The sequence below is a fragment of the Armigeres subalbatus genome, chromosome 3, assembly GCF_024139115.2.
Source record: "Armigeres subalbatus isolate Guangzhou_Male chromosome 3, GZ_Asu_2, whole genome shotgun sequence".
Classification (NCBI taxonomy): domain Eukaryota; kingdom Metazoa; phylum Arthropoda; class Insecta; order Diptera; family Culicidae; genus Armigeres; species Armigeres subalbatus.
This window is the reverse complement of record NC_085141.1, coordinates 294,273,227-294,839,003: the sequence shown is the minus strand read 5'-3', so window position 1 is coordinate 294,839,003 and position 565,777 is coordinate 294,273,227. Positions and strand designations below refer to the sequence as shown.

General features: G+C 41.3%; 1 protein-coding gene, 2 long non-coding RNA genes and 1 pseudogene across 4 annotated transcripts; 2 read left to right on the top strand and 2 right to left on the bottom strand.

Moving 5' to 3' along the window:
* Window positions 1-129,346: 129,346 nt before the first annotated feature.
* Window positions 129,347-146,940, bottom strand: LOC134224880 (uncharacterized). 2 transcript variants are annotated; one of them, XM_062704518.1, is made up of 2 exons: window positions 146,595-146,940; window positions 129,347-130,352 (listed from the first exon to the last, which is right to left on the bottom strand). In XM_062704518.1, the coding sequence occupies exons 1-2, from the start codon at window positions 146,814-146,816 to the stop codon at window positions 129,849-129,851; spliced, it is 726 nt and encodes a 241-aa protein (XP_062560502.1). In that variant the 5' UTR covers window positions 146,817-146,940; the 3' UTR covers window positions 129,347-129,848. The 2 variants fall into 2 exon arrangements, with proteins under 2 accessions (XP_062560502.1, XP_062560501.1); XM_062704517.1 differs by lacking the exon at window positions 129,347-130,352 and adding an exon at window positions 131,332-132,338 and having other exon boundaries at window positions 146,595-146,934.
* A 51,885-nt stretch (window positions 146,941-198,825) lies between these two features.
* LOC134222561 (chromatin-remodeling complex ATPase chain Iswi-like) lies at window positions 198,826-201,260 on the top strand (annotated as a pseudogene).
* An 18,121-nt stretch (window positions 201,261-219,381) lies between these two features.
* LOC134220374 (uncharacterized) lies at window positions 219,382-561,060 on the bottom strand. The gene is made up of 3 exons (XR_009981880.1): window positions 560,236-561,060; window positions 391,515-391,532; window positions 219,382-219,458 (listed from the first exon to the last, which is right to left on the bottom strand). It is a non-coding gene; the product is annotated as an uncharacterized LOC134220374 (long non-coding RNA).
* Window positions 409,823-411,200, top strand: LOC134220369 (uncharacterized). Its single transcript, XR_009981877.1, has 3 exons — window positions 409,823-410,216; window positions 410,272-410,413; window positions 410,480-411,200. It is a non-coding gene; the product is annotated as an uncharacterized LOC134220369 (long non-coding RNA).
* Window positions 561,061-565,777: the final 4,717 nt, after the last annotated feature.

Genomic DNA, 565,777 nt, shown 5'->3' with positions numbered 1-565,777 from the left:
CTTAGCGTAAGCTCTCTCAGCTTTGGCCGTCACTCAGCAAGTTTTCTCGCACCAGAGTGCTTCCACATTCATATGGCAGCACCCCGTGGCGAAACGATTCGACTGTATCCTTTCACTACTGGATATCCGAGCAAAGGACATGCGCATAATTAAATCGCAGCCAGCGATACGGCAGCGGTACATACAAGGGCGAATCCTAAACTTCTAATTCCTAAGCAACACAGCTCTGAGTACATACATCGGCTCTTTGAGGGTGGAGGGTGCGGGAATCGAGCGCTTGAAATGGGACGACGAAATAAAGGGTAAATGGATCCGATTCGAGTCGTTCGATGCGAGGGTGAACCAAATCGAGGTGCTGTTAGATTGGCAAAAATTGGTGAACTATTCGACGTAGTTCAACGGGGTTTCGAAAAGGGTGGTGCGCGGTGGTAAAGGGTGGATCGTATGTGATGTGATATGCGAAATCATTGTCGTCGTCCAAGTGTCGGCCTTCTTTTTTCGCTCTCCGAGTCCCCTCGACTCTGTTCACATATGTGGTGAGGGGCCTCGGTCACATCACATATGCGAGGCGTGTTTGTTCCCACACACATGGGAGAGACATAACTGAATTTGAGCCAATATCGACGCTCGGAAACGTGGTGACGCGCGTCGTGGGTCGTTGCTGTCGTCTTCGTCGCCGTCGACGTCGGATGCGGCGGTGGGAGTGGATCGTTTGGTTTATTGCCTTTTTGCGACTGTTCGCTGCTTTGAAGGTTCGTGATATTTCCGTTGTATGTGTCTACTAGTTGGCTTCTCTCTATTTGCTGGCGTGGACAGTTGCATTGCTCATTTTTTTTTTGCTTCGTAGAGGGGGTTCAAATAGTAAGTGGCGTTATCGGTTATGGAACAAAATGGAGAAAATAAAGTGATGCGACCATAAATATTTGTCTATATCGAACAAAAATGGATTACAATCAGCAAATTGCTTTTGTACAACCTGGAATTCCTATCATAATAAAGGAATAATGTAATGTCTTGCAAACTCCGAAATAATCATTTCTCTAGCTCATAAGAATTTGAAATGCTATGAAAAAAGCGTGTAAAAAAGGGCACACAATCATGTCTTTATATTTATTGTCATGTGACAATTCTGAAAATTTGAGCAAAACTGTTTCAGCATGTATTGTTTTCTTCTGCCAGGTTTTATAACTATACATGAGGAACGTAATTCTATGTCTTAGGAGCAGCAAACCCTGCTTGAAAAACCCTATCCGAATACATCCCACAGGTGGTTGTTTATGACCTGTTCCACCATCTACCCAAACAGGAGTATTGTGTCACTAGTCTAAGTTTGATGCTCTAGATCGCAATGGTTGTACTCTATTTCAGGTTGTCGCTTAAAAAAAGGCTTATAATTTGCTTAAGCACCCAACGCCACACTTGTTAAAGAACCTGCTCACCAAATCTCCATAAGAATCCTAGAAATATTCCAATTTTAACTGGAAGTCTGTCTGGTTGAGTCTGGCTGAAAAGTTCGATGAAAGTGATGGAAAAAGCTGTTGTACAAAATTTAATGGAAGTCAATTCAAAGGAAACCTACATTACACTGAAGAGAAAGCTAAGTGATTCGAACTAGTCATTACATCGAACATGAAGTACATGATAAGAAGAGGCTTAAGAGAAGACAGGACAACATAAGCCAAAATCGAGGCTCACTGGTGACCTTCAATACCAGCAAAGAAATTCGGACGGATCGTAGCAGGAAAACTTACCTACTTTCCGCAATACGCTCCAATCAAATAATTCGTTGTCGAAGCAAACTGATTATCTGCAAAACGCTCATTGGACCGGTAATCCTCTAGGGACACGACACCTGGACAATGCTCGCGGAAGACCAACGCGCACTTGGAGTTTTCGCACTTGGGAATCTGCTGCGTGCTATAAAAGATGGCGTGCAGCTGGAAGACGGTGTATGGAGGAGGCGGACAATCTACGACTTTCATCATCCGTCGGAAGAACCATCCATCATTTTACACCGCAAAAATCATATCAGATGAAAAAAAAATCTTAATTAAGATGACCATGGTGGGCCGTAGCCAGAATGTTGGTGAAAATGAGTCTCGATAACGATTCGACGGATAAAAGAATGCGAAGTGTGCGGCGAGCAAGGTTTATGGATATAGATTAGGTGGAGGACGATTGGCGAACCCTCCGTAGACTGCATGGTGTGCGACGTGCAGTTATGGATCAATCTGAATGGAGACAACTCACTGCGGTTAGTCTTAGTGGTTGGTGTTAGTGTGCCAATCGCTAAGACGCATGTGCTATAGAGTGTTGGTTCGATTCCCGCCCCGGTAAGGAACTCTGATAATCATGCAGTTTTTGCATAATTAAATACAGAATGTTATGCTGAAAGCCAAAGGATGAACTTCCTATAAATTAAAAAAAAATCACTATAATAAGGCTTACAAAATATACTGACAGCCGCGAGAAGATTAGAGTTTATCCGACAATGCTATAAGTATGTTATTGAAGTGTTGTATGGATGAATTTATTACCTTTCTAGTGTGAAAGAATCGGAATTTGTTCAAATCACACTTCAGAGAAACGCTAAAAACTTCGCCGGGTAGATTCAAATCTTCTGTATCTAGGGTAATTCGCCAAATGTTGAACGGCTAATTTATTCGCCTATTGTTGAACGCACGTGCATTTCTTATGGGAGTTCAACAATAGGCGATGAAATTAGCCGTTCAACATTTGGCGGTTTCCCCTAATTCTTCACGTGCTAAATGAGTATCGTATAGCTCTTTATTGTAATTGGTGCCATCTCAATCCAAGTTACTGTTTTCGACGCTTTTACATACATTTTTCCTTTGACCGATTTGGCTGAAATTATGTCCAGAGCATCAGAACGGAGCGACACATCAAAACTGAAATAAGGTTTTTCCATACAGATTTGAGCTTCCCTAATATAGGTATATGGAGGCGCATGGTATATTGTTTTATCAACTTGTTACAAATTTTTTTGTTAAGAAAATGAAGGTTTGTTATTTTCTGCATACCAATCCATACAGATCATATTTGCATCAATTTGAACGAAAACGTACTTGATTATGAATAATGAATAAAACGTTTGGATTATGATTAACGATTACCAATCGTGATTAAATGTTGACACAATATGTGCACGATTGAAGAATAACGATCCATATGATTGTTGATTAGTAAGGGCCACGTGCCCCAGCCTGATATGTGTAAGGACATAAACGGGAACCATCTTACGAACGAGCGCGAGGTGATCCAAAGGTGGCGGCAGCACTACGAAGAACACCTGAATGGCGATATGGCAGAAGATGGCGGTATTGTGAAGAACAACAAAGCCCCTGGGGTTGACCAACTACCAGGAGAGCTATTTAAACACGGTGGTGAGGCACTGGCTAGAGTGCTGCACTGGGTCATTACCAAGATTTGGGAGGAGGAAGTTTTGCCGCAGGAGTGGATGGAAGGTGTCGTGTCTCCCATCTACAAAAAGGGCGATAAGCTGGATTGTAGCAACTACCGTGCAATCACATTGTTGAACGCCGCCTACAAGGTACTCTCCCAAATTTTATGCCGTCGACTAGCACCAATTGCAAGGGAGTTCTTGGGGCAGTACCAGGCGGGTTTTATGGGCGAACGCTCCACCACGGACCAGGTGTTCGCCATTTGCCAAGTACTGCAGAAATGCCGCGAATACAACGTGCCCACACATCATCTATTCATCGACTTTGAAGCCGCATATGATACAATCGATCGGGACCAGCTATGGCAGCTAATGCACGAAAAAGGATTTCCGGATAAACTGACACGATTGATCAAAGCGACGATAGATCGGGTGATGTGCGTAGTTCGAGTTTCAGGGGCATTCTCGAGTCCCTTCGAAACCCGCAGTGGGCTACGGCAAGGTGATGGTCTTTCGTGTCTGCTATTCAACATCGCTTTGGAAGGGGTAATACGAAGAGCAAGGATTAACACGAGTGGTACAATTTTCAATAAATCCGTCCAGCTATTTGGCTTCGCCGATGACATAGATATTATGGCACGTAACGTTGAGAAGATGGAGGAAGCCTACATCAGACTGAAGAGGGAAGCCAGGCGGATCGGACTAGTCATCAACACGTCGAAGACGAAGTACATGATAGGAAGAGGTTCAAGAGAAGACAATGAGAGCCACCCACCGCGAGTTTGCATCGGTGGTGACGAAATCGAAGTGGTAGAAGAATTTGTGTACTTGGGCTCACTGGTGACTGCCGAAAATGATACCAGCAGAGAAATTCGGAGACACATAGTGGCTGGAAATCGTACGTATTTTGGACTCCGCAAGACGCTCCGATCGAATAGAGTTCACCGCCATACCAAACTGACAATCTACATCTACAAGAAAGGCGACAAGCTGGAGTGTGAGAACTTTGGAGCGATCACCATCAGGGACGGGAACGGTTGACATTTCTTTTTATCATTCAATCTGCCACGAAGTAAAAGAAAAACAAAAACACGGCAGCCGCAGCAGCAGCCACGACCAAGCAGACGACAGTCAGCACATGATTTTATTATTTTCTCTCCCCACAATTAATGTTTCTGTACCCTCATTTCACGACGTATGACCGTTTTTTGTGGTAAATGATTATTTATTTACTCCTTGCTCATTTTAGAGACTAGAACTAATGAATTAGTACCAACGGCTAGCATTCTTTCTAGGCTTTGCGCCACAGGCAATTAAACTCGATTCTGTTTTGTTTGCGCTGCGCACGAACCGAAACAAAAAATCTGTTGACTGTACCGACGGCTCGACTCTCACGCAGCAGCAGGCAGGAACATACAAACAGTTTGCCTCATCGGTAAAAAAAATGTCACAATGAGGCGTACATTTTTTTTGGAAAACTGTTTCGGTTTGTGCGGTGCGTGAAATTTGACCGGATAAAATGTAAACATTCGCATAATCACAGTGTTTTACTGTACAATTCCCGACACTGATCACCATCCTTAATGCCGCCTACAAAGTGATATCCCAGATCATCTTCCGTCGTCTGTCACCATTAGTGAATGAGTTCGTGGGAAGTTATCAAGCCGGCTTCGTTGACGGCCGCTCGACAACGGACCAGATCTTTATTGTTCGGCAAATCCTTCAAAAATGCCGTGAATACCAGGTCCCAACGCATCACCTGTTCGTTGATTTCAAGGCGGCATACGACAGTATAGACCGCGTAGAGCTATGGAAAATTATGGACGAGAACAGCTTCTGATTATGACTGATCAAAGCAACGGTGGATGGTGTGCAAAACTGTGTGAAGATTTCGGGTGAACACTCCAGTTCGTTCGAATCGCGCCGGGGACTAAGACAAGGTGATGGACTTTCGTGCCTGTTGTTCAACATTGCGCTAGAAGGTGTCTTGCGGAGAGCCGGGTGTAACAGCCGGGGTACGATTTTCAGCAGATCCAGTCAATTTATTTGTTTTGCAGATGACATGGACATTGTCGGCCGAACATTTGCAAAGGTGGCAGAACTGTACACCCGCCTGAAACGTGAAGCAACAAAAGTTGAATTGGTGGTGAATGCGTCAAAGACAAAGTACATGCTTGTGGGCGGAACCGAGCGCGACAGGGCCCGCCTGGGAAGCAGTGTTACGATAGAGGGTGATACCTTCGAGGTGGTCGAAGTATTCGTCTACCTCGCATCCTTGCTAATGGCTGATAACAATGTCAGTCGTGAAACACGAAGGCGCATCATCTGTGGAAGTCGGGCCTAATACGGGCTCCAGAAGAAACTGCGGTCAAAAAAGATTCGCCATCACACCAAATGTGTCATGTACAAGACGTTAATAAGACCGGTTGTCCTCTACGGACATGAAACATAGACAATGCTCGAGAAGGACTTGCAAGCACTCGGAGTATTCGAGAAACGGGTGCTTAGGACCATCTTTGGCGCTGTGGAAGAAGACGGTGTGTGGCGGCGAAGAATGAACCATGAGCTCGCCCAACTCTACGGCGAACCCAGTATCCAGAAGGTAGCTAAAGCCGGAAGGGTACGATGGGCAGGGCATGTTGCAAGAATGCCGGACAGCAACCCTGCAAAGATTGTGTTCGCTTGGTGGGTCATTTGGTCGAATTCCGTTTGGCCGAATGCCATTTGGCCGAAAGGGTCATTTGGCCGAATGCCGTTTGGCCGAATTGTTGAAATACGTTTCCTTACGAAGTGAGTCTTCTTCTTCTTCTTATTGGCATTACATCCCCACACTGGGACAGAGCCGCCTCGCAGCTTAGTGTTCATTAAGCACTTCCACAGTTATTAACTGCGAGGTTTCTAAGCCAGGTTACCATTTTTGCATTCGTATATCATGAGGCTAACACGATGATACTCTTATGCCCAGGGAAGTCGAGACAATTTCCAATCCGAAAATTGTCTAGACCGGCACCGGGAATCGAACCCAGCCACCCTCAGCATGGTCTTGCTTAGTAGCCGCGCGTCTTACCGCACGGCTAAGGAGGGCCCCGAAGTAGTAGTGAGAAGAAAGAAGGAAGAAGGAAGAATAAAGAAGGAAGAAGGAAAAAGGTTGAAGGAAGAAGGAAGAAGGAAGAATAATGAAGGAAGAAGGAAGAAGAGGAAGAAGGAAGAAGGAAGAAGGAAGAAGGAAGAAGGAAGAAGAAAGAAAGAAGAAAGCAGATGGCAGAAAGAAAAAGGAAGAAGGAGGAAGGAAGAAGGAAGAAGGAAGAAGGAAGAAAGAAGAAGAAAGAAGGAAGAAGGAAGAAGGAAGAAGGAAGAAGGAAGAAGGAAGAAGGAAGAAGGAAGAAGGAAGAAGGAAGAAGGAAAAAGGAAGAAGGAAGAAGCAAGAAGGAAGATGGAAGAAGGAAGAAGGAAGAAGGAAGAATGAAGAAGGAAGAATGAAGAAGGAAGAAGGAAGAAGGAAGAAAGAAGAAGGAAGAAGGAAGAAGGAAGAAGGAAGAAGGAAGAAGGAAGAAGGAAGAAGAAAGAAGAAAGAAAGAAGAAGGAAGAAGAAAGAAGAAAGAAGAAAGAAGGAAGAAGGAAGAAGGAAGAAAGAAGAAAGAAGGAAGAAGGAAGAAAGAAGGAAGAAGGAAGAAATAAGAAAAAAGAAGTAAGAAGGAAGAAGGAAGAAGGAAGAAGGAAAAAGGAAGAAGGAAAAAGGAAGAAGGAAAAAGGAAGAAGGAAAAAGGAAGAAGGAAGAAGGAAGAAGGAAGAAAGAAGAAGAAAGAAGGAAGAAGGAAGAAGGAAGAAGGAAGAAGGAAGAAGGAAGAAGGAAGAAGGAAGAAGGAAGAAGGAAGAAGGAAGAAGGAAGAAGGAAGAAGGAAGAAGGAAGAAGGAAAAAGGAAGAAGCAAGAAGGAAGATGGAAGAAGGAAGAAGGAAGAAGGAAGAATGAAGAAGGAAGAATGAAGAAGGAAGAATGAAGAAGGAAGAAAGAAGAAGGAAGAAGGAAGAAGGAAGAAGGAAGATAGAAGAAAGAAGAACGAAGAAAGAAGAAGGAAGAAGGAAGAAGAAAGAAGAAAGAAGAAAGAAGGAAGAAGGAAGAAGGAAGAAAGAAGGAAGAAGGAAGAAATAAGAAAAAAGAAGTAAGAAGGAAGAAGGAAGAAGGAAGAAGGAAGAAGGAAGAAGGAAGAAGGAAGAAGGAAGAAGGAAGAAGGAAGAAGGAAGAAGGAAGAAGGAAGAAGGAAGAAGGAAGAAGGAAGAAGGAAGAAGGAAGAAGGAAGAAGGAAGAAGGAAGAAGGAAGAAGGAAGAAGGAAGAAGGAAGAAGGAAGAAGGAAGAAGGAAGAAGGAAGAAGGAAGAAGGAAGAAGGAAGAAGGAAGAAGGAAGAAGGAAGAAGGAAGAAGGAAGAAGGAAGAAGGAAGAATGAAGAATGAAGAATGAACAATGAAGAAAGAAAAAGGAAGAAGGGTGAAGGAAGAAGTCAGAAAGAAGAAGGAAGAAGGAAGTAGGAAGAAGGACCACTCGTAAATTGAGGTAATTTTTTTTTAACTATTCGGCCAAACGGCATTCGGCCAAACGACCCGTTCGGCCAAACGGCATTCGGCCAAATGGCGTTCGGCCAAACGGCGTTCGGCTAAATGGCCTGACACCGTTCGCTTCCGATCCGGCAGGTACGAGACGACGTGGAGCGCAGCGAGCGAGATGGGCAGACCAGGTGCAGAACGACTTGGCGAGCGTGGGGCGTATTCGAGGATGGAGAGATGTGGCCTCGAACCGTGCATTGTGGCGTCAAATTGTTGATTCAGTGTTATCTGTTTAGATGTAGACTAAATAAATGAAATAAATGAATGAAACTGGGTTGATAACGTGGCTGGGGACATCATGGTTGATTCGATAGACCATTTTACTCAAACTCCTGGACAGTTCGGAGATCCTAGAACATTATAATTTATTGTCATACATGTTTCGTGTATAGTTTACATTTATTTTAACAAGTTCACAGAAGACAACATGCTTGAACACATTTTCTGAAGCTTCATACATCCTGTAGTATAAAGTGGTTCCATCAGGCTCCGAATCATCATCGTATGCATAGTAGGGATGCTCATAATATGTTCTTATGTTTCAGGTGATGTCTTTTATATGTTATTTAAATATATTCATCATCACTATATGAATTGATATCATTTTTGGTAGTGAAATATGAGTACATCTCCAAAATTGCATTTTTCTAAATCCGTTGGTTTACTCCCAAAGCTCTAGTGAATAAATGAACTTCCCTAGGTACAATATTTTGTAATGTCTAGAAACTAGAAGATGTTGGTGAAAAAACTGAGAAAATCGGTTGAAAACCCACTGAGATATTGTCATTTGAAAATTTAGTTACAACGATTTTCTGAACGAATGAATCCTACACAGTATAAAAATGTTACAGCATATATGATGTAACAAAAAGGCTCCGTTCGATTCGACTTATTTTTCCATCACTTTTTAAAATTAAAGGTCGTCGTTACTATGGAGCTTGTATTCAATATTGCATACAAGAAAAAGTTGGATGTAAAATTAGAGGCTATTGAGCACAAAAATATGCGTTTAAATATTTCCATGGCGTGTAATTTTCAGAATTTTTAACTGTGTAGTGTTTATTAAGACAATTTTTTATTGAAAATATTTTTGGATCAAGTGGAAAAAAATCCGTGAAAATTTGGGAAAAAGGATTTTTTTAAAATTTCAAGTTTCCTCCCAAATTGAAAATAATAGAAAATGTTTTTTCGAGGAAATTCAGACTCAAGTAAACTCTTTTTCCGTTTTATCGTAGAAAATTGAACGAATTGTCCGCGCAATATAAGCATACTTAGAAGATAATTCCCAAGAAATTCATACGATTTTTCTTATTAAAGATTTGACCGCTGTCGCCAACAACGATTTTCGGACCGAAGAACACCTATGGAACAATTGTGATTCAAATATTTGCTCAGAAACACTGCGCCAGCCGTTATTTCATGAGGCACCACTTGATGCAAGAACGCAGTCTACGAGAACAGTAGCGTGCGTGCGACAATTGGAGGAACCAGTTTCACGGATTTCACGGAATCGGCCATATCTCAGGTCTCAGGTGTTTGTTGTCCGATCTGTTACGTCAACATATCAATCAACTTAGAAAAGCACTCGTTTTAGTAAAAAATATAAAAAGGGTCAACAATTCATCCAAGTGAAAAATACAAGCGTTCAAAAATAGCATTTTCGACATGAGGGCATAATCCGGATTATCTCTGGTATCTAGCGATCTGACCATGGATTTGAACTAGTTTTCGAAAATTTGATTTATTTTCCCGTCGAACGCTGTCAGAACAAAAGAAATCGATTAATATTTCACGGAGTTATGGTCATTTGAATTTTGATAAAATTTTGCCTGTCCCGATCATGCTGTCCAACCCCTGTATGTACTTAATATGGTGCATATTACCCACACCAGAACGTGTCCGTTTTACTTCACCATGATCCATTTAAAAAAAAAAATCCCAAAAAATCGAATTTTGTAATAGATTATCAATTCAACCCATACACAATCTTTGAATGGACTAAGTTTGAGATCATCTAGGACCATGCAGATTAGTTTTACCGACATTTGAAAAATTCTTAGGGGCTACATACATGCTCCCACATGTTGTACAACTTTGGCTCCGCCCCCAGGAAATTTGGTTCGGTCGGAGTAAAGTTGGACTGTCGGTGGGCAAGTTGTACTGTTCAACAGTCGTACAACTTGCCCAAAGATGCTCTGATTTTATTTCAACCGTACCAAATTTCCTGGAGGCGGAGCAAAGTTGTACAACATGTCGAAGCGTGTATGGGGCCCCTTACGTTTTAAGTCAACAAACTTTTAAAATGTTCATGGAGACGCATGGTGCATTGGTGTATCATTTTTTATGTATCTAACCTTTTTTTTGCAAAAATTAAAGATTTATAATATTTTGCATATAAGTGGAGCCATTTGCTTAAACATACGGTCAAAAACCACGTGACCTGAGGGGTGTCTCAGGGGTAATGACAAAATACAGAAGATTGGTTTTTGCTTTGCGAAGTAAGCAAAACTTAACCTTCGGGGGCTCGCGCCGTTGTAAAAAGTACAACACCTTCGAAAAAAGCACGCTTCTTATTCGCAACAGAAGCGGAACTGCGTGAGCGGTCCAGGACCAAGCGAGTCCCGGAAGCTTAAGTAATGTCGGCGTAGCACCAAATTAAAATTCGGAAGTCAGGACTTCCAAACCGAACTTTCTTCCGAAGTTTCAAATGTCAAACTAATTGATGCGTTGTTTAGCGCATCTTCAGGCGGATTCAGCGCATTACTTCTGCACTTGGGTAAGTTGCCTGTATCTGGAGAAAAATCCAACTTCGGTATAAAAAGCGTACTAACTTTGTTCCGGATAGACAATAAACACACCTATCTTACATTCGCTTACGGCTCGACATTTCAAGTATTGAATTAAAGTCAATAACTTGTACCGTGGTGCATCGAAATCCGTTCACCGAAGCTCTTCAGTACATGGAAACGTATCAAGAAAATACGAATCGAATGCAGAGTCATTGATACAGGTGCACGAGGCCACAAGATTATAACGATTTCGAAACACGAGATTATGTTCTTTACAGCTATTTTCTAGCTAAATACTTAATTTAAAGCAAACCGAATGACCAGACTACAAGTCTGCAAGACGCAATTTCTGCAAGGAGCAATTTCACTTGCAGCCCCTTTCAGTACAGTTATGTCCACCACGAGAACCTGGCACTTCGCGTTTGCTGGGTGTCTTTCCAACTCGATAGCCGGAAAGCTTACTGGCAAATGATAAAATGATTTATGAATTCGATTTTTTTCCTTTAAGCTCCTTTTAATTTATTGGAAACTCACGACGTGGACGGATTTCAGTGCTGTACAGGTATCTATCCCACATGATACTTTGTTATGAGATTGTTTGCCTTTCTCCCTTTGTCAAGTTACAGTATAACTATAAAAACCACAAAAATATCATAACTTTTTTTATTGTTCAAGTTTTAAAGTGGCAATAATTATCAAATGGCGTATTACATTATTATCTAGAAATTTCTAAATACAGGTCAGCCTCGTTATAAAGCAACTCTTTTTTCGTTTCGTTGCTTTATATAGAAGTTACGTTATATGTATAGAAATAAGAAAAAAATTGCTTCAAATAGTGCATGAACATTTTGTAATCAATCATTCTCATATCAGTGATGTGGTATTATATTATAGTGGTAATTATAGTGTTTCTATTGTTTATACATATATAGTGTTACTATAATGCGCGAATCACTGCAACTCTCGTGGTAAAAATTTGAGATCGAAACAGTTTCTCAAATTAAATACCTACATTTAGGAAACTAGACGCAGCCCTATTTATGGATTAGTATTCTTAAATAGTAGGAGCATGTGATGACTGCACAGTTTGTAGCTGCCACTTCCTGATTGACCTTAACTAGCGGAATTGCACAGTGAACCAACGGATGGGACGTGTAATTCGCATACCACCTTCAATGTACATGTCTCATAAGCTCAACTTCTACAGGATCACAACTTCGTAGCACCGGCCACGTCCTTACGGTCATCTAGGAAAGAATGTAAATGTAACATCTGTTGTTATAGAGACCGACGACCGTCTGTATCTTTGCGGGTGTTACGAGAAGAAGGGTTAGGATTCACATTGATAAGAAAATATTGTGTTAAAATGCTGTTAAAATTAACATACATAAATTACAAGAGAAGTATTTTCATAAAAGTGTTTATAATAAGAAAACACCTAATGTACATCACAAAGCGGAAATTCTCGAAAATAAGGAGATAGCCAAGAGTTCTTTTTTTATTTTCTTAATGAAATTTGTTGATAACGGTCAGCCCCACGGTTACACCTATCTCAGGGTCGGCGTCTTTTTACTAGAGTTGAACTCACACAACCATGCTTTGGAAAGAAGGAAACAGCAGGTGGGGTGTTCGTTGGGGACCATAGATGGTACATTCGCAGAAATAGAGTGAGAATGAGGTAGCTTACGTAACAGCACGGCTACACGACGTCCAATCTGCTATCCCTGTGCATTTTTTATGGGCATTTGCTGGAACAGCAAAGCTGGCAGAGCTGGAGGGACGCCACGGCTTGTACTTTGAATCAGGCGCTTCTTCAGGGGTTTGTCGTTTGACCCGGGGATTCCGCAGGAAGACGTCCCACGTGCTCGTGTACGGGGTTGTACCATATTCGATATTGATCAGTAGTGTTCGCCGAAATACATAAAAAAAAACCATACGAGAAGCTGTGGGATGTGGATAATTTCAGTTTGAGTACCCCTATCCAATGTTATTTTCAATTTCACATATTCAAATTATAGTTGATAATGTGAAATTAAACAGTTACATACATTAATAGAAAAAAATCATTTTTTTTTAAATCTACATTATATGGAATTAAAAGTTGCCTTATGAAGAAGTACGTTATAACGAGGCTGACCTGTACAAGTAGAGGAACTATTCATCTAATTGTGACACAAAGAAATAATCATGCTATCATGCGTGCCACTGTTAAAACAATCACAAAAATAAGAAACAAATCAAATTTCTTTTCATTGCTTTGTTTTTATGGGATGAACATCGAAGCTATGAGATGAAATCCAGGAGCAGTAACCCTGTATGACAAAAAAAATTGGGTGTGTCGCCTTAAAACGTAGCAAATCTACAAAAAAATGAAACTACGAACTTGGCATCTTCTACATAGTTTTTAGGAATACCGTCGCTACAACTTTTGTAAAGTTACAAACCGTGTAGATTGCAAAATAATAAAAAAAATTCACAATTAGGAGGATTGATCATTAAGCTGGACAACTAGACGCCTCCAAAGAAGCGCATTAAATTAACGCTAAATTGCACAATAAAGGTAATATCAATTGAACGCTTTTGTTAGCGTTAACAAATGCGATGCGAATTTTAATTTAATGCATAGTACCATGTTGTTATTAACGCACCCTCGCCCCCCCGTCAACTAATAAATCATTAGGAGGTATTTTTTATTAGCATTGATACTGACATTCAGTAAAATTCAATTTGAAAAAAAAAAATCGAAAAATAATTCGTTGGAAAGTGTTTGTATGAAAGGGCATGAATTTGTCTGCCCATTGCCGATTAAAACACCTGCCCGACTCTGCCCGTTCGCATAAACGACATTTTGGAAAAATACCATAAATTTGCCTTTTCCGCGATTAATCGTCAGTAATTTTTTTTATGTATCATCGCCACGAATCGTGTATTTTACCATTATTCATTCATTTATTTAGTTAACATCTAAACAGATAACACTGAATCAACAATTTGACGCCACAATGCACGGTTCGAGGCCGCATCTCTCCATCCTCGGATACGCCCCACGCTCGCCAAGTCGTTCTGCACCTGGTCTGCCCATCTCGCTCGCTGCGCTCCACGCCGTCTCGTACCTGCCGGATCGGAAGCGAACACCATCTTTGCAGCGTTGCTGTCCGGCATTCTTGCAACATGTCCTGCCCATCGTACCCTTCCGGCTTTAGCTACCTTCTGGATACTGGGTTCGCCGTAGAGTTGGGCGAGCTCTTGGTTCATCCTTCGCCGCCATACACCGTTCTCTTGCATACCGCCAAATATGGTCCTAAGCAAGCGTCTCTCGTATACCCGAGTGCTTGCAAGTCCTCCTCGAGCATTGTCCATGTTTCATGTCCGTAAAGGACTACCGGTCTTATTAACGTCTTGTACATGACACATTTGGTGCGGTGGCGAATCTTTTTCGACCGCAGTTTCTTCTGGAGCCCGTAGTAGGCCCGACTTCCACAGATGATGCGCCTTCGTATTTCACGACTAACGTTGTTGTCAGCCATTAGCAAGGATCCGAGGTAGACGAATTCCTCGACCACCTCGAAGGTATCCCCGTCTATCGTAACACTGCTTCCCAGGCGGGCCCTGTCGCGTTCGGTTTCGCCCACAAGCATGTACTTTGTCTTTGACGCATTCACCATTAGTCCAACTTTTGCTGCTTAATATTTCAGGCGGGTGTACAGTTCTGCCACCTTGTCCATGTCATCCGCGAAAGAAATAAATTGACTGGATCTGTTGAAAATCGTACCTCAGCTGTTACACCCGGCTCTCCACATGACACCTTCTAGCGCAATGTTGAGCAACAGACACGAAAGTCCATCACCTTGTCTTAGTCCCCGGCGCGATTCGAACGAACTTAAGTGTTCGCCCGAAATCTTCACACTGTTTTGCACACCCACCGTTGCTTTGATCAGTCTGGTAAGCTTCCCAGGGAAGCTGTTCTCGTCCATAATTTTCCATAGCTCTAAGCGGTCTATACTGTCGTATGCCGCCTTGAAATCAACGAACAGATGGTGCGTTGGGACCTGGTATTCACGGCATTTTTGCCGTACAGTAAACATCTGGTCCGTTGTCGAGCGGCCGTCAGCGAAGCCGGCTTGATAACTTCCCACGAACTCGTTCACTAATGGTGACAGACGACGGAAGATGATCTGGGATATCACTTTGTAGGCGGCATTAAGGATGGTGATCGCTCGAAAGTTCTCACACTCCAGTTTGTCGCCTTTCTTGTAGATGGGGCATATAACTCCTTCCTTCCACTCCTCCGGTAGCTGTTCGGTTTCCCAGATTCTGACTATCAGTTTGTGCAGGCAGGTGGCCAGCTTTTCCGGGCCCATCTTGATGAGCTCAGCTCCGATACCATCCTTACCAGCTGCTTTATTGGTCTTTAGCTGTTGAATGGCATCCTTAACTTCCCCAAGGTGGGGGCTGGTTGGCTTCCATCGTCCGCTGAACTGACGTAGTCATCTCCTCCGCTGCCTTGACTTTCACTGCCTGTACTCTCAGCGCCATTCAGATGTTCCTCGTAGTGCTGCTTCCACCTTTCGATCACCACACGTTCGTCCGTCAAGATGCTCCCATCCTTATCCCGACACATTTCGGCTCGCGGCACGAAGCCTTTGCGGGATGCGTTGAGCTTCTGATAGAACTTGCGTGTATCTTGAGAACGGCACAGCTGTTCCATCTCCTCGCACTCCGCTTCTTCCAGGCGGCGGTTTTTCTCCTGAAAAAGGCGGGTTTGCTGTCTCCGCTTCCGTCTATAACGTTCCACGTTCTGCCGGGTACCTTGCTGCAGCGCGACCGCCCGCGCTGCGTCCTTCTCCTCCAGAATCTGTCTGCACTCTTCGTCGAACCAATCGTTCCGTCGACTTCGACCCATATACCCGACGTTGTTCTCCACTGCGTCGTTAATGGCTGCTTTAACTGTACTCCAGCAGTCCTCAAGAGGGGCCCCATCGAGCTCATCCTCTTCCGGCAACGCTGCCTCGAGATGCTGCGCGTATGCAGTGGCGACATCAGGTTGCTTCAGTCGCTCTAGGTCGTACCGCGGCGGTCGTCGGTACCGAACATTGTTGATGACGGATAGTTTTGGGCGCAGTTTAACCATCACCAGATAGTGGTCAGAGTCGATGTTAACGCCACGATATGTCCTGACGTCGATAATGTCGGAGAAGTGCCGTCCATCAATCAGAACGTGGTCGATTTGTGATTCTGTCTGCAGTGGTGATCTCCAGGTGTACCGATACGGGAAGCTGTGTTGGAAGTAGGTGCTACGAATGGCCATATTCTTGGAGGCGGCGAAATCAATTAGTCGTAGGCCGTTTTCGTTCGTCAGCCGGTGAGCGCTGAACTTTCCAATAGTCGGTCTAAACTCCTCCTCTTGGCCAACCTGAGCGTTCAAATCTCCTATGATGATTTTGACGTCGTGGCTTGGGCAGCTGTCGTACTCACGTTCCAGCTGCGCGTAAAATGCGTCCTTATCATCATCAGTGCTTCCGGAGTGTGGGCTATGGACGTTGATTATGCTGAAGTTGAAGAACCGGCCTTTGATCCTCAACCTGCACATTCTTTCATTGATCGGCCACCACCCGATCACGCGCCTTTGCATATCACCCATCACTATGAAAGCTGTTCCCAGCTCATGTGTGTTGCCGCAGCTCTGGTAGATGGTATGATTACCTCTAAACGTTCGCACCATTGATCCCTTCCAACAAACCTCCTGCAGCGCTACGATGCCGAATCCAAATCCGAATCCGAAGTCCTTGAGCACATCGGCGAGTATGCGTGTGCTCCCGATGAAGTTGAGAGATTTGCAGTTCCACGAACCGAGTTTCCTATCGCTAGTCCCTTTTCGTCGCAGTGGTCTTCACCGATGGTTCCGGTTTGTACTCTCTTGTTCATTGTTCGTTGCTTATGTTTTTTTAAAGGCTGGTTTACAGGGCCTGACACCAAGCCCCCAAATTTCCGAAGCACCATTCCTCCTTATTCCCGGTTGACGATGGTGCACAGTTTCACTTTAGAGTCCCTCGCTGGCACTCGGACGATGATCAGCCGCCCCTAACATGGAGAACAGACGCTGTTGTGAGCCGATCCTGACATGGAGAACAGACGCTCAATAAGATTTGCACCTCCTGAGAGGAGCAAACCCCCCCTTCCCTGTCAGCATACGACCATAGTTCCCACCGGGGTTGGTTACCCGATCTTCCCTAAGGTTGCTCGTATCCCGGCCAGCACCGCGGGGAGGTAGGGATAGGAGTTGCTGGGTAAGAGGCTAAGGACCGCCAGATGGGGTCTATTTTATTCCTTCAGGTACGCGAAGTACCAATGGTACGCTTTACCCAGCATTTGCTTTGCCCTATTCATGATTTTGAATAATATCAAATAGTAAAAGTGTTAAAAAAGTACAATCGCGCTGCTGATCGATCGTTAACGTTCTCGCTTGTTCGGCTTGTATTTTTACGTTATTAAACTAACTGAAATTGCCCGGTTTTACAAAAGTATATTCCGTTCGTCTGTGTTTCGTTGATGTGGTTTATATGTGCATCGTATTTTATCGTACTTCGAGCTGGAAACGCTAAAAACTACCGGATCATAACCAACAAGTTCAACCTATTAGAAGCCATACTGCTAAAATGGATAAACAATGTAAAAAGTGCACCGCAAACATAGACGTAATGAACGAGCAATACACGGTCTGTGAAGGAAGGCCAAACGATTCCACGCTTCATGTGTTGGTGTTAGTGAGGACCAACTGTGTGCGCTATCCCAAAATATAATTTGGATATGTGATGAGTGCATGCAAGAATTTTGTATGGCAAGGGATAACGTGTCCGAGTCACCCCGTATCGATTCATCGTCAACAATTGTCACTGAACTGGATGAGCTGAAGGTCCAGGTTGCCAATATCAACGACGCGATTGGCAGGATAAACGACACAATCATGTCTTCTATTACTCCAACACATTCTCATTCAACACCAGTTAATTCGCCGAAACCGTTGTTATATGCAAACAATATTCCAAATCGAAATCATGAAGAGTCATTTTCATTTGTTTTAACAAACATTAATTGCTGTGTGTCCGAATCAGAAATCGTAAGTTTAGTCTCAAGTTCTCTAAGCGCTCCGATACCCGAATGTTTGAACGTTACTAAGCTAGTGCCAAATTGGAAAAGATGTGAGGATTTAGATTACATTTCTTTCAAAATTGTTTTGAATACACGATGGAAGCAAACAGCTATGCATGCGCAGACTTGGCCACGAAATATAAAATGTAGAGAATTTGTCAGCAGATTGAATGAAACGTGGAAGCCGATATGTGAACAGACATGAGCGTGTAATATTGGTCAATGTTATTTTACGTATTATATGTACTACAGATCGTATTGTTTATGTTATTATGTAATGCACATTTTTAAGTTTGATTGTTAAAGTTTAGAAAAAGAATATGTAAATCTTTGATGACAACTAGATTAAGTTATTCAATGAGATCAATAATGATCAGTTGAAGTATTATCAATAAACAAATAAACAATTGCTGATCAAATTTTATTTTTTGGTTTTTATTTTCAAAATAAGCATCACAGTAGGCTCTGGAGTTTTGAAATTTGTTGCAAGGCTCATCGAAATTAAGTGATAAGCAACTTCTCTGAAGAAATCACCCTTTAAAAAAGTAAAGGGTTGTATCCAAGATACGACCTCAAATTAAACGTAGAACTACGTAGGGGAACTGTTCCGTTTTCCATCTCACTGATCATATATTCATCTCATCGCAAAACAAAGAAATACAGAAAAAGCCAAACCGTTCCCCTATACATCCTGTTCTTTTTTTACACGGGTTTGTTTTATTCGATTAAGACCTTTAGCCTCAATGAAACTATGAGTCAACCCCACGAAAAAAATCACAAAAAATCAAAGAAAGTTCCGATGGTATTTAAAAAGTGAAAGACCGTGCAAAAATATTGGGTGCAGTGCGATAGCGGATACTTCTCTGAAGGCACCTATGGTCAATTTCATCATTTCAATGACTGAGAGGTTTATTCCATGTTTGAACTAGGGCTGCCCCAGTGCCAGTGTGTGCTGATGCTGGACAGCCTTGCGCGAATCTTACATACCGCCACATTCCTCGGTGGTCCTACGTCACCTTTGCGTACAACCCGATTGGGCTGCACTTTTGAGATTTTCCGGTATGCCGCCTTACCTGTGCTGCGGAACCTAGCTGCCATATTAGGATGACGTGAAATATAATTTTAAATCTTCACCTAATTTTTTGCATTAGGTAAATATATTGTTTGAGAACGGCACAAAGTATTATTCAATATCGAATACATATTTGATTTGGCTTTTGTACATAAGGCTTGTACGCGACAAAATCTGGACACCCTTACCAACTTTTGATATATCTCATTAACGTGTGAAATATTTCGTAGAGTGATAAATGTATGTCAGTTTGAGCTTTGTCAGTTACGCTTATGCCACATTTGCTAATGCAACATATTTTCTCTGGGATACGTTTTGAAAATTCTAAAAGCTATCGATACTTTAACTATAATTCACTCAGCATTTCATTTGTATAATTCACAATTGCATAGATAAGATGTCACATGCAATTACTTTTTAGTGTTTCATGTGCTTGGTAGCACATTTTCTTTTATGTTTTTATCGCTTGCCACAATTCTTGTTCGAGCCTCAATAAAAACTAACCACTCGCTCGTAAAGTTCAGATAGAGCTCAACAAAGAACAAATCTTCCAATTCCGTTTCATCGCTTTTGCTTTAAACTGCGCTGCTGCCTTGGTCCTCCTGACCCTGCCTTTTATGACCTCAAACAACAGTCGTGAAATACACTCGCACTGTACGTCTTTAATTACTATTGTAAACATGTGTCCTTTCCAAACATTGAACTCTTTCTGCATGCTATCATCGTCAGCTGGGTGGATGCATGTTTGTCCGCTTATTGCCCCAGCAGATTTCCTAAGGATATGGGGAAGGAGGGCGTGTTTGAGAACGAACCCATCTTTAGATGTAGAGAAAGTGACGTAGAAAACAATTGCCCGTCGCCGTTGTCGGTTTCGTCTGGCCCATTGTTCGGCATTATTGCCCTCGAGGGATCTATGGGTGGTAAACAGTCTACCCACGATACCCACGATGATGAACGTGAATGGGAGCGTGGTCTACGCGAGGTAGCATGCAGGATCGGTTAACTGTTCATACTTATGTTGTAGTTCAGTAATATTTGTTGGAGAATTTAGATTTATGGCCTTCATGCTGTTGAACCTTGGTGTAACTTTGCTAATCGATCCTCCGAATTATAGAACGTTCGCATACAACCATTGTGTCAAACGATCAACATTACGAACAATATAATTTTTAATTGACGGATCAACTAAAAGAAATTTAAGAACTTTTCAGTATTTTCTCTGGAGCATGCCAAAAATTACTCAAGATTTTTGTATTTAGGAATATTCGTATTTATGGTTTTTCATTTCAGTTCCCGGTGTTGTTTGAAAATCAAACCATTCGGTTGTTTACAAGACGCTTTGCTGGCCTTTGTTTTATTTCCCAGCAAAACTTTGAGATACTTTTTATATGTATGATGAGATACTAAGCTCCCAGCATTTCAGTGTAATATGGATTCGCAAACGGAATCGTTGTACCAATGATTTTGATTAGAAATTATTTCCACGCAAAGCATAAACAATTTCCAAAACTTTGAAGTGCATACAAATAAGTGCCAATAAGATGCAGAATTTTGTCACGTGCTGAACAACCAGCATAAACAGAAGAATTAATGGCTCCCCAAAGTGGATTCCGAACTTAACTGCGACGCCTGATGAGAGGATGATGATGATGGTTTGGCTGGCTTTTTCTTAATTATCCAAGTTTTTCAGCCAACCCAACACTGATCGTTGGAAACCCCTTCGCTGGCTGCCAAGGAAACGCATCACCCGGATAGAAGTAGAAAAAAAGGTCTGGCGACTGATGCAGATGGAGACAGCAGCAAAAAAGTTGTGGTCTCGGCGTATAAATTGAACCACGTTTTGTAGGTAAGTGAAGTGCATGCGGTATCGCAAGGTACAACTTTGGCAACTGATGTTGTCGACAAACCATCCGACAACGACGACGATGGCGGCGGCGGCGGCGGCTTCGACGCTACAAAGTATATCGACGTCAACTTGAACCGGTCACAGCTCTGGAAGTTCCCTTCTAACCCAACCCATAGAGCCCGGCCCAGCCGGCAAGATGAGATTGGCGCAAATTAGAATTAAATTTTTAACTCATTAATTTGTTGGGACGACGCGGTGTTGACGGCAACCAAGCGACGCTGGCTGCTCGGAAGACAAGTAATTGGAAGAGGTGGATCCGGCAAGGCGCTAGTAAAAAGGAAAATCGAATACAAGTTGATGGGCTTTTCGCGGGACGATCCGGCAGAACAGGGCAAACGAGCGAATGAGTGAGTGCAATGTGGAGCTTCATTACTCTGGCTGGCGATTCATTACCGGAACGAAAGTGAGGGAGGATACCCTGAAGCGCTCGAGAAACTTAATCACTACTGGGCCGATGATGCTGTGCTACTTTTATGCACAACAACGTTTCTGTCGAAAACATTGGGCATAGGTGGTCGCAGTGTAATCCTGCTATTGCAAAAGGGTTGACTTTAATTTGTTTATTTTCTATATGATCAACGAACAACAAGACTTCTTGAGCACTTATAATTTTAGATTAGGTTGTTAAACATATTTTCGATAAATTTTGTTATACACCCAAGTTTTTTTACACGGTTGGAATTCATTAATTTCTCGGTTAACCTGAATTTTCACAGCTTTTTAAATACCCCCTGAATTTTCTTTGATTTTTTGTGAATTTTTTCGTGGGGTTAACTTATTGTTTCATTGACGCTGAAAGTCTTAAACGACTAAAACCAAACCGTGTAGAAAAAACCTGGGTGTAATAATGTTTGAGCAATTAAAAAACAATTTTAAACACAAAGAACTTATCAAAATTTGTATGTTTAGGAAATTCATCATGATTCTATTTGAAATTGTGTCAGCTTTGACAAGCCTCCTTAATATTGTTGCTACATTTACTCGATTTGAAATCACGTTGTATTAACGACACCTGACAAATCTCAAGCCCTCCATCAATATTACCTTTCTATTTCATTCATGGGATTAGAATATAAAAAGTCACATTGAGCCAGGGTTCTTGCAAACCCTCACTTCCCCACTGATCTCGTATCTTACACTTTTGGTTGTTATTCCAAAGTTTGCCTTTGGCCTAATTGAGCTGGACAAAGTAGTGCCAAATCCACTATCATCATCGAAAACCCTATCAACTGCAAAGGTAGACCACTAAAGTCGATTAAATGCATAGGAAGGAGACAAGAATCCCGTCCTTCAATAATCGCCACAGAACCCACAGAAGCCGTCGCGGATGGTTTTCCACCAATAAGGAAGCAAATTTACTAAAATAATTAATCTTGCCTTAGTTTTAATACCGCCTTGTCGTACCCCTCCGTACATTGGAGCGCTGCGGCTTGCACTTCAGCAATGTTCTAATGTGCGCGCACGTGAACGCTCCTCGCCACATTCTGTAATTAAATTAAAACTCACTTAATCCACAGCACCATTAAAATTTATCTCGTTAGATAGATTTCCCTCTCGGATTGGTAGCCCGAAGGAACAAAACCATCCCGACCTAGCCGCCTCACACGCACATACACACCCACACACACTCAAACACCTTCGAATGCATTGATCGCTCGAGGAGCCCGAGGAGCGCCATAAATTATTACGCTTCGTTGCTCTTTTACTGCTCCACACCGACCGGCGACCGACGGGAGGAAGAAAAGGAAATTTTAGAAATTGAAAGTTTTCCTTTCGTGACATCACTTCTGGAAGTGTGGAGAACCGCAGAAGCGGAAAAAAAATAGTCTGGGGCAGCAATGAATGAACCAAAAAGCGAAATCTCGAAGAATATCGATCTGCTCCGGTCGGCCGCGCTGCTGGTGGTTGCTGAGAAGACAATCCTCCGCTACCGGGCAGCCCACGGCCACTGCACCCACTCATTCCGGTTGCAGGGCTGGCACTCACGCTTTTTTCTTGCTGGCACAAAAACAGGTAAACAATTTTCAAGAGGAACTTCATCCGAATTTCCAGAGGAAATTCATCCGAATTTCCAGAGGAAATTCATCCGAATTTCCAGAGGAAATTCATCCGAATTTCCAGAGGAAATTCATCCGAATTTCCAGAGGAAATTCATCCGATTTCCAGAGGAAATTCATCCGATTTCAGAGGAAATTCATCCGATTTCCAGAGGAAATTCATCCGATTTCCAGAGGAAATTCATCCGATTTCCAGAGGAAATTCATCCGATTTCCAGAGGAAATTCATCCGATTTCCAGAGGAAATTCATCCGATTTCCAGAGGAAATTCATCCGAATTTCAGAGGAAATTCATCCGATTTCCAGAGGAAATTCATCCGATTTCCAGAGGAAATTCATCCGAATTTCCAGAGGAAATTCATCCGATTTCCAGAGGAAATTCTTCCGATTTCCAGAGGAAATTCTTCCGATTTCCAGAGGAAATTCATCCGATTTAGAGGAAATTCATCCGAATTTCCAGAGGAAATTCATCCGAATTTCCAGAGGAAATTCATCCGAATTTCCAGAGGAAATTCATCCGATTTCCAGAGGAAATTCATCCGATTTCCAGAGGAAATTCATCCGATTTCCAGAGGAAATTCATCCGACTTCAGAGGAAATTCATCCGAATTTCAGAGGAAATTCATCCAATTTCCAGAGGAAATTCATCCGAATTTCCAGAGGAAATTCATCCGATTTCCAGAGGAAATTCATCCGAATTTCAGAGGAAATTCATCCGATTTCAGAGGAAATTCATCCGATTTCCAGAGGAAATTCATCCGATTTCCAGAGGAAATTCATCCGAATTTCCAGAGGAAATTCATCCGATTTCCAGAGGAAATTCATCCGAATTTCCAGAGGAAATTCATCCGAATTTCCAGAGGAAATTCATCCGATTTCCAGAGGAAATTCATCCGAATTTCAGAGGAAATTCATCCGAATTCCAGAGGAAATTCATCCGAATTTCCAGAGGAAATTCATCCGAATTTCCAGAGGAAATTCATCCGATTTCCAGAGGAAATTCATCCGACTTCCAGAGGAAATTCATCCGATTTCCAGAGGAAATTCATCCGAATTTCCAGAGGAAATTCATCCGATTTCCAGAGGAAATTCATCCGATTTCCAGAGGAAATTCATCCGACTTCCAGAGAAAATTCATCCGAATTTGAAGAGGAAAGTCATCCGAATTTCCAGAGGAATTCCATCCGAATTTCCAGAGGAAATTCATCCGAGTTTCCCGAGGATATTCATCCGAGTTTCCCGAGGAAATTCATCCGAATTTCCAAAAGAAATTCATCCGAATTTCCAAAAGAAATTCATCCGAATTTCTAGAGGAAATTCATCCGAGTTTCCAGAGGAAATTCATCCGAATTTCCAGAGGAAGTTCATCCGCCTTTTCAGAGGAAATTTATCCGCATTTTTAGAGGAAATTCATCCGAATTTCCAGAGGAAATTCATCCGACTTCCAGAGGAAATTCATCCGATTTCCAGAGGAAATTCATCCGATTTCCAGAGGAAATTCATCCGACTTCCAGAGGAAATTCATCCGATTTCCAGAGGAAATTCATCCGAATTTCCAGAGGAAATTCATCCGAATTCAGAGGAAATTCATCCGATTTCAGAGGAAATTCATCCGATTTCCAGAGGAAATTCATCCGAATTTCCAGAGGAAATTCATCCGATTTCCAGAGGAAATTCATCCGATTTCCAGAGGAAATTCATCCGATTTCCAGAGGAAATTCATCCGATTTCCAGAGGAAATTCATCCGATTTCCAGAGGAAATTCATCCGAATTTCCAGAGGAAATTCATCCGATTTCCAGAGGAAATTCATCCGATTTCCAGAGGAAATTCATCCGATTTCAGAGGAAATTCATCCGAATTCAGAGGAAATTCATCCGATTTCCAGAGGAAATTCATCCGAATTTCCAGAGGAAATTCATCCGATTTCCAGAGGAAATTCATCCGATTTCCAGAGGAAATTCATCCGAATTTCCAGAGGAAATTCATCCGAATTTCCAGAGGAAATTCATCCGATTTCCAGAGGAAATTCATCCGAATTTCCAGAGGAAATTCATCCGAATTTCCAGAGGAAATTCATCCGAATTTCAGAGGAAATTCATCCGATTTCCAGAGGAAATTCATCCGAATTTCAGAGGAAATTCATCCGATTTCCAGAGGAAATTCATCCGATTTCCAGAGGAAATTCATCCGATTTCCAGAGGAAATTCATCCGATTTCCAGAGGAAATTCATCCGAATTTCCAGAGGAAATTCATCCGAATTTCCAGAGGAAATTCATCCGAATTTCCAGAGGAAATTCATCCGAATTTCAGAGGAAATTCATCCGAATTTCCAGAGGAAATTCATCCGATTTCCAGAGGAAATTCATCCGAATTTCCAGAGGAAATTCATCCGAATTTCCAGGAAATTCATCCGATTTCCAGGAAATTCATCCGATTTCCAGGGAAATTCATCCGATTTCCAGAGGAAATTCATCCGATTTCAGGGAAATTCATCCGATTTCCAGGGAAATTCATCCGAATTTCCAGGAAATTCATCCGATTTCCAGAAATTCATCCGATTTCAGGAAATTCATCCGATTTCCAGGAAATTCATCCAATTTCCAGGAAATTCATCCGATTTCCAGGGAAATTCATCCGACTTTCAGGGAAATTCATCCGATTTCCAGGAAATTCATCCGATTTCAGGGAAATTCATCCGATTTCCAGAGGAAATTCATCCGAATTTCCAGAGGAAATTCATCCGATTTCCAGGGAAATTCATCCGATTTCAGGGGAAATTCATCCGATTTCCAGGGAAATTCATCCGACTTCAGGGAAATTCATCCGAATTTCCAGGGAAATTCATCCGATTTCCAGGAAATTCATCCGATTTCCAGGGAAATTCATCCGATTTCCAGGGAAATTCATCCAATTCATCCAATTCAGGGAAATTCATCCGATTTCAGGAAATTCATCCGATTTCCAGGAAATTCATCCGAATTTCCAGGGAAATTCATCCGATTTCCAGGGAAATTCATCCGAATTCAGGAAATTCATCCGATTTCCAGGGAAATTCATCCGATTTCCAGGGAAATTCATCCGAATTTCAGGGAAATTCATCCGATTTCCAGGGAAATTCATCCGAATTTCCAGGGGAAATTCATCCGACTTCAGGGAAATTCATCCGAATTTCCAGGAAATTCATCCGAATTCCAGGAAATTCATCCGAATTTCCAGGGAAATTCATCCGACTTCCAGGGAAATTCATCCGATTTCCAGGGAAATTCATCCGAATTTCCAGGGAAATTCATCCGATTTCCAGGAAATTCATCCGAATTTCCAGGGAAATTCATCCGATTTCCAGGGGAAATTCATCCGAATTTCCAGGAAATTCATCCAATTTCCAGGGAAATTCATCCGAATTCCAGGAAATTCATCCGATTTCCAGGGAAATTCATCCGATTTCAGGGAAATTCATCCGAATTTCCAGGAAATTCATCCGATTTCCAGGGAAATTCATCCGATTTCCAGGAAATTCATCCGATTTCCAGGGAAATTCATCCGATTTCCAGGGAAATTCATCCGATTTCCAGGGGAAATTCATCCGAATTTCCAGGGGAAATTCATCCGAATTTCTAGGGGAAATTCATCCGAATTTCCAGGGGAAATTCATCCGAATTTCCAGGGGAAATTCATCCGAATTTCCAGGGGAAATTCATCCGAATTTCCAGGGGAAATTCATCCGAATTTCCCGGCGGTGGAAAGGCAGCGGAGAAGGCAACAGCAATGTTGGTTGCTACGGGCGGTGGCAGCGTCTCATCGAAGGCGTCGAGCATTATAAACAGCCTCGTAAACGACATCTTTGTGCGTGTCGAGCTGGCCAAGCCCGCCGTTTCGGAGGGTTCCAAAGTCGTCACCAGTCAGAGTCAGCTCCTTGTGAATGAACGAGGAAGTAGCTTCACTTAAAACGGCCCTTTTCAGGGCCACAGTCCCACTCAAGGAGGAGAGCAACTTTCATACCGCCCACGCCGGAAATCAAAGTTTTGAAATGAATTTCCCCTACCGATGCCACTGTCAGCCAATTTATGATTTGCCGCTGGAACACGATAGACGTCATCCATTCTAATACATTGTTTTGCAACGTCTCCCTGCAAGGAGCGCATGGGCTGCTACCGACAAAGAATTTTGCCCGTCACCAAGAGATTATGATTTGCATTTTTTTACAAATTTTTGTTTCGGCTCAACCTTCTCTCGTGTAAAAAGATGATTTTGTTTACAATGACGCGCCTTTCCAATAATAAACAGCAAGTATACCGAAATCAGAATCTTGGGAAAATCTTATTTGACTGCTAACGCAACTCAATGATGTGAGACGTCATCATTGTTTACTTCCCGCACTTTTACTGCTATCTATTCCAACTTTCTACCGTCGCCAAGCGGTTATGATGTGCAACTTAAAGGAAATATTTCGGCTCTACCTTCTCTTGTGTACAATGGTAGATTTGACAAGAATCGATTTTGATCCACAATGCGCCTTTCTAAAAAAGATATTTTAGTTACTAGATAAAGATTGTCGCTTCGGTTCCCTTTGTTCTGCTGTCCGGAACATGTTGGGTACCAAGCTGTCAAATAGTATGGATTTTCCTTCTTTGACATTTAGCTCCCCTATCCTCGCCAGCAAAAGATGTTCCGGACAGCGACGACAGCGACAATCGTTATCTAGTAACTAAAATATCTTTCCTTTCTAATCATTCATAGACTAACGCAAAATGAACTCCCCCAAGAAATTATGACGTTTGAGCGGGTCGCATAATGAACGCAAAATGAACTTTTGTTCGAGTGGACGACTCGCTCAAATGTCAAAATCCATCGGGTGAGTGAATTTGATGAACTTCTGCATAGGTCTATAGCAAACAAACGATAGTCCTTTCCTTGCGTAAAAATTTCACTTTTCTGCAAAACAGCCACTATTAAGAAAACATTTTCAGTGGCACCATTGATATCCGGGGACCGTAATCGATGCCATTTTTGCAATCAACTCTTTCTTCTCATAAAATTTTGGTCCTGAGAAGAACCGATTTTCTTTCCAAAATGCGCCACTAACAGTAACTAAACGATAGTCCGAAAATTGTTGCTTTTGGCGATGGCCTCTCAATGTTCCGCTTTCTGCTGAGACTGTTGCTACGGGCGTCATAGTTGTACCCGCTCTCCGAGAAAATTTATTTAAACTGAGGATTGGAGTCGAGCCCGTAAGTTGCACGTTTTTGATGTCTGTGCTTGCGATTGGTTGGTTTGCCGATTTTTCAGTGCCTAGTAAAATTCAATTTTTCAATAGTTTAAAACTTTGAATGCCTTTTTTCGATAGTTGAGCAAAATCTTAAAGAGTTCGTCGATCGATTAACACCAAAATTTTAAAAATCGGTTGAAAGACGGCTGAGTTATTAGCCCATACTTCCTTCACTTTTTTCGTGACGGTCTCAGATTTGAAACTGCAGAACGACCCCCGTATGTTCCGGAAAGACGTCATCCTACGTCAAAAAAAAAAATTATTGTATTGAAAAAACAGAACAGTGCAATAAAAATCCTATTCGACTAAATGCTGATGTCATATTAGAAATTTGGAGACAGTACTCGTCGATAGAAAATCCTTCCGCACGCGATGGCATATGAGCAAGTCAAACCACCTTCCTTTTGCTTCCACACTGATATTCTTCCCTCCCCCTTCATACGGGAGCTTGGCAGAAGGAAGGTCGTGTGATATGTGCCATCACAAATATTGCCCCTCCGCTCGCTTTCAAATCGACTTCTATAAAAACATTCTTCATGCCTGCTGTATCCTAACGGAACTATCAATTCTATACTTTCGCCTCTAATGCTATCATGAACATGTACGTCCAAGTTTGGAAGATGATATTAGCATTTCCATATCATTGTAATTATTGTATTGTTTTTGGATCTCAAACGAGCATTCGAAACAATTTCTCTTCTTGTAATGGTTAATACACTACAATGACAAACAGTCACACAACGAATTACATTTGATGTGCTTGTGCTAGTATTTAAGCTAAAGAACAATCTAATGTCATAATATTTAACAAAAATTACTGTTAGAGGACGAAATTTACACCAGCATTAAACTAGGCAAATTGACGATTTACGTGTTGTACCATTCACGACGACGACAAATCATAAGTCAATGTACTATAGAAGAATATGAATTTTCAATGAATTACCAGTAGATTTGAAAAGGCAAGAACTATTATTGAATTAAAAATAAAGTGCAAATCGGATAAGGATAAATGCTAAAAAAAGAAATTTTTGTACAGGGCATGATCATAGCATTTTGGCCATAAATGTCCAATTATCAATAGGGAACAATGGGATAGCATTCCGTGTCTAATAAAAATAAGTATGTGAAGAATTGGCGAGATTTATATTACGCGTAAAAAATGTATTTTGACCATAACTTGTATTTCAATAACTTGTTCAATTGAAAACAATGGAACAGGATTCCCCGTCGAATGAATTTCGTTGAGAGTAAATCGGTTCAGGACGATTGTCTAAAAAATTGGCGAGACTTTTAGGGCACATACACACACACATACACACAGACATCATCTCAATTTGTCGAACTGAGGCGATTGGTCCTCCCTATGTCACACTTTTTGAGTAAATCATTCAAAAATCCCTCCTTTACGTGTTACATAATTTATGGATGCTCCCTAAGCATGTTATGCCTAAAGTATTTTTTATATTAATTTTGGAATTTTACCTCTTATGCAAAGCTAGTTCATAGGTACCAATTTCTGTTATGGAGGTCGTCGCTCCTGCTCGGGAACGGGTTAACGAAAAACGATTTCGCAGTGTTCCCACCATAAACGAAAAAAAATAAGCCCCTCCATGATAGGTCGTTTTTCCCTACTACCTTAATTTCACTACATGGACAAAAAATCGTTGTTCTTGACTTATTCCCGCATTTGGCTACCTTGCCAACTGATGTCTAAAGCAGACCCCAGATGACGGAAGAAGTTTGACAAACTCATGAATATTGAAGAAGAAGAAGATTGATAGTGTGAGTGCGAACCCAAAATATTGAAGTAAATATTGAGGGAAATCAGAAAAGTTTGATATTCTTCTCAATATTTCTCCTCGTTTCTCCCCGCAGTTTGCCCACAGGAGTCGATGAGGGTTGAGTGTGTGCGTGTTTTGAGGGTTATTCCGCTATTTGATTCGTATTAGTTCAAGAAAAATTTAGCATTTTTCTTCAGCTATGGCCATGCCGGCTATTCAGTGAACATATTGAAGAAAAGTTTGATGAAAAGTTTGATGAGAAAAGTATTGTCAATATATCTCTCGTCTGGGGTCTGCTGAATGATGGGAATAGAAGATAGTAAGTAAGTTTGTTCGAGGGATAGAGTTACCAAACAATCGAACTGAAATTGTGACTAAATCATTTGATAGTAGCAAAGATTTCACTGAATAAAACTCTGGTCTCTCTTCAAATGTCGAATTTCACTGAAAATATAATAAAATTCCAGCTCAAATCTGGATTTTTTTGGCTTTCTCAGTATTATGTATTCAAAACGATGTGTTTTGTTTTGCCCGACGTTTCGGCCTTTTATTTTGGCCTTTTTCAACACATCGTTTGATTGAGAAAATCAAAAAATTCCAGAACAAATCTTCCAGTCGATCTCTCTCTTCAAAAATTCCAGCTCAAAGCTTCACGCTAAAACACAGTTTTTGTTTTTATCGAAAATCGTGAAAAAAATCTCGAAGACTCCATTGTACGAATAATTTGGGCGCAAATATTTTCGCGTTGCTAGATTTGGCTCTCGGATCATTGTGCATTGTCAGCAGCAAGTGATTCAGACTATCATTTGAGGTTAGCATTACCAGTTAGCTTATCGGAAATGATCAATAATACACAGGAAGTTCCGGTGTCTACTTGTAAAGTATCTTCTATCCGGTGTCTACTTGTAAAGATCATGATTTGCAAATGAAATGCATTTGCATTGCAAATGAAATGCATTTTACCAGTGGCGTAGCCAGAAAATTGGTCTGGGGGGGTTTCTGAACATTTTTTTTTTCGAAAAAAAAAAATTCTTCCAAAAATGTTGGCTCTGGGGGGGGTTTTATACCCAAAACCACCCCCGTGGCTACGCCACTGCATTTTACAAATATTATAATCTCCGAACAGAATGGGATTAGCGATTTATTAAAATCAAAACATTAATGGTAAAATGGCAAAAAAAAATCAAATTTCGACTTGTCAACAATGTGTTATTTGATTTACGGGATAAAAATAATATCACTACCAGACCAGCCTTGCGACTGCAATCTGCGGTAGCCGTAAAAACTGAAAACTTGGTGTGAAACTGACCAGCTTCTTGACGAAGCGTGAGACGAAGGCGACTAAAGTTCGAGTAGAAAAAAGTTGCTGGAAAATCCCCCGCAAGTCCTTCTATTGTTAAGGTTTTATTTTTCTTCTTCGATGTCGACCTTGACGGGGGGCTGTTTTTTCTTTCTGATATTTTTTTTATTATTATCGACTGACTGACCGAAACCCTCCAGGCAGCCAAAACGTTGAAAATTGGCAGCGTTGCTAAAGGTGATTTGGAAACTCTCCGGTGCGATACGGCTTTCGAATTTCGCATCGAAGATGTTTAGTGCCGGTTTTAGTCCACTTATGTAACATATTTAGGTGTACCGTTTTTATATCGTACTGAGTCAAATTGTGAGAATTTGTTTCATCTTTATGAACGTCTGAAGAATTTTATTAATTTCTGGAATAAGGAGAAGGTTGACATCACCATAGCGGACTGATTTAAATATCGTGAATTCTACAGAACGACACTTGTTGAAGTTACATCAACGTCTATTGCCGTAGAAGGGAATAGGTTTCTATTGAATTCGAAACACATAATTGAAAAATATTACCCAGTTACCAACACGCTTTCCCTTGTTTTAGAATATTTGAATGTCGATAATGTGGAGTTGGTAAATATTACCCATATTTGAAATAGCTATCAAGTGACTGTGGTGTGATACTAATTTTGGGGTTTTCTGGGGTCACCATTTAGATTTGTTTAGGTTAGATTGCAATTCCTTTTTTCAATTTTTGAATACCACTTATATGATTGGACCTTCAAAAAAAAATGTCGAAACATGCACCCCTGCAGATGGCATCCAGTCAGTGAAACATGCATTCATCTACTTACAACGGCTCCTTTCGTCCCATCTGAGTGCCGGGAAACAACGAAATAATTAGCTCCATCGGTTTGGCAATCCCGTTCATCGTACATTTTTTTTTGGCAAAATTGTCCCGTTGTTGTAGCTTTGCTTATTTTTCACCCCATTCAACCCTTCTCGGGAAGATCCAGTTACAGCTCAATGGACCATTCGTGCATGCATAGCTTGTCGTCGTCGTCGTAGTCGTCGCATTGCCATAGACATTGCATCCCACCTGCCTTCCACACGGTTGTCCCATAAGCCCGCCCCAATGTCCTATCAACAGGCTTTGTGTCACATGGTCCCGGCCGAAAGTAGCAATCGTGAAGGACTCTTGGCTGCCTCGGCTGAAGAGACTCCGCCGCGCCGTACCGACTACTAACTGTCACGATGCCATTCAAGAACCTATCGCATGCCTGGCAAGGACACCCAAGTCACCGAATCCGGCCATGCAGAAGAACTGGAGAGATTTGCACAGACATTCGGAACGGGATGGAAATTGCCGTAAGAATGTTTGGAAAAAGAACGAGATTTGCAGCTGCTTTTCCGCATTATGTCCTTAATACAACAAGAGTTTTTTTTTTGCATCTCGATCTTACTGTTGTTGGTTAGTTGAATGTGGTTCGGTTGGTTTGGTCGGTTGGTCGATGTTCGCTTCACTGTTTTCTCAAGTGCAGCAGTGCGATGATGGGAAATGCATCCCGGCGACCCCTTTCGACCACCACCCATCCATGTCATGCCCATTCTTAGGAGTCGTGACGGTGGTGCCCCGTTAGAACAACTGGTCGGAAAAAAATGGAAGAATGCTCATTAGCGAATTAGCTCAGCTGTCGAGTGTATGAGGTGAATATTCGGTTTGACAGTGAAAAGATTTTTGTCGTCGTAGTTATGCTGATTTGAGTGGCAATGGATGAAAAATGTCGCTATCATGGTCTAATTGACATCGCCGCCACGATTTACAACAGAGAGGTAATTTATTTGCTCGTCTTGTTTTTCGGAAGTGGATTCTCAATTGAGATTCGAAAGGCAGAATTAACACTTCTTTACCTGGTGAACTTTCAGAAAAAAAGTATTCAGGGTCTACGCCTTTTTTCATTTTCGGAATTGAGCACAAATGACAAAAGCTTTCATTTCTTAGTAAAAAAAAAGAACTTTAAAAAAAGAAGAGAAAACAAACTATGACAAAACAAACAAAAACAGCAAACAAGACAAAAAACAAAAAGAAGCAAACATAATAGACAAAAATAGTTAAATGCAAAGTCAAAATCGCAACAACAAATATTTAAAAAAAAAATCCTATGATCTGTTAATAACTCCAGTACGCAATGGCTGATCGGGTCAGCTTTTAGCATCAAAAAGTTAGACCGCATTCCGTGTCGAATGCGATTCTCGTGCAAATCGAATAATGCAAAATATCAAAAAGTGTGTTTTACATTTTTGTACACATATCGTATGTTTGATGATGTTTGCGCCATCTTATAAACAACGTACCCGTTACATCTGTATGCAGCGTTGTAATTTGTTGTTCTATTGGACTTTTGGATTATTGGACTTTTTGATATTTAGAAATCAAGTTCAACACAAAAAGGGAGCTAGTGTAGTTTCATTTGCGGTGGAAATACTAAACTTCAAAGTACGAAGTGCGAGTCGGTTGCTAGAGCATACTGACCGGAATCCCACAAATCTCCCAGCGCGGAATGGTCCTGAATATCTGGGAGAGTGACAGACAAAACGCTTTTCACAGCTCAACACTATTATCTATTTCACAAAGATCGCAGTAGGATCGGAAAAGGCTTCGCAGAAGTTGTGAGAGTTCCTTGTGCGACCAGTCCGGACCCGGGGCAATAGAATCGCTCCAACCCGAGCAGCACATGTCCAGCAAATCTGGTTGCAACAACTTGATTGCGACTAAATCTGGTCACATATGAGTTGCAGTAACCTTTATGGAATATGTGTGCTGCTAGGAAAGGAGTCCAAGGACTGGTGAAGCCCTTGAAGTTCAAATTCTGTTGTTCCAAGACGAACCCAGTCTTGGTCGACGTCACTTCTTGTCCTCATTTTGACGTCAGCCAGCGGGTCGGAACGAGAATAGCGTTCACCCTCATGCCCAACACTGGCGAAGGCGTCGGCGAGAGATTTCAGCTCAATGCCACAATGGCCGGGCATCCAGCCACAATGACAGGGGTTCGGTGCCGGCGGACCCGAAGCGTCTCTCCTGATGTAGCAGCTGCAAATATAGCAGCTTTGCACTACTCAGCCGCGAGGATCCTGTGCTGGAAGGAAGTGATTCCGGCGTCTACGCAGGCTGCTTCTGCGGGTTAGCTCAAGGCCGTAGAGTAGACCACTGTCTATCGTCATTTGGTCTTCCTTTAACCGGGTGTGTCTGCTGTTGATGCGGTATTTTTTCACCAGGGTTTTTTACCTGGTTGATCCGGAATTTGCCAGCAACCTTCACCGCCCGGAAATGCGGTATGGAGGTGAGCAGCCAAACAATGTCTACACCGAGAGCTCGAATAATTTTCCGGTTTGGGATGGGTTCAAAGCCGAGTGTAATGGGCGGCGCTGCAAGTTGGTGCCAACCGCGACAGAAGTGTTTGCGGAAGCATTGACAGGCGTTCATTGTGAGTCCGACGGATGAATTCCAACGGTTCGTCTGGGAGTCCTCCTGATGACGACGACAAAAATATCTTCAGCGTAGACGAACAAGTGAACGTTTGCGGGTGAAAGGACGAAGACCCCGTTCATAGCAATAAGGTAAAGTGTTGCTGCTAGAACCGATCCTTGGGGAGCGAACTAGCATTTTGTATCTTTGGAATAATTCTAGGAACTTTTTTCAGATAAGTGTAATGGATTCTGACCATGATTTTTGGAAACGCAGAAATGCTGGGAATACAACGTGCCCTCACATCATCTATTTATCGACTTCAAAACCGCATATGATACAATCGATTGGGACCAGTTATGGCAGCTAATGCACGGATTTCCGGATAAACTGATACGGTTGATCATGGCGACGATGGATCGGGTGATGTGCGTAGTTCGAGTTTCAAGGGCATTCTCGAATCCCTTAGAAACGCGCAGAGGGTTACAATTGCAGAGTGGTACAATTTTCACGAAGTCCGTCCAGTTATTTGGTTTCGCCGACGACATTGATATTATGGCACGTAACTTTGAGAGGATGAAGGAAGCCTACAGCAGACTGGAAAGAAAAGCTAAACGGATTGGATTAGTCATCAAAACGTCGAAGACGAAGTACATGATAGGACGAGGCTCAACAGAGGACAACGTGAGCCACCAACCACGAGTTTGTATTGGTGGTGACGAAATCGAGGTGGTTGAAGAATTCGTGTACTTGGGCTCACTGATGACCTCCGATAACGTAACCGGCAGAGAAATTTGCAGACGCATCATGGCAGAAAATCGCACGTACTTTGGACTCGGCAAAACGCTCCGATCGAGTAGCGTACGCCGTACCAACGCTTAGAAGACCGGTAGTTCTTTACGGACACGATACCTGGACGATGCTCGTGGAGGACCAACGCGCAGTGGAAGTTTTCTAAAGGAAAGTGCTGCGTACCATCTATGGTGGGGTGCAGATGGCGGACGATACGAGGAGGAGGCGAAGGAACCACGAGTTGCATCAGCTGTTGGGAGAACTATCCATCGTTAACACCGTGAAAATCGGAAGACTGTGGTGGCCCGGACACGAAGCCAGAATGTCGGACAGTACTCCGGCAAGAATGGTTCACGACAACGATCCGACGGGAACAAGAACGCGAGGTGCACAGCGAGCAAGGTGGATCGATCAGGTGGAGGACGATTTGTGGACCCCCCGCAGACTGCGTGGTTGGCGACGTGCAACCATGGACCGTGCTGAATGGAAAACACTTCCTTGCACTGCACAGGCCACTCCGGCCTTACCCTGATTTTTTTTTAATTCAACCCAAAAAAAACAAACTTATTCATAGCGTGAACGATGTCTTATTTCGGGCCATCCACAAAGTACGTCACGCTGCTAGGGTGAGGAGGGTTCCGAGCAGCGTGACGAATACAAAAATTTTAGAGTTTTCAATACAAAAAGTGTGACGAAGGGGGATGGGGGGGGGGGTTCAAAAATCGTCAATTGCGTGACGTACTTTATGGATATTCCCTTTCTACTGTGTAACAATACACAGTCGAGGATATTAGTCATTAATAGGCTTTTATTCTACAGTGAACTCTCTCTAACTTGATGTTCTGTAACTCGATATTTTCTCTTACTCGATGAAATTGAAAGTCCCTTGAATTTCGCATACTGCGTTACCTCCGTAAGTCGATACCTCCCTTACTCGATATTCTCTAAGTCGAAGTAATTTCCCAAATCATTTTCACATCGCAAACTCGATGTTGTCAAAATCAGTTCACATGCACGATATATACGATGTCGAGCCATTTTGCCGAATGCCGTTTGGTCGTATGGCGTTTGGCCGAAATGTTCTAAAACTTATATTGTGAGTAATGAGTAGTAGGAATTACATGAAGTGTGCAGCGAGAAATGAGGAATGAGACACTTCGCATATCTCATAATAAAAAATAGGAAGTGAAAAGTGATAAGTTAAAGGTCTAAAGTGAGAAGTGAAAAGTAAGAATTTAGAAGTGAAAAGTGAGAAAAAGAAAGTAAAAATGGAAAGTAAATTGTGAAAAATGAGCAGTGAGAAGTAAGAAGTATGAAGTAAGAATTGAGAACTGAGAAGTAAAAAGTGAGAAGGGAGAAGTAAGAATGGAGAAGTGAGAAGTTAGAAGTGAGAAGTTAGAAGTGAGAAATTTGAAAAGTGTGCAATTCGAGAAAAATGAAATTGAGAAATGAGAAGTAAGAAGTGAGAAGCGAAAAGTAAGAAGTGAGAAGTGAGAAAAAGAAAGTAAAAATGAAGAAGTAATTTGTGAAAAATGAGAAGTGAGAAGTATGAAGTAAGAAATTAAAAGTGAGAAGTGAGAAGTAAGAATTGCGAAGTGAAGTGTGAAGTGAAAAGTTAAAAGTGAGAAACTTGAGAAGTGAGAACTGTGGAGTGAAAAGTGGGAAGTGGAAGTGAACAATGAAAAATAAAAAAAGGTGGTAGTGAGAAGTAAGACGTTAAAGACAAGAAATGAGAAGTGACAAATTTGAAGTGAGATGTGAGAAATGCGAAGTGAGAAAAGAAAAGCAAAAAGTGAAAAATAAATTGTGAAAAGTGAGAAGCGAGAAGAAAGAAGTGTGAAGTGAGAAGTAAGAATTGAGAAAAGAAAAGTGAGCGGTCAGAAGTTTAGAAGGGAAAATTTTTAGAAGTGAGAGGTGAAAATGAGAAGTGAGAAGTAGAAAAGAAAAGTGAGAAGTAAGAAGCGAGAAGTGAAAAGTGAGAAATGCGAAGTGAGAAGTGAAAAGTGAGATGGGAGAAGTGAGGAGCGAGAAGTGCGAAGTGAATGGTGAGAAATTAGAATAATACTGTGAGTGGTGAGAAGTGAAAAGTGAGGCGAAAATTGGAATTTCCAACCTTTATCTTTATTCCGTTTATCATTTATTCTCCTTCCTTCCTGCGTTCCTTGCGAAAATAGAAGTGAAAGTTTGTGAAGTAAGAGCTTTTAAGTGAGAAGTGAAAAGTGAAAAATGAAAAGTGAAAGGTTAAAAGTAAGCAGTAAGAAGTGCTGATTCCGAACATTTAATTTCTCACTTCTCAATTCTACCTTTTCACTATTCATTTCGAACATCTCACTCCTCACTTCACTTAATAAGGAAATAAATATTAGCTATTCGGCCAAATGGCATTCTGTCAAATTATCTCAAAGCATATTTCTACATGTTATGAAAGTGTTTGATATTTTTGAAGAAAAATATAAATGTGTTCTCTATCTCGATATCTCCCTAACTCGATGGTCCCTTCAATATCAAGTAAGATGGCCTTATATTCTTCGAAGCAATGTTCTTTCATTCCTGGTTTTCTTTCGTAGTGGATCTGCTCTTTTATTTCATTACTGTTACTGTTTCTCATTATTGTGATGTTTTAAGTAGTAGTTCTTAGTAGCGCATGATAACAATAAAAAACAAAAAAAAACAAACTTGGAAAAAAAAGAAAAAAAAAACAATAAAAAAGACAGTGATTAAGTCGAAATCGTTCCTTGTCGAAATATCATTAATTTTGGAGCATGTTATGGGTTCGTACACTAATTAAGTAAGCACTTATGGGGAGATGTGTGGTCTGCCATTTTCTTACGTACCATATAAATAAAGAATGATTTGCTTGGGGAAAATATGTTGAAAAACCCAGAAAAAATGCTTACGTAATTAGCGTAAGACCCCTTATTTACCTTCCGGGACTCACACTGTTGTAAAAAGTACAACATCTTCGAAAAAAGCTCGCTTGGCGTTCACAAGAGCGGCGGAACTGCGTGAGTGATCCAGGATCATGCGAGTTCCGGAAGGTGAAGAAAGGAAAAAATATTCTAGGACGTCTAGATTTTCTGGGCAGGATTCCTCTCCTAATCCCTTTGCAATATCTTGGTCTTCGTATAGTAGTCGGCGCTGGCCGATGCTCTAGAAATCGTGCGGCTTAAGCGCCACTCCATTCGGAGACCGCACGACGCGTCTAAATTTGCCCGGTTGAGACTGCCTCAGGGCGAGTCCATTTGAAAAACTCCGAAGAGGAGATCGAGGCGGGCTTACTAACTACGCAGAAACTCGGGAAACTACCCTACCACACCTCAGCATAAATCTCAAAACTTCCAAACTATTTCTCCAAAGTACAGTATGAGATCACGCATACCCTCCAACGTTGCAACCAGCAATGCTACGTTGCACGTTCTCTTCTCATCACTGGTAACTTCAACTAAAGTCCACCAGAGGCGCAACCAACGCGGAAGAGCATGCGCAAACAGTCAAATTCCGCCACGCGGAAGACATTCAAACCTAACATTAAACGAACCGAAGCAACGGGAAAACACTTTCTCTCTTCAAGACTATAACGCAGAACATCTAACAATAATCCATCGGTTTGACAACACAGCCGGAATTTTATTTATTGGTAGGTAAAACGAAGAACATAATTCATTTTGCTAGCATGCTTAATGTTGTATTTTGTTTCATAACTTTCTACAAACTTTATTTGTCCTGTCTGTGTGTGCGTTTTTTCTATCTATTTTATCTACTTGTGCTCATGCATTGTGTATCGTCCCATTCCCATTCAGCAATCGACGATGTGACGAACAACGAGAAGCTTCACACCCGGGTGACTCACAATAGAGAATGGATGGGTTGTTCACGAATCACGTAACGTTCGCACGTTTTATTAGTTCCACATCCAACCTCAAACTTTTATGGACGCGTCCAAATTCCTGACTCAGTCAGTCATCGACCTACGGTCGGCACAAAAAAAGTTCTCCGAGGCGTCCTCACTGGACGCCCTACTCCCCACGCCTACCGGTACTTCTGCGCTCCTGGTAGACGGCGGAAAGCGATCGATGTTCGAAGCGATGAATGGCCGTTGGTGACGTGGCCAATTCACCCACAGGGGGGGGGGGTCTCCCTCGTCCCAACGATGGCGGTGTGACGCAGTTGCCTGAGACAAACGTAGCGGTTGGCTACATGAAGGACAATTAATTACACACAATGCACGGGAAACAACGAGCACGCGGAGCACATTACCTGGACAATTTCTTCGAGAAACGCACAAAACTGATCCTAACGCACACACTACGTTTGTTAAGCAAACTTGACACTACTTAACAAAAAGAAATAGAATTAAATTAAGAAAATCTAACACGTTGCTTAACTTATTAACTTACACTTCAACAAGAAACGAATCACAGACAAAAAAAGGCGCGACACTTCTGCTTCAGTTGGCGGTTTGGGAGAAATTGAATTTGAAGCCGTTACCCTCAGATTAAGGATGGTGACCTCGGCCGAACAGGAATTCGGCATTTCCCGCGAACTTCATTGAAATAGTTCGGAAGTCTGGAAGCTTACGCTGAGGCGTTCGCTAATGTTTCGGGTTCAGCCGCGACCTTTTCTCTCTCAACATCTTCGGCGGATTTCAAATAAACTTGACCTTCGGAGCTGTTGGCTGAGTACTTAAATGACACAGGCGCTTAATGACATTGCATTTTGAACGTATCTCGCTAGGCTAGTTTTTTTTCGTGATTCTATTTAAAAGTCTCAAATGATTAGCAATTGATCACGGGGATGACAAGCTACGCCATCTTTGTCACATCTTTTCTGAATCACCAATACGAGTGCACTGCGAATGCAACATAAACAATTGCGAGGGTGAAAATGATATAAAACGGACAAAGCCATAGACAGTACCTTGTGCAACTAGCATTCTAAATAATTGAGCAAATAAGTTGAACATTCTTAAGTTTGAAGCATGGAATCGAGTGTAAAATTGTTTCAATTGATAATTCGTTTAATTTTTTTCTATTTTCTCATGATTGTATAATGTTGCATTATTGAGTGGTATGGGCGTTTTGCATCATATTCTCCTGTAAAAACGAAAACATTCAAAATTCACGCACATACTATTGCAAAATAAATCAGTATTGGGGTATTTTGACACTGGGGGATAAATTTATCCCCCAAAAAAGAACGAACAGGCAAACCTGTCAAAATCCATAGTAAAAAAATTGGATGTCGCTCCTCTGCAATTAATGCTTTATAATCTAAACCATGGAGCGAAGGCTACAGTATTTCACCTGATTTTTCCACTTAAAAATAATATCTCATTATCATTAATCAACTATCAGCACAGTAGGTAGGTGCGGCAAATTACCCTTTTTTGCGGCAATTTTAAAGGATAGACGCTACATCACTATAATTTTTACTCAAAACGTAAAATGGGAAGTTCAATGTGTTTTGGGAGATCGTGATGTTGTCTATATGCACTAGCTAAACTACCTAAAAATGAGTTCAATCCACCTAACTTCTTACTTTCGTACGGTAAGCCAAATTTGAGTAAATGGAGTCGATGCTTTGTTCTTTTTTTCTCCAAATTTTTGTTTTGTTAAGTCTCTGCTTTTTTGTTCCGTAGAGATCCATAGCTCTTGCCATCCGGAAAATGCTCCCAGTCGAACCATTCCTCGAGCCCGACGACACGCCACATCGTTCCTGACGCCAAATGCCCCGATGAGAAGCTGACATTCCCCGATCCCAAATCCCAAGCCCCGTCCATCCTTAACCCTTATTCTGCCTTGATGCATTTCTGGCATCAAAATATGGTTTGAAAAAACACAATTTTTGTGAGTTCCTCATAATATTTTTTCGAAAATTCAAAGAAGGAATTATATGGAAATTCCTAAAGATTCTTCTTTTAAGATTTTCTTCAGCACCAACAACACCTACGAAATTTGCTTTAAGATTAAATTTAGAAATACCTTTAGATATTTCTTCGGAATTTTAAGTTCTGCCAGTTCTCTCTTAAGAAATTTCTTTGAAAACTCTAAAGGAAGTAATCCTTGGAATTCCTCTCGGATTTCCTCGGAACTTCCTTCTGGGATTCGTTCGAAGTTTCTTCAAAACTTCATCCAGGAATTCTTTCTATTTTTTTTAATTCTTCATTCCTACGAAAATTTAATTTGAAATTCCTTGAGACCTTCGGATATTCCTTTAGGTTTTTTTACGAGAATCACTTCTGAAAATTATTCTGAAATTCTTTTAGGATCATTCGAAAATCACTTTAAGAGTTCTTTCGTTAATTTAATCTGAAATTCTTCCTAAAATTCCTTTAGTATTTCTTTTTCATTCTTTAAAAATATCTAAAAATTCTTCCAACAAAACTTCCGGGATATTTTCTGCAAGAATTTTGAAAAAAAAAGTCATGTGGATTTACTAAGAAAAATTACGAAGGATTTTCCGGAAGAAGTTTCTAAGGAATTTCCGAAAAAAATTTCAAAGGAATTTATGAGGAATTCCTAAAGGAATTTCTAAAAGAATTCGGAAGGATTTTTTTTTAGAAATTTTATTAGAATTGTTTCTTAGAATTTTCAAAAGAATGTATTGATGAATCTCCAAAGGAATTATCTCCGAGGTAATTTACAAAGGATTTTCTGGAGGAATTCCTGAAGTAAATTTCGAAAAAATACTTGGTGGAATGCTCAAAGAAATTGTTGAGCAAATTTAATGTCGGAAATGTCTCCAGGTGTTCTGATGTTATTTTCGTTAGGATTTTTTTTGGAAACTTCTATGGAAAATCCTCAAATTTTGTCCTAGATTTGTGGAAAGGATCCGGAGGAATTGCTGGAGAAATTTCTGAGGGAATGGAATTTTCGATGGTAACCGAAGGTATACCTAAAAAACATCCCAAAAAAAATCTAAAGACGTTTCCAATACATTTGACGATGAAAGCTAACCAAATTTCGTAATATTTGTATTTGCCTGACATTTTTTCAATTGATTTATAGCTTGACAGATTTACACCTCCATTTGTAGTTCTAACTACTGACGCCAATTACGCCAAAAATGCTGGCTCCCCACCATTACCAGAGTTCTGGCGCCTCCAGTGATTGTCTTATTTCAAATACTCTCCGATTGTAAAAAAAAGCCGAGTTACTGGTAACTAGTAGGGCATACATTGAAGTAGTTTTTTGTAGCACAAATCAGAAAATAACTTATAGAGATTGATGGAGTGCTAAGGTAGCGATAACTTCCCAAAAACATCTATAAAATTTCCATTAACCCCAACCATCCAGTGGGTTCTGTAATTCGAGTCAATGACATTCGATTCAACCTCAGACTCGAGAAAACGCGATACGTTTGGGTGAGTGGATCGCATGTCAAATCTACATATAGGCAAACTAAACTCTTCCATTCCATTGGTGGCACAATACATTCTGCAGTCGTATCAAGATCTCATAAAAAAGCGAAAACTTCCTTCGGGTAGGAACGCGCTACAAATCCATTCCCCGAAATCGTGAACCAGGTGCGGGCACCCTTTCGCTTTTTTTTTAGCCCTAGCGAGCTTCGTCTGTCGCAACCTTTGCCACATTCGTCGCCCTGCTCCTAAGAAACCAACATATCCATGTGAAACATCTATTTTTATGGGAAATACATTCCTGCTGCCCGTCCCACCCGAAGCCACGGAAATGGAAACCCGAAATGCATCAAGAGCTCACATTAATAAACTTGTTCATTATTCACATTCTTGATTTTTTCGTTACCTTACTGAAGCACGAATGCGAACGAGTTCTAGTCACATTAGTTGCGTAATTTTTACGAGTGCGTGCGAGCATTTTCATACGTTTTTGGGCAGGGGTTGTCGGTTGCTGGCAGTCTGGCCGACTTATGCCGGGAGGAAATTAATGCAAATTTTGTTTCACTTTCGAAGGTATTTCTGCGGTCGGAGACACGCGGCAGCCGGCTCTATGGTCCTTGAACTATAGCGACAGAATTGATTTTCTGCTTTTTCGTTCGTTTCAAGCACCTCGCTTTCTTATGGGTCGCAGTGTGGCGTTGTGACGGTGTCCTGCCAGGATCTGCCAGGGACGAATGGGAGGGCAGACGGAGAGATATATGTTCTGGTAGTGTGTCGGTCCTTGCGAGCGTGTATCGTCGATATGAATATATTTCATCGATGATTGTTTTTTGTAGCGTTCACCAGAGTGAGCATTGTTGGTTGGCGCTCGTAATGGATGGGGACTGCATATTCATGAGAAATGGAAATTTGAGGAGTGTGTATGTGTTTTGGGTGAAATTAATTTGTGATAGACAGTAATGAATGTGCTTGAACGAATAAAGGAACTCTAGCGAAAACACGACTCTTTGATGTTTCGTCAAGTACGAGATGAAATAATTTTGGTTCACGCGACATGAAAGAAATTGTTGAAGACAATTCAATATTCATGTATCTACAACAGCTTGGTATTTCAAGTGATCTATCCAGTTACTAACAGTTATTTAAACAATTAAAAATTAACAAATATTATTGATGATTAGACATTATAGCCAGTAATTGAGCGATTCATGAACATAGTCAGATCAGAATAAATATTCAAAATGTGCCACCACTTTTCATTTCGACATCCACAACAAATATGGAAGTATCACGAATGATGTTTTTTTTATGCAGTGAATTCGTGAGGCTTCAGAACTCGCTTGACAAGTTTTCAGCAATGCAATTACGTATCACATATCAAAGTCAAAAGTATGTGACTACATATTTGAACTGAGCTACAAAAACGCAGTGAAATAAAACAACCCACTCAAGAAAACTTTGCTACTTAATTCAAGTTGTAAAAAATAAACTCAATTAGAAATGTTTTATTCAGTTTTAATAAACTACACTCGTCTCACGTGCCACAACCGGCTGCAATCTCCTCTTCAATTTCCTCCCACACTTGTTGTTTATTCTTGCAACCACATTTGCATCCTTTCGATGAAAAGCTTCCGTCACCGTGTGCACATTGCACAGTGCGCTGAGTGCAAAAGTCTTTTTCCTCGCTGGTGCTGTAACCATATGTTCCGCCTCGGCAGCTCGCAATATTTATCCTATTCTTGTTTTACTTTTTTCCCTCCTGAACTCTTCCCGACAAAACTGTAAAACGTCTTGCATCATCACCGTCATTGCCGTTGGAGCCTCTCCTCAATTCGCCTCCGATGCAGTGTGACTGCTGTGAAGCATTTTAAAAACAAGCAAGCTCACACACATTTCACATTCACGATTCCGCAACCGCATGGAAAGTTTCCATCCTTGGTTGCCTCCCCGTCCCTCAGTGGCCCCATTCCACACATAAGAGCCCCGTACGCTTGGAACCGTTTTGTGCAGTCGATCGCCTTGGCACTTGTTTTCCATCCCGTACATATTCCTTCTTCGCGTATATCAAATGCATCCCTCGCTTATGCTTTTCCGGTGGGATCATCGTTGTTGGTGAGGAAAAAGGACTTCTGGAAGGCAAATGGAAAAAATACGAATGTAAAAATAAAACACCCACACGTCCGACTCTAGACGATGGAAGTTGTGTCTCTGAGGAGTAGCGTAGGTGAGCGGAAGGATGTTGAAAGAAGATAAAGTACTTTCAGATTTAACTTCCATACACCACTTTTATGGTTCTTGGTAATTTAGATGAAAAATACAACTGGCTGTTAATTTATTTATTTTTGCACATGGATAGCTTTGTATTCAATCGGACAGGTATAGTGAACTATTGGCTTCTGTTTCTGTCTTATAAAACAGAACGATGAGAGTTCAACCCCAGAGGCGACATTTTCTTCAATGCTTGACACACTGCCGTGATAGTAGGGCAAATAGAACTATTCACAAATTTTAGTAAGGAGCCGCACACTAATTTCGTAAGGCATTTATCTGGATTTTTAACTCCTCCACTTTGAACAATTCCTAACTAATTAGTTACGCGTTGGTTTATTTTAAATTGCTACAAGAAACTGAGTTTAAGGATGGACAATCGTTTTGGACAATATTACTGTTTTAAAGGGGAAGGGTCGTTTTCCCGAAACCCATTCGGCCGAAAGCCATTTGGCCGAACGCCACTAAGCCGAACAGACCATTAGGCCGAAACCCATCTGGCCGAAAGTCATTTGGCCGAAAGGGTCGTTTGGCCGAATGGGTTGTTTGGCCGAAATGGTCATTTGGCCGAAAGGGTCGTTTGGCCGAATGGGTCATTTGGCTGAAAGGGTCATGTGGCTGAAAGGGTCGTTTGGCCGAAAGGGTCGTTTCGCCGATATGGTCGTTTGGCCGAATGGGTCGTTTGGCCGAATGGGTCGTTTGGCCGAATGGGTCATTTGGCCGAAAGGGTCGTTTGGCCGAAAGGGTCATTAGGCCTAAAGGGTCATTTGACCGAAAGGGTCGTTTGGCAGAAAGGGTCGTTTGACCGAAAGGATCATTTAGCCGGAAGGATCATTTGGCCGAAAGGATTGGCCGAAAGGGTCGTTTGGCCGAAATGGTCATTTGACCGAATAGGACATTTAGCCGAACATTTGAAAAGTGAGAAATGAGAAGTGCGAAGTGAGACGTCTCACTACTCATTTCTCACTTCTCGCTGTAAAAGTGAGATGTCTCACTACTCACTTCGCACTACTCAATTTCCACAGTGAGAAGTGAGAAATGAGAAAAGAGAAGTGAGACATCTTACTTCCCTTTCTTCATTTTTCTCTTCTCACTGTAAAAAGTGAAAAGCGCGACGTGAGTAGTGAGACGTCTCACTACACACTTCGTGCTTCTCACTTTTTACAGCATGAAGTGATAAATGAGGAGTGAGAAGTGAGACGTCTCACTTCTCACTTCTCATTTATCACTTCTCGATGTAAAAAGTGAGTAGTGCGAAGCGGGTAGAGAGACGTCTCACAACCCACTTTTTACATCGATAAGTGATTAATGAGGAGTGAGAAGTGAGACGTCTCACTTCTAACTCCTCATTTATCACTTCACACTGTAAAAAGTGAGAAGCGCGAAGTGAGCAGTGAGAGTCTGCGAAGTTGGTAGTGAGACGTCCCACTACTCATTTCGCGCTTCTCGCTTTTTACAGTGTGAAGAGAAAAATTCGGCCAAATGACCCTTTCGGCCAAATGACCTATTCGGCCAAATGACCCTTTCGGCCAAACGACCCTTTGGACCTAACGACCCTTTCGGCCAAACGACCCTTTCGGCCAAACGACCCTTTGGACCTAACGACCCTTTCGGCTAAAAGACCCATTCGTCCAAACGACCCATTCGGCCAAATGACTCAATCGGCCAGACGACCCATTCGGCCAAACGACCCTTTCGGCCAAACGACCCATTCGGCTAAACGACCATTTCGGCCAAATGACCCATTCGGTTAAACGACCAATTCGGCCAAATGACCCATTCGACCAAATTACCCTTTCGGCCAAACGACCCATTCGGCCAAATGACTTTCGGCCTAATGGTCTGTTCGGCCAAACAACTTTCGGCCTATTGGCATTCGGCCAAAGAGCTTTCGGCCGAATGGGTTTCGGCCAAATGACCCTTCCCCTTTTTAAAGTACAAGGTTTTTTTTCTCAATTTTATATATAAAGATTCTACTAATGTACAAACATAATTTTTATCCATATGAACTTTATGTGTCGTCTAGAATAAACAGTCATTTTATTTATGTGCGGACCCATATCGATTAGAATTTGATTGTACAAGTGTTCTCCTAAACTTTATGCGAAAAATTGTTAAATTTTACACCATATTAACCTTCCGGGACTCGCACCGTTGTAAAAAGTACAACACGTTGGAAAATAAACTCGCTTGTCGTTCACAAGAAAGGCGGGACTGCATGAGTGATCCAGGACCATGCGAGTCCCGGAAGGTTAACGATTAAATAATCGTAATTCAGTAAGTGCAACTTATAGATAATTATTTGAATTTTTTGCGATAGTGTACCTTACACCGATAACTGACACGGCGGCGCTAAGTCCATTGCGCAGTGGTCCCGCAATATGACCCCTCGTGTAGCTCCGTAAAGTTCTGTTCTGTTCCGCTTTCTCTTTTTGAGGACCAACACCAGGGGCCTCATTGAGCATCTTCTTTCGAGAGTTTGCATGGTTTGCTCGTTTCGAGTAGAGATTCACAATGCCACCCCAGGTATTCTGGTTGTAAAAGTTTGACCCAGAGATGCATTTTCTAACGCGAGAACGCATGTTTGTCCGTCGCCCCGTCGCCCCATCGGTAGAGTCAGTCGGTAGTGTCATTGTGGTGACAGCGGTGGGAAGCGCCGGTACACCGAAAAAAATCTGCTTTGCAGTGAACACTTAGGGCCAATTTCTTCACCTCCGCTTAACTCTTAAGCGGTGCTTACCCATACGCTTAAACCGGGTTTAAGCACTAAGCGGTAGTGAAGAAATCGGCCCTTAGTGATAATAATGGCTAATATGGATTTAAGTGACTTTCGAGAGTTTCGAAAAACAGTTATCGATTTTGTAGCGGACAAAATTGATAATAGGCTAAATTGATATAAGTTATAAATTAGTTTAAAAGTTCAATAATGAGAGAGTTGTGAGTCTGATTGGAAGCACCGAAGCGGAGTGAGTTTTAACTGTAATTCGAATATCCAGTGCCGCCGCGCGGCCAGCCGACGAGGACCGTCGCCCCGTCGGTAGAGGTACGCTTCACGTGTTCACAACCATTCTGACCACAGCTCACTATTCAAGAGCCCTGACTTTGGTTAGCAACTCGCATCCTTGGAAACAAATTCATATGACGGAATGCTACACATTTTTCGCTAAAGCATGGTATGGACTTCTAAAGTACTGAACAAATAGATTGGACAAGTAGCAGTTAAGGAATGATTCTTCTGCTGACTTTCCTGGCAAGGAAAATGAATAATTTCGGAATAGCAGGCGTATTGCCCTCCTTAGCCGTGCGGTAAGACGCGCGGCTACAAAACAAGACCATGCTGAGGGTAGCTGGGTTCGATTCCCGGTTTATGCAATTTTCGGATTGGAAATTGTCTCGACTTCCTTGGGCATAAAAGTATCATCGTGCTAGCCTCATGATATACGAATGCAAAAATGGTAACCTGGCTTAGAAACCTCGCAGTTAATAACTGTGGAAGTGCTTAATGAACATTGAACACTAAGCTGCGAGGCGGCTCTGTCCCAGAGTGGGGATATAATGCCAATAAGAAGAAGAAGAAGAGGCGTATTGCAGTGAAGAAAACGCAAACCGATATCTTTCCTTGCGAAATAATGGACTGATGCATAATTCTGCAATTCTCGGGTACTTATTCAAAAGGACGTATGTGTCTTCATAAACAAAGATTTAAACGTCGATTTGACCAATCTGACTCCCACGCAAACCATCACTTCACACAAGTAGGGGGAGCCTTCGGCTACCTGTTGATAGTGTTGGTTTGCGTGGGAGTGCTATCAGATTGGAAAAATCTAAGTTTGAATCTTTGTTTACAAAAACACCTACGTCCTTTTGAATAAGTACCCGAGAATTGCTTTATTGGAATCGATGACGTCGGTTGGGCCGTTCTCTTTCGTCAAGCAAAGAGCGCTGAACTCTCCGATCGTTGGTTCAAACTGCTACTGGTTAACCCTATTTCGAAGATCCTCTACAGATTTTGATGGCGTAGCTTGAGCTGTCGTATTCACGTTTGATTTGCGTGTTCAATGAATTATAATGATCAGTGTTTCCGCGGTGTACAGTAGATGAATCTCTGTTTCCAGCCCAGCTCGTGTTTGTTATCGCAGTTCTGGTATTTGGTATAATTACCTTCAAACATTCGCTCCACTGCACAGTGTTTTATTTCATCATTTTCACGATCGAAATACAAAAACTCGAAAAGTGTTGATTTTGGATATAAGGTTTGTTCACAGAAGTTTCAAGATATTTAGGAGCGCATCTTTCGATAAAAACAGTTTGATGATTAATCCCCCTAAAAGTTAGTTGAGAAAATTATTTTTCCACCAGAATGAGACAGACACGTAGTGTCTTCCGCAAAGTTGTGGCAAATGTTAATACGAGCAACTTTGCTGAACGTACCGAGTTTCTATCTCTCATATATAACAAACTTAAGACGTTTTATGTAAAAACCCTTTAAAAATCTATTTTTTTCATTCTAACTCTTTTCGATGATTTTTCCCATTTTCCGTCTCTTCTACAAAGTTGTTAAACAAGCAATATTAGATGTTTTTGCTGAACATTGTAATATTCCATCTCACATACAACAAAAGTTATCTTTAAATTATACAAATTCTTAGAGGTATTTCCACTTGTGATTACTCCCTTAATTGCAAAAAGTCGCAAATTTCTTTACGTTATGCTGAAAATCGCTTATTTCATTTTTCTACTGACATTGAAAACTTTTGTCGACAAGAGTCTTCTCGAATGCAGTGATAAAAACTTGTAAACCTATGAAAAATCATAATTTTTGAATAACTTTTATAAGAGATGGAAAGTTACAATGTTCAGCAAAAACATGTAATTTTGCTGGTTTGACAACTTTGTAGAAGAGATGGAAAATGTAAAAAATCTGTAGAGTTAGTTTATGTTAAGAGAATGATTTTAAGAAGATTTCTATATAAACCATGTTAAGTTTGTTATATAAAAAATATAGAATAATGAAAATGGAAACTGGATAAATTCTTGGAAAAACTTCTGGAAGAATTCCTGCAAGAACTTTCGGATAAATTCCTGAGGGAATTTTCCCAGGAACTCCAGAAAGAACTTCAGGAAGAATTCCTGGTCTGTCTCCTGGAGGAGCGCTCAAGAAACTTCCGGAGGATTTCCTGGAGGAATTTCTGAATGAATCTCCCAAAAAACGCTTTGAGGAACTTTCCGAGTGATTTCTGGTGGTTAAATTTCTAGAACATCTTCCGGAAGAATTTCTAGAGGAACTTCCTGGAAGAACTTTTGGTGACATTCCTGGAGAAACTTTCCAAGGGTTTTTTGAGAAAATATCAAGAAATTGCTGGACGAATTACTAAAGGAATACCTGCAGGAATTTCTGAAGGAATTCCTAGAGGATCTTTTCAAGTAATTTCGGAAAGAGCTTCCGAAAAAATTCTGGTTGATATCCAGGATGTATTTCAATACAAAATTTCGAGGGAATTCTTGTAGGAACGTCCCGAAGAACTCCTGAAAGAGATGGAATTCGTGCAATTGCTTCCGGAGATTTCTCCAAGAATTGAAACTTTTTGAGAAAATCCTAGAAGAACTTTTAAAAAATGTCCTGGTCCATCTCCCAGAACTTCTAATAAAATCTTGAAGAAACTTTCCAAGGTACTCTTGGAGGAATTTTCCGAGCAATTCCTATAGGATAGTTCTGAGATATCCTGAAGGAATTTCTAGAGTGGGTTGCGGAGGAATTCCTGAAGGAAATTCTGAGGCAACTCCTGGTCGATCTGCTGGAGGAATTCCTGAGGGAACTTTGAAAGAATTCCTGAAAGAACTTTCAATTGAAGGAGCGTCACAAGCAATTCCTCCGGAGGAACTTTTGGGTAAACTTCTGGAGAAAACCATAAGGAAATTTCAAGAGGAACTGCTTTGGAGTAGTTCCGGGGGAATTGGCATACGATATGCTAGAATTTCCAAAACATCTTTGGTGAATTTTCATGAGGAATTCCCGAAGCAATTTTGCCGGTATTCCTGTGGGTTTAACGGAGGAACCGTCAGGGCGGAACTAAGAGGGAAATTCAAATGATATTGTTAGGGCTTAAGTATGAATTTCTTATGTAATCTGCGGATGAATTCCAGGGTAAAGTTTTTTACGAATTGTGGAATTCGACAACATTTTTTTCTCCCCATACTAAGCTGTTCCAGTCTAATACTGCCGTAATCTGAAAAAGTAACGTTTTCGCCATTTTATAACACACATGTTTTTCATTTTTGTGTTAAAGAGTACGATGAGTACTACTCGTTAACACTATTTTTGGAAAATGGCGTATACGTCACTTTGCCAGATTACGTTAGCATAGGTACGCGTGCATAAGGTTTTCAAGGACAGTATTCCTTGCGTTGATATTCATCTAAGATTCCTACAACAAACGATTTTTCATTTGAATATCGTTTGGCCGAATAGTTAAAAAAAATTGACCTCAGATTACGAATAGTGAAGAGTGAGAAATGAGAAGTGGAAAGTAGTAAGAGAAAAGTTAACTGAGAACTTCTTCTTATTTCTTAGTTTTTTTCTTCCTCTTTCCTTCTATCTTCTTTGTTCTTCTTTCTTCTTTCTTCCTTCTTCCTTTTTTTCTTCCTTCTTCTTTCTTTTTTCTTCCTTCTTCCTTCATCTTTCTTCGTCTATTCTTCTTTTCCATTCTTCCTCTTCCATCTTCCTTGTTCCTTCTTTTTTCTTCCTTCTTCCTTCTTCCTTTTTCCTTTCTCCTTCTTCTTTCTTACTTATTCCTTCTTCTTTCTTCCTTCTTCTTTCTTCTTCCTTCTTACTCCTTTCTTCTGCTTTCTTCTTCCTTTCTTCATCATTTCTCCTTCTTCATCATTTCTCCTTCTTCATCATTTCTCCTTCTTCATCATTTCTCCTTCTTCATCATTTCTCCTTCTACTTTCTTCTTTTTTTCATTCTTCCTTCTTCCTTCTTCCTTTCCTCTTCTTCCTTCTACCCTCTTCCCTATTCCTTCTTCTTTCTTCCTTCTTTCTTTTTGCTTTTTCCTTCTTTCTTCTTCCTTCTTTCTTCTTCCTTCTTCCTTCTTTCTTCTTCTTTCTTCCTTCTTCTTCCTTCCCCATTCGTCCTTTTCCATCTTCCTTTTTTCTTTTTCCTGCTTCTTTCTTTCTTCTTCCTTCTTATTTCCTCCTTCTTTCTTCTGCTTTCTTCCTTCCTCCTTCTTTTTTCTTCCTTCTTGCTTCTTCCTTCTTCTTTCATCGTCCTTTCTTCTTCTCCATTCTTCCTTTTTCCTTCTTTATTCTATCTGCTTTCTACTTCTCTCTTTCTTCTTCCTTCTTCTTTCATCCTTCTTCTATCTTCCTTATTCCTTTTTTCTTCTTCTTTTTTCCTTCTTCCCTTTTTCTTCTTCCTTCTTTTTTCTTTTTTCCTTGATTTTTTATTCTTCCTCCATCTTTTTTCATTTGATCTGGAAGATTTGATTTTTTCTTATGATTTTTCGATCTTTTTGATGTTTTTTGGAATTTTTCTATGAAGAAATATCCGGAGGGTGTCCTGAAGAGATTTCCAAAAAAAAAATTCCAATGGCAATTCATAAGAAATTCTTGATTGGTTTTCCAATAAAATTCCTGAAGCTATTGAACTTTTGGAGAAAATTCTAAAGAAATCGTGTGGCATGGGTTTTTCGGAGTTCGGAGTTTTTTGAGAAAATCCTTTTAAAATTTTCTCAATATTATTTGCCTTCCTCGTACACAAAGTATACGTAAAGCCTATAGGATCACCTCAAAACCGAACTTTTGATTGAAATCTCGGAGACCCATAGTGTTATATACCAATCGAAATTCGACGCGGAAACCTTCCTAGTTTTTCGCTATTGAAAATTAGCCCAACCATTGCTTTCAGGAGTTAATAGAAAAACATTGATTTTTTCCCCATTTTTTCCAAAAATCCCCCCTTGGAAAAAAATTTTAAAATCGAAATAAAAGGTTCCAAAAACTACTGCAATGCAATCCAATGAACGTAAATAAATGTGAACTGATGGAAATAATTGAAACTATCTCCCTAAAGTGCATTTTGACCTCCCTTAAAGGCGATGCAATTATGACGTCCACTACTTCTTGAGATTTCTAAACCCCCCTCTCCCATCTGTCGCGCTTTTTTGTATACTTAGTATATGTACTGTCACAACATCTTAGACCCCCTCCCCCAGGGGGCAGCAGGGACAGCAGGGACAGCATGGACCATGTCCAAGGGCTTGACGACCCCTCCCCAGCTGTCTGCGAGTCAGGGAGAACTGCCTAGGGCGTGGTGGGATTTAGCAGTGGGCTCTGCTAAAATCCCTCCCAAAAACCACAAGTGCCCGTAAGCGGACTCTATCAAAGCGACTGTGTGCCGCTTCAAAAGCACAAGCCCAGGGAGTGCCAATTGGCATGTGGAGTGTCCCTACTTCGGTAGGGTAGCGCGTGAGCTGCTTCGGCAGGGAGTGAGTGATCTGGTTGTGCTGAGACAGGAGTGTCATAGCGTGTCGCCGCTATTGTCACCTCGAAGCGCAGCAGAAGTCTGAGTATGGACTGCACATGCTGAGGTAGGAGTCGAGGTACCCATCGACACCTCGAGGCATGGCAGTGGAGTGTTAGAGTGAGCGAAAAAGGGTCACATGGAGCGAATGGTCTTTGGAGAAGCTGCTTCGGCGGCAGGGTAGCAGTGGGTTGTACCCACACACCTACAGTTGTGCACATGTGGTGCATGGGGAGTGTCCCTGCTTCGGCAGGGTAGCTGGTCTGCTTCGGCAGTGGTGTGATTGATCTGCTCGTGCTGAGGCAGGAGTGTCGTAGCGTAATATCTGTAGGCCCAGGCAGTTACCGCTATTGACACCTCGAGGCATGGCAGCGGAGCGCCTGGGAGAGCATCCAAGTAAGACTCAAATGGAGTGAATGGTGTGCGAGCACCCAAGTCAGTCTCGCATGGGACGAGTGCCTGTGTGAGCGATAATGAGCGAGTACGCTTAGTACTGCCATCCCCCCAGAAGTAGTACTGCGAGGTAGTTCCTGGGGGAAATGATGGTGGAGCCCAAGGGAGTTTAGTCGGTATTACCGGTATGGTCGAGTCCGACACTCCAGTACACTTCCGTGTGGTAGTTTGGCAACTACAATGCACGTGTACTGGGTTAGTGTGTAAATGCATTCTCCCTTGTAAAAAAAAAAAAGACCCCCTCCCCCCAAAATCTGTGACATCATTTTTGATCGACCCCTTATGTGATTCTCTTGTTTTAAATATAATCACCGCTATGTGGATTATTCGTTTTTTTTTAGTAAATGTTACATTTCATCGACCGGAATTCTATTGTTTGTAATGCTGATATACAGTAAGTATCATACACTCAACACTAACAGTCTTAACAGTCAATGCAACGCACTACTTTCCCCTCTGTAAAGCTTCTTCTTTAAATCATCGACCACTTAGCTGCTGATGACTCCAAGTTCCTCGATACCTACCCTTCACCAATCGCGCATCATAGCCACAAGCAAACACACATCCATCTCATTTATACGAATGATTTTATTTCGCTTCCCTTCTTCTGGTTTTGTTTCGGAAGACTGCTCCCCAAGGCACGGACCTCACGGCGTTCCCGGCATCAGCATCTGGCTGTCGGCACCACCAGAGCAGAGTTAGTAAATCAGCAACAGAAAAAGAAATCACTAGCTAGCGGAGCAACCAATTTCACCGGCATCATTCACTTTCGCGCGTGTATGTTCAACGTCATTTTTTGTCCAGGTTCTTATCCTGAAGATATCCTGGATCTACGGGGAGAGAATTGTGGAGCATGAAGTGCTGGGTGACGGTGCAAGTTCCCTGCCAGTTGGATGATGAGATGAGTGTTGCATGCATGGAAAGAAACGTTTCCTTCTTCAAACACTGCTGCCAGGGCCAGATTCATCGCTGCGGTCGGGGTGCCGCCAGAGAAGGTGCATCGGCCGGGCTCGGGACTGGGAGGAAGGTTACGAGGATCAACTTTCAGGATATGAGAAAAGTACCTACTATTGCTTGTACTGTTGGCTGGCAAGCAACAGTCAGCAGTCTGTTAATAGGTGAATGCTGGTTGATGTGATGACGGAGATGGTGAGAGCAGGCGGCGTGCATCACGAGATGGTGATGATGTGGGGAATAAAAGGTGAAAGTTTACGCTTACGGAGATTATCCTTCGTGATGATTTTACTTTTTTTTCTCGGGTAATGTGAAGCTCATGAATATAAGTTAGGAGTGGAATAAAATCTTAAAATCATTTGAAGATAGAAAAGGTTGATCTGTTTTTCCTTGCTAGTTTTGCAATTTATTTCATATACGATCCCAATAAACTGTTTCCTTACTTGCTCTGTGAACATAAACTGAAAGTTTTTTGCCTTGTCAAATAGTAAACTCCAGAACAACGTTACTCTTCACGTATTATTATATGTAAAATACAATTATTATATTTTGTATCCACAGGAGTCATCCAAACTCATGGACATGGGTTTATTCCGTTCTTTAATCGTTTTGTGATTATCTTCTTTTAATTCATAAGTTAATCTTCTACGGCAGTACTACCCATTGATAGTCTATATACACGAATGATCTCAGATTACACACTTAAAATTCGAAATTTTACGATTGCCGAGAATCCAACAGCCGGGATCTCGGCAATAATTTCGACGAATCCGGTAAACTTTACCGCAATCAACTTTGCCGAATTTCGGTAAAATTGTGACGAAATTTTGGTAAAAGAATTGCCGAATTTCGGTAAAAAAAATACCGAGATCTCGGTTGTTGGAATCTCGGCGAAAATTTTTCTGAGGTCGGCAAAATAATTTGAGTGTGTAAGCTCACAATATGACGTAAGTGAAAAATTATCTTCAAACGATTTTTACTAAAGACCTAAGACAACATTATCTGTCATCTCGACTAAATTTAATACGCTCCCCTGGCACAGTCATTTGTTCACTCATCCAAGCTGACATTCGATTCCCCACGTGATAAAACCCTCCTAATATCGCCATAATCCCCTCTCCACCCAGTCGGTTTGACATGTGTGCAAAGACAGACAGTCGACAGTGAATAATGTCACCCACTTGCCATTATCACATAATCATACACGCGTTTTTTCCTCGCTCGTGTTGCTGCCTTCAAGTCCCAAATCATTCAATATCGCTCCCGCGACTGCCACCGCCAAGTCGTGATACAGACGACGACGTCGTTTACCAAAAATTACCAACCATAAGGACCGAGAGATGCTCACATTGCCACGACGACGCAGACGACAAAACACGACACATACAGCATCATTAATTATCATTCTTATCCCCATCTCACACATATATTTTTATGCAAATTTTATGAATAATAAGCACGACTCCCATATCGCACGGTGTTTCTTGTATAGAGGCTGTGAAGTAGGAAAAAAAATACCACAGAGGATTCCAGTCAGTAGCAACCCCTTTCCACCTTCGGATGCGTCTTATCGGCTTCCTGAGGCGAATGTGTTTCCTCATTCGCACAATGTTCACATATTTGTATCCGGATCAAACGACGGATATCCTCATCGCCTCTGCGGTGGATAGGAAAAGTATTTCATATGCGATTGATTTTTTTTTGCAGCCGCGTCTTCAAACGAATCACTTTAATCAGTAAGATTTTGATGAAAAATAAACTGACGTACTTGAAAAAGTGAACAATTATGTCCAAATTCTCAATCACAAAACATGTTCACAAAATTTTCCTTTGGAATCAAGCCATTGTTCCATATTAGAAAACAAGACAAATTTGCGCAAATAAAAAAAAAACTTCAAGATACACATTTCATTTCACATACATATGACGACGAGAATATGTACGTCAGAATTGTATAAAAATATAAAATGCGGGCAGCCCATTTGGGGAAAACCACATCCTCGTCAGCGGTTTTGCTTTTCTCTTACACCAAAATAAACGGAAAGGTTGTAATCACTTCCGAAAACTAATGAACACATTTCTAATCATTGATTGTGCTTCTGAAAATGTATTCGTACAGCGGTTCTCAACCTGAGGTATATGTATGTATTTCAGCTAATACCTTTGGGAAGGTCTATTACGTAACGCAAAATTTCCCATTCACAAAGCTCCTCCCCCTTATGTTACACTTTTTGTATGAATTATTTGAATATTTTGTATGCATTGTCACACTTCGGACAACCCCTCCTTCCCCTCTAAGCGGTGCATAATTTATGGATGCTCCCTGTTGCGACGGATTTTTCCTGGCTTGATAGAAACGGTTTTGACAGCAGTGTCCATTTCACACAGCTTCAAAGCTGTAATTTATTATCTAATTATTATTAAATTCATTATATGTATAAAGTAACTTACAAACTAGTTTCACCAAATTTACAAGCAACAGGCTCCATCGCCACTCTAAACCATTCTAATCGAACCCTATTGCCTCTGTATTAGAATATAATATGCATTTAATTGCCAGTGTTACCAGTTTCACAACATTTTTGGAACTAAACTTAACACTCCCACCCGTGAAACTAGTAACAAACTGGTACATTACGCATTTCTAAACTGCACCTTCTCAAAAAATGTTCCCCAACTAGTCCCACCTGGATCGAATATGGTTTTCACAGAACGATCCACAATTTCTCTAACATTTTTCTTCTTTACATCAAACAAATCGCTTAGCTTCTGATTGCACACCAAATCGGTCTTAGCCCCTGTGTGAATGGATTTCTTTCTGTCCTTTTTCTGTGCGTCAGTGCACAAACTGATGAATTCATCCGAGCGTGTGCGATGATCAGGACGGTGCACGATTGTCGTCGCTGCATTAGTACTGCTTTGCAGCACTTGACCTACCGGTTCAAATTCAATTTTTTCACCCGATACGCACATAAACAAAACGGATTGTGTTTGGTGGGTAGCAGTTTCCAATACATCCGTAACGGTATGTGCGGCGCACAAAGGTTCGAGCAGTATTTTGATTGATGCGTTATTACGATGAGAAACTGCGGCACCATCGAATTCATCGTGTGATTTTGTTCTGCCACTGTTTGAATCTTGTTCTTTCTTCACCAACTTTTCAGAGATTTTTCGCCTGCTATATTTAAGTATTATTTCTTCTCTCCTTGCACTAAATTCTGAATCAATTTTCGCTGCAGCCGCCTCGAAATCTTCATTCACTTTCTTCAACTTACGTTCGTAATCCAGCTGGATTCTCTTTTCATGCTCGTGCTGTTGAGCCCGCCATACTTTGTTTCGCTCCTCTAGCAGCTCGAGCTTTCTTCTCAATTCGTCCATGGCGACTCCTTCCGACTTCAGAGATAGTTTCTTTGAAGAATGTTGCGACGGATTTTTCCTGGCTTGATAGAAACGGTTTTGACAGCAGTGTCCATTTCACACAGCTTCAAAGCTGTAATTTATTATCTAATTATTATTAAATTCATTATATGTATAAAGTAACTTACAAACTAGTTTCACCAAATTTACAAGCAACAGGCTCCATCGCCACTCTAAACCATTCTAATCGAACCCTATTGCCTCTGTATTAGAATATAATATGCATTTAATTGCCAGTGTTACCAGTTTCACAACATTTTTGGAACTAAACTTAACACTCCCTTTTCTCAACACTATTATAAAAGACACATCCAAGATCAAAGTTTAAATGTGCAAAAGCGATCCATAAGGTCGATACAAATATTGAAAAATTAATTTGTCTCCCCCCCTTGGATTTTTTTTTGCCACAAAATAATATTTTGAGGGGGCAACAAAATAAAATTCGGATAATTTTGAGGATTTTCAAAACATTCGTTATCAAATCCGAGGAGTTGTTCTGATTTTTTTTCATTTAAATATTTATTTTTTATTATCCCCCCCCCTTGACCTTTCCGAGACCATTAGGACAAAATGTAAATAAAATATTTGTAACGGCCTAAATAAAATAAAAACAATCCGTTACTAAAATCAGAATGTTCCGTAAAACGCAACCATGCATCTCTATATAAATACAAATGATACATTAAAAATATTTTGACGCACATGGAAGTATAAAAGTCGAATCGTCGCCAAAACTAGTTCTTGCAGTTATTATGGCCTAGGATGAAGCAATAATCGTAAATAATACGGGAAATACAATTTGCCTGCAACCTAACAATGTAAAAACAGATGAAAGCCTTAAAACAAGAATAAAGCTTTAACTAACTATCCAAAATTGATTTTCTAATCCAAAAATTCAATCCATTTTAACCCTATCAGGCCCAAGACAAGTATCAGTATTGGGCGATTGAAGCATTATGACAACCTAGAACATCCTGAATACAGTAGAGTTCTGAAACAGAAAATATTTGGTACAGTAGCAACAAACTGTGCTAGACTATCCAAACTACCCTTGGTCTTCAGCTGTCAGGTATTTTCGTTATTCAAAGTTTCGTAATGCATTCAACCATATTCGTTACAACTCATGAAAGGTAAAAACACTGTACAATATCTCTGGGATATTCTGGGTCATCTAAACTACTCATAAGTGTGGGGCATGAAATCTACAGCTTTTAAAAAAGCTTTTTTGTTACTCAAAGTTTCTACATAATTTGATTATATCCATTATATGGCCTAGAACCTCAAAAGATATTGTAAGATAGTTTTGGAATTTACTGGGTAATCTATACTGACCTTTATAACGGGGTTTGTATGTCCTAGAATACCCGAATCTATCACACGATGACTGTTGATCAACAAGAAGATGCTTTGTATGTCGATCTTCCAGGAGAGGTAATCGACAGAGTTGGATACATATCGAAGTTATGAGTGATTGAAAAGCTAACGTCGTGATTGTGGATCTGTGCAAATTCTGAACTCAAGAATGATTCGGGTGACCAAGAATATCCCAAAACAATCCTACCATGTCTGTTGGTCTTCTATAAGATGCGAAGAATATGGTTGAATGCATATTAAAACCTTTAGTGACAAAAACGAGATTCAAGATCCAAGAGATTAACTAATAACATTGGAATTGCTCCATCAAATACAATTCAGAAACACCATGAAACAGACATATTTTACAAAATGGAAAACGGTTGACTGAAATCTTTTTCTTAAAAAAGGCAGAATTTAACTTGCTAAATCGTCGGGCAATTCAAAATATATCTGTTTTGATTAACTCAGAGACTGAGAAATCTATGTCCTCGAAGCAAAATATTTTAATTAATTACAAATTCAATTAATAACAATTCAAAAATGTATGTTGATCCATGAAAATTCAAATTTGCGCTATTTTCAACGTGATGATGATCTATAATTTTGGTTATCTTCTTCTTCTTATTGGCATTATATCCCCACACTGGGACAGAGCCGCCTCGCAGCTTAGTGTTCATTAGGCACTTCAACAGTTATTAACTGCGAGGTTTCTAAGCCAGGTTACCATTTTTGCATTCGTATATCATGAGGCTAGCACGATGATACTTTTATGCCCAGGGAAGTTGAGACAATTTCCAATCCGAAAATTGCCTAGACCGGCACCGGGAATCGAACCCAGTCACCCTCAGCATGGTCTTGCTTTATAGCCGCGCGTCTTACCGCACGGCTAAGGAGGGCCCCTAATTTTGGTTATATGATCCATAATTTTGAAAACATAATCCATAATGCTTCAAAAGAAATTAAAAAAAACATGAGTCGTATGACCGTATTTATGGATCATGTCACCAAAATCATGGTTCATATCATAAAAATGATGTATCATATGAACCAACCTTAGAACATCAGCACGTTGATAATTGCACAAATTTGATTTTAAGGGATCAAGATCTTTTTCCACAGATTCATAGGTCATCTGTTGTACGTTCATAGGAGAATAGAACATTTTGGACTATTTATTGCAAAATTTTAGTGAACATGGATTTATAGCAATTGTATGTTATTTACGGGTTATTTTTCATTATGTTTTATGGAACACTCATTACTTGTATATGGGAGAAGGGTCATTCGACCGAAAGCCCTTTGGGCGAACAGACCATTAGGCCGAAACCCATCTGCCCGAAAGTCATTTGGCCAAAAGGGTCGTTTGGTCGAAAGGGTCGTTTGGCTCAAAGGGTCGGTTGGCCGAATGGGTCATTTGACCTAAAGGATCATTTAGCCGATAAGGTCATTTGGCCGAAAGGATCATTTGGCCAAACGGGTCATTTGGCCGAAAGGATTATTTGGCCGAATAGTTCATTTGAAAAGTGAGAAATTACAAATGAGAAGAGGGACATCTCACTGCTCACTCTTCATTTTTCTCTTCTCACTGTAAAAAGTAAGGAGCGCGAAATGAATAGCCCTTTCGGCCAAAGGACCCTTTTGGCCAAATGACCCTCTCGGCCAAATGACACTTACGGCCTAATGACCCTTTCTGCCAAATGACCCTTTCGGCCAAACGACCCTTTCGCCCAAACGACCCTTTCGGCCAAATGACCCTTTCGGCCAAACGACCCTTTCGGCCAAATGACCCTTTCGGCCAAACGACCCTTTCGGTCAAATGACCCTTTTGGCCAAATGACTCTTTCGACCAAACGACCCTTTCATCCAAACGACCCTTTCGGCCAAACGACCTTTTCGGCCAAATGACCCATTCGGCCAAATGACCTTCGGCCTAATGACCCTTTCGGCCTAATGCCCCTTTCGGCCAAATGACCTGTTCCGCCAAATGGTATATTCGGCCAAACAACTTTCGGCCTAGTGGTATTTGGCCAAATGGCTTTCGGCCGAATTGGTTTCGGCCAAATGACCCTTCCCCGTTTATGTGCAACAATATGTTTGAATGCTGATTTGTCACAGTTTAGTAATTGATGAAGTTCATTTTATATCAGGACTTCTGGACCTTCCGGACAGAATTCTTACAGATTTTTTTTTCGATTTCCAGGACAAATATTGCACTTCCAAATTAGCATGATAGTACTTACTATACGTCATAATAATAGTCAAAGCCACGGAACAATTCGGACAGTCAGTCAGAAAATCAGTTTCCACTGCTGTAGACTGGGCAAATGGAGTAGGCTTGTCCATAGCACCAGAAAAATCCAAGCATCTACACATCTATGACATTAAACACCGCAAAAAAGGGACCTATTCCTTTACTACGTATTACGAAAGTGCTTGGAATCCTTCTTGGCTCTAAGCTCAACTTCTTAAAGCTTTTTAAACAAATCTGTCAGAAGAAACTCACATCATGCGAATTCACGGAGGATCAGTAGAATCACTTTGATGAAAATAGGTTTCTCCTTAATTATATCGAAGATCTGCTTCGGCCTAGGCTTAACGAGCAAAAACGCTGAAGCAATGGAAATAATGTTGGGGCCCATCCACAACAGCGTACATCGACAAGCCTCTGGTGCATTTCCATCCAGCCCTCTACCTTCAGCCCTCAGTTCAGTTAGCAGAAGCTGGAAGTCTTCCTTTCACACTTGCATTAATCCAACGCCTATGTAAACTAGCCTTTCGATTACTGAAAAAAGGAGAAAACGTAGCTGAGTATTCCATAATAAAAAGAGCGAAATCACTCCTTCTGGAAACAATTGCATGGGCTTTTCCAATCGTGTATAGAACACTCAGATCCACGGACAGATCATGATGCACTGCACCCCCTAAAATCGACAGTTCTCTCAGAAGCAGTATCAAAGCTGGCACGACCAAAAGCATAGTGCTGCCAAAGTACAAAGAGCTTATCCCGAGCCGATACAGTACTCACAACCAAATATTTACTGATGGCTCCAGACACAACAACAAAATCGACATACCCAGTGACCATGTGAGCATTCGACTTCCAGATCAGTGCAGCGTATTTTCAGCCGAAACCTTTGCTTCAAAAACAGCGGTTCCTAAACTTCACGGGCGTGTGAAGGCATTAATCATGACTGACTCTGTCAGCTGAATTGATGCTTTAAGCGACGGTCGATCAAAACAAGCGGACGAGCTAGCCAGAATTGGAGGTAACCTCACGCAACAGGACAGGACACCAGCCCAAAATGCAGTACGATTTATAAAAAGCAAGATTTGAACACAGAACACAGCTGCGACAAACTAAACAAACGACATTTGGCCGAATAGGTCATTTGGCCGAAAGGGGCATTTGACCGAAAGGGCCATTTGGCCGGGGTTAGTGACAAAAGGTCGAAAGACAAAAGGTCGAAAGACAAGAAGCCAAAAGACAAAAGATCGAAGGGACACATGGTCGAAAAGGACAAAAGGTCGAAAGGGACAAAAGGTCGAAAGAACAAAACGTCGAATGTGACAAAAGGTCGAAAAGAACAAAAGTTCAGAAAGGACAAATCTTGATATTCATAATATTGTTTCATATTCATAGTAATTACTCCTTCTTTGAAAATTGCTCATTATTCAACTATGATTGACGAGATAAGTGTATTACTTCCGCTTGAAGTTGAAATGCATCACAAATTCCTTTGGAATGCACTCAACTTGTTATCAACATGTTCTTGATCTATCTTTTATTCTTTTCGACCTTTTGTCCCTTTCGGCTTTTTGTCTCTTTCGACCTTCTGTCCCTTTCTACCTTTTATCCTTTCGACGTTTTGTCTTTTCGACCTTTTGTCCTTCCGACTTTTTGTCTTTCGACCTTTTGTCCCTTTCGACCTTTTGTCATAGATTCATTTGGCTGAACAGGTCATTTGAAAAAAGAGAAAATAGGAGTGATAAGAGCGACGTCTCAATTCTCATTCATTCTTCATTCCTCACTTCTCACTGTAAGACTATCTATCTTCCCACTTCGTACTACTCACTTTTCACAGTGAGAAGTGAGAAATGAGGAGTAAGAAGTGAGACTTTCGGCCAAATGATTCTTTCAACCTAATGACCCTTTCGGCCAAACGACCCTTTTGGCCAAATGACCCTTTCGGCCAAATGACCCTTTCGGCCAAATTACTCTTTCGGTCTAATGACCCTTTCAGCCAAATGACCGTTTCGGCCACATGACGCTTTCGGTCAAATGGTTTATCCGGCCAAGCAACTTTCGGCCAAACGCCCTGCCCGCTAGATAAGGATCTCAAAAGTAAAACAATCACACTAGTGTCCATCTACGAATTATACCGTAAAAATGCTAATGCTCATGCTGATTACCTGACATGAATGGCACTCAAATGGTAAAATGTCATAAATAAAAATAATAATACTAATAATAATAATGATAGTACATTTCGTAGTTGCTAGCCCAACACACAATTCGTGCTAAATAAGCTAGTTTTTTAGCTGAAGAAGATTATTTTTTCGGAAAAAGGCCTTTTATCACTCTGTCAATGTTGGGAGCTGGTCTTTTGATTAAAACAACAGTGATCACAGTCAACATTCGACAATCATTACCACAATAGACCGAGACTCTACATCTCCATGATTGTTAAGAAAATTAAGACGAGCTGGCACAATCCCATTGAATTCCACCACTTAATTGTATCTTGACAGATACGTATTTCGACCTCAACAGTAAGGCCGTCTTCAGTGTCTCGTACTTGACTCGACTCGACACCATAGGGACTTGCGTCAACTGCTAGCGTATCGGTTTTTGGTGATCGTACGGTTCAAGTAAATCGTTATCAACGAGCAACTTTTCTACTGGAGATCCGAGTGTGCCATGATTGTGAACGCACGTAATTTTGTTTGCGCGTCGGTTTGTCTCGTTTTTGACATTTTGCAAAATTCGGCGAATGGTGATTCGGGCTACGCCACCCAGCCGATTCTGTGTTCTATTGATGCAGGCTTCGAACTGCAAAACGAAAGATTAATTTGGTGAGCGTGTTTCATGTTGTTTTTCCTTTGTAGGCTCTATTTTAAAGAGGGTGGTGGGATCGAAAGGGGTCATAGGACGAGCTTGTGCTGTTCCGTTCGGTTCCACTACTTTATTGTGCCTTTGGAGGATGCGTGCTTCAACCTCGGCGGTGGAGCCGTCTTCGGTTTCTCGTGCTTGACTCGACTTCAAGTAGATACGAATCTGTCGAGGGTGCAGTGGTGGTGGTGGAGTTGGCAAAGTTGGATGAAGTAGTGCAGACAAGTAAATACATTCCACTAAAATATTAAAATCAGTTTTCGTATCGAAAGAGGTGTTCTTTCTGTTTACTTTTTAATAATTACACATTTATCTTAACCGCTAATAATTATAGACCAAATAGAATACTGGAACATATTTATAACTTTTTTTCTACGCGATCTCTCTCCGGTTTCATTTTTCTCACCGTCCATAGGTTTACTGCTCCATGAATTAATCTCATGTACCCATATCAATCACCATCAAAAACAATTAATTGGAGCTCAAACTGTTTTAAACAAAATCTTGGCCTGTTTTTCAACTTATTAGTGTATGCATTGTGGTTGCCATATAAGATACATTTATGCCCAGGGTGTCGAGAATGTTTTCCACCTGAAAACATGCTAGACTGGGATCGACAATCAAACCTGCAATCTACGCAAAGTTTATCCCACGCATTTGCTCGCAAGGCTAAATGGAAACCATTATCTTTCTTTTTTCTTTTCAATAAAAGAACGACACATATTGCGACGAAATCGCTCATTTTACAAATATGTATGATTGATATGGGAACATGTTATTGGTAATACTCTACTCTACATTTGTCATATATTATTTCATTTAATGTTTCTTCCTCTCCGCTTTATATTTCTCACGTAGCGTAAACTGTAATCAAAGTATGATATCTATCATATGTTCTAGCAGTGCTAGAACAAGAAATGAGCTAATATTCGTTTCTATACTAAGTAAAACTGTATCTTAATAATTCTGTCCGTGTTGTAGTAGTGTCTGTATGTTTATTGCCCACAGTTTCATAGATCATATCACATACCAATGTGAATCCAGACCTATGTTACTTTAATCCTTACCCATCCTTACCAACAATGTCCAACTCCTGTGACATTCGTGGAGATGCAGAGGTGTTCTCGGTCTCTAGTAACAACGAATGTCACACAAATATTCCTTCTCTTCCCCGATGAGCATGAGGACGTGGCCGGCGCCGTTATTGACTCTTTGAATAACAGAACTCTCGCATTGTGCACATTGATGATGTGAAACCATTTCCAGTCTCCATCTATTGGTTCGTTGTGCAACTTCGATCGTTCTGGTCAATCACGGAGTAGCAACTACGAATTGTATGGTCATCCTGCTTATGCTTATGCTTATGCTTATCAACGAGCAACTTTTGTACTGTACGGAGTACTTTTGATCTTATTTTTAGGGAAAAACTTGTGATATCTACAGAGTATCTACAGAGATTACGCTGCGACATGCACCACAATCTGCTTCAAATTCAATTCGACGACCATTGCATTCGAGCAAGACGAGTCGGACCATGTTTAGACGCAACACTTCTACTGTTTCGGACGTCCCAGCGACACAATTACCTCCGGCTTTTTTGACTTGCTTACTCTTCGACCGACAGCATGTTGAGACATGACCTTCCTTTCCACACGAATAACAGGTCCAGTTTCGCGGGTCATGAAGATGACCACACCGGAAGCATGGTTTGGACGACGGTTGCTGACGCGGACGACTAGACTTGCTCTCTCCCTTTCCTGGCTTACTATGCTTGACTTTCAGCTGTTGTGTGTTCGGATCCTTCCGAAATGATCCGATTTTCTGCTGCAGCTGGCTTGAGATTTCCTTGTTTTGACTTAGGGCCGCTTCGCAACTTCGAACAAGCGAACATGCTTTTTCGAAGGTTAGCCCTGGTTCGGTGAGTAACTTTTTCCGAAGACTTCGGTCGCAAATACCAGCAACGAACTGGTCTCGCAAAGCGTAGCATACTCACATGTTTGAGCGGTTGCTTTCAAGCTGCTAATAAAATCCGTTATATTTTGGGACGACAGCTGCTCACATTTTCGGAACTTGTAGCGCTCCGCGACGACGTTAGTGGTGGGGCCAACGTGTTCCTTCAGTAGCTTGACTAGATCCGCATACGACATTGCACGTGGATCATCAGGTGCACACTATCTGGTGGCAATTGTGTACAGACTAGGGCCAGCGACTGACACCAGCACGGGAACTTGCCGATTATCTTGCATTTCGTTAACGAGGAAGAATATCTCCAATCGATTGATGTATTCCTCGAAATTTTCTCTCAAGACGTATTGCTCGATTTGGCCAAACATGCCAGCACAAACGACAGGAACCTTGCTGCTTTCTGTTGTCTTTCTTTCGATTGTTGACTTTTGAGGTTAGGTACCTACACTAACACGTGTTGTCGACCGTTTTCACTTCGCGAGCTTTACTATTTTTCGCACACGCTAAACACGTTTTTATCCTCGTCGCCAACTTGAAGTGTGAGAAGACATGAACGGGATTGGTTGATTCTGATATTTTTACTGGGTAGGACAAGACTTGAAATTTCTGATAGCTTATCGTGAATAATCAAAAGATTCAATGAAATTGACAAATTGCTGGAGACTTTCCGAGTTGATTGATCTATAAATCTCAAAAGTCCATCAAAAGATAAAGGCTGTATTATCGTTCAAAATCTTCATGATTTCTTAGGGTCTCCAATTTTAGATTCTGATTTGACACCCAGTATCTTCGGGTAAGACGTTGTCCAACGTCAACATTTGCTAATTTGGAATTAATCCCATTTTGAGATTCCTACAATTTCTTTTTTATCACTGGAAACGCCACTGACTGTTAGAGAGGCCTTTTAAATTGCGGCATCCAGGGCACATTTTGGCACATGGATGATGACTGAAATCCGATGATTAAAAAACAACACGTCTATAGTAGCCCAACCTTCTATAGATGTGACTCCATTGTTATTAGATACCGAAAAAAGTATTAATGTTTTGAAATATCGGGTTATGAAAACCATTGGATCTCACCCCGTTCCACCGATCGAAACACGCTTAAATGTTAACTGTGAAGCATTCACTTTCCAGGGCGAACGCACTCCAGAGTCCCAAATGCTATCTCGCTTGTGTTATGTACAAAAAGCAGGGATGTTTACCTAGCAGCAGGCATGTTCTCCATTGGTTACTGCAACTCATATGTAACCAGATTCAGTCACAATCAAGTTGCTGTAACCATTGGACGCTCGGAACTCGATCCACGAAGACTACTAAAAATAGTCTACAATTGGGGTTAGGGACAAAAGGTCGAAAGACATAAGGTCGAAAGGACAGAAAGTCGAAAGACAGAACGTCGAAAGACAAGAGGTCAAAGGGACAAATGGTCGAAAGGGACAAAAGGTAGAAAGCGACAAAAGGTCGAAAGACAAAAGGTCGAAAGGACAAAAGGTCGAAAGGGACAAAAGGTCGAAAGGGAAAAAGGTCGAAAGAAACAAAAGATTAATAAGATCAAAATTACACAATTTTTACCAATTAATTAAAATTCATTCAGTGAATACAACTAATAGATGGATGTTTGGGTTTTCTAAATATCACATCGATCTGACAAAATGGCGCACGTCGCACACGCATATTCATATATTATTTGCTCTCATTAAATGCATTTTATTTAATTGTTAAAAATAGTGAAAAATATTCTGTCCCGCGCAATACAAGTTTTATTTATTTCCAAAATCAACAATCTGCTTTATCTCTAACAAAACTATCTAGACATTCATAATATTATTTCATAGTAATTTCTCCTTCTTTGAAAATGGCTCGTTCTTCAACTTTGATTAACAAGATGAGTATGATAAGAAAATTATTTTGAGCTTTTTAGTGGAATGTCTTCACTTGTCATAAGACGAGTTTATACAATCCCATTGAATTCCACCACTTAATTGTATCTTGACAGATACGTATTTCGACCTCAACAGTAAGGCCGTCTTCAGTGTCTTCAGTGAAGATGAGTATGTTATTATTTCTTGTCCCTTTCGACTTTTTGTCTTTTCCGACCTTTTGTCATTTTCGACCTTTTGTACCTTTTGTCCTTTCGACCTTCTGTCCCTTTCGACGTTTTGTTTTTTCGACCTTTTGTCCTTTCGACCTTTTGTCTTTCGACTTTTTGTCCTTTCGACCTTATGTCTTTCGACCTTTTGTCATAGATTCCTACAATTGCTTCATCTGTACACGAATGAGATCTTTAGCACTATAGTAGTCCATGGGCGATCTCCCTACTGTACAAGTTTACCTGGCGTACTCAATAGTGGGCCCTCCTTAGCCGTGCGGTAAGACGCGCGGCTACAAAGCAAGACCATGCTGAGGGTGGCTGGGTTCGATTCCCGGTGCCAGTCTAGACAATTTTCGGATTGGAAATTGTCTCGACTTCCCTGGGCATAAAAGTATCATCGTGTTAGCCTCATGATATACGAATGCAAAAATGGTAATTTGGCTTAGAAACCTCGCAGTTAATAACTGTGGAAGTGCTTAATGAACACTAAGCTGCGAGGCGGCTCTGTCCCAGTGTGGCGATGTAACGCCAGTAAGAAGAAGAAGAAGACTCATTCTGTACATGTTAGGGCTTAAATTGCAGTGTTCGTCTGCATAAGTATGGTTTCATTGTTAAACTGGAAAATTCATTGCAGATTGACCAAATAATTCCAATGCGAATTCTAGGCACACAAAAAAGATCTGCGCATCTATGAGTAAATGAGGTCCATGCCCACTACGTGGTTTGATCTAGTTTTTTTTTCGGCTTTGTACCGACTCCTTGAATATCAAAAAAGAAAAAAATCTCCCGGAGTGATATCATTTCGGCAAACAATACACTCATACGTTACTGGCTTGTGCTCTGCGCACCCACTGCAGAAATATCAACTCATGCCTGTCGCCCGGGCTGGGATATCGAGTGTGTGTGGAATAGATGTAGGTTGATGGAATAGAAGTACCTTACTACAGAGTGGGTACTGAATTGACGAGGACGATGACGAAAAAGCCGAATCGTATACTTCTCATTTGCATACGCTACGATAAGCAGGTTCTGTGCGTTTTTTTCCCTACTCGCATTATGGGCCGCGTTCATGTTAGGGGGTAGTGTGGTAGCCCATACCATCGTCAGCCACGTACGCATTATCATTAGCGATTGTGTGATTGGGGGTGATGTGAGTTATGTGTTTTTGGGATTTTTTTTTTCGGTTCCTGATACTCGTGATTGTTAAGCACGTATAATGACGCGGTGCTCTTATTGCGGCTTTTAATCCATGTTGAGTAACGTTGAGACGAAAGATTCGATGTACAAAGGAAGGTTTAATGCATGAATCATTTGTTTGAGAAACTGCATAAGTCCATTTTACACTATTTCGAGAAAACAACAAAAAACTGTTTTTGAACAAACTTGCACCGAATCTTTCGATTTTTTCGATACAGATCAATAGTTTTTGGCAAAACTCTACACCCTGGGGTACTTTCAGTGCAAATAATGTATGCAGTACTCCACAATTGCTCTTCTAAGTACGTGGACATATGTAGTTTCTCAAACAAACGAAAAAAATTTCATACATTCCTGTACAAAAATTTTTTTTTCGTATTTTTTGCCAGAATACGTATTGCTGGACGAGGATTCAGAATATGTAAAAATCTCATTTTGGCCAAAAATGTTACATATGCAGTTTCTCAAACAAACGGTTCACATGGTTTTACTAGTGCTAACACCAGTCGTAATTTAGAACAAATTCAAGATATTGATTTTTATTCCACCCTGACAAAAATAAAAAAACAACAATCTAAGGGATACAACCTTTCAGAAAACGCCATTTGGTTTGTTTCACTATACTTCAAATTTCCAGGAGAAACGGAACTGATTTCAAGTTCTTCACATTACGTATTTTATGTTCGGAAACAATTTTTATGGAGCAAACGAATCATCGATAAAGGACGGTTTCTGAAGAAAATTGTTACCCAAATGCTACGAATCTTCGTGGAAGATGATTTTGTGTTCCAGAATATTCTCCAAGCCTCTTTTGATATGAAGCCATTAGATTTTTTTTGTTAGGTACAATATCATTAGCTATCCAAACGGAAGAATAGCAAAATATCTAATTTGAATAATTTCAAGACAGTTATTGTTGAAAATATCGAAACCAAAACCATTTCGCAAAATGCCAGTTTGATGTAATGTCGGCACTGTTGCATTTAAGCCATGAAAACATTGAGTTAGTAGTTCTAAACCAAAATTTCGTTTACATCGTTTATTTTGCTCGTTATGAAACGGAACTGGTTGATGGAAGGTAGTTTTTTAATTGTATTTCTTAGTTAAGGTGTTATTTGAAAAACATGTAGCTTTACCCGGTCATGTCGCCTGGGGGTAAAGTGAGCAATGTTCTGACAGAGAAATGGAAACAAACTAGCTAAAATTTCAACCTTAATCGGTTGGGTTGGCAATGGGATCATCAATCGGGGGGTGAAGAAAAGGGAGATCTGGTCATTTAGGCTCCAAACACACATTTTCGTTCAATTTCTACATTCCTGAGCGAATATTTCCATACAACGCACCTCGTTTATGGAAACATCCATATCTCAGATGTTTGTCATCCGATCTGTTATATCCATATATCAATCAACTCAGTAAAAGCTCTAGTTTCTGTAAAAGTGTATAACAAGGGCCAACATTCCATCCATTTTAATAATATAGGCGCACAAAATCTAGCATTTTGACATGTCCTCTAATAATCCGGAACTTCTCTTGGGGCCAGAACATGATTTTTAACCCGTTTTTTTTTTCAAAATTAGATTACTTTCTTGCCGAACCATACCAAAACCAAAGGATCCGGGTAAGATTTCCCTGAGCAATGGTCATTTGAATATTGAAAAAAAATCCCGCCCTTTCATTTTGACCAAGCCCGGTACGTCTGCTTGTCTGTGATAAACCGAAGAGTTTATACCAGTCAGGTAACATTTTGAATATTATTAAGAATATGTATTTGGTTTAAGGCTTCTTGACATGTCATTCAGAATGGCTGGCTTGCTGCTTACCAACACAGTCACACAATTAAGCATATGCGGTATTTCGAAAAATTTCGTTTCAGGTGATTCGAAACGAAATTCCGCGGAATTTCGCGGAATTTGAGCATGGCGAAATCTGAACTATTGATTTCGTTTCGTTTCGTAACATTACAAAAATTTCGCTAGAAAAAACTAGCTTATAACGAAATTTAACGGAGTTCCGCGGAATTTCCAAACAAATTTAGACTTAAAGCATACTGTCTCGCAAGGTCGTGTGTTATCAACAATTTTGGCTGCGCCGCTGAACAAAATCATAAAATTGTTTTCAAAACCTAATGTTATACAAACTTTTCTATTAACGACTGCTAATTAATCCCATTCTGAATCGACAAATACGTATTTAGTTTTCTTCTTTAAAACGTCTTCGGTGTTTCATTAGAAATGTCCACCAGAAAACGAAAAATATCTTTAACTATTCTATCCCATTTTTTGTCTGACCTGACCTAATATTTGAGATGTCAGGCTCAGACTGTAAATATAATCAGATATTAATCAGATCAGTACAACTTTGTCAAAGAGGTCGTGGCGCGGATTCCTGAGGCCCTTGTAAAGTTTTTTTTTTATTAAAGGCCAACTTCTTCACCCGTCCCGTTTTTTAGACCTTTTTATGCTGTCCCGTCGTAATCTACAAAAACCTCAATTTGTCCCGTTTCTTCATTGATTTTTCCAAAGAGCTTTAAAACATTATTCAAACAAATTCAATATTTTAGACAGGAATCTAAAGACAAATAGGGTAATCTTCCAAATGTTGAACGGCTAATTTATTCGCCTATTGTTGAACGCACGTGCATTTCTTATGGCAGTTCAACAATAGGCAAAAAAATTAGCTGGTCAACATTTGGCGGTTTCCCCTAGGTGAGTTAATGACAACAGGTGGCAAAAAGAGATTTTTTCAAATAGTTTCATTTCAATGTTTTTTTTCTGCTAATTCCGAAAGCATTAAAATTTGACAAATTTCATCAGCGGATTGAACGGAACGGGTAACTTGATAGGGAAGTATATCCTGAGAATCAGGTCACGCCTCAATGTTAATAAAATTAACCGCTGGGACAGACATTCTAATTTCCAGATTAGGTTCATTTTCATTTTTTTTACTTGCGAGGTAGGCAATTCTTCTTTTCAAATATGTTTTACAATATATTTTTCAGTGGTTTGGTTCTTATCGAAACATGAATCAAGGTTTTGAAACCTTTCTGAATTATTCTGAATATATCGAAATCATCCACTTTGAAAAAGAACGACGATTATTATCGTATAATCAAAAATAATTATTAAAAATAATTATGAATTTTTGATATATTTTGGCTTTTTCAGTATGTTAAACAGTGTCCTATTTAATGTAAATTTTTTTTTAATGACGATCAAATTATGTGTTCAAATACCAGAAGCTCTAATTCTCGCATATATTTTTATAATTGTTAAGTTTATGAAGAACGGCAGACAGCTTTTCCCTTGAAAAAGACCGAATAAACGGGTCGAAACGTCGGGCAATGCGAATATAAACCCGTTTGAATATATCAGACTGAAAAAGCCAAAATATATCAATAAATACCCCAGTCGAACTGTAATCAATTATAAATTATAAATCAGCTGAACAAAATCGAATCGAAGGTAGTTTCAACGAGGGAAAATTTGTTCGGATTTCAGTCCTCACGTACTTTACAGATCAGGCTAGTTTGCAAATAAGGAGCTTGTCTGCAAATTTCGCCAGGATTTGTTTTACTTTCCACGACGAAATTGCGCCTTTTTTGAAGCACATGAGAACAAAATAAAGGGACAAGATTTCCGAGGTGTAAGGCTACATGTAGTATCATTTGAATCAATTTCGATCAAAAAGGACTGTTAATTGATTTGATTTGGCATTTATTCGTATGCGCCAACATATTGATGGAAATAATTAAAATTACATTTTATTCATGTTCTTTTTATTCTTATCCGCAGATTTTTCCTGACTTATATTCATGAAAAAGGGTTTTAGCACGAGAAATTGATAATCCCACTTTGTTCGCATTTGCCTTTAAATTTTTTTTTCCTATCTCTCTAATACTATGACTATATATTATGTATATTATGACTATTTTTTTGTTATTTTCAATTGACGATTCCAGTCAAAAATTGCTTACGTTTTAATGTCTCAATCGATTCTTTTAGGCCTAATTTTCACAAAGAACTCATATTTTTTAAGCCTTTAACTATTTAAAAAATTTAAATCACCCTGAAAAATACACTCGATTTTCGTTCAAAATCAAGCAAATGTTAGGCTAATCTTTAAAAACAGCACTTTTTATTTCTGTTTTAAATTTAAAAAATACTTAAAGGCGTCAAAAATATAGGTTCATTGGGGAAGTTGACCTCAAATAAAATAAAGAACCGATTGAGCGAATAGAAAAATGACGGGAAAATTCAACTGTTCAGAATTGGAAAAGTTTTTGATATTGGTCAGTGATAAAATCCTTAATGTATGTGTTAATGTAGAGTAGATCAAAATAAAATTTCAAAATACCATATTTGTTTTAAAATATTAAAAAATGCTTAATTTTTTGTTTCTTCGTGTTTTTGTTCTCGCCCCTTTGAACAGTGAAATATTTGTAGTTCAGGACTTTTCCACAACTAACCTAATACAATAGAAAGTTATGGTGGTGAGTAATTAACTCTAAAAATTTTATAAAACTTCTAACACGAAAAATGAAAATTAAGCCCATAAATTTTGAATTTCCACTGCTTTTGAATATTGTCACAAGTTTTTTGACTCCCGTTGTGCAAACACGTTTGTCCAATTTTTTCACCGAAATGATCTGGTCAGCCTACCTAATCCTAAATTGACTGTAAGGGCGTCCGGCTCATACTGTCCATAGTTGCCGCTTCTTGCACTCAATTGAAGTCGGTTGAGGATGAAAATTTGACAACGATTGTTGCATGCCTCATATGCACAAACACATACAAGGACAAACAGCTTGGTTCGTCGAGTTGGTTGTACATAAGTCTCCGGTCTCCGAGCCTCCTTGAAAAAGGTTGAATTTTGAAGGAAATTATATCCATTTTTACATGCTTTTGTATGAAAAACTGCCATACAAACTGCCAAACTGACAAACTGCAGTCGTACAATCTTTGCGATCGCATTTCTGAAACATAATCTGAAAGACATATTTTTGTGCATTTTGGAAAGGTGCAGAGGATTCGTCTAGTGAGCAAATGTATGTTAATAACATTTCTCTATCTGCGTATACTTTCTTCTAATATTCTGGTTTTGATTTAGCTCAATGCCATAAAACCACGCCGATAAATGAATATGAAATATGCTTCAGCATAATTACATTAGTCTTAAATAAAATAAGTTTTAAATTGAATTTGAATTAGAATACAAAATGAATCCCATAATTCCTAAATTTTTATATACATACTTACTGATATAAAACTGAACTGATATAAAATTAATCAAATTCGGGAGAACCCACTCCACGATGAATTCCTTTGAAAGTGGCACAAATGCTGGGGTATTGCCTTATCGTCAATGGTAAACGGGAAAACGGCGATTTATCACAAACTGCTTCTTCTGTGACTATAATTCTATTGGTTACAAAGCAGTTGTTTGACCTTTAGAAAATGAATTAAGAATTGCGTACATAATGTACATAATGTAATGAAAATTCCGCGGAAAAAAAATCAAAATTTCGTTTCGTTTCGAAAAATTTCGAATTAAATGGATGTTGATTTCGTATCGTTTCGAAGTCTCGAAAGTAAATATATATTTCGTTTCGTCTCGTTTCGAATCAACACAAACATTTTAAATTTCGTTTCGTTTCGTTTCGTTAGGAAAAAATGTCTTATCGCATACCCTTACACACAATCAAACACTCCACCCACCCCAATATGCAGCGATAAATTTAATTATTATATCGACTACATACCTGACCATCTTCTCACTAAAAAAGTAAATCGAAATTCAATCTACGCGGCTGTATGATAATATTATTACATAGCACTTGAGCATAGCCAGCTTGAGCAACTGGCAACAACGTTTGAGGATGTAAACATAAACAGCCAGCATCGTGAAAACATAATCCATAAAAATCCACCTCAACGAAAGAAAAACTGATGCTTTTCTGACATATTCCATCAGTTAATCCCATACTTAGACTGTATTGATTAATATTGCGTCTAAATTGGGCTGAATTCTTCCGAATGCGTGCAATGTTTACTGTTGTCGGATGTTAACAAAAAATGAATCCCACGTGTACGCTTAATGAATTGGTATTGGAAGTTTCCACCATTACAAATCCATGGCTGATGATTTTTATGGCACAATTACATAGAAATTTGAGTATCACAACATTTTGGATGCAAAAAAGTCCATATAATCAAATTGTCTATATAATCGAAGCGAAAAAAAATTCTCAAAATGTTTTTTAAACTATGAAAATAGTTTTAATACAATAAAATAAAACATCCTTTTATTGCCTAACAGTCTAATCCGCATGTTTGGGCCCATTTTATTATTTTTTATAAGATCGTAACCGTTTTTCAGTCGCTAGTTTGCACACCGTTCTAAGATTACGTTAGTAATGAAGACTTTTTTTTAACCAGTTCATTCATTTGGTAGGCTCTGTCGAGTTTGACACTGCGGAGCCACAATTCTCAAGTATGATATTTTTTACAATGTATTTCATCTTATCTTAACAGTTAGTTGGGAGGGGACTTAGACGATAATACTCTTAGCGATTCAAGGTTAAAAATTACTTAATACAGGACGGAAGGGGTAGGAATTTGACTTTAGGTTATTTCAGCTGCGTATACGGACGTTTGACGTTGAAAACGGTTCTGCGTGGCGTCGCGCTCGATTTTGGTTTGTCATGGATCATCTTGCGGATGGCCAGAGCTTCGTGGTACACGATACAAAGAAACAGAAGTCAGTCAAGCATAATGTGGACACAAAATTACATTTGTTTAAAAATTCTAAATACAGCGCCTTCCTGTTCTAGCAAACAAAGTAAACTCTAAATGTTCGCTTAAAAAACAAACTTTTATGGAAGCATAGGCACTTATCCTTAATCACGGCAAATTGAATTCGACGGAGTTTTTTTCCCATTGTCTCCTATTGGAAATTGGCCAGATCGGACTATGGGCTCTAATGTTATGGTCTAAATCTGCCGTAATCTGAAAATAAGACGTATGCGCCTTTTTACAACATACATGTTTTCCATTTTTCTGTTAAAGTGTACGATGAGTACTACTTGTTAACACCATTTTTGGAAAATAGCGTATACGTCACTTTGTCAGATTACGGCAGTATAAACAATGGCTATTTTCTGACATTTATCTCAAACCGACCCGCTTGCAACAAGTTGCGGTTGATGAAGATTATTACAATGACTTTAAATGCATGTAAATAAGGAGTGTCATCCACCTATCAGTGCCATTTTTACCTTCAAAGTGGATATCAAGGTTTATATTTTGGACTATGTACGTATGTTAAAACAGGATCGTATTTTCGGGTCCTGAAACTCCAAAACATTCTTGGTACTTGGTGAGACGTGCGGCTACAAAGCAAGACCATGCTGAGGGTGGCTGGGTTCGATTCCCGATGCCGGATCGGATTGAAAATTGTCTCGACTTCCCTGGGCATAAAAGTATCATCGTGCTAGCCTCATGATAATACGAATGCAAAAATGGTAACCTGGCTTAGAAACCTCGCAGTTAATAATTGTGGAAGTGCTTAATGAACACTAAGCTGCAAGGCGGCTCTGTCCCAGTGTGGGGATGTAATGTCAATAAGAAGAAAAAGAAGAAGAAGACATACTATCAAAACCGGGTTTTTGCAAATTTCAATTACGAACCAAACTTTTTCGAGAGTTTGCGGGTACTTTTCTAAAAAGCTTTTATTATTGGCAGTCAATTTCTAAATGAACAACGGAATGAAGAACTGGATATCGTAACCAGAAGTCACGGTATTGATGGTTGGAAAATCCAACTGGACATGTTCTTGATTATATTGTCTCAGCTGAATCCTTTCTATCAATGTAAATTCTTCATTAAATTGAAATAATTCTTGCTGTCTGCATGGTAATCTTTCAACAGCAATTTATTTTAGAACCGCTAACTTACGTTCCAGATATTCAATTTCTTTGCCTGCCATTAAGCATCAGTATAATCCGCAAGCCTTGTGCTGAACGAACATAGATACCGAGATATTCGATAATATTTTTGAAAGTCTTCTTGTAGATTTTCGCGACCTGACAGTTAGGGAAAAATAGTAATCTCTCACCAGGCCTTTTTTTTGTCCCGCAAAACGATTTGTCGGCGAAAATATGCATGTGAGTGAGCATCTTCTGCTCGTGAGTATAATTGAGCATTACGATCGCTGGTAGCAGTCATTAAAATCAAGTTTCCTGGATATACTGCTAAAAAAATCAGTCTCAGTGCGTCATATTTGCTGGATGGTAATGCGTCATCCGTCCTTCTATACTCTATTCCACGCAACAAAAGCAGACCCCCCCCCCCCCGATTTGTAAGGACGTGGCCGTGGATTTTGTTAATAAATGAAATACACGATTGCAATGTGAAAATGGTGAATCAATCTAAGCAGCGGACTATATAATTTAGTGTGCGCTTTCATATAGCTTCGAAAACATGCCATACTGGCTCTAATTTGCCCCAGTGCACCTTAATAAATATATAATCAATGTAAAATATGACGTAGAATATTCAACAGCTTTTTAAACTCCAAAAACAAGAAAAAAATTTGAGCTGAAAAAAATGTCCATATAATCGAGGTAACAAGTCCATATAATCGAAGTCCATATAATCGAGGGTCCATATAATCGAGGTATACCTGTATTTTAATGCATTTTCAAAGTGCATCCAAACTTTTTGGTCACGGTGTAGTAGAAGTCCGAAGTGAGAGCTGGCAATTTATGCGACGCCTAAGACGCCGTTCGGATGATGTATAATAAGTTTTATATTCAACTGAAGCTGTAAAAATTGAAATCAATCTTAATCATGCAATGATTAAATTTTTGTCTCATACAGTACTTAACCAGCAGATAGCATGTTCATACACATTAATGCATTCTAATTTTGATAACTTTGATATCAAAACAATGATTTGTATTAAGGCTGCGCTTTACTTGTTGGTCGATGGTCCCATGTATCGCTTGTACATAGCTGGAAGAACTTTTTTCAACCAACATTCGATATCTACGTTCCGCAAATGCACCCACACGTCGTGCAGTACACATTCGCTCGAATCAATAAATTATAATGCAAGCGCAGAAAGCATTCATTCAAGGATATTTCATTTTTTAAGAATCACTTACCCCACTCCGAAGCACATACACACAGTGTTTCGGTTGCGGCAACAAAGGCAGCCAGAGTAAATCCGAATGAGATCTGAGTCTGGATCATTGGGAAGGAGGACACGCTGCCGCAGAGACATCGCACAGCACAGCAAAAACCATGGCCAAGGCGAAGGATGTTGATGACACACAACACTCAGCTGCTTTTCGCGTAGGATTCCTCTCGGCGGGCTGGACTGGGATCCACGTTGGATGTGTGTTGCAACTGTCGGAACCGATGATGCGGCTGCCGCTGCTGGTTTGGGAGCAGATTCCAAGAAGCGTGTGCACACAATTCATCGTCAAAACAGTTGGGAGCATTTTTTTTCTTTTCTTTCCTAGACGTTCCCCACATCTCCCGGAAGATACATTCGAGGCACATGTAACCAGCGACGGAGCACTGCGCCGCGGTTCGGGAGGATGCATACTTTCATTTCCACTAATTTCTTAGTCGCAGGGATTCGTTTCCTTTGGAGCGCGCTTGGAAGGAAATTTGCTTCTCGACGGTAAGCTGTTTGCTAACTTATGAAAGAGGAAGGCTTTTTCCTTTCTTTCGCATGGCTGTCTTCGAGGAGGCTTAAGTGAAATGGGAGGAAGAAAAAACGCACGAATAGTCGCCAGTATTGCTGCATCACCCACTTCCGCATGCACAGAAGGAGCCAGGAGGGTGGTAAGGTGGAAAACATTTTCCGTTCCGTTTGGATATAAATATGCGATAAATGGAAATAAATGAATCGAACGTACATAAATTCATATGAGTAAGTGGGGCTTTCTGTTCAATTCTTTCGATCCGCTATGGTTGCTTTTGTACTTATGAAGATTACTTGATTTGAATATTGGAATGGAACAATTCGATTGTGTTTCTGCCTCTTTCGCCAATGGCGACACGGTTCTGAACGTAGGAATGAAAATATGATAAATTTTTTTCTTGTTACTTTGATAAACATAAATCTCTGGCATTTGTTTGCAGTCCGGTTTTCTAGATTATGCTCGCTTATTTCTACTACTATTACATGGATCCCCATTGAACATTGTCCTACTGACATAGCATCCCATAACCAGGGCATTGTCATCTTGCACAGTATTCATTAAGCACTTTCACTATTTTTAATGGTAAGTCCGTGAGTCAATTTTGAATCGGAAATTCTAGAAAATTGACAACCTGAAGCAAACGAAATTTGAGCCTCACATTGATCTTGCTCTGCGTAAAGTACGGCGACGAAATAATAAAATCTTGCGGATGCAGCACACAGTGATATTCAGTTAACGAGCAGGGCTCTATATTGTCGTACTGCCGTAGCGCATACCTGATCTGGGTTACGCTACGTCTTCACCCGTTGAACCCGAATACCTCAGTGTAATCGATATTGAACCATTGCCACACCCGCCATCTTCTGAGAGGATCGACAACGCTACTACTGCTACAATATCGACGCAGCTAGAACAGGACGATGGACGACAATTGCCACTATTGCGCGCCAGAAGATTGTTCTGCTGTGCAGACTGCAGTTAGCTAGTTTAATTAATTCTGAGCTACCATCCATCCAGCACAGTTTTTTTTTTGTCTCGCTGTGTATCGGAAACCATTCAGATTGTGCGCTCAAAGCGCACAAGCCCAAGTCCTGGTGTTAGGTGGGACCCTAAACAGCCCTGACACGACGGCCCTCCGACGAGACAGGAGGTTTGCGCAGGCCCAATAAGCCGCCTGGAAAACCAATAATTACGAACAATATAAGAGACAATGCGACTCGATATAATCGGCAAAGACCTAGGCGACGAATAAAGGATCACGATTGGAAGCTTGGAACATGGAACTGCAAGTCGCTAGGTTTCGCAGGTTGCGACAGGATGATCTACGATGAATTACATCCCCGCAACTTCGACGTCGTGGCGCTGCAGGAGATTTGCTGGACAGGACAGAAAGTGTGGAAAAGCGGGCATCGAGCGGCTACCTTCTACCAAAGCTGTGGCACCACCAACGAGCTGGGAACCGGCTTCATAGTGCTGGGTAAGATGCGCCAACGCGTGATTGGGTGACAGCCAATCAACGCAAGGATGTGCAAGCTGAGAATTAAAGGCCGTTTCTTCAACTATAGCATCATCAACGTGCACTGCCCACACGAAGGGAGACCCGATGAAGAGAAAGAAGCGTTCTACGCACAGCTGGAGCAGACATACGATGGATGCCCACTGCGGGACGTCAAAATCGTCATCGATGACATGAACGCGCAGGTAGGAAGGGAGGAAATGTATAGACCGGTCATCGAACCGGATAGTCTGCACACCGTATCGAATGACAACGGCCAACGATGCATAAACTTCGCAGCCTCCCGCGGGATGGCCGTCCGAAGCACCTTCTTTCCCCGCAAAAATATCCACAAGGCCACATGGAGATCACCTAACCAAGAAACGGAAAACCAAATCGACCACGTTCTAATCGACGGTAAATTCTTCTCCGACATCACGAACGTACGCACTTATCGCAGTGCGAATATTGAATCCGACCACTACCTCGTTGCAGTATGCCTGCGCTCAAAACTCTCGACGGTGTACAACACACGTCGAAGTCGGACGCCGCGGCTTAACATTGGGCGGCTACAAGACGGTAGACCAGCCCAAGAATACGCGCGGCAGCTGGAAGTGGCACTACCAACGGAAGAGCAGCTAGGCGCAGCGTCTCTTGAAGATGGCTGGAGAGATATTCGATCCGCCATTGGTAGCACCGCAACTGCTGAACTTGGCACGGTGCCCCCGGATCAGAGAAACGACTGGTATGACGGCGAATGTGAGCAGTTAGTAGAAGAGAAGAATGCAGCATGGGCGAGATTGCTGCAACACCGCACGAGGGCAAACGAGGCACGATATAAACAGGCGCGGAACAGACAAAACTCGATTTTCCGGAGGAAAAAGCGTCAGCAGGAAGATCGAGACCGTGAAGAGACGGAACAACTGTACCGCGCTAATAACACACGAAAGTTCTACGAGAAGTTAAACCGTTCACGTAAGGGCCACGTGCCACAGCCTGATATGTGTAAGGACATAAGCGGAAACCTTCTTACGAACGAGCGTGAGGTGATCCAAACGTAGCGGCAGAACTACGAAGAACACCTGAATGGCGATGTGACAGACGAAGATGGCGGTATGGTGATGGACCTGGGAGAACGCGCGCAGGACATAATTCTACCGGCTCCGGATCTCCAGGAAATCCAGGAGGAGATTGGCCGGCTGAAGAACAACAAAGCCCCTGTGGTTGACCAACTACCAGGAGTGCTATTTAAACACGGTGGTAAGGCACTGGCTTGAGCGCTGCACTGGGTCATTACCAAGGTTTGGGAGGAGGACGTTTTGCCGCAGGAGTAGATGGAAGGTGTCGTGTGTCCCATCTACCAAAAGGGCGATAATCTGGATTGTAGCAACTACCGCGCAATCACATTGCTGAACGCCGCCTACAAGGTACTCTCCCAAATGTTATGCCGTCGACTAGCACCAATTGCAAGGGAGTTCGTGAGACAGTACCAGGCGGGTTTTATGGGCGAACGCTCCACCACGGACCAGGTATTCGCCATTCGCCAAGTACTGCAAAAATGCCGCGAATACAACGTGCCCACACATCATCTGTTCATCGACTTCAAAGCCGCATATGATACAATCGATCGGGACCAGCTATGGCAGCTAATGCACGAAAACGGTTTTCCGGATAAACTGACACGGTTGATCAAAGCGACGATGGATCGGGTGATGTGCGTAGTTCGAGTTTCAGGGGCATTCTCGAGTCCCTTCGAAACCCGCAGAGGGTTACGGCAAGGTGATGGTCTTTCGTGTTTGCTATTCAACATCGCTTTGGAAGGGGTAATACGAGAAGCAGGGATTAACACGAGTGGTACAATTTTCAATAAGTCCGTCCAACTATTTGGCTTCGCCGACGACATAGATATTATGGCACGTAACTTTGAGAAGATGGAGGAAGCCTACATCAGACTGAAGAGGGAAGCCAAGCGGATCGGACTAGTCATCAACACGTCGAAGACGAAGTACATGATACGAAGAGGTTCAAGAGAAGACAATGTGAGCCACCCACCGCGAGTTGGCATCGGTGGTGACGAAATCGAGGTGGTAGAAGAATTTGTGTACTTGGGCTCACTGGTGACTGCTGAAAATGATACCAGCAGAGAAATTCGGAGACACATAGTGGCTGGAAATCGTACATACTTTGGACTCCGCAAGACGCTCCGATCGAATAGAGTTCGCCGCCGTACCAAACTGACAATCTACAAAACGCTCATTAGACCGGTAGTCCTCTACGGACACGAGACCTGGACGATGCTCGTGGAGGACCAACGCGCACTCGGAGTTTTCGAAAGGAAAGTGCTGCGTACCATCCATGGTGGGGTGCAGATGTCGGACGATGCGTGGAGGAGGCGAATGTACCACGAGTTGCATCAGCTGTTAGGAGAACCATCCATCGTTCACACCGCGAAAATCGGACGACTGCGGTGGGCTGGGCACGTAGCCAGAATGTCGGACAATAACCCGGTGAAAATGGTTCTCGACAACGATCCGATGGGCACAAGGAGGCAAGGTGCGCAGCGGGCAAGGTGGATCGATCAGGTGGAAGATAACTTGCGGACCCTCCGTAGACTGCGTGGTTGGCGACGTGTAGCCATGGACCGAGCGGAATGGAGAAGACTCTTATATACCGCACAGGCCACTTCGGCCTTAGTCTGAAAAAAAAATGTCTTGAGCCGGCGCTGGCTCAAAAGCGGGCAGTCATCCGCCTGCAGAATGCACTGAGGGTAGCGCTCTTGTTGATGAAGGTACTCCACACCACACCAACGTTGTGGTCACCGAATTTTCCAATCTGCCGTGGCGTGTGCAAAAGGCAACGCAGATGCGGTAACGGGAGTACGTTCCCTCCCCTCTCAGGTAAATGCTAACGTGTCCAATATAGGAAGTACGCTAGAACGGGAAGCAAAGCCCAAGAATAAATCTGAGACCAGAGCAAGTGTCACTGCCGCGAAGAATTCCTGTCAACCATTGAGTAGTGTTATACAATCGCGTCAAGGCACGTGTGAAATTCTGCCAATGCTCGTACGAGTTACTCGGTTTAGTCACTGTGAAATATGTAACGAATACCAGCAGAATGGTGCAGTGCGATGGTTGCGATCTGTGGTATCATTTCTCTTGCGTAGAAGTGTCAAGTGGCATAGCGAATTGTAGTTGAAGTTGTCCAGTGTGCAATGGTTCATATATCAAGCCAGACGTCATCAACGAGGGACAACCCCAACACGAACAGAAAATTATCCATTAGATCAACCCCTAAACAGTGCGAGCTCGTTGAAGTCCAATGACACAATATATGGATTTCCATACCTTAGTATTTATTTACATTGGTTGAAGTCTATGGAAATAGCAGGTAGTAATCGCAGTAACCAACGAAAGCTCTCCCGCGCGGCTGCAAGTGGTGGAAGAACAAAAGCGGCTGGAGCAGAAGTATCTAGAAGAAAATATCGAATATTGGACAAAGAGGACGGCGTTGAAGAGACTATGTATACAATACGAACTAGGATCTGCAAGCTGCCAGATACTAACCAATGTAGCCTTGTTGCCTTGTAGAAGAGGAAGAAAATGAACTAAGTCAACCTACGATTCACAAGGACATGTACACTAGATTGGCAGGACGACGCTTTACGCTACATGAGTTCAATCCGCATCAATTATCAACGCCACGAGAAAGGTTTTCAGAGATCAACCATGTGAGGACTTCTGGATTGCAGAGAACTTCAATTGCGGCCGCCGTTCCTGAGAGTATGTTCCGCCGACAGTCCGTGGCGGAGGTCACATTCGGCCAACCAGATGTAAATACAGTACCTGGTGAAGCAGTGCAGTTTCGTAACCCTCTGGACAATTCTTCTTTCCATCAAGCAGTTCCTTCCGCCGGCAAGCAATTCCCGGATGTGGGTGTCCGCCAGTCAGTTCCGATTCCCACAGGTAAACAGACTGAGCCTAACAGCTATCTGCCAAGTCGAAATTACCTCGTGGAGCCTCGTTACAGTGAAGATACTGTGCGTGTTCTTAACCGGAGTCAGTTGGCTGCAAGACAAGCTGTATCGAAAGAACATCGGAGTTTTATAGAGATCCCGAAGACAGACCGTTATTCATCTCTATGTACAATTCATCTACGCAGATGTGCGGATTATCCAATCGACTACGAAAATGTCTCAAAGGGAAACCTCTGGAAGCCGTACGGTGCTGTGCTGACTACTTCATCCATCAAACGTAACAAGTGTGATATCTACTCTAAGAATGTTGTACGGGAGGCTAGAAGCAATTATGCAGGCGTCTATCAGAAAAAATAGATTGTTGCCATCCCCACAGGTGACATCGCGTCATTAAAGAACGAACTGGTGGATCGTCTACCTCCTGTATTGAAGCAAAATTGGGCGAAACATTCCCTAAACAACCAAGCGCCTTACTTATTGGATTTCAGCGGCTGGCTGTATTCGATGGCTGATGATGCCAGCATAGTTATGCAGACTACAACAAATGTAACGTACCGAGAAACCGAAGAGCTAGAAATGACAATTTCCTTAATGTTCATTGGGACGTAGATCTGGAACGATCTCGACCAGAGAAGGAACTAACTATCCGAACGCATGAAGCACATTGCCTAAGTGTAAAAGGTCTGCTTAGTTAAGTTTAGATGCTAAATGGGCCTTTTTGCGGGAGGCAAAGTGATGCCGTAAGTGCTTGCGAAAACAAAACAAAACGTGGTTTAGACGAATGCCTTCATTGGCGATGGATCGGAGCTAACCCTCATGGAGGACAGACTGGCTATTGAACTTGGAGTAGATGGTGCGCAAACGCCATTGTGCCTAAAGTAGACGGGAGGCACCAAGAGGATCGAAAACAAATCGCAAAGAGTCGAGGTAGAAATATCAGCCATCGGAAAGTCGTCCAAGTTACACAGGATCTCAAACGTACACACAATTCAGGACCTATAAATAAGACCCAAAACCTTAATATATTCAAAATTGATGCAACGGTTCCACCATCTCAACGCATTCCCGATAGAATCCTATTGCAACGCCTGCCCTAGGATCCTGATAGGTCTTGAGCATGCATCGCTTGTTCATGCTTTAAAAAGTCGAGAAGGAAAGCCTAATGAACCAATCGCCGTAAAAACGCGCATAGGTAGTTTATGGGAGCTGCTCACTAGATCGATACCGAATTTCCTTAGTCGAGGGCGTAGCTGGTTGGTGATGTGTTTATCATATGGGACCGAAACTCTTTTTAGCGGCCCATCGATCGGTGTCAACGTCCTAAGTCCATTTCGTCGTAGGGTCCTTTCCTTCTTGTTGGTGATCGCTCGTATAGTCCTCTCCTAGAAAAAAAATGGAAAATAGTCCTCTCCTGGTATCCGTTGATCGTCGTTGTTTCCAAGATGTGATGTAGTTCCTTCGTTTTTCCTTATTTTCGCTCAGGGATAGGAGGCCATAGAGAGAAAGGTAAATTAACGTGTTCATAGTGTGATGTTTAGTGCTTGTGCTCATATTGTTATATACCGCGGCGAATAAATTGTCTGAACCAATCTGCGCCGATGGCCATCACCGATGCTGTTGGGATCGATAAGGACGCAATCACTGCCATTGTAAAGAAAATATGGCCCAAATTAACTCTTCTGTTTCAAATGGGGGTTCTGAAAAGAACCGATCTATGCTTCTTGAGACCTTGTTGAGCATTTACAATCAGGGTTCGTAATGCTCACTCAATCTCAGGAGCACAGGATGCTCCCTCACGAAAATGTTCGGGGAGAAATCGCCCCTCGGAAAAAAAAAACAGCCTGGAGAGTGATAACCATTTTTCGCTCACTTTCCGCCAAACGTTGGTTTGTTTTTTTCTTTCATATTCAGTCTTTTCGTGGCATCATTAGTGCAGACGGTAGTAGCTTATGTTGAACAAAAAACTTAATGCTTTCGTACAGATAGCGTGATGGTGTGGCTAAAGTAAGCGCATCCCTACGGTATTATTGTTACTATTCTGGGTTCGAATCCCGGCGCGGCCATACAATTTTGTCATTGGCCTGCGATGATTCTCGCGAAAAGTGAGTTAGTGGTAAAAGTGATGAAACTAAAAAGGATTTTCATCTATAGGCAAGATTTTCGTTTATCTATCAAGGCTAATTCTGGAGAAAAGATTGATGGGTAAAAGATGATCCTCAACATTAGCAACGAAAAAAGATTCTCTCTTGGACCAAAAAACGCTTGCTTTGGTCTCATTGAAATGAAAAGTCGAAACCCTGTTTACAATTACTAACAGCAACCAACCGATTTTCCGAATCTTGCAAAAATAATTCATATCAGATTTTTCTTAGTGCTATTATACACAAAAGCAAGTTTAATTTAACCACATTACTAAGCACAATCTCAAGGAGAAAACATAAATGGCGTCGTTCTTCTGCGACTTCTATGGCGGTCGTCGGCAGGGAGATGGGACAGAAAATTATACACAAGGATGCGCCTTTCCAAATATTAAACAATCTAGCAATAAAATTTCACTTTCCAATGCAAAATGGTTACAGACGCTACCGCGGCGATTAAATTCACTGCAGCAGCCATCACCGACGGTCATCGCTTATGGTCATCACATTGTCTGTACCTGTAAAGAATATTCTTCCATTCCATTGTCTTCCATTTAAAATGCTAATCCTGAAAAGGACTGGTTTATGCGCCACGATACACATCATCTGACGATTGTTGTGGATGGCTTCTCGATGCTTCACTACAATTTACAGAAAAAATCCACTTGATTACTGCTTACTGGCCTTCGACGAAGATTCTGCAGCAACACGCTGACGAGCACTTTTAATACCGATGCTGGGACCGCAATCCGCTAGATGCAACAAATGCAACTGATGCCTATGCAGAGAACACTCTCCGTGGAATCTCGAACAAAATGGCTCGCGCGCGGGATTTTTTTAATTTCTTTATCACAGTGATTTTTAAATTTGTATAAAGTTCATCACTTCTCGCGAGGGAAAAGCTGCTTTCTTTTGTTCAATATTGTGAGTCCATTGACCACGCCTCTTCGTTTATCGTTATGGGCGCAAATTTAATATGCACTCACCAATGACAAAGGGGTGGAGCTATTTCGTTGGTCCCAGCATCGCAATCAGCAACCGGCGTACGCAAACCAACTAGTTCGAGATTCTTCGGAGAGCTGTCCCAGTATCGACATCAGTGCACTATGGGGAATCAGGTGGCCGAAAATAAAAAAAATCGACTTTCTCTGATTCGTAATTCAAGTTGACCTACTAAATACTAATGCTTTGGAGCATTAAACCCCAGCATATCAGCACTCTAAGCCATATGGTTATCAAGATATAGGCATTAGAGCCAGACACTTTTTAGTTCTTGAAAAATCAATGCATTATTCAACTGTCAATATCTTCGGCTACAGTAGCTCTTTTCCAACTCTTTAAAAAGTTTCTGAAAGCTTGTTTCATGGACTTGCGAAGAAAGGGTTAGTTATGGGAAAATAGGTAGTGAAACATCCGAAAATGACCCGAAAAAAATTTTTTTTTTTTCATGCAAAAAGTTCCATACAAAAAAAGTTTCTCAAAGTTTCGCTTAGCGACTACCACTACGACTTTCTTTGGACCTCCCAGAAGGCATTAAAACAAATTCCAGCTGCTTATGGCTGCAAATCTGCGATTCCGATCACTTTTTCGAAAAAAGTCATTAATTTTGAAACATTAAATGTAATTATTCTCATAATACACGGCAGACTGTGATGGGCTGGATACAAATCCCATGCGTATGACAAAAGAGCATCAAGAACAGTTAAAATAGAGATAGTAGATAACACGAAAAGTGTCGTAGGCTTCGTGGTAGGCCGTGTACACGATAGCTTATGCAGCTATATGATACTCCATTTGGCGTAGGCTCACCAAGAGGAGGCAACTCATTATCTATCAAGTATCAAGCAAATAAATATGAAAAAAACAATATACTCTTGAGGGTTACGAAAATACTCTAGGCTTCATTTGAAATTATTTCATAAAAAGTAAAATTTTGATATTAATTAAAATCCAATATGTGAATACAAGAAGCAAAAATGTCTGTACCTAAGGACATCTTTCGATAATTATTGGTATGTACCTAGGTGAAATAAATAAACAGAACATTTATGAATGTCTATCTGAGCGCATAGTGAGCTGTGATTGCGAAGGTAAATCGTGTGAAGTGTTTGTACTTATTATTTGGTGAATCATGAATTATAGGCAACTCATTGAAGTATTTAGAGCTCACGAGGGACGTCAGGTAGATCGCGTTGAAAAAGCTTTGGAATATATATGCCAAAGCTTCGCTGTGGATAAACAAAAAAAAGAGTCAACTCCATACAAAATTGAAAAATCTGCATTTGAAATTTGAAAAAAAAAATGGCAGGCCGCATCCCGGTCCAAAACTTACTTTGACTCATATAATGAGGAATGGCTTGACACAGAATTTGAATTAGAAGAATTTTATCATGCAGGTATCAAAGATATTAAAGGAAGCGTACTTGAAGAGAAAACAACTTATTCAGAAAAGGCTTTATGATAGCTTTGGTGTGAGAGTCGACCAGCCAAGGCAAGGTGGAGCAGGATCAAGTACAACTGGAAACATTTGTCGACGAGCGTTTTCGAATCCAAATCTGTTAAGTGAAGCATTAAATGTCAACGAAGAGCTAATTCACCGGTTCTGGAACATTCTGATCGCGATAAACTGCCAAGAGCCAATCAATCCTGAAAAGCTAGACAGTTATTGTAAAGCAACCTCCCGGTTATATTTGCAGCTGTATGATTGGTATAAAATTCCTGCTACGGTGCATAAAGTCCTTGCCCATGCTGGGGATATAATTATAATTATAAGCAGCTGAGTGTCAACACAAGCACTTAAAAAAAAGTAGGACTCATCATGCCAGGAAAGCCTCAAGAGAAAAAAAATTACATGACGTTTTCATTCGTGCTATGAACTCGTCGGATCCTTTGATAAGCTCCCTCAACTTCGGTAAGCGACTTCAAAATAAATCTAATCTGGAATATCCAGAAGATGTTCAAAGTTTTTTAGTGACTGAACTTTCTTGCAATACAACAGATTCGAGTTCAGAAAAATATACCATAGCAGATATTTTAATCGATCTTGAAGAAATAAATGATGATTTTGTTGAGGATGTTCATGTACATAATGAATAAATAAATGTTGTTGCAGTATACTTATATATCTTGAAGCTTTTATTGCATGGAGTTCGTTTAGCTTTAATAGAGCTTTATATTGTATTCCCTTTACTTGTTTTACGGGTTAAGAGCCTGAACCAATCTGAAAATCCTACAAAGACAACCTGTTACGTATGTAGATGCAATGGCCTGTATTTGACGGAGTCCTTGTGCAACTTAGAACATCTGTACAACTCAATTCACATAAAAACAGTATACAATTTTCTAGTTTGAACTCTACAGGTCTGCGCTGCAATAAAATACACATCTATAGACTGCTGTGTACATGAGACATTCGTAGATAAAAGGGATATATTCCATAGAGATCAAAGGTCTGTATTCCAGGGAGTTTGGAGACTATAGAAGTAATAACGACCTGCAAAACAAGTATTTCACATCTTTTAGACAATAATCTACGATTTACGTGTGAAATATTGCAGAAATGAAATGAAAATATTTTCGGCCACCTACTTGTATGGAGCCGCCCCATAGTGCAGTGGTGTGGTGATCTACCACTACACTGTCTCAAAGCATCTACCCGTCAAGGTAGATCAGGACAATGAAAACCAGGCAGCTCATCGATAGGTAAATAATATAAAAAATAATGAATATTTACCTCTCGATAGTTACCCGATCATGTATATATATATATAGTATGTAAGTAGATAATAAAATTAGAGATAAGGTAGAACCAAAGGCGTTTGGTAACTCTCCCAGATATCACATTCCCAGAGCCGACGACTTCACTTCATTGGTGGCAGCGGTGGGATGCGTTGGACATCAGAAGAGCATAAACGGAACTGATGTTCGAAGAAGTCGGAAGTCGGCAGTGCCGATACGATAGAAGATGTGGTAACAGTTGCACCCAGGTCCACGCATCGAATTGACAACAGTTTGTAAAGGTTTCTTGGCAGGATGTAATGATCCTTCTCGATATAAAGGCGTTATTTCAATCCTTGATCACTGCCGGTCCTCGAGGGGTACCTTCATAGCGCAGGATTGCCAACACACCATTGTTGCATAATTATTTGCACACCGACACATCCTGCTGAAGAAGAAGTTGTCTTTTTTTTTTTTAATCTTTCGTTTATTTGGTAGGCTCGTTTCCCTTGAAGTGTTACGAAGCCGTTTTTTTATACATTTTATGATTCTTATATAGAGGGTTAGTTTTGGGGAACCGAGAGACTCGAGGTTTGGTCGAGGTTTAGGAATCCAATAATACAGTACGAAGGGAAAGGAATTTAGGGTGCTTAAATAATTACAATGCTGATGTTCACATGGTTGGCATTCTTGGTGATGTTTCACATCTGTAACGGGACAAAGACGCATTTCCTTGGGGAGACAACAACGAGAGGAAGACATACGGATGGGGTTAAACGGCGGGCATGGGGAGTGACGACAAGATGAAGACATTCTTGAGGGATTACGATAGCAAAAGGGATGGGTGGACAATGGTTACAGTCTAACATCAGCAACTTTCAAGAATTGGTAGACAAGGGACATGTATTCGAGGTCAAGACCCGCCAACACTTCCCTAATAGGCTTTGGTTGTTTTCCTCGGACCCGGAGATGTTCAGTTAAAGCAGATCTGGGGCCACGATGCTCTTCGCACGCCCACACGACATGATCGATATCCTGATAGTTTTCGCCGCAAACACAGAGATTACCCTCTGAGAGCCCCACTCTGAAAAGATGTGCAAGTGTAGTGATTGGACATTAGACGACTCATGGTTCGAATGAAGTCTCGTCCCATATTCAATTTTTTGAACCATGGACGCTTCGACACCTGCGGGCGAAATGAATACAGCCATCTACCCAACTCCCCATTTGTCCATTTCTGTTGCCAGCTTGTCAAGGTTTCCTGACGAACTAATGTGAAAAATTCATCGAAGGTGATTTGCCTATCGTCAATATCACCTTCCACAGCGCCCACCTTAGCCAAAGAGACCGCTTTCTCATTGCCCGGAATCGAGCAATGAGAAGGGACTCAAACCACGGAGATTGTAAATTACCGGTTCGATAGAGCACTCAAAGCTTTCCGTATCCCATTTAGGAGATACGCTGAGTGCTTCACCGGTTTCATTGACCGAACAGCCTCCAGTGAACCTAGGCTGTCGGTGAAGATGAAAAAGTGATCAGGAGGTAGAGATGCGATTTGCTCGAGTGAATAGTGTATAGCTGTTAGCTCAGCAGTATACACGGAACAAGGTTCTTTGAGCTTAAAGTAGGCGCTATGGAAAACGTTGAAAACACCGAAACCAGTGGAGTCATCCATTTTTGACCCGTCTGTGAAAAAACTTCTCTCCTGGCTGGCGTGCCCGTATTTGCTTGCAAATAATGGAGGTATTACCTCCGCACGAAGGAAGTCTGGTATTCCATGAACCTCCTGCTTCATGGACAGATCAAATGAACAGAGGAACTGCAAGAGTCAAAGAAGTTAGCATGATTGGTGTCAACCGAAGATGGGCTTACCTCAAGCGTCATATACCAGTGGTAAATACTCATGAATCGAGATTGAGGGTTTTATTCGAGCAGCTTCTCGAAGTTGTCAATAACCAATGGATTGAGAACCTCACAACGGATGAGGAACCGGAGCGATAATTCCGCGAAACGATCTGTCAGAGGCAGTACTCCCGCAAGTACTTCCAGACTTCTCGAAGTTGTCAATAACCAATGGATTGAGAACTCGTATGAGTCGAATTCATACAACCCAACGCGATACGGAGACAGCGATACTGAATCCGTTGAAGCTTCAGCATGTGAGTTTTCGCCGCGGACTGGAAGCAGAAGCTACCGTATTCGAGAACCGACAGAATTGTTGTTCGATACAACGTGATGAGATCTTCGGGGTGTGCTCCCCACCATGTTCCTGTGATTGTTCGCATGAAGTTGATTCGTTATTGGCATTTTTGTGTCAGATACACAATGTGCTTCCCGAAGGTGCATTACTTGCAATGGTCCTTGCAGATCAACCGCTGTTGGCCCCGAAACGGATACAACACAATCATCTGCAAGCTGTCTCAACGAGCAATTTGGCATGAGACATTCATCAATGTCTCTGACGTAAAAATTGTAAAGAAGGGGGCTCAAACATGAGCCTTGGGGGATACCCATGTAGCTAATTCGTGAAGTTGCCAAGTCACCATGAGAAAAACTCATACGCTTCTCTGACAACAAATTGTACACATAGTTGTTTAAAATTGGAGAAAGTCAACAGGCGTGAAGCTTGTCGGATAAGACATCGACGCAAACTGAATCAAAAGCCCCCTTAATGTCCAAAAATACTGAGCCCATTTGCTCTTTTTTAGCGAAAGTTAACTGAATTTCTGAAGAAAGCAACGCAAGACAGTCGTTCGTTCCCTTTCCTCTACGAAAACCAAATTTTGTATCTGACACAAACCATTAGATTCAACCCATTTGTCAAGCCGGAAGAGGATCATCTTCTCCAACACCTTCCGAAGGCATGATAGCATCGCGATTGGGCGATACGAATTATAATGCGACGCGGGTTTTCCGGGCTTCTGGATGGCTATCACCCTCACTTCTCTCCAATCATCCGGAACAATGTTTCACTCCAGTAACTGATTGAACAAACTCAATAGGCGCTTCTTCGCGGCGTCTGGGAGGTTTTTGAGCAAATTGAACCTGATTCTATCCATTCCCGGAGCAGAATTGTTGCATGAAAGGAGAGCGAGCGAGAATTCGATCATCAAAAAGGGGCGATCCATATCATCCCTGTCAGCAAAAGTATCACGTGATACTTGCTCCACTGGTACCGAATCCGGACAAACTTTCTTTGCAAAGTCGAGTATCCACCGCGACGAGCTTTCACGATCTTCGTTAACGGACGACGCGTTTCGCATTCTCCTTCCGACGGTCCAAAGAGATTTCATTGATGTCTCGCGCGACAAGCCTTCAACGAAAGTGCGCCAATATTCGAGTTTCTTCATCTTGACCAGCTTCTTGAACTGGACTTCAAGCGCGATGTACCGTTTGTGAAGAACGATCGATCCGTGTTTCCGAAATTCCTTAAACTCGTTGGATTTCTCACGATAGAGCTGTGTCTAATTTGGAAAGAATACTTCGACAGTTCCACAGTAAAATCGAAATCATGTTACCCTTATTGATGAAGTTAGTCATCGAAGGATACGAATGACTCGAGCAGGGGATTTTTGAAGCCAGCTGCTTCAGGAGAGGAGTCAGAATAGGAAGAACTGTTTTCACCATGTTTTTAACAGAATCGGAAGCATTAAATAAGTTGAGGATCAGCTTCACGATGCCAGAAAGCGTGAACATTGAAGCGCTCGGAGGTTGTTCCGTTCGATCTCTATGCTCTCTTTCTGGCTGGAAATTTGCAAACCCTGAGACATCTGGGATTTTTGATGTACCCGGAAGCGGGGGAAACTCTCGCTCATCCTGATGAGAAATCACAAAAGTTGAACGCTTTTGAGCATTTCCATCCGCTTTTGATTTGACCATGTTGGATTGGGGTTCACTTTGAGCCAGTTTTCTAGGCTTTTTCGAGGGTCGCTGGCTCTGTTTCACTCTTTTCCTCGTTGAGCCTTTGAAAACGAAGGGTACCCCATTTCCAACTTCAGAATCAGAACTACCTTGATCGTCCAGAGGAAGAGATGAGTAGATGGTGTCAGAAACAACCGGTTTAGCGGCGTTCTTCAGCATTACGGCGTAGCTTAGTCGAGAACGCTGCTGAAGAGACCGCTTCTGGGTGAATTCGCCGCTGTATGTACGTCGGGCAAGCTTCAAGAGCATGTGGAGGGCCTTCGTTGCAATAAACACATTTCGGTGCCGTCTTGCATGCGCCATCCACATGCTTCTCTCCGCATGATGCACAGCGAGGTTTATTGCAACAGTACTAAGCAGTGTGGCCCAGCTGCTTGCAATTAACGCAATTCATCACCTTCGGTACATACAGCCGCACAGGTAGACGAAGTTTGCCAATCACTACGTAGTCAGGCAGCGCGGATCCGGAGAAGGTGACGCAGAAAGAATCAGACGGAGAATAAATCCGCTTCTCTTACTCCTGCGACACTGAATACATTTGTTTGCAATCCAGTATTGCAACAGGAGGCAAAGAAACGTTCTTGAAACGACCGAAACCTTGTTTCAAATCGTCGCATGTCATACTTCCCTCCGTCACCACCCCCGCGATTTCACACACTGCTGACGGTAAATAAACCTTATATTCGAGAGTGAAGAGCTCGCAGGTGGCAATCTCGTTGGCCTGTTTGCGATCACTGACCGTGACGCGCAGCTTACTGGACCCAACCAGGTCAATGGTCGTGACAGACGAGTATCGCTTTTCCAGATCTTTGCTGATCTGACTAATATTCAAGCGTTTGCCTTTGGGTAGGAAGAAAACAACATATGGCCCATCAGAGTCGTGAGGGTAGATCTTAGGGCGGGGGGTCGTAGCGGAAGAAGCACCATTAGCTACTGGAGGAATGGTATTCGCGTTGTTGGTTTCCATTATATTCTGGTTTGGAACACCAGAATGCAACAAATAATCATGGGACAAGGGATGTGACGAACCCCCGCCACTTTCGCCATCGCGCATTGCGGAGACCGAAGGTCCCGCTGCAGCGAGGCACACACACAATAATTTAAAAAAAAAAACACTTATCACAGGGAGAGAAAAATACTTATACTAAATAACTATTAAATACAACAGAATGGGAAAATAAGGAAGAGAGAAAAAGAAAAAAAAACTTACTGCAGAAAATCTAACTTAATATCGAATGAGAAGGTGGAGGGGAAATTACGGGATAAAATAAACAATACTTAACTTTCTATTGCGGTACGCACAGCTACCTACAATCACCGCAGTACGAACCAAACGAAAGCACTCGGCACAAACAGCGAATGGATGGCTTGGGCTGCGCTGGCGTCGGCCGATGAGCCAACGGCCGGCTATGTGTTGCTTTGTTCGACGACTGCTACTAGGGTGATCTCGCACTGGATGATTACGGGACAACGGGATAACTGCTGCTCGGGGGCAGCGATGATTTCACCTTGTATCGGCTGATACGGATGATGACGCGCACGCCACGTGGCTTCTTAAGCCGAATTTACGGGAGATAGGTCTCAGAAAAAAAACAACTATTGAGGGAAAAAAACCGAACTAGAACCCGGAGGTACAAGACCGAACGTCTGTCTCGCACGATAGCTCGACAAAGAGTGTAGAAGAAGTTGTCTTGAAAAAAAATGATAAAAATCATTTTTTTTCCCTTTGGGGATGAGTAATGTGGTGATCTACCACTACATTGTCTCAAAGCATCTACCCGTCAAGGTAGATCAGGACAATGAAAACCAGGCAGCTCATCGATAGGTAAATAATTATGAATATTTACCTTTCGATAGTTACCTGATCATATATATATATATATAGTATGTAAGTAGATAATAAAATTAGAGTTAAGGTAGAACCAAAGGCGTTTGGTAACTCTCCCAGATATCACATTCCCAGAGGACGACGGCTCACTTCAGTGGTGTTCTCTCGCGTAATTGGCGGTTGCTGCAGATCCGGTTTGCTGTAAATAATCGCGCGGCCGTCACCAGCAACATCATCAAGATTTCGAAATTCCTCCAACAATGATGGCCTTGGGTGGTGGTTGCTCCAGAAATTTCGTAGTCAGTGGGAGCAGTACTAAAGTGAAATTTTCTCGCATACTAATAGTGATTAGACTAATAGTGATTAATAGCGGTAAGACGCGCGGCTACAAAGCAAGACCATGCTGAGGGTGGCAAGGTTCAATTTCCGGTGCTGCGTACCATCTATGGTGGAGTGCAGATGGCGGACGTGGGGAAGGCGAATGAACCACGAGTTGCATCAGCTGTTGGGAGAACACTGCGAATATCGGAAGACTGCGGTGGACCGGGCACGTAGCCAGAATGCCGGACAGTAATCCGGTGAAAATGGTTCTCGACAACGATCCGATGGGAACAAGAAGGCGAGGTGCACAGGCAGCAAGGTGGATCGATCAGGTGAAGGACGCTTTGCGGAGCCTCCGCAGACTGCGTGGTTGGCGATGTGTAGCACAAAATCGAGTTGAATGGAGAAGACTTTTATGCACATTTATGAAAATAAATAAATATGGTAACTGCTCCTTGAGTTCGAACCATGTACCCAAATCAATACCATCCGGAAACAAGGAATTGGTGCGCAAATTGTTTTATTTCTCATTTTTGTGATTTTTTTTCAGCAGTGAGCTCGCCGGATAACAACAAAGCATGACACAAATTGAGCATAAATTTCCTGTTTTTCTAATGTTATTGATATAGAAGCATGTTATCAATAATGGAACAGATACGATCAGTAGTACTCGATCAGTAGTACTCGTTACCACCATTTTTTCGAAAATGGCGTATACGTCACTTTTTCAGATTACGGCAGCTATATACTGTCATAAAATCTTAGACCTCCTCTCTTTAAACCATCGAACGTCGTTTGTGGACAACCACCTCAAAGGTTATTTGTCATTTGGGATTTTTGATGCAGTACAAAACAGTCGTCTCCATTCAGTTCGGTCCATGGCTGCACGTCGCCAACAGTCACAGTCGACGGAGGGTCCGCATATTCTCTTCCACCTGATCGATCTACCTTGCTATCTGCGCACCTCGTTTTCTTGTACCCGTCAAATCGTGATCGAGAACCATTTTCCGACATTCTGGCCACGTACCCGGCCCACTAACGGGCTTGGTGGTCATATGGCTACCACTTCTGCCTCATACGCATTCATCCTTCGCATTCGTATCCTTCCATATATTTCGCTAGAGCTGGGACTGGGCTTTTCATACCGTTTCCATCTTCTATCCTATACCTTCAACTTGACATGGCCCCGGTCTCCCCTAAGGATTTGGCAACTGTTGACAAGTTATATTACTTGATAGCGGCGCTCAAGAATCAAGTCAAGCGTCTGCTGTATACAATGAGCACAATCGAGGACAACTATAATATTGGGTGGAATCGTCTGGTTAGTCGGTACGAAAGCAAGCGCTACTTGATCAAAAATCGGGTTAGGGACTGAAGATCGAACGTCAAAAGGTCGAAGAACAAAAGTTCAATGGAACAAATACCGTTTCGACTCGAAGTCCGGACACTTAAGCACTGCTGAATTTTTAGTTCAATATTTCAAACGGAATTAAATACTTTACACTGAGTGATAACACATCCTGTCAAAATTAACTTATCAAATTTGCTGTAGTGTAGTGAAAATGACATTTTGTATGAACGAAATAGCTAATATAATCGAAAACATTGAGCATCGCTTGCTTCGAAATCCGGACACAGTATAAGGGATGCTTCAAATACCGGACAATTATGCTTCGAATTTCCGGACATTTTAAGTTTGGCTATATTGATTTTCAAATAGCCAATTTAATCCGTTCAAAGACAACTAGGATAGCATTCATATTTCTCAATTAATATAAAACCGTAAAGTAAGGTTCCTATACACATTTGTATGGAAATCTGGCATACCCCGGTTGTGTGTACCATCCGAAGTTTCTGCTCCGAGATTGACCAGGACTACCAAAAAAAAAACGGCATTTGAAACCAAGCGGAAGCATTTAACTGCAATATAAAACATTGGGAATCTAATAATTTCATACAATCTCCCTCCTCTCCCCTTTCAAAGTAGAACACCTCTTTGACATTTGACGTGTCTGTGGGTAATGAAATGTTTTTTTTTTCAATCTCAATCCTCTCAAATTCAACGTGGGTAAGCTGCAATTAGTGATATTTATGTGTCTTTCGAAATCCGTTTTAGTTTGCTTTTAGAAATCAAGGATTGCAAGGAGCGATTGAAATAATGAACTCATGCGGAATGATAAATCCGGGCGTGTCCGAGAAATGTTGAGTTTTTTTTATTTGACAAGATCGTTCACAACGTGTCTTTTTATACAATTCTGTTAAAAAGCTACATTAACGAACTTGTTTTTTTTTCTACAAAAATTTGGATGGTTAAAAAACTACATTTGAAGACAACCTTTCACTAGAAACTGAAGTTTGGCTACTTGTGTACAATTAATAAAGTGATACCATTTACAATATGTGTATAAGTAAATATCGATAAGCTGAGAGCAAGCAATGTTCCTTCTGGGGTGTAGCAACTAAAATCTAATGAAATTGTAACTATGATTGCTTATTACGAATCGTTTGATTTCAATTAACTTAACTGATAAATAGTTGTTTAACATCATTTCAGCATGTCCGGCAATCGAAGCAATTGTAAAAACTTGCCTCGAAGTCCGGACATACAGAAAATGTAATATAAATTATAAAGCTATGAATTCCCAAGCAATTTCTCTAATTCATGACAAAGAGTGCTATCATATTATGTTAATGAATTACTAATACCCCTTGCAAATGATAGAATATAGAAAATATGAGCTTAGTTTCTCTAATGTTGAGTCTTAAACTGCATTCAAGAAAAACGAAAATCACCGTTGATTATGACATGCTTTCAACTTCTACCTCTAATTTTCAAGGTTTTACCACAGATCACGGATTACTTACATTTGTTAAAATGGTTTCAAGTCCAAGAATGGTTCCCTGCATTGATAACCCAAGATATACTTGTTGAGATGGTAAATAAAGTCGAATAACAATTGAAGTGTCCGGCTTTCGAAGCGTCCGGCAATTCGAAGCAAAACGGTAGGTGAAAGGACAACACGTTTATCGTTGATCTTCTTCCGTAAAACTATCAAAGGATCCCAACAGTCAACAGTGTCTGTAAATTTCATTTAACAAGACTTACCACTGAGTCATTCGAGTTCACTTAATTTTGCGCTCATCAACATCTGAAATTATAGAAGAGAAACGAGAACACTTGAGTCGCACGTATTTCACCATCCACCAGATAATTAAAAATATCAACGCCTCTGAATAAATTCGCACAAATTTCGTTTGATCTACTGCCATCCGTAGTTTCCTTCGTTGGTCAAAAGTAAAAAAATAATAAAATAAACTGAAACAAGACGTTCATCTTAATTTTGTATTACATCTACCCACATACAGCCGAATAAAAAAAAATTGCGCTGTCGCGAGAAGAAAACGAAATGTTCACATCTTATCTACTCGCAAAATACCACTCGGTCTCATGGGACCCCGCCACCGTAATTAGACCTGTCTCTTGAGTTTTCCGCAATTAATACATATTAACTAGAGCTGGGCAGAGTCTGACCACACAGCTTTCAAAACAACCCACCGAAACCGTTGTCGCATATAACAAGTCAATTCGCGAACGGTCTCCCATGCGCGAAACACCCACCGACTCGTTGCACAGACAGTAGCCGTACTTTTTGGTGCAATCGGACCAACGTTTTCCATCAAATGTAGCCAGGCAGTGTGTCGCGCCAGCAGGGGTAACAGTTAAAACAATAATTAATTCTTCCCCCAAAAGATTTAGTACCTGCTCGGCGGCGGAGGTGGCACGCTCGAGCAGCTTGTGAGACCCCTGCAATTAAAAGAACGCACATCCTCCCACCACATCTTTTGTCTTAACGGCTGAACTGGTGCGGCGGTTGAATCTGATATCTGAAGTTCCCACATCAAAACGGTGAAACAGCAGCGAATTTTTGGGGGCAACCCCAAAATGAAAAAGAAACATGAATGAATGAATGACACATGCCTCATTTGACACATACAACGGAGCAGCGAGGTGGAATATCATAGCCGTGAAGTTACGGAAGAATAGGAGTGATATCCAAACAAACTATAAAACAACACACAATGCAATCGGATTATATTAAGAGTTTTAACGAGTCGTTCCATATTAAACCTGCTGGTGCTGATGTGGTTCGTGAAATTTACGACGGAACCGCTGGTTGATCCATTCAGTAGTGGGCACCTTTCTCGTTTAAGAATTGGTCTAAGCTGTGAGGATCTATTTGTGTTACAATTTTTTTAACTCATCGAAGAAGCGGTCAGTACGGATGTAACAAAGAAATGAGTTGTATGCAAAGAAAAAAATAATGTAAGTTAAACGACATGTGGAATATTAATTAATGAAAAAATAAAGTATAATTTCATTTAATTTCACTCAATTACATTGATTTACATAAACCTAAAATCATAATATGTTTGACTGTTTGGTATAAAAACAAATTTAAATTGGTCTAGGATCCTCTATGTTTATGTCCTATAAGTTAAATGAGCAAAAAACATCTGCGTACAAATAACAGCTACAAGAATAAGACAATGTTGTAAAGTTTTAGGAACCATTCACTTTTCGATCATTCTTATCAAAAATGAAAGCATTCACCCCAATCTCACCTCATGTGAACACTCCCCAACAAAAACAGAAGTGGCTGGGTGTAACAATATGACATTTTTCCCTCTGTCCGATTATGAGCGGATCGTCGTATATATGAAACGCGCTTAATGCGGTCATTGTTAATGGACACCTCCTCCACAGCAGATTTCCAAAACAGCAGCGGTTTATAATAAAATAAGATTCGAGCTTGAGACAAGTTTTTGTTTCCCATATTAAAAATTTCAACGACTATCACTGATGAGGTACCCCAAGAAAGCTCAAATGGTTTGAAGTTGCTTCACGGCTTTGAAACAATACGAGTGAGATGAAAGTTTCTTATACATTCGCATGAAATTCCATCTACGATACTGGATGGCCTAATATTTCTTACGAAATTTGATTCATACGTGTAGGCGCCATACACTTTCATATCGGGTTGAAAAGCAGCCTCTTTTTTCAACCGTCCCTTCAACACGGCTTAACGGAAGCAGGGCTTAAATGTTTTATTCAATTTCACACCCAACAACCATATGATTGAGTCTTGCTGATATCCTGACAATGTTCCAGAAAGTCAGTGAATATACGAGCAGCGATAATCCACACATTATTACACATTCATATGCTCAACTTGGAAGGATACACTGAATTGCGACCAGCGGAACAAGGGGGAAAAGTTTGCCGGCAGCTGGTTTGCATCAGGGCGGAAGGCTATGGGTAGAGCAAGTTTGCCTGCGAAATTGAGTGGAAATTTACATTTCCTTATTTTCACATGTGTTTTGGCGAGTGTGTGGTTTGCTGCGTTCTTGAGCAAAATATAGAGGAAATCAAGTTGAACAACCTAAACATGTCAACAAAACATGTGCAGCAATCATGCAGCAGTGAAATGATCAGGCAGAATTTATACAGGCCGGACTCGATTATCCGGAGTGTTGAAAAAATTTCACTCTGGATAATCGAACCCTCCGGATAATCGAGCCATTTTTTTGTTGTTGCTAAAAATTTAACTTTTGCTCAAATAATCTTTATTTTGGTTATATAACATCTAATAAAATACCCCGTTGGTCCGTTCATGGATTCTGACTACCGTTAGAGGTCAGCGCCGATCCGAAAATCGTCGGCGGCAACGTTTGTCATATTTTTTATCGGCGATTCTTCTAATTTAACGTAAAGTTGTTTTTAGGATATTTTAAGACATTAACGGGAAAAACCTTTTAATTTCCCCGGAAAATTCTAATGAGCTGTCCCAGGAGATTTTTCCAAGTTTTTCGGAATTGCTCTAAAGTTTTCACGGGAATACCTTTGTAGTTTTCATGGGAAATTGTTTAGGAGTTCGCCTATCCCACCGGGCATGCATGCTTCGAATTAACAGAATTTCCTTGTGATTTTTTTGAAGTTTCACAAAACCTGTTTCCAACGGAATTTCAACTGGATTTTTTACGGAATTTCTTTAGATCTCTACGTGAAATTTCTTATGTTGTCTATTAGTAATTCTTCGGAAATTCTACGAGAAAATTTTATATAATACGATACGATACGATACGGCCGAATAATACGATAAGCCGAAAGCTATCTAGCCGAATTCCATTTGTCCGATACGGTTGTTATTATGTGGAAAATGGTTTGGCGGTAATACCAAACTAGTCATTTGGCCGAAAATGCCGTATTCCCTAACAGGCCTTGTCATCGAAAATTCCATTTGACCGAAACGGTAGTTTAGCAAAAAGTGCAATTTGGCCAAAAATGTTATCCGGCTGATCGGATTATACGGCGAAAAGCGTTAACCCGTACAGACAAACGCAATTTTCGAGCAAATGAACTGTGGGAGCAAACGCCTTTTTCGTCAAATGTCGTCATCGGTCAAATGATTTTTTTTTGGCAGCTCGGGCTGAATGGCCTTGTCTAGGCATTTTTGGCTAAATGACCTATTCGATTAGACGACTTTTCAGTCAAATGACCTATTCGGCCGAACGACATTATCGGCCATATGTCTATTTCGTCCAAATGATTTTATGCCAGTCTCGGTTCGGATTAATGACATATTTGACCAAACAACAAACGGCCCTTCCGCGTCAAAATATTTGATTTCAACGTGAAATTTTGTGGATTTCATCAGGAAATCCTTTCAACAGGAAATAATTCTTCGAGATTCCTAAAGGAAATTCTTTATAATTTATCCGGGAAATTTCTGGAATTTGCATTGTTAGTGGCGTCAGTCGTCTAAGCGTATTTGCAAGCCATGGAGTGTGACTTTGATTCCCGCCCTAGTAAGGAAACATTTCGTGAAGCGGAAAGCGCTCCACTTGTTCACTAGGTGCTGTGTGAATGTCCTGTCCGTTGTCTAATGCCAAGTGTTAAGTATTCAGTCTGTGCGAGCTCTGGTCAAAGATGGTCCAAAGATGGTGATCCTGTCTTTCTTTCTTACAAAAATATCTTCCTAACTTTTAAAGGAATTTACTCAGAATTTCAACGATAATGTTTTCGAGATTTCGAAGGATATTCTTCAGAATTTTCATTGAAAGTTCTTAGTGTCCACGAAAAGCTTTTTCGATTTTTGAACGAAAAATTGTAAGGAATTTGCAGGAACAATAGCCTTTTTACGAGAAATCCTCTGGAGTTTCAACGGGAGTTTCAACGTGTGGTCCTCCGGGAAATCTGGAGGAACCCAAAAAATGAAAACTTTTAAATTTTATCGTTAATCACCAAGATTTTTCTGATGCATTTGTTTTTGTATTATGAGTATGCACTAATGTTGTAGCTCAGACATGCTGTGGCTTTCCGTAAATTCCGGAACATCCGTGAAATAAAACAAAAAATAAAGAATTTCATTGCATAGCACCATTTGACTGTTGATTCGACATTCTAACAACGGAATTAATTTCACATTCTATATGGAACACCTTGGCCACCGAGTGATTCTTTAGAAAATGAAAATATTCATTTCATGATTAAACCCAAGGATTTTTTGTTGTTACTATGCGTACACCAGTTCCAGTGTTTGAATCTATACATGGACCACCGTTGACGAAACAACCATTTTTTCATATAAATATTGAGGCTGTTCACAAATTACGAAACGTTGGAAGGAGAGGCAGCCGATTAGGCCGTGCGTTACGATTCATACAAACCAATTAAACCTTCCATACACAAAGCGTTACAAGGGGGATGATGGAGGTTCAAAATCGTCCCTTTTTATGAAAGGTTCATTTTTTTTGTACGGACCGTAACGCTTGGTCTGACTTCCTCCCTCCCCCTAAAGCGTTACGTAATTTGTGAATAGTCTCTTGGGAAAGCGAGAAAGGCACTATCATTACTAGGTGTCTTGCACATATTGGATACGTTACGGATACACACTGATAGTACATATTTCTATTTTTGTTGGATGGGTAAAAATATTACTCCGGATAATCGAGCCCCGGATAATCGAGCCTCCGGATAATCGAGTCCGGCCTGTATTAACCTTCCGCAACTCGCTTCAACTTTCATAACACGAGAACTCGCGTGTTGTAAAAAGAACAACAGTCCTAAAATCCGTTATAATGAAGCCAATTCAAATGATATCAACGTGATTTTTTCGGAAAAATGATAAAGGGGATATATTGTCTGATTGAGGACATTTTTTAAGTACAATGGATCTTCTGCTGGTCCTCCGGAAGATCCGGAACCAACGGAACACCGGTGATAATAGTCCATCTTCACAATACATGGCGCAATATTTCTTTAAGAATTCTGAAAACTCTAAAAACTCTGAAAAAATCAAAATCCATCTATGATCCCATGCAGCCCTATGAGTCAAGAAAATAATTGATTTGGAATTCTTCTACTTGGCGGCGCTAGTGTATATGAAACTTCCAGTTTGTTTCGATAACTCGGGATCCGTGGGAATTACAAAGTTGCCATCTTCTACAAAGTTGTTCGAGGATTGGAATCCAATATGTTGAGAAGCTAATTAGTTTGAAATTCATCCGCAATGTGGCGCTACTGTATATGAGAGATCAGTTTAGTTCGATATCTCGGGATCTGTGGGATTTAGTAAATTGCCGTTTTCTACAACGTTGTTCGAGTACAAAAAATCAATATGTTGAGAAACTGAATAATTTATAATTCATCCGCAAGGAGGCGTTACTGTATATGAGAGATCAGTTCTTCGATATCTCAGGATCGTTTTCGTCTTCTACAAAGTTGATCGAGGGTTGGAAATCAATATGTTGAGATGTTAATTAGTTTAGAATTCATCCGCAAGGTGGCGCTACTGTATATGAGAGATCAGTTTGGTTCGATATTTCGGGATCTATTGGTTTTGGAAAATTGCCGTCTTCAGCTAAATTGTTCGAGGACTGAAAACCAACATGTTGAAAAACAGAATAATTTAACATTCATCCGCAAGGAGGTGCTACTGCATATGAGATATGAGTTCTTCGATATCTTGGGATCTGGGGGATTTAGAAAACTTCCATTTTCTACAAAGTTGTTCGGGGATTGGAAACCAATGTGTTGAAATACTGTGAAGTTTAAAATTCATCCGTACAGTAGTGATAGTACATGTGAGAACACCAGTTTGATTATATAACCCCGGGTTATTACGGGTTTTAGAAATTATTCGGAAGGCCACCTGGTGGCCACGTGCAGTCATAGCTGAGTGAGACTTTGAAATATCTCCAAGTTCACCATCTAAAATGGTTTAGAAAAAAAAGCGCTGATCTTTCCAAAATAATCATTTCTATTGTCGTTCCGGATTATCCCGACGGCTGGTCACCTGCGGTCATAGCAGAGTAATGACTGAGAATTTCATCCAAAATCACCGTCAGAAATGGTTTAGAAAAATTGAGCTGCTCTAGGACGAACTTCACAATAATACCATTTTTACGGATGTTCCGGATTATCCAGAAGGCTACCTACGGCCATAGGTGAGTGAGAACTGCGAATAAACTCTAAGGTTATTGTCGGAAATGGTTTAGAAAAAAATGCGTTGCCCTAGCTTCCCACAATGACAATTTTTACGGACGTTCCGGATTATAGGGAAGGCCGTCTGATGGCCACCTACGGTTATAGCAGAGTATGAACTGTGGAATATCTCTAAAATCACCATCGTATGGTTTCTAAAACCATTATATGTTGATGTTTTAAACTAAATAATGCAAACCAATTTTTCTATTGAACAAGGACGCCACATAATAGGCCATAATTTTATTATTTTTATAGTACATTTTGAATATAATAGTTCCTTTTCATATGGAATTATACCGTAGTCGTATAGAACTGATTAAGTACAGTAAGTTAGCAGAAAACTGGATTATCTGTAAGAATTCCATTATGCTCTACTGTTTTGAAGTTTTTACCATGTTATATGATATAATAAAATGTTGTTTACGATGATTATTATAGCACGAGTGAAATTTTGAAACGAGTTAATTGTTATTATAAATTATCTTATTAAATTGCTGACAAACTATTTTTTCTGAAAAATCTTTTGAAGTAAATCTACTTATCATTTGAATTAAAATCAACAAATGGCCTTTATTGGAAGTCTTTATTTCATAAAGGTCGTAAGCTCGCAATTCAAAGTGATAGCCGAACTATGATAGGAACGGTTTACATTCCACATTATAACATAATCATAATGGTATTGAATTATAATCACGCTGATTAGTCTGATTTTCTTCATACATTTTTGGAAGAAGGATTTTAATATTATAGTGATTATGCTGCGAAGACCGTAAACCTCATTGGTTTAGATTAATGCAATTTGTATTGTTTGAAGAACTTAGTGTTAATAGGTAACGGTATCAATCATATCCATGTTCTATTTGTAGCTGTACGAAGAACGGTAATTAAATATGCTGAAAGGCTCGATTTACTCATGGTAAATCTGGGACAATAGATTTATAATAGTTGTACCTTAATCAAAAATGTTTACTGAACTGCAATGTAGTTCGACAATGTTTTGGTCATAGTGACTACGGTTTTAATAGACCGAACTATATGAGCAACGGTTTGTTAAGAATGTTTTCCTTTTGAAAAAGTAGTTTTGACATATATTTTATAGGAAGAATTCTATCAATATAAGATTGTGGTACGTAGACCGTTGATAATGAGTTATGCTCATTTAATAATGTAAATGTAATCGCTGAAACAGAAGAACTCTAAAAAGCCACAAATCTCATTTAATGCACTTTTAAATCTTCATGGAATTGGCTAATTTTTAACTGATTGAAGAACGGTAAATTATTATGCGGGTAAGCTCTCATTCTAAGCCGCTTTTCATTATGGCATAACATTGTTAATACGTCTAGTAAATTTACTATGCTAAAACAGTTTAATATGACAACGGTATATTTCCATATGAAAAGAAACTATACAATTTAAAATCTGCTATAAAAATAATAAAATTATGGCATACTATGGGGCGTCTTTGTTCAATAGAAAAATTGGTTTGCAGTATTTGGTCTAAAACATGGCCAAATATTATTTTTAGAAACTCAGTTTGTTCTACGAAAAATTAGAATACGAGTTTCTCTTTAATCTATATATATATATAAAAATGTAATGGTCTGTGTTCGCATCCGCATAACTTGAAAACGGCTGGATGGATTTTCTTCATTACTTCAGCAGATATTTTCATTGTCGTTTCCGACGGGTTTATATGATATTTCCTCATGTGAAAATTACAAATAAGGTTGAGTAAATCGTGAAATACTAAAATTAAGATTCGTATGGAAATTACGCATGGGCATTTACGCCTACTATGCAGGACAACGTCTGCCGGGTCGACTAGTTTCATATAAAAATATCCGGATTCAACTGATATTTGACAAAGTTAGAGCGTTTGTAAAACTAATTTTCCTGAAAAAAAAAAGATTTTTTATCAAAATCTGCATATTACCATCATTTGGAGCTGATTTCAAGAAATATGATGTTCCACAAAGTTTTCATGAATTTACAAAGTTTTCAATGAATATACTGAAGAGATTAATTACAATAGATTGTAAATCGGATGAAAATGGCCAAAGTTATGATTATTTTTATGAAAGTCTAAACTTGATGGTCAAAAAATCACCTTATGGCCTTTGCGCGACCTCTAAGCTTCAATATTTTGGCCTGAAATTCTGAGGCTACTCTTATTTTGCCATAAAAAAGCGTTTAAGCACATGAATTCCAGGTTTCGGAAACATTTGAAAAATAAGCCGCACCCTAATCAACATTTATGTTGCCAAAAAGGTCGGCGTTTACCAAAGTTACGTCTCAAATGTGTAGGCAAGAGCTGGATTTAAAGCCCAAAATCCGTGATGAACGGCAGCAAACTGTTACCAAGGCCCGTGCTAGGAAGCTTTACACTGAGCTGTTGACCAAATACAAAACATACGTGAAAGCTGACCTCCAACAAACGCCATGGCAGGAATTTTACCCCAGGAAAGACAAATTCCAAGTAGATGATTGTTTCAAAAGAAGATAATGTCAAAATTTGCATCTTTCTAATTCGGCTGGCCTTTTGCACCTATGGAAAGCGAAGTGAAATTTTCGTCACAAAAAGTATCATCAATAATGGTGAAATTTATGAGACTGAGTGCCAACAAAAACGGCTTTTGCCATTTTTGGAGAAGCACAATGGAATATCTTTATTTTTGCCGGATTTAGCTTCAAATCATTATTCTAAAAGCGTGCTGGAATGGTATGCGCAGGAAGTGGTTGAAAAATGAGTATGAGTAAAAAGTATCAGATATGACTGTACAAGCTCTTTTGGACGTTGTGAAACGAAAGTGTCGTGAATTTTGCCTAATAATCTGCAATAATAGATTCAATATATGTAAACTGGAGTTATATATGTATAAATATATGTATAAAACTGCTCCACAATTTTTGGTTTTCATCCGATAAATGAATGGAAAGTTAAAGCAAACTAATGGTGTTGCAATAATTTCGTGTTCGCCCTTTAGTAAGGTTATCAAATTTAAAACAAAAACCAGTGCCTCTTCAAAGCCATTATGTTAAATTGCTATTGAGAAAACGACTGTATATTTTTAATTTGATTTTAAGAACGGCTACGCAGTCTTGAAGATTGAAACAAGATGTATATTTGTCCGACGTTTAAACACGAGGATGATGTCTTCACCAGAGGAAAAATACTGTGTTTGTTTCGAGTCTATTGTTTAGTCTAACGTTAAGTGTCTGGCGTAGATTTTTCTGGTACATGACTTCGAGAACATACAAATTCAAGAACATTGACACTGACAATAATACGAATTTTCCGTTCGACACCGCCTGATTGCAAGCCCCCATTTTGTGAAATATGATCCCCTCATGAAGACACCTTCCTTGTGTCGAAACGTTGGGTAAGTATACATCTTAATTCAATCTTCAAGACTGCGTAGCCGTTCTTAAAATCGAGTTAAATCCAACTAAAAAATAATTAATCAAATATGCAAAAATTAAAACTGTTAAATACTAAAGATGAAGTGCCAAATCGACCAAACACTTGGTGGAGATCCCAGCATCGGTGAAGTTGCTGAAGCTGATGGCGTGGTTCGTCGTCGTATACTGATAGTGATTCGAAAGGTGCATTGGTGGAAATCGATTCATTTCAGGACCACAATTTTTATACAAGGGAAGGTTGTTGTGTGAAAAAAATTGTTTAAAGTGCAAATTAAACGCATTGTGACCTCAGAAAGTTGCAGTTCGTAGCAGAATCACAAGGGAGAGGCGTGTCGGAGAGAGATGCTACAAATATTTATTCGCATGGATGGCATCAATGGCAGTGAGCTGCTCTGGCAGCCTATTACTATAGAGCATCTAAACGACTTCGATTTGGCTGATGATATTGCTCTACTAGCACAACGGTTCTCTAATATGCAGAGTAAGCTGAACGACCTGGCCGAACGCTCATCAACTGCGGGTCTTTTCATCAACGTCATCAAGACCAAATCGTTGGATGTAAACACGAACAACTCCTCCAACTTTACGGCAGCAGTAGAGAAGGTCGAAAACTTCAATATCTTGGCAGCCAGTTAGTGTCGGACGGTGGAACCAAGATCGACATAGGAGTACGGATCAAGAAGGCTTCAATGCATTAAATTTCGAAAGTTCATCAACTCAAACGTAAAACCTGTGTGGTTATACGCCAGTGAGGCTTGGTGTGTATCAGCTCTAAGCAGGGATTACGCAGAAACTGCAAGTATTTATCAACCGATGTATACGTTTTATATTTCGGGCCTGGTGGCCTCACAAATGGAACTCGAATGCTGAGATCCGTTGACGATGCCATCAAAACCGATATCAACAGAGCTTCGAAAGCGTAAATGGAGGCGGTTTGTCCACACATTACGAAAGAGCGGAGAAGAAATCTGCAAGCAAGCGCTGGGCAAGAATCCAGCAGAGGCAGACTCAGCGGCTCGTGGCGGCGTAGCCTCAACAAGGAAATAAAGGAATCCGACAGGAAGCTGACCTGGGCTCTGGCCAAGGCTAAAGCGAGCAGCCGCCCAGGATGGAGTTCTTTTATGTTGACCCTATGAATCCCTAGGGGTGCTCAAGATACATGAATGAATGAATTACGAACATTTTGACTTTGGTTTTCAAAGGGGTGGGGCGTCATGGTCATTTTTTCAAATCAATGGTTTTTCGAAGCCATTCTGGGTCTCACTGCCGAACTACGTAGACCAATAATTTAACTGAGTGTTATTTCAAAATAATTGATCTTATAGAACTTTAGAGCTAATGGGAGCTTTTCGGAATCATTTCAAAAAAACTTAATAACATTTTTTTAGACCTTCCAGCTACGTACCTTCTTCAGCAAAGTTTTTCAGCATCTTCCAGACTATATGCTAACGTATTGAGTTACGTGATTGATGATAAATTGAAACCGCTAAGAGCAAAAATGTAAAAAAGTACGTTTTCCCATACTAATCTCCATGCAAATTTAAAACGGCGATGCGGCATGCGAGGTCGCCACCAATCAAGCTCATATTTTGCACAGTTGATTGGGGTCCCAAAACGATTCAGAAAAACCTTGATCTCACTTGATCGGACGAAAAAAAGTATAAAGTATATTTATTTACAAAATTAGGCTACATTTCATAACAAATAGAGTTTTTTTGGGTTCACGAATGATTATGGCCTAAATTTGCAATTTTTAAAATATTTTCGAAATATTTTCGAAAATCTTACTGATTTTGCGATAGTCACCCATACAACACTGTTTTGTAGGAATGGTCATTTTGGCTATATCCATTTGAAAAAAAAAAACGGTAGAAAAGTTAAGTCCTTTAAAAAAAAGTCCAGAATAATTTTAAAAAAACTTAGTATACAAAGTAACTTTTTGTGACATGACAACGTGTAAAAAATCGAAAAATTTTGGTTACTTTCATTAAATCACGCAGAAAATAATGTTGAAACAATATTTAAAAAAAAATCAAAAAAAATCGTGGCTCGGCTGGACCATCTATAGTAGTTGCGCATCCAACTACACCCGGTTCTTTTTTTTACACGGGTGGGCTTTAGTTGATTACGACCTTTGGCGTTGAAAAAATGAAAAAATTCACAAAAAATCAAAGAAAAAAAGTGATATTTAAAAAACTGTGAAAAATCAGGGTAACCGGGAAATTAAAGAATACCAACCGTGTAAAAAATATTGGGTGTACTCGATCATACATTCCATAAGCGTATGTGCATCCACGCCGACTCCACTTCACTGAAATTTGGTATTTAAGTTTACCAAAGCCTAATGTCAGATATAAAGCGCATCTTTGGTACATGATCCAGACCATCTAGTGTTCCCTTGTTAGACCGAAAATAAGCAAATAAAGACTTCATAAGTGGTCAAACATCGGCAGCTTTTGAGTTACCTAAAAAAGTTTTTCGAACTGAAAGTGCTCCAGGGTATTGAGTTTCGCCAAAAACTATTGATCTGTATCGAACAAATCGAAAAATTCGGTCCCAATTTGTTCAAAAACAGTTTCAGATTGTTTTCTCAGAATTGTGTAAAATGGATATATGCAGTTTCTCAAACAGATGATTTATATGCATACAAGCTTGGTTTTTATATGTGTTCCGTTTTCCGTTTTATTTTGTAGAATGTAGTTTCTTTTCTTGGCTCAGAAAAAATCTTCTTATTTTCCCATATTATTTTGTGTAAAATGTATCTTAAACCACACATCATCCCATCATCAGCGCTAGACAGTCTAAGCATACGTCTCGCCACAGTTTAACTGTTAATTCCATGCACCGACAGGAATCTACCCGTCTTCGACAAGATTGATAAGAGGTAATTCTGTCTCGAAAAGGTTTTCCATTCCGACATACACACACATTTCGCTCATTTCACTTGTAGCAGTTGAACATACTTTACCTGTCCTTCGTGGTCGTCGTCTTCGTCGGCAGCCTCAGCACCCCAGCCCCTGCCACGCAGTGGCCGTATGAGCACCGAGGATACAAAGCAGCTCGTCCTCGTTTCCCACATCCTTTCGATCCCAACGGGAGAAGACAACCGAAAGGGAAACGATGAATGGCAAACGATCTACATTTCGGCTTCTGTTTCACTTTGCCTTGAACTCTCGTGTTGCTTACCTTGCGGTAAAAGTGTGAAACGACTCTCGTCCTTTGAATGGGAAATGTTTTGTGCCAGGTCATGGCTCGAGCATTTTAGCTTTAGGCCGAAGGAAGCTCCAAACTGGACCAGAAAGGTTGCCTTTCGGGGACGGACTCTCGAGTGGACTCACTGTGTTAAGCCCTCGCAAATCTACTCAAATCATATTACACGAAGAAAGGGACGATATGTGATTTTTCGAGCTTAAGCACTGGTTGAATGGAGGAAAAGTGAAAATAGATACTTGAGTTCAAGTGGTTCGGTATGGATAAACTGTTTATCTGGCGCCATCGCTGCAGCATGCGAGGTCGAGCGAAATGAGCCATGAAACAAAGACACTAATCCTTCGGAATGCCATCGAAAGATCACCGATTGGGCATTGTTCCCATTCTTGTGGCAAATTGATGAAATACAAATAAACCAAATGCTCGAGTAGGAGGATTAACATCCTTGCCTGTAGCTATGGTTTTCAGCTATGAAATGGCTCCTTAAAAACTGGAACATCTTTTAATTAGTGAAAATACTGGCAGTACAACGAACCTACTTATATGCTACGGTCTTGTGCTAATGAATGCGCTTTTTTAACTCCACACATGCACACATCTCATCAACATCATCATCAGAAACAGAACTCATTCATTACCATACAAAGAACCCTCTCAGTCCCTTCAGAAAACAAAATCTCTTAGAAAACAACGCCCCAACCACCCCAGTCAGTGCAATCCGATTTCATGCGCTTCAATTCCTCCCGCACTAGCAACAGACGTGGAGAGATCGTGTACACACATACGATTTTTATGTATGATTTCCCAACCTTGCATCGTCTGTTGCGGAAACAGCTTCCGGCCCTCCCATCTGCGAACGCGTGCTCCTACTCTTCTCATAAATAGAACAAAAAATTTGCTATTTTACTTTTTATTCATATTTTTTCGGGACACGTCTCGAGGGTTACAATACTTGAAAATGAAAAATTTACGCCACCCGAATGAATCGCTGGATCTGGTGAAAATGTGCGGGTTTTTGCAAGTACGTATGGTTGGAAATTCAAAGATATGCTCACTTCTCGTCTTGTATCCAGCGATACATTTCGTGTGTTCATATTTGATTAATTTTTACTTATGTTGCAAGGGATGTGCGGATAATTTAATTCCTTTCCGGATATTTTTTACTTACTATCAAATTGTTAATTCAATTTACTATTAAGCTTACATCTAAACAATAACATTAAGTCAAAAATTTGACATCATACAACACGGTTCGAGGCCACGTCTCTCCATCGTCGGTTGCGCCCCATGCTCGCCAAATCATTTTGAGCCTGGTCCGTCCACTTAGTGCGCTGTGCTCCCCGCCTTCTTGTACCCACCGTTTCGGAAGCGAATACCATCTTTGCAGGGATGCTATCCAGCATTCTTGTAACATGCCGTGCCCATTGTATCCTTCCAACCTTTGACACCTTCTGGATACTGGGTTCGCCGTTGAGTTGGTCGAGCTCGTGATTAATTCTTCGCCGCAACACACCGTTCTCTTGTACACCGCCAAAGATGGCCCTAAGCACGAGTCTTCCAAATACACTCCGAGTGCTTTCAAGTTCTCATCGAGCATGATTCAAGCTTCGTGTTCGTAAAGGACTACCGGTTTATGAGCGTTTTGTGCATGATGTATTTGGTGCGGGTGTGAATCCATCAAAACTAAATACAGGGCGCGATTTTTGTGCTAATTTTGGACCTCTGGACCAATTTTTAAAAATACCTAGGAGGAATTTCGAGAAATCTTGAGTTGAAGTTTTTTGTTAAGAAATTTCAAAATATTCCATATTTGAATTCAATATCACTAGAGAAACTACGAAAATGACCAAAGTTCAAGTTTTCAACTAGTTTATATTTGTTGCCGTTATAACAATTATAAATGTTACGAATTAAGTTTTTTTCAATGGTTCATTAACTCTAATTTAGGTTTCTATGTGTTTCTATGTTTCTAAATGAATTTCAATGTATTCCAATTCAGTGTTTATGGAAGATAAGTAAAATGAGAGTGAATGTCACATAATAGAAATTTGAAGCTAAAACATGTGATTGTTGTCACAGCACTTAATAACGGATCGTTGTGAATGTGGGATGATTTGGGTGCTTTGTACTGCTAAATCTCCTCGAAATTCGAATGAACTGACTCGGAAGCTTGTGCGATATGCAAGCCTAGACCTCTACCGGTTTCCCAGCAGAAATCTGGAATAGGATATTTCAAAATATGGTACTTCGAAGTGAATAGAAGCTGCAGTTTTTCACAGTTACTGATTAAATCATCGATTGCTTCTTCAAACCATGCTCGAGTTTGAAAAAAAAAGCATTTGGCGTACACGTTCTTGAAATCATTCAGAACCAGACAATTGTTATATTAATTAGAAATTTGTTACAGTTTGAGTAGAATTACCTACCGTGACATAATCCATAAGATCGGGTGTTCCAGAGGTGAGCCAGCCAAGGGCTGAATTCAATTCAAGATCGGGATTGTCTGTCAAACATTTGGCAGTTGATGCCTCACCTGTGCTTGATTCACCCATAAGTCTACCCACTCTGGCGCCTTCTCATCCAGGAACATGAAAATTGTGTTGGAGATCCCAAGTGTGATGTGCAGTGGCGGAGGCGGGCAAAGGTTTAAGATTTTGTTTTCGTCATTACCGAAAAACAGAGGGGCATGCACACAGCCTGCGAAATTCTTCACCTTTCTTTGGTTCTCGATATACAATTCGATATACCGAGCTACTCTTGTAGGCTGTACAGTATGGACAAGGGTTCTTCGAGGAGTGCGCCATTACGCCAATTTAAATGTTTATAATTTAGAGGTTCCCAGCGACCATGTATTCGAGCTCGTGCAATTTGAATATTTTTGTCCAAATTGGAGAGATAATTTCGTACTTTTCCGCGAGGATTGGTGAAGGTGAAATGATGAAGAGTTTTTTACACCACCATCCTTGAACTCATTGCTCGCCCGATTTCCAATTTGCGAATCAGGCACCGATAAAGTGATTTTGAAAAAGATCCTACCTCCATTAATTCCAATTTTCACAAGAAAATCATATCCAGCTGTTGGTCTTGAACACTTTTTTGCGTATCAGGTTAGGTACACCAGAGCAATATACAACAACCTCATCCGATGAACATCCTACCTTTCTTGTGGTGATGGACAAACAAATCCTTAAGCTATTGGTTCCTTTCCACCAAGTTCTCGCACACATCTGGTTCGATCTTTACTCCCGATGCTCGTATACTTTTTATCACACTTAAATATTGATTAAATTACATAACACACATTTTGTTTCAAATAAAATACTAATTACCCAAGATTTACCTCATGCCCAGGTTATTCTCGCCTTTAGCCTTAAACAAAGAATCCGCACGTAGATTCTTGAAAGTTTCTGGAACAGATGTGTCCTTTTTGAAGACAGACGGTTTCACACGAAGATTTTGAAGAATGGCTTTGCCATCTTGATGGATCAGATGTAAATTCTTTAATTTTAGGTGATGGCCGATACAAATATTCAAAATCTATTTTCTCCCCCCCCCCTCGAACTTTTTTTTGCCAAAATAAAATTTGGATTATTTTGAGGATTTTCAAAACATTCTTTAACAAATCCGAGGATTTTTTTTATTTTTTTTTTTTCATTTTATTATTTTTTTTTATTATCCCCCCCCTTGACCTTTCAGAGACCAGTAGGACAAAAAGTTAATTATATATTTGTAACGGCCTAATTTGAAAAAAAAAACATTTTACCATTCGTATCCGACTATGAGCGCATATTCTAACCCTGGCAAATTGCTTTTACCCTCACGTGCACCGGCTGCGTCACAAATTCTACATTTGCACATATCCTGTGATCGTTTGACGACTGAATTTTTGAGATTGTAACTGTGAATCTTTGGGACCCTTGTGCATCCCTTGCAGTATGCCACACACACCACGCGACATGCTCCACAGATGACCGATGGATACCAGTTTTCTTTGATTTCAAAATCTTGTTGAAATGTTCGGACTACAACCCTTGTACTTTTACTTATAGGTCGAAGCGACGATCCATTCGATAGACAAAGTATGCAAACGAGATTTCTGTTTTTTTTTCGTGAAGATTCATTTTGAAAGCAACAATCCGCACACAATATAGGGTAAAACGTCCTATTATGAAGGGGTTAAGCACCGTGTCAAAGCAAAATTGATTACAAAAATTCTTCAAAAAATACCTGTTGGTCGATTACACATTGTAGTAGTTGAATAGGATGCTCGTTAACTATAGTTTCGTAAATATTACGTCAATTGTGCTGAACTTATGTTGTTTTGTTTTTATCACAATAAAAACAAACTACCGCAATAATAGGACGCAGTTGCCTATCGTTGCGATATTTTTCGAAGGTCAGTCCTATTGTTGCGGTATTGCATGTAATTCTTATGGAGAGCGATACCGCAACAATAGGACCTTAGCACTACCGCAATAATAGGCTCAAAGGATTCAAATTTTTAACGTAAAATGTTGATTTTTCATCATTTTGAACGGAATTTCGTCAAACAAAAGCTGTTCTAGTCGTTAATCCGAAGAGTTTTAGCGTACCCACAATTGTTTTCAATGGTATTATATCCAGAATGGACTACTTGACCACTACCGCAACATTAGGGCATACCACAACGATAGGACGTTTTACCCTCACAGAAAAACAAAAACAGATGATTAAATTTGCGCAAGCATTTTTTTCACTTCTCAACCTTCATTTTATTTTGCAAGCCTACTTTGATGCTCGTCTGTGAGGATTAAATGAATGATTTTATGCAATTTCCATAAAAACCTCTATATAATACTATATATAATAGCCCTGTTTGTCTGTCCGGTGACTTGCCAACCAGACGCAGCACGCGGGAAATTCTCACAAATATAAAATTTTTGACAATTCAATTCTTTTTTACTATCAAATGCAGATAACCAAACCAGTGACAACCTTAGACAACCAGACACAGCATTTGATGAAAAAAATCACAGACAACAGACGTTGAAAATTTTGATTTTTTTAATGCATGAATCAATGAACCGTTTTTATTGAAAAAAAACTCAAAGGTGCAGCCCATTCAGGTTGTACGCAAAGGTGACGTTGAACTACGTAGCTGTATGTAATGAACAGGTTTTCAACTTTTCTGTGCGATGAGACCAAAGCAATCCTTTGTCAAGCTGCTTTCGTTGTTTATCCTGTGCTCCTGAGGTTGAATAAGCATTACAAACCCTGGTTATGTATATAATTTTTAGACCATCATTTGAAAAGGAAGACAAAAACAAACAAAAAATTGAATTTTCAAATAATCGAGGATGAACAACACTCTCAAGCGTTCACATATCCAAATTATCAATTGATAAAAACTTGCTAGAGAGTAAGAATTGATCGATAATTGTATCTTGATTCTAAATATTGGTAAATGCTACTTTTAAACTTATTTTCCTATAACACTTATAACACCTAAACACAATGCCAAACATCCGATTGAACTTCATTGTTGACATTAAATTGGTATTAGATAAGTTTAGGGTTTACATTAAAATGATAATTTCTTGTTTATTACCAATCGATTCCAAAATTTGAAAGATTATCGCCGATGACAACTCGCCTACTTTTCACACCTGAGAAGTTATCAAATAAAAATTCCAATAATTATGGTTTGAGAGTGATTCAGCACAACCCTGACTGATAAAGCGTCTCCACTAGACTGGCCCAGGAAACAAAAAGTTGTCTAATTCCACGGGGCACCCCTCAGGATTGTGTCTTTGGGTGAGAAAATCAATCTCTGAAAATTTCAGCTCAATCGCTTGTTGCATAAGCTGGCGCATTTGATTTGAAGTTTGTATGGGGATTTCAGCCAAAATGTATAGGAAAATACACCTCCGTCACTCATTCGATCTGAAAATTGGTTCTGATTGCTCGATTGACCTCAGAATTGCAAAAACGGCAGTTGGTATGCTACAGAACAATTTCACAGAACATTGTATGATGATTAAATGAACTTTTATAAGGGTTTCTGGCTGATGTGATTCTGATCAAAAACCCAAAAATACACAAATCAGCTCCTAATAATTCAGCCGAAAATTATACTGTAAAGTTCATTTAATCATCATGCAATGTTCTGTGAAATTGTTCTGTAGCATACCAACTGCCGTTTTTGCAATTTGAGGTCAATCGAGCAATCAGAACCAATTTCCTGATCGAATGAGTGAGGTGTATTTTCCATACATTTTGGCTGAAATTCATACAAACTTCAATTCAAATACGCCAGCTTATGCAATAAGTGATTGAGCTGAAATTTTCAGCGATTGATTTTCACCCAAAGACACAATTAGTGCCCGTGGAATTTCGATAATATTTTTTCTCCCCATAGTAATCTGGGCCAGTCTAGTCTCCACTAGACTGGCCAGCTTAGTATGGGGAGAAAAAAAATTGTCGAATTCCACGGGGCAGTCCCCATGGTTGTGTCTTAGGTGAGAAAATCAATCTCTCAAAATTTCAGCTCAATCGCTTGTTGCATAAGCTGGCGCAATTGATTTGAAGTTTGTATGGGGATTTCAGTCAAAATGTATAAGAAAATACACCTCCGTCACTTATTCGATCTGGAAATTGGTTCTGATTGCTCGATTGAGCTCAGATTTGCAAAAAGGGCAGTTGGTATGCTACAGAACAATTTCACAGAACGTTGTACGATGACTAAATTAACTGGAGCTGAAATTTTGAGAGATTGATTTTCTCACCCAAAGACACAATCCTGGGGGGCGCCCCGTGGAATTCGACAACTTTTTGTTAATAAATTAACGTCCAAGTCGGGTGGTTTAATCCCCGGAAATAGGCAATTAACTTTGATTGAACTGAACTTTTTGTTTCCTGGGCCAGTCTACTCTCCACGTTAAATCCCGGAAATCCATCTTCCAGTACGATTTTTTCAAAATTTCAAAAACCACTTTTACGATTCAATTTTATAACAGTTGAATCTCTACACTTCATGGGATGCTTTGAGCATGTTTTAGCTCTCGTCCAAATTGATAAAATGGCGACAAATCACATGGACATTAACTGGAACAGAGACTAAGCGCCTGCCACTAAGTCAGTCTAAAGCCCCAGTGCCTCATTACAGAAAAGCCCATCGTGGAAGCTGGGCTGTCAACGACGTTTGGTGCTCATCCTATGGAGTAAGTCAGAGCAGACGCAGTAAAGAAGTTATAATTGCTTCACGTGAGTTGCGTCGGACTATTCGTTTACTCCGGTAGACACCTAGGAATCAGCAAAAACGAGCCAAAGTTTCACAGAACGCATCCACTGCAGCAGCGAAGAAGATTTCGAGCCCCTCTACTGGCATCAATAGACGTAAGCGAGAAGTTGCCGTCAAACGCCCCCAAGCTTTCGAGAGAAAACGCGCGTGTAAGTTAGCAGAAACGAACTGCACCAGCTAAAAGCCTTGCAAGTTGCATTAATTTGACGTCTATGCTGGATTGAAGTTTCCTGTTAGCCTTGCGAACAAAGGCGCAGAATCCAGAGATTGCGAGATAGATTCTTGATTTGATCTAGGATGTTTTCGAGTGGGAAACATTCTCAACACTCTGGGCGTAGTGTTTCCATTGACTTTGTCACATACTCATGCAAAGCTTTCAATTTATAACTAAAGAAATGCTAATAGATAACTAAGTTGAAAAGCAGGCCAAGTTTCAGTTGGAATGTAGTGCTATGGGAGAAAAAGCCTGCAAATTGCGATGCACGTACGCGATTCACTGATTCAACGAAACCGAATGCTAAGCTGTAAGCAAGTTTTCAATAGTAAATATTATCATACATAAATATTGTAACACACTGAAGTCGGTTTTTACGCGGAGGATATGGACCGCGTAAATTAAAACAACGTGAAAAACCGCGAAAATCCCAAAATATGTCTGAATGAACCACGGAAATCCCAAGATTCGAGTGAAAAAAATCGTATAAAAAGCGATTCGAGTAAAAATAACCGCGTAAAAAGCTACTTCAGTGTACACTGGGTATGAAGCGTTGACTCTTCCTTAATCGAATGGTCCAAGAAAATTGAAAATCCACCGAGAAACGGCTGAGATATTAACAGTCAAAGTCTATCATATTTTCGTGACGTTTTTCGATTTTTTGCAATCGTAAAGTGTAAAGTGTAAGTGTGTATATAGAAAAGACAGACGTAGTTCTACGTCAAAAAAATGCCGCGGGCGCTACTGCGTCCAAAAATAAACTAGTTATTTATAATTAATGAAAAAATCATATAGTATGCCCTATATAAAAACATACTGTTGCCACAACTGACACCGGCAACACTGTCCACCGAGCCTTCACTGTAACGCATGGAAAGCTCCCTTTATTAACACTGGCAGATGTAGCAAGGTGTTGTTTATGATATGGCTACATGCCGAATGTTTACCTTTGAGATAGTTAGAACGTTTGAGAAGAGAAGTAGGCCTTGGCTAGGGCTGACAATAGTCATCGTCATAGCACGAAATTCCACAGTAGCGACGAGTTGCAGTGTCTTCATTGCTACTCTACACATCGTCAATGACGCGCACGACGTTAGCTTTCGTAGTGTAACCAAATCGTCATAACGACATCGAAGAACGAAGACTTCATATCGTTATTCTTCAAGCGGCAGCTGCCATGTGAAGATTTATACTAATCCTTTGTAATAATGAATTTGAAGCAACGTATGAAAGCGTTATGAATGTTATCGATATATTTATGTTACCAAAGTTCCTACTAATTGTTTATTTGAGACGCCATTCCGTTTTTAACCAGTCCATCTATAGTGACGTGCAATCAATTGTGTGAAGAAATGACAACAAAAATCGTCATAACTTTTGGCTGCGCGACTATCGTCGTGGTACGCATGCGGCGCGAAGAAAACGAATACAGGGGTTAGACAAAAAGGTTGAGATAGGTAAAATTATGTCGAAATTCAAATCATCATAACTTTGCGTACAATAATCCGATTATGATAAAATCAGGACCATCAGAACCGGACGCTTTTCTAGTAAACTGTCCTCCTGCAAAACCTAAGATTGGTCTTTGGCCACCGTAGATGTTCCGGGTTTTCCGAAGGTATGTTCAAGATGCATTTTTTCCACTGCTTGTCATTTTATGTGACGTTTACTTTCATCATGTTTTATGCTTTCTCCAAAAACTAGAACTAATATGCCGGCCAATGGTAGCTGTAGATCGAGAATCCATCAAAACTACGCAGAGACATGGCCATTTCCGTAAAAACGGTTCCGGGAACATGATGAAATGATAACAGATCGGTATAATGCAAATATGGGTATCTACTATCTATGTTCATGGCTTTGCGAGACGATGATTACAGACACATTTCCAGAAAGATAGTGTCCACTGCTACCCTTATAGCACGTTCCAAGGGCCTTCCAGGAGGGGCCGATTTTGGCACCGTCTGGAACTATGCATATATGGGTGTCAAAATTCATGTTTTCCTAATACGATGAATATAGTATCTTCATTAAAGATACATTATGGTGACAGTAAGACTCTCTGGCCAATTTGTAACAGGTTCCGGGTGTTCTGCAAAAGTAACATTTATTCAGGGTGTATGGCCAATCTCGTACCGATTTTACGAAAATGGCCATATCTTTGCGTATACTAAACGAATTTTCGATCTGCAGCCAGCTTTGGTCAGCATATTAGTTCTAGTTTCCAGGGAGAGTAGAAAACATGATGGCAGTAAACGTCAGATAAAATGGCAAGCAGAAGAAAAAATGCATTTTTATCATATCCTCGGAAAACCCGGAACATCTCCGGTGGCCAAGGGCCAATCTGATGTATTGCATGGGGACAGTATACTATAAGAGAATCCGCGTCCGAAGGTCCCGGTTTCATCGAAATCGGATCATTCTACGCAAAGTTATGCTGATTTGAACTTCGACAAAATTTTGCCTATCTCGCTTAACTTTTCAAAAGGTCCTAAGTAACATTTTTTCATGAATTAATTTGAATACAGCAATCAATAGCTTTCATGTTGTTCTGTTGATTGCGCTATTCAAATTAATTCATGAAAAAAATGTTACTTAGGTCCTTTTGAAAAGTTAAGCGAGCTATCTCAACCTTTTTGTCTAACCCCTGTAGGTGTTGCGTCGTGCAATGTTATGACGAAGACTATTTTTTTTTTTGCTTCCTTCATACGACGAGAATGACTATTGTCAGCCCTAGGCCAAACTAGAAGTGTTTTCTGTGGAGTTATCATTTTTTTGCCTTTCTCGTACAACTAAGTTGTACCGAAAGGCTATCATTTCACTCCGAAAACGAACTTTTTATAGAAGCTTCTGAGACCCATAGTATTATATACCAATCGACTCAGCTCGACGAGCTGAGCACATGTCTGTCTGTCCGTGTGTATGTATGTGTGTATGTGTGTGTGTATGTGTGTGCACAAAAGCTTTAAAAAAACATTAGACAACTTTTCGTATAGTAATCCTTAACCGATTTTCTCGCAACAAGTTTCATTCGACAGGGGACAACGCCTTGTTGATCACTATTGAATTTTATAACGATCGGTCATTGCGTTTAAAAGTTATGCAGAAAATGGTACATCAGACCATATAAACCCCATATAAGGTTGGTGTCTTAACTAAATGCGAGAAAGGCAACACCAACGCTAGGTGGATTAATCTGGGTTTTCAAAGACTTTCCATTTCTTTCAGAAATTGAAAAATTGATTTACAAAGTTATGAAGTTGTTGCAGTTTTTATTCAAATACCCTGATCAGACGGACTTTACTCGCAGATGCTCCTGGACGTTGTTTTATTTCAAGGCTTTTTCCGAACAACAACATCAAGCTCGTGCCGTTGCTGTATGTCACTAGGAGCTCGTTAAGTATCAGTTTATTTCTCATGTATTCGATTCCTAGATGTTTGCGATTCTTCTCCGAGCCCTTTTTTGTTTATGATTAAGGGTTAGCAGCATCAGCGGCACTGGTCAACCCATTGTTTCCCATATCGTAGCAAGCAACAGGAAAATTATACACCATTGTGAGCGGTGTTTAAGCAGGTGCTTGAGTGGAGTTTTTCTTGCTTATACTGTAGAATCAACGTAATTTCAATGACCGCCATAGGATAATCAACATCGACGCAGCATCATCGCTGACATCAAGCAAGGGTAGTTCGTTCTTTTGACCCAACAAGATGTCTTCATCGGGGCACCGTGCTGTGCGACTTGTACGACCAATTGAGAAATAACACCCAACATTCAACCAAGAAAATCGTCAACATTAACAGCACATTATCCCGAAAATCTGCGTTCCAATGCAATGGAAACTTTACTGCTATAGTCGGCCCAGCAAACATCGAGCACCTGGCCGCTCAAAGTATTGATCGATTTGTCCAAAGTCAAGACCGCATCGTGCTTTCGTGCTGTGCGGTTCTACTTTCTCTCTTTGCTGAAGGAAGTTTTTAATACAGGAGTTCGATCGTAGTTACCGTTGGAATCGGATGTGTAATAGTGATGCTGCTGTATTTTTTTCCGATAGTTTTCGGCTGTTGTCAGTGTCACATTAATGAAGAATTCGAAAGCTGAACATTTATTTGGTGAGTTAAATCTGATTTATTATGTAATCTTGGTGCTGATTAAGGGAAATCATGTCAAACTTTAGATTATGCAACTAGCCATTTCCTGTGAGTTGCTCGTGTCCGGAATCGGTCCGTTTGAAATAATTTATGTAGCCCGATTCTATTTAGCATATACTTCTTCTGGTCCAGAACAGTTTCAGAAAATTTCATTTTTCTGCGTCTTTTCGAGCTAGCAACGCGATATTTCCCACTTTAAAAACAATCATTTGAGAGTACATGGTCACTTTGTGAGTTTTCCAGTGGTTAATCAAAGCACAATACCGGTACAAATTTTGGAGCCGTATTTTTTTAGCGCAACCATTTGGACCGGTACCACTGAAGGAGGATCGCAGCAAGCCATGCGCGCGGATGGTTGCTTTTAAATTTGCTGCCACGTTTTTGTTCGTTTCCGCAAGAAATAGATTCGGCTGATGTATATTTTTTGCATATGTACTAGAAGAAAAAAGTTTAAGTTATCTGAAGTTTGAGATTTACGAGTTTGGTGACATTTACTCAAGTGTATTCTTATTAGAGCGCGCGAAATCGTTTGTGTATTTTGTATACGCGGATGTGTTTGGTGAAAATATGTTTGAATGTGTAATAATCCTACCAGGAAAATATGGATCATGAACGAATTGCTCGGATTAGCGCTGGAAGAGTAGTGATTTTTACGTGGACACTAGTTGTGGTCTTTTCTTCCTCAGTTCATTTATACGGAATTTGATCAATTTGGTGAGATTGTTTCAATTTGTTTTTATATGATTCCAAAACTAAATACGCGCTGGATTTAAAAATCCGGAAGTTTGTCTATGGATCCATTTTCCAATTGATAATGGTAGCATAAACAGGCGGGGCTTATTGCAAGTGAAAGTGACCTCGGACTGGACGTGAGTTTACAGGCAGTCTGAAATGGGTTACTGGAGCTGCAGTAGAGCTAACACCTTCTAACTCCCGGGCTAAAGCTGACTTTATTAAAGACAGCTTTCTTCCATAATACCACTGCCGGACAGTGGGAGTTAGATTGAAGATACACACACATACACACAACCATTTGGACCGGTACCACAGACAGGTAAAGGCATGTTTCCTTTAACTGCCTATATTTTATTGGTTGGTACCGGATTCTATGGATCGGTCTTTGAATTTTTCTTCAAGTATGAAATTTTTGGATGGGTTTGCATTAGAGATTTGGAATTGGTGCGTTAGGTTCTACCATTTACCATACAAGGGTACAATACTTTGATTGTGATCAAGAATTCAACAAACGCTTTTTTCGTTCTCATTTCTATGACAGTTCATCATATACAGGTACATCATTTCCTAGTGGTAGTTAGCTGAAAGTATTCCTAGTTATTGGTAATTTTGCGGAAAGGTCACTATTTGCGTTTGCGACGGTTGTTTTTCAATTTACCACCACACAAATTACCCGAGCAACACAAGCCATTCAAAAATGGTTGAAGCAACTTTACTGTGACTGAATCTGGTCAAATATGAGTTGCAGTAACCGATATGGAATATGTGTGCTGCTAGGGTATGAAACATCATTAATTTGAGTGTATCACAAATATGACAGCAAGTTTCTCTCTACTGGATTTTATAAGTTTAAATACAACTATCTATTAGTTGAAATATGCGTGCATTTAAAAAAATCTTAAAGCTTTCAATTGCAGCATCAACCAAATCACTTTCAATTGTACTCTGTACTATTGGGATTTAATATTAATTTTAGTCATAAAATGCTGAGAAAACGCATAGACACATATTTTTGATTAATAATTCACCATTTAGCCCTTAATTAGTATTTCGTAACGTGTACAAATTGTCTAATTTATAAATTTGATGATCGTTTGTTAATTGAACCACCTAAGTCGCGCATAAACTTTTCTTATTACAATAAGAGTGTTCGACATAAGAAGAAGAAAAAGAAGAAGAATGAAGACAGAACGATCGTGCGATTGTTGAAATATTTTGTTCTGCTGTGTGCGATCGATAAGTCAATTAATTAGTACGCGTTCAATAGTGTTTTTGTGTAACCTCGTGCAATCTACTGATTTTGAAAATAGGATTTGTGCACAGAAGTTTCAAGATATTTAGGAGTTAACAGTTTATCTTAGTCCTTGCCACTTTTATATTAGTCCTTACTACACATTCAGCGATGGTAAAAACTTAATGTTAATCTAGTTTAGCTTCGGTTCAACACACCTCTACTTTTATAAAAACTGCAATAAATCTGAAGTGTGAAGTGAACAATAGTTGAAACACTAAATAAAAACATACTCATAACACACACAAAAAGAAAGTAATGGAAAATAAACGCTATATAAAATAAACGTGAATTACCAAACTATTTTTAGCTGTTCTTGCATTCTTATTCAACCTTAAATTGAGGTAAAAATAAGAGTTACTGGTTGACATTAGCTTTCTGATTATTATCAATGTGGTTGAACAGCCGTGAATAGATCCTTGTTTTCGATTTCAATTCCGCTCTTTTCTACTTTCCTTTTGTTAAACAATGAACGCGGGCGCTTAATCCAATACTCATAAGGACAATCGCTCACTTTGAGCAATTGATTGTTTTTTCTCGCGAAGAAAGAACAATTGAATAGGATACGAAAATGAACATACTGCTGTATAGAAGTTACATATGTCACATCACTTTCCATGGTGCATCCCGATCTATGTTTCTGATTACCCTACCCAACTAGCACAACTTCCTTCCCGTGGTTATTGTGGAGGTGCAGAGGTATTCTCGGTCTCTAGTAGCAACAATAACCACACACTAACATTCCCTCCCTTTCCCAACTGACTGTAAGGACTTGGCCGGCGCCGTTATTGATCAAGATTTACGAGCTGCTGAAACGTGCACTTCGAGAATAGATGGTAAATCCCAACCACTATTCACTTGGACCGTAGTGCAATTTGCACCAGTTCCGATCGATCACGGAGTAGCAACCATTGATATGTACAGTCAGTCTAAGCTAAGCTAAGCTAAGCTTGCTGAAGGAAGTTTTTAATACTACCCGAAGCTATTTTAATTTCAACAGTGCTTCTCAACGCTATTTGTACCTACTGATCCCGTTACGATCTTTGCAAGGACCAGTGCCCTAGTTTCTTTTGTGAGGCGAAGGGAATATATTCTCCACTTACTTTGCAAAAATGGAAAATTTCTCCGAATGCTTCTAAAACTCAGCTTATAATTAGATAATTAGCAAATAAAAATTAGTTAAAAAAATACAAATAAATAAATAAATCCATTTACTCCAAATGCTATTTGCTCATACAAGTTAAGATTTTTCTTTCAAGATTAATGACGGATACCGTAAAAAAAATTCCTTATTGATGTTTCTTTAAAAAAAAAATATTTTGAGTGGTGGCTGCACATTTTCCAAACGGAGCCAACTGCTAATTGAACTGTGTTACAGGTTAGAGGTTGTTTGTCATATTTTGATTCTCTTACAAAAAAAGAAAACGATTTATTGGATTGTAGAGGAACTGTTTCTTTTTCCATCTCACTGCAACTGTAACAAATGCGTCTGATCTCAACCAAGATTTTTTTTATGTACAGGTTATCCGACTTCGTCAGTAGATGGGAATAACCAGCGTGGGGGGGAAACATACATTTTCAGTGCAAAACGTAAACAAACGAGCATAAATTCCATACAAAAATCCAAGATGGCTGAGTTGGGGATATTGACAAGTCGGATAACCTATACATAAAAAAATCTTGATCTCAACAAAGAAATAAAGCATCACTTTAACATCCCCTTTTTGCTAACTTGCGTACTCACTAGTCACTGTTGAAAAAAATGTAAAATAAGAAGCAATTGAAACAGCTTTTTATTTCTTAGTAATTTGGAAGGATGAACATAGGAACTATAAGATGGATGATATGTACGATTTTCACTGCACTAACTAAAATATAATAATGGTGTATTAGTTATCAATTTTTTAATCTTAAACTAATTTTATAGAAAATTTGTCTCTGCTGAGTGGTGGCATACTAGTACTTGTAGGACTTTTCGAAGCTGACGGATCTCAAGCAGCTGCTTCTTTCATTCAAAAAAAAAAAAAAAAATAGCTTACGTGCTTTAAGGTAAAACCAACGGAACTGATAATAAAACAAAAACCACCTGTCTGAACTCGATTTCATCATTTTTTATTTATTGCACAACAATAATTTAAGCTTATCGACAAAACAGGAGGGACATCGTTGTTTTTTCAATAAATAAATAAATTACACTTTCCGTTAATAAAATAAATAATAATTTACATGACAATCACTGTTGCCGACCAAGAGAGGTAGTACGCACGTCCTGGTAATTACTTTATCTCTGATCGTTCGCGCGCTTCATTGCTTTCGATACGTGGTTCATTCTGCGCTATCTATGCATTTGCTTGTTTGCCTGTTTGCGGCCAATTGTTCATGAATTTGACTGACTGGCAGTCCCAGAACTGATGCGATTCCAATGTAATTTCCATTCTGGCGGAAATATATTAAGTTGCACGTTCCTGCTGCTTTTATCCGTACGGGTTCCATTCTGAAATTCTCCTAATTCATTGGTTTGACTGTTGAGGGTGGGGCGTTTTGGCTTTTGGTTGCGTGTGTTTGAAATGTCCGGTGAGTTCGGTTGACGTCCGGGTTTTAGTACGTAGGTTGCTCGTAGTAGTACCGGTAGGGGTCGTTGGGAACTCGGGCCGGGCGGACCACGTAGGTGTTACGACGGTTTTCGTGCCCGGTGTGCAACTGGAAGCTGGTTTCCTCGTGATGATCGCTCTTGAAGATCTTCTTCAGCGCCAAAATACTGGCGATAGTGAGCGCAACCTTGCTGATGACCAAAGCCTTGAAGGCGACGGCACCGAGGGTCTTCAAACCAATCGGGCCAGCAATGCCGATGGCGGTGAGCATGGCAGCGATGATGTATCGGCTGCCGTTCTTCTTGTCACCGCGGCCTCGTGCTTCAGCCAGATCCATCTTGACGGTGTGTGTCTTGAGGAAGCGGTCCAACTTCTGGATGAGGGAACGGTCCGTACTGCTCAGGCCTTCCAGGGCGCGGGCGTCCGACAGTCCGGGGACGGTTTCGTTCTCGGTATCATCGGTGACGTTTTGCTTGACTAGGGTCACTCCATCGACTAGTTGAATGGAATCCTTGTGGGGTTAGGAAAAGTGATCAAATTATTTAAGTTCTAGAAAAATGGTTGTAATATTACGGATTTATCGGTTGAGAATAAATGATGGCAAAATTGACGTGTAAAACAGACAGAAACGCCGTCTTCTACCAGACCAATTCGATGACTTTTAAAAATCTTACTCTCTGAATGGTGTTATACTAAATTAATTGACAACCCCTACGCCCTACCAGAATTTCTTGATCAGACCACGCACCTTAAGTATGTATTAAAATTGGATCGTATTCTGCTTATTGTCTTTCAAAATGAGTTACCCCAAAATTTGAGGTAATAATACACGTTACCCAAGTAGTCAAGCAGCTTTTCAAAATTTGAACAAGAAATTGTTTAGAATTTTCATGGAAATCATTGGTATCTTCACGAAACATTCTCAGTTTCAACGTGATGTTGTAAAAATCTATCAGGAAATTATACGGAGTCTTCGGAATTTCCGGAAGAAAATTGTGTGGACTTCTTCAAATTTGAATCTTCTTCATTGGCATTACATCCCCACACTGGGACATTGCCGCCTCGCAGCTTAGTGTTCATTAAGCACTTTCACAGTTATTAACTGCGAGGTTTCTAAGCCAAGTTATTATTATATATTATATATTTATTATATATTATGAGGCTAACACGATGATACTTTTATGCCCAGGGAAGTCGAGACAATTTCCAATCCGAAAATTGTCTAGACCGGCACTGGGAATCGAACCCAGCCACCCTCAGCATGGTCTTGCTTTGCAGCCGCGCATCTTACCGCAAGGCTAAGGAGGGCCCCCTTCAAATTTGAATCGGCATGAACATTATAGATCAGCGGCGTGAAAAATTTTAAACGGCGGCGCGCCGATGCAAAAATGTCGGCGGCGGCGGCGTGGCGCGGCGGCGCACACCTCTACTCACGTCTTTAAGGTAAAACCAACGGAACTGATAATAAAACAAAAACCACCTGTCTCACCTCGATTTCATCATTTTTTATTTATTGCACAACAATAATTTAAGCTTATCGACAAAACAGGAGGGACATCGTTGTTTTTTCAATAAATAAATAAATTACACTTTCCGTTAATAAAATAAATAATAATTTACATGACAATCACTGTTGCCGACCAAGAGAGGTAGTACGCACGTCCTAGTAATTACTTCATCTCTGATCGTTGGCTCGCTTCTTCGCTTTGGGATGCGTGGCTCATTCTGCGCTGTCTTTGCATTTGCTTGTTTGCCTGTTGGCGGCCATTTTTTTATGATTTTGACTGACTGGCAGTCCCAGAACTGATGCGATTCCAATGTTATTTCCATTCTGGCGGAAATATATCAAGTTGCACGTTCCTGCTGCTTTTCTCCGTACGGGTTCCATTCTGAAATTCTCCTAATTCATTGGTTTGACTGTTGAGGGTGGGGCGTTTTGGCTTTTGGTTGCGTGTGTTTGAAATGTCCGGTGAGTTCGGTTGACGTCCGGGTTTTAGTACGTAGGCTGCTCGTAGTAGTACCGGTAGGGGTCGTTGGGAACTCGGGCCGGGCGGACCACGTAGGTGTTACGACGGTTTTCGTGCCCGGTGTGCACCTGGAAGCTGGTTTCCTCGTGATGATCGCTCTTGAAGATTTTCTTCAGCGCCAAGATACTGGCAATGGTGAGCGCCACCTTGCTGATGACCAGAGCCTTGAAGGCGATGGCACCGAGGGTCTTCAAACCGATCGGGCCAGCAATGCCCATGGCGGTGAGCATGGCAGCGATGATGTACCGGCTGCCGTTCTTCTTGTCGCCGCGGCCTCGTGCTTCAGCCAGATCCATCTTGACGGTGTGTGTCTTGAGGAAGCGGTCCAACTTCTGGATGAGGGAACGGTCCGTACTGCTCAGGCCTTCCAGGGCGCGGGCATCTGACAGTCCGGGGGCAGTTTCGTTCTCGGTATCATCGGTGACGTTTTGCTTGACTAGGGTCACTCCATCGACTAGTTGAATGGAATCCTTGGGGGGTTGTGAAAAGTGATCAAATTATTTAAGTTCTAGAAAAATGGTTGTAATATTATGGATTAATAGACTGAGAATAAGTGATAGCTAAATTAACGAGACCTAATGACGGTTGGTATAATAACCAACTTTGGATCTTATAACATCATATGAAAATTTTGTTTTTGCAGCCAATGTATAGTATTGACGTATAAAAAGTCAGACAAAAGACAGAAACACCGTCTTCGACCAGAGGTCGTACAGACTTAACATATAGCATGAGACAACGGACAGGACACATAACACGCAGTTACCAGTGGAGAGATTTTCGTATCACGAATAGTTTTCTCCTTACCGGGGCGGGAATCAAACTCACACCCCAAAGCATATGCGACTAGACGATTGACGGCCACATGAGAAAGCCTTATAAGCTGTTAAGGTTACAAGGTTTTTAAATGAAATTAATATGTGTGAGCTTTGAAATTAAGATACATTCCACTATAAGAGCTTAAATAATTTTTCTGGACCTGGAACTATTTTTTAAATTTTTTATCATTTTCTCGTACTGAGGAATTCAAGATCCTACGGAATGAATTGCACCCGATTCTGTTTTTAAACGAATTTTTTTTACACGGCCTTGTAAAAATAAATCTCACGCAATTTTTTTTCAAAGTTGCCCCATTTTGCATGATTCGTCGAGAAATCATAAAACTTTTTTTACACGGATTTTCAAATTTTGAAATGAAAACTTTTTTTACACGGAACGCATCCCCCGTGTAGAAAAAATCGGGAGTACACCAATAAAACCGAAATATCCATTTAAAAGCGAGTGTTCGGAATATGAGTCATGTTCGGAATTTAAGTCAAAACGGAAGGGGAGAGTGTTCCCAAACCGACTCCTCCGTTCTATCTCATAGATGGCGCTTTCGGCGAATATGCCTGTATTGACAGTAGAACACAGCCGCAGCACTGCTTATTTAAACATAGGCAGCCTATTCATCTTATTTTCTTTCAAAATGGGACATCCCAAAATTTGAGATAATTATACACGCTACCAGCTAGTCCAGAAAACAGCAAAAGGTATATTTCTCCACCTTGCACAACGTCTTTACTCACTGATCTAGTAAACTCATTCAAGAACCATTCAAATTTGTAATTACAATAGAACTGTTGGTGGATACGACAAAACTTTTGCGGGTTAGACAAATCTTTTGGCATAATTTGGAACTGTAAGAAAGAATGTTATATTTGATGTATTCGTTCACATAAATAAAGTACTTCGGAGGATTTGCATGGATCATTGACTTATTTCAAGCAAACGCCTACTTCCAAAAAAGGAATCACAATTACCGTTGCCTTGATGCTCTGCAAAAAGCTGTTTTTGAAGAAACGTTCAAATCCACACATAATTAACGCCTGCAAACAAAAGTTGAATTACATCCACCATAGCCTTAACCCGTGCAAGCGCCTACTTTTGAAGACGAAATCACATCCACCATTGCCCTAATTCGGGAAAATGCCTATTTTTAAAGAAGGGGTCATATGCACCATTGCCACGATTCGGGTAAACGCTTAACTTTGAAGAAGGAAGGTAGTGATGAACGTCTCATTCCCGACATATGTGTTGTTTTTGAAGAAGGAAACGCGTTAATCATTGCTTCCTACAGAGCAAGCCTGGAATACACATGATGGATAACAGTTATCATCGCTTTATACCCGGCTAATGAATGCTTTCTACGGAAGAATTATGCCTTTTTAATATTATTATCGACCGGTCTTATATTCACTAAATATTCCGGTTTTGTCCCGCACCACTTAGTCAAACGACTAATTTATTAAACATTATGCAAAAAAATATGCCAATTGACCCTTACTTTTCACCTTGTTTAAGATTATGCCAAAAGAATCGCTCTCACCTCTTGGTAGGCTCTCATACAGAATTGTAAGATAATTGGGTGTTCTTCGTTCGAAGCTTCAAATTTTCGATAGTGTACATACAACACTTATTTAAATCCAACGCCGTAGCTGAATATTACGCAACTACAAGGTGGTTGATAATCTGTAGCGCCGCAGCTGTTTCTGGTACCTACCCACTAGGGTGGTTCAAAAAATCGATTTTGCTCCAGAGTGCTCATCTGATTCTTTACCATGTTCTGAGTGACCTATGAAAACTTGGGCTCATTTGTATTAAAACTGATTTAGCACAGGCCGTTTCAAGTTTGCATGCAAATTAGTATGGGGAAATTTATTTTTTCATTATACTGTTAATGACGCTTACCCATCAAGCGCATATTAAAAGAAAACCTACATAGCTAAAAGGAATACTCAACAGCTTTCACTCAGTGAAAACCGCATCTCAATTAATCGTTCCAATAATTAGTAATCGAATTTAATCTATACCGCGGTCTTCTGGAGCTAATTGCATAACTCTTCAACGGGCAACATAGCGCGAAAGATAACACACACAAATGCAGGCTACTATGTTGCACAGCACATTTCAGTGATGCCCTCAAAGAAGTTTAACGATCATGACTAAAGATTCGCAACCTGTCTTAAAATCGATTACACTGGATTTTGTTTTTACACGATTTACATTTTCTTAATTTTCCACTCATCCTAAATGTTTAACGTATATTAATTGTCATGTGATTTTTCTTTGATTTATTCTGGATTTTTTGAAACATGTTGCGAAGAGATTGGTGGCAAATTGAAGTCACACGATCAAAAATACGAGCGTGTAAAAAAGTCGTGTCAAAAAGTCGTGTAAAAACAAAATCCTGTGTACTAATTATTGGGACGATTAATCAACATGCGGTTTTTGTTGGGTGAAAGCTGTTGAGTATTCCTTTTAGCTATGTAGGTTTTCTTTTAACCTGCGCTTAATGGGGAAACGTCATTAACAGTATAATGAAAACATGAATTTCCCCATACTAATTTGCATGCAAACTTGAAACAGCCTGTGCTAAATCAGATTTAATCCAAATGAGCTCAAATTTTCAGAGGACACTCAGAACATGGTAAAGAATCAGATGAGCACTGTGGAGCAAAATCGATTTTTTGAACCACCCTACTATTCACTGTTCGCTTGTCTGAGTCATTTGTCATAATGCCATTTTGCATAAGGTTCGTTTGACATATGATGCATGTGGTAAAACTGTCATTTGCCATAACGTATATTATGTCATAACTCTGAACTACAACAAGCATGTGGGTAATTTGGCGTAACAGACATCTGGAATAATATTTGACTGTAAAAAAGAAATGTCAAAAAGATGAGCCAACCTAGGGCTGCCAATATTTATAATAAAGATAATAATAATAAATGTCGTTTCATGTTTGTTTTTCATAAAAAAAAAGTTATTCTCCATAATAAAACATGTTCTGATAAATGCGAATATTGGTTGAATTTTTTAAAAATACAGATACTTTTTTTTTAATGAGTCACATCAATATCTGACCATTACTGATAAACAGCGTTTCCAAAAGGAATGACATTCATCTTTTCCAAAAACAGGATATTGAATTCTCTAAAGCCAAAATGGCCAACTCTAATATCACTGTGTAGGATGTATAAAATGGATGGTAATCCTGTAGCAGCAAAAACATAACAAACACTTCTACAGGAGTACAGCGGAATCACGCACAGTTTTATTTATTTAGAGAACTCAACATGTGGAATGTTTTGACTTATACCTAACAGACGATTGTTAACATACAAAATATTTCGTTATTTCGGGTAGATGCATTATGTTTCTAAAATCCGCAGTCACCTTTTATTTGATCATGGAAAATTCATACTTTTAAAAAAGGGATCACATACATCTTTGTATGATGTACTATCGAATGATCGACTGTTTATTGTTATTTTAAATTGAAACGGCTACGCAGTCTTTAAGGATTAAAACAAGATTTATATTTGTCCAACGTTTCGACACGGGGTTGGTGTCTTCATCAGGGGAAGAAGACACCAACCCCGTGTCGAAACGTTGGACAAATATAAATCTTGTTTTTATCCTTAAAGACTGTATAGCCGTTTTAAGTTAAAATACATCTTTGTGTTTATGGACAGGGATTAAATCCAGATAGAAATATTTGAAAAAAAAAATGAAACTTATCATGTATGTAGCAGATGTTTTCGCAAGCTGTTGGGACAATGAACTGACTGTTTCGGAGGCAATTAATTGCATATTGTTCGGCAACTCGGCTATTCGATTTTGTTTTGTTTAATATCTTGGCTGTGCATATGCACAGCACATGTTTCGAAATTTGCGAAAAAGAATAAATCCACGTGTTTAGGAGGGAACCCTCAACCTCCTGCTCCCTTCGGGGGATTATACTCTATCATAAATTACATTATAAAGGCATTATTAATAGAGAAAGGGGGGGTGGCTAATGATAATGAGATAAGGAGAGATCGAGGAATGGAAGGAAAATTTAAGTGGATACTAGATCAGAAAAAGTTCGTTGCTATGAAAAACGACAACAAAACAAATGTCATCCCTTGTTTTTATTGTGTTTGTTATTGTTCAAAGATGGTCTAGTAGCCTAGAAATTTGAATATATCGACATAGAGAGAAATAATTTTGAACAAAATATGACCAGAACACATCGAGATAGAGAGATATCGAGATGTAGAAAGCCCAAATGTATGGAGATCGAAGGGACCGAGAAAACCATCGACATAGGGAGAGATATCGAGATGTAGAACATCGAGATGTAGAGAGTCGACTGTAATAAGTATTTGATTCAAAATCATGCCTAATGTTCGTTATGCCCCATGACTGTTATGCCGAATGGTCGGTTCTCATTGTTCATACCGCAAAATTGGACAACTGCTATGGGCCGAGCGCGCAGCCAGACTGTCGGACAGTAACCCGGTAAAAATGGTTCTCAACAGCTATTCAACGGCAGCAAAAGGTTGTGTTGTGCAGCAATAATAGTGGATCGATTAGGTGGAAAGTGATTTCCGGACTCTTCGTAGACTGAGTGGCTAACAAAGCAGTTTGCAGCCATGGATCGAGGCGTCTCTATAACAAATACTCCGTAGGAGCAAATCAGATCGAGCGCCTGTTCCCAATGTTATGGGCAGCTTATCACTACTATTCGATTCTACGCAAAACTGGTGCACTCTGTGCTGCATCGTGTCAGCATCGAGACGGCAGCCTCTTCAATACGATGAAGGTAGCGTGACCCTGGTAAGGTAGTCTACCGAAGTTTCTGCAGTTACACGAAAGGAATAAGTAGAACAAACGGAAGAGTTCAAAGGCAACAGACCCGGCAACGAATAAATAACAACGTTTGTAAAATAAGGTCTTGGAACGTAAAAGCTTTTAATTAATCCGCACGTGTTGGACTCCTTCTGGCACGAGAGCCCCAGAAGGTTGGAGTTGCGTGGCAGCAATCCAGGAAATACGGTGACCCAAAACCAGAACCAGACCCAAAACCAAACTTTTCGTACATCTGCTGTAGCGGTGGCGACAGAGCAGAGCATGGAGTTGGGTTGATGGTGATCAGGAAGCAGATAAAGCTCGTTATCTGATGGAAGCCGATAAGCGTCCGCATTTGGGTATTGAAAATTACGGCCAAATTTTTCAACTATATCCTGATCGGCATCTTTGTCTCAATGAAGATAAGCCTGATTACGTGAAGGATAATGTTCTATGAGAGCCTTGATAAGGCTACGGAGAATGCAACTCACGCGATGTAAAAATTGTCATCTGGGATGCAAACGAGCAAATCGAAAAAAAGCTTCTTACCCCACTTCATTCCGCTACCAACGATATTGGTCTGCGACTTGTGACATTTTCTGCCGCTGCAAATAAGGATGGCAATAAGCAGTACCTATTTTGAATGTAAGAATATTCGGAAACACACCTGGCAACACCCGAGTGGCGACACCTGTTCACAGGTAGACCACAGAAAGTTGCATTTTAATATCCGAAGCTTGATAGTCGAAAGGGTTGTTGGCTGCGTCAGCAGATTGTTTAAAAATAAACTGTGTATATCACAGCACAGCGACATCAACGAAATAATTGGTTTGATAAGTAATACCAGCAAGTGACGGATAAGAAAAAATGCCGCCAGAGGTGGCGTTGGGACATTCAGTTCAACGACATTTCGTCGAAAGGACGTTTAGCTGATTCTTATTCTTTCCAAGGATACTATTTCTTTCACAAACTATTTTTTTCTGTCACCTCATATTTACACAAGAAGTTATTTGTGTAAGGTAAGTGTAAAATTCACTTCCAATCATAATTCGATAATATTTAACCGAAAATTTAATTTTGACCAATCGTCCATTCGACCCAATGTTTCTTCGACCTTATGTCCAATCAAATGTCATTCTACGAAACATCATTCGACTAAATGTTTTTCGACCAAATCAAATGGGATAGTTTTTCCAGAAGTCGGATACTAGTGGAAAAAATTGAATTGTTTATGGAAATTTTACATTATTTAACTCAATTTTCTGATTTTTCATGGAAAATTTCTAAATTGTTTTGGGGAACTTTCAGTTTAGTTGACTAGAATGTGACAGTTACCTTCTTAACTCGGCGTACAGTTGTGGCGTACAACATTCTGTTTAACAGACTGAGACCGCTTGAGGAGTCCTTCGTTGGCGAATAACAGGTAGGTTACCGTGAAGGCCGATCACCGATGGATCAGATGTTTAGCCTGCGGATGACCCTTGATAAATTCCGGGAGTACAACTCGCCGACTCACCATCTGTTTAAAGCAGCGTATGACAGCGTGAAATGAGCTGAAGCATATAATGTCGGAAGATGGTTTTCCGGCGAATCTGATAAGGCTGATACGTGCAACGCTTGATATTGATTAAGTATTCACAGTGCAGACGAAGAGAGACGGCGAGGATGGGCTTAACTATTAACTCTACCAAAACAAAGTACATGGTCACAGGTAGATATAGAAATAGATCTAGTTTTGCTGGTGCTAATGTATTGCTTGATGGGTACACCCAATCAGCGAATGGCAGATTTCAACACAGTTCTGCTTAACCCTTTATAAGGCAGACGAATCTAAGCAATAAATTAACAAAAACAACAATAGGACACAATGTTGACATGGTATTAAACTCAAATGTATGTTTGTTATACATTAAACAGTTCAGAAACATTCAAAAATTGGTGGCAATATAGTTGCCACTGCCCGGCAAGCGGGAAAACAGGCAACAACAAAAATATAAAAAGATTTTTAAAAATTTGGTTTTACGTAGAATTAGTCAAATCAAGGTACGTTACATTTTTTGGTGAAGAGTCCTAGTCAGAAAACGCATTATAAGTGAAAAAAAAAATTTTCACGTTTTTTCTCCCAAGGGGGGACCCTTGGAAAAAAAATACAATTTCGTCAAAAATCTAAAAACCAAATATACAGAAAGGCAAAGCTTTTTTCACGCTAATCACGTAGTAATCTAACACAGGAGATTCAAAATAATTGATACCAACGGGAAAAAATATATCTTTGTCGTTTTTTTAACGAATTATAACTGAAAATCCTTCTTCCACTCGAAACGTACGATTATGTTCGTAAAAAAACTGTTCTCAAATTGACATTTCAATTTTTTTATGGCTCAAATTCATCTGGGGTGTTACTAGGAAGCAAATAAAGTCACTACATGTGAAATAATAAGTAGAGCTCTTGTTAATAAATAGAAAAACATATTATTTGTTGGTGGCAATATAGTTGCCACTGCCTTATAAAGGGTTAAGAACCTAACAGAAACTGTATGAAATTTTGGAGTATACAATTTCGAGAGTATTGAAGTCTTACAATTTTGCATTATTTTAATATACTATCTGTATGAAAAGTTTACATTTCTTGTATTAATACCTTGCGAAAATGTATATGCCAACGTTTCATACAATAATTGGAAGATTTGTTTGTTGAATGTATGGGAGTTGTTAGAGAATTTGTATACATTGGAACGCTTGTGACATGTGACAACGACGTATCGCTGTTGCGATTGGGGCCTTCTCCGGATTTCGTAACCTGCTTTCCAAGCAGCACACGTGTTGAACAGAAGTTACAGTATTTCAAATTTGGTCGTACTTAGGTTGGCGCCACAGCGTGAGTTGTGCTATTCGGGTTAGGCCCCGCAACATGTAGACCAAAACGAAACATGGTATGTATAAAACTCGGATTTCATCAGTGGCGCTTTGGGACATAAATCGTGAACGCTAAAAAAGGGGGACCGGAAAACTTTGGGATTTTTGAGCGAAAAGTGTCTTAAACATGATACAATGGGAAACTATGAAATTATGCGTGGCGCAGACGCATGGATCACGAGCTGTGTGAAATGTACAAAGGAGAAAATATTGTGAATTGTAAAAACTATGGCAGAATTCAGTGGGCTGGTCACTTAGTGTGAATGTTGTAAAAAAAAATAAAGAGCAATACCATATGAGGGCCAGCGCCTTCGTGGAAGGCCATAAACATGCTGGGTGTACGCGGTGGAATCGGACCTAGGGATACTAACGTTCGGGAAAACTTGAGGTTCATTGCATAAGACCAACGACTATGGGCCTCTGCAATACGGCAGGCATATGTGTATCGAGGCTGTAGCTAACCGGGTGTACACTGCCGCCAACCGCAAGTCGAGCACATCTGTATATGGAGGCCCATATACAGATGTGCTCGACTTGCGGTTAGCGGCAGTAAAGGTATCCTACTATTGTTCAGCCAATCGACATTTACGGTCATATGATCACTATTTAGAACGCGTTTTCGTTCAAGATTAGACATGTGTGCTAGTGTTAGTCCTAAAATCGTCGGCGGCGGCGTTTATCATAGTTTTGGTCGACGGCGGCGTGAAACGGCATGGCAATTTTTTTACCACCATTGTTTTTTTTAGACAAATGCATTAACAATCATTTGTATTTTGTCGGAAAAATAAAAGGAGCTTTCTCAGAAAATTCTTCTAAATTTTTCAATGAGGGAAAACTTTTTTTGCGTGAAATTGTTCTCCGAATGTGGAAGAAATTCTTTGGACTTCAATTTTTCAATTTTTTTTCTTTGAGAGTTATTTGGATTTCAGAATTTTCGAAGAAAATTTTTCGGAAGTTTGCCTTAACAGGTCGTTTGGTCGAATAGGTCATGTAGCCGAAAATGCTGTTGGCCGAAATGTTCATTTGGTCTACGGCCGAAAATATTAGTTGCTGAACGGGTAATATGGCCAAAAACGTCGACTTGTTCATTGTCATCCCACCAAATAACATTTTTGGCCCGATTATTTTTGGTCTAGCGGTTTGTTCGGCCAAATGACATATTCTGCTAAACAACTGTCGGCCATATGGCTCTTTCCGTCGTTCGACTGAAAAGTCATTCGACGAAAGCCATTTGTTCGAATGGCACTTTGTCATTCAGTCGAATTCGAATAGCAATTAGCCGAATTTTATTTGGCTGAATTGGACATTTGACCGAAACGGTTATTAGGTCGAAAATTTCTTTAGCCGAAAATGTTATTTAGCTAATAGCAAACGGCCGAAAATGACATTGTCAAACGGGTCCCTCGACACTAATTTGTAGATCCGGGATCGTTCCTGAGCCCTTAACCTGTTGAACAATAGAAGAAGCTGCAACTGCTGGCAGAAGCATCAATCAGTAGCATGCAATGGAGTAAAGGTTTTTCGTCGTGAGGCTATGGGTCCAGTACGATTCCTCTGTGCATCTTCCGTCCAAAGCAAGGTGTCTGACACTACTAAGTATTGCCACAAAAAACACTTCTTGAATGTAAACTCAGAAAATGTCTAAATCCAATATATAATATAAACAATCAAGCCTACTTCGACCGAAAGCGGTTTTTCGGACTAAGAGAACAACTGTTCCAAAAGCCCTACTTTCCAATAAAAACGGAACTACACAAAATGAAGTCATATCAAAAGATTCGATTAAAATTCCAAGAGCTCCAATTTAAATACTATGTCATCTGCCTTTTCTTAAATATTAACTTAACGCCTGAACTTTGAATAAAACTTTATCAAAATAAAAATAAAATAACTTAAACTCGATTTGTGCAATTGCACAACATGTGAAATATTTAGTTCGAAAATTGTATTGGATGGTTGGACTGTATTGGAATTCCACTTCCTTCAGTGGGGTTTGATCCCACGAAACCAGTACGCTAGACAGGTGCTTTCCCTAATAAGCTTTCCCTACTAATCTCATATGGCTGATAGCAACATACGGCCGAAAAGGACATTGTCAAACGGGTCATATGGCCAAAAAGGTCGTTTGTCCTATTCGAACTTTTTTGATTAATTGACTTTTTGGACGGCCAATTGATCAGTTTAGACAAACAACATTTTCGTCTATATGTCTATTTCAGCCAAACGAAATTTCGGTCCAATGGTTTGTTCGGCCAAATCACATATTCGATCAAATAACTTCCGACCTTATGGCCTTTAGCAGGGATTGAATCCTGAAGAGAAAGAGCAAGTCTCTCACTTATCATCTCTGTATACATGTACTTACGATATGTAGCATACCGCGAGAAACTTTTCTCGCAAGCTGTCATGATAGAGGACTGATTCGGGAGGCTATACCCCATGATAAATTTCTTTTAGAAAGCTCCAAATGTGGGGAGCACTGGCTCTGATGATGCATTTCAACTTGTTCTACGCAGCTGTGCAGTAACCAACACGGAAGGAGCGAAAACAAAGCGAAAATCACCATTTTTCTGAGGGGGTTGCCTATCCAATTCTGTTTTTTTCGCACTTGTATACAAGTTTGATAAATTTGTTATCATGGCTTGTTATGATTCGGAACAGCTTTGCCTCTCTTTTATCGTTGTTCGTTATCTATTGAGAGCGATTTCTGCAAACCCTGGCCTTTAGCCAAATGGCTATCGGTCAAACGGCCTTTCTCCATTCATAAATATTATTTTGTCGAGAAAGTCTTTGGAATTCAATGAAAAATCCTCGGTAATGTCTGCGGAAATTTTTCGCAAATCTTATACCAAATTCTTTAGAGTTTCCACCATAAGTGATTCGATTGTTTTATTTTCGTTATTTATTTATTTATTTCCCGGCCATTTTTGGTACAATCAAAGTTAACTGTCTATATTCCGAATATTAGCCACCCGGAATGATAATAATTACTATGTCTGAAACTCGATTTGTTCAAAAAATCTTTCACCTGTTGTGCAATTGCACAAATCGAGTTTCAGACATAGTAATTAATTTTTTGATTTGATAAAGTTTTATTCAAAGTTCAGGGGTAAAGTTAATATTTAAGAAAAGACAGATGACACAGAATTCAAATTGGAACTCAATTCAATTCAATTTTAATCGAATCTTTTGATATGACTTCAAAAAGTAAATAGTAAGGTACCCCTGGGCAAGTGGGACCTAAAAAACGCTAGTTCAGCAAAATCATTAACGCATACTTAGAAAACAGGGTATTTCAGGGCATTAACCACGGATACATCATTATATGCTTTCGTTGTTATAAAAATTATAAAAATATTGGTAGTGACATAAATAAATTTACCTGTCGGACCAACTTACCCCTTCAAACGGGGCAAGTGGGACATATTCTGCTTTATACTGTCGAACGGAACTAATTTGAAGAATGTAGATATAATGTTCATGTTATTTCTTCGTCGTAGTATTTCAGATCATGGAAGGAGGTTTATTGCTTATCAGACTTTTGTTTTTGCAAAAAGGAAGGGATTACAATGTAAGCAGATATAAAAACAAGACAACAGCCGGTTTACTGTTTAATTGTGTGTTGTCTGGCTTTCCATTAGCATACTTTCTTATCAAATATGTTAGATGGAAGAGATAAGCAAATCTTTATACACTTTTCGAATGAATTTTTGTTTGTTTAGAACACAAATTATTACATAAATTAGCGCTTCAAAATGAACGTTTTTATTCAGGTGGTCCGCAGTGTTGTAAATTTGTAAAAGAACGAAATGGCCAATTTATGTCTTAAGCACTTTATTTATCTGAAAATCTGTTAATCTGATGCGAAGAATTTCGCATAGCTATAACCATTGCTCCTTTCAGAAAGTAAAATACACATTTGGTAAATCAGTTGTACACTTCTTCTTAACAACGAAACCAACGATATCAACTGCATTTGATTCAGATCCATATGATATATGAGTGTCGGCAGTTATTTTTCACTAGACGACAATCTAAAAACAGGTAAAATCTATCGAAAATGTTGTTCAAATATGTCCCACTTGCCCTAAAACTCAAGGGCTAGTAAAAATTACAGATTTTGACCTTAATTAAAACTTTTAAATCGTTTTCGATGTCACACAATTATTTAATTGCTCAAAATATTCACTTTCCATATCAATGATGAATTTAAAAACGACTATTTTGTTGGAAATCCATTGAATTAAAATAAAAGTAATAGATTTTGCCGGTAGTTTAAAGTCATGATTAAACAATACCATTAGTATGGTGCCGCAAATGGTTTTGATTCCATTTTTTTTTGTGTCAGGCGAATTCGTTGATAATTCTGCTTCATCTTTCTAGAACATTGTTACCATTAAAAACGTTCATCGATTAATCGGCAGCCATAGTACTTACTTACCCCGTAATTTCACTTGCCCCGGAGTACCTTATTTGCGTTTCATCGGAGACTAGGGTCTTTGGAACAGATGTTTTCCTAGTCCGAAAAGCTGCGTTCGCTGTCGGTCGAAGCAGGCTTGATTATTTATACTTTTCTTTTTCTTCGTCTTCATCTTTTTATTATTATTCTTCTTCTACAATGGCACTACATTCCAACTGGAACTTGGCCTGCTTTTCAAGTATTCTATTAGCTTTTCCTCAGTTATAAATTGAACGATTTCCTATGCCCGCCATTGCATGATTAGAGGAATCGTACTGGGCCCATAACCTCACGACGAAAAACCTTTTCTCCATTGCAGGCTACTGACCAATACTTCTGCCGGCAGTTGCAGCTCCTTCTATTGTTCAACAGGTTATGGGTCCAGGAACGAGCCAGGATCTTAAAATTAGTGTCGATTGAAGAGTCACAAAGACGTAATCAAGGACTAATTAATTAACTAATTTGTCTTTGATGTAATCCCAGCTCGAGATCCACGAATCGGCAGCATAAGTCGCGTGCCACCGTGCGTTAATGGATTTGTCGTCGCTAATCGTGTGAAGCGTCATGCGGAATTTATTGGGATTGCTGGCTGGTTAGAAGAAGTCCAAGAGGAGCTTTGAACCAGAAAATTCAGATAGCCTGCACTTGAACACACTTTTCCAAAGTATGATTAATAAATTAGTTAAAAATTAGACACTTGTTTGGCTTTTTTGTATGCTATTTCGGGGTTGATTCCCTCAATGCTTTTTCTGTAGATACCAAACAAATTCCTTCTCAATGACAATAGTCTAGAAATATGCCTAGCGTGAAGAATAAGACTTACACTTATCTTGTGCAAAAGAGTGTGAAAATTTTGATAAAATATTTTGGCGTATTTTGATTGGTATTACTGGGTGGCGCGTATTACATAGTATCATTATTTTTAGATGGGAATATCCAATTTAAGAATAAAATCGTTGATTTTAGAGGTTTCAATATTAACAATATTTTCCCTACTTGAAACGCTAATTGTTTTTGCTAGAAATGAGTGAAACGATGCGATTTTGCTTTAAAAACAATTACACGCCCTGTTTTTTTTAACATCGCAAAAGAATTTGAAAGTGAAAGTTGAGAATATTTCAACCAACACTAGCTCCTAGAAAATTTCCTATGATTTGTTGAAGTTCTCCTAGTAAACTTTCCAAGAGAATTAATTAATCAATAATTGAATTTCTTAAAGATTTTCACGAGCTATTTGAAATTTGGCAACTGTAATGTTAACGTTATATTTGCCACACCATAACACATTAATGCGCCTTCTTTGAAGATTTGATATGTAAATAAGTGGTTTGTGAAAATAAAAAAACATCAATATTTTTTAAATATTGGGAGCTCTATTAATTTTGTTTCGAGATGAAATGAAGAGCTTGAATCAATTCAGTTGCATTGCATATAACAACGTTGTTCGTTACTATTTCTTAACAAGAGTACCTTACCAGCCACATCACATTTCAGTTGAGAGTTTAATGATGGTAAAAAGCATCATTATAGATCCATTCAAATGTTTTGTTGACTATCTCATAATCATAGATATCGCAATTTGTGAGCCAAATTGATCATTTTGAACATTTTGCAAACATTTCCAACGAATTTTTATCAAAATCCACTTTTCATCTTCCCGTGATGCTATATCCACTCCTTCCCCACTCTCACCATATCAATAGCCCTCGACAGCGAGGTCAGTGCCTTCTGCTTGAGGCACTCGGTGAAATCGCTTTTCTCCTGGCAGTCGTCGTACACTTTTTGCAGGATGCAGATTTCGCCACCGAACCAGTTGCTTCCGGCCGCCCGCCACGAGCACGAAGCAGCACTGACCGCCGCCGAGGCAACCGTCACCACCAGCAGCAGCTCCAGAACCAACGATCGGTTGCACATGTTGAGATGGCTTTTGTGACTTCCCTACGCTACGCTACTACACACGACGCGCACTCACACTGCACGTCTTCAGAACGACTACGATTGTGCTCTTCTCACTCACTGGGGGGCGCGACGTGTGCTCCGTATGACTATCCACACTGCAACTAGTGAAATCCTCTGATTAGCACCTGCTTTTAAACACAATGCAATGCTCTGTTTGATCTTCAAATAATCATCGGTTTTGCAGTCGATTTTCATTTTTTTTCTCTCCTTCTGAGCACCCACGCTATTGCTGGGCATACGTCTAATCAGTATCAGTTGCAGTTGCAGTTTTTTCTCGATCACACGCGGTGATCCAAATGGAAAGAAAATTGTACTATTTGGAGTTCAGTTATATTGTCAATAATGTCAGAAGTAGTGTTTTGCAAATATTATATTCAAACTGAGAACACCAGCAGCTGTTTGTTTTTCAAAATATTTTAAGATAATTACTCAAGCATTGAAAATAATTATTTTATCTGGAAAATGTAGCCTAGATAAACATAATACTGTATTATTATATAATCCTCCGAAATTGAAGTTTCATGGAATTTTAATGCAAGTAACTCCAGATTTCCCTTTCTATAATAGCTCCTGGATTAAAACGTGCGATGGAGTTTTCGATCAATAAAAAGTATATTTTTCCACACATTTGGATCACCGTGCGCTGTCGGAAAATCGCCTCTGTGCGGCCAACACGAAAGAAAGCCCTCGATCGTCGTCGATAACATAAGTGATGGGAGAAAATTTGCACATAACGCATGGCTGTTTCTCGGGCAATGCATGCGACTTTGATATGTACCAATGTGCGATATGATTCGCGCATGTGAAGGTGGTAAAACTAGTCTACGGAACTGAATGGTGGGTATATGCAGCGGTAGGCGAAATTGTGCAGTGCGATGTGGATGCATGCTGCTTCCACAAATATTCAACAGCTGCACGGTGGGTGTGTAGTACACAATAAATATAAGCTAATCTGTTTGATTTGATGCTATTGAATATAGACTAAAATAAATACTCCCCCTAAAAAAATAGAAAATTCCCAAAAAAATATAGAAAATTGCCAATAAAGAAATCAGGGTATGAGCAATAAATAAATATAAAATTTCCACAAATAAAACAAAATTTTCGTAAATAATTAAAAAAAATTCCACAAAACAAAAATAAATAAGCACTTTTAAAAGCAATAATTGCAATTATAAAAGAAAAAATTTCCATAAAAAAAATAAAATGTTCCACGAAAAAAAACTAAATTTCCATAAATAAATCAATATTAGCAATAAAAAATTTCAAAATTTTCCACAAAATGAATATATTTTTTCCATAAAAAAATAAAAGTTTTCCACAAAATGATCAATACAGAGTAATAAAAAAATAAGAAAATTTCCATAAAAAAATATAAAAAAGCAATCAAACTGTGCTTTTTTTTCCATAGATGACCCCTTCTTTAAATGCGTTTAAAGTTCGTGTAAAATTTCATTAGCTTCATTGCTTTCTTATATTTTTTTATGGAAATTTTCTTATTTTTTTATTGCTCTTTATTGATTATTTTGTGGAATTTTTTTAATTTTTTATGGAAAAAAAAATATTTTGTGGAAAATTTTGTAATTGTTTATTGCTATTATTGATTTATTTATGGAAATTTTGTATTTTTTTTGTGGAACATTTTCATTTCATTATGGAATATTCTTCTTTTATAATTGCTATTTTTGCTTTTAAAAGTGCTTCTTTATTTGTGTTTTGTAGAAAATTCTTTATTGTTTATGGAAATTTTGTTTTATTTGTGTAAATTTTATATTTATTTATTGCTCATACCCTGATTTCTTTATTGGCAATTTCCTAATTGTTTATGGAAAATTTCTAATTTTTAGTGGAAATTTTATTTTGCTGCCTTGAATATATGCACTATCCTTATGTTCCATATAGATATGTGATAACATGCAAAAAGACTAAAGAGAAGAAAGCTTCTTCTCTACAGAAAGAAGGCAGAAAACAGGAGACAGAAAAAAAAATTCAAAATTAGTCTGGAGTACAATCAAATAATCATGGTAATATAAAAAAACAATTTCCACTAATCAAAAAAGTAGAAATTGTTGAAGAGTAGTAGAGAAAGATATTTACAAATGCCGATACAAATATTTAAAAACTATTTTGTCTCTCCTCCCTCGATTTTTTTTTTTGCCAAGAAATGATATTTTGAGGGGGCAAAAAATAAAATTCAAATAATTTTGAGGATTTTCAAAACATTCTTTAACAAATCCGAGAAGTTTTTTTGATTTTTTTTTCATTTTAATATTTATTTTTTATTATCCCCCCCCCCTTGACCTTTCGGAGACCAGTAGGACAAAGTGTTAATTAAATATTTGTAACGACCTAAGATGGAGTAGAAGAAGTTTTACGCATAACTGTCCAATTTCAAGCCTTCTATAAAAAAGTTCGGTTTTGTAGTGATCCTATAGTTTTCCCGAAGACTTGTGTGATGGCATCACTGAAGTGTAAACTAGGATCTAGGTGTGTGAGGAATAGGTGACAAATCTGTCAAACCAAAAGGGACAAAGGTAAAGCAAAATGAAATGAAAGAATATGATAATTGTTGTGGATAATTGAATTTCTTAAAAATATTTGTCTAAAATTAAATTAAATAAAAGTGAATTGAAACAAATAAGTGAATCACGTAAGTCATGCAATTGAAACTTATGTCTAGCATGCAATTAAAATAAAATTAAATCTAAAATCCTGAACTTATTCTCTACAGTACTAGTGGATCGCATTTGAGTCGAATCTAATCGTAATGAAATTATTATATCTGGCATAGTTCGTTATCTAGAAATAAAAAAACGGAACTATAGTAGGGGAAAAGACGGCTTTGGCAGGTTTTGTTCTATTATTGGCAGGGGGGTTTTTGTCGACCGAATTTTATGAAATTTGGCTACAATATTCTTTGATATGCTAAGAATGTTTGGGCCAAATTTGAGCATAATCAGTCATAAAAAACCCCCCTGCCAATAATAGAACATAACCTGCCAAAGCCGTCATTACCCCTAAGTAAAACAAAATATCGAGGGCTGGATATTATTAAGCTTATACAACACGGCAGACTACGGTGGGCTGGTCACGTTGTTTGTATGCCGGAAGAACGTCAAGCGAAGATAATATTTAGTAGAGAACCCGGAAGAGGCCGCAGGCTTCGTGGAAGGCCGCGTACACGATGGCTTTTTGCAGTTGAAGAGGACCTGAGGGCGCTCAATGTTCAGGGCGACTGGAAGCGATTGGCTCAGGATCGAGTCCAGTGGAGAAGGATACTCCATTCGGCGTAGGTTCATCGAAGAGCTGTAGCCCATCAAGTATCAAGTAAGTAAAACAAAATTAAATAGTTATTAAAATATGTTGAAATTAAAATAAAGCTTAAAATAGGTCTGGAACTAATCACAAGAGATTGACACCGTTCATAGCACGAGGTTGGCAGATAAAACTACTTCTTATAAGTGACATTTAGAATAATAACTATACGTACAATCGACAACTAATAAAAATATATTAGCTGCTAGCTGCTAGAAAAGCTGCTTGGAAAAATATAGTGCTTCTGATATCGGTCTGAACAACTTGGTTTACGGGTATGGTAAAAAAAAGGAAACAGAAAATTGAAATAAGTAGGCAAATTTAAGATTCACGAATAGATTTTAAAAGTTGATGAAGTATGGTAAGTAGGAGCAGAAGAAAAGGCTAGGAAGAAATTGAATAGTAATAAAAGAAATTTTCGCTTTGTTGGCCTAGAAAACAGCTCTTTCAACACATCTGTAGACCACTTGAATATTACAAATGGTCCTCATGATACAAAAAACTGGAAATGTCGTAGGATTCTCAAAAGTAACAAGGCAAAAAAAGTCTGTTTTTCTCGAATATCAGGAAGCAGTACAAAAAATCGGATAATAATGGCAAAATCCCTAGAGCACTTTCCCACACAAATCTGCTGAAAGAAATGCCTTCAATATGAATAGAGTCATACGATAGGTTGTATTTTACTATCATATTTGCGAAACAATTCCTTTGATAAACCTTTCAAAAATAATATTCATCTTCTATCAAACAAGAGATTGTACGCCCGGTTTAGTGAAATTACTAACGACACTTCAACATTAGCATTACCACGGTGTAATTCGTAAATTGGACACTAGTGATACTCATGTTTTTCTTTTGAATTCCATATCTAGAATTTGCGACAACGATCATGAAAATAGTTTGGCGGGACAGTTATGCCGAGAAATAGAGCACTTGTTTTATGGTTTCTACGCATATCAGCCCCGTTCAATGCATGATTTCGTGAATGACTACTGCGATTGACATATGTCTCCACATGCTTTATCTATGGAAGTTAACCTTCCACTTGGTTGAAGTGATTATGTCGCTTAGAATGAGTATTGTACAAATTTTCCCCATTAAACCAGTGGAACAAGCTAAGATTGGAAAATCTTAACAGAAAATGTTATTTGAATGTGTGTTGCTTCATAAAATAACAGAATCTGCCATAATGATGAATTTAATCACCGTGAGACAATTATGTGTAAAAATTAAGCAATGATGTTGTTTTCAATGAATTTCCGAACAAAGTTCGAAATCTGTTAGAGTTGTCTAAAAGTATACATCAAGAGAGACTGCTCTATGGTGAAAAGTCAAAACCCACAAAAACTAACATGGGACAACTATGCGTAGAAGGGCAGTCTAGGGGGGCTAACTAAATCCTAGGTGGGGCTAAAGCTACCTACCCTACCCCCCTGTAGTTACGCCAATGGAAGAATTAGAAGTAGTTGCAGAGTAGAAAATGATAGTAATAGAATAAATGTTTGAGGAAAAGAAAAAGAAGGTAGGAATAAAAATAAAATGGAAGAAGAAGGAAGTATGAAGAAAGAAAGAAAAATAAGAGAAGGGAAAAAGGAAAAAGAAAAACGAGTAAGAGTAATTCTCGTTGAAACCGGGCCACCATTTGCACAAGTTTCTTAGAAATCCCTAAATTGATATTCATTCGAAGGCTTTCCGCGAGTATATAAGGGACCCGAGTTAGATTCTTCAGAAAGATAAACCCCTCGTTGGTTAAACGCGAAGTCATTTTAATGGACCCCTCGATTTTTGTCAATTTTGACCTCACCAAAACAGTCAAAACTCCAACATTTCTCAACCGATCTTAGAGATCGGCATATCGTTGGAGGGAGGAGGAGTGTATCCTCAATTTTCAATGATAAAGTGGAGGCAGCCATATTGAATTTGGCCGCCATCTTGGATTTCATTTTGAAAACTATTTTTCCGCTAGGTTCGCAACCACTGATTTTGAACATTGTTACATCGATGGAAATCTTCGCTTATTTTGTGCATTGTGTCCAAGGATCTTAGGTGTATGTTTTTCCTATCAAAAGTTATGTACGATTTACCAATACCAAACTTCTTGAATTATTAAATACAATAACCTGAATACGGCTCCGTTATGCTCAAAACTTTTGAGTCCTTCAAATAAAATACTGTTGAAGATATGCTTCTCATTTTCTTAACATATTTGGATTAGAATAATGTATGAAATCAAGAAACTGACTTCATAGTATCATATTAACCATAAACATAATGTTCATTGGTCAGATGGGCCTTCAAAAAATAATTTGGTAAATCGTACATAACTTTTGCTAGAAAAAACATACACCTGAGATTTTTGGACACAATGCACAATATAAGCTAAAATTTTCATCGATGTATTAAAGTTCAAAATTGGTGGTTGCGAACCTAGCGTAAAAATAGTTTTTAAAAATAAATTCAAGATGGCGGCCAAATTCAATATGGCTGCTTCCACTTTATCATTGAAAATTGGTGTCAGGCCACTAGGCCGAAGGCCATTTGGCCGAAGGTCATTAGGCAGAACGGTCATTAGTCCGAATGGCCATTAGGCCGAATTAGTAAAAAGAAGCAAAAAGTTAAAATGCAAAGTTCTTTCTTCACCTTACCCCTTCTTCCTTCTATCTTCTTGCATCTTCCTTCTTCAATCTGTCTTCTTTTTTATTCTTCTTCCTTTTTCTTTTTCGCTCTTCCTTCTCCTTTGTTACTTTCTGCATTCTTCTTCCTTCTTTTTTCCTTCATTCTTCTTCTTTATTTGCTCTTCTTTCTTCCTTTTCCTTCTTTTTTCCTTCTCCCTTGTTCCTTCTTCCTTCTTTCTTTTTTCTTCTTTTCCTCACTCTCCTTCTTCTTTCTTCTTTTCCATTCTTTTTTCTTCCTTCTTCTTTTATCCTTCTTTCTTTTTCTTTCTTTCTTGTTGCTTCTTTATTTCTCTTGTTTCTTTATTTTTTTCTTGTTCCTTCTCAATTATTCCTTCTTCTTTTTTCTTCATTTTTCCTTCTTCGCTTTTTTCTCCCTTCTACTTTCTTATTTTTTCCTTATTCTTTATTCCTTATTCCTTCTTCTTCTTTCTTCCTTCTTCTTTCTTCCTCCTTCCTTCAGCCTTCTTCCTTTTTCCTTCTTTCTTCTTCTTTCTTTTTTATTCCTTTCCCCTTTCTTTTTTCTTCTTCTTTCTTCCTTCTTTCTTCTCCTCGCTCAGCCTTCTTCCTACTTTCTTTTTCCTTTTTCTTTCTTCTTTTTTCATTCTTCCTCATTCTTTCCTACTTCCTTCTTCTTTTTTACTTTTTCCTTTTTCCTTCATTCTTCTTCCTTCTTTTTTCTTCCTTCTTTCTTCTTCCCTCTTAATTCTACCTTTTTTCTTCTTCTTTTTTTCAATTTCATTCTTCCTTCTTCTTTCTTCATGCTTCCTTATTTCTTTTACTTCTTCATTCTTCCTCTTCTTTCTTCCTTCTTCTTTCTTCCATCTTCTTTCTTTCTTCTTCCTTCTTGCATCTTCCTTCTTGCTTCTTCCATCTTGCTTCTTCGTTCTTCCCTTTCTTTTTTCTTCCTTCTTTCTTCTCCTCGCTCAGCCTTCTTCCTACTTTCTTTTTCCTTTTTCTTTCTTCTTTTTTCATTCTTCCTTATTCTTTCCTTCTTCCTCCTTCTTTTTTACTTTTTCCTTTTTCCTTTATTCTTCTTCTTTCTTCGTTCTTCTTCTTTCTTCGTTATTCTTTCTCCCTTCTTCCTTCTTCCTTCTTCTTTATTCTTTCTTCCTTTTTCCTTCTTCATTCTTCCTTCTACCTTCTTGCTTCTTTCTTCTTACTTCTTTATTCTTCCTTCTTCTTTCTCCTTTTTTCTTTCCTCCCTTTTCCTTCTTTCTTCTTCTTTCTTCCTTCTTCCTTTTTCCATCTTCTTTTTTCTTTCTTTTTTCTTCCCTCCTCCTTCTACCTTCTTTCTTCTTCCTTCTTCCATCTTCTTTCTTCCGCTTACTTCCTTCTTTTATCTTCTTTCTTTCTTCCGTTTTCTTCCTTCTTTTATCTTCTTTCTTTCTTATTTCTTCTTCCTTCTTCCTGCTTCCTGCTTTCTTATTCCTTCTTCCTTCTTTCTTCTTCCTTCTTTCTTCATCCTTCTTTCTTCTTCCTTCTTGCTTCTTCCGTCTTGCTTCTTCCGTCTTGCTTCTTCATTCTTCCCTCTTCCTTCTTCCTTCTTCCTTCTTCCAGCTTCCTTCTTCCTTCTTACTTCTTCCTTCTTCCTTCCTTTTTCTTTTCTTCTTCTTCCGTTCTCCTTCTTCCTCACTTCGCACTACTCACTTCTCGATCCATAGTTCTCATTCGGCCTAACGGCCATTCGGCCTAATGACCTTTCGGCCTAATGATTATTCGGCCTAATGGCCTTCGGCCTAATGACCTTCTGCCTAACGGCCTTCGGCCTAATGACCCAGCATCTTGAAAATTGAGGATGCACTCTTCCTCTTTCCAACAATATGCTGATCTCTAAGATCGGTTGAGAAATGTTGGAGTAATGACTATTTTGGTGACTCAAAAATTGACAAAAATCGAGGCGTCCATTAAACTGATTTCGTGTTTAACTAACGAGGGGTTAATTTTTCTGAAGAATTTGACTCGGATCCTTAATATACTCGCCGAAAGCTTCCGAATGAATATAAGTTTAGCGATTTTTGAGACCCTCGTGCAAATAGTGGCCCGGTTTCAACGAGAATTACTCCCAACTCAATTCACCGAGTAGTGATACTGCCTTTCTCGCATTTACCCTAGACACCAACCTTATATGGTGCTAATATGGGGCTGTCCACAAACCACGTAGACCGAAATTTCACATTTTCAAACCCCTCCCTCCCCCCTGGTAGACTTTCGTAGACTTTTCCAAAACCCCTCCCCCACCCCCTTGGAGTCTACGTAGACTTTTCCAAATTTTACAAAATATCATATGTGATTGGACAATCAAAATCGGATTCAAATTTAATCCTCAGCTCCTGAAACCAAATCCCAAAGTCAATTAATTAAATTTCTGTTGGATTCGACTACTCCTAGAGGTGTCCACCACCGCTGTCAACACGTTTGCATCGGCACGCCACTGCTTAACATTTGTCACGCATCTGACCTATAATTCACCACGCCGGTTCAAATGTGTAGAAACCCGAAGAATTTTCAGAATTTTGAAAAATTTCGAGTTGAAATTTCGAGAATGTCAAGTCTACATTCCAATAAGTTTTTCGTGGAATTTTTCGTAGAAGATCCCGCTGGACAAGCTTTAAAGCTTCCCGGTTATATTTCAAAGAACTCTCCGTGAATATTCCGATGCTTTTCTTTAAAATTTCAAGCAATATCAAATTGAATAACCATCCGTTGAAATCCCAAGAATTTTCTTCTAAATTCCAAAACTATTCCGAGTAAATTTCCGTGAAAATTTAGAATTATTTCCCGAGGTAATTTTAAGTTTAAATAAATATTCCGAAATATTTCCCGTGGAACTTTAGAATGGATACCTACGTTCTAGCAGATTTGGAAAATTTTCCTGAGGAAGTTTAAAAAACAACCTATAGACATTCCAAAGTCTTTTCCGAATAATTTGCGGTGAAAATCGGTTAAGGATTACTATATGAAAAAATGTCTAATGTTTTTATTAGATTTTGTGCACGCACATACACACACACAAACCCACATACATACACACGGACAGACAGACATGTGCTCAGCTCGTCGAACTGAGTGGATTGGTATATAACATTATAGGTATCCGAGGCTGCTATAAAAAGTTCGTTTGCGGAGTGAAATGATAGCCTTCCGGTATAACTTTGTTGTACGAGAAAGGCAAAAAGGAAGGGAGAAACAGATAGAAAGCAGAAAGATTCAAGAAGAAGGAAGAATGAAGAAGAAATAATAGAGAAAGAAGAACGAAGAAGGCAGAAAGAAGAAGAAATATGGAAGATGAAAGAAAAAATAGAAAGAAGGAGCAAAAAAGAATGACGAAAAAGGAATAAAGAATAAGAAAAAGGAAAGAATTAAAAATGAAGAAGGAAGAAGCAAGCAGGAACGAGGAAAAAGGAAAAAAGAAGAAGTAGGAATTAGGAAGAAAGAAGAAAGAAGAAAGACACAGAAAGAATGAAGAAGGAAAAGGAAAAAGATAGGAGGAAGAAGGAAGAAAAGAAAAAGAAAGAAAGAAAAAGAAAGAAAGCAGAAGAATAGGAAGAAGGAAGAACGAAGAACACAATGAAGAAGTAAGAATACAGAAGAAAGAATGAAGCTGGCAGCATGAAGAAGGAAGAAGAAATATGAAATATGGGAGAAAAAGTAGAAAGAAGGAAGAAGGAAGGAATAAGGCATACGAAAGAACGAAGAAAGATGAAGAAAGAAAGAGGAAGAAGAAGAAAGGAGAAAGAATGAAAAATAAAGAATGAGCAGTGAAGAAGAAGGAAGGAAGAAGAAGGAAGAAGAAAGGAAGAACAAGGAAGAAAGAAAGAAGGAAACATAATGAATAATGAAGAAGGAAAAAGGAAAAAGGTAGAAGGAAAAAATAAAAAGAACGAAGGAATAAAGAAGAAAGAAGGAAGAAGTAAGAGGAACGAAGGAATAATGAAGAAAGAACATACAAAAAAAGAACGAAAAAAAATGTAAAATAGAAAAAAAACGAAAATGACGAAAGAAGAAATAAGGATGAATTTCTCACTTTTCAATACTCTTCTCTCATTTTTCGCTCCTCTTATTTCACATTCCACTTCTCACTACTCACTTCTCAATTCTTACGTCTCCGTTTTCATTTCTTCCGTCTTGATTCTCACTTCTTAGTTCTCATTCTCATTCCTCACATCTTATATCTCATTTCTCAGTTATCTGTTTTCAGTTTTCATTAATTAGTTCTCAGATCTCAGTTTTTAGTTCTCAGTCCCAAGTTCTCAGTTTTCAGTTCGCAGTTACCACTTCTCAGTTCTCAGTTCTCATCTCCCACTTCTCTATTCTTACATCCCACTACTCAATTTTTTACTTCTCACCTCCAAATTCACCCTTCTTACTTCTCATTTCTTATTTCTCCCTTCTCACTATTCTTTTTCAATCCTCACATCCTGGTTCTCCCACATTACTTAATACTTTTCTTTCCTTAATAATCACTTCCGACTTCTCACTTCTAAAATCTCATTCTTTACTTCACACTTTGCAGTTATCACTTTTCATTTGTTACTCTTCACTACTCGTAAGATGAGGTGTTTTTTTGTAACTAATCGGCCAAACGCCATTTGGCCAAATGACCTAATACCTTAAGCCGTATGTTCATAGTAGAAGAAATGGAATGAGTAGAATAAGTAGATGAAATAAAATGAATGTGAGGATTGTAAGGGTTTGGAAAAATAAGATTTCTTATCATTGTAAATTTAGTTTTTGAAAGTTAGTTTTCAAGTCTCGTTTCGACCGTCTTCCAATGCGGTTGGTTTTTGCGCTCTACTTTTGTGCGGAGATTCGCCTAAAAGTAGAACAATAGAACCAGTGCAGTGACCGCGGTCGAAACAAATGTGTAGTGTTTAAAAAACTGCTGCTGATCCTGAAGACGTGCGCATGTTCGTGCTTGCTAGGGCTGATCGATTGTTATCAAGGGCAATGCCCTTTCTAATATTGCGATCAAGCCGATGTAAATGCTCAAACATGCTCAGCGTCAGAATTATTGAGGAGAGGTAAGGTTTTGAAAACCTGTAAATTTATTTAAATACGCATGCACCCACACAAAAACACACACACATTCACATATATACACAAATACATACCTACACTGATGGACGTGAGTGTAGTAAACTCATAGTAAACTCTATTAAAACATGACGAATACTTTTGTCTATCAGTGTACACATATAAACACACATACACACTCATATACACACATACAGATATACATCATACATAAACACGTACACGATTTTTATTATATATTAGGTACATATATTATTGGAAGCGTTTGGTACGGGAGGTCCACGCTTTCTTCCTTTCCCCTCGATTCCAAGCTATTAAGTGACTTTAGGTATTCCTGAAGTCGCTCAATATCTAGGAGTCATCTCTGCGGTACATACTGCGTAGTTGGCCTGGCCATATGAAAAGAAAAATGAATTCAGAAACCGTAATTTTCCAGGATGCTTTCAAGTATTGGCTACGCAAGTATGAGATTAGATCAGATTAGTTTTTGAAAGTTAGTTTTCCATCCACAAAAAGAATTAATAGAAAAAGATCGACACGACATCTACTAGCAGAAGTAGATTAAATAGTAATTTGGACTTCATTGAACATTGGTCAAATAAAGATGAATACTAATATTAAACAAATGTCAAGGCCGATCCGGTCGCCGAACAATGAACGGAGTTGCTTCCCTGCTCTCTTGCGGGAAAGCAAATACCCTGACACGTCAGGAAAATGAAGGGTGTCTCACAAGCAGGAATCCGGTGGGTGAATGTTCTTCTCGGGCCCTTGTAGAAAGACGAAGTAACTCTTTTGCCCTGAAAAGGGCGGTGTGAATTCCACAAGTCCGTTGAAGCAAGAACTCGAAGACCGGCGAACTGTTAACATCGGCTTGACTGGGTTGCGTGAAATGATGCCGGCAAACAAGGATCATTATCAATCCGTCGTGGAGTTCCTCGAGGTCCACCCCGACAAGAAGCCGTCCAATGCTTTGCTGCGAGGGCTCCACGACAAGAAGAAAGAAGATCTCATTGCGGAACTCGAGAGCTGCGGCCTGAAGTCAGTAACCGTACACAAGATCGTTCGTCACGATAGGAAAGGTGATACCGCGACCAGCTTTACCTGGTCCACCTGGAGCACGGCTCCACCATGTGGAAGGACCTGACGCTGGTTGGTGTTATAAATTACACTGGGAGCGATATAGGCCAGTGCACTGCGACGTCACGCAGTGCACTAACTGCTTCAACTTCGGGTACGCCTCCAGGAACTGTCGCATGAAGCCGCGCTGCAACAAGTGTGGCGAACCCCATCCGACCGAAGAGTGTGACAAGATGGAGGTGGCTGATCCCAAATGCGCCAACTGCGGCGACAAACATTTGGCTATAACAAAGGACCTCCAAAGCGGGCGGCGTTTTGGGAAATCCGACCAGGACCCTGCCGAAGCAACAACAACCGCACAAGCGACTGGCAGCGGGAGCTGCGTCGGTTCAAGCTCCAGCACCATCGGCACCATCCGCACCATGGTCCCCGCTCCCTCCTCCTGGGTTCCGTCGGCAGTCGGTGAACGAAGCTGTCCAACCGGAAGAATCTGGTCCGCTCTACACTCCGAAGCAACTTATGCCGATCTTCGCGCGGCTTCAAAACCCATATCGACAAAACCCATTTCGGTCTTCACTCTTGGCATGTTCATGATTGAAAATGTCTGCTAGGGTGAGCCTGGTCAACTGGAACGCTGGCTCGTTCAAGAGCAAAAACATCAAACTGGCTAATTTTCTCGAGGAGAAGGAGATCAACATGGTTCATCACCGAAACGCACCCGCACTTCTGGTAAGGCTTCGTTTCAACGCTCCCGGAAGGACGATACGTCGCAGTGAATTCTCCGAACGCAATATGGACAGAACATTCCGCTTGATGCTTGCTATATTTCTTTTAATAATGTTTATCATTTGTGTGACTTCCTTATTAGTAGAGATATTTTCAAGTCACGAATTAGCATTTAGGTTTTAGTCTGTATGTACGATGTAAATAGGCCAAAGACTGTAAATGAATTAAAAAACGGGACGTGAGCGTCCACATCCCGGACTTTCGTATCGTACGACTCAACCGGCCGAGGTATGGTCATCACTCTTCGCTACAACATCAACTGTCGCCTGCTGACAAGCTGAGCATTATCGAAGACATCGGTGTCGAAATGACTACTTCTGTCGGCACAATCACGCTCATCACGGCATACTGTCCCACTGAAGCTAAAGCCAGTTGATCGGCAGCTGCGTTCCACCGATAAGGCGATCTCAGTGGCCCGGGAACAACATGTACCGACGGCTCGGCAGGTAAGCAACACCCTAACCATCGATACAATCACCAAAGAATTGATTCGATTGCGGAATGTCACTCGCAGGCAGTTTCAGCATACTGGAATGCCTGACCTTACGGCACACTGAAATAGAACCACAACAATTATCAAGGCTAGAATGGTGGACTTAAAAACTAACGATTTCTCGAATAAGATCCGCACTCTCCCAGACTATGCAAAGCCGTTCTGGAAAAAGACCAAAATGCTAGAATCCAAGCCTCGGCCCATTCCACTTTTAATCTTAGTATATAATAAGGATCGCTTGATAATTCCTGCAGAGAAGGTCGCTGAAATAGATCGTCACTTCGTCAGCTCACAAAACCTTGGGCATAACATCATCAATCCACAAGAAGCATCCGTTAACGAGTATGCATAAAACATTCATTAGACTCCCAACAACTTCTCGGAGGAGTTGGAGATCTCAGTTGGCGGATTAACGGCCTATATAACAATCTGAGTCTCGAGCTCGAACACATGCTCCGTTCTTTGAGCGCCTTTCGCTGATCTTTAATCAGTGTCTCCGGCTCAGCTACTTTCCATCATCCTGGAAGTCAGGGAAAGTCATCCCCATCCGGAAGCCTGGGAAGGATCCTTCTTCCCACAAAAGTTATCGTCCCATTATCATTCTCTAAGGGTTATCCAAATAATTCGAAAAAGCTAAACCGTCTTAGACGAATTAAGTACTGTCCATTTAATTCCACCAGTTAATTTTCGTTATCTTTGCAGATACGTATTTCGACCACAACTGTGTGGTCGTCTTCAGTGTCTTGTACTTGACTCGACTTGTACAAGTACAAGACACTGAAGACGACCACACAGTTGTGGTCGAAATACGTATCTGCAAAGATAACGAAAATTAACTGGTGGAATTAAATGGACAGTACTTAATTCGTCTTAGACGGTTTAATACATTCCACTAAACGAGCTTAATATATTTTTCTCGAAAAAGCTATTCATCACCGGTTACTTGAGTTTGCCGAAAATCTCAACATCATGCTTGAGGAACAGTTTTTCTTCCGGCGCGGTAGATCAACCGTGCAGCAATTGACCCGAGTGGCTAACGTCCTCATACGGAACAAGTCTACCTATAAAACATCCGGTATGGCCTGGTTGGTTGGAAAACAACAAAGCCCCTAGCCTGGCTAGAGCGCACTTGGTAATTACCATAGTTTGGGAGGAGGAGCTCGGCTGCAGAAGAGGATGGAAGGTGTCGTGTGTCTCATCTACAAAAAGGTCGAAAAGCTGGATTGTAGCAACTACCGCGCAATCACATTGCTGAACGCCGCATACAAGGTACTCTTATAAATTTTATGCCGTCGACTAACACTAATTGCAAAAGAGGTCATGGGATAGTACCAAGTGGGATTCATAGGCGAAAGCTCTATTACTCTACTACCTACGACCAGGTGCTAACCGTACGCCAGATATTGCAGAAATGTCGCGATCGAGAAAGAGACCAGCTATGGCAGCTAATGCATGAAAATGGATTCCCGATTAAACTGATACGGTTGATCAAGGCGACGATGGATCGGGTAATGAGCTTAATTCGAATTTCAAAGGCATTCTCGAGTCCCTTAGAAACGCGCAAAGGGTTATGGCAAGGTGGTGGTCTTTCGTGTTTGCTCTCCAACATCGAGTTGAGTAGAGTAATACGAAGGGCAGGGATTGACATGAGCGGTACGATTTTATATGCGTACGTTCGTATACGCTTTAGAACAAATGTTGATACACAGAAAGAATACATTTTTTTATTTGACGTTATCTTACAATAAGTTCCACCGTGATCGCAGTTTTGGTAATTACAAATCCCGATTGGCGTCTTTCCACACCGTTTGTTAGAAAAACCGCTCACTCTTAGACCCGAAGGAGAAAGAAAGCAAACACTTTGTGCTTATTACATACGATTGATGTTCAAGCATATGTAAAGCAAGCATCTTCTGTGCCACATTCCTCAGCGCCCACCGTAATTGGTCTGCTGCGAAGCGGGCCTATTCTGATAAGGTTTGATGCTCACATGACCGTGAAATACTGAAGGCAAAGTATGCATGCGGTACCACTCTCACGTGTGTATGCTGCACTACTTATGAGATGATAAATGAGCATCGCACTGGACGAGACGATTAATTTAATTATGATTAACTTTTCCCTGTTGAGCTCGCAGATTGACGTATGGTACATTGGTCCGATTTGAGTTACTGTTTCTAAAACGTTCCATATAACAAAAAGCAAAACCATCATCTCCTATGCAACAATTGTTTACACCGTTGCTCCGTCATCCCTTTTCTTTAATTCCGTTCGACTATTCAACAGCTAGAGATTCGCCTACGAGTGGGTCAATTAATTGGCGGAAAGTGAATGAAATGCACTTTTCCTTTGAAAGGAATACAGCTGACTTATTTATTGTACATTTTCATAAATTTAGAAAGTAAATCCAGTTTTATTCTTGATAGTCTATTGTAAAAATGGAAAATCATAATCAAAAGGTAAACATTGGATTAGTAATGCAGGCTGAGAAACATCCATAACAACAAAGCTATGTAGACATTGCCAATGCTTTCATGCATCATGGACTTTCACCGAGATCCGGCTTGATGGAAAAGTGGAAACATCAATTTGAACAACCTTCAATTACGAGCGTCCGTTTTGCAGTCGAGTGTTTTTTAACCGATGGATTAAACAGTTCAGTATTCAGACGTTCGTTAAACCGAAAACACGAAGCTTCGCGGCTCTTCAAAACCAGACTTGCATATGGAACGGATGAAGAGAAAATATGTTCCACAAGGATTGCAAACGCTTGGTTGTGACTAAACGAGTTGAATGGAAAATTAACTTGGATCTACTATACAAGATTTAAAAATCATACAAAAAAATGAGTTTTAAAACACATGCCATCTAGATTTTTGAAAAGTAATAAATAAATGTAATTCAATTAGATTCAATCAAGAAAAAAAGGAAGTATTTGATATAGAACATCAAACATGGAAACAATAAGTATATATTAGGACGCAATGTAGGATATAGACGAGCTTTTAAGTGAATTTAACCTTACTTCGAAAGATAGGATAGACAAGGTATGAAAGAGAAAAAAATACTGAAAAAAAAATACTACAATAAAGTAAAATCAAATTAAGCAATAATACAATACTGAAATTACCAAATCGATTACTTTGTGTATGGACGAACAACTCACAACATTCGTTACTGCCAATGAATACTTATAATTCATATTTGAACCTACGATATTAAATTTTCGCTCCCCTTGAACTTTTTAATTCGGTCTATAATACGCCTGGAGGGATCTGGTTTGCATTCACTTTTCTCCATAAATCGCACACTTTTCATATGTATGCACATTCGCATCGTTATGTGTATAATGTTTTACAACCGCTTTGTCATCCTGTCACCATGCAATTGATTTCGAAGAAATCGCTCCAACCTTAAGAATTCCACATGAGGGTGTAAGAAGACGCTCGTCTTGAATCTGAATCCGACTACCAAAGATGTGCATGCTTATTAGTAAGTAAAAAATCGTCCTTAGCAGCAACTTCTTAGACGAACGGTAACGAAGCCGATGTCACATTGTTGTTTAGGTGCGCGTTCCTTCGATGAGGTTCCGGTCTGTAAGGGGTACTCACACCACTTGCCGACTTCTGACTAGACTAGACCTCCTTTCATATTTTCTTCTACAACTCGCGAATGTGAACGCTCACTCTGTGGTTTTGCCGCAGCTCTTCTCTATTCATATATTCAAGCCTCGGCACACTCGTTTTAATGAGTGTTTAAGATTAACGATGCGGCGACGACGGTGATTTTATTTTGATTTTTTCTCCAGTATTTCAAGCATAATATATGACAAATTTGTGGAGTTTGTTTTCGGGGAAAGGACTCTTTTTCTCCACCTGCAGCGAGACGGATTCGGATGGAGAGCATTTATTTACATTTCGAGGACAACCAGCAGCATTTAAATTTCGCTTAGCAATTCACGGGAGTTGCGGAGCAGAGAGCACAAATGAAATATGACGGAACGATTGTTTGAAATTAATTCATTATTCATGTCAGATTTTTTTTTTCATTCGCTTGCTGAACGATTGTAGCATGGCTTATCTTTACACTCACTCCCTTCCGCCGTTGTTGTTGGTGGTCGCAGTTTGCATTCAGGCTTATGTGTGAAGCATCTTCGAGAGTGAAGATGGCTGATAGCAGTGATGTGAAGCCCACCGACTGCCGAGGTGGCCTGGAGGGGTGACTACAAAAGGTGAATAAGAATGTCTTTATCTTCATTGTAGGACCTGTACGCTTTTTATCTTGGTTTGATTTTTGCTGTTATTTAAGGTTGAACTGAAACTGGAAACTTGAGAAGATCTAGCAGCTGGTAATAACATCTAAAAAAAATTCTAACCATTTTGAACCGATTTCGAATGTCTTCTTCTTCTTCTTCTTCTTCTTATTGGCATTACCTAGACCGGCACCGGGAATCGAACCCAGCCACCCTCAGCACGGTCTTGCTTTGTAGCCGCGCGTCTTACCTCACGGCTAAGGAGGGCCCGATTTCGAATGTATGTATGGTCAAAAATTTGAACATCGTGACCTGCACAATTCGTAGTTGCTAGGAAGAAAGGCAACCGTAATGATCATCCCAATTTTGGCAAGTAATGTTAAAATAGTGGATGTTGATTTCATCTCCAGAAGAAAGCTATTTTCAGCTTGTACCTTGCAATTCGACATAATTATAAGAAGCCTCCGAAGAAATTAGCAAAACTCCTCACAAGAAATTATTATATTTATAGCTGATATCCAACGTTGTCACCTGGTTGAACTTAGAAGCACTGTGTTATCGACGGTCCAAGCTCGGCAAACTCGTATCCAACAGCGCCGCCTGTCCCTTCAGTTGATCAGTCAATTTAGCAAAGCAGAAAGCAAATGTGTAATGGTTTTCAATAAATGAACTCAGTCAATGGCTTATTCCCTTTCCGGGCCCAACCATCATCGAAATCGCTAATTTGTTCCCGCATATCACCACCCCATCGACGCAAATGAGACCCAATAAATATTGTCATCGGACCAGGCCCTGTTCACCCTGGGAGGGATCCGCGTTCTTCCCTGGAACGGATGTTCAACAGACAAGTTCCTACTGTGAAACAAAAGCAGAACAGCACCACCGATCGTTCCAACCGGAATCACCCGATGTCGTTTGGCGGAGATGAGGACCGTGCCTTCAAGACGGGGCGTTGATGTCTTAGGCTTGTTCAGAAATTTAAGTTTCTGGGAATCAGTCTTTCAGACGAACCAGGTGAACCAGTTCGATAAAACGCGATGCATCGTCGGATATGCACCGCTGAGCAGCCCTGGAGGTAGGCTGTTGGTACGCTTTCACGTGCTCCCACCTTCGTACACATACGCGAGCCCTCACAGAGGCAAATGATTTGGATTTATTTTCGACTCAGTGCTGCTGTGGCGGAGTGCCGTTGTTGTTGTGGCTGCCTGCGCCAGGCCCCACGTCTTTCTTATAATTCGCGCTTATGACAAATTAAACGCATGCGGCTACCCAGCGTTGATAAATTACGCAAATTAATAAGTACACGATTCATATATTGCATGAGCAGAAAATAAAAGAATCCGATTGAATATGAATCCTGACGTGGAGGGCACGTTGGTGGCTGATCCGAAACGACTGATGGCTGTACATGATCGGGATGAACGTGAAGCAGTCACGAGAACATGGCGCAAAAAATGAGCCCTTCGATCCACGCACGCAGCCGCACATGTAACGAACGGTCAGTGGTATTGTCCAAAAGGTTGACCCGAAGACCCGAGGATGTTACTGCTTTATGAAAGGACGCTCTCAAATTAATTGTACAAAGGAAAATAGTTTTTTTTTCGATCGAAGCTTTTGTCACCAGAAGTCATCTCCTGATCTCACCACATATGACGGTGACCGTTTCCCACGATTCCGAAACTACCTGCATTCGGGAACAATGAAGGTGATGGAAGTTGCCCTAAGGTTGCCGAATGGACATTGATGACGAGGCAAAACCTAAACCGTAAATGTCGCAAATTGATGAATGGAGGACACGGTGTGCTTTGTGTCGGAGGATAACATTTGGCTGCATTGGATTTTATGAAGTGTGAATAGAATGAAATGCATGAATTGCTTGGGCGGAAATGGATGTAACGAGCAGTTTATTCAGGTGGTTTGTTTTGATGTATGTTGAAAGATTCAAAGTTTTCTTACTGATCTCGCTTTCGACACATAGGCAATATTATTTCCAAGAGCGTACGATGCAAGCGCAATCAATGCTCAGTAAATGTCACGATATTACCACACTTTCATTGCAGTTCTATCACAAATGCCCGAATGCCACTTGTTCGACTTCCATTCGCCGGTATAAATTTTAATTTTATTCATTTAATTGCAATGAGAACTTTAGAGTTTAGAGTTTAGAGCCATTCTTAGTCCTGCGGTAAGTTGCGCGGGTACAAAGCAAGACTACGCTACTACGCTGAAGGTGGGAACCATGGTTCGATTCCAGGTCCGGTATAGCTAGTAAAAGTAAAACCTAGGTTTTCGGGTTGGAAATTTACTCAACTTCTCAGGGCATAAAAGATGATGTTAGACATATGAATGCAAAAATGTTAACATGGCTTAAAAACATCGCAGTTAATGGAAGTGCTGAATGAACACTAAGCTGTAAGGAGGCAATAGAAGCTAATCTCCTTTAAATTTTATTCTGTTTACTTGTTTGAAATATAAATGAATCCATTTCTTCTGGAACAAATTCCTTACATTGTGGACTAATTTTGAATCGAGGGATATAGATTTCCATTTCTGATTGAATACTTTTAAAACGATAAATTTGATCAACTACCTGAGTATGATAAGGTACTTAGTTTACAACATAATAACACGGCCCAGGCACGGCAGGCCCCGAAATTCGAATATATCCCAGTTGGGTGGATTTCGGTCCCACACAGTAATCCTTGCTACAATTCAACATTACGTATACGTATCTATAGATTATCAAATAGAAAAAGAATGTCCTTCCTTTATCTCAGATAAAGATTTTAAACCCATCACTTCGGTGAAAGCAAGAACTCTTCCAACTTCAGATTTTTGTTCAAAATTATTCAAAAAGCTTAATATCCATATTCAAAAAGCTTCCAATCAATAATTTTGGAAATGCTAATAGAATGTCAAGTTAAAAATCTAGAGTTCCAGTTGAAATAGTATAACAAAGTGGATGCTTGACTAAACGAGGGGTGGTGTACGTTGCATTATTTTGATGAAAATCCTCCAAATTGAGGAAGATGGAAGAAGGGGTAAGGTGAAGAAAGAACTTCTCATGTTTCACTTTTTGCTTATTTTTGCAAATTCGGCCTAATGACCTTCGGCCACCCTGACACCCTTCGACTCACACATAGAGGTGTGCACCGGTCCGATATTCGTCGGCGACGGCGGCGTTTTCGGCGGCACGCCGAAAGCCATATTAGCCGGCGGCGGCGGCATGAATCGGCGTGGAAATTTTTTTATTACGTTTTTTTATTTTTTTTTTTTGCGTTTTTTGGGATATTTTCAAGACATTAAAGGAAGAATCTTTTGAATTTCGCATGAAAAATCTAATGAACTTCTCCAGAAAATTCTATAAGTTTTTCCAAAATTTGGAAATTATTTTCGGATTTTCCATGGGAACTACTTTGAAGTTTCGAGAAATATTTGGAATTTCCAAATAAAATTGTTTGGAATTTCACCAGAAAATGGGAAACTTCAGAATTTTCACGAAAAATTGTTCTTAACTTCTACAGGAAAATCTTCGGAAATTCACGGAAAAATTCTGTTGAGCCCTCCTTAGCCGTGCGGTAAGACGCGTGGCTAAAAAGCAAGACCATGCTGAGGGTGGCTGGGTTCGATTCCCGGTGCCGGTCTAGACAATTTTCGGATTGGAAACTGTCTCGACTTCCCTGGGCATAAAAAGTATCATCGTGTTAGCCTCATGATATACGAAGTGGAAGTGCCTAATGAACACTAAGCTGCGAGGCGGCTCTGTCCCAGTGTGGGAATGTAATGCCAATAAGAAGAAGAAGAAGATTCTTCAAAATTTGCACAAAAATCTTCATAATTGCAGGAGAGTATGGCTGGTAGGATGGTTGTTTTCTGAATGGAATAGAATGGTCTATGATCTGCATTGCGCTGCACAATCAGGTGCAATTCTATTCCGTCGGACGTCGCCTGAAAATTGTTTGACGACAAGAATGCATCGCGGTTATCGAACGGTATTCGCTAACTGAAACGAAAATATGTTGCAGTTATTGAACCACTAGTGTATCGTCCAAAAAAAAATCTTGGGAAATTACATTGGCCAAAAGCGACATACGGCCGAACTGGTAAATTGGCCGATTAAGTTGTTTGCCCTAACAGGCCGCACATAACATAAGTGCAACTTCGAAGAGAAACTGTTGCAAAAAGTTGGCCCCCTTTTGCTTCTCGCCAAAGTTGTTTAACTGGTATAGGGAACATCGTTCTGTCATCTGAGAAAAACGACACGGCACTAAAAAGTGGTATAAAAGTTAGGCCCTGCACTGACAAATAAATTAACTCAAAATTTGAGTCACATTAATTGTATATTACTCGGCACGAAAAAAAAGCCTGTTGTTTCACTTTGTATGTGCTACGTAGCCGTGTTTCGAATTATGTGCAGGCCGTTTGGCCGAATATGTCATCAGCCCGAAAATGCCGTTTGGCCGAAAAGGTCGTTTGACAGAATGGGTCATTTGGTCAAAAATATCGTTTGGGCCTACAGATTATACGGCCAAATGTCAATAAGGGTCTGTTCAAATATAACGTAACGCAATAGGGGTGGGGGGTTGTTTATTTTTGTTAAAATTTATTATGCCAAATATGGGGGGTGGGTGTCCATCGGAATATTGTTACGCGTAACAAATTAATTCCATTGAGAAAAAAAATTAAAATGGTTGAAACATTTTATTTTCTTTAAAATAGCATAAAATATACTAATGCATAACAATTTATTGTAACGTGTTTTAAATCCTACCAAAAATCGTTTTTTTCTCAATAAACTGTTTGTTACGCGTTACGCATAGGGGTGGGGGTAGTTCTGGAAATTGTTACAGATTGTTACGAGGGGGTGGGGGGTTCTCAAAAACAACGTTTTTCGCGTTACGTAATATTTGAACAGACCGGGTAATTTGCAGTTGTTGAACACTCATCATACTTACCAAAGAGCAACGAAACGTTGGACAATTTTTTTTCTGATTTCTTTATTATAGTGATTTTTTCGAAGGAATGAGAAGTTCATCACTTAACGTTGGACAAAATTTAAAAATTAAATTTCGTAACCTCTTCTCTTCAAGTCGATACTGGCCTTTAAGTCAAAAGTCATCTACCCAAATCCCATTAGGCCGAATTGAACGTTTATCCAAAACTGTTATCAGGTCGAAAATGATTTGACCAAAAATGTAGTATGACCGAAAGCGACATACAGCCAAAATGGACATTCAGCCGAAATGTTGATTTGGCCGAAAAATCGAAAAAAAAACGAAGAAACAGAAAATGCTGTTGGGTAGGAATGGTCATTTGGACCGAATATGTCTTTTCTGCAAAACAACCCTTCCGGCGAAATAGAATTTTCTGTCAAATGACCTATTCGCCTTATCGTCTTTTTGGGAAAATGATCAATGAGCCGAACGAGCCGAGGAAAATGAGCCGAACGACACTTTTCAAAAAAGGAAGTAAGATTGCAGAAAGGGCATTCGGCCAAATGACAATTCTGGCACTTTTGGTCAAATGATCCATATTCGGACAAACGACTTTTTCTGTCAAACGTCGTTTTCAGCTAAATGACCTGTTAGAATAAATAACTTTTTACAAGTCCGTCCAAATTTTCTTTTTGCTTTCAGCCAAATTACATTTTCAGTCAAACCAGTTTGGACCTGATAACAGTTTCCATTAAACGTTTAGTTTTGCTAAATGGTACTTGGCAAGATGCATTTTGACCTAAGGGCCAGTTCGACTCAAAAAAGAGAGGCTACGGAATTTCGTTAGTTGGTCAATTGACAAAAAGTCTATATAACCAAACGAGTGATCATTTTTGATCATATTACCCGTTCAGTCCGAGGTTCAGTGTCATTGATATTTGGCCGTATGACCCGTTGGACCGAATTACATTTTCGGCCAAATGGACCATTCTGTCAAAAAAAAAAACATTTCAGCTAAACAGCATTTTTGGCCAACGATCGTTTCGGCCAGATGACCTACTAGCAAACGGCTTTTTCGGCCAAGTTACCAGTTCGGCCGTCTGTCGCTTTCGGTCAATGGGATTTCCCAAGAATTTCTTATCGAAAATAGAAAAAAAATCTTAGGAAATAAAGAAAAAAACCTCAAAAATTCTGAGCATTTTCCGTTGTTTTAAAGTTGGCTATGCCAACTAGATTGTCAAAGTCAACGTTAAAGCCTCCTTTTCACCAGTTCACAATTTCAAAGAATACTCAACAGAAACTCAATCAGAACTTTCCGTGGATATTCCGAATATTCTCCTGTAGAAATTTGGAACAACTTCCCGTGAAAACTCTGAAGAGATTCTCATGTAAATTCCAAACAGTTTTGGTTTGGTAAATCCAATAAGGGTTTCTCTTGGTAATTCTAAAGAGTTCTGGAAACTTGATAGTAGTTCTTGTGGAAAATCTGAAAAAAAAATCCAAATGAATTTTCTGGAAAAAATTAAAAAAGTTCTAAGAATGTTCATTATTTTTTAGGCGAAGCACAAAATATTCTCCTGTTAATGTTTTAAAAACGAACGACACTTTCCACTGAATGTCCATTTCAACCAAAGAGCATATTCGGCTATTACGCTATTCGGCCAACCGATTTTTCAGCCAAACGAACTATTCGACCAAATGACTTTTTTGGCCGAATAACATATTTTGATTTTTACATCAAATTAATTCAAGATTTGTTTACAAGTATTGCTGGTGATTGCTAAATTGATTGATATGACATCAAACTGTGTAAACTGTGTGTCAATATCAAAATTAGTTTACGATTTGCTCTCATCGACAGCAGGAATAGTTTTTTACTTGATTCACAGTAAGATTTTTCTGCTATACGTTTGTTATTTTAACCGTTAAAACCGACCAAAAAGATATCAAATTAAGTAAACATAATCGATGATTTCACAACATTAAAACAAGTTATTGATTTGCTCTCAAGCTTTGCTCGGGTAGACTTCTACAAAATAGTCGTTTGAACAACATATTCGGCCAAACAACTTTCAGCCTTGTGGCCTTCAGCCAAATGGGTTTCTGCCGAACGACTCTTTGCCATTCAAAAACTCAATTTCAATGAATTTTTTTTTTACTTTCGTCTTGCTTCCAACAAGAGTACACTCGATGTGATAATCTGTTTGGAAGCGAAAAAATGACACGGCAGCGAAGCCACTTTCGCTGGCATCCACGAAAGTATGAAGTTCTACTGTAGCTTCGACAATCCTTGCGTTGTGGCGAAAGTAACACCGAGGTATGCGGACGGATTCCAGCTCAGATGTTTCTGGCCGATGGTCTCATCCCATCCAATTTGAGCCCACTAGATCTTCTTAAGCAGTACCTTAAGGTACATCAGGTAGTATGCAATGGACCCTAAAGGACCCTAAATCATAAATCGCCATTAGCGTTCGTAGTACATCCCTTTTGGTAGGGTGTTTGGCGCCAGATAGTAGATCTCTATTGCGATCCGTACAGAGTTTGTAACGGAAGACGTAGGCCGTGGTACTCCACCACATACCTTGAATCTTTTCCATAGCGAGCTCTGCATTCATCTCCATGGACTTCTCAGACTTCGGATTTTCTCCGAGGGCCTCGAGTACAGCTGATTAATTCGATATCCAGTTCCTCATGTGGAATCCTCCCTTTCCATGAATGTAGCATACATCGTTTGCCATCTTGACGGCCTCTTTCACTCTGTGTCAACGCTAGTCAACATATCGTCGACATAATGAGGACGACGGATACTATCAACAGCAGTGGAATATCTGTTCTCGAATCGGGACGCATTTTTATTGAGGACGTGCAGCGCTGTGCTGGGCGAACAGATAGCACCATTTTTTCCCCCTGTTCGGGTGTGCCATGGATGGATCGGTTGTTTGGAAAACGCACATAGTCAAACTTCCACAGTAGACCAACTTGATAGCGCCCATTCGGGAAAGTAGAGATATCGCGCAGTATTGATAGTGCTCTGTCGTTTTCCTTGGAAAGTAGCTGGTTCTGCGGAGCTCAGACCCCCAAACTATCGAGTGCGAAATAGTTTTTAACCGCTTCATGTAGAGTTTTATCTGGCCCATGAGAATGTGAGCAGTTATGGAAGCAACAAGGAGCGGTACTGTCAGCTGATGCACTCGCCGATGGGCAAGTGCCATAAACAGTCCATCAGAGACGAGTCTTAATCGTCGCCGCTTCGTCTGAGTTCCCTTCACGGCTGTCGTTGCTAACACCGATCATTATCCTTGGTTGCATGTTGCTGTAGGACGGCAGTGATTTCAGATGCGCGTACTTCGCATAAGATTATCAGCCGGTCGAAATTGAAAAGGAAGTTTTAACTCTTTCACCGTGTCGACCTCCTTCAAATTATGCAGACTTCTTCCCCTATGTGTTCCAGAGATGTTGAGCGAGACTATCTTGGCATCCCTTTCATACCGGCAGGTGTCCGCAGTCCATCACAGACACAAGGGGTACTTCCCGTCATTCAACTTAAACTCCTTCGCCCAACTGTCTTCTATCAGAGTTGAGGATGATCCACTGTCTAGGAACGCATGCGTGCGTAGCTCAATCCCGTTGTTGTAAATAACTACCGGAACATACTGGAATAGAACGGCCTTGCGTCCTCCTCGATGCGTATTGCACGACTCAACTTCCGATGACCTCTCGACGACGGTATGTTGTAGAACGCTATTGCTTGAAACAGAGAGAGGCTGAATCCGGTTTATTCTTCCCATAATTGTGCAATAGCTGATAATGTTTGTATTGACATCCGTTTCTCCCACATGGCTTCGCAGACTTGGACGGACCACGATGGTTGTTCAGACAACTGCGGCACAGTTTGTGCTTACGAAGTGAGTGACCGAACGAAATAAACCGCTTGCACTTCTCCAATGCACTATGGTCCAGGATACAGATACGCGGAAAGATGATTTTTACGCCAAAACTTTATTTTTTAGAAAAAACTGTTGTTCTACAAAATTGTTCTTGATAGTAAGGCCATCATTATGGTGCTACCAAAAAATAGGGTGGCCCATCATACAAAAAAAAATAAGGGTATTTTTTTTATTTCTCGGAATATTGACATGTTATGTTCTAAAAAGTTGTAGTGCTGCTCATTCCAATAAATTTTACCAAAAAAAACTTTTTCTGAAGCTCTTAAGTTGGCTGATTTAGAGCAATTTTACCTTATTGGATTAGGGTGTACATCAAAAAACAGTACTTTGATCTACTTTTTTGTTTTAGATTTCTCGAAAAAGTCGTCTTCAGGTGACTTTTAGAGCTTAAAAAATGCAATTTTTGATGGGTAAATATGCTCAATATCTTTCTCCGATCAAAAATTATAATCGTTTTTCTGTCAAAATTACATTTTTTCATAAGCTAATATCTCCGGTTAGGGCAAACCAAAAAAAAAATATGTTTGCACGGCATTTGAAAGAGAAATTCATATTCCTTATTATGTCAAAAAATTGGGGATATGTTATTTTCGTATCTCAAGTTTTACCAATATTACTAAAATCATGTTTTTTTTTCAAATAAACTGATATAACTCGACAACGGAAGAAGATACAAACGATATTCTCATAGCAAAACACGCGTTTTGAAAAGTCCCAAAAGTCTTCAGAAGGTAACATCCGTGAAAAACAGGGCTGGCATACTCCTCAGAGTAGTCGAAATGTGCGTTTCTTTTGCCCTCCTCAAAAAGACCGGAGAGAGTGTGCTTCGATTATCGCTCATTTTTCCTCTTGCTCAACGCAGTGAGGCCTCTTTGTGTTTTTACTCTGCAGCGAATGCATTTGTCAGACACGAAGAGTTGAGGATAAATGATGAAATAAACACACCGTGTTCCTCAATGAGTTTTGATATAACGGTGAATCGAACAGAATGAAAGTAAACATTGCTAAAGTTTAACGAATCTGTTAATACTTTTCATGCGTAATAAGGTGTTTTTATTTTTGCTTGCTTTTGGGATGTCTGTGGGCAAAACTATTCAGAAGCCTTTGTATTGCCAACATTATTACGCCACTTTACGTCGCTTTAAAATGTGTTACTGACAATTTCTAAATACAATTTCCGTCAGGTAAGCTCAGGTAATAAAATCGAAACAAAAACAGAAAACATGGAACTTATATAAAGTCCCATTATTTCATTGCAGTGCTATATTTTTTCTTGATGCATTATGCCCAAAATATTCCTGCTCTGATAACGGGTTTTTGTTTGTTTGCCGTCGAAATATTGATTCATCCTTATTATTTGAACGTCACCTTAGGTGAACGACCCCTAACCGCTTTTATCTAAATTGCTTCTAGAATTATTGAGAAGCGTTTTCAAAATTTCACCTTTTGCTTTCCCGTGCTATTCCTTTCGAATATCATATTTTGGCTTCTTCTTCTTCTTCTTCTTTGTGCTACCCTTATTTGCCAATGCTATACTTTTTAGCATGAAGCGCCAAACTTCATTGAAACCCCGCCGAAATATGTTTGTGTTCCAAAGTATTTCTGCGAGCATCATGGAAAACAATATCATTTTAAAGAATATTGCACCAAGTGGCACAACTTTGTGTTGCGCCAACTCTCACCAGAATAATTCTCTCACTCTTCGTCTTCGTCCTCACTCATCGTGTTGGCTTTGTTACACGATGAGGATCAGCGTCACTCTCTGTGGTGTGTATTAAAATCTCCTCATTGTGCACAGTGTGTGAGGAAATGCCAGCTCTGGTGAAAAATAGAAAATGAAATGAGCAAATCATATATATTGTTTTTTGAGGGACATCCTAATCCTGGTAAGTAAAATTAATCTAAACAAGTGAGCTTAAGAGCTACATAAAAAGTTTATAAAGCACAGATGATTGGAAAAAGCTGCCCTACAACTTTATAGAACATTTTATGTCAATATTCCGCAAAATAGAAATAAAATAAAATTTCACATTTTTATAAAATGGCCCACACTATTTTTTGGTAACTCTATAATAAGCGCCCAAGTATCCAGAACAACTTTGTAGAAAAAAATGTTTTCTTAAAAGTATGCTTTAGGCCTAAAATGCATCTTTTCTCGTAAAACTTGCAATACGATGATAATGATAAAACTTACAAAAAGTGTTGAAGCTGTCGATTTTTTATTTTTCATTTCTCATACATGTCACCTTCTGAAGACTTTTGGAGTTTTCCAAAATGCGTGTTTTGCTATGAGAATATCGTCTGGATCTTCATGCATTGTCGAGTTATATCAATTTATTTAAAAAAACATCATTTTAGTAAAATTGGTAAAACTTGAGATAAAAAAATAACATATCTCCAATTTTTTTGCATAAGAAGGAATATGATTTTTTTTAAATGCCGTGTAAACATATATTTTTAGTCTGTCCTAACTGGAGATATCAACTTATGAAAAAATGTAATTTTGACAGAAAAACGATTATAACTTTTGATCGGAAAAAGATATTGAGCATATTTACCCATCAAAAGTTGCAATTTTTTAGGCTCTAAAAGTCACCTGAAGACGACTATTCCAAGAAATCTTAAACAAAAAAAGTAGATCAAAAATACTGTTTTTTTGAGGGACACCCTAATTCAATTAAGTAAAATTGCTCTAACTCAGCCAATTTATGAGCTACAGAAAAAGTTTTCGTAGCAAAATTCATCGGAATAAGCTGCGCTACAACTTTGTTAAACACATTATGTCAGTATTTCGAGAAATAAAAAAATATTTTATAATTTTTTTATATGATGGGCCACCCTAGTTTTTGGTAGCATCATATTGATGGCCTTACTATTTCTAACAATTTTGTAGAACAAAAGTTTTTTTTTTTAAATATAGTTTTGGTGTAAAATGCATCTTTCCGCGTAAATCTGTATCCTAGACCATAGTGCAATGCTTACTTCAGTGTGCGCGTTAAAAAATCCATCATATTACCTACCTCGGCAAGATTTCTAGCTTAACTTTTCAAAAGGTCCTAAGTAACATTTTTTTCATGAATTAATTTGAATAGCGCAAACAACAGAACAACATGAAAGCTTTTGATTGCTGTACTCAAATTAATTCATGAAAAAAATGTTACTTAGGACCTTTTGAAAAGTTAAGCGAGATTTACTGTCTACGGCGGTAGAAAACTGTGGCACGATCACTGCACTCACTGTCTCTGGTAACGTATACAACCCATCGCTGAATGCGGACAACGTTACGACACGAAGGGATGGTCGATGTGTTGCCCTGTTCAATCTGATCATCGGAGGAAGTCGTTTAGTAAAACTGTGCAGGATGGTGAGGTTGCATAAATGCTTCTCTAGCTCGCAGGCCTCGACTGTCCCCACCATATTGCGAACGGCAAAAGGAAATTCGACGAGTGTTCAAAGGCTCCGCCTTCGGGGCCGGTAATGATTAGAGGCCTGAATAAGAGAAACGCGGATAGGTATGTGCCGCCAATCGAACCGTCAAAAAACAGCAGCCAATCGAGCAGGAGACCTGTCAAGCAGCCAAAATGTTGGCTCAAATACTGAAAACGGCCAAATTCGATTTCATGCCATTTTTAAATAAACAAAATTGAATGTATTTTACATAAGTTTGCAATAATATATGCAAGTCATTTATAGATTATGAAATGAAATTCCATTGTTTATTGGATTCTATTGTTATGTGATGTGGACACATAAAATAGCGGATTGTGAGATTGTATCTACATAAACCATTTCTTCCTTTTCATGTGTTGTTCTTTGATGAAGAAGATTGAATGCAGTGTTGGCAGAGACATATTTTCAATCCGCGTTTCTCTTATTCAGGCCTCTAGTAATGATGCCCTTCTTAACAAGTTTGCTTACAACTTGCATGCAATAAGGATGATTCACGTAAAATATTGTATACGTTTGGGCTATATCCCGCATGAAATTACGCTAATAATGGTATTCCATTTATATGCATGATTTTTAGCGTAAATTTTAGTTGATTTTTCTATCTGTGGTTGTACACGATTCATATATTTGTTCTAGGAGGAGTCAACGAGATTCGTTTAGATGTATTGATTGACCAAACAAACCGACTTAATGTAATCAGCTGGCATAACAAGTATGGCATTTTCTGATCAGTTTGCATGAGATATATGATAAAAAAAAACACTTAAAACAAAGAATGTCACAGAAAATTATTTTGGGTGTAGTAAACTTAGAAACAAATGTTTTCTATGCCATTCGGAAGGACAACGACGGAACGTCTGCCCTCAGCGTAAGTTAACAAACAAAAAAATGAAGGAAGAATATAAGAAAGAACATCACCTATTACCTATGCTGGAATTGTAAGTGAAGTTGAAGCGGCCTCCGTGAAAATCACAATGATGTAATCTTGGAAGAAGTAGTAGAAAGTGGAAGAACAAGAAATACAAGCTGTTGCAACGGAAAGTGTGTCTAAAAACGTTGAACAACTGAAGAACGTGGATCACAAAAACGAATAAAAGAAGGCACTGGCACTTGGACGAAGCACGAAGCGGAGAAGCGGAAGTGTTGCCACAAAGCAGGCCTGCCCAACCTTTTCAATTCAATTTTCAAAATTCAATTTCCGGGTCAATTTTCAGAATTAAAACCTGCTGGCGAGCCACCAAATAGGGATACGGCAGGTATTTCCGTCCATTTGTTTTTATGTGTCTTCAAAATGATCAATGTTATTTCTCATTTTTCCAGAATAGCCTAAAAAATCTTCAGAGAAAAACTAAACACGGTTGAATTGCGTTCAAAAATTCAGTTTTTTACGTAACAGGTCTTTTAGACGAAAATTTAATGAGAAACATTGTTGTCTACTCTCCAATAATCGACGCATATTGTTTTCGCAAACGGGGACCAAAATTTGCAAACAGGATTCCAAGTTTTTTACTGCATTTATTCTTGAAAAGTGCTGAGATGAAAGATGTTTTTTTCTGAAATTTAGATTTGAGCTCGTCGTTGTATTGGAGGTCGTTAATCTCCATTTGAAACATTTTAGACCTACATTTCATAATTCACATCATGAAACGGTGTTGAGAAAATGGATATTTCGTTACTGTGTTCTATAAAATCAACCAATAGGCTTGAAATTGTTGTGATGGGCTTAGGTTACATGAACTGTTTTCAACAAGATGTGAAAAATATACCAGTTTTCAGCAACCAACTGTGCCAATTTCGTTTCAAAAGCTCTAATGCTTGCAGCTTTATGTTCATGTTCTCAAGCCTGGGACCACGGCTTAGTCAACGAACTTCGCAATAATACAGCAAATCGTATTCTGCTTCTATTTCCGTTAGAATTGGTGGTTGTGGATCAATCGCGATGATAAAGTTTTCTGGCTTAATGACGAGCGTCAGTTCTTCAAGAATATTGATCGTTTTCGCACATAGATTTTCTAGGTCAGCGGTTCTCAACCTAGGGTACATATACCCCTGGGGGTACCTTCGCTGGGCTCAGAGGGTACCTCGGACAAAAATGCGTAATGGCGGATGGATTACATTTTTAATCAAAACTTATTGATAAAGTTTTGATAATTTTGTTTTCGTTATTTCAAAACATTGCCTTGTACATAATATACATGGCGATCAGTAAATCATGGTCTATTGAATCCTGCCCTCCACAACCAGTACAATGGATGAAGGGTTGTGAGCCAAAGATCAAAAGGGCAAAACCTCGAATTAACAATCCTCTATGCAATCTACCTGATCAAAACAGGATGTTGAATTCAAACACTGTTACACTTGCCAAGCGGGGTGGCCCGCCTTTTCCAAGCTGCATGGCCCAGATAATACATTTTAGCTCAAAATAGTATTTTTTTATATTTTCAAAAGTTTCTCTAGAGGAATTTCTGAAGGTAGTTCTTAAAGAATTCTAAAATATTTACACAACACCCAGGGGCCCTCCTTAGCCGTGCGGAAAGACGGCTACAAAGCAAGACCATGCTGAGGGTGGCTGGGTTCGATTACCGGTGCCGGCCTAGGCAATTTTCGTATTGGAAATTGTCTCCACTTCCCTGGGCATAAAAGTATCATCGTGCTAGCCTCATGATAGACGAATGCAAAAATGGTAACCTGGCTTAGAAACCTCGTAGTTAATAACTGTGGAAGTGTTTAATGAACACTAAGCTGCGAGACGGCTCTGTCCCAGTAGTGTGGGGATGTAATGCCAATAAAAAGAAGAAAAAGAAGACCCAGAACACCAGTGGACATTTTTCTTCTTACTGGACATTCGAGGCCAACGAAATTATGAACCAATTTTAAAAATAATTTTTTTGATACCGCTGCGCTGAAAATATTTAAATCTTCAGTGATATTTTTAAAAAAGAATATACAGCTCTCCACAGATTTTTTTTCAAGTTGGTTTATTTGGAAGGCTCAGCCGTGTACAACATTTTACGGAGCCACGTTTCTTTGTGATATGTACAATCTTCATCTTATTACCAAAAGTTAATAAGCGAGAGACATAAACCACGTTCATCACTGATTAACAGTAGATAATGTTCCATAGGCCTGATTTTTTTGCGAACACAGTCATATCAAGATTATTTATTTTCTTGTTGTAAAAAAAATCATAGTATTTCCTACATGACTCAAACAACTTACAATAAGTTGCGGCAGGTTTGCTATTTCGAGTGTTTTTTTTTTCGCTGTCAGAAATTATTTTGTATTTGAATGCCTTGGGAAAAAATACTCTCATCCAATGAAATATTTTTCTTTCGTCAAAACACAACATCTTCAAACAACACAAAATAAACACATGTCTCCGCATTCTATTCAACAAATCCCCTGATTATTTTTAAGATGCGTTTTTTTTTATATTTCTTCTACCCGTGAACGGTAGAGCACCGTTTCAGTAGATGATGACTGTTGCCTGCAATCACATCCACGTATGAAAATAAAAACGAAAGCCAAATACTCATACACACGTTTCCTTCTTGGATTCCCCTTACGAGCGTATTATTTCAAGGATTTCGGCAATGAAAGCATCCTTGTCCCCGAGAATGAAAAAAAAAACGAATTTTCATTCCTAACAAACAGCAACGACCAGGACCCGTACAGAACGCAAGGCTCGTTATGCAGTCGGGATTGTGACAAAGCGGGCAAATATGGAATACGACGCAAATCCCCTCTCGCCCATCCATCCACATGCATTCGAGGCGGAAAGGTGACGACGATTTGCGAAAGGTAAAGCGCGGGTATTAAATATTCACTTCTGTGCCAAATTGCTAAATATCCTTCCGTTTACGTTTTTTCCCACAACACACTTCCTTGCCTTTCACTCGAGCCGGCCCCTCCCGGCTTCCTCGGCATCTTCCATGCATGCATGCATGCATATTATTAGAATGTATCTACCGGTTTACGGTTACCTGTCGCCTGTCTTATGAAAAGACTTTTTCGGGTCGGTATGTTTTTTATCTCTCAATGTAGCCTTGGTTCAGTTGAAAGGCCATATGTTCCCTTTGGAATGATAATACAAATGTGAGCATAATGTACACTGCCAAAAATATCTATATAAGATATATGTGTCGCCGTTATACATTTTTGCAATAGCTCCACCCTAATATAATCGATATAGAACCACACATAAATTAAATAATTGCTAATTCGAGACCACACATAAAGTTTATTTGGACATATATTTTATTAGCAGTTCGCATGGAGAATGGTTATGTGTGCGCTGATATACATCATAAGTTAAATCTATGGATTTTTGCCAATAAATAAGTGTGGATTTTTAGTAGTGTAGCATTACTCTGAGTCAGTTTTGAGAATTTGAAAATCGAATAGAAACTTTCAAAAAGTCGGAGAAAATTACATCAAACGTTACGACAAACTAAGACTGAAAACTATTAATTATTGGGGTTGTTATGAGTTAATCATTCCTATAATCAATTAGTAACGTATGAAACTTCTCAGGTGAATTAATATCATATTTATTCCAGTCTCTTGGGGTCTGTTCACAAATTACGTAACGCGTTTGGGGGGAGGGGGGAGGTCCAACTTGCGTTATACTTTGTTACACTAAAAGGTGGTGGAGGGGGGGTTGCTACCAAATGTTACGCATAACGCAAATGAATTTTTTTGCTTTTTGATTTTTTTATGAATGATTGGACCAGTTGCTGACATATTTTGATCAAATCAAGACCAAGACGATGAACACGAAAACACCTAACCGCTCAACTACCCTTCCACGCATAATTATCTCTTACTAGCTCAGTAGTCACTTTCTATCTCACAGTTGTCTGTTTTGATGTATATTTCTCAAAAATCCCTAAAGATACCGAACTTTGTTCGAAAAATTATTGAAAATAGTATCAAGTCTGTTTGCCACATTGCTGAATTCCTGATGCGCTTTTTCTTCTCCATTTCTGCATAATATGCTCTTTCATGGGACGACACTTATTGGAACTGGCTTTCTGATTAGGAAGAAGGCAACTTAAAGAGTTTTAGTTCTAAGAAATTGAATTTTGATCTATCCATAAATATGTTCAAACAAAATTTGTTTGTGGTATTTAATACCAAAAATCCACATGCTTCATAAAAAAGAAAAAAAACCTTCAAATTTTTCACAGTTACGCGTTATATGGGGGAGGGAGGGGGTACAAAAAATGTTACTTTTTGATTTTTGCGTAACGTAATTTGTGAACAAACCCTTGTTGTTGGGCTTTATGGATTTTCGGCAAACGCTCCGGGGGAATCCTCCCTGTTACCACACCGCAGACAGGAATCGAGTCCTCCCGGTCTCCTAGTCCTACGTAATATGTGTCCCATTCGCTAACATACGGCTTGACGAATGAAAATATCCTTCGCCCCATTCTCCAACTCGTCACCGTATGTGACGGCGGATAAATATTTGATGAATTTAAATACCGCTCTTTTCGGTCGAGACACGGTGATCCGATCGGAGGATTTTACCCGTTGGTCGGTTGTGAACCTTGGTGACGAAATCTGAGCGTTGCTCTTCCGTCATTCATTTCCATAGAGCTCATTTCCTTCTGCCGAAAAGGATAACGGAAGGCTGTTTCTCCGTTTTGCATCAGCCAGCCAGCCAAAACGGGTAAATGCAAGCAAGCAGGTAGGTACGTATGTGATTCGTTTTGTGTTCAAACGCACATCGGGGTTGGTTGGCGGCATTTTTTGGCAGTTCAAATGATTTTTTCACCTCGGATATTCTTTGGCACGAATACGCGTGGAGAGATGAGCAAAGAGTCATTATAAAATGAAAGGAAAGTGAAAATAATTATATGGATTTAGTTTTGGTGGCGAGCGGAAGAACTTATTGTAAGGAGTCAGAAACCAGTCAGTTGTGCCAAATTTCAATCATAAAGTCATTGCATCCGTTCCTAAAGTCGTGAGGGGTTAAGCCACTTAGCAGGAATTCTGCGAAAGTTTACAAGTAAAACGTAAAATTCTAACCGAAATCGGGGGTCTAAGATTTTGTGGCAGTACATATACTAGGTGTACAAAACAGCGTGACAGAGGCGGGAAGGGGGTCTATAAATCTCAAAAAGTAGTGGACTCATATTTGAATCGCCCATAAGACAAATAAGAATAATAAAACACATACAAATAAGAAACAAATAACACAACAAATAAGACAAAAAGGACAAATAAGAATAATAAAACACATGAGACAAATAAGACAAATAAGACAAATAAGACAAATCAAGACAAAATTTTCAAAACGTCTTATCTGCTTTTGTAAACAAAGATTCAGACGGCGATTTGATGAATCTGATAGCTCTCCCACGCAAACCAACACCATCAACAGGTAGCGGAAACATTCAGCTACCTATTGATGGTATTAGTTTTCGTGGGAGAGCTATCAGATTCGTCAAATCGTCGTTTTAATCTTTGTTTACAAAAGCAGATAAATCGTTTTGAAAATTTTGTCTTGAAATAAGACAAATGAGACAAATAAGGCAAATAAGACAAATAGGATAAATAAAACAAATAAGACAAATAAGACAAATGAGACAAATAAGACAAATAAAACAAATAAGACAAATAAGACTGTTGAAACTGGATCCAAACTTAATTTCCGAGCAATGTTTTTATTGTAAGTTCCTCCGGGAATTCCTCCGGGAATTCCTCCGGAAGTTCCTCCGGGAATTCCTCCGGAAGTTCCTCCGGAAGTTCCTTCGGGAATTCCTCCGGAAGTTCCTTCGGGAATTCCTCCGGAAGTTCCTCCTGAATTCCTCCGAAGTTCCTCCGTGAATTCTTCCGGTAGTTCCTTCTGGAATTTCTCCGGAAGTTCTTCCTGGAATTCCTCCGCGAGTTCCCCCGGGAATTCCTCCGGAATTTCCTCCGGGAATTCCTCCGGAAGTTCCTCCGGGAATTCCTCCGAAGTTCCTCCGGGAATTCCTCCGAAGTTCCTCCGGGAATTCCTCCGAAGTTCCTCCAGGAATTCCTCCGAAGTTCCTCCGAATTCCTCCGGAAGTTCCTCCGGGAATTCCTCCGAAGTTCCTCCGGGAATTCCTCCGGAAGTTCCTCGGGAATTCCTCCGGAAGTTCCTCCGAATTCCTCCGGAAGTTCCTCCGGGAATTCCTCCGGAAGTTCCTCCGGAATTCCTCCGGAAGTTCCTCCAGGAATTCCTCCGGAAGTTCCTCCGAATTCCTCCGGAAGTTCCTCCGAATTCCTCCGGAAGTTCCTCCGGGAATTCCTCCGGAAGTTCCTCCGGGAATTCCTCCGGAAGTTCCTCCAGAATTCCTCCGGAAGTTCCTCCGGGAATTCCTCCGGAAGTTCCTCCGAATTCCTCCGGAAGTTCCTCCGGGAATTCCTCCGGAAGTTCCTCCGAATTCCTCCGGAAGTTCCTCCGGGAATTCCTCCGAAGTTCCTCCGAATTCCTCCGGAAGTTCCTCCGGGAATTCCTCCGGAAGTTCCTCCGGAATTCCTCCGGAAGTTCCTCCGGGAATTCCTCCGGAAGTTCCTCCGGGAATTCCTCCGGAAGTTCCTCCGAATTCCTCCGGAAGTTCCTCCGGGAATTCCTCCGGAAGTTCCTCGGGGAATTCCTCCGGAAGTTCCTCCGGGAATTCCTCCGGAAGTTCCTCCAGAATTCCTCCGGAAGTTCCTCCGAATTCCTCCGGAAGTTCCTCCGGGAATTCCTCCGGAAGTTCCTCCGGGAATTCCTCCGAAGTTCCTCCGAATTCCTCCGGAAGTTCCTCCGGAATTCCTCCGAAGTTCCTCCGGGAATTCCTCCGGAAGTTCCTCCGGGAATTCCTCCGGAAGTTCCTCCGGGAATTCCTCCGGAAGTTCCTCCGAATTCCTCCGGAAGTTCCTCCGGGAATTCCTCCGAAGTTCCTCCGAATTCCTCCGGAAGTTCCTCCGGGAATTCCTCCGAAGTTCCTCCGGAATTCCTCCGGAAGTTCCTCCGAATTCCTCCGGAAGTTCCTCCGGGAATTCCTCCGGAAGTTCCTCCGGGAATTCCTCCGGAAGTTCCTCCGGAAGTTCCTCCGGGAATTCCTCCGGAAGTTCCTCCGAATTCCTCCGGGAAGTTCCTCCGAATTCCTCCGGGAATTCCTCCGGGAATTCCTCCAGAATTCCTCCAGGAATTCCTCCGGGAATTCCTCCGGGAATTCCTCCGATAGTTCCTCCGGGAATTCCTCCGGAAGTTCCTCCGAAAGTTCCTCCGGGAATTCCTCCGGAAATTTCTCCGGGATTTCCTCCGGAAGTTCCTCCGGGAATTCCTCCGGAAGTTCCTCCGGGAATTCCTCCGGAAGTTCCTCCAGGAATTCCTCCGGAAGTTCCTCCGGGAATTCCTCCGGAAGTTCCTCCGGGAATTCCTCCGGAAGTTCCTCCAGGAATTCCTCCGGAAGTTCCTCCGGGAATTCCTCCGGAAGTTCCTCCGGGAATTCCTCCGGAAGTTCCTCCGGGAATTCCTCCGGAAGTTCCTCCAGGAATTCCTCCGGAAGTTCCTCCGGGAATTCCTCCGGAAGTTCCTCCAGGAATTCCTCCGGAAGTTCCTCCGGGAATTCCTCCGGAAGTTCCTTCAGAAATTTCTCAGAAAGTTCCTCCAGGAATTCCTCCGGAACTTCCTCCAGAAGTACCTCCTGAAGTTCCTCCAGGAATTCCTCCGGAAGTTCCTCCAGGAATTCCTCCGGAAGTTCCTCCAGGAATTCCTCCGGAAGTTCCTCCAGGAATTCCTCCGGAAGTTCCTCCAGGAATTCCTCCGGAAGTTCCTCCAGGAATTCCTCCGGAAGTTCCTCCAGGAATTCCTCCGGAAGTTCCTCCAGGAATTCCTCCGGAAGTTCCTCCAGGAATTCCTCCGGAAGTTCCTCCAGGAATTCCTCCGGAAGTTCCTCCAGGAATTCCTCCGGAAGTTCCTCCAGGAATTCCTCCGGAAGTTCCTCCAGGAATTCCTCCGAAGTTCCTCCTGGAATTTCTCCGGACGTTTCCTTAGGAATTTCTCCGGAGTTCCTCCAGGAATTCCTCCGGAAGTTTCTCCGGAAGTTCCTCCAGGAATTCCTCCGGAAGTTCCTCCAGGAATTCCTCTGGAAGTTCCTCCAGGAATTCCTCCGGAAGTTCCTCCAGGAATTCCTCCGGAAGTTCCTCCAGGAATTCCTCCGGAAGTTCCTCCAGGAATTCCTCCGGAAGTTCCTCCAGGAATTCCTCCGGAAGTTCCTCCAGGAATTCCTCCGGAAGTTCCTCCAGGAATTCCTCCGGAAGTTCCTCCAGGAATTCCTCCGGAAGTTCCTCCGGAAGTTCCTCCAGGAATTCCTCCGTAAGTTCCTCCGGAAGTTCCTCCAGGAATTCCTCCGGAAGTTCCTCCAGGAATTCCTCCGGAAGTTCCTTCAGGAATTCCTCCGGAAGTTCCTCCGGGAATTCCTCCGGAAGTTCCTCCAGGAATTCCCCCGGAAGTTCCTCCAGGAATTCCCCCGGAAGTTCCTCCAGGAATTCCTCCGGAAGTTCCTCCAGGTATTCCTCCGGAAGTTCCTCCAGGAATTCCTCCTTTTCAATTCGATAGCCAGGCCACCTACAGGGTGCAAAAAAGCCATTTTTTTGTTGCTACTTTATAGGGGGAGGGGGGTGGGTTGAAATATGTTTACGCTGTTTTAAAACAAATTTAATACATTTTAGTTCATGTGTTTTAATGAGCCATAGTAATCATCAGGCAATAACAATACTTCCGCCTTACCAACAAGCATTTGTTTACTTTGCTCGATAGGAAGACGGTTTGACAGTTCAATAGTTAAATCTGGCTTCATTCTTTGAGCAACTCTATGTATAAAATACTCTGCATTTCCCGAATCAAACTAAAATAAACTTTAAAATGACGGTTGATTACGTTTTACAAACATCGAATTGTTTTTGATAGATTTCCATATGAGAAAGCACCTACCATTCTAATGACTAGTCAGTTTTTAATTCCGAACTGTCACTTTTAAGTTTTGTAAAAAGTATGAACGCTCGCTCATGTTATTCGATTTATTATGTGTAGGGACACGGCAGGTATTTCCGTCCATCGTCATAGGGGCTAAAACCAACGAAAGCAACGTACATTTGCTAGAACTCCACTATTGCAGAACGTTTCTCCTTAGCTTACGATGTGGTACGTATGAATTTTACAAAAAAAGCGTTTTTTTTAATAAGAAAATTATTTTGAGCTTTTTTTTTATTGGTTTTTGAGACTATGACGAACAGACGAAAATACCTGCCGTGTCCCTATCACTTTTTTGCGTTTAAATCATTGTGTCATTTTCATGTGCTCTTTATTGTTCATTTTTGATCTTCATTTTAGAGGTTTTTAGCCCTGGGCCATTTAGTGAGCCATTCTACCATGAATTTTAGTATAATGTGCCTAATCCCACCAATTCTTCAGATTTCTAATTATTGAAACAATTACAATTCTTATTCTGTACATCCTCTCGATCTCATTCTGTCGCATTCACACTCTAATTGCATCATGTTGGTACGAAAAAAAACATCAAACCGACTTCAAACTTTATCTTACAAAGCTTCTCTGTTCGAGCAAATTATTGCAGTGTCATTTGTTCGACATAGCGCTCCTCACGTGGTGGCTACGGATATTCGATATACAGTCAGGTCCCCTAGAACGGATCTAAAACGGGTATGTAGAAGCTGTTCTGTCTGTAAAAACGAACCCAAGTGCTTTTTTTTATTTAAAACAAAAACATTTCCCAATTAGAAGATAAAAATACATAAGCTATTTGATTCCTGAACCACGCTCCTTGTGTTAAAGTATTTCGTGTAGTATGATACTCAACTGTAGTCGGCCCCTCTTGCAGATATGCTTCTGCTCCAGTTATTGCTCCAATGCTCATCAATTGGCACCATGACATGCGGTAAGGCAGTCAGTGTTGTGAGTGTAGTACAACTTCAATGCATCTGGTGCCCTGAGTAAGCGCAGAGGAAGCTAAGATACGGATAATCATGCACTTCAACATCGGTCGACGACGACGGGAAGAGAACATGCGAAATCGTATTCAACTGTCAGATTGGAACATATTTATTTTCCACTCTGGCCAGAATGCAATTGCTGCTACATGTGGTCCTTTGATGTGCTTTCGCTCCCCGAGCTTGCCGGCTTGATTTGATTGTTTTTGCTCACACTGGAGCAAATTGTTTTTATTAGCCTGACGGTCATTGTTCCCCGTTGATGCTCGCCCGAGTTGATTTATTGGAAGTTTTGTCTTGATTTTATCGCTTTTTGGTTCTGATTGCATCATGTTGTATCAAGGCTCCATCGGCGTACAGAGCAAATAGTTTGGGGAAGCTAACTGATCTTCGCTTTTCTGTATCGAATGGGACAACCAGTCTCTTATTTGAATGCTCTATTCTATAATGAGTCCTTCTCGAATGCCAAAATTTTGAGTAACTTGTCCTAGTGAAATATCACAGTAGAATCGCATATATATATTTTATTATTGAAAATTGAAAAAAAAAAACACTTAATTTAACAAATTAAGCATCAAATATGAAATTGGGATTTCAACTTGATTGGAAAAATATTGACTGACTCTTCACAATTGAGCTTGACTGCACACGCCAATGTATGTAAGAATTGAACAACAACCTCATTCAGTAAAAACGAGACATGTTCTTCACAATTTTAGTAGTTTCATCTTGCTTCAATTACAGCGACATCACATTGACAAATGGATCTCTACACTGGATTATGTTTTTAGCACACCGTTGGCAAAACGATTCTCACGCCCACTTGATGCGCACAAGCTTGTCCCACTAAACGGTAGCCCGATAGATTTGAATAGATTGAAAAACTTGAAAAAATAAAACCAACACTCACCGAGCCGTTGAAAAATTAGCTGTTTATGCTAAAATCCATATGCTGTCGTTGTTCGGCCACCGAAATCCGTGGGCAGCCTTCGAAGGCCATCACCATTCATCGCTGTCTGTCGTCCATTCATGAGGACGCTGTTGGCTGGCGCGCGGGAGCCACCTTCGAAACGTTCGATGATTAATTGAGATGGACACCGCGGGACAATCAAATATCATTAACAAATGAGTATCTTATCTCCGGAGGAGGGAACTCCCGTTTTGCCCCGAAACTGGCGACATCGACCGCAAACGAAAACGAACGCGTACGAGGAGCTACTTTTTTGTGGGCATACTGGTGGGACCATGCGGTCACAAATTTGATCGACGGTTGTGCATAATGGGCGCATTCCTGTGGTCATAATCAGGGAAAGAATATGTCGTATCGAGCAGGTTTATTGTGAATATTTTTCAGAATTGATTTTCAATATATGATTTGGTTAGAACCTTTAATGCTTGAATGATAATTTAACATTGTCTAACAGGAAGTTCTCTCCCTTCATTTAATTTATTTCGCTTATATCTAAATAGATAACATTCAATCAACTATTTGACGCCACAATACACGTTTCGTGGCCACATCTCTCCATACTAGGTTGCGTACCATGCTTGTAAATAGTTTTGAAACTGGCCCGCCTACCTAACTTGCTGTGCTCCCCACTGGCTTGTTCCTGCCAGATCAGAGGCAAATACCATCTTTCTCCGGCATTCTTGCAACAAACCCTGTCCATCTCATCCTTCCAGTTTTTGCCATCTTTTTGATACTAGACCTCCTCGAACTTGGTGCAAGCTTCACGTCCATAGAGAACTACCCGTCTTATGAGCATTTAATACGTATGATACAATTGGTGTGGGTGTCAATCCTTTATTGACCGCAGTTTCTTCTGGATCTCGCCTTTCGTACGACAGCTTCTCAGGCGGGTCCTGTCGCCCTGTCCACGTTATCCGCGAAAGAAATAAATTGACATCCAGTCTGTTCAAAATCATACCTCGGCTGTTACACCCGATTCTCCACATGACACCTTCATGCACAATATTGAATAACAGGCGCGAAAGTCCTTCCATCACCTTCTAGTTCCCTGGCGGGTCTCGGGAGAACTGGAGTGTTCGTCCGAAATCTCCACACAATCCAAAGCTGCTTGTATGAGCCTTGTAAGCTTCCCGGGAAAACTATTCTTGTCCATAACCTTCCAAACCTCTTCGTGGTCTGTATAATCGTGAAATCGACAGACAGAAGGATGTGACGTACAGTAAAGATCTAATCCATCGACGATGCCGAGCTTACCTTGTTGTCTGTATACCGTGATATTGACTAAAAGTAAATCGAATGAATACGTTTTCTGCTGTCAATTGAATAGATCAGGGCTCCTCATTTGACATCTCTGTGTTCAATTGAGATCTTCGTAGGCTAAGTTAACATTCGTGCCAAAAAGTTCAATTGACATTAACATTTCACGGCACTGCTCCCATCCTTATCCCTACACATCGCGGCTCGCGGAACGAAACCTTGGCGCGATGCATTGAGCTTCTAATGGAACTTGCGTTTTTCTTGATGACAGCTCAGCTGTGTTCCACTTTCTCTCACTTCGCTTCTTCTAGTCTGCGGTTTCCGTTTTCGTTTATAACGTACAACGTTCTGCCGGGTCCGGTTCAGAAGTTCCTCAACGAATTCCTCAAGAAGTTCTTCCACAAGTTCTTTAGAAAGTTCATCAAGTATGTACTCTGAACATTCCTCCAGATATTCCTCAGGAAGTATCTCTAAAAAGATCCACCAGGATTTCGGCAGGACGTTCCTCCAAGAATTGCTCCGAAAACTCATCCAGAAAATACTCCGGAAGTTCCTCCAGGATTTCCTCCGGAAGATCCTCCAGGAATTTCTTGGGAAATTCCTCCAGAAATTCCTCCAGAAATTCCTCCGGAAGTTCCTCCAGGAAGTTCCTCCAGAAATTCCTCGGGAAGTTCTTCCAGAAATCCCTCCCAAAGTTCTTCCAGAAGTTCATCCGGAAGTTCCTCCAGAAATTCCTTCAGAAATTCCACTGGAAGTTCCACCAGAAAATCTTCCGGAAGTTCCTCCAGGAATTCCTCCGGGAGTTCCTCCAGAAATTCCTCCGGAAGTTCCTCCAGGAGTTCCTCCGGAAGTTCCTCCGGGAATTCCTCCGGAAGTTCCTCCAGGAATTCCTCCGGAAGTTCCTCCAGGAATTCCTCCGGAAGTTCCTCCAGGAATTCCTCCGGAAGTTCCTCCAGGAATTCCTCCGGAAGTTCCTCCAGGAATTCCTCCGGAAGTTCCTCCAGGAATTCCTCCGGAAGTTCCTCCAGGAATTCCTCCGGAAGTTCCTCCAGGAATTCCTCCGGAAGTTCCTCCAGGAATTCCTCCGGAAGTTCCTCCAGGAATTCCTCCGGAAGTTCCTCCAGGAATTCCTCCGGAAGTTCCTCCAGGAATTCCTCCGGAAGTTCCTCCAGGAATTCCTCCGGAAGTTCCTCCAGGAATTCCTCCGGAAGTTCCTCCAGGAATTCCTCCGGAAGTTCCTCCAGGAATTCCTCCGGAAGTTCCTCCAGGAATTCCTCCGGAAGTTTTTTTTTTTTGTCTTTATTAAGGAGACTTTCAGCCCGAGGCTGGCTCGTCTCCGGAAAAATCTCCGGAAGTTCCTCCAGAAGTTCCTCCAGGAATTTCTCCGGAAGTTTCTCCAGCATTTTTACAGGAATCTGCTCAAGAAATTCCTCGGAAAGTTCCTTCCAGAATTCTTCCCGGAATTCCCAACAAATTCCATCAACATTCCATCAGCAATTCCTCAAAAGTATTTTTCAAGAATTCCTCCGAAAGTTTCTCCAGAAATTTCTCCGCAGGTTTCTCTAAGAATTCCTCCGGAAGTTCACCCGTAATTTCTTTGGAAGGACTTTCAAAAAATCCTTCAGAAGTTTTACCAGGAATTTTTCTGTAGATTCCACCAGAAATTATTTGGAAAGTTCATCCAGGAATTCTTCTGGAAGCTCCACCAGGAATTCCTGGGAAAGTTCCTCCAAGAATTCTCCACGGAATTTCTACACAAGTTTCATAAAAATTCCTTCGAAATCTCTACAGGAGTTCTCAGGGAGTTCTCTCGGAAGTCCCTCAGATACTAACGGTAATATCGAACTGATAATGTCATTGTCTTGGGCTCTCTTTAGCCGTGCGGTAACATGCGCGGCTATAAAGCAAGACCATACTGAGGGTGGCTGGGTTCGATTCCCGGTGCCGGTCAAGGCAATTTTCGGTTTGGAAATTGTCTCGACTTCCCAAGGGCATAAAAGTATCATCGTGTTAGCCTCATGATATACGAATGCAAAAATGGTTACTTGGCTTAGCAACTCTGCTGTTAATAACTGGGGAAGGGCTGAATGGACACTAAGCGGCTAGGTGGCAATGTCCCAATAAGGGATGTAATGCCAATAAGAAGATGAATAAATATATCAATGTCTGCGGGATTTTAAAATTCATTAGAAAATACTTCGATTTTAAGAACGGCTACGCAGATGTTAATTTGTCCGACGTTTCGACACGGGGATGATGGCTTCATCAGGGGAAACAATAATTGATTGTGTACTTAGTTGTTTGTCGAATTTTTAACTTCCAATACTGTGTTTGTTTCTAGTCTATTGTGTAGTCTAACGTTACCTGTTTGTCGTGGATTTTTCTGGTACATGGTACACAAATTTAGATAATTATAACACTCAATTTGAACTAATTACAACACATCCAAACATATAAAAACTGGCTTTCATTTCGAGGAGAACAAACAATTTTAAAAACATTGATACTGACAAATAATGCGAATTTTCTGTTAGACACCGCCTCATTGCAAACCCCCCTTTTCATGAAATGGTAGCGTAGATGCACTATCTGAATAATCTACTCATCTCTTAAATTTTGGTTAATTCGTTTTCCTCTCTTAATCTCTTCTATACTCTTGATGTGATGCAATACATAGGCGTATGTTGAGCTTATTCCATACACGTCTGTCCGCTTATTAACGGTATGGTTTGTGTTTGTTTCATGGCAGATTTCTGGAAATGGTCAATATAGTGTTGGATAAGGGCAGTCGTAGATTCGATTAGAGATATTTTAGCTACTTCAGTATGCTCATTCATCGTTTAACATTTTTTTCCAGTTTGTTTACATTTGTTCTGTAGGCAGCAAGTCACTTTTTTAAATAGTCCTAGTCATTCCTACATAACAGCATGAACAATCATTGCATGGAATTCTGTAGATGATATTATTAATATCTTCTTTGATTACAGGTTGTTTAAATTTAGTATGCATAGAACGTTAACTGTATGATATTGTTTTGTGGTGATGGAATTAGGATAATCTGTGGTTAACCATTTCGCGATCCGCTGGGAAAGTGCAGGTACGTACGGAATGAGTCTGTAGCGTTTCAGATTTGGTTATTTCAGGCGTGATGAATGGAACTGTTGGTCGGATGATGATCTCGTGGTGTCATTTGGTGGTGTTATCTGCGTGGGTGGGCTGCTGGCACGATGGCTGGCTGGAAGGCTGACTGACGACATGGTTGGCTTTGGGTGGATATTGCTGTATTGGTGTGGATGGTGCACGGGGTTTGGTGGATAGTGGTCTGCGATGATCGGGTGGGTGGTTGATTGTAGATGGATGCTCCACTGGGGTTTATTCATGTACAGATGAAGTCGATTGATTACCTACTCTTGATAGTTGTTCTTCTGCAGATGTTAGTGAATGGTTTCTGCTATTTCTTCGGTGGGTTTGTTGTGTGTAAGCAAACAAACCCTGTGAATTAAGTTGTTAGCTACATTTATTTTGTGCTTCGGTTGATAGAACGGTACGTAATTCACCGTTCTACCGGATGCGATAGGTTAGGCGATATTTCATGAATATTGTGGTTATTTTTGATGCCACAACAAACTGAACTTATGTGGTTTCGTTTCGGCCGTCGCGTCATTCAGTGTGGTTGGTTTTGCTTTTGTACCGTGTTTCGCACAAAAATAGATAAACCATGGAGCTGAGACAGTGACCGCGATCGAGACAATAGCATAGTGCGTTTTGTCCGGGAAGGGCCGTTTGACCGAAAGCTATTTGGCTGAATACCACTAGGCCGAACAAACCATTAGGCCGAAACTCATCTGGCCGAAAGGGTCATTCGTCCGTATAGACCATTTGGACAACTCACTTCCCATTACGTATTACCCACTTCTTACTGCGAAAACGTGAGTAGTGCGAAGTGAGAAGTGAAACATCTCACTACTCACTTCTCACTTTTCATTTTTCACAGTGAACAGTGAGAAGTGAAATGTCTCCATCCTCACTCCTCATTTCTCACTTCTCACTGTAAACAATGAGAAGCGTGAAGTAAGTAGTGAGACGTCTTCCTACCCACATCGCACTTGTCACTTTCAACAGTGAAAAGTGAGAAAAAGGCTTGGAAAGTGAGGCCCTCCTCATTACTCACTTCTTGCTGTAAAAAGTTAGAAGCGCGAAGATAGTAGTGATACGTTGTACCACTCACTTACTCACTTGTTACAGTGAAAAGTGAGATGTCTTACTTCTCACTCCTCATTTTTCACTTCTTCCTATAAAAAAAAGAAGCTCGAAGTCAGTAGTGAGACGTCTCACTACACACTTCGCGCTTCTTTCTTTTTACAGAAAACAGGAGAGAGAAGTGAGACGTCTCACCTCTCTCGTATTTTTAAGTGAGCAGTGAGACGTCCCCTCACTAACTTTTTACAGTGAGAAGTGAGAAATGAAGAGTTATTGGCAAAATTGGCCAAATTAGGAACATGGCCAAAGCCTGTACCGTTCCCCTACACAGTAAAATATTATGAAAATTAGCCACGACGATGTGTTGTAATTAGTTCAAATTGAGTGTTATAATTATCTAAATTTGTGTACCATGTACCAGAAAAATCCACGACAAACAGGTAACGTTAGACTACACAATAGACTAGAAACAAACACAGTATTGGAAGTTAAAAATTCGACAAACAACTAAGTACACAATCAAGGATGTTATCGATCATTTAGTAATTCGCGTTCGATCATTTAGTAGTTTGCCAATAACTCATTCCAAAAGCTGAATTTAGAAATGTGTTGTATGGTGGACTTCTAGTGCGAAGGTTTTTCTACAACTCTGCCTAATAATTTGTTGCTAGAATTCAACTAATAACGGAGTTATAGCGCTAGTTGCAGTAGCTTAAACTAAATGATTGTAATTTTGTAATCATTTAGTCTAAGTTACTGAAACTATAGCTATAACTCCGTTACTAGTGGTATTCAAACAACGAACCATTAGGCAGAGTTGTAGAAAAACCTTCGCGATAGAAGTCCACCATACAACACATTTCGAAATTCAGCTTTTGGAATGAGTTATTGACAAACTACTAAATGATAGAACGCGAATTACTAAATGATCGATAACATCCTTGTACACAATCAATTATTGTTTCCCCTGATGAAGACATCATACCCGTGTCGAAACGTCGGACAAATTAACATCTGCGTAGCCGTTCTTAAAATCGAAGTATTTTCTAATGAATTTTAAAATCCCGCAGACATTGATATATTTATTCATCTTCTTATTGGCATTACATCCCTTATTGGGACATTGCCACCTAGCCGCTTAGTGTCCATTCAGCCCTTCCCCAGTTATTAACAGCAGAGTTGCTAAGCCAAGTTACCATTTTTGCATTCGTATATCATGAGGCTAACACGATGATACTTTTATGCCCTTGGGAAGTCGAGACAATTTCCAAACCGAAAATTGCCTTGACCGGCACCGGTCGGCACATCGCACTTGTCACTTTCAACAGTGAAAAGTGAGAAAAAGGCTTGGAAAGTGAGGCCCTCCTCATTACTCACTTCTTGCTGTAAAAAGTTAGAAGCGCGAAGATAGTAGTGATACGTTGTACCACTCACTTACTCACTTGTTACAGTGAAAAGTGAGATGTCTTACTTCTCACTCCTCATTTTTCACTTCTTCCTATAAAAAAAAGAAGCTCGAAGTCAGTAGTGAGACGTCTCACTACACACTTCGCGCTTCTTTCTTTTTACAGAAAACAGGAGAGAGAAGTGAGACGTCTCACCTCTCTCGTATTTTTAAGTGAGCAGTGAGACGTCCCCTCACTAACTTTTTACAGTGAGAAGTGAGAAATGAAGAGTTATTGGCAAAATTGGCCAAATTAGGAAAATGGCCAAAGCCTGTACCGTTCCCCTACACAGTAAAATATTATGAAAATTAGCCACGACGGAATTCATAATTGAATGTAAAATTCGGAAACAGAATGTGTACCAGATCATAATTTTAAGATTCTGTGATGTAAATGATAAATCCATTGAAATTTCAATTTAATATATCTTAATTTTACATGACTCTACCGGAAACCTTGGTGAGCAAGCACGTGGCTGTCAAAACAAATCAAAACAAACTTCACTGCATTTCATGCAAACCGCAGCTGGCACCTATTTTACTAATATAAGAATCAACCTAAACTGATATCTTCGCATATGAAAATAAAGCAGCCTTTATGACGCTGCATTTCATCGCTGCAACTCTTTGTTTTTTGCTTCTTCCGGCGAGAAATCTGTGATGCATTCAACATACTGAGTCTCAAATGATTCCGTCTCGATGGAGTTTCCGTGTCATGTGAATTGAGGCTATCGTTCAGCCTAATGAAGAATTATCGATTCACCAAAACGTTTAACCTGTTACACCTTGATCGATTCGATATCAAGAAGCGGAAATACCCGAGACGATAACAAGTTCGGCTCTCACTCTGCAGACCAATGTTCGATTCCCATGCTCTGCTCCTTTTTTTGTTTTCAAATAAAAATAAGAACTGTAAAATTCTAGCATGTGTAAATTTAAAACAACCTATAACTTTCTGTCGTTTAACACGGAGCAGATTTGTTACATCTACTTGAACGGAAATTTGCAGGTTTTGTTCGTACTGTGTACCATAGTTTTTTTTTCTGAGTGTGGACTAAAATTTGTTTGTCGTGATTGGCCGAGAAAAATCAAGTATGCCCAGTTCATCAATTGAATAGCATTTGGAGTTTCATTAATTCAACTATTCAAGACCAGTAATGATACCGGCCACGTCTTCACAAACATTTTAGGATTAGGAGAGCAAAATTAGTTTGTCACTTAGCAATGAGTGACAAAAGACCGAGGAATCCTCTGCATCTCCGTGAGTGCCACGGGAAAGTTATAGTTGATTATAGTTGAGAAGGTAATCTATAGAAAGTCGCCTTGGTAAATAATTATTGTGTACGAAGTAGAACTGAACACTCGGATCTGGCAAAAGTTTTGCGTCGAAGCACGTTCAATCGCGAGTTGAAGTAGGCTTTGCTGCGATAGGGCAGGTTTACAAACCGCTGTCACGATTATTTTCCTATCCAGTATTTTTTTCAATGTGAAGTCAGTGTTTTGTTAGTACCTAAAGTTTTCTATCGGTTGCATGAACTGGTAACGCGAAGCATCTCCAAACTACAAACGATAAGTACGCTTACAAGTTCGACGCCCCGATGACACGCCGAGCCGAATTTCCCGAAGTTGTGGTAGACTGTATTTAAAATTATTACGTGTTAGCAAGCGATACTTATAGTGCTGCCAAGCTGAGGCCTGGAACGACTGCTCGATGTCCGAAGCCATCTCCAGAACAAACCTCAGCTGTGCTCTGTCTGTGCTTTGAATATCAACGGAATTAAGCTGCAGCATATCAAATACACCCCGGAATGCTGTTTTTGATAAGTGATTTGATATAGCCCTACGTTGGCCGGATTCGGTGAGTTTGTTCTGGTTTATATTACGGTGTACGTTGTACATGCACAAAAGATTATTTTAAACCCATATCATCTTCGTAAACCGGTGTAGAGTATTATTTCATACTTGTTCCAGAAATTCAGCTAAATGGATCATTTGCAAAGATCTTATTATGTTATCATAATTTGATTTTTATTTTTATCTTTATTATTTATACAAGGCAGTTTGAGTTAGTGAATTGCAATACATCACTGCTGGTATTGTTTCTAGCAGTTTATTCACCGACCTCCTCGATTAAAACTCGAGCACAAATGACCCTGCATAAGCGTTTCTGGACCGCCGCGTGATGTACGGTTTAAATTGATATATTGGAATCAATTTCGTTTATTTGGTAGTCAATCGTCAATCGACCTCTTAACTTTTGTTACCCCGGAAGTCATCTTTTAATAAAGAACAATTTCATTGAAGACTTATATGAACCGGTGTTCTGAACAAAATTTCGAGTTTCGAATACTTGCACCATTATAGTACAACATTAGCGAAGAAAGCACGCTTGTCGTACACAACACATATGTACATACTGAGTCCCGGAAAGGGGGAGTGAATTTTATCGATATTAGTTGATTGATTTGGAACTTACAATAAATACTCGATAGATTTACACACATATGTAAATACAATATACCTTCATAATCCTACCTATGATGGTCATACACTCCGTGTTGTCCGGAACAAAACCAAGGGTAATGTAATATTTGAAGTCACGAAAATCAAATTTTCTCCTATTAGTCGCAAGCTTCATTACTGCGCATCTGTATAGCGCTTTTGGTTGCGAACAAAGTGCACTAGTTTCGCAATGATGCGCTATAAGTTGAACGCGAATAAAATCGGTTTTCGCAACTTCGAAATTTGATTTTCAACTGGAACCATAATATGTACACAGAGCAAAAAAAAGTTGGGATTTCTACATTTTCTACTTTTCATTTCAAGAGTAAGAGAAAATTGGTATTTTGAGTAATACAATGTTTGAATTGAAAGAAAAATATTTGAACTGAATGCTTTTATCTCAGTGTAAAATTGTGATTTTTACAGTGAGAACAATTAAAACAAAAATTGTAAAATAATCAAAATTACTTCCATTTTTAATCTTTCTGGCAACCATGACAACAAGAAAAAAGATTAACTGGCAGCCCATGACGATCTGTCAAGTTGGAAATTTGGGGAAACAATGTTTGTTTATCAAATTGTAATAGCCCGGCCAACACGAGCCACTTTTTGCTGGCCGCTCTTTTGTGCGATAGCGAACGAAATCTTCGCTAAACCATATCCAAGGAGGACGAGCACGTTGAAACGGTGGATACGAATAAAAATTCCGTAAGTTTGAGCCCATAAACTACATTTTAATGTAAAGAGAAATTTCTCGACTTAGATTTTGTTTTGAAATTTATGCTTGCGTTTTCAGATAGACTCCAACTCCGACACTACCTCGTCGCACACAAAGAGCCGGATTACGTTGCTACGCTGGAAACGGACCGCGACAAGCGGTTTAATTTTCTACTGGAACAGACTTCCACTTCATGCTACCGGGGCGGCAAAGGGATCATTGAGCAGCCCACCAGTCAAGGTGAAGGGAAAACCGAAGAAAGGAGAGGCGACCGAGAAGAGGAGTAACCCCCGCGAGCACCAAGGGCGACCCGGGAGAGTAAGTAGTTTTGATTTTATTTTTGTACGCAATATCAAGGGAACTTCCACAAATTACGTAACGCTACGAGGGACGCGGGGGGGTTGAGTGAAGTGTGACGATCCATACAAAATTTGTATTAGCCTTATATAAAAAGTGTGACATAGGGGGAGTTGAAAAGTCCTTGTTTTGCGTTACGTAATTAATGGATCTTCCTCAAGGCTGAATTCAGAGGATAGGGCATAAGGGGGTTGTAATTTTACAGTTTTTTTAAATATGCAAATATTTACACTTATTTCAATTTTGTGCGTTTTTAAGGGGAAAACAATGTTTGTTTTTTTTTTACTATCCAACAGTTTGAGCCTTGGTATATTAGGTCCGGTTGATCCGAGGGTTAATCAAAATTTTAGCACAGCACGATTTTTTTTAATTTTTATGCTCTTTTTACTTTGAATTCAATCGAAGGGTTTTTGAAAGTTCTTTTATTTCCTAATGAGAATTTAAGAAAAATAACGTTTGAACCTTTAACATTTATTTGTAGCCATCGCCATCGAAAGACGGAACAGGAAGAAGATGAGGAGCTGTTAGCGGAAACGAATATTATACCGGTAAAACAGTAAAACGGTATTCCACTTTGAAGCATCTCCACCGTGTATCAAGACTGACGAGATGCGAGACTACCAAATAAGAGGTCGGATGATTTCGCTGTACTGGAGAATGGAATCAACGGAATTTTAACCGATGAAATGGGTCTGGGAAAGACGCTGCAGACAATTTCCCTGCTGGGTTATTTGAAGAGCTTCCGAAGCAATCCTAGACTGCACATTGTTATCGTGTCCAAATCGACGCTGCAGAGCTGGGTCGACAAGTTTGGACGGTGGTGTCCTTCGTTGCATGCAGTTTTCTAGATTGGAGACCAGGAAACTAGGAATGTATTCATCAGGGATGAGCTGATGCCTGGGAAAGGACCATCGTAGTGCACCAACCACCCTTTCCTGTTGTATGGTACTGAGCCTGGCTCACCATACACTAGCGATTATCATTTGATGGAGAACAGCGGAAAATGGTCGTTTTGGATAATTTGTTAATCGAACTTCAGGAGCAGGAAATTCGGGTATTGGAAGACTACTGCTACTCCCGAATAAGTCATTATCTACGACTCCGATTGGAACCTTCAGATGGCTTAAAGGCTATGGATCGTGCTCACAGAATTGGACAGAAGGTGCAGGTCCGTGTGTTCCGTGTTATTACTGAAAACACTGTCGAAGAGAGCATGTACGGAGATCAAGTTTAAACTGGATAGATTGGTCATTCAACAAAGACGTTTTAAATTAGTGGATAACAAAACCAATCAGCTCAACAAGGATGAAATGTTGAATATCGTTCGATTAGGCACCAATCACGTTTTCCGATCCAAGGACTCAAGGATCACCGACGACGACATCGACCGTATTCTGCAGAAAGATGAATAGAAAACCGCAGAGCAAACTGCCAAGCTGGATAAAATGGGCGAATCTTTACTGCGTAGTTTTGCCTTGGAAACTGAAAACCTCGAAAACCGTTTGGTCTATCAGTTCGAAGGAGAGGATTATCGCGAGGAACAAAAACTGCACGCTCTGAGCTCCTGGATTGAATCACCAAAACGCGAGCGTAAAGCCAACTATATAGTTTGTTGATGTGTACTTCAACGAGGCTCTCCGGGTGGACGAACCCAAAGTACCGAAAGCTCCCCATCACAGACTCATTGTCTGTGTCCCCATCATTCGAAGCAACCAATCGTTCAAGAGTTCCAGTTTTTTTTCCACCGAGGCTGTTCAAAATGTTCTACCAGGATTTGTAAAGCGGCCAACTACAAGGTCCCAGGAACCCGGACCTGTGCATAGAAGCAACCAAGTAGCAGGAGGAACAGCGTAAGATCGATGAAGTGAAGCCGCTCAGCGATGAGGAGCTGCTCGAGAAAAAATCGCTGCTGACGCAAGGATTCACCAACTGAAACAAACGAGAGTTCAATTATTCAATGCCAAAGCAGGTGGAGGACAAAACACGGTAAGACGTGAGCCAGCAATTTTTAATGTTTAATGTATTGTTTTTTTTTTATTACAAATAAATATAGTAAATAATAAATAAAATGAAAACGAAATATTCAATTTTGAATACGCTAAATTTTATTCTGACATACTAGATTCAAATTGACAGCGGATACTACTTATTATTTTGAAAGCTAAACTGTTAAATCGAAAGAAAAATACACATTTAGTTTTGAGAGTAAAATGTCATTTTGAAAAGTCATCTCCTGTAACAGTTCTCACCGAAGTGACATTCTTGCACTTGTGGATTTAACAGGCTTATACTTTCTACTGAAAATCACTAACTAATTTTCTTAACTTTACCAACGTTTTCTTAATTTTACCAACGATTTTTTTTTGTGTGTACCAGTCCGCCAATCGCCAGTCTCTCTGAACACAGGCTGGAAGCACGCACATCTTCCTCGATTGTACCAAATATATTATATTAACAATATGGTTCACTTCGAGTTTTTCCATACAACGAAATGGCGAACAATTTGCCGGTGATAACAACATCATCTAGCGAGCAAAGAGGAATCTAAACATGTTTTTTTCTAGCTTGTGCTGGAAAACCCTCCTGCCATCTTCCGGTGAGTAGTCATACAGTTGTTCGATGACATTTTACAGTGTGGGGATGTCCATACATTTTCAATAAATCGATTATCGACTTTGTTAAATGCAAAATATCGACTTTGTTAAATGCAAACACTACTGTAAATATTTCGATGAAGCAGTGCAAAGCAGACAAACTACACCTTTGCTTCAATCGTTCAAACTGTGAAAGCCGTTCCGCAAACATTAAAATGATTGTTCCACTGTAAACATTTCTATCATTTTCTTCAGCAAGAAATTTGATTAATTCTTTCTGAATATTATCGATATTATTCCAATGCATCATTCTTCTTCCTCTTCGGTGTCCTAAATTCCTACTGTAACTTAACACCTGCGTTGCAACTTATTATGAATTGAAAACTTTTTGCTGCCCACCATTGATTGAATGAATATGTATCTTGAGTGGAAAGCCATGAAAATGACACTCATCCGATTGCGTTTTGTTATGTTACGCTTATCATAATGGGTATGATTATTTGGTTACATTTAGACATGGAAAGTGAATTGAACAAGTCGCTTGGATTAAACGGGTCCAAACACCTTCGCTCAACTCACTTGAACGGACAGTAAGTTGAACATGTTCAACTCTTGGCAAGTAAATTGCATTAAACTAAGCTGTTCAATTCACATGCCCTTTCAAAACGTAGCATTACGGTGAGATATTTCGGCTAAACTTAATTACTTAATTATATTTTTTACGTCTCTAACTATTTTTAAAAATTGAAAGAAAAACAAAATTGTTCAAGAAAATTATTTTGAGCTTTTTAGTGGAACGTCTTCACTTGTCATAAGACGAGTTTGTACCTTCCCATTCGGTCCCGCCACTTGATTGTACCTTGACAGATACGTATTTCGACCTCAACAGTAAGGTCGTCTTCAGTGGTTCGTATACGTATCTGGCAAGGTACAATCAAGTGGTGGAATTGGATGGGAGGCTGCAAACTCGTCTTATGACAAGGGCAAAATTGTTCTTCAATTTAATTTTGGCTCAACATTCGACAAATTTCGGACTTTGCACCAAAAAAAATATTTTCGAGACGTCAAAAATTGCGTTGTTTGTCGAGTTGGTATTGACTAGGTCAAGAAATCGACTGAGGCAATAGAATGGAATAAAATTATTGACGGGAAAGGTTAATTTCGCGGTTTTTCGCGAAAATGTTTAAATTTCGCGGATTTCGCGGCTTCCGCGAAATCGCGAATTTCCACCACCCCTAGTAATTATGTTTGAATTGTATTTATATCAGACTCTCATATCGGGCAGTTTGTTCACAAAAGTACGTTTCTCTCTGTCAAATCATATTCACAAATTGATAACAATTTGGGAATTCTCAAAAATGGGATTATGCATGCGAGTTAATTTGAAAAGAAATCATCATTGATTTTATAAAATCAAGATAATTCAACGCGGTGTGTGACAAAAAAAATGAGCATCGCTAATACTTTCACTACGTGAAAATATAGCTCTTATGGGCCAAACACATGGGAAAACTGTCAAAACGCACGCAAACGTGTCCATTGTGTTTGACCCTTTAGGCTTTCATTTCGTGACTATTTGAAAAAAATCTACCGAGGGTCCCAAACAACTTTTTTTTCTCCCTTAAACGGAACCTTTTAGTTGTAAAACAGTCAATTATTTACCACGTCACTACTAAATGAGTTTCCTCGATTTTTTTCTTTCAATCATCATATAAAAAATTAAGGAGGAATCGATTATTACCAAGTTATAGTCTAAATAACTTGATTATTGAAGCTCAAGCGTCAAAGAGCATAACGAAGCCAAACTCGATAAATGTATGAAATCCTCTGAAAATAGCTGAGAAACGCTTGGATGGAGATTATGCACTGGTTCGATACCTTTTTTTCAAATATACCCAATTCTTTCTAAACACCTGCCAAAATTGAAACTTGCTATGCGAATGAGTAAGTTTAACTGGTGTCATAAAATTATTCAAAACGATTGATCATGCTAAACAATAATCTACCATAGTAATATAAAAGCCTTCCTTAGCGCGCGGTGATATCCAAAGCAACATTACAAGTTTTATTCCGCTATAGGGATGGTTTTCAAATATCAATTTAAAATAATTGTAACAACAATATATAATCTCCCTTGAATATATTGATATTTCTCCCTAATATATTTATAATGCAAATCAACTACCAAAAAAGTATTTTACGTGGTGAAAACATTGTCTAATCATGAAATATTGGAACGATTAATTGAGATGCGGTTTACACTGAGTGAAAGCTGTTGAGTATTCCTTTTAGCTATGTAGGTTTTCTTTTAACCTGTGCTTGATGGGGAAACTTCATTAACAGTACAACGAAAAAATAATTTTCTCCATACTAAATTGCAAACTTGAAACGGCTTGTGCTAAATCAGTTTTAATCCAAATGAGCTCAAATTTTCAGGGGAAACTCAGAACATGGTAAAGAATCAGATGAGCACTGTGGATCAAAATCAATTTTTTGAACCACACTAATGCTCATCTCATAAGTAGGTAAAATATTTTGATATATTGCAAATATATCATCCTTAAAAATGTGATAAAAATCGTTACGTTTTCAAAAATCCTTAAGTCTTGAATGTCGGAATTCCATCGTTTTTCGAGCTCAAGCAATCATTTTGTAAACTCTTATGCATCTATATATCTATAAATCATAAATCTATAAATCTCTACGAATTTTGTTAATTTACATTTAAATTCAAAAAGTGTAACAAAACATAAGTAAATTGATCAGGGTCACTTCCTTGCTGTTAAAAATACCAGTGAGTTTAACCATTGCCTAGCGGTAATGTTTGCTAGCCAAATGTTGAATTCAATAAATTCGGCTCCGTAAGTGTGTGTATAACGATCGTCATATGTTGGGTAGTTTAATTATAACGTGTATCGTGTATCGTGGCGCCACATGTGGGGTCGCCAGAATTTCGTGAGAGTGAATCATATTGTTAATATATTATGCATCTCGAGATAAAATAGAATACTGCGGCTTCCTGCTTCCGAGTCTGCGAGTGTAAGACCGCCGCAGCATTCTAGGAAAAGATTAAGGCTGCCTTACACCTCAGGAAAATTTTCCGCCGGATTTTGGTCCCCGTGCATTTTAAATGGGGCCGGGATTTTTATTTTCCGTGCTCAAATCCCGAAAACATCGCATATGCAAGACATGGGGAAAAAATCCGCGGATCAAATTCCCGAGGTGTAAGGTGGGCTTTAGCGCGACAATAGTACATTTGATAAAAGTGTTGCAGTCAAATGAGCAAACAGCAACATGGTGTGCGAAACAGAGAGCGAGTAGGTGCACCGGCATGGTCCCGCCGGATACAGTTCAACGAGCTATATCAAATTTATTATACATTTCCACAAAAATATGCCTACCACACTTCTGCTACAACATTTGATTTTCCATTTGCATTCGATTAAACATAATCGATTAAGTTTGCAAAAAAACATCAAGCATCCCTATTTTTTTTCATGATGACAGTTTGAAGTGTGTGTAAAACGATCGTCATATTTTGGGTAGTTCGATTTACGTGTGTATCGATCCTTTCGGACGCGAGTTGGCGCCACATGTGGTGTCGCCAAAATTTCGTGAGAGTGAATCATATTGTTAATATAGTATATTTGATTGTACACAGCTAGCGAGTGTGGGCCCTACCCCGGAGCCAACGTCCTCTTCCAGTTTCTCTGCTAAACATAACTTTTGATGCTCTTTCTTCCGGCATACACGTTACATGTCCAGCCCAATGGATTATGAAATTTCATAAAAACCTGCGATTGATGTTAAGTGTGTTGTTTAAATCTCGCATAAGGTAAAAATACTCTCAAATCGTTACAATCAACATATAACTGTTTTTTGTCTGGCTAGGGCATATTGCCCCCATTCTCCTATAAGCTATAGTCAATGCTAGTGTGTTGGAAATAAGTTGTGTTTTCGACGAGGATAATCGAGATAACGATTCCAGGCTAGAAAAATATGGAACTGTTGTAAGTAAAATTGTTATATTTTTATCGTCTTATGGGTTTTCGATTGTTTTTTCATCGATTTTGTTTCTTTTCTTTTCTTTTTCGTTCCAGGGGACGAGTTATAACGCTTGAATGCGAGTGAAAGTTTGTTCGTGTTTTGTGTTGGACACAGAACGATCGCGCAGTTATCGGAACGCCCGGTTCTGCTGTGCGGGCGAGTATATTAGTATAAAAGTGAAACAATCAGTGCAGGTTTGTTTGTGTTTTGTATTAGACATAGATCGATCAGAGATCGCGTCCTGACATATTTTCTTCAGTAAGCAGAACGATCGGCTGGTATTCGAAATTTTGTTCTGCTTTGTGCGGTAAGCAAAACGATCAGCCGGTCACCGAAATTTTGTTCTGCTATGTGCGTTAGTAAATTAATTAGATAGTAAAAGTTTAGATCGCGCCCAGACATGTTTCTTCAGTAAGCAGAACGATCGGCCCATCATCAAAATTTTGTTCTGCTTTGTGCGGTGAGCAGAACGATCGGCTGGTTACCGAAATTTTGTTTTGCTTTGTGCGGCCTTCAAAATAAAATTATTAGTTTTGTTTTCATCGATTAAACTACACGCTATACACGGCATACCGTTTACCAAAACGAACTCTGCCACACTTTCTACCCCATATATCCAACATTCCAGTGATTTCTCGTGGAAGTGCAGATGACTCGTCGGCTTCTATCAAAGCGAGTATCATGTCAACATTCTCCTACCCATTCCTTAATTGACCTGCATTCGGACACGGCCGGCGCTGGTATTGCTTATTTTTGGGTCACTAGTTTTTACACATTGAAGAAATAAATAATAATGTAAATAATAATGTAAATGAATTAACTAGCTTGTTATTACGTTTGATACTGCTCCCTCTTTTATCCCATCTTTCAAGGATTCAAGATTAATATTTTCAAGATTTGGACAACTCATCTGATTCTAAACAGGATATTTTGAACTCGATTTTGGAGAGAACAATTTATTCCAAAACAAATGGTGCTGATGAAAGGACCAGAACAAATGATGAAAGATGTATTTTTCAAGCGCGGAAATCTGGTGAGGAAATTCCATTACATATATTTTTTTATTTTTATTGAAACTGTATGATTATATATATACATAAAACATAACCATCAGGGCACCCGATTGAAGCGATTTGGATAGGAAGATTGGAATCGCCAACTTCCTATTGTTAACATCTCGTGGATAAAGGGCGGGCTCTTCTCCCCATCTATTGGGTCAATCTGGGAAACGAGGGCTAGATTATAATATTGTATGTACGAACTTTCTTCTGGAAGGAGATTCTCTATTCATCCCGTGGATTCACATAAGCGTCTTTGCTTATGGAACCACCCCACCCATTTTTGGCCCTTCATACAGGAGTCTGATGAAATACAAACGATAGCATAATCATGATCCAATCGTTTCTCAGATATGGCCAGTGCTATCGGCAGGTGCCTTGCTACAATAGATGGTAGTATCATCATCATCATCATCATCACTAGTTTTTACACATTGAAGATGATGTTAGTCCCAAACTTCATCTGTTGGTTCTCTGTGTAATTACAGCTGACCTGGCAATAACGGAGTAGCAACCGTGGGCGGTCAATCATGCCAGCCGGCGCATTTTATACATACTTTTCCCATACAACTAGCATAAAACCAAAATGTTGTCGGGGCGTCGCTTAATTTTCTTATATGCTCAATTATGATTTAATTGAGTTAGGCAAAATACTGGTCAACTTACCAACCAAAAAAATCCCAATGTGCAGAGACGCTGTTTTGGTGATAGCGCGCCGAAATGATGAATTGTAGTAACATATCATTGTGCCCCTTTCTGAAGTCGGACAGGCACACTGTCGTGCAGTCCAGTTTGAAAGATGTACCGATCTTGATGTGGCTCTACTATGTATGCTTCCAACCAACACGAAAACGATTCTTGGCGATTCTGTTTTCTGAGAATTCAGAAAAAAATTACCGTGAGGCACATCTCGTGGTTTGTACAATGAATTTGCTGATTCCTTAGGTCGAGGGTTGAGGAAAACTCTTTTTGTAGAATTGAATTCAACATGTCAGTTTCAACTCTCCTGCCACCCCTTTAAATTATCAATGAAAACGGCTAAAAACCGAAGCGAAAAAAGGTAACATTAACCCGGATTATCCGTTTCTTCTGCGCGTCTTCTCCACAGCACCATGAGAGCCTTCCATGATGTATGCCACAGTCGCAGATTCGTTTGAGTGATGAAGCGAACCACCAAGATGTGCTCCCGTGCTCATCGTGCCTGTCGGGCCAGCAGCTGTCCAAGATGATCTATGCGATCACCCCCAACACTACCACTACTGGCTGGGAGAAGAACCTCATCTCGAACTTCATCAACGCCACCACCGCTTATTGCCATTGATGATGACGGAACGAACGGAGACGGGCCAGCCAAAATGATAAACATGGTCAGATAAGATCGGAAACAGAATTGATTGCAACACACTGCTGGTGACTGGCGACCGGTGCGGTGGTGAGCGCATTTAGAGGAGGCGAACACTGGAAGCTAACTGCCTTTCAGGATGGCTTAAGAGATGTTAATTTATTATCCGCTGCCGGTCGTTCTCGTCTCGATTTGGGACTAATCTATGCCGTGTTGGAGGTTAAGCGGGTGAGGTAAGCTCTTCTCGGTTTCGCCGATTGAAACTTTTGATTTAAATCGGTGAAAAAAAATGTCGTGACTGGTACTAAAAAGCTCATTTGTGAATCACTGATCACTTTTGGATCTTGACGAATGATTGCTGTGATAACCTGTTTCAAATGACATATGTGATTATATAATTGAAGCAATAACGATTCATTTATATAATGAATTGGGGTATCTTTTACAGATTATTTATCCAGATTTTACTCGTAAAAAATGGTTCTTTTTTCCCTATAGATCTGTCATGAGATTAGCAGTCTTTATATGCGACTAGATAGCAAATCACTGCCGTACCAAAATCATGATTTCTAATTGCAAATGTGGGCTTCGTCAACCTCTAGACGCATGTGCTGTGGAGTGTAAGTTCGATTCCCGCCCCGGTAAGGAGAAAACTTTTCGTAAAGCATAAAGCTCTCCACTGGTCCACTGGGTGTTGTGTAATTGTCCTGTCCGTTGTCTCATGCTAAATGTTAGTCTGTGTGTTCAGGATTTGCGACCTCTGGTCGAAGACGGTGATTCTGTCTTTTTACAAAGTGAGATCTGTGCTGCCATACGCTAGTGAAACATGCTGTGTATCACCGGAAAACACTTCAGATGGTCATCAACAGATACCTGCGGTACATAATCCAACCCTGTCTGTGGTGTCACAATTAGATAGCAATTACCGAGGTAGCTCCATCGTCGTGCCACTACCCGAGCTAAGTTCGAACTAAAATTGCAATCAAAATTTCGTATCATGATGTCAATTACTTTATTAGTCCAGTTGATTTCATTTTGTATGCATTAACGGTCAAGACAACAGAAATGGCAGCATGGTTTTACACTGTGAAATCACACTGAAAACAAAAAAACAATCAGCTGTTTCTTAATTGGATATCAAAATGAGTACCTCGAGGGAACGAAATCCGTCCACCTCATGAGATAACAATAAATTAAAGAGGGTTTAGGGTAATGGATAAGAAATTTAAGGTTTATGGATTATTTATCTCGTCCTGCTCATACACTTGATAGTAAGCCTCTCGGTCATTGAAATGAAAACTAGGCTTTGTAATTAAAGTAACAAAAAAATTTAAAAAAATCGTCACCCAACAAATACGGATTAGAATTTCTATTAGCATTTTCTTAGTTATTAATTGTAAGCTTTTTTTCTTTACAATGTTTTATGTAGTTTATAATTCATAAAAGTGGAACACGTAGAAATTAGAGGCCGTCGTGCAACTGCATTGATGAAAAACGTTTCATATGCATTTGATTCGTATTTTCTAGAAACTTACAGAAAAGAAGAGAAACTTATTTCTTAGCTATTTTGGTCTGAAATTATTTCGTAATTTAATTTAAAACTCGAAAATATAAAAAAAGATGGTCCGTATTCGAATAACTAGAAAACGGATGGTTGTAGGCTTTATTCACTCCTTCAGCAGATATGTTCATTAATGATTCCGACGGGTTTATATGGCCTTTAGGTTGAGTAAATCGTGAAAAACTAGAATTATGATTCATGAGGAAAATTTTCTGGGTCTCCAGTATTCTTGTGAGCAAAGGCGTAGGATTGCCAATCTGGAGATGGTGAGTTCGATTCTCGGTCTAGCCTAAGGTGTTTTCAGGTGGGAAACATTCTCGTCTCCCATTATCGCCTACTATGCAGGACAACGTCTACTTGGGTCAACTAGTTTTTTATAAACTACATTTAAAAATACTTTTACTTCTTGACTGTAACTCCCTATGATTTTTTTTCAGAAATTATTTAAGAAATTCCTTCGATATCTTCTGGAAGCCCATCGTGAATTCAAGAATTCATACAGAAAATTGTACAGTGATTCAACTTTTTCAAATTTCTTCTAAGCTTTCTTCAACAACTCTTTCGGGTTTTTTTTGAGTATAACTCCGGAAATTCCATTGAGAAATTAACTGGGAATTTCTTTTGCGAAGCATTCCTTTGCAAATGTCAGAAAAGTTCTTCAAGGAATCCTTCATGACGGACATGTTTCATAAAATCTTTTAAGAACTTTTTCAAATAATCCCACAAAAAAATCCATCGTGAATTCCGTCTGGACTCTGGAGGAATATACCGGAGCAGTTCTCAGAGGATTTTTTGGAATATGCCTTAAGGAGTTTCTGGCAGAAGTTCAAAACAAATTTCCGAAGAAATTTATTGGAGAATCAATAGTTGAATTTAAAGAAGTACTCTTAAAGTAAATGCCACGTAAACACATGGAAAGAACTCGAGCAAGAGAAAGCAGGAGTATTTGTGGAATAATTTCCAGGGCAGAAATTTGGGTGGAAGGACCCGAAAAAAAACTACGGACTTTCAGAATTTCTGTAAACGATTCAGGAGCACTTCAGATATATAATTTCCAGAGGGTTTTCTGAAGAAATTACTGAAGAATTTCTATTTAACTGGGACTTCTTGGAAAAAAGTTTTGAGAAACTCCTGGAGGGATTTTCGGAATAATTTCTGGAGGAAATCGCAATTGAATTTTTATAAGTATACTAAAAATAACTTCCGGGGTGGTTGGGTGTTGCGTTAAAAATTCTATGTGAGATTCGAAAGAGAGTTCTCAAAAAAATTTAGGAAGAATTCTTGAAGAAGTTTCTGAAAGAACTCCAGGGAGAATTTCTGAGGAAAAACTTGTAGACATTCTAGAGGAATATTCATACAAAATCTTAACTTCTGGAGGGATTTACGGGGAAATTTTGTAAAAGCTCCTAAAAATTATCTGGAACTCCTGAGAAATTTTCAAAAGGATTTTGGAGGAATAAATTCAAGAAATTTTGGAAGAGTTCCTGCAGGAATCTAAGGAGGAATTATCTGAGGGGCTTCCGGACGATCTCCCTGAAGAAGGAATTTCTGGAGAATCTTCCAAAAAAGTTCATCAAAGAAATTTTCATGAAAATTTTGTAGGAATTCCTGGTAGAATACTTAGAGGAACTTCCGCAGGAATTCCGTGCAGAAACTTTGGCTGGAATCCCTAGGGAGACATTTGGACGAAACCCTGAAGGAGCTTCTTGAAGAAATCCTTGAAAATTTTCCGGACGAAATCCTGGAGGAACTTCTGCACGAAATCCTATAGAAATCCTATGAATTTCCGGTCGAAATCCTAGAAGAACTTCCGGATAAAATTCTGGAGGAACTCCTGGATGAACTTCCGGAGAAATTCCTGGAGGAATTTCTGAACGAAATCCTAGATGAACTTTCGGAGGAACTCCCGAGCGAAGTCCTGGAGGAACGTCCGGGCAAAATCCTGATGGAAGTTCCGAACGATATCGTGGAGGAACTTCCTTATCATTCATTTTCATTAATTTAGTTTACATCTAAACAGATAACACTGAATCAACAATTTGACGCCACAATACACGGTTCGAGGCCGCATCTCTCCATCCTCGGATACGCCCCACGCTCGCCAAGTCGTTTTGCACCTGGTCTGCCCATCTCGCTCGCTGCGCTCCACGCCGTCTCGTACCTGTCGGATCGGAAGCGAACACCATCTTTGCAGGGTTGCTGTCCGGCATTCTTGCAACATGTCCTGCTCATCGTACCCTTCCGGCTTCAGCTACCTTCTGGATACTGGGTTCGCCGTAGAGCTGGGCGAGTTCATGGTTCATTCTTCGCCGCCACACACCGTCTTCTTGCACACCGCCAAAGATGGTCGTAAGCACCCGTCTCTCAAATACTCCGAGTGCTTGCAAGTCCACCTCGAGCATTGTCCATATTTCATGTCCGTAGAGGACAACCGGTCTTATAAGCGTCTTGTACATGACACATTTGGTGCGGTGGCGAAACTTTTTTGACCGCAGTTTCTTATGGAGCCCGTAATAGGCCCAACTTCCACAGATGATGCGCCTTCGTATTTCACGACTGACATTGTTATCAGCCGTTAGCAAGGATCCGAGGTAGACGAATTCCTCGACCACCTCGAAGGTATCCCCGTCTATCGTAACACTGCTTCCCAGGCGGGCCCTGTCGCGCTCTGTTCCGCTCACAAGCATGTACTTTGTCTTTGAGGCATTCACCACCAGTCCAACTTTTGTTGCTTCACGTTTCAGGTGGGTGTACAGTTCTGCCACCTTTGCAAATGTTCGGCCGACGATGTCCATGTCATCCGCGAAACAAATAAATTGACTGGATCTGTTGAAAATCGTACCCCGGCTGTAACACCCGGCTCTCCACATGGCACCTTCTAGCGCAATGTTGAACAACAGGCACGAAAGTCCATCACCTTGTCTTGTCCCCGGTGCGATTCGAACGAACTGGAGTGTTCGCCCGAAATCTTCACACAGTTTTGCACACCATCCACCGTTGCTTTGATCAGTCTGGTAAGCTTCCCAGGGAAGCTGTTCTCGTCCATAATTTTCCATAGCTCTACGCGGTCTATACTGTCGTATGCCGCTTTAAAATCAACGAACAGATGATGCGTTGGGACCTGGTGTTCACGGCATTTTTGAAGGATTTGCCGTACAGTAAAGATCTGGTCCGTTGTCGAGCGGCCGTCAACGAAGCCGGCTTGATAACTTCCCACGAACTCATTCACTAATGGTGACAGACGACGGAAGATGATCTGTGATAACACTTTGTAGGCGGCATCACCCAGTCAACACAAAATCGTATATGAAGCAACATAAGATGCTAAAGTGGAGGCGATATACGTACATATTGTATGGGGAAGTAGCTATATGGCCTCCACTTTAGCATCTTACTGGACTTCATATACGATCTTGTGTTGACTGGGTAAGGAGGGCGATGGGGCATATAACGCCTTCCTTTCACCCCTCCGGTAGCTGTTCAGTTTCCCAGATTGTGACTATCAATTTGTGCAGGCAAGTGGCTAGCTTTTCCTGGCCCATCATGATGAGCTCAGCTCCGATACCATCCTCACCAGCTGCTTTATCGATCTTTAGCTGTTGGATGGCATCCTTAACTTCCCTTAAGGTGGGGGCTGGTTGGCTTCCATCGTCCGCTGAACTGACGTGGTCATCTTCTCCGCTGCCTTGACTTTTACTGCCTGTACTCTCAGCGCCATTCAAATGTCCCTCGTAGTGCGGCTTCCACCTTTCGATCACCACACGTTCGTCCGTCAAGATGCTCCCATCCTTATCCCGGCACATTTCGGCTCGCGGCACGAAGCTTTTGCGAGATGCGTTGAGCTTCTGGTAGAACTTGCGCGTTTCTTGAAAACGGCATAGCTGTTCCATCTCCTCGCACTCCGCTTCTTTCAGGCGGCGTTTCTTCTCCTGAAAAAGGCGGGTCTGCTGTCTCCGCTTCCGACTATAACGTTACACGTTCTGCCGGGTACTTTGCTGCAGCGTGACCGCCCGCGCTGCGTCCTTCTCCTTCAGAATCTGTCTGCACTCTTCGTAGAACCAATCGTTCCGTCGACTTCGTCCCATATACCCGACGTTGTTCTCCGCTGCGTCGTTAATGGCTGCTTTGACTGTACTCCAGCAGTCCTCAAGAGGGGCCCCATCGAGCTCACCCTCTTCCGGCAACGCTGCCTCGAGATGCTGCGCGTTTGCAGTGGCGACATCAGGTTGCTTCAGTCGCTCTAGGTCGTACCGCGGCGGTCGTAGGTACCGAACATTGTTGATGACGGATAGTTTATGGGCGCAGTTTAACCATCACCAGGTAGTGGTCAGAGTCGATGTTAGCGCCACGATATGTCATGACGTCGATAATGTCGGAGAAGTGCCGTCCATCAATCAGAACTTGGTCGATTTGTGATTCTGTCTGCAGTGGTGATCTCCAGGTGTACCGATACAAAAGGTTGTGTTGGAAGTAGGTGCTGCGAATGGCCATATTATTGGAGGCATTGAAATCAATTAGTCGTAGACCGTTTTCGTTCGTCAGCCGGTGTGGGCTGAACTTTCCAATAGTCGGTCTAAACTCCACCTCTTGGCCAACCAGAGCGTTCAAATCTCCTATGATGATTTTGACGTCGTGGCTTGGGCAGCTGTCGTACTCACGTTCCAGCTGCGCGTAGATTGCGTCCTTATCATCATCAGTGCTTCCGGAGAGTGACGTTGATTATGCTGAAGTTGAAGAACCGGGCTTTGATTCTCAACCTGCACATTCTCTCGTTGATCGGCTACCACCCGATCACGCGCCTTTGCATGTCGCCCATCACTATGAAAGCTGTTCCCAGCTCGTGTGTGTTGCCGCTGCTCTGGTAGATGGTATGATTACCTCTAAACGTTCGCACCATTGATCCCTTCCAACAAACCTCCTGCAGCGCTACGATGCCGAATCCACGGTCCTTGAGCACATCGGCGAGTATGCGTGTGCTCCCGATGAAGTTGAGAGATTTGCAGTTCCACGAACCGAGTTTCCAATCGCTAGTCCCTTTTCGTCGCAGTGGTCTTCGCCGATGGTTCCGGTCCGTACTCTCTTGTTGATTGTTCGTTGCGTGAGTTTTCTTTTTTTGGCTTTTTTGGCTGGCTTGCAGGGCCTGACACCAAACCCCCTAAATTTCCGGAGGACCATTCCTCCTTATTTCCGGTGGACCATGGTGCACAGTTTCACTTAGAGTCCCTCGCTGGCACTCGGACGATGATCAGCCGCCCCTAACATGGAGAACAGACGCTCAATAAGATTTGCACCTCCGGAGAGGAGCAAACCCCCCCTTCCCTGTCAGCATACGACCATAGTTCCCACCGGGGTTGGTTACCCGATCTTCCCTAAGGTTGCTCGTATCCCGGCCAGCACCACGGGGAAGTAGGGATAGGAGTTGCTGGGTAAGAGGCTAAGGACCGCGAGATGGAGTCTATTTTACTCCTTCGGGTACGCGAAGTACCAATGGTTCGCTTTACCCAGCATTGGTCGTGCCAAATTAACGCATATGCTCGGTATAAGACACAAAGGGTAAATATTCCCTTCTTATTTTCTTATTTTTCTTCTTATATTGTTCTTATTTTCTCGTGACTGGAGACCTAATGCAAGGTCCTGCCGTTCACTTAATGCAATCCGTGCATATGTCGCAAATTATGGCAATCTGTACGTGAAACTAATGCGCGATAGCAATTAAATGTTGCAGTCTCTGGTTGGGTGTACTGACTGATTCGGGGTACTGGCTCATTCGGCTAGTGTGCCACTATGGGTAATGGCATTCGGGGTTGTGACTCTTTCGGAATAGTGGCCTTTACCCCGAAATGGAATTATGGGTAGTATAACCCGATTGGGCTGCACCTTTGAGTTTTTCAGTAAAGTCTGTCTAATTTTGGCAAATTCAAATTATTAGTTCTTTGATCTTGATATGGGGTTGCTTGTTTTTATTTAACAGCTTGGCAAATGTCAAAAAATGTCAATAATAATAAAATTTGATGGGGGGTCCCGTAGCTTAGTTGGCTACACATTGGCAGGCTCTTTGGGAGGCTCCTCAAGCAAATTTTGAGGTCAAATCGATAACATGTTTTGATGTTGAGGAATCGCTGATTTTGATTACTCAGTTTGATATCCTTTTGTTCTTTTTAACGGTTAAAATAACAAAATCTTCAGCAGAAAAATCTTACTGTGACATCAAATTGTAAATTATTACTGCTGTCGATGAGAGCAAATTGAAAACTGATTTTGAAGTTGGTTCTTGATAATGAAATAAGTAATCAATTTATGTAATTTAGAAATCAACAGCAAACTGAAATCAAGTAATCAATCACAGAGACCAACATTAAAAACAAATGAGGGGCTGTCCACATATTTCGTGGACAGTTTAAGGTGGAGGGGGGTATGATCAGTGTCTACGATCCATACACATTTTGGAAAATTTATATGAGCAGTTGTCCACGCTGCGGAAGGGGGTATCTAAAACGTAGTATATAGACAGCCCCTTATAATTTTAATTTTTTCTACTAACAAACAATTCATGCTGAACAAGCTAGTTTTTAACCTGTATAAGGCTGTTTTTGGTTGAATAAGCACTCTTTCAGCTTCCAATGTTTGTTGGGTTGATACCAAAATATCTTTTCTATTTGCCCTCATTATGATGTCAGACTTTGCTCGGGTCGGAAGCCTCCTTTCAAGAGGCTCGGAAGCCTCCTTTCAAGAGGCTCGGAAGCCTCCTTTCAAGAGGCTCGGAAGCCTCCTTTCAAGAGGCTCGGAAGCCTCCTTTCAAGAGGCTCGGAAGCCTCCTTTCAAGAGGCTTGGAAGCCTCCTATCAAGAGGCTCGGAAGCCTCCTTTCAAGAGGCTCGGAATCATCCTTTCAAGTAGCCCAGAAGCCTCCTTTCAAGAGGCTCAGGAAGCCTCCTTTCAAGAGGCTCAAGCCTCCTTTCAAGAGGCCTCAGAAGCCTCCTTCAAGAGGCTCAGAAGCCTCCTTTCAAGAGGCTCAGAAGCCTCCTTTCAAGAGGCTCAGGAAGCCTCCTTTCAAGAGGCTCAGGAAGCCTCCTTTCAAGAAGGCTCAGGAAGCCTCCTTTCAAGAGGCTCGGAAGCCTCCTTTCAAGAGCTCAGAAGCCTCCTTTCAAGAGGCTCAAGCCTCCTTTCAAGAGGCTCAGAAGCCTCCTTTCAAGAGGCTCAGAAGCCTCCTTTCAAGAGGCTCAGGAGCCTCCTTTCAAGAGGCTCCAGAGCCTCCTTTCAAGAGGCTTGGAAGCCTCCCTATCAAGAGGCTCGGAAGCCTCCTTTCAAGAGGCTCAAGCCTCCTTTCAAGAGGCTCGGAAGGCCTCCTTTCAAGAGGCTCAGAGCCTCCCCTTTCAAGAGGCTCAGAAGCCTCCTTTCAAGAGGCTCAGAAGCCTCCTTTCAAGAGGCTCAGAAGCCTCCTTCAAGAGGCCTCAGAAGCCTCCTTTCAAGAGAGCTCAGAAGCCTCCTTTCAAGAGGCTCAGAAGCCTCCCTTTCAAGAGGCTCAGAGCCTCCTTTCAAGAGGCTCAGAGCCTCCTTTCAAGAGCTCAGGAAGCCTCCTTTCAAGAGGCTCGGAAGCCTCCTTACAAAAGGCTCAGAAGCCTCCCTTTCAAGAGGCTCAGCCCCCTTTCAAGAGGCTCAGAAGCCTCCTTTCAAGAGGCTCGGAAGCCTCCTTTCAAGAGGCTCGGAAGCCTCCTTTCAAGAGGCTCGGAAGCCTCCTTTCAAGAGGCTCGGAAGCCTCCTTTCAAGAGGCTCGGAAGCCTCCTTTCAAGAGGCTCGGAAGCCTCCTTTCTGGAGGCTCGGAAGCCTCCTTTCAAGAGGCTCGGAAGCCTCCTTTCAAGAGGCTCGGAAGCCTCCTTTCAAGAGGCTCGGAAGCCTCATTCCGAGAGGCTCGGAAGCCTCATTTCGAGAGGCTCGGAAGCCTCATTTCAAGAATAAATCGTAGAACAAGTATTAATCAATCACATGAATTATAAATAAACTTCTATCGATTACCTTTTTCAATTCAAAAAACTATAAACTTGAAATCAGGACTGATTCGGGATAGTGGGTCATTCGTAATAGTGTCCCTTTCAGGGTGATGGCATTCGGGTTAGGAACTCATTCGGGGTAATGGCCTTCGGGGTAATGGCATTATAGGTAATAGAATTATGAGTAGTGTTGTAGAGTCGTTGAAAAGAAAATTGATTAGTGCGCGGTCGAACCTGTTTGGAAGCGCAGAACGACCTCAAGATCCGCGTTATTATGTTCAGCCTTGTGCGACCGAGAATAATAAGTGTGCGATAAGACACGTTTGGAAGCGCAGATCGATCTCGAGGTCAACGTAATTACATCCTGCAGTGCAGAACGGTCTCGAAATTCGCGTTATTTTTCTCTGCTTTGAGCGTTTGCTGAAACGAACCTAGGTGGAAGTGGAAGTGCAGATGACTCGTCGGCTTCTTTGAAAGCGAGCAGGGTTGGGAAAAATCAAATTTTCAAAAAATCGAGGATGATCAAACTCACCCGCGATCTTACTTTTGAATTATCAAGTGATAAAAACTCGCCAGCGATTAAGAATCGTTTGAAAATCTTATCTTGATTTGAAGCACTTACCGTTACATTTTGAACACTTTTTCCTTACCACCATAACGCAAAATAGAAGATATAACGGGACTGTTGACAATTAGATGATTATAGTAAAGATTAATGTTCGAATGAAAATTCTGTGTTTATTATCGTTTGATTACATTATTTGATAAGTTGTCGCCGGCGACAACCCGCCTACTGTTTTCACGTGAAAAGTTTTCACATGAAAATTGCAATCATTATCGTCTGGTAATGATTCAGCACAACACTGAAAGCGAGTACATTTCCCCACCTATTGCTTAATTTTTAGTCACCAGTTTTTACACATTGAGGATGATGTTAGTGTCAGTCCCAAATATCATCTACATATTTGTTACAGCTGGTTTGGCAATAATAAAGTAGCAACCGTGGACGGATCATGCTCATGCTCATACTAAGCATAATTTGATGCTACCATTATGTTAACTGAGGAATGCATATTGAAAACATGTTTCAATATCAATTTTTATTAGATAATAGTTTACATCAAATTTTGTTTTCAATATAATTTCAACAACAGAGTTCAATATCAATTTGCTCTCATTTTGTTAACCGACTTTGCTCGGGTAGAGACCGACAGCAACTGATATGTTATTTCCTAGGGCTGATCGAGTTCATCAATGCATATTTTTCGCTTCATTTCACTGTCATCCGCGATGTGTTTACCGATATTTTACCCTAGCGCTACGCCCATCATGTCGCTATTTTGAACAACATTTTCGGTTATTATCGTTATTCGTCAGCCTACCACGGTATCAGTATGGTTCTTTGAGTTTCCCATAATGTTGTATCGAATTCCGTTCCTTTTCAGTTCTACGATGCGAAAAAACAACAATCGACTTCCGAACCTGTTCGGTTAGGCTGTTGGTTGATTTGTGTATCCAATCTAAACAGCACTAATTTTGTACGTACTTACCCCCGAACTGAAGGCGACGATGATGGAGGACCGCTGCTGTTGCCCATGCGATTGGAATCATTTCCTGGGTGCGGGACCTGAAACCGAAATAACCGATCCAAAGAGAGGAAAAAATGTTACGTTCGAGAGTAAGCTCCACTAATAAAATTTGTTTCACTACCCCCACCATTCATATTTTTGACGATTAACGAATAGATAATAGGGTGTGCGATGCATGAAAAAAATATAATAAGCAATGGAGACATAATTTCTAATAGTCATGTAAGAATATAGATTGGATTGTTTTTGTGGGAATAATAATCAGAAACTGTAACACGTTTCATTACCGTCATCGGGGGTAGCAGTCTAGAGGTCGGATAATATCGGATAATAATCGTTCAAAAAGGTCTCTTATAATAGTTTTCTTGCCCATGAGTGCATTCAACCTATTTTAAGAGCCTACTAAGTAATTGAAACAGTAACCCATTCTCACCTCCATTTGACCTATTGTCACCCCCGACGACGGTAGTCTAATTATTAGACTCTAATATAGTTTTAAGAGTTGATTTTCTTGGTTTGTTGGTTCTTCATAACCTACATCTGTTTAATTTGTGTGTGTGTCAAAAATGAGTTATTGTACGCCCTCGTCATTATAATAACCTATTCCACATTCGAGCCGAGGTATCGGTATCGAATCGCTAAACGGGTGGTAAAGCGCTTATGTGGGGATGTTTATGAAAGGTGAGCCGAACCGTCGTCGGTGATCAATAACCGTTGTTGTTTCGATAAATGTATGTGCCAAAGTTATTAGACCCGTCAGTATATGTAACAAGCCATTAGCAGTAAATTCCGCCGTAAATAGAATCAATATGCGCATTGTGTGGATGATGATGGGCACGAAAACCATCGTATGGTATTACATTGTTGGGCGGCCGCACAAAGTCTCCGGCACTTATGCCCAATCAAGTTCAATGCCTTGAGCCAAAACCGGATCATCAACGCGACGAGGAATCACAAAGAGGCGCAACACAGTGCAGTCTTGTTCTAATTTTCCCCACCTTCTCCACGCGGAACCGAATCAGTTCCCAGCCATCGCACACAACAAACTCCCCCAAGCCTATCGACGTGTATGATCCAACATTGAACAAACAACCTAATCAACCGTGGCATGACAAAGACACAATCTTGCACCGGAATGCCTTAGATTTGCTTAGTTTTGCACTTTCTTCTATGCCGAATGCGGCGGCGGCGGATGAGCGAGCGGTAATTTTCAAAGTGCAAGACCATATAGCCCCATTAGGCCCTTCGTCGCCCGTGCCAATTCCGCCGCCGACCACTTCAAAGGGTATGTGATACTTGAATGAATTTGGGTGAGTTCTTTATCTGAACAGTTTGTTTGAGAAACTACATTTTTGGCCAAAATGAGATTTTTATATATTCTGAATTCTCGTCCAAAAATACGTATTCTGGCAAAAAAATCGAAAAAACCAATTTTGTTCTGAAATGTATGAAATTTTTTTCGTTTGAAGAGCAATTGTGGAGTACCGCCATCGGTGGTGACAATGGGTCTGGGGGTGAGAATGGGTCATCGCTCTCACCGGCAGCCTGGAGGTCGGATAGCAAAATCGTTCAAAAAGGACTCTTATATTTTAGTCTTCTTGCCCTCAGATACATTCATTCTATTCTACAAGCATTCTAAGTAGTTGAAACAGTGACCCATTCTCATCCCCATTTGACCCATTGTCACCCCCGATGACGGTACTGCTTACAGTTTTTGCACTGGAAGTGCCCCAGGATGTTGAGCTTTTCCAAAAACTTTTGATCTGTATCAAAGAAATCGAAAGATTTGATGCCAATTCGTTCTAAAACAGTTTTTTGTTGTTTTCTCAAAATTGTGTAAAATGGATTGATGCATTTTTTTCAAACAAATAATTCATTTGTTTTATTGACCTTTTAACGGGATTGACTAATTACAAGATTTTAAAAACTGATGTGCATATGTTATAGAATGTGAAAGATTTAATTCGAAAAAGGTATTGAAGACAACACGAGACACGAAAAAAGTTGAAAAACTGTTCTGAAAGCAAATCATTGACATCATATGAATTTTTATAAGGACTGGATAAGGATTCTCAATCGCAAGCCTTTCCATTCTCCTATTTTGTATCACTCCCTATACTATTTTTAAGGGGTCTCCAGAAGCCTTGCGTGCAAAGTAGGATTGCCAATCCGGAGATAGCGAGTTCGATTCTCTGTCTGGTCTCGGATGTTTTCGGCTTGGAAACTTCCTCGACACCATGGGCATAGTGCATCCATTATATTGCCGCACAAGTAGAACAAGAAGAAGAAGAAAAAAGGAAGACTTATCAGGTTCTAGCAATCGTTAGCAGGGTTTGAATCCAAGAGAGAATGCGAAAATCCCTCACGTATCATGTATGCACGCTTAAAATCAATAACACAGAGATGTGTTTGCTTCACACAAAACGGACCTAATGCAGAACAACACCAAGATGAGCGACAGTTACACAGGCACAAAAATGCCTCGTACGGTCGTGATAACGGTCCTTTTCAACATGTAAACGTTTGTACAGATTCCTTGTTTCATGAGGAACCAAATACTGTTGAAAATATTGAAATCCATGCTTCAATAAAACCACACGAGCTATTTTGTTGCTGTGTAACTGTCGCTCATCTAGGTGTTGTTCTGCATTAGGTCCGTTTTGTGTGAAGCAAACATATCTCTGTGTTATTGATTTTAAGCGTGTGTACACACTCTAGGATAGAGAATAGGTAGGATAGGTGAGAGACGTTTTTTGGAAGCTGTTAAGATAATGATGTGAATCGGTGGGCTATACCACTAAATGATGAATTTCTTTTAAAAAGCCCTAATTGCGGTGGCACCGGTTCTTATGATGCATTGAAACTTGTTTTGCACAGCTGTGTGAACAAAATATGGTCCCCAACATAAAATGAGCGAGAACAAAGCGTTTTATCAAACTCCTTCGGTGGGGGCTGCCTATCCGAATCAGTTTTTTTTCAACTTGTGTACAAGTACGATAGACTTGTTTTCATGGCTTGTTATTTTTCGAGGAGGTTTTTGCTTCTCTTTTATCGTAGTTCGTTATCTATGTTATCAAACCCTGAGTTAGAATAGGGGAAGGGGGGGGGGGCAATATGCCCTAGCTAAGCAAACACTACTCTATTGTCTTATTTGTAACGCTATTCATGGGTATTTTTACATTATGCATCAGTTAAACAAGATAGCTAGTTGATGCCATTCAAAAATTGTCAAAAATCTCAATCATATTGATAATATTCACATTTCAAAAAAGTGGTGATATTTTGTTGCCGGAAAACTCATGAGGCAAAACGCCTTTCAGCTGGCGGCTCCTAGGGAACAAAGTACCACGCGTCGGCGAATCAGCATTCTAGTATGGATAGTCCGTGGAGACGCAAGTACTTTGTAGGTTATTGCTACTAGGGCGTTTTGCCTCGCCAAAATGTTAGATGTTTCTTCAAAATGTGGAAATTTTCGGTTTTTCCGACCTTCCCATGCACTATTTTGAAACTTTCTTCGCCTATCCTACATAATTTTAGATCTAGTTTTGTTACGGACATATTAATGACGGTAAATATGAGGGAAACCACAAAAGGCGTTTTGCATCGGGGGGGCGTTTTGGGGCCTCTTCCCCTAGATGATTTAAAAGTATAGGGGAGGTGAGGGTAAAATGGACAGGATGGGTAAAACGTTAGCTATTTGGCATTCCATCTTTTTGTTTGTTACAAATCATGAGTGTCTTACTACATTCAAATAATGAAAACTTTTTAATGTGAACTATAGGGCACTGCACGGAAACATCTCTTTCTCTTTCGTTCCTCATAAATTTTGACGTTTACTGGCCTTGTTGTTTTCTAATTTCTTTGCAGCGAGAAAGAGACAAAGCAGTCCGTGTAGTGCCCTATGGCTGTGATGCCATGGTGATGTAATTTTTGATATGCAGTATTTAAGCTTTTAAAACAGAAATAGGCCAAACTAATCCGCATGATCCTCGTGGATCTCAGTCTATTCAAAGATTGTGTATGGGTTGGATTGATAATTTATCTCGAAATTCGATTAGTTTTAGAATTTTTGAAGAAATTGGATAATGGTGCCGCTCAAAGCGCACAAGCCCAAGTCCTGGCGTTAGGTGGGACGCTAAACAGACCTGACACGACGGCCCTCCGACGAGACAGGAGGTTCACGCAGATAATACGACACAATCAGCAACGACCTAGGCGACGAATAAAGGATCACGAATGGAAGCTTGGAACATGGAACTGCAAGTCGCTAGGCTTCGCAGGTTGCGACAGGATAATCTACGATGAATTACATCCCCGCAACTTCGACGTCGTAGCGCTGCAGGAAATCTGCTGGACAGGACAGAAAGTGTGGAAAAGCGGGCATCGAGCGGTTACCTTCTACCAAAACTGTGGCACCACCAACGAGCTGGGAACCGGCTTCATAGTGCTGGGAAAGATGCGCCAACGCGTGATTGGGTGGCAGCCAATCACCGCAAAAATGTACAAGCTGGGGATAAGAGGCCTTTTCTTCAACTATAGCATCTACCCACACGTACTTCCCACACAAAGGGAGACCCGACGACGAGAAAGAAGCGTTCTATGCACAGCTGGAGTAGACATACGATGGATGCCCACTGCGGGACATCAAAATCGTCATCGGTGACATGAACGCTCAGAATCGTTCGAATCTACCAGATCAATCAAGACATTTGCAATATTCTCATCATCGGTATATACCAAATCCGATGAAATAAGCATATGATCCTAATTTCCAATAATATGAGATCCAAGAGACAAGGCACCCAACATTATCTTAAGTCAACATCAAGTTGCACAATGACTATGAGGTTTGTTCGCAAACTGTTTTTGTAGGGCCTTAGAAGCACTGGGTTCACGGACTTGAATGATCAAGTAGTTCAAACATTTCGACTTCCAGGACGTTTTGTGTAACCTAAAAAGTCTGTAGTAGCTTGTATAAATAATAATTGAAGTCATATTAACCCAATGAACCTACTGGGATATTTTATCATACATCATTCATAAGTTGGTTAATTGGATAAATCGAATGATCCGAACTCCAATATAATAATTGGTCTATAATACATTCATTTCTCTATGAGTCGAGGACCATTGACTGAAGCATATTCGAGATGTGGAATAGAAGTTCCTTGGAAAATTATTCCAAAGAACCATCAGAGTGACCGAGAAAATATTTTTAGTTTGGCATCATTGGTTTCCACGAGTCGATATCAAAATAAAATTTCAATGAAGAATTAGAAATTTTGAGAGATGAGCCAGCTCTGGATTGAAACTCTCTTTAGTAGAGCAAAAAATAGAAATTTTCCATAATAAAATAGGAAATTGCCAATAAAGAACAGTAATACACACAATAATAATTAAATTAGCACTTGTAAAACAAAAAATTCAAATATGAAATAAGAATTTTCCATAAAGAAATCAAAATTTTCAACAAAAAAATAAAATTTTCATGAATAAATCAATATTAGCAATGAACAATTTAAAAAAAAATAATTTAATAATTATTTATTTTTAATATTGATGATTCTGAAAACAATTTTGAAATTTCTACAAGAATGCTACTCAAAAGAAACAACAGTAGGAGGTTTTATTTGCATCTCTAAGATTATATTAAGTTTGTGATTCTCTGATAAACTTTTCGTTGTAGGAGTTCAGTTCAGATGCTTCGCTGAGGTTAATATCTAAAAAATTATTTAAAAAACACACTAACACAAAAATAAGAAAAAAATAAAAAATATAGCCAAATGACCACGATAAGCCACATGGGTGGAGGGGGGGGGCGAAAATCTTCAAAACTATGACAACGTGGTTTCTGGATGGCCCCTATGTCTGCGCTCAAAACTCTCAACGGTGTACACCATGCGAAGATGGCTGGAGAGATATTCGATCCGCCATTGGAAGCACCGCAACCGCTGCACTAGGCACGGTACCCCCGGATCAGAGAAACGACTGGTATGACGGCGAATGTGAGCAGTTGGTTGAGGAGAAGAATGCAGCATGGGCGAGATTGCTGCAACACCACAAGAGGGCGAACGAGGCGCGATACAAACGGGCGCGGAACAGACAAAACTCAACTTTTCGGAGTAAAGCGCCAGCAGGAAGATCGAGACCGTGAAGAGACGGAGCAACTGTACCGTGCTAATAACGCACGAAAGTTCTATGAGAAGTTAAACCATTCACGTAAGGGCCACGTGCCACAGCCCGATATGTGTGAGGACATAAACGGGAACGAGCGTGAGGTGATCCAAAGGTGACGGCAGTACTACGAAGAGCACCGAAATGGCGATGTGGCAGGCAACGGTGGCGGTATGATAATGAACCTAGGAACACGCGCAGGAGGAGATCGGCCGACTGAAAAACAACAAATCCCCTTGAGTTGACCAACTACCAGGAGAGTTGTTTAAACACGGTGGTGAGGCACTGGCTAGAGCGCTGCACTGGGTCATTACCAATGTTTGGGAGGATAAGGTTCTGCCGCAGGATTGGATGGAAGGTGTCGTGTGCCCCATCTTCAAAAAGAGCGATAAGCTGGATTGTAGCAACTACTGCGCAATCACATTGCTGAACGCCGCCTACAAGGTACTCTCCCAAATGTTATGCCGCCGACAAACGCCAATTGCAATAGAATTCGTGGGGCAGTACCAGGTGGGTTTCATGGGCGAACGCTCCACCACGGACCAGGCGTTCGTTATTCGCCAAGTACTGCTGAAATGCCGCGAATACAACGTGCCCACACATCATCTATTCATCGAATTCAAAGCCGCATATGATACAATCGATCGGGACCAGCTATGGCAGCTAATGAACGAACACGGATTTCCGGATAAACTGACACGGTTGATCAAGGCGACGATGGATCGGGTGATGTGCGTAGTTCGAGTTTCAGGGGCATTCTCGAGTCCCTTCAAAACCCGCAGAGGGTTACGGCAAGGTGATGGTCTTTCGTGTTTTACAACACTTTGGCAGTGGTAATACGAAGATCAGGGATTAATACGAGTGGTACAATTTTCAATAAGTCCGTCCAGCTATTTGGCTTCGCCGACGACATAGATATTATGGCACGTAACTTTGAGAAGATGAAGGAAGCCTACATCAGACTGAAAAGGGAAGCCAAGCGGATCGGACTAGTCATCAACACGTCGAAGACGAAGTACATGATAGGAAGAGGTTCAAAAGAAGACAATGTGAGCCACCCACCACGAGTTTGCATCGGTGGTGATGAAATCGAGGTCGTAGAAGAATGTGTGTACTTGGGCTCACTGGGGACTGCCGAAAGAGAAATTCGGAGACGCATAGTGGCTGGAAATCGTACGTACTTTACACTCCACAAAACGCTCCGATCGAATAGAGTTCGCCGCCGTACCAAACTGACAATCTACAAAACGCTCATTAGACCGGAAGTCCTTTACAGACACGAGACCTGGACGATGCTTGTGGAGGACCAACGCGCACTGGGAGTTTTTGAAAGGAAAGTGCTGCGTACCATCTATGGTGGGGTGCAGATGGCGGACGGTACGTGGAGGAGGCGAATGAACCACGAGTTGCATCAGCTGTTGGAAGAACCGTCGTCGTTCACACCGCGGAAATCGGATGACTGCGGTGTGCCGGGCACGTAGCCAGAATGTCGGACAGTAACCCGGTTAAAATGGTTCTCGACAACGGTCCAACGGGCACAAGAAGGCGAGATGCGCAGCGGGCGAGGTGGATCGATCAATTGGAAGATGACCCTCCGTAGACTGCGTGGTTGGCGATGTGTAGAAGACTGGAGAATGGAGAAGACTCTTATATACCGCACAGGCCACTTCGCCACTCTGGTCAACAGGCTGCAATCAATTTGTGAAATTCTTGGCTTCTGTCAAAATCGTATATCAACTTTAATCGCGTAATCTATTAACCCCATCGTTAAAGTATCGAACTCCGATAATAATGCTTGTATTTTCTCGCTCTAAGTGATAATTAAGAATAGTTTTTTGCGTCCGGAGGGAGAAACAGTTTTTAAGCTGACATATTGATTGCACACCGCCGATCAATGTGACCAACAAATTACAAAAAGGACACATCCTTGAAACGAACTCCTTAACTTAAACTAGCATCTACTGAAAATCGCCGGAAAAATCGTTCTGTGGTCGTCGTTGTTGGTGTCCTGCTGAATTGCGCAGCTGGTTCATGGAGAAGAATCAAACAGACACTTTAATTTGGTGAGAAAGTTTCAATTGTTTCCTTTAACCCTCTAAGACCCAAATGTCCGTATCCGCTCAAAACCATTTTGTACTCCTTTACTAACCACAAATATTCCACTCAACTAAGTAATACGAATTTGAATACTAAAAAATAAAAATAAAACCACATCACAAAAAAAAACATTCATAAAAATTGCTATGATACTTTAATTAAGCTTCAATTTACTTTGAAATAGTACACATTGATTGACTTCAATGTCAAAAAAATGAATTATGAATTTTAATTATTTGAATACTAAAACATCAGTCGAAAGTAGATCTTGAGAATTAGAGAGTTAATTGTATTATATTTTTGATACCTCATCTGTATTATATTTTTGTTACCTCATATATTGCAAACTAAATACGTTCAGGGCATCGTTTGCTACTATTGCCGCGGATATTGTGGGAATCCCAGTACGAATAAGGGCGTCCTTGTGATGTTTTGCTGTACCTGTTATCAAATATTATATTATTAAATCATTCAACCTAATAGTGTAGAAATGCCAAATCAAATGACCGAATGTAAAAAATAAGGGCGGGACCTACTGCCATTCATAAATAAAGTTTCCAATAAACTAAAGTAATCTCCCAACTCTCATCTCCATATCATGATATTGAAACGTAATAAGTTTTTTTGTTTTAATATGTTTATTTCATTATTCAATATATTTCTTCTTCATAGATGTGAACGTCGTGGTAATTCCTATGGTTTCAGCAGTTCTCCCAAAATTACCATAAAGATGAATGCTTTAGAAACCATTCGTCGGGTGCGCATATGTAGACAAATTTCGCCAAAGACTTTATGCACGCCAGAAAAGCAAAAAACACGGTTTACAGATTTTCTTTAATGAAGAAAACAAGGTTATTTTTACAATACATACCGTTATTTTCCCTAACTTCTAGCAGCAAAATCAGCGTTGGGACATCGTTTAGGCCTTGGTTTAGGCTACAGATTTTTTGACGCTTACTCTGAAATTGGTAATGATACATATTGGTCTATGATATTACATACCTTTTAGTTCTGTAAAATGATAGCTGCCATGATTTTATCTTCCAATATATTAATGCATGCTATGCCTACATTCCGCGTAATCCAAAATAGCATGCTGAAAATTGACAGTTCAAATCAATATTAATTGACCTAGTAAACAATAAAAACGCAGAGCTTACTTGATTATTTCTCAAATAATAGTTCGACTTTGAATCGCAAGTTGGCGCTGCTGTCGAAAAGTCTGTTCGCTAACATGTAGTGTGGGATTTGGAGGAGTCGACTATCTTGTACTTAAATATCTTTGCTGTTATGGTTAGCTAGTGCATCCCCATCCCCTACACTCCCTGAAGACACCCTTCTTGCTTCAACAGTGATTCCTTTTTACAGCACTAGTCTTCATAACGAAAAGGGCACCATTACGGAGCATGAGATATGATTAAATTATTCATAGTACTGCTTGACCAACACCCCCAGCTGGGTGAGGGATAGAGGATGACACACACACACACAAGTATCGAACTCCGATAATAATTGAGTTGATTCATCTTTATCGCAGTAAGCATTGAACACAATTATCTTTTGAAATCTGTATTATCTGGCCTTTCTAAAATATAAACTTTACCCCTGAACATTGAATAAAATCGTTTTTAAATCAAAAATAAGTTTTCTAAGGAAACATAAAAAAATCCCGGGATCCCGGGATTTCCCGGGATATACGTACAAGTTCATCCCGAACCGCGGGACAACGAAAATGGCCGGGAAATGGAAACTCTATGCCCCACCATTTTATTTATTTATTAATTTTTCGTCAACCGTCGTAGACTAGTACATATAAATATACATAATTTTCATTTCTTAATGCTAATATACATAAATTGTGAAGTATTTACCATATATTTATAATAACAAATTAACTAGAGATTAAATAGTACAGATAAAAAATGTTATATCTTTTGTCTTATGTGTTGCGATTTCGAATTCTATTAAAATATGTTTTAAGATTCTGCCGAGACATTGTAAAGTCGATAGCTTCGCAGTGTTGATTGTAAATGTTCATTATTCGATTCAAAGGTCCAAATTTGGCATAATTTGTTCGATGATAGTTTGTTATAAATAAGGTGCGATTACAGAAGTTGCCTTGAAGGAATATAAAAGTTTAATTTTGATAAGATTTCAGGTGAATCAACACGTTGCGAAACGATATCATTTACGAAGGAAACCATTGCTATTTCACGCCGCTCTTTCAAAGTCTGTATGTCAATAAGCATGCAGCGTGCTTTGTATGATGGGAGTGGAAATGATGTCCAGCCTAATTTACGAAGAGCAAATAGTAAAAATTGCTTTTGTACAGATTCTAATCTCTCTTCGTGCGTGATTGAGAAAGGAGACCATACAATACTGCAATATTCCATTATTGATCTAACATAAGCTACATAAAGTGTTTTAATTGTATATGGGTCATGAAAGTTATAGCAGAAACGCTTTATGAACCCTAGCATGTTATTAGCCCTGTGAATGATTGTGTTGTAGTGGTCTACGAAAGAAAGTTTAGAGTCTAAGATTACTCCTAAGTCCCTTACTCTTTCACATTTTTCCACATTCTGATTTCCTAATGCGATTGAAATGTTTGGTATTGTTCTTTTTCTGCTAAATGATATTAAGTTGCATTTCTTTACATTCAGTTCTAATAGGTGCGGTAAGACGCGCGGCTACAAAGCAAGACCATGCTGAGGGTGGCTGGGTTCGATTCCCGGTGCCGGTCTAGGCAATTTTCGGATTGGAAATTGTCTCGACTTCCCTGGGCATAAAAGTATCATCGTGCTAGCCTCATGATATACGAATGCAAAAATGGTAACCTGGCTTAGAAACCTCGCAGTTAATAACTGTGGCAGTGCTTAATGAACACTAAGCTGTGAGGCGGCTCTGTCCCAGTGTGGGGATGTAATGCCAATAAGAAGAAGAAGAAGGCTTTTCTTGCACCATATGTAGAATTTGTCTATTTCATTGCGGAATACATTGATGTCGACTTCATTTCTTATTTCCATAAAGAGCTTCATATCATCGGCATAAATTAACACTTTAATGTTTTTCAGAATGAAGGAAATGTCGTTTACGTACAAGATAAAAAGAAGAGGGCCCAAATGAGAGCCTTGAGGGACTCCCGAAGTGACTTGAATTGGTTTTGATTTGTATCCATTAAATTTGATAATTTGTTGGCGGTCAGTTAGGTATGATTCAAGCCATTTCAGGAGTCGTGGTTCAATTCCAATTTTGTGTAGTTTAAAAAGCAGCATCGGTATATCAATGCGATCGACAGCCTGACTACCAAACTCCGGTTAGTCTTCGATGCCTCGTGTGCTACCAGTCCCGTCGTCCAAGATGACTTAGTGTCGATTATCTTACGCTTCCGGATGTCTCGGTACGCGATTGTGTCGGACATCGAAAAAATGTACCGGCCTTCACCATTGAACCGGTGGTTTCAGAAGATACTCTGGCGGAATTCTCCATCCGAACCAATACGCACATTCCAATTTTCCATCGTGACGTAAGGACGTCTTATGGAACTCGCCAAGATCGGAAAAAAATCTTACCTACAAGCTGCGGGGACAGTTGCCAAGAACTTTTACATGGATGACCTTTTAACTGGCGTCAACGAAATCCCGGAAGGTCAACAGTTAAGTATTCAGATGTTGGATCTCCTCCGATCAGCTGGACTTTGCCTTCTCGCTCCACTGCCACCCAATATACGAAACGAAAGAACAATTTTCGATTTGGAATCCTCGGCTCCGATCAAAACACTTGGGTTGAAATGGCAGACAACCACTGACGAATTTTACTTCGACGTTCCCGAAAGGAACGAATCTTCCATTATCATCAAACGGATTGCGCTACCGGACGCGGCTAAACTTTTTGATCCGTTGAGATTAGTTGGTCATGCAAGCCAGAATTTTCCTCCAGGATGTCTGGAGAAACTAAAAGGGATGGGATGAAACCTTGGGCGATGAATTACTACAAAGGTGGCACGAATTTCGGGTAAACCTTCTCACCCTCCCTGCTTCGCTGGGTATTTACTGTCGTCGAACCCTCATCGATCCAAATTCACGGATTTTGTGATGCTTCAATAAAAGCATACGGTGCTTGCATTTATGCCCGTGTGGTAGCCAACGACGGCACTATCAGCGTGAATCTCTTGACGGCAAAATCTAAAGTGGTTCATCTCGCAGATTCTCGGAAGAAGAAAAGAGTCTGTTTACCTCGTCTAGAACTTTCAGCGGCATTACTCCTCGCCCATCTGTTCCAGAAAGTGCAAGCTACAATCGAAGATCAAACGTTTTTCTCGTCGGACTCCACCATAGTCTTGCAATGGTTATCCGCTACTCCATCCCGTTGAAAACCCTGCGTTGTCAATCGGGTGTCGGAAATTCAACATGCAACTGTTGATGGACGATGGGCACCCAGTGGACATAATTTCGCGGGGAATGGACCCCGAACAACTGAAGGCCACCAACTCGTGGTGGCACGAGCCAGATTGGTTGGCGAAAAAGTCACGGTTTTGGCTTCCCGTGGCTCACACCTATGACGAAAACTTTAACCCTGAAGAACTCGAAGAACGGAAAGTCGCTCTCGCTATGCAATCCGTACCTCCAAATCTTATTTTCACGCTTGTACGAGGAACAATAATGCTCTGCTGCGAATAGTTACATGGATAAAAAGGTTCCAATTCAACTTGAATCCCAATAACCGAACACTACGGCGCTCGGGTGGTCTATCTACTGTGGAAATGAACGATGCCTTGCGATGCCTCGTTCGAATCACTCAACGAGAATCGTTCCAGAATGATTTTGCTTCGGTGTCCAACTTTGGACAAGTCAAACCCTCGTCTAAACTGAAAAATCTCAGACCGTTTCGATGGTATCTTGCGAGTCGGTGGTGGACTTCACCATGCTTCGAGTCACACGATATTATCACCTAAAAATGTTGCATGCCGGACCCCAGCTGCTCATCTCAAGCCTCAGGGAGAAGTTCTGGCCATTACGTGTCCGAAACATAGCGCGAAAGATCGTTCATTCGTGCATTAACTGCTTGCGTACCGCCGTCGCATCACGGACCAAATCATAGGCGACTTACCAATCGAACGTTTCTCGTCAAAGATGCCTTGCTTGAGTACCGGAGTTGATTTGTGTTACTATCGCCTTCCCGATTGTAAATCCAAGCCAGTCAAGGCAAACAACTGTCGATAAAGGCAGTTCATATCGAGCTCGTTGGGGATCTTTCAACGGGGTCCTATCTAGCTGCCCTCCGGCGTTTTGTGCGATCCAGTGCTATAACGCAAAGAATTTTCTCGGAGCGTCTCGGGAGTTGGCAGAACTAGCAAGGCAATTTCGAAGTCAGGAGATGCAATCCAGTATTTCCTGCGCGTGTGCCAAAGACGGAATAAGTTTCAAATTCATCCCTCCTCGCTCTCCGAATTTCGGTGCTTGTGGGAGGCGGGCATCAAATCACTGAAGACCCACCTCAAAGCCACACTGGGAAACGTCGTCTTGACTGCTAAATAACTGACCACGCTTTTGACCCAGATTGAGAGTTATATGATCTCGCGACCTCTAACTCAACTATCAACGGACCCAGATGTCCTAACGCCAGGGCATTTTTTGATACTCAGTTCGCTAACAGCCATTGCGGAACCTTCGCTGGAAGATGTACCTCCGAATCGACTCGACAGATGGCAGGAAGTCCAAGAGTTTCTTCTGAGACTTTGGAAGCGCTGGGCCACATAATATCTGTCCGGGCTGCAGCCTAGAACCAAATGGACCCGTGAGAAGGACAACATCGTCATCGAAAACCTGATTCTGGTAAAGGAAAACGGACTTCCACCTCTCAAATGGCGCTATGGCAGACTGACCTACATCTTCAGAGGAGATGACGCGAATATTCGCGTCGTCGTAGTGAAGACGAAGGACAGAGAGTACCAGCGCGCGATTTCAAAAATCTGCGTGCGGCCGCTGATGACAACTGATGATATCGCTCTTCCATCGCAGTGTGCGTGCTGCGCAACAACCGGGGTGCTACGGGCCTCCGGTCTATGTAAGTCTTGTTTGTTTAATGAATATTGAACAAGCTTAAAGAATTTTTGACTGCCATCATGACCCGCCGCTGGACGAGTGCCACAATCTGTGGCCACGGGCGCTACAACCCACAACCACAGCGCTGGACATTCGATTGACGATGAGGTGAAGGAAGGAAGGACGAACGCAGACCAGGGCGACCACATGCATCAATCATTGAACCAGAGTCAGCCTCTAATCGAGCAAGGTCGTCCAGGCAACGTCCAGTGTATATGAAAACCGATTAGTCACGTGTTGAAACCGATTGTTACTGTATTAGTGTAGATCACCGATCCCAGTTCTGGCCACCTTAGGGTAGATAGGTTCAAAACTAGTTTTTAACGGTGGCCGGCATATGTTAAGTAATTAGTTAATTGAGACACCCTAATGATATCAGATATGTGATCTACAGTTGAGATTTTTGCCCACACCATTCCGATCACCCACCTACCCACTGGTAGATAGTAATCGGCAAAGCTCCCTGGAATGTTCGTTTCTCTACACACGATCTCTGTACTGATCCCATACCTAGATAAAAGACAGCAAGAATCTCGCAATAGTCAGTCTAATGCAAAACGTAAAACAAAACGCATCTACCGTGTTATCTCTAGTCGAATAACAAGTGAATAATAAATAGAATCGATCGTATCGTTCAAACCCCAGTTCACCGCGTTTAAGTGATTTTTGAAATTCCGAACCGGTACTAACACGTCTTCTGTCAAATTAAGTAATAATAATGAAACACATATCACATTCCCTTAACCCACCGTGTGACTTGTTCGGAACCATATCGGTTACGACGATGACGACGTCACAGTGGATCGACGCGTCGGGCTGGACCCATCGGACCGTGAAATGAAATCAGAAACTCACCTGCCACATCAAGCTGCACACGATTCGGGCCTACCCATCCAGGCAGGAGGAGCATGGAAATTACAAATCCAAAGACCAATACCGGGAAAATTAAAACGCTTCACGTTACAGTTATTTGTCTTTGCGTGCCGCGAATTGTTGCACGGAGGCATCTGCCTGGCTTGCGAAGCATGTTCGGCCATCAGACGGAATCACCTAATTTAAGGTGGAAAATCGATATCCTCTGGGCGGTGGCAGCGGAGCGATGCGACGCAGCTGCCGGCGGGGATGCGGGATCTACTTGACCTTTTCGGACGAAGGGACCACACCGACCGACCGCCCTCTGTCGTGACCTGGAAAGGTACTTAACATTCATCTTCTCGGCTTCTATATATGACAGGTTTGGACGGTGAACTCTCGCCTCGAGGGATGAAGGTGTGAGCTTGCTCATTAGATTTGCATACAACAAGTCGCGCGTGGCCCGAGTACTTTCCACTGAGAGGACGTCTGCGACTTGTAACTTTCTCATTTGGAGAAAATGGAATCTATAGTCTAAAAGTAGCTCGAAGTGTATTAGCGGTCATGTGATTACGGACCGAGGTACACACGAGAAGTTTTAACGATGTTTGGTGTTTTATGAAAATTAGTTTATTTTTGTTGTGTGATACATAAATTAGGATGTGCATAAATGACACGCTTCACAAATCCATATCAGAAAATATAACACAACTTACCAGCGAACCAATTTCATCAATGTTTTGTTCTTGATAATAATAAATCACAAAAGTCACCCTCCATATCTAAAGAAATTTCTTGAACAGTACAGGGTCTGTACACACATTAGAAATATGCAGTTCCTATAAAATAAATGCCACCACAACAGTCGCCCGATTTTGTTACTTCAAATGAGCCCCTTAATGAATTGTAGGTATGTGGGTTACTGTTTCGACGATTCTCCTTTCGCTTGATACGCCATATGTATAAAGAAATATAGTTCTTATGAAGTATGTCGTAAATAACCGCCACAATTAGCAACGTGAGCGGCACTTTTGTCGTCGCCGTCGTCTCAAATCCATCGTTGCGGGTTGACGCATATGAATAAATCAATTTAATTACTTCAGACACGCGGTTTTCCGTTCTGCCCCCCCTACCCACCAGCGTGTGTTAAGAAACTCGGGGTGCAATCGATACCGTGGAAACCCGTGCCCAGCCGGATCGATAATCCGCGAGTCGGTGGTGGGGGTAAAAACAAAAGCACAATAGAGAGCGAGCGAAAAAAAAAAGAATCGCGTATGCAAAGCACACATCGTGTCTGGGACTAATCTACTTTCATGGCGGTGACGTGGGGTGCCAAGGACTCGATCCGCCGCCACAGCAACGCGGTGCTCGTATTGATAAGAAACAGGAGCTCAATTCAAATGATATAAATTGTACGCCCGCCTCACTCCCGTTTCATTTCAAGTCATATATTTCCACCGACGAAATTTGCATACGATTACGATTTTTTTCCCACTTCTGTTTTGTTCTTACAACGTACCGCACTCGTATGTGAATGACAGAGGGAATGAATGGCTGTTTGCTTAGAGTGCTGAAATCAGGGATGAAGTAATCGGCTTATCAATTGAAGGATATTTTTACAAATGTTTGTTCTACCTATAAATTGCATCATTCTTTCAACACTGAACCAAATACCAAATAGCCCAGATTAGTGTGTGAACTATGATTGTGTGGGCAGTGCAACACACAGCCAGGAAAATTATGTAAATTTACATTTATATTTGGAGCATATAAATAAACGGAAAACAAAAACAAACATGCTGTAATTTTAAAAATAAACATATTTTTAATTTCACGATCGTGTAAAAAAAATTTTAAAGGAAACTCCCAAGGATTTCTGTTGATATTCAAAGAGTCATTGAAATCAAACGGCCGAAGCCCAAAAGGCTGAAAGTTGTTTGGCCAAACACATAATTTTATGTTCTTTATTGTTTGATTCATCAACAGACAACTTAGGTCCTAATGATGCTTATCCTAATTAATACTAATAAAAGTAATTATAATAAAATCATCGTTAATTATAAAACATGGCAGAATGAGCCCTTGTAAAATTACGACGAATCGTCTGTCTGGATAGATTAAAATCAAAACATGTGGCAACCTCGTTGAATGCCCGCTGTAGACCCACCATCGCTCCACGTTGTCCGTAATTCGTTCTTCGAAAAGGTATCCTCAGGCTTCCGTTATTTCGCAGTGCCCTAGGTCGAACGTTCAAGTTTACTGATTCCAGAATTTCAGGGCAGTCGATTCTGCCTTGGAGCGTATCACAACGACCATGGCCCGTGCAATGTGCCTCCGCAATTGTAGGCTTTCAAGATTAATCAATTGACAACGGCTGCTATAACTTGGTAACCGGAATGGGTTTCGCCATGGAAGCAACCGAAGAGCAAAACGAATGAAGCGGCGTTGAACAGATTCAATTCTTACTGATCCATTTTGGTAACTAGGATGCCAGACAGCGGAACAATATTCCAGCTTGGATCGAACCAGCGAACAGTACAGTGATTTCGAGCAATAAACATCGGTGCAACCCTTGGCGACGCGAAAGATGAATCCTAATGTTCTAGAAGCCTTCTCGATCACGTAAGAGACATGATGCTTGAATGTTAGCTGCGTATCTAGAATAACACCAAGATCCTTTATACAGTTCACACGTTGCATCACAATTCCATTGAGCTCATAGTTGTAAATTATTGGCTGATGTACACGAGTGAAAGAGATCACGGAACATTTGCTAGGATTGACAACCATCCGGTTCAATGTGCACCAAGCCGCAAATGAATTAATATCTTGTTGTAGGTCCATTGCGTCAGAGATAGACCGAATTAGTGCATAGAGCTTCATATCATCCGCATACGACAGTCGCGGTCCTCGAAGCACATTGTTTACATCGTTGAAATACAAGAGGAATATCAAAGGGCCAAGATGGCTTCCCTGAGGAATGCCTGAGGTTGCCAAAAATACAGTGGACTGAGAATTGCCTACCGTAACAGACAGTCTCCGTCCGGTGAGATATGAATGGAACCAGCGCAAAAAATAACCAGCAATGCCAAGTCTTTCCAATTTCGCAACCGTGATAGCGTGGTTAATTTTATCGAAAGCTGCAGATAGGTCCGTATATACAACGTCCGTTTGTGCTTTCTGCACAAAGCTGTCGGTAATGCTCGAAGTTAGGCCGAACAAATCATTAGTCCAACTGTCCAAAAGTTTTTTGTCTGATGTCATTGTCATTTTTCAGAAATGGTTAAACGCCGAATACGTCGTTCGGCCGAAAATGTCATTTGGCAAAGAAAGTTGTACGCTAAAAATGCCGTTTGGCCGAAATGGCCGTTAGTCTCATACGGCCATTTTCGGCCAAACGGCATTTTCGACCAAATGACCTGTTTAGCCGAACGGCATATTCGGTCTATCGACATTTTCGGTTAAAATTTAAAAACATGTTCGGTTAACCTATTAGGGCAAACGGGTCCGCGACGTTAGACATAAGGACGTTAGGCATAAGGACGTTAGGCATAAGTACGTTAGGCATAATGGACGATAGGCATAACGGATGTTAGGCATAATGGACGATTGGCATAATTCTGCCTTCTTATGTCATGGGCTGTTCTTTGGGTCATTTTATGCCTAACGTCCATCATGCCTAACGTTCATTATGCATAACGTCCATTATGCCAAACGTACTTATGCCTAAAGTCTTTATGCCTAACGTACTTATGCCTAACGGGGTATACCCAGGGCAAACGACTTTAGGCCAGATAGGCCGTATGTAGCTTTCGACCGTATGTTCCTTGTAAGTTAGTTTCGGCTGTTTTGGCCAAATAACATTTTAGTCAAACCAATATCGACCTAATAATCATTTTGGCCAAACGTTCATTAAATTGAATTCGGCTATATGACTTTCGAATTAACGTGTATTTCGGCCAAGTGGCATTCGGACAAATGGCTTCCGCCGAATGACTTTCGTTCAAAACGACGGGAAAGGCTGTTTGGCCGAAAGTTACTTTGTCGAACAAGCTAGTAGGCCGATTTCATTTGCCCGAAAACGTCGTTCAACCAAAAAAGCCATATAGCAGAATAAGTCAGAGTGCTCTGATATGGTTGTTTGGCAGAAAGGGCCAAACGGTGACGACGTTTTTAGCCATATAACGCGTTCAACAATTTTTGGCCGTATGACCCGTTCGACCAATTGGCCCTTTCTGCAAAAGGATCAATTTGACCAAACGAAATTATCGCCCAAATGACTTATTCGGTTAAACAACCTGCTAGAGCAAAAGAGTTTTTCGGCCAAACTACCGATTCGGATTTATGTCACTTTCAGTCAAATGGCATGCTCGATCAAACGTTTTTCGATGTTCAATCCGGCAAAAAAAATTTAAATAGTTAATTAATAAATTTATAAAAAAAAACTAATCAGTTTCTTTGAGAACTTTTTAAGAAAGTTCAAAATTTTATTAATTTTCGTTGAAAATGTTAGATCCCCCTCGAATAATCAAAGGAGAATGGGCAAAATTTAATGACTGTGGGCCATCGGTGTACATGATCTATATCTTAGTTGAAAGATCTCGAGAAAACAAGATAAATTGTCTATGAGGTCAAAGTTGTACATTAGGGTGCCAATGAAATGTATGAGAAAAAAATTGCCAAATTTTTTATTTCTCACGAAAAGGAAATATTTTTTTGTTTTTTGATGCCAAAGGACTCAAAACGCATGAAACTTTGAGAATTATTGTTTTTGAAAAAATATCGACTGTTTTGGGACTATGAAAAAAATGTTTATGGCGAAAACAATTTTTCATCGAATTTAAAACCCGAACGATACGCAAACATTTCCTAAGCCCCAAAATATGCCCCTGTGCAAAATGTGAGCTCCATCGGACATGATGGGGTGCTCAAAATCTCGCTATCAAAATTTTGATTTTTTTTTCAACTTGATCTTTACACGTTGTGTTTTGAATTCATGAGGTACCGCGTAAAAATAAACATTGCCTAGCAATTTGATAATTTTCTCCGTAAATCTGATCTCAAAAGTTTTCAAAGTTACAATATTTTAGGACTAAGGAAATGTTTGCGTAACGTCCGGTTTTTAAATTCGATAAAAAATTGTTTTCGCCATAAGAATTTTTTTCGAAGTCCCAAAACAGTTGGTTTTTTCCAAAAAATAATTATTAAAGTTTCATGCATTTTGAGTCCTCTAGCAACAACAAACAAAAAAAATATTTCCCCCTTGTGAGAAAAAAAAGTTTTGATTAATTTTGATCACCCCTAAATCGTCCGATATAGCTCAAATTTAGCATAGGGGGATATTTTTGGCCACGAAAACGTTTGCCTATCATCCGGTGTTAAAATTCGATGAAAAAAAATTTCATCATCTGAAAATATAGTCCCAAAAATGTTCTATGAGAAAAATCGATTTTTCTCAAAATTTGCATTTTTAACCTTCCGCATGGTCCTGGATCGCTCACGCAGGCCCGCCCCTGTTGTGAACGACAAACGATCTTTTGCCTTTCTCGTACAACAAAGTTGTACCGAAAGGCTATCATTTCACTCCAAAATCGAACTTTTTATAGAAGTCTCGGAGACCCATGATGTTATATACCAATCGACTCAGCTTGTCGAGCTGAACAAATGTCTGTCTGTCCGTGTGTATGTGTGTGTGTGTGCACACGAAAACCGAAAAACATTAGCCACTTTTTGATATAATAATTCTTAACGGATTTTCTCGCAACCAATTGCGTTCGACGGGGGATAAACCCTAGTTGATCACTATTGATCACTCATTGATAACGATCGACCTTTGCGTTCAAAAGTTATTAAGAAAATGGAATCGGACTATGTAAGCGCCATATAAGGTTGGTGTCTTGGCTAAATGCGAGGAAGGCAGTGTCACCACTCGGTGAATTAAGTTTGGTTTTTTCAAAGGTGTTGTACTTTATACAAAGGTGCGAGTCCCGGGAGTTAAGTCATTTGGCACCAAAAACAAAAATTCAATTTTCGACTTTTCCTTTTTCATGGGTAAAAATGTCTTTATTTTTTTATGAATTTTGGGCACCCCTAAATCATGTCCGATTGAGGTCAAATTTCGCATGGGGTCATATTTGGGTGATGAAACTTGTGAGCTTTTTTTTTTTAATTCGAAAATGTCATTTTCATTGGCACCCTTTTGTACATGCTGGAAGGAAAAAAGTTATGAAGGGAGTAAAATGTGGTTATTTGAGTCTTTTGTATGGTTTTTCCAGTTCCCTTACATAAACCTAGATGGCTTTAAACGGTCTAGTCTTGGTGACCTGCCTCTAGTAGAGTTATGAAAGAATTTTATGGGAAAGCTTAGACTATTGAATGGAGAAATGTACATAGGGTAGTTCACATTTCAAAAATGTTCGAAAATTCCAACTCCCATATGTCCTTAAGAATCATTTTGATAATATAGGAGTCCTGGCAAAATTTCAGGCAATTCGGTGGCCATTTAGGGGTGGCGCGAGGTCAATTTATGTTTATATGGAAATTTGTATGGGAATAATTTAAAATTTATTCAAATCCCCCTACAACTTTTAAATCGTGATGAATTCAAATAAACATCCCCAACCTCCATTTTTGGAGTCTATTTGAGCTTAACCAGTGGGTAACTCATTGATTTTGATTTATGTTTCCACTGCTACGTTGAGGCTAATTACACCATTTTAGCCATTTATCTCATATTCACGCTGTCAAAAGAACCGTCCAATCCACTCAGAACTAATGTGTTATCCAGAGGTCCATTTATATAGATTCCAAAAAGAGAGGTTGGGGATGTTTGTTTGAATTCATCACGATTTGACAGATGTAGGGAGACTTGAATATTTTTTTTAGTTTTTCCCATACAAATTTCCATATGAACATAAATTGCCTTCGCGCCACCCCTAAATGGCCACCGAATTGCCTGAAATTTTGCCAGGACTCCTATATTATCAAAATGATGCTAATAGACATGTGGGAATTGGAATTTTCGAACATTTTTGAAATTTGAACTGCCCAGTCAACACAAGATCGTATATGAAGTCAACTAAGATGCTAAAGTGGAGGCCATATAGCTACTTCCCCATACAATATGTACGTATATCGCCTCCACTTTAGCATCTCATGTTGCTTCATATACGATTTTGTGTTGATTGGAAGGGCATCGCCACTTTCTGAAGAGAAGGGAGGCGAGGGTTGTGCATATAATTAAAGCTGCGCAGCGAATAGTTGCAACTTGCTATGATGTCACAATCACTTAGCTGGTAGTGCAGCCTGGGCACTGTTGTCCTTCTGACATCAGCTAGAGTGAGGGGGTGCGACATAAGGGACCATCGTCCCTAACCCCTAATCCCAAGGCGTTAAGCGACCCGTGCCGAGGGGATGCATGGCCAGGGGGGTTAAATAATGAGCTAGGCCTTTAACGGAGCCTGTGGAGTACCTGGGCACCCACCACAGTAATTGTCCCTTACCGCGTCATGCTGGGCTCTGGCGTGGTGGACCTCTTTTCCCGAGCAACTCGTGGGACCAAAATGGAAAACCAAGTCAATTCTTCAATTAGTGGTAGTAGTGTAGGCGACAACCCCTTCGCAAGAGGTGGGTTGTTCAGGTCTCCGCCTAGGAGGCCAGGAGCAATAGTCGGCAGCTCAGTGCGCAGCGCCAGCGTGGGTCACTTAACCATCTCCCAGGCTACGCCGGTAGCGGTTATAGACGGCCCATGGCTTGTGAAGGCGATGAACCGCAAACGCGATGGGCTTTCGGCCTTCGAGGTGGCGACGGAACAGCTGGACGCCATCATAGACTTTGCGTCATCGAAGCATAATATCAGTAAGGACCTCAAGAGGAGCTTGCTGAAACTTCGAAAGTCGATGCTAGACGCCAAGCTGTAGAGGGCGGACGGCCAAGTGTAAACCCGTGAAATCCGTAGAGTCGAGGTCTACCCAGACTGAGGCCCAAGGATTCGCGGACTCGGGCAAGGTCGAATCAACCGAGGGTGTGCCAGCGAAGACGGTGGTGCCAAAGTCTACCCAGACTGAGGCTCAAGTATTCGCAGGCACGTCGGGGGTGGCTGCTCCAACGGAGCAGACACAAAAACGGGGGAGACAGTCTCCAGGGGATGAGCTCCCTGGGGGCCGCCCCAAAACGCGGAGGGTTACTACCCCGAACAAGGGTAGTGGGGCTGGGAAGCTGAACCCCGGCCAGGTACCTCCAAAACCGGAGGAGGAAGGGCCTGGAAAGGTCCGTCCACCCAGGAAAGGCGGTGGTAAGGTGCTATGGCAGGCTGAGAGCTCTCAGCCGCACCAGACTAGGGAAATAGAGGGGAATGACGCCTCCTGGACCCTGGTCAAAAAGAAGAGGAAACCGAAGACATCAAGGGCCGAAAAGAAGGCCCAGGTGAATGAGGGTAGCAAGAAGTCTAGGGTAGGCGCCAATCGCTCCAGGGGCGATGCCCTAGTCATCAAAACGGACGAGGCTAAGTACTCGGACGTCTTGAAAGCGATGAGGAGTGACGTCAAGCTCGGTGAACTCGGCGCCGACGTACGTCGAATAAGACGTACCCGGATGGGCGAGATGATCCTCGAGCTGAAGCGGAGCGTCTCGCAGAAAGGCGCCGCCTACAAGAAGTTGGCGGAGGAAGTCCTAGGCGAGACGGTCAAGGTGAAGGCACTCACGACGGAGGCGAATCTAAGGGTTAAAGACCTGGACGAGATCACCGAAGTTGAAGAGCTCGTCACGGCACTGCGGCGACAGTGTGAAGTGGAAACGCCCACCGCAGCCGTTCGGCTACGGAAAGGTCTGGCAGGGACGCAGGTAGCATTGGTTCGGCTATCTGCAGCGGACGCCTCCAAGGTAGTCAAGTTATGGAGCGTCAAGGTGGGATGGTCGGTGTACCCTGTGGGCATATACGAGCAACCCGAAGTTTGCTTCAAGTGCCTGGAACCGGGGCACAAGCATTGGGACTGCAAAGGCCCTGGCAGAAGCAATCTCTGCCGACGCTGCGGATTGGAGGGACATAAGGCACAATGCTGCCCGAACCCTCCCAATTGTTTGATTTGCTCCAGCAAAGCTGTGAACAGCAAGCACCCCATGGGGGGTTCGATGTGCCCGGTGCTTAAGCGTGCTGCAATATCACAGTGCAGGTAACGCAGCTGGCTTGCTCGGCCTCGCCCGAGTGTTTGGTGTGCGCAGGTTTAGAGGAAACGGCGGAACACGTGTTGTTCGTGTGCTCACGTTTTCGCGCAATGCGTGACCACTAGGGCAGTTCACATTTCAAAAATGTTCGAAAATTCCAACTCCCATATGTCTATTAGCATCATTTTGATAATATAGGAGTTCTGGCAAAATTTCAGGCAATTCGGTGGCCATTTAGGGGTGGCGCGAAGTCAATTTATGTTTATATGGAGATTTGTATGGGAAAAACTTAAAATTTATTCAAATCTCCCTTCAACACTTAAATCATGATGAATTCAAATAAACATCCCCAACCTCCATTTTTGGAATTTATTTGAGCTCAACCAGTGGGTAACTCATTAATTTTGATTTATATTTCCACTGCTACGTTGAGGCTAATAACACCATTTTAGCCATTTATCCCATATTCACACTGTCAATAGAACCGTTCAATCCACTCATAACTAATGTGTTATCCGTAGGTCTCATTTATATAGATTCCAAAAAGGGAGGTTGGGGATGTTTATTTGAATTCATCACGATTTGACAGTTGCAGGGAGACTTGAATAAATTTTAAGTTTTTCCCATACAAATTTCCATATAAACATAAATTGACTTCGCGCCACCCCTAAATGGCCACCAAATTGCCTGAAAATTTGCCAGGACTCCTATATTATCAAAATGATGCTAATAGACATATGGGAGTTGGAATTTTCGAACATTTTTGAAATTTGAACTGCCCTAGTGACCACATGCTTCCCACATGTGGTTTGGACACTACCCCGGAAAACCTAGTTCGGAGAATGTGTAAAGATGAAGTTGGCTGGAACGCCGTTTTATCGGCTATCGCCCAAATCGTCTCGGAGTTACACAGAAGGTGGCGCGTGGACTTAAGGATGGCTAGTTCAGGCGCAAATAAGAGGTGGTCCAAGGGATCGGAGTCGTCTTCATGGGTCATACCGGTGGTCATGCTCTGTGGTTGAACTCGATCCTATTATCGAACAATATGGTATCGTCGCTTTCGCGGCGTCGGTCAACCGGGCGGGTTCCGAGCCCGAGGACGGAAAGGGGTCCTCGTCAAGGCTGGGACAGGCGTAGGGCCTCTGTGTGCTGGCAAATAGGCCCTATCGCAGAAAGGTCAATTTGGGGTGCACGCGGCATCATCATTCTTGATACCAGTCGTGCAGAGGGAAGCAGGCGCGAAGTCGACCCGAAGTCGTAAGGCCACCAAGAAAGCCGGCAACGCGCTGGCACGATACCATGGTGTTCTTCTAAAAAAGCGAGTAACGATGTTCGGTGCTGCAAGGACACACAGCTAACCTCGAGGGTGCGTTGTGCACTGGCCCCCCTTTGAAGCATTACTTTTTGGTTGTACCGAAGGGACTATGGGCTTGGCGGCAATGGAAACGGTTTAGCGGTTCGGGGATGTAGTCCTGCCTCCCTCGTTTGCTGTTGGAGGTGGTCCCTAGCCCCGCACTTCCTGGACAACCCAGGATGTCTGTTGAGCAGATTCCCCCTCCATTGCTTAGGAAGAAACAAAAAACATTTATTTGAAAAAGATATGGAAATGCTAACATCATCTTCCAAACTTAGACGCACATGTTCATGATAGAATTAGAGGCGAAAGTATGGAATTGATAGTTCCGTTAGGATACGGCAGGCATGAAGAATGTTTTTATAGAAGTCGATTTGAAAGCGAGCGGAGGGCAATATTTGTGATAACACATATAACACGACCTTCCTTCTGCTAAGCCCCCGTATGAAGAGGAGGGAAGAATATCAGTGTGGAAGCTGATATATCTCCACTGGCCAGCTTATATGCAGTCCAAATAAGTTTAATGCAGATATTCTCGGTTCTACAAATTGTACTGGAATTCGGCTCAATCGCCCCACAAGGTTCACTACTCCTGGTATCAAACTGAAATCGACTCAGCATGTCCATACAAACTCCTCGAGTTTGATTTCCGGTTTTTATGTTCGCAGTATTTGACATGTTAATCAAGAACATTTACTTCCCAACATGCAATTAGGTTCAGTTTTCCCATAATACAAGTTCCATGCAAATACTTGCTCGTTTATTCAATAAAACGGATGAGATGAAATTTGCCTAAAAAGGTTAGTCACAAGATGCATCATCACACATATGCATATGCTTTTATGTTTATATCCCGCTGAACAGTTTTCATAATCCCTACCTATCGTTTCCTCTGGAAGGCCCATTTTTGCCTGAAAAACACTCTTGAGGACATTCAGATATCGTAATAACTTAGATTATCGTAATAATTTAGTATTTTAACTTATCTGAACATGCAAGTGACTTCAATGCCACTAAAGCGATGATCCCCTTCCTTCTTTGTGACCAAATAATCTCGGAATTTCCCAATCAAACAACAAACGCCAGTAACCAGTTGATTTTAGAGATCGAGAAATGCAATACATGAGCATCGATCATTTACTGTCGACCAGTGAATTATCATTTTAGTACGATAGTCGAAAATAACTCGTTAATGTTTCTTTGTGTTTCTTCTTCTCTTTGTGTTTCAATTTAATGTGAGCATAACGCTCTGGAAGCGTTGGTATTGTAATCCTGAGCAAACTTTGCATGAGTCGGTCTTAGATGCTTTTCATTATACGTTATATTTGAACATCAATTTCACTTAAAAACCTTGGACCTAACTCTCGAAACGTAAGCAATTCGAATTGCACCCTGATGCCGTCATGAAACCCACAAATCTACATCTAATTCACATTCCGTCTTAATTTACCCTCCCTGATCCCACCCCACAATCACACACTTCCGCTGGGAAGAACAAAAAACGTTCCAATTCCACATTCGTTACCCCATCTACTTCATCGGTCCCGACTGGATCCAGACTCGCTAAGCCCACGTGTCCTTCGTCAGTCGCAACACAGCTCCGGCACATGTACACAAAACACACGCACTCACATCCTGCGACAGAGTGACTGTGTTCTAAATCGCTAACGAGCCGCGATAAGCGAACGCAAACCAGCGAAATCGACACTCCAATGCGCGGTCGTAGTCGTCGTTTCTTGCCATCCATCTGGCCTGCACCGTGTGAGGAGCATTAAGACATAAAAAACATACACGCAACATTTCTCATCAATTTTCGCGCGCGAATGAGGCAACAGCAGCGGATTTGCGGTAGACAACAGACACCACCCGCCGCCGCCAGCAGTGAATAAAATATGGGTGGCAAAGTGGAAATTGAGAAACACGTATCGGCATTTGGAACAAACTTACACGTTCTCACCCGGAGGAGTTATTAACGAGCGTTCGACTTCCGCCGATACGTGAAGGATTTTTTATATTACGTATTATGTTTTGATGGAACTTCTCGCCTTTCATCATCAAGTCGGAAGCTGGGGCTTGCCAGTGATGTAAATACGCCGCGGAATGAATGTGTGATCGAAATTTAATCAGGGTTTACAGGTTCGATAGAAGATGAGAAGGAGATTCTAACAGGGTTGAGCCATTTCGCGTTTCAGCTTTAAACAAAATGTATAATCAAAGTGCAGTGTAGAAAAAGCACAGTACTCGATTCAACATATTCAGGTATTCGTTTGCTCAAATACATGTTCTTAGATGTTTTCCATGTAGTAAAAATTACACAAAACTTGATAGCATAGGACTTGCATTTACTGTTCTACGCATTGTTCCAAAACTACATTGCGTGCGGACCTGAAAGGGAAAGGAAAACATGATGACAGCCCGAAATGTGATAATGCCAATATGAGGTAAGATCAATTCGTTTGAAACCCAGAGCAGAAATCATGAGATTAGGGGTGTCTTACCACCAGCTGGGAAATACTCCCAGCCAAAGAAAAACATGTGCTCGTAAATTGCCACCAATTTCTATATTGGCTCCAAAGCAACTCTGTTCTCGCTCCCGAGGAAAGTGATTCCACCGCTGTAAAGTGCTTGTTTTACGACGGAGAACATATTTTCCGGTTAGCCGAGAAAGCTTTCCTCCTTGCCGGGTCGTGAAACCGTATGCATAATCGGAAGTGGAATACACCTTTTACGAGGGCACCTTCTCCGTACGTACGTTCGGAATGATTCACATATTACGACTTTCCGCAGTGAGCTCGGTCGGATGGAAATGTGGAACACCGGAAAATGACAAAGTTTTCGCCACCATGCCACCCCCATCCGCACGTGCGGTCTCAAATTAAAGTACATGGCAATAAAATTATTATTTTGATGCCGATCAATTTAATATATGTGCGTGTTGATTTCCACCGACAAGTTGGCTGCCGCTTGGTAGATCGTTTTATGCCATACGAAATAGCTACTCCACGTATCCAACATACTCGAGTGTTTGGCTGAACTCACGCACGCACGCACGACCGTAAATATTCGTTAGTCCTTCACGTTCACTTGTGGCCTGGATTTATGCGCGGCGAGGACGATGAGGACGACCCGACGACTACGGCGAGAGGTGGGCGACACGTGGATGACGATATATGTATGTAGGTCTGTACATGCTGGATGGGAGGAGAACTCGCGAGCCAAGCACAAATGAATAACAATCGGCGCTAGTCTACTTTGGGGAGGCGGTTAATGTGGGAAGGTACGGTACAGGGAGATACGCCTCGAATAGGAACCGACCTTTTTATGTTGATTTTTGGTATTAGGATTTTGTTTCATTATTTTACGACAAGTCCGATATATGAGACTAATTTATCCAAGCAAATAAACGAGTTATAAAATATTTTTGAATTCGATGATTGGTTTACTGAATAGTACTTCGACAACAATACAATCTATATCGATGTGCTCTTTGCGTATTTTATCGTCAGAATCTAAAGCAAGTCCTCCCGGCAAAAAAGTATAATTCACACTCTAGTGACTTTTAAAATCTCATTGATGCATTGCATTATTTATTTGTAATTACCTACTAATCCAAGCTTTTGTAAAATTCCATGATCGTATTATTCCAACAAGCGAATTGTCCCATTTTCGTGTCCATATAGAGCTGGACTATTCAGCTTGGTGCACATGATATGGAAACGAATATTTCTTAAATTCATAATACGGTGAAAACAACTTCAAACACATCCACATCAAGCATTACCTCAGCACCGACACCACTAGATCTTCCTCTATATCTACCTGCCACCATGTACTTTGTCTTGGTAGAGTTAATGATTAGGCCTCTCCTCGCCGTCTCCCTCTTCAGTGGGACAAAAGATTACTGCTCTGCGATCGATTCCAATGAGGTCGATGTCGTCCGCAAAGCCCAGAGCATATGCGACCGTGTGATAGCGCTGTTCCTCTGTAAGCCAGATCTCATAATGGCGCACTCGAGTGCAATGTTGAACAATTAATTCGAAATTGCATCACCCTGTTTCAATCCGTCTACGGTTGACACATCGTCTGCAATCCGAATACTTGATTTCGAGCCATCCAACGTTGCACGTATCAGTCTAATCAGTTTCGCCGGAAAACCATGTTCGGACATTATCTGCCACAGCTCATTTCTTCTCACTGAATCGTACGCTGCTTTGAAATCAATGAACAGATCCGCAGGCTAAACATCTGATCCGTCGTTGATCGGCCCTCACGAAAACCTGCCTGGTATTCGCCGACGAAGGTCTCCGCAAGTGGTCTCAGTCTGTTAAACAAGATACACGACAGAATTTTGTACGCCGAGTTCAGAAGGGTGATTCCTTTGTTATTGACACTCTAGTCTGAGCCCTTTCTTATAGATTGGGCATGTGAGACCAACTCACCAGCCGACAGGCTGTTCTTCACCCTCTCATATTTTCTGGATAATGTGGTGGACTTATTGATGCAGCTGCTTACTTCCGTGTTTGAGAAGCTCGACCGGGATCTCGTCCTTCCCAGCAGCTCTACTAACTGGTGGAATTAAATGGACGGTACTTAATTCGTCTTAGACGGTTTAATACATTCCACTAAAAGAGCTTAATATATTTTTCAGTTTGAGTTACTGCAACTAGCGCTCTAACTCCGTTATTAGTTGAATTCTAATAACGAACCATTAGGCAAAGTTGTAGAAAAACCTTCGCACTAGAAGTCCACCATACAACATATTTTGAAATTCAGCTTCTGGAATGAGTTATTGACAAACTACTAAATGATCGAACGCAAATTACTGAATGATCGTTAACATCCTTGCTTAGAACTTAGAAGATTTCGTTTTAAAATTTCCTTTGAGCTCTCTTTCGGAATAATCTTCAGTGAGAAGTGAGATGCGAGGAATCAGAAGTGAGAAATGTGAAGTGAGAAGTAATATGTGAGATGTAAGAAGTGAGCAATAAGAAGGGAGAAGTGAGAATGTAGAAATGAGAAAAAAGAAATGAAAAGCGAGAAGCGAGAAGTGAGAAGTAAGAAGTGAAATGAGAGACGAGAAGTGAATAGTGAAAAGTGAGAAATGAGATAAAGATGTGAGATGTGAAAAGTTGAAAGTGAGAAACGAGAAGTGATAAGTGAGAGCCGAGAAATGAGAAGCTGCAAGTGAGAAATTTGATACGAGAAGTGAGATGTAAGATGTGAGAAGCCAGTAGTGAGGAACAAGAAGTGATAAGTGAGAACTGAGAAGCGGGAAGCGACAAATGAGAAGTGAGATTGAGAATAGAGAAATTCAATACGAGAAGTGAGATGCAAGATGTGAGAAACGAGAATCGTGAAGTGAGAAGCGAGAAATAAGAAGTGAGAGGCGAGAAGTGAATAGTGAGAAGTGAGAAATGAGATAAAGATGTGAGATGTGAAAAGTGAGAAGTGAGAAACGAGAAGTGATAAGTGAAAAGCTTCAAGTGAGAAGTGAGTAGTGAGAAATTCGATACGAAAAGTGAGATGTAAGATGAGAGAAGCAGGAAGTAAGAAACGAGAAGTGATGAATGAGAGCCGAGAAGTGAGAAATTTAATACAAGAAGTGAGATGTAAGAGATATGAGAGAGATATGAGAGGGATATGAGAAGTGAGATATGAGATAGGAGAGGTGAGGTGTGCGCAATATAAAGCAACATGTGAGATGTTAGAAGTGAGAAGCAAGAGAACTATACTTTGATGTTTCGAGAATTATTTTGAATTACCAACAGAAGCTCTTTGGAATTTCCAAACAAAATGTTTGGGAGTTTAGCAGGAAATTCGTCGGAATTTACATGAGAAATTGTTCCAAATTTCTACAGAAAAATGTTCGGAATATCCACGGAAAGTTCTTGTTGAGTATTTTTTGAAATATACATAGAAAATTTTCATAATTGTAGAAGAGTGAGGCTTATAGAATAAGTGTTTTAATGTTGATTTGCTCAGTCTAGTATCATTACGACGGATAGTTTGGCATAGCATAGCACAGAGAGGAGGAATTTTCAAGGAATATTCTCTGGAGTTTTCACGAGAAAATTCTCCGGAATTTCAACGGCAAATTCTTTAGAATTCCTAATGTAGATTGTTCAAAATTTAGATTTTAATGAAAATTTGCTCAGATTTTTTAAGGAATTTCTTTGGATTTCTACGAGAAACTCTTGGTGCAGTAGACGTTCGATAACTGCAAGTAATTTAACTGCAACTCGATTACACTTCTATTGCATCTGACGTCAACTGACAACCGTTTGACGTCTATAATGAAACGTGAACATGTTGCAGTTATCTAACGACTAGAGTATTGCTCATAAGAAATTCTTGGGAAATTCCATTGGCTAAAGCAAAATATGGCCGAACTTGTAATTTGGCCGAAAAAGTCGTTTTCCCTAACAGGTCGTTTGGTCGAATATGTCATCAGCACGAAAATACCATTTGGCCGAAATGGTTGTTTGACAGAATGGTCTTTTTGGGCCGAAAATGTCGTTTGGCCCAACGGGTCATACATCCAAATGCCAATTACTGAACGAATAATACAGTCGAAAATGTCCACCCGATTGACATTAATGGCGAAATAGCTATAGGGAGAAGAGCCCTCCCTTTATCCACAAGCCCAAGTAGCACACGCAACATCTTCCAAAAAGCACCTTGTTTCTATTCTGTTTCATTAAAGGCATTGGAAAAACATCAAAGCACGAAAAAGTTGCATCAAGATGTCAAAAACGTTCGAGTTGTGATCAATGTTTCATTAACATTGCAATGCAGTACGTGTTTGACATTTGGAAACAAACAACCAAAGAATAGGCTAGATGTACCAGTTGTGGCTATAGCACCAGTTATCGCACTAGTGCTTTATATACCAAATGGCCAATCAATTCATAACAAACCAAGTTCATATCGATAAAGCATATTAATATGATACGATAACACCATTGATTTCCTCCAAAACAAGCAAAGCATAATTGTAATAATTGATTTTGTTTAATTTTTGACGTCTTTTGAACCAGTTGTCGCACTAGTGGTCCCTATTTGGCCAGTCCCATAAGAAAACAATGGGATTTGCCAAATAGGGAACCAAAATTAAGAATAGTGCCGCAACTGGTGCATGCGTTCCTATTATGGATTAATCAATTTTGAGGATTATAACAAATTTTATTGTGTTTTTTAAAGCTGTTCTAAGGAGCAGGAAGTAAAACCTTTCGCTTGATATATAAAGTTCACCCACATGTCTTTTACTTATTTTTTTAAAAATAGTTTTTCTTATATATGGCGACAATTGGTACACCCACCCTACTGCAATTTATGTTGCAAACACGAAACAAAATCATCAAGTTGCATATTTTTTCCCATGTAACTTCAATGCGTCTTTCAAAATTTTTGTTTGTTTAAATTAAGTTGCAGATAAGTTGAGTGTGTCTTCATGTTTAATTTAACAATGTTCAACGTTTTGACAACTCACATTTTTTCCGGTGATGGTGCAATCAAGTAACAGAAAACTCGAGTATAAAACTTCATAATCGTATGGTTTTTATGGTGAGTCAACATGCAGTCCCTTCGAAGTGTTGAATGGTGCTGCGGTACAGTGAAGGACTATCAATCACAACATCCATAAATCGAATCCAGTTTTATATTTTTATTTTATTTATTTCCGCTGTAGTGTTTTGCAACATTATCGCAATTTTACTGCAATCGAAGGATGTTTCCGTAGGCTCCACCTCTTGCGCTTTTTAGATTGCAAGAGAGTTATATTTGATGGCACATACGCAAAGATTGTTTCTTTCCGAATAGTTGCAACACAGTGAAATGTTCTGTAGTGTTCTGTAGTTGTGCTGCTTGGGAGATGTTAACAATAGGAAGTTGGCGTTTTCAGTTTCAATATAGTTTCTTCAACGCCAGCTAGTTTTAGATTTACGCCTTCATAGATAGAAAACCAATAGCTCTTCAAGAGATGTTCTGGTTTAGATAGGGGAATATGCTTCATTCTGGTTCAAAGATCGAGAAATAGACTTCTTAATTTCTGAGAAGATGAAATAAAAAGACGGATGGCAGTATCATACATAATAACATAATGCACTGCTGTATGAAGGGCCAAAACGGAGGAGGCGGCCTTGTAAGCAGAGACACTTACGCGAAACCCGTGGGATAGAGAGAATCTCCTTCCAACAATACTGTAATCCAACAGATTTATAACTAGATTTGCAATACTTTTTGAGCTTTCCGAGGATGGTTTCTTTGAGGAAGGGCGCCTCAAATCCATTACAACTGTGGGGAAGTGGTACATGAATGTTATAGTACCAGTTTCCCCTAGACTCCGGTAGGCACCTCAATTCCAGATGTAATTTCAGTTGTAACTTCAATGATGCCCTGATGCTCCCTCAAAACCCAATTATATAATATAATATGATTTTGTATAATGGTTGTATTGAGATAAAATGCAGAGAAATGAATTATAAGGTAAAATTATTCCATGTTGAATTAAGAGAAAGCTGGAAATTAAAATTTCTTTCAATATAGATCATCATATGTGTTTCATTATAATAATAATAATATTCCTGAAAACATAGTAAATTGGTTAAAATGTGGAAGAAAGTCGAATAAGTAATTAGCAAACGTTAGTAATTGACAATGCTTTTCCCGGATATTATGCTATGAAATTGTTGTTGTTATTTGATACTGGTAAATATAAATTACATTCTATCGTACAATATAGCTACAAATCGCCACACATCAACTTTTGGTTTATCTGCAAAATAATCTGAACAGAATTGATATTGTTATTTTAGTTACATGAAATATCAGTGCCCAGTCAACCACAGATCGTATAGGAAAATATATATCTGATCGCATATATTGCAGTTTTTTACCGCACTCGTATAAAATTACTTATAAAGGTAGCCCAAATATGATAACTATCGTATTTTTTACCAGCATATGGAATCTTTACGATTGTGTTCAAAAAAGTCCTGAAACGATATAAACAATATCCATTTAATCAGACTAAATCGCAAATATCGTATATCTACATATGTGGTGCCATGCAAATCGTATACGAATGTGCATTGTGCGTATATACTTTTTACTCCAGCGCGCTGGTCAAAACCCACTGTATCTCAGCGACAAAATAAATATCATTTCTACTTACTTCACTCCATCCGATGTGACTTAATTCTACTCCATAAATGTTGTTTTTTAATTCCATTCTCCATTCTCGTCGATTTGAACTCCGTACCATTTCCAAACATCGAACAAAACAACTAAACTTCAACAAAATGAAATTAGCTCAGAGGTAAACACGGCGAAATAGAATATCACTGATGTTGACATTTCATCATCGTTTATATGTCGGCAGAATCGTTTGGAATGCTGCGTAATTTTATGTATGAACATTATCGTAACGATTAGAAACAATTTCCATAAGACTCAAGCTACATTTGTACGAACAACAACATGATTCTAGAATCGTATAAATGTAAAAGACATCGTTTACTGCAATATCGTCGCAACACTAGAGTTTTATCTAGATTATGATTGTCACAAAGTTGCTGCTTATCAAAAGTTGCTGTATAGCACATCGGTAGAGCATTAGCCTCTAGATCCAAAGGTCAAATGTTCGAGACATGATTATTTACGATTATTTTTTCAAATCTTTACTAGATCGTAATAAAGTTTACGAAAACTCAAGAAAGTCGTTGTGTAGTACGTATATGGCCTCGACTTTGGTAGGTATATAGCGATTCAGTGCATTATATACAAGTTCTCTTGCTTGTATATGACAACTTATATCAAAAGCTATACCTATCAAAATGTTAACTGGGTGGTTATGATTATTCAAAGAAATGATGAATATTTAAAAAATAAAATAAAACATATAAATGATAAAAACGAGTGAGGGATCTCCAGTTAACTTTGCAAGCAAAGGCGTAGGATTGCCAATCCAGAAATGTCGAGTTCAAGTATCGGTTCAGTGTAAGCTTTTTCTTCAGAAGTTTAGTGATTGTAAAAAGGCTAATATAACACTAAGATGAAAAGGTAGCCAATGTATTGAAATCTGCCATCTGTTGGTAAGGTGTACACATCAATTTTCATTTATGTATGAGTATATTACTTTGAACATAAGATGATATAAGATAGGGCTGCCCAACGTACGGCCCGCGGGCCGGATGCGGTTCTTGGCTCCATTTTTTGTGGCCCACAGCATGTCAGAAAAAAAGCTTGATAACCTGCCCAAAAGCTATTCTATCTGGCTCGAGAAGCTCCTTATTATTTATTAATACATAATGTAGGTTAGAACTTATTAAAAGAATTAAATCTGGGGAAACATGGGGTCGAATAATGCAGCACGCACCAGTTTTGTTGTTAATGAGATTTTGGCAATATAGATGTAACCTTGCAGGACGGAGAACTTGTTAGGGAATGCATACCAGCTGTTGTTGATACGGTGTACTCAAGAGCAAAAGCCTCCTTTAGTAGGCAGTATTAGTTTGTCGTGAACAAGGTCGTAAAGCACGGCGAAGAGTTAGAGTTCTAACAGAAGACTTGTAAACTACGTTTCGTGAAAAAGCCACCTGAATCTGAGCATTCACAATCGATGAAAATACTGAATGTAAAAAACAAGGTCTTTTAACAAGGAAATTTATGATCATCTTTAAAATACAGAAGAATTAACAGCTTTGATCTCAATGATGGAAACAACTATCACAGGTATAGACCTGAGGAAGCTGTTAAGACCTGTATGAAGGAGCTTGAACTCTTCTTCGATTACTGCAGGACTAAAAACTGATGGAGCTTCGGCAATGACGGGAAAGAAAACACGGGCCTTGTTACACTTGGAAATCAAAGCTATTCTCGCGCTTAAAATCATATGGGCGTAACTGCATTTATCTTCGTCGATGCTTTCTTTTAAATAATGTGGCAAATTGCGGTAGTTCGTAAGTATTCGTAAGCACTAATTACGTAACCATTCCCCCCCCCCCCATGTAAGATTTTTTCATACAAATGATTTTTTATTCATATTGTACATAAGAAAACGACAAATCACCCCCTCCCCCCATGAATGCTCACGCAATATGTGTTCGACCCCAAATGTGAATCTTTATGCAAAAACGATCAATATTCGTGATATAGCGACGCTCGTTATTGAGAAAATCAACTTTACCTACGCGAGGAAACTTAACAACCACTAATTCCAAATTATGTTGACGAAAATGGAAGCAGAATACCAATGCCCAAGGTGCATGATCCTGAATGGGTGAGTGGCTTGGCCTTTACAGTAGATGTCACCAAACATCTCAATGACTTGGTCATACAGCTGAAATCAGGGATCATCACGTTGAACTTTTATTATCTAACATCCAAACTATTGAAACAAAATTTGAACGACCGCCCTGGTCGCAGCCACTGGTTTTTCGGGTATTTAAGTTATACACCTTTTACGTTACACAATTGACCCAAGACTCTTTATTCACTTCAAACTTAACTTACTGCTAACCTACATTGGATTTGACCATTTTCTCCTACACTCTCATTCTCTCACCGTGTTGAGGCTAAGTTTACTTGGCCTCAGCATTCTTTTTTCTTTTTTAAGTTTGCACACTTTGCAAACACCCGAGTTGTGTTTATTCTTTAATGTTTCAATACGCTGGCCGAGGAGTTCTAAATATACAGTGAGTTCTCTGTATAGTGAATATTATTGTCGCCTGGTATTGAAACATTAATGTGGCTATTAGGTCGTCACAAATGGAAACAATATCCCACAATTGATTGTCGAAAACTGGTACATTTCTTTAATCCTGTTAAAAACTGCAGAAGCCTTTCAACATAAATATTCAAGCCTTTCCAATAATTTTTGAGACAGTTCATCAACACCGTTTATTGGTATGAATTATATGGAATGTTTCCAATGGAGATATTTGACCTCCAATGCAGCAACATGCTCAAATCTAGATTTCAGGAAGACACATCTTTCGTAAGATATTTTCTTTTCCTAGAAGTACATATCTGTGTAAACGACTCTCATCCATAATGAAAACAGTAAAAAGTAATTCAAAATTCGATCACCGATTATATAATATGCGTCGAGTATTGGAAAGAAGCAAATAAGTCCATGTCATGTTACGTACCTAAAACAGAAAAGAAAATAAGCGCACAATAAAAATATTAAATCGTATTTAGTTTTTCTTTAAAACCATTTTAGCCATTCTGTAAAACTAAATGCCATTCTGAAGAGAAAAAGTGTCTTACTTTGATTTTGAAAATGTATAAAAAATATGTACCGAATATTTTCTGGCCCGCCAGTAAGTGGCCATTCTGCAAATTGGCACGTGACTTGAAAAGGTTGGGCAGGCCTGATATGAGATAACCATACATACATCCACCTGTTTGAACCAAATAAGTCTTGAACAATTTTGTAAGCTGATATTGATGTAAAATAATGTGTAAAAACAACATTCTGGGTGGTCATATGTGTATTACTGCAGGTGCTTCAGATCCAAATAAATGACAATCGAATGAAACTACTTTGGTAGATGATGCATGCCAGCTAGGATTTTTGGCTAAAATTGGAGTTTTTTATTGCTTATATAAATCATCTACTCTAAAAATTTTCAAAATTACCATTATAATGTTGTTATTTACTTGAAAACGGAATAATTGGTCATATTTTTTAGTAGGGGAGGAGGTTCGGTTGTGGGCACCGTTCGGTTATGGGCACCCCTATGTATCTTTTGACAGATAAGAGATGCTGTCATTCTGACAACCGTCTTTTGTTTGCTATAATAGCATGATGTTTTGTGCTCAATATCAAACCGGATGGGCATCTCTACTTTGAACTAGAAACAAATAAATTTTTCGTACAAGAAAAACAACACGAAAGTTTTTTTGGCCTTTTTGAAAATGTCATAAATTAAAGGATTTAATTCAAAAAGTGAGTTCTAATACGTATTTACTAAGGGTATGCGATAAGACACTTTTTCCTGACGAAACGAAACGAAACGAAATTTGAAATGTCTATGTTGATTCGAAACGAAACGAAACGAAATACAGATTCACTTTCGAGACTTCGAAACGATACGAAATCAACGTCCATTTAATTCGAAATTTTTCGAAACGAAACGAAATTTTAATTTTTTTTTCGCGGAATTTTTATTAAATTGATTTTATATTATGTACACTCAAAATAATTTGCACTTAGGAGTTATGTGAAAACGTATGCGGATATTTAGTTAAATGAAGTTAAATGATTTATTAGTGATGGTATTCAAGGTTCTCAATTCACGAAAAAAAAATTAATTAACCCTTGAAGGCGCATTGCGATTTTTCTAGAAATCGTCGGAACTATTTTTAACGTAAATAATCATTGAAATTATTAACATTAAACGTATTTTCGGTTTGCTGTTTTAAAACAACATTGCGCTTTTAAGGGTTAACTTAAAGTGAGTTGCAATTCTAACAAATACATAGATTTAAATTTTAATTGGACACAATCGCCGTGGTCCAGTTTACCATTGGCGATAAGGCGATACCCCAGAATTTGTTGTCCCGCTTTCAAAGGAATTCATCGTAGAGTGGGTGCTCCTGAATCTGATCAATTTTATATCAGTTCAGAAAGTATGTATTTAAAAATATAGGAATTGTGCGATTTTTTTGTCTTCTGATTCAAAAACCTTATTTAATTTAAGACTTATATGATTATGCTGAAGCATACTTCATATTCATTCATCAGCGTGGTTTTATGGTATTGAGCTAAATCAAAACCAGAATATACGAATATAGTACTTATACGCAGATCATCATAGCAGACATCTAAAATGCACAAAGATATGTCTTTCAGATTGTGTTTCAGAAATGTGATCGCAATTATTAGGTTTTTTTAGTTTTCCAGGCATGAAGAATTTTTTTTTTTCCTTTCTCATACAAAAACTTGTAACAAAAGGATATCATTTCATTCCAAATTCAACCTTTTTATAGAAGGCTCGGAGACCCATAGTCTTATATACAATCAACTCGACGAACCAAGCTATTGCACGTTTGTCCTTGTATATGTGTTTGTGCATATGAAGCATACACAAGTTGTTGTCAAACTTTCAATCTCAATCGACTCCAATTGAGTGCAAGAAACAGCTGCTATTGACAGTATGAGCCGGTCACGCCCTTACAGTCAATTTAGGATTAGGAGAGGAAAATTAGTTTGATAGGGAGACGGCAGGTATTTTCGTCTGTTCGTCATAGTCTCGAAAACCAATAAAAGAGACGCTTTTTTGTAAAACTCATACGTACCAAATCGTAAACTCAGGAGAAACGTTCTGCTATAGTGGAGTTCTAGTAAATGTACGTTGTTTTCGTTGGTATTAGCCCCTATGACAATGGACGGAAATACCTGTCGTGTCCCTACTCATTATTATAAGAATATAAGAGCGAACGCCACGGGAAAGGAATCTTTGGTTTGTTGAAAAGGTAATTCATGTGAACTCACCTTGGTAAGCAACTAAATATGTATTGTAAACAAAGTTATTTGAAAACTCGAAGACGAAAACCGTGTTTCAAATCAATCCAACGTAGAATCATGTGCTTCGTTTAATGTTTTCCTTAGGGCCTTCTTAATTCTTAGGCAGTGCTTACTCATGCGGTTAAACCTGAAGAAGTGCCTTTAATAAAAAAGAGGCGCTCTAAAAATACTTCACGAGGGCCTCAGGAATCACGCCACGACTTTGCCTCTTTGACAAAGTTGTACTGATCTAATTCATATCTGATTATATTTACACTCTGAGCCTGACGTCTTAAATATTGAGTCGGATCACTTTTTAAAAAATCTTGGGGTTGTATACAAGACACGACCGCTCGACGTAAACTACTTAAAAACAAGTTTAGTACATTGAACTAATCATTCCGCTCTATATAGAAAAGAAGGAACCATTTCATCGACACTAGTAGGCAATTATCAAGGATTGGAACACGCTGTATAGGGGATGCATGATGCATGGAAGAACTAAAATTTTTAATAGTTTAGCGTTTATAATCAAAATCAATACTACTGACAAATTGGTGGAGATTTTCCGAATCGATTGATATATAAATCTTTAAAATCCATTGGAAGATAAAGGAGCTATTAATGTTACAAATCTTACATGATTTCGTGACGGTCCCCAATTTTGAAATTTCATCTACACGAAAAAACAAAATAGTGGAAGTCAAAGGAAGATAAATTTTTTCAAACCGTATAGTTAAAGATATTTTTCGTTTTCTGTTGGACACTTCCAACAAAATACCGAAGACGTATTTGAACCGGTGCCAGCGAAAGTGGCACATTTCACATTGAACAAATGTTACAGGACGCATTTTTCCAAAAACTTCGAAAATAAAATTCAAAGTTGCAATTTTCTGCAATTCAACTGTACCAACGATATGACTGATGTACCTAAAGGTAGTAATAAGAAATATGCGAAGTTTCTTGACAAATATCATCTTGAAAATCAAGATAGGGTTAACATCTGTTGCGGAAACGTCCATGTTGACAAATTTTCTTTAGTGATTTTAGTGGGTAGAACTGTACATGTACCACTTTTCCTGGTAACGAAATTGCCATTGTGATGTATATCAGAAGTTAAAAAGTGCATATCTCCAAAATTAGTTGTCAAAAATCACTTTTTCGTTATTCATTACAAGATCTTTACAAGCAGAAGCCAATGGTGTTAAAACACAAAATCGACAAAAATTGTTTATATTTGAAATTTTCGTTGGCTTTTTTCGGTGAGTACATACGCACTAGGCTCAAAGTAGAAGGGAGCAATCGAAAGTAATGAAGAACAGAAATGAAAGATATCGCAAGTGAGCGACAAGTATGAAAAATTTTTTTTCTTTATAGAAGGTTAAAGTGTGCAAGGGCCATCAGTGAACAATATTGATTGAAATCGCTGTTATTTTGCCTAACGTCCACCCAGGAACGGCTTGGCTGATAGCGTGGGGACTATCATACCAAGACAGGCCTGTCTTGGTATGATAGTCCCCACGCTATCAGCCAAGCCGTTCCTGGGTGGACGTTAGGCAAAATAACAGCGATTTCAATCAATATTGTGTAACGAAGTGGAAATGGAGTGGAAATGGAGTGCAAATGTCCCGAGCGGAATATTAAGACGCTTCTACCACGATATATGAAGTGTTCGGGGCCGACGGCGCGGAACTGGTTTTTCGGGTTTTTAGTTCAAACACTCAATCACGATTGGAATAAGACCTTTTTATTTATGTAACACTATTTAGTTCTTACAATTATACTTTTCTTCTACTATGTAACACTTGTTTCTTATAATTACACTTTTTCCCTAGAAATTAAACTCAAATATTATCCATTTCAACGGATTTCGCACTATTTTCCGTATGAAGTTTTCACAAGTTTCTAACACTTTTTTTCGATACTTATCATGAGACTCTAACACTGATTTTCAATTTTACTGCGACGGACTATTTAACTGTTCACTTATGTTTTTTCAAGAAGTTAATTAATTTAAACTTAGATCTCGATTCCTGCACTAGTCACGAGTGTCGAGGTGTCTAAGGGACAACCCTGATTCAATTGGAGTGTTCGGTAGGCCGGCTAGGGAAACCTAGAAAGCGCCGAATTCCAATAAAGGTGCTGCTGAATATTTGGGACTGACCCTGACTCAATTGGAGTATTCGGTAGGCCGGCTAGGGAAACCTAGAAAGCGCCGAATTCCAATAAAGGTGCTGCTGAATATTTGGGACTGACCCCGAGCTTGGAAAAGCGCACGGTATTTATAGTCAATCCGAGTTCTGAATTTCATAATGATTTCATGAATTGCATTAGACTGGACTTTGGACCCCACGAAAGATCCGAGAATCCTTAAATAACGTAATCATTTTCTTCATCCCACATTTATCTGTCCAGACTATGTGGTTTTAATTTCAACTTCGTAAATATCCTCAATTTTTTTAGCATCCATTGATTACTCAACTTTGCATTCTTTATGGATGCTCCCTAAAGTTCTTTTTCACGAAATGCTTAATCAACTTATTTGAAAAATCCATAAATTCCGAAACATCTTCCTTTTTATTCCAAATTTTTTCAACAGTTATTTAATTTCTTGTCATAGATTACCCAATTCAGCCTTAATATTGGACTTCCATACTTTACGAAACTTTGCCCCCTTTTTTGGATGTTCCCTTTGAAATTCTCTTGGAAAAATTCTGTTCTCTTTTCACTCTCTAAAACTCTCTTATTTCGAGCACACATTCAAGTGGCTACTTCAATTTACTAATGTATTAATTCATATAATTTTTTGTATAAAATGAGTATCTCTAAGTCCTGCCCCTTTCTTTACACTTAAACTTGAACATTGCTGTCTCACAGAGTAATGTTCAACAAGTCCCAAAATGTTTCATAATGCATGATACTACTAAACCAACGGAGTTGTGAAAAACTTCACTTAAAAATCAGTATTCGAACCCAGCACGGGTTTTTTGTAAAACAGCGCACCATACCGCCGAGCTATTAACAGCTACCGCTTGTATTACTCTTTGATTTTAAGTATACTCTTAAAAATCAATCAATCAATTGTTTTCTCTTTCTTTCAACTGGGATTTGAATTAAATTCCCCTTTCCCTAAAGAATCATTACCCCTTCGGGTCGGCTCTTCCTTTTCCGAAACACTCAGACCCCAATATCAATATTTCCTTTCAAGTTTATATTGGTAAGAACAAAATCATGTTCTCTCTGTTTTTCATACTTGGCAACAAACCGCTTTATATCAATACACCTGTATACGTGTATGTAGATTCAATGAAGACTCTTATTTTGGCTAAGTTATTATTCCGCGCTCCTCACCCAAACAAATTCTTTCCTTAGTGTCCTATACATATGCGCCAATGCATCATCATCAATGACGATCGCGGCTATGTACCGCTATATCGTACACTGTCCAACATGTGAGCACGTTTGAACATGTCAATCCACCGCGCTCCAGTTAAGTAAATCTGACTAAGCTGTTTTCGACGGTTTCGCCAAACCGTGATAAGGGTATGCGATATTTCACATAACTTTTAAATTGATGAAAAGTAAATTAACCCAACAATTCCTAAATGCAACATTTTAAATTTATGTTGATTGCTTAAATTACTTTGCGTTGAGTAATTAAATAGATTCGGCCTTGTTTTTACAATATCTGCCATCAGTATTTAAAATTGTTTTAGGAAGGTGTCGGCACATAAGGCTGTGCAATTGTTCACCGATGGCCCTTGCACACTTTAACCTTCTATAAAGAAAAAAAAATTTTCATACTTGTCGCTCACTTGCGATATCTTTCATTTCTGTTCTTCATTACTTTCGATTGCTCCCTTCTACTTTGAGCCTAGTGCGTATGTACTCACCGAAAAAAGCCAACGAAAATTTCAAATAAGAATCTCACGGTGATGAATCCTCCCAAACAAAAATTGTTTATGTACCACTTTCGCTGGCACCGGTTCATTTGTCGACTCAGAATGGGATTATGTAGTAGGCGTTAATAGAAAAAAAATAACATAAAGTTTTGAAAACAGCTTTATGATTTTGTTTTGCGGCGCAGCCAAAATTTTTGATAATACACGACCGTACGAGACAGTATGGTTTAAGTCTAAATTTGTTTCGAAATTCCGCGGAATTCCGTTAAATTTCGTTATAAGCTAGTTTTTTCAGGCGAAATTTTTGTAATTTTACGAAACGAAACGAAATCAAGAAATCTGATTTCGCCATGCTCAAATTCCGCGAAATTCCGCGGAATTTCGTTTCGAACCACCTGAAACGAAATTTTTCGAAATACCGCATATGCTTAGTATTTACACAGTAAATTTAATCTATTTTGAGGCCCAATGTCGATTGCCATCAAAATTTTAGCGCGAATTTTTTTTTTCTTCTCGTTCCAAAAAGGCTGCGAAATTCGGTTGTGGGCACCTTTATTGGTTCGGTTATGGGCACCCTCATTTTATTGATAAATCATTCAAAATCGTTTTACTGGTCCCTTAACTTATTTTTAATAACGTTTTAAGGCAGTTTTTATAATTAGTTTGACATAATTGTTCGAAATAATGAGTTTATTTAATATTTTTGTTCTTTGGGCATGTCTAGTCATTATACACAAACTTTTTGGAACAAAGCGTTGACCGATTTGCTTGCAACAAGTTGCATTAGACGGGGAATGCTTTCCCATTGTTTCCTATTGAAAATTGGTCAGATCGGACTATGGGACACGCTCCGCATAATTCTGGAGCAGGTCAACGAGTTCCAAGAGTCCCTTTACTTGGTATTCATTGACTACGAAAAAGCTTTCGACCGTCTCAATCACGAGAATATGTGAGACGCAAGGGGGTTCCTGAGAAAATCATCGGCCTCATCGAAGCACAGTACGAGGCCTTTTCGTGTAGAGTGCTGCACAATGGGGTCCTGTCTGACCCTATCCGGGTCGTAGCTGGTGTGAGGCAAGGATGTATTCTATCACCGTTACTGTTCCTCATCGTAATCGCTGAGATTCTGGTAGATGCGATTGACCGTGAACCAAACCGCGGGCTGTTATGGCAGCCTATAACCATGGAGCACCTAAACGACTTCGAATTGGCGGATGACGTTGCACTCCTCGCGCAACGGCGCTCTGATATGCAGAGTAAGCTCAACGACCTTGCCGAGCGCTCCTCCTCGGCAGGTTTAGTCATCAACGTCAACAAAACCAAATCGTTGGATGTAAACACGGTGACTCCTTCCAGTTTCACTGTAGCCGGGCAACCAGTGGAGAATGTTGAAAGCTTCCAATATCTTGGTAGCCAAATGGCGTCAGACGGCGGTACCAAGATCGACATAGGCGCACGGACCAAGAAAGCAAGGGCTGCCTTTGCGAGTTTAAGAAATATCTGGAAAAACCGGCAGATAAGTGAACGCACCAAAATACGAATTTTCAACTCTAACGTGAAATCTGTGCTGTTATACGCTAGCGAAACATGGTGTGTATCAGTGGAGAACACTCAACGGCTGCAGGTGTTCATTAACAGATGCCTGCGGTAAATAATTCGGGCCTGGTGGCCTCACAACTGGATCTCAAACAACGAGTTCCATCGTCGTTGTCACCAGAGGCCGATAGCAACAGAAATTCGGGATCGGAAGTGGGGCTGGGTCGGCCACACTCTACGTAGGGGCGGAAACGAAATCTGTAAACAAGCATTAGACTGGAACCCAGCGGGACATCGCAGCAGAGGCAGACCCAGAGGCTCATGGCGGCGAAGCCTCAACAAAGAAATAAAAGAAGTCGATCGAAATCTATCCTGGCAACAGTTTAAAGCGATAGCCGGGCAACGCTCAGGATGGAGATCTTTCAAGTCGGCCCTTTGCATCACCAGAGGTGTACAGGATCCATAAGTAAAGGCCTATGGGATCAAAATTTATGGCCAAAATATTATTTTTAGGAATGAACGAGAAAGGCACTATTGCCGCTAGGGTGATTAATCAGGATTTTTTTTGACTGTGATGCATACCAATAAAACGTAAATCAATGAAAAATTAAAACCCATTTACCTAAAGTGCTATTTAGACCTTTCTTATGTGAATTTTTTCAACATCCTCCTTAATGCACCGAGGGAGGCATCATCACTGCTAGGTGAATTGATTTTAGTTTTTTTTAGCGTCTACTGGCTTTTAGAATGAATAAACTATTCCTTGTCTTTAAATCTGGGTGGTTTTTATTCATGCTTCTTTATTTTTAGCTATGTTTTCAAGGGTGCCCACAACCGAACCACGAAATGAAAATGTCCAAAAATGTCAAATTTTCTAAATTGTCAATATTTTTTTCTAAATCGATGAAATCATATTAATTTCTTTGCTAGTAGTAAGGTTATAAGTTTAGCCTTCGATTGCTATGCAAATGTCGACATAAGATCAACCAGGGCCAAAGTTATGGACCAAACACAAAAGGGTGCCCACAACCGAACCTCCTCCCCTATAAAAAAAAAACATATGTGATAATTAGTCATCTTTGTAGACAGAATATCGACTCATGGAAGCAAATTATGCCATGTAGAAAGAAAAATATTTCCTGGGTGATTGTGATGGTCCCTTCAAATAGATTTCCAAGGATTTCCAATTTCACAGCTCGATATTTCCTTGGGTCTATGATCCCTTCAATATAGACTCATGGAGGTTTGACGTACTATGAATTTTTGAATAAGCAAAAATATACATACAAATTACTTTTATCGAAAAAATAGTATCGAATACCTTCGAACACATTTGGTACCAAATAGTTTTTTTTCTTAACAAGATCCCAATAAATCACCTAATTTGAGCGTGTTTACAGCGACACACTAGGAATAAACTTTCTGAAATCAGTATGGCGAAAGATTGGCAACTGAATCGAATTGTTGTAAATCTCTTTTTAGGCAAATATGACAATGTAGGGCACAATATTTTCCCTCACTGTATTCTCATTGACCCACCCATGGATTCTAGCACTGGTACATAGAGCCAACAAAACATAGACCCAACCGCCGAAACATCGTAAATCTTCTTGTTGATAATGCGGAACATCAAGGTTTTAACTCAAAAACAGTTTGGAGCACTGTAGATATTGTGAGAGAACTGTATTATTATTAACATGATGTGGTAATATAATAACGTGTTACAGATTCAGGAATTTGGATTAGGCACAGTTTATATTTATATTACCCACCGAAGGAAATGAACCACACCAGCTATGTGTTCATCATATCCACAACTGAAGTAAATTAGGGCTCAACAACAGTGTAAGACTCGCAACAACATATCGTGCTCAACTTTTCCCGCTTAGCCTACATCGTATGAAGCGTAAAACTTTCTCTGATAAAAGCAAACAACCATAAGTCAATCTTCTAATAAACCACCCTTGAATAGCATACTCATCTCTACTAAGCCTCACTTCAAAACTCAATCGTTCCGATCCCAAAGAAACGATGTCCTCATAAGATGCCAGATAAAAAAAAATCTATGCGAAAAGATAGCTGAGAGCCATGTGTGCCCGGCAATGGAATAAACCGTGCCATGCTGCTCCTTAGCACACACCCGCCAAGGATGTGGACCATAAAAAGTGAACGATGTTACGTGAAATGAAATAAACCCCCGCAGCTCTTTACGCAAATTGATTTAATACACTCAACGCCCAAAGTTTAACCTTCCGTTGGTCCCTGAACTTATGCTTATGCAGCAGCAGCAACAGCACCCCATACTACATATGATGGAAGAGGGAAAACCCGAAAGCACCGGTAGCATTATGAGCATCCCATAATAAAGTGGACAATTTAACAAACTTATTCGCAATTTCCGTTAAGTCCTTTATAGTAGACACAAAACCAAAACCTTTTTTATAATTTACATAAATCTATTTACATCTATTTCAATCGTTTTTTTTTTTAAATTCAGACAAACATGTTGATTTTATTTAAATTAAAATAGTTCCCATGCATGGAAGTTCATGAAATTTTACATAAAGGCTCGGTCTTTATAATAGATTTAAAATGTGTAATAATCACAATACGTACCTCAATACCTCTAATTCTACATTCAATGAAAGTTTATTATAAAATTAAATGTGAATACTCTCTTCCCATAATTAATGCTCTATGAGTTCACTTGTTCTCCAAATGGATTTCTATTCTACTCTAATCAATTTTTCCACACTAATTTGAAAAATTTACCTTACCATTGTGGTCCTTTCAAATTCTAGTTAGGAGGCGTTCATTCTAGTTGGATTTTTGATTATTTATTTTCGAATTTTCAACATAAATTTCCTATTTCCTTGCACGACGTTCATATTTCAGTCGAAAGCACCCCACCGCAAGCGGATTTGCCATCATAAAAAAGCACTCTTATGAGAGTTGGTCGGTTGAATCAGTTTGCGACGAACGGAAGAAAAAACGCAACACACTCACATAACTCATATCGGAGGAGTTTTCCCCCAGTGCTGTTGGTTGCTGTTTGTTCGCTGGGCTGCATGGGAAAATGAAAAGCTAGCTAGGTATGTACCTATAGATCAGAGAGCGTAAATTTTCGCTAATACCAACAGTCAGCAGAGACGCAACCCTTCGGTGCTGAGCCGACATCTGGTGTACGGCGAACGAAGCTTCAATTCTGGTCCGGTGATGAACAACGGTTGACTCACCCTACAACAACTTGGGCTGCTGTCACTGATTTGAGACCATATATACGAGTCGGGTGGCACCCACCCTTCTGATTACAAACGATATATCTTGGATGCGGAAGGTTTGTTGCGTTCGAAAAGCACGTGTGAGTGTGAGCACCCTCAGCTGATGTTGAGTCATGATGGTGATAATGAAGGGTGGAAAGAAGGACGTCGCAACTGGGTGAGAGGTTTCACGAAAAGCGTCGGTAATTAAGAAAGAAAAGTAAATATGGAAGGAGAAAAAGCTTCAACCTTTAGCGGTGTGTCTGTTTGCTTGGAGTGACGAATGTTGTTGTATGTGGTGCGTGGGTGTCTCAATGTGGAAAATAACATATTAAGGGTGAGTGAAGCAAGTCAATCATAATTGCAGGGATGGTGGGTGTCACTGTTCCGTTTTCCATCTCGCACAAATTTGGACGATTATTTTTTGCTAATATGCGTGCTCACTGCTCACAGGAACCAATCAAATTTATTTTCATGCTTTGTAATTCGTGGGATGAATATCGGATCTATGAGATGAAGTCCAGGAGTAGTAACCCTATATTATAGATTCAATTCTGCGGGCATGTACACTAGAGTGATTCAAATTTTGACATTTTCGCCCCCGATGCTTAAACGATTGCATTTGCCTTTTTATTAACCCACCTAAATTTTTAGCTAATTTGGATGTAAATTGAGTGAGCACGCGCGGTTTGAAATTTGTATGAAAATTGCTATGAAAACAGTAACTTTCATGGAAAACCGTTCCCCAACGCTTCTCTTAAAGCTCTAACAACATTTAAGTACATCGGCAACATGACAAATTTTACAAGGAAACAGGCCGTCTTTGTTGCGAAACGATTTGATCCTCGCAAGAAAAGTTATTAAGAAAATACTGAATCGTGGGAAATTCAATTTAACACGTAAAAGAATAACATCAATAGCAATAATGAGCATTTTTGTTTTCTTCATAACTTTGCTTCCAAACAAGAAATCGCTTCGCAACAACAACTGCCTTACAGCTTGAGAAATATTCTGTGTAGGCAATGTGTTGATTATATTTAAATAGTTCATGGGCCACCTCACGGAACGGTCTTCCACATAAGGGTCAGTTTCCACAGTAATTTCCATACAAACTGACGTGTGCACAGTCAAATTACATCCAAAATTGCTAAAAATTTAGGAGGATTATTAAAATGGCAAATAAAATCGTTAAGGCATCGGGGGGCAAAAAAGTCAAAATTTGAATCACTCTAATGTACACATTTCTTAATTCAAAACTATAATATTAATTATTTGCTACAGTTGGGGAAACCTAGGATTACTAGGTTTCCCCATTGTTGAAATACTTGGCTGTTGGTAGAATAAGCTATAGTAGTTTTTGGATAGGAAACATTTTTTGCTCCCTGGGCACAGTGTGTAGCAGTCAGGAATATTGTAAATAAATTTATATAGTTTTTGTAAATAAGGTAGATAGTAAGAAGTTCCATCTTTCAATCGCCAATTATTGTACATAATTTTTCCCTAGACATAGGCAAGAATTTGAGCATTTACTAATAAGCCAAGCTCTCCAAGGTGGAGGTCATTTGTTTTTTGGATAAGGTGGGAGAGACAAAGCAGCACAACTTGCGTGTCAGATTATCCATCGTGCCAATAAGGCCACGATCATACACGAAGGGAGTCTGGAAATGACGTACTTCCGGTTGTGTCCGAGCCCACCTTCCTAAATCTGAGGATGCACGGACTCAATCATTTCGTCCGTGACTAATCGATAAGTTGGAAGTGTCCGCGTTGGTCTAGTAATGTTTCGTTGTGCATAAGTATGTACCTTTAAGTGACGTTAAGTGTAATTAATTAATTGAATAATTTGTTCGTTTCATAGTAGGCCAAGATTGTGTGCGGTGCGGGAGCGTCGACCCCACCAGCAGGTCATCGACAGGGTCAGTGAAGCCCAAACAAACCGGTGAGTTAAACCTTTTCCGTCCGAGGAGGGCACCGCGGAGGAACGTTTTGTGTGCCAGTCTGAAGGCTGTGTGAACAGTGTGGAGGCTGATATCTCTCCACTGGCAAAAGGAAGGTGGTTTGATTTACTCATATACCATCGTGTTCGCTGAAAACTTGACATATCGGACTATGGGCTTGGCAGTTATGGTCAAAATACATTTTTTTATGCAAAAGCGTCAAGGTACGTACCCTCAATCGATTTACTCACAACAAATTGCATTGGACGCGGAATGCTGCTATCATTTTAGAAATTATGGCCATAAATACTTTTTTTTTGCTTTTCTTGTGCAACAATGTACGGTACACGAAAGGCTCATTTCACTCCCAAAACGAACTATCGGATGCTTCCACAATTATACTTTTCCCTCGCTCTTCATACAGGAGTATGGCAGAAGAAAGGTCGTTGGATTTATACTATCATAAATATTTCCCTCCGGTCGCTTCCAGTCCACTTCTACACAACATTCGTATCCTAACGGAACTATCAAATCTATACTTTTGCCTCTTATTTTATTATGAACATGTACGTCTAAGTTTGGAAGATAATATTAGCATTTCCATATCATTAAAATTCAAACATTTGCTGAGCCCAAATGATTTTTTTGGAAATGAGTGAAACGATGCGTTTTAGCATTTTAGCAATATCGCGAACGATTTTGCCCGCGCAGTAGGACTCGATGATAGAAATGTATGAATGATTTTACCAACACTACATCCAAGAATATCTCGAATGACCACAGTGGACGTGTCGCCCTGACCGAATGGTTGCAAGTTTTGGTGACTTGTAACAGCGTGCATTTTGTTTTTCCTTTAACTTCCACGACACTGGGATATTTATTCAGATCTTCCGTTGGATTCTACTTTACCACCTCGTCGCCAATGTTGTACGGAATTTAATCCCCCGTTTACCGTATTTAAACCGTATTGAAATCGTCAACAAACTTCATTTTCGTGCCCAGCTCTATACGCTACACTCTCAACTTAACTCTGTCTTTTAACTAGTTAAAAGCTACACGAGAAATACAATTTATTTAGGAGGAACAATATAATAATATAACTGATAGTCTACTGAAATAATCATAATTCACAGTAGCTCTTCCTCGTGGTGACCTAACACGTCACCTTTTTCCATTTTTTTTCTTTATAATATTTATTTTTTGTCATCCCCCCTTGACCTTTCAGAGACCAGTAGGACAAAATTTAAATTAAATATTTGTAACGGCCCAAGCTTCCATATTGGTCTGTTGATTGCAATACATATTCAAATTAATTCATGAAAAAATGTTACTTAGGACATTTTGAAAAGCGAGTCTTCTCTCCTTATTCAATTGAACCTCACTCTCATTGAAATACATATAGTCTTAGCATTAGCATTAGCATTGAGCAATTCGCACAATTTCGTAGATGGTACAAGCTTTGATTATTGTATGGGAGTAGAATAACTTCCATCCGTTACCACAAATATTGATTCGGAACTAATCACTATTTCTTAGATGAAAGCAATGCACTCCTCAATTGTCGAGATCTGTCCTAGCCACGTCATTGGATGGTTAGTTAGACACCTACTGTAGAAAGATGCAAAGAATTCACGACCGCTTATAGGTGCCACGAGAGGTTTTAGAATTGTTAGTGTGGGAGGTTATAACAGTAGGAATCGTTCTGATACAATGCGAAATCGAAATAACTAAAAAAAATACAAAGTGGAAATGGGGCGAGTCTGGAATTGAACCCACGACCTCCTGTTCGTGAAGCAGAAACGGTAGCCACTAGACCACAGAGCTCGTCCCCTTATTGAAATTTATAGCCTTCTGGAAAGAATTTTAAATATACTAAATGTAAAAAAATAAAAATGCGAAGATTTTCTCACAGGTTCAAAAGAATTTCCAGTGGCAATTCATGATTTTTTTGTTGAAATTCGAGACAATTGTTTTTGAAAATGCAGGAGAATGCGAGAAGACAAACTAGTCATGCCACACTGTTATTGATAATAGGCAACGGATCATTTTAACGACAATAGTGACTTCTGAAGCACCACTTTAACTATCTACCCGATCAGTAGATAGTTACAGATTTATATCAGAACTTGTTATTCTGTTACAGCAAATTTTTATAACAGCGGTTGTTATAAAACATATACCATTAGTAGTTAAAATAACAAAAAATGTAACACGCGTTGTCGTCGGCCAACGATCTTAACACCTGGGGGGAGCTTCAGTCTTAAAACACTATCGTACATAGTGTTCCATAGCACCGGGCCCAGGATAGATCCCTGAGGGACTCCTGCGGTGATAGAAGCACTACCCTCCACTTCATCGGTCTCGTATAAGAGTACGCGATTCTGGAAATAACTTTCCAAAATGTTGTACAGGCCCACCGGAATGCCCAACCGGAGTAACGAGAGCGCGATGGCATCCCAGCTTGCGCTGTTGAATGCGTTCTTGCGTCACTATCGCACATAATCGGGTTCCCCTCCGCTTGCGTTGTATCGCTACTTCCGCAGTTTTCACAACCGAGTTGATAGAATCCACCGTGGACCTACCCTTACGAAACCCAAACTGCAAGCAATCATGCCGTTCGTTCCTTCGGTGTACGGGGTAAGCCTGTTGAGGATAATCCTCTCAAGCAACTTCCCTGTGGTATCCAGTAGGCAGATTGGTCTGTACGCCGATGGGTCACCTGGTGGTTTCCCGGGCTTCGGCAACAGCACCAGCTTCTGTCTCTTCCACCCATCGGGGAAACTGCGCTCGTCCAGGCATCTATGCATGGCTGTCCTGAACATGTCAAGGTTAGCCATGATCGCTGCCTTCAGAGCGAGGTTTGGAACTCCGTCGGGCCCCGGAGCTTTGTTCGTATCAAGGGTTCTGGCCACCGCAAGCAACTCTTCGTTCGTCACCGCTGCCACTTCAGCACTCGCGTTCTGCGGTGCTGGAAGTGGTCAAGGGCTTGTGGCATGGAACGGGAAGAGAACCTCGATACTGCGATTCAACCTTTCCGGCGACCGTTCGGGAGGCGCCAGTCTCCCTCTGGTCTTCGCCATTACTATCCTGTAGGCATCGCCCCAAGGATTAGCATTGGCGTTCAGGCATAGGTTGTCAAAACACTTCCTCTTACTGCTACTGATGGCCTTGTTAAGGGCCAACTACGCAGCTTTGAACGTTAAGCGGCGTTCATCCCTCAACTGCTCAGAGCGAGCTCTCTGCATCCTTCGCCTAGCCCTAAGGCAGGTTGACCGAAGGTCTGCGATTGCTGCACTCCACCAGTATGCTGGAGGTCTACCGTTCCTCGGTGGTGCCCTCCTCTGCATGCTGACATCGCATGCACGTGACAGGACAGCTGTCAGTGCGTCCCCTGTAAGACTGTCGGTGTTACCCTCCTCCGTGGTGAAAACTTCGCTGTCGAAGCTTTGGGCCTTCCACCCACGGACCTGACGGGGATTCCTCAACCTCGATTGCTGCACACCACAGCTGATCACGTAGCGGATGGCTAGGTGGTCGCTGTGGGTGTATCCCTCGTCGACCCTCCAGTTCAGTCCCCGGCTAGGCTAGGGCTAGGGGCTACAGAACGTAACATCAATGAACGACTCCACCCCATTCCTACGGAACGTGCTGGTTGAGCCGTCATTGGCTAACACGACCTCCAACTTTGCTAGAGGCTCTAACAAAGCTTGACCTCTGTGATTGGTGCAGCGGCTTCCCCACTCCACCGCCCAAGCATTGAAGTCCCCCGCTATGACAAACGGCTGCCGACCTACAAGGTCGGACAATAGCCTATCGACCATCCGGGTGTATTGCTCTATTGGCCACCGTGGTGGGGCATAGCAGCTACAATAGAACACCCCGTTGATCTTAGCTATGGCGACACCTTCGACAGGTGTGTGTACGACCTCTTGGACCGGAAACCGGCCCGTTGTGCAGATCGCCGCCATCTTGGAGTCGTCCGCGACCCAGTTTCCATTATTGGCCGGGACACGGTACTGATCTGCAAGAATAGCGACGTCGGTCTTTGACTCAGAAACCGACTGCCACAGCAGCTGCTGGGCAGTAGCACAATGGTTAAGATTCAGCTGTGCTACCCGCACGGCGATTTCTTATTGCCACCACCGAAGGGACAAGTAGGTCCATCCATAACATGGTTACGGGCTTGCTTCCTACTAGCGCAGATAAGGCACCTTGGTGCTTTATCGCAGGCCTGCGCAAAATGTCCCTCTTCTCCACAACGACGACACAGGTTACTTCGGTCCGGCCCCTTGCACTACCATGACTTGTGACCAGATTCGAAGCACCTAAAACACTTTTCGACTAAGGTGGCTGGAATATGCTTACTGGGCATATTGACTATCCAACCTTCAGTTTCCTGACCGCCAGGACCTTTTTGGCGTCTGCTCCGGTAACTTGAACCAAGCTACCTGCGTGCCAAAGGGCCCACCTCTAAGACGAATAGAAGACCGCTCGACTTCTATATCGCACTGCAACTTTAACGACGAAATGAGGTCCTCTGCCTCGGTGACTTCGTCCAGCTGTTTACACCGGAGGGTCACCTCGGTGCCCAGGGACCTCACTTCCACTCCCTCACCCAGGACCTCCTGGGCCAACCTCTTATAGACGGTACCGCTCGCCTTTGCTCCACGCTTCAGCACCAAGATCAGTTCACCTGCCTTGGTGCGTCTGACGCTTCGCACGTCCTCACCCAGTGTCGAAAGCTTTTCGGCACCACGCATGGTCTTAAGAACGTCGGCATACCTCTCTCTGTCGATCTTGACCAACAAGGCCTCACCTCTGTCCCTAAGTTTCCTCCCTCCTCTTAGCTCTGCTAACGAGCTGCCAGGGATTTTCGGTCCGCTGAGCAGTCGTCGCAGATTGGCTACCCTTGGGTTTAGTAGCCTGGGCCGCACCGTTGCCTCTATCGACGATCGGGCGCCCTATCAAACTCGACTGTACCGCTGTCCGTAACAGTAAGGCGCCGCTTAACGTTACCGGACCGACCCTCTGACTGCTGCCAATCACCTCTTGCATCGGGACCTTCCCTCCAAGGAAGGAGAAGGGTTCTGCGGAAGTACGTGTCTCCACCCTCTCGCTTCCAACCTTCCTCCTGGCGAGCGTGTGATGTTCGCGTTTTACCGCTTGAAGTACCAGAAGTTTCTGTTTCAGATCCTTGCTGATATTGTTTCGACCGCTCGTGAACTCGATGATCTCATCGAGCTGCTTGGCGACTAACCGGATACCGGTTAGAGGCTCACCTGGTGTGTAGACTGCCTGAGCATCGCTCTGGCTGTCAACCCCTCCCGCTGGGGTAGTGCTAGTCCCGTGCAAACTAGCTACTGCCTCAACACCATTCTCCTCCCTGGGAGGAGATCTCGCTAGACCCCTACTTGCGAAGGTTACCTCTGGAAACTGGAGTACTTGACATAGCTCATGGGTCCCCCTTGCAGCTGCCATCGAATCCTACTGAAGTAGTCGCCTCTGTGATCTCATGGTTGTCTATGCTTGCTCGCAAGCAGGGAGCCATGCGTGGGTTGACACTCTCGTGTTCAAAGCCAGATCGGCGTTACTCAGGGAGTTCATATGAGCCTACTTCTGTCTGGTCACCAACCAGGCAGCAGAATTGGACAGCGTGCCACAAGGCCCGCAACGGTTCTATGAGACGGAAGGCAGCCTTGCCATTAGCCCACCCGCCGTTTCGAGTCGGTTTCACCCGGCTCTACTAAGGGAGTAGAAAGACTCGGCTGTCAGCCCTCGCAATACACAATATAACAATATACCAAAACACACAACCTTTAACGCGCCTGCCAGAACCGTAATTGAGACTTAACTGGCAGTCTAAGTCTCAATGCGCTAACCAGCGCTCCCTTCGTTGTAGTCCATTTAGCCGTTTAGCCCTTCAACTGCCGTTGATACGCTATCGTTTCCAGCGAACACCGCGCGGAGGCGAACTACGCTGCCCGCCATGGACCTCCCCTTGTGTGCTAGTAATGGACCCTTTGGTATATTTACATTTACAAATTAGTTAATATAACTAAATTTCTGCTTCCCTGTCCATAACAAATGTATGAAACTGCTGTCCTGTTACATGAAGCAACTTCACCCGACGGAAGTTTGCAGATAGGGAGTGAGTGCTAGTAATGGACCCCGTGCGTATAATGGACCCCCTAAACAAAAACCAAAAGTTAACGCTGGAATCAACGATTTCCTGCAAATTTCCATTGGATAAAATTGCTTCACATATCAGGGTAGTTGTTCCAAGCAATTGTTTTGGCTTGGGATGCTAAAATTAAGCTATATTAACTAATTTGTAGAAGTAAATACGTTAGACCGTTCATTACTAGCACACAAGAGGGGGTCCATAATAGGCAACAGGAACATGTGGAAATGGAACATATAAATCAAATGGGGGGACCATAATACGTATGTAAACAAAGTCTATGTTGCGTATTATGGTCCCGGGGGTGGCCATAATAGGCAATCTGGCTACAGTATTTTAAAATACTTATTTTAGTAGTAAAAATGAATGTTTTAGCATGTTTTATGTACGAAACGCATTGCTGATAACTGTTACTTGTTATTTGGTGCTAAAGAATGACAATATGTCATGAGTCTGACTCTAGCGAAGCGATTTAAGTAAATTTCCGTCCTTAAGGCGTCCATTACTAGCACTCACTCCCTAATAGTCGATTCCTGCGTTTAGTTTGGGATTTCGTTCAGTGGGTCCATTATACGCACGGGGTCCATTACTAGCACTCACTCCCTATGTTGTGGAGTAAAATCTGACTTTGAAGAAACAGTGAGTAAATATATCGCATGTCGGCGGGCCGTCCATAGGGCAAGACATTCGGAAATGGAGAGGAAATCCATCGAATGAATGTCAACTTCTCACTTCTTCTTCTTCAATGGCTCTACATTCCAACTGGAAATTGGCCTGCTTTTCAACTTAGTATTATATTACCATTTCCTCGGTTATTAATTGAAAGCTTTTCTATGCCGGCCATTGCATGAGTATGTTTCTCGTGTGGCAAGTACAATGAATGCACTATGCCCAGGGTGTCGAGAATGTTTCCAACCCGAAAACATCCTAGATCGAACCGAGAATCGAACTCGCCATCTCCGGATTGCGAGTCTTCCTCGAGCATTGTCCATGTTTCACGTCTGTAGAGGACTACCGGTCTTATCAGCGTCTTGTACATGACACATTTGGTGCGGTGGTGAATCTTTGACCGCAGTTTCTGTTGGAGCCTGTAGTAGGCCCGACTTCCACAAATGATGCGCCTTTATATTTGTAACATAGTTATCAGCCGTTAGCAAAGATCCAAGGTAGACGAATTCTTCGCCCACCTCGAAGGTATCCCCGTGTATCGTAACACTGCTTCTCAGGCGGGCCCTGTCGCGCTCGGTTCCGCCCACAGGCATGTACTTTGTCTTTGACGCATTCACCACCAGTCCAACTTTTGTTGCTTCACGTTTCAGGCGGGTGTACAGTTCTGCCACCTTTGCAAATGTTCGGCCGACAATGTCCATGTCATCCGCGAAGCAAATAAATTGACTGGATCTGTTGAAAATCGTACCCCGGCTGTTACACCCGGCTCTCCGCATGACACCTTCTAACGCAATGTTGAACAACAGGCATGAAAGTCTATCACCTTGTTTTAGTCCCCGGCCCTATTCGAACGAACTGAAGTGTTCGCCCGAAATCTTCACACAGTTTTGCACACCATCCACCGTTGCTTTGATCAGTCTGGTGAGCTTCCCAGGGAAGCTGTTCTCGTCCATAATTTCCCATAGCTCTACGCGGTCTGTACTGTCGTATGCCGCCTTGAAATCAATGAACAGATGGTGCGTTGGGACCTGATATTCACGGTATTTTTAAGGATTTGCCGATGTCGCTTTTTAAACCCGCGATATTGGAGTTTCCGGACTTGTTCAGAATGGTGCTGCAAACGTGTTTAGTAGATGGTTACTTTCAGAATATATGGAAGATCTAAAAACTGGTGCTGCTGGCGAAACCAGGGAAACCACCGGCGAATCTAGCATCGTATAGGTCCATGTACCTGCTGGATACACTGGAAAAGCGTCTGGAAATGATTATCCGTAATAGGCTGGGCGAGACCGGCTTAACTTCCTGTGTTAGATCCTGTATAAAAAGCTGCTTCCAGAACCGGATTCTGCTTTACGATACGAATTCGGGACAGAAGCCGATCAGGATACCGGTGCGGTGGGCGTTCCACTAGGCTTCATACTCGCGAGTGTCGACCAGTGTCGTAACGAGAAGAGGCAACTAAGATTAAATAGAATATAGTTTTTTTTTTATTTTTCAATCTTCTTTTTCATAAACTTGCCCATCTGATGTTCGAAGGTAAGTGAGAGTACCCTGCTCTAGACCGCCCTGTGAACTGTTTGAGATGCATCAGGGCTTTCGTCGTTCTAATACAGCTGTTTGGTATAAGTTGCCAAATTTATTTGATTGTTAAATCTTCTCTATTAATCGCATTCAATTTAACCAATAATTTTGCCAATTTGCCAATTTCTTGTTCAAGAAAAAACTTAAACTCGTTCATTTCGCTTCCATAACGGCTGGCATATAGAAGTTTTACGTGTTTTAGAAATTATAGAGTTTGAGTAAAGTTCAGTTCGTCAAGGTAACTAAAGTGATTGGAGTGATTTTGTACGTGATTGTAATTAGTTTTTTTTCGTTCGTTCTTTAGATTTGATTCGATTGTCGGTGTAGCCGAATCTCGTGTAGTGTACCAAAAAAGATAATTTTTTGTCGAACAACTCGTTATCTGTTAAATGTGAATTAATGGTTTGCTTTGGACTTCCTGCGCGTGGCGCTTTTTTTGGTACGGGCTGGAATTTTTGGAGTCGACCCGGAGTCGACGGAAAGGGTTTGTGGCATTTCCGCCGTTTTATCGTTTGGAGGAGATTTTTGTGGAGTCCGTGCGCTCGTCGAGTTAGGGACAAAGGGTCGAAAGACAAAAGGTCGAAAGACAAAGGGTTGAAAGGACAAAAGGTCGAAAGACAAAACGTCGAACGGGACAAAAGGTCTAAAAGGACAGAACGTCGAACGGGACAAAAGGTCTAAAAAGACAAAACGTCGAACGGGACAAAAGGTCAAAAGAAACTTAAGATCAATAAGATCAAAAGGTCGAAAGAGACAAAAGGTAGAAATGGACAAGGAACTGAAACGGAGAGAGTCAATCTAGCACCAGAGTTGTCGTACACAGTTAGCAAAAACTCTGCTCTTTTATTTTTTACAATTTTTGACAATTAAATAAAATTCATTCAGTGAGTACAACTAATAGATAGATGTTGAGTTTTTTAAATGTCACTTCGATCTGTCAAAATGGTGCACACCACGCATCAAATACACAGGCGTATATTACACGCCGGTGTATTTTCAATGCGTGCGCCTGCGTGGCTGCGCAGTGCACTATTTTGACAGATCGAAGTGACATTCAGAAAACCTAGATATTCATCTATTATGTGCACTGATTGAATGAATTTTATTTAATTGAAAAAAAAAATAGTTTAACCTTCTTCGGATATTAGAAAAAACGAATAAGATGTTAGGGTCATATTGACCCAGAAATGTAAATGCTTATAAAACAGTCAAATTTTAACCGAATTACAAAGTTTATATACCGTTCGAAAGATAAATTCATCAATTTTGTGGCTATGTGGTGATATGCTGGTTCTGAAGACAATGGCCACCGGGAAACGACTTCCACGGGGACCTTGTCGGTCATATAAGGGGAGCATAAAAATCGCTCAATATATGCCTTTCGATAGTAAGTTCTTCATAAATTCTCTTAAAACGGTAATGTATGGTCCATGAGAGGGCTTGCGACGAAAGTAGCCACTCCTGGTACATGCAAGGTGCCCCCTCTTTCGTCATGATTTTCCACAAAATAGATGATTATGCGCTCGAAATCGATAATTGACCACATTGGCATTTCTTGGAGCCTATGAGGTGCCCTCGGGGAACTCGTAAGAGGGGACATTTTCGTTTTAACACCAAAATATGTCGTGTGACAGCTCTTTCGTCATGATTTTCCACAAAATAGATGATTATGCGCTTGAAATCGATAAGTGACCACATTGGCAACGGTTGGAACCTATGAGGCGGCCCCAGGGAACCCGTAGAATGGAACATTTCCGTTTTAACACCGAAATATGCCGTGCGGCGACTCTTTCGGTGTGTTTTCTCATCAAAGAGATGGATATTCAGCTCGAAATCGCTAAGTGACCACATTGGCCACTCTTAGAGCCTATGAGGTGCCCTCGGGGAATCCGTAAAAGGGGACATTTCCGTTTTAACACCATAATATGTCGTGCGGCCGCTCTTTCGTCATGATTTACCACAAAATAAATGATTATGCCAGTGAAATCTATAAGTGACCACATTGGCCACTCTTGGAATCTGTCAGGGGCTCCCAGGGAACCCGCAGGAGGCAACATTTCCGTTTTAGCACCAAAATTTGCCGTGCGGCGGCTCTTTCGTCATGATTTTCCACAAAATAGATGATTATGCGCTTGAAATCGACAAGTGACCACATTGATAACGCCTCGAACCTATGAGGGGCCCCCAGGGAACCCGTAGAATGGGACATTTTCGTTTTAACACCGAAATATGCCGTGCGGCGACTCTCTCGGTGTATTTTCCCATCAAAGATATGGTTATTCAGTTCGAAATCGATAATTGATCACATTAGCCACTCTTGGAACCTATGAGGTGCCCCCGAGAAACCCGTAGAAAGGGACATTTTCGTATTAGCAACAAAATATGCCGTGCGGTGGCTCTTTCGCCATGATTTTCCATAGAATAGATGGTAATGGTGATGGGTCATTTCCGTTTTTATACCGAAATGAATAAGTGACCACGTTTTCCATTTTGGAACCTATGAAGTACCGCCGTGGAGCTCATAGGAGAGGACATTTCCGTGCTTACTCTCACTCACTTAAAATCGATTAGCGACCACATTGGCCACTTTAGAAACCTATGAGGTGCTTCCGGGGAACCTGTACAAAGAGATATTTTTAATTCTTTCCAAGACATGCCGTGTAGTGGCTCTTTCACTATAATTTTCCATCAAATAGTTGGTTATGCTCTTGAAATCTAATATCAACCCGGGGGAGCCCCAGGCCCAGTTTCGGTAATTGTGGAGTGCCACGAAAAATCCATTAAAAGTGTCTGTGCACACAAAATCTCACTCACTTTTTAGGAACTTTTCCTCAACCGATTTGCTCGCATTAGACAGCATTCGAGACAAATCTTGCCCTATTGTTTCCTATTGAAAATTGGCCAGATCGGACTACCCAAGTAACATTTTAAGTTTTATAACGCTCTTGAAGACCAAAATTTACTCTACAAGAGTGCGATAAAACCAGCATAAAACCAAAATGTTACTAGGGTATGGGCTCCGAAGTTATGGCCAATATACTAATTTCAGCACCTGCATGGGAAAATCACTTTTCTGGCACTTATGCTCATCCGATTGGCTTGCAATAAGTTGCGTTCAGAGGCAAATTTTAGAATGCAAATAAACAAATATGAAAAATAAGAGCTATCTACCTATAAGTGTTATATTAAACTTTTCTTATATATTTCTCAACCCTTTTGAAAGGCACCATCACCACTAGGTAGATTAATCTTGTTTTTTTTTTCTATCAAATAGGTCATTCATTCAAAACTTAATATCTACAACCTACAAGGTACCCGCAGGAGTCTCACAGAAGGAGAGATTTTCTTTTTTATATCAAAATGTTGCGTTTTCATATCATTGTCCACGGCGATCGATGAAAACCTCAAACTTCTATGAGTCAATATTGAAGGGATCATCGACTAATGGTAATATCGAGATGTGGAATAGAAAATCCTTGGAGAGCTGTTCGAAGGAACCATCACAGTAGCCCAGAAACTATTTTTTTATTTGACTCAGTACTCAATTTCAAATAAAGAACAATTTCAAGCGCATAACCAACTTTTTGAAGACTTGTGGCCAGGGTAGACAATGTGATCTAAATCGATTTCAAACGCATAACCATTTATATGTTGGAAAACATGGAGATAAAGCTGCCGAAAGCGGCACAGTACATTTGATATAACCATGGGTTCGCAGGGCACCTCAAAGGTTCCAAGAGTAGACAATATCACCAATAAACTCCAAGCACATGACCAGCTGTTTGGTAGAAAATAACAAAAAAAGCGCCACCGCACGGCATATTTTGGTGTTAAAATGGAAATGTACTCTTCTACGGGCTCCCGGGGGCACCTCATAGGTTCTAAGGGTGGACAATATGTCAATAATCGATTTCTAGGGCACCTATTTGGAGGAAAATCACGACGAAAGAGCCACCACATGACATATGTTGTTGTAAAAATGGAAATGTCATCTTCTACGTGTTCTCCGAGGGAACCTCATAGGTTCCAAATGTAGCCAATGTGGTCATTTATCGATTTCGAGCGCATAATCATCTATTTTGTGGAATATTGAAAATATCATGACGAAAGAGCCGCCGCACGACATATTTTCGTGCTAAAACGGAAATGTCCTCTCCTACGGGTTCCCCGGCGGCAGCTTGCATGTACCAGGAGTGGCCAATGTGGCCATTTATCGATTTCAAGCGTATAACCACCTGTTTGGTGGAAAATCATGACAAAAGAGACAAAAGAAATGTCCCCTTTTACGGGTTCCCCGGGAGCACCACATAGGCTCCAAGAGTGGCCAATTTGGTCAATTATCGATTTCAAGCGCATAATAATTTATTATGTGGAAAATCATGACGAAAGAGCCGCCGCACGGCATATTGTGGTGCTAAAACGGAAATGTCCCCTCCTGCGGGTTCCCCGGGGAACCTTGCTTGTACCAGGAGTGGCCAATGTGGTCACTTATCGATTTCAAGCGCATAACCATCTGTTTGGTGGAAAATCATGACGAAAAAGCCGCCGCACGGCATATTTTGGTGTTAAAACGGAAATGTCCTTTTTTACGGGTTCTCCGAGGGCACCTCATAGGCTCCAAGAGTGGCCAATGTGGTTAATTATCGATTTTAAGCGCATAATCATCTATTTTGTGGAAAATCATGACGAAAGAGCCGCCGCACGACATATTTTGGTGCTAAAACGGAAATGTCCTCTTGTACGGGTTCCCCGGAGGCACCTCATAGGCTCCAAGAGTGGCCAATTTGGTCAATCATCGATTTCAAGCGCATAATCATTTATTATGTGGAAAATCATGACGAAAGAGCTGCCGCACGGCATATTGTGGTGCTAAAACGGAAATGTCCCCTCCTGCGGGTTCCCCGGGGGAACCTTGCTTGTACCAGGAGTGGCCAATGTGGTCGCTTATCGATTTCAAGCGCATAACCATCTGTTTGGTGGAAAATCATGACGAAAGAGCCACCGCACGGCATATTTTGGTGTTGAAACGGAAATGTCCTCTTTTGCGGGTTCCCCGAGGGCACCTCATAGGCTCCAAGAGTGGCCAATGTGATTAATTATCGATTTCAAGCGCATAATCTTCTATTTTGGGGGAAATCATGACGAAAGAGACGCCGCACGGCATACTTTGGTGCTAAAACGGAAATGTCCTCTCCTTCGGGTTCCCCGGGGGCACCTAGCATGTACCAGGAGTGGTCACTTTCGTCGGAAGCCCTCTCATGGACCATACATTACCGTTTTAAGAGAATCTATGAAGAATTGGCGATCGAATGGCATATATGGAGCGATTTTCATGCTCCCCTTATATGACCGACAAGGTCCCCGTGGAAGTCGTTTCCCGGTGGCCATTGTCTCCGGAACCAGCATATCACCACATAGCCACAAAATTGATGAGTTTATCTTTCGAACGGTATATAAACTTTGTAATTCGATTATAATTTGACTGTTTTATAAGCATTTACATTTCTGGGTCAATATGACCCTAATATCTTATTCGTAACTTTTTCTGTGGGGTCGTTCCTGTTGCACTTTAAAATACTTTTTTCGTGTCAGATGCTTCATTTCCACAAAATATTAAAAGTCAAGAAATTTCAGAACGATCGGATTATCAGGTAAAAAGTTATTCTACTTTGAAGTTTCGTTTTGGGTCATATTGACCCCAACATCTTACTAAGGTCAAAATAAAAAGCAACTTTTTTGCCAACTGTATAGGACAACTCTGTCTCGCGCAATACAAGTTATATTCATTTCCTAAACAAACAATCTCTTTATCTCTAACCGAACTATCTAGATATTAATAATATTGTTTTATAGTTATTAATCCTTCTTTGAAAATTGCTCATTCTTCAACTTTGATTGATGTGATGATTTTGTTATTTCTGCTTTAAGGTTAATGCATTTCATAAATTCGTTTGGAATACACCCAACTTGTTATCAACTTGTTTTTGATCGACCTTTTGTCCCTTTCGACCTTTTGTCCTTTTCGACCTTTTGTCCCGTTCGACCTTCTGTGCCTTACGATCTTTTGTCCTTTCGACCTTCTGTCCCTTTCGACGTTTTGTCTTTTCGACCTTTGTCTTTTCGACCTTTTGTCTTACGACCTTTTGTCCTTTCGACCTTTTGTCTTTTGACCTTTTGTCATAGATTCTCGCTCGTCAAGGCCCGCCCTTCGTGGTAGTGAAACGGAGTGTGGTGAAGCTTCGTCGAAAAGTAGAGCGAAAAAAGAACCGTCGATCGATAATTAATCAACGGTGGTCCAAACCGTTTTCATACCCTACGGACAGAGAGCTCGGCACGTGGAATACGTCGCCAATTGCGTACCACAGTGTCGGATTGGAACCGAATGCGAGGGTTCATTTCATCACGGGCGATCATAGCCGTAAAAAGCGAAGCTGTGCGGAGGTACGTTGGCCCTTATCCGGAGGGGAAGAACATCCGTCGACGCATCTCTCGAGAAAATCGGAGGTCTTGCGTCCAGCCACCACCCACTTCGCAACTTTAGTTCGGCCATACTAGCACGGGCTCACCAGCTGCGCGCCATTCCTCAGCTAGGCGATTCTTCTATCGCCGCCATCGTCAAGGACAGGTTCAACACCATCGTTCCGAACCGGTTCACCGCCATCGCACCGGCGAAACCCAGCAAGTCGACGAAGAAGAAAACCTGCGCAGGTATGTGACTAGTATGTAGACATGTCCATGATCTAGAAACGTTTTCCATTTCCATGTCAACCTCAAATATGTGCTCAACCCGAAACAAATAAATCCCAAAGATCGAGTAGTTTCGTTTAAGTTTTTTAGTTGGAGTAATCGCTGAGAGATCATTCCGTTCGCTTTTCCGTTCCTTTCCGTTGCTTACTTTGATCATTCGCTTCGCATAATTTCTACCGAGATTTCGCGCTTAACTTTTCAAAAGTACCTAAGTAACATTTTTTTTCATCAATTAATTTGAATAGAGCAATCAACATCACAACATGAAAGCTTTTGATTGCAGTATTCTAATTAATTCATTACAAAAATGGTCCTTTTGAAAAGTTAGGCGAGATTTGTTAGCGGGTTGGAAGAGTTTGCGAGTTCTAGTAACGTAACTCAAAAGGTGGCCACGTTGGAAAAGCACTTGGTGCAAAGCATTATTTTAAGTTTTAGCCAGCAACCGTTCTAGTGACCCCTGAGGATAGAAGTCGATAATTAGTCGGGCAAAACAGCTCGACCAGTATATCCGGAGACGTGCCACCCTAGGGTTGAAATTCTCCTTAATAAAGGCACAAAAATAAAAAATAAACTCGACCGGTGGTCTTCCGGATCTCAGAAGTGGCGTTTAAGCCACCGGTTATAATTAATTCTAGAGCTGAAGCTACGAACGGTTACAATATCTGCGTGTTGATCTCAAATGTAATATCATCTTTATTGTTTCATACGCCCTCAACTTAGAGCTTTTGATACCTATACCGATGCATGCCTGGTTTTATACTTTGTCAGAATGATTTTTTTACTTAAAGTTCATCACCAGATGCATAAATTTGTATTGTTTCGATACAAGAAAAATGGTACTCTATCGAGCAGATAATGAGAGAATATTTTCAATCTTAAACATTCTCTCAACCAGACAGACGATAAAACTCTTTGTCTCCGGTTTGGTAATGCATTATTGTGTATATAGTAAATGTAGGCTATCGAAGATGTTAGATCTGGACTCAGTGGTTTGGAATCTATTAAGCAGTGTAATTGATCAACTATCCTCCATAATACAGTTTTAAATTTAAGCTATAAGAAACGTTGTGATAAATTGAGCGCATTTCTTATTAAAGAAAATGTCACTTTCGTCCATAGCCGCCTCCTAAGTACGTATTCGAAATCGTAAACCTTTACGCAAGTGTTATGACATTTTTCATTGCAATGATTATTCTGCCTCTTGTTTCTACCAAATTTAATACATCTTTTGATATATGTACAGTTATTCGTTTCTGATCGAGTGCCAATTCTAACGCCAATTAAAGACACTTACTATCTTCTAATCTTATTGAAGCTGTTGATTATCGCGTTTTGTTTAAAAAATCAACCACACGAACTCTTGAGTTCATCAAAAACTGTTCCATTGTGTTTATTTTTGTTATTCCGCAAATTTCATCGGATAAAATTTATTATCGTCGAACCCCTCACTCCATGAAACGCTGCAAAACACCCGTCAATGGCTATCAATAGACTACAACAGCATTATCGCAAAACAGAAAATCATTTGCCAATTGATGACATACTTGGCAGCCGTTCACCACAACAGAGGCCCTATTGTCCCTTTTGACTGAAGCGCCATTATGCGTATAGTGGAGAGGATTAACTCTGAATAATTGCGAAATTATGCAATCCCAAATTTGTCATCGTCGCAACATTCGACCCGGTGAAAAACACGGAATGTGAAACTGCAGTCGAACAAAACAACGAAAGTGTTAAATGCAACAAACAAGCATCTCAGTTACTGCTGCTGGTGCAGCAGTTTGAACCCGAACCCCTTTTTCAGCGCGGCGCATCGCAAAGGTCATAAAATGCAACTGTTAGAGTCCCATTCTGCGCGACTCACCGGTTCCGGGGATTGTATTGTCCTCTCGGAAAGGGAAACAACAAAACCAATCTAATTGAATATTCAAATTTTTCCGAATGCAGCTTGCCTGCCGCACTCACTCCGCCATCCGTCTGTTATTAATATTGATAATGGAACTAACATGCGTGCTCTTTACCGGGATTCGCGCTCATCTCGCCGAAGAATCATTCATCAGCTGGCGGCGGCATTGGAACCGAAGGCCTCTTTGCGTGTCCCGGTTTTAATTTGAATAAAAAACTAATAGAATTTTTTTAACTTCTTCCGTGTGAGGACCGTGGGGTACCCATAATGCTACTAAATTGGAAAAAGTAGGATTAATTCATCTAACAGTAATGATTGCTTTCTTTTCCGAAAATGGGATTTTATATACTTGTGTTTGATTGACTTTTTATCACATGTCTTGTCTTATGTTTAGTCTCAGCTCTGTTCTCTGTGATGTTTGCGTCATCATTTGTAAACGACATTTTCGGACAAATGACCAGTTCGGCCTATGTTCCGCCAAACGTAATTTTTGGCCAACGACTTTCGGCCAGATGCGTTACGGCCTCATCATATGTTTGGCTAAACCACATATTATGATATTCAGAGTTTTTATATTTATAAGTTAAAATACTTCGCTCAATTTTTTGTTTTTCGTTCGGAATTTAAGCGTTGTTCGCATAATCAACCTTACTCAAATGGAATAGATCGATTGTTGCTAAAAAATCATCCCATCTGGTCCCCTAATGGAGACCCATTTTTAAGTGATTTTTTCCCTCTTCCCAAATCCAAAAGGGTAAAAACTTCCTTAGCTGAAAGTGAGAGTGAATGTCGCACATTAAAAAAAAAACATTCTGTTGATCCAAACTGTTTGGCACCGGCAGCTGTCGAGGCGGGTGACTGCGTCAGCAGTGACAGGAAACACAATCCCGGTCTCCAGCATTGTTCGTTGGAACGCATATGTGATGCATATCGTTAGGTGAGATTGAAAAGTAAAAACGGTCGATATCAAGAGCAGGTAAAAATAGAAGGACGCACGCAGCATCCGTCCCATTACGCTGCTTTGGAAGCGAGATGATATGTAAATTAGGTCCATCAAATGGTAGGAAGAATTAAACCCGGAAAAACGGATTCCGATTTCACGCTGTGTCGAGATGCTGGCGAACTGAGTGAATAATTGAAGAAAAAAAACAGCAGATTGCGTGTAAGGATAGAGCATTGTTGATTGAAGGTTCATTAGCCTACATTTGGATCTAGGTAAACTGCGTGGAAAAAATGCACAGAGGATTCATAATAACAAGGTCATTATATCAGATGTACATACAATATGCGAATTCAAATAATTTATATGAGAAAGTAGGAGCTTTTGTTAATAATTTATTAAATATACATATCATTGAAAAGCTTTGTTAAGAAAAAAAGATGCGTAAAACAAAGTAAGACAGAATGTCTAATGCACTGTCGAATGTATGGAAGACCGGTTGAATCGCTGAATGCATCTTGTATTATGTGTTCAGCTTTCCGGTAAGTACTTTGCTTCATAACTCAACTCATACGATCAGTCACTTACGTAAAGCATGATTTGAATAAACCTTCCAATATTCCTGCTCTCAAAAATAGAATAATTAATTCATGCATATTTTCCTACAATCAAGGACAAAAAATGCAAAGTATTGCGGAAAATTAAACATTCCTACCTGTTCTATGCAACCATCCGAGTTATTCACCACCTTCGTTTTCCCCCTTCCCATAATTAAAGAATCCATTTCCATCGGCATCATGTACTTGGTAAAAAATACAACTTGCAATTTGAGCGAACGAATAAAAATTACAATTTGTTCTCATCACTCGAAAATGGTATGATAACAGAAAAAAAAGAATCGCTCGCACATACCTAACCAACCGGATATGATGAAAGCGGAAGCCTTTCATTTGTTAAGGTTTCCACTCAAGAACGGGGGAAAAAAATCCCGATGCAGCAATGCAACTCTGATTAAATTAAGTCGTTCACATAAAAATGTACATGGACCGAAAAATCTGCATCGTCGAGCTACTCCAAGCCGTTGTTGGTTGCGGGGAGCTCATCGTGATATTGTATCACTACCTACTCATCAGTGCGCGGATAGTGAATGTCTTTTGCATCACTTGGATTTGGTGCACCACACCGAAATTCACCGGCTGGCTGGCTGCTGCTGATAATGGAAAAACGGTTGCCGGTCGGTTCCGGTTTCGATGGTACTTGGCCGCGATATAACGAATGGAAGAAAAACATATTCTTGCAGTTCTATTTCGAGACAAAACCGAGCATAAATGAGTTTGCCAGTTGCCGGAGATTTCCATTGAAATCGCAGAAGTCTCACTTGAAATGAATTTTTCGGTGATGTCATTTGCATTTGTACTCATACTTCTCGAAACATGCGGACCAGCCGACCAGCAATTGTTTTAAAATCATAATGCTGGATTGGATACGAATCATGATTTCTGGGCATGACTTTGGTAAACAGAAAGATTTGAATACATCAACTAGGAGGCAAAGTAACATTTTGATACAAAAGTTGAGGCTTGTAGCATCCTCATGAATCTGTGAATGCCGTGTGTATTATTTTTTTTGTTTTGAAGCATAATGTGACATGAAGCCATCGGTGTTGTAATTTGATTCGGCCAAGTAATTGCAGTGGTTCTTATTAGCTGACTGGTGCAGTGCAAACCGATTTCAGTAAGCACATACGTGTCTGACCCTCAATTTCATGGAAAACTAAGCTTTCAGAATGATGATTCTCAGCAGTCTTACATCGGACTTTGGTTCTGTTGGTTCTGCAATTGATCACAAAATTCATAAAGGGCATTGGTCATCCTTTTGAAAATGGTCATGTTTCGGAGATATACTTCCCAGCTTCCGACGTTTCATATGATTTTGCAAAATAAGATCATGGGAATGTGTTTTGAGGGTAGTTGGTCCACCTGGTTGCACTCCGAGATGCCCTAAAAAACTGGAACCCAGAAGGAAAGCCAGGTTTCAGAATTGATCAAAACGTGGCCTCTTCTCGCAGGGAACCAACATTCCAGGGTGTCCCGATATGTGGCTAGATGGACACACATTTCTATGAACTTGTTTTGCAAAATCATGAAGTTTGACACGTCGGAAGATGGGATGGAGAAATAAATTCGAAAAATGTGTGTGTCAAGCCGACCCGAATTCTAGCTAGCGATTTCGCCGAAACGAAAACTCTCGGCAAGCAAATTTTTGAATGCAAAACAACAACAATAACACGCCAAACAAAATATTAGACTTTTCAGACTAAGGCGCAAGTTAATTGTTTTTTTTTTGTTGTTGTTGTTGAGAATTTACTTGTTATATGACAGCAGGTACGGGCAGCAGGGACTATGTCCAAGGGCTTGACGATCCCTCCTCAAGCCATCTGCGAGTTGTGGTGCCTGCCTAGGATGTGGTGGGGTTTGACAGTGGGCTCTGTATAACCTCTATAAAAAGCTGCATGTATCCGCAAGTAGACTCCGCCAAAGCGACCGTCTGCCGCTAAAAGCGCACAAGCTTAAGTCCTGGTGTTAGGTGGTACGCTAAACAGCCCTGACACGACGGCCCTCCGACGAGACAGGAGGTTTGCGCAGGCCCAATAAGCCGCCTTTTAAAACAACTATTACGAACGACATAGAAGATAATACGACTCGATACAATCGGCAACGACCTACGCGACGAATTAAAGATCACGATTGGAAGCTTGGAAGAAGGAACTGCAAGTCTCTAGGTTTCGCAGGTTGCGACAGGATGGATGACAGGATGAAAGTGTGGAAAAGCGGGCATCGAGCGGCTACCTTCTATCCAAGCTGTGGCACCACCAACGAGCTGGGAACCGGCTTCATAGTGCTGGGAAAGATGCGCCAACGCGCGACTGGGTGCCAGCCAGGATGTGCAAGCTGATGATCAAAGGCCGATTCTTCAAATATAGCATCATCAACGTGCACTGCCCACACGAATGGAGACGCGACGACGAGAAAGAAGCGTTCTATGCGCAGCTGGAGCAGACATACGATGGATGCCCACTGCGGGACGTCAAAATACTCATCGATGACATGAACGCTCAAGCAGGAAGGGAGAAAATGTGAAGACGGACCGGATAGTTTGCATACCGTATCGAACAACAACGGCCAATGATGCATAAACTTTGCAGCCTCCCGCGGAATGGTAGTCCGAAGCACCTTCTTTCCCCGCGGAAATATCCACAGGGCCACATGGAAATCACCTAATCAAGTAACGGAAAACCAAATCAACCACGTTATAATCAACGATAAATTCTTCTCCGACATCACGACCGTACGCACTTACCGCAGTGCGAATATTGAATCCGACCACTACCTCGTTGCAGTATGTCTGCGCTCAAAACTCTCGACGCGACGGTGTACAACACGCGTCGGAGTCGTCCACCGCGGCTAAATATTGGGCGGCTACAAGACGGTAGAATAGCCCAACACCACGCGCAGCAGCTGGAAGTGTCACTCATAACGGAAGAGCAGCTAGGCGCAGCTTATCTTGTAGATGGCTGGAGAGATATTCGACCCGCCATTGGAAGCACAGCAACCGCTGCACTAGGCACGGTGCTCCCGGATCAGACTGGTATGACGGCGAATATGAGCAGTTAGTTGAGGAGAAGAATGCAGCATGGGCGAGATTGCTGCAACACCGCACGAGGGCGAACGAGGCACGATACAAACGGGCGCGGAATATACAGAACCCGATTTTTCGGAGGAAAAAGCGCCAGCAGGAAGATCGAGACCGTGAAAAGACGGAGAAACTGTACCGCGCTAATAACGCACGAAAGTTCTGTGAGAAGTTGAACCGTTCACCTAAGGGCCACGTGCCACAGCCCGATATGTGTAAGGACATAAACGGGAACCTTCTTACAAACGAGCGTGAGGTGATCCAAAGGTGGCGACAGTACTACGAAGAGCACCTGAATGGCGATGTGGTAGGCAACGGTGACGTCATGGTAATGAACCTAGGAACACGCGTGCAGGACATGCGACTTCCGGCTCCGAATCTCCAGGAAATCCAGGAGGAGATCGGCCGGCTGAAAAAGAACAAAGCCCCTGGATTTGACCAACTACCAGGAGAGCTGTTCAAACACGGTGGTGAGGCACTGGCTAGAGCGCTGCACTGGGTGATTACCAAGGTTTGGGAGGATGAGGTCCTGCCGCAGGAGTGGATGGAAGGTGTCGTGTGTCCCATCTACAAAAAGGGCGATTAGCTGGATTGTAACAACTACCGCGCAATCACATTGCTGAACGCCGCCTACAAGGTACTCCCCAAATTTTATACCGCCGACTAACTTCAATTGCAAGAGAGTTCGTGGGGCAGTACCAGGCGGGATTTATGGGTGAACGCTCTACCACAAATCAAGTGTTCGCTGTACGTAAGGTATTGCAGAAATACTGCGTGCCCGTTCCCGCACACCATCTATCGACTTTAGAGCCGCATATGAGAAAGTGAAAGTTTGTTCCTTGTCCGGACGTGTTTCTCCAATAAGCGGATCGGCCGGTCGTCGAAATTTGGTTTTGCTTTGTGTGGAAGGCAAAACGATTGGCCGGTCGTAATTTTGTTCTGTTTTGCGCGGGTGAGTAAATGAATCAGAAAGTGAAAGTTTGTTTCCCATCGTGTTTCTCCAGTAAGCGGTAGAGATGTGCAAAACAGCTCTTTTAGGTGAGCGGATCTGATCCGTTCAGTTCTTCGCATGGAACCGAATCTGTTGATCAGCTCTTCAGCTCATTTCATTTTCACCATTTTTAGGTAAACATCAAACCTTTTGTACAAATATTTTGGATTTAAACAATATAAATTTAAATGTTTTCTTTTGAACTTTTTAAAACAATAGGAAATAAATTTTCTTTCTTTATTTGATTTCATTTCTTTAAAAAATACCATAACAAATCAAATCACTTCAAACTATGATTGAGAAAAAGTGTGTGTTCAATATGCTTTGGCGACAATCTGCTTCTCTTCTCCGTACACATTTCACCAGCTGTTGAGAAAATGCGCTCGCACAATACAAAAGTAGCAGGAATGCACAGTCTTTTCTTCATGAGGTCGTACACTTTCGGATATACCACTTTCCTGCTCTCCCACCATTCGAGAGGATCGTTGGTCCGCGACAAGTTTGGTTCAGCGAGATATTTGTCAAACTCCAATGATGCTGCCGATAAAGGATCCTGTTTCTCTCGAGCTTCCGTAATTTCGTGATCAAATTCCTCCCACAACTTCCTTATTTTCGATTCCAGATATGTGCTCTATTATAGAATCGTAAGCTGCCTCGTAAGCATCGTCAGAACCAAAAGCCTGTCTTTTAAAACGTGGGTCCAAAAGCACTGCTTGAGCGATAAGTTTGTTCATCTCTCTTCCACCAAATCTCTTTTGAAGCCCTTGTTTAAGCAGATTTTTTAAACCACCTCTTTGATAGATTTTCCAATCGAATTTTGCACCACCAGATTCAGAGTATGAGCGAAACAAGAAACATGCTCCATTTTAAGAATGCATGCCGCGGATTTCATATTAGAAGCATTGTCCGTAACGAGTGCAGTTACCTTAGACTCGGTTGTCAAATTCAGAACACTCCAGAAGGTAAGATTTCATTACTCCCTTGGAATCAATTAAATGAGCAGTCATGGCATAGAAACCCACGTTGTTCAAATTCGTCCAACCATCGCATGTCAAACTTATCGCCGATGCTTCTTGTAAATCCTTGGTAACTTTAAGAAGTGTTTTATTATAAATAGTCGGTAAAAGGCTGTTGGTAACTGTTTTCCTACTAGGTAACTTGTAGGAAGGACAAAGGAGATCGACAAACTTCACAAGTTCTGGATTTTCCACCAAAGAGTATGGATGGAATTCCTTGCAAATCATAATTATTGAGTAATGTACAATGAACATATATCAATTACTCTGCTCATTTGGATTGAAATCGGTCGGTTAATGTCAACGAAATTGGTCATCAGCGGTTGACCAGAACTCGCGAGGCAATTATTCGGCGTGGTAGAAGCTGAATCACAATCGACTTCATTTTTTGAATCCGTGCTTTTGCTTTGGTAACTGCTTATTTCATTTCATACCTGTGCTTTGCCGGTAGCATACCCAGCTGCAATCTGGCCTTTGGACTGACTTGCAATGCTGAGCCGCATCTTCCAAATACCATTGGATGCTTCGCACGGAGATGTCGCTTCATGTTGCCCGTTGATCCGTTTGATGACGATATTGTAACGTCACAGTACCTGCATTTTGCTCTGGATCCTTCCTTCTCTTTAGTGAAATGGTACCACACGTCACTCGTCATCATTCCCCGTGCAGACATGTATTTTGAGAAGCTGAATCTGGAAGTGTCGCATACATAATGAAACGTACTAATGTAGATTATTTTTTACGTACCTTTAAACTATGGTTTTAAATGTTATCACTCAAACTGAACTTTAAACAGCATTTAAAAAGATGAAACGATTGGAATTTTTCGAATGATTTCATTCAATCGCAAACCCGACCGACTGCAACAAGAGAAGGTTTGTTTTGACAGAACAAATGCATCAACCAAGGAATATGAATGTCAAAGAGAGAGGGAGAGAACATTATGACTGAGAGTAAAAATGTGAGAATGGAGTTCGAATGTTTTTGTTTTTATTTGAACTCACTCACTGGAAAAAGAAAATCTACTGTCGCTCCCACTCTAACTCTACCATAAGATCCATTCAACTCTCAATATTCGGGTCATGACAGTTGAGAAGGGAATTGGGATGAGAATGGTAATAAGAGTCACTCACACTTGGCAGATCGGAGCATCACTCTCCCCACTCTTCACACAGGAAAAAAAAGACCCTTCTCTTTTCCGTTCACAGCTCTGTGCCGTACAGCTCGATGAAAACTGCCTCGCTCTTGGAATTGCAGCTGACCCGCTTGTAAAGCGCTTATGGCCCGTTTACATATTCGCTAGTTCTAGCGGACAATGCACTTTTCGACTATACTAGCACGATATTAGCACAATGTAAATAGGATTTGTCCTCGCTAATAAGCATTTACATTATGCTAATTTCGTGCTAGTATTGTCGGATAGCGCATTGTCCGCTAGAACTAGCTCATATGTAAACGGGCCATTAGTTTCTCGGATTCAATCGTCGCACAGTAAATGAGCTGATGAGCTGGGGTTCTCAAAACTGGAGCTGCGGATCATCAGCACTTATGAATGATCCGATTCTTTAGAACAGCTCAAGAGCGGATCGCCCATCTCTAGTAAGCGGATCGGCCGGTCGTCGAAATTTGGTTTTGCTTTGTGCGGAAGGCAAAACGATTGGCCGGTCGCCGTGGTTTTGTTCTGCTTTGCGCGGGTGAGTAAATAAATCAGAAAGTGAAAGTTTCAGTCAGCGAGAGTGTTATTTCCCATCCCATAGATCGCATCACTTACCGAAGTGAATCCAGATAAATTATCCTTTGTAACTAAAACGATATCCTATCCCAAAACAATCGTGGAGATGCAGAGGTATACTCGGTCTCTAGTAGCAACGAGAGTCGGACTAACAATCCTTCCCTTCCTATATGATCGTAAGGACGTGGCCGGCGCCGTTATTGACTTTAGATATTTGAGCTCCCGAAACGTGTACATTGAGAATGGATAGCTAGTCCCAAGCCCCATTTATTGTGTTCTCTGTACAATTTCGCAAGTTCTAGTCAATCACGGAGTAGCAACTACGAATTGTGCGGTCATAATGCTCATGCTCATTCAAAGCCGCATATGATACAATCGATCGGGACCAGCTATGGCAGCTAATGCACGAAAACGGATTTCCGGATAAACTGATACGGTTGATCAAGGCCGGACGATGGATCGGGTGATGTGCGTAGTTCGAGTTTCAGGGGCATTCTCGAGTCCCTTCGAAACGCGCAGAGGGTTACGACAAGGTGATGGTCTTTCGTGTCTGCTATCCAATATACTGAAATGTGATGGGCCGGGCTCGTAGCCAGAATGTCGGACAGTAATCCGGTCAAAATGGCTCTCGACAACGATCTGACGGGAACAAGAAGGCGAGGAGCACAGCGAGCAAGGTGGATCGATTAGGTGGAGGACGTTTTGCGGACCCTCCACTACTGCGTGGTTGGCGACGTGCAGCCATTAACTGAGCTGAATGGAGAAGACTTTTATGCACTGCAAATTACGCCAAATTTGGGCCTCTTAACCGGCATTGCATTTCGGAATTATTGGAAGATCAATATTTTTCCCAAAAAAAAATCAAAATGAGAAAAAAAAATCAAAATGAGAAAAAAAATCGAAAAAATGGTGGAAATGCATAATAATTTATGGAAAAACAAGCTCGATGATAGAAAAAATGCGATCTATTCTCACAAAAATGCTTTTTTGATCTTTTTATGTGATTTATCACGTTTCTAATGTGATTTGGCACGACAAATGCTGGGTAAAGCGTACCATTGGTATTTCGCGAAGGAATAAAGTAGACCCCATCTCGCGGTCCTTAGCCCAGCTACTACTATCCCTACCTCCCCGTGGTGCTGGCCGGGATGCGAACAACCTTAGGGAAGATCGGTAACAAACCCCGGTGGGAACTATGGTCGTATGCTGACAGGGAAGGGGGGGTTTGCTCCTCTCCGGAGGTGCAAATCTTATTGAGCGTCTGTTCTCCATGTCAGGATCGGCTCACAACAGCGTCTGTTCTCCATGTTAGGGGCGGCTGATCATCGTCCGAGTGCCAGCGAGGGACTCTTAGTGAAACTGTGCACCATGGTCCACCGGGAATAAGGAGAAATGGTTCTCCGGAAATTTAGGGGGTTTGGTGTCAGGCCCTGCAAGCCAGCCTTTAAAAAAACATACGCAACGAACAATCAACAAGAGAATACGAACCGGAACCATCGGCGAAGACCACTGCGACGAAAGGGACTAGCGATTGGAAACTCGGTTCGTGGAACTGCAAATCTCTCAACTTCATCGGGAGCACACGCATACTCGCCGATGTGCTCAAGGACCGTGGATTCGGCATCGTAGCGCTGAAGAAGGTTTGTTGGAAGGGATCATTGGTGCGAATGTGTGGGGATCGAAAGGTGGAAGCAGCACTACGAGGAACATTTAAATGGTGCTGAGAGTACACAGGAAGTGAAAGCCATGGCAGCGGAGAAGATGACTACGTCAGTTCAGCGGACGATGGAAGATAACCAGCCCCCACCTTGAGGGAAGTTAAGGATGCCATCCAACAGCTAAAGACCAGTAAAGCAGCTGGTAAGGATAATATCGGAGCTGAGCTCAACAAGATGGGCCCGGCGAAGGTGGCCACTTGCCTGCACAAACTGGTTGTCAGAATCTAGGAAACTTAACATCTACCGGATGAGAGAAAGGAAGGAGTCATATGCCCCATCTACAAGAAAGGCGACAACCTGGAGTGTAAGAACTATCATTACATATCGACATTTACTGGAATACCTGATTTCATCCTGTGATTGAGGGAAGAATCCAAAAATATGATATTGAATTCAAATACTCATTCTTAATAGGACTCCGAAATTTCCAACAGCAACTTTGTGATTGTTGCAGATATCTGAATGTTCGAAAAATTCTTGAAATTTAGAAGTACCCTGGGAGTAGATCAAACCATACAATCCTGGATATCACAAATATGTTTGGAATAAAGTGAAAATAGTCGTGGGTTTTCTTCGGAATTAAACCACACAATTTCTAAACTTCATTTTGATAGGATATTCTGAAGAAGCTCTGAAGCACTTGCACGACATTTGGTTTATATTTGTTTGATTTCCGGGCCATAAGATCTGAATTTATTGTTTTTAAGTACTTCATCAAAATGTTTCACCAGTTAGCGACAGAAGTTCCAATCTTCTAATTGAATCCTAGAGCTCTCTTTAGTACTTTAATCAGTTTTGCAAGTAACTCAACTGTCTGTAGGTGGATAACAACGTATTATGATCGACTCCTCGTCGCTCATGGATGCTTACATACATTCCACGCTCAAACTGTTTCAGTGAAAACGGTTGCATTTTCCATAATGAAAGGTTATTGAATCACAAACAATTCCATATCCACCTTCTCACCGTAGGGTGAATCCCATTACGCTAAAATGCATCCACCCTGCGAGTCTCTTTCGCTGATTGCCAAAATATTGACATTAATTCATGAGCGCCCAACCAATCGCTTCACAGAATAGGTACCTACCTGCCCACGTATTTCACGCACCGTCAGACTTGTATGGGGTAAAGCGACTTCGGTGCACGTATACACAACAGACGACTCGATAATGTCCCCGAAGCGTCGTCGTCGTCGTCGTCGATGACAGCAGGGCCAAAGAATAGGTGCAAAACTGCAACCCCGTGAGTGAGTGGTTGCGGTTCCTGACATGCATTGTTGCACTAAATGAGCGCTTTATGCAAAATTTTGCCCTTTATGCATCCCCGTGTGCAACCGGCAGCGTAGGGGAAAGAACTATGAGCCAACACTCTTTTGGGCGTTTTGGCTAACCTGAGCCGGAGGTGGCGGTGCCGGAAATGTAATACGGTTAATGGAGGTTTAATATGCTTGCTAAAAGTTCCGAACCTCTTGACGGGTGGTGCAACCAGAAGGGAGCGAGAATTGGCGGGAAATGAAATGCAAATGCAAAAATGTGCAATCTCAGGGTGATCCTGGGAAAAGTTCTCCCTGCTTTGTGATCCTGTAGGTCGTCGTCGTCGGTGCGGTTTGTTTGCCAATTTTTTCGGAGGGGATTTCAGCGTTGGTTAGTTAGGCAGATCGGTTGGCACTGCGGAAACGCATCAGAGCAGTGCATTTATGTACGGGTGTTGGTGGCTTTGTTTGTCGGCGGTCGGTGGAAGAGAATGGGCTCGACAATATGTTAAATGCACCCGAAATGGGCTTTCATTAATGTGTTGCATTCAGACTATTCAGAGTGATTTTTGCATTCGCCCGCTCGAGTACGTGTGTTTGCACAAAGGATTTCGGGAACGGGAGTCAACTTGGCGGATGGTTTTATGGATTTTCGTTTGTGGTGTTTGCGAGTTGTTGAGAGGCGGTTTGCTATTGGATTATTTTGATTGACTTCTAGATGCGAAAATTAGCCGCAGGATAAAAAGGGATCAAACGCGGTGCACTTAGTCGTGACTTTTGTGGGAATTATTGCTTTTTGGCAACAAGTGTATTAATGAGTTTTTGGTTATTCTTCAGTTTAATGCTGCATATGTATGTATGTATGTATGCTGAAAATAAATAGATAACAAATCACAGAAAACTCGCATCGGCTTCTAGTGACAACAACGATGAAGTTCGATGTTTGAACCCAATTGTGAGGATACCAGGCACAAATTGTGTATCGCAGGCATCTGTTGATGAGCATCTATCCTGCCGTTCTACGCATAATTGTCTTATGTTACCTTTGATGAAAAAAATCAAACTCGAGTCAATTTGTCCCATTGAAAAAAAAAAGTTGTTGTTTGATGATAAAAAACGAGCAATGGGTAATGTTTTGAACATAACCGTAGGACTTACATAAACGTAACGTATTTACATTCAACTTTTGAATTTCTGGGGTTTGATAATAGGTATTGATTTTGGAAACAACAAGCTGTGTAGAATTATTAGCAATTTGTGTATTCAAAGCTTCAGAAAATAAATTTAATAAATAAAAACATAATCAGATATCAGAATAGCTGTGAACTCCAAGCGATGCGATGGGCGATCGCATCTATCGCAACCGACCATCATCAAGCATAGCAACATAGCAGTTGGGGGCAGCAGGGACTATGTCCAAGGGCTTGACGATCCCTCCCCAGGCCATCTGCGAGTTGTGGCGCTTGCCTAGGATGTGGTGGGGTTTGATAGTCCCTGTTAAACCTTTATAAAAAGCTGCATGTATCCGCAAGTAGGCTCCGCCAAAGCGACCGTGTGCCGCTCAAAGCGCACAAGCCCAAGTCCTGGTGTTAGGTGGGACGCTAAACAGCCCTGACGCGACGGCCCTCCGACGAGACAGGAAGTTTGCGCAGGCCCAATAAGTCACCTCTAAAAACAACTATTACGAACGACATAGAAGATAATACGACTCGATACAATCGGCAACGACCTAGGCGACGAATAGAGGATCACGATTGGAAGCTTGGAACATGGAACTGCAAGTCGCTAGGCTTCGCAGGATGCGACAGGATAATCTACGATGAATTACATCCCAGCAACTTCGATGTCGTAGCGCTGCAGGAAATCTGCTGGACAGGAGAGAAAGTGTTGAAAAGCGGGCATCGAGCGGCTACCTTCTACCAAAGCTGTGGCACCACCAACGAGCTGAGAACCGGCTTCATAGTGCTGGCCTGGCCAACGCGTGATTGGGTGGCAGCCAATCAACACAAGGATGTGCAAGCTGAGGAAACTTTCATTGAGTCCATTGCTAAATACTCAACTGAATACGACGTCCCCTGCTCGGGGTTTGTATTTTATAAATTTATTTTGTATATATTGGTGTAATGATGTCCCATGGGGCTTCTCCAACTAACACACAAGCTTGGAAACCTATGAATCGCTCTGTTGGTTTCGTAGAACACCAAGAGCAGAACTCAAGAATAGTTTGCCCCATATTTCTACTTTTTTATGGTTTGCTTCCGATTTTGAAATAAGGTGAAAAGCCCGTATCGATTTGGTTAAATATCCACTGGGTTTCCAGTTTAATCTTCACTGGGATTCCAATCGAAGCTTGAGGGGGATTCCTTGACAGGGATGTCAATCAAATCTGGACTGGGATTCCAGCAGAATCTCGACTGTAACAGACAGATTCCTGTCGAAATCTCGACTAACATTAAAGTCGAATCACGACTAGGGCTCCAGTTGTATCTCATCTGGGATTGCAGTCGAATATAGACTGAAAGTCCAATCAAATCTCTTCTGGGATTCCAGTTGAACCTCGTCTGGGATTTCAGTTGATTTCCGATTGGGATTTGAGTCAAATCTCGAATGAAAGGTACATCAAATATCGACTGGGAGTCAAATCTTGTATGGAATTCTAGTTGAATCTCGACTAGGATTCCAGTCAAACCCTGTTCAGGATTACAGTCGAATTTCAATTGTGATTTCTGTCAAATCTCGACTGGGATTTAAGTTTAATTTCGACTTGGATTCCAGTGGAATCTTGTCTGGAATTTCAGTTTTATCTCGACTGGGATTCCTATCGAAACTCGACTGGGGTTTCATTTGAATCTCGACTGAGATTTTAGTCGAATCTCGACTGGGATTCCAGTTGAAACTCGACTGGGATCGCAGATGAATCTGGACTGGGATTGAAATTTCAGTCGAATCCGGACCAAGATTCAAGTCAAATCTGAACTGGGACTCTAGTTGACTTTCGACAGGTATTTCAGTCAATTCTTGAATAAGATTCCAGTAGAATCTGTGATAGGCTTCCAGTAAAATCATGACCCGGATTCCAGTCAAGTCCTGACCGGGATTACAATCGTATATCGACTGGGATTTCATTTGAATCTTGACTGTGATTCCAATGGAATCTCGACTTGGATTCCAGTTGAATCTCGACTGAGGTATCAATTTGATCTTGACTGGGATTATATTTGAATCTCGACTAGGATTCCAGTCGAATCTCGACTGAGATTCCAGTTAAATCTCGACTGAGATGTCAATCAAATCTGGACTGGGATTTCAGATGAATTTCGAAATTAGATTTTTGTTGAACCTCGACTGGGATTCCAATTGAACTCTCTCGTCAAAAATTGTGTCTCATTTTATTATCTCAGTCGATTCTTTGGCTTATTCAAGGTCAATTTTCCTGAAGAACCCATATTTTTTAAGCCTCTAACTATTTCAAAAATTGAAAACAAAAACCGAAAAAGTGCTGCACATGTGAACCGGCCTGAAAAAATCACCCGATCAAAATCTGATAAATGTTAGGCCAATCTTAGAAAAAACACTTTTTAGATTTATTGTTTTGAATTTTTAAAATACTTAGAGGCGTGAAAAAATATGAGTTCTTCGGGACAGTTGAACTTAAATAAAATAAAGCATCGATTGAGCGAATAAAAATTGTTGACGGGAAAGGTCAATTGAATGTCGACTGGGATTCTAGTCGTATCTTGATTGGGATTCCAGTTGAATTTCGACTAACATTATAATTAATTTTCATCAAATATCGACTGGGATTCATTCAAATCTCTACTGAGACTCCAGTCGCATTTCGACTGTGATGTTGTATCTCGACTGAGATTCCTTTTGAATCTCGAATGGGATTGCAGTCACAGGAATTTCAACTGGGATTCAAGTCGAATATCCACTGTGATTCCAGTCAAACGTGACTACACGCAATAAAACGTATTTTGAATCAAGGATTTGGGAGGTTTGTTTTCTGGAACATTCCGAAGAACGTGACCTAAATCCAATAGTGCATTCTTACTGGTTCACAAAATCCGGAACGCTTGTTTTTCGTGTAAGGTTCCAACATTGTTATCCCTGAAATTTAGTTGGTAAGACTCCAAAAGGAATCTGTTTAAATTTGAAATCGGATTCAATTTAAATCGCAGCATTACAAATATGACTGGCATGTGTTTTAAGAGCCCCCTTCTATGATCTTTTAATATTCTTGTTTAAAGTTTCAATAAATGCTCGACGGTATTTTGTGTTTCTACTTTTAAACAATGAGGTAGTGATTTTAAAGTCACGGTTTTTCTATTGATTTGAATTCCACTCTTGTGTTCTAATTGGCTCACGTAGGTCTACTGTCGAAATAGTCCACCAAAATAGGATCCAAACAGCCCAGAGGAATTGTTTTTCTGAAGTAGCGCAATTAATTCGCAGTTCAAACTCCTTCCCTGGATGAGTGCCCTGGAATTCGTTTAATGTGCTGTGCTTCGATTGTTGTGGCAGTGTACTTTCCCGCTGCCAACCGGCGTTGTTGATGCGGTATGGGACACACGCTTCAACGGAATTAATAATATGCGCGCTCAAGAAACCGAGCAAAAAAACATCATTCATCCAATATGACCATGATGAAGCAAAGGAAAACAAAACCGCCAGCAAGAAAACGAGAAAATCCTTGATGGACCCACCACCCCACTGATCCGTGTTTTGTTGTTGCCTGGGAGGCGGAAAAATGAACAAAAAGGCTCGCCAAAGCATTTCCACCGACCGGCGATCCCCACGTTTGCTCTTTTAAATACACGAGTTGTCTGCTGGGAAGGAGTGTCCCACTGCTATGGGTGCTGAAGTGGGTGAACCGGAATTAACATACAAAGCTCCACCATCAGCTCTTGGTGTAATTTATTAGCGAGCAGTTTTCCACCATAAGGAGATGAAGAAGGACCGTGGCCACGTCTGCCGATGCCACTGCGCTGCTGCTTCAAGATGATTGCGAGATGTGGCTCCATTCCGCTCCGTTAAGCTGATGCTGTGAGTGTATTTATGCTTTAGCGAAGGAAGAAGAAGAACCGGAGCCCAAGTGTGTACATATCCTGAGTCCCGCGGTTCCTATGTGTTCTCCGGAGTAATGAAATATACGACCGAAACGACGACCGAGGCGAAGAGGTATGTTTATGAGAGTCCATGAGTATTGCCATTTAAATTATGATAATTTCCAAGTTGAAAATTTTATTTGCCAAACAAGAGGAAAGTGCCCTCTTGTGAATAGCGTCCGCCATCGTCCTCATGAGGATTTTTTTTCCAGCTTCCGTAAGGATAAGGAGTGTATTCCGCTGAGGCATTTTCAACTTCCTTCACCGGCGGTCGGTACAGCAGTGGAGGTGTTCTCATCTTGGCATCCCCGCCCGGTGCCGTATATGTGAATGAGCCAAATAAAGCGTTGGGCAAGAAGCGGAAAAAATACAAGAACCTTTCCCTGGCTGGAGAAATTATAGGATTTATGAGTGTATATGCAAACTCTTGGGAAAGGTTTTTGCGCCATGTCGCAGAAGGATCCACAGGCAGGTCCGTTGGGCTCTAGCTCTAGCGAATATGTGCGCCGCCACTACCACTCTGCCGCACGGATATGCGAATGTGCAACCGAAAGATATAGGAATAACCGTCATCAGCAGAAGCAAAATTTATTGCAGCTGCTTGCGGGTATCATTAATTATGTGAGTTTTGATTGTCTCGGTTGAAGTTTCAGATGTGGAAAACGTGTTTCCAGGAATTTTGAAAACGTGCATTAGAGGTATTTCTGAAGTCTAAATAACTTACATCATAATATGATATTGATAATATAGAAGCTCTCTGTAGTACATTATCTGTGCTATTTATTCGATGGTGAATGAATTTTTGTTCGCCGCTGCCACGTCACTGATCTATACTTTCGAACATCGGTTCAATTTTGTAACAGTTTAATTTTGTAACGTATTTGTGTTTGTAGCAGAGTTTTGCTGGTTGAAAATTGGTACACCTACCTATATAGTCAATTATTAAAAGTTGTTTTCAGTAAATAACTAGGTTGATATTCTTGTAAATTTTAAGAAATCTTTCCAGAATCTGCAAAGGGTTTAATTTCACGGTTTTCAAGATTTCTATTTCATATCCAGTATTTATTAAGGATTACGGATCAGAAGCATAACACAAATATTGGAATTCTCGTGATTCCAGTTCCATGCAATTGTGAAAACATCTGGAATTTTGATAATTAACTTTCAGAAATTTCTATGTATCGTTATGATTCGTAGCAACTACTAGCTATCATCTCACAATCCTTCCTTTAGTTTATATTCCCAGTTATTGGCTTATATATCTACAAGTCTACCGTTTTTATGAAACATCAAACATTCTTCTGGACTTCCAGGAAAAATTCTTGTCAACTTCAGTTCAATCAAAGTTAATTGCCTATTTCCGGGGATTAAACCACCCGACTTGGACGTTAATTTACAATGTTATGAAAACTCATATGTGAATATGTACGTTATGTGGAAGATATTGATTTGGAAAATGTATTGGAGGTAACCACTTTCCCTTCGATGGGACTCGAACCCATGACCCTACAGTGTAGTACTGTAGGGTCATGGGTTCGAATCCCATCGAAGGGAAAGTGGTTACCTCCAATACATTTTCCAAATCACTATCTTCCACATAACGTACATATTCTTATATGAGTTTTCATAACATTGTAAAAGATTTATTTTACAAAAACTACAGATATTAAAAACTTCTTATCAAAACTTCTTGTCAACTTATTTTACAAAAAACTACAGATATTAAAAACTTCTTATTTTTCCTGGAAAACCTTGAGCGCATTTTCGAAATAAATAAAAGACGTCACGTCCGAAAAACCCAGAAATACAGAACTCCTCTCCTCAATTAAGAGGACTGTATCCAAATTACACTTTCATGGAACGAGTAGCTGGCACTCCTCCAAAGGCTAAATCTACAACGCCGTAGCCTGTTGGAGATGGGACAACTCGGAAGCATTTTGTAGGTCGCTGGGTTGCACACGGAGTATGACGACTAATGAATCATCAAACAGAGCCGACGAAAATTAATGTGTTACAAATAATACTGCTTCTCTAAAGAAGATAAAGGCCTTAAGGCTCAGCAAATCATCTCCAGATTCCTTATCGAGCCACCCACAACTTCGAGAGTGACCCCTTCCATATCATGTGTGAGGTCTGTGAAGTTTTATCCACTGTAGAGCACTTCTCCTGCAGCCTACAAGCTGCGGGTGTCTAATATGCCGAATCCCTTGGGAGAAAAATTAAACATCCTGCCGCATCAGCGACAAACAGACATCCGATCATGTCAGCCGTATAACCCTCATTTGATTCTTGAACTAATTGAATATGTATCTATCTACAGGTCCCTATGTTTGGCAGCACAAGCTTTCCGGACACCCCAACCCGGACTGTAAGACCCACCGCGCTGCAGTCCAAATTATATATTTTCAGACATTATTACGCATTTCAAGAAAAAAATCCTGAAAAATTCAAAGCATCTCCAATGAATATTTTTCTGGAAAGTGTTTAAAAGCAGCTATTGCTCGATATGCGATATTTTGTTTTCATTTATGTGTACAGTACATATGACATTTCAATTTTTAAATTGTTTTGAAGAATAACATCATAGATATAATAATCTAGATATTGGGGTCCGAACAAATTACGTTGCTTCCGTATCGAGTGGTGTGCCCCCGAAAACGCGAGCACTTTTAATCTTGGCTTCCGTCAGGAGTGACCTTAAGGTCTGAGGGAAGCTCTCTCGCGGTAGAGCGCTATTTTCGTACTAAAATGTTTATAACTCGGAACTGGGAACGAATTTCGCTTATCCCAACTGACAATCTCTTTGAAATTTATCAAGGAATGTTCCTACAAAATTTCATGGACCTACTATTTCCCAAATTTGAATTAAGCTCTAAATACTGAACTATTGTAGAACTGAAATTTTCGCTTCTCAGTACCTCTCTCCGATGATTTGAGGCACAAAGGAACCGAATTTCGCAAAACCCAACTGACAAAAGTTTTGAATTTTTCCAACGATCATTTTGATGTAATAAAAAGTATATGTCACCGCAATAAATTTTGCAGGAAGCTCTTTTTACTTCAACCAAGTTTTTTAAATTCAATACAAAAGTTACCATTTCGGGAGAGCAGCCAACAGCATATTTTCTTGTGGCGCACGTAGAGATGTCGTAAATTAATCGATTACTTCGATTAATCGATTTGAAACGAAATGGTTTGGGCTTTCGACAATCAGCAGCTTAAGCGCCACTCTCGTTTTGGAGAGGCTGCTGTTGCTGTTTGAGCACTCGGCTAGAGACTCTTCACAAGGCGGGTTTGTTAAGGCTCAAACACCCGAATCTAATTAGCACTCCCATACAGTAGGTCTAAAAACATTGGGTCCCTACCTAAATACCCAAACTAATGAGAGGATATTCTATCTCCCACAGCGGTGTGATTATTAATTTAATTCCCCAGCACCCTGCTTGGTGGAAACGTCAACTTGAACTTGGGAACCCCTGCCCGATGAATTACACAAGATATAGGCAACCAGCGTATATTACTGTTTCGTTTGTTCCCTGCCTGCGAGTGACGTCACTGTTATATAGTTCTAGTTTACAAAGGGTTTCTTATAACTAGGCAAACCTGTCTGTGGTGCGGTTGGTTGGGGTCAAGCGGTCAAGGCATGTGTTCACGTCGAGGAAATCGCACTCTTACGCTACCCGCCCCAATCTCGTTAGGACAATCACGTTTTGTTCGTTGCGCGCTGATTACGTAGGTCGCGCCTCCGTCAGGAAAAGCGTACGGACGGTTTGGCAATGTCCCACAGGGCTTCGGGTCACTACAATGTAACGTCGGTAACGGGCGATGGATGGTGCGGAAGATGGCTGTTATCCACAAATGGTTTCACACCCCGCCACGTGGTGGCGCCAAAATGGTCCGCGATGTTTTTGGTTAGATTCTCCCACGCTAAGCTTGTTGGTAGCTTTTAGGACACCGCTTCGTCCAGTTCACCGTAATACCGTTCCGAGGTGGTGATATGGTCTACTTTCACAACCACCAGTTCTAGCCAACCACCGAAAGAGGTAGCTAGTCCGTGACCACTCCAAACTAACACCCACGTTGTAAGGTGGGGTTTCGACCTGACAACGCGTGCCAAAAACTCTTACCTGACCCAACAACTTCGATCACACTACTTTTAACTAAATTTTACAATTTCGGGCTTTCCATTAAACCTAGTGCAGAATGGCTTATTAGTTAATAACATTTCTTCTTTTATTCAACACACTTACTTTCATAAACCTATTTTTTAAGCACAATAGGTAACTTTAAGCACAATAGGCGAAAAAACAACTATCCGCACTGCAGAGGAATAACTGCTCAAGCTAACAATTTCCATCAAAGTAAATTAAAAACCCTCGACTCAAAATCACTTGATCCCAATCTTTTGATCAAATCAAACAATACTAATAGTATCGGATGCTGTTGGAGGTAAATGCTATCTCATTTTTCCCTACATCTTTTTGAGGCTTTCTCTTTTCCACCTCTACGTTTTTTGAGGATGGAATGTCCTTGATCATACTTTTTTGTTTTTTTTTGTTCCTATCTTTTTACCAATATTTTTATCTCTCTGACTGGGACTATCAATGAGACCCCCTGGTGGAACTCAAAATATATTTGAATTTCGCGAGCAAAGCAGTTTCTCGTCTCACGGGGAGATGGCGCGTTAGCATGCGAAAGTCATTGAAGCTTTCAACCGATAGGAAAGTTTCACGACTAACACTCAAGGGAAAAACAAATCTCTTACATTCTCGTCGTTACTTAAAGCAAAAATTTTGAAATTTTAGTTTAAAAAATTTCAAAATTTTTATTTATTTTATTTTTTTATGCAGTTCTAGGAATTTGTAGTCTGATTGCTTCGTATCTAATTCTTTTTAAAAAACTATTTATTTTTTCTTAATTCAATTTTGTCTTTTGTTTATTAAACTATTGACTATTTCTAATTACTCTTTTGTTTTGTGTCTAATGGGTGGCTTGACAAAATATTTATGGTGTTGCCCTTATTTCGAAATTGTATGTGAATTAATATTTTACTTAACCAAAACCAATATCACTCCAAAAATATTTGGAAATATTTCATCCGAATCCAAGTTTACCGAAAATAACCCCAAACATATTTGGGAAACTCAAGCTTTATTCATAACCTCAGGGATATCTGAGAAAGAACACAAAAATCGAGAACAGGCGCAACATTCCGTTAAAACTTATAATGTGAGCTACTCAATGTCATAATCTATCGTTCAAATGCATGAAAATACTACCCATTCATACCATTCATAGCCTGGATGTGAATGAACTTCAATGAACAGACATTTTCAGTACCGGGTATTGAACGAAACCTGGAACTGTCACGATGAAATAACATCGCAATGTCATACAACTGTCAACACGACGTGCCGATTCTTAAACGTTGATCTATGGACGAATTGGGAAAATTGGAAATTGAGATTTGCAGAAAAAGTATGGATTAATCAATACTATCGGCATGAAAACTATGGATTGTGTGGCTAACTATGGGCGAATGGAATGAGTAAGGTAAAGTACAGATGGAATTTAAAAATTATCGGGTGCAAAGCTTGCATTCTTCAGTGGCAAATTACCATTCAGTGTTACACAATAGTTATGCGGATTATATGCGAAGAAAGATACGGAGGCTAGGAGGTCGTAAGAATTACCGTTATTAGACACTCAACTAGCTCCATTTGGGGTTTGACTTCTACAGTGTTTTCATTGATCGAAATCAGTTATCTGAGTGCAATTTGACTCATTCATAGCTTTTAAAGACAGTCTTTTTGTTTGTGTTTGGGCTCACCAGTGGCGTAGCCAGAAAATTGGTCTGGGGGGTTTTCTGAACATTTTTTTCGAAAAAAAATTCTTCCAAAATTTTGTCTCTGGGGGTTTTAACCCAAAACCACCCCGTGGCTACGCCACTGGGGCTCACAGGAAAAACCTTGTGTAGCTTTATAATAGACGAATCAAGTAAAAATAAGAAGAAGACACACGACGGTGTTAACTTTGACAGATCCTACAGTACAGCATAGGGAGATAATTTTAAAATGCTCATAATAAATTCTAGACAAATTGTAATTAAAATCTGAATAATGTAGGGTACGGAAAAAGTTCTGAATTACATATTCGGAAGGTTATCTCAATTTTTTGAATATTTTCCAAAAATGTATCTATCATACAGTTCGGAACTTTTTCCGTATCATACTTCAATCAGATTTTAATTACATTTTGTCTAGAATTTATTATAAGAATTTTAAAATGATCTTCCTATGCTGTGCTGTAGGATCTGTCAAAGTTAACACCGTCGTGTGTCTTCTTCTTATTTTTACTTGGATTCGTCTATACTTAAACGGGTTTTGTTTACGACCGAGGGTTTTGTTTACTTCTCGAAGCCGTGATTTTGCCGTGTCACCACATAGTGTATTTTGATAGGCGAACCGGTAGTTTATGCACTTTTCGACCAAAGTGCAGTCATAGCTAATGGATTCTAAGCTTTTTTTAATGAAGGAACCATGGAATGCACCTGGAATTCTATGACCTTGAAGATCCTCAAGAACATAGGTATTAGTGCCAATCTTTTCGAGAATTCGTGCCTTTGAAAATTTATTGCCAAATTTACCGACAAAATTTTGTGCTTTGTCGGATTGATGTATGTTTTTCTTATAAACGACGTCTCCCTTGACAAAGTGGTGTCTCACGTTTGCCCGTAAATTATAGGGTTTGGAATACCGTTCATATGCCTTATACAGATTTTCGCGAACAATTTCAAATAGTCTTCTTGTTTCTTCGGTTAGGGGTTTGGCATTGATCGGCTCTTCGAGTGAAAGGTGTCGAAGATGGTCATATTCTTGGCCGTTACTTATCATGTTTCGGCCAAAATTTATAAAATAGGGCGAAATTTTTTTTTAATTTTGAATCGATCATTACCTAACGATTAATCGATTCAATAATCGAGAGAGATCGAGAGTAATCGATTTGTTACTAATCGATTATTCAGGATTTTACGACATCATAAGGATGTCGCAAATTAATTGATTACTTCGATTAATCGATTCATCGTTGTAATAATCGATTAATTTTGAATCGATTATTATCCAACGATCAATCGATTCAATAATCGACAGGAATCGAGAGTAATCGATTAGCTACTAATCGATTAATCGGGATTTTACGACATCTCTAGGCGCACGGCAGGAAAGGAGCGATGAGAGCGGTAGAAAGTCTGTCAACTTTGTATTGTCTATCCGGAATAAATTTATACCGCTTTTTATACCGAAGTTGGATTTTTCTCCAGATACAGGCAACTTTCCCAACTTCGGAAATAGTGCGCTGGACTCGCCTAAAGATGCGCTAAACAACGCATCAATTAGTTTGACAAATAAAACTTCAGAAGAAAGTTCGGTTCGGAAGTCCCGACTTCCGAATTCTAACTTGGTGCTACGCCGACAATATCTAGCGTGACACTAGAAAAAGCGTATTCCTATTTGTGAACACGAAGATACCAAATATATAAATTGAAATAAAATATAGGAATGAGATGAGATAAACAATTGCAAATAAATAAGACAAATAGGACAAATAGAACAAATAAGCAAAATTAAACAAATAAGACAAATAAAGCAAATAAGACAAATTCCTTCGGAAGTTCCGCCAGGAATTCCTAAAGAAGTTCCTCCAGGAATTCATTCGGAAGTTCTTCCAGGAATTCCTTCGAAAGTTCCTCCAGGAATTCCTTCGAAAGTTCCTCCAGGAATTCCTTCGAAAGTTCCTCCAGAAATTCCAGGAACAGGAGGAACTTCCGGAGGAATTCCCGAATCAAAATTAATCGATTATTACAACGATGAATCGATTAATCGAAGTAATCAATTAATTTGCGACATCCTTATGATATCGTAAAATCCTGAATAATCGATTAGTAACAAATCGATTACTCTCGATCTCTCTCGATTATTGAATCGATTAATCGTTAGGTAATGATCGATTCAAAATTAAAAAAAAATTTCACCCTATTTTATAAATTTTGGCCGAAACATGATAAGTAACGGCCAAGAATATGACCATCTTCGACACCTTTCACTCGAAGAGCCGATCAATGCCAAACCCCTAACCGAAGAAACAAGAAGACTATTTGAAATTGTTCGCGAAAATCTGTATAAGGCATATGAACGGTATTCCAAACCCTATAATTTACGGGCAAACGTGAGACACCACTTTGTCAAGGGAGACGTCGTTTATAAGAAAAACATACATCAATCCGACAAAGCACAAAATTTTGTCGGTAAATTTGGCAATAAATTTTCAAAGGCACGAATTCTCGAAAAGATTGGCACTAATACCTATGTTCTTGAGGACCTTCAAGGTCATAGAATTCCAGGTGCATTCCATGGTTCCTTCATTAAAAAAGCTTAGAATCCACAGCTATGACTGCACTTTGGTCGAAAAGTGCATAAACTACCGGTTCGCCTATCAAAATACACTATGTGGTGACACGGCAAAATCACGGCTTCGAGAAGTAAACAAAACCCTCGGTCGTAAACAAAACCCGTTTAAGTATAGACGAATCCAAGTAAAAATAAGAAGAAGACACACGACGGTGTTAACTTTGACAGATCCTACAGCACAGCATAGGAAGATCATTTTAAAATTCTTATAATAAATTCTAGACAAAATGTAATTAAAATCTGATTGAAGTATGATACGGAAAAAGTTCCGAACTGTATGATAGATACATTTTTGGAAAATATTCAAAAAATTGAGATAACCTTCCGAATATGTAATTCAGAACTTTTTCCGTACCCTACATTATTCAGATTTTAATTACAATTTGTCTAGAATTTATTATGAGCATTTTAAAATTATCTCCCTATGCTGTACTGTAGGATCTGTCAAAGTTAACACCGTCGTGTGTCTTCTTCTTATTTTTACTTGGATTCGTCTATTATAAAGCTACACAAGGTTTTTCCTGTGAGCCCCAGTGGCGTAGCCACGGGGGTGGTTTTGGGGTTAAAACCCCCCCCAGAGACAAAATTTTTGGAAGAATTTTTTTTTTCGAAAAAAAAAAATGTTCAGAAAACCCCCCCCAGACCAATTTTCTGGCTACGCCACTGGTGAGCCCAAACACAAACAAAAATACTGTATTTAAAAGCTATGAATGAGTCAAATTGCACTCAGACAACTGATTTCGATCAATGAAAACACTGGTAGAAGTCAAAATCCAAATGGAGCTAGTTGAGTGTCTAATAACGGTAATTCTTACGACCTCCTAGCCTCCGTATCTTTCTTCGCATATAATCCGCATAACTATTGTGTAACACTGAATGGTAATTTGCCACTGAAGAACGCAAGCTTTGCACCCGATAATTTGTAAATTCCATCTGTACTTTACCTTACTCATTCCATTCGCCCATAGTTAGCCACACAATCCATAGTTTTCATGCCGATAGTATTGATTAATCCATACTTTTTCTGCAAATCTCAATTTCCAATTTTCCCAATTCGTCCATAGATCAACGTTTAAGAATCGGCACGTCGTGTTGACAGTTGTATGACATTGCGATGTTATTTCATCGTGACAGTTCCAGGTTTCGTTCAATACCCGGTACTGAAAATGTCTGTTCATTGAAGTTCATTCACATCCAGGCTATGAATGGTATGAATGGGTAGTATTTTCATGCATTTGAACGATAGATTATGACATTGAGTAGCTCACATTATAAGTTTTAACGGAATGTTGCGCCTGTTCTCGATTTTTGTGTGTTCTTTCTCAGATATCCCTGAGGTTATGAATAAAGCTTGAGTTTCCCAAATATGTTTGGGGTTATTTTCGGTAAACTTGGATTCGGATGAAATATTTCCAAATATTTTTGGAGTGATATTGGTTTTGGTTAAGTAAAATATTAATTCACATACAATTTCGAAATAAGGGCAACACCATAAATATTTTGTCAAGCCACCCATTAGACACAAAACAAAAGAGTAATTAGAAATAGTCAATAGTTTAATAAACAAAAGACAAAATTGAATTAAGAAAAAATAAATAGTTTTTTAAAAAGAATTAGATACGAAGCAATCAGACTACAAATTCCTAGAAATGCATAAAAAAATAAAATAAATAAAAATTTTGAAATTTTTTAAACTAAAATTTCAAAATTTTTGCTTTAAGTAACGACGAGAATGTAGGAGATTTGTTTTTCCCTTGAGTGTTAGTCGTGAAACTTTCCTATCGGTTGAAAGCTTCAATGACTTTCGCATGCTAACGCGCCATCTCCCCGTGAGACGAGAAACTGCTTTGCTCGCGAAATTCAAATATATTTTGAGTTCCACCAGGGGGTCTCATTGATAGTCCCAGTCAGAGAGATAAAAATATTGGTAAAAAGATAGGCACAAAAAAAAAACAAAAAAGTATGGTCAAGGACATTCCATCCTCAAAAAACGTAGAGGTGGAAAAGAGAAAGCCTCAAAAAGATGTAGGGAAAAATGAGATGGCATTTACCTCCAACAGCATCCGATACTATTAGTATTGTTTGATTTGATCAAAAGATTGGGATCAAGTGATTTTGAGTCGAGGGTTTTTAATTTACTTTGATGGAAATTGTTAGCTTGAGCAGTTGTTCCTCTACAGTGCGGATAGTTGTTTTTTCGCCTATTGTGCTTAAAGTTACCTATTGTGCTTAAAAAAATAGGTTTATGAAAGTAAGTGTGTTGAATAAAAGAAGAAATGCTATTAACTAATAAGCCATTCTGCACTAGGTTTAATGGAAAGCCCGAAATTGTAAAATTTAGTTAAAAGTAGTGTGATCGAAGTTGTTGGGTCAGGTAAGAGTTTTTGGCACATATTCGCTAAGGCATCTCGAGTTATGGTGTTCATTTCTTTTACGCGTTGTCAGGTCGAAACCCCACCTTACAACGTGGGTGTTAGTTTGGAGTGGTCACGGACTAGCTACCTCTTTCGGTGGTTGGCTAGAACTGGTGGTTGTGAAAGTAGACCATATCACCACCTCGGAACGGTATTACGGTGAACTGGACGAAGCGGTGTCCTAAAAGCTACCAACATTGGCGTAACTAATGAAAAATTCTAGGGGGGGCTAACTTTTTTTTTAAACTTTTCTATTTTAACACTCATAAGACAGAAAGTTTACCATTTTTGCTCGATTCAACTGATGTATATTGTTGGTCTACCAGATAAGATATATGGACGAGTTAAATATTTCAAATGATGTTCATCAACGCTCAGCCCTGTTTCAAAAATCTAGAAATCTCGTAGGATTCCCAAAATCCTTGATAGCTTCAGAAAACCATAGGTGTTGTGCTCGCCGTAAATAGAATGTGAAGCACGATCCTTATTTTTAAAGGATTTTTTGATTTGCTTCGAACCTAGAATACATTATAAATTAAATATTAGTTAGTTAAACTCTTTTTGCCAGCTTTCAATTCAGTGGCCTGAGAGTTCCTACGAGCTTTCAAACGGCGATCTGACCACAACAAACTAACCTTTATTTTCTGTTAGAATAACTTCTAGGATGATTTAAAAAAATCAGTTTTACATTCCAATACAACTTATTGGTCGTTAATTTTCAATTTAGTTTAAAAAAAATTGCAACAAATTAACTTATAGGAGCATTTGTGTTAATTTGTGTAATAGGAAGTTTTAACACATCTCTTCTCTCAGTAAGTCTGTTTCACGCCTACTGAGTCATTTTCACTGGTTCCATTGCTGCAGCGACAATAGGAGTTCAGAGAATTAAAAAGTATGCGGAGTTTCTAAAACCCATTCGATAGAATACAATGCTCTTTCTTATTCAACTTTTAGCTACCACTACTTGAAATCGAAGAGTTTTACCGAAGGAATTCCGGAGGAATTCCCGGAGGAACTTCCGGAGGAATTCCCGGAGGAACTTCCGGAGCAATTCCCGGAGGAACTTCCGGAGGAATTCCCGGAGGAATTCCCGGAGGAACTTCCGGAGGAATTCCCGGAGGAACTTCCGGAGGAATTCCCGGAGGAACTTCCGGAGGAATTCCCGGAAGAACTTCCGGAGGAATTCCCGGAGGAACTTCCGGAGGAACTTCCGGAGGAATTCCCGGAGGAACTTGCGGAGGAATTCCCGGAGGAACTTCCGGAGGAACTTCCGGAGGAATCTCCGGAGGTACTTCCGGAGGAATTCCCGGAGGAACTTCCGGAGGAATTCGGAGGAACTTCCGGAGGAATTCGGAGGAACTTCCGGAGGAATTCCCGGAGGAACTTCCGGAGGAATTCCGGAGGAGCTTCGGAGGAAATCCCGGTGGAACTTCCGGAAGAAATGCTGGAAGAACTTCCGGAGGAATTCCTGGAGGAACTTCCGGAGGAATTCCTGGAGGAACTTCCGGAGGAATTCCTGGAGGATTTTTCCGGAGGAATTCCTGGAGGAACTTCCGGAGGAATTCCTGGAGGAATTCTCGGAGGAACTTCCGGAGGAACTTCCGGAGGAATTCCCGGAGGAACTTCCGGAGGAATTCCCGGAGGAACTTCCGGAGGAATTCCCGGAGGAACTTCCGGAGGAATTTCCGGAGGAACTTCCGGAGGAATTTCCGGAGGAATTTCCGGAGGAATTCCCGGAGGAACTTCCGGAGGAATTTCCGGAGGAACTTCCGGAGGAATTCCCGGAGGAATTCCCGGAGGAACTTCCGGAGGAATTCCCGGTGGAACTTCCGGAGGAATTCCCGGAGGAACGTCCGGAGGAATTCCCGGGGGAACTTCCGGAGGAATTCCCGGGGGAACTTCCGGAGGAATTCCCGGGGGAACTTCCGGAGGAATTCCCGGAGGAACTTCCGGAGGAATTCCCGGAGGAACTTCCGGAGGAATTCCCGGAGGAACTTCCGGAGGAATTCCGGAGGAACTTCCGGAGGAATTCCGGAGGAACTTCGGAGGAATTCCCGGAGGAACTTCCGGAGGAATTCCGGAGGAACTTCCGGAGGAATTCCCGGAGGAACTTCCGGAGGAATTCCCGGAGGAACTTCCGGAGGAATTCCCGGAGGAACTTCCGGAGGAATTCGGAGGAACTTCCGGAGGAATTCAGGAGGAACTTCCGGAGGAATTCGGAGGAACTTCCGAGGAATTCCGGAGGAACTTCGGAGGAATTCCGGAGGAACTTCCGGAGGAATTCAGAGGAACTTCGGAGGAATTCCCAGAGGAACTTCCGGAGGAATTCCGGAGGAACTTCCGGAGGAATTCCGGAGGAACTTCCGGAGGAATTCCTGAGGAACTTCCGGAGGAATTCCGGAGGAACTTCCGGAGGAATTCCCGGAGGAACTTCCGGAGGAATTCCGGAGGAACTTCCGGAGGAATTCCCGGAGGAACTTCCGGAGGAATTCCGGAGGAACTTCCGGAGGAATTCCCGGAGGAACTTCCGGAGGAATTCCCGGAGGAACTTCCGGAGGAATTCCGGAGGAACTTCCGGAGGAATTCCCGGAGGAACTTCCGGAGGAATTCCCGGAGGAACTTCCGGAGGAATTCGGAGGAACTTCCGGAGGAATTCCGGAGGAACTTCGGAGGAATTCGGAGGAACTTCCGGAGGAATTCGGAGGAACTTCCGGAGGAATTCCGGAGGAACTTCCGGAGGAATTTCGGAGGAACTTCCGGAGGAATTTCCGGAGGAATTTCCGGAGGAATTCCGGAGGAACTTCCGGAGGAATTTCCGGAGGAACTTCCGGAGGAATTCGGAGGAATTCCCGGAGGAACTTCCGGAGGAATTCGGAGGAACTTCGGAGGAATTCCGGAGGAACTTCCGGAGGAATTCCCGGAGGAACTTCCGGAGGAATTCCCGGAGGAACTTCCGGAGGAATTCCGGAGGAACTTCCGGAGGAATTCGGAGGAACTTCCGGAGGAATTCCCGGAGGAACTTCCGAGGAATTCCGGAGGAACTTCCGGAGGAATTCCCGGAGGAACTTCCGGAGGAATTCGGAGGAACTTCCGGAGGAATTCCCGGAGGAACTTCCGGAGGAATTCCGGAGGAACTTCGGAGGAATTTCGGAGGAACTTCCGGAGGAATTCCCGGAGGAACTTCCGAGGAATTCCCGGAGGAACTTCCAGAGGAATTGTCGGAGGAACTTCCGGAGGAATTCTTGGAGGAACTTCCGGAGGAATTCCCGGAGGAACTTCCGGAGGAATTCCCGGAGGAACTTCCGGAGGAATTCCCGGAGGAACTTCCGGAGAAATTCCCGGAGGAACTTCCGGAGGAATTCCCGGAGGAACTTCCGGAGGAATTCCCGGAGGAACTTCCGGAGGAATTCCCGGAGGAACTTCCGGATGAATTCCCGGAGGAACTTCCGGAGGAATTTCCGGAAGAACTTCCGAAGGAATTCCTGGAGGAACTTCCGAAGGAATTCCTGGAGGAACTTCCGAAGGAATTCCTGGAGGAACTTCCGGAGGAATTCCTGGAGGAACTTCCAAAGAAATTCCTGCAAGAACTGGAGAAACTTCCGAAGGAATTCCTGGAGAAACTTTCGAAGGAATTCCTGGAGGAACTTCCGAAGGAATTCCTGGAGGAACCTCCAGACGGAATTCTTTGAGAAACTTCCGAAGGAATTCTTGGAGGAACTTCCGAAGGAATTCTTGGAGGAACTTCCGGAGGAATTCCTGGAGGAACCTCCAGACGGAATTCTTTGAGAAACTTCCGAAGGAATTCTTGGAGGAACTTCCGAAGGAATTCTTGGAGGAACTTCCGGAGGAATTCCTGGAGGAACCTCCAGACGGAATTCTTTGAGAAACTTCCGAAGGAATTCTTGGAGGAACTTCCGAAGGAATTCTTGGAGGAACTTCCGGAGGAATTCCTGGAGGAATTTTCGAAGGAATTCCTGGAGGAACTTCTGAAGGAATTCGTGGAGGAACTTTCGAAGGAAATCCTGGAGTAACTTCTGAAGGAATTCCTGGAGTAACTTCTGAAGGAATTCCTGGAGGAACTTCCGAGGGATTTGCTGGAGGAACTTCCGAACGAATTTCTGAATGAACTGCCGAAGGAATTCCTTTAGGAACTTACTTTATTTTTCTTCTTAGTCTTATCTATCTTATTTGCCTTATTTGTCTTACTTACACCAGCACCACTGTTATCACCCACATTCTTTTCAAAGCTTTTGTAGAAACCTTGTACAGAAATACTCTAACGATATTTTCTAATGTTGTTCTAGAAACGACTCATGTTTTCATTTTCCAAAACCAGCTGGAGTTTGTTTATTTTGATTTCTTCATTGCGTGATTGGTCGGCGCTGCTGCTGTTCTCTCGCCGAACCACTGCATGGGTGATAAATTTCTTCCGCATTGTTGCCAATTCCTTTTGTTCTCCGTTTACGGCAAAGTCTCAAGCAAATGTAAACTGCATAATGATGAAATCATTTTGGCGACACTGACAGCGTCATTCTGGCGGGCTGAATTGGGCAATTTCCTCTCTCAGAGAGTGCTACCACGTGCTTTTTTAACGGAAAACTATTCCCTCAGACCTTAATGCTACGTATTGTTTTGTTTGTATTTCTGACATGTATGTATACCATCGGAAGAATAACAGGATCAGTTGAGATCGGATAGTTGAAAGAACTTAAGCTTGAACTTAGAGTGGTGGAGGAGGTGGGAAATAATAAAAATAAATCAATTGATAATCCATGCTCATCAGTTTTCTTTATTTTCTTCTATTTTCTGTTTATCCAATAATATTTCGAGTCGAGCTTCCCTGCAAATGATCAAACTTGTTCACAGAACTTTAAGGGAGATGAAACATAAGTTGAAAATTATATTCGATCCGTCCTCAATCATTCGTCGGGGAATCAACAATTCCAAAATAGAACTGTTTTACTGCATTAAAGAGAAGATGCCTTAATATTGAACAGAAACCAAATATTAAAAAAAAAAAGTTTGCGAGTTTAGGGAGAAGAAGAACGGCAGCCCAAAAATTGTCCATTAAAACAGATGAAATTATCCTTAAACAATTGAAAAATGCTCCTTGAAAAATCTGATCATTTTTCCTCAAATTATTGAACAAATTACTTTGAAATATATAAAATGCTCCGTAATCATTTGAAAAGCGTACCGCAGAAACGAAAAAAATGTACCGTAAACAATTGAAAATGCTCCTTAGAAAAACAAAGATTTGCTATTTAACTAATGATAATTGCGCAGTATATTGATATACATAAGAATTATTGTGAAATAGTTGAAAAAGTACCTTGAAATTGGCTGTCATAAAGTAGAATCTTATGCACCATTGTATAGCCCCTGGAGTATGAAGCTGATTGTTTTGCTTGGTAACCCTATTCAACAGAAAAATGCTCCGAAAACTAAGGAAAATGCTCCCTAAAAAGAAGGAATACTCCTTAAGGACATAGTTAGAAGAGTACCACGATGGAAGCCAATATGGCACCGGACCTTCCACGGGCCAACCCCACACCTCCCGCACTCCTCTCCCACCAACATTCGAATGCATCGAACAGCATCGAACAAAAGTTTAATATTCAAATTACTAACCTGTTCACAGCATATTTCCTTACTTCCCGTGATAATGAACATGTTTCTTCAATGAATCCTATGTATTCCAGCTCGAATTGTAGCATAAATCAGCAGTTTCGTGCCAATTTAATAGCCGTTCGCGATTTGGTGGGTTCATCACTGCACTTCACTTCTTCTCAAAGGGCATTGGAAAAATCAAGTTTTTACTCACTTCTCCGGACATGAGCAGCCCGAAATGTTGATAGAATGCAAATTAAACACCACTTTTTGAAATCAGTCACTTATTTGAACCGAAAACTTAGTATAAACTGCTAGTTTTGCCTAAGAAAAACGATTAAAAACTGATCGCGGAGCCAATGTAAACACCGCGGTGCACCGGCACCGTCAGCAGCAAACTAATAAGTAGGGTGGCTCAAAAACTAATTTTGCTTCGCCACGCTCAGTTGATTATGATTTATAATTTGGGTGTCATCCAATGGTTTGGGCTGGTTTCAATTGAGGCTTACCGTGCGCAGGTCGTTTCAGGTTTGTATGACAGTTGATATGGCGAGGTTGAATTTAACATTATTCTGATTCTGGCACTCCGTCATTGGGCGATGGCGAGGGGGGAGACCATATGACTGGATGAAATATTTAAGAACTTCAACTCCATAGACAATCCATATTGAATGGTCGTTCCAAAAGTTGGGAGTCGATTTTAATCGAGGTTGCGATTCTTTCGCATGATAATTAGCTTCTCAGAAGGCATCAGTGAAACGTGCAATTCAACAAAATACCCAGAATTTGTCTGTAATATCTATCGCACCAGGGGCAGATACTTCTAGTCTAGTCTAGTCTACACTATCGTACCAGGGGCAGATACTTCATACAAAAAGTGTGACAAAAAGGGTGAGTGGAGTATAAAATGCTATATTTGCGTTACGTAATCAATGAATCTTTCCTGCGGTGCGGTTTTCGTTCACTGAAGTCTCTGGAATGTTGCTTTCAGCTATGTGGGTTCTCTTTTCGCCAGCGTTTGGAGGGAAAGCGCCGTAGCCAGTGTAATAAAAGGTTTAGTTTCATATTCTAGTTTTCATATAAACTTGAACCGGCTTGCGCTAAACCAGTTTTTGTTCAAATCGGTTTTATGAGGACACTCGGAGCATGGGACGGAATCGAGTGAGCGTGGTGGTGCTGGTTCGTTTTTTGAACCACCCTACTAATATTCTTTGTTTTTTTTTATAAATACGACACCAATACTACTACAGTATATCAAAGTTTTTATTGTACCAATACTATCAAAGCTTTGTTTTGGTACTCAACCCACCTTCACCTTAAGCCAATAAAAAATGCTCCTTAACCTGAGAAAATGCTCCCTCAACTAAAAACAGTGCTCCGTAAAAAAATGAAATCCTCCATAAACTTATACAAAATGTAATCTTAGCCTACAAGCAATTCAAAGCATTGTTAAAGAAATTGTGCACCAGATTGCACACAGACAAACAGACGTCCCATACAACTGCACATCGCATAAACATGCTTGACGATACGAATTTCATTAAAATCACATTGCATATAATGCTAATATTATTCATCGATTCATCGATTCATCGATTTCCCTGCATAACCACCAAAGATATCTTAGTTACAAGATAAATATTGTCGCTTCGGTTCCCTTTGTTCTTGTTCCCTTCCACACTGATATTCTTCCCTCCCCCTTCATACGGGAGCTTGGCAGAAGGAAGGTCGTGTGATATGTGCCATCACAAATATTGCCCTCCGCTCGCTTTCAAATCGACTTCTATAAAAACATTCTTCATGCCTGCCGTATCCTAACGGAACTATCAATTCTATACTTTCGCCTCTAATTCTATCATGAACATGTGCGTCTAAGTTTGGAAGATGATATTAGCATTTCCATATCATAGCAAATCTTTGTTTTTTAAGGAGCATTTTCAATTGTTTACGGTACATTTTTTTCGTTTCTACGGCACACTTTTCAAATGTTTAGGTACGGAGCATTTTATATATTTCAAGGTAATTTGTTCAATAATTTGAGGAAAAATGATCAGATTTTAAGGATCAGAATTTTAAGGAGCATTTTTCAATTGTTTATGGATAATCATGATTGTTTCATGATGCATTTACCATTTTCCCGAAGAAGAACTATGTTCAAGAGTTTAACGACCTCTTTCTTGGCCATTGCGGATTATGTGTTTTTCCAAATATATGAGAGCCATCCCAAATAACAATTTCGGACTTATGACAGCATTAATCCAGGGGCTCCAGGGGTTTATTGGAATCAAACCTAAAATCGTTCACTTTCTTTTTCTTCTACTATCTTTATTTGCTAATTATCTAATATATGCATTCATCTCTTAGACTAGGTGTACCGTGTTTTCTTAACACTATCATGCTTATTTGTTATGTTCATTTTTTAGTTATTATTAATACATTTCAATTGCCTCTGGCTGGATTTTTCCTCTGGTTTAATTGAACCATGTAGGAATTACAATGTTTTTAACTTAAACTAAACCTAACCTAATTTATACTAAGGGTACAAGGAGCTAATCGTTGCAATAGAAGATTGCAACGATTTTTGTCGAAAATTGGAAATTATTTTGTTTGACATTTGTTGCAATGTCTCAATATTAGAAATTCTATGAAGTTCATTGGTACTATACCATGGAGGCAACTTCAGAATCATTATCAAAATTTTATTTTGAATCCTCTGGAGTGCCTTCTTTCTGGTATTGCAGCAACTAGTCCATATTGGCATAGAATACAACATGGCTGGTCTAAAAATTTGTTTGTAAATCAAAAGTTTGTTCTTAAGACAAAGTTTTGATTTTCTGTTTATAAGTGGATATAGACACTTCATATATTTGTTACATTTGGCTTGAAGGCCTTCAATGTGATTTTTGAAAGTTAATTTTTGGTCCAGCAGAAGTCCTAAATATTTGGCTTCGCTAGACCAATTAATTGGAACCCCATTCATGGTGACAATATGTCTTCTAGAAGGTTTCAAATAAGAAGCTATCGGCTTATGTGGGAATAATTATAAGCTGAGTTTTGGAAGCATTCGAGGAAATTTTCCATTTTTGCAAGTAAGTGGAGATAATATCCAAACTTTTTTGCAATCTACTACAAATGACACGAAGGCTTCGCCCATTTGCTGAGAGGCCCGTGTCATCTGCAAACAAAGATTTTTGACACCCTGGTGGTAAATCAGGTAAGTCAGAAGTAAAAATGTTATACAATATGGGCCCCAGTATGCTGCCTTGGGGGACACCAGCCCTTACAGATAATCTATCAGATTTGGAATTCTGATAGTTTACCTGAAGTGAGCGATTTGATAAATAATTTTGGATCAGTTTAATGATGTACAGAGGAAAATTAAAACTCATCAATTTTACAATCAAACCTTTATGCCAAACACTGTCAAATGCTTTCTCTATATCAAGAAGAGCAACTCCAGTCGAATATCCTTCAGATTTGTTGAGCCGAATTAAATTCGTAACTCTTAATAACTGATGAGTGGTTGAATGCCCCTGGCGAAAACCAAATTGCTCATCAGCAAATATAGAATTGTCATTAATATGAACCATCATTCTATTTAAAATAATCTTTTCAAACAGTTTATCTGGAAAGTATGCCAATTGAAAACATTTGTTAAATAAATTAGCCAAAAAGGATAAAGAGCTCTCAGGAAGTTTTTTGATAAGTATGTAGAAAATACCATCATCACCCGGGGCTTTCATATTTTTAAATTTTTTAGTGATAGATCTCACTTCACTAGACTAAAATTATGGGCACTCTCGAACTGCTAAGCAAGTTTTTGAGCCTTTTCGCCATTTGTTAATAAAATTTTATTTCCCTCTTTAAGCGCTGGAATTGGCTTGTAGGGTTTTTTAAGAATTTTCGTTAATTTCCAAAAGGGTTTCGAACTGGGATCCAACTTCGAGACATTATTCTCAAAGTTGGTATTTCTCAGAATAGCGAAACGTTTTTTAATTTCATTTTGCAAATCACGCCAAATAACTTTCAACGCGGGATCGCAAGTTCTTTGATATTGCCTTCGCCTCACATTTTTAAAACGGATCAGTAGCTGAAGATTTTCGTCAACAATAATTGAGTTGAATTTAATTTCACATTTAGGAATTGCAATGCCTCTGGCTTCGACAATTAAATTTGTCAAAGATACGAGAGCATTATCAATATCACTTTTGGTATCGAGAGGAATATCAACATCAATAAACATTATGTAACATCACATTTACTATTACATAATTAATAATTATTTTCCAATAAATGGATTATATATCTGGAATATAAAACGAAATTCTTAGTTTAAGATATTAAGGAACACATCATTATTAATATTCTCAATGCGAATTGTTGGCTGTATAGGATTTATCTCAAACCAAATAGAACCACCGATAGAAAACTGCTCAAACGAGGCTTCAGAACCAATGCGAGGAGAAGATGAAGTAGTTCGACGAACAGAACCGTGGCGGAAAATATGGCGCTGAGTGTGACTACCGCTTTTGGATTCCGCCGGGAAAAAAGGGGTTCGGGTAGGTGGAAATAAAATAAGAATTTATTGCACATTAGAGCAGAAAGAGGGTGGTGCTGTTGTTGATGCGGCTGCTGGATGCTCTGCCTCCACTCTACTCTACGGCAAGGAAAGAATATATGAGGGCCACGTGTGCGCCTTTACGAGTTGGCTTGCGAGGGTGAGAGAGGGTGAAAATCCGCTATGTGTGTTTTTCCGAGCGCACTGTGCAATAAATAAATGGGTGCACGTTAGCAAAGCACATACACTGCCATTGAGTCTTGGTCCTGGTCGCTGTGATTCGCAACTTCAGACTGTAAAATGGGAGTTGAGAATGGGGACGAATGTGCTCAACTTGATGGCTGCAGTGCTGTGAACGGCGTGAAAATTATGCGATGCCACGATAGGATAGGGATCACTTCGATGTTCGTCGCTAAAGCCAAACTGGTCCGAGGGTAAATGAGAAGTAGCATGTGTGCTCGCAGAGTTAAGTGAGAAAAATGAAGAAAATTTATGGTGCAGAATAAATGGGAGAAACGCCATATTTGCCAGCGTGAGCTTCGTGTTTCAAGATGGGATCTGCGGCTGGAGTTGTTGAGTCAAGTTGAATGAGTCAACAATTCTTATGGTTTTTGGATAGTAAAAAAACTGAAAATATTAGCAGAAATGAATTATACATATGGACATTTTTGAGTTGGAAGAGATCATATTATGCATTTTTAATTATGGTAGCACAAAAATCCTTCATTTCAATATGTGCTGACTATTGAATTTTCTCCCCAGTTATTTTCAATAAAGTCATAGAACCATTCAGTGGATAATTATGCCAAGCTGAGCTTTCCAACAAGACATTTCCAAACGAACTACTTCTTATTCATGTACTCATCAGTTTACAATACCCAAATCGAGTAAACCCGGAGCTGCACACGTTCGCATAAAAACCAACCCCGCCGGGCGCAAAGTTCTTGATTGAAGAAAATGTTTACCGACAGGAATTTTAAATTATTGTTCAAAACTTTCATTCATTACTTACATCTGCATTTACAACTTGATTTCTGGCATTGTTTGTGCCGCCTGCGAGTGCGCCCCGCGTTTTCCGGGCAATCGCATCATATCGCGGAGAACACAGCTTGGTCGGCAATCAGCATCCGCAAGTCCGGCCGGTTTCCCTGCCGACCAACACCCACCGCACGGGCTCGCACGCCACGCGAAAATGGCAAAGCGTGGAAAAACTTCTGCACAGTTGTAATTTTCCTCAGTGATTTTTCCCCGTTCCAGCTCGGAGACACTCAGTGCTGGAGTGGAAAACTGCTCGGGCCCCGAGCCCAAACGCATGTTCCACGTCAAGTCAGGTCTGCCTTCGCTTGCGACCGACCAGCTCAGCTCAACCCGTGTCCAACTCATCTTACAACGTCGCAAGGAGTCGTGTGTATTCCCAATCTCATTTCGCATTACTCTCATTCCAACCCGGAGCCTTCCGCCCACTCGTTGCCAAGCCTGACACTGGAGGGATTTAATTTGTCGTTCGCTTTGGCCTAGACTGGCCGTCTTGGTCTTCCACCGATGATGATGGGTTTGTTTTCACAGGCGTAAGTGAAGTACTGACAAAACATAGGGCTGGAATGACGCGAATTGTAGAGTTAGTAAATATATAAGTGAGGCATTCGATAAACTTTTCTTTATTTTTAAATATTACTCAAGTAATGAGCAACATTTCTTTATTACCCAGCCATCATCAATAGTATTGTGTTTTCATACTCTTGTATTAAAGTGGTTTTGTTGAGTACGACATAGCCTTGCAAAGCGCTATGGAATTAAAAATGATGCTTCTAATCTCTATTCAATCCCAGTTTCTTCTCAGTCCTGTTCCTCAGTATCAGTCCGGTTTCAGTCCAGTCCCAGTCTCAGTCCAGTCCCAGTTCAGTCCCAGTTCCAGTCCCAGTCCAGTCGCAGTCCAGTCTCAGTCCAGTCCCAATCCAGTCACAGTCCAGTCCCAGTCCAGCCCCAGTCCAGTCCCAGTCTAGTCCCAGTCCAGTCCCAGTCCAGTCCCAGTCCAGTCCCAGTCCAGTCCCAGTCCAGTCCCAGTCCAGTCCCAGTCCAGTCCCAGTCCCAGTCCAGTCCCAATCCAGTCCCAGTCCAGTCCCAGTCCAGTCCAGTCCCAGTCCAGTCCCAGTCTAGTCCCAGTCCAGTCCCAGTCCAGTCCCAGTCCAGACCCAGTCCAGTCCCAGTCCAGTCCCAGTCCCAGTCCAGTCCTAGTCCAGTCCCTGTCCAGTCCCAGTCCAGTCCCAGTCCAGTCCCAGTCCAGTCCCAGTCCAGTCCCAGTCCTAGTCGAGTCCCAGTCCAGTCCCAGTCCAGTCCCAGTCCAGTCCCAGTCCAGTCCCAGTCCAGTCCCAATCCAGTCCCAGTCCAGTCCCAGTCCAGTCCAGTCCCAGTCCAGTCCCAGTCCAGTCCCAGTCAAGTCTCAGTCCCAGTCCAGTTCCAGTCCAGTCCTAGTCCTAGTCCAGTCCCTGTCCAGTCCCAGTCCAGTCCCAGTCCAGTCCCAGTCCAGTCCCAGTCCAGTCCCAGTCCTAGTCGAGTCCCAGTCCAGTCCCAGTCCAGTCCCAGTCCAGTCCCAGTCCAGTCCCAGTCCCAGTCCAGTCCCAATCCAGTCCCAGTCCAGTCCCAGTCCAGTCCAGTCCCAGTCCAGTCCCAGTCCAGTCCCAGTCCAGTCCCAGTCCAGTCCCAGTCCAGTCCCAGTCCCAGTCCCAGTCCAGTCCCAATCCAGTCCCAGTCCAGTCTCAGTCCCAGTCCAGTCCCAGCCCAGTCCTAGTCCAGTCCCAGTTTAGTCCCAGTCCAGTCCCAGTCTAGTCCCAGTCCAGTCCCAGTCCAGTCCCAGTCCAGTCCCAGTCCCAGTCCAGTCCCAGTCCAGTCCCAGTCCCAGTCCAGTCCCAGTCTCAGTCCAGTCCTAGTCCAGTCCCAGTCGAGTCCCAGTCCAGTCCCAGTCCAGTCCCAGTCCAGTCCCATTCCAGTCCCATTCCAGTCCCAGTCCAGTCTCAGTCCGGTCTCAGTCCAGTCCCAGTCCAGTCCCAGTCCAGTCCCAGTCCCAGTCCAGTCCCAGTCCAGTCCCAGTCCAGTCCCAGTCCAGTCCCAGTCCAGTCCCAGTCAAGTCCCAGTCCAGTCCCAGTCCAGTCCCAGTCCAGTCCCAGTCCAGTCCAGTCCTAGTCCAGTCCCAGTCGAGTCCCAGTCCATTCCCAGTCCAGTCCCAGTCCAGTCCCAGTCCAGTCCCAGTCTCAGTCAGGTCCCGGTCAAGTCCCAGTTTAGTCCCAGTCCAGTCCCAGTCCAGTCCAGTCCAGTCCCAGTCCAGTCCCAGTCGAGTCCCAGTCCATTCCCAGGCCAGTCCCAGGCCAGTCCCAGTCCAGTCCCAGTCCAGTCCCAGTCCAGTCCCAGTTTAGTCCCAGTCCAGTCCCAGTCCAGTCCCAGTCCAGTCCCAGTCCAGTCCCAGTCCAGTCCCAGTCGAGTCCCAGTCTATTCCCAGTCCAGTCCCAGTCTAGTCTCAGTGAAGTCCCAGTCCAGTTCCAGTCCAGTCCCAATCCAGTTCCAGTCCAGTCCCAGTCCAGTCCCAGTCCAGTCCCAGTCCAGTCCCAGTCCAGTCCCAGTCCAGTCCCAGTCCAGTCCCAGTCCAGACCCAGTCCAGTCCCAGTCCAGTCCCAGTCCCAGTCCAGTCCTAGTCCAGTCCCTGTCCAGTCCCAGTCCAGTCCCAGTCCAGTCCCAGTCCAGTCCCAGTCCAGTCCCAGTCCAGTCCCAGTCCAGTCCCAATCCAGTCCCAGTCCAGTCCCAGTCCAGTCCAGTCCCAGTCCAGTCCCAGTCCAGTCCCAGTCCAGTCCCAGTCCAGTCCCAGTCCAGTCCCAGTCCAGTCCCAGTCCAGTCCCAGTCCCAGTCCAGTCCCAGTCCAGTCCCAGTCCAGTCCCAGTCCAGTCCCAGTCCAGTCCCAGTCCAGTCCCAGTCCAGTCCCAGTCCCAGTCGAGTCCCAGTCCAGTCCCAGTCCAGTCCCAGTCCAGTCCCAGTCCAGTCCCAGTCCAGTCCCAGTCCAGTCCCAGTCCAGTCCCAGCCTCAATCCAGTACCAGTCCAGTCTCAGTTTAGTCTCAGTCCCAGTCCAGTCCTAGTCTAGACCCAGTTCAGTCCTAGTCCAGTCCCTGTCCAGTCCCAGTCCATTCCCAGTCCAGTCCCAGCCCAGTCCAGTCCCAGTCCTAGTTCAGTCCCAGTCCAGTCCCAGTCCAGTCCCAGTCCAGTCCCAGTCCAGTCCCAGTCCCAGTCCAGTCCCAATCCAGTCCCAGTCCAGTCCCAGTCCAGTCCAGTCCCAGTCCAGTCCCAGTCCAGTCCCAGTCCAGTCCCAGTCCAGTCCCAGTCCAGTCCCAGTCCCAGTCCAGTCCCAGTCCAGTCTCAGTCCCAGTCCAGTCCCAGCCCAGTCCCAGTCCAGTCCCAGTTTAGTCCCAGTCCAGTCCCAGTCTAGTCCCAGTCCAGTCCCAGTCCAGTCCCAGTCCAGTCCCAGTCCCAGTCCAGTCTTAGTCCAGTCCCAGTCCAGTCCTAGTCCAGCCCCAGTCCCAGTCGAGTCCCAGTCCAGTCCCAGTCCAGTCCCAGTCCAGTCCCAGTTTAGTCCCAGTCCAGTCCCAGTCTAGTCCCAGTCCAGTCCCAGTCCAGTCCCAGTCCAGTCCCAGTCCCAGTCCAGTCTTAGTCCAGTCCCAGTCCAGTCCTAGTCCAGTTCCAGTCCCAGTCCAGTCCCAGTCCAGTCCCAGTCCAGTCCCAGTCCAGTCCCAGTCCAGTCCCATTCCAGTCCCAGTCCAGTCTCAGTCCGGTCTCAGTCCAGTCCCAGTCCAGTCCCAGTCCCAGTCCAGTCCCAGTCCAGTCCCAGTCCAGTCCCAGTCCAGTCCCAGTCCAGTCCCAGTCAAGTCCCAGTTGAGTCCCAGTCGAGTCCCAGTCCATTCCCAGTCCAGTCTCAGTCCAGTCCCAGTCCAGTCCCAGTCTCAGTCAGGTCCCGGTCAAGTCCCAGTTTAGTCCCAGTCCAGTCCCAGTCCAGTCCAGTCCTAGTCCAGTCCCAGTCGAGTCCCAGTCCATTCCCAGGCCAGTCCCAGGCCAGTCCCAGTCCAGTCCCAGTCCAGTCCCAGTCCAGTCCCAGTCCAGTCCCAGTTTAGTCCCAGTCCAGTCCCAGTCCAGTCCCAGTCCAGTCCCAGTCCAGTCCCAGTCCAGTCCCAGTCCAGTCCCAGTTTAGTCCCAGTCCAGTCCCAGTCCAGTCCCAGTCTAGTCTCAGTGAAGTCCCAGTCCAGTTCCAGTCCAGTCCCAATCCAGTTCCAGTCCAGTCCCAGTCCAGTCCCAGTCCAGTCCCAGTCCAGTCCCAGTTCAGTTCCAGTCCAGTTCCAGTCTAGTCCCACTCCAGTCCCAGTCCAGTCACAGTACAGTCCCAGTGGGGATTCTTTTGAATTGCTTGTCAGGACTATCCCGTAATTCCAATCGGCATTCTCGTAGAATTCCAGTCAGGATTTTTTCATAATCCTCATCTGAATTCTCCTGGATGTCCAGTCGGAAATCGTTTGAAATATAAGAATAGAATTTTCCGTAATCCTGCTTTGATGAAAATCCAAGTCGAGTCAAGTACGAGACACTGAAGACGGCCTTACTGTTGAGGTCGAAATACGTATCTGTCAAGATACAATTAAGTGGTGGAATTCAATGGGATTGTACAAACTCGTCTTATGACAAATGACAAGCAAAATCCAAGCCTATCGATCCACGCTGCTACGCCAACGTTATCTCATCATTCGAAAGACAAGCGAATGTTCCATACCCGAGGAACGTGACTAAGCAAGACAGAGCATGAGCGAGAACACATCTCAGTACAGGAAGGAAAAATCTTAATTTCATTTCTCGAATAATTGTGTGTTCCACCTTATCCCTTCCCATGAAACCCCTTTCCGCATTTCACACGCACTTGATGATCCACGACTTGGCAGAGAAGATGCTCCTACAGCCATGGTCCTTCTATTGTGGGGCCACAAGCTATCCGTGCCCATTCTCGAGGCTCCCAAAGCGAATAGTATTCCACTTCTTTTCATCATGCGAAATGAAAATCCCCATTTCACATGGCAAAGCACAAACACAAGTGTAGTGAGTGGAAAATAAAACTTTTAGTCCGGCACCGAGCGCGTTGGCAACTCCTTCCCATCTTCCCGGTCGTCATCGTCGTCGGTGGAAACTCACCGAGTGTGCACTCCTCGCAACCCCACCTGCCTCTACCTCTCTCTCTTATACATAATAATATGAACCGAATCACGGAGGAGGCCCGGCAAGTGCGAGCGCAAGACGTAAATACATTTAAGACGCGAATCAAATTATTTCTGCTTCTCTGGATTTTTATTATACGTACTTTATTTCACCCGACGAGCGAGTCGGAGTGGTCCGGACGTAGACAGCACACGGCATCCGATCCGCTGCTTTCGAGCTGTACCGCCGAGATGGGTATCATCTTCGCAAAGCCACACAACACGCCGAGGACGACGGAAGGCGCCGTTGCAGATGAATCTTCGCCGCCGCTCTTCAGTTTTAGTCTTCTGTTTCGGGTAAAAGGGATATATGCGCTGTGTGTGTGAGTCGTCGTCGTTAGGAAGGCTGAAACACAGCCAGCGCCGAGAGAGGGTCGTAAAAAATTAATTCAAACCACCCTGTTTTTATTTTAAAATATTCAAATTAATACTACACATCTGCGTAAAGTTCGATGAAGGGTGAGCCGGGTTGTGGGGTAGAGGAAGCATTTTAACATCGGAGGAAGGCACGTATGGAATGGCGAGGCTGGATCGTGGAATACATGCGTACTGGGGAATGAAGTTGAATAGCTGACTAACAACAGCCGAAATAGACACCCAGTAATGAAATTTCATTATACTTAGATACTTATTAAAAATAAAATGAGATTGTACGACTTGAATGAGATATAGTTTGAACGGAGTATTTGTCTGGAAGCAGAGAGTATTGCACATTATAGTTGGGTACAGTTTTTGATAATTTAATTTTTCGTAACCGATTTCGCAAACAATCAATCAAACCGCAACTATAGGAACACTGTACCAGTAATCGGAGGTATCATTTTTAGTAACAACGATGGGTTCTGCAGCAATTGGAGCACTCTTCGTTTAAACGAACTTTTAAATACGCAATGCACTTAAGATAAGCCAAGTGAAGTAAAGACGTGATGTAATCAAAAAAATAGTGGCGAAACGTGCTTAGTTCCTTCACTATTGGCACTTCAACCCTATTTAAAATAGAACTTCTACTCATAAACTTTATCATATATCCAGTAAACTTTCCCTTATTTGATATTCTCTAACTAAATGTAAATCCTGGCTACTTTGACTAGTTTCCAATTATAGATCTCCCCAACTGAATATCTTCTACTACTAGATCGTTGATTCGGTATTGAGTGCTGCATTCTGACGTCACAAATGAATGAGATGAATACCCGTTCATTAGTTTGACAGGTAGCAGTGGTTTGTTTATATTTGGCTGTTTGTCCATTTTAGAAATTAAGCAATTAAATTTCAATTAACTATGACGAAGAAATGTGTTTACAATGGTTTACCTCACAAAAGCCACCGGGAAGCATATTCCCTTCATATCGATCGGCGATTTGACAAAAATTTCAGATTTTACCTGTAATCAAACCGCTGCTAATCGTCAGAAGAATGAGGTTAAGTAAGAGGATGCAGCACTCTATTGAGTAAAGAAGAGTTCAATGTCATTCTTCAATGTTTTTTGCAGTGATTGTTCCAGAATTTCCAAAAGCATCCAGGCTGAAGCAGATTGAAGATTATTCTTGTCCAGCTTTTTACGCCAGCCATAAATTTAGTAAGGGTTGATTAGACTTTGACAGATGCCCTTTTTATGCCAGTATAGTAGTAGCCTCATCTTCGGAAGTTTGTTTCGCAACTTGTCAGCCATGTCTAAAATACGTTTTCGAATCACGGTAAGTTATTTCAATAATATACAAAATAACAATTCTTGATTTTAGATTTACTGAAGTAACTGTATGTGTTACGCGATAACGTGAAGAATCTTCACAATTCGGAAAACTTAGGCCGATTGTACGTCATCAATCAGTAGAAGCTGTAGAAACGATAAATTGTATCCCAGTATAATTCACAAAAGTAAATAACCTTAGTCTCTATTTTTCTATTAAATAAGTATTGATTCCATGTGACCATACACTCCAACCATGCTAATTATCAGCGGAATTATCAGTACTAGATAAAACAAAAATAGAAGGAATACCACCACAGCTTTATTAGAGCAACGGTCTAAGGAATGTATCTGCAGTGTTTTAATGAAAAGATCCAGCTGGAGCTTCATCATTTTAGGATTTTAAATAAAATGAATAAAAAGTCGAAGATGATACTGGAGACCTTTTTCATAATTTCACGTAGATCATCCTTTAGGATTCTGTAAACTCCGTTACAGCATTTTCTCAAGCGCGTCTTCCACCAGCCTAACACATCGTGAAATGCTGGGTATCTAATCATAATGCACAACAGCTGACAGAGAATCAGAAATTTTGAAAAAGGCTTGTTACAGTACGGATCTACGTATCCAGTAAACCCATCTTTTATACAGGGGTGACATTGTGCACCACGATTAAAACGAAATTCTATCGAGTCGAACGAGGTTTGGCATTAAGGCTTTCGATTCGATCTCGAAAACGACTTATCGTTCGAGTAAGCTCGAGGAGGTACAAAAATATTGAGATGTTTTGGCATTATGGATACTCGAAGGCACGCAGTGGAAAACGGCTCAAGTCGAAAAGCTTTCGAATGTTGTTCGAGGCTATTTCTTGCTGAAAGTTTTTATTTAAATTTGTTATTATTTCTGTTTCTGAAAATAATACAATAACATCCAGATTTTATCACCCCCTTGTGAATTATGGGGTGATAAAATCGGAATTGTGACAAAATCGGAAATTTTATTTTCAATTTTTTATTATGTTTCACTAACATGAATCCGTCTATGCCTAGGAAAGGCAAAATACGTGAACGGTAGCCGTTATTTCTTGTCGAAAAAGCTTACACAATTCCTGACAGCTAATACGTATTGTTTTTTGGCTTAGCAGTCTTATTATAGTATCAAACGAACTATAATGTTCTTGTTCCGAAGTTTCGGTCCGTATCTGGAACGTTTTTCAGGGATAAAGAATTGATCGCTCTTTTCCTAATAGTTTCAGACTGTCGTGTTGTCTGCGTTGTCGGTTGTACATTTAGGAACCAGTGTTATAGTCTCTATCGGTTTATCATTGGTTATGATCTCTAATTTTGTTCACAAAATGTTCACTTTTATGTCCACCTTTCTGTTCACTGGCGACTATGTGACTATGTTTATCTATACTATATGGTATTAGCTGAGTTACTTGCATGACCGAGCCCGTATGGAGGCCGGACCCCAAGCAGCACAACTTGTTTCACTACTGAACATTTCACTGTGTTGCTACCATTCGGAAAGAAAACAATCTTTACGTATGTGCCATCAAATATAACTCTCTTGCAATCTAAAAATCGCAAGGGGTGGATCCTACGGAAACAACCTCCGATTGAAGTAAATTGCAATAATGTTGCAAAATACTACAGCGGAAAAAAATAAAACAAAAATATAAAACTGGATTCGATTTATGGATCTTGTGATTTATTGCCCTTCACTCTTCCACAGCACCATTCAACACTTCAAAGGGACTGCATGTTGACTCACCATAAAAACCAAACGATTATGAAGGTTTGTACTCGGGTTTCCTATTACTTGATTGCAGCATCACCAGAATAAATTGTGAGTTGTCAAAACGTTGAACGCCCAAGTAACAATTGAGGTTGTATCAGAGTTTTATAGCGTTCTTCAAAACCTAATCTCAAAACCTTCCATGCAGTCCTCGCAGTTTCCACAACCTCCTGTAGATTTCTATATAACCATGTTACAGCCAGTTGGCCCAGTTTTATTGCAATCATTAAAACCTGATATGTGTCCCAGTTCAGAACCAACGGTTTTATAATAAACTTCAAGTCTCACATAAAACATGCAACACAAAACCTCCTCCAGACTTGGTGGTTTTGAGAACCATAACCATGTTACCATATAACCAAGATACAACCACTTCATGACTATGATATAACAAACAAGCCGATAATCAGACAGTTGTCAACTCTCAGGTCGATTATTTGTTTATCGTTTGTACTTGAATAGGAATATGTTTTTCTTCCTGCATTATATGGATTACATGTCAGCAACAGGGACAGCAGGGACTATGTCCAAGGGCTTGACGATCCCTCCCCAGGCCATCTGCGAGTTGTGGGGCTTGCCTAGGATGTGGTGGGGTTTGACAGTGGGCCCTGTTAAACCTCTATAAAAAGCTGCATGTATCCGCAAGTAGGCCCCACCAAAGCGACCGTGTGCCGCTCAAAGCGCACAAGCCCAAGTCCTGGTGTTAGGTGGGACGCTAAACAGCCGTGACACGACGGCCCTCCGACGAGACAGGAGGTTTGCGCAGGCCCAATAAGCCGCCTAGAAAACCAATCATTACGAACAATATAAGAGATAATGCGACTCGATATAATCGGCAAAGACCTAGGCGACGAATACAGGATCACGATTGGAAGCTTGGAACATGGAACTGCAAGTCGCTAGGTTTCGCAGGTTGCGACAGGATGATCTACGATGAATTACATCCCCGCAACTTCGACGTCGTGGCGCTGCAGGAGATTTGCTGGACAGGACAGAAAGTGTGGAAAAGCGGGCATCGAGCGGCTACCTTGTACCAAAGCTGTGGCACCACCAACGAGCTGGGAACCGGCTTCATAGTGCTGGGTAAGATGCGCCAACGCGTGATTGGGTGGCAGCCAATCAACGCAAGGATGTGCAAGCTGAGGATTAAGGGCCGTTTCTTCAACTATAGCATCATCAACGTGCACTGCCTACACGAAGGGAGACCCGACGACGAGAAAGAAGCGTTCTACGCACAGCTGGAGCAGACATACGATGGATGCCCACTGCGGGACGTTAAAATCGTCATCGGTGACATGAACGCACAGGTAGGAAGGGAGGAAATGTATAGACCGGTCATCGGACCGGATAGTCTGCACACCGTATCGAATGACAACGGCCAACGATGCATAAACTTCGCAGCCTCCCGCGGAATGGTAGTCCGAAGCACCTTCTTTCCCCGCAAAATATCCACAAGGCCACATGGAAATCACCTAACCAAGAAACGGAAAACCAAATCGACCACGTTCTAATCGACGGTAAATTCTTCTCCGACATCACGAACGTCCGCACTTACCGCAGTGCGAATATTGAATCCGACCACTACCTCGTTGCAGTATGCCTGCGCTCAAAACTCTCGACGGTGTACAACACGCGTCGAAGTCGGACGCCGCGGCTTAATATCGGGCGGCTACGAGACGGTAGACTAGCCCAAGAATACGCGCAGCAGCTGGAAGTGGCACTCCCAACGGAAGAGCAGCTAGGCGCAGCGTCTCTTGAAGATGGCTGGAGAGATATTCGATCCGCCATTGGTAGCACCGCAACCGCTGCACTTGGCACGGTGCCCCCGGATCAGAGAAACGACTGGTATGACGGCGAATGTGAGCAGTTAGTGGAAGAGAAGAATGCAGCATGGGCGAGATTGCTGCAACACCGCACGAGGGCGAACGAGGCACGATATAAACAGGCGCGGAACAGACAAAACTCGATTTTCCGGAGGAAAAGCGCCAGCAGGAAGATCGAGACCGTGAAGAAACGGAGCAACTGTACCGCGCTAATAACACACGAAAGTTCTATGAGAAGTTGAACCGTTCACGTAAGGGCCACGTGCCACAGCCTGATATGTGTAAGGACATAAACGGGAACCTTCTTACGAACGAGCGTGAGGTGATCCAAAGGTGGCGGCAGCACTACGAAGAACACCTGAATGGCGATGTGGCAGACGAAGATGGCGGTATGGTGATGGACCTGGGAGAACGCGCGCAGGACATAATTTTCCCGGCTCCCGATCTCCAGGAAATCCAGGAGGAGATTGGCCGGCTGAAGAACAACAAAGCCCCTGGGGTTGACCAACTACCAGGAGAGCTATTTAAACACGGTGGTGAGGCACTGACTAGAGCGCTGCACTGGGTCATTACCAAGATTTGGGAGGAGGAAGTTTTGCCGCAGGAGTGGATGGAAGGTGTCGTGTGTCCCATCTACAAAAGGGCGATAAGCTGGATTGTAGCAACTACCGCGCAATCACATTGCTGAACGCCGCCTACAAGGTACTCTCCCAAATTTTATGCCGTCGACTAGCACCAACTGCAAGGGAGTTCGTGGGGCAGTATCAGGCGGGTTTTATGGGCGAACGCTCCACCACGGACCAGGTGTTCGCCATTCGCCAAGTACTGCAGAAATGCCGCGAATACAACGTGCCCACACATCATCTATTCATCGACTTCAAAGCCGCATATGATACAATCGATCGGGACCAGCTATGGCAGCTAATGCACGAACACGGTTTTCCGGATAAACTGATACGGTTGATCAAGGTGACGATGGATCGGGTGATGTGCGTAGTTCGAGTTTCAGGTGCATTCTCGAGTCCCTTCGAAACCCGCAGAGGGTTACGGCAAGGTGATGGTCTTTCGTGTTTGCTATTCAACATCGCTTTGGAAGGGGTAATACGAAGAGCAGGGATTAACACGAGTGGTACAACTTTCAATAAGTCCGTCCAGCTATTTGGTTTCGCCGACGACATAGATATTATGGCACGTAACTTTGAGAAGATGGAGGAAGCCTACATCAGACTGAAGAGGGAAGCTAAGCGGATCGGACTAGTCATCAACACGTCGAAGACGAAGTACATGATAGGAAGAGGTTCAAGAGAAGACAATGTGAGCCACCCACCGCTAGTTTGCATCGGTGGTGACGAAATCGAGGTGGTAGAAGAATTTGTGTACTTGGGCTCACTGGTGCTTGCCGAAAATGACACCAGCAGAGAAATTCTGAGACGCATATTGGCTGGGAATCGTACGTACTTTGACTCCGCAAGACGCTCCGATCGAATAGATTTCGCCGCCGTACCAAACTGACAATCTACAAAACGCTCATTAGACCGGTAGTCCTCTACGGACACGAGACCTGGACGATGCTCGTGGAGGACCAACGCGCACTTGGAATTTTCGAAAGGAAAGTGCTGCGTACCATCTATGGTGGGTGCAGATGGCGGACGGTACGTGGAGGAGGCGAATGAACCACGAATTGCATGAGCTGCTGGGAGAACCCTCCATCGTTCACACCGCGCAAATCGGACGACTGCGATGGGCCGGGCACGTAGCCAGAATGTCGGACAGTAACCCGGTGAAATGGTTCTCGACAACGATCCGACGGGCACAAGAAGGCGAGGTGCGCAGCGGGCAAGGTGGATCGATCAGGTGGAAGATGACTTGCGGACCCTCCGTAGACTGCGTGGTTGGCGACGTGTAGCCATGGACCGAGCCGAATGGAGGAGACTCTTATATACCGCACAGGCCACTTCGGCCTTAGTCTGAATAAATAAATAATAATGTCAGCAACAAAAATTTAATAATTATTATCATTATTATCAGTTCAATAAAAGTTCATATTTGGCTTTTAGTGTTCTATGTATGTTTGAAGGCGTGCCAGAGATTTTTCATGGTGAAACCATGATAAATAATCAGTATTTTAACAATGCGCTTCGTTAATTTGTTATTATTTAGAATTTTTTAAGTTTAATTAATTGCCTTAGTTAACTACTTTCGAAATAATTTCAATGAATAACCACTTTGTTCGATCAAATAATCAAAGCATTATTCTTCAAACTTATTTAGATGATCAATTTTACCGTTTAAATGGTGTAACATAAATGTGCATGATATTTCGATTATGAAATTATTTTTTTTTAAATATCGGTGATATTTTTTCGAATAAAACTTTGATTGCATAAAGTATGCCTCTATATAACCACTACTCCTGAACTGGCCCTATCTTTCCATTTGAAACAATTAGAGGTTTTATCTTGGCCTTTTTTCAAGACCATGTTACGACTAGCAAGTTTTATCTTGGTCAAACTAAAAGCTTGGAAGTTTTATATATAATGACAACATGACAACGTAGACAGATACAAGAAAAAATCATAAACAAACATTTTTTGCCCTCGACATCGCATGCAGGTAATTCTAAAAATAAGTATTACAATTAAACAGCATATAGTGACAATTGTTAAATGGAACGAGCCATAAAAGTGTTTTACTGTGTTAAAGTGGTAAAGCATGTATGGATGAAATACATATTTTCATTCCCCTCATCGGCAAATGCTGTTTAAACAGTTTTTTCGACGACCTAAATATATAAGGGAACTGCTCCTGGATTTCATCTCATGGCCCCGATGTTCATCCCATAAAAAGCAGAGCAATGGAAAGGTATTTGATTTGCAATTTTTTTTTCAACAGGAGCACTTATGTTGACGAAAAGAAGCGACGAAATTGAGACCGCATTTCTTTGCTTTCCGATGAGATGAATGTATGTTCAGTGAGATGGAGATCAAAACAATTCCCCTACATAATTCACGATGTAGAAAAAACTACAATTGGTTTTTTTTTATTTTTGACTGAAATCGAAATGAAGAGCCCTCCATGGGTCAAACAATTTGTGCTGAATTTGATGCAGATCTTTTTCAGGATTAAAGGTTGAATGTGGGTTTTATACAGGACTTTACGAAGCTTGGTAGCTTTTATAAGTCTTGATCAAAACCAACATATAACTAAACTGTTGGCTTTATGTCAGTTCCATTTTATAGCTCTGAGGAGAAACACAGGAGCGTTATAAAACCTAAAGAGCTGTGGTTTTATATTGGAATTCAAAACGTAGTTTTCAAGTACTCTTGCGGATCTGATAAAATGACAACTGTATAAAACCAAATGCCTTTAATCAAACTGGATAGAAACAAGGTACTTTTTGAAAGATGTTACATGTGCTACTTGGGACAAGCCTGCCCACCGGATGGGTGTTTGTTGTCTGTGCCAGGATCAGAGATCAAACACCTCGGTGCGGCCTGGCAGGTGCGGGTGTGACCTTCAGCTCCACACCTCCGGCAAAGCTGACTCCGATCAGCACCTTTGCAGTCATTTGACTTACGTCCGTAATCGAAGCATTTTAAGCAGACCTTAGGTTGTTGGTTTGCGCTCACCGAGCATACCGACTAACCCACCTTCAGCTTGGCCTTATCCAGTACCTTCTTGGTGTCAGCAGGACGAGGATCATCTCGCCCTTCTGCGCTTTACGGATGCAGTTAACATCATCTTCTAGGCCAGTAAGCTTTTTATCGCCCCGCAAAGTCTTTAGACCGTCAGCATAGCTCTCAGCCTTCAGCCTTGACGATAATTACTTCACCTCCGTCTTACCTGCCATGGCCATTGGAAGGTGTGCACTTTCCTCTAAGGACACTCCCCTTACTTGGCCAATGGCACCTTTCACTCCTTCTTCGCCTTTTTGGGGTTCACAACTTCCATCCAGGGCAGGCCTTCTTCCCGGCGAACGTCGGTAGTCCTCGTAGAAGGAGGAACTGGTTCCATCGTTCCTTAGGGTCGGCAATTTGCTCATCCTTCTCCCGACGGATCTTAATAGTCTTCATCTTGTCCAATACCGGCTTTTGCGCTAGCTCCCTTCAGGTCGGTTGCCATACTGACCTTACTTAGCTTTGGAGTTGCTCCAGTGATAGCCTTGCATCTGCGAAGTTCTGCAGTCTGGCTTTCTACCAGCTGCTGTTCTTCAGTAAAAACTCGAATCTTCGAATAGGCTTCTTTCCTGGCCTCCACCGCTTGGCTCATTGGCTCATTGCCAAATTCTTTCTCCTCGGTAAGTTAGTGGATCCTTCGTTCCGCCTCCTTATTTGCCTGCAGCAAGGACTTCCACTCCTGCGTTGGCTCTACAACCATGTTGCAAAGGGTCAGCACGGACTTCTTAAGGTCTTTGCAGTACTTCCAGCCGCTGTCCAGAAAAGGCATGATTACGTCCGTTACGTCTGTAATCACCTTCATTTTCTGGCCTCCGTTCTCCTTGTGACTGGTCATCACTTCCGTAATAACCCTGGTTAGGGTAGCTCCGTTCATCTTGATCTCGATGGGCGGCTTCTGCGACCTTTCGTCAGACGCTTCTCCCTCTCCTCTCAAATTTTGTTTTTTGGTCGTACGAGAAAATAGGTCCGCCATGCCAGAGCTCCGCAGTAACGTAGTAATGCAAAGTTATTTTGTGGGGGGTGTCCAGGTCCCCATAGACTCCGTTAGCGGCCTGCTATTTATTTCACCCTTCAGACCATGCATCCCCTTGGCACGGGTCGCTTGATATCGTAGGATTAGGGCTTATGGCCCGTTTACATATTCGCTAGTTCTAACGGATAATGCACTATCCGACAATACTAGCGCGATATTAGCACAATGTAAACAGGAATTGTCCTCGCTAATAAGCGTTTACATTATGCTAATTTCGCGCTAGTATTGTCGGATAGTGCATTGTCCGCTAGAACTAGCGAATATGTAAACGGGCCATTAGGGGACGCCATATTATTGGCTGCAATGAAGTGCTCCTGATAATATCACCGGCGAGAGGGTTCAACTTCCAGCAAAATATTCAACAAGTTGGTGACCCAAAAAGCAGTAAAGCAGCGCAACATCCGAAGCAACCGAAAAAGTTAAACGCCATGGATAAGATCAACTTATAAGCAATAGGATATCAATATCACGCATCGCGATGACAAGAGATCCGATATCTACCTGTCGCACACGTCATCCCGCAATGCTTCCCAATTGCAGAGAAGTTAGTGGAAGGGTAAAGTCTGGCGGAGTAGTTTCTAGAGCTAACATAAGCGCTGGATGCGTATCTAAATCGCTAAAACAAGCATGCGTGGTGCTCACAAAAATGCTCAGTTCATATTCAAATTGCTGAAATATTTTGAGCACGAGTGTTGCTTACAAAAGTGCTCAGTGAGTATTAAATAGCTAAAATATTTTGAGCGCGAGGTACTCTGTACGTTAGAATCCCTCAAAAAACAATTAAAAAAATCAAAATGCAAACCCCTGGAAAATATGTTTGTTCTTCATTGTACCTAGTTTCTGTGACTAGTGACAGGAGAAGACACCTCGTTGAAAATCAATTCAGTGGATAATGACACGAACAAAAGAATAAACACGGAAACCCAAGTAACATTTTTAGTGTTATAACGCTTTTGAAGACCATAATTTACTATTCAAGAGTGTTATAAAACCAGTGAAGCGAGCCGGGTCCTCTCTGGAGTGGCCTCAGCCATCTCCAGCTCCTAGGGAATGTGATATCGTCGGTGGAGAGAAGAACAAGCTCTACCTTAACTCTAATTTATTAATTCTAATTACGTGCTATATATACATTGTCAGGTAACTTACTTACTTGATACTTGATACTTGATGGGCTACAGCTCTTCGATGAACCTACGCCGAATGGAGTATCCTTCTCCACTGGACTCGATCCTGGGCCAATCGCTTCCAGTCGCCCTGAACATTGAGCGCCCTCAGGTCCTCTTCAACTGCAAAAGCCATCGTGTACGCGGCCTTCCACGAAGCCTGCGGCCTCTTCCGGGTTCTCTACTAAATATTATCTTCGCTTGACGTTCTTCCGGCATACAAACAACGTGACCAGCCCACCGTAGTCTGCCGTGTTGTATAAGCTTAATAATATCCAGCCCTTTATACACCTGGTACAATTCGTGATTCATGCGACGCCGCCAGATACCGTTCTCCTGTTTACCGCCGAGTATTGTCCGCAGCACCTTACGCTCAAACACTCCTAGAGCTCTCCGATCAGCCTCCTTTAACGTCCATGTCTCATGGCCGTATAAAGCCACCGGAAGAATCAGAGTAGTATACAGCGCGAGTTTTGTTTTCGTTTGCAGACTACGGGACTTAAGCTGGTTACGAAGTCCGTAATAAGCCCTATTTGCAGCTGCAATACGCCTTTTCACCTCGCGGGTAACATCATTATCGCACGTCACTAATGTTCCAAGATACACAAATTCTTCTACCACTTCAAATTTTTCACCATCCAGCACTATTTCGCTACCACCACCACTAATGAACCCACGTTGATTGCCAGCGACCATGTACTTCGTTTTGCTGGTATTGATCGTCCAATCCTCGCTGTCTCCCTTTTAAAAGGCGCAAAAGCCTCTTCCACGGCACGGCGATCAATTCCGATAATATCGATATCGTCCGCAAATCCCAGGAGCATATGCGATTTTGTGATAATGGTACCGCTTCTTTGCACACCAGATCTCCTAATCGCTCCCTCGAGCGCTATATTGAACAGTAGGTTCGAGAGTGCATCACCCTGCTTTAATCCATCTAAGGTAACAAATGACGTCGATATTTCATCCGCCACCCTTACACTTGATTTCGATCCGTCCAACGTTATACGAATCAGCCGTATCAGTTTCGCCGGAAAACCATGTTCATGCATAATTTGCCATAATTCATTCCGTTTCACTGAATCGTACGCCGCCTTGAAATCAATAAACAGATGATGTGTCCAGTGGCGTCTCGTAACCTCACTTTTTGCCTGTGCACTGACACAAAAAATGAATATTTTGCCATTTTGACTGCTCAAATGGAAAATAAAATCATCAGAGTCGTTTAAACTAATCAAAATCTAGTTATTCTATGCATTTCCGCACACCAATTCCTTAAATTTAAATCCAGTGCACAGGTAGATTGAGGTTAGGGAAACGCCACTGGATATGTCTGCAAGTTGTACTCCCGGAATTTATCAAGGATGTGTCTCAGGGTAAACATTTGATCCGTCATTGATCGGCCCTCACGAAAACCTGCTTGGTATTCGCCGACGAAGGACTCTTCAAGCGGTCTCAATCTGTTGAACAGAATACGGGAGATAATTTTGTACGCCGAATTAAGGAGGGTTATTCCTCGGTAATTGGCGCACTCCAGTCTGTGCCCTTTCTTAAAGAGAGGGCAAATGAGGCCGTCCAACCAGCTAGCAGGCATTTCCTCGTCTTCCCATATTTTCGACATAATATAACTTCATAAAGCTGCTCACTGCCATGTTTGAGAAGTTCAGCCGGGAGCTGATCCTTCCCCGCAGCCTTATTGTTTTTCAGCTCTTTGGCAGCTTTTTTAACCTCATCTAGTGTAGGCGACTCCACAGCTTGTCCATCGTCGCTAATATTTATTCTGTTCACTGATGCACCGTCACTTCCTCCATTCAACAAAGTCTCGAAGTGTTGCTTCCACCTGGCAGCCACTTCAGTTTTATCTGTCAGCAAATTCCTTTGTTGGTCGTTGCACATGACGGGAGATGGCGCTGTCTTTCTCCGCACGCCATTGACAGACTCATAAAACCTCCGCATATCGTTCTGATCCATTTTTTCCTGCGCCTCACTAATAACTTGTCCTTCGTACTCTTTTTTATTCCTGCGGTGGGTTCGTTTTTCGGCTGCTCTTGCTTCCTTGTACCGATCTCTATTCGATCGGGTACCTGACACCAACATCCGGCTTCTGGCAACGTTCTTCTCGTCTGTCACTCTCTGACACTACACATCGAGCCAACCCGTCCTGGGTCGCCTCTGTGCAGTGCCTACCACTTCTCGTGCTGTTGTGCTCACCGCTCCATGGATCGACTCCCATAGATCGTTGATGTTGTCGCTAACGTTGATTGCACTTATCCGTTCGTCGAGCTTCTGGCGGTACTCAGCCGATACTCCTTCCGCCGACAATCGCTGGATATTGTAACGCATCGTTCGCTGTGATCTTTCGTTCGATACAGTTGACAACCGTGATCGAATTTTACTGACAACGAGGTAGTGATCAGAGTCAATGTTCGAACCTCTGAATGTCCGCACATCGATAACATCCGAGAAATGGCGCCCATCCAACAGAACATGGTCTATCTGGTTGCAAGTTTCACCATTTGGGTGTCTCCAGGTGTGCTTTCGGATGTTCTTTCGTGCAAAGTAGGTGCTACTGATGGCCATCCCTCTGGCAGCAGCAAAATTTACTAGCCGTAGGCCGTTGTCATTGGTAGCGGAGTGAAGGCTCTCCCTACCGATTATGGGACGGAAAAAGTCCTCTCTACCGACCAGAGCGTTAGCGTCTCCGATAACAATTTTCACGTCATGCTTTGGGCACTCTCCATAGGCTTTATCAAGAAATTCATAAAACGTGTCCTTCACGTCGTCGGATTTATCGTTTGTCGGTGCGTAAACGTTGATTAGGCTGTAATTGAAGAATTTGCCCCGTATCCTCAACACACAGATTCGTTCGCTAATGGGTTTCCACCGAATCACTCGCTTCATCTGCTTGCCCATCACTACGAAACCAACTCCATGCTCTGCTTTTTCACCGCCGCTGTGATAGATGTTATACTTGAATGCAGTATTGGTCGTGGGGTCCACGGCTCGGAATTCACGTTCTCCGGATCTAGGCCAACGGATCGGCAAGACACTATTATAACATTAATCAGAGGTCCTTCGTAGCTTAGTTGGTTAAAGCACCAGTCTAGCGTACTGTAGGGTCATGATGGGTTCGAGTCCCATCGAAGGGAAAGTGGTTACCTCCAATACAATTTCCAAATCAACATCTTCCACATAACGTACATATTCTCATATGAGTCGGGTGGTTTAATCCCCAGAAATAGGCAATTAACTTTGATTGAACTGAACATTAATCTGTTTAGTCCAAGCGCTGTTCTATTTCGTTACTTTCCGGTGACAATCCAGGGAAGGAACGGGTACGTAGAGACATTTGCCTTATTTGACGAGGGATCAAAGCTCAGTCTTATGGATCAGGAGTTTGCGGATGAGCTCGACTTAGATGGAGTAGAAACACCGTTATTCCTGGACTGGTGGACTGGTTGCACCGAACGCTGCGAGGAAGAGTCTCGTATCACGGCAATCACAATTGCAAGGACCCACGACGGAGCGAAGAGATTCAAGCTAGATAGGATGCGCACTAGACTGGCCCAGATTACTATGGGGAGAAAAAAATGTTGTCGAATTCCACGGGGCACCCCCCAGAATTGTGTCTTTGGATGAGAAAATCAATCTCTGAAAATTTCAGCTCAATCGCTTGTTGCATAAGCTGGCGCATTTGATTTGAAGTTTGTATGGGGGTTTCAGCCAAAATGTATAGGAAAATACACCTTCGTCACTCATTCGATCTGGAAATTGGTTCTGATTGCTCGATTTACCTCAGAATTGCAAAAACGGCAGTTGGTATGCTACAGAACAATTTCACAGAACATTGCATGATGATTAAATAAACATTTATATAATTTTCGGCTGAATTATTAGGAGCAGATTTGTGCATTTTTGGGTTTTTTTATCGAATCGCATCAACCGAAACCCATATAAAAGGTCATTTAATCATCATACAATGTTCTGTGAAATTGTTCTGTAGCATACCAACTGCCGTTTTTGCAATTCTGAGGTAAATCGAGCAATCAGAACCAATTTCCAGATCGAATGAGTGACGGAGGTGTATTTTCCTATACATTTTGGCTGAAACCCCCATACAAACTGTATTTTCTGTTTTCTACCCGAACAAGCCGGGGAAAGTACGAATTTTGTGGGATGCAGCAGTCCCTATCTTCGGAGTATCCCTGAATTCTGCGCTCCGAATAAACTGTGCTCACTTTTCTCCATTCTCCTACAATTTCGGGAGCATCGGATCGGTTTATGCGGAGATATTCGGAAAATGTTCCACCACGTGCGAATACGAGAACGACCGAGTCAAAGATTTTTCTGGAGAGATGAAGGTGGAGAATTAGCCACGTCCGAGATGTGCGTCATGACATTTGACGCTAGCTGTTCGCCGAGCAGCGCACTATGTGTAGCACATCAAGTGAAAACCGTACGTTCAAAAGATAGTTTTGAAATCCGCAACTGGGTATGCAACCCCCCTGTTGTGCTATCGCGGCTTTGGGAGAAGGTAATTTTATCAAAACGAAAAACCTAGACCTGTAGGCAGAAGCTTTAACGGAGAAAGCTCTAAACATGTGGTGGTACACGGAAATCGATAAGTTCACTTATAAAGTAGGCTGGACGTGCTACGACGAATCACTGCTAGCTGGAGAACGTAGACAAAGAAATTTTGAAGGTCTAATTCAACTTCATTTATCTATGCATTTTACTTTAAACATAAATATATGAATGATTTATTATTTCAATTTTTCAAGATTCAAGGTTTGCTATGCTGTTTCAAGCTGTTGAATAATGCAACCTAATTAACTCATTTTTCAACAAACCCTGCACAAATATTTCCTACATCCAAACCGTTAACATCTAGGTTACATTCAATTCAAAAAGTCCTCCCCAACCCCTTCTTCGAGTCATTCATAATGGAATGAATTGGGAAATTAAACAAAAATCCAACGGACATAACTTACCTCCGGACATATTTACCTTTACCCAAAGCTAATGAAGAACAATGACATCCTTCTCATGCAAGAGCTGTGTTCGGATCCTGCCTACATCTAACGTGAGCATAAAACAAAACAAAAAACGCTAAACCAGTCCGGGAATCGTCATAAAACCAGCTAATTTAATATCCATCCTTCCGTGTTTTTTCTTCTCCTCGGTGAGCTGTCATGACACGATGCGTGTGCCTGGCGTGTGGTCGATTCGGTTGCATTCCACATTATTTTTCAATTCTGTCCACAATAGGTTAGACTGTGGAAAATGCTTTCTAACCATCGAGATCCAGTGGGCCGCAGATCTGAGTTTGGTAACAAACAGCGCTTCATTTAATGACGAATTCTATTCAAGAAAACGTCATCAAACGTCAATAGCCTTTCGTTAAAATGGGAAGATTAGGTTACTTCGATATTGCTGGCCTCTCGTAGATGTGCCTCATTTTTGGATATTTTGAAATTATGGTTTTCTGATTTGGTCTTTTCTCTCTTATGTTGAACCATATGATTTAAAGATAGCCCTTGGCATTCCGTATTGCATCAAATTCTACTCATGAACATGTGTATACTAAGACAAAGAATTCCAATCTGTCTTGACTAAAAAAAAAGTAGCGTCTAAGATCACAATTGGCAAACTCTTTACAGGATCGATACATAAATTTTATGAAATAATAAATAATTTCAAAGCTTGAGCATACTCAACTTGCATCACTAGCCCATTGTGAGTCCAGTCGGTCGGCAAGCTGCATCCTTTGTGCAGCTCCCGACAAACGCCCAATGCATACACACAAGCTCACTCCATGCCGCCGCAAAAGAAAAAGGGTTGCATGAAACAATAAAAAACGGACTTTACCTTGTTTGTTCCATTATATGAATTGTTCGATGTTTGCACGTGAAGAATCCCGCGTTGCGACCCTTTTCTCCCATACCGAACGTAGAACAAACCACCCCGGACTGGACATCACTTGATTTCTGGGACTTCTGGCAAAGGAAAAACCGGTTTCTTATGAAGAATAATGGACACGAGCCAGCCTTCCGTCCCGGGGATGCGATGATGGTCCTAATAGGAGGCAATTATCGTGCTTGTTTTGATGTCAGGGTCAGCGAGAGCCAATAACTTGGCTTTACAACTTCATACGGGCACACGGGCGACGCGACAAGGTGAGCTGACCAATTGATTCGACCACACGAGAATGGATTTGAGCCGCACGAGGAAGGACCCCTCCGGTGGTCAGTTTGGGATCAGGAAAAATCGAAAACCGGTTCCGTCTTGGGTTAGTCCCGAGGTGTCAAAATGTTTGTTTGGTTTTGATTGTTACAAGGCTTTTATTGACCGGGCATGTCCTTTGTTTGCTACATTTGTAAGCCATACTCATGTGCGTGAGAACGCTACTGGACACTGGCCGCGGTGCCGCGGCGAGGGGTCACTTTCCGAAGGGGACGGCTAATAATGTCATATTTATGGTGCAATTAGCTTTTATTTGATCTTTTTATTACTGTTTATCACACTTTCCTACTTCGGTTCGGTTGGTTTTGTCCGTGGGATATTGCAGGTAAGTCTTGATGGCAGGGGCAGCACGTGTCAAATGTTTGATGTCCGGTGGCGCGTCGATATCGGAAAGGGTTGCACTCCCTGTGTCATGCATTGTGCGGTGGACGATGGTCAATTCATATGATAATGATGGGCAATTTGTTAAGTGAAGTTCTTTTTTCCCCTTTTTGGTATGGGTCAGTTTGTCAAGTGGGTATCGTACAAATTAGGACATTTGTCATGGCGAGAATGGGTGGATTATGAATAGTCGGCGAAGTAATTGGTTTTCCTGATGTACTGACTGAAGGAAATGCAATTAGACAGAATGTAGTATATGACGAGATAAGGAATTGCGTGTTCATTGAAAATGTTTACAAATAAAGGGAAAAGCAAGTGTATAAATATGTTTTATGATGGAAATTATAATATGTTCCATATTATTAAGCTATTTGTTCTTTGATTAAATTTCTCTTGCTAGATGAACGTTACGAAAATCTTGTAACAAACATCGTAACAAATCTGTCTGTCTGTCTGCATCACTGATAATTTAATTTTCGTTTATTTAAGTTTAACACTGTACACATCTCTCCATCTTAAGTTGCGCCCCACACTCGCCAAATTGCGTTGTACCAGTTCCACCAACCCAGCTCATTGCGGTCACCACCAAGATGAATACACCACTAGGTGTTCCAATCTGCCAAATTCACTATTCAGCCATCTTGGATTTTAGTATGGAAGAGCCAGCCGGTTCGTTTTCGTTTTGCACTGAAAATGAATTTTTCACCCCCGCCTTCTTCTCTTCCATAAACTTGGCAGATTGGAGCACCTACTAGTGTATTCATCTTGGTCACCACCTTCTTGTGCCTATTGGATCCAAAGCGAACACCATCCTTGTGTAGTGGCAGAACCATAGTAGGCAAATATTGACATGTCAGATAGCGCGAACCTGGCGAGAACCAACTCTTACTTATTGTAGCACAGAACCATCAAAGACACCGAATAAAGCAGCAGACATTATTGATGAATGATCCCATGTACGATACTTCACTTGCAGGGTTTCTTCTCGGCATTCTTGCAATTTGCCTCGTCCATTATATCCTTCCAGATGTTGCCGTAAATTTGGACATACATGGCTTCTATGAGGCACTAGCAGACCCGACGAGCTTCGTTTCGCCTAAAATTGATTTATTCTTTGGTTAGATCTCGTTATGCAGTAATTTCAGTTTCATTTGCATTGGAGCCCTCCTTTTCAGAAGTAGAGGGGTTTCAAACCATCATAAAAACAAACCCTCTCTTCCCAAACCTACACATGCCAGATTTCGTTCGATTCCATTCGCTTGATTAATTCTCGAGTTATGAAGAAATTGGTGTTTCATTTGTATGGGAGCCCCCCTTTCAAAAGGAGGGAGGAGTCTTGAGCCATCTTAAGAACCTTACTCGGACCCAAAACCACAAATTTTCACGCTGATCTGTTCAGTAGTTTCCGAGTCTATAAGGGCCATACAGACAGAAATTCATGTTTATGTATATTGATAGAACAGAATGTGTTCTCAGCATAGTTATCCAAGAAATCCCTGAAATAAGGTCTTCAAGGCTACATGCTTAACGAAAGATCAATTGGATTGTTTCAAATAGGTCACATGTCTTTTGTTATGCATAGAATAGAACGTGTTCGTTAACATTATGTGTTCTTGGCCGTCCAAGAAATCAATAAAATACGGCCTTTAAATTCACATACGTAACCAAAGATCAATTGGATTGTTTCAAATGAATTACATGTTTTTATATTCCATAAGATTACAGTACATGGTTGCTCGTAAAGACATGAATGCCAGAAAAGGGTTGTTTGGCCGAAGTCCATTCGGCCGAAAGCCATTTGGCCGAATGCCGCCTGGCCGAATAAACCATTAGGCTGAAAGTCATTTGGCCGGAAGGGTAATTTGGCCGAAAGGGTAATTTTGCTAAAAGAGTCAATTTGCCGAATGGGTCCTTTGGCTGAACGGGTCATTTTGCCAAAAGGGTTATTTGGCCGAAAGGCTCATTTTGCCAAAAGGGTCATTTGGCCGAAATGGTAATTTGGCCGAAAGGGTCATTTGACCAAAAGGGTTAATTTGCCGAAAGGGTTATTTTGCCGAAAGGGTTATTTTGCTGAAAGGGTCATTTAGCCGAAAGGTTCATTAGGCCGAAAGGGTTATTTGGCCGAAAGGGTCATTTTTCCGAAAGAGTCATTTGGCTGAAAGGGTCATTTTGCCGAATGGGTCATTTGGCTGAACGGGTCATTTGGCCAAAGGGGTCATTTGGCCGAAAGGGTCATTTTGCCGAAAGGGTCATTTTGCTGAATGGGTCATTTGGCCGAACGGGTCATTTTGCCGAAAGGGTTATTTGGCCGAAAGGATCATTTGGTCGAAAGGATCATAAGGCCGAATGGGTCATTTGGTCGAAAGGGTCATTTGATCGAAAAGGTCATTTGGCCGAAAGGGTAATTTGGCCGGAAGGGTCATTTTGCCGAAAGGGTTAATTGGCCGAAAGGATCATTTGACCGAAAGGGTGGTTTGCCCGAAAGAGTCTCAATCGGCCAAATGACCCTTCCAGCCAAACGACCCTTTCGACCAAATGACCCTCTCGGCCAAATAACCCTTTCGGCAAAATGACCCTTTCGGCCTAATGCCTTTTTTGGTTTACTGACCCTTCGGCCAAGTTACTTTCAGTCTGATGGTTTATTCGGCCAGGTGTCATTCGGCCAAATGAACATTTCGACCAAACGACTTTTTCGACCAAATGACGCTTTCAGCCAAATGACCCTTTCGGCCTAATAGTCTGTTCGGCCAAATGACCCTTTCGGCGAAACAACCTTCGGCCTAGTGACATTCCGAACGGTATTCGACCAAACGGCCCTTCTAATTCTAATTGATTTTAGGTTAATCGTGTAGACATTAACGCCTAACTTCAAGGATTTTTTAGATAACCGGAAACTTCTGCCGTTGATATATTCTATTGTATAAAGCAAACCAACATGTTCATTTATTTAGTTTGCATCTAAACAGATAACACTGAATCAACAATTTGACGCAACAATACACGGTTCGATGCCGCATCTCTCCATCCTCGAATACGCCCACGCTCGCCAAGTCGTTTTGCACCTGGTCTGCCCATCTCGCTCGCTGCGCTCCACGCCGTCTCGCACCTACTGAATCGGAAGCGAACACCATCTTTGCAGGGTTCCTGTCCGGCATTCTTGCAAAATGTTCTGCCCATCGTACCCTTCCGGCTTTAGCTACCTTCTGGATACTGGGTTCGCCGTAGAGCTGGTCGAGCTCGTGGTTCATTCTTCGCCGCCACACACCGTCTTCTTGCACACCGTCAAAGATGGTCTTAAGCACCCGTCTCTCGAATACTCCGAGTGCTTGCAAGTCCTTTTCAAGCAATGTCCATGTTTCATGTCCGTAGAGGACAACCAGTCTTATTAGCGTCTTGTACATGACACATTTGGTGCGGTGGCGAATCTTTTTTGACCGCAGTTTCTTTTGCAGCCGGTAGTAGGCCCGACTTCCACAGATGATGCGCCTTCGTATGTCACGACTAACATTGTTATCAGCCGTTAGCAAGGATCCGAGGTAGACGAATTCCTCGACCACCTCGAAGGTATCCCCGTCTATCGTAACACTGCTTCCCAGGCGGGCCATGTCACGCTCGGTTCCGCCCACAAGCATGTACTTTGTCTTTGAGGCATTCACCACCAGTCCAACTTTTGTTGCTTCACATTTCAGGCGGGTGTACAGTTCTGCCACCTTTGCAAATGTTCGGCCGACAATGTCCATGTCATCCGTGAAACAAATAAATTGACTGGATCTGTTGAAAATCGTACCCCGGCTGTTACACCCGGCTCTCCGCATGACACCTTCTAGCGCAATGTTGAACAACAGGCACGAAAGTTCATCACCTTGTCTTAGTCCCCGGCGCGATTCAAATGAACTGGAGTGTTCGCCCGAAATCTTCACACAGTTTTGCACACCATCCGCCGTTGCTTTGCTTAGTCTGGTAAGCATCCCAGGGAAGCTGTTCTCGTCCATAATTTTCCATAGCTCTACGCTGTCTATAGGGGTAGCGGGGGTAAAGTGAACAGGCGGGGTAAAGTGGGTAACGGCTTGTTTATCCCCTGTTTATGGATTTCTCGTATTATTTTCCATACTACATCATAAATCAAGCATTTCATGCTCTCCAAACTATTTTAAACCATGAATTATCTATTTAACAGCTAGATTTTGACAAAATGTTGCGCCCTTTCGCAAAATGCTAGTTTGATGTAATTTCGGCACTGTTGAATTTAAGCCATGAAAACTTTGAGTTAGTAGTTCTAAACCAAAATATCGTTCACATCGTTCATTTTGGTTGTTATGAAGCGGAACTGGTTGATGGAGATCGTTTTTTAATTTTTTTTCTTAGTTCAGGCGTTATGTGAAAAAACATTTAGCTATGGGGGTAAATTGGACATGTCGCCTGGGGGTAAAGTGGGCAATGTTCTGTCAGAGAAATAGAGACAAACTAGCTCAAATTTCAACCTTAATCGGTTCGGCTGACAGTACAATCATCAATCAGGGGTGAAGAAATGGGGAATCTGGTCATTCACGCTCCACACACACATTTTCGTACAATTTCTACATTCCTGAGCGAATATTTCCTTACAACGCACCTCGTTAATGGAAACATCCATATCTCAGATGTTTGTCATGCAATCTGTGATATCCATATATCATTAAACTCAATAAAAGCTCTAGTTTCTGTAAAAGAGTATAACAAGGGTCAACATTTCATCCTTTTTAATAATATAAACGCACAAATCTAGTATTTTTGACATGCCCTCAAATAATCCGGAATTTCTCTTGAGGTCAGAGCATGATTTTTAACCCGTTTTTCAAAACTAAATGAATTTCCTGCCGAACCATGCCAAAACCAAGGGAACCCGGTAATATTTCACTGAGCAATAGTCAATTGAATATTGAAAAAAAAAATCCCACCCCATCATTTTGACCAAGCCCGGTACGTCTGCTTGTCTGTGATAAAACGAAGGGTTTATACATGTCAGGTAACATTTTGAATATTATTAAGAATATGTATTTGGTTTAAAATATTTTGATCGACTTATTTGCTTTATTTACAATATTGTTCACTTTACCCCACCGCCTGACCATTTTACCCCGCCCAAAACAAAATTGAACTATTTTGGACTAATTTTAAATGATCAAAATTACATATTTAAATATTTTTTCAAATTTTTTCCACAACAGGCTTTCTTAACCAATAAGATAAGCTTCGACACACCTGCATTGAACAATGCAATTTCTTGATAGCCACTTGATAAACAGCAGCAGTTCTTAGGGTGTCCAATTTACCCCCACCACCCCTACTGTCGTATGCCGCCTTGAAATCAACGAACAGATGGTGCGTTGGGACCTGGTATTCACTGCATTTTTGAAGGATTTGCCGTACAGTAAAGATCTTGTCCGTTGTCGAGCGGCCGTCAACAAAGCCGCGGGTCGATAACTTCCCACGAACTTATTTACCAATGGTGACAAACGTCGGAAGATGATCTGGGATATCACTTTGTAGGCGACATTAAGGATGGTGATCGCTCGAAAGTTCTCACACTCCAGCTTGTCGCCTTTCTTGTAAATGGGGCATATAACCCCCTTCCCTCCACTCCTCCGGAAGCTGTTCAGTTTCCCAGATTCTGATTATCAGTTTGTGCAGGCAAGTGGCTATCTTTTCCGAGCCCATCTTGATGAGCTCAGCTCCGATACCATCCTTACCAGCTGCTTTATTGGTCCTTAGCTGTTGGATGGCATCTTTAACTTCCCTCAAGGCGGGGGCTGGTTGGCTTCCAGCGCGACCGCCCGCGCTGCATCCTTCTCCTCCAGAATCTGTCTGCATTCTTCGTCGAACCAATCGTTCCGTCGACTTCGTCCCATATACCCGACGTTGTTCTCCGCTGCGTCGTTAATGGCTGCTTTGACTGTATTCCAGCAGTCCTCAAGAGGGGTGCCATCGAGCGTTCAAATCTCCTATGATGATTTTGACGTCGTGGCTTGGGCAGCTGTCGTACTCACATTCCAGCTACGCGTAGAATGCGTCCTTATCATCATCAGTGCTTCCGGAGTGTGGGCTATGGACGTTTATTATGTTGAAGCTGAAGAAGCGGCTTTTGATCCTCAACCTGCACATTTTCTCATTGATCAACCACCACCCGATCACGCGCCTTTGCATATCGCCCATCACTATGAAAGCTGTTCCCAGCTCGTGTGTGTTGCCGCAGCTCTGATAGATGGTATGATTACCTCTAAATGTTAGCACCATTGATCCCTTCCAACAAACCTCCTGCAGCGCTACGATGCCGAGTCCATGGTCCTTGAGCACATCGGGGAGTATGCGTGTGCGAGAAGGTAGGGATAGGAGTTGCTGGGTAGGAGGCTAAGGACCGCGAGATGGGGTCTATTTAATTCCTTCAGGTACGCGAAGTACCAATGGTACGCTTTACCCAGCATTTGCCGTACCAAACCAACATGTACAATATTCAAGATCGTCCGGTTTATCTTTGGTTATGCTTGGATATCTGTAGTCCATACTTCAGGTATTTGTGGGATGACCAATGATCATAATGAGCATGTACTAAATTTTAAACAGTCCAATTAATTAAGCTACGTGTGCATATCTTGAGAACTTATTCCAAAGATTTAATGGATGATAACGATCCTGAGCTGTGAACTCTTTTTATTCTATGTATCACAACCACAAATACACATGTACCATATTTGAAACCACCCAAATTATCTTTGAATAATCGTGTAGAGCTGAACTACCGCTAACCGCAAGTCGAGCACATCTGTATATGACGTCCATATACAGATGTGCTCGACTTGCGGTTAGCAGCAGTAAAGGCCTTAGATATATTTTGGATGACCAAGAACCTCTGATATTGACGCAATCTGTTCCGTACGTCCAAAAAGACATGTAAATTATTATAAACAGTTCGATTGATCTTCGGTTGCGTGTGTAGTTCTAAAAGTATAATTCAGGGGATTTCTTGGATGACAGAGAGCCCCTGCCGTTGACTTATCCTATTCTTCGTATCCAAAAGGGCATGCACCACATTTAAAACAGTCCGATTGATCTTTAGTTTCGCCTGTAGATCCTAAAGCCTAACTTCAGGGATTTTTTGGATGACCGACAACTTCTGCCTTTGACCTTGGGTATTTCTTTGGATGATCAAAAATCTATGCTGAAAACCCTTATTATGAGTAGTCTACACACTATTCTATAAGACTCGGAACCGCTCAGTTCCTGAAGGGATCTGGCCTGAACCCCTAGTTGCTGGTCCAGCCACGGCAGCCGTCTGAGGTGGGCGCAGAAGGCATCTTCTGTTCCGGGTCTCAGGGTCACTGGTGTGGCCGATTGATGGTCCGGCTATTACACAACCGAAGGGCGGCGATATGTCGGTAGTTGGTTGATGGACGGCCGGACGGAGAATAAACCGACAAGTGGCCGGGCGACAATGGAGCCAACAGATTCTTGGCCGAAGAGGGCAGAACTATGATGCAGCCCGCGGCTTGAGCCAGGCGATGAGGTGATTAGCCAGTAATACGGCAGAAGTTGCCCTTTGGACGTCGATATTGCGGGAATTCAGCAACTCGTTGCTAGCGGCGCTGCCACTAACTACACCCTTTTAAAAATAATCCTAACCGAAAAACACCTTTGCATACATCAAAGCCAGAAACCTCACTATCGACAACTACTTTTGCTTCGATCGTCCTGCCTTTGGCTTGGACACTTATCCACCCACAGACAGCATGCATTTAATTATTTCCGTCTTTCCTCCCTTCTCTGGTATTGACTCGCACTGGACAAGACCTCTTTATTTTATATATGACCAACCAACGCAAGGTTCAAAACCACCGTTTGAAAAATTTTAACAATAGTGCTGTCCAATGAGAGCTTGAAGTAGCTCGAAGTTTCTCCCTGTCCTGCTCATGCCCATTTGTTGACAACAAACAACAAGCAGGACGGGAACAACTTCGAGCTGCTCATTGGACAGCACTAATATTTAAGCTTCACGCTCGAATTTGCAAAAGAATATACAAATGTTACCCGCCGGTGACAATTCACTTCTCTCCCTTCTAGCGTTTCCATTCTCTATTCTCTAATTTCATTCTTTACCTCCAACACGTCTCGTTTCTCACTTCTCACGTCCCATTTATCAATTATCAAATTCCTCATCTTGCTTTTTCACTTCTCATTTCTCTCACAAAGTATTTCGCTTAGTACTTCTTACTACTCTTACTTCTGCTTTCTATCTTTTCACTGATCACAACTGATTTCGCAATTCTTTCTGCTTGCTTATCGCTTCTTACTTCTCAAAATTTTTTTTCGCTTCTCCTATTTCATTTCTTGGTCCCCTTATTCCAAATCCCAGTTTACAATTCTCGATTGAATATAAAATTACTGAGTGCTTTTAAGTGGAATTCTCGATTCCTACTTCTCACTTGTTGTGTCTCATTTCTCACTTCCCATCACTCATAACTATTAACTTTTATTTTCTCACTTTTCGATTCTTACTTTTTTACTTTTTAATTTATAATTAGGAGAAATGACGGCTTCGGCAGGTTTTGTTCTATTATTGTCAGGGGGTTTTCTTTAACTAATTATGCTCAAATTTGGCCTAAACATTCTTTGCATATCAAAGAATATTGTGGCAAAATTTCATAAAATTTGGTCAACAAAAAACCTCCTTGACAACAATAGAACAAAACCTGCCCCAAGCCGTCATTTCCCCTATTTAAAAATAAATTATAGTTTACACATGCCCTTATTAAGCTATGATATCCTTAGTCAAGCATATTCGATTGCGTTTTATTCTGCATACATTTTTTTTATTAAAATGTAAATAAAAACGTAGTTAATGTAGTTAAGTTAGTTTTTAGTAACTTGGCACAATCTTTACTAATTTGTTTTCAAGACAAATGCTGACGTTATTAAGAAAATGATTTTATCCATTGAAAAAACTTAAGGAAACGAAAGTTTAAATTTTATCGAAAGGCGGAAAAATATTTTTTTTTTTTTAATTTTATTATAGATGTCTTGACCATTATTTTTATCCGTCTAAGACGAGTTGAGTATTCTCCATTTAATTCCACCAATTATTTCGATAAGTTTGCAGATACGTATTTCGACCACGTATCTGCAAAGATATCGAAATAATTGGTGGAATTAAATGGAGAATATTTAACTCGTCTTAGACGGTTGAATACATTCCACTATAAAAAGCTTAAAATATTTTTTCTAATTATTTTTAAATTGGTTATCTAAAATTACGTTAGGACGTCAGCTGTCATCGATTTCGTAGTCTATCAACCAGGAAAATACAATGACTCGTATTAGCTTACTGGCGCTTTTTAACTTGATTCCCGTATTGCATGTTTTACTGTAATATGAAATACATAAAATCATCTTCAATATTTAGCATTTTTAATTATTATTGATTTTTGTCTCCAACGTCACACTTTCAACGAAGCCATACATCAAAAATGATTTTTTTTCATCCGTCTGCTGACATTTTCGTGATACGTGTCCTTTCCTCGCGTCCACGAAAATTTATAAATATCACGACCCCATTCATCGAACATCTCCCAGCTAATTTATGTACTTTCCATACAGAGCCATCAAACGTTGAAAAAAGAAAACAGCTTCTCATCCCATCCGTGCATGTCCTTAGAAAAAATCGATCACACGCGTTTCTGCCGCGGCCTCGTATTTCTTCTGGACGATGAAGCACCTTTCCACTCCCCGCCAGCAGCAGGATCACAACACTGCCGGTGTAGTCACCGTCCCTTCAGCGCGACATGTCCCCTCCCGGCGTTCCCCCGGCTCGTCCACATCAACGGACGTTATTTCCGGACCGTAACTTCTCCAAACTCATATTCATTAGCATCCTCGAGACCCAACTCATTGAACTGAACCCAACAACCACCCACCCGCTTCCTTTCGCGCGTTGCGTTCGCCATCGTCTTCTTCCTCTTCTTCGTCTCCGAGTTCGGGTTCGATTTTCCCACTCTTCTCTGTTCGTCATTACCGCCACCCCTCCCTCTACCCATTGCATGATGGCGACGTCACACGCATACGAACACCACCCGTGCGTTGAACAGGACGAAATAAAAAAAAACATACCCAGGAAAAACTTCAGGAAAAGTAAAATAAATTAAAATCCTAAAATGTGCGTCATTAATTCCAAAGTCAAACAAAGATGAAGCAATAAAGCCCCGCATCCGTACGTACGTATGCATACACACATACAGAACCGAACCACACTTCCATTACATCCCTTCCGGACGAGGAAATGTGCCGTGTGCGGCGACGATGGACGGGCTTCATTTGGAGAAGCACCAGCAGTCTAGGATTTCTTATTCCTAATTTACATTTAGCTCTTCCTCGCATCGATTCGCGCATAGATGGTCTGTGTGTGTAAATTAAAAGTAAGGGAATGAAAAAAAAAACTTTAGTCCCTACAAGAAAATCCTTGAAAGAAAAGATTCATCGTCATCAGCGAAGCAGACTCATTTTCGCCTCCTTGGGAAGCGTCTTCTGCTGCTGTTCCCTTCCCAAACGGTGACTGGGCTGCTGCTGGCTGGTGGATTTCTTCCTATACGTTCGCTTTATGGTCTGCAAACTGCTGTGCGTCGTCCCTCCGCTTTTTTTCTGCTGTGTTGTTTGGAATAAAGTTTTTTTTCTTCGTTGGTTCATTTGCATTACATCTTTGCAGGAATCTTTATTCCCTGTGCTCTACATATTGATTTTATTAACACCCAAAAGGCCAAGCTCTTTGAGAAAGCAATTTTTGATTTTGAAAAAATCATAACTTTTTTACTTTTTGTCCAATCTTGATGAAATTTTGACACAAGGTCCAATTTTTATTCTAGTTTTGGCTGCACACTGAGTTTTTCGGAATTTCTGGATGGTTCCGGAATTATTCCAGATTCCCTTGGGGTACCAGCAAACTGGTGTTTGGGGTATTTCGCCAGTTACTCAATTTTTCTCCATGGAACCCATATCAAACAGTATAAAACAATATTGCCACACTAATAACGAGTCTCATAGCGATTTTTCCGAAAGTTAGTCTTCCATACGGACATCCCAGGAAGCTTCCAAATGTCCCCAGGGAACCTGTAACGGGGACAATTTCGATTTTGCTCCGAAACATGTCGTGCGACGGCTCTTTCTTCACAATTTTTCATAAATATACTCGCTGTTGTTATAAAAGTGGTCTATGGTCAATTTGGCCACTCTTTTGACGCCCGGAATGCCCCCAGGGAACCTGTAAATGGGACAATTTCGATTTTGCTCCGAAACATGTCGTGTGACGGCTCTTTCTTCACATTTTTTTCATAAATATACTCGCTGTTGTTATAAAAGTGGTCGATGGTCAGTTTGGCCACACTTGTGACACCCGGAATGCCCCCAGGGAACCTGTAAAGGGGACAATTTCGATTTTGCTCCGAAACATGTCGTGTGACGGCTCTTTCTTCACAATTTTTCACTAATATACTCGCTGTTGTTATAAAAGTGGTCGATGGTCAGTTTGGTCACTCTTGTGACACTCGGAATGCCCCCAGGGAACCTGTAAAGGGGACAATTTTTAATTTTGCTCCGAAACATGTCGTGCGACGGCTCTTTCTTCACAATTTGTCATGAATATACTCGCTGTTGTTATAAAAGTGGTCTATGGTCAGTTTGGTCACACTTGTGACACCCGGAATGCCCCCAGGGAACCTGTAAAGGGGACAATTTTTAATTTTGCTCCGAAACATGTCGTGCGACGGCTCTTTCTTCACAATTTGTCATGAATATACTCGCTGTTGTTATAAAAGTGGTCGATGGTCAGTTTGGCCACTCTTGTGACGCCCGGAATGCCCCCAGGGAACCTGTAAAGGGGACAATTTTTAATTTTGCTCCGAAACATGTCGTGCGACGGCTCTTTCTTCACAATTTTTCATGAATATACTCGTTGTTGTTATAAAAGTGGTCTATGGTCAGTTTGGCCACTCTTGTGACACCCGGAATGCCCCCAGGGAACCTGTAAAGGGGACAATTTCGATTTTGCTCCGAAACATGTCGTGCGACGGCTCTTTCTTCACAATTTGTCATGAATATACTGGCTGTTGATATAAAAGTGGTCGATGGTCAGTTTGGCCACTCTTGTGGCACCCGGAATGCCCCAGGGAACCTGTAAAGGGGACAATTTCGATTTTGCTCCGAAACATGTCGTGTGACGGCTCTTTCTTCACAATTTTTCATTAATATACTCGCTGTTGTTATAAAAGTGGTCGATGGTCAGTTTGGCCACTCTTGTGACACTCGGAATGCCCCCAGGGAATCTGTAAAGGGGACAATTTTTAATTTTGCTCCGAAACATGTCGTGCGACGGCTCTTTCTTCACAATTTTTCATGAATATACTCGCTGTTGTTATAAAAGTGGGCGGTGCTCAGTTTGTTCACTCCTGTGGCACCCGGAATGCCCCCCGGGATCCGGTAAGGGGGCCAATTTCGATTTTGCTCCGAAACATGTCGTGCGACGGCTCTTTCTTCACAATTTTTCATGAATATACTCGCTGTTGTTATAAAAGTGGTCGATGGTCAGTTTGGCCACTCTTGTGACGCCCGGAATGCCCCCAGGGAACCTGTAAAGGGGACAATTTTTAATTTTGCTCCGAAACATGTCGTGCGACGGCTCTTTCTTCACAATTTTTCATGAATATACTCGTTGTTGTTATAAAAGTGGTCTATGGTCAGTTTGGCCACTCTTGTGACACCCGGAATGCCCCCAGGGAACCTGTAAAGGGGACAATTTCGATTTTGCTCCGAAACATGTCGTGCGACGGCTCTTTCTTCACAATTTTTCATGAATATACTCGTTGTTGTTATGAAAGTGGTCTATGGTCAGTTTGGCCACTCTTGTGACACCCGGGCACCCGTAAAGGGGACAATTTCGATTTTGCTCCGAAACATGTCGTGCGACGGCTCTTTCTTCACAATTTTTCATGAATATACTCGCTGTTGTTATAAAAGTGGTCTATGGTCAACAACCGGCTTCTATTTGCAAAAGGCTGTAAATGATGTATCACCGAATACTTTGTGTTTCATCGATGCCCACATAATATAATACAATGGGATTATAGAATTCCAAGAATTTTTACGATGCCAGTCATTGATTTTGATGCGGCACCAGTCAAAAGAGGAACAAATAGAAACAGGCTTCACCATAATTCACACTATATATGAACATATATGAAAGCAAGTAGAACTACGGTATTCGTTAGAATGTTTAGAGTAAAATCACAGCCAATGGCTGATTGTTTCATAGTTACAAGTGATGGGAGTTTTGAATAAGTAATGAAGCATTCTGTCATTTCTACCTGATATTCTGTATATTGTCCCTTACGATATCCTACTAGCCCTTCGCTGCTTGCAGTAGCCTCGGAGTAATCTAAATGTGCACACATAGAAATAGTTTAAAGAACTAGTGATGCTGTCTTGAAGTCGGAGGAAAAGTAAACTTTCAACCAGGACTTACTGGGGAATCTGAGGAGCAGAATTATGATGTTTCAGATATTCAAGAAAAAACAGAACTGTGTGAAAGTTTATTGAAAATAATGATGGCATTCATACATACATATATTTTTTCCCTTAACACGGTAATCACTTTGACGTAGTGTGTTACGGTTTACGATATATCGTATTTAGTCCTCGCTACCAACAGCAGTCTCAGAAATAAAACATAATTAATGTTACCCTGCAGATAATTGAAAGCCTCGAATTTCGAATCCCGTTGGAGGATAAACTGCATGCAACGGAAGTACCTTTTCAAGCAATTAGTTAAAAAAAAACTCGATGCCCGTATCCGCTGAACTGACTGCTGGAAAATCGAGTTGGGGGTTTAAATACGTACTAACTTTTCATGAACTTGAACTTATTATTACAGCATTTGTTTTTCAGTCTATATTACATATTACAGAATATTGTGTATTTGGACAACATATTTTATTCCTGTAAGTCTTCTTCAAATAAATTATGTACTTGTGAGGACATTATTTCTACAGGTTTTATCGCCATAGCTGATTTTTAGTCTATAGCTGGGAGGTTCGAATAAAATCGATTTTCGAGTATCGCGCATTTATGTGCCCTCATGCAGCATGAAAAGATAAATCTTAAGAGCAAGAAATTTTTGACAACTAAGTAACTGCAAAACATTTTGGCTCATGGGAATATTTTCAAAATACCCCTTCACTCGCTTGAAAGCAAAAAGACGACTCTTTCAGCAGCACCCAGGTCTATAGTACATTTTTTGCAGTAGCAGACAGACACGAGAAATTGTTTTTTTCGCCATAGCACCTTACGGCTCAGTTGATCATATGCTGACCGATTATGTAATTTCGATCTTATGTTTTTATGCTCGAGGCCTAATGAACAATAACTTGTCGTAAAAAAATAGGGTGAAGTTCTGAGAAAACCCCTATTGGGATCCTGATTAGCATCGGCTCGAGATTCTAAGAAGCATCCACTCATGATTATGAGCCAAATTCGTTCGAGATTCTAAACTAAATCCGTCTGGAATTCTAAACAGACTCTATTTGAGATTCTGAAACGAATCTGTTCGGGATTCAAAATTTCAAACAGAATCCGTTTGGATTCGAGTTCTAAAGAGAATCCGTTTGTAATTCTGAACATAATTTCGGTTGAGATTTGGAGAGGAATTTGTACAGAGTTCTGAACAGAGTCCGTTTAGGATTCTGAAAAGAATCTTTTTGAGATTCGGAACATATTTTGTTTGGAATTCGGATCCCAATCCGTTTGAAATTCTGAATAGAACCCGTTGAAGGTTCCTAACAGAATCTGTTTGCGATTCTGAAAAAAAAATCGAATGGTTTTTGAACAGAATTTATTTAGGATTCTGAAAAGAATACGTTTGCGATTCTGAACAAAGTGGCCAAACTGACCAATGACCACCTTTATAAGAATTGCGAATCAATTCAAAACAAATTGTGAAGAAAGAGCCATCACACGACATGTTTCGGAGAAGGATCGAAATTGTCCCATTTAAATGTTCCTTGGGAGCATTCCGGGTGTCCCAAGAGTGGCCAAACTGTCCAATCACCATTTTTGTAAGAACAGCGAGTTTATTCATAACAAATTGTGAAGAAAGAGCCGTCGCGTGACATGTTTCGGACCAAAATCAAAATTGTCCCCTTTACAGGTTTCTTGGGGGTATTCCGGGTGTCACAAACTGACCATCGACCACTTTTATAACAACAGCGAGTACCGTTTTGACTCGAATTGCCGGACGCTTCGAAAGCCGGACACTTCAATTGTTATTTGACTTTATTTACCATCCCAACAAGTATTTCTTGGGTTATCAGTGCAGGGAACGATTCTTAGACTTGAAACCATTTTAACAAATGTAAGTAATCCGTGATCAGTGGTAAAAACTTGAAAATTAGAGGTGAAAGTTGAAGGCATGTCATAATCAACGGTGGATTTCGTTTTTCTTAGAATGCAGTCTAAGACTCAACATTAAGAAAACTAAGCTCATATTTTCTATATTCTATCATTTGCAAGGGATATTAGTAATTTATTAACATAGTATGATAGCACTCTTTGTCATGAATTAAAGAAATTGCTTGGGAATTCATAGCTTTATAATTTTTATTACATTTTCTGTATGTCCGGACTTCGAGGCAAGTTTTTACAATTGCTTCGATTTCCGGACATGCTGAAATGATGTTAAATAACTGTTTATCAGTTCAATTAATTGAAATCAAATGATTCGTAATGAGCAAGCATAGTTACAATTTTCTTAGATTTGAGTTGCTACACCCCAAAAGGAACATTGCTTGCTCTCAGCTTATTGATGTATACTTATACACATATTGTTAATGGTATCTCTTTATTAATTGCACACAAGTTGCAAAACTTGCTTTCAGTTCATTTTTTGTAGAAAAAAAACAAGTTCGTAAAACTAGCTTTTTAACAGAACTGTAAAAAACACACGTTGTGAACGACACCCGTCAAATAAAAAAAAACTCAACATTTCTCGGACACGCCAGGATTTATCAATCCGCATGAATTTATTATTTCAATCGCTCCGTACAATCCTTGATTTATAATAATAGCAAACTGAAACGGATTTCAAAAGACACATAAATACTACTAATGTCTATATTTCGAAGTATATCTTAACAATGATAAGATAATGCATAATTTTAATTCTCCGATGTTCATCCCATCAAAAACAAAAAAATAAAAGGTATTTGATTTATTTCTTATTTTTGCGATTATATTCAGTGAGATGGAAATCGGTACAGTTCTTTCTATCATATTTATTTCTGGCATTATTGATTAGAAAAGAATTTTGGTCATCTAATGATTCTCATGATCTAGGGACACGGCAGGTATTTTCGTCTGTTCGTCATAGTCTCGAAAACCAATAAAAGAGACGCTTTTTCGTAAAACTCATACGTACCAAATCGTAAGCTCAGGAGAAACGTTCTGCTATAGTGGAGTTCTAGCAAATGTACGTTGCTTTCGTTGGTTTTAGCCCCTACGACGATGGACGGAAATAACTGCCGTGTCCCTATTGCAGCTTATCCACATTGAATTTGAGAGGTAGTTTTGAAAATATGTCATTACCCACAGATACGTCAAATGTCAAAAAAGCGTTCAACCTTGAGAAATGAAAGGGGGGGGGGTAGATTGTATAAAATTACACCCGATTCTTTTTTTACACGAGGATGCGTTCCGTGTAGCAAAAGTTTTCAGTTCACAATTTGAAAATCCGAGTGGAAAAAAAAATATGATTTTCGACAAATCATGCAAAATGGAGGAATTTTGTTTGGGATTTTTTTACACGGCCGTGTATAAAAAATCCGTGTAAAAACAGAATCGGGTGTATTAGATTCCCAATGTTGTATATTGCAGTTAAATGCTCCCGTTTGATTTCAAATGCTGTTTTTTTGGTAGTCCTGGGGCCTGTAGCATAATCGAAATTTCACTAATAATATTAGTAGAGTAGCTTGTAACTTGTATTTTTCTGCTGCATAATGAATCTACAAGTATCAAATTACAATATTACAAGTAAAGCGCACTAATAATATTAGTGGAATTTACTAGTAACTGTTGCATAAAGAAAATACAAGTACAAATTATTAGCGTAGTAGTTTCTTTTACAAGTATGAATGGTGCTGTAATTTAATTTACAAGTAGCTTTTATTTTATTATTTCAGCTGTGGAAAGCAAATATACATCGTTTTATTATTTTAACGACTTGAAATAAAAAGAAACTTTTATCCAAAGTGCATTAAATTATCATACAGTGAAATACTATGCACTAAGAATAAATTTCTTGTTCCAATACAAAACTGAGAATTATGAAATTTTTCAAAAAACTCATGAGAAAGCAGAAATACTTTAAGTGCTGACGTCAATTTAGTGTAAAATGACTCTTCTAACACCACGTTGTTTACCTTAATCCACGTAAAAACATATAACCCAAAGCAAAGTTTAGTAACTTTAGTTTACCTAAAAATGACTTAATTCAAATGTGAGTTGTTGTACTGAACAATCTCGGGTGGGGCCATGCATCTTACCCTATTTTTTGATAACAATCATGGAAAATAAAGAAAAAACTACTTAAATCTATATAATAAAAATGAAATGGTCTGTGTTCGTATTCGCATAACTCAAAAACGGCTGGTTGGATTTTCTTCATTCCTTCAGCAAATATGTTCGTAATAGTTTCCGACGGGTTTATATGATATTTCCTAATGCGAAAAGTACGAGTAACGTTGAGTAAATCGTGAAAAACTAAAATTAAGAATCGTATGGAAACTTTGCATGGGCAGTTCAGAACGCGCATTTTCGCCTACTTTGCAGGACAACGTCTGCCGGGTCGACTAGTTTTTAATAAAATTTGATACGATATTATGTAAGTATTTTGAACTTAAATTTTAAAATGATTTATCTTTCAAGAAATCGCCTAAATTTCATAATAGTTTCAACAATTTCAATTATTGGACTAAAAAAAATCCAAATCCGCATAAGTTTCGCAAAACACATAAATTGAAACCCACAAGTACAAATCGCAATAGCTGAAACCCATGTCAATCCCAAAATCCGCATATAAAAACCACGTAGAAAATCACTTCAATACCATGCCAATACCAAGAAACCGGATTGAATCAATACATTAAAGAGAGAAGGATAATAAATTCGTTTTCCGTGTATATCTATCGCAGAATTCTATGCAAAAACTTGCAGAAAAACATAAACAAATCATTTATCGCCGCATTGACAGTGAACTGTCGGATGAATTTTGACAGGTAAATGAACCTGACAGACTTGTCATTTCAACCTTACTAATAATACAAGTACTAATATTATTAGTTGGCGAATCACTTTTATGCAACACAAATTACAAAAGTATTTTTTGACTTGTAACTTGTAACTTGTAGCTAATATTATTAGTCTGATTATGCTACAGGGTCCTGGTCAAGATGAATACACTAGTAGGTGCTCCAATCTGCCAAGTTTATGGGAGAGAAGAAGGCGGGGGTGAAAAAATCATTTTCAGTGCAAAACGACAACAAACCGGCTGGCTCTCCCATACTAAAATCCAAGATGGCTGAATCGTGAATTTGGCAGATTGGAACACCTAGTGGTGTATTCATCTTGGTCCTGGTCTATCTGGGAGCAGAAACTTCGGATGGTACACACAACCGTGGGATGCCAGATTTCCATACAAATGTGTATAGAAACCTTACCTTACGGATTTATATTAACCGAGAAATATGGATGTTATATCCTAGTTGTCTTTGAACGGATTAAATTGGCTATTTGAGAATCAATATAGGCCAAACTCGAAGTGTCCGGAAATTCGAAGCAAAATTGTCCGGTATTTGAAGCATCCTTTATACTGTGTCCGGATTTCGAAGCAAGCGATGTTCAGTGTTTTCGATTATAACAGCTGTTTCGTGCATACAAAATGTCATTTTCAGTACACTACAGAAAATTTGATAAGTTAATCTTGACAGGATGTGCTATCATTAAGTGTCAAGTACTTAAATCCGTTTAAAATATTGAACTGAAAATTCAGCAGTGCTTAGGTGTCCGGACTTCGAGTCAAAACGGTATATTCATGAAAAATTGTGAAGAAAGAGCCGTCGCACGACATGTTTCGGAGCAAAATCGAAATTGTCCCATTTACAGGTTCCCTGGGGGCATTCCGGGTGCCACAAGAGTGGCCAAACTGACAATAGACCACTTTTATACCAACAGCGAGTATATTCATGAAAAATTGTGAAGAAAGAGCCGTCACACGACATGTTTCGGAGCAAAATCGAAATTGTCCCCTTTACAGGTTCCCTGGGGGCATTCCGGGCGTCAAAAGAGTGGCCAAATTGACCATAGACCACTTTTATAACAACAGCGAGTATATTTATGAAAAATTGTGAAGAAAGAGCCGTCGCACGACATGTTTCGGAGCAAAATCGAAATTGTCCCCTTTACAGGTTCCCTGGGGGCATTCCGGGTGTCACAAGTGTGGCCAAACTGACCATCGACCACTTTTATAACAACAGCGAGTATATTTATGAAAAATTGTGAAGAAAGAGCCGTCACACGACATGTTTCGGAGCAAAATCGAAATTGTCCCATTTACAGGTTCCCTGGGGGCATTCCGGGCGTCAAAAGAGTGGCCAAATTGACCATAGACCACTTTTATAACAACAGCGAGTATATTCATGAAAAATTGTGAAGAAAGAGCCGTCGCACGACATGTTTCGGAGCAAAATCGAAATTGTCCCCGTTACAGGTTCCCTGGGGGCATTCCGGGTGTCACAAGTGTGGCCAAACTGACCATCGACCACTTTTATAACAACAGCGAGTATATTTATGAAAAAAATGTGAAGAAAGAGCCGTCACACGACATGTTTCGGAGCAAAATCGAAATTGTCCCCTTTACAGGTTCCCTGGGGGCATTCCGGGCGTCAAAAGAGTGGCCAAATTGACCATAGACCACTTTTATAACAACAGCGAGTATATTCATGAAAAATTGTGAAGAAAGAGCCGTCGCACGACATGTTTCGGAGCAAAATCGAAATTGTCCCCGTTACAGGTTCCCTGGGGGCATTCCGGAGTGTCTGAAGTGTGGCCAAACTGACCATCGACCACTTTATAACAACAGCGAGTATATTTATGAAAAAATGTGAAGAAAGAGCCGTCACACGACATGTTTCGGAGCAAAATCGAAATTGTCCCATTTACAGGTTCCCTGGGGCATTCCGGGCGTCAAAAGAGTGGCCAAATTGACCATAGACCACTTTTATAACAACAGCGAGTATATTTATGAAAATTGTGAAGAAAGAGCCGTCGCACGACATGTTTCGGAGCAAAATCGAAATTGTCCCCGTTACAGGTTCCCTGGGGACATTTGGAAGCTTCCTGGGATGTCCGTATGGAAGACTAACTTTCGGAAAAATCGCTATGAGACTCGTTATTAGTGTGGCAATATTGTTTTATACTGTTTGATATGGGTTCCATGGAGAAAAATTGAGTAACTGGCGAAATACCCCAAACACCAGTTTGCTGGTACCCCAAGGAAATCTGGAATAATTCCGGAACCATCCAGAAATTCCGAAAAACTTACTTTGCAGCCAAAACTAGAATAAAAATTGGACCTTGTGTCAAAATTTCATCAAGATTGGACTAAAAATAAAAAAGTTATGATTTTTTCAAAATCAAAAATCGCTTTCTCAAAGAGCTTGGCCTTTTGGGTGTTAATAAGTAGCCATCCCTTGCATCGGATTGTTCACTATATCGTTTGAATTGGAATCGTTGCCGTTAGAAATCAAATGATTTATAATTTGCTTTCTGTTGAGGTTTTTTTCTGGCACTATTTAATCCAATTACAAATTTAGTTTGACCAAAACATTTTAAAAGGAAAGCTACCATCGTATAGAGCCAATCATTGGAATTAGTAGTCTAAAACCATATATCAAAAATGGGTTTGATTTTAATTAAGCATATGCGGGATTTCGAAAAATTTCGTTTCAGGTGGTTCGAAACGAAATTCCGCGGAATTTCGCGGAATTTGAGCATGGCGAAATCTGATTTCTTGATTTCGTTTCGTTTCGTAAAATAACAAAAATTTCGCTAGAAAAAAACTAGCTTCTAACGAAATTTAACGGAATTCCGCGGAATTTCGAAACAAATTTGAACTTAAACCATACTTTATATTATCAAAAATTTTGGCTGCGCCGCTGAACAAAATCGGTAAGTTATTTTCAAAACTGTATACAAGGTTATACAAGGTTATACATTTTTTTCTTTTAACGCTTACTACATAACCCTATTCTTTGTCGACAAATACGTATGTAGTTTTCTTCTATGATACGTGTTCAGTGTTTCCAAGATTCAAATTTATATTTTGTGATATTTTTTACTATTTGTACAATATGAATGCGGAATCGATCGTGTAGCTGCTGGTCATGGGACGGCAGCTAGTCCGGGAGAACGCGAAGTGAAAAAAATCTACCTCGCGTAGCAGAAATTTGTTTAACCAGTGTACAATCGATGGTGTTGATGCTGATCACGCCATGTATGCATTGTTCAAAGTATAGTTCAAAGTGTCTATTTAGTTTGGTATTCTGCACAAAACATCGTGTTTCGATAGCAAATGAATGATAGATATTAGCGCCCACAACCGAACCACCTCCCCTACCAGTGGGTTGGACACAACCCCCCCCCCCCCAGAAACAAGAAGAAATTTGTTTTGAACCCTCAAATTAAAAAAAATGTTCAGAAACCCCCCCTCCGCCCCACCCCATACCAATTTTCTGGCTACGCCACTGTCCCCTACTAATGGACAACATTAAAATTTTTACGTAGAAATCTAAAGAAGTTTCGAGAAAAATCCAGTTAAAATTCCGTTGGAAACAGTTTTGTGCAACTTAAAAAAATCACAAGTTTAATGGAAACTCCGGAAAATTCTCGCATGCATGTCCGGTGGCATAGGAAAACTCCTAAAAAATTTCCCGTGAAAAATTTAAAAAGATTCCCGTGAAAACGTTAGAACATTTCCTGTTGAAAATTCGACAAAACTTGGAAGAATCTTCTGGGACAGTTCATTAGATTTTTCCGGCGAAATAGAAAGATTCTCCCGTTAATGTCTTAAAAATATCCTGAAAAAAACTTTACGTTACGAACATAATTAAAAAATCGCCGGCCAAAATTATGACAAACGCCGCCGCCGACGATTTTCGGATCGGCGCTGACCTCTAACGGTAGTCAGAACCCATGAACGGACCAACGGGATATTTTATTAGATGTTATATAACTTGAATAAAGATTATTTGAGCAAAAGTTAAATTTTCAGCAACAACAACAAAAAAATTTCAACACTCCGGATAATCGAGTCCGGCCTGTTCTACATTTTACTCCCTACATCTCGATGTCCTGTATCTCCCTATGTCGATGGTTTTCTCGAAGATGAATAAACGACTAGGTGTCCCAACCTGCCAAGTTTGTGGACGAGAAGAAGGCGGGGGTGAAAAATTCAATATCAGTGCAAAACATAAACGAACCCGCTGGCTGTCCCATACAAAAATTCAAGATGGCTGAATCGTTAATTTGGCAGATTGGAACACCTAGTGGTGTATTCATCTTGGTTTTCTCAGTCCCTTTAATCTACATACATTTGGACTTTCTACATCTCAATAACCTCCCTATCTTGATATCTCTCTATCTCGATGTGTGCTGATCATATTTTGTTCAGGATTCACTTTCCTTATGTAGATATGTTAAAATTTTTAGGCTACTAGACCATCTTTGGACAATAACAAGCACATCAACAACAATGAATGACATTTGTTTTGTTGTCGCAACGAGCTTTTTTTGGATCTAGTACCCATGTCAATTTTCCTTCCATTCCTCGATCTCTCCCTATCTCGATGGTCCCTTTAACATCGAGATGTGGAAAGGCGACTGTATAACATCATAATAATGAGAAAGGGATCAACATGCGCCGTTCGTAATCCTTCGTTTTCGAGTATTTTCGGTATGGGTACATGTTATGAGATAAAAGAGCAAATACACTACGAAGGAAAAGCAGACATGGAACAACCTTGTATCAAAGAACATTAGATCATCTTAGAATGGCGGTCAAATTGAGCAAATGTCGTGGTCGTGGATATAGAAAAACGCAATATGAGAAATGTTTGACGATTTGTGGAATCAATTGTGGGAGAAAAACTGCAAGGTAAAAGCCTCGACTGTGAATTTTAACAAAGTGAATTTTAAAATAAGAAATTGTTCACGTCATGATTTTGTTTGTTTTTGTGTTGTAATACAAATATAAATGATTATTCTTCTCTAAAAAAAAATATCGTGCATCGCCAAAAAAATTATACATAATCTCATTTCTCCATTCTCCTCAGGGCGTCTCACCCGATTTTTTTTTTCAGATGTAAATAGTTCTGACCGATTTCATTTGTTTTGCAAACGACTTCTACACTATGTAGTAGGATCCCCAAACTATCAAGAACAATAAGTAGAACTTCAATAAACTGCAATTCGTAGTTGCTACTCCGTGATTGACTGGAACTTGTGAAATTGCACAGAGAACCATGTGAATGGAGCATGGGATTTGCTATCCATTCTCAATGTGCCGTTTTGCCTCAAATCCCGAACATGACTCATATTCCGAACACCTTAAAAAAATAATTTCATCGGTTTGTCGTACGGAGAACCAATACACAGCTCAACAAGATTTTGTCCCTAACACCAAATAATGTGTCCCTAGTAGATTTTTGCTCGCTGAATCCGAATCTGACTTCAGATTTGCTCTAACACGTCGAGATTTTAAGATATAGGGGAACGGTTCGCCACTTCATCGCATAGCTCCTATTTCCATCCCATCAAAAACAAAGCAATGGAAAGGAAATTGGTTTGTTTATTATTTTTGTGATTTTTTTCAGCAGTGAGCACGCATGTTGACAAAAAGAAGCGACGAATTTGGTGCCGTATTTCTTTATTTAGCGATGAGATGGATATATGTACAGTTAGATGGAGATCGGAACAGTTCCCCTACCTCAATAAATGTCGTAAAATCAATGATTTTGGGCATTTTGGACCAGCCATCGTTAACCCTATAGAAAGAATTACTAGTCAATCAAGGTCCAAAATGGATCACAAACATATAATCTTTCGAAATGTGGTGCATTTTGAACAAGTTAAACATAATAAGAGTGATTTTTCTACAATTTTAGTTAGTGAAAGTTATTTAAAAATATGTTTTATGCAAGCCACCTTCGAAGGCTTGTATACAAGCCTGGTTATTTTCTGTGAACGGTTTTGAGAGGAAAGTAACAAGAATTCAATATAATAGTTTGTCCAAGCAAAAAAATAATATGTTTTCATTGAAGTAACTTCTATTGAATATAAATATGATATTGTATTTCCTCTAGCGCGCTAAATTTACAATTATTGCACAAATGATATGGTTTATTTACTGTCAATTTATGCTCCTTTATTATGTTCATTCGAATAAAGCAAGTACGACAACTGTACGCAGTACTATATATTTTGATTATTCCTGCTATTTATGATCATTCCAATATTCCTATGATAGAAATTTGGGCGGAAAACTATCAATTAGCAAAATCAATCAACGAATCGATAAGTTGGTTTTCGATCGTTCTTGTGTATGATTGCATACAAGCTAAAGCGATTTTGACGGCTACGCAACAGAAACCGGAAAACGTCAACAACCTACTCGTGCGTGGGGGACTTTTTATTTGATTCGCGTTGAGAATGCTGCGTGGTTGTTGTGAAAACCCCAATGCAATTTCTTTAAAGACAGATTTCTTTTGAGACAATTTCTAGGCCCTTATTGTTGAAAACTTTGGAGCGCTTTGGAATTTCAGGTTCTGCATACAATTGGTTTAAAAGCTATTTGTCTGACAGAACTCAACGGACTGCTTTTAATGATTCTGTATCTCGTCCCATGGAGAACACCCTAGGAGTGCCACAGGGAAGTGTATTGGGGCCCCTTTTGTTTATTATGTATATAAATGACATGCGACGGGTTTTACGTTTTTGTGATATAAACTTATTTGCAGACGATACTGTGTTATTCATTGCAGCTAGAGACTTAGAAGATGCGATTGAACGCTTGAATGAAGATTTGCATTCTTTAAGTAGATGGTTGAAGTACAAACAGTTGAAATTGAATATTAGTAAAACAAAGTACATGATTATTTCGCGAAATCGTTCAATTGATAATGTCTCTGTGAAAATTGATGACGAGACACTTGATCGCGTACGGGAAATTAAATATCTTGGCGTGATTATTGATGATAAATTGAAATTTGACCAACATATTGACAATGTCATCAAGAAAATAGCCAAGAAGTATGGAATCCTCTGTCGACTGAAAACGAATTAAATATTGCTAGCAAAATACAGTTGTACAAATCAATCATCTCTCCTCACTTGGACTTTTGTCCTTCCATTTTGTTTTTAGCAAATCAGACACAAATATCGAGATTGCAGCGTTTGCAGAATAAGATTATGCGTTTGATTTTGAGATGTAGCAGATTCACTTCCTCAACTTTTTGTTGGATGCTTTGCAGTGGCTCTCGGTGAAGCAAAGAATTGTGTATTTGACAATGGTGTTCATTTTTAAAGTAATTAACGGATTGCTGCCTCGATATTTGTGTGATCGAATTGAAAGAGGAAGTGACATTCATAGATATAACACTAGAAACGCGGAAGATATAAGAACACCATACTTTTTGCATGGGTCCTAACAAAATTCTTTGTTTTTTAAAGGTATTAATTATTTCAGTTCGATGCCTACACATATCAAACGTGCAACGACATTATCACAGTTTAAGAGACTTTGTGTTTCACACGTACAAGCTGCTTTTTAAGCAGCTACTTAGTTGACTTTTTATAATTCAATAAATTTTGTATCTTGACGAAGTTTGACCTACGGATTGTTTGTTTGGACAATTGTAATTTTTATTTATTGAGGCACTGATAAACTGTTTTGTTCGCCTCGATTGTGATGATGGATTTTATATATATTGACGTAATTGTAATTTGACCTTTTTTTGTGTAGTCTACAAAGTTTGAGTCTCGCGCGCGCAAAGCAGATATGGATGATTTTTAAAATTTATGTACAGACTTGCGCATTTTCAACTGTTTGAATGATTCTTCGGATTAGTAATGGGCTATCTGGTAGAGTTTTGTTCCCGTGGTTGATACCGAAACTTTTGATATCGACGGAGCGGTAACACAAGTTTTAGTTTTGTTGACGACTTAGATTATTAATTTTATTGATGCTTACGAGTGATAAACGTTGAGTGATCTTGTATAAACATGAAACGCGATTCTTGGTGGAACTTTTGAAATCTGTGCGAGAGGTATCACAAGTTTTGCATTTTAGTATAAACTCGAAGTATCACTACCGATGCTTATGAGAATCTGTAGATGAAAACAACAGTTTTTTTTCTTAATTTACCTTTTTTGCTGGATAGTAATGAAAAGTTATGTAATTCATATCTGTGATGTGATGGTAATCGTTTTTGTTTCTTGCAAATCTGATTAAATTGTTATTATATCATTCAATTAATTATCTTAAAGATAAATCGTCTAGCTCAAACCTTTGTAGGGGTATGTGGCGGGACCATCATCATCATCATCATCATCAGCTTATAACATTGAAAAAGGAAAAGGTTCAATAGTTTTATCAAGCTTTGTTATGTGCTAAGACGCAAAGTTATGCGCCAGAAAAAAAACTTGGGCTCCGCCCCACTTGTGTGCTGTTCAGCATGTTACAGTTACCCGAGCATATGGTTGGATGATCCGCCAATTCTGCACTCTGATATTTCTCTAATTTAACAAAACAACGGCATGAATGAGAAAATTTACGATGAAGTTACAAAATGGTTAAGTTACAACTTATTTTCAGAGTGCTGAAATGTATTTTATTAGTCAATGTGGCTTGAATGCTCTGGTAGGGGATCTAGTAGAGGATTTGAATACGTTCAAATTGCAATCCGATCTGTTTCCTTGTTGATTAAAAGAAAGGAACTTTATGGATCATCATGTTCTCACTATATTCTAGCACAACACAATTGCAACATGTTAACAGATTACGTGTGGTAATTGGAAGTTGATCGATAAAAAAAAACAAGAAATCAAGCAGAATAACATTTTAGGAGGAGGAGAAATGTTGAGCATAAAATGAAAAAACGTAGATATTTTGTTAAAAGTCGAATGAAACATATATTTACAAACTGACTAGTATCTCTATACTTCATTTAACATTTTCTTATCCCAGTTCCTCTGGCCTCATGTTGTGGAATTTTTGGTGGCTTCGAACTGGTGGTGATGGCGTTTGCATGCAAGCTTTTGAAACAAACTTGCATGGAATATTTTTAAATTAAATTCACTGAACTTAAATTCAAGTAAAACCGAATAGAAAACAATTGTAACGGGCAAATCTGATGAAAATTCATTAGATCAGATGTGCTTTTACCGTTTCGGGTATTGATTGACCTAAAATTATGTTAATATACTTCATGAAAGTCCTTCGAAAAATGCCAATTTCTTCAAATTAGCGGTATTAATTTAGCTATATCTCAAAATTTGGACGTGTTAGAGCATATCTGAGGACAGATTCGGATTTAGCGAGCCAAAATCTACTGAAGACACATCAATTGGTTCTGAGGACCCGCAAAAGGTTAAATGTTGGTCCCCTGTGATATTGTACAAGAATGTAAGATCCTATAGAGAAGACTGCGCGAACATGGTTCAAATGCGAGTGTTCGGAATATGGATCATGTTCGGAACTTGAGTCAAAACGGTACAACGTTACTTTCCGAACAGTACAGAGCGACCCAAAATATCTCGGATCGCGCGACCGTTTTGTTTGCTAATCTAATTACGACCAATCGCGTAATCAGCACAGAACTAAATTCTCGGATCCCGGGAAAGTTATGCGTCCGATTTACTATCCGACCGCACAGAATAAAACTAATACATGCGTCCGATACGTAACACGTTAATCTACGGACTAATTGCTTCACTTTTCGACCGTGTCCCATGCGAATCACATTCAATCCCGAACTCCGCATTTGTCTCGACCGAAGTCAAGAGCATCACAAACGCGCGATCCACCGAAAACCATACAAATATCTTTTCTTTTTCCCGAAGAATAAAACATGCACTGTACTTGCCAGATGATTACTGCAAACTATCTGATATCCGAACGTACAAGGTTGGTTAAAAAGGGCCCAAAAACATTCGAAGCTAATGGAGTGCTTATTCAATCAGAAATAGTCTTCTGCAGCTAAAAACAAGCTTATTCAACCCAAATTGTTTGTTGAGTGTTCATATTAAAAACGGCCTTCTTTAGCCGTGCGGTAAGATTCGCTGCTGCAAAGCAAGACCATGGCGAGAGTTGTGGGTTCGGTTTCTGGTCCTGTCAAAGAAATTTTCGGGTTGGAAATTGTCTCGACTTCCCCGAGCATAAAAATATCGTCGTGATAGGCTCATGATAAACGGATGCAAGAATGGTAATTTGGCATAAATTAATTAAAGGCTCAATTCAGATCCATTAATGTTCAAGAATCAACTAAATTGACAAGCATTTTGTTGAGTTTGGTTCGATTTTCATGCTAGATTGATAACTACGTTTTATTTAGTAACGTGAGATAGGACAGATTAAAAAGTTCTGCTTGATTCGTTCCTGAAGTTTTTCTGGTTTTTCTAAAACGTTTCTGGCATTAATTAAACATCAACATAAGCGGTCAACCATGTTGGAAATCATTCATACTAGCCATCGTTTAATTGGTTTTAAAGAAAATGCGCGGGCATTTTTGGAGAAAAAGTGTTGACTTTCAGCATGGATTCTCGATTCCTATACTGCCGTCATACGCATACTTGTCCCATGTTTGCTGGGATTTTCTATATACATGAGACAGTTATGCGTATAACGGCAGTGTATTAATTATTTAAAATTACATTTTTTTCTTTCTCGTGCATCAAGGTTTTACGAGAAGACTCCAAAGACGAATTTTCGGTAAAAGGCCTAGAGGTCCGACTTTTATACACCAATCAACTTAGCTCGACAAATTGAGGTGATCTCTGGCTGTGTGTATGTATGTGCCCAAAAAACTTACTACCGATTTAGTCGCAATGGAATACATTCGACGAAGAAATCTGTCCCATTGTTTCTCATTTAAAATTTATCTAATTGGACTGTGAGATCAAAAGTCATTGCCAAACTACCATTATTTCATGATGAACGAGAAAATAGCGCCTTTCTACCGTTAGATGAATTAATTAGGATTATTCTCTTGTAATGGTTCTCCAATTAGCCTTGCGATCAAATCAAAGTCGTAGGGTTGCTAATCCGGAGATGGCGATTTCGATTCTCCTTCTGGCCTGTGATGTTTTCGGGTGAGAAACGTTTTCAGCTCCTTGGGCATAGTCTATCCATTGTACTAGTCACACAAGATACATGCTCATGCATTGGCAGGCATAGGAAAGCTTCCAATTAACAACTGTGGAAATGCAAATAGAACAATGGTGAAGATGAAATGCAGGCTAAGGTCCAGTTGGAATGTAGAGCTGTTGAAGAAGAATTCTCTTGAAAATAACATCAACTTCTTGTCAAAGTAATGACATTATTGTTTGTTTTCTTGAAGTTAAAATAATATTTTTTAATCATTTTACTACTTTTACGAGTTATGTTTCGCATACGTATGTTTCCAAGTAACTAAATTTGTTTTATAAGCTGTTATTTTTACGCTTTTCCGGTACTACAAATGGTCATAAGACATGTTGATCAATCTTGGCTAAAAGTATTAGAGACATATTATGAATACCTTAAGAACAAAGTGTCACTTAGGTTAATCAGTAATCAGTACTTCGACTAGACGGTTCAATTAATTGATTCATAGATTGACCGAAATATGTCATCAAAATATTATCCTTCTCCATTTTTGGGACAGAAAATCGTGTGTAAAATCATTGTTTTTATTGTTTTGCCTTTCTCGTACAACAAAGTTGTACCTGAAAGGCTTTCATTTCACTCCCAAAACGTACTTTTTATAGAGCGCTTGTAGACCCATAGTATTATATACCATTCGATTCAGCTCGACAAACTGAGCAAATGTCTGTCTGTCCGTGTGTGTGTCCGTGTGTGTGTGTGTGTGTGCGTATGTGTGTGCACATTGAAACATTAGACAATTTTTCTAGTACTAAACCTGAATCGATTTTGCTACAACAAGTTGCATTCGATGGGGAATGTTTTCTTCTTGTTCGCTATTGAATTTCATAATGATGGCACGGCTCAAAAAATAGTAAATATTCAAAGAGTTATGAGACATCATTATTTCGTAACAAATAAGCTATCGATTTTCTAGGTTATGTTCTCCCAAGACACAATTTATTCGAAACCGGCACACTGACAGCATAGAATACACAGCTTACACGGAAGAAAAAAAAAACTTCACAAAGAAACATAGAAACCCATTAATGAGTTAAAAAGTACCTATTTTAAGATTTCATGTATACACTGAAAATTCTAGTTTATTTTTTCAAAATGACCTAAGAAACATATTTTCATGAATGAATTTTAATATTTCGATCAACAGACCAATATGATAGCTTTTTATTGCGGTACACAAATTAATTCATGAAAAAAAGGTGACATATGTTCTTTTTAAAAGTTAAGCGTCATTTCTGCCATTTCTTTCCCCTATGGGCCGATGTGAGCAGTGAGAAGTGAAAAGTGAGACGTGAGAAGTGCGAAGTGAGGAGTGAAAAGTAAGAAGTAAGAAATGAAAAATGAGAAATGAAAAATCACCAGATGATCCGAAATGAAAACAAAAATGTTTTTCCAAATTTAATCTAGACTATCCTTTGAAAGAGCTGAAATTTTTTGCTAATATTTTCAAATGGATATAATAGAAAAACGAAGCATCCCACAAAAAGTGTTGTATGGGTGACCATCGCAAAATCAGTCAAAATTTCTAGTGAAAATATCGGAAACAATCCAAATTGAGCCCTACACTGAAAAAAATCAGTTTAAAAATTTTAAAGTCGATTTGCAAAAAATGCTCTTTTTATTTAAATGAAATTTTGTCTCAAGATAGGTGATTATGTTCCCTACCAACCGTCCATACATCGCAACCTCGGCACTCTTAAGGAGAAAAAGTTTTTCTAACAAAAACTTTTCTTGTCGGAATTATTTTCAGTGTATTTTCATCTGAAACTAAACCAATGAAAGCCATCGTTATAGAACCCCAAGCAAATCTATTTTTATGATACATTGTCTAATTTAGTCACTAAATATAGTTTGTTTTTAAATTAAGAGTAATATTAAAAGGGTTTATATCTTCAAAAAATATTATATTCCATTATTAGCTTCATTAGTTGCGACCAGTTACGACCAAAACATTGTACTCTGCCTGACTGTACAGGAATACTTAATATGAGTATATATGTATACATATGTTAAATCCACCCTTAAAGACTCTAAAAAATCAATTCCGTCAAGAAAAGTTTTTGTTAGAAAAACTTTTTCCCTTAAAAGTGCCTGGCTTGCGATGTATGGACGGTTGGTAGGAATATAATCACCTATCTTGAGACAAAATTTCTTCCAAATCAAAAAGAGCGTTTTTTGCAAATTGACTTTTATTTTTTAAATTGATTTTTTAGTGTAGGGTTCTATTTAGAGTTTTCAAAAAGTTTTATTAGAAAGTTTGAATGATTTTGCGACAGTCACCCATACAACACTTTTTGTAGGAAGCGTCGTTTATCGATTATATCCATTTGAAAAAATCAGTAAAAACAAGTTTGACCCTTTTCAAAAGATAGTCTGCATCAGATTTGGAAAACAAAGTATGCACTTTTCTATTGACCAATAAATTGACAAAAAGTCAACTTAACAATAAGAACACTTGCAAGTTCCCAAAAAGTCCTATTTGGCTTCATGCATTTCTATTACATTTCTCGCATAACTTTTCAAAAGCACCTAAGTAACATTTTTTTCATGAATTAATTTGAATACTGCAATCAATAGTTTTCATGTTGTTCTGTTGATTGCAGTACTCAAATTAATTCATTAAAAAAATGTTACTTAGGCCCTTTTGAAAAGTTATGCGAGATTTATAGTACAGCAAAAAGCCATCTAGTAGAAAATCTAGATGGATTATTCCATTGCTGACAAACGTTCATTTCGAACCAAAAACCTGGTTGATTTTTTTGTCATATACTCTGTCTCGCTCAAACCAACAGCGAATAATCTAACGACTACTTTCACGAACACTTTATTTAAGGACCAGCCACTTTAACCGACCGTGTCCATTTAGCAAGTATGGTGTTGAATATAATCTGTAGATTAAAAACCCAGATTAATCCACCTAGTGGTGATAGTCCCTTTCTCGACCTTCGTAAAATGTGTTTGCTTGGAAGTAGATGAGCTAGTAGCTAATAGTAAAAAAGAAAAACTTCTTGGCCGGAAAAACTTGAAAATCGGATTATTTCAAGCAAAGATATTGTAGATCCAGTTGAAAACGCGAGATTTCGGTTCGGTTTTCAACTTGATCTACAATATGCTAATCAGAATTTCGACATTTTTTCCTTTTCCAATCTTTTGATGTACATACCCCTGTTGTATTTTACCCAGTTATATATTTTAAGGATATCACATTTGGATGTTTGTTAATCTGAAGCTCTGACTACACAAAAAGAAAATGAAAATGTCATTCCCATCAAGCGAGCGGAGGGCAATATTTGTTATGATATAAATCTCGTGGCCGTTCTTCTGCCAAACTCTCGCATGAAGAGGGAGGGAAGTGTATCAGTGTGGAAGCATCCGATAGTTCGTTTTCGGAGAGAAATTATAGCCTTTCGGTACAACTTTGTAGCACAAGAAAGGCAAAAAGTATTTTGGCCATATTTTCTAAGTTAATAGTCCAAGCTGGCCAATTTTCAATAGAAAATAATAGAATAGGATTCCGCATCTAATGCAATTTGTTGTGAGTAAATCGGTTGAGGGTAAGTCCATTAAAAGTCAGCTAGACTTATTTACTCGCTTTTTGCCTTTCTCGTATACTAAGTATACGGTAAAGGCTATATGATCGCTCCAAAAACAAACTTTTTATAGAAGGCCCGGAGACCCATAGTGTTATATACCAATCGACTCAGTTCGACGAATTGAGGTGATGTCTGTGTGTGTGTGTGTGTATGTGTGTGTGTATGTGTGTGTGTGTGTGTGCGCAAAACTACCCAAAAAATGTCACTCATTTTTCGGGCACTTATCCTCAACCGATTTGCTCGCAACAAGTTGCATTTGACGCAGAATCCTGTCCCATTGTTTCCTATTTGAAATTGGCCAGATCGGACTATGGGATTGAGAGTTATGGCCAAAATACAAATTCATACGAAAAAATCGCGTAAAAAATGTCACTCATTTTTCGGGCACTTATCCTCAACCGATTTGCTCGCAACAAGTTGCATTCGACGCAGAATCCTGTCCCATTGTGTCCTATTTGAAATTGGCCAGATCGGACTATGGGATTGAGAGTTATGGCCAAAATACAAATTCATACGAAAAATACGCGTAAAAAATGTCACTCATTTTTCGGGCACTTATCCTCAACCGATTTGCTCGCAACAAGTTGCATTCGACGCAAAATCCTGTCCCATTGTTTCCTATTTGAAATTGGCCAGATCGGACTATGGGATCGAGAGTTATGGCCAAAATACAAATTCATACGAAAAAATAGCGTAAAAAATGTCACTCATTTTTCAGGCAACTGTCCTCAACCGATTTGCTCACAACAAGTTGCATTCGACGTAGAATCCTGTCCCGTTGTTTCCTATTGAAAATTGGCCATATCGGACTATGGGATCGAGAGTTATGGCCAAAATACAAATTCATACGAAAAAATCGCGTAAAAAATGTCACTCATTTTTCGGGCACTTATCCTCAATCGATTTGCTCGCAATAAAATGCATTCGACGCAGAATCCTGTCCCATTGTTTCCTATTTGAAATTGGCCAGATCGGACTATAAAGTCGAAAGTTAGGGCCAAAATGTTACTCATTTTTCGGGGACTTATCCTCAACCGATTTGCTCGCAACAAGTTGCATTCGACGCAGAATCCTGTCCCATTATTTCCTATTTGAAATTGACCATATCGAACTATGGGATCGAAAGTTATGGCCAAAATACAAAATCATACGAAAAAATCGTGTAAAAAATGTTACTCATTTTTCGGGCACTTATCCTCAACCGATTTGCTCGCAACAAGTTGCATTCGACGCAGAATCCTGTCCCATTGTTTCCTATTTGAAATTGGTCAGATCGGACTATGGGATCGAGAGTTATGGCCAAAATACAAAATCATACGAAAAATCGTGTAAAAAGTGTTACTCAATTTTCGGGCACTTATCCTCAACCGATTTGCTCGCAACAAGTTGCATTCGACGCAGAATCCTGTCCCATTGTTTCCTATTTGAAATTGGCCAGATCGGATTATGAAGTCGAAAGTTAGGGCCAAAACACAAAATCATACGAAAAAATCACGTGAAAAATGTCACTCATTTTTCGGGCACTTATCCTTAACTCATTTGCTCGCAACAAGTTGAATTCGACGCAGAATCCTGTCCCATTGTTTTCTATTTGAAATTGGCCAGTTCGGACTATGGGATCGAGAGTTATGGTCAAAATACAAAATCATACGAAAAAACCGTGTAAAAAATGTTACTCATTTTTCGGGGACTTATCCTCAACCGATTTGCTCGCAACAAGTTGCATTCGACGCAGAATCCTGTTCTATTGTTTCCTATTTGAAATTGGCCAGATCGAACTATGGGATCGAAAGTTATGGCGAAAATACAAATTCATACGAAAAAATCGTGTAAAAAATGTCACTCATTTTTCGGGCACTTATCCTTAACCGATTTGCTCACAACAAGTTGCATTCGCCGTAGAATCCTGTTCCGTTGTTTCCTATTGAAAATTGGCCATATCGGACTATGGGATTGAAAATTATACCATTTTTGCCTTTCTCGTATACTAAGTATACGGTAAAGGCTATATGATCGCTCCAAAAACAAACTTTTTATAGAAGGCCCGGAGACCCATAGTGTTATATACCAATCGACTCAGTTCGACGAATCGAGGTGATGTCTGTGTGTGTGTGTGTGTGTGTGTGTGTGTGTGTGTGTGTGTGTGTGTGTGTGTGTGTGTGTGTGTGTGTGTGTGTGTGTGTGTGCGCAAAACTTCTCAACAAAATGTCACTCATTTTTCAGGCACTTATCCTCAACCGATTTGCTCGCAACAAGTTGCATTCGACGCAGAATCCTGTCCCATTGTTTCCTATTTGAAATTGGCCAGATCGGACTATGGGATCAAAAGTTATGGCCAAAACACAAAATCATACGAAAAAATCGTGTAAAAAATGTCACTCATTTTTCGGGCACTTATCCTCAACCGATTTGCTCGCAACAAGTTGCATTCGACGCAAAATCCTGTCCCATTGTTTCCTATTTGGTCAAAATACAAATTCATACAAAAAAATCGCGTAAAAAACGTCACTCATTTTTCGGGCACTTATCCTCAACCGATTTGCTCGCAACAAGTTGCATTCGACGCAGAATCCTGTCCCATTGTTTCCTATTTGAAATTGGCCAGATCGGACTATGGGGTCGAAAGTTATGGCCAAAATACAAAATCCTACGAAAAAATCGCGTAAAAATGTCACTCATTTTTCGGGCACTTATCCTCAACCGATTTGCTCGCAACAAGTTGCATTCGACGCAGAATCCTGTCCCATTGTTTCCTATCTGAAATTGGCCAGATCGGACTATGGGGTCGAAAGTTATGGCCAAAATACAAAATCCTACGAAAAAATCGCGTAAAAAATGTCACTCATTTTTCGGGCACTTATCCTCAACCGATTTGCTCGCAACAAGTTGCATTCGACGCAGAATCCTGTCCCATTGTTTCTTATTTGAAATTGGCCAGATCGGACTATGGGATCGAAAGTTATGGTCAAAATACAAATTCATACAAAAAAATCGCGTAAAAAACGTCACTCATTTTCGGACACTTTTTGCCTTTCTCGTATACTAAGTATACGGTAAAGGCTATATGATCGCTCCAAAAACAAACTTTTTATAGAAGGCCCGGAGACCTATAGTGTTATATACCAATCGACTCAGTTCGACGAATTGAGGTGATGTCTGTGTGAATAATAATGTGTGTGTGTGTGTGTGTGTGTGTGTATGTGTGTGTGTGTGTGTGTGTGTGTGTGCAAAACTACTCAAAAATGTCACTCATTTTTCGGGCACTAATCCTCAACCGATTTGCTCGCAACAAGTTGCATTCAACGCAGAATCCTGTCTCATTGTTTCCTATTTGAAATTGGCCAGATCGGACTATGGGATCAGAAGTTATGGCCAAAATACAAATTCATACAAAAAAATCACGTAAAAAATGTCACTCATTTTTCGGGCACTTATCCTCAACCGATTTGCTTGCAACAAGTTGCATTCGATGCAAAATCCTGTCCCATTATTTCCTATTTGAAATTGGCCAGATCGGACTATGGGATCAGAAGTTATGGCCAAAATACAAATTCATACGAAAAAATCGCGTAAAAAATGTCACTCATTTTTCGGGCACTTATCCTCAACCGATTTGCTTGCAACAAGTTGCATTCGACGCAGAATCCTGTCTCATTGTTTCCTATTTGAAATTGGCCAGATCGGACCATGGGATCAGAAGTTATGGCCAAAATATAAATTCATACAAAAAAATCACGTAAAAAATGTCACTCATTTTTCGGGCACTTATCCTCAACTGATTTGCTCGCAACAAGTTGCATTCGATGCAAAATCCTGTCCCATTATTTCCTATTTGAAATTGGCCAGATCGGACTATGGGATCAGAAGTTATGGCCAAAATACAAATTCATACAAAAAACCGCGTAAAAATTTCACTCATTTTTCGGGCACTTATCCTCAACCGATTTGTTTACAACAAGTTTCATTCGACGTAGAATCCTGTCCCATTGTTTCCTATTTGGAATTGGCTAAATCGAACTATGGGATCGAAAGTTATGGCCAAAATACAAATTCATACGAAAAAATCGCGTAAAAAATTTCACTCATTTTTCGGGCACATATCCTTAACCGATTTGCTCACAACAAGTTGCATTCGACGTAGAATCCTGTCCCGTTGTTTCCTATTGAAAATTGGCCATATCGGACTATGGGATCGGAAATTATACCATTTTTATGGAAAATCGCTAAAAAACTCACTCATTTTTCAAGCACTTTTCCTCAACCGATTTGCTCGCATTAAATTGCATTCGACGCAGAACGTCTCATATTTTCTTATTGAAAATTGGTCAGATCGGACTATGGGCTTAGATGTTATGGTCAAATTACTATTTATTGTGAAAAGTGTTCGAAAAAGTCTAGCTCACTTTTTAGCACTTGGACTTCATCTATTGACGCTCGCAACAGATTGCATTCGACGCAGAATCTTGTCCCATTGTTTTCTATTGAACATTGGCTAGATCGGACTATGGGATCGGAATTTATGGCTGAAACACCATTTTGCCTTTTTATACGAAAAGGCTGTATGTTCGCTCAAAACCAAACTTTTACAGAAGGCCTGGAGACTCATAGTGTTATATACGTATAAGCTCGACGAACTGCGATGATGTCTGTGTGTGTGTGCGCGCACCAAAAGTGCGAAAAGTTTAGCTCACTTTTTTGGAACTTATCCTCAACCGATTTAATTCCAACAATAGATAGTAGAATATATGAATGAGCGAAAGCATGGCTGAGTCGATTTTTCTGCCCGTGCACACGCACATATGACGTCACAGCCCTTAACGTTTCCATTGAAATCGTGACGTCATGCTCGTTTGGAGACACATTTGACCGTTCGTTTGGATACAGAGGATTTATCTTCACTCATCTATATATTCCACTATCTATAATTCCAACAAGATTCATTCGACGCGGAATCCTGTCGTATTGTTTTCTATTGAAAATTTGGAAGATCGGACCATGGGCACAGAAATTATGGCCAAAATATACTATGTGTTATAAAAAAGCGAGTAAAAAAGTCTAGCTGACTTTTAATGGACTTACCCTCAACCGATTTACTCACAACAAATTGCATTAGATGCGGAATCCTGTTCTATTTAGAAAGTTGGCCAGATTGGACTATTACCTTAGAAATTATGGCCAAAATACTTTTTGCCTTTCTTGTGCAACAAAGTTGTACCGAAAGGCTATAATTTCTTTCCGAAAACGAACTATCGGATGCTTCCACACTGATACACTTCCCTCCCTCTTCATACGGGAGTTTGGCAGAAAGACGGTCATGAGATTTATATCATAACAAATATTGCCCTCCGCTCGCTTGATGGGAATGACATTTTCGTTTTCTTTTTGTGTAGTCGGAGCTTCAGTTCAATTTACATCCAAAAGTGATATCCTTAAAATATATGACTGGGTAAAATTAGAGTCCTATAAGAAGAGTAACGTCATGTGCCACGTTTGACAGGTCTCCTGCTCATTTGGAACGCGCTTTTGTATGGAACTGACAGACGATTCTGTTCCAATTCTGACACTTGACGACACTGTTATTATAGTCACTGTAGGTAAAATAAAACAGGGGTATGTATGTCAAAAAGATTGGAAAAGGAAACAAAAATGTCGAAATTCTTATTGGCATATTGTAGATCAAGCTGAAAACCGAACCGAGGTTTCGCGACAATCGCATTTTCTCGCATTTCCGGATGTTGCAACTGCATCGCGAGTAGTGCGCAACTGTGCCATAGTCGGGCACCACTGTCCGACAATGGGACAAAATATGATTTTCGGTTTTCAACTGGATCTACAATATCTTTGCCATAAATAATCTGATTTTCATAGAACGGACAAAGAAATTTGTCTTTTTTACTCCTAGCTACTAGCTCATCTATTTTCAAGCACACACATTTTACGAAGGTCGAGAAAGGCACCATCACCGCTAGGTGGATTAATCTGGGTTTTTATAACATAAAGCATTTTGGCCATAATTTTTGTGCCCATAGTCCGATCTTCCAAATTTTCAATAGAAAACAAAACGACAGGATCCTGCGTCGAATGGAATTTGTTGCAAGTAAATCGGTTGAGGATAAGTACCAAAAAAGTGAGCTAAACTTTTTGCCCTTTTGGTGCGCGCACACACATACATACACACACAGAGACATCATCTCAGTTCATCGAGCTGAGTCGATTGGTATATAACACTATGGGTCTCCAGGTCTTCTGTAAAAGTTTGGTTTTGGAGCGAACATATAGCCTTTTTGTATACTTTGTAAACAAAAGGCAAAAATGGTGTTTCGGCCATAACTTCTGATCCCATATTTCGATCTGGCCAAATTTCAATAGGAAACAATGGGATAGGAATCTGCGTCGAATGCAACTTGTTGCGTGTAAATCGATCAAGGTTAGGTGTCCGAAAAATAGGTGACATTTTTCTTTTCTGATTTTTCTATTAAAAAAAGGTGGTTTGGCCATAACTTCCGATCCCATAGTCCGACCTGGTCAATTTTCAATAGGAAACAATGGGAAAGGATTCTGCGTCGAATGCAATTTGTTGCGAGCAAATCGGTTGAGGATAAGTGCCCGAAAAATGAGTGACATTTTTTACGCGATATTTACGTATAAATTTGTATTTTGGCCATAACTTCCAATCCCATAGTCCGACGTGGCCAATTTTCAATAGGAAACAATGGGAAAGGATTCTGCGTCAAATGCAATTTGTTGCGAGCAAATCGGTTGAGGATAAGTGCCCGAAAATGAGTGACATTTTTACGCGATTTTACGTATAAATTTGTATTTTGGCCATAACTTCCAATCCCATAGTCCAACGTGGCCAATTTTCAATAGGAAACAATGGGAAAGGATTCTGCGTCAAATGCAATTTGTTGCGAGCAAATCGGTTGAGGATAAGTGCCTAAAAAATGAGTGACATTTTTTGCGTCGTTTTGTGCGCACACACACACACACACACACACACACACACACACACACACACACACACACACACACACACACACACACACACACACACACACACACACACACACACACACAGACATCACCTCAATTCGTCGAACTGAGTCGATTGATATATAACACTATGGGTCTCCGGGCCTTCTATAAAAAGTTTGTTTTTGGAGCGATCATATAGCCTTTACGTATACTTAGTATACGAGAAAGGCAAAAAGGTGGTTTGGCCATAACTTCCGATCCCATAGTCCGACCTGGTCAATTTTCAATAGGAAACAATGGGAAAGGATTCTGCGTCGAATGCAATTTGTTGCGAGCAAATCGGTTGAGGATAAGTGCCCGAAAAATGAGTGACATTTTTACGCGATATTTACGTATAAATTTGTATTTTGGCCATAACTTCCAATCCCATAGTCCGACGTGGCCAATTTTCAATAGGAAACAATGGGAAAGGATTCTGCGTCGAATGCAATTTGTTGCGAGCAAATCGGTTGAGGATAAGTGCCCGAAAAATGAGTGACATTTTTTACGCGATATTTACGTATAAATTTGTATTTTGGCCATAACTTCCAATCCCATAGTCCGACGTGGCCAATTTTCAATAGGAAACAATGGGAAAGGATTCTGCGTCAAATGCAATTTGTTGCGAGCAAATCGGTTGAGGATAAGTGCCCGAAAAATGAGTGACATTTTTTGCGATTTTTACGTATAAATTTGTATTTTGGCCATAACTTCCAATCCCATAGTCCGACGTGACCAATTTTCAATAGGAAACAATGGGAAAGGATTCTGCGTCAAATGCAATTTGTTGCGAGCAAATCGGTTGAGGATAAGTGCCTAAAAATGAGTGACATTTTTTGCGTCGTTTTGTGCGCACACACACACACACACACACACACACACACACACACACACACAGACATCACCTCAATTCGTCGAACTGAGTCGATTGGTATATAACACTATAGGTCTCCGGGCCTTCTATAAAAAGTTTGTTTTTGGAGCGATCATATAGCCTTTACCGTATACTTAGTATACGAGAAAGGCAAAAAAACAGTTTAATAAAGTAAAAAAAACTCAGCAAGTAACCGCACAATATTGAGTAAAACAAATTAAGTGTGTAGCATTTCCACATTCAATGAATAAATTTCGCACCGTGTATACTGACAGCATTAAAGTTTGTGTTGCTTCTTTCGTGCTTTATTGATGATGCTAACCTCTCAAGCAAAGCTTTCCAAAGCTTCAAATGTGGAACACGAAAACTAACACACGCGCTATAGAGACCGAAGCCGATGACTTTATCCGCTCGCATCAACACAGTTGTAAAAATTTCATCGTTGGAAATAAAAATCGCATTCGTACATGCTTTCTCGTGCGCTCGTTACGTTTGCTGCCATTTTTTTCCTGCTTTGGAAGGAAAGAAGAGGTGTGTCATTGAGGCTAACTGCTTATTGGGTTGGGTGGTTTGGGTGGAATGATGGTGTAGTTTGGGCATTTGGGTGATTTGAACATAACGTTCGTTTTCATACACCTCATTATTTCCATATTATGCGGCTTTTTTTCCATTGATATTTATGTGAATTGTGTTGTTAATTTTCACAAATGTACTTGTACAATTATTACACAAAGGCATGCAAAATCAATGTATGACATACAACTAGTTTTATTGAACTTTAATATTACATTGGTGAAAAAACACTACGTGGGAATCGGCCCTAAAACAATTGTAGACGCGCTGTCTGGACAGTTAATCCATATTGTATTTTATAATGTATTTTTTAAAACGTGCCGCTGCGCTAATTATTGTACTATTTACCCACGATCGCATATTTGTAACATATGCATTTTTTCCTTTCTCGTAAAACAAAGTTGTACCGAAAGGCTATATGATTGCTCCAAAAAAACTTTTGATAGAAGGCCCGGAGACCCATAGTGTTATATACCGATCTACTCAGCTCGACAAACTGAGGTGACGTCTGTTTTTTTTGTGTATGTATGTGTATGTGTACAAATTTTGTAGACACACGTTTTAGAACTTAGAATTATCCGATTTACTCGCAACAAGTTGCATTCGACAGGGAATTGTTTGCTATTGAAAATGGGCCCGATCATTGCTTTTCGGAATTATTGAAAAATCATTGTTTTTTCCCACAAGTCCCCCTTGGAAAAAAAAAATCAAAAAACAATTGATTTTGAATGGTGGCAAGGCAAAAATATTAAAAATGATCGAAAAAATGTGATCTATTCACCCAAAGAGCTTTTTTGACCTTTTTAAAGTGATTTTTTCAATATATTTTATAATGCACGAGAAAGGCATCATCACTGCTAGGTGGATTAATCTGGGTTTTTATTAAAAGTGCAGGTGTTGCTGTCACCGCAGAAAAGAAAGTTACAAAATATAATTTTTTGATAGCTTACCTTTATTCCACATTTCTCCTGAAAAGAAAATAGAACAATAAATCTATTAGATTGCGATAATTCCATTAATATCATTTTCAAGCATTCGATTGCTAACATTCAGAATCACCCTGTGCTCCTTATATACTCCAGTTATGCTTCCTCATATGCCGCCAATCGCCCTTTCATTGTTTTCATTTACCACACACGTTCCGCGCTTCCACACCGAAGAACCCTTTCATCCGAAAAAGCACTGTCCCTAATTTCCTTACAACCGAATGTTGGGACACGTATCGCACACATCCAGCTTCGCCCTTTCGCCGTGGCCCGGTTCAGATACTCACGCACGCTGGATATCGCGAATCAACGTTGATTAGGCCGGGGTATCGGGAACGGGAAACGATAGCTACGCAGATGTTGCCACCCCCTTCGTATGCAAATGAGTACATAGTACCGGGATTCATACGGCATGTAGGTAGCTGCCAGCAGACAGCAGCAGTGCCAGTGCCGCGATTTACGCGGGGACATCCCGTTCTGTGCAAATGGTTGTTGGCCGTTGGCTTCAGCAGCTCTGTATTTCCGTGCGGGATGCTGTACAACGAACGAATGTTCGGAAGGGGACCGAGCTGAGACAAAATAGAACGGGAATATGGAAATGCGGCTCTGTTCGCTCGCTGGAGGTAGGTAGGTAAGCACATGCACGTAACTCATTTGAATTGCGTATGCCGAGGATCAGCAGTAATGGGTGTTCTTGTTATTTTTTCTTGTTTAGCTTCTTGTGAGGATGTTTCGCGAGGAAAAATTGCTGCATGTTAAGCCTATGATAACGAGACGGAATCTGCCCAATCATGTCTTGAGTTACGAGAAGGCTTATCTTCTCAAGATGTTTTGTTTCCTGGATGGGGACGACGGAGCCATACCCCGATGAAGTGAGGATACGATATGCAATGAAGATTCTTTGGTTTATTGTGATGTTTGTTTTAATAATTGCGTCAAAGCACTGATGGAAAGTTGAAGAGTAAACCTTGTATCGCAATCGAATATAAACAAGCGCAGTTTATTTGGATTATTATTTTTTTTTTTGATGCCATAAAAGCATGATAACAATGTCGACTTTTTTTTTAATTTATACGCTGCAAAGTTCGTTTGGTAGTTTGGTCGTGGGATTTTCAGTCGTGCAAATACATTTTCCTAAAATTGAGAGTTCGATTCCCGCCATGCAAGCAAAACTTCATGGCAATTGCAGTATTGACGGACATAATAATCATGCATAACTTATTGAGCTAAAACTAAACTACTTAAAGGGTATGGCGAAGAATAAAATGCTTATCAGCGAAGGTGAAATTCTCTCTAATATGAAAAGATGTCAACATTTGAGTAAAACAACCAAACCAACAAAAAGTTCTTCAAATGTTTTTAAAAATCTTGCTCCCGGATTCATATTAGAGCTATGTTTTGCCCGCGTAGTCTAATACATGGATGCCACTCGCAACAAAATGACTAATCCTATCAATTCATATTTTCAAACCAGGCTTCACAATTGCTTCAGAATTTATTACCCCACTCACCCCACAGCCCGCCACTATTGAAACTTGATGGATGTGATTCGCATCTGTTTTGACACATTTGGCATTTATTTATTTCTTTCCCCACTCCGGTCGCACCAAATCGGGTTATGCGAAATGTAAAATTCCTCCGTCGTCATCCATCTCGTCATCTTCGTGCCACAGCGAAGAAGATTTAGTCCTATCCTGTCAAAGTCGCGATACTTCCGCCTTCCACCCCGCGAATAAAACTTCATCAGTTTCATCTCGTCAAAATCACGTAAAACTGTAACCGGGCCAACGTGGTTCCGCAGTTTGGAAGTGTCTGCGTGTGCCCGTTTCCACTCGCAATGAAGCAATTTTCAATAAACAAAACCCCCTTTCCTAAGCGGCTCTGTTCTGTGATGAAAAGCGCGCGGGATCCGAACGGAAGAACCACCGGAGTTTGATCGGAACGGATCTCGTAGATTTTTCCAATTATTCATTTTTCAAATTTAATGCGAAAAACCCGGAACCCAACCCGGCCTAGGAACCCGGATGCTGACAACGAAGCAGTTCTCGTTGTGTCGGGGCGGTGGTTTGGGACAGCAGTTTTTCCCACTAATCTTCATTGCCTGGCTTCGCACGATGGCAGTCGGCACCCCAATATTCGATGGAGGAAAGTTTTTGGCCGGGTACTCTTGCGGTGTAGGAACGTTGCTTCTAAAAACAACAATTTATTATTATTTTAGCATACTCATATCTCGTCCCCGGAAAAGTGCGTGAGCAGCGGGTTAGAGTGGAGGGAGGTAACGCAAAATATCCGCCATCTTTCATCCTTACATTTGTCAGAGCACGGGACGGTGTGGTGCTGCGCTGATCCGACGAGCTTGTCTTATTCTACATAAGCCTATCGCTTTTCGGGGCCATGTGGGATGATTTGCTATTAGACATATTTTCCGAAAGAATATGATTCTCCGCAAGGCAGAGGCGGTAGCAATGGGTGGAGATTCGTGGTGAGAGTTGCCGTATAAGAGGAGAGATCGGATGCTTCGCGCTACATTTGAAATCTAAAGAGGATTCAGGACTTGAGCAGATTAGCGGGCTCCGATGTTGATACAAAATATGTATAGCAATGGAAGAAGTGGAGAAAGTGATGGGGTCTTCGGAATGAGATTAGAAAATATGATTGTGTTCTCAATTTCTTAGAACCACAAATTGCGTTGCGTAATTTTTCGAGTATTTGTTCTAAGAATTTTGTACTCCAAAATATTTAATAATGAAGCAAAAGTCAATTAAAGTTTGCGTAATGTTGTGAAATGCTTTAAATTAAAAATCTGTGTTGATAGTATTCCTAATGGGCATTCGAATCTGAAGAGAATTGAGAAAACCTTAACTACAGTGAACTCTCCCTTACTCGATATTGAAGGGACCATCGGGTTTACATTTTACAGGACACATTTTTTATTCATTCCAAAATGCAAACACTTTTCATAGCATGAGATTGATTGACTGTCCAGAAGTTGCTACTACATTATGACCAGATCAGCTGTTCTTGCACAGAGAGCCAACAGATGTTTGCTTGGTAGTAGCCACTCATATTCAATGTACAAGTGTACTGTTGATCTTATATGTTAGGTCACACTGGCGCCCGACAAGTCAGAATGCGAGTCAATATAGGTGAAGGGAGCAAATGATGATGTAATCACTCGCCCACTGCAAGTCGAATATACCTCTGTACTTGCCACGAGTTCATGCGAAACTTTGTTAGATTTTTTTGGTGAAGTTGACGGGTAGAGGCTCGTCTTGGTTAACGAGTTGCCAATGTGATAAAAGAAAGCAATTGATGGAATTCTTATTAGATACTGAAAACAAACTTTTTCCGTTCATTTCCAATTCTAGCAGTTACTATCATTTTGATATTTAGTTATCAATCATGTGATTGACTGATAACTAAATAATAACCAATTTTATTATCAATACAAATTTAGTATTTTCTTTTAAATTTATTGTCGTTCAGATATCGTGCTAAGCATTCTATTCTTTCGAACATATTAACTTCTGCTAAATATACCTGGACTATGCTATAAACAGTATGACAAGAACTGTGTCCAAACTTACTTACTTACTTATGGATCCTGTACACCTCCGGTGGTGCAAAGGGCCGACTTGAAAGATCTCCATCCTGAGCGACCTGCTCCAGAATGATGCGGAGCGCGACAATATGGTCCACACAGGATCTTCCGGCACGGAATCCGGCCTGCTGCCGCCGGAGAGTCGCATAGATCTTCTCCTGAATCCAGGCTAGGATAATTTTGCACACAACTTTGAGAATGGTACACAGCAACATAATGCCTCGCCAGTTATCGCATACAGTCAGGTCACCCTTTTTGGGCACCTTCACTAAGATACCTTGCATCCAGTCGTCCGGGAAAGTTGCGGTGTCCCAGATATTACGAAATAAACGATGCAGTAGTTGAGCGGATGTCATGGGGTCAGCTTTGAGCATCTCGGCTGATATGCGGTCGACCCCTGGGGCTTTATTCGATTTCATGCTTTGGATGGCTGTTTGAATCTCTAGCAGTGATGGAGCTTCGGTATTGACGCGTGTTATACGTCGGATCCTAGGCAGATCATGCCGAGGTGGTGATGGCCTGGCTGGCACTTGAAAAAGTTGTGCTCGAACCAGCGTTTCAGCTGGTCAGTTGGGTCGGTCAATAACTGATCAACATTCGCGTCTTTCACAGGCATCGTTGCATTCATCTTTGCCCCGCTTAAGCGTCGTGATATATCGTAGAGGAGGCGAATGTCCTCGGTTGCGGCGGCTCTCTGTCCTTCGTCGGCCAGAGAGTCTGCCCACGCTCGCTTGTCCCGTCGATATGAGCGTTTTACTTCCTTCTCAAGAGCCGCGTATCGTTGACGGGCTAAGACTTTGGCTCCTCTGGTTTTCGATCGCTCTATCGGCTTTGGCTTCTCTTCGCTCCTCTACCTTCCCTCTACGGTCTCATCGGTAACCCATTGTTTTCTCCGGGTGCGTAGTTCGCCCAGATTGTTCTCGCTGGTGGCGATGAAGGCAGTCTTGATGGCGGTCCATTGGTCTTCCACGCTGCCACCTTCCGGAATATCTGCAGCACGAGTCTCCAGTTCTTGAACGAAGGACCTTGTCACTGTGGCATCTACCAGTCGGCGTGTTTTGAACCGTTCTTCAACCCTCTTCTTCTATCGACGAATCCACGCAATGCGCAGTCGTACTTCGCCGATGAGGATGTAATGAGCAGACGCGATATCGGAACTATGTTTATTCCGTGCATGGGGACGTTTCCATTTTTGGCTGTCGCAGATGTGGTCGATTTTATTTCCTGTATAGCCGTCACGGGAGACCCACGTGACCTTGTGAACCGGTCGATGAGGGAATAGCGAGCCCCCGATCACCATGTCGTTATTACCACAAAATTCTGCGAACAGCTCTCCGTTTTCGCTCATTTCTCCGAGACCATGGCATCCCATAATGCGCTCATGGTTCGAATTGTCGGATCCGATCTTCGCATTGAAGTCGCCCAAACAGATCTTGATATCACCCTTCGGAATTCTATCTACGACGGCATTGAGTTGACTGTAGAAGTTCTCTTTGTCTTGCAGATCGGCAGCATCGGTTGGCGCATAACATTGGATTATAGTAAGGTTTCGGACCCGTGTTCTAAATCTGGCAACGATTATCCTTTCACTTATAGGTTCCCACTTCATAAGCGCAGAGTGTGCCTGAGCGCTTAGAAGGAAGCCAACTCCGCGATGCCGGGGAGCGTGTTCACCTTGTAATCCAGAGTATAGCAGAACTTGTCCCGACGGCGTTCTGTGTTCTCCAAAGTTTGGCCAACGGACTTCACTGAGTCCCAGGATCTCAAGCTTCATGCGGCGTGCCTCATTGGCAAGTTGTGCCAATTTACCCTGCTGGGCTAGGGTTAAAACATTCCATGTTCCTATTCGTGTCCGTTGTTTCGCGCTAAGAGTCGTCGCCGTAAAATCAGTCCGTATTCTTTCATTATCGGATTCTCGAACAAATTGATGTTTCGGGAACAGTAGGTTGTTGACCCAAGGTTCCCTATCTACCGAGATGGGGCTGCCATCTTAGGTATAGCTTCCGGGGAATAGCATTTCATACTCAGCCGCTGGATGCCAGAACAGACGCTGTTGGCGCCGCACCTCCTTTGTGAACAGACGCTCGATAAGTCGGGCCATATTTGTTTAAAGTCCCACCCAACATCAGGACTAGTGCGCTTTGAGCGGCTTGAGTCGCTTTGATAGGGCCTGCTTGGGGACACATGCAGCTTTTCCTAGAAGTTCAACAGAGCCCACTGTCGAACCCCATCACATCCTAGGCAGACCCCACAGGACGCACCCTCTCACTCTAGCTGATGTCAGAAGGACAACTGTGCCCAGGCTACGCTACCAGCTAAGTACGCAACCCTTAGCTGGCGGTCAATTGTCATTGGACGACCCGTGGAAGCCTGAGTATTGGATCTTATGAGGACCAAAGCTATGTTAGGTGCTCCTTCCCGAATGTCAACTCACCATTTCGCAGCCCACTGTGTCCAAACACTGAACTGAAATTTTCGTCTAAGCAGACGGTGATTTTACCCGTTACCAAAGATATCTATTGATTTGTTAATTTCAATGTCGACAAAGGAATTTACAAAAGAGTACACATTTGTTTTATACAATGCTTATTAACTTTACTTTCATTTCAGTTGTCGTTCAATAATGAAATGTGTATCTGAGAACCAAGCATTGTATTTAATTTATTACTTAAAATGGCCTTGCAGCTAACGGAACATACATATGATCCAAGGGCATTTGCTCATTCAAGAACGACGAATACTCTCGACTAACCGCAATATAATTCGCCTTGGGATCCATACAAGGATCCACAGTGTTTTCTTTAAATGAGGAAGCAAAAAATTTAACTGGGAATGTCGGATGATCAAGAAATTGCAACGATCTGGTGTGTTGTGGAGAAAATAATCATGCTCAGTTCGAACCTAGGTTTGAACGCATAATACAAAACCGGGCATGATGATCTGCATTCAAACCTCCATGAATCGATGTTGAAAGGGCGACGGTCGACTCATGGAAATATCGAGATGTGAAATAGAAAATCCTTTGGAATGTGTTTGAACGGACCATCGCAGTAAACCAGTCGACCCGACAGACGTTGGCCTGCATAGTAGGCGAAAATGCGCGTTGTGGGCTACCCATACGAAATTTCCATACGAATCCTAATTTTAGTTTTTCACGATTTACTAAACCTTGCTCGTGATTTTCGCATGAAGAAATATCATTTACCGTTTTGGCTCAAATCCCCAACATTAGCGTTTTAGCACCCTAAAAATTAGAGGAGGACCAACATTGCAAAAGAATTCAAGATTCCATGGACAAAACTACGCAAATATGGTTCAAATTACCTTTTAAATTCGAGTCATGTTCGGAGTTTGAGTCAAAACGGTAAACCCGTCGGAAAACATATCTGCAGAAGGAATGGAGTCATAAAACATCGACTGATACTGATAGGTTTGACTGTATATAAATAAGAATGAGTTGAGGTTTTCGTTGTGTCGATTTGACTAGCGAAAGAATTCTCCACATAGCAAGATTTGTTCACGGATTAACTCTTCCTTTATACATATATGCATATGAAAACACTGCGAAACACAAGGTTTAAGTTTGAATAAAACCTAGAACCGAAATCGATTTACAGCATGAAGCTTCTAGCAATCTAATGATTGACAATTAGAGAGAAAAACTAACCTGAGCAAGATCGGGAATGATTGCCTAGTATTTATATATATTTTTAACTAGCAGACCCGACGAACTTCGTTTCGATTAATTCTGACTAATTCTCGAGTTATGAAGAAATTGATGTTTCATTTGAATGGGAACCCCTCTTTACAAAGGAGGGAGGGTCTCGAACCATCTTAAGAACCTTCCCCGGCCTCAAAAACCTCTGCATTCAAATTTTCACGCCAATCGGCCCAGTAGTTTCCGAGTCTATAAGGGTCAGACAGACAGAAATTCATTTTTATGTATATAGATGTATATAGATTGGTCATCAACTTGAAAAAAAAAATATTCAATAAAAGAACGATGAGCTGTATTCATCCAAATTGATTTCCGATTCGCTATCTTAAATTGAATTCGGTTATCATTTTTGTTATTCACTGGTAATTCAACCAAGATTCTAGTTATAATAATGGATAATAAAGTTAAAGTTATTCTACTTTGTTCTCTATGTCCAGCCGACTGCTATTTACATGACATCTGGATTTGAATATAAACAGTTTTCAGTAAATGCTAAATTGTAGAAAGCGTAGTGCTCTTCCTTCAATTCGAATTTGTATCCCAATGAATGTCAACATTTTTTTCAATGTGTAACGAAGTCGGTAAAGAAGCTTTAACTATTTTGGTCAATAAAACAGTGATGACTGATAACTAAATGAAAACTAACTAGCTATTTAGGTAAATAACACGTATAACAAAATGTGTTATCAACTTGGTATCTGTGATAAATTAATTTGTTTTCATTAAGTTATTTCAGGAACAAAATTCTGGTATGATTTCTGTTATATTAGCTGTTAATTCAACCACAATGATAACAAGTTCAGTTATCAAAATGTTAGATAACCGGATAATAAAATTTGTTATCGATTAGTTATACATCTTTGGTCAAGATGAGTCTCCGAGTTTTCTATAAAGTGTTCGATATTTTCGTTGTCTAGTTGAGTTAGTTCTAACACAGACAAACAGACATAACACTCGTCAAATTTCCATCGTTCACTGATTTACTGGTCAATTCAAATAATCATTAGTTGGCCAATCGGTCACTAGTGGCGCGCGCATCGGATTTGCTCGAGTTTGACATTTGCTCATTACCGCCATCTGGTTTGTGATTTGCCCAACTAACTGAAATCAACAGATGTCGTTAGTGTTTAAATGACGATGAATTTGATGAGTGAATGTTCAATGTGTTATGTCTGTTTGTCTGTGGTTCTAATGTTTCATCTGCATCAACTCGCTTTGAGAGACGTTTTTCTTAATGATCAATAGATAAATGATCGAAACGTTTGATTATCAAAGCTACCCCAAATTGAAGAATCAAAAACGCGACATAAAAGATTTTTAAAACAAGTTTAAAACTATAAAACAATCAAGAATAGCAGCCGTATACATTCCACATGTAGCATGATGGCACAGGTTTTGGGGGGAGGGGGTCTAAGATTTTGTGACAGTACATATTAGAGTGATTCAAATTTTGACTTTTTTGCCCCCTGATGCTTGAACGATTGCATTTGCCATTTTAATAATCCTCCTAAATTTTCAGCTAATTTGGATATAATTTGAGTGAGCACGCGCGGTTTGAAGTTTGTATGCAAATTACTATGAAAACAGTAACTTTTATGGAAAACCGCACCCCAACGCTTCTCTTTAAGGTCTAAAAAATATGAGTACATCGGCAACAGAGGAAATTTTACAAGGAAACAGGCCATCTTTGTTGCGAAACGATTTGATGCTTGCACGAAAAGTTATTAAGGAAATACTGAATCGTGGGAAATTCAATTTAACACGTAAAAGAATAACATCAATATCAATAATGAGCAGTTTTGTTTTCTTCATAACTTTGCTTCCAAACGACAAATCGCTTTTGCAACAACAACTGCCTTTCAGCTTGACAAGCATTCTATGTAGTCAATGTGTTTAATTATATTAAAATAGTTCATGAGCCACCTCACGAAACGTTTTTTCACATAAGGATCAGGATTCATAGTAATTTTCATACAAACTTCAAACCGCGCGTGCTCACTCAAATTACATCCAAATTAGCTAAACATTTAGAAGGATTATTAAAATGGCAAATGCAATCGTTTAAGTATCGGGGGCAAAAAAGTTAAAATTTGAATCACTCTAGTACATATACTAGGTATACAAAAAAGCGTGGCAGATGAGGGAAGGAGATTTTAGAAATCTCAGAGCATGACGCAGTGGACGTCATAGTTGAATCACCCCATAAGGCAAATATTTACACAACAGCTAAAAAAATGAACAATGTTCCCCCGGATTACGGTAGTTAACATTTGTTTCCTTATTGAGTGACGTGAAAAGTAAGATGTTCATAGTGCATAGTGAAAAGTACTGGAAAATGGAAGTGAGTACTGAGTAGTGAGATGTGTGCAGTAACAAATGAGAAGTGGGAAGTGGTCTCTTTACACTTCTCACTTTTCACTTGTCACTCCACATTTTTATTACTCACTTCTCATTTCGCAATTCTCATTTCTCACTTTTCACCACTCACTTCTTACTTCTCACTTCTCAATACTCATTTCTCACCATACACTGCAAACTTCTCCCTTCTCATTTCTCACTTCTCACTGCTAACTTTTACTTCTCTTTTCTCACTCCTCACTTCTCACTTACCTTTTACTTCTCACTTTTCACTTTTAACTTCGACTTTCTCATATCTTGCATCTCACTTTCAATTATAACTTGTACTTCTCGCTTTTCACTTCTTATTTCGTAATTTACTTCCTACTGCTCACGTCTTATTTCCGATGAGATGTGAGAAATTTCTCATTCCTCATTTCTCGCTGTGCACTTCATGTAATTCTCACTACTTACTTCTCATCACTCACTGTTCCAAAACTCGCAATCGAAGGAACCTGGTGCCATCAGAGAAGTGGTCACTTTTCAAGTGGTTCTGAAACCCAGCTTGCGACACATCAAACTTAATGATTTTGCAACGCAAATACAAAAGAATATATTTGCAGAACATCTGAGCGCATTGGTCACTTTTGGTGGTTCCCTGGGAACCTGATGCCCCCAGGGAAGTGGTCGCTTTTGAAGTGATTCTGAAAACCAGCTTGTGACACGTCAAACATCACGATTTTGCAACGCAAATATAATAGAAGACAGTTGCAGAACATCTGAGCGCATTGGCCACTTCCAGAGGTCCCCTGAGAACCTGATGCCCAAGAAAAGTGACCACTTTTTGAATGGTTCTGAAATCCATCTTGCGACACATCGAACTTCATGATTTTTCAACACAAATAAAAAAGAAGACATTTGCAGATATGATGCCCCCAGGGAAGTGGTTACGTTTTGAGTGGTTCTTAAATCCAGCTGGCGACACAGCAAACTTCATGACTTTTCAACACAAGTAGAACAAAATACATTTACAGAGCATCTGTGCACGTTGCCCACTTTCAGAGGTTGCCTGGGAACCTGGTGTCCTAAGGGAAGTGGTCCCTTTTTGAATCGTTCTGAAACCCAGCTTGCGACACATCAAACTTCATGTCTATCCATCACCAGTGTTGGGAAAAACTCAAAAACTCAAAACTCATGAACGATTAAAATCACTCGTGAGTTGAAACGCACCTAAAAAATCATGGCTGAGTTGAATCATCCATTTGAATCATCGTAGGTTTTCTTTTGTTTTTCTTCGTAAAATAACAGTAAATTAACATTCAACACATAGAACAATGAATACTCTTGCGTGTGTAAACAATAAATTGCCCCCAAATTGATTACAAACACTTTTGTGAGCGAAATGATTTTTTGGGAAATGAGTGAAATGATCCGTTTTAGCATGAAAAACTCAGACGTGATGCATTATTTTAAAATCGCAAACGAGTTAGTTCGCGCGGGAGCGCTCAATGATTGAGTTTTATGAATGATTTTACCAACACTGTCTATCACAAATATAATAGAAGACATTCATAGAGAATCTGAACACATTGGCCATATCCTGAGGTTCCTTGGGAACCTGGAGCCCTAAGAGAGTAGTAACTTTTTTGATTTTGCAAAATAGACAAATCCCATAGAAGGCATACTCCTTCTCCTGTAATTGTAATTTCTCCTCATCTAGAAACCAATAACTAACTTCATGAGGAAATTTCTTGAAGATTTCTTTTCTTCTTTTCAAGTTTTACTTCTAGACATTTCTTCAGCTATTCTTCCAGCAAAATCTCCGGCATTTCCTTCAGGAATGCATTCTAGAGTTCCTACAAGAATACAATTTACTTTCAAAATTCCACTAGAAGTTTCTTCAGAAACTAATGACGAAAATCCTCCGATTTTTCACTTGTAAATTTATAAGAAATTCCTTTGGAAATTCTTCTAGAAACTTCTCGGGGCTTTCCCCAGGAACTCTTCCTTAAATTCCTCCGGGATAACTTCCGGGAATACCTCCATAAATTCAATCCACTAGGATTTCATTCCGAAACTCTTTTCGCAATTACTTCAGAATATCCTTCAAGAATTCCTCTAGAAATTTCTTTACGAATTTCTCCAGGAATTCGTCCAAGTATTTCCCCGGAAATTCTTCCAGGTATTTTTCCGGGAATTCCTTCAGGAATTCCTTCAGGAATTTCTTGGGGAATTTTTCCGCGGAATTGTCCTAGAATTCTTTCCAAACTTCACTCGGAATTTACTCCAGAATATCATTCGGGAATTAATTTGAGAGTTCCTCCAGGATATCTTCCAAGAGTTCTTCCAGGAATTTCTTCAGAACAAACAAAGAACAGCAATTCATCTGGGAATACTTTCAGGATTTCATCTGGGAATTTCTGCATTAATTCCTCCTGATATTTTTCCGGGAATTTCTTCAAATATTTCTCCAGAAATTCCTTCATGAACTTCTCCAAGAATTATTTCAGGACTTTCCTCCGGAAGTGCTTGTGGGAGTTCCTCCAGGAGTTTTTCCAAGAGTTTCTCTGGTAATCTCTCCAGGAACTTCAGAGGGAATTCCTGGAGGATATTTGGCAGGAATTTCAAGGGAAATGGGTTTTCGGAAGTTCCTCTAGAAAATCAACTCCGGGTATTCTAACGGCTGCTGCTCCGAAAATTTCTCCGGGCGTTCCCCCAGTAGTTACTCCGGGAATTAATTCAGGCTTTCTTTCAGGAATTCATTTAGGCTTTTTTTGGGAATTTATCCACAAACTCCTCCAGAAGTTCCTCGGAGAATTTCTCTGGGAGTTCCTTCGGGGGGTCCTTTAAAAATTGTTGGAATTGTTACGGAGGTTTATCCAGGAGTTCTTACGAGAGTTCCTCCAGGATTTCCTCCGGAAATTCTTCCTGTAGTTCTTCAAGAAATTTATCCAGAAGTTCCACCGGCAGTTCTTCCGAAAATTCCTCTGATAATTTCTCCGGGAATTCCTCCAGAAATTCCTCGGAGAGTTCCTTCGGAAATTACTCCGGGAGTTCCTTCTCAGAGGAACACCCGCAGGAACTGCCGGTGAAACTCCTAGGAGAAATTCTCATAGAAACTGCTGGTTGATCTCCCGGAGGATTTTCAGGAAAATCTCCTGGAAGAATTTCTAGAGAACCCCTCGGAGGAACTCTCAGAGAAACTATCGGAAGAACATCGGGAGGAATTTCCAGCTAAATTTCTGTAGAAAGCCTAAATGATTTCCTGAAAAAAGCCTGAATGATTTCCTGGAAGAGCTACTGGTGTAAATCCCGGAGGAATTTCCGGAGACTCCCGGATGAAACTTCCGGAGGAGTTTCTGAAGAAACTCCCGGTAGATTTTTTTAAAGGAACTCCCGGAGGAACTGCCAGTGAAACTATCAAAAGACTTCTTGGGAAAAATCTTGGAGAATTCATCTTATAGACAAATCTCGTCTAGCTGAAACCTTTGTAGGGGGACCATAATCATCAACAGAGGACCCCCCGGAGAATTACTTGTGGACCCCCAGAGAATTCCTGAGGAGCCCCCTTCTCGGAGGAGCTTCTGGGGAAATATCTGTATAATACCCGGAGGAATTTCTGGAGAAATTCCTGGAAGAATTTTCAGAGGAACCGTAGGAACTGCCGATAGAACTACCGGAATAATTCTCGGAGGAAATCCTGGAGGATCTCTTGGAGGATTTGCCGGTGGAACTCTTGGAAGAATTCCCGACGGAACTCCCGGAGGAATTTTCGAAGAAACTTTTGGAGGATGTCCCAGTGGAAATCTTGAAGTTTCCACCGGAATTCTTCCAGGATTTCTTTGGGAATTAATCTAGGAATTCCTACAGAAATTCCATTGTTGAATTTATTTAAGGTAAAATTTCTGTATACATTTTCGGTGGAATTCCTGGAGAAATTCTTTGATATTTTCACAAGAAATTATTCGAAACTTTCAAAAAATTATGGAATTTACACAACAAATTCAAAGACTTTTCGCGAAATTTCCAGGAATGTTTATTGGCACTTCTGTGCAATTTCCACGGAATATTCTTAGGAATTCCACGGTGCAATTTTTCAGAATTTTTTATGAGAAACGGTACAAAAGAATTATCTGAAAAATTCCCTCCAGAACTTATAAAAGAATTCGTGGAGGATTTCTTGGATGGTGGAATTTTCGGATCAATTCCCGGCGAAATTGATGGTGGAATTCTTGAAGACATTGCCGAAGAAGTTGCTGGAGGCATTCCTAAAGAATCCGGGCGTGAATGCGTCACGTTTTTTGGTGTGGCGTTTTAGTACAAAACGCTTGCTTCAATGCTCACGCGCAACGCGCTATTGTGATCCAGCCTTTACTGTTGGTTGTGGATTTGGTTTCAAAGTGTTTGGAACTTAGAAGGAAAAAGAACCAAGCACTATAATTATAATTATATTATAAAACCACTATAAAACTACGATTCAGGAGCCTAAAACATTTGTGTCGCTAGCTGGGTTTCAGAACCAAAAGTGACCACTTCCCTGGGGGAACCAGGTTCCCGGAACATTTGTAGCCGGATTTTGGAGGTCCAAACGTGCTTTTTCCATTCCCACTATTGCAAAATGGTGAATAAAAACGATTGCATCATTATTGAATGCATTTACTATTAGTTATCTACGATTAAAAGGAAGTTGACCTATTTTTTACCCCATTTGACCCACCAAATCAATACATCTACATAAAAATATAGGGTGTAATGCATCTTTGCTCCAAATTTCATGCAAATCGGTCGAAAAACAAGAGACCGGTGGATTTTTTAATTTGAAATCGTAGCCCGAACCGAAACGGGTTAATATCAATCTCTGTATAACTTTAGCCCTAAACTATGTTCATGAATAATTATATTTCTGAACTAAAACCTTGCATGAAATCATTAGAAAAGTGCTCTCCCAATGTAAATGTCTAGTGATGTAAAGTTCTCAAATCATCTACTCATATGAGGTCCAGAGCAAAAATTGTAGTTTTGTTTCAAACGCGTTTTCCGCACTTGCATTTTTTTTTAAATTTGGTACAAGTATGCGTAGAAGGGAAGTATATTCGGTGCAGGGTTTGTAGAAATCGCTCTCAATAGATAACTTATAAAGATAAAAGAGAGGCGAAAATTATTTGGAATTACTACAAGCGATGAAAACAAGTTGATCGAACCTAAGAGGCGAACCAGCTCGGGGCTGAATATCTCTTCAATAAAAAGGAAAACAAAAGAGTTGATCGGACTTATATACAAGTGCGAAAAAACAAAACCGGATAGGCAGCCCCCACCGAGATATGATGATAAAACACATTGTTCTCGTTCATTTTGTATGGGGGACCAGAGATCGTGCTCTCCGCATTTGGAGTTTTTTAAAACGAAATTAGCATGGGGTATTGGCCTCCCAATCATTTGTCAGTGTCATGGAAGGTTGCGAAAAAAAAAGTCTCACAAGGTACACATACATATCGTAAGCGTATACAGAGATGATAAGTGAGAGATTTTTTCATTCAATTTTGGATTCCAACCCTGATTCGGTGGGTGGCATGAGCTGCTCTCAGAAACGAAAATCAGGCTCAACAAAAGAACTTGAATGCAAGAGCTTTGCCGTAATACAAATTCAAACTATTAGGAAGATGCATACAAGGTCCCTATGAAAACGATTGGTGACCCAACGATACCGCCGGGGAGGTTCTCAGGAAAGCTTAGGACAACAGTCAAAACTGTTTCCACATCCTGAATCATGTTAGAGATGCTAACACCAGTACGGAAGAAAAACGTGCTACTACAATCAGGAACCCATCACGGAAGCGAAAAGCCTAAAACTAGACAAGTTCCAGTTTTGGATGGTATTCAAAATCTGACCTTAAAAACAGCAAACCATGCACTATTTCGAGCATAGACGAAGTAGACACAGGGGACTCCTACCCAGCGTATCTATGTACGTTGGTACTTAGATACATCGCTCCCATCAGGGCGACTGAAGTTATCACAAATCTGACTCGGGTCAATATCATATACAGGTTGTTGACCAGCAAATGTATATCGGAACTGCAATATCTGGACCAGTCAACCGCTGGGTATCAGGCCATTAGGCTGGAGGTCATTTGGCCTAAGGCCATTAACTTTTCCACCAAATAGTGTGCAAGAATTCGAGAGAATTTTGGGAAATTTTTATACGCTAAACAGCGTATTCGAACGTCGTCGGAGACTAAGATACTAAAGTCGAATTTTTCTAGCCCTCATTCTATTTTAATATTAGTTACTTGTTAGTTTGTTGAAATTATGAAATCTATGTTAGTTTCTCATTACCCCCCAGGTTCACGAATTGAAAAATCCAGCCTCTTGGAATTTTCGTCGTAGACAATGATCAACGCTTATCTGCATACACCGAAAGGGTAAGAATTTAACCCTCGCCATTCGCCTCACCAAGAAAAACCCATTCCACCGCTTCTCGAACGAAAATGCCTTCCCTTCGAATTAGAATCACGTTTCGCTCGAATGGTGCCGTAGATTGGATCGTATTGAATTCCTTTCATCTTGGTGTCTTCTCGCAGGACACCGAAGATGCTTTCGCGCGCGCACCAAATCTGGCAGGACCCACGGACGGCGACAACGCGCATTAGCAAACGAAAGGGTTGCACCACACCGACCGGACGCGTTACAGACGAATCAAATTATTATTATGTTGGAACTTCCCTCGCAGCAGCCAACGAAAAGTTCTAAATATGGTCTTTTAGATGCGATGCGTTCGTCCACGCGGTGGTGAGGGGCAAGTTGATAACAGACTGGGTGTTTTGGGCACGGGCAGAGTTGTCATTTCTTCCAAAGAAGAGTTCGAAAATCGCGTTGCTGGGGGTTGGTTCACTTCGGGCGCACGATAAGCGAAATTAATGATCCATTTTCGAAGCGGTATCGAGTCAGCTCGAATTTTATCCTTTAATGAGTAATTCGAATATGCCGCAAGGGATGACGGGGTGCGTTTTTTTCTTAACGTTATCGTCGTCGATTTTGGTTGGGACCAGGTGGTGTGTGCCGTCAGAAGCATGGAGGAACTCACCCCTTTGTTCGCCGGAATGGATTCAACGAACGGTGAGGACAGAATGCGTGCGCGTGAGATCATAAAAAAAGAGTATAAACATTCTTGCTCAAACAATTTACATAAATTTATAAAGTAAAACTGATAGGTGAGCGAACATTAAACGGTCGGTGGCATTTTATGGTGGTATTACGGGTAAAACACACATTCTATTCATAGAGTCAGTGCACGCGCACTGAAAACACGGGAATGAATCCTGCGAACAGAACGAGGCTTAGGACATCCTACAAATAATATCACGTCACCCCTCGCCAATAATGCTCTCTGGTGAATTGGTGGCTGTAGTCATCACAATGCCTCTAAATTTTTGAACAACAAAACGATCGGTGGACCGGTATTACGATAGAGGCTATATGTGTGTTAAAGGGAACCTACATTCTAACCTAATACCAGCCGCTATTCACGAGTCACTCACGAGTTGAGTCTTCCATTCACTTTTAACCATTCTTTATGAAAATAATGCAATCAAAGAATACTATCCATGTTCTTTTATTTTAAACCTAATATCAAAGGCTCAAATGCGGAGAAGCATAACGGAGCCGAAATAATTAAAATAAACATTTGGCTAGCAAACATTACCGCTTGGCAAGTTTTAAATCTATAGTTTGAGCTTAGAAAACAATGAGATTTCGACATTCAAGACATAACGATTTCTGGAAACCTAATCACTATGTACCACATGTTCAAGGTTTTTTATCGCATCATTTTTACCTACCTCTGTGAGATGGGCATGCCATAACTATGCTAGAGAGGGCTAAGTTGTATACCCGGTTCGGTCTAGAAAATTTTTAGGTTAAATGTTTTCACGGTATTCATATGTGGAATGGTTTTGCCTTTCTCGTACACTAAGGGTCTATTTCATTTGGAAAATTTAACTTTAAAGTAACAGTTAAAAAATAAGCTAATAATAATAAGAATAATAATAAAAATAAGCTAATAAAAATAAGAATGGCTGGTGCTAGTGTCTGGGTACTGCGGACAGGCGGGAAAAGCCGCGTATCCGCACCTGTGTAGGTACCACTTGAAGCATCCGTGCACGGGAACAAATCCATTCCCGAAAATGATAAATATGACTCATGATTTCATGTTTCGTTTTATATTCTGTTTTTCATAACGCCTTGATGCGTTTCGATTTGGAGTACCAACGGCAAATCAGAACGAAATCATGAGTCATCATATCTTAGATCATGATTTGAACTCATGGAACTGGTACCTTTATTTCTAGAATCATGAGTCAGTTGATCTAAAATCATGAATCAAATTCATGATAATGGGAGCTTTTTGCATAACTGAGTGCTCGGCTTGTTTGTGATTTATATTTTTTTTTTTGCAGTTCCAGAACTAATGCACATTTTTTGCAAACAAGTGTGCTGCGTAGTAATAAATTGGCAACATCAGGTTTTGGAGTGGGTCCAAGTGTATAAGCCACATATTAGGGACAAACAGAAAGGGAAGTTTGTTAAAAATTAGTTTGTTTTAATGTGAAAAATAGAAACAAAAGTTTAAATTAAAAACATGTAAACCTAGCTTTAAGCGAAAAAACGACAAAACATTTCCCACGGTGCAAACGATGATAATAATGACTGTCAGTTTGAGCCACTCGCAACGCGACAACACCATCATCTATTCTCTGCCATCCACGGTTCTCACGCATACATGAAAACACGGTGCAAAAGGCTGCTGTAAAGCGGCAATCCATACGTTCCGCTAGTCCGTGCCAGTATAAAGTGTCCGGAGTGCAAATTTTATGACACGTGCGGATTAAAAACTCAAACTTCTCCGAAAAAAAGCAACCCGACGCATATTCCGGTGCCGAAAAGTGCTAGGCACGACAGAACCAGCCTGGTGAAAGAATATCCTCCGTGGTGTCCGACGATATTGCGCGAGGTAAGAGACAACCTAAAGTTTCCTGTGCTGTAGTTAACCTAAAATTCATACGCAGACCGGAACGCATTGATATCCCTCCGTGGTCCAGTCGGGTCCGATTATCACGAAACGAACCGAAAATTAGAAAACGGAACAGTTCCGAGTGGAAATCGGTAGCACAATTTCCGAGCGGGGGTGTTTCGTCCAAAGGAAAGAGGGTGAGTCGACCATTTCAACTTAAATGAACACCGACAAATTATCAAGTGATTCATAAATTTCGTTAGATAAGCGGTGCCAGAAAACAAACCGTCCCGTTGAAGAGGTCGTCCGAGCGATTAGAACGACGTTTGCGAAGGAGGTCTTCCCTGGAAGTAAGCAAATCCTAAGAAGATGTAAATCCGTGGTACTGACCATGTCTGTCCATAGGGCCTCTTTTTTCTGGGCTCGTTTCTTTCGAAGGCACTGACGGAGGAAGTTGTCGACTTTAGGCATTGGTACCAGAACGGACCACAAGCAGCGGAACGCGGGAAAGCCACATCATTGAGGACGGGGAGGCACAAGGCGGTGTGGCCAGAGGCCAGAGGACTGTTTCGCATGAGGCGCACTTGTCAGCCAGAGGCCCGGCGGTCTGGAACGATCGACGTGAGGGGTGCTCAATCTGGCGAAAGTGACGACGGCAGAGGCAAGGAGTGCGGAGAAAGGTGTTCGGATACTTCGAGGCGGAAGCAGATCCCTCGGAGAGACCCCATCCAGGAACGGTCGCACTGGACGGCCAGAGGGGTCTCCAGCAGAGGGAAAGCGCTGGTGCGAAGATCGGAAGCAGTTTGTTCGAAGCCCGACGGTATGGAGACCGTGGTGCGGGAAGTATTAGGGGGACGCCCCGAAAATTACTGTAAGTAAGAAAAAATGTTAGCTCGTAAGAGATGAAAGGAAAGGGAAAGTAGGAGGTAGGAAGGAGAAATTCGAAGAAGGGGAAATACCCCAAATACATGTATTAAATTGAAATCTGTTGTTTTGGGATTAGTAGTTGGTGATTTAGCCCTCCAGATTTGCATTTTTGTTCGCTTCGGTGGTTTCCACTCTACCGCTAACCGGAAAACTTGCAATAAGTTGTCAAAAAATAAGTTATTTATTATTTACAGGAACCTCCTGTCGTGACCCAATCGTGTATATTTTGATCAGTATACTATGCTGTTCTTGATACAATTTGTAATGCCCAAGTTGGGGTTAATCTCCATTCCAGAAAAATGCCTGCCATCATATATTTGCCTGCAAATCACAATCCAACTCACGTACACATCTCACGATCACCGCAAACTTACCTTAAGAAAAGAAAAAAGGATGTTTATTCGTACTGACAAATACTGGTCGAATATTACCTTATAAGGTAAAATAATATACCATAGAAAAAGTTGTTGAAATTTACACGAAACCAATGCACATAAAGGGAATGCCAAAAAGAGCGTAATTTTAAATGATATTTTTACTTGGATGTATGCAATTTGTATTGCATTATGACACTATTTAATCGATTAAGTGGTATAATGTTATACAAATTGCATGCATTCAGGGTGAAAGTGATGAAAAAGATTCATGTATGCTCAGAATAATGTAATTTTACGCGTCTGTATTTTTTACGCGCTGATTAGTTTTCATAATTTTTTTCTGTGTACTTCATCTACTTTCGACGACAGATTTTCCCAGCCATCTGCATTTTCTGATGATTTCCGATGCCTTCTTACAGTTGCAACGATTCAAAACCATACTTGGCAACTTAAGTTAGCAAAAGAACTATGTTTTATCTCTATGCCTAAGCTCCAAACAAGTTTTAGTAGACACTTAACAATTTCAAAAAGCATTAGCATTAGCATTAGCATTTAGCAGTTCGCACAAATTCGTAGGTGGTACAAGCCAAGACTATTGTATGAGTGTAGTATAACTTTCATCCGTTACCACAGATATTGATTTGGGACTAATCACTAACTCTTAGATGGAAGCAATGCAGTCTCCAATAGTCGAGATCTGTCCTGGCCACGTCCTTGCGAATGCTGATGAAGGGGAAGGATGATTAGTTGGACACCTACTTAAGAAAGATGCAGAGAACTCTACGACCTCTCATAGGTGACACGGCAGGTTTTGGAATTATTGGGGGTTGAAGGTTATAACAGTAGGAATCGTTTTGGTATAACGTGAAACACAGAAAGAACTTAGATAGAAATACAAAGTATGAAAGGGACGAGCCTGGAATTGAACCCACGACCTCCTGCTACACTTAACAATTTCAAAAAGCAATAGATAAAATCAAAAGCCGAAAACTTATCATCACGGTTTGACAGATCAGGCCATTTGACAGATCAGGGTCACGCTTATTTCAATCATGAGTTACGATCATGGTTTCGGTGGCTATGACTCATGATTTTAGTAAATTGGATCATAAGTCAGTGGATCATAAGCGAGTCATAATCATGATTTCATGACAAAAGATGGATCATGAATTCATGATTTTTGAACCATGATAACGGTAACCAATTTGTTTCCGTGTGGCCTGTTAAGAACTGGGTCAAGCCAAAGTTTAGCTCTCCATGAGGTCTGCTCCAGGATCCAGGGGAAGCCGATCATTCCGTACGAGCCAACGACACGTCAGCGCATGGTCATGGGACGCTAGACCATGTACGCCTACCACAAATCACGCTGCAGGTGTTCAACGGGGACATAGATGAATGGATCAGCTTCCGTGATCTGTTCACTTCACTCATCCATCGCAAGATGGACCTGCCGGAGGTGGAAAAGTTCCACTATTTGAAGGGATTACTGCAAGGAGAACCGAAAAGCCTGATCGACTCGTTAAAAATCACGAAAGCCAACTATCAGATAGCGTGGGACTTGCTGCTAAAACGGTACGATAGCAGCAATCTTTTGAAGAAGCGACAGGTGCAAGCTTTGTTGAATTTGCCAACGCTGTCCAAGGAATCGGTAGCGGATATGCACACTCTGATCGACGGTTTCGAAAAGGTCGTGCAGAATCTGGACCAGGTGGTTAAACCGGAAGAGTATAAGGACCTTATACTCGTTAACCTATTCCCTACTCGACTAGATCCGACAACACGCAGAGGTTGGGAGGAACATTCCTCAGTCAAGGATCAGGATACGCTAGCAGATCTCTCAGATTTCTTGCATCGTAGGATCCGGATTCTCGAGTCGTTTCCAGTGAAGGCATTAAACTCCAGGGTTTCGCTTCATGCTCTACAATCATCAAGACAGAAGGCGTCAGCTGTGAAGGCCAGCTACAGTTCTGTACAATCGTCTGGAGGACGATGTGCGGCGTGCAAGGAGAACCATCTCCTATACCAATGTTATTCATTCCTACGGATGTCGGTGCGAGAAAGAAATGCGGTGTTAAGAACGGACTCCCTGTCCAGAAACTGCTTCAGATCGAGTCACATTGCGACAGACTGTACGTCCAAATACAGGTGTCGTAACTGTAATTGTCGTCATCATACAATGGTATGCTTCAAGCAGCGGAAGGATTGTTCACCTGCTGCTAGAAACAACAATACTCCGCAAACGGAATCTGGTGATCCACCTGTTCCTTCATCCTCCCAGGTGGCAGCCACCGATGCAACAGTGTCCAGTTCTACCCATCAATTATCCTCCAAGGTTTTGCTGGCTACGGCGGTCGTTATCGTGGAAGATGACGAGGGTAGTCAGTTTCCGGCTCGTCCTCTTTTGGATTCTCGCTCCGAGAGTAATTTTATTGTCGAGCGGTTGAATCAACGCCTAAGCTCACACCGAGAGAAGGTAGATATCTCGGTACTCGGCATTGGTCATGCAGCTGCAGCACCGAAGGTCAAGCATCAGATCACTGCATTGGTTCGTTCGCGAGTTACGGCTTACTCGCGGAATATGTGTTTCCTTGTCCTCCCAGAGGTTACGGTGGATTTACCTACGGCAAGGGTGGATACTCAAGGATGGTCGATGCCCAATGGGATAAAACTGGCAGATCCCACCTTTTTCAGTTCAAGTTCAGTGGACATGGTGCTGGGTATCGAATTCTTTTTCGATTTCTTTGAGTCTGGTCAAAGAATTCCACTCGGAGACCAATTACGAACATTAAACGAATCGGTCCCAGCAAACACCAAATCGCATATGCTAGCGAATAAGTGTACAAGGTGGAGGCGATATAGGCGCATTCCTCCATTTGACTGCGTGCAAAATGCACGTATATGGCCTCCACTTTGTACACTTATTCGCTATGATATACGATCTTGTGTTTGCTGGGGTGTTCGGATGGGTGGTCTGCGGAGGCCTGTTCCTCACACAAGGCCTACGCATCAACTGTAGTACGGCAACTATAAAGGTATTGGATAAGCTAATCGCACGGTTTTGGGTTATTGAAGAAATTGGAAATTCCAAGGTCCTTTCATCGGAGGAAAAGTGGTGCGAGGACGGCTTTCGGAAGTCGGTTCGTAGGGAATCCGACGGGCGGTACTCCATTTCGCTACCAAAGGATGAAAACGCAGTTTCCAGGTTGGGCGAGTTTCGGAACATCGCATTTCGGCGGCTTCAATGCACGGAACGCAGATTGGCGAAGGATGCCAGTTTGCGGGAGCAATACCATCAGTTCATGGTGGAGTACACCCAATTGGGACATATGTTAAAGGTGGAGGAAGCGGGAAATCTCGTGAAACAATGCTATCTGCCGCATCATCCTGTCTTTAAGGAAGCTAGCACAACTACAAGGGTCCATGTTGTGTTTGACGCATCGTGTAAGACGTCATCCGGTGTCTCGCTCAACGACACGCTTCTAGTAGGACCGATTGTACAGGAGGACTTACGATCGATCATGCTCCGAAGTCGAGTGAGGCAAATCATGCTAGTGGCCGATGTGGAGAAGATGTTCCGACAAGTATTCGTGGTTGAGGTAGATCGGTCTTTGCAATGTATTTTGTGGCGTTTCGACCCAACAGATCCCGTAGGCGTGTACGAGCTCAACACTGTGACGTACGGGACAAAGCCGGCGCCCTTCTCGCAATACGTACGTTGAAACAGCTTGCGATGGATGAAGGAGGGCAGTACCCAATGGCTGCGAGGGCAACCACGGAGGATACGTATATGGATGACGTAATCACGGGCGTGGATACGGAGGATGCCGCACGTAATCTATGTTAGGAGCTCAACGAAATGATGTCAAAGGGAGGCTTCAAATTACGAAAATGGGCATTCAATCATCAGACGATACTGCAAAGTATTCCCGCAGAGAATCTGGCGATGTGTATGTCGGAAGGAATTGACTTGGATCCGGATCCTGCTGTTAAGACATTGGGTTTGACTTGGTTGCCAGTATCCGACCAACTGAAGTTCCAGTTTTTCATTCCGGCTTGGAATTCAGCGACGCAACCAACCAAGCGACAAGTTCTATCAGTGATCGCTAGTCTAAGACTACTTGGAGTCGCAATCACGACGGGCAAGATCCTAATGCAGGTTCTGTGGAAGATTCGGAACGACGAAGACCAAGCATTGGGCTGGGATCACTCACTCCCTTCGACGGTGTGTGAGTTCTGGCGTAAATACCATGAAGAACTACCCTTGCTCAACGATATTCGCATCGATCGTTGCGTCATGGTTCCAAGAGCAACATCGATCGAGTTGCAATGCTTCTACCAAGGCTTATGGCGGATGCATCTATATCAGAAGTCAGGATTTGGAATGCAGGGTTGTGGTTCGGCTGCTGTCATCCAAATCCAAGGTTGCACCCTTGAAGACACATTTTATTCCAAGGCTGGAACTGTGTGGTGCGTTGCAGGTGACGCAGTTATACGAGAAGGTTCGAGATTCGATTAGAACTCCAGCTCAACAATTTTTCTGGGTTGATTCAACGTGCGTTCTGCAGTAGATACAAGCTTCACCAAACAACTGGACCACTTTCGTCGCGAATAGAGCCGCGAAAACCCAAAGCATCGCAGAATCATCACCATGGCGGCATGTCTCTGGCAAGGAAAACCCTGCGGATTTGATTTCAAGAGGCATTTCACCGAAGGATATCGTGGATAATGTTTTCTGGTGGGAGGGACCAGATTGGTTGAAGGATCCTTCGGATCACTGGCCTGCAGCATCATTCTCGTCAAGCTCAGAAGAGGCGGAGGAAGAAAGACGGCATACAGCAATATGTGTAGTTTCGGCGAACATGGAATTCAACGATTGGTACTTGGGGAAGTTTGCGTCGTATTCAGATTTGATTCGGAGGACATCTATTTGGTTGCGCCTCATGAAACTACTGAAAAATCCGCAGACCAGGGCGTCGTCCGAGTTTATATCAGCACAAGAGCTTAGAGAAGCTAAATTTGTCATCCTTCGGCGTATCCAGCAGGAAGTTTTTGCCGATTAGTGGAAGGCACTTTCCAAGGGGAAACCCGTGTCGAGAAAATCTCCACTTCGGTGGTTCAATCCTCATATTTCTGAGTAACAAGACATCAGCCACACCGCAGAGCGGGATGCTACAAAACATCCGATGATTCTTCTTGCTAGACATAAACTAACCCGGATGATTCTGAAACACTACAACCTGCAACTTCTACACGCAGGTCCACAGTTGCTTCTCGGAGTTGTACGTCTAAAATTTTGACCGCTAGGTGGAAGGAGCGTAGCACGATACATCGTTTATCAATGCCTGAAATGTTTTCGTGCAAAACCAACCCCGATACAGCAGTTCATGGGAGAGCTGCCTGCACCGGGAGTCGCCGTGTTGTGACCATTTTGGCAGACCGCTGTAGACTATTTCGGTCCGTTTCATGTGAGACCCGTTCCTCGACGACCAACAGTGAAGGCCTATGTTGCTGTTTTTATTTGTATGTGTACAAAAGCCGTCCATTTGGAGCTGGTATCGGACCTGAGTACTGATCGGTTCCTACAAGCTCTTCATCACTTCATTGGCAGACGTGGAAGGTGTCGGGATATGTATTCTGACAATGGGATCAATTTTGTTGGCGCTAAGAATCAGATGAAGGATTTCATGAAACTGTTGCAGAGTTCAGCCCATCGGGAAAAAATAGGTAGAGAGTGCGCTGTGGAAGGAATACATTAATGGCATTTTAGTCCGCCAAGTGTACCTCATTTTGGAGGACTGTGTGAGGCGGCTGTTCATTCGGCCAAAAACCATATGGTCAAAGTGGTTGGAGCTAACCCAATATCACCAGAAGATTTCAACACTCTTCTAGTACAGGTTGAAGGTTGTCTCAACTCGAGACCATTGACAAACATGTCAGAAGATCCCACTGACCTCGAACCACTAACACCAGGCCATTTTCTAGTTGGTTCCTAGCTGCAATTAATTCCTGAATTGAATCTAGGGGATATACAACTGAATCGCTTGAGTAGATACCAATGAAATGGAAAACGGGTAGAATAATAGGATTGCACCCCGGCGACGACGGAGTTATACGAGTCGTCACGCTTAAAACAGCCACCGGAGTGATGAAACGGGCAGTTGAGAAATTATGTCTTCTTCCAACACCGATTGAAGATCCGCAGCATCAAGCATAGGAATACACAGCATTCACTTCTTCCAAACCTTCCTTCCAGAAGAGGAATCTCTATTTTTCTTTTCAGAAATCGGATATTTCTGGGTGGGTTAGGATGTCTGAGACAGAAACGTTCCCATCAAACTACAACCCTTCATCAATCCCAAATTGCACTGCTCTGACCTACATTTGGCAAGAGATTGCATCAATTGTTTCGACATCATCGGACGGGCAAGTGGAAGGTCAAAAAGAAATAGTAGTGATCTCTTCGATGCTGTTGATATACGGAACATCAGCTGCTGCTATACGTGCCTGTTTATCTATTGCGATAATCGTTTTTGAGTAGGTAAGAGATATAGCCGACAATATAGGAGCCGAAACAACATCATCACATGGATCGATCGAGGTTGTGTGATGACCATTAGGTATAGGGCTGGCTAGTAGCAAATCAACAACCACCGACCGTGTGTGGAGGCCGCGCGGCATAATTCTAACTCGTTCTGTGTCTAGTTTTTAAGTCGAATAAATGTTGTTAAGTAAAGTAGTTTTGTGAACAATTAATAAATGTTGTGCTTGTAATAAGTGTTTTCCTAGTGCGCGTGTTATTATAAAATCTGTGGAAAGAACCTTAATAGACCGGGTACGGAGAATACGGAGTGAACTAATAAAACCCGGATTAAATCAAGTGTTGGAGAGCCGTGTTATCGAAGGTGAAAGGCAAAGGGAAGATTCCCCAACACTACTCATGTAAGTTGGAAAGTAGAGTTATCTGTAAAACAGTTAAAATATAAAACTATTTCAGTTTTGAGCTGCAACAACAAAGCTGCTACAAAAACAAGTTTTTTCGAGATCCGAACATCCTTCTTAATGCATCGAGGGAGGCATCATCACTGCTAGGTGAATTGATTTGAGGTTTTAATGTCTCCTGGCTATTAGAAAGAATGAACTATTCTTTGTCTTTAAATCTGGGTGGTTTTTATGCATTTTTTTCATTTTTAGCCAGGTTTTCAAGGGTACCCACCATCGAACCACAAAATGAAAATGTCCAAAATTGTCAAATTTGCAAAATTGTCAATATTTTTTTCTCCAAATCGATGAAATCATTCTTATTTCTCTGCTAGTTGTAAGGTTATACGTTTAGCTTTCCATTGCTATGCAAATGTCGGCATAAGATCAACCAGGGCAAAAAAACAAACAGAAGGGTGCCCACAACCGAACCTCCTCTCCTACATTTTATGATGCACGAGAAAGGCACCATCGGCGCTAGGGAGATTAATATGGTTTTTTTTTTTAGATATTTGTGATTTTTAAAGTAAGAAACACATTTGTTATATGGAATTTTGACAAATATGAGTGGGGCTTAATCAATAGTAAACCTTTTTAAAATTACGCCCGAATCATTTGGTCAATTCTTGTCGTTTACAGAGTAGTAACTGAATTAAGGTCATAATGTCAATATTCATGCTCGCTTATGCAAAAGAAGGTTTATATCGTTTTAAAAGAATCATCAATGATAACTGAAACGATATCAATCGATAACTGTTTGATATTTACCACATTCTTTTTTTTATAGCGAACGCTCTAGCTTTCCTTTTCAATTAATTTTAAATTCTCTATAATATATTCAATGAATCGAAGAAATTTCGCCTATTCAGCAAGTATGTTTCAACATCTCGTAACCCTTTTCGCATATCCGAACCCTTCGTAAACTTCTTCATTAGGACCTATCCTCACCCCACAGCACTTTCGCCGTAGACCTTTCTCCCTACTCTCTCATTTATAATACCCTCAAAAAATCAAAAGAAAACTTCTTTCGGACGGCAACAGCGACGAAGACGGCAAAGACGGTGAACCGTGTTTGCTTTCATTCCTCATCCCCCTTCAGCATCCGATTCCTTGTGTTGTTTCTTATATGAGCCACGGACCGCTCGATCTGCTCGTTGCTATGACGGCAGCCTTCCTTCTCATTTGCTGCATCCAAGTCGCAGCTCCGAAGTGGCGTCCGCGCTCGAGCCCGTATACATCTTATTAAGAACTTGGTCTTAGCTTTTTCTCATTTACGCGTAAAAGACACACTCTCTTTCTGTGTGCTTCAAACATACGACGGGCAGCCACCCACCCACCTAGCCGCGGTTCACAAGGGTGGCCATAATGATGCTCCACTGTGGCATTGCTGTTTCGTCTTGCCTGCCCGAACCCGGACCCAGCCAGCACGGCGCACACGAACACAGAAATACTTTTTAATTTTCCTTTTCTCATCCGGCGTGAGGGCAAGGATTTTTATGTGCCGTCTTCGACACGGCCACCACCAGCCGGTATTCGCCTAATGAGAAACGTGCGAGTTGGTATATTGCTGTATGAGTGTATGGTGCTTGGGGAGTTAAAAGTTTTGAAGGAAAACAAAATATGTAGCTCCCATCGCGTCTGGTGTCAGTGGGTGGGATGAGCGAGTCGTCTTTCCACGGCACCGTCTTCGTTGTGGCCGATGAGCATGATGATGATGAGTAGAGTGCAGATGATTTAAGACAGTAAAGACGAGGGACTCCCATCGTCTCAGGGCGGACGTTGATGTGGGTTTCCATCACCCTCACCCACGATGGTTGAAACACATTCTTTTAACTCATCTTCGTGTGCTGTTATAAGTTTGTTGTTTGAATGTGCGTTGAGCTGGGTTTGAAAGCTAAGAAGAATCCATCTATAAGTGAATTATCTATCTGCCAACTATCAATTGGAGTTCACTAGCAAGTAGTAGCTGGAACACGGATCATCAAAAAATGAAGTATACCGAGAAAAAACATTGCTGTGGTAAAAGGAATTAATTTGAATTCGTTAGAAGAGGCTCTATAGCGAACGTTATTGACACGTGCATTATTCCTCATCTCAGAGCACTCATAATTCTCATATTACATTGACTTTCATCTTAATTAATTTATTTGTGACGTATCTTGTTTCAAGCTAATTGATACTTTCTTTCTTCTGCCTGTTGGTTCGTTCTAATGTGCTTCACATATCTTGCCTTTAAACTCTCCATTTTATTAATGATAAAAAGATACCGCCTTGTACACTCTCCTTTCCTTTCGTCACAACCCTATACAAAGCAACCAAATTCTCAAAAATCAAACTCCCTTTCCAATGACCACCCACAATTTTACTTATTCTGTCACGCATCGAAAATTGCGACGGCTTCGAAGGCACCAACGAAGATGACGACGTGATACAAAGCATTTCCCGAAATCTCCGCATCTTAGTTTTTATCTGTTTTCAGGAGTTTTTCGCTTAATTCCACAAACAGTGTTTTGCCTGCCGGTCCGCTTTTGCCACCCACCTTCTACCTTCTTCGGTTACTGACAATGCCTACCCGGAAACGTGAACGGGGTTCGCCTCTTCGTGGAAAACGGCGACCGAATGCGAGTATTAGCATTCCGATGTCCGCCTTCGTTGCCCTCTGGCATTACGCCGCTGCTGCTCGCTTATCAAGGAACGCTGTTTTTCCATTCAACTCCTACGCTGCCACGTAGAGCAATACATAAATTTTCATCAGTTAAGACTGTCAAGTCCTGGCTGAAGATGCTCAGCTTTCGTGGCGGCTGATGGTTGTTGCCTTATATGGGACGATAAGTTTGCAACGCACAAATGTCTGTCATTAATTTCTGCTTATAGGTTGTTCAGCAGCCTCGCCACCATACAATTGAATACATAGGGCTGAAAGCAGACTATTTCTGGAGATAAAAACGCGGAGGTTTTGGGAAATGGTCTTTTATTATTTTAATTATTTATTTGTTTATTTGTTCTACCAGTTCACGCTAGGACGAGATTTAAATACGTGTTGATTTTCAGCACAACTATATCTATAAGGTTAGGTGATTCATATATCACATGCTTGCATATTAATATTCTGAAATCTTGCCAAACCATGAGTAACGATTTTCACCAAATGATAAGTACATTTTTTTAATTCTACTCATACCTTCATTTTGGTAACATGCGTTCCCACTGCTGAAAAAATCTCAAAAATAAGAAACAAATTCTTTTCCATTTCTTTTGTTATTGATGGGATAAACAAAGAAGCTATGAGATGGACTTCAGGAGCATGGCCCTGATATCTACCCTGATATCTACTTTTGAGTAAAATGAGTTAAAACAATCTAACATTCGATATTCTATTAAATTGAACTGAATTTTACAAACAAGCACAGTTTAAATTTGTTTCGATTAAAAAGAAAAGTAAGATCGATTCAATGTTGCGTTTATTTGCATGATCCAAATATGTGCATGAAAAAAACATTTAAAATCACAATAAATTACTTTTAACTGTGTAGTTCTTGTTTGTGTGATAGACACATCTTTGCAAATAGTGTTGAAATGATTATTGAAGCACTCAAATAAGCTGCAGAATGTATTATAGCATTCATTTTTGTGTTACGTAAAATCCAATTTGAAAATTTGAAATTGAAGCATTACCATTGACAACAACAATAACGTTAGAAGAGAAAAACTAAGCGGATTCGACCAGAATCCCTTCGGGGACTCGACTAGAATCCCTTCGGGGATTCGACCAGAATCCCTTCGGGGATTTGACCAGAATCTCTTCGGGGATTCGACCAGAATCCCTTCGGAAATTCGACCAGAATCCCTTCGGAAATTCGACCAGAATCCCTTCGGGGATTCGACCAGAATCCCTTCGGGGATTCGACCAGAATCCCTTCGGGGATTCGACCAGAATCCTTCGGGGATTCGACCAGAATCCTTCGGGGATTCGACCAGAATCCCTTCAGAGTTCGACCAGAATCCTTCGGGGATTCGACCAGAATCCTTCGGGGATTCGACCAGAATCCTTCGGGGATTCGACCAGAATCCCTTCGGGGATTCGACCAGAATCCCTTCGGGATTCGACCAGAATCCTTCGGGGATTCGACCAGAATCCTTCGAGGATTCGACCAGAATCCCTTCGGGGATTCGACCAGAATCCCTTCGGGATTCGACCAGAATCCCTTCGGGGATTCGACCAGAACCCCTTCGGGATTCGACCAGAATCCTTCGGGGATTCGACCAGAACCTTCGGGGATCTGACCAGAATCCTTCGGGATTCGACCAGAATCCCTCCGGGGATTCGACCATAATCCTTTCGTAGATTCGACCAGAATCCCTTCGTGGATTCGACCAGAATCCCTTCGGGGATTCGACCAGAATACCTTCGTGGTTTCGACCAGAATCCCTTCTGGGATTCGACCAGAATCCCTTTAAGGATTCGACCAGAATCCCCTCCGGGATTCGACCAGAATCCCCTCCGGGATTCGACCAAAATCCCCTCCGGGATTCGACCAGAATCCCCTCCGGGATTCGACTAGAATCCCTTCCGGGATTCGACCAGAATCCCATCCGGGATTCAACCAGAATCCCCTCCGGGATTCGACCAGCATCCCCTCCGGGATTCGACCAGCATCCCCTCCGGGATTCGACCAAAATCCTCCGGGATTCGACCAGAACTCCTCCGATTCGACCAGAATCCCTCCGGGATTCGACCAGAATCCCCTCCGATTCGACCAGAATCCCTCCGAATTCGACCAGAATCCTCCGATCTGACCAGAATCCTCCGGAATTCGACCAGAATCCTCCGGGATTCGACCAGAATCCTCCGGGATTCGACCAGAATCCCCTCCGGGATTCGACCAGAATCCCTCCGGGATTCGACCAGAATCCTCCGGGATTCGACCAGAATCCCTCCGATTCGACCAGAATCCTCCGGGATTCGACCAGAATCCCCTCCGATTCGACCAGAATCCTCCGATTCGACCAGAATCCCTCCGGGATTCGACCAGAATCCTCCGGGATTCGACCAGAATCCTCCGGGATTCGACCAGAACTCCTCCGATTCGACCAGAATCCCTCCGATTCGACCAGAATCCTCCGGGATTCGACCAGAATCCCCTCCGGATTCGACCAGAACTCTCCGGGATTCGACCAGAATCCCCTCCGGATTCGACCAGAATCCTCCGGGATTCGACCAGAATCCTCCGGGATTCGACCAGAATCCTCCGGATTCGACCAGAATCCTCCGGGATTCGACCAGAATCCCTCCGGGATTCGACCAGAATCCTCCGGATTCGACCAGAACCCTCCGGGATCTGACCAGAATCCCTCCGATTCGACCAGAATCCCCTCCGATTCGACCAGAATCCCTCCGGGATTCGACCAGAACTCTCCGGGATCTGACCAGAATCCTCCGGATTCGACCAGAATCCTCCGGGATTCGACCAGAATCCCTCCGATTCGACCAGAATCCCCTCCGATTCGACCAGAATCCCTCCGGGATTCGACCAGAATCCTCCGGGATTCGACCAGAATCCTCCGATTCGACCAGAATCCCCTCCGATCTGACCAGAATCCCTCCGATTCGACCAGAATCCCTCCGGGATTCGACCAGAATCCTCCGGGATTCGACCAGAATCCCTCCGATTCGACCAGAATCCTCCGGATTCGACCAGAATCCTCCGATTCGACCAGAATCCCTCCGGGATTCGACCAGAATCCCTCCGATTCGACCAGAATCCTCCGGGATTCGACCAGAATCCTCCGATTCGACCAGAACTCCCTCCGATTCGACCAGAATCCTCCGGGATTCGACCAGAACTCTCCGGGATTCGACCAGAATCCCTCCGGGATTCGACCAGAATCCTCCGGGATTCGACCAGAATCCCCTCCGGGATTCGACCAGAACTCTCCGGATTCGACCAGAATCCTCCGATTCGACCAGAATCCCCTCCGGGATTCGACCAGAATCCCTCCGATTCGACCAGAATCCTCCGGGATTCGACCAGAATCCTCCGGGATTCGACCAGAATCCTCCGATTCGACCAGAATCCTCCGATTCGACCAGAATCCCCTCCGGGATTCGACCAGAATCCTCCGGATTCGACCAGAATCCCTCCGGGATTCGACCAGAATCCCTCCGGGATTCGACCAGAATCCTCCGGGATTCGACCAGAATCCTCCGATTCGACCAGAATCCTCCGGGATTCGACCAGAATCCCCTCCGGGAATTCGACCAGAATCCCTCCGGATTCGACCAGAATCCCCTCCGGGATTCGACCAGAATCCCCTCCGGGATTCGACCAGAATCCCCTCCGGGATTCGACCAGAATCCCCTCCGGGATACGACCAGAATCCCCTCCGGATTCGACCAGAATCCTCCGGAATTCGACCAGAATCCTCCGATTCGACCAGAATCCTCCGGGATTCGACCAGAATCCCTCCGATTCGACCAGAATCCCCTCCGATTCGACCAGAATCCTCCGGGATTCGACCAGAATCCTCCGAATTCGACCAGAATCCCCTCCGGGATTCGACCAGAATCCCCTCCGGGATTCAACCAGAATCCCCTCCGGGATTCGACCAGAATCCCCTCCGGGATTCGGCCAGAATCCTCTCCGAGATTCGACCAGAATCTTCTCTGGGATTCGACCAGAATCTTCTCTGGGATTCGACCAAAATCCCCTCCGGGATTCGACCAGAATCCTCTCCGAGATTCGACCAGAATCTTCTCTGGGATTCGACCAGAATCCCCTCCGGGATTCGACCAGAATCCCCTCCGGGATTCGACCAGAATCCCCTCCGGGATTCGACCAGAATCCCCTCCGGGATTCGACCAGAATCCCCTCCGGGATTCGACCAGAATCCCCTCCGGGATTCGACCAGAATCCCCTCCGGGATTCGACCAGAATCCCTTCGGGGATTCGACCAGAATCCCTTCGGGGATTCGACCCGAATCTCCTCCGGATTCGACCAGAATCCCTCCGATTCGACCAGAATCCTCCGGGATTCGACCAGAATCCTCCGGGATTCAACCAGAATCCTCCGGGATTCGACCAGAATCCTCCGGATTCGACCAGAATCCCCTCCGATTCGACCAGAATCCTCTCCGGATTCGACCAGAACTCTCCGGGATTCGACCAGAATCCCTCCGGGATTCGACCAGAATCCCTCCGGATTCGACCAGAATCCTCCGGGATTCGACCAGAACTCCTCCGATTCGACCAGAATCCCTCCGGGATTCGACCAGAATCCTCCGGGATTCGACCAGAATCCCTCCGGGATTCGACCAGAATCCTCCGGGATTCGACCAGAATCCCTCCGGATTCGACCAGAATCCTCCAGGATCTGACCAGAATCCCCTCCAGGATTCGACCAGAATCCCCTCCGGGATTCGACCAGAATCCCCTCCGGGATTCGACCAGAATCCCATCCGGGATTCGACCAGAATCCCCTCCGGGATTCGACCAGCATCCCCTCCGGGATTCGACCAGAATCCCCTCCGGGATTCGACTAGAATCCCCTCCGGGATTCGACCAGAATCCCCTCCGGGATAGTCGGACCAGAATCCCCTCCAGGATTCGACCAGAATCTTCTCCGGGATTCGACCAGAACCCCTCCGGGATTCGACCAGAATCCCCTCCGTGATTCGACATTTCTCCTGAGCCCATAGTCCGTTCTGGCCAATTTTCAATAGGAAACAATGGGAGAGTATTCTGCGTCGTTATGTTGCGAGTAAATCGGTTAAGGATAAGTTCCTGAAAAATGAGTGCATTTTTTTTGGGGTGGGCGCGCACAGACACTCACACATACACACACACCTACACACAGACATCACCTCAATTCGTCGAGCTGGGTCGATCGGTATATAACACTATGGGTCTCCGGGCCTTCTATATAAAGTTTGTTTTTGGAGCGATCATATAGCCTTTACGTATACTTAGTATACGAGAAAGGCAAAAAGACCATTCAGTACTTGAAATACCTATTTTAAAAATAAATCTTTTAATATTTTGCTGTTTTTCCTATATTTGTTAATGCGACTTTTTAGTTAGTTGTAGTCTTCAAATTTATTGAAAGATAAACTGTATATTGATACAACTCTCATACTCTCATACAATATCACCACTTACGAAATTGAACGAATTGGTAATGCTGATGCTAATGACTTAAATCATTAGCTATTTGAAAAATGATATGTATCGAGAAATTGTAAAGTCGAGTAAAATACTATCCCAGTGTACACTTTTTATAAGACTTTTACAAACAATCCACATCATCTCTTTTCATTCTTAGCAAATAACAATTTCATATAATGCTATCAACCCTTTCGGAACGTCTTCTTCGACATAATAACATTCCCCATACCGACCCGCCAACCCATTCCAGCCTCAGGGGGGACGAGGACATTGTTGCGCCAGGCTCGTTTTTGGAAGCTCGTTTCCATAATCAAGGCAGCGCATTTATGTCTCACGACAACGACAGCGACGAAGACGATGATGATGAGGCGACAGCCACCGCACCCGCCCCGTACCACGGAAAACGATCAACATCAGCATCAAAGTTTCATTTCTTGAGCTTCAGAGCCACGATGGCGATGGACGCGTCTTAGCTTCATCAGCCGGGTTGCTCGCGCGCGTAGCAACCGCTACCCGCCGAACGAACGAACGCTGAATTATTTATACGCTTCGTGTATTAAAAATCCCACACGCCCCCCTGCGGCGACCAAGACGACGCTGAGGCTGAAGACGGTGCTGGGTGGATGGCCGGCTCAAGCGCGCACATCGCAATTTAATTTATGTGTATGTATAAGACGATTTTCAACCCTTTTTCTTATCAGCCCATCCTCTTGGCTTTCCACGAAAAGCAGCGCGCGTTGGCGGTCGTCATCACTACGGCAATTTTCCTCGACGTGGATTGCGTATTTTTGTGTACACTTTTATGTACTTCTGGGGGTTCGGAAAATATGTACTTGCGTGAAGTTTTTCCCTGGCTTCTGAGGAAAGGCCTCTTCGCTGCTGGCTGCGTTTCGCATGTTCAGGGCTCATATAGATGTATCTTCGGATGTGGATAGGTGGGAGTAATATGTATTGGGCAATTTTCGGGTGACGGAGGATGGCGCTTATGTATATTTTGTGAACGCCATCGATGTGAGTTCTATCAAAGGGTTAAACTTGGAAGAAGCGGAGGGAGTATTTTCATTAGCCCATTCCAGTACGCACTGAATAAAGCAGCGGTTGTTACGCACAAAGATTAATGGCCCTTCCGTCGTGCGGATGGTGCGTCTGTTTATGTTCCGGTAACTGGATTCTCTATGGCAAGTAATTAAGTTTGCAGAGAAGCTCGGTTGTGCGATGCTACTTTGTCTTTATTAATGAGAACCATTTGTTGTAGTTATCAATGAGGATAATTGTACAAGTGCGAGATTTTCAAAATTAAACCCTCAAGCGAAAGAGATGAAGTTTGGAAAATAAACTCTTCCTTTCATAGACCGTCCTGAATTCAAAACTAACAAAATTCGCCGGAATAGATTCGAGCCTAACTTAATTTTCTAAAATTACGTGTAATATGTATGCCAAAATCAACAAATTTGTTAAGCGTAGCTTAGTTAGGCTTGATTGACTGCTACCATCGAGGTAGCTAGTCGTAATTTGCCGAGAAACAATAAATATGCACAGCTCACCAATTCAATAGTCTTCTTGAGACTAGCAAGCTATTGTCACGCTACATGTTTCGGAGTTTCTTTAATTCAGGACCAATAAAGACAAAACCTCGTCCACCTAGAAGATATTCTCATATACCGTAACACTGCTTCCCAGGGGGATCCTATCACGCTTAGTTTTACCCGCTAGTATGTACAGGGGTTAAACAGAAATGTTGAGATAGATTTTTTTTGGTAATTTAATTTCTTCTGTTAATTTCTTAGAATAACTTTAACTAAAATAATCCGATTTTGATTAAACCGGAACTATCGGATCCAGAAATTCTTTCTGTTTTCTGGTCCACGCACATCGCAGACGTTCTGGATTTTTTTTTTGGGAATATGTTAGAGTGCATATTTTGTACTGATTGTCATTATATGTGACGGCAACTTGCATCATGTTTAATGCTTCCACCAGAAATTAGAACTAATTTGTCACGAATGCGCATACAGTTCTGGGAATTTGATGATACGATACAGACCCGAATTGTGCAAATATGGGTATGAAACTTCATGGTTTTGTGAAAAGATTATTCCAGAAATATTTTCAGAACCACAGTGTCCACTGCTTTACTTTTAACAGGATCAAGGGCTTCCGGGGGGAGGGCTAGTTTTACAACCGACCAGAGCCATGCGGTTGTGACCAACTCACATCGATGGCGTTCACGACCAGAACCATGCATATATGGGTTCAAAATTTCATGTTTTGACAAGACGATGGCTATATATACATTTTCAGGACTGTAAGAAGATTCTCTGGCAAATTAGTAACAGGCTCAGGGTGTCCTTTGAAAGTGAATTTCAAGACATTTTTCACGGAAATGGTACAATCTCTGGTCGGCAAATCAGTTTTATTTTCTGAGGAGAGCATAACACATGATGAAAGATCACGTCACAAGCAGAAGAAGAAATGCATTTTCACTTTCCTTCGGGAAACCAGGACATCTCTGGTGTCCGGGAACAGATCTAAGATGTAATACAAGGGCATACAATTAGGAGAATTTCTACGTCCGAAGATTTTTACTCCATCAATATCGGATTACATATTTAAACCCTTTCAGGACGACTTTTTTTTACATGGATTTAACGTACATATATGGGTTTTTTCTACCCGATCCTGCCAAAACTAGTGCAGAAAAAAACTAGAAAGGCGTTGAAATATTTGATTTCGGATGTCCTTGGCCGTCCAAACTGTTCTGGAGTACATATCCTCGAATGCATAAGAAAATATCTTTAGAAACAAAATGTCCAAAGCTGAGATTATGTCCAAAACTATCTGTGATGTGACCATAAGACATGAAATTATGGAGTTCAAAACATACGATCTACCAGATCAACCAAGCCCTGAACGATGTATTCGTGCAGCTCTAAACATCCCAGTAGGTATATTGAGTCGATAAGATTCTACTCACTACTTTCAGAAACTACTACAGGCCTTTTTGGATCTCAAAACGTCTTGGAGTTCAAGTCCTGAACGATGTATCCGTTTAGCGCTAAATATCACAGCAGGTTCATTGAGCCGATACGATTTCATTCATTATTTTCACAAGCTACAAAAGGCCCTCCATGATTCGATGTTCTACGACTCGATATCGACTCGTGGAAGCAAAAAGAACCATACTAAAAATATTTTTTCAGTTACTCTTATGGTTCTTTCGAACTATTTTCCAAGGAACTTCTATTCCTGAGACGAGACCTGCAAAGAGAACTTCTTTTTCCTTGTTTTGACACTTGCTATCCTTTTCATCACAGTTGATCATCGATTCTCAACTGTTTCCTTGAGTGTTTCAACTAAAACCTGGGCAAAAACCTTGTGAGCACAATAAAAGTGTTTGCAATTTACGGATTTGTAAACTAATTTTACTAAAGATTTTCCTATCGGGGATAAAACGCGTATTCATAACTCTAGAATACTTTTCAAAGTGAAAAAGTACTCGTAAAACAAAATCATTCGGAATACTTTTTAAGGGATACCAATACTTTCAAACAAAAAGGTGCTGGTTGCATCTGACAATTCGTGACAGCGCTTGCTGGTTGCAGATGAAGTTACATTTTTCCTCTTTGCAAGTCCCGTCCCAGTTCTATTCCCCATAGCGACTCATTATTATAGACCCTATTTGGAGTTCAGATCATGTGATCTATCCAACGAAATAACTTATAAATGGTGTATGATATGATATCCCAGTATATCCATTGAGCTGATATGACTTCAATTATTATTCAAACAAGCTACTACAAACCTTTAAGGATTTAGAAAACGTCCTCGAAAACCGTAAAGATTGAACTACTTCATCCAAGTCCGTGAACGCAGTTCTTCTAAGCCCCGACAAAAGAACAAATCACAAATTTACCCTTATTGTCATTGTGCATCTTGACTCAAGACGGTTTTGGAGCACCTTGGACATCGGTAGATACTATGAACTAAGCTCAAGAATATTTTGGAGTACCTTGAGCATCTCGCATTCAAGAAAATTGGATTTGCCTCATGCTTATACAGGGATTAGACAAAAAGGTTGAGATAGGTTAAATTATGTCGACATTCAAATCATCATAACTTTGTGTACAATAATCTGATTTTTATAAAATCAGGACCATCAGAACCATCAGTTTTTCTAGTATACTGTTCCTCTGCAGAACCTAAGATTGGTCCTTGGCCATCGGAGATGTTTCGGGTTTTCCGAAGGTATGTTCAAGATGCATTTTTTCCACTGCTTGTCATTTTATGTGACGTTTAGTTTCATCATGTTTTATGCATTCTCCAAAAACCAGAACTAATATGCCGACCAATGGTGGCTGTAGATCGAGAATCCGTCAAAACTACGCAGAGATATGGCCATTTTTGTAAATACGGTTTCGGGAACATGATGAAATGATAACAGATCGGAATAATGCAAGTATGGGTATCTATCTTCATGGCTTTGCCAGACGATGATTACAGAAACATTTCCAGAATGATAATGTCCACTGCCATCCTTATAGCAGGTTCCAAGGGCCTTCCAGGAAGGGCCGGTTCTGGTACCGTCTGGATGAATATAGGATCTTTATTAAAGATACATTATGATGACTGTAAAACTCTCTGGCCAATTTGTAACAGGTTCCGGGTGTTCTGCGAAAGTGACATTTGTTCAGGGTGCATGGCCAATCCCGTACCGATTTTGCGTATACCTAACGGATTTTCGATCTGCAGTCAGCATTGGTCAGCTTATTAGTTCTAGTTTCCAGATAAAACGACAAGCAGAAGAAAAAATGCATTTTTAACATATCCTCGGAAAACCCGCTACATCTCCGGTGGCCAAGGGCCCATCTGAGGTTTTACATGGGGACAGTATACTAGAAGAGTTTCCGCGTCCGAAGGTCCTGGTTTCATCGAAATCGGATTATTCTACGCAAAGTTATGCTGATTTGAACTTCGACAAAATTTTGCTTATCTCAACCTTTTTGTCTAACCCCTGTATGTCTATTGAACCGGATTGGATGTATACCGACGATGAGGACATTGTAAAAATCTTGGTTGGTCGGGTAGATACCGTGGGCTGAACTCGTATTCCTGAAAATTAATCACAGGCATAACGTTCAGGATAGCTCAACTTGTCTGAGTATTCAGAACTATCAAACAATGTGATTTAGGATTTAATCATGTGATATTTATTTGCATGCTCTCAGGAGTATAGTCAAACTTGACGCCCTGCAAAGTCAACATACTGGTGAACAATTTTGCTGAAGAAATGAGGACCTCTTTTCTGTAATTTTACACAGCCGATCGAAAACGCTGGGCATATATGACCCATCCGTCCTGAAAGGATGAAGCAAACTTATGCTAATTTTAATTTCGATACAATTTAGCTTACCTCGACCTTTTTGTCTAATCCTTATACTTTGGATACTGGGTCCTCTGACCGAAGTCCATTAGGTCGAAGATCGTTAAGCCGAATGGTCATTAGGACTAACGGTCATTAGGCCAAATGAGAAGTTAGAAGTGAGAAATGATAAGTAACGAAATATAAGTAAGTAGTGAGTAGTGAGTGGTGGGTAGTGATACGTGAAAAGTGAGAAGTGACATGTGTGAAGTGAAAGATACAAGTGACTAGTGAGCTATGCTCTGGTCCAATTCATAATTTCACGTTCACGTTCGTCATAATTTTGTTTGGCTGTGTTTCAGCGTCACGCCGAATGCCATTTCATCCGGCGGACAAGCGGCGGCAGCGTGAATCGACGTAGCGATGTTTTATTGCGCTTGTCTCTTATTTTTTTTCTATGCCTTTTCGGCATATTTTTGAGACATCAGCGGAAGAATCCTTTGAACTTCCCCGGAAAAATCTAATGAAATTCAGCAGGACAGATTTCCCAAAATATTGTTGGGAATATTTTTTTTTTGGATTTTTCAAAGGAGGTTTTCTCTGGATTTCTATGAAATTCCACGCGAAATTTTTCACAATTTCCATAGAAAACTCTTCGGAATTCTCAAGGATTTTTTTTCTGAATTTTCGAAGATAGTTCAATGGATTTTGTAAGGAACATTATTTAGAATTCCTGCTGGAATCTCAAAAAAGTTTTCACAGGGAACTCTCTGAAATTTTCTCTAGAAATTCAAAATTCCACAGAAAATATATCTGAGTCTACGAGTCTACGGCCTACGACTAATTGATTTCGCTGCCTCTAAGAATATGGCCATTCGCAGCACCTACTTCCAACACAGCCTTCCGTATCGGTAAACCTAGAGATCTCCACTGCAAATAGAATCATAAATCGACCACGTTCTGATTAATGGACAGCACTTCTCCGACAATATCGACATCAGGACATATCGTGGCGCTAAAATCGACTCTTTCCATCATCAACAATGTTCGGTACCGACGACCGCCGCGGTACGACCTAGAGCTACTGAAGCAACCGGATGTCGCCACTGCTTACGCGCAACATCTCGAGCTGGTGAGCTCGATGGGCCTCCTCTTGAGGACTGCCTGAATACAGTCAAAACAGCCATTAACGACTCAGCGGAGAACGAGCGTATGTGGGACGAAGTCGACGGAACGATTGGTTCGACGAAGAGTGCAGACAGATTCTGGAGGAGAAGGACGCAGCGCGGGCGGTCGCGCTGCAGCAAGGTACCCGGCAGAACGTGGAACATTATAGACGGAAGCGGAGACAGCAGACCCGCCTTTTTCAGGAGAAGAAACGCCGCCTGGAAGAAGCGGAGTGCGAGGAGATGGAACAGCTGTGCCGTTTTCAAGAAACACGTTCTATCAGAAGCTCAACGCATCCCGCAAAGGCTTCGCGAGCCGAAATGTGCCGGGATAAGGATGGGAGCATCTTGACGGACGAACGTGTGGCGATCGAAAGGTGGAAGTAGCACTACGAGGACCATTTGAATGGCGCTGAGAGTACAGGCAGTGAGAGTCAAAGCAGTGGAGGAGATGACTACGTCAGTTCAGCGGACGATGGAAGCCAACCAGCCCCCATCTTGAGGGAAGTTAAGAATGCCATCCAACAGCTAAAGACCAATAAAGCAGCTGGTAAGGATGGTATCGGAGCTGAGCTCATCAAGATGGGCCCGGAAAAGCTAGCCACTTGCCTGCACAAATTGATAGTCAGAATCTGTGTAACGCTGTTACAAAATTGAACAAGGTTGCAATTAAATTCTGATTTTAATTCGATTAACCATCTTTTCGTCTTTAAAGATTGATAAAATCGAAAGCCTAAGAATTGAAATTTTTTATTAAACGGTGGTTAATAGTTCAACCACTCTATTTCCTTATCCCGAGACAATTTTATGACCACTCACTGACTTAATTTGCTTGTTTGTCTGATGAGTTCGTTTCTTGTAACGGCAATTGTTCTATAATCTTTAAAACTCAACAAAGAAATAAAGAAAAATCCAATCAAAGGTCTTTCCGAGTCAAACAGTGATTTAGAGCGGACGTCCAGAATAAGTCCAGGTCCCAGAATAAAGTGGAATTTTTAGTAATGTGACTGTTAGCTGCTTGAAGAAATAGAGTGAGTCAGATTTAGCCCGAATAGATTTTTTTAATTGTTCTAATACATTGTTTAATTGTTCTAGTATTTGGAAAATCAATTAACTGGTGGAAATTGCAAAGGCCCTAGTGAGAGGAAATCAAGATTTTAGTAGAAGTTAGTAGTTAGAAGTTAGTAGAACTGCCATGATGATATTCAGAAATTCAAGTAGAAAATAATAATTGTGTCACGTTTTGTAGCTCTGTTGAAGATAGTAGCTGACGTCTATAATCAGCTAATTAGCGAATCTGCAGCTCGAGGCTCAGTTAAATGCGTTTGTGTGCTGTATACGGAATAATATTGTGTCGTCCAAATGCTATGCTGTGGTTTAATTTACACGTGTGCGCTTCTTTCTTTTCTCCGTGAAGGAACCTGAATCCTTCACGTGAAGGTGTTCCGGTCGGGTTCTAGACCCGGAAGTAGGTTGTAGAGGGATCCGGACGTTCCGAGTTCTCTAGGTGGACCCAGAAGCTTGGCGGTTTGTAGGCTTTAATTTCGTTGGTACTCAGCAGAGACTGCTTCGCCACCCCACCATCGCATCCATCGTTGGACACGCATGAGCTCGAGGGAAGCGAGCAGATTCAGGTCAGATATTTCCATATTGTAAACAGCGAGTAAAGGGACCAAAGCAAAGCACGGCCGTGCGAAATTCCAATTGGAATCTAGGAAGCTAGGAGTTGAACGACAATATAAGCTTGTAAATTAGAACGTTGGCCGAATCGCTCAAGAGGAAGAAAGAGTTTGGATTGGATTGGGTTTTGATTAATTTGGGGATTTTTGAGAATTTGCTTGCCGTTGGGTCGATTTTGTGGTCGGATAAGGACGGGTTCGATTTGCGTCATTCCACGTGTATTTGATGGACTCGCCCTGAGTCTCACCGGGCAAACTGTTGCTTCACATGCAGACGATCTGGTCGTCTGCTTGGCGCAAAAGTGAAGTTAGTTGAAGGAGAAACAGAATAGATTCCGACCAAATTCTGAACCGTTTCATCTGGGAAACTGAACAGCTACCGGAGAAGTGGAAGGAAGGGGTTATATGCCCCATCTACAAGAAAGGCGACAAGCTGGAGTGTTAGAACTTTCGAGCGATCACCATCCTTAATGCCGGCTACAAAGTGATATCCCAGATCATCTTCTGTCGTCTGTCACCATTAGTGAATGAGTTCGTGGGAAGTAATCAAGCCGGCTTCGTTGACGGCCGCTCGACAACGGGCCAGATCTTTACTGTACGGCAAATCCTTCAAAAATGCCGTGAATACCAGGCCCCAACGCACCGTCTGTTCGTTGATTTCAAGGCGGCATACGACAGTATAGACCGAGTAGAGCTATGGAAAATTATGGACGAGAACGGCTTCCCTGAGAAGCTTACCAGACTGATCAAAGCAACGGTGGATGGTGTGCAAAACTGTGTGAAGATTTCGGGTGAACACTCCAGTCCGTTCGAATCGCGCCAGGGACTAAGACAAGGTGATGGACTTTCATGCCTGTTGTTCAACATTGCGCTAGAAGGTGTCATGCGGAGAGCCGGGTGTAACAGCCGGGGTACGATTGTCAACAGATCCAGTCAATTTATTTGTTTCGCGGATGACATGGACATTGTCGCAATCACATTGCTGAACGCCGTCTACGTGATACTCTCCCAAATTTTATGCCGCCGACTAACACCAATTGCAAGAGAGCTCGTGGGGCAGTACCAGGCGGGATATATGGATGAACGCTCTACCACAGACCAGGTGTTCGCCATACGTCAGGTGTCGCAGAAATGCCGCGAATACAACGTGCCCACACATCATCTATTTATCGACTTCAAAGCCGCATATGATACAATCGATCGGGACCAGCTATGGCAGCTAATGCACGAAAACGGATTTCCGGATTAACCGATACGGTTGATCAAGGCGACGATGGATCGGGTGATGTGCGTAGTTCGAGTTTCAGGGGCATTCTCGAGTCCCTTCGAAACGCGTAGAGGGTTACGGCAAGGTGATGGTCTTTCGTGTCTGCTATTCAACATCGCTTTGGAGGGAGTAATACGAAGGGCAAAAATTGACACGAGTTGTACGATTTTCACGAAGTCCGTCCAGTTATTTGGTTTGGCCGACGACATTGATATCATGGCACGTAACTTTGAGAGGATAGAGGAAGCCTACATCAGACTGAAAAGCGAAGCTAAACGGATTGGACTAGTCATCAACACGTCGAAGACGAAGTACATGATAGGAAGAGGCTCAAGAGAGGTCAATGTAAGCCACCCACCACGAGTTTCTATCGGTGGTGACGAAATCGAGGTGGTTGAAGAATTCGTGTACCTGGGCTCACTGGTGACCGCCGATAACGATACCAGCAGAAAAATTCGGAGGCGCATAGTGGCTGGAAATCGTACGTACTTTGGACTCCGTAAGACGTTCCGATCGAATAGAGTTCGCCGCCGTACCAAACTGACTATCTACAAAACGCTTATAAGACCGGTAGTTCTCTACGGACACGAGACCTGGACGATGCTCGTGGAGGACCAACGCGCACTGGGAGTTTTTGAAAGGAAAGTGTTGCGTACCATCTATGATGGGGTGCAGATGGCGTACGGTACGTGGAGGAGGCGAAGGAACCACGAGTTGCATCAGATGTTGGGAGAACCATCCATCGTTCACACCGCGAAAATCGGAAGACTGCGGTGGGCCGGGCACGTAGCCAGAATGTCGGACAGTAATCCGGTGAAAATGGTTCTCGACAACGATCCGACGGGAACAAGAAGGCGAGATGTACAGCGGGCAAGGTGGATCGATCAGGTGGAGGACGATTTGCGAACCATCCGCAGACTGCGTGGTTGGCGAAGTGCAGCCATGGACCGAGCTGAATGGAGAAGACTTTTATGTGCAGCACAGGCCACTCCGGCCTTAGTCTGATAATAAATAAATAAAATAAAATGGACATTGTCGGCCGAACATTTGCAAAGGTGGCAGAACTGTACAGCCGCCTGAAACGTGAAGCAACAAAAGTTGGACTGGTGGTGAATGCGTCAAAGACAAAGTACATGCTTGTGGGCGGAACCGAGCGCGACAGGGCCCGCCTGGGAAGCAGTGTTACGATAGACGGGGATACCTTCGAGGTGGTCGAGGAATTCGTCTACCTCGGATCCTTGTTAACGGCTGACAACAACCTTAGTCGTGAAATACGAAGGCGCATCATCTGTGGAAGTCGGGCCTACTACGGGCTCTAGAAGAAACTGCGGTCGAAAAAGATTCGCCACCGCACCAAATGTATCATGTACAAGACACTTATAAGACAGGTTGTTCTCTACGGACATGAAACATGGACAATGCTCGAGGAGGACTTGCAAGCACTCGGAGTATTCAAGAGGCGGGTGCTTAGGACCATCTTCGGCGGTGTGCAAGAAGACGGTGTGTGGCGGCGAATAATGAACCACGAGCTCGCCCAACTCTACGGCGAACCCAGTATCCAGAAGGTAGCTAAAGCCGGAAGGGTACGATGGGCAGGACATGTTGCAAGAATGCCGGACAGCAACCCTGCAAAAATGGTGTTCGCTTCCGATCCGGCAGGTACGAGACGGCGTGGAGCGCAGCGAGCGAGATGGGCAGACCAGGTGCAAAACGACTTGGCGAGCGTGGGGCGTATCCGAGGATGGAGAGATGCGGCCTCGAACCGTGCATTGTGGCGTCAAATTGTTGATTCAGTGTTATCTGTTTAGATGTTAACTAAATAAATGAATGAATAGTTGAAAAGCAGACCAAATTCCAGTTGGAATATGGAGTAGAAGAAGAAGAAGACTACTAATTTTTTCAAGAAAAAATCTTCTGAATTTCCGAAAGATATTAAACAGCCAATGCCACACGAAACACTTTGATATTTCCGTTGATTTTTTGTTTTTGAATTTTTTTTCAAATTTGCAATTTTGAAATGAAAATTTTTCGGAATACTTTTTTACGCTCTTACGCTTCCACGGAAGAGTCTATGGATAATTTTCAAAAAATTCATTGGAAGAATAAATCTTTAGAATTCTCAAGGTTCATGTTTTTCTAATTTGCCATAATTTCTTCCAAAATTTCATCGGGAATTCATTCTTCTTCGGAGGTCATTTTGATTTCTTTGTAGGCTGAACATTGCTTTCAATCTTTACCATGCATAGATGCACAGGAAATGAATTAGAAATTTTAAGGAATTTTCACATCAGAAAATCTTTAAAATTTTGATTTAAACTACTGTATGATGACTACTGGAAATGCTTTAAAAGTACAACTTTTACAAATACTACAAAAGTACAATTTTTTCGTTATTTTCACTTGTAAAAATATTTGAATTTCTTTGGGAAATTCATTATTGGCGTTTTAGATGAACTTTTTTTTGATTTTCTACTTCTATTTTGGCATATTCCGAATCATTTCTTTTGGAAATTAGAAAAAACTTTTTTTGCAAATCAACTTTTCATTTTTAAAACTGTTTTTTTTTTCAGTGTAGGGCTCAATTTGGATTGTTTCCAATATTTTTATTAGAAAGTTTGACCGATTTTGCGACAGTCACTCATATAAGCCTTTTTGTAGGATGCGTCGTTTTTCGATTATATCCATTTGAAAAAAATCAGTAAAAAAAAGTTTAGCCCTTTTCAAAAGATAGTCTGGATCAAATTTGTTGTTCACAAAAAGTTGCATGTTCCCAATTTGGCTTCGTGCATTTTTATTACATTTTATAATACATCAATAAAGACATTAATTTCCAATAGATGGATTGGTTTGCAATTTTTTTCTAGGATAAAAAAGGCAATGGGTAATGTTTTGACCATAACCGCGAGTAGACGTATAGGACTTGTATAAACGTAACGTATTTACATATAACTTTAAACTTTTGGATCTAAAGAGTTTAATTATAGATTTAATAATTATTAATTTGTTTATTCAAAACTTCTGGAAATAAATCTAATAATTAAATACATAATAAGAATTGCTTTGTTTCTAACTATTATGCCCAGTCCTGTAGTAGACGGGTTCGCGGTTAGTCGACGACTAACAAGCTTTTCCGGGATGATTTTCTTGTTCAAGACACTACATTCTTACAAAAATACTTTTCTAGTTATTTCCCTTGAAGAGAAGAAAAGAAAAGAAGCTTAGAACATGCTGCGTCCGCCCTCGTGGCATCAGACGAGAGGTCAATCTACTATGAACGCCTCAGATTAGCCATTTTGTATTTAATTTGCTACTGTGTCCGCCCTCATAGACGCAAGCGAACGATCAACCCACTTCTTATACCTCAGATCAACATAGTGACTGTGAAGGTAGTATCGAATATTCAATTTTTCAAATCATTTACAATCAAAAAAATTTCTGCGTTCTTGAGTTGAAGCCCCTATTTACTCAAGCAAATGTAGGATTTCTTGTTGATGATAGTATTTAAAGTTTAAAAATTCTATTAATAAAATTTCCAGACTTGAGCAAAATGTGCTATTTTAGGGGAACTGACCCGTTTTCTAAACAAAGAAATACAGCACGTTGCTTCTTTTTGATAACATGCGTGCTTCTGCTTACTGCTGAAAAAAAATCACATCAATAAGAAACAAGTCAATGAGCAGTAACCCTACTAGTAGTACTAGTAGTCGTTTAGTACCAATCACAACTTAACATGTGGTCAGTCATATGCCATGACTCGTACTCATCCCGGTATCAAATGGATTATTAAATCAATCTCTTTCCGTGGATGAGCAATCCAAATCTCTCTGGGCTAATTTTATTCTTCTTCATCTACCACCGCTGCCATCGCTGCATCAGCTATCATCGGCCTCTAGCCGTGAACTCCGAACGATGCGATAGGCGATCGCATCTATCCCAACCGATAACACTGCATCCGACCATCATCAAGCACAGAATGGCAAAAAAAATGCGCCCTCTTCTTCATGCATATTCGCAGACCCACCGGCAGCTCTTCCGCTGGCGACTGCATGCTGTGTAGGTAAACACAGCGAACGAACAAACGAAACGAAAAATGCGCGAGCAAAAAGCACGTCTGTACGCGCTGCTGTGACAATTTGTAATGACTCGCACAAGCAGGCACTGCTTTTTTATACACAAAGAAAATCTTGCGGTGGACCAGAAGGCCCGTGACTCACAGAATTTTGATGTCCGTGTTAGGAATGCACGGGATTAATTACATATGAAATTTTTGATGGCTTCGACAAGAATTGAAATTTGCAATCACTTATCGTTCATAATCTTAAGTTTCAATGAAATTGGCAAATTGCTGGAGAGTATCCGAGTCGATTGATATATAAATCTTCAAAATCCATCGAAAGATAAAGGCGCTAGTAACGTTCGAAATCTTCCCTTTTGGCGTAACGCTCTCGATTTCCAAAAATCTAAATGACACCCAGTATAGTAAAGAAAGACGTAAGTCCTACGTCAAAATTGGCTTTTCTGGTATGTGTTACATCACTTAACCACATTAACCGATGTTCTGGATCTTGCAGAAAACCTCCGATAGTCACTTTGGTAAATGAGAACGGGTCACAATATTCGTTCGTGTCTTGTACGATTACGGAAAGTTTTTTTTAAATAGCGCTTTTCAAGGATGAATTTTATGAATTTACAACTTTTGTGGATGTTCAGGAACTTCTGAAGAACCCCGGTGACCGTTCAGAAATTGACCACTTGTACGGATATTTTCTTATCCAGACTACGATAATTTATTATTTAGAATATGATCATGAAGAGCTAGCAAGAAGCTGCGCTCTTTTATAATGAGATTCATTTATTGACCACTCATAAGGATCTTCTGCAGGAACTCCGGTGGCCACTCAAGTCCATCAAAATGGGTTACCACAATCATTTCTTACCACAAGCATTGAAAATAAAACGTCATTAAATGACCACTTTTACGAACGTTCCGGATCTTCTGGAGGAAAATCCCAAGGCCGTGTAAACATTCGCGTATGAGATACCGATTAGGAAGCATCCAAACTTTGGTCTGAGCACTGCTCGGACTTTATCAACAGAGGCTACGACAATTCTGACTGCAATTCTATATGCATTTCACGATTCAATCATCCTAACCACCGACTCTGTATGTGACCTGCTGGCAATTGATGCTATAATTGCAAAGCACCTATGCATTCAAGCCATTCCAAGAGAACTCCATTCTACAACCTCTAACTGGACTGGCAACCGTAATACACATTGAAGGGATACTTCTGGCCTTTAAAAAAGATCTTCACCCCACTGTAGCTAATCACAAACCTATGATAATAACTGGCATGTCCTCGAATTAAACCTACTACGGACTTAATATTGACAAACTATTTGTTATAATAGTTTGAATTTGAAAAAAATATTTCAATTACAATTTTACATTATAAAATCTTTGTTTAGGCTTAAAAATGTCGTATGTGCTAATACCATGAAATGTTTTTGGGGCAATATGATTTCAAACACCACACAAACACACACTTTTGCATAATGATACTTTTTGAACCGATGCGAGTTTTCTCACACATTTTCTAACTAAACTATTTTGTACATACAAGGTTCAGACACAAAAAAGCCTTAATAATCTCCGTACGTTCTTTTCCAATAAATCACGCCAAAAGCAACAGGTAAGTCACACCTCAATTCACACAGCTAATGGATCGAACGGTACCCCGCGACATACATACGTCCATATGTTCCATTCAATGCAAAGGTAGCCAGGTTCATTGAATAATCCGCAAGCTGCCGGCTTACTACGCTACGCTTCTGCCTCCTGTACAGTCCGCAATCCCCTTCGATCCAACTTTTTTTCCCACCTTCAAAGACACACGTATATTGCACAGCGTCTTGAGTGAGTACATCGCGCAGGTACCGGTCAACCTCAGGAGCGGAAGTCCACCGTTCCGGTTGATTGGCATCTGTTTCACTTGTGCCCGCTTGGCTCGACAGGGCAAAAAACGAGAGCAACCCGACTTGAACCGGCAAACGAATGGTCTCATACGGATCTTCACATGCATGACGAAGTGGACCAACGTCGATGACGGTGATACGTAACAAGTTGATCAGTATGGTTCCACATCTGCTCGTTCCCGCAGTCAGCTATTTCCTCCCTCGCCTTCGCCGCACGAATCCAAGTGAGCAGAAGAAAAAAGAACAACCAGACACGAATCAGTCCAATTTCCTTTCAGCAGAAGACGTTTGGTTCCGCCTCGTGAGCCTCCTACTGGCGGTGAACGTCGGAAAGGGTTGACCCGCATGGATGGGACGTTTGATATGCAGAAATGAGCTCAAGCTAATTCAACCCTGGCTTACACGTCGTCGTCACGGGGGAAATCTTCGTCGAGCATAAAACCACTTTTCCGTCGTATTTCTTCGAATTTAATTATTTACACATATTGTTCAATTCACTCAGTTGGAAGAGATGGAGTCCAATTTGAATTCCGTATTGCTATTTTTACCTTTTTACCGCACATAAGAAAAATATGAAAATCTGGTGAGAATCTTCATCCAGTACAAAAGCGTGACTCGAACCAAAATATTTAAGCCAAACAGCTAGGCCTGATAATAAAAATGGTTCAAATTTATTTGCAATAATCCATTAAACATCTCCGATTAAGCAATCATCATGCTCAAACAACAACTATAAGAAGCATTGAGCCACACCTTGGGGTAATTGAATCATTTTTTTTTCTTCCGACACGACGTGGAAGTCGAGCAGGAAGCATCAGACCTAGTGGCAGATGGATCTGATGGCCCCTGATCAGACTGCAATAGAGAAGGCAACTAAAAGAGAGTGAGAGGTCATGCAAAGTGTGCCCCAGCTTGTGAGGTACCTACCCGACTTTACAATCAAACAGACGAACAAACAGTCAAGCATTCAGGCAGACACAAGACAGAAGTGGTAAGACCATGTAAGCGCATTAGAGTTTTTTTTCTGTTCTGCCCCAGTTGTTGGCTCACATCGCTTTCCTCCATCCTATGAGACCACAACGCCACAAGTTTGTATGGTTCGAATGGGGGATTTTTTCCTCCTTCTCAGTCATCGTCGCGTTTATTTCCCATTATTGAATCGATCACGTGAATCGAACATTGAGCATACGAACCTATGTATGTCTGTCTTTCGACGCTTCGGCTGTGCAGTCAGCATGATGTGAGAAATGCAATGCACAATTGAGCGACACTGCCGTCGTGGGGGGAAGGAAGTGGTGTTGAGAAAAAAATGTATGATCACAAGAGGAAATAAGGAAGATAGGACAAAAACAAGTCCACATTACATGCATCACTCTGCCTTGGTGGCAGCAGTCGGGCTGGATGGCGGTTCGTCATTCGATTGGGATATCGATGCATTGTGCTAATAGCGTTGCATGGTCTTGCCTGGATCAGCCCTTTCAAGACCTACTTTTAAGGAGCATCGCTTCAGAATTCAACTTAAAAACCTCATCAAGCTTTCAGGGCCACAAATCTTCAAAATCAAGTGGAGGGCAACAATTAGAATCACTTTTTATCTTTGCTGCTTTGCAGCACTAAGGAACTTTTTTTCAGATTTGCTGAACGCCTATTAGGGTAGAGAACCATTTGGACAGCATCCCCTATTCCCGTTCGCAACGTTCATCACTCGAGTGCATTACAACCGAATTACTTGTTTCTTAGTACATGGTAAGTTTCTGTCGATCTCTAATGATGTACAGAAAATCGAGCCATTTGGTTGGAGCGCGGTTGAGTTATTAACGTTGCGGACTGGAATAGGGGGTGCTGATCAAATGGTCCCGCTCCCTATTTGACATTTTTGCCATTAAAATACAAGATGAGAGCAAGGACAGTCAATCTGGCATCTATTTTGGACATTGTTGTGATTGTTCTTGATACGCTGGAAAAATTAAACCACATGTGGACGGACATTAATGATTCCGTAGTGTGAAACGACGCTTTCGGCGACCGAAGCAGATTTTTTTCGGGATTTCAAGAGCAATCCTTTTGGGATTCCGAAATGAGTCCTGTCGGTATTCCGAATGGGAATCCTTTCGGAATTCCGAATTCCTGTCGGGATTTCGAATGGGAATCCTGTCGGGATTCCGAATGGGAATCCTGTCGGGATTCCGAATGGGAATCCTGTCGGGATTCTGAATGGGAATCCTGTCGGGATTCCGAATGGGAATCCTGTCGGGATTCCGAATAGTAATCCTGTCGATATTCCGAATGGGAATCCTGTCGGGATTCCGAATGGGAATCCTGTCGGGATTCCGAATGGGAATCCTGTCGGGATTCTGAATGGGAATTCTGTCGGGACTCCGAATGGGAATCCTGTCGGGATTCCGAATAGTAATCCTGTCGATATTCCGAATGGGAATCCTGTCGATATTCCGAATGGGAATCCTGTCGGGATTCCGAATGGGAATCCTGTCGGGATTCCGAATGGGAATCCTGTCGGGATTCCGAATGGGAATCCTGTCGGGATTCCGAATGGGAATCCTGTCGGGATTCCGAATGGGAATCCTGTCGGAATTCCGAATAGGAATCCTGTCGGGATCTCGAATGGGAATCCTGTCGATATACCGAATGGAAATCCTGTCGGGATTACGAATGGGTATCCTGTCGGGATTCCGAATGGGAATCCTAACGGGATTCCGAATGGGAATCCTGTCGGGATTCCGAATGGGAATCCTGTCGGGATTCCGAATGGGAATCCTGTCGGGATTCCGAATGGGAATCCTGTCGGGATTCCGAATGGGAATCCTGTCGGGATTCCGAATGGGAATCCTGTCGGGATTCCGAATGGGAATCCTGTCGGGATTCCGAATGGGAATCCTGACGGGATTCCGAATAGTAATCCTGTCGGGATTCCGAATAGTAATCCTGTCGGGATTCCGAATGGAAATCCTGTCGATATTCCGAATGGGAAACCTATCGTGGTTCTGAATGGGAATCCTGTCGGGACTCCGAATGGGAATCCTGTTCGTATTCCGAATGGGAATCCTGTCGATATTCCGAATGGGAATCCTGTCGGGATTCCGAGTGGAATCCTGTCGGGATTCCGAGTGGAATCCTGTCGGGATTCCGAGTGGAATCCTGTCGGGATTCCGAGTGGAATCCTGTCAGATTCCGAGGAATCCTGTCGGGATTCCGAGTGGAATCCTGTCGGATTCCGAGTGGAATCCTGTCGGGATTCCGAGTGGAATCCTGTCGGGATTCCGAGGAATCCTGTCGGATTCCGAGTGGAATCCTGTCGGGATTCCGAGTGGAATCTGTCAGGATTCCGGTGGAATCTGTCGGGATTCCGAGTGGAACTCTGTCGGATTCCGAGTGGAATCCTATCGTCGGGATTCCGAGTGGAATCCTGTCAGGATTCCGAGTGGAATCCTGTCAGATTCCGAGTGGAATCCTGTCGGATTCGGTGGAATCCTGTCGGGATTCCGGTGGAATCCTGTCGGATTCCGAGGAAGTCGGGATTCCGAGTGGAATCCTGTCGGGATTCCTGAGTGGAATCCTGTCGGGATTCCGAGTGGAACTTGTCGAGATTCCGAGTGGAATCCTGTCGGGATTCCGAGTGGAATCCTGTCAGGATTCCGAGTTGCATCCTGTCGTGATCCCGAGGAATCTGTCCAGGAATCTGTCGGATTCCGAGTGGAATCCCTGTCAGGATTCCGAGTGGAATCTGTCAGGATTCGAGTGGAATCCTGTCGGGATTCCGAGTGGAATCCTGTCAGGATTCCGGAGTGGAATCCTGTCGGGATTCCGAGTGGAATCCTGTCGGGATTCCGAGTGGAATCCTGTCAGGATTCCGAGTGGAATCCTGTCGGGGTTCAGTGGAATCCTGTCAGGATTCCGAGTGGAATCCTGTCAGGATTCCGAGTGGAATCTGTCGGGATTCCGAGTGAATCCTGTCGGATTCCGAGTGGAATCCTGTCGGATTCCGAGTGGAATCCTGTCGGATTCCGAGTGAACTCTGTCAGATTCCGAGTGGAATCCTGTCGGATTCCGAGTGGAATCCTGGCGGGAGTACGAGCGGAATCCTGTCGGGATTCCGAGCGGAATCCTGTCGGGATTACGAGCGGAATCCTGTCGGGATTACGAGCGGAATCCTGTCGGGATTACGAGCGGAATCCTGTCGGGATTACGAGCGGAATCCTGTCGAGATTACGAGTGGAATCCTGTCGGGTTCCGAGTGGAATCCTGTCGGGATTCTGAGTGGAATCCTGTCGGGATTCCGAGTGGAATCCTGTCGGGATTCCGGAGTGGAATCCTGTCGGGATTCCGAGTGGAATCCTGTCGGGATTCCGAGTGGAACTTGTCGGATTCCGAGTGGAATCCTGTCAGGATTCCGAGTGGAACTCTGTCGGGATTCCGAGTGGAATCCTGTCGGGATTCCGAGTGGAATCCTGTCAGGATTCCGAGTGGAATCCTGTCGGGATTCCGGAGTGGAATCCGTCGAGATTCCGAGTGGAATCCTGTCAGATTCCGAGTGGAATCCTGTCAGGATTCCGAGTGGAATCCTGTCGGGATTCCGAGTGGAATCCTGTCGGATTCCGAGTGGAATCCTGTCGGGATTCCGAGTGGAATCCTGTCAGGATTCCGAGTGGAATCCTGTCGGGATTCCGAGTGGAATCCTGTCGGATTCCGAGTGGAATCCTGTCGGATTCCGAAGGAATCCTGTCGGATTCCGAGTGGAATCCTGTCAGGATTCCGCGTGGAATCCTGTCAAGATTCCGAGTGGAATCCTGTCGGGATTCCGAGTGGAATCCTGTCGGGATTCCGAGTGGAATCCTGTCGGGATTCCGAGTGGAATCCTGTCGAGATTCCGAGTGGAATCCTGTCGGGATTCCGAGTGGAATCCTGTCGGGATTCCGAGTGGAATCCTGTCGGGATTCCGAGTGGAATCCTGTCGGGATTCCGAGTGGAATCCTGTCGGGATTCCGAGTGGAATCCTGTCGGGATTCCGAGTGAAATCTCGTCGGGATTCCGAGTGGAATCCTGCCGGGATTGTGGAATCCTGTCGGGATTCCGAGTGGAATCCTGTCGGGATTCCGAGTGGAATCTGTCGGATTCCGAGGAATCCTCGTCGGGATTCCGAGTGGAATCCTGTCGGATTCCGAGTGGAATCCTGTCGGGATTCCGAGTGGAATCCTGTCGGGATTCCGAGTGGAATCCTGTCAGGATTCCGAGTGGAACTCTGTCGGATTCCGAGTGGAATCCTGTCGGATTCCGAGTGGAACTTCGTCGGATTCCGAGGAATCCTGTCGGGATTCCGAGTGGAATCCTGTCGGGATTCCGAGTGGAATCCTGTCGGGATTCCGAGTGGAATCCTGTCGGGATTCCGAGTGGAATCCTGTCGGGATTCCGAGTGGAATCCTGTCGGGATTCCGAGTGGAATCCTGTCGGGATTCCGAGTGGAATCTTGTCGGGATTCCGAGTGGAATCCTGTCGGGATTCCGAGTGGAATCCTGTCGGGATTCCGAGTGGAATCCTGTCGGGATTCCGAGTGGAATCCTGTCGGGATTCCGAGTGGAATCCTGTCGGGATTCCGAGTGGAATCCTGTCGGGATTCCGAGTGGAATCCTGTCGGAATTCCGAGTGGAATCCTGTAGGGATTCCAAGTGGAATCCTGTCAGGATTCCGAGTGGAATCCTGTCGATTCCGAGTGGAATCCTGTCGGTTCCTGAGGAATCCTGTCGGATTCCGAGGAATCCTGTCGGGATTCCGAGTGGAATCCTGTCAGGATTCCGAGTGGAATCCTGTCGGATTCCGAGTGGAATCCTGTCAGATTCCGAGTGGAATCCTGTCGGATTCCGAGTGGAACTCCTGTCGGGATTCCGAGTGGAATCCTGTCGGATTCCAGTGGAACTGGAATCCTGTCGGATTCCGAGTGGAATCCTGTCGATTCCGAGTGGAATCCTGTCAGGATTCCGGTGGAATCCTGTCGGATTCCAGTGGAATCCTGTCGGGATTCCGAGTGGAATCCTGTCAGGATTCCGAGTGGAATCCTGTCGGATTCCGAGTGGAATCCTGTCAGGATTCCGAGTGGAATCCTGTCGGGTTCCGAGTGGAATCCTGTCAGGATTCCGAGTGGAATCCTGTCAGATTCCGAGTGAATCCCTGTCGGATTCCGAGTGGGAACTCTGTCGGGATTCCGAGTGAACTGTCGTCGGAATCCTGTCGGATTCCGGAGTGGAATCCTGTGTCAGGATTCCGAGTGGAATCCTGTCGGGATTCCGAGTGGAATCCTGTCAGGATTCCGAGTGGAATCCTGTCGGGATTCCGAGTGGAATCCTGTCAGGTTCCTGAGTGGAATCCTGTCGGGATTCCGAGTGGAATCCTGTAAGGATTCCGAGTGGAATCCTGTCAGGATTCCGAGTGGAATCCTGTCGGGATTCCGAGTGGAATCCTGTCAGGATTCCGAGTGGAATCCTGTCAGGATTCCGAGTGGAATCCTGTCGGGATTCCGAGTGGAATCCTGTCAGGATTCCGAGGAATCCTGTCAGGATTCCGAGTGGAATCCTGTCAGGATTCCGAGTGGAATCCTGTCGGATTCCGAGTGGAATCCTGTCGGGATTCCGAGTGGAATCCTGTCGGATTCCGAGTGGAATCCTGTCGGATTCCGAGTGGAATCTGTCGGATTCCGAGTGGAATCCCGTCGGATTCCGGTGGAATCCTGTCGGGATTCAGTGGAATCCTGTCGATTCCGAGTGGAATCCTGTCGGGATTCCGAGTGGAATCCTGTTCCGAGTGGAATCCTGTGGGGCTTCCGAGTGGAATCCTGTCAGGATTCGAGTGAACTCTGTCGGGATTCCGAGTGGAATCTGTCGGGATTCCGAGTGGAATTCCTGTCGGGATTCCGAGTGAATCCTGTCGGGATTCCGAGTGGAATCTGTCGGGATTCCGAGTGGAATCCTGTCGATTCCGAGTGGAATCCTGTCGGGATTCCGAGTGGAATCCTGTCGGATTCCAGTGGAATCTCTGTCAGGATTCCGAGTGGAATCCTGTCAGGATTCCGAGTGGAATCCTGTCCGAGGAAGATTCCGAGTGGAGTCCCGGTCGGATTCCGAGTGGAAACCCGTGCGGATTCCGAGTGGAATCCTGTCAGGATTCCGAGTGAATCCTGTCGGATTCCGAGTGGAATCCTGTCTGGATTCCAAGTGGAATCCTGTTCGGATTCCAAGTGGAATCCTGTCCGGATTCCGAGTGGAATCCTGTGCGGATTTCGAGTGGAATCCTGTCGGGATTCCGAGTGGAATCCTGTCGGGATTCCGAGAGGAATCCTGCCGGGATTCCAAGTGGAATCCTGCCGGGATTCCAAGTGGAATCCTGCCGGGATTCCAAGTGGAATCCTGCCGGGATTCCAAGTGGAATCCTGCCGGGATTCCAAGTGGAATCCTGCCGGGATTCCAAGTGGAATCCTGCCGGGATTCCGAGTGGAATCCTGCCGGGATTCCAAGTGGAATCCTGCCGGGATTCCAAGCGGAATCCTGTCGGGATTCCAAGCGAAATCCTGTCGGGATTCTTAAAATTTCTAGTTTGAAATTTCGAAGGGAATCGTCAGATTTTTATTTGTTTTATAAGTTTTGGGGATTCCATTAATTTTTGTGCAAATTTTGAATTGCAATTGTTGTAATGCTTTATGCAGTTTAGGATGCAATTGTTATGAGTTTAGTAGAGGATAAAACAGTAGAGGGTAGCAGTTTGATTCGGACAATTTTGGACAATATGAATATTGTTGATAATTTGTTTGAAATGATAAAACATTCTTTCAGATTCCTTTTAATTTGAGAATTCTGGAGAAATCCTTTCAAGACTTTCTCATGAAATTCTTTAGGCATTCCTTCATAAGTTTGCTCAACTTTTCTTCTGAAGATCAACTTCAACTTCTTCTCAACAATCAACAATCAACTTCTTCTGAAGAACTCCTTTTGGAACAGAATTTTTCAAAAATTTGTCCATAAATATCGTAACCAATTACCCGAAAATAATTTCGAGGCTTTTCAGAAATGTTATCAGGATTTGTTCTAACATTTTGTATGGGGGAAGGTAGGTGGGTTCGATTCCCGATCCAGTCTAGGAATATTTTGAATGAAAATTTTCTTGACTTTGCTGGGCATAGAATATAATCGTGGACAAAGAGTATTGTATAATATATAACCTTATGCTATATGACTGCAAAAATGGAAGCTTGGCAGTAAAAACTAGTGAAGAAAATAATAAACAGTAACAAGGAAGAGAAGATTGAAGAATATCGTCAGTACAACCTTAGAAATCCTGCAAAAGCTCTATGGAATTTCTTATACAAAAAATTCTTAGGCTTATTAATTTTTTTTTAATTCCTTGGAGAGGAATTTTCCAGATCTCCAGGGGAGGAATGACAGAGAAATTTTATACGAATTTCCACTACTTCTTTCTTTCATGTGTAGAATGAATTCCCTAAAGTTCTCAGAAGAAGGCATTCCTCTGAATTTTTGGGTATGGATTTTCCCAGAATTCATGGGTAGGATTTCTTCGAATCCAAGATGGAATATTTCTCCAAATTTCCTGAAACAAGAAATCTTCAAGGCTCCTGCGGTAGGATCTCCTGAAGGAGCTTTTTCCCCAGAATTACTGGAAAAGTAAATAGCTCTGCGGTTGCTAGAAATAATTTACAAAACTGATCACTGACTGGCATCTTCTGATAACATCTTATATCAAGGTAACTTTCTTCAGTAAGAGTCTTCAAAAAGTTGCAGCTGCGCGCCAGTTGAGAATCGGGGTTGGCGGCGAGGCTAACAACGGCACTATACGTGAAACTCGACTGAAGAAGCTAACTAAGGTTTGAATATGCGGGTCTCTATATTATAATTGAAATAAAGACCTCCAATCCGCAACAAGTAAGTGAATAAGTTTCACAATTTGTTAAATCAAATGAATTAAAATATCAGCCTGTTCCAATAAATCCATCATTTCGGAAGCTCTTATAACAATTCTTTCGCCAAAAACAACTTTTCCAGCTCACCAGTTCTTAAAGGGTCAATATGAAGTCGTAAGTTATCAAATGGATACGACTTTGCTTTGCCACCTACACACACACATCCGTTAGGTGACAACCCACCAAGATAGGTGGGGGATCAAATGGTTTGACTTGAACCCCAGGCAATGCGGTGAGTCTCCGCTTTCACATGAACGTTGGGTACTTACAGCGCGTTGCTCCAATCACTTGGTTCTGTTCTTTCTACTTTCATCTCCGCCGGTTACATCGTCGTTGGTTGGCAGTTCAAGTATGGGAATGGGACAATCAGAAAGGTGGAATCGGATGCGATGGAGTAAGTAATGTGTAAATAATGCATTTACAACTATATCGCTTCAATTTGCCCCGGAAACACACGTTGCATGGTGGATCGGCTGCATCACTTACATCGCAGAGAAGACTCACCTGGGGAAATGGGAAAGAAAGTGTTTGCAATTACATTTAAGTGGTTTACGATTTCCTAATTACAGTTTGTGCTTGACTAAGAGTTAGCGGGTGTGGAGCTTAGAAATGAAGTTCTTAAGCCGAATGGAAAATTTTAAAGTACCGAATTCACACGCCATAACGTGATGGAAAATTCTTTCGCCGGGCAGCAAATTTGTATGCAAAGTTGAGCGTGCCTTGTTGGGCCCTTCAATTTGAGGCATTCTTCGCGAGCAACAGCACCACCAACAGGTTCAACCATTATCGAATATCTCACCGCGCACGCAGCCGGCAGCGAAAGCAACGTAAAGTATAGTGCCTGTATAAAGGTAATCTTCAGCGCGAAAATGGCTAGCCTCGTAGCCTCAAATTATTAATTTGGTGCTCATATCGTTTACCACCTACTACACTATTACCTCGGCGCTTCCTGGCGCTGTTTCACCCCGAACAAGTAAGTTACAGCCACAACAGCCGGCCATCATCGTCGCAAATGGCACAGTGACGCAGATTAGAGCGAACAACGGTAAACATTTTGGCAAAGTTTTTTTTTATGTTTATGAAGTCTTTCAATGCTATAAATTTTTACAATTTTGAATTGTTCTCCGCTAAATTCTAAACATTTTTTTATTTACATCCTCTTGCATGTGCATTCTGTAACAACTTGTGACTTTATGTCAAATGTGTAAAACTGCTATAAACAAATCTAAGACAAGACAAGCGTAGGGGATAAATTGCCATTGCATTTTCTATTATGAATTTCGACTAACCGATATATATCGTTATTTTTTGTTAACAAGAACAACAAAATGAAAGCAAAGTAAAGTCACTGACTGCTGGACGGAACATATTTATCGGAAATCTCTGGTTGACGGCCACTGTGTTTCGTCGTCACCGTATGGAAAGTAGGGTAACCTTCTTGTACGTGTGCATCTATGAAGTATGCAATTCATGTGTAAAGTGTTTCTAGCTGTAGGCAAACGGTCGGTGCGATACCATCTTCCGTAAACTTATTTCCAAGGAGGAAGTGTATGGCGAAACATTTCGCTCGACCTAAGGTGTCGAGAAACGTGAGATGTAAAAGAATAAGTGCAGGCAGGGCCACAGAAGTGCAACGTTTCTTTGGAAAGCTTTTTTCTTCGTCTAAGCATCGGTTTCTATGTCCTCATGGCAATGATAATGATAACGATGTTGTAAATGGGGGCATGCATGATTGCTGGTGCACTCAGGGGATGGGTGTTGTGAATGCACTCTGCGTTCAGGTTAGTATTGTCCAAGCAGATTAGATGGATTGGTGTGCTGATTTAATGGTCGGATGGAATACTATTATAAATGTCCAACAAAAGACACGGATTGCATATTCTATATTTGAAACTTTCATTCAATAATTTTTCATCAACTATCTACTAGACCTAAGCGGCGTCGCCGGTGATTTTTTCGCGCCGCCGCTGTCAAAAATTAATCGGCGCACCGCCGTAAGTATGATTAATGGATGGTGACTTACCCATAATTAGCATTGAGCTCATTTTGCTATACAAGTATGCTCGGGCAAACATATACATATTGTTTTCTAAGACTGCGTCTCATTTTCCGAATTAAACTCAAATCTAAAGGTGATAGTTGAATAGTTTTTTAATAACGCTGCTCACACAACAAGATTACTTTTAACAGACATTGAATTGTTTTTGACAGATGTCTTATCGGTCTTATTGGTGTTTTGGTCTGAAATTATTTCAAAATTTCATTTAAAATTTCAATTTTTGTAATTTGGAGTTTTTTTTAATTACTCAAAAATCTCCATTGGAAAACGATTCAACTTCTTGAATTTCTTCAGAAATAATGTAATTAATTCTTTCAAGAATATCTTCTGGAAAGCCAACCAAGGAATTCCTTTGCGAATATCTCCAGAAATTTCTTCAACAACTGAACTTCCTTAAGAATTCCTAGAGAAAAAATCCTGGAGATATTTCTGGAAGAATTCCTGGGAGTGGATGGGTGGATGGATAATTTAATAATCCTCAGGTACATTTCCAGAGAAATTCACGAAGAAATTTAGGACTACACAAAATTTTTTAAAAATAATTTGGAGGAGCTTCCGAATAGATTCTTGCAGGAATCTCCGGAGGAATAACCTGACGGATTTCCGGATGAACTACCATAGGAACTTTCGAAGAAAAATCTGGAGAAAAATTCCGAAGAAATTCTTGAAAAAACTTCATGAGGAATTCCTGGATGATATTGATTGATTTTTTTAGAAACTTCCCAACTAATTTTTGGGGGAACCTTCGGTGGAATTTCTGGAAAAACATTCGGAAGAATTCCTGAATTAATTTCTAAACAAATCATGGAGGAACTTCTGGAGAAATTTCTGGAAAAAGTCCTGGAGAAGCTTCCGAAGGAATTCCTGGAGGAATGCCTGAAGGAATGCCTGGAGGAACCTCCGGAGGAATTCCTGGAGGAACTTCCGGAGGAATTCCTGGAGGAACTTCCGGAGGAATTCCTGGAGGAACTTCCGGAGGAATTCCTGGAGGAACTTCCGGAGGAATTCCTGGAGGAACTTCCGGAGGAATTCCTGGAGGAACTTCCGGAGGAATTCCTGGAGGAACTTCCGGAGGAATTCCTGGAGGAACTTCCGAGGAATTCTTGGTGGCACTTGCGGAGGATTCCCTGGAGGAACTTCCGGAGGAATTCCTGGAGGAACTTCCGGAGGAATTCCTGGAGGAACTTCCGGAGGAATTCCTGGAGGAACTTCCGGAGGAATTCCTGGAGAACTTCCGGAGGAATTCCTGAGGAACTTCCGGAGGAATTCCTGGAGGAACTTCCGGAGGAATTCCTGGAGGAACTTCCGGAGGAATTCCTGGAGGAACTTCCGGAGGAATTCCTGGAGGAACTTCGGAGGAATTCCTGGAGGAACTTCCGGAGGAATTCCTGGAGGAACTTCCGGAGGAATTCCTGGAGGAACTTCCGAGGAATTCCTGGAGGAACTTCCGGAGGAATTCCTGGAGGAACTTCCGGAGGAATTCCTGGAGGAACTTCCGGAGGAATTCCTGGAGGAACTTCCGGAGGAATTCCTGGAGGAACTTCCGGAGGAATTCCTGGAGGAACTTCCGGAGGAATTCCTGGAGGAACTTCCGGAGGAATTCCTGGAGGAACTTCCGAGGAATTCCTGGAGGAACTTCCGGAGGAATTCCTGGAGGAACTTCCGAGGAATTCCTGAGGAACTTCCGGAGGAATTCCTGGAGGAACTTCCGGAGGAATTCCTGGAGGAACTTCCGGAGGAATTCTTGGAGGAACTTCCGAGGAATTCCTGGAGGAACTTCCGGAGGAATTCCTGGAGGAACTTCCGGAGGAATTCCTGGAGGAACTTCCGAGGAATTCCTGGAGGAACTTCCGGAGGAATTCCTGGAGGAAATTCCGGAGGAATTCCTGGAGGAACTTCCGGAGGAATTCCTGGAGGAACTTCCGGAGGAATTCCTGGAGGAACTTCCGGAGGAATTCCTGGAGGAACTTCCGGAGGAATTCCTGGAGGAACTTCCGGAGGAATTCCTGGAGGAACTTCCGGAGGAATTCCTGGAGGAACTTCCTGAGGAATTCCATGAGGAACTTCCGGAGGAATTCCTGGAGGAACTTCCGGAGGAATTCCTGGAGGAACTTCCGAGGAATTCCTGGAGGAACTTCCGGAGGAATTCCTGGAGGAACTTCCGGAGGAATTCCTGGAGGAACTTCCGGAGGAATTCCTGGAGGAACTTCCGGAGGAATTCCTGGAGGAACTTCCGGAGGAATTCCTGGAGGAACTTCCGGAGGAATTCTGGAGGAACTTCCGGAGGAATTCCTGGAGGAACTTCCGGAGGAATTCCTGGAGGAACTTCCGGAGGAATTCCTGGAGGAACTTCCGAGGAATTCCTGGAGGAACTTCCGGAGGAATTCCTGGAGGAACTTCCGAGGAATTCCTGGAGGAACTTCCGGAGGAATTCCTGGAGGAACTTCCGAGGAATTCCTGGAGGAACTTCCGGAGGAATTCCTGGAGGAACTTCCGGAGGAATTCCTGGAGGAACTTCCGAGGAATTCCTGGAGGAACTTCCGGAGGAATTCCTGAGGAACTTCCGGAGGAATTCCTGGAGGAACTTCCGGAGGAATTCCTGGAGGAACTTCCGGAGGAATTCCTGGAGGAACTTCCGAGGAATTCCTGGAGGAACTTCCGGAGGAATTCCTGGAGGAACTTCCGGAGGAATTCCTGGAGGAACTTCCGGAGGAATTCCTGAGGAACTTCCGGAGGAATTCCTGAGGAACTTCCGAGGAATTCCTGGAGGAACTTCCGGAGGAATTCCTGGAGGAACTTCCGGAGGAATTCCTGGAGGAGGAACTTCCGGAGGAATTGCCGGAGGAAGTCCTGGAGGAACTTCGGGAGGAACTGCTGGAGGAACTTCGGGAGGAATTCCTGGAGGAACTTCCGAGGAATTCTGGAGGAACTTCCGGAGGGATTCCCGGAGGAACTTCCGGAGGAACTCCTGGAGGAACTTCCGGAGGAATTCCTGGAGGAACTTCCGGAGGAATTCCTGGAGGAACTTCCGGAGGAATTCCTGGAGGAACTTCCGGAGGAATTCCTGGAGGAACTTCCGGAGGAATTCCTGGAGGAACTTCCGGAGGAATTCCTGGAGGAACTTCCGAGGAATTCCTGGAGGAACTTCCGGAGGAATTCCTGGAGGAACTTCCGGAGGAATTCCTGGAGGAACTTCCGGAGGAATTCCTGAAGGAACTTCCGAGGAATTCCTGGAGGAACTTCCGAGGAATTCCTGGAGGAACTTCCGGAGGAATTCCTGGAGGAACTTCCGGAGGAATTCCTGGAGGAACTTCCGGAGGAATTCCTGGAGGAACTTCCGGAGGAATTCCTGGAGGAACTTCCGGAGGAATTCCTGGAGGAACTTCCGGAGGAATTCCTGGAGGAACTTCCGGAGGAATTCCTGGAGGAACTTCCGGAGGAATTCCTGGAGGAACTTCCGGAGGAATTCCGGGAGGAACTTCCGGAGGAATTCCGGGAGGAACATCTGGAGGAACTTCCAGAGGAATTCTGGAAGGAACTTCCGGAGGAACTTCGAGAGGAGCTTCCGGAGGAATTTCGGGAGGAACTTCCGGAGGAATTCCTGGAGGCAACTTCCGGAGGAATTCCGGGAAAAACTTCCGGAGGAATTCCGGAAAGAACTTCCGGAGGAATTCCTGGAGGAACTTCCGGAGGAATTCCTGGAGGAACTTCCGGAGGAATTCCTGGAGGAACTTCCGGAGGAATTCCTGGAGGAACTTCCGGAGGAATTCCTGGAGGAACTTCCGGAGGAATTCCTGGAGGAACTTCCGGAGGAATTCCTGGAGGAACTTCCGGAGGAATTCCTGGAGGAACTTCCGGAGGAATTCCTGAGGAACTTCCGGAGGAATTCCTGGAGGAACTTCCGGAGGAATTCCTGGAGGAACTTCCGGAGGAATTCCTGGAGGAACTTCCGGAGGAATTCCTGGAGGAACTCTTCGAGATTCCTGGAGGAACTTCCGGAGAATTCCTGAGGAACTTCGGAGGAATTCCTGGAGGAACTTCCGAGGAATTCCTGAGGAACTTCCGGAGGAATTCCTGGAGGAACTTCCGGAGGAATTCCTGGAGGAACTTCCGGAGGAATTCCTGGAGGAACTTCCGAGGAATTCCTGGAGGAACTTCCGGAGGAATTCCTGGAGGAACTTCCGGAGGAATTCCTGGAGGAACTTCGGAGGAATTCCTGGAGGAACTTCCGAGGAATTCCTGGAGGAACTTCCGAGGAATTCCTGGAGGAACTTCCGGAGGAATTCTGGAGGAACTTCCGGAGGAATTCCTGGAGGAACTTCCGAGGAATTCCTGGAGGAACTTCCGGAGGAATTCCTGGAGGAACTTCCGGAGGAATTCCTGGAGGAACTTCCGAGGAATTCCTGGAGGAACTTCCGGAGGAATTCCTGGAGGAACTTCCGGAGGAATTCCTGGAGGAACTTCCGGAGGAATTCCTGGAGGAACTTCCGGAGGAATTCCTGGAGGAACTTCCGGAGGAATTCCTGGAGGAACTTCCGGAGGAATTCCTGGAGGAACTTCCGAGGAATTCCTGGAGGAACTTCCGGAGGAATTCCTGGAGGAACTTCCGGAGGAATTCCTGGAGGAACTTCCGGAGGAATTCCTGGAGGAACTTCCGGAGGAATTCCTGGAGGAACTTCCGGAGGAATTCCTGGAGGAACTTCCGAGGAATTCCTGGAGGAACTTCCGGAGGAATTCCTGGAGGAACTTCCGGAGGAATTCCTGGAGGAACTTCCGAGGAATTCCTGGAGGAACTTCCGAGGAATTCCTGGAGGAACTTCCGGAGGAATTCCTGGAGGAACTTCCGGAGGAATTCCTGGAGAACTTCCGGAGGAATTCCTGGAGGAACTTCCGGAGGAATTCCTGGAGGAACTTCCGGAGGAATTCCTGGAGGAACTTCGGAGGAATTCCTGGAGGAACTTCCGGAGGAATTCCTGGAGGAACTTCCGAGGAATTCCTGGAGGAACTTCCGAGGAATTCCTGGAGGAACTTCCGGAGGAATTCCTGGAGGAACTTCCGGAGGAATTCCTGGAGGAACTTCCGAGGAATTCCTGGAGGAACTTCCGGAGGAATTCCTGGAGGAACTTCCGAGGAATTCCTGGAGGAACTTCCGGAGGAATTCCTGGAGGAACTTCCGGAGGAATTCCTGGAGGAACTTCCGGAGGAATTCCTGGAGGAACTTCCGGAGGAATTCCTGGAGGAACTTCCGAGGAATTCCTGGAGGAACTTCCGGAGGAATTCCTGGAGGAACTTCCGGAGGAATTTCCTGGAGGAACTTCCGGAGGAATTCCTGGAGGAACTTCCGAGGAATTCCTGGAGGAACTTCCGGAGGAATTCCTGGAGGAACTTCCGGAGGAATTCCTGGAGGAACTTCCGGAGGAATTCCTGGAGGAACTTCCGGAGGAATTCCTGGAGGAACTTCCGAGGAATTCTGGAGGAACTTCCGGAAGAATTCCTGGAGGAACTTTCCGGAGGAATTCCTGGAGGAACTTCCGGAGGAATTCCTGGAGGAACTTCCGGAGGAATTCCTGGAGGAACTTCCGGAGGAATTCCTGGAGGAACTTCCGGAGGAATTCCTGGAGGAACTTCCGGAGGAATTCCTGGAGGAACTTCCGAGGAATTCCTGGAGGAACTTCCGGAGGAATTCCTGGAGGAACTTCCGGAGGAATTCCTGGAGGAACTTCCGGAGGAATTCCTGGAGGAACTTCCGGAGGAATTCCTGAGGAACTTCCGGAGGAATTCCTGGAGGAACTTCGGAGGAAATTCCTGGAGGAACTTCCGGAGGAATTCCTGAGGAACTTCCGGAGGAATTCCTGGAGGAACTTCCGGAGGAATTCCTGGAGGAACTTCCGAATGAATTCCTGGAGGACCTTCCGGAGGAATTCCTGGAGAAATTACCAGAGGAACTTCCGGAGGAATTGCTGGAGGAACTTTCTGAGAAATTTCTGAAGGAAATTGCGGAGGAATTCTGGAGGAACTTCCGGAGAAATTCCTGGAGGAACTTCCGGAGGAATTCCTGGAGGAACTTCCGGAGGAGTTCCTGGAAGAACTTTCGGAGGAATTCCTGGAGGAACTCCGGAGGAATTTCTGGAGGAACTTCCGGAGGAATTCCTGGAGGAACTTCCGGAGGAATTCCTGGAGGAACTTCCGGAGGAATTCCTGGAGGAACTTCCGGAGGAATTCCTGGAGGAACTTCCGGAGGAATTCCTGGAGGAACTTCCGGAGGAATTCCTGGAGGAACTTCCGGAGGAATTCCTGGAGGAACTTCCGGAGGAATTCCTGGAGGAACTTCCGGAGGAATTCCTGGAGGAACTTCCGGAGGAATTCCTGGAGGAACTTCCGGAGGAATTCCTGGAGGAACTTCCGAGGAATTCCTGGAGGAACTTCCGGAGGAATTCCTGGAGGAACTTCCGGAGGAATTCCTGGAGGAACTTCCGGAGGAATTCCTGGAGGAACTTCCGGAGGAATTCCTGGAGGAACTTCCGGAGGAATTCCTGGAGGAACTTCCGGAGGAATTCCTGGAGGAACTTCCTGAAGAATTCCTGGAGGAACTTCCGGAAGAATTCCTGGAGGAACTTCCGGAAGAATTCCTGGAGGAACTTCCTGGAGGAACTTCCAGAGGAATTCCTGGAGGAACTTCCAGAGGAATTCCTGGAGGAACTTCCGGAGGAATTCCTGGAGGAACTTCCGGAGGAATTCCTGGAGGAACTTCCGGAGGAATTCCTGGAGGAACTTCCTGGAGGAATTCCTGGAGGAACTTCTGAGGAATTCCTGGAGGAACTTCCGGAGGAATTCCTGGAGGAACTTCCGGAGGAATTCCTGGAGGAACTTCCGGAGGAATTCCTGGAGGAACTTCCGGAGGAATTCCTGGAGGAACTTCCGGAGGAATTCCTGGAGGAACTTCCGGAGGAATTCCTGGAGGAACTTCCGGAGGAATTCCTGGAGGAACTTCCGGAGGAATTCCTGGAGGAACTTCCGAGGAATTCCTGGAGGAACTTCCGGAGGAATTCCTGGAGGAACTTCGGAGGAATTCCTGGAGGAACTTCCGGAGGAATTCCTGGAGGAACTTCGGAGGAATTCCTGGAGGAACTTCCGGAGGAATTCCTGGAGGAACTTCCGAGGAATTCCTGGAGGAACTTCCGGAGGAATTCCTGGAGGAACTTCCGGAGGAATTCCTGGAGGAACTTCCGGAGGAATTCCTGGAGGAACTTCCGGAGGAATTCCTGGAGGAACTTCCGAGGAATTCCTGGAGGAACTTCCGGAGGAATTCCTGGAGGAACTTCCGGAGGAATTCCTGGAGGAACTTCCGGAGGAATTCCTGGAGGAACTTCCGGAGGAATTCCTGGAGGAACTTCCGGAGGAATTCCTGGAGGAACTTCCGGAGGAATTCCTGGAGGAACTTCCGGAGGAATTCCTGGAGGAACTTCCGGAGGAATTCCTGGAGGAACTTCCGGAGGAATTCCTGGAGGAACTTCCGGAGGAATTCCTGGAGGAACTTCCGGAGGAATTCCTGGAGGAACTTCCGGAGGAATTCCTGGAGGAACTTCCGGAGGAATTCCTGGAGGAACTTCCGGAGGAATTCCTGGAGGAACTTCCGGAGGAATTCCTGGAGGAACTTCCGGAGGAATTCCTGAGGAACTTCCGGAGGAATTCCTGGAGGAACTTCGGAGGAATTCCTGGAGGAACTTCCGGAGGAATTCCTGGAGGAACTTCCGAGGAATTCCTGGAGGAACTTCCGGAGGAATTCCTGGAGGAACTTCCGGAGGAATTCCTGAGGAACTTCCGGAGGAATTCCTGGAGGAACTTCCGAGGAATTCCTGGAGGAACTTCCGGAGGAATTCCTGGAGGAACTTCCGGAGGAATTCCTGAGGAACTTCCGAGGAATTCCTGGAGGAACTTCCGGAGGAATTCCTGGAGGAACTTCCGGAGGAATTCTGGAGGAACTTCCGGAGGAATTCCTGGAGGAACTTCCGGAGGAATTCCTGGAGGAACTTCCGGAGGAATTCCTGGAGGAACTTCCGGAGGAATTCCTGGAGGAACTTCCGGAGGAATTCCTGGAGGAACTTCCGGAGGAATTCCTGGAGGAACTTCCGGAGGAATTCCTGGAGGAACTTCCGGAGGAACTTCCGGAGGAATTCCTGGAGGAACTTCCGGAGGAATTCCTGGAGGAACTTCCGGAGGAACTTCCGGAGGAATTCCTGGAGGAACTTCCGGAGGAATTCCTGGAGGAACTTCCGGAGGAATTCCTGGAGGAACTTCCGGAGGAATTCCTGGAGGAACTTCCGGAGGAATTCCTGGAGGAACTTCCGGAGGAATTCCTGGAGGAACTTCCGGAGGAATTCCTGGAGGAACTTCCGGAGGAATTCCTGGAGGAACTTCCTGGAGGAACTTCCAGAGGAATTCCTGGAGGAACTTCCGGAGGAATTCCTGGAGGAACTTCCGGAGGAATTCCTGCACGGTTTAAGGCAAGGCAAGGTTTGATCCCTTCCTTCAATGGATGGATTTGCCTGGCAGAAGACAGGAGATTAGACCTATGACTTTTTCTAAAAACAACAAGCATTATCTTTATTAAAGAGATTTTCAGCCCTAGGCTGGCTCATCTCTATTAATCGAATTAAATCTAAATATCAATTACAATTCATTTAATATTTCTCAACATTATTGATCGTTTTCTTTTATCACGAACTTGTTTTTTCTGAAGCCAATCAATCCATTTTTCAGGATTCTCATCGTACTCCGGTTCTTCTTCTGACGTCTCCATTCCAGCTTCATCGGTTGAAAGGTCATTTTGCATTTCTACGGGTCGTTCCATAGCGGGTTCGGGTTTTTTATTCACTTTCTTCCTAGGCGGCGATCTCGCAGTTGTCGTGTTGCTTTGCACCGCTGTTCGTTTTGTTTGCAGTTGTCGAAGCGTTGGTTGCTGCTGCAGTTGACGGTCGATTTTTGTTCCCTACGTTGTTTTGAACAATAGGTCCACTGGGGGGTGTGTTATCCAAAATAGCTGCTTGGTTGGAACTAGTTTGCGCCAAGAGCTTTTTGTTCATGGCGCAAGTTTTTTTTCGTACAATGCCGACATGTGGCCGGCTGCGAATTATAAGATAGGTAAGTTCGTTCACTTTTTATTGTGACATATGATTTCAGGTGTTCTTTCAATGTCATTTGAACAACCCGTACACCTGAAGGAATTCCTCTTCCAGCGAAAGTTTTACCCCATACAGCTTCCTTAACACTGAAGACTTCGCCATACTGCTGTAAGTATGATGTAATGTCGGTATTCGTTACGTTTTCAGACAGATCGTGTATTTTAATTTCCACTCTGTTGTCATCCATCGTAAGGCGCACTTTGTACCGCTTCCCGTTCACCTCGAGCTCGTGACGATCATTGTGCTGCTCAACCACCATTAGAGCTGTTTCAAGTTTGTCGCATTATACATGCACACAGCACTGAATATGATTAATTTGCAAGTGTTGAATCTGGTTTGGCCGTAAGCCAAGAGTACGGAGGATGAAATTATGCACATCTTCATAACTCGGACGTTTCTCGAAATCTCGGAAATCCACTTTAAATGTATTTTCACGAAGTGTCACCATGTTCACGATGAGAAAAAATTGAATTGTGGTGCTCAGTACGAGCACATCCGGACGCAGCAAAGGCTTCAGCAAAACTGATTTTTAAACATGCATCAGATTAGCTGAAGAAGAGAAAATATGTTTTCTTCTCTCCACAAAGTGCAAGCAAAGGATATAGATCACTACAAAACTGCGTTTTGATAGAAGATGGTATACAAAGTGATTTGTAGCAATAGACTCAGCTTGCTATTTTAAAGTGCAGCATAAGTCTAATTTTCATCTATCCAATATGTTTTAGTCAAATCGATGTTTGTTCCAATTGTAGCAAATATTGCCGAGCTGGATACCGTCACCAAAATTCACATAAAGATAGCAAATAAGTTAAGGCCTTGAAAATGAAACATTTCATTTAAATTTAGTATTCAAAAAAATGCTAGCCCCTCGCCATATGGTAGGAAAATCGTACGACCGCGCATCACTCAGGAACTGACACCCCAATTTTTACTAATTTATATTCATTTTCTTCTTTTTTCGAGGAAAAATGTTATGATGAAATTAGAATGCTTTGAAAATCAAAAACTCATCTTTGAGATGAAATGGTTTTTCTTACAACTTGCACGGAATTTTCAAATTTTGATTGTCTTCTTCTATATCTATTCTATCTATATATATATATATATATATATATATATATATATATATATATATATATATATATATACCAAAGTTAGCATTTGTACGACCGCGCATCACTCCGGCACAGACAGCCTTATTTTCACTAATTTATAAACGTTTTCATCTTCTTTTCACGACGAAAACTTTTATGATGCAGTTGGAAAGCTTTGTAAATTAAAAACTCATGAAATGGTTGTTCGTTCAATTTGCATTTAATTTTTAAATTTTGAGCATTTATATGTAAAAAAGTTTTAAAAAATTGTGAGTGATTTTGAAGAACCGATTTGTTTTCTAGATGAATTGTATCAGAAAATTGATCATTTTTTGGTGAGACAAAGTTCGCCGGGTCAGCTAGTAGAATATATTTCTTCTAGTGAATCTGTAGTTGACTCTTATAGTGATTTAAATTTTGACTTTTTTGCCCCAACACATTGCCTACACAGAATACTTCTTAAGCTGAAAGGCAGTTGTTGTTGCGAAGCGATTACTCGTTTGGAAGCAAAGTTATGAAGAAACCAAAAATGCTCATTATTGATATTGATGTTATTCTTTTACGTGTTAAATTGAATATCCCACGATTCAGTATTTCCTTAATAACTTCCCTTGCGAGCATCAAATCGTTTTGCAACAAAGACGACCTGTTTCCTTGTAAAATTTATTATGTTGCCGATGTACTCATATATTTTCAGAGCTTAAAGGGAAGCGTTGAGGAACGGTTTTCCATGAAAGTTGCTGTTTTCATAGTAATTTTCATACAAACATCAAACCGCGCGTGCTCACTCAATTTACATCCAAATTAGCTTAAAATTTTGGTGGGTTAATAAAAAGGCATATGCAATCGTTTAAGCATCAGGGGGCAAAAAAGTCAAAATTAGAATCACTTTAATGTACACACAATATGTACGCTTTAACAAATCGAACAAACTAAATTGAATACAGCTTTATCGGAACAGCTCAATCGTTTATGACCCACATAAAGAACTGCACGCAATCTACACGTTCTTCAAAGATAAAATAATTTCCTCACATTTCTCTCAGTGTATTCCCCACAGAATCCTTCTGCATCGCCATCGATTGCATTTCCCCATACTGCACCAATGCACCTTCATCTCGGCTGCGGGCAAAAACGGCTAAATCACATGAAGCAACGCAACATCTTTATTGAGCGAGCTTCGAACAGAAATTACACACCGCTCATAACCATGCGTGATTTACGGAATTATACCCCGTGCATGTGTTTATTGCCTCCTTGGCGTGCAATTTGCATTTTATCGCACGGCTCCGCTCTGCTCGTTCGGCTGTAGGAACATGCACCGAGCATGAAGCTGTTTGGTCGAGGCTACGATGATGTTGGACCTCAATCCGATCGGAGCAGCACGGGGCGGCGGCGATGCGGTCTTTTTCAGCTAATAGAATTTAACGCCATCTGATTGAATCGTCGACATCAGTTTTCCCCGGCGCAGCGCACAGCGCAATACTTCGAGCGAACTAAAGTGGGAGAAATTATGGCTGCTTATCGACAGATTGTTACCAAGATCGTCTCGGGGGAAATTACTTCCCAAACGAACGAGCAGGTATGGGATCGGTGCACGCTCGCAGCAAATATTTTATGAATTTGCGAACGGTTATCTTTTGGTATCGGCTTTCGCTAGGGTCGCTATATTAACACTTTATATTCTACGGAACAGGGGCTTTCCTTAGCCTAGGAATATGATGCGCAGCTACAAAATAATATGTGAAGCTGGTTGAGCTAGATTCTCGCTTCAGTCTAGACATATTTCTCGACTTCACTATATATAGAGTACCATCGTGATTGCCATATCATAAGCAATGGCAAAAATGGGAACTAGGTTTAGAAACATTTTGTAGTCTGTTAATAACTGTGCAAACACTTAAATAATATGTACATATTTGGAGCATCGACAGAGGACGTGTACTAGGCAGTACTAGGCCCTCCGCAAGTTTCGCAAAAGGTCTGGAATGGACCGCTATCAAGCTGTGCGAAAAGCGGATGGGTCTAGTCCGCAAATTGATTTGCCATTCTTAAATTATGGTCATGCCGGTCCATGGGACAATAGTGCCCCTAACTTTCTGCAGTTGCGTGGAGTTTACTGGTTTTCCATGTTCTGGCAGGTTATCTTCTTGATCCTGGTTTTGACATCAGTCAAGAGCACGGAAGAGGTACAGTGCCTGCGTATACAGCCAGGAAATCTGTCTACATGTTTCCCAGTGCCCCACAGTAACCTTCTGATCTAGGCAAAAGCTGTAGTCTGGTGTGCATTGGCAGGGATTCTTTGGGTGCAGGGGTGTTCGAGTGCTCATTTTGGAGTACCGTGGGGCATCGAAATCCGTACACTTAAGCACCTTAGTATATGAAAAAGTCATCAGAAAATAGGAATCGAATGTAAATAAAACGTTTGTCATTGACACAGGCGCACGAAGGCTTCTACTTTTGAAGTGTTTCACATTTACTCATGAAAAACTAAGACAAACATGATAAAATAATGAATTAAATCAACTACTCCTGACTCGAAATCCGTCCACAGTGGACGGATTGCGAATCAAAGGATCAAAATCCGTACAGCTATTTCTTAACTAAATCTCGCTTATCTTTTCAAAAGGACCTAAGTAACATTTTTTTCATGAATTAATTTGAATAGTGCAATCAACAGAACAACAGGAAAGCTATTGATTGCAGTATTCAAATTAATTCATGAAAAAAATTTTACTTAGGGTCCTTTTGAAAAGTTAAGCGAGAAATATTTAAATTGAAACAGTCTGATTGACTAAACTACCACTGTGAATAATTCGATATGCACCTTGAGAAGTGATCCCTTGGATTTGTATTCCGCTTATCTTATGTAATGATTTGCAATTAGCAATTAAAACACAGTTACTTTGATGCAATTATGCTCTAGCCGAAAACAAAATGGCGACACAAACTCCGCGTTTGGTGTGTGGAGATTAGTTTTTGATTTTTGTGGTTTTAATTTCAAAGCCTTCTTTCCAATTCTATGCCAAAAAAACTTACTGTCAAGTATCTGAACATTAAATACCTTTAACTTTCTTTAATTTATTGATATCTCATGAGGTGGACGGATTTCGGTGCTGTACGGATTTCGGTCCCGCACGGTACTGCAGTTCAGCCATTCCGTACCCAATAGCTCTACCTCCGTCCTTCAGAGGGCTGCTCATGCCCCCAGAAGTAATGCTGGGAGGCAGCTCCTGGTGGAATCAAGGTATTAGTAGAGAGGGTGACTCAAGTAACCTTTCGTTGCTTGGGTGGGTTTATGTAGTGGCTCCGGCGTTTCGTCAACCCCACTCCCTGAGTGATAATTTCAGGTGTCTGTTTGCAGATTTGCCTTCATCTCTCTATGAAAAAAAAGAGGGCTGCTGCTTTTCCTTCCTTCTTGAAGCGTCCAGCGACAATGTTGCTTATAATGCCTTTAGAAGATCTCCTTCCGGGAGGGAGACTAATGATGATGGCCACCGTATGCAAAAACAGTTCTCTCTAGAATATGGATGTATGTCTTGTGGAGATAGTGACTGCGAATATGACGAATTGCGCAAATGGCCGCCTGTAAATAATCACAAAAAAAAGAGAGGACGTCCCAAAAAACTATGTTCGAAAAGTCATGGTGTTCAAGCCTTATATGAAAGATAATCGCATCTGGAGCATTTCTGTAAAACAACCCAAAATTTTAAAAAAATAGTTTGGAGGTTCCGACAGAGCGATTTTTGGAAAAAGCTGTTTTTTGCACTCTTTGTCATATTTTGGCTATGTTCGCCACATTTTAATCACTCAAGACACAGACAAAATTTGGATGATTATATAGGTTTCTGGAAAGTAGTAGGAGAATATCCAAAAATAACGCAAAGCTTAGAGAGGGGGAGGGTTGCCTAAAGAGTGACGATCCATACATTTTTTCAGATACTCCATACAAAAAGTTTGACTTAGAGGGAATAGGGGTTTGAAAATTCCTATTTATTGCGTTATGTAATTAATGGATCTTCCCTACAAGTAGTAGATTAACGCTCGTTTGAGTCGATAAAGGCGGCCACGTAATCAGCTTGAGTATAATATGACTTTTCGTAGGCGCTCATGGTTGATTAAACGCTTGTCTGAGTCCAATAGGGGAGCCACAGTATCAATTGGTGTACAATGATGCTCCTTTAAGGTGCTCGTAGTAGATCGAAAGCTCTTCTGCATCCAAGAGTATGTTCGCAGTATCATTTTGAGTAAAACGAGGCTCGTCTAAGGCGCTTATAGTGGATTGAACACTCCTTTAATGCTCTCCTGGAAGAATGAACGCTTGTTTGACTTTATGAGAGCGACCACAGTATTAATTAGAGGGTTGTAGCACATAACATGTAGGCATCTTTGTCGTGTAATGTGGTCCTACCCTGATTTTGAAATGCTAGCGAACCAAGCGGTGGAAGCCAAGCTTTACACAACAACGAGAATAAGACAGAGCAGGAGCGCATGCTTTTCTGTCTGTTTTTGCCTTCGATATACGGGGAGAACAAAAAATCAATTGTTAATACACAAAGAATTCACTTTGTATTTTGCTGTTTGCTCTATGTCTAACTGTTTCGTAGGCTTCGTGGCCGTGCGGTTAGCGACGTCAATCGTCTAGACGCATGTGCTGTGGGGTGTGGATACGATTCCCGCCCTCGTAAAGCGAAAGGTTCCCCACTGGTCCACTGGGTGTTGTGCAAATGTCCTGTCCGTTGCCTTATGCTAGATGCTAAGTGTTCAGTCTGTGCTACCTCTGGTCGAAGACGGTGATTCTGTCTTTAAAAAAGGAAAAAAATAGGCCGAAAGGACAAAAGATCGAAGGGTCAAAAGGTCGAAGGAACAAACACTCGAAACGAATAATCTTAGTTAAAATGCCGAAGGATCAAAAGGTCGAAGGTCAAAAGGTGGAAAGAACGGTTGTAGGACGAAAGGTCGAAGGACAGAAGGTCGAAGGTCAAAAGGTAGAAAGGACAAAAGGTCGAGGGGTCAAAAGCTCGAGAAAACAAAAGGTTGAAATCTTAGTCAAAAGGTCGAAGGTCGTGTTTCTCCAGTAAGCGGATCTGCCGGTCGTCGAAATTTAGTTTTGCTTTGTGCGGAAGGCAAAACGATCGGCCGGTTTTCGTAATTTTATTCTACTTTGCGCGGTTGAGTGAATAAATCAGAAAGTGAAAGTTTCAGACAGCGAAAGTATTATTTCTTATTCCAATAGATCACTTCACTTACCGAAGTGAATCCAGATAAATTATCCTTTGCAACTAAAACGATATCCTATCCCAAGACAATCGTGGAGATGCAGAGGTATACTCGGTCTCTAGTAGCAACGAGAGTCGGACTAACGATCCTTCCCTTCCTATATGACCGTAAGGACGTGGCCGGCGCCGTTATTGACTTTAGATATTTGAGCTCCCGAAACGTGTACATTGAGAATGGGTAGCTAGTCCCAAGCCCCATTTATTGTGTTCTCTGTACAATTTCACAAGTTCTAGTCAATCACGGAGTAGCAACTACGAATTATGCGGTCATAATGCTCATGCTCATGCTCATGTATGACAATTACAATAGATACACTATCCCCATGGAGTCGGGAATGTTTCACACCCGAAAACATCCTAGACCGGACCGAGAATCGAACTAACTATCTCCGGAGTGGCAATCCTACGCTTTTGCTTACTCGTCTGAGTCCATGAAAGCGATCGCTGCATCAATTTTAATACAATATGGCTTCTCGCGTTTTAACAGACTGAGACCACTTGAGTCGGCAAATATCAGGCAGATTTTCGCAGGGGCCGATCAACGACGGATTAGATGTTTAGCCTGCGGATGATCCTTGATAAATTCCGGGAGAACAACTTGCAGACTCGACATCTGTGAGTGAAAAGAAATAAGCGTTGGCAGATAATGTCCAAACATGGTTTCCCAGCGAACCTGATTAGACTGATACATGCAAAGCTGGATGGCTCAAAATCAAGTATTCGCAGGCGAAGTTTCAACCTCAAGCTTCAAGTGAAAAGACGGATAGCTGCTGCCAATAGGGCCTTCTACGGATTACGTAACCATTACGCAACATGCAGACGGAACCTAAATTTGCTCTATATAAAACTCTGATTCTACCAGTGGTCCTTTATGGACATGAAGCATGGACGGTAAAAGAGACGGACCGGAGAGCTTTCGGGTTTTCGAGCAAAAAGTGCTGCGTACAATACTCGGAAGGAAACTAGGAAATGGTTTGTGGCGCAGGCGCATGAATCATGAGCTGTATCAAGTATACAACGAAGAAAATATTGTGAATCGTATAAAATACGGCAGACTTCAGTGGGCTGGTCACTTAGTGTGAATGTTGGAAGAAAAATAGTGAAAACAATATTCAACAGAGAACCAGATAGAGGCCGGCGACTTCGTGGAAGGCCACGAGTACGCTGGCTTCACGCGGTGCAATCGAATCTGAGGACCCTAAACGTCCGGAGAAACTGGAGGAACATCGCCCAAAACCGACGATTATGGAGCTCTACGATATGCCAGGCATAAGTGTATCGACGCTGTTGCCAACCAGGTATCCAGATAGGTAGGAAAGGAAGTTACCAGAGCAGTATTTTTGTGAGAATGATGAGTCTTAAAATTGAAATCATCCCTACACGGTTCTCCCCTGACCGTTATTAACAAAAAACAATCAAAACTAATACCTGGAGCTGAATTCTGGAGCTATACTGCATCTCTGGAAGAAATTTGAAAAAATCGTAGGGCCCGTTTTGGAGTTAGCCCTTTTCAAGACGTAACTGCATGATATCGAAGAAAATCAATATAATATCTAGTCAAATGCATTCTCAACTTCCAATAAGTCATCAGCAATAAAAGTAGTATGATGATATACCAGTTGCATACTGCAATGATATACCAGCTTTGATTCAATCTATTTAAAACAGTGGGAATATCCTTGACGGAAATGTGTTTATTGAAATTGCTATCGATAGCGGAGGGAGATTATCAAAATCCTCTCCCTGGCTTAAAACTTCCAGATCAAACAAAAATTTCAAAATCAGAAACTCGTGCATTTAAGGCTAGTGGCGATAATCGGCTACAAGTGCTATTTTTGGATACACACTTGTCTGGAAATTTGAACTGTTTTGATTTGGAATAGCTTGGGCCATCCTTAGCCGTGCGGTAAGACGCGCGGCTACAAAGCAAGACCACGCTGAGGGTGGCTGGGTTCGATTCCCGGTACCGGTCTAGACAATTTTCGGATTGGAAATTGTCTCGACTTCCCTGGGCATAAAAGTATCATCGTGTTAGCCTCATGATATACGAATGCAAAAATGGTAACTTGACTTAGAAACCTTGCAGTTAATAACTGTGGAAGTTGTAAGTATCCTTCCTGGATGTGATATTCAGTTACCACCTGTCTGAAGGAACGTCTTTGATCATGGTTCTAACAGAACTGATTTTATTCAATATTCGTCATTACATACTTGCCTACGGGAGACAGTCGAAACCATTCAAAACATTATGTAAAGCGGTCGTCAAAGAGCGATCCATATTGATAGAGAGAGAGTTGAATTTTGGAGCCCAGAAACAAGCAGCGTTTCACTCTATGGCGCATCGCCTGTACAATAGGGTGTCCCAAAATTGGACAAAGTCTGGGATTTTGGGGGCTCAACCTTCAAATGAAAGCTTAGGGTAAAACAAAAGAAAAATTGTTCTACGACAACTCTGGGAAATGACGTTTAGGGGTGGCCTCTGACGCGTTTTATGAAAAAAATTGCATTTTATAGGTAACATCGAAAATACCGGTATATCGGAAAGAAATTCGATGAAACCCATCCATTTTATATTTTTACATTTAACTTAGGGTCTATACTTTATGGTAAAACTTTGATACCGCATGTTTTAGCTCTATATATTTTTCACTGATGCTTTAAATGCCCAAAATGATGAATTTTTTCTTAATATTTTTATTAATGCATCCAAAACGGGTATCCATCATAATGCTTTCGAAACAAGATACATAGAATACATAGAAAGATGGGGAATTTTATAACGAACATTTTGCTAAAAATAGCAACCTTCTATCTCTATCCGTTTAAAAGTTATTCACGATTTACTGCAGCTTGGAATAAGACTTTTTGAAATTTCGGATCATAATACCTGGATCATGTTTAAGTAAAAAAACGCCTACTTTTCCATACCAACCAAATGAGCGCTTTAATAACCAACATAGCATTCATATGAGTTGCATAAAATTGATTTTAATACTTATTTGAGTGTTAAAAAATGATCTAGTTGGATTTGCTTCACATGATCGTTCTTGCAAAAAATCAAGATGGTCACAAAACAACTAATTTCCATGTTATAGAGAAACATTGCGCAGCTCGACAAACCATGACACGAAAACTGAACCTACCAATGGGTAGTTTTGAAACCATATTCATCAATCTATTTGAGCACTCACCCAGACTAACTGAACAATTTGTAGTCCGTCATGTTACTGCTGGTCCATCGTTGGGTTTCCATTATAACACTCAAATAAGTATTAAAATCAATTTTTGGTTATTAAAGCACTCATTTGGTTGGTATGGAAAAGTAGGCGTTTCTTTACTTAAACATGATCCAGGTATTATGATCCGAAATTTCAAAAAGTCTTTTTTCAAGCTGCAGTAAATCGTGAATAACTTTTAAATGGATAGAGATAGGAGGTTGCTATTTTTAGCAAAATATTCGTTATAAAATTCCCACCTTTCTATGTATATCTAGTTTCGAAAGCATTATGATGGATACCCGTTTTGGATGCATTAATAAAAAAATATTAAGAAAAATTCATCATTTTTGGGCATTCAAAGCATCAGTGAAAAATATATAGAGCTAAAACATGCGGTATCAAAGTTTTACCATAAAGTATAGACCCTAAGTTAAATGTAAAAATATAAAATGGATGGGTTTCATCGAATTTCTTTCCGATATACCGGTATTTTCGATGTTACCTATAAAAATGCACTTTTTTCATAAAACGCGTCGGGCCACCCCTAAACGTCATTTCCCAGAGTTGTCGTAGAACAATTTTTCTTTTGTTATACCCTAAGCTTTCATTTGAAGGTTGAGCCCCCAAAATCCCAGACTTGGTCCAATTTTGGGACACCCTACTGTACAACATACCCATGGATAAAGCGGAATTCGAAGAGGAAGAAAACCGAATTTATAACGCAGCTGAAGTCAACGGGTACGACAGAAAGTTTGTAGAAAAGATTCTCCGTAAGCACAAACGTAAAAAACACCGTCAAGAAGTCACTACACTGGAACCAGAAACAGACAAGTGTAGAAGAATAAGTGTACCATTTTATCCCAGACTAACAAACCCAATTAAAACTGCACTTCGACGACAGGGATTGCAGATAGTATATAAAAGTGAGAACACTCTACGTGATTTACTCTACAACCTAAAGGACAAGGTTCCACCGGATGAGCAGTCGGGAATCTATCAAATTCCTTGTGATGACTGTTCTGCAGTTTACATCGGTCAGACCCGCCGCAAAATAAAAGTACGTTTAAGGGAACATAAAAATGCTGTGGAATCACACAAAACAAATGAATCGAGCGTGGCTGTACATGCAGTAAACTATGGTCACAACATTAACTGGGAGAATTCGAAACTGTTAAAAACAGTAAGGAAAAACTCCCAGCTCAACGCTTGGGAGTCAATGTTCATCACAAATTCCAGGGCACACCACTCGATACGGAAGCAACGCACAACTGTCATTTTTATTATTTGACGCATGCTGCAATGCAGCAAAGCTAAATCAACAAAAATGACTGTTGTGCGCCGCCTCCGTATCGATTGGTGTGCCTACGAAAACGCGAGCACTTTGAAACTTGGATTTCGTGAGGAGTGTCCTTAATCTAATTTTAATATGGTACATGATCTTTGCGATATTAGCCCGTTTTTTCCCTCACGTTCTCGGCGTGAAGTTGTATCGTTCCAATTTATTTACATTTTGCATTTCCAAGGAATAGACAACTTCATATTAGTGATATGAATGAAATTTGTATACTACCTGGAACCAACAACAACAAGACAACAATAAATGGAGTTCATAGACTACCCAAGTAACAATCGCAATGCTTCGAAGATTTATGCTAGTTTTATAGAGGTTTTATTACGGCATGTAGAAATGCCTTAAGTTTTATTTTGGTTTTATACAGTTGTCATTTAATCAGATCCGCAAGAGTACTTGAAAACTACGTTTTGAATTCCAATATAAAACCACAGCTCTTTGGGTTTTATAACGCTCCTGTGTTCCTCCTCAGAGCTAAAAAATGGAACTGACATAAAGCCAACAGTTTAGTTATATGTTGGTTTTGATCAATACTTATAAAAGCTACCAAGCTTCGTAAAGTCCTGTATAAAACCCACATATAACCTTTAATCCTGAAGAAGACCTGCATAGGAATACGAAGCTTTCAACTACTACAATGGATAGAAACCAAATTTCGAATTCAGCACAAATTGTTTGACCCACGGAAGTCTTTTCATTTCGATTTCAGTCGAAAATAAAAAAAAACCCAACTGCAGTTTTTTTCTACGTCGTGAATTATGTAAGGGAACTGTTTTGATCTCCATCTCACTGAATATACATGCATCTCATCGGAAAGCAAAGAAATACGGTACCAATTTCGTCGCTTCTTTTTGTCAACATAAGTGCTCCTGCTGAAAAAGAAATTACAAATCAAATACCTTTCCATTGCTCTGCTTTTTATGGGATGAACATCGGAGCCATGAGATGAAATCCAGGAGCAGTTTCCTTATATATTTAGGTCGTAGAAAAAACTGTTTAAACGGCATTTGCCGATGAGGGGAATGAAAATATGTATTTCATCCATACATGCTTTACCACTTTAACACAGTAAAACACTTTTATGGCTCAAAATGTTCCATTCAACAATTGTCACTATATGCTGTTTAATTGTAATACTTATTTTTAGAATTACCTGCATGCGATGCCGAGGGCAAAAAATGTTTGTTTATGATTTTTTCTTGTTGTCATGTTGTCATTATATATAAGACTACCAAGCTTTTAGTTTGACCAAGATAAAACTTGCTAGTCGTAACATGGTCTTGATAAAGGCCAAGACAAAACCTCTAGTTGTTTCAAATGCCAAGATAGGGCCAGTTCAGGAGTAGTGGTTATATAGAGGCATTTTTTATGCAACCAAAGTTTTATTCGAAAAAAGGTCGCCAATATGAAAAAATAATGAATTTCATAATCGAAATATCATGCACATTTATGTTACACCTTTTAAACGGTAAAATTGATCATCTAAATAAGTTTTAAGAATAACGCTTTGATTATTTGATCAAACAAAGTGGTTATTCATTGAAATTGTTTCGAAAGTAATTAACTAAGGCAATTAATTAAACTTAAAAAATTCTAAATAATAACAAATTAACGAAGCGCATTGTTAAAATACTGATTATTTATCACGGTTTCACCATGAAAAATCTCTGGCATGCCTTCAAACATGCATAGAACACTAAAAGCCAGATATGAACTTTTATTGAACATGGCTGATAAATAATTCTTAAATTTTTGTTGCTGACATGTAATGCATATAATGCAGGAAGAAAAACATATTCCAATTCGAGTACAAACGATAAACAAATAATCGACCTGAGAGTTGACAGCTGTCTGATTATCGGCTTGTTTGTTATATCATAGTCGTGAAGTGGTTGTATCATGGTTATATAGTGGTTCTCAAAACCACCAAGTCTGGAGGAGGTTTTGTGTTGCATGTTTTATGTGAGACTTGAAGTTTATTATAAAACCGTTGGTTCTGAACTGGAACGCATATCAGGTTTTAATGATTGCAATAAAACTGGGCCAACTGGTTGTAACATGGTTATATAGAAATCTACAGGAGGTTGTGGAAACTGCGAGGACTGCATGGAAGGTTTTGAGATTAGGTTTTGAAGAACGCTATAAAACTCTGATACAACCTCAATTGTTACTTGGGTACCTAGTACCATGGCAAAAACAAAAATTACAGCAGACGTTCGATAACTTCGATAACAGTTTTACAGTTATCGGACCGCTAAACTTCAAACCGATGTCAGACTCAATGACAGCTGCATTGCGCTGCACATTTAAATGCACTTTTATTGCATCTGACGTAGATTGACAACCGTTTGACGTCTAGAGTGCGTTGCAGTTATCGAACGGCATTCGATAACTGAAAAGTAAACATTTTGCAGTTATCGAGGATACTAGGAATGCGTACATTCACTCAGATGAGGTTGACCCGATTTTGTCACTCCCAGATTTTGTCTACCCCTGATTTTGCTTAACACGATTTTATCACGTTTTCGACCCAATTTGCTGCAAACAATAAAGATTTTCATGAAATAACTTTCACTGCCTGTAGCTTATTATGAATCATTTATGAGTAAGTTTGTAAGTCTCTTCGACAAAAAAATATGGATTCCATTCACGTATTTTGCCTTACCTTCATTACGGAGCCCACGACAATGAAAATAACTACTTAAAATACAAACATATACCAAGAAGGGGCTTCACAACTTGTTTATTTTCAAATAACTGCCACCATTAAGAAGGTTGATCCATCGACTTTGACTCTATTTCATAGACTACCTGGAGCTCAAGACAACAACAAGAACTACTTGGAATACAAACATATACCAAGATGGGGTCACAAAAACTTGTTTATTCTTCGATAACTGCCTCCATTTCGGAGATTAATCTACAGACCTTCGATGGGGTTTGATCCCACGAAACCAGTACGCTAGACAGGTGTTTTCCTACTAAGCTACGAAGGACCTCCGTCGTCCTCCGCAGCTTAGCGGGTACTGATGAAACCAAATTCACAGCAACGGGCATGTAGCCGAACTCTCGCAATACATTCTCAAAACTAACTCTCTATATGTTTTTATACAATGTCAACCAAGTAAGATGAGTATTTAGTATTATGTGGCTCCTACACACTTGCTTCATCACCAACGGCGCTCGATGAAGTAGGGTTGTGTGAGATTGTGCCAGTTGGTCGTCAGATCCCAACCCGACATAAGCGAAGAGAGATCGCCTTTCGAGTTCAGTTCATTCAAAGTTAATTGCCTATATTCCAGGTATTGAGTCCCTTGGAATGCAAACATATACCAAGAAAGGGTCACGCTACTTGTTTATTCTTCGATAACTGCCTCCATTACGGAGACTGATCCGAAGATCTTGACTGTATGGAGTTCGTAGACTACCTGGAACTCACGACAACAACAAGAACTACATGGAATACAAACATATACCAAGCAGAGGTCACACAACTTGTTTATTATTCAATAACTGCCTCCATTACGGAGGTTGATCCACAGACCTTGAATGTATGGAGTTCGTAGACTACCTGGAGCCCACGACTACAAGAACTACTTCGAATACAAACATATACCAAGAAGGGGTCACAAAACTTGTTTATTCTTCAATAACTGCCTCCATTACGAAGATTGATCCACTGACCTTGACTCTATGGAGTTCGTAGACTACCTGGAACCAATGACAAACCAATAGAATACAAACAAATACCATGAAGGCGTCACACAACTTGTTTATTCTTCAATAACTGCCTCCATTACCAAGGTCGAACCCCATACCTTGACTGTATGGAGTTCGTAGACTACCTGGAGTCCAAGACAACAACAAGAACTACTTGGAATACACACATATACCAAGAAGGGGTCACGCAACTTGTTTATTTTTCGATAACTGCCTCCATTACGGAGATAGATCCGAAGATCTTGACTGTATGGAGTTCGTAGACTACCTGGAACTCACGACAACAACAAGAACCAATTTTTTTTTGTTCTTTATTTAGGTGTTTTTTTGATTCTAGATTAAGTTCAACACCGGACAAGAACTACATGAAATACAAACATATACCAAGAAGAGGTCACACAACTTGTTTATTCTTCAATAACTGCCTCCATTACGGAGGTTGATCCACCGACCTTGAATCTCTGAAGTTCGTAGATTACCTGGGGCCTACGACAACAACAAGAACTAATTTGAATACACACATATACCAAGAAGGTGTCACGCAACTTGTTTATGCTTCGATAACTGCCTCCATTACGGAGATTGATCCAAAGATCTTGACTGTATGGAGTTTGTAGACCACCTGAAACTCACGACAACAACACTAACTACATGAAACACAAACATATACCAAGAAGGTGTCACGCAACTTGTTTATGCTTCGATAACTGCCTCCATTACGGGGATTGTTCTGAAGACCTTGACTGTTTGGAGTTCGTAGACTACCTGGAACTCACGACAACAACAAGAACTACATGAAAAACAAACATATGCCAAGAAGGGGTCACAAAACATGTTTGTTCTTCAATAACTGCCTCCATTACGGAGGTTGATCCACCGACCTTGAATCTATGAAGTTCGTAGACTACCTAGAGCCCACGACAACAACCAGAACTACTTGGAATACAAACATATGCCAAGAAGGGGTCACACAACTTGTTTATTGTTCGATAACTGCCTCCATTACGAAGATTGATCCGAAGGCCTTGACTGTATGGAGTTCGTAGACTACCTGGAACGCACGACAACAACAAGAACTATATGAAAAACAAATAAATATCAAGAAGGGGTCACACAACTTGTGTATTCTTCATTACCTGCCTCCATTACGGAGGTTGATCCACAGACCTTGAATTTATGGAGTTTGTAGACTACCTGGAACCAATGACATCAACAAGAATTACTTGGAATACAAACAAATACCAAGAAGGGGTCACGCAACTTGTTTATTCTTCGTTAACTGCCTCCATTACGGAGATTGATCCGAAGACCTTGACTGTATGGAGTTCGTAGACTACCTGGAATCAATGACAGCAACAAGAACTATTCGGAATGCAAACATGTTTTAAGAAAAGGTCATTGGATGACCCGGAACATATACTGTGAAAGCATTATATGCTTAGCACCATAAAGAGCATGTACCGTTTATAAATTTGCACGATAGACCTTTGGTAACGTTAGCAGACCATAAGATCTTATTCCAAGGATTTTTTGGATGATTTAGGCCTTACTCCAGGGGTTTTTGGAGACCCAGAATATATACTGTGAACACCGACTATTCTAAGAAGCTCAATGAGTATGTAATATTGTAATATATTTGAAACTGGTTGATAGTCCTTCGGTTACGTGTGTAGACTCTTAAGCCTTACTTCAAAGATTTCTTTTATAACGATGGACAAAAGTATATGACTTTCTGTTTCCAAAACTGTTAAAATTATCTAAATCGGTTGAAAATTGTTAAAGTTATGAGAATATCAATTTATGGGAACACGGGTACCCTGTCGGCCATCCACGTGGTAAAAAAAATCAGATGCCCCTCCCCACGTCCCTCCTCACTGTATCAACGTGATTTTCTCACAGATGCTACATTTTATGGAGCTATTAGATGTCACCGAGTTTCAGCTTTCAGCTATAGAAAATCATTGAAATATCACCACTTGAATTTGAAAAAGGAACACGGGTACCGCGTCGGCCGCATAAGGGTTAAGCACTAATATAGTCCAGGTGAATTTGGGCGCTTTCGAGGTATTCAGGCATGCTGGAGTACGTCCCCTAGGCTGGCGATATAGGAGCTAATCCCGAATGGTTGACTTACCTCTTCACAACCCTGGAAATGCATGAGGATAGAACAAAAACCGAAAAAAAACTGTGATACAAACGTTGCATCTCTGGATTGCGAAAACGAAGCTCCTCCGTCAATCCTACGGAAAGGTTTGGCCATATCTTTCCTGATAAACAACAAGGTCTAAGAACAAGGCTTTTGATGAATATGGAAGACGTTTTGCCATGGGGAAATCTACCTTATCTGAACCGAACGCCTTCCCGCTACTTCTAGAGAGTCGATTTGCTGAAACCAGAAACCAGAAGTATTGTGCAAAAGCGTTGGCGACTTTCGGAAGATTGGAGAGGTAGAGATGGATCGGGGCGAACTTCCGATTTTCACTAATGGAATAGACCTTTCCTCAAAGTTCGGCGGGATGGGTTAGCAAAGGTAACTCTTCCACTTCTTTTTCTTAGCTTCCTAGATAATAGTTCGTCACACGTAATACGTAATGTTTAGGCCCATACACCTTTAACAGCAAAGAAATTACGAATTTCGTTGAAAAAAAATACTGAGATCCCGGATGTTGTTGTCGGAATCTTGGCGAAAACTTTGCTGAGGTCGGTAAAATAGTTTGAAACTCTATATGTAAAAAATAGTTTGCATTTCCTTCGAGGCAATATACCTCACGAACAGAAGGACAGATCTACAAGATTTACTTGGGAAAATATTCAGAGGTAATGAATACCTCTGTCTAGTGTAACTAAGGCATTTACCAGGGTCAATCGAATAATCAAAAATGGTAGAATTCCAGAATTCGTCATACTTGGGGTAGAAATTAATTAATTATTACATAATATATCACATATTCGTTATCCATGGTACAAATTTGCAATTTGCATAGACAATAACTTCCCATAATGCATTCACACGTTCACCATTCCTGATTTCTCTAGTACTGAGAGGTGTGCAGCTCTATCTCTCCATCAAAGTACCAAGATATTTAAATACAATTAAATTCAATAAAACCAAATGGGACTGCTTCGAGGAGTGCCACATTCATCAATTCATTTTCCATACCGAGCCTAATACGTCACGTTTTCTTACTCGCAAAGAATCATAATAGTCGATCATAACAGTATTAATAAGCCACTTCTAAGATGATGCGGGGCACAAGAACTTTTTCTAGTCGAGGGTGGGAAAACAAGATCATGTTTCGGTTCTGGTGCTAGTTGGCGCTAACCAACATAAACATTTATGTATCGATTCAGTCGGATCAAGTGGCGCCTACAACCCAACTGCATTGGCAAAATAATCAATCGATTTTTTCCATGCTTCGAATCGGCGTTCCGCTCAAACCTACACGCTCTGCTCACAACCTCGTGCCAAGCCGCTACGGCCGAGGTGTACATTTCAATCAAATGCTATTTCGTTAGCACTGACTGACTGACGACGACGGCGACCACGATGACGATGACTAAAAAATGCAGCGAAAAAAGGGTAGTTTCAAAATCGTGTAAAACAAAGCACGATACACGGTGGTGCAGCAAATCAGAACAGTGCTCGAACAAGATACCAACATCGGGTACCGAAGGACTAGTGGCTTCGATGGGGACGGGGGGAGCTGCAAGCTCGTGTGCAGCGCGCGTAGAGTTCGAAAAGTCATCATGCGATCACGAGAAACCGTAGCCCGGTTGTAGTCAACCTGATCGGTTACACTAGTTTGCATAAATTTTGGTATAGTAATTCAAAAGTCTTGTTATCCAGTTAACTTTGCGAGGATAGCCAATCCGGAGATGGCGTGTTCGATTTGCGGTCCGGTTCAGGATGCTTTTGGGTGAGGAACATTCTCGGCTCCCTGGACATAGTGTGTTCATTGTACTTGCCACACAAAATACATACTCATGCGATAATGGCGGGCGCATAGAAAAACTTTCAATTAATAACTGAGGAAATACTAATAGAAAACACCAAAGTGAGAAGCAGGCCAAGTTCCAGTTGCAATGTAGAGCCATTGAAGAAGAAGCAGAAGACTAGGCTTCGTTACGTTTCAAAGTTACTCTAATTGGAAACTGTAATTTGTAAAAACTCAAGAATTGTAATATTAAAAACAGCCACTTTTGGTTTATCATTGTATACGATCCTAAACTCAATTCCATTTTCGAATTAATTGAATATACGCAAACGTTGTCGAAATGCTCCCGTAGATAAATTAAGTCGAATAAAGAATATGCATCTCTAAATGCTCTGCAAATGGCAGCCCTTACTTTGCACCGTTCAATGTGCAAAAACGATCCATAAAAGAATGAAAAACGATCCGTAACTAACATTTGAATGTTCCATAAAACGATACCATAAATCCATAAAATAAGTTCGGGAGATTCCATAAAAAATAATTTTATGATCCATAATTCTTTGAAAAATGATCCATAAAAACTATATTTTGATCCATAAAATTTCAAATTTGCGCAATTTTTATCCTGATGATGATCCATAATTTCAGTAATATGATCCATAATTTTGGTCATATGATCCATAATTTTGTTTATATGATCCATAATGCTTGGAAAGAAGGCCAATGAAACTATATTAATTGATCCACACATTTTATAAAATCTATGGATCATTTGCCAAAATTTATGGATCATATCACCAAAACTATGGATCATTTAAACAAAGCTATGGATCAAATGGCCAGAGTTATGGATCATATGACTAAAATTATGGATCATCATTACGATAAAAAAATGCGCAAATTTGAAGTTTTATGGATCAAAATATAGTATTTTATTGATCATTTTCCAAAGATTTATGGATCATTTGTTATACGTTCATGGTAAAATAGCAGGAATTGTATTGTTTTTCTTGACTATGTTAATGGATCATATTTTCCCATTAATTGCTAAATTTTAGTTTAGTTATAGATCGAAAAAATATTTTTTATGGGATCTCCTGAACTATTTGATGGATTTATGGTAGCGTTTTATGGAACATTCAGAAGTTATTTATGGATCGATTTTCGTTTTTTTAAGGATCCGTCTTTATTGTTTATATGCAAAAGTATGTTTTGCCTCTGCAAATAGAGTCGATTGGGTCATTGGCTCCATAAATAGTATTCCTTGGCTGAAAGTTGTATCAGTTGCCTCGACACGTTCAGGGGCATAAAAACGAGCACGTTCCAGCAGGTCGCGCAGGCATATTAGGTCGTTGAACTCTTTAGCAATCTTGAGGATGAATCCTAGTTGGCGATTGGCTAGACATCTATCTTCAAAATACAATTGAAGCCAATAGCAAACTCTTTCCGTAAACGCGAGACGACGTAGTTTAGTCAACAGGATTCCATGATGCACTGTGTCAAATGCAGCCTTGATATCGGTGTATATTGGGTCTACCTGTGCGCCACTGTCTATGACACTGATGCAGGTTGATGTAAAGTCACAAAGGTTACTTACCACAGATCGCCTAGGATAAAAGCCGTTTTGTGCTTTACTGATGTAAGTGCGACAAGATCCAAACATAACATCGTTCACAATTGTTTCCAAGCATTTTAAGCCAGCTGAGAGTGAAGCAATCCAACGATAATTAGCAACATTTGACATGTCAGTTTGTCACCTTTTTCTGAAAACGGGTCGCATATGAGACGTTTTCCAAACAGTCGGGAGCTTTAGCTGTTGCAAAGATTGGTTGAAAATGTACAGTAGAGGTTCCGCTAGTACGGGGCCACATTTCTTGAATATGCACGATGGGATACCATCTGGTCCTGGCCAAAACGACAACTTAAGCTCCAACTCAATCATCAGTGTAGTCACTTAGAAAATGTCTAGATCAATCAAATCACGTGGTACTGTACAGATTGCTGCATTCGTCTTTTCGGCGGTAAGAATATTATTCATAAAAACGCTGAAAAACTGCTCAGCGAATAGTGAGCACTTTTCATCCAAATTGTTAGCCAAGTCACCTAGATACATCGATGTAGGGAGACCATTTTCTTGTCGTTTGAAGTTGACAAAGGACCAAATTTTTTTTCGGATTTCTACGAAGATTGTCCTGTTTCCGCCTTACATACTGTTTGTACAGAAAACGGTTAAATCCACGATATAAGCGCGCTTCATCAAATTGTTGTTTTTTCTAGAAATAGCATCTTTGACGACAGTACTGCTGCAGCAACTTGAAACGATGACGTCGTAATGCACAAAGCCGCGAGTTGTCCCAAGCTGGTTTCTTAGGAGGTCGGATAAGTGGGACAGTCTGAGCAATGCAATTGCGCAAAATGGTGTTGAATGCAGTAGCAGATGAATCCATGTCAGTACTTCGCGTCACTTCAATCCAATCAGTATTCGATAGCAGACCGCACATTGTGTCAAAATCAACTCGGCGGAAATCGCGTGCGGAGAGGTCAATTTCTTCAGAAAATGATAACAAAGACTGGAATGTTACGCAGAAATCGAGTGGTGGATTAAAGCGGTCGATAGGGAAAACCTAAGAGATGTAAATTTAGTATCAGAGTCGCTGCTAAATACAAGGTCCAATATGCGTTCATTGCAATTCCTGATCAATTTTCGTTGATGTAATCCGCAAAATGCCATATTGTCGAGCATAATCTGGCTGGCCATAGAGATATGTGACTGCAAAACTTTGACGAATGCGTAGGTATGTCAGGCAGGGATGAGCAACTGTCAAACGAATACTTGCCAGATATCACAGGCTGGAAGACCCTTTTGCTGATCTCGACCACAGGGTCAGGACGACTGTGATGACATGGGACAGCTTCTTGTACGACTGGGCTCCGGGGCTTCCAATAGGCTATATACTGTGCGCCCTTGTGATGAATTACTATCATCCGATTGCCGTTTGGCGAAACGATGTAATGAAGCGCAATATAGTTAGCTGGAACATGGGGAGGAATTAGGCAGAAAAACGGTTCTAACACACACACACTTATTGCCTGAGGGAGGCCGTCGGGAGATCCCATCACAAACCCCGACCACAGGGCCAGGACGACTTTGACGACAGGAACAAGCGGCAGACCGCGCGACTGGGTCGAGTAGATTAGGATCTCCCTCAGAGCCGCAGGCAATGCGTCCTGGTAAAGATGTTTTGTAGGAGGTAGGAAGACTTTTTAGCGATGCCATTGATGAGCCTGGACTTCCATTGGGGAAGCCTGCGTGGTACCAGAATCGTTCGGTGGAGCAACGTGATCCATGTTGATTTTCACAAGTTGTGGCAAGTTTTTTGTACGATCTTCGAATTCCCTGAAGTACACATTTTCAGGCCACGATTCAGCGCTTAGAGCGATTTCAGTCAATGATCTACAGAGCCCGACATTGAACGAAACAAACCGCATGGTTGATATATCCTTGCCTCTTGACACTATTTTCACCACTTTTGGATTAGGAAGTTCATTTCCCATGCCAAGACGTTTCGAACAAATTCAATTATTTCCTATTCGGTGGTATTTGGATAGAAAGCCGAGAGATAGATCTAAAATAAATCGTCATTCAGTTGGATTGTTTGCACCGTCTCACATAATGCCTTACTTGTACCACGGTTCTTAGCGGGTCTGAAGACGATCTGAGTCGAGTTATTCTCTGAGACGCACCTGCGTTTTGGAGAGTGCGTAGTTTTCAGCACATCATTGTACCAAAATTTTAATGAATCCACCGGTGTTTTTGGCTGACAATCAACTTTAGCTGACAATGAATTCACAACATCATTTTTTTTTTTTTTTTTTTTTTTTTATAGAGGGATGAAGGCAAATCTGCATACAGACACCTGAAATTATCACTCAGGGAGTGGGGTTGGCGCGGTTGGCAGAAGGCCACCTGAGTTACCCTCTCTTCTAATGCACAATTCCCCCCGGGACTACCTTTCAGTATTACTTCTGTGGGGAAAAGCAGTACTAAAAGTACTCCTCCCAAAACAACACCTTTCACAGTGCCTCTCTTCGATGTTTTGTCATACGTCTGAGCCCTTTGGCTCCCTTATTGGTGCCAGCAAGCACACAAAAGCGTGGGCCCTTAAGCCCTTTACTTTTTTTTTCCTTGTGCCATTCAGCAACGCATCTACTTTCCTTTTATTTTTAGAGCCATTTAGCTCTCAACGTGCTCGCAAGCTACTCAGATAGTCCCCTGGCGGCGGATCTACCCTACTCCGACGGGGAGTCCCCTGGCGGCGGAAGCTCCCCGATACCGACGACCCGCATTCGTGGATGGCTGTTACATTACCAACACTACACATTCACCTGGTATGCATGTTCATAGATCCGCTCAAGTCCTACGCACATTCTCACTTCAACGGGTGACCGGACGAGTGCCGAGGTCAGGCCAAAGATTCCGGGTGGAGATAGCTTCCGGTTCAGTGGTGCCCCGACGACCCGAAGCAGGTGCATTCACGCGGCACGATCTACTCAACTGGTCCCCGGCGGTGGACCTAGCCTACTCCGATTAACCGATTTCCCATTAACTGCGCCTTTCAGCTTCTTGCTTAACCGATGAGCCATTCAGCTTTCACCTTGGTCGCGGACTACTCGGATAGTCCCCGGCGGTGGATCAATCCTACTCCGACAGGGAGTTCCCCGACGTCGGAAGCTCCCCCGTAACCGACGACCCGTCTCAACGGGTGACCGGGCGAGTGCCGAGGTCAATCCAAAGATTCCGGGTGGAGATAACTTCCAGTTCAATGGTGCCCTGACGACCCGAAGCCGGTACATTCGCACACCACGGTCTACTCAGCTGATCCCCGGCGGTGGACCTAGCCTACCCGATAACCGAGTTTCATTTGCCTTGAGCCATTCAGCTCTCACCTTATTCATTGAGCCATTTAGCTCCCGCCTCGGTCGCGATCGCGAACGACTCGGATAGTCCCCGACGGCGGATCTAACCTACTCCGACGAGAAGTTCCCCGAAAGCGGGAGCTCCTCCGAACCCGGCCGTTTCGCCACGTTCTGCGGCTACGCGATCGCCGCAAGCTGAATACAGTTGCGACGCTGTCGTTCCCATCCATTATCGACATATATATTCACGACTTCCACGACTCATGGTCCGCTATCCGTAACGGCTGCCTGCTGCTGCTCTATGCGCCAACTTCGTTGCAGGATGTCGGCTATCCTGGACGTCGCTCTTGCAACCGCTCTCCACTGTTCTGGGTTCTGGCACATTTTTATGACGATGTTATCGGTGTTGGTGTCCGTTCCGCATGCCCCCAACATCGCACTCCTCTCCGTTTCGAACCGAGGACATGTGAACAGGATGTGTTCAGCCGTTTCTGTCACGTCTGGGCATTGCGGACAGGTGGGAGAAGCCGCGTGACCAAACCTGTGTAGGTACCACTTGAAGCATCCATGGCCTGTTAAGAACTGGGGCAAGCCAAAGTTTAGCTCCCCATGAGGTCTGCTAATCCATGCCGACACACTTGGGACTAAGCGATGGGTCCACCTTCCCTTAGGCGAGTTGTCCCACTCTCTCTGCCATTTGGCTACCGTTGCTGCCTTTATATTCCTTCGAGCGTTATCGGTGCCCCTGAGGGCGTAGCACTCCTCGTCTTCCTCTACCACCAGTTTGATAGGCATCATGCCCGCGAGTACACATGCCGCTTCGCGAGATACGGTGCGATATGCGCTGATAACTCTCAGGCACATTAGCCTATGAGTACTCTCCAGCTTTCGCGCGTTGCAGTTTACGCTCAACGCTGACACCCAAGCTGGTCCTCCGTAGTATTGAAACCGCCACGCTTGCCAGCAGCTTGCGCTTGCTGGAGCACACCCTAGAGTTGTTCGCCATCATCCTCGATAGTGCCGCTATCGCCGACGACGCGCGCTGGCAGGCGTAGTCGACATGACTTTTAAAGCTCAACTTATCGTCGAGCATCACCCCCAATTGTTTCAGAGATCTCTTGGAGGTGATGTCGCAGCCGCCGACTCTAATTGTCGCCTCCTGAACCGATTTCCGATTGTTAACGACTATCATCTCCGTTTTATGATGCGCCAACTGTAGCTTCTTGCTGCGCAACCATTCCTCCACTAGGCTGATCGAATAGGCTGCAGTCAATTCGACCTCTTCGACGGATTCTCCGTACACGGTCATGGTTACGTCATCGGCGAATCCCACTAATTTGACTCCTGGCGGGAGCTTCAACCCCAACACGCCATCGTACATCACGTTCCACAGTAATGGACCCAGAATTGATCCCTGCGGGACACCTGCCGTGATGGGGGCGCTAACCAAGCCCTCGTCTGTCTCGTAGATCAATACTCGATTCTGAAAGTAGCTTCCCAGAATCTTATACAGCCCTACCGGTACTCCCAGCCGAAGCAACGAGTTCGCGATCTCCATCCAGCACGCACTGTTGAATGCATTCCGCACGTCGAGTGTTATTACTGCGCAGTAACGTATACCGCGCCGCTTGCATTCGATGGCGACCTTTGCAGTGTCAACCACCGATTTAATGGCACCCAGAGTAGACCTTCCTCTCCGAAAGCCGAATTGCTCGCTCGATAATTCTTCGTACCTCCTCGACGTATGGCGACAGTCTGTTCAGGATCAACTTCTCCAGTAGCTTCCCTACCGTGTCTATAAGACAGATTGGTCTGTACGCTGAGGGGTCTCCTGGTGGCTTGCCAGGTTTCGGTAACAGGACCAAACGCTGTCTCTTCCATATATCCGGGAATGTCCTCTCGTCCAGACACTTCTGCATGGCCAACCTAAACATGTTCGGGTTAGTCGTTATGGCTGCCTTCAATGCCATATTCGGGATCCCGTCCGGACCAGGTGCTTTACTCGGGTCGAGGGACTTTGTCACCGTCAATATCTCTTCTACCGTCACCCTCTCCACCGCTTCATCATTTGCTACCCTCGCTGCTGGCGGCCAGTGGGTTGGGCCGTGGTGCAGGAATAGTGCCTCGATTATAGTCTTCAGCCTCGTTGGACATCGCTCGGGAGGAGCCAGTGCTCCTCTTGTTTTGGCCATCACCACCCGATAGGCGTCTCCCCATTGGTTCGAGTTGGCGCTCTGGCACAGTCTGTCGAAGCAGGCTTTCTTGCTTTCTTTGATGGCCTTGTTTAGAGCCAGTCTCGCTGCTTTGAATTGCTCGATGCGTTCCTCCCTCACTTCCGCCAAGCGTGTCCTTTGCGTTTTTCTTCTAGCCCGGAGACAGGCTGCTCGAAGGGCTGCAATTTCATCGCTCCACCAGTATACCTGTGGCCTGCAGTTCCGTGGTCGCACCTTCCTCGGCATGGTCGCGTCACAAGCTCGAGACAGGACCGCAACCAGTTCGTCGCCGCTTGAACTTCCCGTGTTTTCTTCCAGACCCATAGCTTCACTGAAGGTCCCACCGTCGAAGTGGGCGACCTTCCACGACCGGGTTGTGGGAGTAGCTCTCCGGCTTTCTCTTCTTGCCTGTACCGGATAGCTAGATGGTCACTGTGGGTGTAACCGTCGTCGACCATCCACTGCATATCACCGACCAAACTTGGACTGCAGAACGTTACGTCTATTATCGATTCCACTCCGTTTCGCTGGAAAATACTTTTGGAGCCTTCGTTGCACAGCACGACATCCAGCTTGGCGAAAGCCTCTAGCAGCGTTTGCCCTCTCCGGTTAGTAAAGCGACTTCCCCACTCTATCGCCCACGCATTGAAGTCTCCTGCAATTACTACTGGCTTGCTACCCACTAGGTCTGATGTTAGCCGATCGACCATCTCGGTGAATTGTTCTATCGGCCACCTTGGTGGGGCGTAGCAGCTGCAGTAGTACACTCCATTTATTTTCGCTATAACAGTACCCTCCGCTCTTGTGTTCAGCACTTCCTGGATCGGGTATCTTCCCGTCGTACAAATCGCCGCTGATTTGGATCTATCCGCTACCCAGTTCCCATTATCCGCGGGGATGCGGTACGGGTCCGACAAGATAGCGACGTCCGTTCTCGCTTCTACTACCGACTGCCACAGCAACTGCTGGGCGGCCGCACAATGGTTGAGGTTGAGCTGCGTTACTTGCACGGCTTCCTCGTATAACCACTCAACGGGCACGCAGGTCCACCCATAGCGTGGTTATGTTCCTGCTTCCTGCTCGCGCATAGCGTACACGATGGTGCTTTCTCGCACGTGTGCGCCTTATGGCCTTCTTCGCCGCATCGCCTACATAGGTTACTCCTATCCGGCCCTTTGCACTCCCACGATTTGTGTCCCGGTTCGAGGCAGCGGAAGCACTTGTCGACTACCGGTGGTTGGTAGAGGCTGACTGGACATACTGACCAGCCAACTTTCAGCTTACCAACTTTGATCACCTTGTTAGCGTCGATGGCCGTTAACTTCACCGTGGCAATCTGCGTCCCCTGCGGTCCTCTTCGCAGGCGGATGAACGCATTTGCTACCACCACTCCACCTTGGTCCTTGATGGCCGAGGCGATCTCTTCCGATATCGTGACCTCGTCCAGCTGCTTGCATTGGAGAGTCACTTCGTCATGTAGAGCCCTCACTTCTACGCTCTCACCTAGGGACTTCCTGGGCTAGCGCTCCATATGAGGTACCATTCGCCTGTGAGCCCTTCCTTAAGACAAGGATCATCTCGCCCGCTCGTCCGCCTTATGCTACAAACCTCTTTACCAAGGTCCGCCAGTTTCTCGGCGCTGCGCATCGCCTTGAGCACGTCGGCGTAGCGCTCTTTCTCTGTTTTAATGAGAAGTGCTTCACCCTTCTGTCTGGCTCTCGCCGGGCGCGTGATTGCCGCTTTCACCTTCGGTTTATTTACTACCGTTTGCCAGGGACCGTCCGACCGCAGGTTGTCTTGGGCGGGTTGGCTTCCTCCTCCGGTGGCCGACTGGCTCGTTTCGTCCTCGCTTTCTTCTTACGCCGTTCTCCCATGTTTGCAACTTCCGTGGGCCCGCTCTTCTGATTTGCGCTCTCCCGACGCCTTTTTGCGTTCTGTTTAAAGCGCTTAATGCCAGGCGAGTCCCTGGCTCGCTTATCTGTTCTCCTCTCTACCGCTCTGTCTCTGAGGGCAAAATCTAACGCCTCCTGTGCCATGGTTGTGGTACTATGGAAGGAGAAGGGAGCAGTCTGTGCACTCTTTCCGCTTTACCACAGCCTTCCAGCCTGGCTGCAAGCACTTCCTGTTCTTGCTTGGCAGCAAGAACCAAATTGCGAAGCTTAAGCAATTTCAGCTTCAGCTCCCTCGACATATTGCCCCGGCTATTGGTGAAGTCGATAAAGTCATAGAGTTACACCATGACGACGGTCAAGTTCGTCAGGATACCACTCGACCCTATCTCCACTGCATTGTGCTGCTGCTTATCGACTATTGGCGTATCGTTATCGCTCTCCACGACGACTACTTCGCTACTCGTGTCCTTCGTCTCCATTTCTCTCGCACCCGATGCGTTGGGTGGAGATCTCTCCAAACCTCTCCTTGCGAAGGGGTTCACTTCCGATGCTTGTTTGTTTACTTTAGCTTTATTCATGTTTGTTGGGTCCCCCTTAGGGCTTCCCTCGAACCCAACTGGAATATTCGCCTAATTGACCCCATGGTTATCTTTGCTGATACAGTGAGTCCATGCGGGGGTTGACATAGATGTTAAGTGCCGAATCGGCGTAGACACAGGAAGGAAGGAATCAACTGTTCCTTCTCCCATCTGGCTGGGTATGAAAGTCAGCCGGATTGGGACGGCGTGCCCCAGGGCCTGCAACGGTTTTACGGGAAGGGAAGAGAGCTGTGACATTAGTCTACCCGCCATTTCAAGGCGGTATCACCCGGCTTTACTCAAGAAGTGGAATGATACAACTGATCAGCCCTTGATCCATTTTATCCATCTCGATTTCCGCTCGTATCCGTTGACGTTGCCGTTGTCGATGCCACTGGGTTGGGCTAGTGTGCTTTGAGCGGCGCACGGTCGCTTTGATAGGACCTGCTTACGGATACATGCAGCTTTTTGTAGAAGTTCAGAGCCCACTGTCAAACCCCACCACATCCTAGGCAGGTCCCCTAACTCGCAGTGGGGAGGGGTCGTAAAGCCCTTGGACATAGTCCCTGCTGCCCGCTCACAACATCATTTAATCTCGTCAGACCGTCGACTCGTCGTCTTTCAGTGAGTTGATTGTCTCGGATTCATTAGAGGTTTTGTCTCGGATTCATTAGAGATTCATTTGTTGTCCGTCGTCATTACGCATCACCAGATTCCGAAAATGTCCACTACAAAATAAGGCTGTACATCCTTCGCACATCCCAAAAACATTATTCGCATGCTGTTTATATGTTTCAACATAATGTTTACTGTCATACAGTGAGGCCAGCGAGAATATCTCTTATTGTACCTGTTATACAGTGTTCCCAGAGCCGTAGCCTGGCCTCCCGGAGCCCTTGGCCAAAACCTTTATTGGGCGCCTTTTAATTGCTTGCAGATGTTCAAAAAACTCAAAAAAAGGGAGATTTGAAATTAACTGTTTGCGTAGTGTACTAAAAGCCGACAGTACAGATTTTTTTTTTTCTTGAGCGAGGGTGAACGGAAATCTACAAACAGCCACTTGAGGAGGTTAGCTCAGATAGTGTGGGAATGGGCTCATCCGACCCACTAAAACATAAACCTTTTCGCCAGTCCGTATCCCCCGGCCCGCAATTAAGCAATACAACAGGGGAGACTATTGAGAACGCTTACGCCTATGCTAACGCACTCGACGTTATTACACATCGACTTCAAGGGTGGTAACCTCATCACCCGTCGACCGCAAACTATGATAGTAGCCTATCGGCCTGTATCATAAACTCACGTAGAAGACAGGCACTCCGACAACAACCACCGCACATGAACCGCAATGACCTATATACATATCAACATTTCGTTGTCGGGGTGAGCATGGTGTTCACTGCATCACAGTGTTCACCGCATTCCATATACCTAACCTCTTCTCGACAGGCGAATGGCAGATTTTAATACAGTTCTGTACTAAAATCTTGTTAGATCTGTATAACATTTTGGCATCTACAAATTCGGAAGATTTCAATACAATTATTGTATTGAGCCCTCCTTTGCCGTGCGGTAAGACGCGCGGCTACAAAGCAAGACCATGCTGAGGGTGGCTGGGTTCGATTCCCGGTGCCGGTCTAGGCAATTTTCGGATTGGAAATTGTCTCGACTTCCCTGGGCATAAAAGTATCATCGTGCTAGCCTCATGATATACGAATGCAAAAATGGTAACTTGGCTTAGAAACCTCGCAGTTAATAACTGTGGAAGTGCTTAATGAACACTAAGCTGCGAGGCGGCTCTGTCCCAGTGGGGGATGTAATGCCAATGAAGAAGAAGAAGAAGATTGTATTGAAATTTGATCATTATGTCTTATTTTAATAAAGTGTCTATATAGGGGCTTACATTTCTTGTAATAAAACCTTGCAGAATTCTATATGCCAAAATTTAACACAAAAAAATGTTAGATTTGTATTTTGCATGCATTGAAAAAAAAATAAAGGACTTTTTCGGGGTAATGTTACATTTTGAGAATCGGTTTTCTAAGGAATTATATAATCAATTCCAATTTTCTGTCGAAATTGAACCTAGTTTCCCATTAAAAAAAATCCCCGAATTTCTGGATAAAACGGGGCAAAATCAACTGCATTTCGGAAGGAAGCCTACCGAAATACCTAATACCGGGGGCATTCAACACAATTTCAGGTGAGATTTTTTTTTAAATATTTGTGGCTCTCCTGAAAGCAAGATAATAAATTGAAGAAGAAAAATCTATTTTATTTTGAAATACAGTGTTGGCTATTCTCAACTCGAGTGTGCTCTTGAGCTGCAACCCTGACTTCCTAGCCCGAAATGATGATTCAGTTTCCCAAGACTGCAAAAACACAGAACAATCCGCTCGGTATAAACAAAAAAGTCGTGACTCTTCTTGACAAATAATTTCTTTCGGCGCACTCCAATCAACCACCTCGTTGGCTGTCCGATTCTTCCTCATATCCATGCATGTAGAATTCTATGCAACGAGACATCGTAGAATAACCTCACAGGTGAGTACTGGGGAATGAAGTGGGCTTCCATTTTGGTGTCCACCAAAGGGCCCATAACTGACTACACCGCTGTGGGCACGACTCACGTGAATGTGCATCGTAAGAACAACTTTCGCACATGCTTTGCGTTTGTCTTACATGAGTGGATTGTTTAATTTGAGTAAAACAGATCGATGCACTTCCCCTCCGCCTTGTCCTGCCGGATCGAGGTTTTAAAACGAATCTCGCACAATCGAACACTTACAAATTTATAACGACTTTTTATCCCCGCAGGTTTGTTGTGTTTCTCCGTGGTGAAGCTGAAGTCGTTCCCGTTGTTGTGGCCCATTTCAAGAGCAAGGCACATCTCTCGTATGGCAGGTCTTTTGAACAAGATCACGTTCATGGTGATCTCTGTTTGACGTGGCATGACTCTTATTCCATGTAAGTAGTTGAGCTTATGATTGAACAAGTGTGTCTGTAATGTACATCCAACACGTTATCATCTTTTATGATTCTTCACTATTAGTAAGGGTCTTCCTCTCGGAGTGTTTTCATTAAAATATAAGTTTGAGACACATGGATGACCAGAACATTATTTACTAAATCAAATAATTGAAAACCATCGATAGAATTTGGTGCTATATGATTCCAAATAATCGAACGTATCAAAAATCCCTTCGCATAGTTATAAACTCTTTCCGCATGTAATCTTCTACTGATAACGTGAAAAGTCAGTAAATATTCAAGCCGGTTTTCCTCGCTCAACCCCTTAACGCATTATTGATTCGATTTTCTACAATCTTTCAAAAGTGGCGAACCACGAAAACAATTCCGGAATATAATCGCTTATCGAATATGCACCGCGACACGCTTCCACGCTTGGAATTGCTTGCTTCCTAACACTGCTGCTGCATCGCAAGTATTAGCTGATTGGTATCAAGCGTTTAAAATCTGCGGCAGCCAACGCTCCCAGTCAGGCAGCGCACTGGTGTCTGGATGCTCTATGCAGCGCGCGGATATTATCAGATCGAACTTCTTAATTAACCTTATCCACCTTCTGGAAGCCGGAGCTCAGCGTCGCTGGATTGAAGCGGTCTTCGCATCGTCTACCTTTCAGACTGGTCGATGTTGGTTCGGGCAGAAAGTGACCTTTACCTTGCGCCGATTAGAGATGGTTGGAAAAGGTAGGAAAGTCTAGTATCTGGACGTACCTATTTAACTTTTCCAGTTCGTAGGTTAAACTTGGGGGCTGTTCACAAATTACATAACGCTATAGGAAGAGGGAATGGTTCAGGTCGAGCGTTACGATTCATACAGTGCTAGACATTCGTTTAGCCGTATCCAAAAAAATTCAAAAGTTTTCAATAAATTAATTGAACAAGGAGTAAGGTAGTTTATTGACGGGTCATTAGTGCAACTAATACACTTTTATTGGTAAGGACATGGATCTCACGCACAAACAAACATTTTAGGTACTGAAGGAAATAAACAAGCAAACATCATTTACACCGTAGACATACGTTTAATTGTTGTAGGGGAAGAGGTTCGGTTGTGGGTTATGGGAACCCCTACGTATCTTTTGACAGATAACAGATGCTGTCATTCTGACATTCGTCATTTGTTTGTTATAGTAACATAATGTTTTGTGCTCAATATCAAACCAAATAGACATCTCTACTTTGAACTATGAAGAAATAAATTTTTTTACAAGAAAAATAACACGAAAGTTTTTTTTTTACCTTTTTCAACGTGTCATAAATTAAAGTAGTTAAATAATTGAAAAAAAAGTTCCAAATGTCAATTTTGCGAAATTGTCAATAAAATTTCTCAAATTGTCGAAATCAATATAATTGCTTCGCTAATAGTAGGATTATTTGCCTAGCTTTCCATTGGTATACAATTGGTATACATAAGATCAACTGGGTCTGGGTCATTTGGCATAAAGTCATTTGGCATAACGCCATTTGGCATAAGGTCATTTGGCATAAAGGCCATTTGGCATAATGGTCATTTGGCATAACGGACATTTGGCATAATTTTGAACTGCAAGAAAAGAGTGGGCCATTTGGCATAACGGACATTTGGCATAATTTTGAATTGTGAAAGCGAAAGGGATATTTCATGTAATGTTTAGCGTAGATAAAGTAGGTCGAGGCTGTTTTTTGATAAATTTAGACTGATGGTAGACATTTTCCGGAAGAACGAAATAACAAAACGGCAGATTTACTTCCGAGAGAGGGATCACATCCATCATTGACTTATTCCGGCCACATGCCTACTTCTAAAGTAGGGATTACATCCACTATTGCTTCAATCCGAGAATGCGCCTTAAGACCGGATAAAATCCACCATTGCCTTAATCCGGGCAAGCGCCTAACTCTCAAGCAACACACTTGTCGTAGACCAGTTACTTAAACCAATCAAGTCACATATATGTGTTATTGTCACTCATATATGAGTTATTGCAACCAAATGAACCTGAATTGTGCTTTTCGGGGAAGAGATCACATCTACCACAGATTTATTCCCGACAAGCGCCTACTTATAAAGAAGGAGTCACATCTACCATTGCCATAATCCGAGCAGGGCCTACTTTTAAAGAAGGGATCACATCCACCATTGCATTGCCAAAATTCAGGTCACACACCTACTTGTAAAGAAGAGATTACATCCACCATTGTTTCACTCCGGACAAGCGCCTACTTTTAATGAACAAATCAAATCCTCTATTGCCATAATCCGTGCAAGCGCCTATTTTTAAAAAAAGGGATCACATCCACCATTGCCGCAATCCGGGCAAGCGCCTTCTTTTAAATAAGGAATCACATCCACCATTGTCATAATCTGGGCAAGCGCCTACTTTTAAAGAAGGGATCCCATCCACCATTGCCTCAATCCGGGCAAGCGCCTTCTTTTGAAGAAGGATTCACATCCACCATAGTCATAATCCGGGCCAGCGCTTATTTTAAAAGAAGGGATAACATCCTCCATTGCCATTGCCTACTTTTAAAGAAGGGATCGCATCCACCATGGCCTTAATCCGGGTATGCGCCTTCTATTAAAGAAGGGATCACTTCCACCATTGCCTCAATCCGGGCAAGCGCCTTCATTTAACAAAGGAATCACATTCACCATGACCTTAATCCGGGCAAGCGCCTACTTTTAAAGAAGAGATCGTATCCTCGTTGGCCATAATCCGGGCAAGCACCTACTTTAAAGAAGGAACCTCATTTAAATAAAGATTTAAAAAAAATAAGGAACCACATCCACCATTATAATAATCCGGACAAGCGCCTACTTTTAAAGAAGAGATCACATCCTTGATTGCTCCAATACGGCTACACACCTACTTTTAAAGAAGGTATCATATCATTCATTGCCATAATCCGGCCACACGCCTACTTTTAAAGAGAAGATTACATCCACCTCTAACTGGTGGATTACATCCACCGCCACTGCTCTAATCCGGGCATGCGCCTACTTTTGCATTGCATTGCAAATGCATTCTTGCCACGAGAGCATAATGTCTTTTTAATATTGTTATCGACGGGTGTTATATTTACTATTCCGGGTGTTTCCGCACCACTTAGTCACTATTTAGCGAACGCAAAGCAAAATTATGCCAAATGTACGTTATGCCAAAAGACCCTCACTTTTGACGTTGGCTACAATTATGCCAAATGTCCGTTATGCCAAATGACCGTTATGCCAAATGGCCTTTATGCCAAATGACCTTATGCCAAATGGGGTTATGCCAAATGACTTTATGCCAAATGGCCCGCTCCCGATCAACTAGGCCCAAAGCAATAGACCAAAGACAAAATGATGCCTACAACCGAGCCTCCTCCCCTACTTATATAAAAAAAAATTTCTTCTTAATTCCAGTGCTGTTTCATGTGTTTTTGAATCTTTGCTTCTAGGGTTTCTTTTTGGAAGGGTTTGTAAAAATGCGCCACACAGAAGGGCGAATCAAGGTGCTTTTGCGGCTGTAAGGGTAGATAAGACACGAAGCAACCAAAAACCGATTGTCTTTTTTGGTTGCTGCGGTTAATTAGATGATCCATTGACTCCAAGCCATATCGCTAAAATTTTGAATGAATCGTCGAATATCAAATGGGCGAAACTGAAAAGCAAGCTGAAAATGACGAAGGCCCATAAAGTATTCCGCCTCAATTCTTTTCGTGATTGAGCATTTGAGCATCCATTGATACATGGATTGAGCATTTTTTCCATAAATGACCCCTTCTATAAAAGCATTTATTGTTCATGGAAGATTTCTAGCTCAAATTTTCGAAAAGACCTAAGTAACATTTTTTCATGAATTAATTTGAGTGCTGCAATCATGTTGATTGCGCTATTCAAATTAATTCATGAAAAAATATTACTAAGGTCCTTTTGAAAAGTTTAGCGAGATTTAATCATAAGAAAATTATTTTGAGCTTTTTAGTGGAATGTCTTCACTTGTCATAAGACGAGTTAATACAATCCCATTGAATTCCACTACTTAATTGTATCTTGACAGATACGTATTTCGACCTCAACAGTAAGGCCGTCTTCAATGTCTTGTACTTGACTCGAGTCAAGTACAAGACACTGAAGACGGCCTTACTGTTGAGGTCGAAATACGTATCTGTCAAGATACAATTAAGTGGTGGAATTCAATGGGATTGTATTAACTCGTCTTATGACAAGGGAGATTTAATCAATTTTATTGCATTTTTGTATTCTTTTATGAACATTTTCTTATTTTTTTTTTTGCTCTTCGTTGATTATATTAAGGACAGTTTTTAATTTTCCAATAAAAAAAAATTGTAGAGAATTTTGTGATTGTTCATTTCTAATAGGGTAACTGTACTAGTTTTGGCCATGTTCATAATTTGGCCAATTTTTCGCACAATAAGGCATTTTTCGAGGGTTTTTAGCTCTAACAAGAGAAATATCTCTTATGCTTATTCTCTGTTGAAATTGGTCGATAGTTCTTGGAAATTATGCATTTTTCAGCGTTGACCAAATAAGGCACTAAGGGCCGATATCCACGCAGCGGTTTTTTAAGTTGCGTGCACGCCGCGTTAGGTACCCAAATGTAGTCGTGCGCACATGAAGGTGGTTAAGCCCGACAAACTTACCCTATTGATTTATTCAAGATTTTTTTTTATTGGAGCATTTTGATTTCTTTATGAAAAATTCTTCTTTCATAATTGCAATTTTTGCTTTTAAATGTACTAATTTATTTTTGTTTTGAGAAAAAATCTTAATTGTTTATGAAAATATATATTTATATTTATGTATTGCTTATACTTTGATTTATGGAAAATTTCTTATTCTGTGTGCAAATTTCATTTTGCTGCCTCGCATAAGTCCTCATCCGAGTAGAAGAAAATAGCAAAAGAATAACGAATTTTACCATTAACCTAAGAATAACACCCAAGCCCAAGTCCTGATGTTAGGTGGGACGCTAAACAGCCCTGACACGACGGCCCTCTGACGAGACAGGAAGTTTGCGCAGGCCCAATAAGCCGCCTGGAAGCTTGGAACATGGAACTGCAAGTCGCTAGGTTTCGTAGGATGCGACAGGATGATCTACGATTAATTACATCCTCGCAACTTCGACGTCGTGGCGCTACAGGAAATTTGCTGGGCAGGACAGAAAATGTGGAAAAGCGGGAATCGAGTGGCTACCTTCTACCAAAGCTGTGGCACCAGCACCATCAACGAGCTGGGAACCGGCTTCATAGTGCTGGGTAAGATGCGCCATCGTGTGATTGGGTGGCAGCCAATCAACGCAAGGATGTGCAAGCTGAGGATTAAAGGCCGTTTCTTCAACTATAGCATCATCAACGTGCACTGCCCACACGAAGGGAGACCCGACGACGAGAAAGAAGCGTTCTACGCACAGCTGGAGCAAGCGTACGATGGATGCCCACTGCGGGACGTCAACATCGTCATCGGTGACATGAACGCACAGGTAGGATAGGAGGAAATGTATAGACTGGCCATCGGACCGGATAGTCTGCACACCGTATCGAATGACAACGGCCAACAATACATAAACTTCGCAGCCTCCCGCGGAATGGTAGTCCGAAGCACCTTCTTTCCTACATCAGACTGAAGAGGGAAGCCAAGCGGATCGGACTAGTCATCAACACGTCGAAGACGAAGTACATGATAAGAAGAGGTTCAAGAGAAGACAATGTGAAAACCGGTGAAAATGGTTCTCGACAACGATCCGACGGGCACAAGAAGGCGAGGTGCGCAGCGGGCAGTGGATCGATCAGGTTGAAGATGACTTGCGGACCCTCCGTAGACTGCGTGGTTAGCGACGTGTAGCCATGAACCGAGCCGAATGGAGAAGACTTTTATATAGCGCACAGGCCACTTCGGCCTTAGTCTGAATAAATGAAAATAATTGCTAAAATAACAAAAATAATATCTCAGAAAAGCTCATTCTGCCATAAGGTACACCGGGGCAAGTTGAAATGCGGGGTAAGTTGAAACAGATCGGAAATGACCGAATGCCCTGATTATTTCTTTCAACAAACTACTCCCCTAAATGCATCTTCTTCATGGGTTCGATTCCCAGCCCCTCCACCAAACCCTTGTCAGTCGCCGGATCCGCAGCCCATACGGTGGCGTTTGGGGTACGCGCCTTACCGTCACGGCTGCCTGATGACGACTGACAACTTGGTCTTCTCGGAGGCATTCCTCCAACGTTACCCGGATAAATGGCAACCGAACAATGCAACGATCAATGGATACAAGACATGGACAAACGGACACAATGGACTCACAACGAGATGGACTGGCACCGACTACAATAATGGTAATGGAAATCTAAAAATAGATTCTGTGTGGATTCTGTAAGCAGAATACTACAGTAGATCTCGGCACAGTAGCGGTTAAGTAACACAGAGTACCTAACAAATAAATAAAGGAATAAAAAAAAATGAATCTTCTGCCTGTCATTCCTGGAAGATTGCAGCTACTAAAAGCAATCCCTGCCATTGTTAATTTTCCGCCCTTTGCAAAATCCAAACCAAATTTCTGACGTGCCAATGAAACAGCTCTCAAAAATGATGTTTAAAAGAGTTTTTCCATTAAATTTTCACGCTAGGTTGAATTAGCAAAATGATTATGAAAAATCGATGGAAAACCCGTTTTAATTTTTGTATTTTGGTCGTTTGAAATTGATTCGCTTTTTCAACCCATCGGGGCAAATAAAAATACGTGGTGCGGGGCAATTTGAAACAACGATTTAAAACGTCACTTTCGCAATTAAAAGTAATATGTTTTCAGAGTTCAACATGGTTCGTAAATACATTCAAAAAACATAAATTTATAAAAAAAAGTCAAAACTTCTAAAAATTGATTTAATAAATTTACGCCCAACCCCTTCATGAATGCAATCGTCCTACAATTTCCACTAAAGAATAGAATGAAAAGGGGTCATATTTAAACTACATGATCTAGTTTATAGATTCTTAATCTGCTTTTCCTCATAGTGTGCACTGATTCTCAAAAAAAAAATAAAATATGGATCATGTAAATATTTCGTTAACACCACCATTCACTTCCCATTCCCATTTTTTTTTCAATCGAGGAATTCATGAGAGATATGCTGATTAATTAATGTGAATTTATGAAGAAGCCACAATCGAATTATTCAAGCGCACAATTCAAGTGAACCAAATAATGAACCATCATAAAAATTAATCCGAGCGGTCACCAGTAGGGGACGGTACACTAATTACATAAGCTTTTTTTCTTGGTTTTCCAAAACTCCCCCTCCTCCCTGTAAGATTTGTCCCAAACAAATAATGTTTTATTTATATGGAACGTAAGAAAATGGCAACCCCCTCTTTCTCCATAAGTGCTTACGTTATTAGTGTACGACCCCTAGGAGGTAATCAATCTGATAAATTATCAGTGAAGTGCGTTCTCAAAAATTTGATCCCTGAAAATTGCGCTTGTGACTATGTTGTATACTGCCCTTATTCGCATAAAAGTCCCATGTCAGTTTTCTTGGACTTGAGGAGACTACATGGAAATCCTGTTTCATCAAACGCATATCGAATAGAATCCTGGAGAAAATTTTCTCACGGTAATATTTAACCTTTAGTGATGTAAAATAAGTTGAACATCACAAATTTCTCAGATTTAGATTCTTATGTGATTCGCGGGCATACTTTGGGCGAACTTTAAACACGTTCTTTCCATAAAACTGTTGAAATGACATTCGGTTGTTTATGTTTGCATCTCATAGGGAGGCGCAAATAAAGCGTCGTCTTATGTGATTTATTTACCGAGCGTCAAATGCTAAAATTATTCATATAGGGACACGGCAGGTATTTCCGTCCATCGTCGTAGGGGCTAAAACCAACGAAAGCTCTTTTATTGGTTTTCGAGACTATGACGAACAGACGAAAATACCTGCCGTGTCCCTACGATGAATTGGAATCGAATGTTACATCTCTTTGTCTATGCTTCTACTCATATTTATTTCCTGGGAAATAAGTTTCTTCCTTAGGGTAGAATATGTTAGGGCAGTTCTACGAAAATTCCACCGATTCTTTTCTACGGAAAATCCGCAGACTGCTACAAATTTGAAAACAGCGGCGTGACAGATTCTAGACGGCGGTGAGATGATGCAAATGTAGGTTGATGCCGTGGCAAGGGACAAAATGGAAACCGTGATTGGTTCGGTAGTCCATTTGATTCCAACTACAGGATAATTTGAAGATTCTAGAAGCACTTAAGGTGAAGGTGGGTTCAATACCCAAAACAAAACTTTAAAAGTATTCGTACAATAAAAAAAACCTCATACGCTGTAGTAATATTGGTGTCGTATTCATGAAAACAAAGATTATTAGTAGGGTGTTTCAAAAAACGACTCAGCTCCACCATATCCACCGGATTCCGTGCCATGCTCCGCATGTCCTACGAAAACCTGAGCTGATTTGAACAAAAACTGAATGAGCACAAGCAGTTTCAAGTTTGTATGACAACTAGTATGGGAAACTAAACCTTTAATTATACTGACATATTATACAGTTAGCCACATAGCTAAAAGCCACATTCCAGAGTCTTCATTGAACGAAAACCGCACCTTAGGAAAGATTCATTAATTACGTAACCCAAAAATTTCGATTTCTAAACCCCGCTCTCTCCCCAAGTCACACTTTTTGTATGAAGCATCTAGAAGTTCTGTATGGATCGTCAAACTTCAGTCGAACCACCCTCCCTCTCTAAACGATACGTTATTGATGGATGTTCCCTTAACCAATCGTTCCAACAATTCGATTTCAACCTTGTCGTAGTTTTCGCATAACACCTACTCAAAATGCAACATTGTTGTTCCAGGTGCGAAAGATATCACTGACAAATTCAGGCTACTTTGTTGAATTTAGCGTTTCACTGATGCCTTCTGGGGAGTTAAATTATCTCGGCTAAATATTTGCAAACTCGATTGAAATCGACCACCAACTATTGAAACGAATATTCAATATGCATTGTCTGTTGAGTGAAAGCTCTTCAGTATTTCATCCAGTCATAATATGGTCTCCCCCATCGTCAGCGCTCCGCGATCAGTTTTTTAATAGCTAGTTTTTGTTTTGGGCAAAAATGTCGTTTTATTTTTAGTTTTCATTTCAAACAAGTAATAAGTTCTAAAAAGTGAAGATTAATTTGCATCCCATCAGCATTACGGGCTGCATCTGTGCGGATAAGTGTGTGAAAAATTGTTTTTTCGAATGCCCTTTTAGGCCAACCAGATAATTTTGATGAAAAAACGGGACAAACTCATTTACAAAACGGGACATGTTTATTGCAGTGTTGACGGGCAACACTATCTGATGTTGATGATTTCTAAAGAAACATGATCATGATTTAAGCAGTTGATCGTGAATTTCGTGAACACATACAACAATTTTGAGATGGTCTGAGCCATGCAGTGCGAATCTGTCTATTTCAATGAAATGTTTATGTTTATGTTTATGTTTATTGTATAGATTCATCTGACATTTAGTGGTCTTAATGAATATAGTAAATTTTAAACAGGTATACATTAAACGATTACAATCTTCTTGAAAAGGTGGCCAATGGTAAGTTAAAATCAAATAGCCTATAAATGCTGTTAAAAGCAGCCGCAGCAGCACGGAAAGGTTCATTCATGCCATACATTCGATTACGTGGAGAAAGGTGCAGGAAATCTCGTTGACGCATTGTTCGTTCCGGAGCATAAATATTTAATCTCATCAGAAGTTCCGGAGAGTCAATTTCACCAGTCGCGATTTTGGCCATGAAAGCAACCTGCGATCTATTCCTTCTTATTTGAAGAGTGTCAATACCAAGTAGTCTACATCGATCCTCATATGCGGGAAGATGAGCGGGATTCCTCCATGGTAGGTGCCGGAGTGTATATCGCACGAATCTACGCTGCAGGGATTCTAGCCTTGAGATCCAGACGCTTCATTAAGGGCTCCAAACTACAGCACAAAATTCAAGGATAGAACGAACTAGAGAGCAGTACAGAGATTTTAGGCAATGAGGGTCCCGGAAGTCTTCAGATAGTTTGAAAATGAATCCGAGTTGCCTATTAGCTTTTGCGATGATGTCGTTATAGTGCGGCTTGAATGTCATGTCTTGATCCAGTGTGACTCCTAAATCCTTAATCTTATTCACTCTCTCAAGGGTAGTACCAGAGATACAATAATCAAAAACTATCGGCTTGTGTTTCCGGTAAAAGGAAATAGCATTACATTTTTGAATACTGAGCGCCAGGAGATTAGCAGAGCACCAGTTCGCCATTCTATCCACACGCGACTGCAGTTCTTCACAAGGGCCCCCATCTTTCGGAGACCAGTATGACATAATTTTGAATTAATATTTGTAACGGCCTTATTTGGATATAGAAGAATGGCCATTATTTGAGGGATGAATTCAAAATTTGGTTGAAAAATCATAAAGTATTAAACTTTCCAGGAAATTATTTACGATACCTGATGGGTTCAACGATTAAAATCATATTTTTATTACTAACGTCCTTTGTTCAACCGTCTAAGACGAGTTAAGTACTGCATTTAATTTCACCAAATATTTTCGATATCTTTGCAGATACGTATTTCGACCACAACTGTGTGGTCGTCTTCAGTGTCTCGTACTTGACTCGACTTTGTTTGTTGTTTATCATTCAAAGTCTAACAAGGCATAACAAGAAACAAATATTTATGCTGGCCTAAAGCCTGTATACGTTACACTCAGATAATGTTTCATTGATTTGTTATTCGCTATTTCATCAATTTAGACGAAAGCTGAAACATGTAGCAGATAAAGCGAGGGTATTTAACTTTTAAATAAATGAAACGTCTCATTGCTTTATGGAAAATAAAATACAAACTGCATCTCAAGATGGATGTCCGAAATTTACGGAGAACAGGCTTTGATTGTGGGAAAAATTTTTGACAAGTAAAAACGCTATTTTACGATGATTTTGAATTGATATTTAATCAAATAGCGCAACTTTGTTAATCTTGTTTTTCCAGTATTATCTATTTTTATTATTTTGTTTTTCACATACCGTTGAATTCAAAAATATTTCATAGTTTCCAAACCATTTTTAATGATCCAAAAAATAATTCACCAAATTTGATAATTTTGTTGATATAATCAACAATCAACTTTTTTTATATTAGATTTTTGTACTGTTTTGAACTATAAGTAAAAATACGGGACAAATTAAGGATTTGATGGATTACGATGGGACAGTTCAATAAGGACACAAAAACGGTATTGTCCTGTTAAATGCGGTATGTATGGTCACCCTGCCCTTTGAGAAGAAGTAAAGTGCAGTGATGAACCCACCAAATCGCAAAGGACTATTGGCACGAAACTGCTGATGTATGCAATAATGCGAGACGAGGTACGTGGGATTCCTTAAATAAATATGTTTACTATCACGGAAAGTAATTCAATATGCGGTGCACAGGTTAGTAATTTGAATATTATGCATCTCGAGATAAAACAGAATCCTACGGCTTCCTGCTGGTTGCTTCTCAGGTAATCGCAACGGTCACTAAATACAACAGCGCCAATGAAAATCTCACCCACCGTATGCACTTACCATGATAAACACTCTCCATGAACTCAGTGACTCCGATTGCCTCTCACTATTACAATCGAACACTGCTGTCATTTCGCGAAAAGCACGTGGTTTTGTTTTGAGCGTGAAAATTCAGCCTATCTTTTCACACGGCGGCCATCTTGACGTTTACCTTCGCAGCCGAGCCTGTGATCTTACACTCACAGTCCGCCGCAGCATTCTAGAAAAAGATAAGCGCGACAATATTGAACTTTTGTTCGACGCTTTTCGATGAGTTCGAATGTTGGTGGCAGAAGGGTAGGGGAGGTGTACGGTTGACCTCCGGTGCCATTTTGACTGCCATCCTGGTACTCTTCCAATTATGTCCTTAAGTGCCTAGATGCGGACTGCAAGTAATCCATATATACGTGATGGACATAGGGGAACAGACGGCATTGGCAGGTTTTGTTCTATTATTGGCAGGGGGGTTTTTGTCGACAGAATTTTATGAAATTTGGTCACAATATTCTTTGATATGCAAAGAATGTTTGGGCCAAATTTGAGCATAATCAGTCATAAAAAAAAACCCCTGCCAATAACAGAACAAAACCTGCCAAAGCCGTCATTACCCCTAATTGAGTTGATATCGTTTCTGGGGACATCACCACAGTTCTAGCTAGGGAAGATCCATAAAGTACGTCACGCAAAAATTGGCTATTTTCGACACCCCTCCCCCTTTCGTTACGCTGCTCTGAAACACCCCTCCCCCTGAAGACGAGACGTACTTTTTGATAGCCCACTAGGCGTAATCTAAAAATCCTTAATTTGTACCGTTTTTTCATTGATTCTTCCAAAGAGCTCCAAAATATTATTCAAACAAATTCAAAAGGAAGGAATCTAAAATCAAATACATAGAAAGTGTTTTTTTGTGTCTTTATTAGAGAGATTTGCAACCCTCGGCTGGCTCAAACAAAGAAAGTGGACGGAACCCATAAAAAAGTGTGAGATATTATGTTATTAGTGTTGCTTTTAAAAGAATGCTATCTATGCCGTTTTGTATTTTCCACTGATCGACTTTTCTTAGGGGTATGAAAACAGGTGCTTCTCCAGGAGATTTTTCCATACAGTTTCATTTTTGAAAAATTTTTTCTGCTTTTTTTTTCCGCATTCAAATTTGGAGTTAGTAACTTTGTAGGAATTAGTATCTTATTAGGCAATTTTTCGAGTATTCTGTTCGAACCTTCCGGAGTAAGTAATTCATTTTTTTTTTCAAATCTTCTTTACCACATATTTTTAAATCATTTGATTCTTTTCGAAATATCAAGAATCATTCTAAATCTTTCTGAATAATTATGAATATTTCAAAATCATTCACTGTAAAAAACGACGGCATGAAAAAATAATTTATAAATTATGTGAACAAAATCAAGCTTAAGACAGTTTTAAACCGAGAGTACTTTAATAGCCTATTCAGATTACGCCATTAATGACATAATAATTGGCGTTTCAGGGTAAATACGCTTTATGATGTCATTATTTACGTAATATTCCATACATTTTGCGCTGTCAAAAGATACCCGCTAAAAAAAATCATAAAGAATTTATTACGAACAATTATTACGAGAGAGCTTTCGTTCTAACTGGGATACAGGGAGAAATTCAACAAAACAAAACTGACAAGCGTCACGCTCTCTTTGCCAGAGAGTAGTTGACAGTCATGCTCTTTCTGTCGCAGCAGGGTCGAATGCATGTTAGATGGAAATCTTCTGAGCGCTGAAGAATATAACTCGGATTGTGATGGTTTTGTGGAAAGCATTTTATATGATGAAAAATAATGATGATAATTATTTATTCTCCACTTATTCAACATTAATTGTTTAAAAAACAGATGCTCTCTAGAATTAACATGAAGTATTTTACTTAAACCTAGATTTAATCGAACAAAATTTTCAAAGTTCAAGGGCCAATGCGGGAGACAATTGAAAACGTAGGAATGGTTGTAAAACGAATATATTTGATGAATAAACATGATTTCATACATTGTTTCAATTCTGCTCCTTGAATGGCTTAATATACTTTGGATTTCAACATTTTTCACGTGGGACAACTGTACGATTTGAATGGGATGTATATATAAAGTAGAATAACCTTAAATAAAACATGGATTGGTAATGCATTAATTCATCCAAAATCCAGTTTAAATTATATCACATTCACACGATTCGATTTTGTTAGAAGCTGTATCATTGATTGTCGAGTAGAACGCAATGGTTCAGTTTCCATTTTTGAAACAAAAAATAAATTGCTGAGTTGCCCTTCATACATGGAGATACTGGTAGAAATACATTTTAGTTCGATAATATTTCTTGAAAATTGGTCCAATCGTCCTTTTTTTTATTTATTTGTGAGAATTCCCAAAAGTATCTGAAATTTTCTATCAAATCTCCGTTCGATCATAGTACAGATTCAAAATACTTTTTAAACTTAGAAATAAATTGAGGAATAGTCTGATTCCCCGAAGAACGGCGCACCCAACTAATGAATGTAGCTTCGCTCATTATCCTTAATAAGAGCTTCAAATATTCTTCGAAAATCCCTTTTCATATTTTTTTTATATTTTTTTGCCGTAGGAACTTTGTTCAGAAAAAAATGTTCGATTGTCGCCACACAAATGCTTCATTTCGCAAATTAAATTTAAAAACTCTCCTTGAATTCAACCCTGTATTAGTGTGCAAATGAGAAAACATGGAAACGTCAAGATATATTATCTTGCTGCAGTCTGAACACCTCGTAATAATTGGATACCCTCTCACTTAACAAACTCATAAATAGCCCAAACTGAATAGGCTATAAGGCTAGTTTACACATCAGGAGCTTGTCTGCAAATTTTGCTCCCATGTGTATGGACGGGATTTATGGAATATGGGATGAAAAATTAGCAATTCTGAATATCCGGTGGAGATCTCCGAGTGTCCAAGCTGTAAACCAGACTATGAATTGGCCAGGATTTTTTTTACTTTTCGCTTTTTTCAAAGCACATGGGAACAAAATCAATGGACAATATTCCCGAGGTGTGAGGCTACTTTTAGTCATCAATTTAGTCAATCAATTTCGATCAAAATAAATTAAATGAAAATAAAATTAAAATCAATCAACATTTATTCTCATGCGCCAATCATATTCTTTTTTTTTTCAATTGTATAAAATTGGAAAAGTTTTTGATATTGGTCAATAATAAGATCCTTAATGTCTGTTTTTGTCCGCGTCCCTTTCAATACTGAAGTATTTGTAGATTAGTACTTTTCCTCAACCAACTTTAAACATACAATAGAAGGTTATGGTGGTGAATGTTTCACTCCAAAATATTTCTAATTTCTTACAAGAAGAACGAAAATAAGGCCAATAAATTTTGAAATTTCCCCAGCTCTTGAATTTTATCACATGGAGGATTTTTTGACACGTTTAGTTTTGCTAGCGCGTTTGTCCCGTTTTTTCACCGAAATGATCTGTCCAGGGTAGTTCTAGCTGAAAATTAAACACCCCTACTGCCGTAATCAGATAAAGTGACGTATACGCCATTTTCCAAAATTTTGTAAAATGGTTTTAACGACTGGTACTCATAGAGCTCTCTAACAAAAAAAATGTGGGTTGTAGTCACAACGATTTTCTGAACGAATGAATCTTAGTGGTAACTGCTTTTCAAACACCATCGACAGTTAGATAGATTGATTATTACATGGACATGTTTACTAATTTCGCTAATTGCACAACATCCCCAGCTGCACTTTGTCACCCCCTCATTTGAATCGAAAAAAGGCTCATTATTTCTAATTTCAACGTCGAACAAAGCCATACGGGTAACAAAATGCTTCCCAACATCAATTGAAGTCTCTCCTCGTGAATTGAGTCACATGTCCCATGAATAACAACAGCGCAGTACGTTTCACTGCAACCATTGAAAGTGCGAACACCGAACAAGGATTTTTTGTTTCGTGAACCCATTCATTTATTATTCTTATCTTATCTCCACGACAGTAATTATTATGAAAGACTAACTCGGACACTTCGTCTCCAGTCACCATCGCTTGCCATCTGAGTCGTGCACCGCCACCATTGTCCACATCTTTGTACTACAGCAGCGAGCCAATATTCCTAAATGAAGGTGTTGTTTTTTTGCGCAATGCTTTATGAATGGCGGTTTGTATTAGCTACTAGCCATGATATGTTTTACAAGATTTTGGTAGTTTTAACACGGTCGGAGTTGAACCTGACGACATATTTTTTTATATTTAGTAATCACGCTGCAGCCAAAAAATTTCTTCAATCTCTTTACTGCTCGAAGGGACATCTGCGCAAATCACGATCTAATTCTCTCTTCATATCCAAAACTGGCGCCGGTGAGTGGCGTTTTGATTTCAATTTAATCCATTTAGAAATATCCTTAATCAAAAGCGAACCATTCGCTGCCGAATGTACAGCCGCTGCGGCACGAATTTTCGTGATCTTCCATTGTCTTGCCGTTGATTCTCCCGTGTCTTTTTCTGCAACCCCATCATTGCACACGTGGTTACACGATTCTCCCACCAGCGACATTCCGGTCTCGTAGTGGCGTCAGCTTATAATTGCTTCTTCCGTCGTGGCTCGGGACGCGTGTTCCCAAAGAGCGATCACTTATACGAAGACCTGCGGACGCTGCCCAACTTCACGACCAATAATTAATTCGTGGTCAATCCGGCTGATTTGATAGGCCGGCGTAGAATTGTTTTGATGGAAATTAATTTTCCCTATAAAATGTAAGACATCTACCGAGAGGGAGGGTGGTAGGACGGTTGATAGATCAAAAAGGGGATGACGGCTTTGCTGTTGGTTCACATGGGAAGTGCAGGAAATTGCCCGCTTGAAACAGTTGAAAGGAGAAATGAGGTGCGCTCTCGCTGCAGCCTAGCCATAGCCGGTCGTGTGTTATTATGTTATAACTTTTATATGAATTATATGGCTCATGCACGGATCCCTACAAGATGATGTGCTCACGCGGTGGGAAGTGATGAGCATGCGCCTCGGATCGGGAGAAAATCCGAATCAATTATCAGGAATCACGATTCACATAAGATTGTTTTGATAGAGCATGAAGTTGGCAATTCCGCTGGAGAATAATATAGGCTCCGGAGATGTTATTTGCAAAGTGATATTGTTTCGAAGTACATCATTGAACGGGGTTCCGAGGAGAGGCTTTGCAAATGGTTTATCATTTTGACCTGCAAGTAGGTAGATTATTGTTTAGATAACCCAGCACTCAGCAGTACAGAACTCCGTCTGCTGCTCAATGATTATTGAGTTTTTTTCACATTACTATAGTTTTAAGGACATTCTTTAAGAAACCAATAATAGCGGCCAACAATACTGCTTCTTCTCAAACACCAGCTCTTCCACCAGGAATTATATTATATTGATTAAAAAGACGACAATAATTAATCCAAAATTGTTCGTTTTGCTTGCTTATGTTATTGATATCGGTGATTATTGATATTGCATGTTCTAATAAAATCTTCCATTATGTGTAGTTGTGAATAGTGCATTACGCACCCACGGGGCTAATGGCCTCACAAGCTCTGTAAGCTTCATTATGACCGCCGGTAAGTGTGTCAGACGACACGTCGTCTGCCATTGGAAGCACCAGTTGTCCGGACCAAGCGTAAAGTTGGTAGAACATCCCATCCCCAACATGAAAATTGTTAAAGTTCTTGAAATGTTCATAGACCGGAGCTTTTCATTCCTACCGCACCTCCGCGAAGTCAAAGTTAATTGTAACACAATAATTAATCTGGTTTGGATGCTATCCAAACCGTACCGAATTATTAACAGGATGCTCCGGTTAAGGATCGGGAAATCTATTAATGATAGTCGTCTACTACACGGCTTGAGACTGCAAAGCCGCCTCTTCTGCCACAGTTACTTCCGGAGAATACAGGATCCTTCTCCTTATTGGGGGAGACCGGACTGCACGCGATGGCCGGCGTCGGTCTCCCCTCAGTGGTGCGAGTCCACTTGCATAGAGGCAGAAACTGGAACTCTTCAAAAGCCAATATTATCAGCTCTATGGCACACAATATCGAAGGGGTGACAACTCTTTGGCTCTCCTTAGCCGTGCGGTAAGATGCACGAATCATCATGGGATGAGAATCATGGAAACCACGTTGGCCTGGATGGACCTTAGCAACCTAAAAGACCGGCAAATCGCCTCTCGGCTCCGAACAGGACACACGCGACTCTCGCACAACTTGCCTGGGGAGCCCCTCCCGGACTCCCGGACAAACCCGGCGAGGTTTGTGGGGTCCACAATACTGTGGAACATTATGTATGCCAATGCCCCAAATTCCAGGTTCCTAAGGGCTGATAGGCACTTGTGAGAATAGGCATTTGTCAAATGTACCTCTATTTGACGTTCTTTACTTGATGTCAACCCACCGTTTTGCAGCTTAAATAGTGCAATATAATAATTTAATAACCCAGACTAATCCACCTAGCGGTGATGGAGCCTTTCTCGTGTGTTATAAAAATAGAATTTTGGCCATAACTTTTCAGCCCATAGTCCGATATGGCCAATTTTCAATATGAAATAATGGTACAAGACGAGCGAAATTTTTTTTTTGTGAAAAAATGTGTTTTGGTCGTAACTTCGAATCCCATAGTCCGATTCAGCCAGCGTTAAAACGAAACAATGGGACAAGATTCGGCGTCGAATCCAACTTGTTGCAAGCAAATCGTTTAAGAATAAGTGCCTTAAAAATGAGTGAGATTAATTTGCGCACACACATACATACACATACACACACATAGAGGTGGGAGCTCGGGACTTGTTCCTGAGCGCCAATGAAAAACCACCAATCGGCGTTTCTCTCGGGAGATGATTGGGCCCTGGATTCAGCGGATTCTGCCTAGGGGACGTGGCGGAGGTTTGACAGTGGGCTCTGTTGAATCTATACAAAAAACCACATGTATATAAGCAGCTCTGTACAAGCGACCCGTGCCGCTTCCAAAGCACTTCAGCCCCATCAACAGGCCGCCTCCGTCCCGGTGAAAAACTAGCAGTCCTCCGAATACGTTCAATACTCGTCCACCAAGTTTCTTGGTGAGTATCCCGACCAGTTAGTCATAACAAAATTTTATCACAATTATATCAATATGTGTTACAAATAACAAAACTTGCAATAATTTTGTTATAAATTCCCTGCCAAAGATGGATGAAAGAAAATTTCATGTCCGTCATAACATGATTATTACATAATGTGTTATGTTTATTTCCAGCGAAATAAAAATTGCCTACATTGTTGATACCAAATGGAAAAACCCTGATTAATCCACCTAGCGGTGTTGGTGCCTTTCTTGTGCAAAAAAAAACTAAAAAATATGAGTGAGTGTTTTTTAGCGTGTTTTGTGCATAGAAAATAGTATTTTGGCCATAACTTCTGATCCCATTGTCCAATCTGGCCAATTTTCAATAGCAAACAATGGGACAGGATTCTCAGTCGAATGAAACTTGTTGCGAGTAATTCGGCCAATGCTAAGTTCCAAAAAGTGTGTCTACAAAATTTTGTACACATACACACATACACACACACACACACATACATACATACACACAAACAGACATCACCTCAATTCGTCGAGCTGAGTCGATTGGTATATAACACTATGGGTCTCCGAGCCTTCTATAAAAAGTTTGGTTTCGGAGCGATCTTATAGCCTTTACGTATACTTAGTATACGAGAAAGGCAAAAACGAAGGTACCACCTACAGTATAACTTGAACTTATATTCAAAGTAGAAACAGCTGGTCAAAGTTAATTGCCTACATTATGGATAATCATAATCTTTTCAAGAACATAATTTGTTATAGTATAAGCTATTTTCACCCCTTTTTATGTAACACAACGAGTTATAATTTTGTTCAAAAAATAACATATTCAGTAATATTTTTGTTAAAACTAGAGGAGATTTTGTTACAATTTTTGTTATTTTAACTACTAATGGTACATGTTTTATAACAACCGCTGTTATAAAAAACTGCTGTAACAGAATAACAAGGCCTGATATAAATCTGTTACTATCTACTGGTCGGGATACTAGACTCGGTTGAACACGGCCATATAAGTGCGTCCGTGCCAACCCTCGCATGGACCTCACTGCTTGCAAAGATAATCCATGGATCATAAGCGACTACGTACGACGGTCGAAGATAACGGTTTGGAGGGGGGACTCTATAGAATGAATAATTCAACAAATCACGCAGAAGCAGCTGCAGGAGCGGCGAACCCGTTCGCCAGTAGTGGGTTGGTGAAATCACCGCCGTCAGTGGCAGTTGTGCTACAGCAACAGCAGCGGCAGAAGCAAGAGCAAAAGGAGCAGAAGAAGCAGGAACAACTGCAGCTGCAGGAGCAACGGCCAGGGCAGAGCGAACTGGACAAGCCCCCCCAAAAGCCGAAAATAGTGGCCGCGAAGAGATTGGTGGAGGAACTCCACAATTTCGTGGATGGGAGGAACAACGTCCATAAGGAGATTAAGGACATGGTTCACAGGATTCGTAAGGCGTTATTATCGGCAGTGAACGAATTCGATACAGCAGCGCTGAGGGCCGATGTAGCGGAGCGCGCATTGGCACAAACTAAGGTACATGCTGTTGCAGTTCCGCCAGAACAGGGAGGTATCGGGACATTTCCGTTATATCCTAAGAAGCAGGGGAAAGGGATACTGCTCGGGGTGGAGAGCTCACTAGCTTTCATGACTCCCAAACAGGCAAGAGCCTCACCGGGAGATGACAAGCCAGGTGGACTCAAGAGGCAGACAGGGGCGGAAGCTGTCGCCGTCGAAGGGACAGACGCTACTCCACAGGGAGAAGGATGGAGTACCGTAGTAGGTCAGAAGGAGAAGAGAAAGAAACAACTGAAGCAAAAAGAGGCAAGGAAAATGGAGCAGAACGGGAAGGAAAAGTCTCCACCTCGTAAAAAGACGCCGAAGGGGGAAGCTGTGCTAGTAAAGGCTAACAACGCTACGACGTATTCAGCGCTTCTCAAAAAAGTTAGAGAAGATCCTGAGTTGAGGGACTTGGGCGAAAACGTGATAAGGACCAGGCGCACACAATCCGCAGAGATGCTCTTCGAGTTGAAAAAGGACCCTGCGGTCCATAGCTCGGCTATGCAGGAGCGCATTGCGAAATCATTGGGCTCAGAGATTTTGATTTTGTTCAGAGACCTAGACGAGATCACGTCGGAAGAAGAGCTGCGGGGTGCATTACAGGCGCAATGCAATCTAGGCGAGGTGCAAATGTCGATCCGGATTAGGAAGGCGTACGGAGGCACACAGACAGCGATGATTCGTCTGCCAGTAACCGCTGCTCATATGGCACTGGAAGTAGGCAAACTGACGGTTGGATGGTCGAAATGCCCATTGAAAGCCGCCCCAGAAGTGAGCAAATCTGCGGAGAGATGCTTCAAGTGTTTGGGCTTTGGGCACCGGGCAGGAGCTTGTAAAGGTCCGGACAGATCTAACATGTGCTGGAAATGTGGGGAAACAGGTCATCTTGCGAGAGACTGCACGCAAAGACCGAAGTGTGTGCTTTGCACTTTAGAGGACAAAAATGACCATCAGACGGGTGGCTACAAATGCCCAGCCTACAAGAGGGCGATCGCAGGCCAGCAGTAGTGAAAATAATTCAGATTAATCTGAATCATTGTGAAACCGCACAGCAACTGTTATGGCAGTCTACATCAGAAACGATGTGCGATGTCGCGATAATTGCAAAGCCGTATCGAGTCCTCCCTGATAACGGCAACTGGGTGACAGATAGAACAGATTTGGCTGCGATACAAGTCATGGGCAAATTCCCTATTCAAGAAGTGGTGGAGAGTTCATGCGAAGGCTTCGTGATTTCCAAAAAAAAACAGCGTCTTCATATGCAGCTGCTATGCACCTCCAAGGTAGACCGTGGAGCAGTTCAGCCAGATATTGGATCAGTTAATCGATAAGCTGATCGGACGAAGGCTGGCAGTCATAGGAGGTGACTTCAATGCCTGGGCCGTGGAATAGGGCAGTCGAGTGACCAACACAAGAGGATATATCCTGCAGGAAGCTCTAGCGAAGCTAGATGTACGATTGTGTAATGAAGGCTCGGTGAGCACATTTCGGAGAGATGGGAGGGAGTCTATCATCGACATCACGTTCTGCAGTCCTTCGTTGATGGCAAGTATGGACTGGAGAGTTAGCGAGGAGTACACTCACAGCGACCACCAGGCGATTCGCTACCGTATTGGCATAGCTAAAAAGAATACTTAACAGCAGAGATGCATCTGAACACGAGAACGCGTGTTCGTGTTCAAAAAGTTCTGAACACTGCACACTGTTCAAGAGCACTGACCTAGCTTAGCAACTTGTATCCTAGGAAAACAAACTCAATCGACGGCATGCTACTCATTTTTCGGCTAGTAATGGAACACGTGGGCATCTAACGGATAGAAATCAAGCATGCTCGTATGTTTTTGCATAGTTCCAAATCTAAGGAATCTTAGTTACCATGATCATTTTGCTTGCGTACCAACCCAGTGCACACTGAACTGTGTTCAGAGTTCAAAACTTAGAACACCAAGGCACGCTCTTGGCTCATGTTCTGTTCAGGATGCATCTCTGCTTAACAGCTTTCACTCAGTGAAAACCGCATCTTGATTAATCGTTCCAATAATTAGTAATCGAATTTAATCTATACCATGGTTTTCTGGAGCTAATTGCATAACTGCTCAACAGGCAACATGGCTGCTTGTGGCGCGAAAGATAGCACACACAAATTCAGGCTACTATGTTGCACTGCACATTTCAGTGATGCCCTCAAAGAAGTTTAACGATCATGACTAAAGATTCGCAACCTGTATTAAAATCGATTACTGATTATTGGGGCGATTAATCACCATGCGGTTTTCGTTGGGTGAAAGCTGTTGAGTATTTCATTGTTCTCACACGGCAACAGAACAATGAAAAGACTTCCGTAAACTTGAACAAACTCTTTTATTAATTGGAGTTGTTAAGTTTTTCCTGTAGACCGTTCATACATTTCATTAGGCGACATTTATAATTATTAAAACAAATTACTCACGTTTAGTGTCTGTTCCTTGATTTATGTATGTCTTTAGTAGATCCTAATAATAATGATCATTCGTGATCCGTGATTCGCCGAAATCCAACTGTGATAAATCTCAGATACATTTTAGGTTAACAATCCGTACGTATCTTTTAAAGTTCATTTTACCTTCTAATGTATTATTTGACCGACCCTCACTACTGCAGATTGATCTGTCGAATCACTACACTATATAATAGTTCTATAAGCTAATTTTCCAAAATATTTCTACCGATAACGACACAGAGTATGTAATAATCGAAAACAACTTGATTTGTAAACAATAATAATCGATACTCATCATTGCATTCCATCCTTATTATTTTTCATCTTCGCTAGCTAAATAATTTCCCCCCAGTGGCAGTCCTACTCGGTGGGGGCACGTTATTGATTAAGGCACGTTCGCAGTATGCGGAACAAATAGCTATGTAGGTTTTCTTTTAACCTGCGCTTAATGCGGAAGCGTCATTTACAGTATACTGAAAAAATAAATTTCCCCATACTAATTTGCATGCAAACTTGAAATCGCTTGTTCTAAATCAGTTTTAATCCAAATGAGCTCAAATTTTCAGAGGACACTCAGAACATGATAAAGAATCGGATGAGCTCTGTGGAGCAAAATCGATTTTTTGAACCACCCTAAATTGTCCAGTCAGCCTCTACCAACCACCGGTAGTCGATAAATGCTTCGCTGCCTCGAAGCGGGACACAAATCGTGGGCGTGCAAAAGACCTGGATAGGTGTGACCTATGTAGGTGATACGGCGAAGAGGGTCATAAGGCACACACGTGCGAGAAAGCACCATCGTGCACGCTATGTGCGAGCAGGAACCAGATACACAACCACGTCATGGCTGGGCCTGCTTTCCCGTTGAGTGTTAGTACGAGGAAGCCGTGCAAGTAACGCAGCTCAACCTCAACCATTGCAATGTGCAGCCGCCCAGCAGTTGCTGTGGCAGACAGTCGGCAGCAGAAGCGAGAACAGACGTAGCTATCCTGTCGGACCCGTACCGCATCCCCGCAGATAACGGGAACTGGGTAGCAGACGGATCCAGATCAGCGGCGATTTGTACGACGGGAAGATTTCCTATCCAGGAAGTGGTAAACACAAGAGCGGAGGGTGCAGTTATAGCTAAGATAAATGGAGTGTACTACTGCAGCTGCTATGCGCCGCCAAGGTAGCCGATAGAGAAATTCACCCAGATGCTCGATCGGCTGACATCAGACCTGCCAGGTCGCAAGCCAGTAGTCTTTGCGGGGGGCTTCCAGAGGCCTTAGCTAAGCGGACGTCGTACTAGCAAACGACACTGCAAAGGCTTCTCCCGCCTGTCCGCAATGCCCGACGTGACAGAAACGGCTGAACACATCCTGTTCACATGCCCCCGGTTCGAAACGGAGAGGCGTGCGATGCTGGAAGTATGTGGAACGGACACTACCACCGATAACATCGTCAGAAAAATGTACCAGAACCCAGAACAGTGGAGAGCGGTCGCAAGAGCGACGTCCAGGATAGCCGACATCCTACAACGAAGTTGGTGAATAGAGCAGCAGCAGGCAGCCTTTACGGATAGCGGATCATGAGTACTCCGCCGCGGAAGTCATGAAGTCGCGCGGAGCCTCAGAACGTGACGAAACGGCCGGTTTCGAAGGAGCTCCCGCTTTCGAGGAACTTCTCGTCGGAGTAGGTAGTAGGGAGTAGGGCGGATCTACCCTCGGGGACTATCCGAGTCGTTCGCGATCGCGACCGGGGCGGGAGCTAAATAGCTCAACGAACAAGGTTATCGGAGTAGGCTAGGCCCACCACCGGGGACCAGTTGAGTAGATCGTGGCGTGCGAATGGATCGGCTCCGGGTCATCGGGGCACCATTGAACCGGAAGTTATCTCCACTCGGAATCCTTGGATTGACCTCGGCACTTGTCCGGTCACCCGTTGAGACGGGTCGTCGGTTACGGGGGAGCTTCCGACGTCGGGGAACTCCCCGTCGGAGTAGGATTGATCCACCACCGGGGACTAGCAAGAAGCTAAAAGGCGCAGAGCATGGGAAATCGGTTAACCGGAGTAGGCTAGGTACGCCGGGGACCAGTTGAGTAGATCGTGGCGCGCGAATGCACCGGGTCGCGAATGCTTCGGGTTGTCGGGGCGCCACTGAACCGGAAGCTACCTCCACCCGGAATCTTTGGTCTGACCTCGGCACTCGTCCGGTCACCCGTTGAAGTGAGAATGGTAACAGCCTTCCACGGATGCGGGTCGTCGGTATCGTTTTTGGAGCGAACATATAGCCTACGTATACTTTGTATACGAGAAAGGCAAAAATGCTATGAAAACAGCTAAATATTAAATATCAAGTGATGTATTCAGCTGCTTTGAGACTTTTTAATGGCCTTTAATTTGCATCAAAATAACACACGAACCCTTTATTAGTCTTGATAGCGCCTGAACAGAACAAATAAAAACAAGTGAAACGCCATGGAAGCTATTCACCAGGTCAACGACAGGATACGTCAACAAACTTTAACCTTCCAACCAGCTGTTGATCGATTGTGGTGATCCCGACGACGCTACGCATCGAACCCCAGATAGAATATAACAAACAGCCACTGCGAGAGCAGCAGCTGTTCAGCGTATAATTGGAGCAACCATCCAGCCAAAAAATAACCCAGAAAAAAACGCATGACCTTCAACCTTGACGACGCATGAATTCGGCGCACATTCCAGAGCAACGAACGGGCGGGATCCAATTATCGTCGATTTGAATGAAAGCGAATTTGGCGAAACACGAGGCAGTAAGGGAAGAAAAGTTAATAAGCGACGAACCCCCTTCGAAGTTTGTTCTTAAAGTCGGCAGCGCACGCGGTGGTGTGGCAATGAATTCACGTCGAGCTTGGAAATATTTTGTGTGAAGGAATGGAATGAAGAGAAAAGGATAAGCATCATAAAAAGAGGCTATTATTTGAGAAAAGGACGGAAGGTGTCAAGACATACAAAATTGTTCGTGTACTGGCCGAAAAAGAAACATGAGCATTTAGTTATCACAACAAACGTATAGAACGCGGCACGCTACATCTCGTGCTATTTATCAACAGAATGCAGAAAAAAGTTTCCAACTATTAACTGTGGAAATGCCTATAGAATACCATACCGCAGTTGGATTCATTGAGTCATTGGAAAAAAATAAGATAGTATTGCGTATCTAGTAAAAAAAATAAACGTCGTTTTTTTTTTAATGATATGATTTTATTTTTCAAATGAACCTAAAGTAAATTTTAATTTTAAATTACCTGACGCTCTTTTATGCAATACACTGAGGTCGCTTTTTACAATTTTAGATTACAGAATTTACTTGATTTTACTGCGGATTCGTTCGGAGTTTATTCCCTCTTGTGTCTAATTTAGAAAATGAGACTACACACAAAAATCAACGACAGATAAGTTTTGGCAATGGCAGAAAAGTACCTATTTTAATACCCTTCCTCATATTTTAACAAATTTGGGAACCATTTTAGTGGGCTCAAAAAGTGTGTGATACATGTCATATCAAAAGCATCATTTTTGTATAATTCAATCAACCAATCGATCCCACACGTGTACCCATAGTTCGATCGTTCCGACATCGATCATCTAGCCCCGATATTGGAAAGCACTACGTAGTGCCAACGATCGGATCGAGGAGGCAGAGCTGCACTTCTCTGATTGGCGGCCATCGCGCTTGCGGCGCGCATTTAATTTTGTTATTATTACATTTATTCCACCCATTACGAACAAAGGCGCTAATGTTTGCGATTACACAAAATTACACGAACACTTTCCGCAGAGCCGGGACATATCTCGTGTGGAAGTGCGCGCGGTGTGCACAAATCAAAATGTCAGAGGTTAAATGCGCCCTCCACTTCGTGTTGCCTCTCTCCGACGACTTTGACTCGACAATCGTTGGTGGCGGCGCAGGTTGGCGAGTTTGGGTTCGTTCTGTAAGGTTGAACGGCAACAACAGGCACTGTTCGAGACGAAGACGCGACGTGTTGATGATGCACTAGGGCAGAGAATTGCAACGTTTTAAATCGGGACTTCGAGTGCAGCGTTGGTGAACTGTGTGGTGCGGCGCAGGTTGAGAACGTCTGCTCCATTGTAGTTCATCTTGCAATGTGAGTTTTATGTATGCATTTAGGCCGGGGTCTTCTGTTACATATTCGCGCGGGTCTCGTAGGCTAGTGGGGGCGTCCGGTGAGCTTGTTGTTTCTCTTACTGCAGATTCAGGGTATGTGATATTTAATTTATAGTTCCCAACGCTAAACAAAATCAGTACATCCAGAAACGGAAAAACTAAACGGACCTATCGCATACCCTAATTACCTATCTATTTGTAGGTACGTAGTGTTACGTCTGCTTGGCCGTCAGGTTGGTCAGGTGAGCAGTTTAGACTTTGGCGCAGGAAAGAAGGGTGTGAATCGATATACGCGAACAAAACGAAAATTGATTGTGAAGCATAAAGACGGTAAATTGAAAATTGCATTTTCGTTTAGGTAAGCCCCATCTTTAGCCTCTTTGCTGGTGGTGGCGGTTGAGGGAGTAAAAGCATCGCAGGAGTACAATGCACATGGCGTCCGAATGGTTATGGTCGCCTCCGCTGGCTGCCTGAGCCATGTCGTTCAGGTCTCGTCTGATGCGACGGTCGGTGGCGTGTTGGGACCAATGATAGCTAAATGTAAAACAGCCCCTTCGAATGGTCAATTATGGCTGTTGTAACGACGTGCAGAGCGATAAGAGTGTCAGAGTAGGTGCCTTTTCCCCCTTCACTTGGGTTGGGAAATTTAAGCATTCTGGGTATGGTAGAAGATGTATTGACCTCATTATGTTGGTACATTTGAACGTTGATTGTGATAGCTTTTGGTAAATCCTATTGCATGAAATAAACATTAGAAGGTATAGTTTCATCAAAACGTTCTCCATGTTCCTCAATTTGACAAAATCTGTTTACTTACGATAAATCGAGTAGTTTTGTTATTTTCATATTAAATTTTTATTACCGTGGAAACTATTTGTCAAATGACAATTTGAAAATGTATTTGAGCATGACGAATCGGACAAAATTTGATCAAATAGATGTTAATAATGTGAATAATCTTTTAGTCGAGTGTTATTTTGATAAAATTTTTGTTATGCGATATGAGAGGTATTTGAAATCAAACTTGAAAAACTTAGACGCTCTAATAAATTGAGTAACTAATAACACTTGAATATTATCAACAGATTTAATAACGGATCGGTTAGTAGGAATGTATCTTTTTGCCTTTCTCGTACAACAAAGTTGTACCGAAAGGCTATCATTTCACTCCAAAATCTAACTTTTTATAGAAGTCTCGGAGACCCATGATGTTATATACCAATCGACTCAGCTCGTCGAACTGAACAAATGTCTGTCTGTCCGTGTGTATGTGTGTGTGTGCACACGAAAACCGAAACACATTAGCCACTTTTTCATATAGTAATTCTTAACTTTTGCGCAACAAGTTGCATTCGACAGGGGACAAAGCCTTGTTGATCACTATTGAATTTGATAACGATCGACCATTGCGTTTAAAAGTTATTAAGAAAATGTAATCGAACTATATAAGCGCAATATAGGGTTGGTGTCTTGGCTAAATGCGAGAAAGGCAGTATCACCACTCGGTGAATTAAGTTTGTTTTTCAATACTACATTGATACGGTAATAAGTTTAATACACTTTTGATTACAGATTGCACAAGGAGAAAAACGTTCAATATGCACCAGTTAAGCTTCTTCGTTGTTTTAATTAAAATAATCTTAAATAGGTACCGTTTCGACTCGTATTCCGAACACATAAGCACATGTTTCGCTTTATGACACATTTATTATTAAATCTTTATGACACATGTATTAAATTTTTTCAAGTGAATTGTGTCCATCGAGTAGCATTAGCATTGTTACGGCGTAATTCGTAGATTGGACACTATTGATACTCATGTTTTACTTTTAAGATCCTTATCTAAAATGCTATCAGAAATTAAGAAAGGGAGTGGTTCTTGATTCCTGGAATAACAAATTTTGCATGATAGCTTCAAGTATAATGTTATTTATATATAAATTCATTCCACTTACTATTAATTTAAGATGTATAGAGATTTAGGTAGGATTAATACAATAAAATAGGCTGATTTTGAAACTTTTAGAAATTATCGCACGTTAACTTCAATGCACATTGAGCCACTTATTTATTTTTTCTTGTCATCACCTATTTCTCCCTCTCCACCGTACGGCGAAAGTTGTCATAAATCGGTACGTTGCTACTTCTATCGTATCGTAGTTGGCGTTAGGTAAACTCCACCGCGGGGTGGCTTTCGTCGTCACATTCCCCTCCGCGTGAACTGCTACCATTTGCTGGATTAGGGTCACCATCCTCCATGACGTCAAGCAAAGCCAAGTTAACTACTGATCTACGATTAAGTCCTCCGCTCGTACGAACCCACGCTTGCCGCACTCGTCCATCCGATCCAAGTATAACTCCTTCAACATGTCATCTAGTCCATTGATTCTTAACTGCACCACCTACCACCAGTACCAAGTCTCCTTCTCTCAAATCCCTTATGCCATCAAACCACTTACAGCGTCGTGAAATTACCGGAAGATACTCTGTTATCCAGCGCCTCCAAAATTCATCAGCCAAATGCTTGGCTAGGTTCCAACTGCTGCGTAGAGTTGAATGGTAATTGGTTGGTAAAACAGGTAGTTGCTTCACACCGGAAGTGCTTCCAAGCAAAACGTGGTTTGGCGTTAACGCCTCTTGATCTGCCGATTCCAGGGGAATGTAAGTCAAAGGCCGAGTGTTTATCACACCTTTTGCCTCGATGATAACTGTCTCCAGAGTTTCATCGTCCGGTTTTCTAGATGTTTCCAGAGAGAACTTGATGGCTTCCTTCACAGACCGCACCATTCTCTCCCAAACCCCACCCATATGAGGTGTTCCTGGTGGGTTGAACAACCAACGAGTTGCTGAGTTGGTGAAGACTGTGGCTAACCGTTTGCTTCTCTCCTCTATCTCTTTTTGCAACTGATTGTTGGCCCCGTGGAAATAGGTCCCATTGTCGGTGAAGAACTCAGCTGGCGATCCCCGACGGGCCACGAAACGACGAATGGCTTGAATGCAAGATTCTGTTGACAAACTGTGTACGATCTCCATGTGTACCGCCCGAACACTTAGACACGTAAAGAGTGCAATATATCGTTTTGCCTTGCTGCGCCCAACCTTCACCAAAACTGACCCAAAATAATCTAAAACAACGAATGTGAATGATCGCACGAAAGGTGTCACACGAACTTTTGGCAGCGAGGCCATTGGAGGTGTTCGCGACACAGTCTTGTTAACACGGCAGTAACTACATCTTCCTGCTACTTTTGTGATCAGCGCACGCATTTTTGGGATATAGAACTCTTGTCGCATCTCACGATTTGCGTGTCGGAAACGGCGGTGAAACTTGTCTGCCTGAAGAAAGGTTACTGCGGACTGTTGCGGTAGAATTGTGGGATACTTTGCTGCATACGGGGCGTAGGGTGCAGCATCGATCCTTCCGCGCATCCGCGATCCATATGCTGAACTTATCCAAGAATGGCCAGAGTTTAAAAATTCGGCTAGTTCTGGATATCGCCGATTTACGAGACCGCTTTCCTTCATCTTCTCCCCCAAGCTGTTTAATTTCCTCTCCATAGCATTCATGCTGTGCTTGCTTGTAACGTAACCTCTGCGATTGCCAATTCCTCCTTGTTCAACACTCCTAATTCCAGCTGTCCACCACGTATCTTTCTCTCAAATTTATGATGAAACGATGTACATATGCTGTTGCACGGAGCACCTTCTCCCATCTGCTAAACCTTTCGACTTGAACTAATGAAACGTTCTTTTCAACATGGATACATACAAGACGTATTTCTTCGCTTGTGGTACACGGCAACACCTCTTGTTCCGGTCAGAAACATTCTGGATTCCATAAAAACTCCGGTCCTCTGAACCAAGGACTATCTTTGTCAAACCTAGGTCCTTTACTCCATTTCGTTGCCATATCTGCGACATTTTTGTCAGTGTAAATTTTTCGCCATTCTCGTACATCCGTTGTGGACAGAAGTTCTGCTACACGGAATTCAACGAATTGTTGATATCTTCGGCGATCGGAACGTAGCCACGCTAGCACTGTCTGCGAATCGGTCCACAGCACACGACGCATGACGGGAAGGTCGTGCATAGATATAACATTGGTAAGCAACCGTGTCCCTAATACGGCCGCTTGGAGCTCCAACCGTGGAATGAACATTAACTTCAGGGCGCTACCTTTCGCAATAAATAAATAAAGTGCAATAATTCCCTGCTGAGAAATAACAACGAGGAATCCTTATCGAGTTGAGCTCCGGTAGAAGTGTTGTCCATCGTTGCCTTTGTTCGCACAGTCACTGTTGATTGGTTCGTCCCATTCAATTCCGGATGCCCATATATCTTGCATTAAAGTCTTTCCATGGATTACGAAATGGCTTATCAGGCCTAGCGGATCGAACAAACTCATAACAATACGAAGTATCTCGCGTTTTGATGGTGTGGGTTCTCGCTAACACATGCTCTAGGTTAGCATGTTCTACGAAGCTATAGATTACAGGCATTGCAAACCATCCCATCATTCGATCTTTTGAGCAAAGATACTGATGAAATGATGGGATATCGATCTTAGTTATCTATCCGCTCAGTAAACAAAGTGCTCTTTGGTGCAATGTTCGTCATGGAGAAATACTTTTTCACAGCTTTTGTTGTAGCATCACCTTCGCAACGCGAAGAAACCCCGAACTGCGCTGGCTATCCGGATCATCATCAAACGCTCAAATGATAATATCTTTTCAGAGTGCTCTTTGATTTGGGATAATATCTTTGCAGAAGCAAAGATAATATCCTGTGCTCAGATGATATTGCAATGCCTGATAGATTATGTCGTCTGCAGTTGGCATCCACTTCATCCCAAGGACGGACTCCACATTATCCGACTTTTCTGGTTTGATAATTTTTTCGCTTTCGTTGGACGAAGCACCTATCATCGCTGCCACTGCCGGATCATTCGAGAGAAAATTGCGGATGTTGAATCCACCTGCTGTGTGTATTCGACGAACTTCACTTCCTACTTTCACTGCTTCTGTAGCAGTCGGAAAACTGTCGAGATAGTCATCGACGTAGTGATACCGTTTGATTGCTGTCGCTGCTCTGGGCCATTCTTCTTCATATTCCTCCGCATTCTTGTTCTTGACGTATTGTGCGCAACTTGGAGAGCATGTGGCACCGAATATAGCTACATCCATGACACATACTTCTGGTTCAGATGAAACACAATATCGCCACAGAAATCGCTAGAATTGACGATTTTCCTGACGGATCACTAGGCGGTGAAACATCTCCTTCATGTCCCCCGTTATTGCAAAAGCGTAGAGATGAAAGTGATAAAAAACTTCGATTAAAGAAGAGAGGTAATCTGGACCTTTTGGGAGAGCTGAATTGAGTGAAACTCCCTCTACTTTCACAGCAGCATCCCAAATGATTCGAACCTTGGTTGGTTTCTTGGGATTAAAAACAACTCCTAACGGTAAATACCAGTAACCTTTCACTTGATAATCTTTTATCTGCTGGCGAACACAGTCGTATAGTTGAGGCTCTTTTTTCAGTCGCTTTTCTAACGACCGCAAACGGTGTAGCGCCATTACGTAACTATCCGGAAACGGGATGTTGTCGTTTTTTCCACAGCAAACCAGTCTCGAATCGATTGCAAATTCTTCGAGTGGTTGACTCCAGTAGTTGTCGAGCCCGTTTATTTTCATCCGATTCTAAAGGATTGATTGGAGGTTGTACGCTGGAGTTCTCCAGCGTTATATAGTGTCTAACAAGCTGGTTCAAATCAACCTTCAAATTGGTCCATCCTTCAACGCGAAACCAACAGATGTACGATTCTGTAGCTGAACGTGAACAGCCATAAATACTTGACTAAAATAAATACTCCCCCTAAACAATTAGAAAATTCCCATAAGAAAATAGAAAATTGCCAATAAAGAAATCAGGGTATGAGCAATAAATAAATATAAAATTTCCACAAATAAAACAAAATTTCCATAAACAATTAAAAATTTTCCACAAAACAAAAGTAAATAAGCACTTCTAAAGCAAAAATTGCAATTATAAAATAAGAATTTTCCATAAAAAAAATAAAATGTTCCACGAAAAAAATACAAAATTTCCATAAATAAATCAATATTAGCAATAAAAAATTACAAAATTTTCCACAAAATAAATATATTTTTTCCATAACAAAATAAAAATTTTCCACGAAATGATCAATAAAAAGCAATAAAAAAAATAAAAAAAATTCCATAAAGAAATATAAAAAATCAATCAAACTGTGCTTTTTTCCATAGATGACCCCTTCTTTAAAAGCGTTTAAAGTTCATGTAAAATTTCATCAGCTTTATTGCTTTCTTGTATTTTTTAATGGAAATTTTCTTATTTTTTTATTGCTCTTTATTGATTATTTTGTGGATTTTTTTTATTTTTTTATGGAAAAAAAATATTTATTTTGTGGAAAATTTTGTAATTGTTTATTGCTAATATTGATTTATTTATGGAAATTTTGTATTTTTTTCGTGGAACATTTTCATTTCTTTATGGAAAATTCTTCTTTTATAATTGCTATTTTTGCTTTTAAAAGTGCTTATTTATTTTTGTTTTGTGGAAAATTCTTAATAGTTTATGGAAATTTTGTTTTATTTGTGGAAATTTTATAATTATTTATTGCTCATACCCTGATTTTTTTGTTGGCAATTTCCTAATTGTTTATGGAAAATTTCTAATTTTAAATGGAAATTTTATTTAGCTGCCTAAATACTTCAGCCTAGACGGCATTTGGTTGCTATCGGTTGGCTATCAGGTTGTCAAGACCAATAAGGAGTTTTGGTGTTACATTTTCGTAGTCAGCGATCGGCAATCCTCGAAGGTACGTATACACTTCTGCTAGTTCCCGGTAGCACAAGGATTGTGATGGCAGTCGGAGGCCTTTTACAGTACGTGTATCAACTATCTTGTAGTGGTTGGATGACGCAACGCCTGAGATTTCTATCTGGACGCCAAGCTGCTGAGCTACTGCTTCTTCCAAAAGAGAAATCTGCGAGCTTTCGTCAACAAATGCAAATACATTCACTTTATGCCCTTCCGCGTACAGTGTAACTGGTATAATACGAAATACTGGGCCATCACCACGTAATAGCTCCGAATGACTTGTAGACGCTACGAGTGAGATGTCCGGTGTGGCAGCATGCAGCAGCGTATGATGACGAAGACGACATCCTTCAATTCCGCATGACCGCCACGTTTTACACGGCCATTTGCCGTGTTGATTCAAACAGGTTCTACAGAGCGCATTCTGACTGACGACTTTGAGGCGATCGTCGACTTTCATTGCATTAAAAGTGAAACATTCCGTCACCTTGTGTTCTTCTTTCTTGCAGGCAGTACAGACCTTTTTTACCGGAGGGGCTGATGTGATTTTGTTTGAAGTTAATCCAGCCGAAGCGTGTGCGTGAATGAAGCTTCGGTTCAGCTTTCAGGGCCTTCGTACTGGGCTTGTCATCCATAATATCGTATGCTAGTTCTATCAACGATGTCATGAAAGATCCGAAGGTTCCAAGATTTACTATCGGAATGGTACTTTTGTAAGCTGACCATTTCATACGATAATCCACGGGAAACTTTGCAACCAGGTCGTGCAGCAATGACGGATTTGCCAAGTGCGCCTGTTGCTTCGCGATCTTCAAATGTTCGACCAAACTGTCCACCGCTAAATCGAAGTCAACTATGCTTTCCAAATTATCCATCTTATGTGGAGGTTGTGGAGTTCATCCTGTCTGTTGGCAAGCGGGAGCCACTTGGAACATCTTATCGCACTGTTTTTTCACTGAATGTGATGGACGACACTTTCCCCGATTGCTTTGATTGCTGATGATTTGACTCTAAGTTGTCGTTCACATTAGGCCTACTTCGATGGTTTCAGAGCAATTGAATATATGATTTATGAAGTAAACGGCAAGTGCTGTTTCACTGCCACACATTTACCCTCTTCTCAGGATTTTTTGTGAAAAAAAAGTATCATTTGAATTGGTTTTCAATGAAAAAACATGAAAAAACATTTGTGGTTTTATTATGCCTATAAGAAACCAAAATATTAACCCGTTTACTATATGTGGCACATACTACATACATAACTTAACAACTGTGAGACGAAGTTGAATTCAGCTTGTCAAATTGTGTTGTTCTCCAGATATGAGATCTCCGAATACAATGTTTACACTGACTAGATACCGCAAATATGCTATGCTAGCTGATCTGTCGAACTTCGTCTTTCCAAAAACCTAATTATTTAGCGCAAACATTTTTTTTTCATCTTTATGGGAGCTCTTCCCACCACTTTCCGAGGATGGAAACACCATAGTAACATTTCTATTTTTCAAAGAACTCTACATGCCACATTTGGTTCCATTTGCCTAATTAGTTCTCGAATTTATGCAGAAATTTCTATTTTATTTGTAGTCCCCCCCTTTCAGAGGGGGGCACTCAGACAATCATTAGAACCTTCCTCGGCCCTAAAAACTTTTGCGTATTTTCAAGCTGATATTTCCAGTAGTTTCCGAGTATACAAGGGTCGGACATATACGCAAAAAAAATCATCTGGTATTATAAATATTGTATTATATTGTATATATGACTACTGTTATGCAAGGGCCTCAAGTGGCATTTTATTAGAATGCAACTGACTGTATCTCATTGTTAAATGTAATTATTTGAACTACTCGCGTTCCTTACGAAGATTAGCAACACTAAGTCGCACTGAGCACTTTATGCGAGCACCACTCGCGCTCATTAAAAAATTCATAACAATAACTCGTACTGAGCACTTTATGCGAGCACCACTCGCGCTCATTAAAAAATTCATAACAATAACTCGTACTGAGCACTTTATGCGAGCACCACTCGCGCTCTTTACGAAGATTAGCAACACTAAGTCGCACTGAGCACTTTATGCGAGCACCACTCGCGCTCATTCAAAAAATCATAACAGTAACTCGTACTCACTCACGCTTATTCAAATATGCATAATACTAAGTCGTACTAAACACATTTTATTAATACTGGTATCAAAAATGATAACACTACCAGAAAAAGTTTCGTTTGGTAGCCATGAACTGCCCTATACGTGTGCTTGGGCCTACCTTTTTTTTCTGGAAGTGCAAGTTTGTGGGTTTGATCGAAGAATTAATTCCGTCCATTTTTTTGCTTAAGTTGGTTTCAAAATAGGGGTCCAACCTAAGAAAAATGTCAATGCATTGGACAATTGTAGCATCTGTAACAAAAACACTACCGCCATCGGGGGTGACAATGGGTCTGGGGGGTGAGAACCCGAGTAGAGGAAAATAGCTCAATAATATCAAATATTGATAAGATAGCAAAATGAGATATGGACATGATTGATATAAGAGATAAAAGATCAGGCGATAATATCAATATTTTGCACTAAAATATCATGAGGATATCAAGATATGTTATTTGTAATAAGTGATCGATAACAAGTGCCATTAGTTTGTTCTTATCCATAGCATATCTTGATATTTAAATGATATTTCGGTGCAACATTTTGATATTGTGGCCTGTTCTTTTATCTCTTATATCAATCAAGTCCATATCATGTTTTGTTAGTCTGTTCATAGCTTCTGCCCGGGAATGGGTCATCGCTCTCACCGCGAGCCTGGAGGGCGTAGAGCAAAATCGTTCAAAAAGGTCTCTTATATTTTTGTCTTCTTGTCCTCAGATACATTCAATCCATTCTACAAGCATTCTAAGTAGTTGAAACAGTGACCCATTCTCACCCCCATTTGACCCATTGTCACCCCCGACGACGATAATTTTTTTTTAATTCACGTGTCATAGTTTTCTATGCGAAAATTTAGATGTTCCGCACGCCTATGAAGAAAAGTTTAACAACTGAAAAAAACAATTTACATCTCATTCTTTCATCGTTTTAACATTTTTTTTCATCTCTCAAATGGACCAACGATTTCAAATCACTTTTAGAGTGAAATCAGTAGTGATTCAGTCTTGTTCTCGTTGCAAACCCTCGAACACAATTCTAGTTTGAATCTGAGGTAAGATAGAACAAACTCACTGGCTTCTCCAGCAGGGTTTTATTCATGTTTGAAATTTGTTTTCCATTAAATGAAACTACTATGCTGCTGCTAAGGAAGGCGCTGCAATGCAAAATGGATTAAAATGACACATTCATACACCAAAACAATTGAAAAATAATTGAATCTTGTGATTCCTTAGTGGTTCAAATCTGTAGAAAATAACAGGTCCAGTTTCAATTCATTTTCTAAAATTTACTCACCCAATGTCCAAGTATTCGACCACATCACTTCCACTCGCACAAACAATTCAATATCTTTATGGGTGCTCCCGCTTGCTCAATACTACATTTTTTGAAAAGGCTGAAAATCCAGAAGGATCGCCAAATGTGGAGTTCATCCTGTCTGTTAGCAAGCGGGAGCTACTTGGAACATCTTCTTATTCTTCTTCTTCTTCTTATTTCTGTTTTGGGTGGTGCTTTCTTTTGTGCACACACCCACCTAATTGGACCGGCATCGCAGGCCATATGTCCACCTATCTCTACTTTATACTCCGGTGGAGTTTACAATCATTGCATGAGCTCTTCTTTATCGACATGGCAACATGTTACTTAAATTTGTCTTACAGTGGTAAGTATTTGTGTGATTTTACGTCCGAAGACTTTTTTATTCGTTTATAGTCATATAGACTTTAATCCCTTTATATTAAAGGGTGTGGAGGGGGTGGGAATCGAACCCATGACCATCTGATTTAGAGTCAGACGTGTAGACAACTACTCTACGGACCCCCCTGGAACATCTTATCGCACTGTTTGTTCACTGAATGTGATGGACGACACATTCCCCGATTGCTTTGATTGCTGATGATGTGACTCTAAGTTGTCGTTCACATTAGGACTACTTCGATGGTTTCAGAGCAATTGAATATATGATTTATGTAGTAAACGGCAAGTGCTGTTTCACTGCCACACAGAGGTAGCTGTTGAATCTATTCGGTAAGTGCCCTTTTTATCTATTGTATTTATTTGACAGGCTCAGGCGTGTTTAACACTTAACGGAGCCGAGACTATTAATGATATTTACAATCGATATCATCTTATTATCTACAGTTAGTAAGGGAAAGGGACAAAGACCAAGATACTCGTGGCGACTCAAGGTTAGTATGCGTAATTTGGTGATGGACGGGGTTGGGATTTAGGTTTGAGGTATTTCAGCTGCTCATCCGGGTATTTGACGTCATGTTTGTTTGGCGTAGCGTCGTGCTCGGGTTTTGGTTCTTCAGGGAGCATCTTCCGGATGGCCAGAGCTTCATGGTACACGGAACAATAAGACAGAGACAAGAAAAAAAAACTGAGAAAGAAAAAATTGAAGTATTAGACTTTGATGTCAGACGAGCAAAGAAAGGCATAGATGGCCTGGAAATAAACCACATCGCAATCTCCCAAAACACCTCGAACTTCCCTGAAGGGTTGTTTACCTCGGGCCACAAGGGTATCCAATAGTTGCTCTCTTGAGGCGCCATTTTCCGTGCAATACCAAGCTACGTGATCGATGTCATCGTAACCGGCTCCACACCTACATAGATTGCTATCGACCAGGTTAATTCTATAGAGATGTGCGTTTAGTGAATAGTGATTGGACATAAGCCTCGACATCGTGCGAATGAAGCCTCGGCTTAAGTCCTCACCTCTGAACCACGCTCGCGCAGAAACTTTAGGAACTATGGAAAATAGCCACCATCCAAGTTCATTGTGTGACCAATTCATTTGCCAATTTTGAAGAGTACTCTGACGGACTAATGGGAAAAACTCGTTGTTCAAGATTTGTCTATCATAAACTTCACCTTCCTGTGCGCCCACCTTTGCTAGCGAGTCCGCTTTCTCATTACCATAGATTAGGCAATGGGATGGGACCCATACAAAGGTAATCTTGAATGATCTTTCGACCAAATCACGTATCTGCTCTCTTATGTTTGTAAGAAAGTAAGATGCGTGCTTTACTGGTTTCATCGACCGGAGTGCCTCGACTATCCGAGAAGATTAAATAATGGTCTATGGGCTGATTTGAATATATCCCCAAAGCGAAATTAATTGCTGTCAGCTCAGCAACATAAACCGAGCACGAGCATATTATCGAAATTTTCTAAGACAAGTGTGTTACTTGTTCCACATTTGATCAGTATTCTAAGTGAGAGCTCCCAGTAGCGGTGCTTTAAAGGAGTGACTCCAGCAAGCACCTCCAGGCTCATGTTATGCGTTGAATGCATGCAGCCAAGAGCAATACGCAAACAACGATATTGAATTCGTTCCAGTTTGATTAGGTGGCACTCAGCTGCTGAGAGGAAGCAGAAAGAGCCGTACTCCAAAACAGAGAGAATAGTTGTTTTATAGAGTTTGATGAGATCTTCCGGGTGAGCACCCAACCAAGTTTCAGAGATAGATCGTAGAAAATGAATCCTTTTTCGGCATTTCTCTATCAAATAATCAATATGGGTTTTCCAGGTACATTTAGAATCAAACCAGACCCCAAGGTATTTAGAAGATAAAGATTGGTTTATGTCACCTTTCAACAGCTTTAGTTTCAGTTGAGCAGGGTACCGCTTCCTATTAAACACAACCAACTGAGTTTTTAGCGGTGAAAACTCGATCCCTAAATGTCTGGCCCAAACAGTCAGATTATCTAAGGTACTTTGCAATGGTCCTTGCAAGACATCTGCACATGGACCTCTTAGAGAGACCACGGCATCATCTGCAAGTTGGCTGAGCGTGCATTGTCCTTCCAAACAATTGTCAATATCTTTAACATAGAAATTATAAAGCAAGGGACTTAAACATGATCCTTGGGGTAGGCCCATGTAGCTATTTCTGGAAGTTGTCAGGGTGCCGAGAGTAAAGTTCATATGTTTCACTGGCAACAAATTGTACAAAAAAAAATATTTAAAATAACGGGTAATCCACTACTGTGCAGATTGTCTGACAGTAAATCTATGGAAACTGAATCAAAAGCGCCCTTAATGTCCAAAAATACTGTAGCCAATTGCTCCTTGAGCGCAAAGGCCAGCTGAATATCTGAAGAGAGCAACGCCAGACAATCGTTTGTTCCTTTACCTTTTCGAAAACCAAACTGAGTATTTGAGAGTAATGCATGTTGCTCGACCCAATGGTCGATTCTTGAAAGTATCATTTTCTCCAATAATTTTCTCATGCATGATAGCATGGCAATCGGTCGGTATGAATTGTGATTAGACGCTGGTTTCGCAGGCTTTTGAATAGCTATTACTTTGACCTGTCGCCATTCTGGTGGCACAACGTTGTACTCCATGAAACAGTTGTACAGGTCAAGTAACCGTCTTTTTGCGATATCTGGGAGATTTTTAAGAAGATTGAAATTGATGTTATCGCATCCCGGAGCAGAGTTATTCGATGAAAGAAGAGACATAGATAGTTCCAGCATAGAGAAGGGTCCCAGTAGGCGTCTTCTGGCGATAGTATCATCCTCGATACTAAGGTACGGAGTTCCAACCTCGGGAGCTGCACTCAAGACGAAACGTAACCGGAGTAAGCTTTATAGCGTGTTTCGTCTAATGGCCATTCAAGTCGCAAGTGCATACCGAACCATTTCGTCGGAAGTAGTTTGCGTTATCGCAGGGATGATTCCAATCTGTATAACTATAGCAGAGGATATCGAGTGCTACCAACGGAGGGATACCAGAAATGTGAGGAAGGCGGTGAAAGTGGCCTCAGTGGTGAAGTGGCAACAGGAGTGGGACAATGCGGATAATGGAAGGTGGACCCATCGGCTCATCCCCAATGTGTCGACGTGGGTGAACAGGGAGCATGGTGAGATGAACTTTCACCTCACTCAGTTCCTATCCGGACACGGTTGTTTCCGCCAATATATGCACCGGTGTAGCCATGCGTCATCGCCATTCTGCCTGGCGTGTATCAACGGAGAGGAGACTTCAGAGCACGTGGTATTCGACTGCCCGAGGTTTGCGGAGGCGCGTAGAAGAATGCCTGGCATAAGGGCGGACAACATCGCAGAGCGAATGTGTCGCGATGAAGGTACGTAGAATGCGGTAACCAGAGTCGTGACGCGAATACTGTCAGAGCTGCAGCGTCGACGGAGAAGGGAGCAGCAAGGAAGCGTCGGTTTGGAGGGAAATCTAGCACAGTGAGCAGTGTTTGGTCTCGAGTCGTTGTGGAGCCAGCGAACCGGAAGTCTTCTGCCAACCGGAATCGTTGGACCGACCTCGGCACTTGAACCGCCAATCTGCTGAAGAAAGAAGAGGGATCGAGACAACGTAACAGTGGATCGCCAGTCGGCGAACTAGCCTAAGCTATCCCGTGGTCCCGGGGGGATCAAGGCAAGGAGGATGAGCGAACCGGATTCATCCGGGATGCTTATTTTTAGCAGGTCGGGCAGGAGCTCAGCCCTGTTTGCCTTCGAGCATAGTGTGGATACTCAGGTGCAGGGAATCAATATTCGGGCAACGCCTAACAATATACAGGGGTTAGACAAAAAGGTTGAGATAGGCAAAATATTGTCGAAGTTCAAATCAGCATAACTTTGCGTAGAAAAATCAGATTTCGATTAAATTGGGACCATCGAACGCGGAAACTCTTCTAGTATATTATCCCAATGCAAAACCTGAGATTGGTCCTTGGCCACCGGAGATGTTCCGGGTTTTCCAAGGGTATGTTAAAAATGCTTTTTTTTTTCTCCTGCTTGTCATTTTATGCGACGTTTACAGACATCTTGTTCTATGCTTTCCCCAGAAACTAGAACTAATATGCTGACCAATGCTGGCTGCAGATCCAAAATCCATTAGGTATACGCAGAGATATGGCCATTTTCGTGAAAACAGTACGGGATTGGCCATACACCCTGAATAAATGTCACTTTCGCAGAATATCCGGAACATGTTACAAATTGGCCAGAGAGTCTTACAGTCCTCAAAATATATCTTTAATAAAGATCCTATACTCATCGTCTTGAGAAAACATGAATTTTGACACCCATATATGCATGGTTCCAGATGGTGCCAAAACCGGCTCTTCCGGGAAGGCCCTTGGAACCTGCTATAAGGGTGGCATTGGACACTACCATTCTGGAAATGTTTCTATAATCATCGTCTTCCAAAGCCATGAAGTTAGATACTCATATTTGCATTATTTCGATCTGTTATCATTTCATCATGTTCCCGGAACTGTTTTACCGGAAATGGCCATATCTCTGCGTACTTTTGATGGATTCTCGATCTACAGCCACCATTGGTCGGCATATTAGTTCTAGTTTTTGGACAAAGTATAAAACATATAAATATATAAGATGACAAGCAGTGGAAAAAATGCATCTTGAACGTACTCTCGGAAAACCCGGAACATCTCCGGTGGCCGAGGACCAATCTCAGGTTTTGCATAGGGGTAGTATACTAGAAGAGTTTCCGCGTTCGATTGTCCCAATTTTATTGAAATCGGATCATTCTACGCAATGTTATGGTGACTTGAACTTCGGCAAAATTTTGCCTATCTCAACCTTTTTGTCTAACCCCTGTACTCTTTGTCATCAACAGAGTTTGTTACTGACAAACGCACCTAGCGACAAACCTTTATCCGAACCCGAACATAATATGAAAATACGATGCTAATTTTGTAATTATTGTTTGATTCTCGAATATTTCCATAAAAGCAGAAACTATGATAGCATAAAACCGAAATTTGCTCTAGAAATAATGCAAAATAACGAGTTGAAAAGTTAGCGACAAGATTGTCTTCTTTTTTGTTCCTGACAAAATTTTTCGGATCTTTGTCATTATTATCTCCGACAAAAACAAAGCTTTGTCGTTGGTTCGCTTTTGTCGCTTGTTTCGCACGTGCATTCCAGAAAAATTGATTCCCTGCTCAGGTGTCTTTCGCGTAGATTTTTCAATAGCCTTTAACCTTGCATTAAAAAAACACACACATAAGTTATTTTTCGGAGTATTCGTATAGCCTTTCGGTACAAATAAATAAAAATGCAAATAAAAATGTGAATGAGTATTTTTTTAGCGTGTTTTGGGCATAAAACTAGAATTTTGGTCATAACTTTTGATCCCATAGCCAATTTTCATTAGCAAACAATGGGGCAGCCGTCGAATGGAATCTGGAATAATACCTTCAAACGTTCAAAATCTCCTATCATCCATAGCATCAAACCAGTACTCTTGAAATAACTAGGGGCTCATCCAGTGGATCCTAAACAATAACACGCATAATATTTTTTTCAACATCAAACACTTCACGATGACCCGGGCCCCGAAAGTCCCAATGCCACACGGGGTCTTATCGAAGCTGCGTGCACGTGGCGTAAAAAGGACGTAGATGTGCATTGGGAACACGCGGTAACACAGCTTCACCACGCCGATGCATACCTGTTCTAGCACGCCCCTTCGACACATGCCGAACGTTCGAGAATTTCATTCATACTGCAGTTATTGAAACGTCGCAGATGACCATTCACATCAACAATTGCAATTGCTTCTTGATAATTGCCAATATTGATTTAACGACAAGACAATAAAACATATATGGGGCTGTCCATATACCATGTGAACCGTCCAGGGGTGGGGGAGGCATGGTAAATGTTCACGGTTCACACAAATTTTTGAAAATTTATATGAACCATTGTACATGAGGGAGGGGGTATCCAAAACTGATAAAAACCTGTCCGCCTGGTCCAGCCCCTTTGTTGCTCGCCCTTCGATTGTGAATCATCTGGACTAAGATTGTTCCAGAGGCTACCGGAACGCTTCGGGCGTCATTAGAATTAGAAGCAAAAATCCCATCAGCAAGTGTTCATTTACAACCACCACGTGGACTATCGCCCCTCACATACAACCCAAATCTTCCCAAAATAATCCAACACGTCTTTCATTCTGCTATCACTCGCCAATCACATTTATAACTTAATTCTATTAGCATTAGAGCAATTAATCAATTTTCGTTTAAACTGTTCCGATGATTGGCGATCATCGACGATTCGAATCAAAAGAAACATACCCCAGCCGCCAACAGTAGACGAAACATGCAAACGAAAACAGCTACCTACAGTACGAAGCTGAAGCGCCGGCGATCAATGGCGGCAGCAGTAACGTTTCAATTTCTTAATAACTCGCCGAACGATTCCGCTGCGAAAGCAATTATTCCACATTACATGATAATTGAATGATGATGTTGGATATCCGCGACCGGCCGCCAAGCAGAGGCAACCTCGGAACTGATGATGATCGAGCTATAAAGGTGGGAAACGTGGGAAGCACACGAGCTATGAGGATCGACGTCGCGGCCTGAAGGTGTCCGTTCTTTCACTTATCTTTTATTTTCGGGCTTCCCTTCGGAGGAGGCTGGGATCGTGGCGGAAGAATCGGGTGAATGAGTAATGACTCCCAATGTAATCATCGGTGTGCTGGAAGCTTCGGACTCATATAGAGGACCGAGATGAATGAGTCTCTAGACGGAGAATGATTCAGCTACTGTTCCAGAAGCGCCTCATGTCTGCTAAAAAGAATCGCGCTCCTCGCCTGTGAAAACCGTGATGTTTTCCCGACACTTTTTCTCCGCTTTAATTCATACTGAATGGGCCATTGAGTCATCATAATTAAATCGGTAGCAACCTCCTTTGACGGCAATTGTTGTATTTCAAGGAATACTCGCTCATACAATGTTATTGGAGCTGTGATGATCCGATTATGGGTTACTACACATGTGATCTATTTAAAAAAAAATTAGGTCAAATTACTTCAAGAAAATATACTCATCTTGGCCTGTCCGTCTATGTCCCTGAAGCTTACGTATGGAAGCAATAGCAAAAGTTATAGCCATTTCAACTTCTCCAAAAAAAAATCTGACTGTTGCAATTTAATCTACTGAAGAATCCTCTAATCAGTAAACCGTTTTAGGCCCGAGGATGATGATATCATAAATACTCCTCAAGCGAAAAGATCGATTGTTGCTCTCTCAATATACACCACACCGTGATTGACGGCCAATACAATTGAGGAAAAAAATCCGTACAACATCAATTAGCAAACCAGCGGGCAGCCGACATCGCCAGCGTATGAGAACTACATATAAATGAGATAGGCCATCTCCAACCGGCGGTGCCGCTACACTAACCCATTGACATTGAATTTTGCTTGTACAATTATTGCAAACAACTCGTGCTACAACCAGCATGAGCGCTCAAATTTGTTAATGACACACTTATCTGATATGACCGACCATCTTCCACCCCACGGCTTTTCCCTACATATGGCACACACTTACCCAGCGGCTCGAGCATATTCACCCTCGCAATTCCGCCAAACCTAACCGGCTCCAACAACGGCGGCGAATTCTCCCACACCCATTCAATTCTAATTGATTGCGCTATATGCTCCGAGCTTGCATGCTTGCGCACATTTCACCGAGCTACTACGGTTACATGATTCCCGGCACATCGACCTTGCCCAGTATCGCCAAGAGCAGCCAGCGAACAGCACTGACCGTTTCCCCAAGCCGCCCCATGCCCGGATTAGCGAGCGATTAGAACGGATGAACAGTTAAGCGTTTAGAAGCTACCTATCGGAAATTTCTATCTGGTGCCCATATATTAGCCGGAGTGCCGCCGTGGCGGTTCTGAATGCCTCTGCCGAACAGCGCCACCGGATGGATTTTGGAGCTAGAAATGCACTTCCCATAACAGTTCATTATTTAGAAACGTCTAGGTGTAGATGGAATTTCCACCGTTTTAGCGAATACTGCTAAGGAAGCAGATGAACTCGTTTTTTATAAAATTAATTAAAAGACCTAATGGAAGTGCTGGTGTGTAGAACAGGTATCATTCACATTCTTTTCTAGGGAAAACTGGACACACCTGATCCTCACTTTTTGTTTCGGTCATTTCTTGATGTAATACATTTACACGCTTACGATTTGTGCACTTTGTGGACAATTTGATTAGTTGTTCAAAAACCGCAATTATTTTTTCATGAAAGTTATCAAAATATCGATTTTTCCGAAAGATAGAAAATCAAAATATTGCATTTTCAAAACTTGCGGGATACCCCATATTGGAGGGAATCAACTCTTTATCAGCTGGACATATTTAGGTTCTTTCTAGTCTAATGAAGGGCCAAATTTGTTGGTAATAAGTAAGGCAAGTATTTTGGTTCTCGAATAGAGTAATAATGACCGATAGTATATCTACTTTATCAACAAAGTTGGCATGCTGATAATGAATTATCTGCAGGCAGTCCACTCCATTGAAAGACAGTGGTTATATTACGACAACCATGATGTTTCCAAGAGGATCTTTCTTTGGGGACCGCGACGTTAGGCATAAGTACGTTAGGCATAAGGACGTTAGGCATAAGTACGATAGGCATAATGGACGTTAGGCATAACGGACGTTAGGCATAATGTACGTTAGGCATAATGGACGTTTGGCATAATTCTGCCTTCTTTATGTCATAGGCTGTTCTTTGGGTCATTTTATGCCTAACGTCCATTATGCCTAACGTACTTATGCCTAACGTCTTTATGCCTAACGTACTTATGCCTAACGGGGTATACCCCTTTCTTTGAAGCTGATACAGTTATGGTACAAAAACTGTTGGATCGATACATAAATATATCTTTGTTATTTTTAAATTTGAGTATCCTGATTCTAAATCAAAAATTGACCGCACATCAAAATCCATGGACAATGGTATATGTATATCCTTGAGTACATATTTTGGGAACAAAAATCCAGATTAATCCACCTAGCGGTGATGGTGCCTTTCTCGACCTTCGTAAAATGTGTGCGAAAATAGATAAATAGAGCTAGGAGTAAAAAAGAAAAATGTCTGCGTCCGTTCTATGAAAATCGGATTATTTTAAGCAAAGATATGCTAATATAAATTTTGAAGAAATGTTGCCTTTTCCAATCTTTTTAACATTCCCTGTTTGGAGGTTTGTAATACTGAAGTTTCGACTACACAAAAAGAAAACCTCATTCCCATCGTTCAGTAGATTAAAATAACGCAGCTGGGAATATACTTCCCGAATATCGTCCCTTTGTTTGGTTCACGGTTGGATCAAACAACAAAAAATTTGAGTTGGATGTGATCTGGCATATCGTTCATGTTAAGAAAATTATTTTGAGCTTTTTAGTAGAATGTCTTCACTTGTCATAAGTCGAGTCAAGTACGAGACACTGAAGACGGCCTTACTGTTGAGACACATTCCAGCGTAACGCGACACCATGAGGAACCGACTTTTAGCGAGAAATTAGGTCTGCATTCGAAAATTAGCCTCGGGGACATATGATTAAACAGGTGTAAAATTATCCTCACTAAATTTTCTTTCTGATAGAATATTCATTTTCAGATTTTTTCGCTTCAAATATGATAAATATAACGCGCTGCATGTCGTAACGCGACACTATCGCTGAATTGCACTTTTTCGCATTTTGAAATGCAATTGCGTTTCTCAGCTCTGGTATACGGTTTGGAGTCTCGATTTATTTTAAGCTTTTCTCGTATACATCAACAGAAATGAGGCTGTGAATTAAAATCGCAGGAAAAAACGGAAATTACAATGAGAATAACTGAATTGATATGAGTTCCGCCGCGTTACGCTGATCGACAAACAGTCTCCTGCAAATGGTGTCGCGTTACGCAAACGTGTTTATCGTTGATAGAATACGTAATTTCAGCCAATTTCGATGCGACATGTTATATTCGACACAGAATATTATCACATTATCTATCGTTGAATGTAGTTCGAGCTGGTGGTTACGATCTGGAGTTTCAGTTATTAAAGTTTGAGGGACTAACCGGCACAAATATAGAATTGAACCAATTATTTTCGTATCACATATTCAGTTTTAGAAATAAATTAAATGGTAATGGGTTTTCCTATTTTTGTATTAGTCACACCCAAGTATGACCCGGATCGGGTTTTAAGTACGTGGTCAGACGATTGATCCCCCTACACCGAAAAAAATTCCATGGTAACGGTTACTATTTTGTAGACTACGCCATGTTTTTAAAACAACCACAAATTTTCAGTTAAATTAACCACGCATTCGGACAAATTCACCACTGATTCAGTTCATGCAACAACATTCCACCAGGACCACAGTTGATTTTTACTGCGCGCATAGTAAAATCAAACGGGTTTGTTGTCTACTGAAAATCGTCGGTGCGTATTCTTAAATTAACCCTCGGAATGGTAGATTCGACAGCAACATTTTTTTGCGTGTAGAAGTGAGTTTTTTTACACTGAAAAGTTCTATATTGCCTTTTTTCTACGTTAACCATTTTGAAAGGTGATGATGGCCCAAGAAGCTCAGCAATGTTGAAGAGGAATATTTCTGTCGTTTTTTATTCTACGTTTCTATTGGAACGTTGTCTGTTTTCAACTTTTTATTTATTTCCGAAAAGATTGGAATACGTCTCATGTCTCAACCAATGTTTATCACAAGAACGTATGCGTCGTGCCCTGAGTGCACTACTTTTAACTACACTTTCAATCTTTACGATATCATCAACATTACTCAATTTTGAAAATAGTGTTTATATCCTGGTGTAAAATAATTGTCTTATTACTGTATATTCATTGGGTTAGGGACAAAAGGTCGAAAGACAAAAGGTCGAAAGGACAAAAGGTCGAAAGACAAAACGTCGAAAGACAAAAAGTCGAAGGGACAAAAGGTCGAAAGGGACAAAAGGTCGAAAGGACAAAATGTCGAACGGGACAAAAGGTCGAAAGGACAAAACGTCGAACGGGACAAAAGGTCGAAAGAAAAAAAAATATCAATAAGAAATGCGAGAGGGACAAAAGGTCAAAATAGACTAGAAACTGAAACGGAGAGAATCAATCTCGCCCCAGAGTTGGCCTACACAGTTGGCAAAAAATCTGCTCTTTTATTTTCACAATTTTTAACAGTTAAATTAATTCATACAGTAAGTACAACTAATAGATGGATGTTTGAGTTTTCTAAATGTCACTTCGATTTGTCAAAATGGTGCACGCCTTACATAAAATATACCGGCGTGTATTAGGGGAGATGCGGTCAATATGCGCCCCCTAAGCAAATCACCTAATTTAATGGTCATTTCCTCCGAAAACATGTATTTTCGAAGTGTTTATCAATAATCTAACGTATCAGCCATTACATGGCGTAAAAATTTCCATGTAAAGCCAGCAATATTGCAACAAAACGATTTTATTCCAAAATTGAGAATTTCAATCCAAAATGAACGATGCTGGGCAATATGCGCCACCCAAAAATGATGTTCAAAATATTCCAGTATTTTTCACCAAAATTTTCAAACTATTCTGCGAAAGATTAGTGTCAACTCTATCCTTCCATTTAGTCAATGTCTCAAACTGATGGTAATGAGGTGGAAATATTTTTTGTATCTAAAGAAAAGCATTGAGGACAGAAACGCCGAAATTGCGTTGGAATGAGCCAAAATAATGTTTTATTTTTTTAATTTTTATTACATGTTTTCGACTGAATTTTTTCGTTTGACGGCATACAAATTTTGTTTGGCTTCAGCTATCTACGATTTTGAGACAAATTTTGGGATATGTACCAAGAAAAGAAAAGGGGGCACATTACACCAAACCGGCGCATTTTATACATATCTCCCCTACACGCAGGTGTATTTTTAATGCACGCGTCTGCGTGGCTGAGGCGTGCGCTATTTTGACAAACCTAGATATACATCTATTATTTGCACTCATTGAATAAATTTTATTAAAAATAGTGTTGAAAAGTTAAGTGAAAGGGAGTGAAAAAAATAATGAAAAATAAAAGAGCAATGTTTTGCAAACTGTATAGGACAACTCTGGCTCGCGCAATACAGATTTTAATTCAACAATCTCTTTCATCTCTAACAGAACTATCTAGATATTCATAATATTGTTTCATAGTCATTACTCCTTCTTTGAAAATTGCTCATTCTTCAACTTTGATTAATGAGATGGGTGTGTAATTTCTGCTTGAAGTTAAATGCATTTCACAAATTCCTTTGGAATACACGAAATTTGTTATCAACTTGTTCTTGATCGACCTTTTGTCCCTTTCAATCTTTTTGTCCTTTTCGACCTTTTGTCCCTTTCGACCTTTTGTCCCTTTCGACCTTTTGTCCTTTCGACCTTTTGTCCTTTCGACCTTCTGTCCCTTTCGACGTTTTGTCCTTTCGACCTTTTGTATTTTCGACTTTTTGTCTTTCGACCTTTTGTCCTTTCGACCTTTTGTCTTTCGACCTTTTGTCATAGATTCCTGTCCAGGTCAAAGCGAAGTTCATTAGGATGCCTGATATAATATGTCTTTATTAACGAACCAGCTTAATGCTGGTTCATCTCGATTAACATAAAATGTAATTTTTTTTTTCTATTTATCACTCAGCAACTCTCTGTTGACCTTTTTCGATAGGCCCTTATTCTTGCATTGGTTTGGTGAAGTTTTTTGCCTGACGCTATTCATTATATTTTCGACTACCGGTGACCAACACTCTTAAATTATTTCACCGATATTGACTGTGAAAATCTCTGTTAAAGTTCTTAAGATGAAATATCGACTAAATTGACGTATGTTCACGGCATCTTCTTTGAGCGCTGACGTACTCGGCTGTGACGATCTTGGTCAAAGAATAAAAAATGCCGAGCTAGTGAGAGCGAACGAAAGGAAAATTAACTAAAATATTAAAAATCATCAAATTAAATGGAGAAAAGAAAACACGAGTCTTTCGGTTCCTCAAAGCTAAAAATATGTTTAAAAATCAAGATAAAACTTGTATTGAAAAACATAACTGCGGCTCCCTAACGCTTCACGTCAGATGAGTCTTTCAAATAAACGAACCATTGAAAAAAAAAACATACTTGGCATCCAAAAACAAGTTTGACGGTTCGTGACATGGTAGAAGGAAACCGTGTTCGTCAACAAACTGTTAGCTTCGTTTACTCATATGAGTGGCATGGTGATATTGCGTGGAAAAGAGAGAGGATTAAAAAAGCCTCCCAAATTTATTCGAAAAAAAAACTCAGTTTCACGTGACTTATTAACGGGCGACCCCAAAGGGGTCACCAAACACCAAACATTTGTAATTTCCCACTACTCCGTAACATTTTTGTGTGGTAACCTATTTTTTGTAGTATGGAGAGTTACCAAATGACACACCCCGTTACACCCCCAATTTTGTTACGCTATTCATGTACAAGCCCTAAATTACTTGAAAGAAACCATAGGATACTGTATCAATAAACCGAAAGCATTTTATCCCTTATTACAGAAGCACATTCAATTCGCGTAACGCGACACCATATTTTTGTACCTAGTGTAACTTCATGGAAAATGGTCCAATTTTGGATCTTAATACACGAAAAGAAAGCTCTTGATGAGTACTAAGAAAATCCGAAATATTACTTTTCCAATGTTTGTACCTTTTGGCTAGTATCAATTATACGACTATTTTCGTAACGCGACACCATTTCAATGTCACTGTTTTTAGAGTACAAATATTTCATGTAAACTAAAATGATCGAAGCAATACAATGTGCACACAAAAAGATCATTAAAAACTGTATTTAATTACGTATTCATCAATACATTTTAACCCAAATAGGTGCTATAGATCACATTTGTAAAAAAATGATTAAGGAGTCTTTTTTTATACTAAAAGTCTCCTACTTTGATTGGCTATTAAACAATGTTCCGAAAACATTTTTCAGTGGAAGAAATGTTTTTCTTGTAATTCCATATGTATGTTTTCCTGTCCTACAGATATTGGATCCTAATTTTTAGTTTGAAATTTTGGTCCCTTGGTGTAGAAGTGCGTGGATTGTGTCTTGAGGTCCAAATACGTATCTGTCAAGATACAATTAAGTGGTGGTATTTCAATGGGATTGTACAAACTCGTCTTATGACAAGGGATATCGTTCATTCCAGCCGTTGTTATCAAACACAGATGGGAACATAACGATAGCAGTTCAATGCGGAGGAAGCCAACGTTAGGTTTAAGGGGTTGAACTCAAATTTAGTTTTTTTCGATTTATTACAGTTTCTTTAAAACTATTCCATGTTATGGAAACGCTAATATATCTTCCAAACTAATACGTAGATGTTTATGATAGAATTAGAGGCGAAAGTATAGATTGGATAGTTGCGTTAGGATACGGCAGGCATGAAGAATGTTATATAGAAGTGAATTTAAAAGCGAGCGGAGGGCAATATTTGTGATGATATAAATATCACGACCTTCCTTCTGCCAAACTCCCGTATGAAGAGGAAGGGAAGAGTATCAGTGTGGAATAGGGTGCGGCTTATTTTTCGAATGTTTCCGAAACTTGGAATTCGTGTGCCCAAACGCTTTTGGCAGTTTTCATCCGATTTACAATCTATTGTAAGGTACACTGGGGGAAGTGGAAAAAGGGGGTAAGTGTAAAAATCGACTCGAAAAATTAGAATTGTACATGCTTTACAGTTTTTAACACATCATAGCATTATGCATTGTTATACTTTGATGCTCACACTAATACTATGTTGAAATTTGTATAACACATACACTAACACAGTTAACGCTTGAACTGTAATTTAAGGTTTCGCGAAAGATAGATATTTGCATTCATAAAATCAATTCTTATTTGCACCAATTGTTCTTTTTTCAAATGAATTTATATCACCGGAGACCATTATAATACAATTAAACTAATCCCATTCAATTCGTAGTGGTTTGTACGAAGAAAGCAAATAATTCAAAGATTTTACACGGGAGAAGTGGATAATGGTATATTTACGCAATTTTGTTTCTTCCCTCCAGGGTTTATTTCGATAGCTGTGAATCTTGATATGTTCCTTCTTTGTTATTACAGGCCGGACTCGATTATCCGGAGGCTCGATTATCCGGGGCTCGATTATCCGGGGCTCGATTATCCGGAGAAAATGGCTCGATTATCCGGAGTAATATTTTTACCCATCTTACAAAAATAGAAATATGTATTATCAGTGTGTATTCGTAACGTATCCAATATGGCAAAACACCTAGTAATGATAGTGCCTTTCTCGCTTTCCTAAGGGACTGTTCACAAATTACGTAACGCTTTAGGGGGAGGGAGGAAGTCAGACCAAGCGTAAAGGTCCGTACAAAAAAAATTATCCTTCCATAAAAAAGGTTGCGAGAGGGAGAGTGGGGTATCAAAATTATCAAATTCAGCGTTACGAATTTTGTGAAAGAACCCTAAGGGAACGGAAATCAAGAACATTCATAAAAATGGCCAATTTATGAAATTCAATTCAAAGCACCGATATTTTTTTAAGCATTCGTATGTACATTCTGAGTACAGCATTGACATTGTGACTCATGCTATTAAATTATCCTCCGGAATATCCGGAATTGGTTCGTTCACAAATTACGTAACGCTGAATTTGACGATTTTGCTTTTTGTATGGAAGGTTTAATAGGTTTGTATGAATCGTAACGCACGGTCTGACCAGCTGCCTCTCCTTCCAGCGTTTCGTAATTTGTGAACAGCCTCAATATTTATGTGAAAAAATGATTTCGCCAACGGTGGTCCATGTATAGATTCAAACACTGGAACTGGTGTACACATAGTAGCAACAAGTGTGACAAATCCAAACAATTTTTTTAGATACCTCATACAAAAAGTGTGACATAGGGGGGAGGGGGATTTAGAATAGCCATTTTTTGTGTTAAGTAACTAATGCATCTTTTCTTAATTATGAACTGAATATTTTCATTTTCTAAAGAATCACTCGGTGGCCAAGGTGATCCATACACAATGTCATGCTCAGAATGTCGGACAATAAGTCGGTGAAAATGGTTCCTGATAGGGATCCGCAGGGGACAAGAAGGCGAGGTGCGCAGAGAGCAAGGTGGTTCGATTAGAGGTCCCTCCGTGGACTACGCAGGCGACGTGCAAATACTGACCGAGCTGAATGTAGACGAATGTTATGTACTGCAGAGGCCTTAGTTTGAATGAATTTAATGAAATAAATTCCGTTGTTAGAATGTCAAATGGTGCTATGCAATAAAATTCATTATTTTTTGTTTTATTTCACGGATGTTCCGGAATTTTCGGAAGGCCACAGCATGTATAAGCCACAACTCATAATACAAAAACAAATGCATCAGAAAAATCTTGGTGCTTAACGATAAAATTTAGAAGTATTATTTTTTGGGATCCTCCAGATTTCCCGGAGGACCACACGGTGGTTAGAGGTATGCGCCGTCGCCGCCGACAATTTATGGCAATCCCGTTGAAACTCCAGAGGGTTTCTCGTGAACAGGCTATTTCTCTTGAAAATTCCTTACATTTTTTCGTTCAAAAATCGAAAAAGCTTTTCGTAAATACTAAGAACTTTTAATGAAAATTCTGAAAAATATCCTTCGAAATCTCGAAAACACTACCGTTGAAATTCTGAGTAAATTTCCTTAAAAATTAGGAAGATCTTTAGTTTAAAAGAAAGAAAGACAGGATCACCATCTTTGACCAGAGCTCGCACAGACTGAATACTTAAAACTTAGCATTAGACAACGGACAGGACATTCACACAGCACCTAGTGAACAAGTGAGCGGTTTTCCGCTTCACGAAATGTTTTCTTCTTACTAGGGCGGGAATCAAACTCACACTCCTTGGCTTGCAAATAGACTTAGACGACAGGGGTTTGCGACGGGCGGGTGAATATCATACGGCCGAACTGATAATTTGGCCGAAAAAGACGTTTCGGTCCAATGGAATTTTCGATGACAAGGCCTATTCGACCAAGCGACCTGTTATGACATACGGCTTTTCCGGCCAAATGACTAGTTTGGTGGTACGACCTTTTTCACATAATAACCGTATCGGACAAATGGAATTCGGCTAGATAGCTTTCCGCTTAACGTATTATTCGGCCATGTGGTATTCGGTCAAATGACTTTCAACCAAACGACCCTTCGTCTTTTGAAAATTTTCTCGTAGAATTTCCGAAGAATTACTAATAGACAACATAAAGAATTTCACGTAGAAATCCAAAGAAATTCCGTAAAAAAATCCAGTTGAAATTATGTTGGAAACAGTTTTTGTGAAACTTTAAAAAAAATCACAAGGAAATTCTGTTAAATTCGAAGCATGCATGCCCGGTGGCATAGGCAAACTCCAAACAATTTCGCGTGAAAACTTCAAAGAAATTCCCGTAAAAACTTATATTTATTGAACGGCTACTCAGCCTTGCAATTATTATCAATAATTATAATTAAAACGTACAGTCGATCCATAATCAGTATCCCGTGAAAACTTTAGAGCAATTCCTGTTGAAAATTCGAAAAACTTGGAAGAATCTCCTGGGACAGCTCATTAGATTTTTCCGGAGAAATTAAAAGGATTCTCCCGTTAATGTCCTAAAATATCCTTAAAAAAAACTTTACGTTACGAACGTAATTAAAAAAATCGCCGATTAAAATTATGACAAACGTAGCCGCCAACAATTTTCGGATCGGCGCTGACCTCTAACGGTAGTCAGACTCCATGAGCCGACCAACGGGATATTTTATTAGATGTTATATAACCAAAACAAAGATTATTTGACCAAAAGTTAAATTTTCAGCAAAAGCAAAAAAAAAATGCCTGTCATAAGACGAGTTTAAACAATCCCATTGAATTCCACCACTTAATTGTATCCTGACAGATACGTATTTCGACCTCAACAGTAAGGCCGTCTTCAGTGTCTTGTACTTGACTCGACTCAAGTACGAGTCAAGTACAAGACACTGAAGACGGCCTTACTGTTGAGGTCGAAATACGTATCTGTCAGGATACAATTAAGTAGTGGAATTCAATGGGATTGTTTAAACTCGTCTTATGACAGGTGAAAACATTCCACTAAAAAGCTCAAAATAATTTTCTTATCAAAAAAAAAATGGCTCGATTATCCGGAGGGTTCGATTATCCGGAGTGAAATTTTTTTCAACACTCCGGATAATCGAGTCCGGCCTGTATTGTGATTCCAGTGGTGATTGGACTCATATAAATGAGAAAATGCCTGATTAATCCACCTATCGGTACTGATGCCTTTCACATGTTTTACATATGAAAAATAAATATATAAGAAAGTCAAAAATAGCACTGATAGGTAATTATATTGCATAATTCACATTAATTTTATATTCAAAACAAGTTTCACCATTGAATGCAATTTTTTTGCGAACAAATTGGTTAAGGACAAGTGCTTAAGAATAGCTGATAATTTTGTACGTGCTTTGCGCACACACATACATACAAATACGCACATACAGACATCATCTCAATTCATTAAACTAAGTTGATTAGTTTATAACCCTGTAAGTCCCATTTTTCCTTTAAAAAGTTCATCTTTGGGGCGAACATATAGACTTTACGTACACTTAGCGTTCGAGAAGGCAAAACCAGCCCTCCCCTAGCTATTACGAGAATTCCTTGAGGATCTATTTCGTTAAGGTAATGAAATTATTCCACAAAAGATACTCAAAGCAATTTTCATATTGATTTTAGTTATATGTAACTACTCATCACAATTGAAGATCAAGGCAACATGGGTTTTCCACTTACCCCATTCCACACGGGTAAGTGGAAAAACAACTCCTAACTAACAAATCTATTTCCACTAATTTCAAGCGACCAAAATGGTATGAATTACCGCACAGTTGGTGAAAAATTTACTGTTTTTGATAGACCATTTTGATTAAACGCATTTAAATTATTTAAACCGGTTTTACACTAATTCAAACATGCACTATCGATGTTTTCTTTTCCACTTCCCCCAGTGTACATTAATTAATCTCTTCAGTATTAAATTTATGAAAACTTTGTAGAACATCATATTCTTTGAAATCAGTTCCAAATGTTGGTAATATGCAGATTTTGATAAAAATTTCTTCTTTTTTTAAGGAAAATCAGTTTTACAAAACGCTCTAACTTTGTCAAATATCAGCCGAATCCGGATATTTTTATATGAAATCAAAGAGAAATTTGTATTCTAATTCAGCAAACTGAGTTTCTAAAATAATTATTTGTAAATGTTTTAGACCAAATACTGCAAAACAATTTTTCTATTGAACAAGGACGTCACATAGTAAGCCATAATTTTATTATTTTTATAGTACATTTTGAATATAATAGTTTCTTTTTATATGGAATTATACCGTAGTCGTATAGAACTGATTAAATACAGTAAATTAGCAGAAAACTGGATTATCTGTGAGATTAATTACAATAGGGGGACAAGGGGCAATATGGACACCCTAAGGTTTTAATCAATTTTAGGTGATTTAAATTGAATATAATTCGGATTTCTAGCAATTACATGATACTATTACTCGTTAACTACCAGTTCTGTTTTGGATCGTATTGAAAATAAGGCAATTTCAATCAAATAGGACGACTTTGTAATAGTCAATTATTCACTACTCTCGGGAAGGTAGCGGGGTAGATTGGACACCCCCATGGGGCAGTATGGACACCCTTATAAAATATGAAGAAAATTATCTTACTTGTGATTATATGCCATTGTAACCTATTTTATGGATCATCCAACATAAATATTACCCAATTGTTCATCTTCCTGTCATGATTTTGTATGAGTCACCTAAAATTGTGTTTGGATCATCAACATCCGAAAATCTATTTCCCTCTTCTTAAGCGAGGTCATATATGGTCGTTTTCTATATTAATTCCATGACGAATAGAAGAAGATTGATTACGTAACGCAAAAATATGCCACTTTCAGTCGGCCTCATACATGTATGTCGAATTTTTTGTACGAAGCATTTGATTGTTTTTATATGGATCCTCACACTTATTGCAAGACCCCTTATCAATCGTCTCTACTCTAAGCATTGCATAATCTATGCATACTCTTGTTCACTCTACTGCCATCGCCAATCCTTCCAATGGGTTGTACCGATCAACTTGCCAACGAGATTGCCAAATCTATACAAAACACTTCCTTTTTTGTCGCACTTTCAGCGACTTTTATTGTATATATATGCTTCTATGGTATATATGTCATGTACTGGAACTTTTATAGCGATTTATAATTCTGCACCATAATAACACAAAAATAACACGATATAAAAGCCGCAGACAGACGTTTATGTTCATACATTTGAATTCGATTTTCTTGTGTAAATTTTCAAATCTAAATACGTTGGAGTGGCATAGCATGCTAGCGCCGCCTACACAACTTATTGCTACATGAAAACTGACGTTTTGCCTTATCGCCTTCCACAGTTCTACCTCACCCCCGTTTGCCTCTCACCGAATAATGGAAGCAAAACAGAAACAATCAACGCAAAGATCTTCCCGCACGGCTGCAAAAAAGCATTTTTATCTGCATGACTTAATATTTAACTTTAAACAATCGAATTTTACAATGTAACTAAGTGAATCACTTTACTTGCAGTTTATGCCTTGAGTAAATGATTGCAAAGCTACGTAGGGGAAATGACGGCTTTGGTAGGTTTTGTTCTATTATTGGCAGGGGTTTTTTTTATAACTGACCAGGTTCAAATTTGACCTAAACATTCTTTTCATATCAAAGAATATTGTGGTCAAATTTCATATATGTGCCAATTTCATAACCCTGCCAATAATAGGACAAAACCTGCCAAAGCCGTCTTTCCCCCTATATAAATTGTGAGCTGTTACCATGTTGTTTTGAATCCTTTAATATGCGTAATTTTTTGTTTGCGATTTTACTTCGAAAACATGAGTCTGCACCGAGAATCGTAGATTTTTATTGCAAAACCAACTAATAGTGCATGTGAAACATGAAAAATAATCTAAAAACAAAAATGAAATAACCTCTCCTGAGTCGCAAATACTATTTTCTGGCGTGCTGATCGTGCCATTTGTCAATAGTGATGTACAAAAATCAACAGCGCACGTGGTCGTGATTCAAGCATTTTTATAAAAGAGTCCCATCGAGCAGATCCAAGAAACTAAAAAATTCTGACGAAATCGAAAATCAAAACAGAAAAGCAAATTCGACATTGTTGTTTCAAAAGGGCGAAAGTCGCAAACGTAAACATTGACTTCTTCCGCTGATTTTAGGAAAATTAGAGACTTCTGGCGGTATTTTCCACTTCCGTTCGATAGAAGGCGCGGAGCGCCACCAGTTCCAAGTGGTTGTTAGCTGGGAGCGGTTCTAGTTGTTGAGAAATTTGCAGGAAAAGGCATTGTTTACGTTTGCGACATTGGCCCTTATGAAACAACCGTATCGAAATAACGAATGCTGCTTTGACATGTGGCGCCATCTCTTCGCTTATTGCTACTTGGCAATCAGGCGGCCATGTTTTTTACACACGTTAATGAGTCGAGCTTAAACGTCTGTCTGCGTAAAAGCCAAGTTCGATGAGTTTGAGGTTATGTTTTTAATTTTTAAGGTGTCAGTTCTACCCCCATATAAAGTGTTCAGTTTGCCCCAACAGGTGAACAAATTTAAAAACTGTTGGAAATTTTGTAAAAATCAAGGAAACTTGTCACAAATGCATGCCAGAGCACTGTAAATAACAGAATTTTGCTATGGGATGACCAATAATTGAGAAATCATCTTCTGTTGTAAAGTAAAGCTTATTTTATAGGGGTGAAACTTATAATTTTTAACCATTTGGAAAACATACTAATTTTTTTGTCAAATTTATGCGCTAAGAAAATAAAACAATGGCTTCTACGCTATAAATTAGTTGTTTATGAAAGGATTATAGAGTTCGCTGCATTGAAAGTAGAAAAATGATTGAATTAACAAGAATATTGGGGGTGTCCAATCTGCCCCGGGTGTTCATAATGCCCCCTGGTCCCCTACATTATAAATCAGATGAAAATTGCCAAAGTTATGATTATTTTTATGAAAGTCTAAACTTGATGGTCAAAAAATCACCGCCTTTGCGCGACCTCTTTTGGCCTGGAATTCTGAGGCTACTCTTTTTTGCCATAAAAAAGCGTTTAAGCATACGAATTCCAGGTTTCGGAAACATTCGAAAAATAAGCCGCACCCTAGTGTGGAAGCATTCGGTTTCGGAGTGAAATGATATCCTTTCGGTACAACTTTGATATACGAGAAAGGTAAAAAAGTATTTTGGCCATAAATTCTTAGCATAGAATCCGATCTGGCAATAGAAAACAATGAGACAGTATTCCGGGTTGAATGCAACTTGCTGCGAGTAAATCGGTTGGGGAGTTGGGCAAAATTTTCTTAACAACTTATCTGCTTTTGTAAACAAAGATTCAAACGACGATTTGACGAATCTAATAGGTAGTTCTCCCACGCAAACCAACATCATCAACAGGTAGCGGAAATCTTCACCTACCTGTTGGTAGTGCTAGTTTGCGTGGGAGAGCTATCAGATTCGTCAAATCGTCGTTTGAATCTTTGTTTACAAAAGCAGATAAGTCGTTCTGAAAATTTTGTCTTGAAGTACCATAAACGTGGGCTAGAATTTTTACAAGCTTTTTCATAAAAAAATGTGTTTTGGCCGGCAGCCCTTACTTTGCACCGTTCAATGTGGAAAAACGATCCATAAAAGAATGAAAAACGATCCATAAATAACATCTGAATGTTCCATAAAACGATACCATAAATCCATAAAATATTTCGAGAGATTCCATAAAGAATATTTTTATGGTCCATAAAACTTTGAAAAATGATCCATAAAAACTATAAATTGATCCATAAAATTTCAAATTTGCGCAATTTTTATCCTGATGATGATCCATAATTTCAGCCATATGATCCATAATTTTGGTCATATGATCCATAATTTTGATAATGTGATCCATAATTCTTGGAAAGAAGGCCAATGAAACTATATTAATTGATCCACACATTTAATAAAATCTATGGATCATTTATCAAAATTTATGGATCATATCACCAAAACTATGGATCATTTTAACAAAGTTATGGATCAAATGGCCAGAATTATGGATCATATGACTAAAATTATGGATCATATTACTGAAATTATGGATCATCATCACGGTTAAAAAAAATGCGCAAATTTGAAGTTTTATGGATCAAAATATAGTTTTTTATGGATCATTTGTCATATTTTCATGGGAAAATTGCAAGAATTGTATTGTTTTTCTTGACCATATTAATGGATCATATTTCCCAATTAATTGCTAAATTTTAGCTTAGTTATGGATCGAAAAATTATTCTTTATGGAATCTCATTAACTATTTTATGGATTTTTGGTAGCATTTTAAGGAACATTCAGATGTTATTTATGGATCGTTTTCCAGTTTTTTATGGATCCGTCTTTATCGTTTATATGCAAAAGTATGTTTTGCCGTTTTGGCCATAACTTCCAAGCCTCGGACTATTTTCCAATTTTCAATAGGAAATAATGGGACTGTATTCTGCATCGCAATTTCTTGCGTGCAATTTGGTTAAGGATAAGTGCCAAAAAAATGAGTGACACTTTTTGAACTTTTTGCGCACACACACATACTCAAACAAGTAAATTCTTCAATTAGTGGTAGTAGTGTAGTCGACAACCCCTTCGCAAGAGGTGGTTTGTTCAGGTCTCCGCCTAGGAGGCCAGAGGCAATAGTCGGCAGCTTAGTGCGCAGCGCCAGCGTGGGTCACTTGACCTTCTCCTTTGCAACGCCGGTAGTGGTTATAGACGGCCCATGGCTTGTGGAGGCGATGAACCGCAAACGCGATGGGCTTTCGGCCCTCGAGGTGGTGACGGAACAGCTGGACGCCATCATCGACTTTGCGTCATCGAAGCATAATATCAGTAAGGACTTCAAGAGGAGCTTGCTGAAACTTCGAAAGCCGATGCTGGTCGCCAAGCTGGAGAGGGCGGTCGGGACGGCCAAGTGTAAACCCGTGAAATCCGTGGAGTCAAGGTCTACCCAGACTGAGGCCCAAGGATTCGCGGACTCGGGCAAGGTCGAATCGACCGAGGGCGTGCCAGCGAAGACGGTGGTGCCAAAGTCTACCCAGACTGAGGCTCAAGTATTCGCGGGCACGTCGGGGGTGACTGCTCCAATGAAGCAGACACAAAAACGGGGGAGACAGTCTCCAAGGGATGAGCTCCCTGGGGGCCGCTCCAAAACGCGGAGGGTTACTACCCCGAACAACCCAAGCAGCACAAGTTAAGTGAAACTAGTTGCAGCAACCTAATTGCGACTTAATCTGGTCACCTACAAGTTACTGGGATCAATGTGCAACTTGTGTGCTACTCGGGAGGGGCAGCGGGGCTGGGAAGCTGAATCCCGGCCAGGTACCTCCCAAACCGGGGAAGGAAGGACCTGGAAAGGTCCGTCCACCCAGGAAAGACGGTGGTAAGGGGTTACGGTAGGCTGAGAGCTCTCAGCCGCCCCAGACCAGGGAAATAGAGGGGGATGACGCCTCCTGGACCCTGGTCAAGAATAATAGGAAACCGAAGACGTCAAGGGCCGGAAAGAAGGCCCAGGCGAATGAGGGTAGCAAGAAGTCTGTGGTAGGCGCCAATCGCTCCAGGGGCGATGCCCTAGTCATCAAGACGGACGAGGTTAAGTACTCGGACGTCTTGAAGGCGATGAGGAGTGACGTCAAACTCGGTGAACTCGGCGCCGACGTACGTCGAATAAGACGTACCCGGATGGGCGAGATGATCCTCGAGCTGAAGCGGAGCGTCTCGCAAAAGGGCGCCGCCTACAAGAAGTTGGCAGAGGAAGTCCTAGGCGAGACGGTCTAGGTGAGGGCACTCACGACGGAGGTGAATCTAAGGGTTAAAGACCTGGACGAGATCACCGAAGTCGAAGAGCTCGTCACGGCACTGCGGCGACAGTGTGAAGTGGAGACGCCCACTGCAGCCGTTCGGCTACGGAAAGGTCCGGCAGGGATACAGGTAGCATTGGTTCGGGTATCTACAGCGGACGCCTCCAAAGTAGTCAAGTAAGGGAGCGTCAAGGTGGGATGGTCGGTGTGTCCTGTGAGCATATACGAACAACCCGAAGTTTGCTTCAAGTGCCTGGAACCGGGGCACAAGCAATGGGACTGCAAAGGCCCTGACAGAAGTAATATATGCCGACGCTGCGGATCGGAGGGACATATAAGGCACATGGGGGGTTCGAAGTGCCCGGCGTTTAAGTGTGCGGCAAATATACAGTGCAGGTAACGCAGCTGGCTTGCTCGGCCTCGCCCGAGTGCTTGGTGTGCGCAGGTTTAGAGGAAACGGCGGAACACGTGTTGTTCATGTGCTCACGTTTTCGCGCAATGCGTGACCACATGCTTGCCACACGTGGTCTGGACACTACCCCGGACAACCTAGTTCGGAGGTTGTGCAAAGATGAAGTTGGCTGGAACGCCGTTTTATCGGCTATCGTCCAAACACCTGACCAGCCCACCTTCAGCTTAGCCTTATCTAGTACCTTCTTGGCATCAGCCAGTGGCACTTGGAATGTGGCAACCTGCATCCCAGCAAAGCTATTAACCGAATCACAGATTCCTGAAGTTCGACGTTGCACTGATCTCTCAGCGCGTCCACCAGGTCCGCAGCTTCGGTTATTTCATCCAGACCGCGGCACTGGATGACCAACACTGGGCATAGGGCTCTCACTTGAACCCCATCACCCAGTACCTCCTCTGTCAACTTTTTATACTCTGCACTCTTCTAAGCAGCATCCCGCTTTAGGACGAGAATTATCTCGCCTTTCCGCGTTCGATGGATGCAGTTGACGTCGCCTCCTAGGCCAGAAGCTTATCGTCGCTCCTCATGGCCTTCAAGGCATTGGCAAACCTTTATCGTCAGAAATGACAAAGATCGCTTCGCCTCTGTCTTTCCGCTTACCGTTGCCATTGGAAGGCGCACCCTTTGCAACACGGGCTCTACCCTTCTTAGCAGATGTAAGCCTCCTTGCCTGCGGCTTCTTTCGCTCGTCGCTTCGCCTTCTTGGGATTCACAACCACAGTCCAGGGTTGTTCATCGTCCCGGCGTACTTCAGTTGCCCTCCTAGGTGGAGGCACTGACTACCTCTGTTCCTTAGGGTCGGGAATTTGTACGACCCTCTCCCGGCGTGATACAGTTTCCTTCCTTGGTGGAGGAACTGGTTTCGATTTAGCTTCATTCAGGTCGGCCTGCACGACTTTACTTAGCTTCGGAGTTGCTCCGCTAACGGCCATGCGTTTTCGAAGTTCTGCGGTATGGCTCTCGGCCAACCGCTTCTCATCAGTGAGGCGACGAATCTTTGATTCAGCCTCCTCACTGACCTTCGCCGCCTGGCTTATCGCCAACTCCTTTTCCTCAGTAAGAAGGCGAATCTTCCGTTCTGCCTCCTTACTGGCCTCTAGTAGGAACCTCCACTCCGACTTCGCCTCTACCACCACCGAGCATAGGGTTAGTACGGCCTGTTTGAAGTCCCTACTATATCTGCAACGGTTGTCCAGAAAAGACATAATCACGTCCGTAATGTCCGTGATCACCTCCATTTTCTGGCCGCCGCCTTCCTCGTGGCTGGTTTAGAGTAGGGCCGTCCATTTTTACATCAACCGGCACATCCTCAGACCCACCACGAGCCTCCCCATCGTTTTCCCCCGGCGATCTTTGAAAGTCTGGTGAAAGGATTCTCCTTTTCGCCAAACCCGCCATCAACATCCTCAACGGTATTTTTGTTTGAATTTGAAAAAATCATTGCTATTGGGTCCGGCTGCTGTAGAATCCTGCTGGAGTAGTCACCTATTGTGATCCCATGGTTATCTATACATACCTTGCGGCATGCAGGGAGGGCATGCGAGGGTTGACACTTGCGTGTTCAGAGCCAGATCAGCGCAAGTCAGGAATGTGCATCTGAGCCTACTCCCACGCAGTTGGTCAGACTGGTGGCAGAATTGTACCGGAGTAATTCTCGCTGAAACCGGGCCACTATTTGCACGAGGTTCTTAAAATTGCCTAAATTTATATTCTTTCGAAAGCTTTCGGCGAGTATATTAAGGATCCGAGTTAAATTAATCAGAAATATGAAACCCTCGTTAGTTATACACGAAATCATTTCAATGGACCCCTCGATTTTTGTCAATTCTTGACTCACCAAAACTGTCATAACTCCAACATTTCTCAACCGATAATAGAGATCAGCATATCGTTGGAAAGAGGAAGAGTGTATCTTTAATTTGCAATAATAAAAATACAAGCAGCCATATTGAATTTGGCCGCCATCTTGGATTTCTTTTTGAAAACCATTTTTTCGCCAAGTTTGCAACCAAAGATTTTGAATATTAATACATCGATGGAAAGCTTAGCTTATATTCTGCATTCTGTCCAAAAATCTCAGGTGTATGTTTTTTCTATCAAAAGTTATGTACGATTTCCCAAAATTTCTTTTGAAGGGCCATCTAACCAACGAACATTATTTTTATGGTTAGTATGGTACTAAGACGTCAGTTCCTTGATTTCATACACTATTCTAAGCCAAATATGTTTAAAAAATCAAAAGCATATCTAACACGGTATTTAATTTGAAGGGCTTAAAAGTTTTGAGCATAACGGAGCCGTATTCAAGTTATTGTATTAAATAATTCAAGAATTTTTGTATTGGTAAATCATACATAACTTTTGATAGAAAAAACATACACCTGAGATTTTTGGACAGAATGCACAATATAAGCTAAGCTTTCCATCGATGTATTAATATTTAAAATCGGTGGTTGCAAACTTGGCGGAAAAATGATTTTTAAAAAGAAATTCAAGATGGCGGCCAAATTCAATGTGGCTGCTTGTATTCTTATTATTGCAAATTGAGGATACACTCTTCCTCTTTCCAACGATATGCTGATCACTATGATCGGTTGAGAAATGTTGGAGTTATGACAGTTTTGGTGAGTTAAGAATTGACAAAAATCGAGGGGTCCATTAAAATGATTTCGTGTATAACTAACGAGGGGTTCATATTTCTGATGAATTTAACTCGGATCCTTAATATACTCGCCGAAAGCTTTCGAAAGAATGTAAATTTAGACATTTTTAAGAACCTCGTGCAAATAGTGGCCCGGTTTCAGCAAGAATTACTCACCGCGTGCTATAAGGCCCGCCACGGTTTTACGGGACGGAAGACAGCCTGGCCATTAGCCCATTCGCCGTTTTAGGTCAGTGTCACCCGGCCTTACTAAGAGAATAGAATGACCCGACTACCAGCCTCACAGTATTACAATATCCAAAGACAAAGCCAGTAGACATGCAGCCAGTATGCCATAATCAGGATATCACTGGCGTTAATCCTGATGTAATCCCATTGGCACTCCCTGGGCTATTGCGTGCTTTGAGCGGCATACGGTCGCTTTGATAGGGCCTGCTTACGGACTCTTGCAGCTTTTTATAGAGATTTGGCAGAGCCCACTACCAAACCTATTCGGCCAAATGAAATTTACGGCCAAATTAAATATTCAGTCAAATGAAATATTCGGCCAGATGGTTTTTCGGCCTAGTGGCATTCGGCCGAATGGGTTTCGACCAAACGACCTTTCCCCCGTATTCATACATACATACATTCGATAGTAACGTGAATACTTGTTTTATAAATTCTAGATGCTTATTAATGCCAGTTAGGAGTAGCATCTACCGTGACTGTTCAAGTCAAAGCCTAATTATCCAAAGCAACAAGAAATAACCAACTACAAGAACTGTTTTCTCACATAAATTACGTTTACCACAGTTATAAACTTGTTGTGGTCCAAATTAAACGACAAAAGGATGAATTTATTACTACACTTACCATTTGTACTGTTGATGCCACAAGAAGAAACTAGTCAACTCCAACAAACGCCAATTATATCCAATCGAAGGAACTACACTGTATTAATGAAACCACCACAAATCATGCATCCTGAACGTTATATCGTCTATCATGCATAAATTGCTCCCTCAAAGAACTCAGCACTTCTCAATTATCCCAGCATGTGAACACTTTTTGTGCTCATTCAATCGTTGCAGCTCTTATCTGAGACCTCGCCGGCAGCGTCTACTCAGCACAAAACTGCTCCCGATCGTTCCCGATCTGGCATTCAACACAAATGAGCAACACTTTTAGAACACAACTTCAATAAATATCACCAGCGCACAAATAACCATAAATTTCACCGACATCATTCGCTAAATCAAACTCCACTGACTAATTTGAACATGAGCATCATCGTGCTTTCCCGTTCCACCGGAGCTACTTCGAAATCGCGTAGATCCCAACAATCAACAAGCAAGTCGGATCCCGAAGGGACAAAAAGCAACACACCACCGTAAACAAACTTCATTTATCACTCCTATTCTGATTCTTTCGCTCTTTCGTCTTGCTGCACTCGATCGACCAGGGCAATCTACCGAGGCGGGTTGTGCCGTTCCCAGCCACCCTTCCTTGGTCAGTCCAGGACTCAACGAAACGCGATCTACTACAAACAGAAATCGACCGACCTCACAAATCCCGCCAAGTCTTTCGCCGCGCCGCGCAAAGGAGATGCAAACGAAACTAAAAACTGCAGCGTGGAAAACCAAAACAAAACACACAGCAGCTGACGTCGTCAAACGAAGATCTTGCGCCACCACACGACGGCACTGGGGTCTCTGGCTCTGTGAGCCACCAGCATCCAAATGATCATATGGCGGAGCAAAAACAAGCGGGTGAGTGCGCGCTTTCATCTGTGTATGGTTGATAGGTGCCCCCATCATCATCAGCAGCAGCAGTGCTGCACAATCAGCAGGTAATGCAATGCGCGATCGCTCACCACCCAGGGACGGCGATCTGCAGCTGATGATCGTCGATCGGGTCACCGAGATGCGATGATGTTCATGATGATGCAGTCACGGCCGTCGTAGATGTCTTGGCTTGGCTAATCGGTACGGGTAGGAACTCGGTCCGATATGGCGGCACTCGCTTTGCGGAACATGCGATGATAATGTCTATCGGCGGACAATAAATTGATAAAGTAAAAAGCGGCAAAGTTCTGACGTACGAGACAGGGCGAAGTTGAGTTCTGGAGAATGGGCTTGGTTTGGTTGGAAGGTTTTTAATTCAAACAGGATGAAGGTGATAGTTCTATGTTTTCTGGTTATATTGTAACTTGTGTTAATGAAATGCGATAAACTCTACCCAACAAACAATTCAAGCTGAATAAGCTAGTTTTTTTAGCTGTAGAAGTCTGTTTTAGTTGAATAAGCGCTCTATCAGCCTCCAATCAGAAAAAATATTGTATGCTCTTTTTAGTGGAATGTATTCAACCGTCTAAGACGAGTTAAGTACTCTCCATTTAATTCCACCAATTATTTCGATATCTTTGCAGATACGTATTTCGACCACAACTGTGTGGTCGTCTTCAGTGTCTCGTACTTGACTCGGATCATATGACCAAAACTATGGATCATATTACTGAAATTATGGATCATCGTCAGGATAAAAATTACGCAAATTATAAATTTTGTAGCTCAAATATAGTTTTTATTGATCATTTTCCAAAGATTTATGGATCATATAATTATTCTCTATGGAATCTCCCGAACTATTTTATGGAATTACGGTAGCGTTTTATGGAACATTCATATTTATGGATCGTTTTTCATTTTTTCATGGGTCGTTTTTGCACATTGAACGGTGCAAAGTAAGGGCTGCCGTTATTTTTGCCTGTCTGGGATAAGTAACCAACCACCATGCTACTACCCAAGCCGTTCCTAGGTAGCCGTTAAGTTATCAGTACGCTGTTTGTCATAATGACAAATATTTGTCAAAAGTAATTCTGATATCCTTGTCGATATCTAATCAGAATGATAGATATTCGGATACAGTTGTCATTGTGGCAAACAGTGGACTGAGTGGCTTTAGGCAGATCAACAACGATGTCAACAATGCTTAGGATTGGCCATCTGCTAAAAACGATTAAAATTCTATTCTCTTTACACTTTTCGCTTGCTTGCGATATCTAGAAGATCAGGACACATATTGTTATATGGTTTTGGGATATCATACACTACAAAAATTCCACACATTTTTATTGGCAAAAATCCATTAATTTAATTCATGATTCTAATTAGTGCACACATAACCACTCCACGCGAAGTACAAATATAATCTATAATCAAATAAAATGTATGTGTGGTCTCTAATATGCAGTTATTGAATTTATGTGTGGGTACAAATTGCATATATTTGGGTCGCCAAATTGCAAAAATTTATGTGTGCGACAAATATATTCAATATAAAGAATTTTTTCGGTGTAGATCATCCAAACTGTCCATGAGTTCAGTACTTGCGATCTACAGCCACCACTCCAGCTTTTTCCGTCGATTCAAGCTTGCATATGTATTCAATATTTATGAATATCAAGAGACATGGTTTGAAGATTCTGGGATGTCCTGAGTCATCCAAACATTCCTTGGGTTCAGAACTTGCGATCTATAGCCACTACTCTAGCTTTTCTCGTCGCTTCTAGCTTGGATATGTATGAAGACATGGTTTTATTTTTTTTTGTTGGGGCGTACAACCACTGCGTCCATTGAGTTGAACTTTTGTGGTATACCCCTGATTACTATTAACTATTCTCATCTTGAAGGTTGATCACCATTAATCAAGTGAACAACCTAAGACGCGTCTTTTCCCAGTCCGGCAAAATTGAGTTGATAAAACCCACTACCTTTCCAGGATTTGCAGTCCTGGTTGCTTAAAGCCACTATTTAGAAAATTAGATCTACACTTGTACAATCCATCACAACTGCAAAGCAGATGTTCTGAGGTTTCACGTTCCATGTTACAGAAACGACAAATATCATTCTGAACCTGGCCAATATTTTTTGAATGATATCTACTCGGACAATGTCCGGTTATTAGGCCAGGAAAGGTGCAAAGAGCTCTTTTATTGAGCTCCAAGAGCTTGTTGGTTACTGAAACATTTGGAATTATAAATCTCTTTGATTGAGCACACTTTTTGGCTACCAACCAGTTGATCATCAACCTTTGTGCTTCCCAGGATTTCATTTCCATTTTAATGGCACACAGATAGAAAAATTCACTGAAATTTAAACTAAAAATCATGCACATAAATGGAACATCATTATAAGCGAAATTCCACGCGTGATATAGCCTAAATGTACACTGGATTTTGTTTTTACACGATTTAAATTTTCTCAATTTTGCACTCATTCTAAATGTTTAATGCATACCAATTATCATGTGATTTTTCTTTGATTTATCCTGGATTTTTTTAAACATGTTGCGAAGAGTTTGGTGATAAATTGAAGTCACACGATCAAAAACACGAGCGAAAAAAAAATCGTGTAAAAACAAAATCCTGTGTATACAATATTTAACGTGAATCATCAATATTGCTTGCAAGTTGTACGCAAACTTGTTAGGAATAGAACCATTTCAGCGTAGAATAGCGTAGATTTCCGCATCTCAAGTTTTACGCGCTGTTTACTTTTAACAATTTTTTTCTGTGCACAGTATGATATCTATATACATAAAAATGAATTTCTGTCTGTCTGAACCTTATGGACTCGGAAACTATTGAACCGATCGGCGTGAAAAATTGTATGCAAAGTACATTCAAAGTTAATTGCCTATATGCCGGGTATTAAGCCACCCGGAGTGGAAATTAATTACTATGTCTGAAACTTGATTATGCATATGTACAACATGTGATAGATTTAGTTCGGAAAAGGTATTGGAGGGTAACCGCCCCTTCGGTGGGGTTTGATCCCACGACCCCAGTCTGGGGTCGTGGGATCAAACCCCACCGAAGGGGCGGTTACCCTCCAATACCTTTTCCGAACTAAATCTATCACATGTTGTACATATGCATAATCAAGTTTCAGACATAGTAATTGTATGCAAAGGTTTTTGGGGCCGGGGAAGGTTCTTAAGATGGTTTGAGACCCCTCCCACCTTTGGAAAGGGGGGCTCCCATACAACACACCAGTTTCTTCATAACTTGAAAACTATTCAGAGAATAAATCAATTTTAGGCGAAACGAAGTTCGGCGGGTCTGCTAGTACCACATAAAGGTTCTGGGCTAATAAACTGTGTGTTTGAACCTTGTTTCGCCAGATGGTCTGCCTTTTCATTACCTTCAATGCAACAATGTCCTGGAACCCAATACAGATTTACGGAGATCTCTTGGCACACCTTTTGCAATGAAAGAATGCATTCTCCGACAAGTTTTGACGTACATTCAAAGCTACTCAATGCTTACTACTTATACTTACTACTTAATACAGATATTAGTACATTTCATTATAGCAAAAATCTTCGCTTGGAACACCGTTGGATAGTATCCCATTGCGACTGAGATCGCTACCCCAGGACCGAATATTCCTGCTCCCATTTTTGTTCCTATTTTTGAGCCATCAGTATAGAATTTTATGGAACCGTCTCGAACAGTAGTGGGACCTCCGACTTTCCAATCCATACATTATGGTTTACATATGTTATAAGGAATGTCATAATTCTCCACAGGTTTCATCCAGTCTCCATTCATATTCATCACTGACCCATATTGAAAATTTTGTGAGATACTCAAATGGTCCTGTTATTTCGAAAGACCAGTGAACGTTATCCGTATTTATAACATATTTATTGCGGTGGAACTATTAAAAATTTCCTTGAAATTTAAACATAGGTAAGCTTATATAGTTCGATGCTAATTGCTTGATTGACCTACGTTTCGTGAGTTCAGTCGGGCTTTCCGCACTTTCCCGTGACCCGGACTCGTAGATGAGCCTTACAAATATCGATTTCACAACAGTTTAGATCAGGCCTGCCCAACCTTTTCAAGCCACGGGCCGATTTTCAGAATGGCCACTTGCGTGCGGGCCAGATAATATTCGGTACATTTTTTTATGCATTTTCAAAGTAACTTAAATAAAATACATTTTTTCCCGAATAGCACTTAGTTTTACAGAATGTCTAAAATTCTTTAAAAGAAAAACTAAACTTGAATTGAATCTTGTTTAAAAGCGTTTGAACAATCTTTTTTGTGTGCTTATTTCCTTTTTCTTTTTATGTAAGGGTCTGTTCACAAATTACGTAACGCAAAAATCCAAGTTTTTGACCCCCTCCCTCCCCCTCGTAACAAAAAGTAACATGTTTGGAACCCCCTCCCTCCCCCATGTAACGCGTAACTATGAAAATTTTGAAGGCAGATTTTTTTTCCTTTTCTGAAGGATTTGGGTTTTGGTATTTTTTGAACACTGTTATGAATAGGGACGGCACATGTTCAAAAATCAAGGATATCAAGAATGAAGCTAGTAGAAAAGAAAATAGAATTTGCGAACATAAA

Coding starts and splice junctions, on each gene's coding strand:
- LOC134224880 (XM_062704518.1), bottom strand. CDS start 146,816: ATGTGCAACCGATCGTTGGTTCTGGAGCTGCTGCTGGTGGTGACGGTT. Junction 130,353..146,594: donor TGTCGAGGGCTATTGATATG/GTGAGAGTGGGG, acceptor TAACCCCACAAG/GATTCCATTCAACTAGTCGA.